The sequence below is a fragment of the Acipenser ruthenus genome, chromosome 3 (genome assembly GCF_902713425.1).
Source record: "Acipenser ruthenus chromosome 3, fAciRut3.2 maternal haplotype, whole genome shotgun sequence".
NCBI lineage: Eukaryota > Metazoa > Chordata > Actinopteri > Acipenseriformes > Acipenseridae > Acipenser > Acipenser ruthenus.
In genome coordinates, this window is record NC_081191.1 from 53,853,572 (window position 1) to 54,329,337 (window position 475,766).

The 475,766-nt window shown below is 39.6% G+C and overlaps 4 protein-coding genes across 9 annotated transcripts; 1 reads left to right on the forward strand and 3 right to left on the reverse strand.

Annotated features, from left to right (window-relative positions):
- Positions 1-67,827: 67,827 nt before the first annotated feature.
- Positions 67,828-91,442, reverse strand: tmem71 (transmembrane protein 71). 4 transcript variants are annotated; one of them, XM_059013817.1, is made up of 11 exons: positions 91,246-91,403; positions 78,477-78,565; positions 73,247-73,292; positions 72,878-73,090; positions 72,309-72,484; positions 71,608-71,799; positions 70,325-70,391; positions 69,741-69,802; positions 69,588-69,646; positions 69,026-69,060; positions 67,828-68,439 (listed from the first exon to the last, which is right to left on the reverse strand). In XM_059013817.1, the coding sequence occupies exons 2-10, from the start codon at positions 78,505-78,507 to the stop codon at positions 69,037-69,039; spliced, it is 870 nt and encodes a 289-aa protein (XP_058869800.1). In that variant the 5' UTR covers positions 78,508-78,565; positions 91,246-91,403; the 3' UTR covers positions 67,828-68,439; positions 69,026-69,036. The 4 variants fall into 4 exon arrangements, 3 of the variants coding, with proteins under 3 accessions (XP_058869800.1, XP_058869794.1, XP_058869797.1); XM_059013811.1 differs by lacking the exon at positions 73,247-73,292 and having other exon boundaries at positions 91,246-91,442; XM_059013814.1 differs by lacking the exon at positions 73,247-73,292 and having other exon boundaries at positions 69,588-69,643; positions 91,246-91,441.
- Positions 91,443-103,381: 11,939 nt separating this feature from the next.
- On the reverse strand, positions 103,382-140,097 carry ift57 (intraflagellar transport 57 homolog (Chlamydomonas)). 2 transcript variants are annotated; one of them, XM_033993739.3, is made up of 11 exons: positions 139,623-140,097; positions 119,862-120,024; positions 116,869-116,987; positions 116,600-116,690; positions 112,505-112,573; positions 107,160-107,282; positions 106,929-107,000; positions 106,297-106,428; positions 105,847-105,909; positions 104,924-104,990; positions 103,382-103,918 (listed from the first exon to the last, which is right to left on the reverse strand). In XM_033993739.3, the coding sequence occupies exons 1-11, from the start codon at positions 139,775-139,777 to the stop codon at positions 103,737-103,739; spliced, it is 1,236 nt and encodes a 411-aa protein (XP_033849630.1). In that variant the 5' UTR covers positions 139,778-140,097; the 3' UTR covers positions 103,382-103,736. The 2 variants fall into 2 exon arrangements, with proteins under 2 accessions (XP_033849630.1, XP_033849631.1); XM_033993740.3 differs by lacking the exon at positions 139,623-140,097 and adding an exon at positions 122,834-122,857.
- A 14,098-nt stretch (positions 140,098-154,195) lies between these two features.
- On the forward strand, positions 154,196-432,797 carry dnah5l (dynein, axonemal, heavy chain 5 like). 2 transcript variants are annotated; one of them, XM_033992608.3, is made up of 77 exons: positions 154,196-154,306; positions 155,388-155,541; positions 156,153-156,250; positions 156,872-157,060; positions 159,442-159,516; positions 162,336-162,434; positions 162,826-162,897; positions 163,479-163,580; positions 165,797-165,983; positions 168,717-168,882; positions 168,967-169,060; positions 169,157-169,255; positions 169,469-169,650; positions 169,756-169,875; positions 170,336-170,537; positions 172,628-172,723; positions 173,063-173,236; positions 173,539-173,628; positions 176,383-176,538; positions 177,107-177,246; positions 179,912-180,063; positions 180,438-180,645; positions 183,596-183,683; positions 183,776-183,899; positions 193,276-193,445; positions 193,557-193,649; positions 194,005-194,208; positions 195,730-195,810; positions 195,907-196,311; positions 199,327-199,445; positions 199,687-199,823; positions 203,844-204,006; positions 205,637-205,748; positions 208,438-208,566; positions 209,124-209,323; positions 211,361-211,514; positions 212,371-212,637; positions 212,969-213,097; positions 213,723-213,938; positions 214,372-214,518; positions 217,731-217,903; positions 221,265-221,443; positions 244,984-245,171; positions 248,121-248,315; positions 249,630-249,764; positions 259,136-259,325; positions 265,518-265,735; positions 269,256-269,567; positions 286,565-286,654; positions 289,235-289,471; positions 290,390-290,557; positions 290,949-291,155; positions 306,101-306,430; positions 322,466-322,672; positions 324,337-324,579; positions 329,513-329,667; positions 331,022-331,686; positions 332,914-333,194; positions 337,683-337,898; positions 353,451-353,618; positions 369,373-369,591; positions 371,010-371,186; positions 371,654-371,848; positions 375,103-375,258; positions 376,599-376,781; positions 388,396-388,566; positions 388,931-389,309; positions 392,476-392,747; positions 405,575-405,739; positions 406,768-407,035; positions 413,102-413,223; positions 414,396-414,743; positions 418,470-418,658; positions 419,649-419,781; positions 429,160-429,368; positions 430,967-431,188; positions 431,573-432,797. In XM_033992608.3, exons 2-77 carry the CDS (start codon positions 155,388-155,390, stop codon positions 431,789-431,791), a joined length of 13,977 nt encoding a protein of 4,658 aa, XP_033848499.1. In that variant the 5' UTR covers positions 154,196-154,306; the 3' UTR covers positions 431,792-432,797. The 2 variants fall into 2 exon arrangements, with proteins under 2 accessions (XP_033848499.1, XP_033848498.1); XM_033992607.3 differs by having other exon boundaries at positions 154,199-154,291.
- A 57-nt stretch (positions 432,798-432,854) lies between these two features.
- cavin4a (caveolae associated protein 4a) lies at positions 432,855-452,415 on the reverse strand. The gene is made up of 2 exons (XM_034059054.3): positions 451,748-452,415; positions 432,855-434,922 (listed from the first exon to the last, which is right to left on the reverse strand). The coding sequence occupies exons 1-2, from the start codon at positions 452,153-452,155 to the stop codon at positions 434,218-434,220; spliced, it is 1,113 nt and encodes a 370-aa protein (XP_033914945.1). The 5' UTR covers positions 452,156-452,415; the 3' UTR covers positions 432,855-434,217.
- Between the last annotated feature and the right edge of the window lie 23,351 nt (positions 452,416-475,766).

Sequence of the window (475,766 nt, forward strand, 5' to 3'; positions counted from 1 at the left end):
TAAAGTCCTCCTCTGTTTTCAGTTGAATCACTGAATTGCCATGAAATTGTGTAGATTAGATAAGAAAAATTGCTAGCAATTATTGCCTGATGTAAACTCACCCTAAGAACTGTCTTTCAAGCTAAATTAAGCTTTCAATAAACATTTTTTTACTGCTTTATCTACAGAAACAGTGGGTTTGCATAATATTAATATGCAAACATTGCACTTTTCATACTACCTTTATGAAACAATAATACAGACCTTAAAGTAAATGCAACCTGAATCGATTAAGAAAGGGGTATACTTTTAATTGTGTATAAAGATATTTTAAAAAAAAACTTCCAAAATGAGATAGAAGTATAAAAATGTATCTTTAGGTGTTTTATTTATTTTTTTAATATAACATGCCTACTTTTCATTTTTAAGAGTGGCATAATTGACTTTCTGAACCTGGCCCGCTTATTATGACATGTTCAATTTCTGTGTAGGCTCCTGGAGCCGCGGTTGCCCAGTATATTACTTTAATGGACGATTCAATACCGTGCACTCCGGAAGTGGCAGTGGCGGTGGCAGTGGGAATGCTGCCCTCAGCGTGGGACACTCTGGCAGTGGCGGTGGCGCTGCGTACTCTAGTAATGATAGTGGCGGTGGCAGTGGGAATGCTGCCCTCAGCGTGGGACACTCTGGCAGTGGCGGTGGCGCTGCGTACTCTAGTAATGATAGTGGCGCTGGCAGTGGGAATGCTGCCCTCAGCGTGGGACACTCTGGCAGTGGCGGTGGCGCTGCGTACTCTAGTAATGATAGTGGCGCTGGCAGTGGGAATGCTGCCCTCAGCGTGGGACACTCTGGCAGTGGCGGTGGCGCTGCGTACTCTAGTAATGATAGTGGCGCTGGCAGCGGGAATGCTGCCCTTAGCGCAGGGCACTCCGCCAGTGAAACTACTGCGGGTGGAGGTGGTCTCCTCACCTCTCCCCCCTTCTCTGTAGCCGACGGTTCCCTTCTCTTGGGCTCCAGCCCCAGAATTTCCAGCAGCGCAAATGCTGCTGCTGGACACAACAAAGCCCTGGGTGATGACAAGCAGGCATCCCCTGGAGGGGTTGTGCAGACATCCCCTTGTGATGGTGAACTGGCATCCCCAGGTAACGGCAAACTCGCATCCCCAGGTGATGGCGAACAGGCATCCTCAGGCAATGGCGAACTGGCATCCCCAGGCGATGGCAAACTCGCATCCCCGGGCATTGCAGGCTCGGCAGCCATAGGAGTTGCAACCGTGGCAGCCCTAGATGTTGCAGGCTCTGCAGCCCTAGGTGTTGCAGGCACGGCAGCGCTATGCGTTGCAGGCATGGCAGCCCTATGCGTTGCAGGCACAGCAGCCCTACGCGTTGCAGGTGCGGCAGCCCTAGAAGTTGCAGGTGCGGCGGCCCTAGTTGATGCAGGCTCAGCAGTCCTAGGCATTGCAGGCTCGGTAGCCCTAGGTGTTGCAGGCATGGCAGGACAGGGCAGGAGTTGACCCTTGGGAGGTGACGGCAGGAGCTGACCCTCGGGAGGTAGCTTCAGCTCTTCTGTGGTGGTGGTGGGAGCAACAAGTGGTTTCCCCCTGGCAGTGGAGGTGGGAGCAGCAGGTAGTCTCCCTCTATCACTGGGGACTGGTGCGGCTCTCCCTCGTTCGCTGGGGACTGGTGTGGCTCTCCCTCTTTATTTGGAAGGGGGCAATCCACAGACAAAGCACCATTCCCAGCCATTGAGGTACCTAAGGAGGGCATTCATTCCATCCTCCCCTGCCTCGTAGAAGGCAGATGCCTGCCTCCAGCTTTATGTCTGGTGGCACTGAGCACTCCTGTTGTGGGGACTGTGGCTAGTCCCGCTGGGGTTCTGGAGCAGCTTCTTTGCCTTTTTCAGGGGACGACCACTCCTCCCCTTCTTCCTCTTTGGGCCAGGTGCCTCACTCAGCCCTGTTCGGGCAGCCAATTCCATCTCCTGGTGTGGGGGTTAGTAGTCAGGTGACATATGCCCGACCTCGCCAATGGCAAAGCACCACTCTTCCCCTTCCAGGCAGGTGTCCATCCCTTGGTCCCTCTTCTCTCAAAAAACAATTCACACACAAAAAAAACTAAATTGTACCTGCAGTACTATTCCTGGCCTGTCTATGGAGGCTGTTATCCCACGTTCTAACACCATCTGTGGTAAGGATGGCTGATGGGTGACGTCAGACCAGGAAATACAGAGACACATTACTGTGAGTGCAAATGGTGCTGTGTGGATTTATTGTAAATAATGATAAATAAACACAAAAGTAAACACTACAAAAACAAAAGGCACAATGGCCAAAAGAAACAAACAAAACAAACACTGACCCAAATCAAGTATCGTGCTGAGATATTTCAGCATGAGTAGCAATTGTTTTTCCTTTTTATTATTATTTGTTTATTTAGCAGACGCCTTTATCCAAGGCGACTTACAGAGACTAGGGTGTGTGAACTATGCATCACCTGCAGAGTCACTTTCAATTACGTCTCACCCGAAAGACGGAGCACAAGGAGGTTAAGTGACTTGCTCAGGGTCACACAATGAGTCAGTGACTGAAGTGGGATTTGAACCGAGAACCTCCTGGTTACAAGCCCATTTCTTTAACCACTGGACCACACAGCCTCCTTAAATTCCTCTCCTTCTCTCTCCCGTTCTCCACTCTGAACACCAACCTCGAGTGTGAGAACCGTGACTTTTAAGCAGCTGTGCCGGGACTTGATTGCTAATCATTCAGTCTGGCCCTGGCACAGTCGCATTTGTAGTACTTTGTGATATACCCGTGCCCAAATACAAATATACATTTTAACTCACCCTTGCTACATAACCCAGACCATAAAAAATAAGCAAAATACACACAGGGGCGGCGGGGTACCTCGTCACAGAGGGACATGGATTATTATCATTTGCTAGCCAGCTTGCTAAGTGGGTATCATGCACTGTTTTCATTTACCTTTCACAGACTCATTTTGTGAGTACATCTTTAGCAAAGCAGAAGAAAAAATAAGTTTCTGCACAGATTAATGTCTTAATTAGTCTTAGCACTGGTATCCCTAGTCTCATCAGTCCTACCAGTGGCAGCACCAATCTTAGCAGTCCTAGTAGCACCAGTCTTACCAATCCCAGCTGTAGCACCAGCAGTGTAAGCACATGTCTTACCAGTCCTAGCAGAGGCAGCACTGTCTTACCAGTCCTAGCAGAGGCAGCACCAGTCTTACCAGTCCAGCAGTGGCAGCACCAGTTTTAAGAGTTTAGCAGTGGGAGCACCAGTTTTACCAGTCCCTGCAGTGGCAGCACCAGTCCAGCAGTGGCAGCACCAGTTTTACCAGTCCCAGCAGTGGCAGCACCAGTCCCAGCAGTGGCAGCACCAGTTTTACCAGTCCCCGCAGTGGCAGCACCTGTTTTATCAGTCCCAGCAGTTGCAGCACCAGTCTTACCAGTCCCAGCAGTAGCAGCACCAGTCTTACCAGTCCCAGCAGTAGCAGCACCAGTTTTACCAGTCCCAGCAGTGGCAGCACCAGTCCAGCAGTGACAGCATCAGTTTTACCAGTGTAACTAGTCTCAGCAATAACTTCAGTACCTCTCAATGAAGGTATAAACCCATTTACTTATTATTAGTATTTATAAGTTATATTCTTCTTGTCCTTTTAATATTACATATTTCTGACAGTGTAAATCAGGTCATTTTAGGTTGCTATGGTTTTGCTGGGAGACAGTTTGTTTTAAAAAATATTGGTTATGACATTTCAAACATCATCCAAGGTGGGTCCACTGGATAAAAATAGTTAACTACTTATATTGCTTTGCAGTTTGCATTAATAGTCTCCAGGCTTTATAAGAGGATAATTCTCATCAATGTTACATGAACAGGATATGCAAGTTTATTTTAGACAAAAAATTGAATGATTGATTGATTTTTGCATCAGTAAAAATCTATTCCTAGCTACGCCCCTGATACTGAATTGAAAAATATTGTGTGTTTTACTTATAGTTTGTGTCATCAACCAAAGCATGAGTAGAACACACATATCCCAATATACCTCCGAGATATGTCCTATCCCTGAAACTGTCAATTACCCTGCACACTAAAAATAACAGAAACAACATGAAGAAAATGTGCCACTGAATAATTGTCTAATAAAAACAAATAGCTACATCCCTGTACTGTGCATCCTGTACCATTTTCAAATTAATATAGAAGGATTGACAGTTCTCAATTAAAAATCTCTCTCATTTCAAGCCTTTTATTAGTCTAAGATGTAATGGGATTCAGCAAGGATGCATAGCATTTCTAGTAAATGGACCAGTCCCATTGAGACTTGGCAGATTGCTTCCTTTTCTTTCTGAATATCATCTGAAAGGTCATGTGGGCTATATGGCAGAGTATAAATGTCTGTATAACTGTGGATTGTATGATCAAATGTGATTATAAGAGAGCATTTCCCTTTTATCTGATGCTGTAAAATGTTAATGTGGCATTGTTAGGATGTGAGTGGTGCAGTAATGATAGAATGTCCACAAAAAGGGTGTATTTACAATAACATTCCTGATTTATTAAAGAACTCCCCTCTACCAGAAATGGTATCAGGATCAAACGGTGGGCTTATAGTCCCAAACAGAAAGGTTCCCGAAATACTAAACAACAACCACAGTCTAAGGTGCATGCACAGGTTGAGGGGTGTGCAAGCGCAGATGCTCTGGGTGCTGGAACGGGTTGAGGGGTGTGCAAGTGCAGGTGCTCCGAGTGCTGGAACGGGTTGAGGGGTGTGCAAGTGCAGATGATCCGAGTGCTGGAACGGGTTGAGGGGTGTGCAAGTGCAGACGATCCGAGTGCTGGAACGGGTTGAGGGGTGTGCAAGTGCAGACGATCCGAGTGCTGGAACGGGTTGAGGGGTGTGCAAGTGCAGACGCTCTGGGTGCTGGAACGGGTTGAGGGGTGTGCAAGTGCAGACGCTCCGGGTGGTAGTGCTGGCTGCGTGGCTTCAGCTCCAGAATCAGTATCAGTCTGCCAACACAATAATAATAACACACAGCGCTCCAGATTGCTAGCATTTCAGCATAAGGGGCCATACTCACGTAGCTGCAGTAGAGCTGTTCAGTAGTCTTATAGCTATGCACTTTCACCAAGATGGATGACTTCTGGTTCCGTCCTACCATCAAGTCCCCGAATACCCATCCCTGTGAAGGCGTACCACCAACCTTACTTGGCGCCCTTCCAGGTTGGGAGGTAGATTTACTTCAGATTAATTCTCTCCCATTCACAGGCAGCTAAACCGTCCGATATCTACACAAATTTTGCTGTTTAATCCTTTCCTCAGATGCGCTACAGATTTTGGGAAAGTCTTCCTTCTCAATGTTTACAGAACAGGTGATCCCACGCTTTTGTATATATCAGTAACTAACTGACTCAAAAAGTAGGTCACTTGTAAATGGTGACACAACTGATTTTTTTCAAATACCAGAAGTCTACCCTTAACCTGTTGTTGCTCAGTATCATTTTTGTTTCCCATTTTGAACATTAGGAACAATTTTATGGAAATTGGGTGTAAAAGCATACATTTATATTTGCTTATGGGACTTTTTCTTCTCCAACCACCACCAAGCTGGGCTGTTAGATGGCCTAGTCACATCCTATCGGCTGGCTTTGTTCACTGGCTCAGCAGACCACTCTCCACTTTTGAGGGTGTTTACTTTACCATGAAAGTATGAAACTATAATTACTTGTAAATACAACTTAATGACTTGATGGTTTGTGTCCTGACTATTGGCTGAAATGTATGCTTAACCTGGGCCTTTATTACAGTGAGAATTTCAAGATTCTAAAACTAGGTCATCTGATGTAAGATAATGACCAGTATACTCAGAACCTGAGTATACTTGCTTTTTTTTTTTAACCAGCGAAAGACCCTTTAGCAGAACCTATGCAGGCAATGACAACACAGTGGATATAGAAAACATTATTGTTATGCTCTTGATACAATAGTATGCTCATATTGATATGGTACTTTTTATATTATATTCTGCTGAGGATTTTTAAGCTAATCAGAGTGCCTGCTGTATGCCTGTCACAAAGACGGCCAGAGTGGGTTGCGTCAGACCAGAAAGGAATTCAAACACAGACAGTGGTTGTGATGAGCTGAGTGCAATGGCTGCACTCAGCGTTTATTAACAAATAAAAGGTTTGAAAACAGCACAAAAACAGGACACGGCACTTGCGCCAAAATAAACAGACATACAAAACGGACTAACACTAAACAAACGGTGCACGGACAGACAAACAAACACGGTGAGAACAAACACTTATATTTACGATCTTTACTTCTAATTACTCCTTTCTCTCTCACCCGTTCTCCTCTTCCGAACACCCAACCCCGAGTGACTAAAAAAGTGCCTATTTATACTGTTGTGCTGGGATTCAATTACTAATTAATTATTCACTTGAATCCCAGCACGTGAATTAATTCTGTGCAACCCCGTGCTCACATATTACATTTAACCAGCACGTGAAGTGATTTGTGCCCTCCTCGTGCCTAAATACAAATCTACACTTTTTAAATACACGTGAAACACAGACCCGTTTATATCCCGTGTACCAATCTATACACCAACATTAACATACGCACGCAACATACATACACAGAACACACAAATGCACACAGGGGCGGGGCACTTTGCCACATATACCCCCCCTTGTGCGCAGCACACATGGCCTCAACGGCCACCTCCCCCCTTAAATACCCAGCAGTCCAGGCCAAAGTCTCGGGCTGGGAAGGGAGGCTTCAGTGGGCCCATGGCTGGAAATGCTGTCAGCTCCCCTGCCGGTAGTGGCACGGCTGACAGCATGCTGGTCCCGTCCTGCAGCGAAAAAGCTGCGGGGGCAGGTGGTCCCCCGACCTCCCCCTTCTTCGTAGCCGGCAGCTCCCTCCTGTGGGGCTCCGGCCACAAGAACTCCTGCAGCGAAACTGCTGCTGGGGAAAGTGGTCTCCAGACCTCCTCCCCCTTCTTCGTGGCCGGCAGCTCCCATTCTGGGGCTCCGGCCACCGTACTCCCTGCGGAGGTACGGGCAGCAGAGGCAGCTCCTGCTCCTCTGCTCCGGGCGGTGGCGGAGGCAGAGGCAGCTCCAGCTCCTCTGCTCCTGGTGGTGGTGGAGGCAGAGGCAGCTCCAGCTCCTCTGCTCCTGGCGGTGGTGGAGGCAGAGGCAGCTCCAGCTCCTCTGCTCCTGGCGGTGGTGGAGGCAGAGGCAGCTCCAGCTCCTCTGCTCCTGGCGGTGGTGGAACCAGCAGGTATTCACCCTCTGCTGGTGGAGGTGGGAGGGGCCAGCAGTCCTCCCACTGCGGTGGAGGTGGAACCAGCAGGTATTCACCCTCTGCTGGTGGAGGTGGGAGGGGCAAGCAGTCCTCCCACTGCGGTGGAGGTGGAACCAGCAGGCATTCACCCTCTGCTGGTGGAGGTGGGACCAGCAGGTATTCACCCTCTGCTGGTGGAGGTGGGAGGGGCAAGCAGTCCTCCCACTGCGGTGGAGGTGGAACCAGCAGGTATTCACCCTCTGCTGCTGGAGGTGGCGGAGGTAGAGGCGATGGGGCTGATGCTGGCCACTCAGAGGGAGGCTGTGGCGGTGCTGGCTCCCTCTGCTGTGGCGGCTGGGCATGTGCGCGCCGTGCTGCCTTCAGCAGCATAGCTAGAGGCTGCTGGGGGACACCAGCATCCTGCCCTTCTCCCCCCCAAAAATGTTCAGGGGGTTGAGCCTGTAACCCCTCCCCTTCTGGCTCTTGGGACGGCACCAGCAGGTATTCACCCTCTGCTGGTGGAGGTGGGACCAGCAGGCATTCTCCCTCTGCTGGCAGCTTGGGTCCTACGGCTGTGGAAGCCCCGACTTCCCTCTTTTTGGGCTGTGGACGCACCGACTCCTCCCTTTTGGGCTGTGGACGCACCGACTCCTCCCTTTTGGGCTGTGGACGCACCGACTCCTCCCATTTGGGCTGTGGACGCACCGACTCCTCCCTTTTGGGCAGTGGACGCACCGACTCCTCCCTTTTGGGCTGTGGACGTTCGGGCTCCCCCCACTCAGGCGTAGGACGTTCGGGCTCCCCCCACTCAGGCGTAGGACATTCGGGCTCCTCCCACTCAGGCGTAGGACGTTCGGGCTCCTCCCACTCAGGCGTAGGACGTTCGGGCTCCTCCCACTCAGGCGTAGGACGTTCGGGCTCCTCCCACTCAGGCGTAGGACGTTCGGGCTCCTCCCACTCAGGCGTAGGACGTTCGGGCTCCTCCCGCTTGGGCTGTGGACGCTCAGGCTCCTCCCGCTTGGGCTGTGGGCGCTCAGGCTCCTCCCATTTGGGCTGTGGAGGCAAAACCAGCAGGCATTCACCCTCTGCTGGTGGAGATGGGGACAGCAGGTACTCCTCTGCAGGTGGTCCTGCTACCTGGGCTGCTGTTCCGTTTATGGTTGCCTCCAGGTAGCTGAGGACAAACTCCACACCTTCCTCCAAGGTGTTTGGGGTGTGTTCCTCCTGATATGCCTCCCATCTCTCACTGTCCATCATCCACAGGGACGGACGACTATGGGCAGAGACTGGGCCTCCAGCCCAGCATTCTCCAGGAACCAGCCCCGCAGTTTGATGGCGTCTTCTGCCATTGACTTTTTTTTTTTAAAATCCAGACCCCTCCTGGTCTGACGCTTGGAGGCGCGGCTATCCCACGAAGACACCACGTGTCACAAAGACGGCCAGAGTGGGTTGCGTCAGACCAGAAAGGAATTCAAACACAGACAGTGGTTGTGATGAGCTGAGTGCAATGGCTGCACTCAGCGTTTATTAACAAATAAAAGGTTTGAAAACAGCACAAAAACAGGACACGGCACTTGCGCCAAAATAAACAGACATACAAAACGGACTAACACTAAACAAACGGTGCACGGACAGACAAACAAACACGGTGAGAACAAACACTTATATTTACGATCTTTACTTCTAATTACTCCTTTCTCTCTCACCCGTTCTCCTCTTCCGAACACCCAACCCCGAGTGACTAAAAATGTGCCTATTTATACTGTTGTGCTGGGATTCAATTACTAATTAATTATTCACTTGAATCCCAGCACGTGAATTAATTCTGTGCAACCCCGTGCTCACATATTACATTTAACCAGCACGTGAAGTGATTTGTGCCCTCCTCGTGCCTAAATACAAATCTACACTTTTTAAATACACGTGAAACACAGACCCGTTTATATCCCATGTACCAATCTATACACCAACATTAACATACGCACGCAACATACATACACAGAACACACAAATGCACACAGGGGCGGGGCACTTTGCCACAATGCCACACAAAAACTCACCCTCTCCACAGGGAACATTACTACAGGGTATAGGGCGAGTTTATAATGATATTATTATTATGTGAAAAAATGGGAATAAGGGAAAACAAACCACTGGGTTCGACGTATACACACAAATGCATGAACACATTTGTATAACACATAGGTATGTTTGGAGTTGCCTGCTTAAAAACAAAACAAAACAAAAATTGCCATCCTATAACCTTATAAAACGGTACAGGGAAGTCCAAATTATAAAATAGCTGCCCTTGTGTTGCTATTGCTCCAAAAGGCATAACATAGTAGCAACACTAAAATAAACTTGTTTTATTATTTGACAAGATTTCGATTAGAAGTATTGTTAACATCTTCAATTAACATTTTTACTGGTTTGCTTTCTACGATTGTGTATTGTGTTATGGATGAAGTAACACATTGAAAACTATTTGGTTTGATTACTTACTCTGACTCCAGATACCTGAATATAAACCCTGTAAAATAACTGAAAATGTAAAAATGTACAAGTACACAGTTTAACACATAGAAGTTGTATAACCTAGGAACTCAGCGAAGCAGCAACTTAGCAGATACTAAACTCACTTGGATGGATATTCTGGATGGATGTAGTGTTTAAAGACATGGAGTTAGTAACATATAAAATGTGTATAGAGAGGGACTCTGCCTCTTCAAGGCCCAACATATAGAAGGGGGGTTCCGTCGTGAGGAGACCCAACAAATAGGAGGGGGGTTACCGTCGCTGAGGTAACCCGATATACGAAGGTCCTTGCTTTGAAAAGAGGAAGAAGGAATTTGACTGAGTCCGGTTGAAAAAATGTTTTTTAGTCCATCGATTAAGTAGCTGGTAAAATTAGTGTCAGGGTGATTGTGGAGTTTTTTGGATATTGCCAGAATGTTTATGAGAGTGGAGACTGAGAGTGGAGACTGTGAGCATTGGAGAGAGTCACTTGCGAGCTAGAGGGCAGATTATACTAGAATGGGCATCCCCGCAAGTAGTGCACATATGAATGAATTTGCATTGCCTGCTTGAGCAGAAACCAGTATTAAAATTATTGCAGATTTGTCTCCCTCTGGAGAATCTAATTGAGCGCCCGTATTTATCTTGCCTTAACAACACATCTGAAGGAGCTGAAGCATGGGTAGGATTATGAAAGGAGACTCTGTTTGAGTAGTGAGGTACAGAGGTGCCAGATTTGGAGGTTGACGCTGTTGCTGCTTTAGGGCAGAGGGATGTTGAATGGGCTGTGGAAGCGCAAATCCCACATGCATTGGCTCTGAGACCGCCAAAAATTCTATGAAATAAATCGGAATCAGGTTGTGCCCAGATCGGATGCCAGAAAAGCTGCTGCTTTTGCTGAAAAAGCTCTGTGAGTATCAAAAAACATGGTCCCTCCATATCTGACAGATAATTCCACTATGTAATTGTAACAGGGCGAGCAGCCCTGTACATTGTTTTGTTTATTTATTTTTAGATCGGGGTCTCCCCCTCCGCCCCTGTGCAGTGTATTTATTTTGTATTATTTTTATTGTATTATATTTATGACGGCGAAGCGCCGCCGTGTTATTTTGTTTATTTTTAAAACGTGTCCTGGCAGAGGCGAGATCGGTGCTCGTCCTCTGCCAGGAGTAGGGGAAAAACTCGTGCAGAAGGTGGCCATCTCCCGAATTAATTAAATGATTAATTTTGTTGCTAATCGGGAGATGGTCACCTGTTATAAAAAGCCTGCAGCTCTCTAGCTCGTGGTGGGTGTTGTAGGTGCGGAGAGAGTGAGACGGAGATTAAAAACGAAACTAAAAGAAAATAACATAGGAACAGTGAAGGCAATCTGCCCAGCCTGACCTGTGTTTGATTTATTTTGTGTCCGTGATTTGTTTTTGTTTAAACCTTTTATTTTCGCTCTGTGAGCAAGTGTTTGTGTTTAAATATTTTATTTATTTTTTGAATTAAAACGGCGCAAGCCTTTTTGAACTGCAGTACTTCCCCGGTGTCAGTTTTTGTTCCTGCTTCTGCCTGACGTCAGACCACTCGTCATCCCTGTCACAGTAATATTCATAGGAGTCTAGTTAGGCTCTTCGATTAGGATATACAGAACATAGCATGTATCTGAATATAAGAACATAAGAACATAAGAAGGCAAGGATGAATTCCCCCACTGTTACATTTTTGAGTAATCTGGGGTCTCTGGATTTTAACACTAGCACCGCCATAGCTGCTTCTTGAACGGCTTTTGCAATTCAAATTTAAATATCTCTGCGTATGTGAATATCTTGTGCATGTCTGTTCTTAAGTGTTACTAAATATTTGAATTAAATACCCATGCAGTGTTTCAGCTGTAGAATTGTAAAAATGAAAAAGTTATAAGCACTTGCTTCTTCAACCGCCAGACCCGCAATTTAGTCTGGGCTTTGTAATAAAATCAACGTCATTGTGAAATGACGTATTATAATCCTGTTGAGTGTTTGAAACACTGATGAAGGTCATTCTACACGTCATATATTATTATTTACACTACATTTTTCAGGCAGAACGACTGTGCCACCCTGAGTGTGACGGTGCAGTTTTTTTTTTTAAATGTGCGTATTCTAAGCTCTGCACAGATCAGTGACCATCGGGACTGATGCTAAACGAAAGCCAGAGACTGTTGCATTTTACAACACAATGCAGTACGGTGTGGATATACTGGATCAAATGGCACGACTGTATTCTGTCAAAGGTGGTACTCGCAGGTGGCCTGTGGCTGTTTTTTTATAAAGTTTTGGACCTGGCAGCCATCAACGCTTTGGGTTTGTATAAGGAGTGCACCGGCAAAACAATCACTCAATGGGACATCATTTTGTAGCTAGCTCTGGATCTACGGCAGAAACATTTTGATAAGAGACAGGAAAGCCTGCTGGCAAATGCCCCTTAACCTCTTCAGCCAGCGCTGCGCCCATTGGCACATGGAATAAAAGACAATGCTAGGTTGCTAAATGCAATAAAAACAGAACTTTTGATGTCTGCGCCCATTGTGAAAAGGCAAGTCTGTGGCAAACGCACTGGTACAGTTGAAAAGCGTGTTTTCTGCGTAGATTGTACTTAGAAAGCTGTAATAGAACTCTGAACAGACATACAGCCTTTGAACTCTGTTTCACTCAAAGCGCTTTCACATTGCATAAGTTATATTTTTGTTTTATGCTATTTTTATAACTATTTATGTTTTATAATTTTATATGTGCATACAGCTTTCTACAGCTGTTTACACAGAAGTTTATTGCGTAAAGTTTATTTTATTACAGTTTTTCATGTTTATGTATATGTGAAAAAAATAAAAAAACGTTTAATTTTCAATGTAAATACAGTGTATGATGTTCATAAATAAAAATATTAAGTTGTATCCGATTGTTTGTTTTTCATTTTCATATCGAAGCTGTTTTAAAATGGAGCCGCACATTTTGCGGGTGCAGCGGTTGTATGTAGTCCGAAATCTCGGCGGTTCTAGTGTTAAAGTAACTGATAGGTCTCCACAATCCACAACTCTGTGATCCAGAAACTCTGTCGCCATCAATAATGAGACGAGATTGACATCCTTACCTTCGATTATGTTACGTCGGATTTGCAGAGATATTGTGTGACGGCGAGCTGAGAGGAGCCATGTGCAGATGCAGTAGCAAGGTTGTAGATTTTAGGATCTGATTCAATGACTGAAGTTAGAGCGGAACCGGAAGAAAGTGTAGCCGTCGCTATAGTGTTTGTAGCAGGAATTACTGAGAGAGCTGAACTTTGTTTCTCATGTTCCATATTAGACACCCTATAATCTAAATCTGACAGTTTTATGATTTTATAAATGATTTTATTTCATTAAATATCACAGACTGCTGTTGCTGAATTTCACTGGCTGGCACTCCTGGCTGCTGGTTAGAAGTGCGTGCTCCGAGACGGACTTCACTGCTGGGCGCTGCTGAGGAGCTTTTTTAGCAGGAAAAACTGGTTCTGCTGAAATGGAACTGCAATAGAGAATGAAGAGAGATTCTCGATCACTCCCTGCTGGAACACACTGCCATTTTTAAAGGGTTTTTGCTAGTTTATTCATAGTCCAGTCCTTCCAAAACAATTGTTCCGGAGCAGCATCTTGAGGCTGAATTCGCTTGGATCGGCAAAGATTAGGACCTTAGGTGGCAGGTAGACAAGGAGACATTTGAACTTGAACTGAAATGCCGGAGGAAGAGAAAAATCGGGGGCTGGAGGGACCCTGGATTGAAGCTGGAGGAGAATAATCTGGTATAGACAAGAAATCCTGAGACTCCTCTGAATCAGAAGACAGATGCTGTGAGTACTCCATTGTGCTTGATTGATTATAAGTCGATGAGTCTTGAAATCCGCTTAGGTTTACACCAAAACCGAAAAAACACAAAACAGTTAGCTAGGGGTGACTAAAGGTTAAATGAGGTAGATTTAATTGATAAAAGGAGATGATAGGATACGGGGGGGCCTAGCTCCACCCCCCGAACTACACTTAATAGGTTAACATTAGTTGGAAACTAGCTTCCCTGCCAATGTTTGCTGCCTACCGTATGGTATTATACTCAGTGGTACCAGACACTGACTGGCACTGGTCATTGGAGAGCATTATTTAAGCCCATCTCTTTCAGTGCATTACATTTGTAGCACCCCAGTAGACTGGAGGCTGGCAACTAGAAAAATGAATAGCTAACTATTTGTAGACTGATTATGTCACTCTTACAAACAGATCTAAATTGGTAATATTTTACACAGTTTATTTTAATCTTGGAGAGAGGTGTGGTGATGACAAAAGATTGAAACAGAAGTACGAAAATTAACCAAATCAATTTATTAAAAGAATCTAAAATTCCACAACATTGAAATTATTACAGGTTAGCTCACAGATCTACCACAGGGCATGGTTATCTCACTGTAATTAAAATAATTCAGTGCATAAGCTTGATACGGATTCTCCCCATATAAACCCAACATCAAAAATCATAAAGAAAACAGACTCTCTTATTAGTGTTCAAAAATAGACAAACTCAGTGCATAGCAAACCCAAACAAAAGAAAATAACTAAATTCCACCACTACATACACAAATGGGAGTAAAACATTAACAGCTAGATCAATCTTTATACTAGTGTCCAGAAGTCTGCCTGTGTCTACTCCGTGCCCGAGCACACAAGCAAGTCCGCTCCTCCCTCTCTTCCCTCTTCTTTTAAGGGTTTGTTGGCACATGCCATCTAAATGGAGATGATAAGCGCCCTCTACCTTTATATATACAGTGCCTTGCAAAAGTATTCAGACCCCTGACCAATTCTCTCATATTACTGAATTACAAATGGTACATTGAAATTTTGTTCTGTTTGATATTTTATTTTAAAACACTGAAACTCAAAATCAATTATTGTAAGGTGACATTGGTTTTATGTTGGGAAATATTTTTAAGAAAAATAAAAAAACTGAAATATCTTGCTTGCATAAGTATTCAACCCCCACACATTAATATTTGGTAGAGCCACCTTTCGCTGCAATAACAGCTTTAAGTCTTTTGGGGTAAGTATGTACCAGCTTTGCACACAGTGTCGGAGTGATTTTGGCCCATTCTTCTTGGCAGATTTGCTCCAGGTTGTTCAGGTTGGTTGGACGACGCTTGTGGACCACAATTTTCAAATAGTGCCACAGATTCTCAATGGGATTGAGATCAGGACTTTGACTGGGCCACTGTAGGACATTCACCTTTTTGTTCTTGAGCCACTCCAGTGTTGCTTTGGCCTTGTGCTTGGGATCATTGTCCTGCTGAAAGGTGAATTTCCTCCCAAGTTTCAGTTTTTTAGCAGACTGAAGCAGGTTATCTTGCAGTATTTCCCTGTATTTTGCTCCATCCATTCTTCCTTCAATTTTAACAAGATGCCCAGTCCCTGCTAATGAGAAGCATCCCCACAGCATGATGCTGCCACCACCATACTTCACTGTAGGGATGGTGTGTCTTGAGGCATGGGCAGTGTTAAGTTTGCGCCACACATAGCGCTTTGAGTTTTGGCCAAAAAGCTCTATCTTGGTCTCATCTGACCACAAAACCTTTTCCCACATCGCAGCTGGGTCACTCTCATGCTTTCTGGCAAACTCCAGACGTGCTTTCAGATGGTACTTTTTGAGTAACGGCTTCTTTCTTGCCACCCTCCCATACAGGCCAGTGTTATGCAGAGCTCTTGATATGGTTGACTGGTGCACCATTACTCCACTCCCAGCCACTGAACTCTGTAGCTCCTTCAAAGTGATTGTTGGCCTCTCTGTGGCTTCTCTCACAAGTCTCCTTCTTGTTTGAGCGCTGAGTTTTGAGGGATGGTCTTTTCTTAGCAGTGCCTGGGTGGTGTGATGCAGCTTCCACTTCCTGATTATTGATCCAACTGTGCTCACTGGGATATCCAAACACTTGGATATTATTTTGTACCCTTTCCCTAATCTATGCATTTGTATTACTTTATCTCTAACTTCTGTAGAATGCTCTTTGGTCTTCATTTTCCTTCAGATTCACAGCCTGACCAATGATCCTTCAACAGTGGGGTTTTTATCCAGAAAATGTGACAGCAACTTTAATGGTTCACAGGTGGAGGCCAATGGTAAGGTAATTGTGTCCTCGTTGGGGCAATTTCTTTCATTGGTGTAAACTAGGAGCTTCCACAGCACAGGGGTTGAATACTTATGCAAGCAAGATATTTCAGTTTTTTATTTTTCTTAAAAATATTTCCCAACATAAAACCAATGTCACCTTACAATAATTGATTTTGAGTTTCAGTGTTTTAAAATAAAATGTCAAACAGAACGAAATTTCAATGTACCATTTTTAATTCAGTAATATGAGAGAATTGGTCAGGGGTCTGAATACTTTTGCAAGGCACTGTATATATATATATATACAGTATATATGTGTGGCTGTGGCAAAGTGGTGAGTGATTACAGGTGCGTGCAGTGCAGAGTGGATACAGAAACAGACAGACAATGGTTTCCAGGTGCAAGGGTGTTTGTTGAAAATTAATAACAATGTCCAGAGCCTTAAGGCAAACACCTGTAAATAATAAATGATGGAAGTGATACAGCGGCGAGTATCACTCAGTATTTGTAATCCCCGGGTTTGACCCGCAACCAAAAGTCCAGTTTACTACACCCACACAAAACACAAAACACAAACACAGATAATAGTGAGTGATATTAGTGCTTGTGGTGCAAATACAGTTCTCCGTGAACAAAGGGAAGTGATGGTGTCTGGGTTTGATGCTGGCTGAATAGCGACACCTCCAGATTGTGTTTAGTAGTCTAAAATAACAAACAGACAGTTACAACAGACACTAACACAGACAAGACATAACTCACGGTTTTTCAGCACAATACAAATGTGCTCCTTGTAGGTTGTATCTAACCATTTACCAAGGAACAGATTACTTTGCTACGCCCCTATTTTATACCATCCCTCATGACCCCTTGGTTAACGAGCGCATCCTCTTCTCCAATCCGTGGGTGCCATGCCGTTTCCCGTCCGGGTCATTGAGTTCGGGTACCGTAGCTCCGTCCCTTTTCTAGCCGGCTGACTTCCACCAACCCACGGGAATAAATTGTCATGCCTTTTAGTCCAGGGTACTCTGTTCCCTTTATCTAGTGCCCTCAAAGGAAGGGGATCTAACACCAAGCGTCATTCGATCTCTGTGGTGACCGGGGCTACGTGGTGCCTGGACTGGATTAGGCTGAACCGACAGTTGAATTATGTACAGATAATTCACACGTGCAACAACAATCGTTTTGACTCAAGGAAGACATAAACTAGGGATGTCCCAGTGGAAAAGGACATGAAAACATCAAAGGACAGGGAATTTAAAAAGGCAAGATACACAAATGATCTCATGAAAGTGTCTTTTTAGCAGAGTGAAAAGACTATAAATATCCAAGCAAAACTAAACTTTTTGTGCTCCACATCGAATGCTAAACAAGGTGCTGTCACTCTGCTAAGCGAAGCTGCAACTCCGAGACTCAAAACAGACACAAGACAGGACTCTGCCTGAAAACGGACCCAAGAAGAGGAAGCAAGCTGCAAGCGAGTCAACGACTACAAGAAATGAGACTGAGGCCCGGCTGGACGACTGCCTTAAAACTTACAGAGACTGTTATCAGATAACAAGTCTGGGTCTGCTGAAACCACAGTATCCACAAGAAACTGTGCCCTGCTACCTGTGTAGCTAAAAGATTCAGCGAAGAGGACAGAGCGGACGGGTGCTGTTGTGGATCCTATACCAAGGACTGAAGACCGCTGTTGTTGATTCTATCGAGAATTGGAAGCTATTTTACCGAGTTTGATCCAATGTAGGATTGAAGACTTTATTTCTGAGAGTATTTGTACTGGACATTTCAACAGATTGAGTTTCCAAGCCAGCAGATCAAAAGTCTAAACTTCAAGGAACCATGAGTATAATTGCAGTTGCATTTTCCTTTCATGGAACTAAATTAATTAATTGTAACACATTCACATAAAACTGTTAATTATTTAGTTTGCACACTTTGCGTGTGAAATAACTTTTAGTGAAACCTGATGAAGTAACTAATCCTGTACTTTAATCCTGTACTTTAGATTACTGTATTCTGAAGTAACTAATCCTGTACTTTAATCCTGTACTTTAGATTACTGTAATCTGTCACAAGTGTTATTTAATCTGTAGTATTTTGTATTTAATTATATCCTGATGTAACTATCACTGACACTGTTATCTGCTCCATTATTGAATAGTTTTTTGTCATACTTGTACTTGCTAGAACCAAAGTCATTGTATTTATCTTGCTCTTAATTGTATTATTACTTGTACTGTGATTCTTGAAATGTATTTGTTTACGACTGTAAGTCGCCCTGGATAAGGGCGTCTGCTAAGAAATAAAATAAATAAAATAAATAAAAAAATAAATAAATAAATAAATAAATAAAAAAAAAAAAAAAGTAATCTACTTCATATTGTCATATGAGGAATGTCTTTAAAAGTAAACTTGCCATATCCTTACTCTATATACCATTAATAAGCTTAATGTGATATATTCTAAAATTGTCTGCATCGTTTCAGTTGAGGCTGTGCTTGAATGTGGGCGTGTGTGTGTGTGAGCAATTTACTAGCTACGTCACCGCTTGCTTGAGCTGCTGCAGTGGCTGCTTTGTGTGTGAGGAGACAAGCGGTGTCATATTTCAGTTGCCTGCTAGCCAGCATGAGTGCAGTGAGATCTTTTGGACTTGTGTTTGGTGCTTAGCAACTAAGAGATTTACATTCTGACTTTTATGATTTATGTTTATTATTTGTGTACTTAATAAAATACTACTGTTGATTAAACGTTCCTTGTGTCTGCACGTGTATGTGTGTTCATAGTAAATCCTCGATCTTTGTAACACATCAATTAAATATTATTCATAAGAGAACTAATAAATCCAGATAAACATTCAATTATCAATTATTGAATTGTTCCTACAAATATATCTATTGTAGTTCTTCCCTTAGATTTTCTCCCATTTCCCTATGCTTTTTATAAATTTGAATGTACATTTCTCTTTTTCCATTTGTTTTTCTCTCCCTTCTACCTTCAAAATATCATTTACTGTTGCTACTTCAATTTCTGTTTCCCTTAACTTTCTGTTTTTAATGTTTCTTTGCCAAAGCTATGTATTGCATTTCCTGAATATATATTCCACTGTTTGTTGTTCTCCACAATTACTACATACCAGCTTTAAAAGGCATGTCATATGCAGAAAGGCTAAAAGAATTGAATCTATTCAGTCTTGAACAAAGAAGAGTACGCGGTGATCTGATTCAAGCATTCAAAATCCTAAAAGGTATTGACAATGTCGATCCAGGGGACTTTTTCGACCTGAAAAAATAAACCAGGGGTCACAAATGGAGATTAGATAAAGGGGCATTCAGAACAGAAAATAGGAGGCACTTTTTCTACACAGAGAATTGTTTGGGTCTGGAACCAACTCCCCAGTAATGTTGTTGAAGCTGACACCCTGGGACCCTTCAAAAAGCTGCTTGATGAGATTCTGGGCTCAATAAGCTACTAACAACCAAACGAGCAAGATGGCCGGATGGCCTCCTCGCGTTTGTAAACTTTCTTATGTTCTTATGTATGAAGCTGTATGGAGTTATTGTTGTTGAACATATTGCTGTACAATGGAAGGATTTTCCACCCGTTTGACTGCCATGGATGTAAGTAAATAAAACTTATTGTTTCTGAAGTGTGAAAAGTCTATACACCTGGAATTATTCTATACGAAAAATAAGTTGAACAAATATGCGAAACACAATAACTGGATGATGCGTCGTAATGTATAAGCAACCTAGACAACAAACTCTGAAGTGGTACATTTGTTTATTGAGAAGCCACCGCACATTTCTTATTTTATTCCTTTGTCCTGGTGATGTATTTCAAGCTTGTAACACATCTTCATGTGTTACAAGTACTGCTTGTACCAAAATCTCCACTTCCATACTGGTAAATTTCAGTTTTCGCTTCCGAGTATTTATTGTGAGAGGTGTGTAATTCTCCACCGCTAATTGCGGTGAAGGGTATTTAAATTGTTTGATTGCGGAATCGCCTGCTTCACCTAATTAGTCTTATAAAATAGGTCGTTATTTTGACGCTGAGTGCGGCCGTACTGAATACGCACATTACGTGGCTTTTTGTGGTCAATGTTTCAGCCTGGAGATGCAAGTTGTTTTTTTTCAAGTGGCAAGGACTCTATGAGGTAATAGAGGCTGTTGGAACAGTAAATTATAGGATCCGTCAGCCAGATCATAGAAAACAGGAGCAACCCTAAAGCTATGGTGTGATAGGGAAACATTGTTGGTTATTGAAGGGGAAGACAGCAAGGGGGCACTAGAGGACCAAGTGCACATTGGGCACGGTTTGGGCAGTACACCACATACCGAGGTGTAGGAGATGGTAAAAAGAAATAAAGACCTCTTCACCTCCTTACCGGGGAAAACCCATTTAATACACCATGATATAGTCATGGCCCTAAGTGTAAAAGTTAGAGTAAAACCATACCGGGTACTGGAAGCCAAGAGAACTGAGGTAACTGGGGGAACTGGGGGTGATCAAAGAGTCATCCAGTGAGTGGACCAGCCCCATTATTTTAGTGCCCAAGCCCAACGGAGCCTGGAGGTTCTGTAATGATTTTAGAAAACTTAATGAGGTTTCCAAGTTCGATACTGTGACAGGGTAGCGTTGCGGGCCCAGATGGTATCGGCAGGGACAGAGACTCAGAGGCAAGGAAGGCTGCAGTTTAAAGCGCTAATGCACATTTTAATAAACAAAAACAATAATCAAAAATGGAAATCAAAAGGCACAAGGGTCAAAATGAAGGTTTAAACAAAATACAAAAAACCATAGGCTGGGCATTCGCCTTCACTACTAACAAAATACAGAAACACAGTAACACTACAAAACAAACTCACCAACTCCCTATCAAAACACCACCACCAAACAAATGGTTTTCCCCCTTTTATCCCATAGGGCTTCTCATGTTTTTGGCAGGGATAGGAAATTAACCCCATCCCTGCCAACCACCACCAAAAACACCACATGGCCCCAACGACCACCTCCCCCCTCCCCTAAAACACATCCACCCTCCCTCAAGTCCCCTACTGTCCTTCTCCCATCCTTGAGGGAGGGTTGGTCCACAGTCCGGCGTCTTCAAGGTGGGACCAAGACCCAGTGACAGGGAACCCAGGTGCAGTGGATGGGGCATTGGGAAAGCACTCCGATGACCAGTCGGCTGCAGCTCCAGGCAGAGGTGCGAGCCCAGGCAACCGTGCAGCGACATCTGGGCTACTAGGGGGAGCAGAGCAGAAGCCCAGGCGACCAACTGTGCCTTCTGGTGCAGCGACCTGGGAGTCAAGCCCAGCGACCATAGGCCCAGACATGCAGCTTGGCTTGGCGGTGACGTGCAGGCATCCCGGGCAAGACAGCAACCCAAGGCAAAGAAGAGCAGCAGGCAACTCCAGCCGGTGCAGACCCTCTGGAGGCGAAGGCAATAGTGGTCCCTCAGGAGGAGATGGCAGCAGCAGACCCTTGGGAGGCTCAGGCTCCCCCCTTCTGGGTGCTGGATGCTCGGGCATTACATTTTTTTCTTTTTTTGGACAAGTCAGGATGGTAAAATAGGGTCTGTGAAACTTGATGCAAGTATCCAGTCAAATAAAGTTGAGGTAAAATATATATTTAGTTTCAAGTGAAATCTATTTTTTCTTATCTGTGCACAAGGGCTGAAATAAATGTTGTATAGCATGTCTTTTCTTTTAATGTTCTTGTTCCTTTGGGACTCAAATGCAACTTGTTTACATCAGAAAGTCACTTCCTTTTAATTGTTAAAGGTCAAAAAAGAACTATGTACACTTTCAATTGTTATTGTTAATTTCTATTTTTGTGGCACCTTCCTTTCCCTCCTGTTTTTGAGCTTTATTATTATTATTAATAATAATAATAATAATAATAATAATAATAATAAACATTGAACCAACAAAAGAAGCCACACAAAATACTTTCAGTGTAGGCACACACAAGGCAAGAGGTCTTGAACTTGAGCTGATCATCCACTCATTTGGGCCTATTTGCAATACTAAGCATTTAATATTGTAAATGTTTATTTTAAGCACAATTTGACTTGTTCTGCTTCATTTTATGTTACAATGGGAAAAAAAATTAAGAAAATATAGTGCTAACAAAAAACAAACACTAATTGCTTATGTCATGTAAGTTTAATTTTAAAAAAAAACTTAAAAAGGGTCTGAGTACAATTTAAAAAAAAATAAAAATTATTCTGTTAATAAAAAAGTTTCAGATTACCTCCTGATTTTTCACTGTCTTCTATGGGAATCAAATGTCTGGCAACTTCTTGTTTTTCAAATGATGCTTGTTTAAACATGGGGTGTATTTTTTAATTCACTGGATTAGCATGTTTGTGTCCATCAACATCAGGTCACAAAGAAAATGCAGACGACAGGCTGTAGTTACTGCGACAAGTATTTATTATGTCTACATGTTTTCTGCAGAGAATAATGCTCTTAATCAGGGGTTCATATAACTGGTACGCAGGTACGCATGTAGGCCAATAAAAAAAATGTGGACTTAGTTATTGCTGTATAAGACGCAAGCATACCGTCAGTATATTTTTAACAGGAAAGCATTTATAATAAAGGCAGATACAGTGCTCACAGTTTGAAGGTAAGCCATATATGCCTAATTTATGGATTATTCCAGGTGAGTGGGGGTCTACAATGTCCGTGATCAACCCCAACGTCCCCTCCCCCCCCCCTCCCTCCCCGTCGCTCGCTGCACAAGTGAAACAGAAATATATATGTATCTTAATTTTTCACCAGCACCTTCCCTTCGTTCCATTATTTTCGCCATTTTCTGCACTGTGAACTGTAGAACGGCACCATAACTGTTTAATTCACAGTACTTGTTTGTGGATCAATGCTATAGCAACTTGCGTCTGCAGGGTACGTAATGTAGAAACAACTACCTTACTGAAATGGTGTCTTATTTTTTCAGGTTTTTTTTGTTTTATGTAAAAGAAATATATATAAAAGAACCTCACCAACTGTCGCAAATGTGTTAACAGCTTACAAAAATGACAGATTAAAAAAAAAAAAAAAAAAAACAACCATCGGGAACATTTTTTTCCCCACCCAGATCTGCATTGATCACATCAATAGCCCCGGGGGACTGGGTTAAAGAGAAAAACTGCCAATCAGTGGAGATTTTTCATCTCTGCACTGTTTCTTTCTCCTTCTCCTGGAGGAAGTGGCAGTTGGCCACAAAGTGTGGCTCTGGAGCTGGCACTGGCTTTCTGACTTGACTCCGGAAATAACTGCTCCTCCCCTTCGTCCTTCATTGGGCTAGGCCCTGGGCCTTCAGGAGGAGCCATTCCTCCGTTATCTCCACATCACCCTGATTGAAGGTCTTCATGAAGCGGGGCAGATGTCCAGGATGTGCCCATGTTCCAAGCATTCAAGGCACCACAGAGCCCCTTCGGTTTCCAGCTGTCGCTGAAGCTCATACCACCGTTACATGCACTCAACTTTCGTATAGTATTTGTATCTGCAACTCAGCCTTAAATAAACAACAAGTGCACAGAACAATAAACGCGTCCAGCGTCCTGTTTAGCAAGCTGAACCCGAAAAGACTGGTTTAAGGGCTTACAGTAGCCTAGATAATGTATGATCTGTCTTTATTACAATAGCTATCTTGGTTGGTATTGAACTACAGGTATTTACCACGGTTCAGCAAAGACGTTAACTCCTTAGTTAACTAATTTATGTATTGTTTCTTCCCAAACTTGTAACTGAAATGCATGCATGATGATAACCAGTCTTCTGTTCGTTTTCTGTCCTAATTATACAAAGTACTGTATGTAAAAATAAATGAAACAACAAAGTGCATAATACAAAATAATAATACTATACAAGCAACATTTTTCAAGTACATCATGTGATTGATGTGCACCTTAGCCTAGTTAGTAATCGCAGCATGGAGCTCAATTTTTTCCATGACTGAAACTCATGCTTTAACTTTTTTAACTTCACACAGCTTCTGTTTCTGTTAGCTGATATTGGCCACCATTAACGTCAGTACAATCACTGCATGTTGATTGACCGAGCTTTCATTCTGATCAGATTTGATTTTGGCATGCGTCACAAATCTCTGCCCATTTCGCTTTGTGTCAGTGCTCATTCATTGATCAACGAGAGAAGACCTTACCAGTGCAACGTGAAAACAACAGTGTGGAGTAATTATCATTATTATGAAGTAATAATTATTTTCTTTAGTGCGGCGGATAAACTATCTGAATATTTGACCGACCATTGCTGCACATGAATTAGAAGGCAAAAATCCACGTCAGTGTTCACCATAAATTATGTAGTTTATAAATATTAGAAATAATTATCACAACGCATTTTAGTTAAATGTGAGTTTACACTTGTGTGTACATCTAAAAAAAGGCAGAAGTAAACCACAATAATGATATTACTTTATAAGACCATTACAGCGACTGCCCATAACAGCACTATGACATCACCGCGATGGCCATTACAGCGCAGACCATTACAGCGACTGCCCATAACAGCGCTACGATTCAATTCCCAGAAGACTCTGTGAAGTTCACCAATGCGTCACTTGCCAGGAACTCCCCCCAGCCCCCTCAGTATGCAGGTTTTAATATGACTTAGCAGTGTCAGTGAGATTCGTATTGCACAATTGTAAAGCAGTTGCATATCAGGTTTGATGAAAATCGAAACGTTGATCTTGGGTATAATAAAAGATATAAACACTTTGGAGTGTGCGGGTACTGTGTTTGTTTAAATATTTAAAATCGTTCTACCCTGCAACTTGAAAGACTTTGGATGTGCGTATGTTTTCTCTTTGTTTACTAGCAGCCCCCCATCCCATTTCTCAGAGCGTCCATTTCTCAAGGAAGAAATAAACAGTGGTGGTTGTTCCGCTATTTTGGCCCCAAAACTGCCTTTGGTGTGTTTCTTTTGTCCGCCACCACCACAATATGTAGAAACGTTCGTTTGCTCATTTGGCAGGACACCTAAAAATGTAATCCTGTAAGCTGCTAGAGAATAGATTTATAAGGTGTGAGTGCGTATACAGGGTCGTCCAAAGTTTACTAACCCTAATTTATGGAAGTGTAACACCCTACAATTAATGTTGAATACATGTATATAGTACATTCCTATAAACACCCATATTTATTCATGGTAAATATATGTAGATGGTACATTCCTAAAATCCCCCAATTCTTCTGTTTTCTAATATAAAAAGTTCCAAAACAAAAAACTGTCAGTTCAGCTTGTTACAGTTACGTGCTGCTTTGTCTGTGTTGTGCTCTTATAGCCCTGAATAAATATATGCTCAAAGAAACAAGAAATCACCATTTAATGTGTGCAACAGAAGCATACATTGGGATGCCTTTGACAAACAACTGTGGATATTGGCCAATTGCAATATACGCTGAGAACGCGGAAGACTCACTCAAATAAAGATATAAATGCACAATTAAATAATAATAATAATAATAATAATAATAATAATAATAATAATAATAATAATAATAACTAGAATTAGAACAACTTGACGTCTTCCAAGGCATTCTTGTAATTGTACGGATACGACAGGGTAGAGAAGCAAGGACAACAATATAAAGTTAAACTCTTTATTTAAAAAAGCAAATCTGTACAAAAAAATGTTAGTAGCTTATAGATTCTGGGATCAATAAGCTACTAACAACCAAACGAGCAAGATGGGCCGAATGGCCTCCTCTCGTTTGTAAACTTTCTTATGTTCTTAGGTATTGCTGAGCTCTCTATAGCAGAGCTGCCGGTAGGCCCCCTTCTTGTGATGATGCACTCGGTCCCACCCACCAAGGGGATAAAACTCTCATCCAAAGGAAGCCATTTCTCTTTTTCCTTCTCAAGATGGTACGGTAAGACCTCTGTGTTGAGCTGAGCGTATTGATAGAAAAGAGCTTCTCGAGTCGATTGTATTTCCCTTGCATTCGTACTGAAAGCTGGCTTGCCGCTTTCCCGGAATCAACGACTGAGCCTTTTTTGCCTTTCTGTCTTTCAGCGACCTCCTCTCTTGCATGGTAGGCCACTCTTTGTATCTGTCTGTCGCGTGTAAGCGACTGCCTGTGCAGTCATCCGCGAGTGGTTGTCTATTCTTTCTGAGAGTACACAGTTCCTCCACGGGGCTAGGCCTTGCCATATTCCCACTGTTGAGTGACTCTTCCAGCCGCGCTCTCCTCCACGGGGCTAGGCCTTGCCGCATCCCCGCTGTCGAGTAGACCCTGCCGGCTGTGTAGGCCCGCCCACCTTGGTGAGTCGGGCCTTGTAAAGAAACAGTGTGCACTCCCCTATACTATCTTTCTACCGTGTTTTGCTGTCTGCTTCAACTCACCCACAGCGGCTTTGGCCTTGTGTCCCCCTGGTACACGCTACACGCTTACCAGGTGTGTGTGACCACGCAATTAGGGTAGGCACATTGGCGTAGTGGCCCCCCAGTGCTTCGGTACCGCGGTGCATGCATAGCCCTTGATACTTAGGTATCTTGGTGCACAAGTGCTCAGTGCATACGGCACACGGTGCCCAGCACCTCAGCATCAGTGCACAGTCACAGCGCTGCACGGTACACGGTGCACATAGTGCTCTCGGTACTCAGTGCACATGGTGCTTGGTACGCACGGTGCACGCGGTTAACAGTACCCACTGTTACAACGCTAGTGCGGGAACGCATGGTGCTGCACGGTACTCAGTGCGCATGGCGCTTGGGACGCACAGTGCACACGGTGCTTGGCCACTGCCTCAGACGTAGCGCAACAGCTCACGGTGCTGCACAGCTCTCGGTGTGCACACAGTGCTTGGTACTATACTACTGCACGGGCATACGATGCTGCACAGTACGCGGTGCACAAGGTGCCCACGGTACTCAGTGTTAGGTACCGTCTGCTACAGCGTTAGTGGGTAAGTGCACGGCGTTCGCACTTAACCAGTGCTTGAGCACAGTGCAAGTGGTGTTTAGTGCACGGCCCATGCAAAACACCAGGCCCATGTCGGCATGTCGGGGTTTCACCCCTGCACAGCCTGCAACACCAATATCCCGCAAGAGGACAAGCATACCCTCTGTGTGCGGTGCTTGGGCATTCAACACGCCACCTTGGCCCTCAAGAGGGACGTGGCCTGTAGCATCTGTGAGGCTTTCCAGCCCCGGGTGAAAGAAGCTTGTTTGGAGAGGGCCACAGGGGCAAGCTCCGCATCCTCTATGGCCGGGCCGTCGGCGGCTCTTGGAGCCCCAGAGCCCCTCCTCCATTACCTGTCCCAGGACCCCCTGCTAGGCATCCCCGATGCGCAGGCCGCCCGCAGTCACTCCCCATCGCCGCAAGCGAGAAGGGTGAAGCGTTCCCAGCAGGCAGGGGACATTATGGACCTCAAGGCCCAGGTGGCCCAGGTCCTAGAGCTCTTGGCTAAACAGACACCGGCGATCCAGGCCCCTGTCCAGGCCCCGTTGCAGCCCCAATTGCGATGGCTCCTCGCCCTCAGAAGTTCCAGGCCTTCCTAGACTTCAGGGCCTCGGGTCCTAGCATGCTAAAACATGCTGCACCGCTTGCCTCCTTGGCCTAGCGGGGTTCCTCCCGGTAGACTCCACCATCGCGGCCCTAGTTAAGGCCCCGCCGGTGGGTGGATTGGCTAGAGACCCGGCGTGCCCGAACCCTCAATTTAAGGTGACGGAAACACATCTCAAGTGGGCATATGCAGCAGAGATGCAGGCAACTCACCTGTCTAATACAGTGAGTGTGCTTAGTGCTTACTTGGATGGTGTACTGCGCAAGGCCCCACTCCCCGAGCCGGTGGCCACGGAGTTACGTCTCCTGTCCAGCACACTGCTGCAGATCTTGCCCGGAGCCTGGCTAGCTTGATCGTGGCTCGTAGACACAGATAAGGCCGCGCTGCTTGACGTTCCTATATCCCTAGGACATACCTTTGGGACAGTCGTGGAGGAGATCCTACAAAGATCCCACTGGGAATGCAAGGCGTCCCGGCAGGTGGCCGTGTTGCTCGCTCCCCGCGCTTCCGCCTGGGGCAGGTCGAGCCACTGGCGAGCTCCTCAGACGGGGACTATCACTAGAACAGTTCCAGTCCCCACAGCTCTGCTGGGAACGGTTCGGGAAGGCACAGATCGATCTCTTCACCTCGGCAGAGATGACACATTGCCCCCTATGGTACTCCCTCCACCGCTTAGGTGGTCCACTCGGTGTAGACGCCCTAGCGCATGAATGGCCCAAAGTGTTTTTGTACGCCTTCCCGCTGCTTCCGGCTTTTCTCGAGAAAGTCAGGTTAGAGAAAGCGTCAGTTCTCCTAGTGGCCCCCAAGTGGCCCAGGAGAGTCTGGTTTTCGACCCTATGCCAGCTGTTGCACGGCTAGCCCTGGGAGATTCCACTTCGCATGGATCTCCTCAGTCAGGTGAAAGGCTCTCTTTGACACCCGGAACCGAGCAGGTTCCGACTATGGGTCTGGCCCCTGAAAGGGACCGCTGGTTAGTCCTAGGGCTAACAGATGCGGTTGTGGGTACGTTGCAGAGCGCTAGGGCAGACTCCACTCAGTCTTTGTATACCTATAAGTGGAGGTATTTCCAGGCTTGGTGTCTGGCTTAGAAGCCATGACCCCATATCTTGCCCTATGCCAGTCATCTTACAGTTTCTGCAAGAACTGCTTGATGCTAGTAGGTCACCGTCCACCATGAAGGTGTATTTAGTGGCTATCTCTGCTTGCCATGCCCCCGTAGATTCGATGCCTCCGTGCTCGCATTTTTTTGCTACCCATTTTCTTAAAGGCACTCTGCGATTACGCCCTCCTAGAAGGACAGTTCTCCCCGAAAGGAGCCTTGATATTGTACTGGAGTTTCTCACGAAGGCCCCGTTTGAGCCCATACACTCCATAGAGCTGAAGTACCTGTCTTAGCTATCACCTCTGCTAAGCGGGTCAGTGAGCTGCAGGCGCTGTCTGTGCACATCTCCTGCATGCGTATTTGGGAGGATGGCAGCAGGGTGTCTCTGCGCACCAACCCTGTTTTCCTCAGCAAGGTGATCACAGCCTTCCACGTTAATCAGTCTGTGGAATTGGAGTCCTTCCATCCACCTCTGTTTGTTCAACGGAAGATGAGAGATTAAATTTCCTCTGCCCAGTGCAGGCATTGAGATGCTACGAGCATAGGACAAGAGCTCTGCGTCAGTCTGACGAGCTCTTCGTCTGTCATGGGAAACAGACCCTAGAACAGCCCTTCACTAAGCAGCGTCTGTCACATTGGATTGTGGATACAGTCTCGCCTACATATAATAGTGCTGGCTTGCCTCCACCTGGGATGGTAGCCACACACTCCACTAGAGGGTTGGCTACATATTGGGCCCTCTTCAGAGGGTCCTCGCTGTCCAATATTTGTACTGCAGCTAGCTGGGCTACGCCGCATACTTTCTCCAGGTTGATCAGGATGGACAACACGACAGTGGTGGCATATGTCAACCACCAGGGTGGTCTACAGGGTTGCATCACATGGCCTTCAGGTTACTGACATGGGCTCAGAGGAACTTGCTGTCTATACGGGCGATGCACATCCCCGGAGCGGTGAATTGGTCAGCTGACCTCCTCTCCAGCAGTGGTCTGCATCCGTCACAGTGGCGACTCCACCCTCAGATAGTGGAGAGCATTGACACATTGCCCCCTATGGTACTCCCTCCACCGCTTAGGTGGTCCACTCGGTGTAGACGCCCTAGCGCATGAATGGCCCAAAGTGTTTTTGTACGCTTTCCCGCTGCTTCCGGCTTTTCTCGAGAAAGTCAGGTTAGAGAAAGCGTCAGTTCTCCTAGTGGCCCCCAAGTGGCCCAGGAGAGTCTGGTTTTCGACCCTATGCCAGCTGTTGCACGGCTAGCCCTGGGAGATTCCACTTCGCATGGATCTCCTCAGTGTGGTAATGTGGTAGACCCTGCCTTGCCTTCTGTAGGCACAAGGGTCCTTGAGGGTGTAAGTTCACACCGCTAACCTCTGGGTTAGACAGTGCTTGTGCGTCCCTCATATGCTGCCGTTCCTTCTCCCTCGCGACAGCTCTGGTATACATTATCCCATACGTAATGTCATTGGTGGTCGTCTTTGAATTGAAAGGGAACGTTAGGTTACTTACCGTAACCCTGGTTCCCTGAAAGAGAAGACTACCATGAGGTCGCATCGGTCGCCCTCACAGGTTCGATGGAAAAAGAGAAATGGCTTCCTTTGGATGAGAGTTTTATCCCCTCGGTGGGCGGGACCGGGTGCATCATCCCAGGAAGGGGCCTACCAGCAGCTCTGGTATAGAGAGCTCAGCAATACCTACCCAATGGGCAGGCATAACACATACCTAATGTCATTGGTGGTCGTCTTCTCTTTCAGGGAACCAGGGTTTCGGTAAGTAACCTAACATTTTTCACTCTTGCTATCTGGTCACCCTAGGAGCATCACTGCAATGGAGTGTAGCTGAATGCAACAGCAGTCACACATATCAGGAGTTCACAGTTGGTAATGTATTCTAGAATCACAGCATAACATTCATACTTTACAAAGTTAGTCTTTCCAAACGCTGGTTGTACTCCATTTGTCGCTATTATAGTAGGGTGGTCAAATGTTTTGCATACCAGTCTGTCACAGGTATATGTACTGCGTGATCAAATGCATAAGAATATGTGGATGGATTTATTTTTTAAATCGTCAACAATTTGACTAATACTGACTGCAGCTAATTATTATTTTGACCTTTAACTCGCAAGTATTTTTGGTGGAAATCGGTAGTATTCTGCCAAATCATGTGATATCTCGCTAACTACTCAAGTTCTGGGAGAAATCAAGCAAACTGGAGACAGTGTTGCCAACTTATGGAATTTGTCGCTAACTAAATTAGCGACTTTAAGGTCTGACTTGGTGACAATTTTTGTCAAAAACGACAAGGTGTGGAAAAAGTATTCAAACGTGTTACTTGAGTGAAAGTACTGTTACTTGGAAAAAAATTTAATTAAGTAAAAGTCAAAGTATCCTTCTAGAACTACTTGAGTAAAAGCACAAAAGTAGCCGCCCTTAAACTCTACCCATGGAAATCTGCTGTTACATCAAGTATATTTATCAGGGGACTCTACTTCACACACACCTATACTAATATACATTGAAATCTCAAATCAGGAATTTAAATTTTAGTCACAACTTTTATCCATAAATAAAACACAATTCATGAAACAATTCTAGTATCAAATGTTAAAAATGTGAAATCCTGTTTTGAAACTGCTTGTAGATTCCTGTTACTCTTCTAAACTACTAAATGCATCCTCCGCAGCTAAACAAGAGGGACCATATTAAACACAGATGAGTCAAATTACTCAAAAGCAGTATCTTCTTCATTGGGGATTTCATTGTGCTTGTTGATTGGTCGAATTGTAATGCTAAACTACATTAAAAGAAACAATCACAATGCAATACATGTAAAAAGTTTGCTCCTTTGGCGCGCTGCATCGGTGACCCTGGCCATAGTGTTCATTTTATTGTTTGCAGTTGCACACAACCACTACCGGTGTACCTTTTTTTTTTTTTTACTGTGATATATTTACTTCCTTAAACATATCTACTGCTTTTACATTTTGTAAAATAACTAGTAGTAGATAGTATACTTTATGGCATTGTTGGGCTTTTTTTGGAAAAAGAAAGCTGTGGTTGTATTCATACAGTGGTAGAAAAGCAGGTTGTAAAGAATTCTCAAAAAAAAACCAAACGTCTCAAAATAAATTATCCCTTTGATATGAGTACAGTTGTGGATAGGCTATTCATTTTTTTCAACGTTGTTTGACACCTGCATTTCCCCCATAGTGTCAATATTACATTAAAAAAACAGCATCAAACATCATCTGAGATACAAGTACTGTATGTGACAGTGAATATATTTGTTATTGGAGACTGGTGATAAATGTAAAATGTAGCAAGCATGGATGGGGGTAAATTCCACATCCTAATAAAACCCGTGGGAATGTGGCTGGAGCCTTAATGAGGTAATTTACTAATGGGTAGTTAAGGCTCCAGCCACAGATATAAAAGACCCACTCCCGGCTCATGAGAAGAGAGTTTAGGAGAGAGTTAAAGAAAGTAAGAGCGAATGCTACCAACCAGCGAACAAGGTACTCATTTGTATAACATAATTATAGTGTGTGTTATTGTACTTTGGTCCTTGTGCCCTTTTGTTTATTATTTTGTTTTTGTTTAAACTGTTTGTTTATTTTTTTGTTTAATAAAAAGCTGAGCACTACTGCGTTCAGTTTAGCCCTGTACATTCTATTGATTTCATTTCCTGGTCTGACGGCACCACCCACACGCACCACTCAAGCCATCCTTTCACAAGAACATATACCTTTCCTTTAACAAACTCTGATGTAAGTTGTTTGCACGTCAACATCTAGTAGAGATGTGTCCAAATGCCTACAGAAAAACAAGATCAAATATAAATATAAATATAAACTTGCAAAGGCTAAAATTTAAAAACAGTTTTTGGTGGTAGTCTCTATAACCTAAACTATTTATATGTGCAAAGTGGGTAGTACCTAATACTGAACCTTGACACTTGATAACCTGGTTTATATAAGCATGTTAATAACTTCTTTTCACTTGGTATTACTGAAGATCTTGCTGCATGACTGACTGTTTAAATTTATGGATGGTTTGTACATAGAAAGAACAACAAAACTTTCAAAATGTTTTTGTAAATGTAAGTGCAGACAGTATCCCTAGATTCTGATACACTCAACAAGTAGCCCCTCGTCAGCGTCAAACATTTTGCTCACACAGAAGGCAGAATAGGGTGCAAACGTACCCTACACACATAAACACGGTTAACTTATGAATTAAAAGAACAAAATAGACACAAAACATTTTATAAAATACCTGATACAAATATTGACCAAACAAAGTTTTTTGTTTATTAACAAAACTTACATTTTAAATGATTTGTAATGCTTTTAAAATGTAAGTTTTGTTAATAAACAATTTCTATTCCACAAAGAACTTAACAAAAACGAAGAATTGTCAGTAATGTATCCCTCAATATGAAGATGCATTACCCGTATTCAGTATAAAACATACTGTATATCCTGTCTTATCAATAAAAGCTGGTTTACAGCAGACAAAAAAATCCCCTCCCCTCTTACTTCGTCCCCAGTAGACAAAGTTGCCACTCATTCCCCTATCTTATCCTTTGAAATAGAAAAATATATATTTGTCACTATCCCCCTTCTTAGTACGTGCAAAAAACTATTCCTCCTATCTTACCAAGTCCCCACCAGACTTTTCGTCACCCCACCCAGCCCTGCTCTGCCCCACCCAGCCCCGCCCAGCCCAGCCCAGCCCAGCCCTGCTCTGCCCCACCCAGCCCCGCCCAGCCCAGCCCAGCCCAGCCCAGCCCAGCCCCGCTCTGACCCACCCAGCCCCGCCCAGCCCAGCCCCGCCCCACCCAGACACATTGTTTAATGCGTTTTTCATTCTAAAATTAGAATGTAATTTGCAATTTGAAATAAATAAATCAATAAATACCTTAACATAAATTCATGTTTATCCCCTTTCCTACATCTCCTCGCTCCCCCTGCAGCATTGGTTTTGTCTGCCAGCACAAGCTTGCATTGATAGTGCGTTATTGCATATATGAAAGACATATTTTCACCACCCTCGGAAGAGTGAGACAAGTTAAACAAGAATGTTCTTGGTATCAAAATAAAGGTAAGCGATTAAAGTTTAATCGCATCTTCAAAGTGTCATGAGGCATTTCCACCCTTTGTCGCTGATGAAAGGCTAAAGCTAATGGATGCCCTAACTAAGTTTCATCACATTTGGATAAGCAGTACTCTAAAGTGTGACATGTGTATGTATAGGTGCCTCCACTATAATTACCAGCCTGCACATGTGTGGGGCAATTAGACAATATTTTAGCAGATTGGAGAATAATGAAAACAGTTATACCTGTAAATGGCTTGATCCAGCACAATCTGGTTGTTGTCTTCATCTTCAGACAAAGAGAAATCTGTTAAAGAAAATTGGAATGTTAATGTAACACCTGTGTTCCACCTTGGTTCAACGCCCTCACGAGCACCATCTTGGACTGGAAGGGTTTTCATGTAGTAGTTCACCCTATGAAGAGGACGCTCTCCTCCTTGATGTCAACACAGCAAGCTTTGGCTCAGCACCCGTCTGTATGACTGTGGCCGTGCAGTAGCCTTGCGCTGTGGCGCAGATGCCTTTTGAGCTGTGCGCAGTCTCTCCAGGCATGCCCCCCCCAGTCAATCCAGACCTCCCGATCAGCTCAGCGCCGGGGAAGCTTAACTGCTCAGTTGATTGTCTAGCAACGCGTATCCTGTTCCGCATCCCAGCTGCACACATCCGTGCAAGAACCAGCGACAGGGTCCTCCCTGTCACATGGCAAAGGGTTATTTTTTAAGTGCAATCGGAACTTAAACAATAACTCAGTGTACTGTCTCAGTTGAGAAGAAACTTGTTCACATGAACTCAACATGGATGCCATATAGTCTCTGTAAGTCGCCTTGGATAAAAGCATCTGCTAAATAAACAAATAATAATATGGGTTAGAAGTTACTACCATGGTCACCAACACATTTAGCATACATGGTATATATATATATATATATATATATATATATATATATATATATATATATATATCTGCCAATATGAAGTCACTAACTCTAATGACTTCTGAGATATGAGCCCTGCAGCACCTTTTAAAAATTATCGGGCATGAAAGGGTTAATTTTTCATGTACAACAACACAGTTGAACCTGGCCAAGAGAATCACAGAATATATAAATGTCTACCAAGTGTAAGAATCCAATATCTCATACGGTTAGGTTTTTATAATCCGGGAAAGCAAAAATCACATGACTTCAATATGTCAACCATTTTAGATTACAGGTCAAAGTGAAGGATGCCATCAGATTTTGCCATCAGAGTAGTTTCCACAACACTACCACCAGAAGCAGATTTGCAAATACATACAAGCTAACCTCACAGATGCTCAATAAGAACTGTAATACAGACACTGACAAACATATCTGAGGTCCATTGAACAAATACAATTCTCTTTCAAGCAAAAAAGAACGGCATAATCACCTGGTATTAATAAAACACCAAAAGATATTTACAAAAATATGCTTTGCCTTGATTTGTTGAACTATGTCAACCTATACTGTATTATCAAACTTCTCATCTACACTAAAGCTAAGCCAGGAAAGCTATTGTGTTCTACTTTTCTATCTACCACCACCACCTCCGCTATTCTGTGAAATGGTTTGACAATTGACTTGTCACTTAGTGGAAAGCTATCTTTATTGGCTTCACAAAACAAATACACATATATATATAACAAGCTTGAGAGAGGTCTGATTGTGGGACCATGTCTAGCCAAGGAAAAAAAAAAATTGCCTGGATGAATACACTAGCTGTGGCAGGGCACGTTTTCTTAAATGGAAGAGAGAGCGGCCTCTGGTATTGAAAAAGTTTAACTACAGTAACATCACACTTCAAATAATGATGTCCCAAACAGAGAGAACCTATTTAGCATTACAAATATTTTCTCTAGATTTTAATGTGGATTTAAAATTATAGAGCACCTCCACATATTTATAAACAACCATATTTATTCCCACCTGACCACAGTGTCACTTTTAAAGGAATTATTTAACCCTGTGTTCACTTTAATAAAGCAGGATGGTGCAGAATGCACTGGAGTTCAAACTGGAAAGGACTCTCACTGTCCAGCAAAAAAAGCATAGAGGACAAAACTGCTCTACCTTCAGGTAAAATGGTTAAAATGGCAGCATACATAGATCTTTAAACCTTCCTGAGAATGTAAGGCTGGGCTCTATCTTCTATCTGCTTCTAGTACTGGATCAGTCATTTGGCACGTAAAATAAACTCACCAGTTCCCTGAGTATGGTAGGAGGGCATTTACATTTTTTTTTGTTGTTGTTCATTACCCAGTACCTCGTGTGAATGACCCCTAACAGGATATTCTGTATGCATACAGTCTCAGATACTGTAGGATTTAGGTGAAATGAATGTGCTAAATTGTTTTGCTTTTCTTTTTTCCCCTGCAGCAATGTAATACACAGTATAAAAGGTCATTCGGTGCCTCACAGAAAACAAGAGAAAGATTAAAAAAGAAAGACTATACTATAGACATATAGCCAGACTGCATAATACAGTAGTATACCCAGTGCTTAATTTGAGCCGGATCCTGCCGGAACAGGATCCGGCACCTCTCAGATTTTACTTTTTTGTTCCGGCACCTAATTTGTCCGGATCCGGTACCTCTCGCGGCATGATTTATTATTTTTTCCACTGTTTGCACTGTAAACATTCTAATAAAAGCGATCAGAGTTAAAGTTGCTTCTGCCTCCTTGTTATTTCTCCCGCCACCCGTAAAAGCGCATCCTATCCTGCCTCAACGATTCCAGACCTGCTCTCTTATTTGTACATAGAGGTTATGGGGCGGGCCGGCGAGGTAAGTAACTGATCTTGAAACAGTGGTGGTCAGCTAGTGAGAGATCCCTACGTGATCACGTCACGTAGCCTAGGTTAGTCGTCGCTACTGAATTTGAAACGTGTCGTGGGAAAGGAAAGCCAAATCAAAAATGAGGGGGAAACTGCTCCTGATGGCGATGCCTTAGCGAGCAGAGCTGTCTGCGTTTAATCCCGCCAGTTCAGCATCACCACCGGCACGTCCTCCACTAGCTAGTAGACCTACTGACTCGGCGGGAGAGGGGGTCGGGGAGGACTAGTGATGGGCAGTTCGATTATTTTTAGTGACTCGATTCATTTGATTCAGTTCAGTTTGGTGAATCGATTCATTTCGTTCATTTGATTCACTGATTCAATGACACAAAACCAATCAATGTAGACCGCATTAAGATTGTTTACGTAGGTTTATTTGAACCGGAAAGAACGAGTCGTTCACAAACTGCACATCTCAAAAGCTAGGGAGAATCTATATTTGGTTGACAGGGTTCATAAACATTAAATTAAATATAGTTTGTCAAAAAAATAATAATAAATATTTAAAATACTGGAGATAACATAACAGTTTGAACCATTAGCATTGTTTAGCCATCAGTATCAATCTAATCTAATTTAATTTAATCTTTTAAAAAAAAAAATAGTTAATTGCATTTCTTATGTGTTTTTTTTTCTATACATTTGGAGTCACCCATTGTTTTTTACAACAAGAAAAAAGAGAGCCTCGAACGAGTGGTATTTGTGGAGCTAATCCGTGGTATTTATTCAGCACATAGCAAAACGCTGTTTGCCCAATTCCTCTTGTATCCAGTAAATCTTTGGGATTAGTCATGTAATCAATCACACGTTGAAGCACACCCATAACCGCAACATGTACATTTTATATAAACAAAGTTTAAACGTGTATATATTTAGTATTTTTCAGTGTTTAACACAGTAAAACAACATTTAGCAAATGTATATTTAATGTGCGTGTAAAATATAATAGACGTTTAAGAACGTCATCCATTAGAATGTGCAATATCCTCCTAAAAGCTTGTTGTATCGTAGATTATACTACGTTTCACCTTGTGGACTAAGGGGAATCGCCGTCATTATTAAATTATAAAATATTTAACCGTAGTTGTAAATTGCCATGTATAAAATACATTCATTCCTCAAGGTCAAATATGTAATCACAAGTTATATAATTAAGCCTTGGATACAATAACGTTACAATACCAGTAGATGTTTGTATTTATTTATTTTGGAAATGAGGTGTATATCTCAATTATTATTATTATTATTATTATTATTATTATTATTATTATTATTATTATTATTATTATTATTATTATTTAGTAATTTGGCTGACTTTACTCAAGATAACTTAGAAGTATTAATCATAGGGAGGGATGAAACTAGCAAAGAGTGTGTGAAATGTACAGTAACGTCCTCTGCCTCCGACGTAAAAAAAACAACAAAGAGCCCTCAGAAAAAAGGTTTTTGAACATGCCCTAACCAAGGCCCATTTAGCGGCAGCAAGCATTGTAGCCAAGGCTAAAGATGACACCTTAACACAGGTTAAAGTTACATTGTCTGGCTACATTGTGTTTGTCACTTTTTTCTCATGCGTTCCGGTACCTCAGAGTCCCCCGGAACACCCCCCCTCTCGCGGTCACTATGTGTTCCGGGACCTCCCGATTTACAAATTAAGAACTGAGTATACCTAAGCTGCGTAATAAGGTAGTATACCTAAGCTACACCCTTTTGAAGACTTAAACTACAAGACAGCAGTTCACTACTTTTAATCAATTGTTAGTGTTTATCCTGGCATTGTAGACACATGCCCTCTGTTTACCAATACATCAGGTTTAGATCAGGCAGCAGCTGTGCAAGTGCCACACACTGGTACTGATCCACAACTATACTGATCAGAATCACCAGCACTATTTACTTTATTCTCCCCCTTCCCCACAGGTACTTTGGATTCCGTGTTGCTCGCCCCGACCCCCAAGATGAACAACCAGAGACCACAACCCAGGTAAGTAAAATCTCAATTCACTTTATTACAGAGTTCACACGCATAAATGAAACAACCCTATAACTAACCATCAAAAGGACTAGACAATATGAATCATAAATATATACATATATATGTGTACCTCAGAACACCACTAGGGCCCTAATTAAATGCTCAATTAACACCAATATACAACCCCACACCACCTCAGTGGCCCCTCTATTGGTATAACGTAATACTTGCAATACAAGTGATCTGATAACTGATTGCTACAAGTTAATATTATTAGTCCAATATACATATGTCTAAATATAGGCAAAATAACTCTAGCAACAAGCTAGTAATTATTAATCAGCATAATATCTATACACAAAATGAATCATTAGCAGCAAGTTAATAAGTATGGTTAAGCCTAATATGTAAACCAAATGACTCTTTAACAGTGCATTAAATATTAATATGCATAACTTATGTAAACATGACTCTCTCTTTTAGCAGCAGGTTAGTAGGTATTAATAAGCACAACATTGGTATAAACCAAATGACTGTCTAGCAACACATTAGTAATTGTCCATATACATAATATACACTGACTGTACAAAACATTAGGAACACCTGCTCTTTCCATGAAATAGACTGACGAGGTGAATCCAGGTGAAAGCTATGATCCCTTATTGGTGTAACCTGTTAAATCCACTTCAATCAGTGTAGATGAAGGGGACAGGTTAAAGAAGGATTTTTAAGCCTTTACACAGTTGAGACATGGATTGTGTAAATGTGCCATTCAGAGGGTAAATGGGCAAGACAAAAGACTTAAGTGCCTTTGAACGGGGTATGGTAGTAGGTGCCAGGCGCGCCGGTTTGAGGGTGTCAAGAACTGCAACACTGCTGGGTTTTTCATGCTCAACAGTTTCCCGTGTGTATCAAGGATGGTCCACCAACCAAAGGACATCCAGCCAACGGCAGGCCAGTGGTCGAAAACAGCTCATTGATGAAAGAGGCCAAAGGAGGCTGACACAAATTGTGCAGAGCAACAGACAGGCTACATTTAGTCAACTGACAGTCCAGTACAACATTGGTGCCAAAAGACCCATAAAAGAATGCACAACTCGTCGTACCTTGACACGAATGGGGTATGGCAGCCGACGACCTAACAGAGTTCCACTTCTTTCAGCAAAACACAAGAAACTGCGGTTGCAGTGGGTTAAGGAACAGAAAACACTGGACACTGGAGGATTGGAAAAACATTGCCTGGTCTGATGAATCCCGGTTCCTGCTGTTTCACGCTGATGGGAGGACTAGGGTATGGAGAAAACCACATGAGTACATGCATCCATCATGCCGCATGTCAACATTGCAGGCTGGTAGTGGTGGTGTGATGGTGTGGGGTGTGTTTTCATGGCACACAATGGGCCCCTTGATAAAAGTGGAGCAAAGTTTGAATGCCACAGGATATCTGAACATCATTGCCAATCAGGTGCATCCCTTCATGGTAGCAGTGTATGCATCTGCTAATGGATTTTTTCAGCAGGATAATGCCCCATGCCACGAGGCTAGGATTGTCCAGGAATGGTTCCACGAACATGGCAGTGAATTCAGCTTACTGCAGTGGCCTGCCCAGTCACCAGATCTCAATCCAATTGAGCATCTGTGGGAAGAGATGGAATGAGCTATTTGGAGTAAAGATCCACTACCAGCCAACTTGACAACTGTGAGAAGCATTGGAGTCAACATGGGCCAGCATCCCTGTGGAACGCTTTCGACACCTTGTAGAGTCCATTCCCCGACGAATTGAGGCTGTTCTGAGGGCAAAAGGGGGTGCAACTCAATATTAGGAAGGTGTTCCTAATGTTTTGTACACTCAGTGTAGATTAAAACAGGGTCCTGTAAACCAGGGCAGTCATGATAGTCACTCACCCCCTTTATGACATCCAGCCAGACAGCCTCTTAGTCCCAGACAAGCCTGTGGACCTCCAGGACCACATGGCCCATTCCTCTTCGCTTACAAGCCTCCAAGATGCACAGGCACCCGTTAAAACCAAGGGGCGGGTTCTCTCTCCCCAGAGAATGTCTTGAAGTCGGTATTGCCCCACAAAACCCTTGGCCCAGGTACCAAACTCACAAGATCTGTTCCAGTCTCTCCTCTCGTAAACACGTCTTGTTGTATTTCACCATTCGCCTTTCCAGACTCTCGAAATCAAATTGATCACATCCGTAAGTTCCCCAGCCTGCCAATACTTCCTGGATCATCGCTCTCCCTCACCGGTCTCTCAGCATCTTTTCCATGATGACGTGCTTTACATCCTGAAGCTGCAGTTTTTATAGGGAAACCAGGGTAAATGACCTGATGGAATTCAGGTGAGTGAGATGCCAACAGTGTCCATGGTAATCCTTTATATCACAGTGAAGATGACCAACACGTAAAACACGGGAGGCAGCAACAACAAATCCCTGGGAATCAGCAGCAAAGGACCCCCAGGTGATGGCAACAGCAATGCTCCTGGCTGTGGCAGCAACAGCAGCTCTGGTGGCCGTTCCAGCGGCTGCAGCGTGAGACCATCCGGCAGTGGCCATGCTGGCAGCAGAAATGCTGACAATAGTGCGAGGCTCTCCTCCAGTGGCAACGCAGGCAGCGGCAACAACAATCCCCCAGGGGTCGGCAGCAAAGGACCCCCAGGTGATGACGACCCGGCATCCCCGGGCGGTGATGAACAGGCATCCCCGGGCGGTGACGAACAGGCATCCCCGGTTGGTGACGAACAGGCATCCCTGGTCGGTGACGAACAGGCATCTCCGGACGGTGACAAACAGACATTCCCAGGCGGTGACGAACAGGCATCCCTGGATGGTGACGAACAGGCATCCCTGGTCGGTGACGAACAGGCATCCCCGGTCAGTGACGAACAGGCATCCCCGGTCGGTGAATAACAGGCATCTCCGGACGGTGACGAACAGACATCCCCAGGTGGTGACAAACAGACATCCCTGGTCGGTGACGAACAGGCATCTCCGGACAGTGACGAACAGACATCCCACTATTAAATGTATTTGTCTTAATGCTAGAAGTCTCAGAAACAAAATGTTAGAACTTGAAGCTACTGCACTAACAAGTAACTACGATGTGATAGGTGTTCTCAGAAACTTGTCTGAGAGTGATGGAGATGAATATAATATTAGTGGGTACACACTATATAGGAAAGACAGGCAGGACAGAAGAGGCGGAGGGGTAGCGCTATACATAAGAAATAGTCTTCAAGCCCAGGTGTTAAATCAGGACAAAGAAAACAATGCAGAATCAATATGGGTCAGAATAATGGACACAAATTCAAAGGGCATAATAATAGGAGCATGCTATAGACTGCCAAATTCAGACGCTGAGCAAAATAATCTGTTATACAATGACATTCAAAATGCGTGTAGAAAAGGAGAAGCCATACTAATGGGGGATTTCAACTTCCCCCATATAAAATAGGAAAACCCGATGGGGGGCACGACGGACGAAATTGAAATGGTGGAAATGACAAATGACTGCTTCCTAACGCAATTTGTCAAGGCACCGACCAGAGGGGAGGCATGCCTTGATTTAGTCTTTTCAAATAATGAAGACAGAATAACTAAAACAGAGGTCAGAGAGCCATTGGCAGACTCAGACCACAACATGGTCTCATTTGAAATATTTTTTAAAACCCCCAAAGTAATGACTAAAGCTAAGGTTTACAATTTTAGAAAAGCAAACTATGAAGGTATGAAACGGAGACTAACAGAAGTAGATTGGAGTAAAATAGAGAAAACATCCACAGGAAAAGGATGGCTGTTTTTTAAAAATGTAGTACTAGAGGCACAAAACAATTACATCCCAAAAGTAGACAAATCTAAATCTAAAACAAAATGGCCAAAATGGTTTAATAGATCAATTAAAAAAAATATTCAGCGAAAAAAGGCACTTTACAGAGCGTTTAAAAGGGACCAAAAACAAAGTACACAGAAAGAGTACTTGGAAAAGCAAACCAAAGTCAAAAAGAAAGTTAGAAAGGCCAAGAGAGAGATAGAAATCAATATTGCTAAGGGGGCTAAAACCAATTCCAAGAGAACATTCAAAGAGGAGGTTAAATGTCTAAGAGACACAAATGGCAAAATCATAGATGAAGAAAAAAAATAGCAAATATATTAAATGATTACTTTTCACTAGTTTTTACAAAGGAGGACACGGACAACATGCCCCACATGTCGACCTGTTCCTATCCAATTTGAAATAACTTTAGCATAACAGAGGCAGAAGTGTTAAAGGGTCTAGGAGCTCTTAAAATAAACAAATCCCCTGGGCCAGATGTGATCCTCCCAATAGTACTCAATGAAATGAAAGAAGTTATTTACAAACCGCTAACCAAGATCATGCAACAGTCTCTTGACACAGGGGTTGTACCGACAGACTGGAAAATAGCAAACGTAATACCGATCCACAAAAAGGGAGACAAAACCGAACCAGGTAACTACAGACCAATAAGCTTGACTTCTATTATATGTAAACTTATGGAAACTATAATAGGATCCAAAATGGAAAATTACCTATATGGTAACAATATCCTGGGAGACAGTCAGCATGGTTTTAGGAAAGGGAGAGCGTGTCTAACTAACCTACTTGACTTTTTTGAGGATGCAACATTGAAAATGGATAACTGCAAAGCATACGACCTGGTTTATTTAGATTTCCAGAAAGCTTTTGACAAAGTCCCGCATAAAAGATTAATTCTCAAACTGAACGCAGAAGGGATTCAAGGAAATGCATGCACATGGATTAGGGAGTGGTTAACAGGTAGAAAACAGAAAGTACTGATTAGAGGAGAAACCTCAAAATGGAGTGAGGTAACCAGTGGTGTACCACAGGGATCAATATTAGGTCCTCTGCTATTCCTAATCTACATTAATGATTTAGATTCTGGTATAGTAAGCAAACTCGTTAAATTTGCAGACAACACAAAAATAGGAGGAGTGGCAAACACAGTTGAAGCAGCAAAGGTCATTCAAAATTATCTAGACAGCATTCAGAATTGAGCAGACACATGGCAAATGAAATTTAATAGAGAAAAGTCTAATGTATTGCATGCGGGCAATAAAAATGTGCATTATAAATATCATATGGGAGATGCTGAAATTGAAGAAGGGAACTATGAAAAAGACCTAGGAGTTTATGTTGACTCAGAAATGTCTTCATCTAGACAATGTGGGGAAGCTATAAAAAAGGATAACAAGATGCTCGGATATATTGTGAGAAGTGTTGAATTTAAATCAAGGGAAGTAATGTTAAAACTCTACAATGCATTAGTAAGACCTCACCTAGAATATTGTGTTCAGTTCTGGTCACCTCGTTACAAAAAGGATATTGCTGCTCTAGAAAGAGTGCAAAGAAGAGCAACCAGAATTATCCCGGGTTAAAAGGCATGTCGTATGCAGACAGGCTAAAAGAATTGAATTTATTCAGTCTTGAACAAAGAAGACTACGTGGCGATCTGATTCAAACATTCAAATTCCTAAAAGGTATAGACAATGTCAACCCAGGGGACTTCTTTGACCTGAAAAAAGAAACAAGGACCAGGGGTCACAAATGGAGATTAGATAAAGGGGCATTCAGAACAGAAAATAGGAGGCACTTTTTTACACAGAGAATTGTGAGGGTCTGGAACCAACTCCCCAGTAATGTTGTTGAAGCTGACACCCTGGGATCCTTCAAGAAGCTGCTTGATGAGATTCTGGGATCAATAAGCTACTAACAACCAAACGAGCAAGATGGGCTGAATGGCCTCCTCTCGTTTGTAAACTTTCATATGTTCTTATGTTCTTATGGTGGTGACGAACAGGCATCCCCGGGCGGTGACGAACAGGCATCCCTGGATGGTGACGAACAGGCATCCCCGGTCGGTGACGAACAGGCATCCCTGGTCGGTGACGAACAGGCATCTCCTGACGGTGACGAACAGGCATCTCCGGTCGGTGACGAACAGGCATCCCCGGTCGGTGACGAACAGGCATCCCCGGGCGGTGACGAACAGACATCCCCGGGCGGTGACGAACAGGCATCCCCGGTCGGTGACGAACAGGCATCCCCGGGCGGTGACGAACAGGCATCCCCGGTCGGTGACGAACAGGCATCCCCGGGCGGTGACGAACAGGCATCCCCGGTCGGTGACGAACAGACATCCCCGGGCGGTGACGAACAGGCATCCCCGGTCGGTGACGAACAGGCATCCCCTGTCGGTGACGGACAGGCATCCCCGGTCGGTGACGAACAGGCATCCCCGGTCGGTGACGAACAGGCATCCCCGGTCGGTGACGAACAGGCATCCCCGGTCGGTGACGAACAGGCATATCCGGGCGGTGACGAACAGGCATCCCCGGGCGGTGACGAACAGGCATCCCCGGTCGGTGACGAACAGGCATCCCCGGGCGGTGATGAACAGGGTTCTGCCCTGCCACACTGCCACAATACCCCAAGAAGAACATAGAATAACTTGTGCTAAAGAAGGTTCGAATCAAATCACTTACTTGGACTCAGTAGCGGACTGGCCATCTGGAGCACCGGGAGAATTCCCGTTGGGCCGGTCGACCTGTGGGCCGGTGGGCCGTGGGCCCGATACAAAAAAAAGATATATATATATATATATATATATATTATCTCCCGACCCAGGCTGTTCAACTGGGCCGGCCCAATGGTCCAATTAATGGGGGGGCTAGAAAGTTGAGCGACGTGGGCCAGCCCACTGGTCCATCTCTCCCCCCCGGCCCCGGCCCTTTGGTCCATTCCTCCCTGTGTGAAGCGGCTGCAGCCCTTAACCCCGCCCCCTTTACACACACACACACACTGACAGTGACATAGCCACGAGATGTTGATGTAGCTACCTATCAAGGGAAGTCCACTTCAATTTTGGAAAACATCCACAAAAAGGGAGACAAAACCGAACCAGGTAACTACAGACCAATAAGCTTGACTTCTATTATATGTAAACTTATGGAAACTATAATAGGATCCAAAATGGAAAATTACCTATATGGTAACAATATCCTGGGAGACAGTCAGCATGGTTTTAGGAAAGGGAGAGCGTGTCTAACTAACCTACTTGACTTTTTTGAGGATGCAACATTGAAAATGGATAACTGCAAAGCATACGACCTGGTTTATTTAGATTTCCAGAAAGCTTTTGACAAAGTCCCGCATAAAAGATTAATTCTCAAACTGAACGCAGAAGGGATTCAAGGAAATGCATGCACATGGATTAGGGAGTGGTTAACAGGTAGAAAACAGAAAGTACTGATTAGAGGAGAAACCTCAAAATGGAGTGAGGTAACCAGTGGTGTACCACAGGGATCAATATTAGGTCCTCTGCTATTCCTAATCTACATTAATGATTTAGATTCTGGTATAGTAAGCAAACTCGTTAAATTTGCAGACAACACAAAAATAGGAGGAGTGGCAAACACAGTTGAAGCAGCAAAGGTCATTCAAAATTATCTAGACAGCATTCAGAATTGAGCAGACACATGGCAAATGAAATTTAATAGAGAAAAGTCTAATGTATTGCATGCGGGCAATAAAAATGTGCATTATAAATATCATATGGGAGATGCTGAAATTGAAGAAGGGAACTATGAAAAAGACCTAGGAGTTTATGTTGACTCAGAAATGTCTTCATCTAGACAATGTGGGGAAGCTATAAAAAAGGATAACAAGATGCTCGGATATATTGTGAGAAGTGTTGAATTTAAATCAAGGGAAGTAATGTTAAAACTCTACAATGCATTAGTAAGACCTCACCTAGAATATTGTGTTCAGTTCTGGTCACCTCGTTACAAAAAGGATATTGCTGCTCTAGAAAGAGTGCAAAGAAGAGCAACCAGAATTACCCCGGGTTTAAAAGGCATGTCGTATGCAGACAGGCTAAAAGAATTGAATTTATTCAGTCTTGAACAAAGAAGACTACGTGGCGATCTGATTCAAACATTCAAATTCCTAAAAGGTATAGACAATGTCAACCCAGGGGACTTCTTTGACCTGAAAAAAGAAACAAGGACCAGGGGTCACAAATGGAGATTAGATAAAGGGGCATTCAGAACAGAAAATAGGAGGCACTTTTTTACACAGAGAATTGTGAGGGTCTGGAACCAACTCCCCAGTAATGTTGTTGAAGCTGACACCCTGGGATCCTTCAAGAAGCTGCTTGATGAGATTCTGGGATCAATAAGCTACTAACAACCAAACGAGCAAGATGGGCTGAATGGCCTCCTCTCGTTTGTAAACTTTCTTATGTTCTTATGTTCTTATGGTGGTGACGAACAGGCATCCCCGGGCGGTGACGAACAGGCATCCCTGGATGGTGACGAACAGGCATCCCCGGTCGGTGACGAACAGGCATCCCTGGTCGGTGACGAACAGGCATCTCCTGACGGTGACGAACAGGCATCTCCGGTCGGTGACGAACAGGCATCCCCGGTCGGTGACGAACAGGCATCCCCGGTCGGTGACGAACAGGCATCCCCGGGCGGTGACGAACAGACATCCCCGGGCGGTGACGAACAGACATCCCCGGGCGGTGACGAACAGGCATCCCCGGTCGGTGACGAACAGGCATCCCCGGGCGGTGACGAACAGGCATCCCCTGTCGGTGATGAACAGGGTTCTGCCCTGTTCATCACCGCCCGGGGATGCCTGTTCTATGTTCTATGTTGATGTAGCTACCTATCAAGGGAAGTCCACTTCAATTTTGGAAAACATCATGGAAAAGCAACACAGTAAAAAACGCAAAGGTGGGGCTGAAAAGTTACGGGAGAAAAAAGCAAAGTCCCTTGAGTCAGATGCAGCCAAATGTAGGAAGTTAACCAACTTATTCGGTAGTAGTGCTGCAAGTAGTGCCAATGTCAATGCCAACAACGTGCATGTAGCAGTCCACGCCGAGGAGGATGCAGCAGCCCCGGTTCAAACTAGAGTAGTAGAAGAAGGAGACAGCGACAGCATAGCCGACGACGATTGTGAGTCTAGCACAAGCAAAGTCAGTGCAGCGGCTGCATCCGAAGCGGTAGGCAATGGGGAGCCAGGGCAGGGAGGGAGACAGATAACACAACATCAATATTGTGCTAGTTAACTAGGCTAACTAACTGTACCAGTAACATGATTCCAGCCAGACAGTTTGTTGACTAATGTACATGCCAGCTATATCAGTCATTTCAAGCCCTATTCCTCAACTTTTGTTGAATAGAAACTACACCATATATGATATTTCATATTTTCATCATATTTTTACTATGTACTTGAGCTTGTGTCCTCAAAAGTGAGTACACCTCACTATTTTTACCAGAAAGGTGAGATTGTAATCTTTCTTGGAGTATGCAGCATTACTAGTTATTGTGTATGGCCCTCTCATGATAAATAATTACTTTTGGGTATGTCTATTTAGGCGGAAATCTGCATTTTTACATTACATTAAACAGGTTAATGTTCGTTTTAAGACCTACTATTTACATTAGTCAGTCCTTGACACAGCACAGCTGCCTTTTATTAATTAAATTCATGATGATTCAGCCTGACTATAAGCTATTGTTTCCACTATATTGCTATATTTATACAAATCATGGATATCATGGACTCTTGACCGGAGGGTTGTGGGTTCAATCCCCAGTGGGGGACACTGCTGTTGTACCCTTGAGCAAGGTACTTTACCTAGATTGCTCCAGTAATAACCCAACTGTATAAATGGGTAATTGTATGTAAAAATAATGTGATATCTGTAAAATGTGAAATAATGTATAATGTGATATGTTGTAACAATTGTAAGTCACCCTGGATAAGGGCGTCTGCTAAGAAATAAATAATAATAATAATAATAATAATGCCTGTCGGGGATCAAGACAAACCCTGGGCACCTCATTTCACCTGCGAGCACTGCAAAAAAAACTCTGGAAGGTAAGATGGACAATTGTTGCTCGGAATTTTATGTTATAAAATTTGTTAAAATTTTTAAAATTGTAAAAGTTTTTAATTTTAAAATGTTTTACAATTTTCAATGTTATTGAAAAAATATATCATATATGAAAAATGTTGCGAGAATCTCTTACACATTAGTCATGGGTGAAATAAATGTATTTTTGTAGGATGGTACAGAGGGGAAAAGGGAGCCATGAAGTTCGCTATCCCAAGAATTTGGCGGGAACCCACTGACCACTCAAGCAACTGCTACTTCTGCATGGTGGACCCTTCCAAGCGGACCGAGTTCTCTGTGGGGAGGAACAACGTCAAGTGGGAGCCACTGGTGGACCCCCGGAGGGTGCTGATGCCACCACTGCACATCAAATTGGGCCTTATGAAACAATTTGTCAGAGCTCTAGATAAGGAGTCGGCAGCCTTCAAGTACCTTCAAGACTTCTTCCCTAAGCTGTCTGAGGCAAAGGTCAAAGCCGGTGTCTTCGTCGGACCACAGATAAAGAAGATCCTGGAGTGCAATGAATTCCCCAAGAAGCTCACTAGTAAGGAGAAAGCGGCTTGGAACAGCTTTGTCGCAGTGGTTCGGGGCTTCCTGGGCAATCACAAGGCCGAAAACTATGTGGAGCTGGTTGAGACTCTGGTGAAGAACTACGGCACAATGGGCTGTAGGATGTCCCTCAAAGTCCATATCCTTGATGCTCATCTTGATAAATTCAAGGAGAACATGGGAGCGTACTCGGAGGAGCAAGGCGAGCGCTTTCACCAGGATATACTGGACTTTGAACGCCGCTACCAAGTACAGTATAACGAGAACATGATGGGAGACTACATTTGGGGGCTGATTCGTGAAAGTGATTTACAGTATAATCGTAAATCTCGAAAAACTACTCACTTCTAAATCTTTTGTAGTCATTTTTGTATTACTTTAGTATAAATACATGTTAATTTGGTTCATATGTTGTTTTTTTCTGACTTTATGTGAACGAAAAGACACAAATTCGCCCATTTTCTCATTGGAAATAGGTAAATTTCAAGATATCACTGTCCTGGTCACAAAAGCAAAGTTTGTGGGGAATAATAGCCATTTTCTATACTTTTGAGGCATAAGCAATTAGGAAATAACACTTACTACCCAGGAACAAAAATTGTGTTACATAGTGTAATTTCTACGTGGCCAGACAGAGTGGAGGAGGCAACGTCCCACAATATTTAAGTCATTTGTCTTTTCTGAGCCTGTCTGACACACAATGTATGGAGCAATTTCACCTCTACAGACAAACAGTCACTGACATCTGCCAACTGACCTGGAAGGAGACATGCGGAGAGCACACTGTTTGCCTGTAGCACTAAAGAACACGTAAATCGAAAGGGGACGTATTCTGTCAATGTGTGATCTGTGATGCAAAAAACTACGTCACAAATGTGTATGCAAACTATCGTTGCTCTGCTCATGACTTGTTTATCCTCGCTAATTCGCAGGTGGCAGCTACGTTTCAGCAGTATGACAGTCTGAGAGTCTGGTTGATAGGGGACAACAGGTATCCACTGAAGTGGTGGCTACTGAGACTGCTGCTCATCCCCACGACCCCTGCCGAAGTTATAATCGTAACTTTAAATGTGCTCGTACTGCAATTGAGCGAACATCTGGAATCCTCAAAATGAGATTCCGATGTTTGGATGTCAGTGGCAGAACACTACAGTACACTCCTCAGAAGGTTAGCAATATCATCCTGGCTTGTTATGTTTTACACAACATAACTCTCCGTAATGGATGTTGAACTTACAGAGAAAGATTACTGGGTTTCAGGGAAGCAGATGCTGAACTTGAAGCACCGATGTTAGAGGTTGCAGATGCTGCAAGTGCCAGGCAGGTCAGACAAAGCCTTTTGGGGTTCACAGGTACGCATGCGGACCAATAAAAAAATGTGGGCTTTGTTATTGTTGTGTAAGACGCCAAATGCTTACCATCAGTATATTTTTTAACAGGAAAGGATTTAGAATAAAGGCGCGAAGGTGCTTACGGTTCAAAGGTGAGCTATACATGCCTAACTTAAGGAAAACTCCTCATTCTACATTTTTCGCTCCCCCACCCCCACAAGTATTCACTGCCCCCCCAGATTGCTAAAAAAATGTAGCCTTGCTTGAGGCTTTTGTGTCTTCCTTTCTTTTTTTTTTTTTTTAGGTTTCAAAATACCCTCTGTTTGCTATGGCCGATGCACAGAGAAGGGTAAAGCTGGTGAATCCAGTCTGGTACATCCAATCTGGTACAGTTGCACATGCACTGTACCAGGTAGGCGTGACATTGAGAGAAGGAAATAAAATAAACAGCACAATGCTGAAGTTGGCTTCTTATTTGCATTCCAGCTTATTATTCACATACAGCAAACGTAACGCAAATTGAAAAAGTAACTGGGGTATTTCAGGGGTTAAATCGCTTTGGGCCACTTATTTCAAAGTTGATTCTCACAGAGGGGGAACCCCTCTATGTCGACTATGTATATTTATCCTGGCCCAAAACCAATTTTGATACAAAAACAGTGGGCAAACATGGCACAGATAACAAGTTGGCCAATAACGCAAATTGAGTAAGTAACTGGCTTAAGCCCCTGCCTTCCTGCTCTTCTGTAACACACACACAGTCAGAGGGGCTACAAAACACAGGGTTATATTTTTAATATGTTGTCTGGCTACGCCAGTTCAGTGCGATAAACACAGAATATTAGATAAATGAGGAGGTTCATTTTATTTTATACCAAATTAAAATACGGGAAACAATGTCACCAAGAAACAAAAAAAAACACAGAGTCGAAAGATACATATAAAAGCAATGAGAACGTTTTTATTGGACAGCACGGTTAAAAGTAGCAACAACACATTGTTAAAATATACAAGTGGTCAATTAGACTTTGCATCATAATTAAGATTTATCAAACCACCACACCGCAAACTGAAATATTGCACTTTAAAAAAGTGCTGAGTGCATTTAGGAAAGTTACTGTTTGTTAACCAAGCTTAAATTACAGGATAAAACAAACCACTGTAAAAAGAAGAAAAAAAAACATTTCACACGTTGACTGTGCAGGGAAGGGAACTTCAGAGCGAGAGAAAATATCTGTATGACAAAAAATCTCTTTACTTTCCATACCATAGGCTCCAGCTCTACTGACAAGCTAAAACTCTTAATTCACTCATGCTCATTGTTTAAACAAACAGTCATACAGTACACCAGCCGAATACTTATCATCAGGAAAGTCCATGTACAGGCTTGTTTCACTTATCTCTGTTGCTCTCCGTTCCAAACACTACATGTGTGCCCACTGCTGCACAAACAAAACCACAATGAAAGACTGACAGACAGACACAAACCCCCAGGATCGCCATCCAGTTTGCAAGAGACTTGTGCTATTTATATTTAGGTTGTAACGATCACTCTGTACAACTGAGAAGCAGTTGCACTGTCCTCCCTAAGGAGATACTACTGGCCCTATTCCTATAACTAAATAAGTCAGCAAGAGTGACAGACAGCAAAAGCAGGGACGTCAGAGGTGTCAATTTCACAAACAACCGGTTTATTGTTGTGAATAATAATGTCAGCAAATGAAATAAACAAAAAAACAAAAAGGTGGACAAAACAGGTAAGTATAAAGATGGTACAGGTAAGCTGGTAAATGGAAAACAGAAGGCCAAAAAGTAACATACAGTAGAAATGGGTGGAGCGTCCGCTGGGCCTCAAATAAACACACACACACAAACACGACACAAACACCAAACCAATGCACAGACAGACAGAGAAAGATAAAGGTGAATGAAATGGTCACAGATGGTAACAATAATAATAACAGATGGCAATGAAAGTTAGGCCTAACAAGTCCAGCAGAGCAATGTAATTGAAAACCAAACAAAGTAAAAAAAGAACAAAACGATCAGAAGGATCAGGAAAAACTGGAGACTGAACACACACAACAAACACTATACAGACCTTGAAAAACAGCTAAACTTAATAGTGAAAACAAAAAGAAGAGTTTAGACAAAGTGCAGGATACAATAAATAAGAATGACTGCACTGGAATTATCTAAAGATGCGAAAGGATTCACTGAGATTTAAGTTTGTAATGCTGTAGGTTATGATGGATTCCTCAGAGAATGGGAGTCCCCCTCCAGGCCTAATCAGCCAGCGTTAGTACAGGTGCTGGCTAAAGAGCTCTGAGTGGCTATTTGCATGAGCCAATGGGGAGAGAGGATTAACAGAGGGTGGTTGGGAAATGAAGTTTTAACCTGGCCAGGCTACTGACCCTAATTAAAGGGACAGGTGGGTGAGACTTACACCCACATTATGTAACATGGGAATTGCTACATATTCCTCCCCCCACCACACTGGAGGTGCAAGGGGCAAATGCCATAGTAGCATTTTAAATTAACAATATTGATGGTATCCTCTTTGAAAGAATCTGGCTCTACCGACTTGACTTTGTAGTTGTTGGGTCCAAGTCTCTTGGTTACAAGAGCTGGCCCAAACCATTTAGGGGCAAGTTTAGTGGAAAACTTTCCAGGAGCATCAGATAAGGGGCGAGACCTTATCCAGACTAACTCACCTTCTTCATACTGACAGTGTGCTCTCCGGGCATTGTAATTCCAAGCTTGCTGTTTCTGAGCTTTGGAAACATGATCCCTCGCCTCTTCGGCAATCTGCTGCTGACGATCTATAGGGATCGATGGATGGAGCAGGAGCAGCAGCGATTAATCGGTCCAATGGGCCTCTGATGGTCCTTCCGAGCGCTAGTACTGCAGGAGAGAAACCAGTGGTTTCATGTTTGCTGGTGTTGAGGGCGAAACAGAACTCAGGTAGCCACTGATCCCACAGCTGATGGTTTTTCCCCAACCGTGGTTTTTAAGGTGTGCTTCACAAGTTCCATCAGGTTGGTCTGTGGGTGGTAGCTGGTGGTGAGTTTTTGTACGACTCCCCAAGTTTTGCACACCTCTGCGAGTAGCTGGCTCATGAACTGAGGTCCACAGTCTGAAAGAATGTGTTGCAGTGTTCCCCATCGGGTGAAGATTTCCTGCGTCAAAATGTTCACAATCTTGGTGGTCTTACTGTCCCGCAACGGAAACAGCTCAACCCACTTTGTGAAGTAATCAACAATGACCAGGATGTAGGTGTTACCTTTTTTACTTCTTGGCAAAGGTCCCATTAGGTCCAGACCCAGCATCTCTCCAGGCTCCTTCACAGTAGTGGACTGGAGTTGACCTGCGGGTTTGGTGTTGGAAGGTTTGTACTTCTGGCAGGTTTGACTCTCCTTTATGTGGCGCCATGTATCTTTACGGATGGAGGGCCTCCATGCAAACTCCAGCATGTGCAACAGTGTCTTCATCCTGCCCAGGTGACCTCCCAAAGGGTTGTCATGGTAGTGGTGGAGGAAGGAATCCGCCAGCTGTTCCAGAATAACCAGTTGGTATCAGAATCCTTGTTTAGGAATGGGCAATGGGCAATACACAAGGCCCTGCTGTTGGATGAAGGAGATGCGGTTATCATTGGCAGTATTGAAAGCAATGTCGTTGATGATGTCAGAGATGGCTGTATTTGGACTGAGCGGCCGCTATCTGGTTCATGGTGGTGGGAAGATCCATGCTACTCGCAGAGGCATTGCTGGCACACACTGCTGCAGAGGGAGTTGAAGGTGGTACAAGAGGAGCTCTGCAGAGTGCATCAGGAACAAGGTTAAGACTGCCTTTCCTGTAAATAATGGTAAAAGTGAATTGTTGTAGACGAAGAGTCCAGCGGGTCAGTCTGGAAGAGGTTTTTGGGTTATTGAATGCCCAGGAGAGTGCAGCGACAACATCAAACTCCACCCTCTCCAGATAATGCCGCCATTTTTCTACTGCCCACACGACAGCAACACTCCTTTTCGGATGTGGAGTTGTTCTTTTCAGCAGAGTTCAGTAATTTTGAGGCATAGGCTATTACCTTCTCATCATCTCCTTCTAGCTGAGTCAGAACCGCTCCTAGTCCTACATCGCTGGAATCAGTAAAGACTCAGAATGTCTTGTTGATGTCCGGGTGAGCGAGGACTGGGGGACTGATCAAAGCTTCTTGCAGGAGTTTGAAACTCTTCTGGCACTCCTGTCCATTTCCAGGGGACATCCTTCTTTTTCAAGTTGTTAAGTGGTGCAGCAATATCTGCAAACATGGGTATGTACTTGTGGTACCACCCTGCCAAACCTAGGAACCGTTGAACCTCCTTCAAGTTGGTAGGTGTGGGATATTTCTGGATGGCTTGGAGCTTGTGGAGATCAGCAGCTACACCCTCACCTGAAACCACATGACCAAGGGAATGGAGAGTGTGTTTGAAGAAGCGGCATTTTTTTTTTTTTTAAGACCGAGAGTCAGACGGGCTAGATGAAGTTTGTGGAAGACAGCTTCAAGGTCTTGAAGATGCTGTGCTGAGTTTGGTGAATAGACAATGATGTCGTCTATGTAGACGAAACCGATCTTCCTCGAAGGTCTCCTAACACTCGCTCCATCAGCCTTTGAAATGTGGCTGCAGCATTTTTCAACCCAAATGGCATTATCTTAAACTGATAAGGGTGTGGTAAATGCCGTCTTCTCTCTACTTCCTGCGTCCATCGCCACTTGCCAATAACCCAAGCGTAGATCAAGGGAACTGAATACTGCAGCACCACTCAGGGACTCCATGATGTCATGAATGAGGTGCATGGGATATGCGTCAAAGACGGTCTTAGCGTTCAGCTTCCTGTAGTCCACACAGAATCAGTAACCATCATCTTTCTTCTCTGTGAGCACCACTGGAGAGAACCATGGGGAGTTTGATGGTTCTATAACTCCGTCCAGAAGCATGTCTTGGACGTGTTCCTTGATTAAAGCCTTTTTCAGTGGAGACACTCGATATGGTCGACCGCGGACAGGAACTTCGTCCTCTGTGGAGATGGAGTGACGGGTGACTGTTGTCATTACCAGCTGATCAGTGCAGACCGATGACCACTTCTGCTGGAGCTTCTGGAGTAGCTTGACAAGAGATTGTTCAGCTGTAGTGATTGTCATGGTCACCTTTGCCGGTTGGCAAGTCTTTGGATCAGAGGTGGTAGGTGGCTGGCAAGACGTATGGAAGTAGAGGCTGACGCTCTGTAAGGATGTCGCAAGTGACGCTGAATCAGCTAGGCTGGTCAGTAAAATATTGACTCCTTTTGCATGGAGGATCTCAGTAGCTACAGCTGTTGGTTCATCAATTGAATCAGATTCAGTTGTATTGTGTCTGCCAACTGATGATGTGAGGCAGAACAGTAACTGGATACCAGAAAATATGAATAACAGTGAGTTTTGGCCTACTTCAGTGTTCTGGATGGAAGGCGTACCTCGCAAAGTGATTCTGTGCGAACAGAAGGGAATGTATAGTAACAATGTATACAGATCCAGAACTATTGTACATGGTGCAGAATTAACCCTGACACACAAATTGAAACATAATCCTCTTGTTATGTGTGCATGTAATATGTGCCAAAGCAAGACATCAGTGACTGGGCCCAAACTTTGTCCAGCCTGTAGTCATTTAGCTAAACACTGTAGAATCTTGTTTGAATGTAATGATTCTGAAGGAATTTCTTTCTCTCATCTAAATGTAGATCCAAAGGATATTAAGAGGATTGAATGCATAAATTGTGAAGGAGGTCATTTAGTGAAATGGGCACATCTAGGTAAATTGGAATGTGTAGAAGGTGTCCCAGCTAAACGTGTCCAAGTATCTTGTAGGTACGAAGTGAGGAAGATGGCGTCTCACACCTGTGATGCTAAACTTTGGATAAAGGGGCCTGTTGTCGTTTTCGCAGAACCAACCAGAGCTGAACCCGGCACAGAAGTTGAATCCTGCTGGAAACGTGGGGATATGCTGAATATGTACTAGGCGATTTCAAATGGGAAATGTATTGTAATATAAAAAAATGAAGTGTTAGAGGAGGGATAGGGAAAGAGTATCCTTGTACCGCCAGTAGATGGCTCTCTTGCTCCATGAAATAGGTCAGTCTACATATGGTTCTAATTAAACATTTAGCAATCTGAGAATTTTTAAAATATATATATAACGAACGATTTACCACTAGTATATCTTATCTTCAGAAAGCATGACGCTTGATAAAAAGTACCATTCCGGCAAAAAGTGAACGTTAATAACACCGACAAATTTATGTTTTCCAAAAACAAGATAAGAAAATAATTCTATACAACAATAAATTAACATTAAAACTGAACAGCCAAGGTCTTAAGAAAAAAAATCCTGTCTCGGCTGGATTTTGTATGAACAAAGAGAAGGGTCAAGCCTAGTTGAATGCAGTTATACTGGCCTATATTTGGATTTAAATCTTAAGAGGGATTCACCAAAGTAATATTATAGCAACTGATAAACAGAGGTAAATTAATTGAAAGATTATCTTATAATGAAACAGGTTCAGTGCTAATTGACACTGTTTATAGTTCATAACAGTCATTTCATAAGATTAATAATATGTTTTAAGTATTTGCTATAATGAGAAAACATATTATTTAAAACTGACAAGTATTATTGCTTGTTCACGACTTTGCTGTAGTGATAAGAAGATTAAAAGCTGGAGCAGTATTCAATTTAATTAAATGGGAGAATGATACAGTTTATTTATCCTTCTATTGAACAACAAGACCTCTAGACATTATGATATCCATTGAATTATAGAAGTTAAAAGGTGTTGTGTTATGTTTTTGTGTTAAGTTTGTAATAATATACTATAATGTACCTTGTTATTAATCCACTATACTATTGTCTAATGATGGTAGATGGATTCCTTATAATGTGGTGATTTGAAACTGCTGCAGTGAAAACAGGGCCTCTCTTCTTATCTAGAAAGAAGGAATGTCCTTGGGTTCCACTTCAGCAGAGCTGCAAGCCTCATAGAGATGGAGTGTTAAGGTTTATGGAATTAGTGGTTTAGTACAGATAAGAATATATCTTGAAATAATATGCAAAAATTATGGCTTAACAGACCTTTATAGGTCATAAATCTAAAAAGTGTTTGCACAGACTCTGACCTTGGAAACAAACAAGAGACTGTGGAAACTGCTTGCAGTAACATATTCCCAGAGTCAGGTACAGGTCAGAGCCTGGTCAGTGCATCTCTTAAGGGATAAATAATTGTAATGAAAACTATTACCACTTAAACTTAGTGAAACTAAATGACTTGAATATTGTATGAGACAAACTTTTGTCAAATACTCTGTTAGACAGTGGTATATGGAATCAAAACTGACTCATTAACAAAATGATGAAACAACATGAGGTTAAAGGAAACACATACCTTTAATTTAGCATAATATAATCAATTAGAAGATGATGTCATATATTATTATTATTATTATTATTATTTATTTCTTAGCAGACGCCCTTATCCAGGGCGACTTACAATTGTTACAAGATATCACATTATACATTATTTCACATTATACAGATATCACATTATTTTTACATACAATCACCCATTTATACAGTTGGGTTTTTACTGGAGCAATTTAGGTAAAGTACCTTGCTCAAGGGTACAACAGCAGTGTCCCCCACAACCCTCCGGTCAAGAGTCCAGAGCCCTAACCACTACTCCACACTGCTGCCCTATTAAGGACATTAAGAACATCTCTCATATATAACACATATAAGAATAGTGTTTTGCATGCAGTAGTGTTTTTATATTATATTATAAACCAAGATCCTGGGAACCTTGGTTCACTTAACTTTTCAGATAAAGGAGGGGCTCGGAGGAAAGCAAAGAAATGAGATCATAAGAGTTGAAACAAATGTGAAATATTGAATTTATTGAGTACATGACACCTATTAATTCTGAAAAGTTAGTCTGGATCTTTTGAAAACTATTATTTGTAAAATGGATAAGAACTGTCCCACCTGATTAATGATTGGATTTAATTGAGGCGTCCCATGTATTCCAATGAGACGAAAAACCTATTTAACTCCAGAGTAATTTCAATGGAGTACCACACTCATCCCAGACAGGGCAAGGTGGTCCATCTTTTGCAAACCGACACAATTGAGCTGATTGAATTCAGTTTCATTTGCCTGGTGAAGACAGCCATATCCTTTTACGATTTATATTAAAGGGTAAGCATTAAGCAATTATTATTATTTTATCTCACATGTATTGCATGTATTGCTATAAGGGACTCACACTGTGTTTTAGAAATAAGAGAGAGTTTTGTTGAATGTGCTGAAATAGAGCATTGGGTACTTTAGGTGATGTGTTCTTGGCCTGCTTGTTGGCCTTGATTAACACATATATACATGTATTAAAGTGTTAATGTTGATATCTGTTAAGACACTGGACTGCCCAGTGTGTCTGTCAGCTGGGGATACGACGTAGCCTGTAGCTACTCTATCCAATATTTAACCGTTAATAAACCGAACGAGTACTAATCATACTCCGATTTCGTAAAAAACTTTAAATACATGAGTCTGTCAATTTCTTGAGTTCTATATTAGTCATCTGGATATACTGCGGGTCCAGAGCACGAACTATATCCCACTAGGAGTAATAACATCTCTGTCCTCCTAACGTCTCCCCTGAGATAAGAGTGTATGCTGAGCAATTCAAAAGAGTACGTAAAGGAATCTGAACACGCGGATTTCGTGACATTGACCTGTCCCAGGAAGCTTCCCCCTCATACCATGGCAAAAAAGGATGGTAGGAGAAGTCCTTCTGATGTTTGACACCATACTGCCTATTGACAATGTCAATCTGGGTATGAGTTTTCTCCACAAAATCCAGGCCTAGGACAAGGGGAAATGTCAGGTGACGATCGTCCAGGACATATGTGCCTAGAAACCAGACCTCTCCGTGGAGAAGGTAAGTGAGGCAAACTTGACCTTTGGCCTGGTGGGACTTGATATGAATTTAATGAGACACACAAAAGGGCCCAGCACGTTACTGCTGTGTTATAAAGTACTACGGGTTCTCATGCATAAAATTGAGGATTTGTCGGTCAGTCTCGGTAAGCTTTCACTACTTTAAACAGCTCTCTCTAAAAGCCACAATCAGTAGAGCTGAGCTGTGATTAAGAATTATTTTCTTGATCAAGACATTTTTTCAGTCCCAGTATTTTCTAAGTCTGGGTTTGCGAAATCCCATAATCAAGTTATTTTCTGGAAATCCATCATAACACTCTGAGCCATTTCTGTTTGTACCTGATTCCTACCTGCTGCCCTTTGTTATTGAGGATCAGCTCTCTTTTTAACAGTAGGTTGGATGATTGACTGATTGGAAATTGATTTGCAGCCACATTCCTCCCAATCAATCATCATCATAAGAAGACAGTAACTACTGTCATTCTGCAGATGAGCTGATGCAGACAAAAAAGCCACAGTCCCTCACTCAGCTTCAGTTTTACACTGAAATCTACAATCTTGGTAACTGTTTACTACATTTTTCCTTAGACTAGGTATTCTGCGCACTCTTCATGTTCAGATAGCAGATCTTGTTGGCTTTTCAGTTTGTTTATATTCCCTAAAGGTACTATCAGCTGTAGGTACACAAGCCTCCCCCATACCTCAATCCATATTGCCACTTTGTAGTTCATGAAAGCAAACACAAATAAAAAATAGAGTGATTTATCCATCTGCTGTTTTTTATATACGATTAGGTTTTAAACTACAAATTAGATATTCTGCCATGGTTCATTAACCTTTCGGAAATGTATAAAAACTATTTTAGAGGTATCTATGGGGACATATGACTCATGATCCAGAATTAAATTTAATTATAAAACAGTACTAATTTTCCTGAACTGAGAAGACATTTGTGTTGATTATTACGCTTCCAGGCCATAGGGCTGGGAAGTCTATTGTTATTGCTGGGATTCTTCTTCTTCTTCTTCTTCTTCTTCTTCTTCTTCTTCTTCTTCTTCTTCTTCTTCTTCTTCTTCTTCTTCTTCTTCTTATTATTATTATTATTAGGCTTCCTGGCCATAGGCAGGGAAGCCTATTGTTATTGTTGTATTTATTATTATTATTTTTCTTTCTGCCAAAACTTGCTCGAAAACTCACCAGATTCGGTAGGTTGGTAGATGCTTATGGGAAGATGGAAAATGCTAATGAACATATGTCGTAAGTCACATGATTTGGCCACAATATTGGATTGAAAATAAAACATTTTGCCTAAATGTAAAAATGTGTCTTTCGAAAACCACTTATTGCAGAGTGCTGAAAGTTGTTATAGTTGTTGAGGGATAGTCCAAGATTAACTGGTGTTTGTAAGGAATGGCGGCCATGCTGCATGACATCATAATCGCACGGTACAGACGTCATAATCACAAACTACAAAGATCTTCTTCTCCCAAACCGCTAGTCCGATTGAAACAAACCCAAAGGCAAATATGATCGTAGTGTGGCTGTCTTTAAAGGTTGTTCAAGGGAAGTTGCTACAATAAAAAAAAACATGGCAGTCACGTTGGATGACATCATCAACATACAAAACTGGCTAACAACTCCTTATAGAGTGCAGATAGGGCCATGGTTACTATGGAACACATATAGTGACCCATGTATGTTCTATAAAAAAATGTCATTGCCCACGACCTTTGACCTTTCCTAAAGGTCAAATGTAAAAATGGCTTATAACTCCTTATAGAGTGCACATAGGATCATGGTTACTATGGAATAATGGTATTCTGCACTATTTTCTAAAGTGGTTGGCACTGGTACTGGAAGCCGTAAAGTTGCTGGCAACTCTAGTTAATATTATTATTATTCTTTCCGCCAAAACTTGCTCGAAAACTGACGAAATTCAGTAAGATGGTAGATGCTTATGTTAAGTTGGTTAATGTCATTTGAACATATGTCGTAGGTCACATGGTTTGACAGCCATAGTGATTGAAAAAAAAACATTTTATCTAAATGTAAAAATTTGTCTTTCAAAAAACCACTTATTGCAGAGTGCTGAAAGTTTGTAAACTTGTTCAGGAATAGTCCAAGATGAAGTGGTGTTCGTGTGGTATGGCAGCCATGCTGCATGATGTCAAAATCACATGGTACAGACGTCATAATCACAAACTATAAAGATCTTCTCCCAAACCGCTAGTCCGATTGAACCAAAAATTGGCACACGTGATCCTAGTATGGTTGTCTTTAAGATTTGGTCATGGGAAGTTGCTACAATAAGAAACATGGCGATACGTTGGATGCCATCATAAACATACAAAACTGGCTTACAAAAACTTTCGTCTTTCGTAAAACTTTCGTAAAACTGGATTATAACTCCTTATAGCGTGCACATAGGGTCATGGTTACTATGTAATTGGCATTCTGCACTATTGACTAAAGTGGTTGGTACTGTTACTGGTACTGGTACTGGAAGCTGTAAAGTTGCTGGCAACGCTACTTTGAATTGAAACAACTCCATAAAACTGATCTGTTGTTACAGCTTGCCAAACTTTCCAACTGGTACTGAGCTTGGAAGCTGTAAAACTGCCTGGCAGTTCTAGTTATTAGGCTTCCAAGCTAGCTTGGGAAGCCTATTGTTATTGTAAGGATTTTATTTATTTTATTATTATTATTATTATTATTATTATTATTATTATTATTATTACATAGTGTAACAATTTTTTTTTATTTTTTTTGGTTCCTGGGTAGTAAGTGTTATTTCCTAATTGCTTATGCCTCAAAAGTATAGAAAATGGCTATTATTCCCCACAAACTTTGCTTTTGTGACCAGGACAGTGATATTTTGAAATTTACCTATTTTCCAGAACATTCCAGATAGATTCAGTGCTGAGTAAACTTGGAGTAACTTCTAGAACTTTCTAGAACTTTCCAGTAATATAAATAGTAGTATAAATACAGGGGCCTTAAGCCCACCAGTTCAGTTTAGTTCCAGCTGCCTAAGTGGATACATATCTGCATTTTTCTGAGATGGCATCAAGGTCATAGGAGACTTCAAAATGGTGGCATTCCTGATGGGTCTCCAAGGCGGTTTTACCAAGTTTCCCTGCTATCTTTGCCTTTGGGACAGCAGGGACACCAAGGCGCACTACCACAGACGGGACTGGCCACAGCGGACCGAGTTCTCGTGGGGAGGAACAACGTCAAGTGGGAGCCACTGGTGGACCCCCAGAAGGTGCTGATGCCACCACTGCACATCAAATTGGGCCTTATGAAACAATTTGTCAGAGCTCTAGATAAGGAGTTGGCAGCCTTCAAGTACCTTCAAGACTTCTTCCCTAAGCTGTCTGAGAAGCTCACTAGTAAGGAGAAAGCGGCTTGGAACAGCTTTGTCGCAGTGGTTCCTGGGCAATCACAAGGCCGGAAACGGCACAGTGGGCTTTAGGATGTCCCTCAAAGTCCATTTCCTTGATGCTCATCTTGATAAATTCAAGGAGAACATGGGAGCGTACTCGGAGGAGCAAGGCGAGCGCTTCCACCAGGATATACTGGACTTTGAACGCCGCTACCAAGGACAGTATAATGAGAACATGATGGGAGACTACATTTGGGGGCTGATTCGTGAAAGTGATTTACAGTATAATCATAAATCTCGAAAAACTACTCACTTCTAAATCTTTTGTAGTCATTTTTGTATTACTTTAGTACAAATACATGTTAATTTGGATTCATATGTTGTTTTTTTCTGACTTTATGCGAACGAAAAGACACAAATTCGCCCGTTTTCTCATTGGAAATAGGTAAATTTCAAAATATCACTGTCCTGGTCACAAAAGCAAAGTTTGTGGGGAATAATAGCCATTTTCTATACTTTTGAGGCATAAGCAATTAGTAATTAACACTTACTACCCAGGAACAAAAATTGTGTCACATAGTGTTATTATTATTAATAGGCTTCCTAACCAGAATGGCTGGGAAGCCTGTTGCTTGCGTTAGGATTTTTATAATTTTTTTTCTTCCGCTCTTTTTTTAAAAAATCTCTAAAATCAACACTATTGCACGGAAAATCACGAAACTTGGTAGGGTGGGTAGGGACCTAAGGGAAGTTGTGGCAGAGCGAAAATGAAGGTCATAGGTCACATGGTGTGGCGGCCATATTGGATTTTTCAAGAATTTTGGACAATTTTAAAAAATCTTCTCCGATGGTTTACAGCAGAGAGCTAAAACTTGGTGCACATACTCCCCTCCTGGCCTAGATTTAAAGTTTTCAAGAGAAGTCAATCAGTCACATCGTTTGGCGGTCATATTGGATTTGTCGAAAATATTCAAACGACTTCTTCTCTGGCCACCGTGAGCCAATCAAATTTCAGCTATGGTCAAATTTCACATATTACCTTGCTAAAGCTCAAATGCAAAACTTGTTTAGAACTGCTTTGAGAGTTTAGACAGTGTCATAGTTACAATACCATACACAAATCAACCCATATATGCTCTATTAAAAAATGAACTTGACCGTGACCTTTGACCTGTCCTTAAGGTCAAATGCAAAACTAGCTTATAACTCCTTACAGAGTACAGATAGGGTAATAGATACTATGGAACACATATAGGAACCCATAAAAGCTGTATTCAAAAATTGCCTTGACCGTGACCTTTGACCTCTCCTTAAGGTCAAATGCAAAACTAGCTTGTAACTCCTTAGAAAGTGCAGATAGGGTTATGGTTATTATGGAACACATATAAGAACCCATACATGGTCCATCAAAAAATGTCTTTGACTGTGACCTTTGACCTCTCCATACGGTCAAATGAAAAACTAGTTTATAACTCCTTAGAAAGTGCAGATAGGGTCATGGTTATTATGGAACACATATAAGAACCGATATGTGCTGTATCAAAAACCGTCTTTGTGACCTTTGACCTGTCCTTAAGGTAAACTGCAAAAGTGGCTTATAACTGCTTAGAGAGTGCAGGTAGGGTCATGGTTACTATGGAACACAGATAGGAACAAGAATGCCTTGGAAGCCGTCAAGTTGCTTGCAACTTCTAGTTATTATTACTATTATTATTATTACTATACAGAAGTATTTGTAATGTTAAAGTAAAATGGTAAGTTTGTTTATATTAGTGATTGATCAGTACTGGTGAGCTTGTAACTTCCTTCGAATTTAAAAGACTACCAATAAATACTTCCTGTGTTAACTGTTATTCAATAGTACTGTTTGTTTATCTTATAATGTGACAGTGGGTGCTCAATTTTAGCCTTTTATTTTAATTGCGGAATATAGCAGTGTAAGGGGGGGATCTGGACTGACTATCTGACACATGCATGGGACTACAGGTAGAGGGCAGCAGTCTCGTAGGATCTGCCTGTCGGTCATGGCGATGACACAGAGAGGTGGGGAAGAGGGTGTGTGTGCTTTCCCTCTCTCTGAGTGGCTGAGAGGCAGGCCTTGGGAGACTGCTTGGCCCATAAGAACTGCGCTTGGTTGTGCACTCGGGTGGCCGCGTTCGGGGATATACAGTGACACTGGCAGAAGAGACCAGAGTGAAACAAGGAGCAGGTGAGCCCGGCTGAGGGAGACAGCCTTCCTTAAAAACTAATTTACAAAGTAAAAGAAATAATTACGTACCCGAGGGGATGTGTGTAGGTATACAGGGAACCCTGGCCACCCCCAGTGTATAGGAACAGCTGAATGTAGGACGGAGACCCGTTCTGATCGGCTTCGCGGCAGTGGGGGCACTGCGTAAGCAGCACTTTTGTTTGTAGTTTTATTACTGTGTTTTATTTTCCCTTTTTCTTTTGACTTCTGTTTTCATTATTATTTTAGAGCACTTGTATGTGCAAGGAACGGTATACCTGTATTGGTAACCCCATGGCCCTGTTTTACTGTCGACAGTATACAGGCCACGGACAACAGTGCCCTCTGCGGGATAGAATAAAAAAAAAGAAAATAAATAAAACTGGGCACCTGTGCAGTGTTTGCAAATAAAATCTTCTGTCTCCCGTGTCAGTGAATACCCCCACCCTTTTATAGTTTGTTTATCTGAGATTTTTTTAATTTATTTTTTTGCTGAAAACTAGGATCCCCGGTGATAAAGCGCACGGTAATGATACTTTGAAGCGAAATGTTATAGTATTCACTATAGCTTCCATAACTCCTTTGGGTTGTTTGAAGAAATGTCTCTGTCTATCCTTTTCTTTTACAGTACTGCATGTGTCTGATTTTAGTACTAGCAGACCTCTCTTCTGTGGCAGTGTACTATCCTTTGACCACTACTATTTGGAAACTCATGCAGGTAAAACAATATCGTGCTATCTTTGACACCCGGCAGCCTTTGGCAGTAATTGAGCTTGTTAGAGTGTGAGTTAATTTTACTTTACTTATTTTCTTTAGTAGAACAAGTATATTATTAGTTATTTGTGTTTTATTTTCATATGTTATGCCTTGAACTCTTGGTCTGTGTGATAGAGAGAGAAAGGATCGATGTTGTAAATCTCCCTCCCGATTAGAAAGGGCGCTGTGTAAGGGGGAAGGTAAGCTGCCTCCTAGATCTGCCACCTCGGTGGTAGGTGGAAACCGGAAGGTGACCATATTAGGAGGGGCGCGTAGCTGCAAGTACTCAGGACGATTCCATTGCAGTCAGCTGTGGGGCAGCCCTCTATTGGAGAAACTATGGCGACGTGTTGACTGCAGGGAGGAGTTTGCTGGGTACAAAGGGGAAGCAGCTACGTCAATACCTCCTCTTGCGCTGAGAAACTGAGCCACCAGCCGGATCGTTGTGTTTTTTGGATTACGTGTTGTTTGTTGTATGTTTTCAGAGGCGGAGTAGGAGCGTGGGACTGCAGCCACGGAGCCAGTTCCAGATCACAGAGCACTACCTTCCCTTCACCAACATCAGCACACCCCGTGTGGATTACAGAGCACTTTCAGGACACTCGGGATTTCATTGTGGACACTTTCTGTTTGTTTTTGTATTTTTGTTTGTCAGCCAGCTGTGTTCCCCCCAATACCCTCGCTGGTAAAGGGGAGGTTTATTTTAATAAACACAGACGTTTTTGGGAGAAATACTGTTTCAGGACTGTTATTTATTCACACTCCACTCGCATCCGTCACAGTCTGTTTATTTGTCGTGTTTCACTGATATTTTGCATTGAATTTTGGTGTTTCTTTTTGGTTTTGTTTAATTTGTAATTTTATTTAGGATTCCCTGGCACTCTAGTGGTTACAGACTCGGGGACATTGTGGAACTGTAGTACTGTATTATCTCCTTGTGTGACCTTCCCCTCTAGTGGACGCGAGCGATATTGCAATTGCCTAGCTACAGAAATAATTGCACTTTGTCTTAATTCCGTTAAACTCTGTTTTAATAAAAATCGATTTTTATATTTAATAACATCACAGTGCTTCCAAGAACTAACAAGAGTTACCAGTTTTTTGAACCCAAGAATAACTCCAACTTATATCAAACTTGCAAGATCAACATGGAGCAAGGCAAGATTTACCAACCATATTAACTTCATTAAGAACTGTTTAAAAGTAAACCTCATTCCTAACGGCTTCAGAATGAATTTCCATCCAAGCGACACCCATAGAGGATATTACAGACATTTTAGCAGAAATGACCACACTATAGAAGACATCACAATTTGTGGGATGGTTCAATGCTATGGAACTAATGCTGTCAGGAAACAAAAGGAATGTGAACTTATTTTAAAACTAGGCACTTTGGAGCCATTTGGAATGAACATTCTATTCTGAGGTCATCATCATCATCATCATCATTATCATCATCATCATCATCAACATTCTGGAATTTTGTTTAAAAGACTACTTGTTTGTTTTTTATCAACTTCTTAAAGCACTGTTTTTTTGTATTGTATTGCCGATGAAGGACTTGTAGTCCGAAATGTCCTGATAATTGATTTGTAATCAATTATTCTACCTTTTTAAGTACCTGAAATATCCTTTTCTTTTTTTCTTTTTTCTTATATATATATATATATATATATATATATATATATATATATATATATATATATATATATATATATATATATATGTATCTCAACAGTCAGGATTGGGAACTGGTATTTTAGTCAAATTTGAATGTTGGAGGTGTCAAATTGTTTCCAATTATTCATAAAAACTGGAGATGAATTTCACCCATATAGTGGAGGCCCAATCACTACAATGACACCACATTTCTTTTGTATGTAATTCGATAAGTGGCTCAGCTAGTGGTTGCTGTGTAGCTTATTAAGACATTTTGAAGTCCAGAAATGTTTTAAACAGCATAAAATCAGATGTTAAACACTTAATATGTGCAAAATGTCTGACATCCTTAAGCCCCAATTCCCAAACCTATAGTCATATCAATAACAAGAAACTTTGAATAAACCTCAATTATTTTATACAGTATATAAACCAAACAAAACCAGTACATTCATAAAAGAGATTTTCTTTATTATTATTGTACGTCTATTTCATGGAATTATATTATACACTATACAAAAATAAACATGAATGCAAACCTTTGCACCGTAATTAAGGTAAGTGCTACTCAATAACTTGTTTTAGCTAAACTCAACTTATCTAAATTGCAGTTCCCACACTTGCATAGCAGTAACAGTGAAACAAAGCAAATAACAAACTCTACATATAGTACTGTACTTAGGCATCTACTGTACATGTGCTATATGTAATTTAAAGGTTCCATTTCAATTCTGGATTGTAAGTGCCAGCAGTTGTCTTTTTACTGTACCTAATGCAAAATACAAATGGACAAAATGTGCACATCATTTTAAAGTATTATTATTATTATTATTATTATTATTATTATTATTATTATTATTATATATTTTTTCTTTGTTTTTTACAAAAAAAAAAATTAAATACAAAAAATAGACCAGTTTTTTTCAGTATAAAAAACTTTTAACCAGTTATAAAATACTTTTTAGCACACTTTTTTGCAAATGTTGATTATATTCCTAAATCATCCTGTATCTACATCCAAGATATGCAAGCTTTCATTTCCTTCAACAACTCACAAAAATCCTGTAGAAGAAAGAAAAACAATACATTATTTGTGTCTGACTTGAAGATGCATAAGTCTTGAAATTGCTTATATTATATGAAACAAACATCTTTGTTAAAAAGAGACTGGTGTGACTATTAGAATAGGTAAGACAATGATAAAAGAGACAAGTTGAGTGAGTCTACTCATGGATCTGGAGATATTTATTAAGCAAGGAGTCTGACTAATTCCCCATCCACCCCAGTTCTGCATTTATTAATCTGTAGCAAACCCTGTTATAAAGTAGTGTACAGGGTCACATATCGATGGTGAATTTTGCAGACAGTGGCCAAAGACTTAATTGGAAGGTCCCATCACCAAATTTGGACATGCAAAGGACTGGAAATATGAAGAATTAACTCTGAATTCCATCCAGAAGCTAGACAAAGTCCACCTGCTCCATGCATATTTCATCTGGACCAGAAGGGTTTCAGATAAAACCTGAGCACAATCCTGAACTGTTCACCCCCTGCCCTTCAATCCTTGGCGTCTTTCAATAGAGACTGAGAAATGTACAGAATTTTGTTAAAGCCATTTGAACAAGAGATGATGGAAATAAGAACTTACTTTTGTCGTTGCTATTCATTCTTTGAAGTAATGTCCTGCAAAAATAATTTGATTTAAAGTGTTACAACTTACCAAAATATAATGCTTTTTTCTTATTGTGTTGAAACACAGTGGTATTAATACCAACTTAATAGAACCAACATGATCCAGTATGCTGACAGTTTTTTGTTTTTTTCTGGGTCAATTAATCTTAATAATGCAGGATCTAAACACTATTGTTTAAATAATTAAAATGGGAGCCTCACTGACATTTTATATTTAAAAAAATCTCTAATGAGGTGGTGATGTGAGATATAAGTTTTCTCCTAATCGTAACCTGTTTATTGATTTTTAAACAGTGTTATTATTTAGAAGATACAAGTAAGGTCTACAGAAAATTACAAACAGATATTTAAATATATTTAACCAAAATTCACACATTACAAAGTCCATTAAAGTTTGAGTGCTTCATAGCAGACACTTTCTTATTGAGAGCCCTTTTAATTCTAATTCAGTGTCCCACAAATATTACATTTCACTGTACAAAAGCTCTCCAAGGAAAAGCAACTAGCACAAGCCTCACCTCTGCTCTTGTTTTCTGGGACCGCACATAGCCCTCAAAGGCAGACTTTGTAAGGACTGCTTAAAGAAAAGGGGAATGTGGATTACATTTACAGTTCATTCTTTTTCAGCACCACTTTATTATAAACTGCTGAAAGCAATACTCAGTACTTACTGAATGATGTGAAAAGTAGCACGAAGATCAACAATGCAATCATGAGTCCCCCCAGAAGCCACCTGTTGCACAAGTTGTATTAGTAACTAATATATCCCACACCACAGATAATACATTATAGGTGCCCATACTAAATATAAGGCCACCATGACTTACAACCAGCATGCAGAGTACAATCTCATAGCAAATGCCTAGTATGAGCATTTCCCATGTTATAGCCTACTACAGCTCACTCAATCAAACTGCAGTTCCTTCAACTGGGCCACCATGACTGACATTCACAGTATGTTGAATATGTTCTTGTACACAAATGAAGCATTTAAACATAGAATCATAGATGTGCAATCCACGCATCTGAGATTCATTTAATTACAAAGTAAGTGTTTGAATCAATTTCTCAAGTTCTGTGATATGAATTATATGTAATTTCAGCAGGTGTTTTAGTGGCAGGTTTCCACCAAAAAGTATATAGGCAAAAAGGAGCTGCTAAAATTGCACAAGTATGAATTTTTGTTTTGTTTTAATGACAAAGGCTGGAATTCATGAAAAAGCATTTACATCTGAACTAAAACAAAAAAAAATACCTTGAAAATGCAGCGAAGCATAAACAAATGGACAAGATAATGAAGAGGATTTTTATAATGGCCAAATCTGAAAAAGAAAAAGATACAAAAAGTTTTTAGTTCCAGGCTTGCTTTATATTTTGTAGGTTTTATTTATTGTTGACCTTAATTTAAAATTAGACAAAATATGTATATAGGTATTTTTCTTATTTATCAGAAAAAAATCGAAAGTTTCTTCCTGTTCTTCTGCTGGAGCTATAGAATGATGTAGAATGTGTCACATATAAACACCTGCTTCTTCAAACATTAGTAGAAGCATGCATATGTGTGACAGGTGGCATGCAGTGTGCAGGAATAACACATACAAGACAGTGAAAGTTCAATAAAACAGCTCCTTTATTTGGCTGGGTTGCATGTCAACAACACTTAAATAATAAGCACGGGCATATACACAGCAATGTGTATTGTTCCGTGCTAAACCAGGGTTTCAGTCCTGAAACAATAAGACACTGATAACTAACACACAACACAGACACAGTCACTTCTCCAGATAGTGAGTGCTCTTGTGCAGGTGTAGTGAAAGACAACAGTTTGTGAAACAGTAGTGCAGTGTAGTCCGGGTTTGGTGCTGACTTGTAGCGACAGCTCCTGGTTAGTGTTTAGCTGTCTAACAATGAAATGACAAAACAGTTAGAACAACAAAACAAACAAAACACGAAACACTCACGATAATAAATGACTTTCATCTCCTATACGGGTCCTTTCAGTAACCACATCAAAGGAACAGATTACATCGTCACATCTCCTCTTATACCTTCAGTCACGCCCCCTGCGATAGCTAGTTCAATCACATCTCCAATCCATGACTGACACTTCACATACCGCATTAGGGTGATGACTTCTGGCATTGTGACTCCGCCCCCTTCCTGGGTGGCTGGCTTCCGACTGACCCTGAAATGAACTGCAAAACCATCCAGTCCAGAGCACACTATTCCCGCTACACAGCGCCACCACAGGTCGGGAGAGAGATTGTTGACTAGGATTCATTCGCTCTCTGTCACAATATGGCTTGGATTGACTTGGTAAGCTTGTGTTACTACCACGTCATTGGCTCTCAACAAAAAAAAAACTTTTGAATTTAAAGAAACTTGAAGGTATGCTTCTGATTCTGATTTCATTTTAATGTAAAGCATACTGGGAAGCAGTAGTTCTGACATGCACCCATTCCATTATTATTTGGATTCTAATCCAGTCAGATTTCAGAAAGTAACACAAACTGCAAATACTGTAGTAGCCCTACTTACCCGAATGCCTGGCAGATGTGTCATAGGAACAGCATTTCTGTGACAGGAACGGTGACTGCGGGGGGATATCCAGAAGCCCCTCTGATGACTGACTGAACTGTTCCTTTGAGTAACAGCACTCCGTAGCAAAGGTTGAGAGGTGTTCTTTGGATAACCACGGTTTGTGACTTGGAGAAGGAACTGCACTGTTATCTACAAGCACAGAAATAACTGGTCAAGGATAGATACAGCAAGAACTGTAGAAATTGGGATGACCCTTATTGGTTTTGTAAAAACCTGCGGTTGCCGGGTAGTCTCTCAAAGTACTGCTTGTAGTGGTATACCAAAGGGCAGACAATGACCTTACTCTAACTTGCTAGGCTTTTTTTTTATCAATAACTTTAAACACTCAATCATAAGACATGTAGAATAACTAATAAACACAAACTTAGAAGTACTAGAAGCTAGTTTTCACTAATCTTTTATCAATGTCGACATGCTGCACATATTCACATATTTTATTAGAAACAAAAGTGATGAAAACAATGTAAATGTTATCTGTTTTATCACTCTACATACAGTACATAAAATAAGATCACTGAGAATGCAACTTTTTTTTAAATAAACAAATAAAAGAAATCAGCCATGGAAACAAAAACAGTAAACATATTCATATGTCCCAATACTACACTGAGCACATTTGCAGTATAATTGTTCCTCACCATCATTGAAGCTGCAGTTGCTATTAAACTCAGAGTTTCCATCAATCCAAGAGGACTCAGCTATGGGGGAGTCAAGATTGCTGAACATGCTGCTGTTCAGCCAGGAATTGGAGGGTTCCGTCATGTCAAACAAGCTGACCAAGGATCTGCGCCCCCTCCTCCTGCGCCGGAAAATTCTAAAAGGAGAAAAGCAATACATAAACTTAAGTGACTAAATCTACTGACAAAAGTTCCTTTACTCGTCCCAGGTGTATTGATAGTAAAATCTTTTTGGTCTTCCCTATAATGTTTTAAAATTGTATACTTTATTTTTGTACTCCGCTTCTACTGCTACTAAAGTGTACTGGGTTCTTGGTCTTGGTCTCTGAAGCACATCTTGGTTCTAGCTTAGTTGGTGGAAGTTTGAAGGTAAATGATAGAATTACAGCTCAAATATTAGAGAAAAAATCATATCACTGTATACAGTCAGAGCATATTAAATGCAGCAGTGTGGATAACTCAGTGTTTATTGTATAGCAGATAGCATTCAGATTAGCTCAGGAAAATGCCCATGTTCAAAGGAAACTTACCTGACAAGATTCTCTTTATAAGTGACGGTGGTTTTGGATGGTGTCAGGGTAATGTTGCCCTCATCGTCGAACACTAAGCTGTCTTCAGTAAGAATATAGTATCCATTAGACAGGAGCCGAGGACTCCGACGACACATGCAAGGAGATCCTGTCAGGGGGTTCACAGAGTAACACTCATAAGAGCAGTCACCAGATAAGAGGGACATGTTTATGCTGTTGAGGAAGAAAACAAGCTCATATTAATGTTTTGAGTAAGGGTGACCTCACAATTAAAGAATGTATCCTTGTCTCAGGTGTGGTGTGGTTCTGGTAAAGTGGCACTACTCTACCAAATTCAATACAATTCAGAAATGTATGCACATTTTTTACCTGTGGCATGTTCGGTCTGCTACTTTTTTCTTGTTGACTGGTGAACCTGGAGACAGAAATGTGTATTTTTAATAATTGAACCCTTCATCCAAAAATCCTTTTGAAGTTTCTTGGTAATAGTTTCTGTTCTATTTAGGTACCATGTCACAATACAGCCTATAAAATGTACACTGCTTTGTTGTGCCGTACAAGCGATTGAGATAGGAAGAACAATCTAAATTTAAAGTGGATTGCATGTGTACATTACTTAAAGTGTAATGTTGTATTCTACTTACTTGAGTGTATATATACTTACTTGAGTGTATATGACAGAAATATCAATGACAATTTGTTAATACAACTACACCACTGTCAGGGTTTTAATGCTGTGGTAGCCTTTAAAAAGGCTGATGTGTTTTAAGCATTATAACTCCAATGCCTGTTTATACTGTGGTGGTCTTCACTTTGGTATAAACTACCAATATCTGCAATAAACTTGGACCGATGAGAGGTCTGCTGTAACGAATGCGTACAACAGAGCAGTTTCCTACTTAAAATAAGAAACATGTTAATTATGAAATATGTTTAAGTGTTTTCGCTAGGTAAAATTATGATACTATTTAATTATTTCCACATTTAGAAAAGTATATGCTCGTTTACATTCCCCTACGCGAAGTGCAACCCTCCCTGAGGGCTTCAACTTCCAAGTAACCGTGTTCCTTCCAACGTAGGACTGGTAAAATCACTACATTAAACACAGTAGCATTTATCTACAGTTTTCTTTCTACACGGCTGAAGAAGGGCTTTTGTCTGAAATGTCCTGAAATAAAATATTTTGTAATTATTTAAACCGTTTGTGTAAATACCCGGGCAGTTGGCGAAGTGCCCAGCAGCAGCGGGCAGATGCCGAATTAGCTTTGAATTTTATGTCTTTTCGGCAACTACCCACAGCGACCCGGGCTGATGGCAAAGAAACTTCCTAATTGCTTATGCCTCAAAAGTATAGAAAATGGCTATTATTCCCCACAAACTTTGCTTTTGTGACCAGGACAGTGATATTTAGAAATGTACCTATTTCCAATGAGAAAACGGGTGAATTTGTGTCTTTTCGTTCACATAAAGTCAGAAAAAAACAACATATGAATCCAAATTAACATGTATTTATACTAAAGTAATACAAAAATGACTACAAAAGATTTAGAAGTGAGTAGTTTTTCGAGATTTACGATTATACTGTAAATCGCTTTCACGAATCAGCCCCCAAATGTAGTCTCCCATCATGTTCTCGTTATACTGTCCTTGGTAGCGGCGTTCAAAGTCCAGTATATCCTGGTGGAAGCGCTCACCTTGCTCCTCCGAGTACGCTCCCATGTTCTCCTTGAATTTATCAAGATGAGCATCAAGGATATGGACTTTGAGGGACATCCTACAGCCCATTGTGCCGTAGTTCTTCACCAGAGTCTCAACCAGCTCCACATAGTTTTCGGCCTTGTGATTGCCCAGGAAGCCCCGAACCACTGCGACAAAGCTGTTCCAAGCCGCTTTCTCCTTACTAGTGAGCTTCTTGGGGAATTCATTGCACTCCAGGATCTTCTTTATCTGTGGTCCGACGAAGACACCGGCTTTGACCTTTGCCTCAGACAGCTTAGGGAAGAAGTCTTGAAGGTACTTGAAGGCTGCCGACTCCTTATCTAGAGCTCTGACAAATTGTTTCATAAGGCCCAATTTGATGTGCAGTGGTGGCATCAGCACCTTCCGGGGGTCCACCAGTGGCTCCCACTTGACGTTGTTCCTCCCCACAGAGAACTCGGTCCGCTGTGGCCAGTCCCGCCTGTGGTAGTGCGCCTTGGTGTCCCTGCTGTCCCAAAGGCAAAGATAGCAGGGAAACTTGGTAAAACCGCCTTGGAGACCCATCAGGAATGCCACCATTTTTAAGTCTCCTATGACCTCCCAGCCGTACTCATCATACTTCAAGGCGTCCAGCAAGGTCTTGATGCTGTTGTAATCCTCTTTGAGGTGCACCGAGTGAGCCAGGGGAAGAAACGGGTACTTGTTACCATTATGGAGCAGCACGGCTTTGAGGCTCCTGGATGAGCTGTCAATGAAGAGGCGCCACTCATTCTGGTTACAGGCGATTCCGATTGCCTCGAACAGACTGGTCACATTGTGGCAGAAGCAGAGCCCATCTTGACGGGTGAAGAAGCTGGAAAAAGGTTGGTGACGCTTCCTCTGATCTGCGACTTGCACACTTCCATCCAACAAGTTCCACTGCTTGAGCCTAGACGTCAAAAGCTCGGCATTGGACTTGGTGAGACCAAGATCTCTAATCAAGTCGTTGAGGTCTTTTTGGTTGGGGTAGTATGGGTTTCTCTCCCCAGCTCCACCTCTGAAATTGTCATCTGGATCTACAACGTCTTCCTCGCTCTCTGACTTGCTGCTCTCTTCTAAAGACGGCTGCTCTCTCTCCGGAGGAGTGGGTATGGGGAGCTCATGGCAGTGTGGCACTGGGGCGATGGATGAAGGAAGGTCCGGATACGTGATAGCAGGTGCATTCTTGCCAGTCCGACGTTTGGAAGGGTCCACCATGCAGAAGTAGCAGTTGCTTGAGTGGTCAGTGGGTTCCCGCCAAATTCTTGGGATAGCGAACTTCATGGCTCTCTTTTCTCCTCTGTACCATCCTACAAAAATACATTTATTTCACCCAGCACTGAATCTATCTGGAATGTTCTGGAAAATAGGTAAATTTCAAAATATCACTGTCCTGGTCACAAAAGCAAAGTTTGTGGGGAATAATAGCCATTTTCTATACTTTTGAGGCATAAGCAATTAGGAAATAACACTTACTACCCAGGAACCAAAAAATAAATAAAAAATGTTACACGGTGTTATCAGTCGATATTAATCGATATGCAATTTTAATATAAACTGTGAACTCTTACTTTTCACTATTTTCTAAATTTCTAAGTTTGGGAACATGTCTGCAACACATTTGTCGAACTTTTCACAAAATGCAAAAGGGACGTTCTGCTTGACAATCAACATAGAAAACTTGGCCTTTCTCTGCATGTAACCTTCTCCATCTGTGTTTCCTTTAGCAAAGAATGATGTCATTGAAGTGCTAGTTTTCTGAGCGTCACTGGCTTGTCACTGGCTTGTCAATCATTCCTGCTCCTGTGCTTCATGTTAAAATCAAGTCTGCATAGCTTACAGAAAGCATGGCCTTTTTCCAATATTGCTTGGAGCTATGAAAGGGACAGTTGTGTTCCAACAGGCTTGAAATGTACATGAATACTTCTGTTTTTTAGCTGGACGAGTAGGACATCACATGCAAAGCCATTGTATGTGGGTAACGTCTACCAGCTCCCGACCTGCACCCACCTCGCACACTGAATTGATGCCTGCCACAGGTTTCCTCTGGGTCCTAAAGCTTGACGAATACAGACGGGAATTGCGCTGCGGTAACCGTGATTTTAGAACCTGAAATGTTAGTGAGGCAAATTACTTTTGCAAAAGTTTAAGTTTAGCATATGGGAGAAAATATGTCCCAGGAGCTGTCAGGGAGAAGGGTCCAAAATAAGGGCGACTCTCAGTAATGTTTCAGCTGGTGAAGGCACAAAAAGCTGCGCTCAGCACTAGCATTGACATTGACATCGGGATAGTAAGGTAGGTTCTTATATGATATGTTCAGCGCCTCGTTTTTATGTAGGATGCAGAGTAGGCTAGAACCACAACTAAACATTGTGTGCTATAAAAGCACCTTTTTTCTGCTGAGTAAATATTTCTTTTAAAAGTGTTGAGGGGCAGCTCCGGCACCCGTGGATAAGTCAGACTCAGGCAGACAGGTAACTGGCATTTCTTTACTGAACTCGTTCTCAAGGAGTCCAAATCAAAACAACAATAGAAATTTGTTTGAAGTTGTTATAAAACACACACTGGTTACCTGAATTTCAGCAGCACACCACTGGATTGGAATGTAAGCAAATACACATTCTAAACTAGTCCCAGTAAGCATGTGTGGAAGGGTGGTGGGCAATTCACTGACACAAGGAGACGGTACTTTATTTGTAACGTCGCTCAGGCGCACTGATTTATTTTGTACAGTAGATGGCGCTGTTGTCCGTGGACTGGATACTGACAACAGTAACCAGAACCACGGCGTTTACCAATACAGGTACAGGCACAACAAGTGCTCGTAAATAATAATGAAAACCAAAGGCGAAAGAAAAAGGGAAAATAATACACATTAATTTCACTACAAACAAAAGTGCTGCTTACGCAGTGCCCCCACTGCCGCTAAGCCGGTCAGAACGAGCCTCCGTCCTACGCTCAGTTACCCTATACACTGGGATGGCCGGAGTTCCCCGTACAACTAAGCACGGCAATTGTATATGGAGGAGCAGGGGAGCGGAGCCGGGTAATTGCTGGATTGGAGCGTGCTCTTTCACAGCACTGAAATGAACTGAGCACGGTTTTATTTTTCTTAAATAATGTTCAGCCATGGAGTTTTTGCAAAGAAGTTTAACAAAAAAAACTTTTATATTCAATGTGATTGGCATTGCACTTTATAATTCATTATGGAGGGGAAAATATACATTCTCCCGATTGTGGAGCTGCATTTGTGCCATATAAAAATGTAAGAAACATCATCAGTGTGTCCATCTGTCAGCAGTTATTATATAGCCTATATTGTTCTTATACAGTTCTACGGTCATGCCCCAATACAGCGTTGTGAACACGTTTATATTCTCTGTACTCCTAAGGATAGTTCATACACTACAGGGTGGTCCGTTAGCCAAGCTGAGACTCACTTATATGTGTTTGTGGGTTGCTTTGAGCCCCTTATGAGATATTCAGATACAAACAAGCCCAGTATAAAGGTAATTTGATACGAATCATATGCAGTTTGAAATAGGTGAGCACACCACACAACATCGTAGGGTCCTGTTAAAAACCTGTTCACTGCAAGATGAGATTTCCTAACTTTTAACTTTATTTTCAATTTACACATTTTGTCAGTGCCAATCAATAATAATGAGAAAGTGTCTTTGAATTGAATGAGATAACTTCTTTGAGCACTTTATGTAGGCTTTTTCCTATGCTGATCATAGCTGGGGATTTTTACTTGGGTCAAGCTATGAGATTATAATAAGAAAGGTCAAATAGTATTCCTTTCTGAATGTACACTGCTCAGTCAATAGGTTTCCCTTTAAACAGTAGTGTACTATATTAGTGACACAGATGCAAAACATACTTGTGGCTGCTCTTGAAAATAGTGGCAACATCCCTGAAGATCACAATTTCTTGGAAAATCTCACAGCCTTTGACAGTTTCAGTCTCTGTCTGTAAAAAGAAAAAGAAAGGTCAGGGATGAATCAGTTGAAGTCAAAGAATTACAACATAAAGACAGAACTGCAGTACAAAACAAATACAATAGAAGAATAATGAGAAAATACCATATTCAGTGTAACAAACTTAATATGATACAGTAGTGACCCCAAGTAATATAATTCAAGGTCTCGTACTGCACGGTATCTGTAAGGTATACAGCATATGCCATTTTAAATTCAACCCTGTTGAAAAAAAATAGGAGGAGTGGCAAACACCATTGCAGCAGCAACGGTCATTCAAAATGATCTAGACAGTATTCAGAACTGGGCAGACACATGGCAAATGACATTTAAGAGAAAAGTGTAAGGTTCTGCACTCAGGCAATACAAATGTGCATTAGAAATACCATATGGGAGATAGTGAAATTGAAGAAGGAATCTATGAAAAAGACCTAGGCGGTTATGTTGACTCAGAAACGTCTTCATCTAGACAATGTGGGGAAGCTATACAAAAGGCCAACAAGATGCTCGGACATATAGTAAAAAGTGTTGAATTTAAATCAAGGGAAGTAATGTTTAAACTTTACAATGCATTAGTAAGACCTCATCTAGAATATTGTGTTCAGTTCTGGTCACCTCGTTACAAAAAGGATATTGCTGCTCTAGAAAGAGTGCAAAGAAGAGCAACCAGAATTATCCCGGGTTTAAAAGGCATGTCGTATGCAGACAGGCTAAAAGAATTGAATCTATTCAGTCTGGAACAAAGAAGACTACGCGGTGATCTGATTCAAACATTCAAAATCCTAAAAGGTATAGACAGTGTCGACCCAGGGGACTTTTTCGACCTGAAAAAAGAAACAACAAATGGAGATTAGATAAAGGGGCATTCAGAACAGAAAATAGGAGGCACTTTTTTACATATAGAATTGTGAGAGTTTGGAACCAACTCCCCAGTAATGTTGTTGAAGCTGACACCCTGGGATCCTTCAAGAAGCTGCTTGATGAGATTCTGGGTCATTTTAAACCAAACGAGCAAGATGGGCCGAATGGCCTCCTCTCGTTTGTAAACTTTCTTATGTTCTTATGTTATATGCTTCCAGTATTTTTTCATGTTTTGTCCAGTACCAATCAGTTTGACAATGGCAGAATACCAGATATACAAGTAAAATTCTATACAAATTCGAATGTAATCTTGACTAAGGGATTCCCGGTTACTAAACAGCACATCATTTATGCAAGATTGAATGTCTCTACATTTCCGTTTTCTTTCTCTAAAAGAATGTTCTGTTAAACATACAAAATAGCATGATTCTAAATTGTAATTTGTTGTTATTTTACTGTTCATCGGATCCTCTTTGTTTATTTTTACCACCTGGCTTTAATAAGCGCAGTGATTTAAGATTTGTCCATGTTAACATTTGAAGTTTATTACCCAAATTTGATCTGTGATCACGATATGCTATTGCGACTGAAAACTTGGTTGAAGAAATCTATCCCTGATTGTGAATTGCAAGTACAAAATTACAAGCTTTTTTCGAGCGGATAGGGCATCCAAAGGAGGGGGAGTAGCAAAATATGTTGAGCTTAAATTAGTAGACTTTTGCTAAGGGTTATGGAATCAGTGGATTGCACTTGCCACATGACACTTGTTGATAGTAGGTTGTACAGGAAAATTCACGATATCACAAATTTCATGGAAATCGTGTATTTGACTGCCTACAGTGAAAAATATGGATTTTATGTTCCTTACAGTATTTTACATTACTCTTCACTTCCCTGTTCATGTCATACTTTTATCAAGTAGAAGCAGCGCTACAGTAGCTGTACACGGTCCTGCTCAGTGCCATGCATTTGGTTACTACGGCAACGGAGTCAAAGAAATACCGGCTTCATGATTGATGAATTCCTCATACTGTACAATGACATTTCTACATACTACTAAAAATATACAGTGTGTATAAAGAAAAACACAAAAGCTTTAATTTTGTCATTTCAGGTTTGCAGTTAACGTTTCTCCTGTGTTTAATATTTTGGGATTAGAGGCAGCAAAATAGTCTATGGGAATTACATGGTCATTTTAATTAATGTGTCAACATACAGTGCCTATAGAAGTCTACACCCCCTTTCAAAATGTTCACCTTTTGTTGCCTTATAGCCTTGAATTAAAATGCATTGAAGTAGTTTTTTTTTTCATTTATCTACACATCCGACCCCACAATTTCCAAGTGAAAAAAATATTCTAGAAATTTGTAGAAAATTAATTAAAAATAAAAACTGAAATAGCTTGGTTGGATAAGTGTTCACCCCCCTTGTAACAGCAATCCTAAATTAGCTCAGGTGTAACCAATCGCCTTCACACACCAAATTAAGTGGCCTCCACCTGTGTTCAATTATAGTGATTGACATGATTTCAGGATAAATTCAGCAGTTCCTGTAGGTTTCCTCTGCTGGGTAGAGCATTTCAAAGCAAAGACTCAACCATGAGCACCAAGGCGCTTTCAAAAGAACTCCGGGACAACATTGTTGAAAGACACAGATCATGGGATGGGTATAAAAAAATATCAAAGGCCTTGAAAATCCCTTGGAGCACGGTCAAGACGATTATTAAGAAGTGGAAGGTGTATGGTACCACCAAGACCCTGCCTAGATCAGACCGTCCCTCCAAACTGGATGACCAAGCAAGAAGGAGACTGATCAGAGAGGCTACCAAGAGGCCAATGGCAACTTTGCAAGAGCTACAGGCTTTTATGGCCAAGACTGGTCAAAGTGTGCATGTGACAACAATATCCCAAGCACTCCACAAATCTGGCCTGTATGGTAGGGTGGCAAGAAGGAAGCCATTACTCAAGAAAGCCCACCTTGAATCCCGTTTGAAGTATGCAAAAAAACACTCAGGAGATTCTGTAGCCATGTGGCAAAATATTTGTGGTCTGACGAAACTAAAATTGAACTTTTTGGCCTAAATGCAAAGCGTTATGTTTGGCGCAAACCCAACACAAGGCATCACCCAAAGAACACCATCCCTACTGTGAAGCATGGTGGTGGCAGCATCATGTTATGGGGATGTTTCTCATCGGCAGGAACTGGGGCACTTGTCAGGATAGAAGGGAAAATGAATGGAGCAAAGTACAGAGAAATCCTTGAGGAAAACCTACTGCCCTCTGCAAGGAAGCTGACCTTTCAGCATGACAATGACCCAAAGCACACAGCCAAAGCTACACTGGAGTGGCTAAGGAACAAAAAGGTGAATGTCCTTGAGTGGCCCAGTCAGAGCTCCGACCTAAATCCAATCGAAAATGTGTGGCATGACTTGAAGATTGCTGTCCATCAACGCTCCCCAAGGAACTTAACAGAGCTTGAACTTTTTGTAAAGAAGAATGGTCAAATATTGCCAAATCTAGGTGTGCAAAGTTGGTAGAGACCTATCTCAACAGACTCACAGCTGTAATTGCTGCCAAAGGTGCTTCCACCAAGTATTAACTCAGGGGGGTGGAGACTTATCCAATTATGATCTTTCAGTTTTGTATTTTTAATATATAACTTTTTTCCCCTTAACAGTGTGGAGTATGGTGTGTAGATAAGTGGGAAAAAATCCTAATTTAAATGCATGAAACTCTGAGGCACTGACACAACAAAATGTGAAAAAAGTTCAAGGGGGTGTAGACTTTCTATAGGCTGTATATTAAGGGATTCCTTGTAATTAGAGTATTTGAAGCTGTCCGAAATGCCAGAGTTCTCTTTTTATATGTAAGAAATAAAGAAAATGGTGTATTTTACACTAAGTGTTGTGCTTTCTTACCAGTTTTATATTAATTTTATAGTCGGTGGCAACGACCTTTGAATAGACTGGAACTGAAAATATTTTAACAGCAAGCATTCCACCATGCTATAGCATTATTAATTGTGTATTAGCCTCTTATGCACTTTGCACTTGCAAAAAAAGAAATTTGGCAGCCATTTAACATGTAATGGACATAAGATCCAAAGTATCGCGATAGTATCGAATATATGAATATCTTCATAAATCTGAAGAGGAGGCCAGACACCACCTAAATGATGATGTCCATTGAGCTCTCAATATCAGACCACTGGGCCAACTTTTTATCTCCTTCAGCTCACAAACCCAAGGCAAATCTATTTCCACAGATAATTTCAAACTGGACCACACCCTGCAGCGAGTTTTGTTGTTGTCAAAAAGAAACCAGCTCCAGGATCTATCAAAGCTAATATCTGTCCCAATACAGGACACCTGCGACGCTGCTACCTGGGCCTCCTTCGTGACCTTTATTAAGCATTATAACTTGGATGTGTCTTACTCTCAGCCTACTTTTGCTCACTCTGTGTTATCTGTGGCTTCCTCTACTAACATGTAATCTACCACCCTCTGTCTTACATCCTTTCACATGGTTCACTTTGTGTGTGGAATTGATCATCTGATAAAAAAACTATATTACAGGTACTCTTCAAATTCTTATGTACTGTATGCAGAAAAAATTTGGAGATAAATTTGTACAGTAATACTGTTTTTAGCAGTTTTATATTGTAGGTTGGAGTCCTATTACTCATTTATGTGGGCCAAGGTTACATTATAGTCTAATACTGGGGTACTGTAGCTTGCTATGGATTGAATCATTGACATAGAATGACATAAAAAAAATGTTCACAAAATATTTTCATATTATTGCAGCATCGCAATATAGGCCTACTGTGCACAACACTTAAATGACAGTATTACAGTATTTTAACAATGCCTTTATAGTCAAAAGTGAGTCAAATAACTTTCACTACTGTCCAACTGAATTACAGCATGAGACTTCTATGTTTCCATGCTTGAGTTCATATTTGGAGCAGCTGTGCATTGCTGGGGCCGGCACAGCTTAGGCCGTTAAAGCTCTCCCCTGATTGTTTCCTTTCAAAAACAGTCAGCCAAGCCAGTCATACCCAGACAGAATGAGGTCATACTTCCTGTTAACACACTACTGTCCCATAGCTCCACCAAACCCATTATAGACTATGTAACTACCAATAATAAAATAATCTATGTATTACTACAGGTTAATAGCAAATCACCAATGACTGATATACACACAGAACATTTGAAAGGGCTACTGGCACTTAAGCTACCTTTGCTTTAAGTTACTTCCCAGAGAAAGCATATTATGTTCATGAAGGAAGTTAAAAACAAAAGAAAATCAGAGATAAAATCTATAATCTATATTGTGAGCAAATATCTTTTTGTAAAAATCTTACCATAAGCACCTCCTAGTATCAGGGTTGTGCAGGGACAAAATGATAGAAAAATCTACTTCTCCTCCTTAAAAATCTACATGCCCCCTAACCGTCACATAAAACACACACAAAAAAGTAGAATATGGATTTTGGTTTTATTTAACAGTGAACACAATCAATCAATTAGTGATTAACAGGGGCGGATCTAGCCTTGTAGCTTGACGGGGTCACTAAATTCTTCAAGGTACACAAAAGGTTCCCTGTGAGCTGACCTCACCTTAACAAATGTATAACATACTTTAAGGAAATGTTCCTTTCACTGCAGTTTGGAACACATTTGCTAGTAAATTTAAGTAACATACTAAGAGTACAACTATAATACGCCATACTTGGGAGTTATTTAAATATAAAAATAGCTTTTGTCTGTTTTTTTTTTACTCTTTCTCTATAAGCTGAATCCAACTCCTGATGTACAGGTGTTTTAGTTTGTTGCATTACAGATACAAAATTATTGCCAACTATTACTGCTGCTTTGTGGAATTCTGATTTTTCTTGACGTTCTTTCAGTTTTGTAACTGCTGAACCCCAGATTTTTAAAGGACTTGTGTATAACCTGTTTCTCTGCATTTTGTACTGTTTTCTACCAAAATGCACACAATATTTAAATTCTGCAAAGACAAAATATGTTTTTTCTTTTGTTTACTTCTATGAAATACTTCTGTACACATGTTTGGGATGCTCTGGATCGACGTGTACGACAGCGTGTTCCAGTTCCCGCCAAAATCCAGCAACTTCGCACAGCCATTGAAGAGGAGTGGGACAGCATTCCACAGACCACAATCAACAGACTGATCAACTCTATGCGAAGGAGATGTGTCACGCTGCGTGAGGCAAATAGTGGTCACACCAGATACTGACTGGTTTTCTGATCCACGCCCCTACCTTTTTTTTAAGGTATCTGTGACCAACAGATGCATATCTGTATTCCCAGTCATGTGAAATCCATAGATTAGGGCCTAATGAATTTATTTCAATTGACTGATTTCCTTATATGAACTGTAACTCAGTAAAATCTTTGAAATTGTTGCATGTTGCGTTTATATTTTTGTTCAGTGTATATAACATTTTCAGAGCAGAAACACTGTATTTACAGTGAAAATTAAACTTTTTTCTTATTTTTTTTCAAAAAGAGCACATATACATAAACATGAAAAACTGTAATAAAATAAACTTTACGCAATAAACTTCTGTGTAAACAGTGTGTGCCAGTGGTCGCAGCGCTGGCTGAAGGCTGAGGGGCATTTGCTAGCCGGCTTTCGTGTCTCTTATAAAAATGTTTATTCCGTAGCTCCAGGGCTAGCTGCAAAATGAAGTCCCTCCGAGTGATTGTGTTGCCGGTGCACTCCTTGTACAAAACCAAAGCGTTGATGGCTGCCAGGTCCAAAACATTATAAAAAACACACACAGGCCACCTGCGAGTACCACCTTTGACAGAATACAGCCGAGCCATTTAATCCAGTATATCCACACCGTACTTCGTTGAATTGTAAAATGCAACAGTCTCTGGCTTTCATTTAGCATCAGTCCCGATGGTCACTGATTTGTGCAGAGCTTAGAATAAGCACATTTATTATTTTTTTACACCTGTAAGTAGCATAGCTATATCACACTGTATTGTGTATATTTTGTGACAACTGCTAATAAAATATTAATAATAATAATAATAATAATAATAATAATAATAATAATAATAATAATAATAATAATAATAATAATAATAATAACTTTGTAGAATGACTTTCATTAGTGTTTCAGCACTCGACAGGAGTATATAACACGTTCTTTCGCAATGACTTTGATTTTATTACGAAGCCCAGACTAATTGTCGGCTATATTGTATTGATTTCAATATGCCGCATAAACTGCGGGTCTGGCGGTTGAATTTTTACTATTCTACAGCTGAAACACCGTATGGGTATTTAATTCAAATATTTAGTAACACTTAAGAACGGACGTGCACGAGATATTCACATTACGCGGAGATATTTAAATTTGAATTGAAAAATCCGTTCAAAAAGCGACTATAGCGGTGCTAGTGTTAATCACTTCAATGTGTAATTACTCATTAGCCATTAGTTCATGTTTTATTATTCTTTAGGCCACTTTAAGTAGAGCCCTTATTTGGTTATATGTACACCATGCTTTAGGACAGGCGGCAAGTCAGTTTTTGTTTAATTCACAGTGTATTATTCCAGGCCGAGTCATAAGAACATTGGATAATTGTATTGCAGTAATTGTATTGAGTGGCAGTTGAAATACTGTAGGTTGCTATGACCTTGCCTGTTTCAAATTTAGCAGCTGATACAAGTGCTCTTTTATGCAGCAGTCTAATTAATACAGCTGCCACTTGGCTTGCTTCAGCTAACTTCAGTTCACATCACATGACCAAAAACATGTTTGTTTTCAAAAAGTACAAGAGGATGTTGTAGCCAAATGATGTGTCAAAAGCAAGACCTAAATGTGGTTTCCTCAGGAAGCAGGCTACTGTTTCTATCACTTAAATACTTATACATCATAATCGTTTGGGATTAAATAACCACAAATTCAAAAATCTTGGTACTGCAAATATAAAAGGACTGACATAACGGAAAAATAATTAATGACATATAAATTAAAGATGTGTAGTTCTACCCCAAAATCCTGTACTGAAATAATGGCTCTAGAGAGGTGTTAGGTATCACAGTATTTCAATACAGGACTGGTTTAGCCACACATCTCAGAATATTGTTTAGAGCAGTACAGTTTTCATATACAGTAATTTGAAGAATGATATACGTAGTACAGTGGTGGGACCAGAGTAAAGGCAGATATGTAAAAAGGCAGATAAATGAATCCTGTTTTAAATATCATTATACACAGCTATAACAATTACTATATTCACAGTTATTGTTTTGAGATTCAGCTTTTATTAGGGAGCTCCCCTAAATCATTGGTTTAGAAAGATACAGGGTATTAATGCTTGTGACAGAGTAGCCGTCTGCCATGTGGGTGTGTGCATTCACTGCTGAGTGACAGAACGAGACAGAGGTTGAAGTTGATACGCCCCGCAGGCGAACAGGATTTATTTACATATCAACACACTGAACAGCTCACGTGACACTACCAGCAATGGCAGCGCACAGAGTACATACAACACAGTGTATGAAAACTTTGGTAGGATCTACAATCTCTGAACTAATCTTATCTGTTCAATAATAAACTAACGTTGCTGATGAGATTGATCATAGCAGATAAATAAATTATATTTAAAATGTATTTTTATATTAATACTTATACTGTAATGTAATTAACCTCTCTGTTTTATTTATGTTTTTTATGTTTGCGTAAGTATTCCATGTTACTGGATATCATTATAATTTATGATTAAATACAGTGAAACCTAAATAAACTGGTCACCAAATGAATTGAACTAGCCTACAGAACACTAATATAAAGACCCTAAACTAAATCAGAAAAAAAGCACTGCACAAAGTCAAATGACAGCTTATTAATAATACAATAAAAGTAACCCTTCCTACAATACATTCTACAATATTTGACTGTGTTCTGTCATGATTGGTTATAAATACAACATTTAAGCTTTACAGTGCTTTGCATAAGTATTCAACCCCTTTGGACTTTTCCACATTTTGCAGTGTTACAACCTGGAATTAAAATGGATTTAATTGGGATTTTTACCATTTGATTTACACAACATACTTAACACTTTGAAGGTGCAAAATATTTTTTATTGTGACACAAAAGTTAATTAAACAAAAAAAAGACATTTGTTGGTTGCATAAGTATTCACCCCCCTGAGTCAATACTTGGTAGAAGCGCCTTTGGCAGCAATTACAGCTGTGAGTCTTTTTGGGTAAGTCTCTACCAGCTTTGCACATCTGGATCCTGCAATTTTTGCCCATTCTTCTTGGCAAAATTGCTCCAGCTCTGTCAAGTTGGATGGGGAGCGCTGGTGAACAGCAATTTTCAAGTCTTGCCACAGATTCTCAATCGGATTGAGGTCTGGGCTTTGACTGGGTCATTCTGAGACATTCAGGTTCTTGTTTTTAAACCACTCCAGTGTAGCTTTGGCTGTGTGTTTAGGGTCATTGTCCTGCTGGAAGGTGAACCTCCGCCCCAGTCCCAGGTCTCTTCCAGACTGAAACAGGTTTTCCTCTAGAATTTCCCTGCATTTGGCTCCATCTATCTTGCCCTCAGTCCTGACCAGTTTCCCAGTCCCTGCCGATGAAAAGCATCCCCATAACATGATGCTGCCACCACCATGCTTCACCGTGGGGATGGTATTCTCAGGGTGATGAGCAGTGTTGGCTTTGCGCCACACATAGCGTTTTGCGCGAAGGCCAAAAAGTTCAGTTTTGGTCTCATCAGACCAGAGAACCTTTTTCCACATGTTTGCTGTGTCTCCCACATGCCTTTTGGCAAAATTCAAACAGGATTTGATATGGGTTTTTTTCAGCAATGGCTTTCTTCTCGCCACTCTTCCATAAAGCCCAGCTTTGTGGAGCGTCTGGGTTATAGTTGTCCCATGGACGATTTCTCCCATCTCAGCTGTGGATCTCTCCAGCTCCTTCAGAGTTACCATTGGCCCCTTGGTTGCTGCTCTGACTAATGCCCTCCTTACCTGGTCACTGAGTTTTGGTGGACGGCCTTCTCTAGGCAGAGTCGTGGTTGTGCCATATTCTTTACATTTTTTAATAATGGATTTAACGGTGCTCTGGGGGATGTTCAAAGTTTGGGATATTTTTTTATAACTCAACCCTGATTGGTGCTTCTCCAGAACTTTATCCCGGACTTGTTTTGATAGCTCCTTGGTCTTCATGATACTGTTTGTGTAGATATTCTCTCTAACAAACTCTGGGGCCTTCCAGAAACAGGTGTATTTAATCTGAGATCATGTGACACTAATTGAACACAGGTGGACTCCATTCAACTAATTATGTGACTTCTGAAGGAAATTGGTTGCACCAGAGCTTATTTAGGGGTGTCACAGCAAAGGGGGTGAATGCTTATGCAATCAAGACTTTTCAGTTTTTTATTTGTAAATAATTTTGAAAAATATATGTAGATTTTTTCCCCACTTCGACATTATGGACTATTTTGTGTAGATCAGTGATAAAAAATCCTAATTCAATCAATTTTAATTCCAGGTTGTAACACTACAAAATGTGGAAAAGTCCAAGGGGGGTGAATACTTATGCAAGGCACTGTAGCTGTATTTGTAATGAAACAACCGAAAATAATCAGGCTACATTTCCAAACTTCACCCTTTGCATTGGAATTAGAAAATTCTATTGAGCCCTCTAATCGGGTGCACTAAAAAAAAAATGTAAACACCTGTATGAAGAAACACCAGCCTTCAGTATGTGTACAGTATGTTGTTATAGTGTCCATCAAATTAAACAGCAAGGCAAACCCACTTGTATTGTAGGTGTCAGATATTGGGCCAAAATAGAGGTTTGACTTAAAAATCCTGGGAGAGAGCAAAAGAAAACAAAGTCCACAGAACATTTATTTTTTTATTTTTTCTGATGCGCTTCATATCGGTGCAAAACTAGGTACAGTCAAAGGCATTGCGAGGTGGCTTTGGTGTTGAAAGACCACCCCAATATTATGAATGTCCAAGTTTTCAAAAAGTTGTTGTTGTTGTTGTTATTATTAGGGGATATTTGTCTGACAAAGAACCAATTTATAATAAATGTGTCATTTTGTACATTTCAATCCTCTTATGGATTCTGTAGCAACAGACGGAAACCATTAAATCGAGGCTCTGTTATCGCTTTTATTTTGTCTTCATTTATCTTTTGTAGGAAAAGGTAAAATAAAATGTGAAGACATTGAGAAAGAAGTTGGAATGTTTGACATAGAATTCTAAACTAAAAGTTTATTTTAATATCACTTAATATTTTTTTCTCTTTCTGAAGAACAAAGTTAAATCTATTTTTTGCACCAACAAACGTATATGGTAGAACACCATTAGAACCAATATTGGGCTACATTCTTTTACTTTTATTATTATTATTATTATTGTTATTGTTATTGTTATTGTTATTGTTATTGTTATTGTTGTTTTGTTCTGTTTGAAATGTCTGTCCTTGACTCCAGTGTTCTGTACAATACTTTTCACTGATGGGCACTGACTCCACCACACCACAGGAACTGGCCAACTTCCCCCCCCCCCCCCCCCCCCAAGTGGAATATTGTACATAGCTAGAATTACTACTACTCTAGTTTAGCACCCGTGTGTATAGGTGCTGTTCTTAAAATATATTGAGACTGAAATGATATTCTACCAGTCTAAAAGAACATAATTTAGATCTTGTATTTAACATCATGTAATCAAATAAACTATAAAATGATATCACACATCTACTGAAAGCCATAACAGTAGTACAGTATTTTATGTTAAGATTACAAACCCTCTTCACTAAAGCCAGTTTCGCTACAGTTTCGCTGAAGGGGAATCCCCATGTAGCGTCCATCTGGTAGTTCACTACAATATGGAAAACTACAAAGTGTTTTGCAATTCAATATGTTAATGTAACGTTATTCAACAGGTTTCATTTGACGTTTTGAAGCAAAATTAGTTTATTCTACAGGGTGATGCAAAACTTGGCAGTAGTAGTCTACTCAAAGCGAAAAAAAGCATCAACAAAAACAAAAACTTTTACGTTCAAACACACCATATATTTTAAACCGATCTAATGTTTAGTGTTCATTATATTACACTTAATTGATAATTAATTTGAGTAGTCTATTAACAAAATATGTTATCAATTGATCTAACTCGAGCAATATCAATTAGTCTTTAATTGATTAAGAAGCCAAGAGTAGTGCATTCAGACCGTACATTACAGGAACAGTTGGGTATGATGCAAGATGCTGATAGGAAAAGCAACAGAAACTGAATGACTTCTGCAGCACAGGCAGGAACAACTGTACTACCAGCTGATTTTCGTTTAAGTGCAAAGAATAAAAAAGTCTCTCTCACTCTCTCCAGAATAACGGAATGTATATTATTTGCATTATCTGAATATATTATCTGAACATCGCTTAGTGGTTTAACACAATATTAATTATAAAAATGCTAAAATTTCATTGTGTGAATAAGTGCGTTATATTTTTAGATTAAAATGCATGGTATGCAGTGAACCTTGCAAAATACAGGAACTCGTGAACAGAACAATAATAGATTGTTTCTTATTCCTGATTGTTTACCATCTAACATACTTTAAACCATGTGGGTGCTGCTTGTATTTTTATAAAGTTATTAATAATGAAATACGGTCTACTTGCACCTCGTCATAGCAATACAATTGGTTATTATTCATATATTGCGAAGTTTCTGAAAGTATAGTGCACGCAATCAGTTCTTCTACAGCACACATTTAAGAAAGGTGTACTTACTTCTTGAGACGTTCCTTTCAAGTCAACTCTTTGCGTTCTCTTATAGTTACTGTTATTATGCACGATAACCACCATAAACAACCTCTTCTGTTTGCGATGGTATTTGTGCATTAGGTAACTTGCTCAATCGTCGGACCGTTGATGTCATGTTTTACAATCTGTTGTTTACTGTCCCTGGCTGGGAGCCGCACGCCCTACCAATTGCAAATCTGCGGGGTCCTAATGCCGAAGATTTACATTTTAGGACAGATTTGCTTGAACTTGGCTTTGGGCCATATTGAAAAAACTTTATTCAAGATTTTAAAATTACAAAAAAAAAAAAAAAAAAAAAAAAAGCATACATTACCGTTAGCTCATCCAGTTCAGGTCTTCATGTGTTCCAATTCCAACTACGTCCTTAATTATTACATTAAACATTGAAATATACAAATTAAACTTGTAATGGAATTCCATTTCAGCGATACACTCTTAATGTTTGCTGATTTCAACTAAAGAAAACAGCATGCAGGTTATTTTCTTATTATTTTGCAATATTCAATCAATTTGTACACACTTATCAATGTCAGCTGTGGTATCCCATAGTAAAAGTCTATCATTGCAAAGTGTATTAAAGCATGGTGAAAACGTGTGGTAATGAATGTTAAACTGATGTCTGTATATGGCATTTCAATATTCTGTTCATGCATCAGAGGTTTGCACAAAACAGGCTCCATTGGGATACAATATATAATACAATCATACAATCATTTAAGACCCAGCTGCTCGATAACTATCATTCCGGACACTGCATCCTCCGCAAATTGATGCTGGTTTTAGTTGCATAGAATGTTCTCAGGTTCTTTGTCTGTGACAGAGGGATCCTGTATTTTTACTATATTCAGCTTTTATATGGGGAAGGGACTATGTTTTCAATTCAGGGTTCATCAAACATCAATAAATAGAGAATAATGCATGGTGTAGTGTGTGATATTAGATTGTAATGCCTACCTGAGGGGTGGGATGCTATATAAACCTATAGGGTGAATCCCGAGGAGTTTATCCAAGAATCCCACCCCAAGAGTGAGCATTACATTCTAATTTATCACACACTACCCCATGCAGTGTTTTTTATAATCTCTAGTGGGTATTTTTTTTCTGTGTTACATGCTGTGGGGAGCTATGTGAGGTATGGTTGGAATTCCTTTCAGTTTGACAGCTCTCACTGGGGTCGCGCTCTGTTGCTGGTGTTAATGGCGAAGCCCATTGAAAAAATTCCTCACCAGTTATTATTAGAGGTTTATCATTCAAACCATGTTTGGAAGTTAAATTGAACAGTGCCATAGAGCAGGGTAATTATGTTCACTGCTGTACTTTATCTTTCATTGAATTCATCACTGAAGGATCTATATTGTAACAATCTTTTAAAAGACACCGCCTGCTGGGTCAACAATGAAGCAAGGACTAAATTAAATTGCTATTTTAATCCTTGATTGAGCCTCAAGGGGGCAGAAGCTCTAACACAATCACAAGCAACACACAATGACATCCAAGGGGAGGAGAAGCACACAAAGAGGGCTGGAGAGAGCATAGCCCACGACAGAAGCATGAACGACTACCTAGACACAGAAGACACACAACAGCAAGGAACAAAGGAACATTAACGGCAATTACAAACCATTAAAAAAACCCCAATACACGCACACAAACAATAATACCGCCCTGTGTCAGGCCAGGAAGCAAGCAGACAGCAGATTGGTGAGTACATGAAGAAATGTGCTGATGCGCCGGTTTATTGAAAAATAAAAAGGGTGAACAAAACAAAAACACTTGACAAACAAAAAGATGCTATGGCCAAAATAAACAGAAGGACATAGAACAAACAAATATCATGCTGGTGTTTAACCAGCACGCGTAACAATTGTTTTCTTTTGATTTATTTTACCTCCTCTCTCTACTCCCGTTCTCCTCTCTGAACACCCAACCCCCAGTGAGTGAAACACTGCATCTTTTATACAGCTGTACTGAGATTCGATTGCTAATCAATTGGAATCTCGGTACATCTGCACGTGAACTGTGCTCTCCGTACTAATTCCCACTTTAATCTGCACGTGGAGTGATATTGCCATCCCTGTGCCTACATACAACTATATATTTTAAATCACTTGTGATAGCCCGCACTCTGTGCACCAATACATACACACATATAACAGACAACATAAAACACAAAATATGCACAGAGGCGGGGCACCCCGCCACACTCCTGCTTCCCAGAATCTCTTGCAATAGCTAGACAGCACTGCAGCATTATAACCTACTATTGTCATAACATAACCTACTAGGCTATCCAGCTCAGTTTGGACAAAAAAAAAATAAGATTCTAAAACTAGTGTAAGAGATGCAGACCGGGGCAAAACATTTTAGGAACCCAGCCCTTCAGGTGATTTTTATCAATTTTTTGCCTGACCTGGCTTGATTTGGCTTGAATGGTACTGCACATTATTGTGTGTTAAGTTAATTATAGCTTTTACCAAGACATGCAGTAAATCATTCTTAGTTTACTAAATCAATGCATCATTTATCACATTTTTCATTTAGGAAAAGTGAATGCAGGTCAATGTACGATATTATACAGGATATCAATTACGATTTGGGGAAAGAAATTATACTTTGGAGTTTTTAGAGGTCCTTCAGGCACATTCAAATTTACAGTGTGGAATGGGAAGTTGAGTAATTGACAACCCACAAATTTGCTTAAACCTCCTGGACTACTGATTACAAAAACAAAAACATGAAGCTTAACTAGACTAAACATTACAATGTGTTTTGTTGTAAAATATGTCACGAGACTCCATTTAGTTAACTTCAACTCAGTTTGGAGGGAAAATGTGTTTTGCTGGTTTCTGCTGGTGTGGCCACTGGAGGATGACCTCGCACCACTGTCAGCATTTCCACTGCCAGCATTGCACTGCAGGAGGGCCTCACACTGTGGCCGCCAGAACTGCCACCAGAGCTGCTGTTGTCACCTCCGCAGCTAGGAGGCATGCTGTTGCCATCTCTGCAGTCAGGAGGCCAGTTCCCATTAACTGGTGGTCCTTTGCTGCTGACCCCAGGGGATTTGTTGTCACTCTGAATGCCCTTTGAATGGTTACGTGCCATGGCTTCTGCAGAATCCAACCTTGATGAAACTATGGCACCGGCCAAAAAGAAAATGTGTTAGTTAGTGAAATAGAAAAAAATCAGGAAATATTATTTAACACTTTACAGGGCCAAAAAACATTAAGAAATGAAACATGAAAGAAATACCTAACAAAATAAATTATCTGGGACACTAAGTGACAGACACTTGATATTATAAAAAATGGCATGACCATAGGAGGATTACAAGAAAGCAGCAGAAAATTAAAAAAAAAACAGGACAAACTGAATGTGATGTTAAATGTAGCGGGGACCCTGGGCACAGCGAAAATAAACCAAAACATAGATCTAAAAGAAAGGGTCCCCAAAAACGGGACAGACTGAAACGAATGACAAAATGGACTATAATGGGGAATGGAATGCCCAATGACTACAATGGGGAAAGAAGGAATGCCCATTGACAACAGGAATGACAGCTTATATCTCGAAATCCCTAACAGGAATCTTAAAATCCTGAATACCGTTTCTTGAAAATACACTAATGTACAAAATAAAAGTGGAATGACAGCTGGAGTCTATGGAATGGCAGGCCTGGAATACCGAAAAAACATTAAAAGCAATAGCAAAAAATGAATTCCCTAACAGGAATCTTAAAATCCTGAATATAGTTTCTTAAAAATAAACATAAAATACACAGAATGCATGGGGTGACACCTATATTTTAAATAGGTAATCTAACTACATGTATTACTATAATTTAAATAGTTTCAGTCCCAACATTACAACAACCTTAAAAAGTCATTGTGTGTATGGAATTCAAGCTAGAAAGGATTTTTTTTTTTTTTTTTTAAATAACTGCTTTTGAACGCATTGCAATGGACATAGTGGGCCCTTTCCTACCTTCTGACTCTGGGTATACGCATTTTGCGGTCCGTGTCTATTTGTTTTTCTAGGATGGAAAAACGGAAAATAGGAGAAAACATTCCAGCTTGAAAAGGAAGCACATAGGGAGTCCTCATAGTCCTAGGCCAGTTTTACAGCAGCTTCCAGGGTGTCAGGGTTGCGACGCCGTATCCAGGCCTGGGTATTGGCGCCGACCACATGGCAGAACTGCTCCACCTCCACTGCTTTCCCCATTTCCAGGTTGGTTTTCTTCTCGGGGGTCAGCCAGTGGACCATGTGGTCACACACCGCTCCGTAACCAACGGACAGCTTGACCAGGTCATAACTGGCAGCGCTGAGGTCGCTCATGGCCCGATCAGGCAGGGTCCCAGCTGGCTTGCCCAGAGCTCCCGCAGCCATCCTCTCAAATGCCACCAAGTATGCCTCTGGGTCATTCTCCGCCGTCATCTTCATCGCCCGAGACTTCGGTGCCGACATTGCTGGTGTTGCGGTAGGGGCTGGTGCTGTGGAAAGTGCCAGCCGTACCCTTTCAATGAGCACAGTAGAGCGCTCCTCGCTCCTTCTCTCCTCTGTGTGCAGTCTGCTGTCCAGCGCCTCCAGCAGCTCCGCTAGTGTGTTGCGATCCATCCCGTGTTCTGACACCACGTGTGGCAAACAGGTGCAGAGGTGATGCAGTGCAGAAATAATCACAAGTGAAAACTGTAATCCAATTTGGAAATGTTATTTTTTTATTGTCAACACAAATCCTGGTCTGGCGACCAAACAATAATCCTCCGGCAATACATTCCTGGTGTAAAGCTCGGCAAGAAAATTATAATAATGATTTGTAAACAAAACAAATAACACGTTATCCGCTCCCACAATAATAGTAACACATATCACCAGTCTGGGTGCGTGCAGTAGTGCTCAAGATGGGTGATAACAAATAACAGTGACTGTGGTGTTGTTGTTCTGGTTAGTGCTGGTCCAAGGCATCAGCTCCGGAGACGTGTTAGCCGTCTAGTGAATTTACAAACAAAAGACAATTACTAACAGTGCTACAAACAAACAAAACACTCATGAATACTTTTTAAAATTCTTTTGGGAACTCTCCCGGTCCTTCCAGTCCGTGCTTTTCTGACCCAAGCAAAGGAAAAGATCTACGATTCTCCGGCCCCTTTATGCCATTCCGCATAACCCCTTGGTAAACGATTGCAGCTTCCTTTACTGTCTGCAGCTGCTACCTCGTTTACCTTTCAGGTCAATACGTTCCTGCAATGGAGTCTCGCCTTCTTCCAGGCAGACCGACTTCCCAACCCAGGAAATTAACTGTCAGGCCAGCCCACCCAAAGCCTTTCCCTTTCGCTGCTTAGTGCCCTCACAGGTCGGGAGGGAGATTTACAACCAAAACTCATATTTCTGTCACATGCACACAGGAAGGTTTGATCTTTCTTGAACATTGGCGCACATTCTACAACGACTATCTATATAGGCAAGACAGACTGCACCTAAACAAAAAGGGAACCAATCTACTCAGAGAAAGGATTCTTGAGGCGGTCCAGAAGCATTTAAACTAGAAAGGAAGGGGGGAGAAAACAAAAAAACAGAAGGGAGACCACATCAAAACAAGGGCAACAACTCAGGTAAGACAACTATTAAATGTATTTATCTTAATGCTAGAAGTCTCAGAAACAAAATGTTAGAACTTGAAGCTACTGCACTAACAAGTAACTACGATGTGATAGGTGTTACAGAAACTTGGTTGTCTGAGAGTGATGGAGGCAAATATAATATTAGTGGGTATACACTGTATAGGAAAGACAGAAGAGGCAGAGGGGTAGCGCTTTACATAAGAAATAATCTTGAAGCCCAGGTGTTAGATCTGGACGAAGAAAACAACGCAGAATCAATATGGGTCAGAATAATGGGCAAAAATTCAAAGGGCATAATAATAGGAGCATGCTATAGACCGACAGATTCAGACGCCGAGCAAAATAATCTGTTACACAATGACATTAGCAAAGGAGAAGCCATACTAATGTGGGATTTCAAATTCCCTTATATAAAATAGGAAAACCCGGTGGGGAGCACGACGGACGAAATTCAAATGGTGGAAATGACAAATGACTGCTTCCTAATACAATTTGTCAAGGCAGAGGGGAGGCATGCCTTGATTTAATCTTTTCAAATAACAGACAGAATAACTAAAACAGAGGTCAGAGAACCATGGGCAGCAGTGTGGAGTAGTGGTTTGAGCTCTGGACTCTTTACCGGAGGGTTGTGGGTTCAATCCCAGGTGGGGGACACTGCTGCTGTACCCTTGAGCAAGGTACTTTACCTAGATTGCTCCAGTAAAAACCCAACTGTATAAATGGGTAATTGTATGTAAAAATAATGTGTAAAAAAAATGTCATTGTATGTAAAAATAATGTGATATCTTGTAACAACTGTAAGTCACCCTGGATAAGGGCGTCTGCTAAGAAATAAATAATAATAATAATAACATGGTCTCATTTGAAGTGATTTTTAAAACCCAAAAAGTAACTAGATGGTAACTTTACAAGTTGTGGGGCTTGCTTTATTGGGAAAGTGGTCAAAGTAGCTGATTTGTGTCAAAAGTCACATTGTTTACTAAATTGTCTCATGCTTAGAATGTTTTATAATTTGAAATTTCTCAAAGTTCTATGACAGTTAATTCAACAGTGGGAAGTAGCCTACTGAAAGAAGTTGATGCGGTTACTAAAACAGCTGTACCTCTTGATCGGTAGACACCATTCCTGTTTTGATTTCATATTTGAATAGCTGAGAAGTAGAGGAAGATGTCATACCCTCTAACTTTTTGTCTAACTTGTTGGGAAAGTGGTCAAAATTTCAGTTATTTCTAAAAGTTCACAGAAAACGTAGTTGGTGCGGTTACTAAAACAGGTGTACCTCTTGATTGGTAAAAGTTATTTTTGTTTTGATTTCATGATTTCTAACTTTTTGTCTAGCTTGTTGGGAAAGTGGTCAAAGTAGCTGATTTTTGTCAAAAGTTACATCGTTTACAATAAATAGAATGTTGGAAGTCTGGGAGTTTTTAAACAATGGGGAGCTTTAGAATGTTGAAAAAAGTCCCATTAAAGTGAATGAAGGTGGACAAAAAAAGGACAAAAAGCTTAATAGTTTAAAAAGTATAAAATATATCAAAAAGTCCGGTCTACACGTTTTAAAGTTTGAACAGCGTTTCTAGCTTAAACGGTGTAAGAGGAGTAGCGTGCCAAAGAATAAGAAGAAGAAGAAGAAGAAGTAGTAGTATGTCGAAGATTTAAAGTGGGGACTCTTGCTTCGCAAGCCCCACTAATAACTAAAGCTAAGGTTTACAATTTTAGAAAAGCAAACTATGAAGGTATGAAACAGAGACTAACAGAAGTAGATTGGAGTAAAATAGAGAAGTTTTTTAAAAATGTACTACTAGAAGTGCAAAACAATTACATCCCAAAAGTCGACAAATCTAAATCTAAAACAAAATGGCCAAAATGGTTTAATAGATCAATTAAAAAAAATATTCAGCGAAAAAAGGCACAAAGTACACAGAAAGAGTACTTGGAACTGCAAACGCAAGTCAAAAAGGAAGTTAGAAAGGCCAAGAGAGAGATAGAAATCAATATTGCTAAGGGGGCTAAAACTGATTCCAAAATGTCTTTCCAATATTATAACAGCAAGAGAACATTCAAAGAGGAGGTTAAATGCCTAAGAGATACAAATGGCAAAATCATAGATGAAGAAAAAAAATAGCAAATACATTAAATGATTACTTTTCACAAGTTTTTACAAAGGAGTATACGGACAACATGCCCCACATGTCGACCTGTTCCTATCCAATTTTAAATAACTTTAGCATAACAGAGGCAGAAGTGTTAAAGGGACTAGGAGCTCTTAAAATAAACAAATCCCCTGGGCCGGATGAGATCCTCCCAATAGTACACAAAGAAATGAAAGAAGTTATTTACAAACCGCTAACCAAGATCATGCAACAGTCTCTTGACAGGGGTTGTACCGACAGACTGGAAAATTGCAAACGTAATACCGATCCACAAAAAGGGAGACAAAACCAAACCAGGTAACTACAGACCAATAAGCCTGACTTCTATTGTATGTAAACTTATGGAAACTATAATAAGATCTAAAATGGAAAATTACCTAGATGGTAACAATACCCTGGGAGACAGTCAGCATGGTTTTAGGAAAGGGAGATCGTGTCTAACTAACCTGCTTAATTTTTTCAGGATGCAACATCGACAATGGATAATTGCAAAGCATACGACATGGTTTATTTAGATTTCCAGAAAGCTTTTGACAAAGTCCCGCATAAAAGATTAATTCTCAAACTGAATGCAGTTGGTATTCAAGGAAATGCATGCACATGGATTAGGGAGTGGTTAACATGTAGAAAACAGAAAGTACGGATTAGAGGAGAAACCTCAAAATGGAGCGAGGTAACCAGTGGTGTACCACAGGGATCAGTATTAGGTTCTCTGCTATTCCTAATCTACATTAATGATTTAGATTCTGGTATAGTAAGCAAACTTGTTAAATTTTGCACACGACACAAAAATAGGAGGAGTGGCAAACACTGTTGCAGCAGCAAAGGTCACTCAAAATGATCTAGACAGCATTCAGAACTGGGCAGACACATGGCAAATGACATTTAATAAAGAAAAGTGTAAGGAACTGCATGCAGGCAATAAAAATGTGCATTATAAATATCATATGAGAGATACTGAAATTGAAGAAGGAATCTATGAAAAAACATAAGAAAGTTTACAAACGAGGAGGAGTCTATTCAGCCCATCTTGCTTTTTTACACAGAGAATTGTGAGGGTCTGGAACCAACTCCCCAGTAATGTTGTTGAAGCTGATACCCTGGGATCCTTCAAGAAGTTGCTTGATGAGATTCTGGAATCAATAAGCTACTAACAACCAAACGAGCAAGATGGGCCGAATGGCCTCCTCTCGTTTGTAAACTTTCTTATGTTCCTATTGTCAGTTGTCTAATTTGGTATCCCCTTCGTTTCTCACTGTAAATGCACCTGATATCACTCAAACCCTTTGTGTGTGATAATGGGGCACAGATAGACACAATGTGCATGTTTGACATTTCTGTGAGCCCCACTGTGAAATGCACAGGGGACAGCAAATAATACAGCCATAGACTATGCTACTGTATGCTGTTTAATTTGGTAGTGTTTCTTATTGTATATTGTCTCCGTGGCTAGGTGTCCCAGTATAAGAATGCACATATCGTACTACTGGAGAGTCAGCGCATCCAAGCCAAGTCTCGCCATAGAATCAGGAACCTCTGTCTCCAGTAAACTAGTTCCTTTTATATTCTTTAGGGTGGGGTGCGGTGCAGTTGCAGTCACAGAAGATCACCACAAAGCAGCAGGCAGTCAAGCAGGTAATCCAAGGCAAAATATAAAAACAATCCAAGTCCCACTGTGCAAAAACAAATCCTCCAAACAAATATCCAAGTGAAATGTCGCTGAGACGCAGAGAACAGCAGAGGGCGCCCCAGGCAACAAAATCAATCAATCAATCAATCAATCAATCAAACAAACAAACAAACAAACAAACAAACAATCTCCAGTGCTTCCCTGACGGTAATGCGTCCCAGCAATTAAAACAAAACACAAAACAAACAAAACAAAAAAAGATTAATCCAAAATAATATAAACAGAGTATAATTTCGATACTCAAGAAAAACCAGTTCAGCTGCAATAAAAACAGCGCCCCAGCCTAGCTGCCTTAGTGAACTCTTCCTAGCTCAATTCTACCTGCAGCGCAATCAGGCTGTATTGCGTTTATGTCCCCAAACCTGCTTCTTTATATGATGTTCATCTTTTAGCAATACCCAGCTTGGTCCCTGTAGCCAGGTGTCTTTTACCCCCGGCCCGCTGCTCAATTTGTCCCGTCCTATTCCTTCTCTATCCACACACACTGCCAAAACTGTCGGCGTTGCTTACAAACAAAAGACAATCACAAAATATAAACAATAGCACTCCTCCCTCATGCATTAGCTCTCAGCCACTACACCTGCCCGCTCTGTTTTACTTGTCAGCAGTTCGTTGTTCTTTTGCTGTTTCAATCTCTATTTTCTGTTCCGTCTGATCCCTTCTTCACCAACCCACCATCTTCATTTCCATTCTACCGCTCAACAAATCAATTGGAGGGAGTCTCTCTCCCGCGGACACATCAATAAAACAATTACCCACCCCATTCAATTCCATAGTTATTAAGTTATTTTAAAAGTCACACGGGTGACAGGACGAATCAATAATTAGTAAGCATTTATTGTGCGATTTATTTTTACGTGCAATTACCAGGGGCACGATTCTATCGTGAGCTCGAAAAATCACGACAAAACGCGAAATGTACTTTTTTGCGAAAAACATATATAATGTAATAGTTAAACATTAAGTCCTATAAAAGAATATTCACTTGTTATTAAAGTTTATTTCTGGGTGCATTTCATTTTTACAATGCTTCCTACCGCTATGCTCTGGTTAAACACACACCCACACGCACAAAGGCTTTTAAATTGTAGCTCTGGCTCCCTGGCCGTGCATCAACACTCGCATTACAGCAAAGCAACACAAAAAAGATTTTCTTTCTCATGAATTTCATTCATCGGATGATATAGTGTAGTTAACCATCCTGCCTTATTTATGTTTTGCTCTGGCCTGCTGTAATACGTTCTGTTCTATAAACGTTGCTTGTATTTGTACTGTTTATAAACTGAGGAACAACCAGATTATTTGATTGGGACTATATACTGTAAAGTTACCAAATGTTAGCATAAAATACACAACATTTTACACACATTTTACACATCTGCTATACTAAACGTACACTATGTTGGTTTCATGCAGGTACACTTTTCCTAACAAGTGTCCTGTATTTAGTTTTAGTCTGTAATTGTTGCAATCAACCTACTGTAAATAACATCAAATAGCTTGTTGATTCTTCACAGCCACCTCTGTCTGAACCTGATATCCTGGTGATCCATGCTGCAGGCAATGATTAAGGGAGGGGGGGGAGGGGGGGGGGGGGTCCATATGAGTGACACAGGTAATGACATATTCCTAAACAACCTCCACCATGGAATTAAACCACACCTCCTGTAAAGATGTTATCCTTTCCTTCCCATAACCACCCTTACACCTTTGTTTTTCTTTTAGTGCATTATTTTATATGTTTAAATAAGTTTTTTTTTAATTATGTCATTAATTGAGAAATGTAAATGGGCTTAAGTATTAATTTATGATATTTTGTGATATGATATATACTGCATGATATCTTTGTATATGATACATGTGATATCTTTTAAATTATAAAGCAAGGTCATGAATTAAGTGATGGTACAATACGTATTCATAAACTGAGCTACAGCTGGTGTACAACATAAAAATAATAAAAACAATGTAATAACTTTAGGTGAAGAGTGAGTTCTCACGAAGCGTTACATAGTAATCTTCACATTTTTCCTGAAATATCACTAATGGAGACTTTTATTGTAGAAGTGAGGATCACTGCAATTTACAGTGATATTAATATTAGTTTAAAAGGAACCTACAAAAGTCTAAATACTTCCTTAGGGTATGGCAAGAATGGCATTTTTGAAAGAAGTAAACATTTGACAAGAAGTGATTTAAACTACACACAAATATAAATTATACTAACAAAAAGACCTGTATTTTTGTGTCTGCGAGTATGTGTCTATGTAACAGTTAAACAGGGTGGTCTGATCAGGATATGGGGGTGTTTTAGCAGTGCAGGGACTAGAGATTTGATTGAAAAATGAATGAATGCAGCCATGTATCAAAACATTCTACATTCTATTTTTTTTTTTTTTTTTATAATTCTCTGCACATTTTGTATAACTATCAACACTTATCTGCTCTTGAATTGCCCCGATATATCAAATCGTACTGTGTTTTGTATTTGCTCTTATTAGGACTGAAGTCATTGTATTTTATATGTTGCTCTTAATTGTACTGTAATTCTTGATATGTATTTTATTTTGTATACAATTGTAAGTTGCCCTGGGTAAGGGTGTCTGCTAAGAACATATACATCTTGAAAAGGAAAAGTAAATCTAACATTCTAATCTCATTATTCTTTATTATAGGGTAAACTTTTAAATAAAACACTCTGTATATACATTCAGTTCAATTGTATTTAGGGATGGCAGCTCAAGTTACAATTTGGTGTATTGCTAGGGAAAACAATACAAGTATACAAAAAACAATATAAATGCTTTGAACTTTTTCAAATTGCAAGCAGAAAAAAAAAGAGTAGGCCTACATTTAAAAAAAAAGAATGCATACTATTACTAGATGCAGAAATGTAACTCACAATTGTAACTGAAAGTAAATAAATACAAAATTATTTTCATAATGATTTAGAATTTCTAAATGTACAAGTCCGTGCATGGCACAGCAAAAACATCCCTATATTTAAAATATACCACCAATGGTAGCCTCTGGAATCATGGTAGCATGCATATCTCTTGTCATATTGGATTTCTCCTTGAGTTTTGCTTGAAGCAGAGTATGCTCAACTACGCCGATACGGATATCCATTTGAATGATTTCCTGTTTCAGCTTTGTCAGACTTTGTTTAATCTTTACCACAGGAGCTGTAAAAAATATAAAATAATAAATTAGCAATTATATTACATACTACACTTACTGCTCTAAAAGGAATTACATGTATTTCCTGAAAAACTAAATCTAGGGCTAATTAAAGCTTTTTGGGCTTGTACAGGAATAAACCATATTTGGCATCATTTTTCTAAAAATACAAAATACAAAACACAGTAATTCCTGCCTTTTGGGAATAACTTCTTGAGATCTACACTAATTAAAATTAATAAATCATTATATTAAGCTATTCATAAATAATATTAAAGAAATTAGTTCTTAAATATTGGAAATGGGAAATATCTTATGCTTCACATTTTACACTTGTGTACTGAATTTTGTCAAATCATATTTTTACAAAATATCAATAAAAAGAATTAGAACAAACAAACAAAGTAGTTTATAAATTTTTCTTTATAAATAATTTGTTTAACAACCCCCCCACTCCCCTTATACAATGAATTCAACCACAAATACTATGCATCATGATATTAGGAAGCCTATCAGAAACATCATCAAAAAGCAAAGACTAACTGAAGGCATGTCAGTTGATAGAGGTTTGCAGCTGAACGAACTGCTTTGCTCTCCAGATTGATTCTGAACTACGGTATGCATTTTTATAGGTACTGTAAATATACTGTGTTAATACTATGTTGTATTCGTGTGCTTGAACTTTGTCTTAAAATTTAAGGCAGTTGTATAATGTTAGGTCTGCATCAGTTTCCCCAGCAGCAGTAACAGTTTGTCTAACCATAGAGACCTCATGAGTTTGACTCCCAAAGTGGTATGATTGTTTAAAAACACAAAAGTAGCTACCTAAGGAATGAAGGCTAGTAGGCCTATCAGTGTTGAGCAATCCATACAGTACTTGGTGGCAGTGGGTGCAGAGGAAATGATTTGTACGAAAAGGTTTTCAAATTGGAAAAATGGAGCAATCACCAAAAAATCAGTTCATGTTTCAGAAGCTGACACAAATATGCTCTCTAGCAATGTTATCTTACCTCCATCAGTCATACTGCTTCCTTTTTCTTCCATCTCCTGCTTCACTTTCTCTAGTTCTTCTGTAATCTAAGAATTTCACACAAATATTATGAAGAATGAAATATGAATACATGTGTATCTACCATTGAATTGCCTCAAATAACCAGTATAAAAGGCTGTAAGCTCACTTTTTAAAAAATATTTAAGCGCAATTACCCCATTTCAAATGGAACAGGATAGATAGTAAAGTGAATCTCTGCAGACGTCACATTATAGTTACAACTTATAGTCACATTATAGTTACAACCACATTTCTGTAGTCATACTTTCTATATAGCAAAATTGAGAGTGAAATTAGGTGATTATAAAATGCAACATCATTGGCTGAACACCATGAAAATAGAGCAGTATTCTTTTATAAAAACTTGATTGTGAAATCTAAAGTCGTTGTTGTCAATTAAGCCCAGTACACACTGCCTGATGCGATCAATTGCGACACGATTTTTCAGTTGCATCAGGCTATGTATTATAGTTTGCGATGTGATTTTTACAGGATCGGCTGATCGATTTCAGTCAGCTCGTAAAGTTTAAATAAGTAGGTTATGCGACGATCGCATTGGGCAGTGTGTACCAGGCTTTAGTGACACACGATCAATTTTTATTGAGTTGCCAAGAAAAAAATGCCTGTGCATCTCTGGCCTAAGAGTTACTTTTGTTTTTCATGGCTTTTCTTCCACCATGACCAGGGTTGTATGAATTATAGTATGTTAACTTTATTATCCAGGTAAATGGAAAATAATTATTTAGAACAACCTTCCACTTAGTCACTTATGATAAATGCTCTTGCAAACCCTCTCATAAATGAACTAAAGTGGAATCCTCCTGCTAATTTAAACAAACAAGCTATAAAACAATAAGCACAGATTACAGAATCTGTTCCCACCTCAGCCAGCATTCTTGTTCTTTGAGTTACTCCACCACTCCCATGTTGGTACCGCTCCTTGGCCTATGAGAGAACAGACCAGAACACTTAAATGCATAGTTCTGAAAATCAGTAACCCACTTTCTACTAATCTTCATTAGGACCATCATTGGTTGTTTGTGTCTGGTATTCCTTTTAGAAAAGTGGTGCAAGCTTTGCAATGAAGCAAAATATTAATAAGTATGTCCCCTTGTTTCAACTTTCCTTTCTGGTCCTTGAGTATGTCCATACTTAATTTAAATTTGTTACCAACACTTGTCTAATCTGAAGGGTGTGCAAGAGTTTCTGGAATCTATTCAACTGGTCTAAAGAGTGGTGGAAATACATGCCAATGTTTAAATCATTAAAACAGTACTCCATATGGTTCCAGTGAACAGAGCAGTTTGTTTTAATTGTAATGGACATTTTTACCTCACTAAGCTGTGACTGAGCTGTGCGATACTCATGGATTAAATGCTCCAACTGGTTGTTAATGTATTTCTCCCGGCTTGCAACCTTTTCAAGAGTCTTACTGATTTCCTCCTGCAGTCTGTTGAGGTACCCCTGTTAAATACAAAAATGTAAAAGAATATTAAAAGATTTGTTTCTCCAACCAGAGATTTAAGATAAGCATTTAAAAAATACTTTTTGCCAGAGGGAAGTCATTATGCCATGTAACAGCTTTAGGTAACCAAAAGTGTAAAATGTCATGCACAAATACAACAAAAAACTGATGAATCACTAGCATTTTCTACCCTAAACTTATATATTTTGAATAGAAATTAGATATGGACATTCCAAACCTATTTTACATCAGTCAGGGGTTGTGAAAATTGCATAAATAGTTTTGATAACCCTGAGTGTGTTACCACATAAAGAGAACGTTGAAAAATCGTATCTTTTCCCCCCAACTTGAACCACCACTCATTTAATATAAAAAGGTAACTGATTTGACAAACTTTTTCTTTTCTTTGGATGGCCGACACGTACATTTATTCTAAGCAATATCCACAAGGCACTGTTTTTTTTTTTATTTATTTATTTTTTTTAAATGAAGCCCATACCTTTGTCTCTTTTAGAGATGATTCAATTCCCTCTTTGTGCTGGTGCATTTGGTCCAAATGTATTCTCCAGTCCTGCAAAATGTAAAAAGAAATATTGTTCTTCAAATTGTACGTGAAAGATTACATTTAAATACGTTAATAATATTGTATTCCACATACATTTTCAGTTTAACACGATAACCATGTCTCGTGTTAAACTGAAAATGTAACATAGGCCCCAAAGTAACCTACCTTGTTATCTGTTCTGATTGTAACCTTGAGCAGTGGGAGAACTCTTTCTACTTCCAAGTTCCACTCTGCTGCATCTGTAGTAGACTCCAATATCTCATCTGGTTTTGACGATTCACTTGTTTCCTTGAAAAACATGGCAATTGGGGTTTATTTAAAACAAAAAATGAACAAATACCAGAAATTATCCACCTGGGAATTTTGTTTTTAACTTCTGAATAGCATTAACCCTTACTTAGCAAAGAAGTTTGTCATTTTTCAGTTTCTGATTTTCTTTTCTTTTTTGTTGTTTAGTGTGTCCTCAAATATAAGAACAATCATAACTGTGTTTAAAAATACATTTGTAACAATACATAGTGCAGATAAGTAATTTGCTTGAAAAGGGTATAGGCTATACGACTATTGGGGTTGGAACCCACAATGACTAAGGCAGGTTAATTGCACTGTTTACTCAGGATTACAATACTCTGCATTACCCTTTTTGTTCTGTTGATATAACTCATAACTGTTTTAATAATTACATATTCTACCATACAGTGTTTAGAGTTCAGGATATTATTACATTAAATGTTATTAATTTGAATAAAAGCTAATCCAGCATTTAGTTACACAGTTTTGCTTTGCAAGGTTATAGTGTTTCTCCACCCAGGAACTACAGTTCATTTTCAATTACTGATCAAGGTATATGCAAATACAATGTAGTATTGAACTTCCGGTTGGTGCTAATCGAAGATGGTCGCATAGACACTGAGCTCTCGCACTCATGCCTATTTTTTCAACTTTTTCTCGATCTATATTCTTTTCAAAACGCATTATAAACATTTTTCTTTCTTTCGATAATCCAAGCCTTTTGTCAAGCTAACTCCTGGATTACAACGGATAAACTGCTGTTGTTTCCAGACTACTCGAAAACCACTGCACTGCGCAGGAAAGCGTTTTCACAAATCCAAATGTCTTTACGTCAAGAAGGAGTACAGAATTTTTTACTATATCCAGCTCAATTTAGAATTATACACAGGGAGTGCAAACTCTGTGCAACACACCAGAGGAAGCCCATGCTTTTCATGCAAATCTCTAGAAGCAAAGTTTCTCCTCCATTACCTGACTATGTATATACAGTATGGTGTTTTCTGCAGCTATTCTTTTCCTTTTGCCGCGGTTCTCTGGCTTTTGACTACACAGTGAATTCCTCTCTCCACCCTGTGGGTTTCGTCAGCCCTCTAGTGCTTGATCCCGAGTATATAAAGTTGAATCTATGAGTACTGTTTTGCAATACAGAATCTATTATTGCTGTTTTTTGACCAGGCAAACTTGAACTTCCTATTTACCTGATGTAAGCTGACTGACTGCTCCTTTAAACTGTGGATCCTTAGGTTCTTTCTGGACATACAACGCTTGGATTATTATTTTTTTTTTGTTCCCTCTATTTTTATATATGTGTATGTATATGTGTGTGCATGTGTACACGTATATATAGGTATGTATTTTTCTTCACCTATTAATCATTTTTGTTCTTACCTAATGGCCTCAACTCACCTGATTACTTCAGCAACCATTAGTGAGTAATAGCGCAGTTATACAGATATTTGCTTAAATGTGGCTTATTTAAGAAGTTAATCTGGTATGTGGGTAGATGGGCATCTTGTATGTTTTATTTGTAGGTATATAGGAGTAAGGATATAACAAACTGAAAAATGTTGTTATGTGCACATTACTATTATTATGTGTGTGTCTGTGTGCGTATGTTTATGTATGTATGTATGTATGTATGTATGTATGTATGTATATATATATAATGTGTGTGATCCCTGGAGACAGCATCGCAGCCGTTGTGTGTGCTGATGCACTGGGGAGGCAAAATATGCTGATCCTTGGAGCCGGCATTGCACTTCAGCCATTAACACCAGGCAGAAGGATATCTACATTATCCGTTGGAAAGAAACACAAATGGATGGAGATGAAGATGGATCACATTAGTTTACTGTAAAGCTACGTTTTAGTTGGCGCTTATCTTGGTGAGAGCCGAGTTCAAATCAGTGCAGCAGTGCAATACACAGCACCTCGCTTCTGCTATACGCTTAATTTCCGATTTAGCTCTAGTTGATGTCTGGCGTGTGTTTAACCCTTCAATGAGAGAATTCACTTTCTTTTCGGCCAGACATAAATCCTTCTCTAGGATCAAGTTCATTTTTGCATCAAAATCCTTTTTCTCTGAAGTACATAGTGCAGAAATAATCCCTATGTCACTTTCAGATCATCACGCAAATTATTGCAGGTTTATCCCTATTGAAATTCCTACTTGAGCCACATGGTGGCGTTTCAACACCACATTATTACAGAACGAATCATTCCAAACAACACTACGTTCCAAACTAGATAAGTTTCTCAGCTTCAACCTCAGTTCAGTAGATGATCCCCATATCTTGTGGGAGGCAGTTAAGGGTTTTATTAAAGACACTGCCACTTTATTCGTCTCTCATCTCAACTAATCAAGGCTCAGCAAAATCAAAGAACTAGAAACCAAACTAGCCATTTTGGAACACACATTACAAAACTCATTCTGAGGCCTCTCAGCTGGAAGTAGATCTTATCAAAAAAAAAAAACTTAATCTCCTACTTAGACAACGCACAGAGTTTCTTATCCATAGGTCTAGACAACATTACTACTTTAACGGTAGCAGAGCTAGTCACCTCCTTACTATGAAACTCCGTCGTAACGAACGTTTCGCAGACATTTCATCTATTAAGACCACGCAGGGAGATATATTGTCTGACCCTGTTCAAATAAACTCTGAATTTCACTCCTTTTATTCTAAGCTCTACAGCTCTGAGGTTCTTTTTGATGAAAATAATTGTAAACAATTCCTTCAAAAACTTAATCTGCCACGCCTTTCAGCCGATGAATCAGCTGCACTCGGTGCTCCAATCTCCTTGGATGAATTAAAGGAGGCTTTACAGGATATGAGCAGAGGCAAATCCCCAGGATTTGATGGTATCCCACCTGAGTTTTTTCGTACTTTTTGGAATCAATTGGGACCATTATTATTGAAAATGATACATACTGCTATAGACAAGGGCTCTTTCCACAGAGATGTTAATTCGGCTATCATTTCTTTGTTACTTAAGAAAGATAAAGATCCCGCCATATGTGCAAATATCTTGGCGTAGACATTCTCCCCTCCTTGCAGTCCACCGCACTAACTAATTTTAGTAAGATATTTAAACAGATGGTTGCATCTCCCTATCTCACCTCAAGCCTACATCTCCACAATAAAAATGAATGTACTACCACTCATTAATTTCTTTAGCTCTATGCTACCTCTCGCTCCCCCTACTGGATACTGGAATAATGATTTCTAAATTTATATGGAGGGGGAAGCATACGTGTCTCAAGTGGTCTACTTTGCAGCGTGAGAAATCCTCTGGGGGTTTGTCTTTGCTCCGCCCAATTACTGTTTGGCTTGATCCTAATGCTCCTGCTTCATGGTGACTGGTAGAGGAAATCCTAGTATATCCACATAGACTCCAAGGCTTACTTTACTCTGCTGTTCCTCTCAAGCGATGTAAACTTCATTTTGGCCTCATAATCTTTCACTTAATTACAATTTGGTGCTTAGTGGAAACGCATACTAAACACCAATCCAAATGGTTCTCTCATACTACTATTTTTCATAATTTCGCTCTCGTCAGGCAGTTCCCCCTTTTTTTTCCATAATGGGGAGACAAAGAGATACATACTTTTGCAGATATTTGCAAAGATAACCAGCTTCACACATTCCAAGATTTACAATTGCAATACAACTTGCCAGGTACCTCTTTCTTCTTTTACCTTCGACTTCGTTCTGCAATGCGTGCCTATGGCGTTCCCTGGGGGACAGACTTGCCTTCACATGTACTACATGACTTGTTAGACACGGGGAAAAACTATAGGGCTGGTTTCCTCACTTTATGTTCATTTCCTGAAGTCATCATATAAACCTTTGGTGGTTAACACCATCTGGAATAGGGATTTATCTATTGAAAATGAGGAAATCTGCTGGGAAACGATTTGGGATAATCTAAGCTCTACTTCCGAAAATCCAAACCATCAGCTGATTAATTTTAATTATCTTCATAGAACTTATTTAACTCCTCGCAGATGCTATCAAATGAAATTTATCCCTACCCCTGCATGTGCATACTGTCCCCTAGATATCGTTGGCTCCTTTTTACATATGGTTTGGGAGTGTCCTGTTGTGGCTGTGTTTTGGGATCGGGTCTCTTCAGCTTTCTTCAGCTCCGCATTCCCTCCCCTATCGTCAATGGACCCTTGCCTTTCTGGATATAATTTATATGGAACTTTCTGCTGCTTGGGTCCATGGCGCTGGGGAGAGGACTGTGCAGGCCTGGAGATCAGCTGCAGACTCCATTAGATCTTTGATTAATCTTTCTTCAGTTTTATCTGACTAATATTAGTTAGGGAGGTCCTTTGTGGGGGGTTGTTTTTGTGGAGGGTGGTTTGATCACAAAAAAGGCAAATACAATGTATTATTGATTAGTTCAGAAACAAATTGGAGAGATACTTAATCTTGTATTATTATCCACTGTGAACGGGAGAGAATTAATCAGAGCTATAACTCTACCTCTTGACCAGGAAGGGCGCTAGGTAAGGCTGGTGGCACGCCCTCACAGGGATGGGCCGACTCGATGGTAGGACGGAACTGGAAGTCAGCCATCTTGGTGAAAGGGCATAACTGTAAGACGGCTAAACAACTCCATTGTGATCGGCTGGGGGGTATGCGGCGACTGGATAGACCACTGCGCCAGGCTGATCATGGGGTGGAGTTTGGCAGTACAAGGGGATGCAGCTACAAGGAGTACGGCCCCCCTTACACTTGAATAGTAACGCGCCGGAGCGCTCTGTTTGTGTTTTGTGACTGCAGAATAGTGGAGACTTGGGAGCTGCCACCACAGAGCCAGCACGCACACCTAGAGCATAATTACCCTCTGCACAACACTCACCACCCGGACCACTTTTCCGTGCACTATTGGATTTATAACATGTGATTATTACTTGTTGATATTTCTGCTTGGGACTGTAACCTGCCGTATAACCCCCATACCATTCCTGGTATAGGGGGTGAAGTGTTTATTAAAATAGACGTTTTTGTTGAGCAACTGAACTGCTGTTTGGACATTCAATCCTTTCCCACACCACTTACATCTTGACATACACCTATTACATGTGGCATAATGCAACACAAACTGATTTCCAACATGTGGTCTATGGGGATTTATTTTTCTATGGATTCATTATTCTATTTTCATAACCTACATAGTTTTTTTTTTTTTTTTTTATAATAACTTACAGTTGTATTTCTTTGTGCCTTTAAAGCTTCCAGATCCATGAGATGTTCTTCATAATCATCAGGTTCCTCCTGCAAAAAAAAAAAAAATATATATATTGTAAACTTCTTGTTATACTGGACTGTGACAGGATGGCTTGGTGGGTGACGTGAGACCAGGAATACACAGGCAAAGTACTGCGAGGTGAGTCGCCAATGCGCTCGTTTATTGAATAACAATTACAAACACAAAATACACAAAACAAAATGGCACGATGGCCAAAATAAATACAAAGTAGCAATTGTTTAGTTCTTACTTCTTTCTCTCCGTCTCTCCTTCTCCGAACAACCCCTTCTCAACAAAAGCTGTTTTTGTTAACTGGTTATCGATTACAACGGGGCTTCTCCCAATGGCACTGGAGACAGCGGGGCTTCTCACCTCTCGGGCGCTGGACGCTGGGGCTCCCCCCTCTCGGGCGCTGGACGCTCGGGTTCCCCTCTTTTGGTCTCTCAGGCCGGCAGCACCTCCCTCACTTACCTCCGGGACCAGCCACTACCCTTCTTCCTTCTTTGGGCAGGTGGCGACTCCTTCTCTGGCAGTGGAGACAGCGGGGCTTCTCCCAGCGGCGCTGGAGACAGCGGGGCTTCTCCCAGTGGCGCTGGAGGCAGTTTCCTGTTTTTTCTTCGGCCCCTCTTGCTGGCTCAGATTCTCCTCTGGCATAGGGTTATGCCGCTTCTCCCAAAAGGTCCAATGGTCCCCATCCCTCTGCCACAGAATCTTAATGGCCATTGGGACCGTCCGCTCGGGTTCCCCTTTGTTCTCAAGGAACCACTCCATATTCTCCAGAAAAAAATAATAAAAGAAATTGTACCCGCAGTACCTCTCCTGGCCTGGGTATGTGGAGGCGCTGTTTCTGTATCCCATGCACGACACCACATGTGACCAGATGGCTTGGTGGGTGACGTCAGACCAGGAAATACACAGGCAAAGTACTGCGGGGTGAGTCGCCGATGCGCTCGTTTATTGAATAACAATAACAAACACAAAACAAAAACGACACGCTGGCCAAAATAAATATACAAAAACAAAGCAAGTATCGTGCCGGTCTATACTCAGCACAAGTAGCAATTGTTTAGTTCTTACTTCTTTCTCTCTTGTCTCTCCTTCTTTGAACAAGCCCTCATCAACAAAAGCTGCTGGTATATATAGAGGCCGAGGGATTAACTGGTTATCAATTACCTCGTTTATCCCTCGACCACATTCCGCACAGGTTTTCTAATGAGTGTGGTCGACAGCCAATTTGTCAATAAATTATTAGCTACACACCACGCATTTTCTTACGGGATGCATTTTGGCAGGGACGGTGTTAAATTCTCATCCCTGCCAACCACATTTAACAATAATAATACACAACTACTTTAAATAACCTAAATGATAACACAAATACATTAAAATAATAACAACAACATGAAAACAACACAAATCAACACAGGGGCAGGGCGTACCCCATCACATGGACTTACACAGCTTTGATGTAATCAGGATAGACACAATTTTAACATGTTAGTTAACTTTCTGCAGATGTTAAATAAAAAATAAAAAACTCAAGTTATTATAAACATCTGAATTTGTATCTCGTTATTAGAACAACTCTAGACCAGGGGTGCACAAAGGGTTTTACAGGTATCACAGGGGTGTGGAATTCATATCGCCTGATGCTCGGGACAACAAGATTTGGTTGAGGGACAAACATTTAAAAATGCGTATCTCTTGGAAATCGCCAGTTCAAATCCAGGGGGCAGCACACAATTGGCCAAGTGCTGCCCAGACAGGGAGGGTTTAGGTCAGCTGGGGAATCCTTGGCTCATCGTGCATCAGCGACTGTGACTGGCCGGGCGCCTGCAGGCTTGCCCGTATGCAATTCAGAACTATATGGTCCCCCGATGCTGTAGTTCTGTAATGGCTTCACGGTAGGCTTGCAGAAAAAAAGCGGATGGCTGATGGCACACGTTTCGGAGGATGCAAGTGCTCGTCTTCGTCTCTCCCGAGTTAGTGCGGGGATTGCAGTGGTGAGCCGGGTTGATAATTGTTCATTCCAAATTGGGAGAAAATCAGTGGTAAAATAATTGCCGATTCAAAATTAAACCTCAAACCAAAACTATATACTTGCATATACACTACAAAGTAGAATATAACTTGTACAGGGGTGCAAATTTGGCGCTATGGCCAGGGTACCTCCATATAGCTCCAGCAACCACCTTCTACTTCTTCCTTCTTTCTTCTTCCTTCTTCCTTCTTCAGCAACCATACATGATAATAGTTTATCACTGGGTCTTGAACTGTTCACATGACCCACCCACACTTATCCACAAATGCCTCTTTTCCACTGTACAATCGCGTCGCACCGGGTCCGTACCGAGCCCTCATGGTGCGGTTAAGGGAAGCCTGGGTTGTTTTTCCACTGCACAGCCGAGCCATGCTTGACTTGATATTACTTTATTTAATAAATAAAATCTTTGAATATTTGTTTTTTGACCGGTTCACGTGAAGTGGTCTGAATCCGGGCTTGAGATATATATAAACAGTTTAAAGTTGTTGTTTTTTTTTTTAAATGTATTATTATGTTACATGTTCTTCCTAAAGCTGGCAGTCAAGCTCTTACTGTAGACAAAAGCAATGTAAATTAATAATACTTCAATTAATGCAATTATATTATCTTTGTTACTGTGTGTGTGACTGTGTATGTGAATTAAGGGGACATATACAGTAACAAAGATAATATAATTGCATTAATTGAAGTATTATTAATTTACATTGCTTTTGTCTACAGTAAGAGCTTGACTGCCAGCTTTAGGAAGAACATGTAACATAATAATACATTTAAAAAAAAAACAACAACTTTAAACTGTTTATATATATCTCAAGCCCGGATTCAGACCACTTCACGTGAACCGGTCAAAAAACAAATATTCAAAGATTTTATTTATTAAATAAAAGTAATATCAAGTCAAGCATGGCTCGGCTGTGCAGTGGAAAAACAACCCAGGCTCCCCTTAACCGCACCATGAGGGCTCGGTACGGACCCGGTGCGACGCGATTGTACAGTGGAAAAGAGGCATTTGTGACCCTGAGCAAGTCACTTAACATCTGCTCCGTCTTTCAGTTGAGACATTGTTGTAAGTGACTCTGCAGCTGATGCATAGTTCACACACCCTAGTCTCTGTAAGTTGCCTTGGATAAAGGTGTCTGCTAAATAAACAAATAATAATAATAAAATATGTCAATCCCTGCTGTCATCAAGTCCCCATCACAACTTCCCACACACACAAACCTTCTCTTATGTGTATGTGGATAAGTGTGGGTGGGTCATGTGAATAGTTCAAGACCCAGTGATAAACTATTATCATGTATGGTTGCTGAAGAAGGAAGAAGGAAGAAGAAAGAAGGAAGAAGTAGAAGGTGGTTGCTGGAGCTATATGGAGGTACCCTGGCCATAGCGCCAAATTTGCACCCCTGTACAAGTTATATTCTACTTTGTGTGTTTTGTGTGATAGGGGGGCAAGTAGATTTTTCTTGCATTTTGTCCCGTGGAAAATTCCACACCCCTGTATCATGTAGTAATTAACTGATAAAGATCCATAAGGAAACAGTTTTTTTTTTTTCCACACGGCATATTACACGGCAATGGGTACGTTTCACAGAAATCGTGAAATATGTGATAACCGTGAAGAAATTACAGCCTTACCCATAGTTACAAGTACTTGTCAACCTTGGCTGCTCTCTCGTGACTTTTACACACCAGTCAAAGTGGTTTCAGTGTTGTATACCCCCAACTTTATAACATATATACAATTTTCTTCCTTAATAGCATTTTTGACAAAGAGAGCCATTAAAAATCAATGAATTTCTTCTACGGAAGACTGACTCAAAACTTCATTTCAATGCTTACCATTTACTTGCAAGACTAATTCCAGGTGACATAAATGTGCACTAAGCCCTTAAATTGCTCTGTAAACGGCTTACTAGTAGCTTGGCAATATACATAAAAACCCAAACATTCCAACTCCTTTGGTTGCAGCGCTGATATTATTTTTGTGCCGATTTTAAATAAAACTTACAATCATTTCTTCTTGCATTTTGTTTAGTGTCAGCTCAGAATCATCTTCCATCACAGACGACTCTTCAAGTTCTTCTGTTGGGTAATTAGGCCTGAAATTTCACACAAGTAAAAAATCCTGTCAGCGGAAACAATCTAATAAATCACATTGTCCATTTACTACCACAAGCAAGCTAAATAGCACACGACTGAATTAAACTACTGTATTTATTTTTTATTTTTTATTAAGCTATCAAATCATACTGTAAAAGTGGAAATGATCATACTTACTTATTCCAGTTGAACTGTGTTTGTTTCAAAACCTCCTCCGCTAAGCGATCCAAAACATAGCACACGTGTTCTCCATACCCTGCCTTCAGTTTAGATGGAGGAAAATCTACTTGTCCACCCTAAAAAAAAATTTTAAAACAGGTCACAGCATCCATTTACAATTTGGTTCAGGAAATATAAAAACAATTTGTTGTTGGATTAAAAGGGCAAACTTCTTGCTTCATCATTTTTATAAGTTATGGTAAAAGTTTGATTTGCCTGATTTGCCAGAAAAATGTAGATGTAGGAAATACAGTGAGTCAATTGTTGTGTACCAAATTTAGTCCGCTTGATGCTCTCAACAGAGGGATTAAGTGAGTCTGAACCACTTGCGTGGACTAACGTTAGTATCACTGCTAATCCCAATTGCAGAATACAAAAAGTTGATTAGATAATTAGGATCATCAATTTTATTTATACTTTAATAGCTTTTTTAAAATGTATTATGCATATATTGTGTACTACAGCCTGTTTGTTACGTCCCGCAGTGGCCTTGTGCCCTGCATGAAGACAGCGTCTTGAGTCGCTCCTTTCCAAGGATCAAGCAACATGTCGGCTGACTTGTGCTCTGCTCACAGGCTGCTTAGCTCCGGCTGGAGTTAAATTAAAATTATCGTTTTAAGTTACGAGACGTTTATTTTCTGAACTGTAATTCTGTTATTACTGTTTTCTGTGGAGAAATATTTATCTTGTATTTTCTGGGCTCAGCAGCGCTGCACTGGACTGCAATACATGCTTCGGATTGAGATTGCTTGCAGTCTCACTCCACAGTATCTGTTACTGTGTATTGTTACTGTACACTGTATTGTTACTTGCATCATGTCTGGGTTTTATCCCTGCGACACATGCAAGGCCAGTCTGCCTGCTCTTCCTGCCTGGGGCCAGGGCACGTTATGGAAGCACTGACTAACCGCAGTTTCTGTGAATTTTGTACATCTTTCTCCAAGCGCACACTGGAGAAGTCTCTCCTGCAGCTCTACAAAGCACTCTACATCCCTTACACCCTGCACAGCGCTCTTCACGGGGGACCTTATGGAATCCCGACCCATCGAACCTGTAGTTCTGGGTCTGGCTCCATGAATGGCTGCATTTGAGCTGTCTGGGTCTGTCCAACAGGGTTATTGACACCCTACAAAATGCCTGAGCAGCGGCCACACGTTCACAGTATGGGTAGAAGTGGAGCATCTTCTGTTAGATGAGGGGGAATCCCCATCTACATTACAGATCTATCTGGAAGCCATTTCGGCTTGCCATATCAAAATTGACTCGGTCTCCCTAGGAGCTTAAGCTTACTGGCGGGGCAATTTTTGAAAGGGGCTCAGTGGCTTTGGCTGCCTATGAAGGACATTGTTCCTCGCTGGAGGTTAAACGTGGTACTCAATGCACTCATTAAGCCTCCATTTGAGCGGATGCATTCAGCTGAGCTGTAATATTTATCGCTCAAAGCATCTGTTTGCTTGCTATCGCCTCTGCAAAGCAGGCATTCTCAATAGCAAAAGCCTGCTTAACTTTTACAGAGACCAGGACAAAGGTTACGCTCCGTACCAATCCTGTCCTTTTACCAAAGACAATCTAAGCATTCCATGTCAATCTGTGGAATTGAAGGCTTTCCTTCCACCTACTTTCCAGTCTGACAGGGAGCGGCAGCTCCATATGCTCTACCCAGTGCGAGCCCTGGCGCACTACATTGACAGGACGAAAACTTGGGAGGCAGTCTGAACAATTTTTTCTCTGCTATGGGGTGGAGTCTCATGATCAAGCCCTGTCTCTATCCAAATGAACAGCAGACACAGTCAGGACTGCCTATGAGCTGGCCAAATTGCCCCCCCCAGAAAGCTCACTGCCCATTCCTCCAGGGGCATGGCAACATTGTGGTCTTTATTCCAGGGTGCATCTGTCAAAGACATATGCAATGCAGCAGTGTGGGCTACTCCCCATACCTTCACTAGGCTCTACAGACTAAATATCGTGGATCCTCAAAACTCAATTTTTTAGCCCTAGCTACTTGTTACTGGGGTTCCTAATGGTAACGCACAAGGCAGTCTCTTGGCTTAGCCTTGTAGCATTCCAGTCGTTCTGTAATATAGCCCTTGCGACGGCTTGGGTATACTCACCCATTCGGTAATGGTTGCATTTCATAATTGAAACAGAACGTTAGGTTATTATCATAAGCCTGGTTCCCTGAAATTGAAATGTAACCATTAACCTTCAATGTCGCTGCACCCATAAAGTGTTTTAAACTTCTAATACAACCTTGCAGCCCTTATTTTACACAGTAATATTACACTTTCAAATGCTTTTCCAATATTAATACTGTGCATTTACAGTGTTTTATTATTATTGTTGCTATAGTTGTGTTTTACAATACTTTCACATATTACACTGTGCTGTTTTATTATATATATATATATATATATATATATATATATATATATATATATATATATATATATATATATATATATATATATATCTATCTGTGTTTCTCTTGGTTGACTGGGAGTTTATTTTTATTGTTTAAGCTTTGTAACGTTAATCTATAACAATAAACTGTGTTAAGTCTTTAGATTGGCATATGGGTTAGTTCCCATGATCAGTCTAATCGGTCCACTTGATGAGATCAGCTAAACTAATTAACTGGGACTAATTTGGTACAGTTCCTGGGGATTTTCTAGTCCTGAAGTTAGTCCACTTGAAGTGGACTAAACCACTGGTGGGCTGCAATTGACCAACTGGGTTTCAAGATGAATTATTTTTTAAGTGATTTACAAAACATTTTGGGGCATTTTGGTTCTCTTATGGCACTTAAAGTTTTGGGCATAGTGCTACAGGTGTACCACAATTCTCTTATTTCAGCTTAATTTGATTTACTATATTAAATTCTTATAACCTATGTGTATAAACTATTTAGTTTTACCTTCAATATCTGCCAACAGTGTATGACATATACTTACAAGTGTTCTGAGCTCTGTTAATATATTAGATACTGTAGCATTTGGGTCATCATACTCTTGAGGTTGTTCAAACGGGCGACATGCTTTGTTTATAAGCCAAGATGCAATGGTGGTAAACATGAAGAACTGCTCCCCTGGATTTGTTGGGAGAGCAAAATAGTGCCTGAAAATCAAATCGAAGAAAAAAAAACAACTTTCAACTACAACTGGCCCACAGCAAGTCGGTCATTCGTGTTTTAACCTGTTTGTGAAAAAAGAGAAAAGTGCACAACAGCACCACACAGAGGACATTAAAAACTTTAACTACAACTGATTTAGTGAATTGGTTACTGTTGAACTTCAAAAAGTAGTGCATGCAATAACATTACATTTATTTTACTGTTCCATTCAATTATGAATTGTTAAATAACTGACAAGACTAATTAAACTATTTAAATATAGGCTATTTAATGGTCATTTAAATAGCCGTGCTCTCACTTGTAGTATTATATTTTACTAGCAGCTAGCTAATTTCAGTGCTCTCCCAGAGAGGCAAGCAAAGTGTTCTTTAAAGACGGTTCTACACTGGAGGCGAGCAACTGGTGCGAATTTTTTATCTACATCAAAGTCAAACATTTTAAAACTTTCATGTGACCCTATCCGTATATATTTCACATATTTTGTATTGGCAGATGGTACAAACATGGACATTGACAGGGGCAGTGCAGCTGCAATACTTCTCCTGCGTTGTAGATGCCAAAGAAGACAAAGAAGGCTTTGAGACGTGAAAATCAACAGCAAGCCTGTCATTTGTGTTTTAACCAGTTTGTGAAAAAAGAGAAAAGTGCACAACAGCACCACACAGAGGACATTAAAAAAAAAATAATAATAATTATAAGCAGCTTTATTGTTCCCCAAAGTAAAAGTCCCCCCTCCTCCAGTATACTAAAATTCACTCACCAGACATACTAGTAATAATGCCCGAAATGTTCTGCCGGGCCTTGTCCTTTTTACTGTTCTTTGTATGAATTTAATGAACAATAGTAAAGCACAGGATACCGCTGCACTTCCTGAATCAATTTCTCTTCCATGTTTATCGCGTATTTGTGTTGTGATCTGTGTCAAGTTTACTGATATTACTGACATTGCTTCTGACTGGTCCATTTCACTCTAGTCACCCACGATGCGTGGGAAAAATAGAACACAGTTCTATTCCTGTGGAGTCACTTGCTTCACCCAGACTGGCCGCTCGCATCGCTCGCGGGTGGTGTAGACGCACCCATACATTCCAGTCACTTCTAAATTATTTGCTCGCATTGCTCACGCTGACAAGTCAGTTTTGAAAAGATTGAATAAACAAGTAAACCATTTGAATTGGAGTTTGATGAGGAGTTATTAGGTTACAAAACAGTTTTGAATTGGTTAGCAACAAATCGCAATTGGTGCGGAAAAACGTTTTCTTTTAAAGTGAAGTTCATACATACACACACACACACACACACACACACACACACACACACACACACACACCTGAAAACAAGTTCCAGTGTATTCAAAGGTTATTGTCACCGACTATAAAATTAAAATACAACTGGTAAGAAACAGCAATACTTTGTGTAAGCGACACCATTTTTTTTATTTCTTACATATAAAATGAGAACTCTGGTCTTTCAGCCAGCTTCAAATACTCCAATTACAAGGAATCTCTTAATTCTTCTATATAACAAAATAACACAGAAATACTTTTTATAACTAGGCCAGATGTTTTACATACAGGGGTATCTTAGAAGTGCCCTAAAAATGTGAGCAAGGAATGAAAAAATGAAGCACGGCTACTTCAAGAAATGGCTTAATGAGGTTCTTGCTTCGATCAATAAACAACCAAATGAGCAAGATGGGCCAAATGGACCTCCTCTTGTTTGTAACATTTCTTATGTTCTTAAAATGTCACTGCAACATAACACCTCCATGAATCTATACTGTTCAAATATTTTAGAAAGTAAAACAATTAAAAACAGAGTATAATGCTAAACTAGACTAGCCTGATTGATTCATGTAAACTATCATTTTTTTTGTTTGTTTTTTAATTAAATCGCTAATTATTTTATTATTTTCTCCCAGTTTGGCATATCCAATTATTTTTAGGCTCAGCTCACCGCTACCGTTCACGCTGTCCTCCGAAGCGTGTGCTGTCAGCCGACTGTTTTTTTTTTTTTTCACACTGCAGACTCACCGTGCAGCCACCTCTGAGCTACAGCGTCGGAAGACAATGCAGCTCTGGGCAGCTTACAGGCAAGCCCGCAGGCGCCTGGCCAGACTACAGGGGTCGCTGGTGCGCGATGAGCCAAGGACACCCTGGCCGACCTAAGCCCCCCCCCACCCCTCGGGCGGCGCTCGGCTAATTGTGCGCCGCCCCCCTGGAAGCTCCCGTCTACGGTCAGCAATAGGATAGCCTGAACTCGAACCGGCGACCTCCAGGCTATAGGGTGCATAAAAACATTTATTTTTAAACAAACACAGTTGCATTAGGGAATACACACAGACATTGTATTCCTTCATTTTAAACACAGCGTTCGTTTTGCAATTGTATAGTGTTAGATATTTTGAAATCACCACTTACAAATAATTTAATAAAATTAGTTCAGCAGGATTAAAAAAACAACAAAAAAAACACTATTTCTGGCAAACTGCATTACTAAAAACGCTGCTAACATACGCAATTCAATAGTGAAAAATTAAAAGTTAAAGCATTATATTTAAATGCTACATTTCCAAAACAAAACAAATGGACCACTAATGTAGATGCCTTCCTCTTACGTGCTATTAGAACATAGTTCTGTTTCAAGCCATGTCTCTGTCAAAACAAAGCACATTAAATAAGAACATAAGACATTTTACTAGCGAGAGGAGGCCATTCGGCCCATCATGCTTGTTTGGTTGTTAAAAATCTTGCAAAGCAAGTAAATTTGACACAAGACTACCACTATACTTACTATAATAAACTGCAAGTACTTTTCATTGCTTTCATGCTGAACCTGTAGCCATCTGCATGGGCGGACTTGTGTTGTGCGACTCGGAACCTCTGCAGGTGAGGCGTCACATTGATCCTGTTAGGGAAACCGATATGCTGGCAGTGAAGTCTGTATTCACCCTGGTCTTTCCACCGCTCATGCATGCAATTCAAAACACAGGGTTTTCACAGCTGTCACTTACATGCACATAAAATACAGATTAACAGAAAATCCAAAGAATATAAAAATATTGCTAACATTTGACATACGGCAGAGTTTTAATGACACGTCGTCAAATTTTATTTTTGCACTTTACAGCAAATGCACTGTAATGACGAAGCAAACAAGCATCAATGAACTCCCTTTTGATCAGCTTCTACCGCATTCCTGTTTTATGTGTTATCTTTGCTGTGACTTTTTTTATAAGTAATGTGCACTGGAATTCACTTAAACTAAAAGAACGGAAGAAACTACAGTCAAAGTGAACTTCGGCAAAGAGATTGGGGTGACTATCTCAAAGATATTTCAATATAATTAAATATTTTGACTGCGTTCAACCAGATTGCCGTTGTCATCTAGCTGAAATCCAAAATAGTTCCACACCAAGCTTCTCTCCGGCATTTGCCATTAAGGCTGCTGCAGTAATTTAATTTTCCCAGAACATGCAGGGTAGTTGGTCACTTCCGTTAAACTGAAATGAGTAAGCTTAGTTCATATTGTTTTTAAAGAACACAATTAGAGATTTGTTTTAAAAGCTCAAAAAAATAAAATAAATAAATAAATAAATAAATAAATACAATAAAACAAAACATGGTATCGAAAAACTGTGATACTTCGATATTTTTTATTTTACCCTGATATTAGGTATCGTAGGTCGTTACGAGCTTATGAGGCAGCTGGTGCAGAGCTTTTGAAAGTCCCAGACATTTCCATATTCTAACTTTATTTTAAATGTGAAGTTATTTAAGCAAACTTGCAGACTAATTAGTAGTAGTGCGGCGGTCAACATGGCAAAACAAATTAGTCTATTTAATTTTTTTAAAAGACAACAGACATATATCTGCAAATTACTAATTCAGAGAATTCTACAGGAGAATGTCAGGCCATCCGTCCGTGATCTGAAGCTGAAGCGCAGCTGGGTCATGCAGCAAGACAATGATCCAAAACACACAAGCAAGTCTACATCAGAATGGTTGAAGAACAAGAAATTTAAAGTTTTGGAATGGCCTAGTCAAAGTCCAGACCTAAACCCCATTGAGATGCTGTGGCAGGACCTGAAATGAGCAGTTCATGCTCGAAAACCCACAAATGTCACTGAGTTGAAGCAGTTCTGCATGGAGGAGTGGGCCAAAATTTCTCCACGGCGCTGTGAGAGACTAATCAATAACTACAGGAAGCGTTTGGTTGCAGTGATTGCTATTAAAGGTGGAGTAACCAGTTATTGAGTCTAAGGGGGCGATTACTTTTTCACACAGGGGCATTGGGTGTTGCATAACTTTCTTTAATAAATAAATATGTATCAAATTTTTGTGTTATTTGTTCACTCAGGGTCCCTTTTATCTAATATTAGGTTTTGCTTGAAGATCTGATAACATTCAGTGTCAAAAATATGCAAAAGGCAGAAAATCAGACAGGGGGGAAATACTTTTTCACGGCACTATACACAGTGAACAGGATTAATACAGCAGTTGCAAGCCTCAATGCTGACAAGTCGCTGAAGAACATACTGTCTCTCGTATGGTTTGAAAGAGACCTGGGCAATTCTCTGGAGTACGACTACAATTGCAATATTCAACAGCAAGCCCAATGTCTTATCCTGTAAGGTGGAGCGGAGACGAGAGGATACTAACTAGGCAATGGTAAGTCATTTACTAACTTTCACTTTATTTAATAATTGCTTAAAATTAAGGCTGAGGCGAAGCAATGATTTATCAATTCATCGTATCGTTTGACAACTATCGATAGTCAAGCCTGTGCATCATTTTTGTGTAAAGGGTTTAAGCAAAGAATAGCTTTTATTTTTTATTCAATTTGGAATCTGACATTATTTTTTGCATTAAGCACAGAGCTTCTCTGCTCCCCTCAGGTCTGACTCACTGAATCTGCATGCAAGTGACCTCACCTTCTCCCCCCTGCCCCATGTGAGTGTTTACTAATGGGACTGAATCTGTGCTGCAGTCTTCAAAGTAACAGAGCAAGTTAAAAGCGTTGTGCTACAATTACAAATACTGTATCGACCGAGATACAATGCCTTCCGATGTTTGACAATTATTTTCTCAAGTAAGACAGCAAGAAAGAAAAGTAAAGGAAGTAATGTCTGGGATACTCCGGTAACACAACTAATTTACGTGACCATTTAGAGATGCATGGGTTGCGCTAGCCTTTAAAAATGTACACATGTAAAAAGCATACCATCTCAAAATCTGCGTTTTTACATATTGTATCAACATAGTTACATTATTAGGCTTCCAGACCATTGGCTGGTAGGTTGGTAGATGCTTATGGGAAGATGGAAAATGCCAGTGAACATATGTCATAAGTCACATGGTTTGGCCGCCATATTGGATTGAAAAAATCAAAAAATGTGTTTTTCGAAAAACCACTTCTTGCAGAGTGCTGAAAGCTGGTATAGTTGTTGAGGGGTAGTTTGTAAGAAGTTGATAGGTTCTGTGGTATGGCGGCCATGCTGCACAACGTCAAAATCGCACGGTACAGACGTCATAATCACAAACTACAAATATCTTCTTCTCCCAAACCGCTAGTCCGATTGAAACAAACCCAAAGGCACATATGATCGTATTGTGGTTATCTTTAAAGGGTGTTAAAGGGAAGTTGCTACAATAAAAAACTTGGCGGCCACGTTGGATGACATCATCAACATACAAAACTAACTTAAAAAACCTGTGTCTCTGAAACCACTAGTCCGATTGAACCAACAATTGGAGCACATGATCCTAGTGTGGTTGTCTTTAAACATTGTTCAAGGGAAGTTGCTACAACAAAAAACGTGACGGCCACGTTGGATGACATCATCAATTTACAAAACTGGCTAATAATTCCTTGTAGAGTGCAGATAGGGCCATGGTTACTATGGAACACATATAGTAACCCATGTATGCTCTGACAAAAAATGGCATTGCCCATGACCTCTGACCTTTCCTAAAGGTCAGATGTAAAACTGGCTTATAACTCCTGAGAGTGCACATAGGGTCATGGTTACTGTGTAAAAATGAGAGTCTGCACTATTTGCTAAAGTGTTTGGTGCTGGTACTGGTACTGGCATTCTGCACTATTTGCTAAAGTGTTTGGTACTGGCATGTTGCACTATTTGCTAAAGTGTTTGGTACTGGTACTGTTACTGGTACTAGTCCTGGAAGCCATAAAGTTGCTGGCAACTCTAGTTCTTATTTTTCTTTCTGACAGAGTTGCTTGAAAACTCACGAAAATCGGAACATTGGTAGATGCCTACGGGAAAGTGTCAGGGAAGAAAAAACATATGTCATGGGTCACATGGTTTGGCCGCCATACTGGATTAATTGAAAAACATGTTGCCTAAATTTTAAAAAAATCGCCTTTCAAAAACCACTTATTGCAGTGTGCTGAAACTGGGTATACTTGTTGAGGGATATAGGCATCCTTATTTTCCATTCTTGGGAATGGCAAATTCTATTTTTCAAAATGACCAATTCTGTTTTTTCAGTTTTTACCAATTTATTAAGAATTAACAACGTAATTTGAACATAAATAACATTTTTACATTAAAAATCTATTGAATTTTTTTTATTTTTTATTCATGTCCCTGAGATACTGTAGTTTTCAGGAAAAAGATTTCTTAAAGCAGTCTATTAGTAACAATGTACTGTTGGTCAGTCAACAAATAAAAGGTGTTTTGAAAAAACAGCTTATTGCTGGAATTACAATATACAGACTAGTCGAAAAACGAGGGGCATTATTAAGAAAATATACAATTTTCATAAAATTACAAATTAAATACAATGTTCAGGACACTTACTCTCCCATCTGTAGTTTCATCTGCAACAATGCAGACTGGTTTATGCTGTACTTGCTGTAACTGCTTGCATGTGTTTCTCATATTATTATTATTATTTGTTTATTTAGCTGACGCCTTTATCCAAGGCGACTTACAGAGACTAGGGTGTGTGAACTATGCATCAGCTGCAGAGTCACTTACAATTACGTCTCACCCGAAAGACGGAGCACAAGGAGGTTAAGTGACTTGCTCAGGGTCACACAATGAGTCAGTGGCTGAGGTGGGATTTGAACCGGGGACCTCCAGGTTACAAGCCCTTTTCTTTAACCCTTTGCGGTCCATTGTCGAATTGGGTCCGACATTGCGATTATTCCTCACAGGTCAGTAGCCCTAGGGTTAGTCCAAAATTAACTGGTGTTCATAAGAAGCTGATGGGTTGTGTGGTATGGCAGCTATGTTGGATGACATCATAATCACACTTGGATGACGTCATAATCACAAACTACGAAGATCTTCTTCTCCAAAACCGCTGGTCCAATTGAACCAAAAATTGGTAAAAACTTGGCTAGTGTGGTTGTCTTTAACCCTTTCCAGCCAACGCGCTCTAATTTCATTGAAAAATTCATGATGACAAAAAGGTAATTTCTCATTATATCATTGATTTAAGGCTAGGATGGGTGTGGCATATATTATTTCGAGTTTGAAGACGAGTCTGACTGCCAGCGCCATTACGACTGAGTGGACAGCGGACTCGAAGTTCTTTATCTACAGTTCTACAATTCCAGGACTGATAATCAGCACATAATCGAAAAGGTAAATACTTAAAAGGTAAATACGTTTACTAATTAGTTGTATTTTTTTCCTTATTTTGTTTTAACTTTATATTTGTTGGGTTTAAAAAATAAATAAAATAAAAATAATTGGCTGCGTCATGTCCGTCTGTCTGTGTGTGTGTGCGTGCGTGCTTACTTGCTTGCTAGGCAGAGCTAACTTTGTAAGATCCATACAAGAGTAACTACTGTACTAGCATGTAACAAAAATAAAATAAATATTTAAGTTAGTTTCACTTAAATATTTTTATTTTATTTTTGTTTATTTTCCCCCTTTTTTTAAGTTGTTTCTCCTCAGGAGAAAATAGACATACTGCGTGCGATGCAAAACTATATCAGCAGTACATGTTGAATATTCTTTCGATATGTTTTGTTTGTTGTTTGTTTGTTTTTTGTTTTAGGATGTATCATTCTTAGCTGTAACGTTAGTCAATATTATTATTATTTAGCTGTTTTAATTTATTTAAACCTTCGGTAATTATTTCGTATTTTATTAGGGTGTTTTTTTTACTTTGTGTATATGTGTGTAAAGAAGAGAGAGAGGCATGATTTAGCTGTAAGTTAGTTATTATTATTTAGCCATGTATTTTGCCATGATTTATTTTATTTGTGTATTATTTAGCCATGAATATTTTATTTTGTTTGTGCAAAGAACAGTGAGTCATTATTTAGTTGTAGTTATTATTAATCAGCCATGTATTTTATTATTAGTTTACTTTTTTTGTTTTATTTTGTTGTCAGTTTAATTTTTCTATGTGAAAAAAAGATGGAGAATTGTTTATTATTATTAATTGTTATTTTAATGTTTTGTGTAGGTGTGTGTAAGCCAGGAGATGGATGGAGGAGGACCCTGACTGAGTCTTGATTTATTATTTATTGTAGTTTTGAAAATAAACATCTTAAAACTTAATTTTGTCTAAGTTTATTTTACCTTTGCATCTATTTAAATAAATAACCTTGTGAGTTGTTTCTTCATTTTTATACTTACATATAGTTGTATCTCAAACTGGGTAATAATGTTTCCAATAAGTTTTTGGCAAGTCTTAGACTTGGCTGGCATTTGCCATTTCACAGGTTGATTTTTTTTTTTTTTTTCTAAAATTCCATACATTATAAAACCATTATCTAGCTCTGCAACTGTTCAAGATATTTCAATTCTGACTTCATATTTGAAATCCTTGAGAAATTGTGACGCTACAATATCCTCTAAGTTTTTTATATGGACCTTGGAAAGAGGTTGAAATTGGAAGTTTTTAAAATGGTTTTATTAATATTTCATATTTGCCATTTCCAGGGTTGATTTTTGTAAAATATGTGGTATAAAACCTTATCTAGCTCAGCAACTGTACAAGATAATTAAATTACGATTTCAGATTTGAAATCCTTGAGAAATTGTGCAGCGACCATATACTATAAGTTTTTTTTATGGCATACTTGGAAAAATGTTGAAATTTGCAATTTTTTAAAAATATTTGTACTTTTTTTTTTTTCAAAGAAAAATTATGATGAGTAGCTCATCCCACAACAAAATCACCCCACAACAAAATAAACCACATTACTGAAAAGATCTACTTAATGCCTTTCTGTAGGTGTATTGGGTTTTAATTTCTGATTTACAGTTTAAAAGCTACAAGCAATTAAACAAAGTGTTCATATTCATAACCAAATATGGACATTTTCCATAGGCAGCATAGGGTTAAAGGGTGTTCAAGGGAAGTTGCTACAATAAAAAACATGGCGGCTACATTGGATGACATCATCAACATACAAAACTGTCTAATAACTCCTTATAGAATGAAGCTAGGGTCATGGTTACTCTGGAACACATAGGAACCCATATATGCTCTATAAAAAAAAGTTATTGCCCGTGACCTTTGACCTCTCCTATAGGTCAAATGTAAAACTGGCTTATAACTCATTATAGAGTGCAGATAGGGTCATGGTTACTATGTAAAAATGGCATTCTGCACTATTTGCTAAAGTGTTTGGTACTGGCATTCTGCACTATTTGCTATAGTGTTTGGTACTGGTACTGTTACTGGCATTCTGCATTATTTGCTAAAGTGTTTGGTACTGGTACTGGAATTTGTAAAGTTGCTGCCAACTCTAGTTTTCCAGTGTAACTATTTCAAATTAAAGTTAACATGCAAAACAGTACAAAGTATAAATAATGGTAGTAGAAATAGACATAAAGACAAGCTTACCATGAAACCTTGTCTTTTGAAAATTATTATTATTATTATTATTATTATTATTATTATTATTATTATTATTATTTATTTCTTAGCAGACGCCCTTATCCAGGGCGACTTACAATCGTAAGCAAATGCATTTCAAGTGTTACAATACAATACAATAAGAGCAAGAAATACAATAACTTTTGTTCACAACGTAAAAATCAGAACATGTACCAATGTCTCTGTGGGTAGCTGTCAACATCATATCTATTTACAGTTTTGCTGTTTAAAAGTTATTTAAATCTTCCTTTTAGCACCCAAGTCAAAAAATGACTCGTGCTCTTTCCAAATCAAAGTCTTAATAATTCTCAGGAGCTTCCATTGAAATAGTCATGTTTTAGATGATCCTCACGTAACAAGAGTGTTCACGGGTCTGCCCTCTGTTCTGCTGGTACACAAGATACAGGTATCGTAATTGCAATTGTTGCAAGTTTTGCGAAAGCTGGAAAGATGTCAGAAAAGTTCTCAATAAAAACCCTGCAGGCCTCATCCATGGTCTTAAAACTATGATTTTTGAGCATGTGTTTTACTTGTCCAAATTCTTGGCTGAGAGTCAACAGGCAAGATACTCTGATACAGATTAGTGAGTCGCTACCAGGGACGTGCACAGTGCTATATGGGATACTGAGACCTCCGCAGGTTGTTTTTTTTTTTTGGGGGGGGGGGGGGTCAAATTGACCCGCGTGGCAGTTCTAGTGTTACAATGTAATATTAGTGTATTCTCGCTCGTTTGGCTTTTCAAAGTGCATTCACTGTGGACATATGTACATTTCTTTAGTGCCTACTTTAAACATATTAAATGAATTTACAGGAGACATATTTGATGTATTCAGGGTTTTAATTTATTTAAAATCATTTTTAAATGTAAACTATTTCATGTGACGTCAGACCTTTGGTCATTGCCTGTCCAACCTAAATTGGGGCCCACCCACATTTCCAAGCCTAGTTACGCCACTGGAGTAGGCTGTGTTGCTATGGAAGGCCATCTGGGTCAAATAAATTACTACGTGTAGTACTGCAATACACTACGCGTTATATTTTGTTAACTACACATACTATTTTTACTACACGTACAAATTTGGGCCAATCTATGGAAGGCCATCTGGGTCAAAAACACATTGTGTAGTACACATTTCGAATATTCGCTACACATACATATTTGGACCAATCAGAACACAGAAATGACTATGACTAATTTCAATTGGTACATGTTCTAAAAAAATGACACGAGCTACGTATTTCCTAAGTTGGTGGATAGTCATTTTACATTAGTGGCTTATCATGACAACATATTCGCTTATAATCACTTCTGTTAATAATAATAAAAACAAAAAAATATTCCAATAAATCGCTAGGTCTTTTTTAAATGGTGAGTTATGAATAATAATACAATGCGCGTTATACTGGATGTGGTCTTTTTAGTGGATTTTATTATTATTAATAGTGGTAGATGCATTTAACTTTTTCAATGTAGATTCGTTCTTCTGCTTGTTCATTTTCTAACGTTTTGCATATCCTTGTTTACTTTTGCTTTATACTTTGGGGGTGTGCAATACAGTGGCATTTTGTTGTAAAATAAAACTGTTACTTAATACCCACCGACATAACCTTTTAACAACGTTGCTGGAATGTTGCAGTTTAGTAATGCTATAAAGGTTGTATGTTAGTGGCTTCTCCATGATTGCATCTGAAGTATTTGAAGATGTTAGTGATGTTACATAATAAACGCAGGGTCTCAATAGTCGGCGGGGTTTCTGGCAAATATTAATAATAGATTGTGATGACTCATACTATTTTTGACGGTAAAGAAGGAGACTGGGAGATAAAAATTAACAAATATATTATACTTGATAATTAAACAAGGTCCCTGTCCGGGCCAGGACCATGCCACGCAAAACAAATGCCAAACCTCAAGCAAAGGCACATCAAAACAAGGGCAACAACTCAGGTAAGACAACTATTAAATGTATTTATTTTAATGCTAGAAGTCTCAGAAACAAAATGTTAGAACTTGAAGCTACTGCACTAACAAGTAACTACGATGTGATAGGTGTTACAGAAACTTGGTTGTCTGAGAGTGATGGAGACGAATATAATATTAGTGGGTACACACTGTATAGGAAAGACAGGCAGGACAGAAGAGGCGGAGGGGTAGCGCTATACATAAGAAATAGTCTTCAAGCCCAGGTGTTAAATCAGGACAAAGAAAACAATGCAGAATCAATATGGGTCAGAATAATGGACAAAAATTCAAAGGGCATAATAATAGGAGCATGCTATAGACCGCCAAATTCAGATGCTGAGCAAAATAATCTGTTATACAATGACATTCGAAATGCGTGTAGAAAAGGAGAAGCCATACTAATGGGGGATTTCAACTTCCCCCGTATAAAATGGGAGAACCCGGTGGGGAGCACGACGGACAAAATTGAAATGGTGGAAATGACAAATGACTCCTTCCTAACGTAATTTGTCAAAGGTACCGACTAGAGGGGAGGCATGCCTTGATTTAGTCTTTTCAAATAACGAAGACAGAATAACTAAAACAGAGGTCAGAGAGTCATTGGCAAACTCAGACCACAACATGGTCTCATTTGAAGTGTTTTAAAACCCCAAAAGTAATGACTAAAGCTAAGGTTTACAATTTTAGAAAAGCAAACTATGAAGGTATGAAACAGAGACTAACAGAAGTAGATTGGAGTAAAATAGAGAAAACATCCACAGAAAAAGGATGGCTGTTTTTTAAAAATGTACTACTAGAGGCGCAAAACAATTACATCCCAAAAGCAGACAAATCTAAATCTAAAACAAAATGACCAAAATGGTTTAATAGATCAATTAAAAAAATATTCAGCGAAAAAAGGCACTTTACAGAGCGTTTAAAAGGGACCAAAAACAAAGTACACAGAAAGAGTACTTGGAACTGCAAACACAAGTCAAAAAGAGAGAGATAGAAATCAATATTGCTAAGGGGGCTAAAACCAATTACAAAATGTTTTTCCAATATTATAACAGCAAGAGAACATTCAAAGAGGAGGTTAAATGTCTAAGAGACACAAAAGGCAAAATCATAGATGAAGAAAAAAAAATAGCAAATATATTAAATGATTACTTTTCACAGGTTTTTACAAAGGAGGACACGGACAACATGCCCCACATGTCGACCTGTTCCTATCCAATTTTAAATAACTTTAGCATAACAGAGGCAGACGTGTTAAAGGGACTAGGAGCTCTTAAAATAAACAAATCCCCTGGGCCAGATGAGATCCTCCCAATAGTACTCAAAGAAATGAAAGAAGTTATTTACAAACCGCTAACCAAGATCATGCAACAGTCTCTTGACACAGGGCTTGTACCGACAGACTGGAAAATAGCAAACGTAATACCGATCCACAAAAAGGGAGACAAAACCAAACCAGGTAACTACAGACCAATAAGCCTGACTTCTATAATATGTAAACTTATGGAAACTATAATAAGATCCAAAATGGAAAATCACCTATGTGGTAACAGTATCCTGGGAGACAGTCAGCATGGTTTTAGGAAAGGGAGATCGTGTCTAACTAACCTGCTTGACTTTTTTGAGGATGCAACATTGACAATGGATAATCAGAAAGCTTTTGACAAAGTTCCGCATAAAAGATTAATTCTCAAACTGAACGCAGTAGGGATTCAAGGAAATGCATGCACATGGATTAGGGAGTGGTTAACATGTAGAAAACAGAAAGTACGGATTAGAGGAGAAACCTCAAAATGGAGAGAGGTAACCAGTGGTGTACCACAGGGATCAGTATTAGGTACTCTGCTATTCCTAATCTATATTAATGATTTAGATTCTGGTATAGTAAGCAAACTTGTTAAATTTTGCAGATGACACAAAAATAGGAGGAGTGGCAAACACTGTTGCAGCAATAAAGGTCACTCAAAATGATCTAGACAGCATTCAGAACTGGGCAGACACATGGCAAATGAAATTTAATAGAGAAAAGTGCAAAGTATTGCATGTAGGCAATAAAAATGTGCATTATAAATATCATATAGCAGATACTGAAATTGAAGAAGGGAACTATGAAAAAGACCTAGGAGTTTATGTTGACTCAGAAATGTCTTCATCTAGACAATGTGGGGAAGCTATAAAAAAGGCCAACAAGATGCTTGGATATATTGTGAGAAGTGTTGAATTTAAATCAAGGGAAGTAATGTTAAAACTTTACAATGCATTAGTAAGACCTCATCTAGAATATTGTGTTCAGTTCTGGTCACCTCGTTACAAAAAGGATATTGCTGCTCTAGAAAGAGTGCAAAGAAGAGCAACCAGAATTATCCCGGGTTTAAAAGGCATGTCGTATGCAGACAGGCTAAAAGAATTGAATCTATTCAGTATCGAACAAAGACGACTACGCGGCGATCTGATTCAAACATTCAAAATCCTAAAAGGTATAGACAATGTCGACCCAGGGGACTTTTTTAACCTGAAAAAAGAAACAAGGACCAGGGGTCACAAATGGAGATTAGATATAGGGGCATTCAGAACAGAAAATAGGAGGCACTTTTTTACACAGAGAATTGTGAGGGTCTGGAACCAACTCCCCAGTAATGTTGTTGAAGCTGACACCCTGGGATCCTTCAAGAAGCTGCTTGATGAGATTCTGGGATCAATAAGCTACTAACAGCCAAACGAGCAAGATGGGCTGAATGGCCTCCTCTCGTTTGTACACTTTCTTATGTTCTTATGTTCTTATGTATGCTTGCAGTGCAGAAAAAAATCTCTCACCGCCATATTTGCAATATTCCTTATTTTAAATTGATGGCTTGTCTAAATCATACACCAAAGGTTATTGGCTACTGTACCAATTACATTGTGAATAAGAAGTGATTACAAGCAAATATGTTGTCATGACAAGCCACTAATGTAAAAAGACTAGACACCAACGTAGGAAATACGTAGCTTGTGTCATTCTTTTAGAACACGTACCAGTTAAAATTGGTACACGTAGTAATTTCTCTGTTCCGATTGGTCCAAATTACCCTGCATATAAACATGCTGGAACTGCAGGCCGTCTCCCTTGCTTTCAGCCATTTCCATCCAGTGTTAAAGGGTACGCACGTGTTGCTCCGGACGGACAACACAACAGTGGTAGCGTATGTCAACCACCAGGGTGGCCTCCGGTCCCCGGGGTTGCATCGCATTGCCTTCAGGCTTTTGATGTGGGCTCAGAGGAACTTGCTGTCCCCGTGGGCTATGGTACTTTCAAGCTTAGTGTCTGGCTAGAAGCCATGACCCAATCTCTTGCCCTATGCCAGTCATCTTACAGTTTCTGCGAGAACTGCTTGATGCTGGTAGGTCACCTGTGGAGTCCTTTCATCCACCCCCATTTGCTTCAACGGAGGATGAGAGATTGCATTTCCTCTGCCCAGTGAAGGCATTGAGATGCTACGTGGATAGGACAAGAGCTCTGCGTAAGTCTGACCAGCTCTTTGTCTGTCACGGGACATGGACCCTAAGACAGTCCCTCTAAAAGCAGTGTCTGTCACATTGGATTGTGGACACAGTCTCGACTGCGTACGATGGTGCTGGCTTGCCCCCACCTGTGAGGGTAGCCGCACACTCCACTAGAGGGTTGGCTACATATTGGGTCCTCTTCAGAGGGTCTTCGCTGTCCGATATTTGTACTGCGGCTAGCTGGGCTACGCCGCATACTTTCTCCAGGTTCTACTGCCTTAATGTGGTAGACCCTGCCCTGCCTTCATTAGGCACAAGGGTCCTTGAGGGTGTAAGCTCACACCGCCAACCATTGGGTTATGCGGTTCTGATGTGTCCCTCATATGCTGCTGTTCCTTCTCCCTCGTGACGGCTCTGGTACACATTATCCTATACATAATGTCGTTGGTGGTCGTCTTCGAATTGAAAGGGAATGTTATGTTACTTACCGTAACCCTGGTTCCCTGAAAGATAAGACCACCACCAACCGCGAGGTCGCATTGGTCGCCCTCACGGGTTCAATGGAAAAAGAGAAATGCCTCCCTCAGGATGACGGTTTTATTCCTCGGTGGGCAGGACCGAGTGCGTCATCCCAAGAAGGGACCTAATGGCAGCTCAGGTATAGAGCGCTCAGCAATTACCTACCCAATGGGCATATACCATACATAATGTCATTGGTGGTCGTCTTCTCTTTCAGGGAATCAGGGTTACGGGAAGTAACCTAACGTTCTGCTGTACACTAGATACAGGTATCGTAATTGCTGCAAGTTTTGCAAAAGCAGGACATATGTGGAATAGTTCAATAAAAACCCTGCTGGCCTCATCCATAGTCTTAAAACCATAATTTGTGAGCATGTGTTTTACTTGTCCAAATTCTTGGCTGAGATTTCAACAGGTAAAATGCTCTGTACAGATTAGTGAGTCGATTCGTTACCAGGGACGTGTGCAGTGCTATATGGGATACTGAGACCTCCGCTGCTTTTTTATTATTTTTTTATTTTAATAGAATGTAGGGAGCAGTGGAAGCATTTTTACACGTTACACGTCCAAATGTGCATGTTTAGAATGTTTTTAAAATGTGATCCAGTGCCAAAAGATCACCTCATTCGACAGCATTATAAACATGGACCCATTCAGACAGCTGACCAGAAAAGCAATACTGGTGAGCGTGGCTTCCACAGTTCCTATAACTTATTTTAAGATAACTCTTAAGATAAATATTGTACATTGCAAGGAAAGATGAACTGGTCCCGTTATCAGTGTTGCTTTGCCAGCAGTGCTGTTTACTGGATGCTTGATACCGTGGTCTTGTTTTTCATGTCTTGTCTTTAGGGCTACATATTTTTAGACCATTATTGACAAAAAAGATGCAGTTATTTAAAAATATATTTAATTCCTTTGGAAATCTTATGCATTATCAATGTTTTTAACATGGGCGTTTTGCACAATCCAACTTGTGAAACTTTGTTCTTATAACTTGTATCGTATTATGAATAGTTGACAAACAGTGTTATTTGACATTGCCAAGCTCTAATAAATAAAACTGTTAAGCTTTATTTAAACCAATGAATACAGTTCTGGATGTTTTCAGGAAAAAAAATACACCTTGGTTAATGAACATGAATCTATATTCATGTAAAATATGAGAACTTATTAGCTATTTAATAAGCTAATATGGGGACATGCATTTTGGTTACGTTTTATGCACGTTTAAACCTTAGGCATTGACATACAGCTATGGCCAAAAGTTTTGCATCACCATAGAATTAACACATTTTGCTTCATAAAATCGAATGAAACCTGCTGAATAATGTTAACACATTGAATTACATACCAGACAAAAATTAAAAAATGTGACATTTCAAAATCTGAACATGAAATACTGTACTACTATTACGGCTTCCGGAAGACTTTTGTAATACCATTTTGTAGTTTTTTTGATTACATGTGAATAAGATATATAAATTATATTTATATATCTTTTTATTATTATTATTTAATTATGTCTCAATTCTAAAATGCTAGGTGCTGCAAAACTTTTGGCCATAGCTGTACATAAAACTGAATCAAGAACAGCAACGTTTGGCAAAAATGGAAAGTTTCTATCTAGAGACATTTGTATTTTTGCCCCAGTGGCAAAAATGTTCTGGCTACGCCAGTGCTTCTCATACACAATCCTCTTGCCGAGGGTACAGGGATCTGCTATAATTTTCGGTTGGTATATGCTACTGTAGTCCATATGCTGTGTGTGTATGTCATATTCACATATATATATATATAAGAAAGAAAAGGTTTTTTAAAAAATGTACACAAAGTTTAAAAGATTAAAAAAATGTTTTAATCTTTCTGTGTACATTTTTAAAAAACCTTTTCTTTCATATGCCTTCAATTTTGTACACTGCAGTTTTATATATACGTATTTTTTTTGCAGCGACGATCAAGATTTCTTCGCCAAAAGCGAGGAGATCTGTGTGTTTTTTGGAAAATGTGGCTTTCCAGACAAGATCATCACTAAAGCTAAATCCCGCATTTCAAATATAAATAGAAAAAATGCTTTATATAATAACAATATACAACACACAGATGATAGAATCCCTCTGGTCCTCATTTACCTCCCTACCAACAGAAAGATACAGACAATTGTGCAAAGAAACTTTACAATTTTACAACAAGACCCATCTACAGCACCTATTTTCAAGACTCCCCCCTTGATGTCATATAGAAGAGACAAGAATATAAGAGAATATGTGGTACACAGTGCTAGTCGTCCTTCTGGGGAACCTTTGAAAGGCACATATCCATGTAATAGACCATGATATAACACCTGTAAATACATTCAGTCTGAAACAGAGCTTAGAGGCATTAAATCTTCATTCAACATTCACAAACATTTTACATGTACCTCTAAAGGAACAGTCTACTGCATTATCTGCAAGAAATGCAACAAGTTGTATATTGGGGAAACTAAAAGGCGTTTAGCAGAGCGATTTGTAGAACACTTAAGAAGCATTCGCATTAACACCACTGCATTTCCATTAGCCCGTCACTTCAACAGTGATGATCACAGTCTGTGTGATCAATCAGTGCTATAGAACAAATGTTGCTCGGAAACAAAAGGAACGGGAGTTTATCTTCAAACTGGGAACTTTGGAACCTCTGGGAATAAACATTACATTCTAATAATCTTGACATCATCCACAGAATTTTTGTATATTTACAATTCTTGAATAACAACAAGTTTACTGCACTGTATTTACTTTTCTTTTTAAACAGCTGAAGAAGGGCTTTTGCCCAAAACATCCTGAAAAAAAACCAAAAACTTATTTTATTGATAAGAAAAAAATATTTAAAACATAAAATAAAAATAATGTACACAAAAAGTTTAAATGATTTAAAAATAATTTATTTCAGGACGTTTCGGGCAAAAGCCCTTCTTCAAATGTTTAAAGAAAACTAACACAGTGCAGTAAACTTGTTGGTTTTCAATAATTCTGAGGAAGCCGAGCGAGGAATGTTTTAACTGTTAACATGCATATGTCAATAAATCTATCAATAAACAAGTCATGTTGTACATGTTATTGTTTGTGTTTGTTTAGCATTTCCCTCTAATAAGCTGCATGTTGAAATTATAGGTACTGTACAGCACTGTGCAGATATGCCACTGGAATTGGTTCTGCTATTTGGTGCTACTTGTGCTTGTACTTAATAAATGCTCAGTTAGTAAATATTCTATATTTTATGTTGAAACACTTGTCCAATTTCGTGGGTGTCGTGGGACTTACGCCGGGACTGTCCGCGCTAAACCGTGCTGGTCAATTAATTCCATAGCCTGGCCTTCTGTGTAGGAAGTCAGGAAATATAATTTACTGACAGTCCTGTTTGATTACATAGCAAATGGTTATAAACTATAAATTATGTCTTCAAGATATTTTATAAGGACGGAGGAAGAGCATTGTTTTAAGAAGGTTGTCTCTTTTTAAGACACGCTGAAAATATCAGCTCTAACTGATTCCTGAACAAATATTCTTTAAATTGTATCCCGGATCTTTTTGTAAGCTACATACGAGCATGTCAGTTTTTTAAGCACAAAGCATAAAGCCAGAGCGGACTGGCCAAAACAAGGCACATAACTAAGACTAGCCTAACTGCCAATAGACAACAAGAAAAATTGGACATTGCTGGGAAGTTAAAAGACTATGACTTTAAAATAATTTCAGTTGCCAGTACATACCTCGACAACGTTTTCATGTTATTTTTCCTAAGCACCTCTTCTTCATAATTCAGAAGCTTTAATTTATCTAGCAGGTCCTCCATCACCACAAACATTTGGTAGACGGCCCCAGGTCCGCGCTCATCTTCGTCCCCTCGTCTGTTATCTTCTGCCATTAGAAAAAAATACTGTATGTTTATTTTGAGAATTTAATTCGCAGCCAAATACCACTTTGGAGAAAAAATCCTCTCTCCACTGCTCTGTTTGTTTTGAGTGCAGCGTCGCCAAGGTGCTGTGTATGCTGCACGAACTGAAATTAAGATAGCGAAATAAACAATTTAACCAATACTATATATATGTCAACCTTTTGACTGGCAAAGATTAATACATAAAATATGTAAATAATAATAATAAAAAAACTTTATATAAAATTAAATGCTAATGCCAAGTTCCACAACAGGAAGGTACAAACGACACCCGGAAGTAAATCCCAAGCTTTAGCACTCCAGCTCCATGGTAACAGCAGTGTTTCCAGGAAGGTTCGCTTACCATGGAAACATCTAAACAGTTTGTTTACCTACACTAAAAGCACAGCGCATGTGCACCAAAATAATCTTTTTTTCAGAGGATAACCCACTGACCTCCATAGAAAGATTAGTGGGACAACATCTGACAGACAATTATAGTTTGGTTCTAGAGAAAAACAAAACGAACACACACAACAAAATGCGGATAAAACATGTAAACAATATTGCCAATATAAATTAATCTCTAAGTGTATATATTTCATATCCTTAGTGGTTTACCATAAAGAAAAGTTTGATAATTTTCCTAAATGTAAACGCCTCCACCGAAAAGTATTTTACGACATTTATTTCACCAGTAGGCTATACTAGACGCCGACACTTTTCCTTCACCACAGGGTATACTGCGTGGTTTGATTTAAAGCATACAGCTTGTGTTTAGCTTGTAAATTGACTTTGCAGTATGTCTACATTAAACGGTGCAATTTATTTAATGGCAATTGAAACATATACTTTACAAATGAAATCACAAAAAAGCACAAACAACTAAGGGGGAAGGAAAGAACCCACATGTTGCTAAAATCAAACGCATTGCATACTACTAAATGCATTAGGTAGGGAAACAGACTATGTTTGCATAATTATTAGATGGTTGTTATTTTACGTGCTGAAATTTTGCATTTTGACAGTACATTTTAAAAACGTAGTTTAAACAATTGTACGAGTGGGACACTATAGAGCTTTTTATCATTTTCCTGAAGATATTTTGGTATATTTCTTTTCTCATGATATTATGTAGATTTCTCAAGTGCACCTACAGATTCGAATTTTTAAACGGCCTCCTGTAGCCTGCCTATGTTTTATGTTGCCGTAATGCACTTGATTGCAGAAAGACCATTGTAATTTGGCCTACAGCACATGGGAGTGGTTACTGCTAGAAACCAACCGCAACTTGTTGTATTATAGTTCAAATACAGTGAATTTTGTTTTGGTAAATTATTATTATTATTATTATTATTATTATTATTATTATTATTATTATTATTATTATTATGTTTGCAATTGTTGTATTTAATGGCTTGAGCTTATTTGGAGGCCGTGGGAGTGCTTTCCAGGTGTACTGTCTACAGTACAATTGCTTCTACTTTAAAGTTAGTTGTTACTAGGTCAATATCACATACCTTGAACTTGGAAAACTGGACACAAAAATGTTATGGATGTCAGACTGCAGGTGCGCCACCTTGTGGCTCATTGTTATACCACACTGTCGCTTCCTGTACCTTTGACCCCTGTTGTGTATTATTATTATTATTATTATTATTATTATTATTATTATTATTTATTTCTTAGCAGGCCCTTATCCAGGGGGACTTACAGTTGTAAACAAAAATACATTTCAAGAATCACAGTACAAGTATTAATACAATTAAGAGCAAGGTAAGCTACAATGACTTTGGTTCTACTAGCAAGTACAAGTATATGACAAAATATGGTTCAATAACGGAGCAGATAACAGTGTCAGTGATAGTTACATCAGGATATAATTAAATACAAAATACTACAGATTAAATGACAGATTACAGTACTCTAAAGTACAGGATTAAATGCAGTAAAATAGGGAGCAGATAAGAGCAAGTAAAGCGCATTTAAGGAAGAGTGATAAGTGTCCCGACGTGAGTCTTGAGGAGGCGCCGGAAGGTGGTCAGGGACTGTGCAGTCCTGACATCTGTAGGAAGGTCATTCCACCCCTGCAGGGCAAGGGTGGAGAAGGAGCGGGCTGTGGAAGCAGGGGAGCATAAAGGAGGTAGCAGTGACGTGCGGTCAGGGTAGGCAAGGTAGGCACTGCCTTCCGAGTGAGAATCCAGCAAAAAGAAAATATTATTAAATTGTGTATGAGTGTTCATTACCTTTCATTGTCACAACGCATTTCTGCATAGTGGATTTTTTTGTTTGTTGGTAATATACAAAATTCGATGAAACGACGAGAGGCAGTGATGCGCTCTGCCTTTCCCTACCACTGAACTTGAACGTAAGCCTCTCTACTCAGTCGCGCAAGCGCGTTCCAACCTTATAGTCTCAGCAATGAGTGAGAAAAAAGCACAGCGCGTCGCTGCCGTAACTGTGTCACCTGACTACACTAATTCCATTCCACAGTTAATATTGACGCATGCGGAAAAATGCTGTGGGAACAACCATTGGAAAGGCACAGACTTTCTCTGCCTTTGGGGGCGTGTCCTTGAGTTACCGCTCTTTAGTAAACCAACCACGCTATTCTAGCACGTCTAACATCAGCCGATCCGAAAATGAAAAACGTTATATGTCTTAAACGGATCAAAACCCACACTCGGAATCGGACCGATCAAGGGCGGCTCTCACCCTGGCGCTTATTTCCATTGAAAAGGAGAGACTTTTAAAACTTCAGGCCAACAGAGAGCAATTCTACAATGATGTCACGGAGAGAAGGATGGACTTCATATACAAGTAAATATGTAAGTGCAAGTATTTATTTTCATTTTAATTGTCAGGTATTGGTGAGCAAATGTTTAAAGAACGGTAACACGTTAACTGTAGATTTGGGCATTTATATAAAAACACTAATAGTACTAATTAAATCAGTGTATATGCTATACAGTACATTCTTTTGTGGACAATAATAATCACCAATTTGACATTGAGGTCAGATAATAATAAAGTAGGTATTGAAATTCAGTGCCATCTGTCGGTTGAATTGTGTAATTACATCGGGGTTTTCGTTGAGCTGCGTCAATACAAGAACATAAAAATATAAGAAAGTTTACAAATGAGAGGAGGCCATTCAGCCCATCTTGCTCGTTTGGTTGTTAGTAGCTTATTGATCCCAGAATATCATCAAGCAGCTTCTTGAAGGATCCCAGGGTGTCAGCTTCAACAACATTACTGGGGAGTTGGTTCCAGACCGTGACAATTCTCTGTGTAAAAAAGTGCCTCCTATTTTCTGTTCTGAATGCCCCTTTATCTAATCTCCATTTATGACCCCTGGTCCTTTTTTCTTTTTTCAAGTCAAAGAAGTCCCCCGGGTTGACATTGTCTATACCTTTTAGGATTTTGAATGTTTGAATCAGATCGCCGCGTAGTCTTCTTTGTTCAAGACTGAATAGATTCAATTCTTTTAGCCTGTCTGCATACGACATGCCTTTTAAACCCGGGATAATTCTGGTTGCTCTTCTTTACACTCTTTCTAGAGCAGCAATATCCTTTTTGTAACGAGGTGACCAGAACTGAACACAATATTCTAGGTGAGGTCTTACTAATGCATTGTAGAGTTTTAACATTACTTCCCTTGATTTAAATTCAACACTTCTCACAATATATCCAAGCATCTTGTTAGCCTTTTTTATAGCTTCCCCACATTGTCTAGATGAAGACATTTCTGAGTCAACATAAACTCCTAGGTCTTTTTCATAGTTCCCTTCTTCAATTTCACTATCTCCCATATGATATTTATAATGCACATTTTTATTGCCTGCGTGTAGTACTTTACACTTTTCTCTATTAAATTTCATTTGCCATGTGCCTGCTCAGTTCTGAATGCTGTCTAGATCATTTTGAATGACCTTTGCTGCTGCAACAGTGTTTGCCACTCCTCTTATTTTTGTGTCGTCTGTAAATTTAACGAGTTTGCTTACTATACCAGAATCTGAATCATTTATGTAGATTAGGAATAGCAGAGGACCTAATACTGATCCCTGTGGTACACCACTGGTTACCTCTCTCCATTTTGAGGTTTCTCCTCTAATCAGTGTGCATGCATTTAACACTCCCTAATCCATGTGCATGCATAACAGTCTCGTTCCCAACCGTGCATAATTATAATTCTGCTCTCTATAATCGAATCTTTGTAAACTGGAGTGTGAGACTGGCCAGTGCCTACCCAACCACTGACCTCGCCGCACGTTACAGGGAGGTAGAGCCAGTCTTCTAGTGCAGGCGGAGCGGAGAGGTCGAGGGGGGTGTAGGGAGAGATGAGGGTCTGGAGGTATCTGGGTGCAGTCTGGTCAAGGCATCTGTAGGCTAGTACAAGAGTCTTGAACTGGATGCGAGTGGTGATCGGGAGCCAGTGGAGTGAGCGGAGCAGTGGAGTTGCATGGGAGAAGCGAGGCAGAGAGAACACCAGGTGAGCAGCGGAGTTCTGGATGAGCTGGAGCAGACGGGTGGCGTCGCAGGGAGGCCAGCCAGGAGGGAGTTGCAGTAGTCTAGGCGGGAGAGTACCAGGGCCTGGACCAGGAGCTGGGTGGCGTAGCTGGTGAGGAAGGGTCGGATTCTTTGTATGTTGCTCAGGAAGAATCGGCAAGTGTGTGCCAGAGTGGAGATGTGCTGGGAATAAAAGAGGCAGGGGTCCAGGGTGACTCCGAGGTGCTTAGCTGAGGAGGAGGGAAAGAGTGTGGTAGATTCCAGAGGAATGGAGATAGAGAGATCAGAGCAGGGGGAGGAGGAGGAGGAGGAGGGAAAGAAAAGGAGGTCAGATTTAGAGAGGTTGAGTTTGAGGTGATGCGAGTGCATCCAGGAGGAGATAGCAGACAGACAGGCAGAGGTACGGGAGGGGATGGTGGAGTCAGAGTGGGGAAGGGAAGGAAAATCTGAGCATCATCAGCATAGAAATGGTATGAGAAACCATAGGATGCGATGAGGCGGCCCAGGAAGCGGGTGTAGAGAGAGAACAGGAGAGGACCCAAGACTGACCCTTGGGGGACTCCTGTTGAGAGAGGGCGAGGTGAGGAGGGTGATGGGCAGCGAATGCCGCCATGTATATAAGCACAACCTGAACCTCGCAGAGGAGCAACAAAAGGATGCAACAGCCAGCCTGAATGCATTAGAAGCTTACTTCAGACCAGCAAAAAATGTAATTTATGAAAGCTACGTGTTCGGCTGCTGCAAACAAGAAGGTGAATCAATTGACAACTGTGTTACACGACTGAGAGAAAAAGCAACAACATGTGAAAGACGGCCCACTGAAAGATGAGCTCATTCGGGACAAAATAGTTATTGGGGTAGCAAGCGGGAGCACACGTCGTCGTCTCCTAAGAGAATGAGATTTAACCTTGAATACAGCTATTGAGACGTGCCGCACAGCGGAAATTACTGACAAGCGAATGAGAGCCATGGGGCAGGACAGGCAGCAGATCGACATTGTCAATACCGTAGAAAAGCAACAGCGAAGCATGGCTGGCTATCCGGGCAAACAACACCTGCAGCGAAGCCTACAGCGTGTAAATACTGCAGCAATGTACACAAGTGAGGGAAAGAGCACTGTCCAGCATATGGGAAAACATGCAGGTCGTGTGGCAGCCCAAATCATTTTGCTAGAGTATGCCTGTCAAGTAAGAGATGAAATTCAGCAGGGAAGCTGCACAACTTAAGGGAAACAGCTTTAGATGATGATGACCTCCACATTGCCGAGGCAGTTTATTCCAAAGAATGCAATGCCACTATTAAGATCAAAAGGCCAAAAATGGTTTGTGAATCTCAGACTGAATAATAAGTTACAGCCCTGCCAGCTTGACTCTGGGGCAACATGTGATGTAATGAGTCTAAAAGGCAAGATGAAGCTAGCACCTAGAACCCGACTACGACCAAGCAACACCAAACTGAAGCTGTACGCAGGAGAGCTAATGAAGTCCTTGGGACTTTTCACAACAGAGTGTATTGTACACGGACATATGCACAAGCTTGAATTTGAAATTGTTGAAGCCAATCAGAAACCTCTGTTGTCTGGTTCGACATGCAAGCGCCGGGGACTGGTGCAGTTCACCAACCCTGCTGAGCTAAACAAGGCAGAACATCAGCCGAATGGACCTTTGTCGAGGTTCATTTGGAACTCGACCCAAGCATTCCACCAGTACAATCCGCCCCATGCAATGTGCCAGTAGCCATCAAGCCAGGGGTAAAGGCACAGCTAGATAAGCATGAAGCAGACGGCCACATTGCACCTGTGACAGAGCCAACACGGTAATTGTGAAGAAGTCTGAGAAGCTGAGAATTTGCATAGATCCAGTTTCTGAACCAGGCACTGAGAATATCTCACTACATCATGCCAACATTTGAGGACGTCTTGTACAAGTTACCTAAAGCACAGGTGTTTACGCTTATTGATGCAAGTGATGCATTTTTGCAATGCAAGTTAGGTGAAGAGAGCAGCTACATGACAACCTTCTGGACCCCCTGGGGCAGGAAGAGGTGGCTCAAACTACCGTTCGGAGTCTCCGTAGCACTAGAGGTGTATCAGCGTAAGCAGCATGAGCTGTTAGCTGGGCTCAGTGGCACTGAGCCAGTAGCATATGACATCCTCATTGTTGGCTGTGGTAATACAGATGAGGAGCAGAGCGTGATCTTGACAACAAGCTGCTATCACTAATGGATCGATGCAGGCAAGTGAAGCTAAGGCTTAGTATGAAGAAACTGCAATTCATGGTGAAAGAGGTCCGCTTCCATGGACACATCTTGTCCTCAAAAGGCTTAAAAGTTAACACGGATAAGATCAGAGCCATACTGGAGATGCCACAGCCAACCGATGTGAAATCAGTGCAGTGCTTCATTGGGTTTGTGACCTACCTGGCCAAATGCATGCCACGCCTATCAGAGGTGTGTGAGCCCTTGAGAAGGCTTCTAGACAAGGATGCAGTTTGGCACTGGCTTCCTAAGCATGACAGTGCAGTGCGGGAAATAAAGCGCTTGGTCACAGCTACACCTATGTTGAAGTATTATGATGTTACGAAGCCTGTCACTGTACATAGTGATTCAAGCAAAAATGGGCTTGGATGCTGCCTAATTCAAGAATGTCTGCCAGTTGCATCTAGAGCACTGACCCCAAATGAGCAGAACTATGCACAGATTGAAAAGGAATGCTTGAGCATAGTGTTCACATGCAGGCATTTCCATCACTATCTCTACGGCCGAGAAATGATCACAGCAGAAACTGACCATAAGCCACTGATAGCCATCTTCAAGAAGCCCCTCCTGTGTGCACCCAAGCGACTCCAAAGCATGCTACTTACATTACAGCATTACAGTCTCAATGTTGTCTGCAAGCCAGGCCCTGAGATGTATATCAGTGACACACACATGACATAGTACAGATTAATCAAGCAGATTATTTGAATGTCACAAATCAGAAATTGTATCAGATTGTACAGCACACTGAGAGAGATGAATGTTTGCAAGCACTGAAGTCAGTAGTTCTGACTGGTTGGCCAGAATTGAAGGAGGAAATGTCAATCATTGTGAGAGAATACTGGTCATTTAGAGATGAAATTATCATACAGAATGGCATTCTGTACAAAGGGCTGAGGGTCATCATACCCAAATCATTGCGACCAGAGATGCTAGCATGCATACATTCAAGCCACATTGATGGAGAAGCATGCTACAGGCTGGCATGCGACACCCTGTACTGGCCTAACATGTAAGGTGAGATCAAAGACTGTCAGCAATTCAATTGTTCTATCTGCAATGAATATGCACATGAGCAGCAGAAGGAAACCATGGTGTCGCATGAGATACCATCACAGCCTTTGCAGATTATCAGCATGGACTTTTCCTGCGGATAGTCGACCACTACTCAGACTTCTGTGAAATCGAGCTGCTCCCAGACTTGTCTGCTGAGACTACAATCAAGTATTGCAAGGCACAGTTTGCGCATCATGATCAACCGGATCGAGTGATCTCAGATAATGGACCTCAATTTGCATGGAAGCAATTCAGATGATTTGCCACTGAATAGGAGTTTTAGCATGTTACCTCATCACCGCATCACCCGCAAACTAATGGCAAAGCTGAATCTGCTGTCAAGATAGTGAAGAACTTGTGCAAGAAAGCTAAAAGTGATGGTAAAGACCCATGAAAAGCCATCCTGCATTGGAGAAACACAACAACAGAGTGCATGGATAGTAGCCCAGCACAGCGCCTGCTGTCAAGGAGGCTAAAGACATCATTGCCAGTAGCCAACAAGTTACCTGGGCCCCGTGTGGTACAAGGCGTACCAGAGAAGCTGCGACAGAAGAAGCAGATTTCTAAATTAGGCTATGACACATCTGCCAAAGACTTGCCTGAGCTGAACGTTGGTGAGCCAATTTGCATGAAGCCACTGCTTGGAGATCGAACAGGCCGCTGGAGACTGGGTACCTGTGTGCAAAAGGTCACACCACATTGATGTCTTGTGGATGTTGAAGGAACTCTACTGCTGCGAGTGGCAAAGCAACCTGCTATGTAGGACAGTGGACAGCCTGCACACACCCTGACAGAGGTGCCAAGCAGCCCAATTAGTGCAAGGACAAGCAGGCAGAGTAGGGGGTATACAGCTGACATACCAGAGTGCAGTAACAATGAGAACTGTGAGCAAGCAATCACACCCGTCAGCACTTCAGTGCAAGTACAACAGCTTGGAGAGCTCATAGCATCTCATCAACACCAGTGAGAGCTATGAGCTCCCTGCAGTAGAGCCCTGTTTACTCTCACAGTGGAAGACAATCAAAGCCACCAGAAAGACTTAAACTGTAGGAAATGATCATACAGCATGAAATAAAGAAATACATTTGATTGAACTGCTTCAAAATGTACAACTTAACGTAATTCAAGTTGCAGGTTTTTGTTTATTAAAAAAGGAGATGTTATGGATGTTAGACTGCAGGTCTGCGCCACCTTGTGGCTTGGTATACCACACTGTTACTTCATGTACCTTTGACCTCAGTTGTGCATTATGTGTTCAACATGGCTCTGATTCACTAACAACTTGTAGTTGTCTTTATTTCTACATCAGAAACAAACAAGTCAAATCCCTAGATTTAACCATGGCAAGATTTACGTAAATGTTAACAAAAACTTTATTAAAAGTTTAGAAATGTGTACTTTCAGATATCATTTATAAATTTGAAAATTCTTATTACAAATTCAACATTTAAAATCAATGACAATTAAATCTGGAAAAAAAAAATTGTCTTTAAATCTTTTTTTTTTTTACACTGGCCAGTCAACATTTAGCTGACATGTTAAATCTGGTAATCTAAAAAAAAAAAATTGTGAAAAAATACATGGAACTAACAGATATTTTAAATATTGTTTACTTTCAGCACCTAAGTACTTGGATACATTAAATCTTTGTCGTTAGCAATTCAATCTGAGGGAAAATCTTTTCTTTTTTTTTAAAAAATAAATATTGTTTCCATGCTAAATATGGAGCTAACTAACATGCAAATGAGTCCCAGCATATTTAAGCATTTGACGTTGGCATTCTAAGCTCTATGATTTAATTGAACACATTTCTTGATGGAACATTTTCCTAAGCCTTCTGGAGTTGAAACTATAAAAATATATGTAAGGATTGCAGTACTGGCCCTTGGAGATCAGTGTTGTGCATGTATCCATCCATCTCTGTGGCTCTATATATATATATATACATATATATATATATATATATATATATATATATATATATATATATATATATATATATATATATATATATATATATTGTGAACGATCACGCCACTCACGGGTTTGTGCCCCTTTAAAATTACGACCCAGAAACACAGAAATTGATTTTTACAGCGCGGTTGCGCTATTTTTAATAAACACAAAACAAAACCTAACTCCGTTTTGGAGTACTTACTACACAGGTTATTCCCTGACTAACTTGCAGGACGGCTAAGCCGTTTACCTGACACCACGGAACACAAACCAAAACCACACAGGTTTAACACAGCACGTACTTCTTTTATGACTGCTCGGAAGCAGAGCACCTCTCTTCTGCTTCCTTCTACTCAGCAGCCTTGAGCAGACTGACTACTCCTCTTGAATACCCTGCACCTGGTCCCAATTCTCAATTACTGCCCAGGTGCAGGGGATAATTAAATAATAAAACAGTTAAATTAAACAACACAACAGGTGCCTTTTTTTTCTTTTCAGGGAGGCTTTAACCTCCTCCCTGCTGTCTCACATTCCCGCTGCCTTACACTATATATATATATATATATATATATATATATATATATATATATATATATATATATATATATATATGCATATTGTAGCGATCCTGGTTCCCGCAGGCAGGCGCATCACACAGGGCGAGGCAATCCACACACAGGCGGAGGGCGGGCGTGAACCCGGGATCTCTCGCACTTAAGCATAGCGCTGATACTGCTGTACAAAAGAGCCGGCTCCTTTGCAAGGAGCCTACATCGGGCTTATGTCTTTGTGTGTGATTACGTCACCTACCAGCCCTGCTTTTGCCTTCCCCCGTGCACGCTACAATATGAACACACAGGCTGATGACCTGCTACTCAATGCTTAGAGCCTTTTGGTTGCCATTTGAATAATACAGTTATTATGTTACTACCGATCAGCAGTGTCTCCAGTTAAGTAAAGTAATACTGAGTTGTGGTACTGTGACAGGGTGACGTTGTGGTGACGTCAGGCCAGAAGCAGGAACAGAAAAACTATACTGCAGTACTGCAGAGAAAAGACGCTGCGCGCTGTTTATTTCAATAATACAAAAATAAAATAAATATTTTAACAAAAATAAACTATGCTCACAGGTTAAACAGGTTAAACAAAACAGTCACGAACACAAAAATAACCCAGTCCGGCTGGGCAATTGCCTTCACGGACCCAATGAGGTAAGTTTAGTTTTGTTTTGTTTTGTTTTGTTTTGTTTTGGTTGCTCTCGTTCTCCTACGTTCCTCCTCCGAACTCTCCCCTTCTGAGCCGAGAGTGGGTCTTTTATATTCGTGGCTTAATTACCTTATTAAGGCTCCAACCACATTCCCACGAGCAGGCCCACCGAGAGGGCGGTGAGGATGGGGAAATTTTTTTTTTTTATATATATAAAATATTTTAAAACAACTAGCCCTGCTCAAGACCCTTTGCGTTCCCACCACCACATTAAAAAGAAAAACTCCAGTACTGCACACCGAGCCGATGTGCTTCTGTTGTGTAATGATTGTGTTTCCAGGCGCTGTCAAACAACTCTCGGCGGCCCTTCCCACGAGAGTTCTAGGGAAGGGGTTTTAACCCCATCCCCACGACTACATATTACAAGACCGGCTCTTTCGCTGGTCTCAAACAGTAAATAATAATAGGACGGTGCTAGACCGCCCGCACATAAACACAATAATAAGGATTAGGACGGACGGCTTTGTCCGCCCGCATACAAATATTATTATAAAAATAATAATAATAATAATAATAATAATAATAATAATAATAATAATAATAATAATAATAATACAAAACATACAAATAATAATACAGGGGCGGGGTGTACCCCGTCACAGGTACATACTTCACATAACGAGCCTTATCAAAGTTTACTGCTGTGCACTGTGATAAAATAATGGAATTATTCCATCATTCTTCCATTCACTATGTAGATTTTGCATGCAGTTTTTGAAAGAAACATGTATTTTCATTTAAAAAATGATATTGGTGTTAAATCAATATACTGATTTTAAAATCATTAGCCAGGTTTTTAAATCTGAAATAAAAAAAAAAAAGCGGTAAAGATGTTAGATGAATAGAGTAAACTGATTCTTAATAAAAGCAAATGCTGTTTACTATCAATAATAATAATTGTTATTGCTTATGCAGCTTATTCTCGTAGTTTCCCTCCAACCAAGGGTCTTGTATCTTATTGGTATCTTTATGATACTAATATGTTTTTATTTCTAGAAAACATGCATACTGTATATTTCATTTTTATATCCACACGCACTACATCACAGAACAAAACTGATATATCTAGCTTTTAAAATCTACCACCTCCGAATAAAATATTACTATGCTACACACAGAACACTGTAATTAATGGAGTTAAGCCCAGGTGAGCTACAGTATAGGGGTAGCTTACTCCAAGTAGTTTCATCTGAACAATGGGAATGTGCCACTCAAGCTTTGTTGGTTGAAAATACTAGGTAACAAAGCAACCCCCTGCAGGCTTCCTTAGGGCTGTGAAACACAAACTTTGTTCCAAAGACAATTGGCCTAGTATAGTTAAACAGCAATCACTGTGGGTTACAGCTTAATGTTGCCTCCTGGGTGTCAGTGTGATTTTCCATTCAGCTTGTGGTCCCCTAGCAACAGAGAAACCTTTACAATTGTTTCATGAAGTCTTTCTATTAAAAGGAACAGTATACTCATGCTAGCTCAAATACAAAGTTAAATGTAACCTAATGGCATTATCAAAACTGTTCCTTAACTTGTTTAATTGGCTGGTTACTGAAAAGTTACTGGTAGTAACCGGGTACCGAATATCTATCTATCTATCTATCTATCTATCTATCTATCTATCTATCTATCTATCTATCTATCTGTCTATATAAACAAACTTTCAAACTTGACTTTATATAATTGTTTCCTTTTTTTACTAACACTTTATTTTAATGCTTATGATTTCAGTAAATCCAGTTTGGTATGATCTACAATTGGTATGAACTATAATGTCCTGAGTCATTCATATTGAATTAACAAAGTACATATTAATAAAGACATGTTACAAACTTACCTTAACCCAAAACAATATTCTCAAAGGAGTAGTGGGTTTAGTTGGATATTTACATTTTTGTTTGTGCTGGATAACATTATTCAATATGATGCAATCTCAGCCTCACAAGGAAAGGAGATTAATTTGTTTGTTTGTTTTTTTGTTTGTTTGTTTTTATGCTTGAAACACTTGGGTTTGTGTTACAAAAGTACTTTGTGTTGAATTTTCACAAGTTGCTTTAAGTAGGATGGGGAATGAATAGAAATGAAAAAAAGTCCAGTGTTATTGTCCATTTAACGGCTGAGCAAATCCTTGTGTCCTAGCAACAACTGTTTCTGTGTATGCTTTTATAGATGGGTCACAAAAAGAGGAACACGGAAAAGAACTGGCACTGTAAGTGTCCAGCTGTAGACCATAGTTCAATAGTTTGCTTGTATAACTGGTTATGAAGCTTTTGGAACAAACTTCATATGTGTATGGTATGTTTGAGTGGCTTTTTGCTGCACAGTTTCAATTTCTGCTCCCTAAAAAACAACCAAGGTTAAATAAACTGTATATGAGCAGCCAGAACTCGACTGATTCAACAAGACAAGTTTGCAATGTGTTTAAACGGTTGTGGAGTTAAAAGTGCCTGTTACTCAGTGACTGCCTCCAGTTCCTTCAGGGAAGTTGGGAGTGGAAGTCTGCTGTGATTTTTGTTCTCCAGAGTCTTGTTTTGTTTAGACTATTCCTTGTTAATAATCAGCCACTTGCTCAGCAGTTGATATGGATATGGTTGCACCTGCCCTTCCAGCATCTGCTATCAAATACAGAATACAGTACATGTCAGGGAAGTAATCTGCATAATACATTAATCAGTTGTCCGGTGGACAGCCCATTCACACATAATGTATTCTACAGATAGTACTGTAGGGTTTTTTCCAATTGCTTGCCAACTTGTTTGTGTATTTATATTTCATTTTCAGCTTTTCTCCAGTGCTACAATTTATCAATTAATTAAAAAAAAAAAATACATACAGTAATAAATACATTTACCCGAAAAGGATAAATTATAAGAATTCCAGTTAGTTTAAAATAATGTACTGTATGTCTTTCATTTTAGAAAGCAATTATGCACATTTTTACAATGTATCTAGTGATAGGTTCTTGCTGGGACAATGCTATCATATTGTGTTGCTATAGAACTGTAGCCTACATTTTATTTTCATTAAAGTCTGGTGATTTGAATAACATGTCATACTTTATTTAAGTAACAATGACAACAGGCCTTTTTAGCTATTGTTGACAAAGGTGTGTGGATTATATTGATAAACTACTTGTGTGTGGTTCATGCATATGTGAATTTTTTATTTGCTGAAATTGCGGTCCTAACCCAATTTAATAATACCTGTATTGATTTTAATCATATATACAGCTATATAAGTTAGATAATAGCTGTAGCAGGTTTAACTGAAATGTTTAGCTGGACAGAGATCAAGTTGCACTGGGGTTTCCATGGCAGCAAGTGTTGACAGAGGGGAGTGAGAAAAAACAGTCCTCTGTTCAATCATTGTGTGAACTGAGGCTAAAGAGAGAGCACTGAGCATTTACGAACTGTGGTGAACTGTTGAAGGATAATAACAAGAAAACTGGATAAGTGACACATCTCTTTAAATGTAAGACATGATAAGGTAGGTTTAGAAAATGTGAAAGAAAGGCAAATTGACTTTTCAAATTGAGATAGTTGCTCAAACTTGGACAGTGAAATGTCACCTAATGTTAGTTCTCTAACAATACATATCCTGGAATAACAAATTTGCTTTTTTCTTTTACTGAACACATAATGTTTTATTGTGACATATACAAATTGCTGTCCCTTTTTATTTGTTTTACCATAATAATGTGATTAAAAATGTGTGTTTTCTGTGCTGGTTTGTGATTGTTTTTTGTTTTATATGAAGTATGGGTTTGTCTATGAAATAAATTATGTTAACATTAAATAATCCCTTACAAAAGTTGGCATCAGCAAAAGCACAGCAAAGTGTAATAAAGCACAATGAAAGCTTGGTAAAGCATCAGTGAGCATTGTAAAGCTCAGAGAGGTATGGGAAAGCATATTTAAAAACTTGGCAAACCATGGTAAACTATAACTGCATAGTATGCAAATTTACCACAGTAAACATTTATAAGGGATAGCAAATACAAATAGTATTTGTTTGTTTATTCAATTGACTTATCATTCATATACAAGAGCAACTGTAATATGTTATCCAGACAAACCTATTAAGGGCTATAGCATTATTGCTGGCATAGAAACACATTATTTGAATAAACATAACCATGCCAATCTGTAAGGCTTTGTATCTGTATTTAAGCGACTGGTGACTTGGCACAAAGGGGTAAGCAAGAAGCATAAAATGTCAAGTTTGTATATTTATTTTATGTTACTTTTAAATCATTGCATGCTATGAGAAATAGATACAATTGAAAACATTTAATAATGTAAAGAAAATAGACATTGTTGCTGTGGGTTACAATCTGGAATGTACTGAAAGACTGGGTGCATGCTTTCCAATGAGGAATTTATACAAAATGTTAAACACTAAATCATGAAATATGAGAAACTAAAGAAACGTTGTCTAGTAGGAGATAAATATGTTTCTTTAGCTTTGTTCAAAATGTCATGGCTGCCAGCAGACCAAATGTTGCCTTCATCTAAATTATAATTTTGATAATGGAGTAATTTGAGCTTTTGCTTCTGTGCTGTTCCAGATGTCTGAGAGTGAGAAGGTAGAGACTGGGAAAGATGAGTTGTCCTCTCCCCCTGAAGAAAGCATTGAGGCTGGGGAGAAAGAGCTGAGCAAAAGCCCCTCACCAAATCCTGACAGTGATGCCCTCTCTCCACCACTTATTACAATGCACAATGGTAAGTAACAGAGACAATTGGCAAGTGACTTGCATAAAGATTAATAAGAACAGTATTTCTGAGTCACACAAGAGCTATATCTACAGGGGATGATGGTTTCCGGTATTCAGAGCCTGGTGACATGAAAATGGCAGTAAAAGTTTAATGCTTATTTAATTTTTTTTAAAGCTTTTTGATGCTTCCCCTTTAAACAAAACCCAGCTGAGCATGTAATAGCAGATCCTTGTCAGATAAACACATGTTCACTTGTTCGCACATCTTGAACAAAATTAGTTGGTCTAGAAATGTTTTGAAATATTTACCCAGGTGATGTCAAAAGGTAATTATAATACCCAAATCACTAGTATTCTGTCGTGAAGACAACTCAAGTATATTGGCATGCAGTCTTTTGTTAACAGTCCTGAGAAAAGTCAGGAAAAATGGATTACAATAAATCACACAACAGTATTGGTGTTTGGAGGCTAATTGTAAAAATACAAATACAAAATGTTTTTATTTAATTTTTATTTTAACTATATTTTTTTATTGTCCACCATGTAAACCATTTTTTTTGCAATAGTAGTACAAACAGTGTTTAGTTAATAGTAACAAAATAACACATGCCATTACAGACCCAGTGAAAGGGCGCAGGCGTGTTGGTGATTTCAAACCCAAGAACACAGGACAAGCTGCTGCTTCAGCAGTGTTGTCTCCAACAGCAACTACACCGGTAATTAAACTTTTTCTTTATATAATTTACATCACAGAAGATATATAGCACATATTATATTCAGTATTGCAGCAGTTCTATTTTAACATGTTTTAAATATATATTTATAACATATTTGGACAATATTTTTATACATATATTTTTTTTACATTACCTTGTGCAAAACTTTTAGGTTTACATTTATTTAGTTTGTTGCAGATATACTGTAGAACATAAATGTTTGCTGTGGTGATATTATCATGGAATTTTGTAAGTGCTCTTGCACATGACGCTGATACTCCCCTAGGGTTTCCCGTTGCTCGTTATTATAGAGCAATAACCATGCAGAAGCTTGTACCCAATCTATATTGCCTTCAGATTATATCCAAATTTAGCAGGACAGGGTGGTGATTGCAGCGTTTTTTGTTTGAAAATCGAACCTGCTTTTATTTTTTTTTTTGCAGTGGATTTAGCTTTTTTTCTCAGCGATCAAGTATGAAAGTTAGTATTCAAATCCATAGGTAAATTTTTTTACCATATGAAATGCAGCAAATAAATACTATAGTGTGAGTAGCCCTTTACTCAATTTTTCAGTTCAGTTGTTTTGTGATAATGTTTTTATACATGTATATTGAATTTCAGACACCTGGTAAAAAGACTACGCTGCTGTCCAATGAGGTCAGGAAAGAGATGGCTAAACAAGCCAAGGCTACCAAGGATGAGCGCCGAGCCCAACTGGACTCCCGACACAAGTACCTCATATCCAAACTGGCAGACGGGATTGGTCTTGGGGAAACCGAGGTGGAGGACAGTATCGTTTCGGATGACAAGGTACAAAACATTCAAAATATAAGATCTACAAATATTGGATCTACAAATATATATTTTTTACAGCCTCTATACTATACAAATTTGCGAATTGTGCCAGATAATGTTAATAATTATGTCCATGAAAAAGTATTTTAAACATTATCTGTATAGATGAGAACCGATATCACAAGCATGGCATTCTGAGTAGCTGATTTTGCTAGTTCTAAGATCGTAATATTGACCAAGAAAGGTTGAAACTACATTTTCTAAAAGTAAGTGCAAACACTCAAGAGTTTCTTCCTTGTTAACCTCTTGGATGAGGAAACTTGAGAAGTAAAAAAAAGAATAAAGCAAGTGGATGCATTTTGTCTGCTACACCTGAGACTATTGGTGAGTGCTTTATTGATCAGTTAGTAATTAAAAATAAATAAATACATTTGTTTGGTTGTGCTGTGTTTGTAACTGTTCATGATGGATATGTGTGTGTGTGTGTGTGTGGGGGGGGGTGTGGGGGGGTCGTGCGGTGTCGATTGTTGGTGTTGCCGTAGGTGAGTGGGTGTGCTGGTTTTACGGCAGTGAGATACGATGCTGGAGTTAGAAAACACACAATAAAGTGTCCTGTTAGTTTACTGTAACAAGTTGTTGGAGTCGTTTGTTTTTACAATACAACAACATAATTAATATATACAGACGTGCTCAAATTTGTTGGTACCCTTACAGCTCATTGAAATAATGCTTCATCCCTCCTGAAAAGTGATGAAATTAAAAGCTATTTTATCATGTATACTTGCATGCCTTTGGTATGTCATAGAATAAAGCAAAGAAGCTGTGAAAAGAGATGAACTATTGCTTATTCTACAAAGATATTCTAAAATGGCCTGGACACATTTGTTGGTACCCCTTAGAAAAGATAATAAATAATTGGATTATAGTGATATTTCAAACTAATTAGTTTCTTTAATTAGTATCTCACATGTCTCCAATCTTGTAATCAGTCATTCAGCCTATTTAAATGGAGAAAAGTAGTCACTGTGCTGTTTGGTATCATTGTGTGCACCACACTGAACATGGACCAGAGAAAGCAAAGGAGAGAGTTGTCTGAGGAGATCAGAAAGACAATAATAGACAAGCATGGTAAAGGTTAAAGGCTACAAGACCATCTCCAAGCAGCTTGATGTTCCTGTGACAACAGTTGCAAATATTATTAAGAAGTTTAAGGTCCATGGAACTGTAGCCAACCTCCCTGGGCGTGGCCGCAAGAGGAAAATCGATCCCAGATTGAACAGAAGGATAGTGCGAATGGTAGAAAAAGAACCAAGGATAACTGCCAAAGAGATACAAGCTGATCTCCAAGGTGAAGGTACGTCAGTTTCTGATCGCACCATCCGTCGCTTTTTGAGCGAAAGTGGGCTCCATGGAAGAAGACCCAGGAGGACTCCACTTTTGACAGAAAAACATAAAAAAGCCAGACTGGAATTTGCTAAAATGCATATTGACAAGCCACAATCCTTCTGGGAGAATGTCCTTTGGACAGATGAGTCAAAACTGGAGCTTTTTGGCAAGTCACATCAGCTCTATGTTCACAGACGAAAAAATGAAGCTTTCAAAGAAAAGAACACCATACCTATAGTGAAACATGGAGGAGGCTCGGTTATGTTTTGGGGCTGCTTTGCTGCACCTGGCACAGGGTGCCTTGAATCTGTGCAGGGCACAATGAAATCTCAAGACTATCAAGGCATTCTGGAGCGAAACGTACTGCCCAGTGTCAGAAAGCTCTGTCTCAGTCGCAGGTCATGGGTCCTCCAACAGGACAATGACCCAAAACATACAGCTAAAAGCACCCCAAGAATGGATAAGAACAAAACATTGGACTATTCTGAAGTGGCCTTCTATGAGTCCTGATCTGAATCCTATCGAACATCTATGGAAAGAGCTGAAACTTGCAGTCTGGAGAAGGCACCCATCAAACCTGAGACAGCTGGAGCAGTTTGCTCAGGAAGAGTGGGCCAAACTACCTGTTAACAGGTGCAGAAGTCTCATTGAGAGCTACAGAAAACGTTTGATTGCAGTGATTGCCTCTAAAGGTTGTGCAACAAAATATTAGGTTAGCGGTCCCATCATTTTTGTCCATGCCATTTTCATTTGTTTTATTATTTACAATATTATGTTGAATAAAAAATCAAAAGCAAAGTCTGATTTCTATTAAATATGGAATAAACAATGGTGGATGCCAATTACTTTTGTCAGTTTCAAGTTATTTTAGAGAAAATTGTGCATTCTTTGTTTTTTGTGGAGGGGTACCAACAAATTTGAGCATGTCTGTATATATATATTGGACCCTTGATATAAACTAGGTTTGATAGAAATAAAGTCCTGGATTACTTACTTTCCTTTTTTTCTAGTTTAATATGATTGAAGAATTCTTTGCACCAAATGGAACAAAAAAGCTGCTCTTTTTCTATCAAGAAGTCACCCAGGTAATTTTTTTATTATCTTTTAGTCTTGACAGTGATGTTGTTGTTCAGCAATTTATGATTGTGAAAGGAAGTTATGGGTATCCACTGACAGAAGGGAGAGATGCAGGAAAGCTAACATTTTAGTGCCACACTGGCACCCAAGATTTATTTACAAGGATGCAATTGCAGCAATGGTGATGGTAAATGGTAGCAGCAATGTAACTTCTGAGACGAGGTCAAGCAGAGAAAAACATGGGACTGTACCAGTGACGGAGTGCATGGGAGCATCTATACAAAATGGAGTGTAAACAAAGTAAATACAAAATGGCAAAATAAAACGCAGTGGGAAAACACAGCTACAAAATACAAGTTGCCTATAGTCGGTGTAGCACTGCACTGCAGGTCCCGCTGTAGGAATGTACATCAACACCCCCTCTGTATACTTTCCGTGGAATTCGAAATCCTCTAACTAGACAGTATGCTAAGTCACACTGCCCCCAGTTGAACACACAATGCCGGCGTAGTTAGCAATACTTATGATGCTTGTTTCACAGCAGTTTCCGTCACATAGACCATTATGCTGTGGCTCAGGGAGGTGCGGGCAGGGGTATCGGCGACTCTCTTTTATATTGAGATGTCGCTGTGATACACCCACTGGCTGGTCAGGGATCCGCAACTGGCCAATCCACGGCTCTCATTCTCTGTCAACAAATATAGCCAGAAGCATGTCCCTGCACAGTATCTGGCTCTTTCCTGCAAATGTACACAGGCGCCCGCGAAGCCAGTGATTTAACATTGTCCCTGTTACAATGATGATTAGAATTTTCAATGGTATAGCATGAGACCCAATAAAGTTGAAAGGTCAGAGTCTCAGTTCCTGTCAAATGGCATGTAACAGGCCTGTCATGTTCAAGTAAAACAATAGTGGCTCCCTTTTTTCCATCTGTTGTAGACTGTAGGATTCTTATTAATTGTGTCCTGCCATGAACTTGTTCATAACCTAACCCTATATGCACACACCATATTCTCTATTAGTCACAATGTTTTAATAACAAGTAAGCATCTCAATTCTACAACTTACAGTGCCCATTTCTACTGTCTGTAATAGATCCTTCTATCCTTCTATACCACCTTTAGTTCTTCTTGTGTAGATGTTTATAAAAATAATTTTTCTAACCAAGTTGCTAGTACGCACATCACAAAGTCTGAACAACAAAGCGTGGTAAAACAAAGGATCAGAGATGCATGTCTTAAATCAACACAAAACCTGTAAAGCACCAGTATCACATAATGAGAACAAAAGGGTGACAGAAACCTTACCTCTCCACAGTATCAGTCATCACCTACATAGATTTACAGTAAACCCACAATATAAAAGCATTTACATACTACAGACATATATTATACATACAGTGCTCTCTCGCTATAACACAGGTCTCGGGGAACACACAATATGAGCGTTGTAACCGAAGAGCGTTATAAACGGGGGAGGGGGGCTGGGGCCGCGGGACACATAACAACACACATCTGACTAAAATACAAAATAAAATCACTCCCTCTATAATGCACATATAGTGAAGCAAAAATGTAACTGAATTAACCATGCATAAAGCACCATGTAATCAACACTACAGGTAAAAAAAAAAAAAAAGGTAACACTCCAGTTTTTAAACTATAAATAGACTGGCTAAACGGCGGTCAGGAGTTCAGTTTGAAGCGACAGACAAGCAAAGCAAGTGCGAGAAGGAGAGCGGGTCTGGCGAGGGGAAGAGGGAATGGGCTCTCCCCAGGTTCGGCTGCCGGAGCGGAGCTGAAGCGTCTCGTCTGCCAGAGAAAGCTGCAGCTCCTTTCGCAGCAAAAAAGTGTATACATTAGGGCAGATATTCACGTAATAGGCCTAATATTTATTAAGTTATAAAACAAATGCTGAATAAGATGTCTGTGTTATAAAGTGCCAGCACAGCTTTTCTTCCGTTCAGATACTGTATCAAAAGGGAGAGACAGAAACAGAAGTTAGACTGAGAAGCTGTTTGAACAACATTCAATAAAATTATTTACTGTAGAAATACTGCATGAATCACTAGTGTAGAGAATTGGGGGACATGCTGTAGGAGCGTTGTATGTGAGGCGCGTTACAGCCTAGAGCCTTATAGCGAGGGAGCACTGTACTTCCAAGCTACAACAACAACAACACCATTGTACATGTATAGCACATTTCAAGACCAAGTCCTTTGAAAGCACTGAACCCATTTTAGCAGAGCAAATATGATTAAAAACAATTACTACGTAGTCACACAATAAAAGGATATTTATGGCAGGGTCTAACCATCTCTTTCCTTGCTTTGTTTGACAGTGTTTAATATCTCTCCCAAGTTGTTATATAAAACTTGCAAACTGATAACTAAACACAAGATGCTTTGTAATATTAATGTAACATAATTCTTTGGGTTTTAAAATAGTCTTTAGTTTCTGGTTGCTAGGGATTAGTGGAGAATCACTCTCTATACCCTTTATCAAAATATTGTATTTTAATATTCAATTAATTGATTCCTTTATTAGCTAAGTCAGTTAAATATTTTAATTACACATTTTGTGTCTACGTAGTCCATTTAGATACTACATACTTATCTTTGGATTTACACTCTAAGAGCTGTGGTAAATGCATAATAGTCATGCATTCCTGGCATATATCATTCATTAAGGCACACCCCTGAACCTCAGAGAATTTATTTTGTTGAGTAAAAGGGATGAGACAAGATGTTTTTTTGCACATTAATACCAAACTGTCATTTTTCAGTGTCAATAATACTGTTTTTTCAACATTTCCTTTAACTTCTCAGCGGAAACAAAGCAGTCCTTCATGCCTTGATAACTCTAGTACATATGCCACTGCATCCCAACCTCAAAAGAAACTTTTCATTACCAGCGGATCTGCTGAGGTATGCTCACAACAGGTCTACCCTGCTCTCCTTAGATTGAAACAGTTAATTATTAGGATTGTCAAAGTTTTGATTCCTAGCAAGTGGTTGCTAAGGAAAGAATGCTTATAATACCAAGCTCAAAATCCTGTAAGTAATGTAAATTGGAGTAATAGAGTGTTTTTTTCTGAATAGTTAGGAACATTTTATTAATCAATTTCTTGGTTACCAGAATGCTTTTTAGATTTAAAAACATGACAAAGGTAAATAACAACTATTGTTTATTCATTCACTTTGTACATTGTTCAGTTTCCAAAAATGTCTAAAACATGGTAGTTATTCTAAATTCATGACTAATGTTACAGATTATATACTATATATACCTTTCAATGTTGTATTCTTTGTTTTACAGGGTTTGTTTGGAATGTGTTTATTTTTTCTCAGAACCATAGACAAAAACATAACTACAGCAAATGTCTCCCAGGTTAGTTGTTTGATCTTGAAAAGCCTTTGGAAAAAATCAAATGGAAAACCTTGTTTGAACCTAAAGCAGTGAGATTAAGAAAGTAAGTGCTGCAGAGGATTTGGTCTGGACCAGAAGATTTTCTCCTAGCTGTCATTTTTTAGGAGCCGACAGGAAAATTCTCATGCCAGCATCAGCATCAGCAGCTGCTGGTAACCCCCTTCTGAACAATTTTTTGCACAGCTTATCGAATCTCTTATTATATTCAAAGTGAAATAGAAAATTGAAGCCTAGCCTATAACTTTAGTCTTTTGTTAATTATAAATGTGTCATTATTTGATTCTGGAGGTTTGGAATGGATGGTTTGGAGTCTGTGCCCTGAAGATTTTGGACATTTTGCAACCGTGGCCCAAAGTGTGGATTGGTGTTCCAGAATTCTGTGCAAATGTACAGTAGTAATGTTGCAATATTGGCACAAGTGGTACTCTAGCATCTTTATTGTAGTACATGTGTAAAGATTAAGGCAACTTCCTCTTAGATTATTTAGATTTCAGATAATTTCTACAAATATATAAATTGTTACGTTGACTGTTTTCTTGCAGGAGGTGAATTTTGGTATGCTTGAATGTTCTGGTGGGAACCTTCTTCACAGTCTGGAGAATTTGCTCTCTCAAATCATGGTGCCTGCACTCAAGTCACAAGAGGTACTCAATCATAAACGATAAAACATCCAAAAAGCCCATTATATGCAGTTGTAGTCAAAAGTTTACATACCCCAATGGACATTTATAATTTCTAGAAATTTCTAAAAAACAAAGAATTTTAGGAAAAATCTTTTGAAGCAAAAATTTTGCTTTTGTGGATGACGAAAAAAAAAAGAAATAGATGCCTACAATTATTTATTTCAGCAATTTTTTTGCAAAACTCAAAAAATGCTAATTCAGAAGTATTCATACCCTTTGATGCTATGATAGTATTGTCTACAAGGTGATAGACATTTCAATATGATAATGCAGAACCTAATTCTAGAAAAGTCTAGAAAATGCTGGATTGTAGGTGAACATTCAGAGAGAATATAAAAGGGTTAGGCATAGGATGATTGCTGTCATTACCAATAAGTCAATATGGGAAAAAGTAAAGAGCTGTATTGTCATAAAGCTGGAGAAGGATACAAGAAGATTTCCAAGCATTTGAGTATCCCAGTTTCATGGTACTGTCACAACGCTCCCTCGGTCTGGAAGAAAGAAGGTTCTTTCACCAAGAACAAGTAGAAGAATTGTGAGGAAGGCTAATAACAATATGAGATTGACTGACAAAGATATTCAAAGTGAATTGGCTGCAAGTAGGACTGGGGTTTCCTTTTCAACCATAAGTCGAGTATTGCATGGTGAAGGTCTCAATGGTCACAGGCCAAGGAAAAAGCCACTCTTAGTAAAACGTCACAAGGACAATCGCTTAAAGTTTGCAAAACAGCATTTGAATGATGGATATAAGTTCTGGTTAAAGGTTTTGTGGAGTGATGAAACAAAAATCGAGCTATTTGGTCACGCTGGTAGTCGTTATGTTTGATGAAAGTATGGTGAGGCATACAAAGAAAAGAACACCATATCTACGGTCAAGCATGGAGGTGGTAATATCCTTTTATGGGGCTGTTTTTCCTCTAATGGCACAGGAAATTTAGTTCCAATACATGGTAAAATGGATTCCATAGCATACCAAAAGATATTGGCCAATCATCTGAATTCCTCCGCTACAAAACTTGGTTCAAAACGTAACTGGATGTTCCAACACAACAACGATCCAAAGCACACATCAAAATCTACTTCAGAATGGTTAAAGAAGAATAAAACCAATAAAATCAATAAAATCATGAATACTTTTAAATTAGCATTTTTGGAGTTGCAAAAACATTGCTGAAATAAATAATTGTAGGCATCTATTTCTTGTAACTTTTTTCCTCATACACAAAAGCAAAACTTTTGCTACAAAAGATTTTTCCTATAATTATTTGTTTCTGAGAAATTTCTAGAAATTATAAATTTCCATTGGGGTATGTAAACTTTTGACTATAACTGTGTGTGTGTGTGTGTGTGTGTATATATATATATAGATAGAATAGATTCACTATATAGCATTTTCTAACGTAAACATTATATTTCCCAATTTCACATACAGTAATTTCCATACAATGTGTTTACTTTGGCCTTTCTATAATAAGAAAGTGGGGATTGAAACATTGGGGATACATTCTGTCTACAGTTCCTACCTTCCTTTAGTACTTTTTTGCTACTGCTTTGATCACTGTAGAGTTCAATTTGATTTGTTGAAAGTCTTATTAAGGACAATTTATTTATCTTTCTGATTTGTCTCCTGTAAGGTGCTAGTCAATGAAAGATGTAATAAGTCATGTTCATTGTCTTACCTTCACCCCATATAGAGGAGCCCTCTCGTCCATGTTGCTCTGCAAGTATTATTAAGGGTAAAAGTAATAATAAATAATAATAATTAAAAAGGATGGAGGACCTCTGTTTTTTCTAAGTTTAAAATGTCAAATTCAAATGTTACCTGACCTCTGCAACCCACTCAAGATTAGCAGGCAACCTACAATCAAAATGTCATGACAATTGCTTTATTTCACCAACTACATCTAAGCGCCAGATGTTACCATGCTACCTTGGAGGGAAAGGGCCTAGCCTAGGAAGTCTCTGCCTGGTTTGTCAGGCACCTGACCAGTAGGTGTCAATCGTGATTAAGCAAACTAACCTCAGCTGAGTCAAGAGAAAATTGATTTCCTTAAGCTTATGGACTTAATCTTTAACAGTTTAAAAATGTAATCTATTGACCCCTTTTCTTTCTAGTTGAAATACTTTTTTCAGATGTTTGTTTTAATCATCCTCTTCCATGTTATCTCAACTCACAGAACTGGGGAGCTGTGAAGGATGGTCTTAAGAATGTTCAGATACAGGAGTTCCTCAGTTCCGTGGATAAGTTTGTCAGCAGTCTGTCCTCAGCAAGGCAGAACATGGAGGGCAGATTCGAGCTTCAGACAGTGGATATGGGGTATAATCTTGACAACCTGCTAAATCCTTCCGATTACATGATAGCAGGTATTACAACAATGTTTCTACCACTAAACTAAAGATCAGGGGCACTTCTCAAGATCAGAGGCACCATTTCAGATTTCAATGGGAGGGGCAACCTTAATAATATAAAGGTTAAATGTTCAGCTTTTTAATAATAATAATAATAATAATAATAATAATAATAATAATAATAATAATAATAATAGTAATAATAGTAATAATAATACTAAAGAAAAATGCTTTGCAAGAAGATGCATTTATACCATAAGGACAGATGGAACTGTACATATTAATGGAACAAATAATGTGTGTGAAAACATGGATTGCAATTTTTGACAAAATGCGGCTGGTGACTATGATATTATGTTAATCTTTCAAACTATGCGTGATACAATCAGGAACTGGAGATCTTACTTTGTTCCATACATGGCCGTGGAATTTAATGGAACAAAGTAAGATCTCCAGTTTCTGAAAGTAGATTTTTATTCAGGAGCAGCACTCTTACAATTGCTTGCTTATTTTAATGAAGCCAATAACACATTTAAATGTAATCAATTCCCAAAATGAAACTAACAGAATATTCTTTATTAATTATTGCCACATGGAGTTTACACCTGCTACGAAACTTTCACCAACTACAGAACCTCACCATTAAAACTGTACCATTCAGCTAACACAATATACAGTAATTATCATACCTACAGACATTCTGGTTAATTATGAATGCAAAAGATAATTATTACAAAAAGTAAATCTGAGGTGAAACTTTATAATAATGATTTGCAGAAATGTTTTCCTTATATTCTCGAGTGGAAAGTTTTCTCACCAGACTTACAGTAGATCGATGGAATAAAATGGTGTAACAAAGAAAACGCTTTATTAATGGGTTACTGTCTCTATTTGACGCAAACTTGACGATGACATTGTCCAAAGGGCAACTCCTTTGGTTTAAAAATAAAATCGCACACAATATCATTCTCAACCGACTAACACCATTCTCCATTCCACATCCCACCTTCAATCAACCTCACGATCCACAAATCCTTGTCTCACCAGAGCCCGAACTAGGCAATCTGCAGCTTGCTGAAGCCTTACCAAGCTATGGTAACGCAACTTTCTGGGATACGTGGTGCTTATTTGTACCCGTTAAATGTTTCTGTATGCAGAAAGAGGCGATTTAAACTTTAGAAGCAATCAATTAATCCTTTATTACACTCTTGCAGTACATCACAAATAAAATATAATGAAAAATACAGCTAGTTACATATTAAGGAAGAGCCTCACTTGCTTCACCTGCTGAGGTGCCACTAATATTATTGCAGTGTTTTCAGGGTTCAAATGATTGAGGCTGAAGCAGGTGTAATTTGTTAAGACTCAAGCCAATTTTATTTTACAAATAAATTAATTAATAAAAGCAAGGGAAAGGAAACTGGGAACAAAATAGGCTGAACAATCCTTTTATTGCCCTGGAACATGTCAAGTTTTATTAGTAACTGTACTTTTACAATCTCTCTCAGACTCCTGGACTGCAACCCTGTTCAGACCTTTATAGCCTCCGGACCCACGCCCCCCACCTAACGCAGGACCACAGCCCCACTTTCACACCAAAACATTCACCCACTCAGGCTCCCCCTACACTCACACTCACTCACATACCCCACGACTCAGTCACTCACCTTGCACGCCCTCCCCTAACCCCCCCCTCCATGAACATGGCAACACAACAGACTCCCCCACCCCCCCGTTTCACATAGGGTCGTCACATTATAATCAATAAAAAATATATATATATTTTTTTTTACCGAGCAGCTAAGTTAGCTTGATTTCGGTCTGCGACTAATCAAAAATCAAAGATTCACTTTTTTTATTCAATGTGGCAGTGGTGCATTAGGAATCTAAACTGGAGAGAAACACTGATAATAAACTGAGATAGTGTCTGTGACTGAACAGGAGGAGGGCGACAGAAAATCCAGTGCCAAACTGTCAGTTGTTCATCATTGGTACTCTCCAGAGGGATGCTTTGTAAACTCTAATAGGTGGAAGTTTGAACTGGTGGATTGTGGGATTAGTAGTCACAGCATGGGAAAATTGTGAAATAGAAGCAGGAACACAACCTATACATTATAGATATATGTATCGTACCCCTGCTCAAGATGCTTTGAATAGCACCTATGTAACTGTTACTGATACTGTACTGGTTCCTAAGAGATTTACACTGTGGTGTATTAGAGGTGTGGGTTCTTTGCTCATTATGTTAAAACAAGTTATTGTAATTGATATCATGTTTCCATCTATGTGTGAACCAAAGGTAATACATATTATAAATACAGAAAATCCTGATACACATACCACAGGTCCTGGGGTCCAAAGGATTGATAATAAAACCCCCTTTCAACATTTTTTTACAGAAGTCACTTGACTTAAACCCCTCCTTTAGCAGTCATTTAAACCAATTTACACACTAGACCAGCAAGTGTACAGTTTACCAGAAAATAATGGGGGGTACTTTAGGCTTCCAGGGTTTGTATCATGAAAACAACTACTGTACACTACAGTACAGTGCTACAGTTTATGAACAAAACCACCACTAGAGAAGTGGTTAGAGGGAGACATTGTAGATATAGAGACATGGACAAAAATGAAATGCAATTGCCAAAATGTACTGTAAAGCATTTGACAACATTTCTTTTTTCAATAAGCTTGGCAGAAGTTTCGTCATAAAGCTGTTTTCTCTTCTTCACGCTTTCTGATTTCTAGCTGGTAACAGTGAAATGGTGGAGAAGCTAGAGGGAGTGCTGTTGCTGTGGGCAAAGCAGATTGAGCAGGTTTTGACGGAGAGCGAGCAGATAAGGAAGGAAGCAGATGATATTGGTCCTTCAGCAGAGCTGGAGCACTGGAAGAAGAGAATGACAATTTTCAACAGGTTTATAATCTTCTGAGACAGATCTATATAATAAAACGGAGTTGAAACAAAGAGAGCGCTTTATTAAGACTTTTTTTCTTTCAGTCTTCTGGATGAAATCAAGAGTTCTCATGTAAAAAGAGTTGTGGGTACACTGCAGGTTGCGAAATCTAGAGTTCTGAAGCACTGGAAAAAACTGGTAAGTATAGTTTACAATCTACTTTTGTAAATGACATTAAAATGTGTTTGTACAGTTTAATCTGTATAACCCTATTGAATATTGGTTTTCTTCTAGAATGGCAACATCACAGATGCAGCGAATGAAGCTAAAGACAATGTCAAATATCTGTATACGCTGGAAAAATTCTTTGGCCCCCTTGGGAAGTGTTCACCTGTGAGTTTACATATCAAACTGTTTTTGTTTCCTGTTTGTTTTTTCAAGAATATAATATTGGTAGACCATTATGGTAGTTGATTTATATGTATTATACGATACAATTAGATTTAACAAGCACATACATAAAACTTTAATACAGCAAATAGAAAGAAAGAAAATGGATTAAAGCTCAAAGAAAAGGGCAACATTATGATTTCTTCTTTTTTTCAGGCCAACATGGTGGAGCACATTCCTAGTCTAATAAATGGCATTCGGATGATTCACAGCATATCCCAGTACTACAATACTTCGGAACGCATGACGTCTCTCTTTGTAAAAATCACCAATCAGATGATCAGCACTTGCAGAGCATATCTTTGTCAAGGAGTTTCCAAAATCTGGGATCATGACAGGTAAATGCTCCTATACACCTCAGTAATCAGTGTAAAATGTGCAGCACATTTAATGAATAACTTGTTTTATATTCATAAATAGCAATAAAGTAATTTCTTTTTCAGGAATGAGTTACTCAAGAAGATCCAAGAGTGCATCAACCTGAACAAGGAATATCAGCAGTGCTTCCATCATGTGAGAGAAAAACTGAGAGAAAATCCCAGTGACAAACAGTTTGAGTTCAGGTAACATGTGACATTTATAGAAACAGTGATATGTGATAGTACGGCTCATAATAATATGAAAGGTGTTTGTTGGTGTAAATGGCTGTACCTTTATTATACTTGAACATTCATTGACAAACTGTGTGCTATGTGGTATATCCAGCTTAGTTGATACTGATGAACATACTGTAGTTTTAATTTGAAGAGCCAAGGATAAAATGGTATATCCATTATAGATGTGTTTTTCAGTAAATAAGACTTTTTATTTTGGTCTACTTGATATTTTGGTCTACTTGACATTGTTCAGTGGCTTCATTAAAAAAAAAAAAAAAAAACTGTCAAAACCTAGGGCTAGGTTACATTAATACTCTGCAATTCATTTGTATTTAAGTCTATTTTACAGTAGTTGGGTACTAATTACAGAAGTTGGATACCATGATTGCTGATGTAATACTAACATATTTATTTTACACTGTCCTAGTGAGAACTACATCTTTGGGAAGTTTGACACTTTCTGCAAACGCCTGGAGAAGCTGGCAGACGTGATTAACACCATTGAGAACCTTTCTGATCTCCAGAATGTGAAAATTGAAGGGGTTGAAAAGATTTACCTCCGTTTTCAAACCATAGTGACAAACACCAAATCCAAGACCTACGATGTACTGGACCACAGAAAACAAGAGGTATGGCATTGCCGCAGCTTATTACATTGTGTAAACTGTGCTGTAATGCAGTGGGATGGGCAAACAATTATACTCTCAATATATTTTCCAGGTACTTTTGGACAATTTTTTTTTTTCTTCATTCAACACAAAATATCAATTTTATGTTGAATTAAATAGCTAACCTATTGTATTGCTCGTAAAGTCTTGAAGATTCAGAAATATTAGCTGAAAAATATCCGATTAGGATTAAACAGTAGTTCTCTCCTATAACATGTTATTGTGCTCAAATGTGAACCAGAGCATTGTGAATAGTAGGAGTGACATGCAGGGAGGGTCTCTTCACCCATGGATTAAATGTAAGCAGTTGCCTCAGACAGTGGGCACTTTGATTCCAGAACTACTCCTGTCTTGTTACACTTTAATCAACATGCTCAAGGCTTCAAACACTACCAAAAGCTGAGAAGAAGGAAGACAATTAATATCAGATATCCTGTTTGGAATAAACTAAATAACACCATCATAACAGAAAATATTTCTGCTTAAAGTGATCAACAATATATGCCTTTTCCTTCTACTTCTTTCTACTGTTATCTTTTTCTTATCTTTCAACCACTGAATTCTACCTTTATCCTACTATCTGTTTATCTGTGATAAATTAAAGAAAAAAAAGGGTCCTCACACCGATGTAGATGAGGTGCAAGTTCACAAGGCAGATAAAACAGCAGCTTTATTTGTTGTGAATTCCAGTCTCATCGACACCCAGATACGCGATCGAATGGTCTAACTTTTTGATTTGGGATCTGATGTGTTCAGGTCAAAAATGCCATTCACAATCTTTCCAGGACTCGTTGGTATCACTCAGTAAGATTGGCGCTGACTTGGGAGAGGCTACACAAGCGACAACGCTCTGAGAAGGATAGTTATTATTTTGTATTATGAATATTGTTTTAATAGTGTTTATTATTAGGATTAGGGGTGGAAATTTCGAATAGTTTCTAATTTGAATAAACAGGGTGCGACATTTTTTTTTCGTGTAATCGTGTATTCGACTACACTGACCCATCCCTAATTAGGATTATTATAATTAAGTTTTAGTGTTGCTATGAAAAAATGAGTATCATTTGTACATATACATTTTCAAATCTTAATAGTATTTTCATTTTCTGACAAGCACACAAATGTGTGCATGTTAAATGGCTGAAGTAACATATATACGTTAAAAAAAAACTGTTAACTTACAGTAACTTTTCTGGCAGTAACTTTTCTGTAATTTTACGGAAATTAAAATCCAGTTTTTTACAGAAATATTACGTAAATTTACAGCACATTACGGTATTTTAACAGAATAAAATCAATTTATATTTATAGCACTTTTTCTGTAAAAAATACAGTTTTATTCATTAAAAAAAACAAAAAAAACAATCGTGCACAGAAAATACAATTTTTGGCCATATTGCTTGTCTTACCCAATACCGCTTCTGACACCAATGCAATGGTTTGACTAAAAAAAACACATGGACTGTTAGCAAGCTATATTAAGCCAGCGTTTCATGCACAACAGGCACAGTTATATCATTTTTCAAAATACATACAAAAGGGCTCACCCTACCAATTCTAACCGCTCTCCCACTGACGGTGACTCACAGGGGTAAACAGAACAACATATTCAACACATCCACAACACCAAGGGGAGATCAGTAAATACAAGAAACACAACAACAAAACATCATCAATTCCAACTATAAATAACGTCGATACACAGTTAGAAACATACTGAAAATAAAAACCACCATGAAAACTATACTGGGTCAGATAACATTGTAAAAACAGTAGCGTAGTGGCCCAAGGGGCCAGTAGTTAAAAATCTAAACGTAGAGCCCTGATACAGTGTAAATACCTGCTACATTGATAACAAGCACACACTCTTTTATCTTAATGGCACCTTTAATAGATTTTCACACCATGCTCTGTGGTATATACTCATGTCACCATTGATGACGTTGAAGACAAGTTTCTTTTAGTGTCACTGCCTCAAACAGTCCCTTGCAGAAAGGGATTTGAATGGATATTTTATTTTAATGTATTTAATACACCTTTCCTTTGCCTAGTTTGACAATGACTACACAGAGTTCAGATACCAGATCAATGGACTGTATCAAGCCCTCCAGACATTTGTGGATTCCTGGTTTGAGCAGCCTTTGAGTGTGAGTCTTTTATTTAACTTCTGGATCATTATTGTATTGTTATATGCACCATTTAAAAAAAAAAAAAAAAAAAAAAAAAACTGGTGGTGCTCTAGTTATATGGAAGGAGAATGAAGCCTAAAAGTTAAAGGGGTAGATGTGTCTGCTTTAAGGTTTGCAAAAGACATCGCTGGAAAATGATCTATCTGTATGTATGGTCGCAAATTTCTGACTTGATTTGAAATAATGCACTTAATTTGATTTAATTCAGATTAAGCTCTCCTATGAAATATCCTTTGCAGAGGTACTGTGTGCTTATTTTTGTTTTTTTAAATAGGTTATTTATGATTCTATTTTCAGACGGAGAGAATGTTGGATCTCCTGGCCAAGTTTGAACAGATTGCTGGGGAGCAGCTTGACATGACAGATAAATACTTGGTCGTCTTGCAGCGCTATGGCAAAGACTTGGACCTTGTTCGCAAACTCTATCAGAAACAAAAGGATAACCCTCCAACTCCTCGCAATATACCTCCTGTGAGTTTATTGTTCCACTCAAAATCAGAACATCATTCATTATCTGAGGTGTACAGTGATGAAGACACCAGCAGCAATGTTTATCTCATTGATCCAGTTGTCTTATAATCTGTAATTGAGTGTTATGGATGTATTTTGTTTATGAATAAATAACCATTATCATGTGATTTTGTTTATCTTTGTGTAAATATGTCAATTTCAGTGACCTGACTGCTTTTTAACAACTATTGTAGATGCAGTTGTTGCTGAAAAAATATTTACAGTATGCTTTTACTAATATTTGGTATATTATTTATCTTTAGGTTGCTGGAAAGATCATGTGGGCCAGGCAACTGTTTAGAAAGATTGATGGTCCAATGAAAGTTTTGAAAAAGAAAACTGAAATTATGAAGGTATGATTTTACTGTTAGGTTAGTGAGGGTCTGGAACCAACTCCCCAGTAATGTTGTTGAAGCTGACACCCTGGGATCCTTCAAGAAGCTGCTTGATGAGATTCTGGGATCAATAAGCTACTAACAACCAAACGAGAAAGATGGGCTGAATGGCCTCCTCTTGTTTGTAAACTTTCTTATGTTCTTATGTTCTTATGTAGTCCAAACTGAAAACCAGAAAGAGAAATAGACATTTGACATTTAAAATTAGGGATTGCTTCAATATGTATTGGGATAATTTTTGTGTTTAGGGAAACAACAGGCGTAATAGCCAAAATCTGCTTTTGTTGTCTTTTTTTTTTTTTTTAAATCAATACAGAAGTTAGGCATGTCAGTCATTTCTGCCCCTCAATTATATGCATTATATCTGTTATACCCCTGAACTCTGCTGGTGAAACATGGTGATGGGATATAAGATCTATTAACTACTCATAGGCTACTTACAGCTAATGACGTCACGTTTCAGCTATACTGGTATCTCAGCTTCTGGTGATTGAGTGGCATATTCAAAATCCTGTTGTTTACATTTTGTCTGTTGTATTGAACAATTTACAGAGATTTATCACTTCATTTTCACTTGCTGAGAGAAAGAGGATGAGAGGATGCAAACCCCTCTGCTCTGCTTCAGCACGGTTCAGTTCATCAGAAAGTTTTCATGCATTTCCTGTGCATGAAGAGATGAGAAACATTTGGCTTACAAATATTCAAAGAGAGAAATTCAATCACTAAACACACCAAAGTTTGCAGTCAGCATTTTGTTAAAGACCTAATTGAACCAACACCAGCAGGGCGTTGGAGGCTGCATCAAGGCGCTGTTCCAGTTCTGCTTGACTGGAATCAGTACTCCTTGCCAGCCCAAGGCTCGGTGTGTGGGACCAAAGAGAAAAGCCAGTACAGAGTCCAGAAGAAGAAATGGACTGTACTTCTGCAGTGCAGTGTCACGATTATTGATCGAAGCCCGAGCCATCAGCCTTGATTTATCCATTTCTAAAAACGAGGAGTTGTCAAAGCAGATCAAGGTTTTAAACCGTAATCTAGAGGAGATAGCCCTGAGTCAAAGTTTTGGTCTCCAAAGATTTGCAGGCTGCAACAAGTCCATCCAATCGTACACACAGTTATTATTATTCACTTAATGTAAGCAAAAACTATTTTGTATTAATTTAAAGTTTATACGTTTATATAATGTAGTGCACGTTCTTGATCAAGCATATATATATGCACACATTTGTGTACCGGGCGTTAGCTATTTAAATTCGTAGCATGCAAATATTTACAAATGCTCACAGCAGATTTTTTTTTTAATGATAATACTGTGAAACTACAATTTTGTATTCATATTTATTCTCATATAAAAACAGACAGCAAGCTACAAGAACTGGAACTCTGAACTTTACACCCTACTATTAAACTGTGCAGCTTCTCATTCTTCTTCAAGGATTTAAAACCGTGAACCCTTATCCTGATTTCTGCTGTCACCTCGACACTAACAGACAAAGGAATTCGATGAGTTTGGAGAGTACTTGATTAATAATAATAATAATAATAATAATAATAATAATAATAATAATAATAATGTATGTAGCACATCTTAAAGCACTTTACAATATAAAACACAACACACCCATACATAATCACAGCAGACTTTGCATATTAAAACACAGCACACATACAAGTTCAACAAATGCATAATTAAGTAAGCTGGAATGCCAATTTAAAGAAAATGTTTTTAAGCGTTTTTTAAAAATGTCAACATTTTCAGAGTCTTTGATCGTCTGTGGGAGAGTGTTCAATGGCCTGCACTTTGCAAACTTAGTTTTACACATTGTGCACCACATAAAAATAACGACAGACAAGAAGTAACACATGCTAACTGAAACAGTTTAAAATGTAGTCTAGCAATGTTGAATTAAAAAAAAATGAATTAAAAAGAAAAAAAATGAATTAAAATAAATACATCAACAAAAATGTAATAACTCCCCTTCATAGTCATAGAGGTAGCTGGAGATACAACTTGAACCCCTTTTCTAACTTGCTTGATGGAGCTTTGCATGAGGCTTTTGCAATCCTCTGCACGTCATTTATTGTTAACATCGGAAGATCTTGAAGAAATCTCGTATAAAAGAGGTCCATTATAATATTTGATGATCTCGATTGAGTGGTAGCAGCAGCAAAGTGGTCCAGTGGTTAAAGAAACAGGCTTGTAACCAGGAGGTCCCCGGTTCAAATCCCACCTCAGCCACTGACTCATTGTGTGACCCTGAGCAAGTCACTTAACCTCCTTGTGCTCCGTCTTTCGGGTGAGATGTAATTGTAAGTGACTCTGCAGCTGATGCATGGTTCACACACCCTAGTCTCTGTAAGTTGTCTTGGATAAAGGTGTCTGCGAAATAAACAAATAATAATAATTTGCAGTGACCAGAAGCTGCTTTACCGGTATAGCTAAATGGGGAAGTACGACGTTCAAGTAGCCGATACCAACGGGGCTGAACCACCACTTAACTGAGCAAACCGGAACATACATGGAAGTTAAAGTACCAAAATAAAGCATTATAAAAGTGACTACATTTACTCAAAATCAACTGTTTTGAATGCAACCCCCTTGGTGACCATTAGGAAGTCAGTTACAAGTTAAAAGCTATGTGATACCATGGTGGTCTTTAGCTTTTTAACCCACAGCTGCTAATTAACCACACACATTTATGTTGATGTCGCCAGGTTCCTGAAATGAAGAAGATCATTCGGAACTACAACAAAATGGCTGCCGTCCTGCTGGAGTTTGAGTTGCTGTATCACCGGGGCTGGTGCCGGGCAGCAGAACTAGGCAGACAAGGGCTCAGCGCCTCCCTCCTTGTCAGGCATCCTGAGAGCAAGGTAGAGGTCCTGCCTAAGAACTTGAGAAACACTATTTTATATCCATCATTAAATATAGTAGACATGAACTTCAAACTATAAAGGACTGTATAAACAAAACTTAAAAAAAAAAAAAAAACTTAGTAGTGGAAACCAAGCTTTTTAACTTCTGTTGCATACTGCTACATGACCTACTGTGTGTTACTGTGCATAATGTATTGTTCGATCAAATGGTCTGCAATTAGACTGTGTGACCTATACTGCATTGTACTTGTGAAAACAATACTTTATATCCTGAATTAAAGTAAAAATAAATAAATAAATAACAAGCAAAGGACTACATTATTTTCATCAGTTAGTCCACTGTGGTTTTAAAAGAAAAATTTTAGAGTTGCTAAAATGTAACCCATTTCCAAATAATTATACTTTAAAAGATGAATGTATCAGTGTTTTTTCATTCAGTCTCACTTCCTTGTTGTGTCTGTGTGTGTGTGTGTGTGTGTGTGTGTGTGTGTGTGTGCATGTTTGGTCAAAAAATAATTACTGCTGTCATCAATTCAAAACATCCTATGTGACTTTTCTTTTTTAGGATCTCTATGTAAATTTTGATCCTGTGGTACTGGAAGTTCTTTATGAAGCCAAGTACCTGTACAAAATGGGCTATGAAGTGCCAGAAGTTGTTCTCAACATGTGTTCAAATGAAGATAAAATTAAGGAACAACAAATCAAGTATGGGGATCTACATATCATTTAATACTATACTTGAAGAATTTTCTTGTTATTTTTACATTTTGTGAACGGTGCCTTCTGTAACCTTAGTTAGACCATATAATATTAAATTACAGTAGATGCCACTTATTAGCAACCTCTTGGTTCCCAGCAAAAAGTTGTTATTAACCGAACGTTGTTATTAAGTGAAAAGCCACATTTTCAAGTGCATGTATATGGAAAAACAATGTGTGCTATAGTTGTAGAAACTGCGCACTGAAATACACGTCTTGGTTCATTACAGTGTTAAAAAATAAACACAGAAAAAATATATCAGAACAAACAGCTGTTTACTAATACGACACGGATTTGTAAAACAAAAAGTATTGTACACATAGTACGACAACAACGTGTATCAATATCCTTAAAAACAGTAAACAAACTTGGTATACAGTACTTACAACATTTAATACAGAAGCATCGTTTTAAAATAATTAGTTGTTCAATGTTGTTTTTTTATGATTTGCCACCTCCAGCTGTAAATCACTCTCAATTTTTTGTGCAGCTTCGTAGCCAATTTAAAAATTGCGGGATACAACAGATTTTGAGATGTCAAACTTTTCTGCTACCCGTACTTGTTTAGCACCGGGTTCACGTAGTGCCTCCAGAATCCGAACTTTATCGCCTATAGAAAGGTCTACACGTTTTGAAGCCATGATGACAGACAACAGTTAGACTCAATAAATGTACAGCTCCGTTATGAAAACTGATACATAAATAGACGCTGCGATGCATGCGCGCGATGCATGCGCGCGATGTATTCATGTGTGTGCCGTAGCCATAGAAATTGTAAAAAAGTTGTCATTAAGCGGCAGATAGTTGCTAATATCTGAAATCCATTAACATTAAAGTCTATGGGATGGGATTGGTTCTCGTGAAAATCTTGTTAGTAACCGAAAGTTGTCTTTATCAGGGTTGCTAATAACAGGCATCTACTGTATTTAAAAACATAATGACATATCACTTTCCAAAATCGTAAGTTTTTTTTAAAGATACATAATTTGGTTTGCATTTTTAAAGTCACTGTGCCGCAAAAGCAATGTTGTAGTGCATTGTGGAAGGGTGGGGGTATTCACTGACACGGGAGACAGAAGATTGTATTTTGCAAACACCACACAGGTGCCCAGTTTTATTTATTTTCTTTTTTATTTATTTTAGCCCACAGAGGGCGCTGTTGTCTGTGGCCTGTATACCGACAACGGTAATCAGGACCACAGGTTACCAACACAGGTATATGCGGACGTACTCACAGGTGCTCAAAAATAATAATAATGAAAATGAAAAGGGAAAATAAAACACAGTAATAAAACTACGAAACAAAAAGTGCTGCTTACTCAGTGCCGCTACCGGTCAGCTCGGGTCTCTGTCCGATGCTTCGCTGTGCACTATACACTGGGGTGGCCAAGGTTCCCCTATCACTACACTACGTCCCCTCAGGTACATAACCATATATTTTAATAAATGGTTTGTTTAAGGCTGGCTGTCTACCTCAGCCATGCTTGCCTGATTTTATTCTTCTTGCTTCTACCACTTGCGTTCCTGCCTGGTGTTTGTGTACGCTGTCCTCCTCAGCTAGCATCACTGGGTTTCCCCGGTCATGGCCACCCGAATGCACAACCAAGCGCAGTTCTTATGAGCCAAGCAACCCCCCAAGGCCCGCCTCTCAACCACTCAGATAGAAAGAAAGCTAACACACCTTCCTCCCAACCTCTCTGTGTCTTTGCTATGATTGACAGGCGGATCTTACAAGGCTGCTGCCCCCTTCCTGCAGAACCACGCATGCGCCAGATAGTCAGCACAGATCTCCTCTGTTACATGCATGTATAGTAAAATAGAAAGTTTTTCTCAATGTCTAGGAAAACTAGAAAATGTATTTTAGTATTATATAGACTACCATTTAGTTTTTTTATAGTTATGCATAAATGTTCTAGTACATCCATTTACCCTGCACTACTACATCAGAAACATGACCCTGGTGGCTTTTTAGTTTGCTTAAATTCCCTAAATATATACTGAGCATCAAAAGAAACTTATCACTTATATTTGAGCATCAAAAGAAACATATCACTTATATTTGAGCATCAAAAGAAACATATCACTTATATTTGAGCATCAAAAGAAACTTATCACTTTTATATTTGGATAAAATTCACTAGATGTGATAGAAAAATGACAAACTCTGTTTTAGAGCAAGTGCAGACGTGGCATATTGGTTTTTTAATCAGTATTACTTTTAATCAAGCTTGCAATTCAACAGCTGAAATCACTCCATATCCAGTGTCCAATCAACTGTCTCACTAATTAGGTGATTAAGTGCGTATGCTTCAGTCACAGTCAGTCAAGCGTGTCATGGTTAAGGATGAATGATCGAGTGATTAAAAAGAAACCAAAAACATTTTGTCATATATACCTTATTTTTTTTCTAAAATAAATGTGTTATAATAGTGATAAGTTTCTTTTGATGTTTGGTATAGTTGCATTTGCGAGCAAATGGGCTACCTTCCCACTTGAAGCCTTCTACATGCAGCAGCAGGGGGTTATTAAAATATTCAACATGCTCTGCTGTAGTTCAAAGTTCAATAGCTACCAGAGTTCATTATTTGATTACAATGTTCTTGTCTTTCAGACTGCAGGAAATGTTACAAGACTATGAAAGCGCAGTGAACAAGATCCCTGCCATGATAAAGCCACTTATGCAGCAGTTTGTGGGAAGGGTAGAAGAAGCCCTTTCACCTGGACTCACCATGTTGTCATGGACCTCCCTAAACATTGAAAGATGTACGCTTTCATTTTCTCAGTACAGTACTTGACGGCTTTAGATAGTGTATTTCAGTTTCTTCCAGGGACTCTTTAAACATTTTTGTTTTTAATTCAGTGCTTGTACACTAGAGACTGAAATCCTCTGCTTATCCAATGTCTCTCTTAATGTACTTCCCATTTTATACAATACTTCTGTTATCCAAAAAATGTTTTTTTTTTTACATGGGTTATCCAAGGCTACAACTAAAATAATTACAATAATGCAATTTAAATGCATCAATTCTACAAGTTTGTGCTGTAAAATGTGATCAAAGTGAAACCAAAGCATTTTATCAATATGTTTATTAATTAATAAATATATAACAATGTCATTACATTTCCTGTCTTGGCAGTCATTGGCAATGTGTACAGTACGCTGACAGAGCTGGAACAGACTGTGAAAGAAGCTTCGGACACGCTGGACTGTCGGATTGAGCATATTCTGCTGGCCATGTCCTCCACTCCTCTGGTGGACCTGCCTGAGGAGGAACCTACTGATGTGTACGCCTTCCATGAAATGACACAGAGTGTTGTGACCTTGGCGGCAGACACTTTGATCATGTATGTTCAAAACAGAATATCACAGATCCATTTTTATCTACCTGTTTTTTTTGACATTTAAGCCTTCTCCTTGAAAGCAGACTAGTCTTTGCTTTAAGTTTTCCTATTGCTTTTATGTTATTTTAACTTTTCATTTCCACAGTAAATGCATTATTTGTCCCCATAGTGTGTCACGATAGAAATTTAATATTGTTCTATTACAATCTTCCAGCATTTTACAACAAAATAACATTGAAATACTGTATGGATATAATCGGCAAGAAAACAGTTTACTAAAAAACTAAGAAAACCTGCAGGTTTTTAATAATAACTGTTAGTGCCACTTTATTGGTATGTCTACAGTTGCTGGATCAGTTGTCCAGTGCCCTCATATTTTATAGAAATACAATCATCCATATGGTTTTTATGTTTTCTTGTGTTGGGGGCATACACCAAACTACTACATAACATGGGTCTGTCAAGATAATCGTTACATTGAGAAAGCAACAGTGCCATCTGGTGGTCACTGTATAAGTTGGAATTACCATACTGTCTGGTCACTGGTTATCTCCACTGTAACTCTAATATATATATATATATATATATATATATATATATATAGACACTCAGGAGACAGACAGGTTGTCCAAAAAAATGAGGTGTAAATTTATACAGTAGGCCTATACAGTATACAGTACAATAGTAAAATATCTAGCACACTTTCTTTTTACTTTAGCCTGTAGGCTACCAGTAACACAAAATACATCATGCTGCTGTATTTTAAACATTACTGTACAATGGAAAATAATAAGATTTTTTTAAATTGAAACAATATAATTTTAGCGCATTTTATTTTTTAGCCTATTTAACACAAACTAGATCATGGTGCCGCACTGACACGTTATGATACTATATACTGTACACACTTTATCTAAATAAATGTTTTTTAAATTTACAGAATATTTTACTGTGTACGCGTGGCTACAAGTAAAACACAAAGCCTGTCTGCTACTTTTGTTTTCTGTTGGTATGAGAGACTTTCCTTTTTTTGACTTTCCTTGCAAAAATAATTAAACACTTACACATCAGAATTGTAATAATTGTAGTCCACATCTCGCGTTTCGAACCACTGGAGTATTTCTGAAAGCTTCTCCCCTTTTCCAACCGATCAGTCGTAGTTAGTTTATAGAGTATGAGTTTATGTGCCTTCTTTTAATCATGTTCTTAATTTTAGCGATTCAGTAGGCTACTTCTGTCTGTCTTTGGTGTCAGTATAACCAACATTTTATTTTTTCAGTGCGTTTCTTTTGTATCATGCCATTCACAGTGACCCAGCATCAAAATTAATTAGATATTATTGGGGGACATACGTTGTGTCTGGCATATCTGAATATAGTACTGTACCAACAAAACCAACTACATTACATCTAAATGGAAGCCTACTTATTTTAAAAAAGTCCTTTCAGCTATGTATTTTTGACATTGTATCTTTTTTGTGTTCCATGAAAAAACTGATAAGTTTTTGTCTTTTACTCATGCACTAACAAATTTCAATGAAAGAATTAATGTCTCCATGTACAGTTCCTCAACGAAAGTCATATTTTTTCTTTGTACAAAATGTGTGTGTGTGTGTGTGTGTATGTGTGCAGGGCAGGGGGGTGTTTGGATGGTAGGGGGCAGGTTACAACGTGCTCACCTACATACACGTCAGATCAGGTGAAATAATCAGATATGCGTCACACTCGTTTAACCGTCACTGAAGTCAAGATTTTTTCATGTCGGACATGTGAGTGCTGACTGTAGTTTAAAAATAAGAGCTTTGTTCCCTGCAGCGTAATCGGTTGACCACTAGATGTCATGAGTTCCTGCAAATATGCACGCCTCCGGAAAATCCATAGTTGTTTCCTTAACAAATTAAGGATAATGGTCAATTGGCTAACTGCTTGTTAAAGTTGATGACACCTCGATAAAAAGGGCTTAGCCGATAGCTTTTTGATGAGGGGTATAGAGGAGTAAGGAAGCAGAAGTACGAGAAAGAAATGAAAACCAAAGAGCGTGTAAGATAGATGTTTGTTCTGTCTATACTGTGCAAATAAGTAAAGTAGTCACAGTATATGTGTAGTTCCGGGGAGAACATATGAACTCTTCTAATTTGTATTTAGTTGGGTAAACGACTTATCCGTCCTGACATCAGACAGGTTAGTGATTAGTGCTCCAACTGAAAGCAAGGTTTATTTTGTTTGTTTTGTTTTATTAGCGGTTGTTTCCCCACCGCACTGTAAGAAAAATAAAACCAACACCGGTTTTAAACTGTAAAGCAAGACTCCAGCCTGATCATTTACACTGCCCTCGGCCATGCACAGCAGCAGTTTAAATACAGTATACAACAGTCAGTGGTGCTCAATCACTGAGGACAATACATCAAAACAATCTAAACAAGTCCTCGTGGGTAAGCAACTTGTTATATGATCATGATTATGTTTACTCAAGGCTGCAGAATCCTATTTTACTACAGTATACTTGAGAAGCGATCTCGTGGGGGTGCCTAGTTTAACTGCTGTGCAGTGTTATGTGCAATGGCCTTACAGTACAGTATTTTACTACCACTGCATTTAAGCATCTGTAGCTTACTTATTTTCTGTTGTGATGCAGATCTCAGTTTTTCATTAAGCAGAGATGCAGATTTGATGTCTAGAATCTGTTTCTCATGCAGTACATAAATTCAGCTAGATTGAAAAATCATGCCTGTCATGCAGTACTACATGGTTTCATTGCTAAATCAAATTAGAAAAATATATTTATTGCAGTTTATTTCTAGGTGCTAAAATACATGCTCTTGAACTAACTAGGCCGACAAGGAAACAATCAAGTTTGATACAAATATGGAAAACAGCACGCTGTGTGTGCTTGCTGTAATTGATGATCCATTTGGATGCATGACTCCTTACACTTTACAGTTGTTTCCCTACAGACAAAGCCAACAAGTTGAGAGATCCATGCATGAACTGATTGAGGATCTTAAGAACAAGATGAAAGCAGCAGAAAAGGTCAACCTTCAGGTAAACAAGTCAGATTTAATAAAAGAAAACTGTAAGCTTTAGTGGTGTTTTTACCCAGGCTCTCTAACAACATTGCTTTTCTACCACCTCAGGACTCCTATCAGTGCCTGCACCCTGACACCAAACAGAAGACTCGCTGCCAGGAGTGCTTGCCCTGCTGCTTCTATAACATGATGGGGCAGGTCTGTCAGAAGAACACAGATGCTCTGGTCAAATGTAAGTGTATTCACTGCCACAAGTTTCAAATAATTTAATACCGGCACCAAAATGGCAAATTTCTAACTTCTAAGGTACAGGAGAAAATAGTTTTTAAAATGAAACCTTTTGTGATACATGTGCCAATAGGGAATACAGTGTCCACAATAAAAGTTAACTTGAAAGCATCTTTGTAGCAAAATGTGAGTTTTTAACTCGCAATTAGGCAAAAAAACTAAATAAAACAAAAACTAAAAAACTTCAAACAAAACCACACTTCAAAAAATGATATCTAGCCACAACTGTGGGTGTTCACAAAATGCAGTATTACCGACGTAAAAAAAAGGGTTTGAAAGAAACACGTCACAGTAAACATGTAAATAATAATTAAGAATATATATCTTGTACCATACTACAGGGATGGAATTAAGACTCCTATTGCAGCACAGTTTCACCCATTCCAGGTTTTAATACCTGGAATGGGTGAAACTGTGCTGCAATAGGAGTATACGTAACAAGCTCAGGTGTGTCATATTAAACTCATAGAAAAAACAGGAATGGATGAAGCTGCTATGCAGTTGGTCTTATTTCCACCCCTGTAGGTTAAAGAAAGCACTTAGTTTGTATGTCTTACTTTCAGGTAGTCTCTTTCACTTAAGGCATTTCAGTTCAGGAATGTCTTTGTGGACAACGAGCCTCATGCACTAAACAGGGGTAGCCCATTTACCAAGCAGTAAGCCCGTTACTGCGTGCTTTGTACACCTGCTATATTCACTAACCAGCAGCAAATGACTTTGCATGCGAAATGAATCGTGTGGAAAAAGATACTGTGTGTGAGTCCTTTACATACAATTAATAATGGTAATCCATGGAAATGTTTTCAAATTCTCTCCCCTAATACCACGAGGGAGGGACTTGATATAAAAACCATTTTTACTTGAAGGTACTAACTTTCCTAAGTGTCACAGTGCGTGTTAAGTTTGCCGCTTATTGAAACTAGGCGGTGTTTATCTAAATCACAATATAAATAGAGCAGACCACAAGTAGTGCTGTGTGGGAAACATGGTGGGGATACTGTGTCACAGAACAGGAGACGAGTGCAAATGAGAGCAAGGAGAGTCAGAGAAAGAGTATTTCAGACCAGGCAGACCGGCCTAGGGCTGTGCGAGGAGGAGGTAATAACAAGGTACAGGTTGAGCTCAGAGGTCATACTATCCTTATATGAGGAGATCAGAGCTGATATAGAGCCGCTGACAGACAGGAGTCATGCCGTGCCAGGTCTGGTGAAATTATTGTGTACACTATATTATCTAGCATCAGGTTTGTTTCAGATAAGTGTCTCAGCAATTGGTGGGATATCGCCACCTACGTTTTCCCGGTGTTTACAGCAGGTACTGAATGCCCTGTTGAAATGCATTGGGAAATATATCTATTATCCTAGACAGCCGCATGCCCTCAATGAAATAAAAAAAAAGATTTTTACAACATTTCTCAATTTCCAAATGTATTGGGTGCTATCGATTGTACACACGTAACACTGTCACCACCACAGGATTTAGAACATATATTCTGTAATCGGAAGTATTACCACTCCATTAATGTCCAAATGGTGTGTGGCGCAAAACTGAAGATTCTTGATGTGGTCGCCAGCTATCCCGGTTCGGCACATGACTTGAACATCCTCAGACAGTCCGGGCTATATGAATATTTCGAGGAGGGTGTATATGGACCTGGTTGGCTTCTTGGTAAGTAATTTATATTACGAATTCGGTAGGGCACTGATATAGTAAGCACTGGCAGTTTGTTAACATTTTTAATTATTGCCATAGGTGTTGCTGGTTATGGGATCAGACCATGGCTGCTTACATTGTTGTCGGATCCTACAATGCTGCCAGAGATTCTGTACAGTACAGCACATGTGGCTACACGCTCTGTTATTAGGCGTACATTTGTAGTGTTAAAAAGTCACTTTAGATGTTTAGATAGTTCTGGTGGTGTGCTACAGTATAGCCCTGGAAAAGTGTGTAAAATTATTGTTGCATGCTGCATTCTGCATAACATAGCTGTCAACAATGCACTACCAGGGGAAAGTGATGCCAATATTGATGCTGACCCCACTGCAGAGGACATCGATGAGGCACACAACATTGCCAATGGGAGAGTAGAGAGAAAACGTGTTATCCACAATTATTTTCAATCTATGTACATATTTACATTTAATGTACAAAACACGAAACACGATACAAATAGTACCCACACTCATTACATTTACATTTATTCTTTCTGATTTATAATGCCATAGTGTTTCATATTGAGAAATGCAATTTTTCCAAAGTAATGTGTAATGGCACGATTCTGCATATTTTATTATATTTTAGGAATGTTTGCTTAAGTATGCTTACAATTGCAGGTATACAAAGTTTAGAACCTGTAATAATGGAGCTAGTGATGTAACTGATATTACAAAATAAACCAGAGGGAGATACAGTGCCTTGCGAAAGTATTCGGCCCCCTTGAACTTTGCGACCTTTTGCCACATTTCAGGCTTCAAACATAAAGATATGAAACTGTAATTTTTTGTGAAGAATCAACAACAAGTGGGACACAATCATGAAGTGGAACGAAATTTATTGGATATTTCAAACTTTTTTAACAAATAAAAAACTGAAAAATTGGGCGTGCAAAATTATTCAGCCCCTTTACTTTCAGTGCAGCAAACTCTCTCCAGAAATTCAGTGAGGATCTCTGAATGATCCAATGACTAATGATGATAAATAGAATCCTCCTGTGTGTAATCAAGTGTCCGTATAAATGCACCTGCACTGTGATAGTCTCAGAGGTCCATTTAAAGCGCAGAGAGCATCATGAAGAACAAGGAACACACCAGGCAGGTCCGAGATACTGTTGTGGAGAAGTTTAAAGCAGGATTCGGCTACAAAAAGATTTCCCAAGCTTTAAACATCCCAAGGAGCACTGTGCAAGCGATAATATTGAAATGGAAGGAGTATCAGACCACTGCAAATCTACCAAGACCTGGCCGTCCCTCTAAACTTTCAGCTCATACAAGGAGAAGACTGATCAGAGATGCAGCCAAGAGGCCCATGATCACTCTGGATGAACTGCAGAGATCTACAGCTGAGGTGGGGGACTCTGTCCATAGGACAACAATCAGTCGTATACTGCACAAATCTGGCCTTTATGGAAGAGTGGCAAGAAGAAAGCCATTTCTTAAAGATATCCATAAAAAGTGTTGTTTACAGTTTGCCACAAGCCACCTGGGAGACACACCAAGCATGTGGAAGAAGGTGCTCTGGTCAGATGAAACCAAAATCGAACTTTTTGGCAACAATGCAAAACGTTATGTTTGGCGTAAAAGCAACACAGCTCATCACCCTGAACACACCATCCCCACTGTCAAACATGGTGGTGGCAGCATCATGGTTTGGGCCTGCTTTTCTTCAGCAGGGACAGGGAAGATGGTTAAAATTGATGGGAAGATGGATGGAGCCAAATACAGGACCATTCTGGAAGAAAACCTGATGGAGTCTGCAAAAGACCTGAGACTAGGACGGAGATTTGTCTTCCAACAAGACAATGATCCAAAACATAAAGCAAAATCTACAATGGAATGGTTCACAAATAAACATATCCAGGTGTTAGAATGGCCAAGTCAAAGTCCAGACCTGAATCCAATCGAGAATCTGTGGAAAGAACTGAAAACTGCTGTTCACAAATGCTCTCCATCCAACCTCACTGAGCTCGAGCTGTTTTGCAAGGAGGAATGGGCAAAAATTTCAGTCTCTCGATGTGCAAAACTGATAGAGACATACCCCAAGCGACTTACAGCTGTAATCGCAGCAAAAGGTGGCGCTACAAAGTATTAACTTAAGGGGGCTGAATAATTTTGCACGCCCAATTTTTCAGTTTTTTATTTGTTAAAAAAGTTTGACATATCCAATAAATTTTGTTCCACTTCATGATTGTGTCCCACTTGTTGTTGATTCTTCACAAAAAATTACAGTTTCATATCTTTATGTTTGAAGCCTGAAATGTGGCAAAAGGTCGCAAAGTTCAAGGGGGCCGAATACTTTCGCAAGGCACTGTAAATGTGAACAAACAAATATTTATTTGCAGTTAAACTTTTTTTTTTTTTTGCGCTTTGACCGTCTCACAGGACGGTGTGAGACTCCGGAGCAAGACATTCCCCATCTGCCTCCTCTCATTCTACGGAGACCCACTGAAGATGTTGCTGGTGCCGATGGTGCAGAGGTACCTGGATCACCTGCCATTATATTGTGGTCATCAACGCCGTGGGACTGCCGCTGGCTACTATGGAAGAAGATATCAACACTTCGCACTCACCATGAGCTGCCGATTGGTGTTCGCCAGCTCTTCCAGTGCTGTAGCCATGTGATGCATTGCCGTGGTGTGTTGGGATAAGTGGAGGTTCAGGTCAGGAAGTGTGGACTGAAGCAGCTCATACTGCCTTCTCTGAAGACCATATATCGCCTCATCGTATTCCGTTGCACTCTGTGGCGTGGGCAGCGACTGCGCAACTGAATTCAGCTCCTGGACCGCGATAGTGTCATTACCACCGCTAGCACACATCTCCTCTTCTTCGATAGGCCTTAGCACCAAGGTAACCATCTCGTCAGATGTCCCTGGAGATTGGGAGTCGAGAGGGGCAGAGTGCGCGTCATTAGAAGCGGAGACAGCGGTAGTGGCACCTGCAATGCAAAAAAATATGTTCATCACTATTAGCCTACGGTTGTAACTGCATTTTTCTTTGGTTCGTCTTTTGGCATCTGTCCAGCGCTTCTTGATCATGTCTATGCTGTGCTCACAAACTCCAAGTGCATTTTTTTGTATTGCGATGTTTCGCCAGATAGCCCTCTTCGCTGAAGTGGCTGTTCTATTTGATTCAGGACCAAAGAGCCTTTCATAATTACACACCACTTCTTGTGCCAACACGTCTAGCTCCTGGTCTATAAATTTTTGGTTTCTCAGTCTGTCCTCCTTGGTCACTGTCATTCTGACAAAGTGAGAACCGGACCTGGCTTTTGGAGTGCCCTTATATATACAGTGCCGTGAAAAAGTATTTGCCCCCTGTCTGATTTTCTGCATTTTTGCATATTTTTGACACTGAATGTTATCAGATCTTCAACCAAAACCTAATATTAGATAAAAGGGACCCTGAGTGAACAAATAACACAAAACATTTGATACATATTTCATTTATTTATTAAAGAAAGTTATGCAACACCCAATGCCCCTGTGTGAAAAAGTAATCGCCCCCTTAGACTCAATAACTGGTTACTCCACCTTTAGCAGCAATAACTGAAACCAAACGCTTCCTGTAGTTATTGATTAGTCTCTCACAGAGCCGTGGAGGAATTTTGGCCCACTCCTCCATGCAGAACTGCTTCAACTCAGTGACATTTGTGGGTTTTCGAGCATGAACTGCTCATTTCAGGTCCTGCCACAACATCTCAATGCTGTTTAGGTCTGGACTTTGAGTAGGCCATTCCAAAACTTAACATTTCTTGTTCTTCAACCATTCTGATGTAGACTTGCTTGTATGTTTCGGATCATTGTCTTGCAGCATGAACCAGCTGTGCTTCAGCTTCAGCTCACGGACGGCTGACCTGACATTCTCCTGTAGAATTCTCTGATACAGAGCAGAATTCATGGTTCCTTCAATGATGGCAAGGCGTCCAGGTCCTGATGCAGCAAAGCATCCCCAAGCCATGACACTACCACCACCATGCTTGACCGTTGGTATGAGGTTCTTATTGTGGAATGCAGTGTTTGGTTTTCACCAGACATAACGAGGCCCATGTCAGCCAAAAAGTTCCACTTTTGACTCATCTGTCCATAGAACATTGTTCCAGAACTCTTGAGGATTATCCAGGTGCTTTTTGGCAAACTTGAGACGAGCATTTATGTTCTTCTTAGTGAGCAATGATTTCCGCCTTGCTACTCTGCCATGAATCCCATTTTTGCCCAGTGTCTTTCTGATGGTGGAGTCATGAACACTGACCTTAGCCGAGGTGAGAGAGGCCTGCAGATCCCTGGATGTTGTTCTAGGGTTCTTTGTGACTTCCTGGACGATTTTACGCCTTGCTCTTGGAGAGGTTTTGGCAGGATGGCCACTCCTGGGAAGATTCACTACTGTCCCAAACTTTCTCCATTTGGACAATATGGGTCTGACTGTGGTTCGGTGGAGCCCCAGAGCCTTAGAAATGGCTTTGTAACCCTTTCCAGACTTATAGGCATCAACAACTTTTTTCTGGAGGTCTTCAGGAATTTCTCTTGTTCGTGGCATGATGTGCCTCTATAACCTGTGTACTGACAACTTCACTCTAATGGTAAGGGCCAAAGTTAGTCAGATTTATATTGGGCAGGGCTGGCCCAAATCAGGCCTGGTTGTTAACCAGAGTACTCAAACAGCCGACCTTAATTATCCCCTTAATTGGGTTGAGTTAACTGGGGGGGTGGGCAATAACTTTTTCACACCTGAAGATTGCATGTTTGATTACCTTGCACACCAAACAAATGAAAGAAGCACCAAACTTTGGTGTCATTTTTTCTCTCAGACTCCCTCTATAAACTACTTCAACCCACAAAAAAATCTGACCAAGTACAATATGAAAAATGTGCAAAAATGCAGAAATTCAGACAGGGGGCAAATACTTTTTCACGGCACTGTAAAGTAATGTGTGATTACCATGTGCAGCATTCTGCGCACTATGATAACTTGCAAATTAATTAATTAACCTTATTAGTGCGTATTATTATATTAGTGAATAGAGCGGCCACGTCTTCCTTTTTGCAAGCAGTATGCGGTTCCTTTACCACGTAGTATTTCAAGTAATTTACTGCTGTTTAGTGCATGAGGCCCAATGTATTTCACTGGTTGCAAAGCATTTCAGTCATTAGGGGAAGCAATTGGTTGATTAATGACTCTCTTAGAAAGTGCTAAATGACTTGAAAATACATCTTTCTTTAACCCAGTATGGTATAATTTTAAACAAAAAACAACTAATCCAAGCCTGTAATCCAAGCGTCCAAAACAACCCACGTAAACTATTCTCTACCTTCTCCTCCCTCCTAAACCCTCCCCCCTCCTCCTCCCTCCTCTATCTCCTCTGATGACTTTGCCTCCTTCTTCTCTTCTAAAATCTCAGATATCCGCAAACTCTTTAACACCTCTCCCTCCCCCGCACCCCCTCCTGCTCCAACCCCTACACCCACTGCATCCCCTACTAACTCACCTTCCTTCTCCACCTTCTCGCCCCTCTCAGACTCTGACCTCTCCTCCCTGCTCCAGGGTCACAAACCCACCACGTGTGCCCTGGACCCCCTCCCCACTCACCTCTTTCAAGCTGCTGCTCCTGCTCTACTTCCCTTCATCTCCTCCCTTCTCAACACCTCTCTCCTTTCTGGTCTCTTTCCCTCTGCCTTCAAAAAAGCCTCTATCACTCCCCTCCTTAAAAAACCTACCCTCGACCCCACCTCCCTCCACAGCTACCGTCCTGTCTCCCTCCTACCCTTCCTCTCCAAAACCCTCGAGCGGACTGTACTCCGCCAGCTCTCTGCTTTCCTGTCCAACCACTCTCTGCTCGACCCTCTCCAATCTGGCTTCCGGTCTGCTCACTCCACTGAAACCGCCCTCCTGTCTGTCACCAACTCACTAAACTCTGCCTGAGCTGCCTCTCTCTGCTCTGTCCTAATTCTCCTCGACCTCTCTGCTGCCTTTGACACTGTCGATCACTCTATTCTACTATCCTCTCTCATTGACCTGGGAATCTCTGGCACTGCTCTGGCCTGGTTCTCCTTCTACCTCTCCAACCGCACTTACCAGGTAACCTGGTGTGGACCAACCTCCACACCTCGCCCTCTCTCAACAGGCGTCCCCCAAGGGTCAGTCTTGGGTCCTCTCCTGTTCTCTCTCTACACCTGCTCCCTGGGCCCTCTCATCGCATTCTATGGTTTCTCATACCATTTCTATGCTGATGATGCTCAGATTTTCCTCTTCTTCCCCACCTCTGACCACCATCCCCTCCCGTATCTCTACCTGTCTGTCTGCTATCTCCTCCTGGATGCACTCGCATCACCTCAAACTCAACCTCTCTAAATCTGACCTCCTTTTCTTTCCCTCCTCCTCCTCCTCCTCCCCCTGCTATGATCTCTCTATCTCTGTTCCTCTGGAATCTACCACACTCTCTCCCTCTTCCTCCACTAAGATCCTCGGAGTCACCCTGGACCCCTGCCTCTCTTATTCCCAGCACATCTCCACTCTGGCACGCACTTGCCGATTCTTCCTGAGCAACATCCGAAGAATCCGAGCCTTCCTCACCAACTACGCCACCCAGCTCCTGGTCCAGGCCTTGGTACTCTCCTGCCTAGACTACTGCAACTCCCTCCTGGCTGGCCTCCCTGCGTCTGCCACCTGTCCGCTCCACCTCATCCAGAACTCCGCTGCTTGCCTGGTGTTCTCTCTGCCTCGCTTCTCCCACGCAATTCCACTACTCCGCTCACTCCACTGGCTCCCGATCACCACTCGCATCCAGTTCAAGACTCTTGTACTAGCCTACAGATGCCTTGACCAGACTGCACCCAGCTACCTCCAGACCCTCATCTCTCCCTACACCCCCACTCGACCTCTCCGCTCCGCCTGCACTAGAAGACTGGCTCTACCTCCTTTACGCTCCCCTGTCTCCAGAGCCCGCTCCTTCTCCACCCTCGCCCCGCAGTGGTGGAATGACCTTCCTACAGATGTCAGGACTGCCCAGTCCCTGACCACATTCTGGCGCCTCCTCAAGACTCACCTCTTCAGAAAGCACCTGTAGAACTCCTCTGTTTTTCCCCTGAGACACTTATCACCCTTCCTTAAATGCGCTTTACTTGCTCTTATCTGCCCCCTATTTTACTGCATTTAATCCTGTACTTTAGAGTACTGTAATCTGCCAAGTGTTGTTTAATCTGTAGTATTTTGTATTTAATTATATCCTGATGTAACTATCACTGACACTGTTATCTGCTGTATTATTGAATCGTATTTTGTCACACTTGTACTTGCTTGAATCAAAGTCATTGTATTTAGCTTGCTCTTAATTGTATTATTACTTGTACTGTGATTCTTGAAATGTATTTGTTTACGACTGTAAGTCGCCCTGGATAAGGGCGTCTGCTAAGAAATAAATAATAATAATAATACCAAAACAAGGGTGGGGGTTAGGGTGGAACATTGACTACCTACCTAATTAATTACCTGAGTACTACTGTACCAACCCAATCTGAGGTACCTGAGTTGAATTACAGAAACCAATAAAGGTGGCCTAACTGATGGATGTTGTGGTTTTAATTAGATTTTTAATACCTCTTTTTTTGACAGGCACAAAGCTCTCTGTGGATGCTCTCAAGCGACGTCTACATGTTGTCAGCTCTAAATACCAGGCAGCTGTACAGCCAATAAAAACTTCAAACCAGGCCCCACTCTTCAAAGCTGCAATTCAGCTTGCCATTCCCAATGTAGTCATGAGACCAAGTCTGGACGAAATTCAGGTAGTCATGTTCATTTGATCTACTAATTTAGCTTTTTCTCTTTAGTTCTAAATATTCTTGTTGAATATTAAATATTTTAGTAAAGTACATTGTGTATTCTGTCTTTTGTAGGCCGTCCTCAACAAAACTGTGAACACAATACTGTCCATGGCAAAGGATATTCCGCTGTGGAATTTTTCACATCTGCATCATAAACAACTTCAGGTTTGATTGTCTTTCATGTTTTTACTGCCCTGTAAGAAATGTAATTACAAGCATAGTTGAAAAAACAAACAAAAAGTATATTAACAACAGGACAGAGTTAGGCTTACAGAGAATGACCAAAGCTCTGTCATTTTGGCTCCTTGTGCTTAGTGGTAGTTTAACTGTGTTATGTGCAGTTAAACTACCACAAAGCTTTGTATATCAAAACCAGTGTTATAGCATTTGTCATATTATTTTTCAAATAAAGAAAGACTAGTCTTTCATGGCTCCAAAGTAAGTTTACTTAAGTATGTTAACAGTGTGTGTGTTTTTTATTTTCTTTTAATGAAATGTCATTTTTGATTTCCTATTGCAGACTGAACAGAATTCTGCGAGGGATGCAGGCGATGATGGCAAAATGACAAAGCAAGTTGTACTGAAGCCACTGGATAAACAGCTGAGTGAACACAAGGACATCATCAAAGTGGTTGTCCAGCTCAGCTCCATCATCTCGTCCCTAAAAGCCGATGCCATTGACGTCCTTGAGAACTTCTCCAGCTTTTCCAACTTGTGGACCCAGGTCGGTCTTGATCTGATTACATTTTGTATAGTTTTTGTAACTAACACTGGCTTGATCCCTACAAGGAAAATCAACAGTGGGGCAAAAGGTAGCATTTATCCAGAGGCTTTTTGAAACAAATTCATTAAGTTTTGTTTTTTAAAGGAGTTGTGTGCCTTTCCCAGTTGTATGTAGAGTTTTTTTGGGTCGTGTAATGGTATGTGAAATAAATCTTTGAAAAAAACAACAAAAGACAATGCAAGTTTCTGAAAATGTATAATATATTAAACAATCTGTATCACCTATTTAACTAAGTACAATACTGTAGGATACATAAGCCATGGATTCTCTGTTTCAGTGATGGCAACAATTTGTCCGGTAAGTTTAACACCTGAACAGTATCATAAAGTTTATAATCCAGGTCTGGCAATGGAATGTGAAACAAGCAATGTGATTGGTCGAGTAAGGTTCTAGCTGTCCGTGTATTGTATGGATACGGACATTTGGAGCCTTATTACATATTAGAAATCACTGCACTGCCTCGCAGAATTTACAGTACCGGTAGCCATCTTGTTTACAGTTACATATAGTAATTATAAAATTGAGTGATCAACTACCAGCACAAAAAATCCCAAAAGTAATAAGTAGACATGCCACTTTGGATGAAGAACAATTAATTGAACTGGAAGATAGCAAAATTGAAGAAAAATACCCAAGAAAATAAATAAAAAACATTGTTTTTCAGGACTAGGTGAAACAGAAAATGCACGTCTTAAAAAAAAAAAATTGTAATAAAATACAAAGGGATTTCTATGGAAATCTAAGAAATGCCCAAGGAGAAGAATATAAAATGTCAAGCTACATTAGTCTCTGAGCTGGAATAAACTGCTGTCTAAATGAAAACAAAACTGGGGAACTGTCAATATTATACACTCACCCAGTCTTTTTAGCGGTTTGTAAACTCTACAGAAAAACACAAAAAGACATTTCTGGGCATTATCCACCCTGCTCCGACACAGACCTTGAAAAAGCAATGAAATGTGAGACGGCATTGAATTTCTTTTTTTACCTCCCGTCCCTCCAGGTTGCTGAAACAGCATCTTGCACTGAGAGAAAAAGAAAATATTTTAGTGCTGTCTCAGCACTGCCTGATGGTGGATCTTTTCAAAGCCAATGTACAGCAATCATGATATAAAGCGGGTTAATCTGTATATAGGCTGATGGAGTTAAAAAAAATAAATAAATAAAAATAACTAACAGGAGAATGTGTAGCAGTGGAACATTCCGTTGCTGGAAAGGATACATCAAAATCCACTGTTTGGAAAAATTAGGACATTGTTGTATTCAGCGATAATAAAAGTCCATGTGGCTTTATACAATGCAAATCTTTCAACATATTACTGAAATATGACCGCAAAAAGACAGGAAATTCATCTCTACAGCGGCACACTGAAAAGAGATGTTAGAAAACATGAAGTAAAATCCTTTACAAAATATTAATCTTACTTTAACAACTTCTTTCTTTTCTTTTATATTTTTAAGGACCCAGATGACCAGGTTAAAGAATTTTTGGAGACAAACCCATTATTGTCTGAATTCAATGCTCAGATTACATCTTACACAGTAAGTATACCCTCCTTTACTGTACAAACTATTGAATAAATTGGTATGTAAAGGTATAGTAAAGCTTTGGAGACTGACACTGAGTTGTTTATTTAGAAACTGGAAGACCAGATCAGTGAGCTACCATCTGTCTGCACTGTGGGGTCGGTGCAGTGTGACATAGAGCCTTTGAAGCTGGCTTTGACACAGGAGTGCCGCAACTGGAAAAGAGCATTCGGGACAGCTTTGAACAAGAAGTCCTCTACAGACATGGATGAGATCATCTCTTTCATTGACGGCCTGAGCAAGAGACTCAACAGACCCATTGTTGACCTGGACGACGTTCGCGGGGCCATGGCAGCACTGAAGGAGTATCGAGATGCTGAGATCCGGATTGACATGACCATTGGCCCAATTGAGGAGTCGTATGCACTTCTCAACAAGCATGAACTGCTGTTCCACGATGGGAACAGTGAGAAGGTGGATGGTTTAGCATACGCCTGGAAGAACCTAAACACACAGGTGGGTTAACGTCTGCTTTCCAATACCTAGTCATTGCATGGGCCGTTGAAAAAGGTGAAATGTTTAACACTAGAAGGACTGGAGATATACTCATACCTAGAAGCCCTGCAGCAGTCTTTCTGATATATATATATATATATATATATCTTGTGGGCGTGTTTGTTTATTAAACTTCACAAAAGTAAAAAAAAATAAACTTGCTCGCTTACTTCACAAAAGAAAATACCATCCTGGTTGCGAGATGAGATGTAAAGAAAATAAACACTTCAAACAGGATTTGTATAACAAAAAAAACAACAACAATGTAAACTAACTGGACAGTTAATCACATCCAGTTGAATTAATTGGTTCCTGGGTTTTACCAGGTTGTTTGTTGGCTTCAGCTTGTCTCCAGCATGTGAAAACCAGCAGCGTCTCTTTCCCCGTTGCTGTATTCCCTTCCAACAGCGCCGACCCAGCAAAGAAGATTTCAGTCGCAAAGGCAGTTTTTTTAGCTTCTGTTTTATATTCCCGTTCAGTCTGGGTTGTAGATAAGCTCACGCTGCTCACTGGTTGGAAGCCAACTTTGACTGGCTGTGAAGGCTTTCTTTTAAAGGGTGCTGGATCATCTAGTAATTGGACGGTTACAGGCTACAGGTGCGGGCCAATTAAGGCTAATGAGAATTAACCATGGTACAAGCTTGATCTCCTACCTAACCACACCTGCAGCCTGTTTACCCGTTAACTCCTTGACATCATGGCAGGCAAGTATGCTGACCACAGGTCTATCATTGTGTTATCTGCAACACCTGTGGGCTTGTTCCTAGCCTGCCATGAACGCCTCCTGCTGGTGAACCTGTGAGCTGGCTCACAATATATATATATATATATATATATATATATATATATATATATATATATATATATATATATATATATACACTACCGGTCAAAAGTTTTAGAACACCTCAATTTTTCCAGTTTTTATTGAAATTTACGCAGTTTAATGTCTCAATGTACTCTGAAATTAAAGCATAGAACAAATAAACAATTGGAGATAAAAAATAAATCATGGAATCTTTTTGTTTAACAAAATTTAATCTAAATTTTTGACTCATCAAAGTAGCCACCTTTTGCAGATATAACAGCCGAACACACTTGTGGCATTCTTTCTACAATGGAAATCAAATATTGTTTGGAAAGTTCTTCCCAACACTGTTGCAGAAGTTCCCACAAATGTGTTGCACTTGTAGGTTGCTTTGCTTTCACCCTTCTGTCCAGTTCATCCCAGACCAGCTCGATGGGGTTTAAGTCTGGAGACTGTGCCATTCCATGATTTGAAGCCTACCGTCTTGTTCTTTTCTTCTAAGGTAGTTCTGAAATAGCCTGGAGGTATGTTTTGGGTCATTATCTTGCTGTAGAATGAACCCCTGACCAACTAGGCGTATACCAGAAGGTATTGCATGGCGCTGCAAAATGCTGTGGTAGCAGTTTTGGTTCAGGGTGCCACTCACTCTGTACAAGTCGCCGACTGTGGATCCAGCAAAAGAGCCCCAGACCATCATGCTTCCTCCTCCATGTTTGACAGTTGGTGTCACACACCGAGGAACCATCCTTTCGCCTAGTCGACGGCGTACAAAAACCCTGTGTGATGAACCGAAGATTTCAAATTTGGATTCATCGGTTCATAAGACCTTCTTCCAGTCTTCAGTAGTCCACTGGCGGTGCTTCATGGCCCAGGCAAGCCTCTTTTTCTTATTTTGCCATCTTAGCAATGGCTTTCTTACTGCCACTTGACCTGTCAAACCTGCAGCTCCCTTCCCTTCACAGTTGAAACTGAGACTTGCTTACTTCGACCAGTGTTAAGCTGTGCTTGAAGCTGTTGTCCTGTGAGCCGCCTATCAGACAAGCTGTTGACTCTCAGAAACTTGTCTTCTGATTCTGTTGTGGCTTTGGGTCTGCCAGACCTCTTTCTGTCAGAGTTTCCTCCAGTTTCCAAGTGCCTTTTGATGGTGTAGGAAACTGTACTCACTGACACCTTGGCTTTCTTTGCAATTTCTCTAAAGGAAAGACTTACTCTTTTAAGGGTTATAATGGTCTGTCTGTCTTCCTTTGTTAATTGCCTTTTTCTCGCCATTATGAGAGCAATATACTACTTCCTGCAGTACAATACTGTCCAAATAATGCTTAAGAGGGTGTAGTAACACAGTCTGTTCCAACACTGCTTTTATACAGACAGAGGGTTTGTAAGTAATCAACAAAAGTTGGGACACCTGTAGGAATTGTTAGCATCAACTTTCAAGGCTTAATTTACTTCTATTGCTGCAGAACAGCTATAAGTTGTTAACCCATTACTTGTTCCCTGAAAAAGGCCTTTTTGTATAACTCTGAAATGTACATTATTTTTCAGTTTTTGGTAACCTTAACCTCTGGCAGTTTACCGCTTACCTTTGTACCATTTCAGGTTATTCACTGGACTTGAACTGCTTAAATTTCAATAAAAACTGGAAAAATGGGGGTGTTCTAAAACTTTTGACCGGTAGTGTATATATATATATATATATATATATATATATATATATATATATATATATATATATATATATATATATATATATATGAAGCTCACAGCACAAGAAGTTATAAAAAAGTCTAATTTATTTTTCTTTTTTTCTTGTTTTGAGACAAAATGGTATTCCTTTACCTTGAGTAAGATAACTCGCTTCTCCACGCCACCTTTCTGCAAAGGGCACAGCTGTCCGAAGTTTTATTTTTATTGCATTTTTATTGCATATTGCTCTTGCGGCTCTCAGCGGGGTTGCCAGCTTCAGCTGTGGGTACACGCTTGGCAGGGATTGCAGGGATATGTAGTTTGTTCAAAACCCAACAGAGTCAAACTTCTATTATCTGTATTTCACAGTATTTTTTCTAAATGTAGTAACTCTGTCTAAATTCCACTCATGTGAAGGATTTTCCCTGCCTGGCAGTCAACTTTGGCAAGTGAGAAATTAATGATGTTCATTTGTCTTTTGGTAGGTTCTGCAAACCCAGAACTTTCTAGTGAAGGTGCAGCCTGAAATGAAGTCAGACCTTCTGGCTGGGGTACAGACATTTCAAACTAATGTCCAGGTTTTGTACAGCGACTATGATGAAAGGTAAGAGAAACTTTGTGCTTGTGGCCGAGTGTGGATGGACTTGTTTACAACTATGGGAAAGAAAGAAAAATAACTACAAAGTGAGAGCATGGGTTAATTTTAATGATCTAAAATAGATGTGCGTTGCTTTTCAATCTTGCTTTACTTTTTAAAACAACATACATTTTAAGATTTATTTATGCAGCTGACTTTGTCTGTCTTGTTCAGTCAGTATAAATCTGTCTTGATTTTTTTATTCCAGGGGCCCAGGTGTGGAAGGTATCTCTCCCCAGGAAGCCAGTGACCGTCTGCAGACCTTTCAGGCTCATTTTGATGAGCTGTGGAGTAAATACATCACTTATTCTGGAGGAGAAGAGCTGTTTGGTCTTTCAGTTAAAGGTAATTAATCTATAAGTGAATCTCCCAGCGTGGTGGAGCAGTGTGCTGCCACAGGTGTTAAACCAAGGTCCCGTATACTTTGTGGAGATGAACGGTTCAGGGGCACTCTGGAAGAAGAGCCGTTTGTTTGAAGAGCTACATTGTCCCAGACCCTGTACATTGGGATAGGACTTAAATCACTATAATTATTTTTGTTATTATTATGAAAACGATCAGTGCAAAAACCATCTCTCATCCAAGTCTCATTTATTTAAATGAAATGTACTAGCACTGAGAGTGTTTATTTATTTTATATTTAAAAAGGCTTATAAAGTCCTAAACCTATAGATTAGATTGTAATTAATTAATTTTGAAGGGCTATTATTATTATTATTATTATTATTAGTAGTAGTAGTAGTAATAGTAGTAGTAGTAGTAGTAGTAGTCCCAGTTTGGGCCCCTTTTTGCAGGACCGAGGAACGCTCTCAGGCCTGTCCTGTGGAGCCTGGGACTGTCTGAGGCGATGTTGCCGTTTCCCCCTCAGCGACAGGACCAGGGCCAGGACCCTCGTCGCCGCCAGAGGGGGAAGCCTGAGGCAGTTGCTGTTTCGGGGGCTCCTCCTGCTCCCCCTCAGTGACCCTGGCTGGAACCGGCCCCTCAGTGTTGGGCTGGGGACTCGTTTCCTTATCCTTTTGTTCCAGGGGGAGGGGTCTCCCCCGACAGTACTACCGTGTGCGCTCTCGGGTTCTTCCCCTCCTTCCGACCCCTCAGTGGTGGGCTGAGGACTGGTTTCCTGGTCCATTTGTTCTACGGGGAGAGGTTCTACCTCGAAGGCACTATCTTCTCGTGCCCTCTCGGGTTCTTCCCCTCCCTCCTGTCCCTCAGTGGGGGTCGCTTGCATGGGCTCGACTTTATCAGCGGAGCCCACGCCTGCCCCAGGAGGTGTTTCTTCCATCCACTCCTTGGCAACACAGAGTTCAAGACCCGTGTCACCGCTGGAAGGGTGCGGAACCTGGGGCAGTTGTTCTTTTGGGGGCCCCTCTTGTGCCCCCTCAGTGACCTCCACTGCGGCCGGCCCCTCTCTGGTTTATTCGGGGCCGGTTTTTGGAACTTCTTGTGTATCGAGGAGGGGATCTACCTGAAGGGCACTACCTGCCCCCCCAAGTTCTTCTCCTCCTTCCGGCCCCTCGGTGGGGATCACTTGCGTGGGCTCCGCTATATTAGCAAAGCCCTGAGCCGCCTCGGGGGATAGATCCTTTTCCCCCTCCATGGCAGCACAAGGGCCAGGACCCTTGTTGCCGGTAGTGGGAGGAAGCCGAGGTGACGCATTTGTTTTTGCGGCACATTGTGCCTGTCCCTTGGGGGTGAGTTTGGTCTTGCAGGCGGCTTTGTGGCCATGCCTCATAGCGGGTTCCGGCGAAGGAGTCTCCCTTTCAGGGACTCCGCCTGACCCACCACCCGATGGTGTGGTGATGGGCTTTGTCGCCCCCTGCTTGGCCCCCCCAGTGGACTTGACCGCCTTCCTTTTCCTCCTAAGGGAAGTGGTCCACTCGGCAGCTTTCTCCCCCTGCACACTGTCGGGTGGAGCAGAGGGTCCGGCTGCCTCGTGGGCCTTCCCCCCCTTTGATGTTGTTGGGAGGGGGGCAGGTATAATTTTCCTCCTCTAAGGGGACCACAAAGCTGCCCTCCACCACCTCCTGACGCGCCAGGTGGATGGTCACCTGCCGGCGGAAAGATAGCACGTGGAGGAGGGGTTGATCCTTGCAGCCTAGGGGCACACACAACACAGGACAAGCAACCACCTACACTGCAATCAGTGCAGGCAGGGGCACACACAACACAGGACAAGCAACCACCTACACTGCAATCAGTGCAGGCAGGGGCACACACAACACAGGACAAACAACCACCTGCACTGCAATCAGTGCAGCGGCACACACAACACAAGACAAACAACCACCTACACTGCAATCAGTGCAGCGGCACACACAACACAGGACAAACGACCACCTACACTGCAATCAGTGCAGTGTAGGCACACACAAACGTTTTTTTTTTTTGCTTAAAAGGAAAAAAAAAACAATAACATATAGAACAAAAACTAAGCAAACAAAGTTAAAGGTAATTAAATTAAATTGAAAACCTTCAACTAAAAGAAAAATGAAAAAACAGGGCAGAGCAATGTGTCTGCCCTTCCTCCACTCTGCACAAGGCAGATGCAGGGATTAAAACAAAACAATTTTTAAAACAAAAACAAAAACAGTTTTGTGATTTAAAAGTAAAATTAAAAGAAACAAGAATAAGTGCTTTTTAATTAAAAATTAAAAGTCAAAGAAATTAAGAGTTTAAATGAATAAAATAAAATTAAGAACAACACAACAAACAAAGGCAAAATGTCTGCCCTCCTGCACTTGCAAACAATGCAAGTGCATGGAGAACAAAAGAAAGAAAAGAAACAAACAAACAGTGTTTTTAAAAGAAGAAACAGTAAAATCAACTATTTTTTAACAAAAAAGGTACACCACTACTTTAGAAAAAATGAATTATACAAAGATTTGAAAAATAAAGAGTTTTTCAAGTTACGAGTAGTGGTTAGGGCTCTGGACTCTTGACCGGAGGGTCGTGGGTTCTGCTGTACCCTTGAGCAAGGTACTTTACCTAGATTGCTCCAGTAAAAACCCAACTGTATAAATGGGTAATTGTATGTAAAAATAATGTGATATCTTGTAACAATTGTAAGTCGCCCTGGATAAGGGCGTCTGCTAAGAAATAAATAATAATAAAGTTTAAATAAGTATTTTTTGTAATGTTTTTATTGCACTACTGGAGGAGCTCCACAAAACTGTGACCTCTCAGTTGTCGTAGTAGGAGAAGTCCTATTTCGGCTAGAGAAAGAATTCAGTTTAGCATCCTTAACAAGAGGATGCTACCAATGTCAGCCAATTAACTAATTTTAACTAAAAAAAAAACAGTAAAAGGGCTGCAAATTAAATATTTAAATAAAAAAAAAACCCAAAAGTAACACCACTTAGAGCCCACTGGTCGACAAAAGCTGTCATGTCGCCAGCGGACTCCGCGTGGGCGTGCTCTAAATTAATCCGGGACCGGACCAGGGCCCTGAACATGGCCCCACAGTCAAAGAGACCCTCCCCGGTGATCTTGCGCTTCCTGGTCTTGTAGATGGCCAGTTTATCAAGAGCCAGGAGCAGACTCACCAGGAGGTCCCTCTTCCAGCTGGAGCCACAAACAGGATGCCCGAAAATGAGGAGGGTGGGAGTAAAATGCAGCCAGAACTGCAGCAGAAGATTCCCAACAAAAGGAAAAAAAGGCTGCAGCCTGGCGCAAAGAAAATAAATATGAACCACCGACTTGGACTGACCGTAGAAAGGGCATGTAGTAGTAGTCCTATTTAAATGGTCGTAGGGGGACTACTCCAGACGCCTTGTGCCATTTAACTAATTTTAAAGAAAAAAACAGTTAAAAGGGCTGCAAATTAAATGGTCAAAACAAAGGGGGGGATGGTACAGAGCACACCCTCTAGAGCCCACTGGTTAACAAAAGCTGTCATGTCGCCAGCGGACTCCGCGTTGGCGTGCTCTAAAGAAGGCATGTAAATGGTTGTAGTGGACTACTCCAGCCGTCTGGTCATGGCCAGAGAAAAAATACAAATTAGCATCCTCAAAAAGAGGATGCTAAAAATGACGACCATTTAACTAATTTAAAGAAAAAAACAGAAAAAGGTCTGAAAATTAAATATTAAAAACAAAGGGGGGGGGGGGGGTACAGAGCACGCCCCCTAGAGCCCACTGGTCGACAAAAGCTGTCATGTCGCCAGTAGACTCTGTGTTGTAGTGGTATACAGGTTTTATCCAAGGTTTCCCATTAAACTGAGTTTTGACTAAGTAAATGCAATAACAATGTTGGTTATTTAATCCATGGAAAATAGTAATATGTAAGTACTGTATTGCCAGATGGAGGGAAGCTTTAAATCATGTGATCAAGAATGTATTTAAATAAAGATAACTTTTTGTCCTATTACAGAATACCCTGACCTCCAACGAATAAAACGTGAGCTGTCCCTACTCCAGAAGCTTTATGGACTTTACAACTCAGTAATTGACAGTGTGAACGGATACTATGACATCCTGTGGTGTGACCTGGACATTGAGAAAATCAACAATGAACTCATGGATTTTCAGAATAGGTTTGTATTTATTACTAATATTTATTACTAATATATATATATATATATATATATATATATATATATATATATATATATATATATATATATATATATATATATATACACACACACAGGCTAACTTCACTATAAGGAACCCCCATGGGACCTGGAGAAATGTTCGTTATATCAGGGTGTTCACTATAATAGGGTTTGGCATTTTTCTGTATCAGAATAATTGCTGACATTGTCTTACAGTGGTTCCGATCATACTTGTCAGATTGTAGGCAGTGTGTTTCTATGGGCGGCTATACATCTGACCCTAGCCCGGTATCTACAGGTGTGCCACAGGGCTCTATTTTAGGACCCTTACTTTTTAATATCTATATGCTGCCACTTGGACAGATCATACGTCGTCATGGTGTGAGTTTTCGCTCATATGCAGATGACACACAATTATATTTTAAGACTACACCTGATACAAATGTGGCCGTTTCAGCTCTTGATGATTGTCTGACTGAGATTAAATCTTGGATGCGGCAAAACTTCCTACAATTAAATAGCGATAAAACCGAAGTAATGCTACTTGGCTCTCCTCGACAACTTAGAAATTTGGACTCTCTACCATAGTGATCGATGGGCTTGAAGTTAAATCTAGCTCTGTAGTTAGGAATCTTGGTGTGGTCTTTGACCCTAGCCTTACTTTGAGTCACATATCCCCAATGCCACCAAGGTATCCTTTTTCCACCTTCGTAACATTGCTTGTCTGCACCCTATGCTGTTTTTGCCTGATGCAGAAAGGCTAGTTCATGCCTTTGTTTCTTCCCGGCTCGATTATTGCAGCGTGTTGTTTGCAGGTGTCTCCAAGGCTGCTATTAGCAGGCTACAATATATTCAGAACTCCGCTGCTCGCATTTTAACTGGCACTAAACTGAGTGCCCATATTACACCGGTTCTTGCTTCTTTGCACTGGTTCCTGGTTGAGAGCAGGATTGATTTTAAAATACTGTTGTTAACCTATAAGGCTCTGAATGGCTTAGCTCCATGTTACATTGCTGAATTGCTTACACGTTACACACCCGTACATAATCTACGTTCTTCATCCTCGGGTTTATTGGCAATACCCAAAACTAAGCTACGCTCCATGGACAATAGGCTATGCGCCCAAACTTTGGAATGACCATCCTCAGTCTATCAGGTTTGCTACGACCGCTGATGCTTTTAAAAAACAGTTAGACACAGTTTTACGTTCAGGCATTTTTATCATGATTTGGTTTTTGATTTGTGTAATTTTTTTTTACATTACGTATACTCTTAATATGCTGTATGTATATATGGTTCTCTGTTTTTTTTTGTGTGTGTGTTTGTACAGCGCTTTGAGATGCATGCATTTAGGTTATTATTATTATTATTATTATTATTATTATTATTATTATTATTATTATAGTGAAGTTAGCCTGTATAAGTATAAATATATAGTAATTCATATATATATATATATATATATATATATATATATATATATATATATATATATATATATATATATATATATATATATATATGAATTACCAAAAAAGATTAAAGCAACATTTTGTGTATATCTAATACATTAAATGTTTATGTATACGTATTTCTTTTATTTTATAAGAATCCGTAAACTTCCCAAAGCCTTGAAGGAATGGCAAGCATTCAATGACCTGAAAAAGAAGATAGATGACTTCAGTGAGACTTGTCCTCTGCTAGAAATGATGGCAAACAAGGTAAATAATACCAGTCCCATACACCAGTGGTTCCCCACCATCATTGGTGTTTAGGGATATCAGAAAAGGACTCTAAAAACTAAATGACCACAGTAATGGGTGTGCGGAAACCTACATAGCAGGAACATTCATATAAACAGAGAACTCAATCAGACATTGCAACCCTGTGAAGGATGGCTTGCAGTGGTGAGGTGTGGTGACGTCACGGACCAGGGAGTACCAGAAACAAAACAATGGATGGGCGGGTGAAGCTGAACGCTATGGCGCTCAGCGTATTTATTAAATAATAAACAAAAGATTTAAACAAACAACACAAAACACAACAAACAAAAAGGCGCGTTGGCCAAACAAAATAAATATCGTGCTGGTGTAAACCAGCACACTTAGCAGTTATTTGTAAGGTAAGTTTTGTTTCGTTTTCTCTCTCTCCTCGCTGTCTCGCCTAATACACTCTCCCCAGCACGGACAGCTTCAGGTTCTTATACTCTGGCCGAGGGGTTAACTAGCTGTTAATTATCTTATTACCCCTCGGCCACAGTCTGCACAAGTTTAGTAAGGAATGTGTGACTGTCAGCTATTTAAATAATCAGTAGCTGGTCAGCCACGCATCCTCACAAAGTTTTTAAATTATAAAAACAATAACAAATACGCGGCGCTTTGACCTGCACTGCAAACAAAAATACAAATAATAATACAAATACATATAGGGGCGGGACACTCCGCCACACATGCCCCCCCTTGTGCGCAGCACACATGGCCTTTTTCGTTTTCTCTCTCTCCTCGCTCTCACGCCTAATACACTTTCCCCAGCACGGACAGCTGCAGGTTCTTATACTCTGGCCGAGGGGTTAACTAGCTGTTAATTATCTTATTACCCCTCGGCCACAGTCTGCACGAGTTTAGTAAGGATGCGTGACTGTCAGCTAGTTAAATAATCAGTAGCTGATCAGCCACGCGTCCTCACGAAGTTTTTAAATTATAAAAACAATAACAAATATGTAAATGCTGTATTCTGATTGCAAGTGCTTGTTTTACTGACAAATCGTATGTCTTTTGTTGACTGGTTCACTGGTGTGTCTTATTTTGTGGATTAACTCAATGGTTTGCTCAATACAACTATTAGTCAGTTTAATACTAATACTTTATTCGACTTACAGAACAGCCAATTTCGGAGTGTTGAAGTCTTCTCTTCCGCTGGTCTAACAAAAGAGCTTTAAATAAGTCTTTTTATACCTAACCTGTGCTAACATTTGTAACTGTTCTGCAGTACAGCTTGGTATCCCTCCTGTATCTTTTCTCTCTTGGTCCTTCTAATTTTCTAAGAGAAACATACTCACAATCCATGCATTTGACACACAGACCATGCTAATAGGATATATTACTACAAGAAATTACAGGACACAGACATTGGTACAGAAGAGTACAGACACCAACAACCTCCATATGTCATACACAGAGAATGTGGGCGGAGCAGAGCGGTGACAGAATTCCGCTCACCACTCATACTATCCTCCCCCCCGCTCCGCTCTTTTTTCCATTCCGCTCCACTGCTTGCGATTCCGCTCCAGACAAAATAGGCACCCTCCGCTCCGCTCACATGGTATTCAATTTAAAAAAAAATAAACTAGCTGTTTGCTGATTGCAGATGAAAAAATATAATGTACATTCAGAAAGGAATACTATTTAATCTTCCTTATTATAATCTCATAGCTTGACCCAAGTAAAAAAAAAAAAAAAAATCAGCAAAGAAAAAAGCTAACATAAAGTGCTCAGAGGCGTTATCTAATTCAATTCAAAGACACTTTCTTGTTATTATTGATTGGAACTAAAAAAAAGTGTAAATTGAAAATAAAGTAAAAGTTAGTAAATATCATCTTGCAATGAACAGGTTTTTAATAGGGTCCTATGATGTTGTGTATGGTGTCACCTATTTCAAACTTTGTATATGATTCGTATCAAATTAGCTTTATACTGGGCATGTTTGTATCCGAATATCTCATAGGGAGCTCAAAGCAACCCACGAACACATATGAGTGAGTTGAAAAACAGTACAAAACACACCTCAGCAACAATAAAATAGAACAACAATACAAAAACAACACCTCATCTTGCAACATTTGAAACCATATCAAAGTACTTACTCAGTGTTAACTTTTAAACTGCTGCAAACTGCCACGTTACCTTTGTTTTTGCAGTCAGTAATATGTGGTTGTATTTTAACAGTGATTGTTTCATTGTAGCATAATGAAAATATCATAATACCGCATTTGCAACAGATGAAAATGTTGGGATTATTGTAGGTAAAAGGCAGCTTTATATATTAAATACAAGTTTGTTTTAGTGCAGTCAATAATTTGTAATACTAGGTCAATTTATAGATTTAATGTAATTTAACTGTGGTTTCTTTAAAATCATTCACCTGGTCAGTGGATCATGTCACCGTTGCTGATACTGAGCAATTATTCAATGTTGTGCCAAGCTACAATGCTTTTTCTGTAAATGATGTTTTCTTCACACAATAAATAACAATATATGTGCTTACAAAGCTGTTGAGAAGCTGATTTCAAGTGCCACTTAAGCATGCTCACCATGACACATCACTTTATGAACAGATGTTCCAGCATCTTTCTGAGAAACATGTAAAGAATCACAAATGAAGCCAACACACATTGCATGTGCTTTTTTGCAGGCCATGATGGCGAGGCACTGGGAGCGGCTTTCACAAACAACTGGCCACAGTTTTGATGTGGAATCTGAAAACTTCACCCTCAAGAACATAATGGAAACATCTTTGTTAACATATAAAGAGGACATTGAGGTATAACTGCTTTATAGGTTTGCTGCCCCTTACTAAATTATATTTAATGATAAAACAGGGTGTTATCCATGCTTAAAACTATTCAGCAATGTACACTGGAAGCTCCAATTTTAAGGGCCATTGGGAATGGTAGTTTTTTTATATATATATTTTTACATTGCAATGGTATCAGAATGGTACCAGTATGATCCAGTACAAACTGGAAATTAATTGCTGTACCACACTAAATCAGTGTGCTACTGGACAAGGACTACAGTAGCTTTTTCTTTAATTTTAAGTCCCGTGTTTAAAAACCATCTTTGTGTCCCTGTATTGGCTTTGTGATAACACTACAACGTTAGGGTCCTAAGGATACAGTTGTCTGTGAGATTTGTGTTCAGCCTCTGATCTGTTACACTTCTCAATAGGAAATGCAATAAGCACATGACATTCATTTCTCTGTCTTATATGGGTAAGAGTACTGTATGTGCAGTAGTCTGTATCAATGTCCCCTTTTCCATTTGGAGAATGAACCATAGTGCATTAGTGTGCCATTTGTTGTTTGTTTTCTTTTGTAGGATATCTGTATAAGTGCAGTCAAAGAAAAAGACATTGAAGCTAAGCTGAAGAGCGTTATCAATGAATGGAGCAGCCACATGTTCACATTTGCCCCGTTTAAAACAAGAGGAGAGCTGCTTCTGAAAGGATCTGATACAACTGAGAAGGTGGCACTGATGGAAGACAGTCTGATGGTTCTGGCATCTCTAATGAGTAATAGGTACTAGAGGCACATTTGGTTGCCATTATGCTTTTTGTCTTTGAAGTACACGTTTCATAAAGGCATGTTAAATTGCAAGTTTTCTCTTCTGTTGGCGCCATCCTGAGTATAGTTCAGTAGGCTTTAAATTTAGTCAGAAACTAGTAACAGAAATTAATCCAACTCAACATTATAAGTTAATACATTGTGTGTAGGGTGTCTCTTGTTCTGTTTCAACAAATAGTGTGAAATGATGTATAAAGTTATTATAAACAAAACAAAACATTTATTGCACTCATAAACTACTATTAAACATAAAAAAGTTTTATTTTGTAACTTTAGAATAGCACTGTATGTGCTCTACACAAGATGACATATTTACACTGGATAAGATGTACTGGTATGTTGATAAATTGATTGATATCTCATATGTAATTTAAAAAGAATAACTTGACACAAAACAGGTGTGGGAGCATTACATTGATCCTGGGTTGGGGAGGTAAAATCTGCAGGCACTGTTGCCTTGCCACAAAAATACAGTGATCCTTACAGGCCAAGCACCCAGTGAGCTAGAATGGACACCAGGCTGTTAGCCCACTGGCTTCCACTGTCAAACTAAAAAAAAACAACAACAACAACAACAACAACAACAACAATAATAAAATTGAAATTTGCAGCTATATACTCTCTTCTAGCCGTATAGAATAATCACAGACAATATAGTGTTTGTTTTCCACTAATATGTATGTGTGGTTGGATATGCAGCAGAGGGCAGTAGAGAATTATGTGTATCAGTTTGGTGCTTCTGAACTGTAAGAGTATCTAGCACACACTAAGGTATAGTTCAGGACAGAAATGTTGTTACATAAAATAAGTTCAAATAAATTGGTACTCAGAGAAGCGTGAAAATGGTGAATTACTGGGATTGTGTGAACTGTCCAAACATACTGTAAAGCTGCAGTTCTATTAGATTTTAGCAGGGTTCATCTAAAAAAAGTAGTAATTTACTTAAATTGCCTTCACAATTTTCTAACACAGCTGTAGAGCTCTGATACTGTTATTAGTTCTAGTACCTACAGAGAAACATGCTTGGTAAAATTCAGTGGAAAATCTGTAGGAGTAATGTTGTCCTACTAAACTTGCTTGCTGTAAATATAAAACTGAGAAAAAACTATAAGAAAACAATGAAGGCATTAGCTAAAATAAGTTGTAGGTTTGACTTACTGATTACTTTTTGAAGACTGAACCTCAGAATTTAATGACTGAGTGTTTAAAGATATGGATAAATATAAAACTGAAAGACACCTATTTTGCTAAATGATCTTTAGTGGCAATGCAATGCAATTTATGCCCATTTAATTAATTGTTTCAGTATAAGACACTGGGTATAATTTCTATGAAATCACACGACTGCTGCAATGGCATGAGTTATTGGTTGAATGATAACATTCACATATTTTGATATGCCGATGGTATCACAGTGGTGTGCACCAATACATTATGATACCATAACAGTACCTGTTTTACCATATCAAGACCAAATTACAGTATTTGTTGCAAATTCATTTAGTTGCCAAATGCATTGGTAAAGCAGATATACTGTGAATGTATCCCAGTTGTATTTTTTTTTAACTTTTCTGTAACGGTTGTGTCTGATATTCAAAAGGTTTATTTCAGATGTCTTCATTTGTCCTTGTTTCCTTAATGAATTAACTATATTTAACTATAATTAAATAGTTTCACTGTGTTATGCTGAAAAACATGATATAAATTGGACATACATACTTATGAGCATACACAAGATTAAAGTAGTTTACTGGTCTGCTGTTTTGAGTGGAGTTATCATTACTAAACCTGAATACAGTTCTGCAGTGTTTATAGACTTCAACACTTTAGAGAGTAAACTGACCAAAATAAAATCGCTTTTAAGCTGACTTTTGTATCTGATTTTTGTTTCAAGAATTGCCCCGCTATGATATCATATCACCTATTTCATTTGTCAAAATATAAATTGAACATTTTTCAGGTGCTGGATTTTAAACTTGTATTTTCTTTCAGGTACAATGCACCATTCAAGCCAACAATTCAACAATGGGTGCAAAAGCTCTCCAACACCACAGAAATCATTGAAAACTGGCTCACTGTGCAGAACCTCTGGATCTATCTGGAAGCTGTGTTTGTTGGTGGTGACATTGCAAAGCAGCTGCCCCAGGTCAGTTTAACTGAGTTCTCCTGTGAACAGGAGAGTTGCAGCATACACTGACATTTTGATAAATTAGTAATATCAGGTGAACTTTGTTTTTTTCAAATTCTTTCTTTTGTAAAACAAGAAACAATAATATCTTAAGGCCACATTAATAAACCTTAGATCAAAGCCTTGTTAGATCAAGCTAATTTGTTTGCGGGGGAGATTAGGAGATCATTTTCTACAGAGCTGTTACTACAGAGTAAATTATATACAGTACTGTAGACACTAGGGATAATTAGAAATCAAAAGGTTGCGTGTAACAACCTTTTGATACAAAGAGAAAGACAATGCCTGAGGCAAGCAGATAGATTGCAGGGGAAAAGCCATGTAAAGTTTTGTATGCTCAAATGGACAAGAGAACTGTGAAAGTAACTTAAATAGGCCTAGTAAAGCCTGCTGGTGGGAGTTAGAAGTTAAGGCAAGATAAACCAACATAAGCAGTAGTTAAAAAAAGGGTGACCTGTGTCTGTCTTAACAGTCCTTATTGCTTCATCAGTAAAGGTTACAACACTTGTATTTGGCCCTTCAATTAAAAATCCCTGAGTAGGCTCACATGTAAGCAACTGCACCTTAAAGAGAGGAGAACATTTTAACAATTTTGACAATCGCTACTCTAATCTGGTTGTGAAATTCCTAAACTAAATGCGGTCAAATGCGAACTAATTTGCAATTGTGTTAGTTAAACAAAGAATGTTATGCAATGTCAGGCAGATTAGGGAACCCCCAAATATCTGAAAGCAGAAAAGATTCAGTAGCATAGGATAAAACCAATGAGACAGCAATATTTGGAACTGTGACACTATTGCTGCTGTATGTGCAGGAAGCTAAAAGGTTTCAGAACATCGACAAGTCCTGGCAGAAAATAATCCAGCGCGCTCATGAGACTCCCAACATTGTGCACTGCTGCGTCGGAGACGAGACTCTGGCCCAGCTTCTTCCACACTTGCTGGAACAGTTGGAGATGTGTCAGAAGTCCCTGACAGGGTACCTGGAGAAGAAAAGGCTGATGTTTCCCCGATTCTTCTTCGTGTCTGATCCTGCCCTTTTAGAAATCCTAGGCCAGGCCTCTGACTCCCACACCATTCAGGTAAGGAGCCATCCTAAAAGAAACCACTCAACTTTAGGATTTCATTTTAGGATGAAGGGGCCTCATTAGTGAACATGTCATTTTACTGGCAGCTGTCAGTTAGTTATTGATATACTCAAAAAATATCCTGACAAAGTTCTGGGATCTCACTTTATCGTCTCTCATTTGTACATTTTCTTGTGTTCTCATGTTCATATCAGTGTATTTTATTATTTAAAGTTCAATAGTGTTTTCTAATTGTTTGAATGATTTTGGTTTCACTGTCAAAAGTGCAATAAAATACAGGTATTTATTTGATCCGTGTTTTAAGATGTGCAATATTATGTTTCAGGCGCACCTGCTGAGTCTTTTTGACAATGTCCACCGGGTGGGATTTCATGAAAAGAACTATGACCAGATTCTCAACTTTCAGTCTCAAGAAGGAGAGACCGTTGATCTTATGGAACCTGTATTAGCACAGGTACACAAACTCTCACTGTTGGATTTTCCATTCCAGTGTTATCATTTTAATAATCTTGAGAACAGCTCTACATTTATGTTGTAACTGGGTATTCCTAAGAACAATTCTTGAGGGTACATATTTATTAAATACATATACGGTTATTCCATACACTGTGCATGTAAGTACTGTACTGATAATTGGTTGGCTAAACTAGTGAAGGCTGTATCTTGTGATGAAATTATGCCTGGGCATTTTCTTTAATTTAAAAGTTTTTCTACATGAATTAGTACTGACTTCTACAGTGTGATATTTATATTTTTTGGCTGGAGAGTATGTATATTACTGAGAACTTATTTTAATCTTACAGTTTCAAAGAAACATGCACCATTGTGGCTTTGGCTATAATAATAGTTTGTACAAATAAGAGTATATATATATATATATATATATATATATATATATATATATATATATATATATACACATTTTGGTTGTAAAATCTATTTGGGCTGTTTGTTTTAAAAGGGATAACAACGTTACTGTACAAGATCAGCTTGCATCAGTAGTCTTGCTTAAATGCCATATAGTTGCCAATGTGTATTATGATAAAAAAAATCAAATAAAAAAAATCTACACCTTACAGGGCAACGTGGAAGCATGGCTGGGACAATTGCTTGGAGGAGTTAAAAAGACCATTCACAATATCATCAAACAGGCATGGCTGGCAATCAGTGACCCAGGCTTCAAGCTGTATGAATTCCAGTCAATGTTTCCTGCACAGATAGGGCTTCTGGGTATACAGATGGTTTGGACCAGAGACTCTGAAGAAGCCCTCGGCATTGCGAAAAATGATAAAAAGGTAGGAAATCATTTTTGTGTGATATAAATAAAGTACACCCTCGCTATAATGGCCTCCATTATAACAAACCTTCGGCTATAACGAACCTGGCCCCTGGACCCCAAATAAAAAAACAATAAATAAATAAATAAATAAATAAATAAATAAATAATAATAAAAAAAGAGAATTTAAACACACTCTGTCAACATCCCGGTCTGTATGCACTGAATGCCACCGCAGTGAAGTCAATTCTTTTGTTTTAATAAAAAGTATGCGCTGTATAACTGCCTCCGAAACGAAAATCATTTTATGTTTGCAACAAAGCTGGAAATTATATTGATCGTTTGAAAAAAGCAGTAGCGCAGGCATGTCTCTGTCGTGAATATAGGTTCTCTAAAAGCACACTGCATTTTCTTTTTAATTGACTTCTCTTCCAATAACATTAAAAAACAGGTCATGCAGACAACCAATCAGAAGTTTTTGGATATCCTGAATGATTTGATAGATATGACAACACGAGACCTGACAAAGATTGAACGAACAAAATATGAGACCCTGATCACCATTCACGTGCACCAGAAAGACATCTTTGACGATTTGGTATGTTACCTTCCAACCAGTTTTATTCAGCAAATACACTGTGCTTTTGTGGCTATGTTTTGTGTTTCATGTTGCAGTTTTTTCTTTTTTATAATGTGGTCCCTCCACTTTACATGATTCATTTCTGTGCAGTGAATGTTTTTTTTTCCCACAGAATCATACAACCTGGTGTACTGACTTTGTGATATGGTGGTAAAAAAGCTGAGTGTAAAATACATGTTATAGTTCCAGTTACTGTATCATGGGTGAAAGTGCTCCGTCTGTAGTTGTTGTACCTGGTACGTCCTGATTAAAAACATGTTTAAAAAAAATAAAAAAAATAAAGGTAGATTGCCATCTTTTCACTCGGGTCGCTCATTCTAAGACATTCAGGTTCTTGTTTTTAAACCACTCCAGTGTAGCTTTGGCTGCGTGTTTAGGGTCATTGTCCTGCTGGAAGGTGAACCTCCGCCCCAGTCCCAGGTCTCTTGCAGACTGAAACAGGTTTTCCTCTAGAATTTCCCTGTATTTGGCTCCATCCATCTTGCCCTCAATCCTGACCAGTTTCCCAGTCCCTGCCGATGAAAAGCATCCCCATAACATGATGCTGCCACCACCATGCTTCACTTTTGGTCTCATAAGACCAGAGAACCTTTTTCCACATGTTTGCAGTGTCTCCCACATGCCTTTTGGCAAAATCCAAACGGGATTTGATATGGGTTTTTTTCAGCAATGGCTTTCTTCTCGCCATTCTTCCATAAAACCCAGCTTTGTGGAGCGTCCAGGTTATCTTTGTCCCATGGACGGTTTCACCCATTTTCAAGGGGAGGTTAATTTTTAAACAGTACATTCCAATGAAACATGCCTGTTATGGGATTAAACTGTACAAACTGTGTGAGAGCTTGTCGTCAGGTGCAGTGGTACAGTGAATAAATCAGGACCAAACAGTGTTTCTCCCAAAACAGTCCATGTGTTTAATAATAAAAATAATAACAATGACACAAATAAGTCCACCCCTTTACCAACGATGGTACTGGGGGGTACACGGCAGTTCTCTCAGTCCACAAAACAAAAGTAAACAAAACGGGACTTTGTCCGTCCCCACGTTCTCCGTGCACGGCAGTGCGCTCGGGTCCTGGGAAGCGTGGTGCCTGTGAGTGGTGAGGTGCGGTGCTGTGCTGTGCTGTGCTGTGCAGGGAAGTGCTTTGTATTTGCCGGTCCACGGCTCACTCCTCCTCTGCAATAAAACACAACAAAGTGAAAAAGTACAGGCTTCGGCCATCTGTACACGTCAGCGCAAAGTGGTGTATTGACGTAGCTGCTTCCCCTTTGTACCCACAAAGCCCTCCCCGCAATCAATCCGTTGCCATGGTTTCTCCAATAGAGGGCCGTCCCGCAGCTGATTGCAATGGGTACATGCAACTACGCGCTCCCCCTAATATGGTCACCTTCCGGTTTCCGACTACCGTCCAGGCAGTCCATCTAGGAGGCAGCATACCACCGTCCTTACACAGCGTCCTTTCCGATCGGGAGGGAGATTTACAACATCGACTCTTTCTCTCTTTATCACAGAGCTCCACTGGGTACACTCATCGGTTCAGAGTGTACACAGGGAAGGACTCTCAGATTGAGCCACCTGGCTGCCCCCCATGGTTGCAGACCACTGAGAAAATTCTGTGGAATCTGGTTTTTCCCTTCCTAAATCTGGGCTACCATTTGTATATAGACAACTTCTACACAGGAATCCTTCTGTTAAGGGCCTTCTACACATCCCAAACATTGGCTTGTGGCACCATAAGACCAAACAGGAAGGGATTTCCTCGACAATTGGCAGCCAAGAAACAGAAGCGCGGTGAAACCAGCGCTGTGCGCTGCGATGAACTTCTGGCAATGAAATATACTGATAAAAAAAGACATGTACCTCCTCACCACCATCCATGATGAGGCAAATATACCAGTTCCTGTGCGAGGTCGGGACACGCGCACAATCAAGCCCAAGTGTGTCATAAAAATATGGGAGGTGTGGTATAATTTTATAAGGACGCTGCCACCGTCTGAGAAAAAAGCCAAACCACAAAAAGTGCCGTGTGTGTTTCCACAAGGGCATGCAGAGGGATACATGGTACTACTGTCCAACCTGTTCCTCTCAACCAGGCCTCACGGTACATGAGTATTGGAAATAAACTAAATTAACCACCATAAATGCTAACAAATGTAACCAAAGGTTGTAAAAGTGACTTTTGTGTTTTTATAAATCAATATTTGATGTCAATGCCTTACAGACTATGTAAAGGTGCACATATTTGGTATTTCTGAATTCGGGACACTCGGGGCAATTCAGAAACACTGTCTTTTTAACAGTGGAAAAAAATACGTCAAATTTACAGGTCCAAATATAAGGAAAAACAAGTTACTTTTACTATATAAAATTGGTTTACCTCAAATTGCAGAAGGATTGTGGGTAACACGCCATTGACATACAAGGTCATGTTACCCATTTCTAAAATCCTTATTTTGTGCAGTTTCAGAAAAGGTAAACTTTTGCATACTTACCTCATTCTTTGGTGGTGTAGTGGCCATTTGAAATTAGGGTGGGTACAATGGACTGCGGGATGCATTTTTCAAAGGTGAAAGGTCAAAGTGGCCTGGTGTCTGTCTAGAGCATGTAAACCCCCCAAAACCAATATTTCCACATAGGCACAGACACATCCAGCAGCTTAAAAGTTTCTACATTTTCCACCAAACATTTGCATTATAGTGACTAAATGTGATGCAGGTATAATACATTTTATGAAAAAGCTTTTTTTTTTTTTTTTTTTACAATAATAGATGTATTTTGTGGTCACTTGACCAAATAAATCACAAACATCTGGTACCAATAGATTGGGGGATTGGTTTTGCCCCAGGAGTTTCAGTCAAAATGATCATTGGCCACTTTCACCCTTGCTATATCATTGTATACAATTGGAGAGCTGGAGGCAAGCTTAAAGCCATTCTTTGTAAAGGCTTTTTTAAGTTGTGTCTTAAATGGTAGTATATTTCAAAGCAAAGCTTTTGCTATTTTATTTGGTAAGTGTATGATACAATGGGACATGATTTAACCTTGTGGGGATAAAGCTAGATACAACTAGTCTCAGAGAATGTAATATTTAATGGGCTGACTTAATGTGTGCTCAACACTGGGTTTTATGTATATCCTCCTGGCATTGTGCTAATCTGTCTTTTTTTTTCAGGTCCGCATGAACATCAAGTCCACCTTGGATTTTGAGTGGCAAAAGCAGTCTCGTTTCTACTTCATTGAAGATACAGACAAATGTGTCATCCAGATCACTGATGTTGAGTTTAATTACTGCAATGAGTACCTGGGCTGCACAGACAGACTGGTGATTACTCCTCTAACAGACAGGTAACAACATGACCAGTGCACTTAACACTGTTGTTCCTCTAATACACCTTTTCACTCCAGGTTATATAAGTATATGTACATATACTGTGGATGTAAGTACTGCCACTTGATTGGCTGAGCTATTAAACATAAACATTTTCTAAAGTACTGTCAGTTCTGACAGCTATGTGTTATACATGACAAATGCACCACCTGCTAGAACACTGTTATTCATCTTATACACTTATAATTGGTTGTAAAGTTGGTGTCTTTTTAATTCTTTTTTTTACTGTGGTAGGTTAGAAGCCCTGCTAGTGTAAATAGTGTGTTGGGGAATGTAAGGTTGGCAGGGATGGGGTTAAATCTGTCCCTGCCAACAATCACAGGTGTGGCCGTTCTCCAATTGGCAGGGACAGATTTAACCCCTTCCCTGCCAATGTTACATTCAAAATGTACCAGTGATGGCAGACACCATTGCAGAAATTAATTTTATTCTGTTTTAAGATGGGACAATTACACTTCTAAATTAATATGAAGGTAGTAGCCAAACAGTTTGTTTATTTAAGTTTCTTGTAGTTTGTAGTTTATCTCTGAAGTTACAGACCACAGGACATCCCCAGAAAAATAGCACCACTGGGAGCATTTTTCACATTTAGTAATTTTCTAATGGCTGCATACCTTTTTTTATAAGGAACATCCATCACAGAAAATATAGACAGAAAAATTCACAGGAGGGTCAGACCAAAAACAAGCAATCATGGTAATCTCAATGTTGCCATCAATTAAAGAAAAGTGGAATTAAAAAAGAACGAGTCTGCACTTCATGTATATTTATTATGCTGGTTCAATGAACATAATCTTTTAAAACTTGGGGAATTTAAGTGAGGACCAGAGATATCTGCTGCCACTGCACATACAGAATGTTGTTTTACTTAAAAAAAATATATATAAAAAAATATATATATTAAAAAAAAAATATATATATATACACATATACGATATTGATTGATTGCCAGAAAAGCTTTCTGCACAATAAACTTTAGGTTATTAATTAACAAATTGAAAACTTGGTTTGAGTTCTTCTTTTATTACTTGGAAGCATTCCTGCCAGATAAGTGCCAGGGGTGCATGCGCATGCACCACTGCCAGTTAATTTTGTCTACATCAGGGATCTGTCCAAAACACTGAAAAAGCTCAGCTGTAGTGATTGATCATTAAAGGTAAAGGATTGAAATGAAAAGTAATTGTAATTTACAGAACTGCCCTGAATCGGAGTGAGTTACAGTGAATGTCCTTTTGTGATTTTATACTAGCGAGGGAGATGGTTTGACTACAAGTATCATTATCTACCATGTGTACTAAATGCAATCCTTTGTTATAGCTATTACATGGCAAATGCTTTACTAATACATACAATTTGTTATGCACTGCTTCTGCTCTGTCTGACTTCAATTGAATCAGGCTATGCTAGTGTATAAATAGGAGCCTTTGTGACGTTCGTTTATTGAGACCATTGCAGTGTTTTCTCAGTTATCCTGGACTTGGAATCCCAGTGAAAGTGAATGGCATTTAACAAACAAACAATATGGTACAGTTTTGATAAACAAACATCATAAAAAGTCCATTGATAGTATAACAGCAGGCTGTCGCCGAGCCAAATGACTGATTTAGTTAGTTAGTAAAAATAGTAAAATGCAGAGTAGAAGCAGAACTTAACTGACTTTTCTAATGAAAAAACAGAACCCTAAAATAAGGCAATATGACTTGTCATATAATAGCTATCCCTAGAGGATGCATCAAGTCATACTCCAAGGATAAATTGCTGTCTACACCTCGCATGCTATCCATTGTTATCTCCTAAAACACTTGAGGCGACTTAAAAAAGCAGTTTTAAAATGTTAGTAAAGTTCCAAAAAGTTATGCACCTCCACTGCTCAGTGTAATATAAAGGGTAACACGGTGCAAAGTGATATATCCCCTCAGCTTGCATATAGAGGTGATGACAGGTTTCTGAATGCAGTTACCAGGAGACTTGTACATACCTATATCCAGTTACAGTTACACATTCAAAAATAGAACAGAACAACTGGGAGAGGTTTTATCCAGTCAGATACACAAGTAAAACATTAGCCTTTCTTTTCTTGAATGTGATCTATACTATACTTCCGCCACAGTCTCTTTTAATCTTACACTTTTAGGGCATTCTTAAATTGAGTCACTGTAATGTAAGTACAGTTGCCAAGTGAGCTCTGTATACACTACGAGGACACAGATTTAATCAACTATGACTAACACTCAATATTCATGTAATGTCATCTCCATCAATTCAAGTATTGGAGCAGAAGATTAAATACAGGCCCCTTGCTTACTAAAATTATTGATGCTTGAATGGATCACTGTCTCGTTAAGAGATTTTCAAGAGCTATACATCCCACAAGGGCAGTGGCTTCTCAAGTACTATTCATTTGCAACCTTGCAGTCTGGGTGGGTGGGACATTTGTTCTTCATTTTACGGCAACAAAAATTATTTTCAGCAGTGGTTGGTTACACAGTAGCGATGCAGAGACATTTATTAAGCAACAGGATTTCTGTAGTTTTATACAAAATATTGCTGTTTTTTATTTAAAAAAGGGGATCCATTGAGTCATAGATGGTCTAGGATTAAAACTCTTAAGATATTGCTTTGAGCATCAGATCACCATACCTACCAGCCATTACCAAATGATCTTCCAGGATAATAAAGTGGCAATACAGTGGTTTTGTATTAACGGCAATATTATTATTATTTAATTCTTAGCAGACGCCCTTATCCAGGGCGACTTACAATTGTTACAAGATGTCACATTATTTTACATACAATTACATTATTTTTTTACACATTATTCTTACATACAATTACCCATTTATACAGTTGGGTTTTTACTGGAGCAATCTAGGTAAAGTACCTTGCTCAAGGGTACAACAGCAGTGTCCCCCACCTGGGATTGAACCCACAACCCTCCGGTCAGGAGTCCAGAGCCCAAACCACTACTCCACATTGCTGCCCTACTCCACTACTCCACACTGCTGCAATAGTCACACAAAGGCAGCTACAATGGCAGATAAATGTTAGTGTGGTAACATATTCATACTTTGTCTTTACAGTGGTGTCATAAAACCAATACACGCTGGTAAGTTCCATGCTAGTACCAGTATACTACCATATTAGGAGTACTATACAGTATTTGCTCCAAATTTAAGGTGTTGCCATTGCCGATAGTGCTGTGGTCACCTGACGATTATGCTAAGGTAGACAAATGGAATGCTTGTAGCATGGGTGTGGTTTCATAGCGTTTGTCAAATTCCCTGTTAAATGACCAATATACATTCATTTATTGTCCAGGTGTTACATCACATTATCTCAGGCTCTGTGGATGAGTATGGGTGGAGCCCCTGCAGGCCCGGCCGGGACAGGCAAAACCGAGACAACCAAGGACATGGGCAGATGTTTGGGAAAATATGTGGTGGTGTTTAACTGCTCTGATCAGATGGACTACAGAGGACTGGGCCGTATTTACAAAGGTGAGTAGAATGGCAACCAGGTGGATACTACTGAAGTACCTCTAGTGATTTTAAAATCACTTCTACATTTTATACAGTAGTACATCAAAATGTGCAGTATTCATTTTTTTCTGTGGGCGAAACTTAAAACAGTGTCTTCCACTTTGTATCTGCCAGTAGTAACAACCAAAAAGACACACATAGTGTATTAACAGTGGTTATATACACTACATCAGCTTTTCACAAATATAGGAATACTGTCCACAGGTTTACGACTGTAACAGCCAGTGTTGTGTGATGCACTGCCGTTACGGATTATGTTGAGATGAGGTTAAAAGCTCTATAACCACGAATGCAGAGGAGCCCGTCTTGTCTGCATTGTGGTTAAGACGCCCACTAATAAAAAATTGATTTGATTTTCTAATCATTACTACAGTGACAATTTGAAAATCGACTGGGAACTGATACCGTAAAAATAGTTGTACATCCCACATAACATCTGTATTTGCCTATTTTATTTTAGCTTATCAAGTACCCAAACAAGTTCAAGAACATATTTTCTTTGCTTTACTGAACATTTCTTTCCAAAACCATACTTGGACAATAGTTCCAGCTGTTTTGGCTTTTACAAATTCATTATATTAATTCAAATTTAAAAGAGAAGTATTAAACAGTGCTGCTTACAGTAATTAAAAAAGCAAAAAAAAATGTGAAGTGTTAGCTTAGTAAACAAAACATCTCAGTGTTGCATACGGTGCAGTACAATTGCATTTCATTTCCAGCTGTACAAATAAATTCATTTTGTTTTGTTAATCAGAACCATAACCATACACATACTTTACAAGTTACAGTATGTATTAAAGTCATTCAAAGTACTCCATTCAAAGAAAATGTTTTCTATGTTGGGCCATAAACACTTTCTTCCTCCATCAGCTCATTTTTCTTTCACCATTTTAAGTTTGTCTTTTTTTCCGCACTAGTCACGTACTGTTTTTTCAGCATTGTGATTGCATAGCATTTGATGCATTTCAGCAAATTCAACAATGCGCAGTTTCAAACCTGTTGTATAGCATTTCCGTTTTTTGTCTGACTGTCCTACTTTATCCAGTCTCAAAGTCACCTGCATTATGAATGTTGACAAATCAGTGGCTCGGGAGGGTGGGAATAAGGAAATTCATAGAGACCAACAGCTATTGTGTTGACATTGAAGCAGTATAGCTGTGACGTTTTTATATTTCAAAGATTAATAACTTTAACCACAATTTTTTTCCTCTCCACATAAGCACGCGTCTGGGTCGAGAGGAGGTCAGTCAAGAGTCTGAAGCTTGCGTTTAACATTAAAAATGACTTAGGATATTGAGAGTAACAAATTAAAACTTTTCATTAAAACAGTGGTTTTGTGTTTATACCTATCAACATGACCTGAATGCCTGAACAAATAAATCGGGTTGTTGACAGTTAACCGTGGCTGTAGTAATCCCATTGTGACAGGTGGGTGCAGTGCAGAGCGGATACAAAAACAGACAGACAATGATTTCCAGGTGAAAGGGTGTTTATTGATTTATTATACAATGTCCAGAGCCTTATGGTGAACACCTGTAAATAATGAATGATGGAAGTGATACAACGGCGTGTATCACTTTTGTTTGTAATCTTCGGGTTTGACCTGGAACCAAAAACAAAAGTACAGGTTCTTTCCTCACCCACATGTAACACAGAACACAAGCACAGTGTTTATTTAGTGCGTGAAACTAGTACTCGTGGTGAAAAGACTACTTTGTGAAACAGGGAAGTGCTGGCCTGCAGTTGCAGCTCCGGATAGTGTTAGTAGTCTTTTAGAAAACAAAACAAACAGTTTTTACTTAGACAAACAAACAAACACAACACTCACTGTTCTTTATCACAGCGGTCTCCTTCCAGGTTTGATCTAACCATTTACAAAGGAACAGATCACTTACACTATGACTAGGGAGCTACCTAAATCGCGATTTCGCGGAAATCGTGAAATTGAGGGGTCACCGCGAAATTCACCTCTTTAGGGGCCAATGCATTCAAACAAGTACGGCAAGGAAAAAAAAAAAACCTTGTTTAAATGAACTACTGCATAACGCAAGCGACGCAAACTACGTATCTTCGTTCTGTAGATAGCCCTTTTTGATTCCTTCGCCGTCCTGTGTGCATTGCACTTAAGCAAAAAACAAACAAAAAATGTCCACAAGTAACATTTACAAAAGAAATTCTCCAAAACAGTTAATGCTCTTGTTTACTATTCAAATTACAAAGTTTTAATCAGCCTATCAGTGCGTCTTTACTGCTTTTATGTGACCTGTACTGTGCAGTAGGGGGTGGGACACAGTTGGTGCTGCATTGTTTTGATTTAGGTTGCTAAAATCTAGTTTTAAGCACTGGAGGTAAAATAGTAGAAATGGACGACAAAAAAAGCAAAGTATATTTCGGCTGATGATCGTTTCAAGATATTTCCCAAAGAAACTGTACATGCAGACTGAGGTAATTGTTTTGCATATCTTAATGTGTCTTTGGAGAAAATACGATCGATCGCTGTTTAGCTTCAGAATCACACATTAAACAAAAGGCTGCAACAGAGGCTGCTGAATAGAACGTAAAATAAACAGCTTTCAGAAACCAAACTGGAAAGTCAGCCCACACAAAAAGTATTCCTGTCTGCACGTTAAATCAGTACTAAAACGATCCAGCACAGCCACCTCGCTTCAACCTGCTACTTACTTTTTTGCAGTTGGAATTTTAGACCCGAATAGCCACGTTTTCTTTGTTTTCACTCAGTACTAATAAAATAAATTATTGGATGGGACAAATAATATGACAACGAATGTGCTGCATACATTGCCTTTATTAAAGTATGCCAGATGCCCTTGTATAACCAAGTTTTTGGGCTGTTTCTAATCGATTTCTACATCTGTATAACTTGGCAAAGCTTTGCCTTAATTTCCAACCAATTCAGTGGATGCAGAACGTGCAGTCTCAATGTATGGACAAGTCAACTGCTGGGAGATGCTGCATGCTTGCCTTTATTAACAAATGACAGCACTCTGTTTTAGTAAGGAAGCAAGTACCACTTTTTTAGGCTTTATAGTGTTCTGAAATACTGTCTACTTAGGTTTATTTAATGTTTAAACAGGTCCACGAAATGTCCGAAAAATCCTAATTTTATTCCGCAACATACCCGTGAAAAATATGTAAATTTACAGCAATTTAAGTAGACCCCTAACTATGACCCCTATTTATACCCTCGCTAATGACCCCTAGGTTAACGAGCGCATCTGCTCCTCCAATCCTCGGATGCCACGCTGTTTACCATCCGGGTCATTGAGTTTGGGTGCCGTAGCTCCGCCCTCTTCCTAAATGACCGACTTCCACCTACCCTAAGGAATAAATTGTCATGCCATTTAGTTAAGGGTACTCTGTTCCTTTTACACAGCGCCCTCACAGGTCGGGAAGGAGATCTAACACCAAGAGTCATTCAATCTCTGTCACACACTGGTACAGTAGTTTAATGTTACACACCGGCGCATACGTCGCACCGGTGTATTAGTCGCTTCCCCCTTTTAAGGGCCCCGCAAAAATGCCTAGAAAATCGACTTATACAACAGTTTTTACAGTAATCGATAGGGCTCTGATGTTTACCGTTTTAGCTGGCCTTTTATATATTAACTAACAATTAACAGAAAAAGAAGTAACATATATTAACATGTTTATTAGCTGGTTGTTAATAGTTAATAGGCGGCCCTTAAAATAAAGCATGACCAAACAAAATATTTATGTATTCTCACCATCATATCAGAGGTACATGGAATGCATCCTTCGCAAATAAAAATAATAATACCAAAAAACATTATCATCCAAAACCATTCATTCAATTTCATTACTCATCTCTGCAAATTGCTTCTGGCTTCTGTTCAATAAAACCTCATGTAATATCTGCCACTTTCACATATATATATTGATATTGTGGAAGGCATAGCTCGGTGCTTAGGTAATATCATTTTATATTGTATACTGGTGTTTAGTTAAAACAGCATTACCTTTACCAGCAGTTTCAGGGGCTTCTTTTACAGATCAGTTTGCCTTGTATTATACCGGTAATTGAATTACAAAATGCGACAGGAAAATGACAACAACATTTGAATTTTTCTATCACCTAAACCATGCGGCATATGAACTTTATTTTCCCCATTAAACAGCTTCTGTTTATGGATAATCCATTTATTCATTTGGTTAGTTGTTTGAAGACAACAAAGATAAAGATATCGTAGGGCAACTAGGTGCTACATTTCACTGAAATGTTTCAAAAGATGAACATTTGACCTCTGGTGACCACACATATCAACAAATCAGGTTTTGACACCATCTAAAAGGTCGACATCCCCAAAATTGATTTTCATGTTTCTCAGAGATTCCTCTAATAGAAAATGTATGTTGTATAAATGAATACCATATGGAGAACTAGACTGAAGACTAAGGCCCTTTTGGGAAATGGCTCTCAGACTAGAAGACATTTAGACATGATAAATGCAGAACAGGGCCCCTCATTAAATGACAAGCACCATTTCCTACAGCAGCTGGAATTCTTTGTAGGTTTACCATCTAAGTGTAGACCATGTACAGTCTGCCCCAGAGTTCTCATTTTAGGTGGTTTTATAGGAGAGTGAAGACAGGCTAGGAATTAATCTAGGGCTTTCTAATCTAATTTAAAACAGTATGGTTGTACAGTACACTATATGAGAAAACACTAAGAAGTAACAGCTAGAACTCTAGCAGGCCCCCCTTCTAAAACATTATTGGGGGTATATACTGTATCCCTGTCCCAGATAATGGACCCTATTTTTAAGCAAAAGCTAATTTTCCTAAAGGAATTTAAAAAAAGGACCTGTATAACACTAGCCAGAAACAACTTGCAAAAATTATGTTTATAGTGTTGTTGTTGTTCTTGCATCCCGTAGGTGGCAACACATAATAAGAGACTGAATTTAAATGCAGAAAAGCTTGCTACGAAGGGCTCTGTAATATAAACATCATCATATTAATTATTACTCTTTGGTTTGATATGTCCTCTACTGCTCGTCCAGTCTTATTTTTGATAAATCTATAACATATATATCTATGTGTAGACAATTTCATCAAGCTGTAGTTCCCTGTCCAATGTGATAATAAATATCATCAGTTTATGCTTCATTTCTTGTGTCTCGGGAGCAAAGAAACTGAAGTTCTCTTTTATTGCTATATCCATACTTAGATTTCTCAAGTGGATATGTATTCACAGGAATAGTGGATTGGACCAACAAGCCAAATAACTTCAATTATACTTCTGTAGCCCATTGAATAAAATATTTAGGTTTCACTGCCTTTTAAAATAGTACTACAGGTGGAGTCCAGCAAGTGCATTGTTTTGTGACAGCATCATCCAACAGCCATGTCCAACAATCATGTTATTAGGCTTCCAAGCCATAGGCTAGGAAGCCTATTGTTTCTGTAAGGATTATTATTATTAGGCTTCCAAGCCATAGGCTAGGAAGCCTATTGTTTCTGTAAGGATTATTAGGCTTCCAAGCCATAGGCTAGGAAGCCTATTGTTTCTGTAAGGATTATTATTAGGCTTCCAAGCCATAGGCTAGGAAGCCTATTGTTTCTGTAAGGATTATTATTAGGCTTCCAAGCCATAGGCTAGGAAGCCTATTGTTTCTGTAAGGATTATTATTATTATTATTATTTTTCTTTCTGCCGAAACCTCATCGTAGAAACAAAAAATCGGGTGTGTAGGTAGGTGGCTATGTGCTGATAACAGGTTAGGCGTCCAATCTTGCGCAAGTCACATGGTTTGGCAGCCATATTGGATTTTGCAAACATTTTTTAAACGCCTATGCTTCGGAAACCGCTTACTCTAGAGTTCTGAAAATTGCTATACATGTTGAGGGATAGTCCTTGATTAACTGTTGTTAATATGAAGGTGATTGGTTATGTGGTTTGGCAACCACATCGATTAATGTCATAAAAATGTCGAATTCTCAAAATTCACACATCTTCTTCTCTGAAACCGCTTATCCGATTGAAACAAAAATTGGAATAAAACATCTCAGTATGGTCCTCTATTCCGCTTGTTCAGAGGAAGTTGCTACTGTGAAAATCGTGGCGTCCACGCTGCATGACATCATCAACACACGCAACTGGCTATAAAACCGCCTATGCTGCACCAAAATGCACGAAATTTCACACAGATGTAGAGGACTATGGGATGTTGTGCCATGGTCAATATGGCGGCCTTAGGTCACATGGTGTGGCAGCCATCTTAGATGTAATGATATTTTTTGTGCAATTTTCAAATGTCTTGTTCTCATCAAAGGTAAACATTACAGCAGTGAAAAAATTTGTACATAGTGCGCTCATGTCCACGATTGATTCTACTAAAGGAAAAATTGATCGGTCACATGGTGTAGCAGCTATGTTGGATTTTGCGTAAAACACTTAAACAACAATTCCTAATGAGCCTTTTGGCTTATTGACTTGAATCATGAGTATACGTTATCTTTGTACTGTCCTCTAAAAAAGTTACTTACCAAAAGTTCCTACATCAACAAACATGACCGCCATGAGCAAATCAATATGGGCACTGATGCCAATTTGCCCACTTTTTACCCTGAAATGACACATTCCCACCACTGGGGACAGCTTACCATGGAAATTGAGCCAAAAACGAAACTTAAAAACCTTAAAAGCCGCCATATTGGATCAATACGGTACTTGAAAATAAAACATCTTAAAGCAAAACACAACTGAAACAATTACATGTTTAATACATTAGCTTTACAATTCACACGAATGCAGTTTGCTCAAAAATCGTCATATAATAATTTTTACAACTGAACTGTGGTCAAATGCAGTCACAAAACCTGAATCTGTTGAAACGAAACTGTGTCTGTAATCCATTTAAAAGAGGCTTGTGAGAAAGGGGGGCGCGACTTTGGAGCCCTCGTTTACATTTAAATATGTATTTTTGCTAAACAAACACTTAGACAAAACGCTTCACAATCGCTTGCTCTATAAAATACCGTTATGATGTAGAGGACTATGGGATGTTGTGCCATGGTCAATATGGCAGCCATTGGTCACATGGTGTGGCAGCCATCTTAGATTTAATGAAAATTTTGCCCAATTTGCAAAAATGCTGTTATTATGAACGGTAAATAGCACAGCCATGAAAAAAATGTCTCCAATGCACATAACATTTACGATGACTGCTTGGAAGCCGTAAAGTTGCTCGCAACTGTAGTTATTATTATTATTATTATTTGTTTATTTAGCAGACGACTTTAGCCAAGGCGACTTACAGAGACTAGGGTGTGTGAACTATGCATCAGAGTCACTTACAATTAAGTCTCACCCAAAAGACAGAGCACAAGGAGGTTAAGTGACTTGCTCAGGGTCACACAATGAGTGAGTGGCTGAGGTGGGATTTGAACCGGGGACCTCCTGGTTACAAGCCCCTTTTCTTTTAACCACTGGACCACACAGCCTCCATTATGTTTATAGTGTTGTTGTTGTTGTTGTTTTATGTACTACGGATCATTCTTCTTGCATCCCGTAGGTGGCAACACATAATAAGCGACTGAATTTAAATGCAGAAAAGCTTGCTACGAAGGGCTCTGTAATATAAACGTCATCATATTAATTATTACTCTTTGGTTTGATATGTCCTCAGCTGCTCCTCTGCTGTTCAGTTTGATACCCGGGTCACTGTTTAGTGCAATTTACCATAGTTTAACCATCTGGGGCCAGTTCCACAAAACCACTTCTGGATGTCAGTAGAAGAATAGTAACTGACAGAAATGAAAATGTTGTTATTTCAATCCTTTGGACAAGCTGAGCTGATTTTTGTCTTTTTGAATGACATTTTGTTTTATCAGCATTTTACAAGAAATACCTGTAGAGTTAATAAAACCTTACTAAATATGTGCAAACTATTCTTAAACATGGAATTGTGACATTAGTATTTACAGTACTGAAACTGTATAGGTTTAATCCCAAAACTATAGCAAAATGTAGTATAGCATTGTAAAGGAGTAATGAAAGCAATGTAGAGCTTTGGCAAGCATGGTAAATTGTTGTAAAGAACACTTATTTAACCATGGTAAAGTATAGTAGATGAACAGTATAAACAAGGGAAAAACATGGTAAACTACAAAAGTACAAAGGGTACCACAAAACTGTTTATAAGGGTACAAAGAGACAGGTTCTCCTTTAAATAAATGTATTGTAGGCTGTTTTCCATGCTGTCCAATAATAATGTTATGTGGAATATTATTATATACATCCCATAAAATCTCTCATTACTTTACAAGACTTATAGGTGCTTTTGCTTATCCAGATTTCCTGAGCAACTGTCAGTTTCTAAGCAGAGCCTTGCAATGATCCACATGCTTGGTTTTGTTTCAGATATTCTTAAGGTTAGCAGCTTTCTTGGGGTTATCAAGTTGCTATCTATCTTGACACTCTTCTGTATCACAAGTTATTGAAAAGAATATGAATATGCAAGGCCGTAGCCAGCTATGAGTCACCCGAGGCACGTGCCTCAGTTAAAATCATACTAATAATTATGTAGGCCATTTTACATGTTACTTTGCCGCAAAGAAAAATACATTTCATCCCTTTTGCATTATAAGTAACTGGGATACTTGAGGGTTTATTTGAGACAGAGCGTGATTGACACTGGTAGTTGAGTTGAGGGTTGTGTCGAGTTCATAGGGCTGTGGTTTGCAAGGAGCCTCGCAGCCGGCCAGTCACATTAGTAGAAGTCAAATGCGTATTCATGAGTATAAATCAGAACACAGCCAAACAGCCTATCAAATCGACTGGTCAGCCAAAAAGCTCGAGCTGCAACCCTCATTGGTTATGATGTGCTTACCCAGCTAAACTCTCTCTGTCTTGTCAACCCGCTTAAGCTAATTTAATTGCTGAATGTTATTTTATAATTAACATCACCCACAACTTTATGTATGCAAGCTCTTGTCTTCTCGGTATTTGGGTAATGACATCACTGTTAAAATGATTTGTTTGATAGATTAGGATTTAAACTAAGTAATATTTCTAATTTTCTTTTATATTGAATTTGAATGTTGCAAAGAAAAAGCTACTTATTTGCACTGTACAAAACCACACAGGTCCTGCAAATTTAGAACCTCACTTACTCAAATTCTATAATAGTATCTTATTCAGAAAAAAATCTGTTAACTAAACTTTTGTATTTAAATAAACAACATATAATAATATCCTCATATCATTTTTCTTCAGTTAGAAAATCTTTGGTGGGGTGCACAGGCAAGTGCCTCAGTCATTTTTCATGGCTGGCTACGGGCCTGATATGGGCATATGTAGAGGATCCTATCTGTTTGTCTATCCACCAATAACATTTCACCCTTCATGTTGAACAATTGTTGACTGTAAGAACTAAGTCAAGTAGAGAAACACTTTGGCTAATGACTTCTTCAGTGTACTAATGAAGTCAGAAGAAGGCACCAGCTGAAACTTTTGTCTACTTGACTTAGTTTCTTCTTGTTTTACGTCAGAATTCTAATAGTGTTTTGAAGTTATGTAAGAACAAAACCAGCATCAGCAACATTATTTATTATTATTTATTTCTTAGCAGACGCCCTTATCCAGGGCGACTTACAATTGTTAGAAGATATCACATTATTTTTACATACAATTACATTATTTTTACATACAATTACCCATTTATACAGTTGGGTTTTTACTTGCTCAAGGGTACAGCAGCAGTGACCCCCACCTGAGACTGAACCCACGACCCTCTGGTCAAGAGTCCAGAGCCCTAACCACTACTCCACACTGCTGCCCCATGGTTCAATGTGAAGTGTCAGCTTAGTGTTTTCCACTTTCTGACAACTTTCAACAAACTCCTGCAGTACAGTGGACACTGTTTATTTTGATTTTCAATTACAGTATTTGGCAACAGACAGCAATTGTGTATAAGGAACATACTTTAACCTTGTTGCATTAAATCTGTTTTCTGACAGCAGCTCTTCTGGTCTGTAAAATACTAGTATGGGGTTATCAGTACTATGTAACAGATTATTTGCCAGATCCTTGCTGGAATTCCCTTTGTCACTCAAAAAGAGTGTCTCTTCTATGTGTCGTGTTCTATTATTATTATTATTATTATTATTATTATTATTATTATTATTATTATTATTATTATTATTATTATTATTTTAACTAAAAGTTTCTTTAAGCCATTTTTGCAGTTATCTACATGGCACAGGCTACCTCTCACAGAGGTTTAATTCCTACACTTGTGTGTTATAAGGTGCCTTGGAGCAATTTTGCAACAACAGACAATTCACCAGAATCAATGTGGTCCATTAGTAGAGTTTAAAACTGTATACTTTTGAAAAGGATGCCTGTGACTAAATCTTAGTTAATGACATGCAGCCATATCTTGGATATGCTGAAATGGCATCCAATAACCAGCAAGCAGACCATGACAATTGACTTTGACAGTTTAGCATGCATGCTCCTGATAATACCTGTTGTAGGCTGCCATCTGAAAGCACCTCTGTAGCTTAGGAATCAAAACAAAATTGTAACATTTTAAAGCAAGTGCTGAAGAGCTTACAGTATATTTTCAACAAGAGGTAACAACCTACATTAGAAAACGATTCATACCATTAGCCAATCAGCTTCCCTCTCTAGCAGGCTCCTAGCAGACGCTGCTAAGTCACAGCATCAACTGTGAATCACATTTTAAATTCCATCTGCGTAAGTACTGACTTTTTCAGTTTGCCTTAATGAAAGCTCAATTCACATCTATTGGATAGAAAACACTAAACCCAGTGGATCTCAAACACATTTTTTGGTGGCCTCAGTGCGGACACCAACACTTACTAAGTATATCATATGAAAAATAAAGAAAATATAGACACATGCCCTGCTAAATTTTTTCATGTATTTCTATAATAAAGCCAAGGTGTTTCTCATTTAAAAAATAAAACAGCAAACCCTCTCAACTCTACTGGATCTTAATTCCCAGGACCTTCTAATAATAAACTGGAGACAAAAATCAGGTGCGTTGTCAGATTTTCTTTTTTTTTTATTGTTGCTCTGACAACAGATCAAACGTAATAGGTTAATCAATCGTATATGTATATAAATTAATACAATACCTAAGCTAAAGTACATTACGAACGTATTGAAGTTACATAAATCCAAAAACTACTTTCAATTTCCTGTTCCAATCACATGTTGCGCAGTTGTCTGCTAATAAATCTAACTCTTAAGGTTACCACACACCAGAGGCGATGCGTTTTTTTAAATTGGCGACGAGACACTTTCACAGTGACATGACCATACACACCTGAAGCGACACAGAGGCAATGCGACAGGTTTGAAAGCTGCCAGATCTTTACAACTATTCAAAATTGCTATTGACAAAACTATGATCAAGACTGGTACATATTCGTCAACATGATGTGGAAATTATGAGTGTCTTCTCTGACGGTATTTCAACATATATTGCAATAAGTCATACACACCAGGCCTATCCAATTCCTTCGAAATGGACTCCGATATTATCTTTCAAATCTGTATCTTTATAATTGTGATGCCCTTTGTCATAAAGCTCTGGGTATTTTATCAACGACAAGTATTATTGTTTCCTCCGTCATTATGGATACTGCTTCACCCTGCTCAGGGCCGGATTAACCTTTTGTGGGCCTGGCGCCAAACAGATTTGTGGGCCCCTGTAACAGGGGAGATCTGGACTGACTATTTGGCACATCCGTATTACTGCAGGTGGAGGGCAGCAGTCTCGTGGGATCCGCCTGTCGGTCATGGCGATGACACGGAGAGGTGGGGAAGAGGGTGTGTGTGCTTTCCTTCTCTCTGAGAGGCTGAGGGGCGGGCCTTGGGAGACTGCTCGGCCCATAAGATCTGGCTTGGTTGTGCACTCAGGTGGCCGTGTTTGGGAACACACAGTGACACTGACAAAAGTCAGTCAGTTTTAAAACAAAACGAGGCAAACCTGGCTGGGGAAAACAGCCGGCCTTAAAATAATTTAAAGAGGAAATAAATAACAGAAATCATCATGTACCCGAGGGGGCGTGCTTAGTTGTACGGGGTACTCCGGCCATCCCAGTGTATAGGGTAACTGAGCGTAGGACGGAGGCTCATTCTGACCGGCTTAGCGGCAGTGGGGGCACTGCGTAAGCAGCACTTTTGTTTGTAGTGAAATTAATGTGTATTATTTTCCCTTTTTCTTTCGCCTTTGGTTTTCATTATTATTTACGAGCACTTGTTGTGCCTGTACCTGTATTGGTAAACACCGTGGTTCTGGTTACTGTTGTCAGTATCCAGTCCACGGACAACAGCGCCATCTACTGTACCAAATAAATCAGTGCGCCTGAGCGGCGTTACAAATAAAGTACTGTCTCCTTGTGTCAGTGAATTGCCCACCACCCTTCCACAGCCCCCATTTGTGGAACCATTGTAAAAGACAGGAGATCAACACATATTTTTGACATATCACGTTTTTTCATCATTTTCTTAGTCACTAGTTCACCTGCAACAGTGTGTGCACAGGCAATATACCCTACACCGGTATAGTACGCTCAAAACACTCACTTTCAAAACACTCAGGTCATGTTCATAAGACTCTCCTTCTACTTTCAAAACAACACGCTACATACTTTCAAAACACTCTACAGTACATTAAGTTCAAAGCATTTACGTTGCTTTTTACAGTTGTGTTATTACATTTGTATTTTTCCCAAACGTTTTTCAGCTAAAGCGAACTGAATTAATCAACATAACAGTGTAATAATAGAAACTGTAACTGTACAAGCGTACTGTATATCAAAATACAGAGTTGAAATACAAAGCAAACAAAAAATAAAAATTACCAAAATTAACTATATAAGAAAAAAACTACTATATCCAGAAACACTCACACACACACACCAATACAGTAAATAGGAATCTATGGCTAACAGATGACCTTGTTTCAAGCATATTGGTTTGAGTTCTTTTGTTCCAAAAACAACAATCATTCTCGAAGGATTACAAATGTTTTCTCTATACAACATAAATTTAATATTTTAATAAAACTTAAAAAAAAAAAAAAAGTTTAATATTATAACAAATAGTAACATACTGATGTACATACTGATAGAATGTGCATTTTGTGGCTCACCTTTGTTGTTTTTTTGTATACCTTGTGTTTATACATTAGTTGGCCATCTGTAATGAAAAAATGCTGGCATTGTCTCCGAAAAATGTGCCTTTCTTCCAATGTCCCCTTTAAGTGCATCTGGGTATTTCCCGTTTGATAAATTTAGGCATGTTTAGAAGAAAATATATAGACTGCTAACAACAAACTACATTGATGAATTAAAACAAATAGGCTAAATGTATTATATGTAGCTGTTTTTATTTATTTAAGCAGTTATTAGAAAATATGGTATATGTACGTATTAGTATTAAACTGTTTGTTTATTGATATGATTGTGTTCGAGGGGAGTGTTTTCGGTGTACGTAGCTATAGTGTTCTGGTCTTGAAAGGGAGTGTTTTGAACATTATTATTTTTATCATTATTTGTTTATTTAGCAGACGCCTTTATCCAAGGCGACTTACAGACTAGGGTGTGTGAACTATGCATCAGCTGCAGAGTCACTTACAACTACGTCTTACCCGAAAGACGGAGCACAAGGAGGTTAAGTGACTTGCTCAGGGTCACACAATGAGTCAGTGGCTGAGGTGGGATTTGAACCGGGGACCTCCTGGTTACAAGCCCTTTTCTTTAGCCACTGGACCACAACATGAATTCAAAGCGCAGCAGAGTGTTTTGAACGTACGCTTATTACACTCTAGAGCAGGGGTCTCCAACCCTGGTCCTGGAGAGCCCCTATCCTGCAGGTTTTATAGGTGTCTTTACGTCATCAGTGGCTAAAGATCTGGAACACCTGTTAATCTTGACTAATAATTGGTTCAATTAAGTATCTGAGAGATTGGTTGAAACGAAAACCAGCAGCCACAGTAGCTCACCAGGACCAGGGTTGGAGACCCTTGGTCTAGAGTGTTATCAATTTCAGTCGCTTCCTTTATCCAGACTGGTTTTCCGTCCTCTCTCTCTCACTTCCCTCTGAAGGCTCCAGGGGGATCACAACAGTGGATAAAACGCTTGTTTAGTGGTTATAATGGCGGTCGTCTCTTTCTCCCCCTCATAGCAAGCCTGTAGCCCTTATATACTGCCCCGCCCACTCTCGCTTCTGAGAATCCGGTTGGCAGAGACCTCTCAGTAGCCTTTGCCTCTCGCCCAATCAGCGCAACTGCCACCTGTCCATCACAGAGGTCCTCTGAGGATCTTAAAGGGGCCACCGATGTGTACACTTAAACATATTTAGCTTGTTATGGGCCCCTTCCGAATGTGGGCCCAGCGCCATTGTAAACCCGGCCCTGACTTTGTTTGACCACATGCATTGCAGCTGTTCTCTGATTGCTCAATGCCCTAGCTGATGCGCATCAAACTGCAAAAAATAGGATTCAATCCTGTTTATTTCGTGCCGCTCCAGTGCCGCCCTAGTGCCGCTCCTGCATCGCCTGTCTCGTCGCCTGTCTCGTGGTGTGAAAGATACTTCTCAAAAGTATAGGTTCTGTTAATTTTGACGCATCGCATCTGGTGGGTAGCAGCCTTTACTGTAATATTCCAGAATAACAGGTTGTGAAGGCCTTGTGAAGGCCTTACTTTGTCTGTAACTACAATTATAAATTTTTATTGTGTGTATTTCAGGCACAAACAGTATAATAGTAGACATCACATCTGGCATTGTTGTTACTTCACAATAAACAAAATAGCAAAAGACACATTTTCATAAAATAATAGTATTACTGAGGTTTACTTATGCCTTTTTCTTTTAGCTGTACACACAATTGAAAACAAATCAGAATTAACTTAAATAAAAATAAAGGTGGAAAAGGGGGCGTGGTACTCTCCTCATAACAGAAAATAGGATCTCACCAAAATAAAACGTTGATCTCACTGTATGTGAACTCCTCTGAATGAAAGCTAGATAGCAGCACCGATTTAAGGTAAAGGTTGATTAAGAGAGTTGCTGGTTGCTGGGGGGCTACTGGGAGCTGCTGTGGCTGCACAAAATCCAGCTGGTGGCCGCATTTGAGAAACGTTGTACTAAACAAAGACACAATTATTTTGTTATCCATCAAAACCAGCCAATCAATACTTTGCAAAAGCAACCAGTCCTATACCTGCCACTGCCACGTCAGCCAGTCCACAGCCTTTCAGCTCCATTAGAGCTCAGCATCTTCCAACAACTACAAAGTGAGACACAGACAGTTAAGTAATATTGCGCCATTCAGATATCTGACACTGTCCAGATAAACTGCAAGCAACTATCACAAGTAAAAAGTTATTTGTTTAATGAAGTTATTTGTTTTTTTGTCTCTCAATATATATGATCCTTTATGAACACTTTCCACAACTACAAATCATTATAAGTTCCAAGTAAATGTAGGGTTTAAAGTATAGTTTTAAAGAAAATAATGAGAAAAATTATGAGATGCCATTCAGGAAATAATTAATGGTTAATTGATATTAAATTGGTTCATTTATATCTAAGATGGTTATTTTATATTTAAGATGGTTAATTAAGAAACAAGATGGTTAATTTATATTGGTTCATTTATATTTTAAGATGGTTAATTAATAAACAAGATTTTTGTGATGGCTGAGACTTTAAATGGCACTGTGAAGGACAGCCTTGAGGTCATTTTACTGCACCACAGATTAGAAATGTTCAATGAAGTTCTGTTTTTGATTGTAAACAGTTTCTGAACTTTTGTTTTTCTTTTTGTAAAAATGTTCATAGCAGTTATTCTTTTAAGTACCTGTACTCAGTTTCCAATGTTCACTGGTGTAGTTGAAGATAGCAATGAATACTAAGGGCCCTTCTGCAGTATGCTGGCTAGTAGCTGTATGTAACAATAAATGCTTATATTATTTGCACATGAATGTGAATACATCGGGTAACCTGTCTGTAAAGCAAAATGTAGGTCAGCGCAACTAACCATGCTATATTTCATGCTCATACTTAGAGCCCCGTGAAATAATTTGTTTTATAATTTTCGTTTTATTTGGTTTCATTTTTCACAAATTTTTGCACATAAAAATAATTCAGTTACCATAATTTCTCATTAGTGGCAGTAATGGTAACGTACAGTCCTCCACTCTTTTTAATTAACTGCCTGTTTACAGTAAATAAGAACATAAGAACATAAGAAAGTTTACAAACGAGAGGAGGCCATTCAGCCCATTTTGCTCATTTGGTTGTTAGTAGCTTATTGATCCCAGAATCTCATCAAGCAGCTTCTTGAAGGATCCCAGGGTGTCAGCTTCAACAACATTACTGGGGAGTTGGTTCCATACCCTCACAATTCTCTGTGTAAAAAAGTGCCTCCTATTTTCTGTTTTGAATGCCCCTTTATCTAATCTCCATTTGTGACCCCTGGTCCTTGTTTCTTTTTTCAGGTCAAAAAAGTCCCCTGGGTCGACATTGTCTATACCTTTTAGGATTTTGAGTGCTTGAATCATCACCACGTAGTCTTCTTTGTTCAAGACTGAATAGATTCAATTCTTTTAGCCTGTCTGCATAATGCACATTTTTATTGCCTGCGTGCAATCCTTTACACTTTTCTCTATTAAATGTCATTTGCCATGTGTCTGCCCAGTTCTGAATGCTGTCTAGATCATTTTGAATGACCTTTGCTGCTGCAACAGTGTTTGCCACTCCTCCTATTTTTGCGTCGTCTGCAAATTTAACAAGTTTGCTTACTATACCAGAATCTAAATCATTAATATAGATAGGAATAGCAGAGGACCTAATACTGATCCCTGTGGTACACCACTGGTCACCTCGCTCCATTTCGAGATTTCTCCTCTAATCAGTACTTTCTGTTTTCTAAATGTTAACCAATCCCTAATCCATGTGCATGCATTTCCTTGAATCCCTACTTCATTCGGTTTGAGAATTAATCTTTTATGCAGGACTTTGTCAAAAGCTTTCTGGAAATCTAAATAAACCATGTCGCATGCTTTGTACCTCCCATGCCCTCTATAAAAATACAATAAGATAAAATACAAATATTTACACTGCCCTACTATTGTGGGGCTGTCATAATAATTGCACATACAGCAATCTACCCATTGAAAAAAAAATAGGAATTGTATTTCAATCCTATTATTATTATTATTATTATTATTATTATTAATAATAATAATAATAATAATAAACTTTATTTGTTGAGCGCTTTTCATACCAAGAGGTTCAAGGCGCTTCACACAGACTTACAAAAAGCAGTAATTACAAAAAATATTGTAAAAAGAATAAGAAAATAAGTGAAAAATAAGTAAGCAAAGCAGATTCATTCATTCAAATTCATTCAAAACAAAAACAGCATTTGCTCCAGTGCAAAGTTTGCACCAGTTGAAATAAAGCAAATAATTATCATACTAATACAAAATATAAGCAAACAAGCCATATTTTCCCCAAAAGGAATAAACAGCTAATGATACTTAACAACTGTATCTTTCCACTCTAGTCGACAGTTGCAAAATCATTATTTTGTCACCGTCAGCTCCACACATTCCCTCATGCTCAAAATTCTTTAATTTTAGAAACAAACATCTCTTCCATTACAATTATAATTCCCATGTGCTAGTCAGAGCTTCCGTTTCCCTTTAGACCGTGTCTATGGTAATGGCTAAGCCTTGACAACTATGATTGCAAGTATTTATTTATTTTTTGTATAAACCTAATTTAAATATGTCATTCTATGTTTGCTTTATTATGATTTTTTATTTTATTTTGTTTTATATTTGCATTTCTTTTTATTTCGTTTTATGTGTTGCATTTCGTTTTATTTCGTATTTGCGAAAAACACGGGGCTCTACTCAAACTTCACATACTGACTGTATGGCATTCTGATAGAAAATGGAGATGGCTGGAGACCTTTATAGGCTTTACAAACGTAAGCAATATATACCGTATCTCAGTATACACACTTTACACGTGGAATATGATGCGTAGCAGTTATGGTTTCTCAAGTTAGCTGCTACTTGGCGAACGTTTGGGCAATCACTGTGCTGACGGAAAAAGTATTTACAAAAGCTATGAACATGACATCAGCACAAAACATGCCAGGTTTATTCACCTTGAAATCATAAAAAGAAAAGATAATTGACAGAACTGGGTGGTGCAAGCCATCAGGAGACTCGTCAAAAAATCACTCTGGACATTTCCATCAATGCATTCCATATATGTTTACCAACTAAAACAGCACCATTTTCTGTCAGATATTTACGATTAAGATTGTCGGCGTTAGGCAGTGTTTTAGCTGATAGACGAAGTCACCAATACATACCTCTCTGCAATAAACATTGGCTGTCCAGCAAAGCACAGCGCTCTGACAAACTCATTAACACAGTCATTCTGTGCATTCTTTTTATTAAAGCGTGTGTGAAAGCCGCATAAATGGATTGTTTGTCTCTCAGTTCACTTTATTGTTTTAATTTAATGTGTTGCTTATTTTTCAGTATGCTCTTTTATTGTCAGCGAACATGTACCTCAATGCAGCAGTATTTGCAGCGCTGTGCATCCTCTGCCTCATCTGACCCACTTCTGCTATTTTTGCTTTTTATATACTTTAAAACATCAATTTTCTTTTGAATATTAATAAACTGATTTATGTTTTTTCCCCATTCCTCATCCACTAAACATTATATTTTCGTGTAAGTATTTCAATTTAGTTTTTGATCAAGCTAGTAGTTACTAGGTCCAGCAATTGCCGCAATAATCAGACTTTGATTGGCCAACATAATCAGGTGATAAATGTGTTTGTGAAGTGACAGAGAACCACGTTTTGAACGTTGTTTGATCCTCTGACATCTAAACGTCTGCTGTATCCTAGGATTCAGTGTAGGGCTGCTTATTACAATGTCAGTTAAAATAAAACAGCATTTTAATCAAAATATTGTGTATTTCCTAGAAAATAGTACAGGGAAAATATGAATAACAGACAAACATCAGGTATAAATCAGTAAAAAACAGACTTTCAGTTAAAAAAAAAAAAAATCCTGACTTTTTGGTAAAATTCAGAATAAACCGCAAACGTAGAACACTATATATACTGTAGTACACTACAGGAAAGTATAGTGTTTTTTGATGGTACTATAGTTATTTTGTATATGAGATGACATCAGCCTATGTCTAAAAAATATTTACACAGAGCTTTCCTTACTGTGTTTCAAAGGCATTGGTTGTGGTATCTCTATGCTTATATATGAAGCAAGCCAATTCATAATGTCAAAATATTTCCTCCATTGTTCTTTACATTCCTTCTACTATTTCTAATGCAAGCTGCTATACAGGTGACTGTATATCTTTATGAATTTTGTTTGGCTGCTCTTCCCAGTCACATTCCATTTTACCGTACAGCTACCCCCTTCAAATATTTTAACATCACATGGCAGTGCATACAGTATGTCGGAGATGACTCATTAGCATGTTTAGGACATGCTGCAAAAGTATATACGGCAATACAGCAGCCATATCTCATAACTGTAATCTGACATCGAGGTTACAGCTGTAAAGCCGCGGTAGAAGTAGGAACCAGCATTTATTCAGAACAGTAGTTTCAGTCTGGAATCTGAAGTCTCCGTTTGTTTTTTTCAGCCTAGTTTGAACACAGCTTTGAAAGACCATTTTCACTTTTTTTTTTTGTCTGAGGTGCTCAAAAGGACCTCAGGGCTGTTCTTCACAGTGCCATTTAAAGTCTCAACCATCACAAAAATAAATTAACCATTTTAAACATAAATTAACCATTAATTATTTCCTGAATTGCATCATGAAAAATACATTTTAATTGTGATAGTTCCCTCTTGATGAAGGTGCTACTATGTGGTAGTTGACCTTGACTTTCGTTAGCGCTCTTGTCTTTGTCTCGGACACATAACTCTTGTCAAGGTCAACTACCACACATTAGAAAATGGATCATCGATTTAGTTTAACCTGATTCGTCAATATAAGGTCCCTAATCTCTGGTAAAGGACATTGAATTTTATCGTTCAAACTATGTTTAATTACTGTTCCAAGTCAATCCTCTACAAAATACGTAAATACATTATTCATTTATGTTAAATTTGACGTGACGAGGCAGGCCATACTTCAGGTTCTTGCTTAAGTAGAACCGTCATCAACGGGCACTATCACTTAAGAACATAAGAAAGTTTACAAACGAGAGGAGGCTATTCGGCCCATCTTGCTCGTTTGGTTGTTAGTAGCTTATTGATCCCAGAATCTCATCAAGCAGCTTCTTGAAGGATCCCAGGGTGTCAGCTTCAACAATGTTACTGGGGAGTTGGTTCCAGATTCCCATGATTCTCTGTGTAAAAAAGTGCCTCCTATTTTCTGTTCTGAATGCCCCTTTATCTAATCTCCATTTGTGACCCCTGGTTTTAGGTTGAAAAAGTCCCTTGGGTCGACATTATAGATTCAATTCTTTAAGCCTGTTTACATATGACATGCCTTTTAAGCCCGGGATAATTCTGGTCGCTCTTCTTTGCACTCTTTCTAGAGCAGCAATATCGTTTTTGTACAGAGGTGACCAGAACTGAAAACAATATTTTAGATGAGGTCTTACTAATACATTGTAAAGTTTTAATATTACTTCCCTTGATTTAAATTCAACACTTTTCACTATATTTCTGAGCATCTTGTTGGCTGCCTTTTTATAGCTTCCCCACATTGTCTAGATGAAGACATTTCTGAGTCAACATAAACTCCTAGGTCTTTTTCATAGATTCCTTCAATTTCAGTATCTCTGCTAGTTCTGAATGCTGTCTAGATCATTTTGAATGACCTTTGCTGCTGCAACAGTGTTTGCCACTCCCCCTATTTTTGTGTCGTCTGGAAATTTAACAAGTTTGCTTACTATACCAGAATCTAAGTCATTAATGTAGATTAGGAATAGCAGAGGACCTAATACTGATCCCTGTGGTACACCACTGGTTACCTCGCTCCATTTTGAGGTTTCTCCTCTAATCAGTATTTTCTGTTTTCTACATGTTAACCACTCCCTAATCCATGTGCATGCATTTCCTTGAATCCCTACTTTTGGGATGTAATTGTTTAGCGCCTCTAGTACTACATTTAAAAAAAAAAAAACAGCCACCCTTTTTCTGTGGATGTTTTCTCTATTTTACTGCAATCTACTTCTGTTAATCTCTGTTTCATACCTTCATAGTTTGCCTTGCTAAAATGTAAACCTTAGCTTTAGTCATTACTTTTGGGGTTTTAAAAAGCACTTCAAATGAGACCATGTTGTGGTCTGAGTTTGCCAATGGTTCTCTGACCTCTGTTTTAGTTATTCTGTCTTTGTTGTTTGAAAAGACTAAATCAAGGCATGCCTTACCTCTAGTCGGTGCCTTGACAAATTGCGTTAGGAAGCAGTCATTTGTCATTTCCACCATTTCAATTTCGTCTGTCGTGCTCCCCACCAGCTTTTCCCATTTTATATGGGGGAAGTTTAAATCCTTCATTAATATGGCTTCTCCTTTGCTGCACACATTTCTAATGTCATTATATAACAGATTATTTTGCTTGGTGCATGAATTTGGCAGTATATAGCATGCCCATTATTATTATGCCCTTTGAATTGTTGTCCATTATTCTGACCCATATTGATTCTGCGTTGTTTTTTCAGATTCTTCCAGATTTAACACCTGGGCTTCAAGACTATTTTTGATGTATAGCGCTACCCCTCCGTCTCTTTTGTCTTGCCTGTCTTTCCTATACAGTGTATACCCACTAATATTATATTTGTCTCCATCACTCTCGAATAACCAAGTTTGTGTAACACCTGTGTATCACATCATAGTTACTTGTTAGTGCAGTAGCTTCAAGTACTAACATTTTGTTTCTGAGACTTCCAGCATTTAGATAAATACATTTAATGGCTGTCTTACCTGAGTTGCTGCCCTTGTTTTGATGTAGTCTCCCTTCTGTTTTTTTTGTTGTTGATTTCTCCCCACTTAAGGACTATTTTATTTATTTATTTTTACCTATAAAACTATATGGAGCACAACAAGGGTATTTAAGCCTTAATGATAACCACATAAAACATTACTGTTGTCCAGGAATGGCTCTGGGCCAAATAATAAGACTTTTATAGAATGTCTATATGACTGTGACAGAATTATTAATTAGCACAACAGTCCGTTTCTCAGAATTGGCACACTGATTGCACATATCTGGAGTATGCTTTGATTGAGAGCCTCATAAGGACTGTAAATGTGAAGTATTTATACATGTTGGACAGAATTATGTAGTCAGTAATGCACTGCCGACCCATTCATTGCACACTAGGCTTATGTTACATGGACAGATTTGTGATTAAATATTATCAGTGCTCTCCAAAGTACAACATTTTCTTCTCAATGTAGTGTGTAAATTAATATGCAAAAGGTACATTTGAATATAAATAGGAATATATATGATTGGCAATCATAAAATTGCTTGATTTCTCCCTGTAACAGATACACATTTTGACATAGAAGTATAGTCCATTGCAGTAAAGCTGCAGTGCTGCACTAATGCTTCATTCACACAGAAAACTGACGCATCATCTTTATTTGTGCAAATTCCCTATACCTAGTCTGTAGGCATATTTAGACGAGAAATAGTGGACATTGAGAAACATTAACTGTAGTGAGAAAAGGTTAACCCTGTACTGAACAGCTATTAGTACAATTTGGAGTACCATGAGTATCCCCAATTACTGTTACTGTTCCAAAATTGTAATAAACAGCTTATCTTATGATGTGTATGATGTGTAAAAAAAAAAAAAAATGTAATTGTATGTAAAAAAAATAATGTGATATCTTGTAACAATTGTAAGTCGCCCTGGATAAGGGCGTCTGCTAAGAAATAAATAATAATAATAATAAATGAGAGGCTGTGATACCCATTAAAAACATGAATTATTTATATTAGGCTTTGTTTCCAACCTAATATGTGACTGAGCTAAAGTTTTTACTATCAATGCACATTATGTCTATAAGGTAAACATACAAAGTGCTCTCACAATTCTAAAAAATGTAGTGGATGGGAGATGTTGCATGTGTTTTTTTTTCTTTAGTTTTATCATTGAGTAGTAGTGGTTCCGTTGCCATGAGAACAACCACGTTGATGGCTATGATTGAAGGTTTATGGTGGTATTAAACTGGCGCAGATTTTTACATCAATTTAGTAGACCCCTAAATCTTTTAAGGTTGTAGTTTTAAAAAAAATAAAACAGGTGATAATTTCACCACATAATTTGTCACATTTTTAAGTCTCTGTATTGCCAATGTCCCTTTTTTGTAATGTTTTTTCCAATCCAGTGAACAGCCTTGTTCCTTGCAATCCATCTCCAGAAATTAAATCACATATCAATTTGTTTTGTACAGGGCTGGCTCAAGCTGGTGCATGGGGATGCTTTGATGAGTTTAACCGCATTGAACTGCCTGTGTTGTCAGTAGCCGCTCAGCAGATCTACATCGTGCTGCAGTGCAAGAAGAATAAAAAAACCCAGTTCATCTTCACAGACGGAGATGTGGTCGACATGGACAGAGATTTTGGAATTTTCCTGACAATGGTGAGGGAGAGTTTCAATTCTTTATCCATAGTTCTGGATGAAAATAATAGCCATCCATTTAAATACTGACAAATACAGTGAATTCGGAGTAGCACACTAAACATAATACTTTTAAAGAGAAATAAACATGGCTTTAAAAGCATTTCCTTACTTTATTAAAATGTGAACAATTATCACTGCCTCCCCCCCCCCCTTTTTAAAGTCTCATTTAACAATGGTCTTTTTTTGTTTTCCAGACATGCGGTTCACTTTAGCAATACAGACTTTACATGTGCTTTCGTGGGAAGGCTGCCCAGCACAATTTAATGGAGTCTATTCCAACATATTTTGCACTGTGGAAAGTAGTGTGAAAGTCATCACATTATTTTAAATTCATCCACTCATGAGCACATTGACATTCAACAAAACATTTGTTAAATGAATTAATAGACAAATGAAAAGGCTGTTTACATTACTAATGATTGAGCCAAAGCCATAACTTTGTGTATAATGTTTTTGTTCTTCCCTTTTGAAACATTTTCTGTAATAAAAACTCTTAATAGGTGTAACAGGGGGTTTGTTACCTGTGTGGGTCATCACTGCATAATAATGAGGCAGACACAGAGCATTGGGTATTGACAGGCCGCACAGGCGCACAGATTTAATAAACACAGGTGCTGACACTAGGGTACCAGCAAAGGTAACCCTAGTGTCACATTTAATAAAGAACACAAAACAAAACAAAGCTAAAAATAAAAGTTTGCCGCACAAGGGGAGCAGTTAGTCCTGCAGAGCGGACGCTCTCCTGGGTTGTGGTTGTGTGCAGGGAGGGGTAGATGCTCCCAGGGTTAGTGTTGGCTCCATAGCTTCAGCTCACGGGTTGATGTGAGTCTGCAACACAACATGAAACTAAACACAGCACTGTTTCTCCGTCTGTATGACTGTGCAGTAGCCTCAAGCTGTAACGCAGACTCTTTTTGAGCTCCGTGCAGCCTCCCCGGGCACACACACCCCCAGCCAATCAGGACCTCCCGATCAGCTCGGCGTCGGCTGAGCTTGTTCTTACAGAGATAGTAGGGTGACCAATGAATTCCAATTGTGTGGGAAATAGTGAATTCAAATATAAGCATGGTAAAATGTCTGTATGTATGGATAGACTTCTTGGAGAAAGACAAATGGAATTTAAAGCTATTTTGATTTGTTACACAGAAACAAAATATATTTATTTTGTTTGATATGCATGCAATAAAAGTATTGTTTTTACTCAGAAAACACTTACCCCACTCCATTGCTCACAACAATCCACCCCCAAAACACACAAAATGCAAATATGTGAGAGACATTTTATTACCGTTGTTTTATAGTGTATAGTGTGCATGACTGAGCTGCCTTGAGTCACATTTCTTGTTCAACATGCACCTCTTGTATAACGCACTCAAAAAATACCATGGTAAGTCATACTGCCATGTATACTGCTTACATTTTTTAATAATGTTAGATAAATATAGATCAAAATGCCTTTGTCTGTGAACCATGGCTTGGTGCCTTGCCTACTACAGCATCAGTGCCTTCAGTGCATAAACTGTCTGCAGTCTAATTTCAAAAGAAAGGATTGGCAGGGGACTTGCATTTGTAATGCAAATGCAGAAAATGTACAGAAACTCATCCTGCTAATTTGAAGGATATCTTGCTCCGTAATAGTGAGGCTGGTTGAACCCTCCGGGGATAGGAAAATCATACATTACCATAAAGGTCTCCACACACCGGACACGATGCGATTTGCCCTGCGATTAAATGGTACTTTCGCTGTGACACTACCTTTCACATCAGTGGCGACAGGCGCACAATGTGATAGGCGACTAACCTCTGATTGTATCATCATCAGCTGGAAAACATCACACGTATGCTAGTCATGTTATACAGCTAATACAAATGCAGAATACATAATAGCTTTTCAGAATACTTATTTCAGTAAAGGTAAATTAATTGTGGACTGCCAGATGTTCTCCCTCATTGCTGTGTCTATAATTTTTGTGTCCATTATTGTACAGCTCTGGGTATTTTGATACTGCAAGAATGATCTTTTCTTCCGTCATTATTTATTGAAGGCTGTTCCTCATTGGTCAGTTCCCTAGCTGCCACGCGACAAAATTGCAAAAATAGACATCGCATCGCTTAGTGTCGCCTGTCACATCACAGGCAGTGTGAACGGCTCGTATCAAAAATACATGTTTTATTTTTTTTGTCATGGTGCGGTCTGTCATACGACACATTTGCTTGTCTCATCGCCTCCAGTGTGTAAAGGCTTTTACCCCTGCCACTACTTTCACAAAAGAAGAGCACACAATTGGAGCATTGACAGTTCCTTTACCCTCTCTGAGAAGTCATTATGAGGATTTGAGTTTCTATTTGGACATGTCCATATTTTCACTTTGCTGGATTGATGTTTTTAAAATTCCAGTCATTTCCGCCTCTTAATAAAATGTTCTCATGATTTTTTTTTTGTGATGAATTGCATATAAAAGAATGTTCCATTTTCCTTCATAAAGTTTAGATAAATTACTTCGCAAATATGAAAATAATATGAGTTATATATTTGTTATTAATACAGACAATTTGTATCTTTAGCTAAAAAAATGTATAGTTAAATATAAATTATAAATAGGAGTATATTACATAAAAATAATAATAATAATGTAAGGTGGTTTATTTTATTGTTGTTTCAAATAGTGGCACAGAGAAATAATAAATAATTTAGCCAGTTAAATCCATATTTTGTAATAACGTACATTAAATTGTGTAAAAAATATATTTTAATTAAAATTTACACCATATTGAAGATATCACAATTTGTGGTATTTGACCATGCTATAAAGGAAGCTAATGTTTTCTACAATGCCTAATATTTTGCCACCAACCCCATAGAGTTTTTTTTCTTTTTTATTACCATGCTTTGTTTTTTGTCTGTAGAATCCAGGATATGCAGGGCGTCAGGAGCTCCCAGAGAATCTCAAAATCCAGTTCCGCACAGTGGCCATGATGGTACCCGACAGAGCGATCATCATGAGAGTCAAGCTGGCCAGTGCTGGGTTCCGCGACAACCAGCTCCTCAGCCGCAAGTTCTACACTCTGTACAAGCTCTGTGAGGAACAGCTTTCAAAACAGGTAACCCTCCAAGCATTAAACACGCTTTATTCATGGACAACCTATAGCTGACATCCATGGTTACCGCTGATCTGTGTTGTATTTATTATTTAAAAAAAATGGAGACATGTATTGTGTTTATACTACAAACTAAACATGCATATATATATATATATATATAAAAAAACACAGAATCAACACAACAGCTCTTGAGCCTCTATTTAAAAGTTTTAGACAGCAAAAAGTAAACAAACCAGATTATGCGTACTCACACATAGTGATCTCTATGGAAAGCCATCTGGGACAAAAATGTGTTGTGCTGCTTTAGAGTGAGACATAATCTCATGGGACAGAAAAAAGGCAAACATGTCATTCTGAAATGCCTCGCTTAAACAGTACCCAACTTCCTGAAAATGTTGTGTAGTGATAAAGTTAAATTTCAGTTTTCATTTGCTTGTTCAGCTACAAAAAGGCACAAGTCAACCTCATGTTATTACTTTATGAAAACGTATCGATGGCCACTGTTTACTGTGAAGAAACGTCAAGGCAAGAATGAAAAAAAAAGAAATAAAATGCATTGTCAACTTTATGTACTATTTATTTCGGGAATATACAAAACAGATGTTCCGTCGCAGTTCTCCCAGTACTCTTTCCATAATTCTCTGGAAGGTTGCAGGAGCATTTTTTAATCCAAATCGCATCACACAGAATTCATATAAGCCAAAAGGTGAAACAAAGGCAGGACTGCTATTTGGCATCCTTTGTTTTGTAGTTAATTCACTGGGGTAAAGTAAGTCCTACACAACTTAGTCTTTACTCCTGGGATATTTTTTCTATTTTAACGTGTTACATATTGTAAGATCTTTCTGTAACATAAAGGCGCGCACACATACACACACACACACACACACACACACACACACACAGGTCCACGGCCACGCCCCCTGCCTCTGCTGCTATGCTGTCTTTGCCTGCATTCAGAGCAATAAAATGGCTTTTATTACTTTTTGAAAAACAAACAAATATCCGAACAAAAATTTTAATTATCCGAACATGAAAACGTGTTTGTCCCAGCACTAATTGTTTGTTCAAAAATGTTGAGCAAAATTTGTGTCAAATGTCATAAAAGAGATTGTAGTATATACCAAATACAAAAGGAACATGATTTGGTGCCTGATACATTTTCTGTTATTAACTTTCCAGACCGAACAAGCTTGCATTTCCTTCAGGTGCATCTGAGAATAGGATTGCTTTGTTCTTGTTACATGTTGAATTACTGAATACATATATTCCTGTACAGGACTAATGGCATCACCTTTTTTTTTTTTTTTGTAGGTCCACTATGACTTTGGTTTGCGTAACATTCTGTCCGTGCTGAGAACTCTTGGTGCTGTGAAGAGATCAAACCCCAATGAACCAGAGAAGACAGTGGTGATGAGAGTATTGCGGGACATGAACCTTTCCAAACTGGTATTGTACCGTTTATATTATGCTACAACAATTAGTTTCATCATTCATACCAAATACATATTTTCCAAAATGGCATAAACTGGGATCTGTTTAGGATGAGAATAAGTGATACGCTACTCCATGCTGTGATGAGCTTCTTACCTCATAAGATGAACTCCGCACACAGGTTGAACTCCAAGTCTCCATGTCGCTTGGGTCAGGAGAAAAGCCGATCTCTTTCCCAGAGAGCCTTTATATAATCCTTTTTTGGTGCCAAGTAATGTCCCTCCTCTATAAAGCTTCCCCTTCCTGGAGTATCTATGTCCAAATTTCTCCTGTGTATGCTTGGGTTAGGACTCCGTATAGTTTTTGGCGTTATGTACTTACATTTTTTTTGTTTGACGTTAAGTAAATTACTATATACAGTGGCTCTCAAAAGTATTCACCCCCCTTGGACTTTTCTACATTTTCTTGTGTTACAACATGGAATCAAAATTGATTTAATTAGGAGTTTTTGCCACTGATCAACACAAAAAAGTCCATAATGTCAAAGTTAAAAATAAAATATACAAATTGTTTAAAATTAATTACAAATATAAAAGAGAAAATAATTGATTGCATAAGTTTTCACCCCCTTTGGTATGACACACCTAAATAAGCTCTGGTTCAACCAATTGTCTTTAGAAGTCATATAATCAGTTGAATTGAGTCCACCTGTGTGCAATTAAGGTGTTTAACATGATTTCAGGTTAAATACACCTGTCTCTGGAAGGTCCCACAGTTGGTTAGTACATTTCCTAACAAAAACTACATCATGAAGACGAAGGAACATTCAAAGCAAATCCGGAATAAGGTTCTTCAAAAGCACCAATCAGGGGTAGGATATAAGAACATTTCCAAGGCACTGAATATCCCCCGGAGCACAGTAAAGTCCAACTGTGAATCTGTCTAGAACAGGCCGTCCTCAAAAACGGAGTATCCGGGCGAGAAGGGCACTAGTCAGGGAGGCCACCAAGAGGCCTATGGCAACTCTAAAGGAGTTAGAGTCTTCCACGGCTGGTGCTGGAATTGTTTTTTAGTTAAACTCTGTTCATAAGAACATAAGAAAGTTTACAACGAGAGGAGGCCATTTGGCCCATCTTTCTTGTTTGGTTGTTAGTAGCTTATTGATCCCAGAATCTCATCAAGCAGCTTCTTGAAGGATCCCATGGTGTCAGCTTCAACAATATTACTGGGGAGTTGGTTCCAGACCCTCACAATACTCTGTAAAAAAAAATGCCTCCTATTTTCTGTTCTGAATGCCTCTTTATCTAATCTCCATTTGTGACCCCTGGTCCTTTTTTCTTTTTTCAGGTCAAAAAAGTCCCCTTTGCACTCTTTTTAGAGCAGCAATATCCTTTTTGTAATGAGGTGACCAGAACTGAACACAATATTCTAGATGAGGTCTTACTAATGCATTGTAAAGTTTTAACATAAATTCCCTTGATTTAAATTCAACACTTTTCACAATATATCCAATCATCTTGTTGGCCTTTTTTATAGCTTCCCCACAGTGTCTAGATGAAGACATTTCTGAGTCAACATAAACTCCTAGGTCTTTTTCATAAATTCCTTCTTCAATTTCAGTATCTCCCATATGATATTTATAATGCACATTTTTATTGCCTGCGTGCAGTACCTTACACTTTTCTCTATTAAATGTCATTTGCCATGTGTCTGCCCTGTTCTGAATGCTGTCTAGATCATTTTGAATGACCTTTACTGCTGCAACAGTGTTTGCCACTCCTCCTATTTTTGTGTCGTCTGCAAATTTAACAAGTTTGCTTACTATACCAAAATCTAAATCATGAATGTAGATTAGGAATAGCAGAGGACCTAATACTGATCCCTGTGGTACACCACTGGTTACTTCGCTCCATTGTGAGGTTTCTACTCGAATCAGTACTTTCTGTTTTCTACATGTTAACCACTCCCTAATTCATGTGCATGAATTTCATTGAATCCCTACTGCATTCAGTTTGAGGATTAATCTTTTATGCAGGACTTTGTCAAAAGCTTTATGGAAATCAAAATAAACTATGTCATATGTTTTTCAATTATCCATTGCCGATGTTGCATCCTCAAAAAAATCAAGCAGGTTAGTTAGACACAGTGTCCCTTTCCTAAAACCATGTTGACTGTCTCCCAGGATACTGTTACCATATAGGTAATTTTTCATTTTGGATCTTATTATAGTTTCCATAAGTTTACATATAATAGAAGTCAGGTCTGTAGTTACCTGGTTCGGTTTTGTCTCCCTTTTTGTGGATCGGTATTACGTTTGCAATTCTCCAGTCTGTCGGTACAATCCCTGTGTCAAGAGACTGTTGCATGATCTTGGTTAGCGGTTTGTAAATAACTTCTTTTATTTCTTTGAGTACTATGTTCCTGTTAATTCCTAGTAAAGGCAGTAGCGGCTGGTGGTCAAAAAAATGGGGAGGCAGAAAAAAAGCAGAGGTCTTGGGGTCCCCTTTAATGCCTGGTCACATGGGCGACTTTTTGTCGATGGCAACAAGGGGACGACAGATGTTGCCGGCTTGTCGCCTCATGTGACTACTCCGGGCAATACCACAGCGACACACCAGCTACATGTCTCCCCCTTAGGACGATGTTCTGTTTTTCAGGCGACACAAGGGCAACATTTTCAATACTAGCCAATCATATTTGATAGTAGTGTCACATGATAATAAAGATATAGACCATAAAGTCAGACAGACAGCGTATATGGTACATTCCGATTCCTGCATTTCATCCAACTAATTATATGTAGGCTATAGACATGGGGCTCTATGTACTAATATTACTTATGTGTTCGTAAATACTGCAAATTCGTAGCCTCTGTCCTTTGTAGAATTTTTGTGTGTGATGTACTAAACAGCTCTTTTTCATGAACAACTACCGTAATATCACTGCAAGTTTACGAACAACATAAATTACTGCTCATTATATAGGAGAGATCTGAATTTGCATCTCATTATAAATAGATTTGCAATGCCAAAAGTCAGGATTTAGAACGTCCTTCTGGCAAAGATAAATGAGTGGTATAGTGAACAGGAAGAAGTAATAGGCAAATATAATAGGATGGAGCTGTGGGTTCTGCAGACTCCGACCTTGATGAAACTATGGCACCGGCCAAAAAGAAAAGGAAAACAAATTTCCACGAAGACGAAATTGACCTGTTAGTCAATGTTAGTTAGTGAAATGGAAAGAAAATCAAGAAACAGTATTTAGAACTTTGCAGGGCCAACAAACATTTAGAAAAGAAACATGGAAAGAAATAACTAACAAAATAAATTCACTGGGACACTTAGGAGGATTACAAAAAAAAAAGCAACATAAAATAAAAAACAAACAGGACAAACTGAATGTGATGTGTTAAATGTAGCGCAGACCCTGGGCACAGCGCAAAACAAACCAAAACATAGATCTAAAAAGAAAGGGTCCCCAAAAACAGAAAGCAATTAAACCTAAGCTTGTTTCTATATATGGAAGTTTAAACAGGACGTTTCAGATACGAAGCTAGTTGAATCTACGCCAGGTATGCGTAAAATAACAGGCACAAACCAAAGTCGTAAATCAGGAAAAAATGATAATACATCAAGGGTAAGTGCGAAACTTCAATACTATAATGAGATTTGAACATTTGCATACGAAAGTAACTTGAAACAAGAGTGAGTTACAGGAGTGAAAATGACTTTAATTCATCACGGGCAGGTCTACAAAATCACAAAAACCTACGAGAAATCAAGATACCAAAGAAAAATCAATGATACATAGAGCCCATGCAATACAGTGTGTATGTGGATAAGCGAATGTTAATGTCCACGATTGCAATAACATATTTAAGCTATGAATAAAATTCCCTTTCAATAATAAAATACATATGTAGCATATTTTTCTTTTAAATTAATTTGCACTGTATTCAGTATGCCTGTTATTCCCACATAAATCTCAGGTCTGTCTTTTTGCTTTCAAAATCCTAGAATTAGGATCTTGCTCTTATTGTATTACTTGTATTGTAACACTTGAAATGTATTTGCTTACGATTGTAAGTCGCCCTGGATAAGGGCGTCTGCTAAGAAATAAATAATAATAATAATAATAATAATAATAATAATAATAATAATAATAATAATAATAATAATTAAAAGTATTGAAAACATTGTTTAGGATAATGAATACCGATACAATTAGTATGGCATATTAAATATGTAGACCTACTAACTAAATAACTATACCAATGTACACCAGTTTATTTAATTAAGAAAGAACTACAGGTTTGTTAATGTAATAAGTACATTTTTATATCGTAGTCTTTCTTTGCAGCATGTTTACGTCTTGTGACAAAAACGTGCATTATGATTGGGTTGCATTACGTTGTTGCCTGGGTGTTTCCAACTTGTCGACTACATGCTTGTCACTCGTGTAACCACCGCAAACTGCAAGGCAACACGCAGGCAACAAATGTGTTCCTCTTATTAGCGTCAACAAAAGTCAACCGTGTGACCAGGCCTTAAGGCACCAGCAGCAGAAGAATCTTATTATTCCATTCTGACTGACAACACTTTTCATATCTTCTTAATGTTTTACCCCAATTCAAAGCTGTTAAACGCATTTACTCCACCAACTAGCAGACAAAAGGCAAACAGTAGCCCATCGTAATTTATTCTGTAGTGAAAAAAATAAGCTGACAAATGTTTTTTGATTCAAAAACACTTTATATACAAGAAAGGTATACCTCCAATACAATCGTATAAGCATGAGTTACAAACTGACTTTGGACAAGGCCTCAGTACAGCTCAGTGCATACGTTTGTATTAGAAAGCACAGATATCTATGGAGTCAATTCGAAAGAGATGAAAAGACTTTGATCTACAAGATTTGATATTTATACCTTCGTAAACAACTGGTGATTCCACACCCATTTGTCTTACTTCTGTCCAATGATAAGAGTTTCCACTCTATCATTGCACACTGCCTCTGCGGGGGAAAGGGGGTGGGGGTTGTGCTCTGTCCATGACGCGTTGCATACCACATTGTACATAGCAGGGCACATCCATCTTGTTTTTTAGTTCCCCTCCCCCATCGCACACTAGCTCTGCTAGTCAAACTTTAGTTGTGGAGCAAGGTACATTACTCAGCTGTATCTCTTGAAGCAAAGGTGGCTGATGGAAAACCTCCCAAGAAGTAATAAAAAAACCAAACAGAAACATAATTAAAAACATAATTGAAAACGTGTAGATGGAAAACAAATAGTTACTCCCGAGAAGATACGTCCACCATGTCGCCCTGCAATCATGAAGAGGCCAACACAAGAATGTCTGTGGATGTTGCAGATGCAGTGTGTGAAGGACACAGAAAGATAATGATACACACTGTCGACACAGATGTTTTGATAATAGCAGTGTTGGTGGTTCAGCAGTTAGACCTTGAAGAACTTTGGGTAGAGATTGGCATATCAAGCAACCTGAGATACATCCCGGCTCATGAGATGGCCAAGTCCCTCAGGCCAGAAAAAGTGTGAGCTCTTCCAACCTTCCATGCCTTCAGTGGGCGTGATATGGTTTCGTGTTTCAATGGAAAAAGCAAGAAATCGGCATGAAGTACCTGGAAGAGCTTTCCTACTGGGACTACAGTTTTCCTTCATTTGGGTGAACCAAAGCAGTCGAGTGACGAATGCCTTTATCCAGTGCTCGAAAAGTACACAGTGCTCATGTTTGACCGTGGTAGCAAAGCACAGAGTGTTAATATTGCCAGAAAGGAGCTGTTTATGAACAAGGGATAATATATTGATGACTGTAGCAGGGCGGTAGAGAGCCCTGTACATTGATTTGTTTATTTATTTTCAGAACAGGGTCTCCCCCTCCGCCCCTGTGTTATTTTGTATTTGTTTATGATTTATTTATTATTGTATACATGACGTCGTAGCCGAATGTTTGTTTGTTTTGTATTAAAACCCCATCCACACAGTAATTAGAAAACCTGTGCAGAATGTGACCGGGGGATTATTCAATAATTAGGTAGTTAATCCCTCGGTCACTAATATAAAAGCCTGCAGCTCTCGGCACTCGGTGTGGTGGGTGTTTAAGAGGAGAAATGAGAGCGGAGAGAGAACGAGAGAGGAAAACAAAACTTTACTTAAAAAAAGACATAGAAACAGTGAAGGCAATCTGCCCTGCCTGACCTCTGTTGTTTTATTTATTTTGTGTTTGCGATTATTTTTGTTTACTGTTTTATTTTCGCTGTGTGAGCAAGTCTTTTTGTTAAAACCTTTTATTTATTTTTGTTATTTTTGAAAACTGCAGTGCCTGGTGTCAGTTTCCTTCCTGATTCTGTCTGACGTCACTGCCCAGTCACCCTGTCACAATGACCTACCTCCAACAGAAGCAGCACTGCTTCAACACTGCAAAAGAGCGGCCTATCAAGCCGGCATGATTTGGCGTCAAACTTTTTATCCATCTCTGCAAATACCTTGTCCCGCTGAATGGGGATCATGCAACAGCAGTGTCTAGCAGCCGCTGTGAACTACTCTTCTGGAGGCAATGGTCAGGCGTTGAGCTGCTACGGTGCAATTGCAGCAAGTCCAGTCACTGCGACAAGAAAGATGACAATGGGATGAAAAAATGTGACTGTCACAAAGACGGCCGGAGTGGGTGGCGTCAGACCAGATGCAGGAAATAAACAGACCAGAAGATATGTGCTTATAACTTAGAGTAAGGAGATTCCCCTTGGCTCGTGGAGAGCTGCCCTCACAGAGGTGAGACCGAACTGTTCGGTCTTGAAGGCTGGGAAGCAACCAATTCTTCCCCCAAAGGGGATCTAGAGGAGAGGAGAGAATGGGAGAGTTAAATGTGGCCCGCGGTCCCCCTTGACTCATGGAGAATCTTCCTTGCAGAGGATGAAGCCAGCGGCGGCTGGGCTTCTAAGGTTGGGAAGTGAGCTTCACTTACCCACAAGAGGGAGACCGTTGCAGAGGAGGGCGCAGTTGCAGAGGTGGAGTAGCTGAATAGAAGAGGAAAGCGTAGTGGGGGGGAGGAGGAGAGGATGGTGGAAAACCAAAAATGCAAGACAGAGAGCAAACTCAAGGCTTGGGGTTTAAATAGGGGATTAGCAGATGTAGGGGGAAGTAGGGGGAGGAGTCCTCGTTCATGCCCCCCGAATAACACACAAGTTTACAATACTGCAGTATTCTTCTGTTCTGATCACTATTCCTTATTAAATACATGTAAACTGGAAGTGGTTTGGTGACCATCTTGAAAATTGGTCCAAACCTGTAGACTTCCGTGGTGCCTTTGGTATTGAGATTGTTTGTAACATTAAGAAGTGCATTTACACCAAGTTTCATACTTGTACCATAAAAAGCCCAATTCTTACACATATCAATCCCACTAGGAGTTTATGTTGACTCAGAAATGTCTTCATCTAGACAATGTGGGGAAGCTATAAAAAAGGCCAACAAGATGCTCGGGTATATTGTGAAAAGTGTTGAATTTAAATCAAGGGAAGTAATGTTAAAACTTTACAATGCATTAGTAAGACCTCACCTAGAATATTGTGTTCAGTTCTGGTCACCTCGTTACAAAAAGGATATTGCTGCTCTAGAAAGAGTGCAAAGATGAGCAACCAGAATTATCCTGGGTTTAAAAGGCATGTTGTATGCAGACAGGCTCAAAGAATTGAATCTGTTCAGTCTTGAACAAAGAAGAATACGAGGCGATCTGATTCAAGCATTCAAAATTCTAAAAGGTATTGACAATGTCGACCCAGGGAACTTTTTTGACCTGAAAAAAGAAACAAGGACTAGGGGTCACAAATGGAGATTAGATAAAGGGGCATTCAAAACAGAAAATAGGAGGCACTTTTTTTTACACAGAGAATTGTAAGGGTCTGGAACCAACTCCCCAGTAATGCTGTTGAAGTTGACACCCTGGGATCCTTCAAGAAGCTGCTTGATGAGATTCTGGGATCAATAAGCTACTAACAACCAAACAAGCAAGATGGGCCGAATGGCCTCCTCTCGTTTGTAAACTTTCTTATGTTCTTATGTTCTTATTTAGAGCAGGGCTTCTCAAACTCGGTCCTGGGTACCCCATGTGTCTGCTGGTTTTCATTCCAACTGAGCTCTCAGTTACTTAACTATACCCTTAATTGACCTAATCATCAAGTTACTTATCAAATGTTATAGCTAACTTGAAATATGCAACTGTTCAAGAGCTGAAAACAATTAAAACGGTCTAATTAAGCAAATTATCAGTTCAGTTAAGGGTCTAGTTAAGTAATTGAGAGCTCAGTTGGAATGAAAACCAGCAGACACAGGGGGTCCCCAGGACCGAGTTTGAGAAGACTTGATTTAGAGGGATTTACTCACGTGTTCCAGGTGAGCCATCTGAAGAAATGGAAGAATATGATTGGCTAATAGACGTGCTAATCATAACTTATAGAGTAGGCAAGAGCATGTCTGTGTCTTCTTCCTCCAAAAGTACAGCGCTGACTGAGTGGAGAATTTGGACCGGGTGGCTGTCTCCGCGTAAAATAAATATGTTGCATATAAATAAATAAATAAATTAAATAAATACGAACTTATTTATTTTTTAAATTATTGAGTAGGCAGTGCCTCCTCTGCACAGCATTGAGTACAATATATTAATGTTAATTTCAAACAAAGATATTTTTTAAAGTATCTAAAACCTTTGTTTGCACTCCTTTAATTTTCCTGACTTTAAGCTGGGAAGAATATTTGGCAGGTAATTATTCCTTAATTACATTTACTAGGAACACATGCTTTAAAACAAACACTATCTGTGTCACACTTAACATTTTACAGGATATACCGACAGACATATTTTCAAAATATTCTCTACATGAAACCTTCTTGAATATGTAAAAATATGAGCACAAGATTCTGATGGTGAACTGTTAGTTTAATCATGAAAGAATCACTGTGCTTGTTTGATTTTGAGCATCTCTGAATACATCCAATGCCAAAGAAATAACCTTGCTTTTTTCTGTCGGCATCCGTACATAAGGAAAATACTAGAAACACGGGCTGAGAATGGGCTCACAAATACAAGGTGCTGTACTGCTCTGATTCACTCTTTGGTCACTGAATTCTACAGTCAAGCATATGATGTAAAACATACTGAAGCCTGGACGTACCCATAATAAATCTTCCCTGGTAAGGATCAGATAATTGCTGATGATTATAGCATCTCTCTGGTTGCTAGAGTGAGAGGTTGTGTGCACGGTGTGTTCTCTACAGTAAGACACAAAGGGAAATTGATACAATGTGTAATCATAATAAATTAAACTTGACAACTAATTATATAAAAATATTACTTTTTTTTTTTTTGTAGGTGGACGAGGATGAACCTCTGTTTATGAGTCTGATTAATGACCTGTTTCCTGGAATAACCCTGGATAAAGCTGGTTACCCTGAACTGGAGGCAGCCATTCAGAAGCAAACTGAAGAAGCAGGTCTCATCCACCACCCTCCATGGATCCTGAAGCTCATTCAGCTCTATGAGACTCAGAGAGTACGACATGGTTAGTAACTGCAGGAAAGCAGGGCACATAGGCACTGGACAGGGGTTAACTAGAGTACTCTGAACGTTCATGATGTATCCTCTATTTCGACATTTCCCAAAGTGGGGGTCAAAGAAACAAAACAAAACAAAAAATTGCTGTTACCATCTTATATTAACTTCAGTTTTCTTACATTGGTGACGAGGATGATTCTCATCCTCATGTGTCACTTGTTGTGAAGTATTGACTCACGAAAGCCTTAAGCCGTCGGCCTCTTGAGACACAGCATCCAGATTGCGTAGGGAAACGAGACAAGTTTTTCCAGAAGAAAGCTGATCAATTAGCTAAACAGCAAGACGTTCTTAAAAAATGAGTCACTGTCTTAGAGAAGGAGATGAATGTATCCGTGCTGGTTACAATGCATATTGCAAAAAACTGCACAACTGACTGTTGTTGGTATGTTTGCAATGCTTGATGTTGAATTGAAAATTAAAACTGCTATTCATTATGTTGCAACACAATTTTAAATTGATATTGTAACATGGAGGTAAAGGAAGCAATCCAGGCAAGTATTCTGGTCTCAAATACACAGTTTATTTTACAAGAACGAGCAGTTCAATAAAAAATAAGTGCAATAAACAATAATGAACACAGGATAAATAAAAGGGTTTAATAAACAGGCTGGTACAACACACAAAGCTAACAGTCTCTGCGTGTCTGACTTGGTAATTTAAAAAACAGCAGGTTCTCCCACAGCTCCAAAACTCACACTCTTCACCGAGCCCCTCCCTCTGCCAGGCTTACATTTCATGTTGTGTGCACTCCCCCAATCACAGGCACGCATTTCCGTCCCACCACCCATTATCACAATGCATCCACATAGTCCATCAATCCCTATGGGGGCTCTCTTCCAATTCATGTCTGTGATCGGCTGCAGTCCTGTTGTCCTCGCAAAGGGAACCCTCAACTCAAAAACCTGGGCTGGCTATCATGTGAAAGAGTGTGCACAGAAGTGGCACCCCCCACCCCCCCACCAGGTTCGCCTGCCTCATCGTTACAATATGTTAGTTTAATGCAATTAATTAGTAATAATTAATTTGATAAAATCAAAAATTTTAGCAAGCTGTAAAACTATCAAAGCCTGAATGCTTATATAGTGTAGTGTAGTTACAAATAAATCAAACGCGGCTTTTCGATTGTTTAAGAAGTATTTCAGTTAAAATACCGAATGGTGAATAATTTTGGGTCATGGGTTCATTATTCTTGTGTTTATTTGGGTCACCAATAAAAAAGGTTTGGGAAACACTGCTCTATTTAATAAGGCAGTTCAACTTGAATATATACAGTATACAATAGTAATAAAAAAGAACTGAATAGAGATAATGAGTTAAAAGTAATACCATTTATGAAGAGGTATCTCAGGGGAAATAAATGTTTCTGTTCCACAGCAGGTATTACAGCAGGTATTACAAGCTGTGTCATTTGGGTTCGATAACACTGTTGGATTTATTTCTTTGGTGAAAATTTTAAGGCATGTTGAAAGTAAATATAATACTTTTCTATTCCCTTGATACTAAATGGGCATACTACCTGATGTTGGACTCATGAAGCTTTGCGAGGAAAATGTTTGTGTAGTATTCTGTTATTTTAATTGTATTTATTAAGACTATTTTGATCATTAGATAATATGCCAATGTACAATTACATAGATAGGGTGTCTCAAACGCTATTTCCCTGTATTTGGCTCAGAAAGGAAGATGGAAACAATTAGTACAACTGTAACAGGGGGCAAAATGACATCAGTTATTAAGATTCCCACTGGTACCTTCACTGTATAAGAAATACTATGAAAATTATAGTGCTAATGAGCCGTAATGTGTTAACCCATTCCTTCATGAACAGTGTTAAAATATAAAGATGATCATTATTTATTTTAGTTTGTAAATTATTTTAAGGCAGGCTGTCTCCCTCAGCCGGGCTTGCCTGGTCCTTGTTTTACACTGGCGTCTTCTGCCAGCGTCACTGTATATTTCCGAACACGGCCACCCGAATGCACAACCAAGCACAGTACTTATGGGCCGAGCAATCTCCAAAGGCCCGCCTCTCAGCCACTCAGAGAGAGGGAAAGCCAACACACCCTCTTCCCCACCTCTCCGTGTCATCGCCATGACTGACAGGCGGATCTTACGAGAATGCTGCCCTCTACCTGCAGTACCAAGCATGTGCCAGATAGTCAGCACAGATCTCCCTCCGTTACAGGACCCTAATTAATTATGCAATGCTTGTAATAGCAACATTCTACAGTAATCGTGTTCTGTTTGAAATTGTTGCCAATTGTATTTTTTTTTTTAGCTAACAGATCCCTGCTTGAGTTCCTCTGTAATGACTGTACACAGCAGCTTCTGCAGCTGTTGCTAGCTAGTCGTAAAACAGCTTCCGGGACACCGGCGAACTTTGACTGTATGAACTGAAATAAAATAATGTATATAGCAAATGCTAAAATAACTAATCCAAACATGGGTAGCATCGAAATTAGAAAGGTAATTTAACATTATGATGAATATAAAGACATACTAAATGTTAAGCAGAGCAAAGCAGTGACTAATAAGAAAAGGCAAGATACTTGGAGTTGGAAAGGAGTTATTTTTTAACTCTGGACTGCAGTTCAATGTAAAACATCTACTGTTGACTTTCTGTGAACGGATGGAGTAACGTCAACATTTGCACTGACCATTAAAAGTACAACCAAGTATCCTTGTTTTGAATTATTTACAGGTTATTGAATAAACAAAGTAACTTGACTTAGATTCATCTGATGTCAGTACTTGATGGCTAGTTGTCATTAATAATGTTAAACTATTGTAATGTTGGAATGTATTTTCTATTGTTTGGGCCAGGTTATAATATTTACACTATTAAGATTATTTTATAAATATTATTTGTTAGAATTAAACAGAAGTAGAATATTTAGGTTGCTATATGATAGGTGTTATTTTATTCTGAATACACTACAGCAAAAATTATTATTTGGTGGTTTGCGCAATATTACTACTGTTGCTTTAATTGGAAGAGATACGCGCTGTGACGTTGCTGCTCATTGAGTTCTGTATTTTAATTCAGTAAACAAAAGGAAAAACTTGTGCCTAAGGAAATAGGGTATTGAACGAAGAAATCTCGTCTTGGACATTGTTTGTACACTTTGTGAACCTGGCTAAACTTTACCAGCTTACACTGTTATGCTGTCTGCTTGTACACACGCATTTGCCTTTTATTCTTGGTAGCGTAAGAGTTTGGGTAATTGAATACACAAAAATGTTGCACCCTGTGTATTCAAATAGGAAACTATTTGAAATTCCCATCTGTAATCCTAATAAACACTATTAAAACAATATTTATAATACAAAATAATAACAATCCTTCTCAGAGCGGTGTCGCTTGTGTAGCCTCTCCCAAGTCAGCACCGATCTTGCTAAGTGATATACCAACGAGTCCTGGAAAGATTGTGAAAGCTGCTGTTTTATCTAGAAGTCTGAGAAACTGACGCCAAACAAGGCAGAACGTTACTTTTTTTCACTGTCATAATGAAGCCAGATGAAGCGTCCACTCTAAATGTTCATCTTCATTTTTTTTCCATAATTACTTTCTTTATAATTTATTGATTTCAGTGCTTTCCTTTTGGCTTATTGGTTGCTTAGTTGTAGAAACCCTGATTTGTAAAAGATTTGCCATGTCGCGGGAACGAGTACCAACACAGCACTTCGTTACCTAGTCTCAGATTCTGACTGTACAACAAATATGACGTGCGGCGGGAAAGTTAGGATTAGTTCATAGTTATGTTTTGGTTTTTATGTTTTAGTTCACACACCCTAGTCTCTGTAAGTCACCTTGGATAAAGGCGTCTGCTAAACAAACAAATGATAATAATAATAATAATAATAATAATAATAATAATAATAATAATAATAATAATAATATTACTTGTACTGTGATTCTTTAAATGTGTTTTTGTTTACGACTGTAAGTCGCCCTGAACAAGGGCATCTGCTAAGAAATAAATAATAATAATAAATGTTTGTAAATTAAATTTTCAGCTTTTTGGCACACTGGCCCATTTTTCTGGATTCATGAAACGGAAGCCATGTGCACTATATGTATTGTATGCACTAAATGTAACCGGCCCTGAATGCGAAGGGTATGAAAGCAAGACGAGCATTAATTACTTTCAGACCGTCGGGCCTAATTCCGATTAAATGACAGTTTGTAATAATTTCGATAAAATTGAATCATTTATCTCAGTGTATGTGATGTAGCTTCAACATTTCCGCAAATATTAGTAACTTAGCTAACTAGCTACCTATTGGTGATGATAGTAATAACATGATCCAACCAACATTTTATACTAATTCGCTCACGATATTTGTCATCATTAAAGTTACACTGTAGATGATGCAAACGTTAAAATATTAATAAGCAACAAATTATATTTTGTAATGTAATTGCTTGATCTGGAATCAAACTAATTTAGGCTACTTGCGCTAGCTATGTATGTATTGTTTTAGAATGTAACTATGTTGGTGAGAAAAAAAAATCGTTTTGAAACTTACCCGAGTGCCTGTAAATGATAATCCGCTTCTTGCCTTGTGTATAATTTCTCACCCAATCATATTTCGATGCGATAATTGGCCACTTCTTGCATTGGCCGTAATTTCACAGCCAATCATGTTTCAGTACAACCACAGGGTTATTCACATGACGTAAACACCAAATGCATCACATTACGTAGGAGGTGGGGAGGTGAGGCGAGGCGAGGTGGCGCAGGAGCCTTGCAGAGCCTGTTCCGCTGAAACAAACCTGAAAACTAACTTCACACTCGCAATTATGATTTTATTTTTTCCAATTTTGTAGGCCCGGCGTCTGCCTCTTTTTGACCCAGCGAGTCGCCGGGCCTGTAGAATGGTAGGGGAACCACTGCCAAGGATGCACTTCATGCAGCTTAAATTTGCTCATATCTCACAGTGAGTTTCTTTTCACTCACTTCAGCAGCTCTCTGCTCTCTACAGCAGGCCACTGCCCACTACTGACGACAGTCCACCGCACACTGTTACAGATCACTGCTTCAGCAGATCTCTGCTCTTTATAGCAGGCCACTGCCCACTACTGACGTTAGTCCACCGCATACTGTTACGATCTCCACTTTAGTAGATCTGCTCTCTACAGCAGGCCACTGCACACTACTGGCGGTAGTCTACCACACTGTTACAGATCACTGATACTCCGTCGCATATCTAAGCACTCCCCTGGCCAAGAAGGCGCCCGCCGGTCGGGAACCTCTTTCCTTTCCTATTCTATCCCCTGAGGCCACTCCTCAAACTACCTCTCCAAGTAACAACCTTTCACTCCAGCCACGGCTCTCGTCCCGTGAAATGTTCAAAGATTCAAGTTTAAATGTTGAAACAATTTCTTTTGGTTGCCATTTATAATTCTTCCTAAATGTTTAACCATTGTCAAAGATATGAAATATGTTTTGTACTTTATACAGTAGGATGTGTACAGTGTAAGAATATGTGTACATAAATGTTTTGCACGTGTAGTCTCCTCAACATTAATGTTACAGTATATTTAAAAAAAAAAAAAAAAAAAAAAACCCCATCACTTTAACAAAGCCCTTCCCATGACGGCTTTTTTGATTGGTTACATAAAATCCCAATATGTTTAAACTTTTTAAATGTGTTTAATCCTAAAGTGTAAATGTTTAGGTAATTAAATGGAATCTAAAATACCTAAACGATACGCCTTTGTAACATTGTGTGAACTCAACAGGCATATCTGTGCTACTACCTGAAGCACCAGGAGGCTGTGTATGTCATCTGCAAGCTCCACTATGTCTCAGGGAATCATAGCAGAAATTGAAACAAATTAATAAAGGGAATCTCTTTTTTTCCAAATAATCTTTGTTCCACTGATAACATTTTACTGGAAATACCTGAAAGTTGCCTTATAATGTTTTTTGTTTGTTAAAAGATGTTTAACTGTGTGGGGCAATATACCTTTTAATATCCTATACTATACATGTGCACTTCAGATAAAAATGTTTGATTTCAAGTTGCCTTGTCAACTTTATGATCAAAGGAAGTAAATTAAGGCTGATTACATGCTAACCCGTCTGCTGTCTTGACTTCTTGGTTGACAAAGCTCCTGCTGTGTTTGTAACAGGTATGATGACCCTGGGCCCCAGTGGTGCTGGCAAGACAAAGTGCATTCATACACTAATGAAGGCAATGTCGGACTGTGGCGCACCTCATAAAGAAATGAGAATGAACCCCAAGGCTATTACTGCCTCCCAGATGTTTGGGACCCTGGATGTGGCAACAAATGACTGGACAGATGGTATTTTCTCCACTTTGTGGAGAAAAACTTTGAAGGCCAAGAAGGTGATAGATTTTATTGTTAACCAAACATTTCTATTTTGTAGACGTCTCAACTAAACTCCACCTAAAACCTACAGGCTTGCAAACACTGTTTCACAGGAAATGGAGCTTGGTCCTCAGTCCTTCCTCCTTAGATTTTACAATTGTACACTATTTTGGTAAATGTTATACAATACAATTTAGCCTAAGTTTAGTGTTTCCACATATTATTTATCTACTGCTGCACAGCTTATATTTTGATTTGTGAAAGTAATTTATGAGGCCAAGTGAAACCATTATTCCCTTCTGTATGGTATAATATATTGTATATTATTACTTACAACCAATTAACCAATCGTAATTATCTCAGACATACTTGCTTCACCATCCTATCATTAAACATTATGATATCCGGTAGCATAACAGTCCTGTACATCCTAAGAAGAAAATTAAAAAACATTAGCCAACAAAAATTACAACTCATGCCATTTGTAAATACAACTCATGCCAAATGCCAAGAAACATTGTAAAGGCAAAGCTAAAACAAAATGAATGCATTTTATTTGTGTTATTGTTGCTTTTTATATATTTGAGTCAATAATAATAATAATAATCTTTATTTTTATATAGCGCCTTTCATAGTAGACCACCATCACAAAACGCTTTACAGAGGTAGGCTGTGAATTGTGCATTATATGCAGAGTCACTTACAATAGGACCTCGGTTTTACGTCTCATCCGAAAGAGTTGACGTTGCTATTTATTTTCTGTATTCAATTACTTTCCCCATCAAATCAGTAACGTTGCTCAGCTGTTCAATACGTCTGATCGGAGGCAGTATGGAGAACAGCTGGTCAGCTTTACTTGTTTGCAGTTCATAAAAATATATATAAGCCAATTTACACATTCACTTCATTCATGAGACGGGCAATTTTAAAATCCAGTCTCAAAGTGTTGCGGGATTGTGGAGCCCGTTATCAACCCTAGTCACAAGTCGACACCGGCAGTAACGCAGACTGGCTGAAAGTATGACCGACAGCTACGACCACTTTGCTGCGTCAAAAAGTCAGCGAATTCGGGGGTGCTTCAATCCTTCTGGCACACCTGTAGAAGTGTCTGCAGCTGACCTACGAGAAGTGTAAACCCAACCTTAATACCACTGTCAGTAACATTTCATTGTCAACTATCTTTAATTTTAAATGAACACACTATTGATGTATGTAAAACACATGTTAATCAATCTGAATTTCTAAAGCAATGTTGATGCTGAAATTGTAATAGTAACACCTCTGGGAACATATCTACTACAAATTTGTTGAAGTAGTCACTACATCTTTGTGGTGTTTTTGTGATCTCTCATGCTTACCACAAACATCATTCTTGCCCCCATGTCCCACTGTTAGTCAGTCCTGCATAGTTTACAGAAAGTATGCCTTTTTCCAATGTTGCTTAGGATTATATGAGAATTTGTTGTTGTCCAAGAAGCTTGAAATTTGCATCAATATTTTTGTTTTTTTACCGGAAGGGCTGATCGCACGCAAAGCCAACGTAGATGGTCAGGTATGTGAGCTTGCCTCACGCACTGAATGCATACCTGCCACAGGGCTTCCTGCGAGGTACAGACGGGATTGCAGTAGAGACCATGCATGACTTTTGCAGAAATAAAGGTTTGCTGACAAAGGGGTTTAACAGTAGAGTTTTGAGCAAAATATGGGAGAATATCTGTCCCGGGAGTTGTCCGGGAGTGTGACAGTGAGGGCTGCAGTGGTAACATCAAACCAGGAAATGAAAACCAAAAACACAGGACGTACGGGTGAAACTGAAGTGCTGCGACGCTCAGTATTTTATTAATAAACAAAAATAAACAAACAGTTTATACAAAACACAAAAATAAAGGGCACACGGCCAAAGTGAAAATAAACACAAACAAATAATTCTTCTTATAAAAACGAGTACCTAGTTCACTGGCTGGTAACATTCGCTCTTACTTCCTTAACTCTCTCTAATACTCTCCGTTTGTCTGAGCCTGGAGTGGGTCTTTTATACTGTGACTGGAGCCTTAATGACCTATTTAAACAATTACCTTATTAAGGCTCCAGCCACATTCCCACAGGCTTTATTGGGATGGGGATTTAACCCCATTCCCTCCAGCTACACTTTATGAGACTGGCTTTTCACCGGTCTCAAGCAATAAACAATAATGTTGGATGGTTTTTGTCCGTCCGCACACACATATACAATAATAATAATCATAATAATAATACTACTAATAACAAATAATACATAAATAAATAAATAAATAAATAAATAAATAAATGAGTAAATAAATAAATAGGCACATTAACCCATGGCATTATCATGTATTCCTGTTGCCAGTAACAGTCAGTCAATCAATTAATCAATCTTTGTTTTATATAGCACCTTCCATAGTGGACCACCATCACAAAGCACTTTACAAGATACAGTAACAACAAGAAAATCCATAATACTTTAAATACAGAGAAATGCATAATACATGGTGTACAGTAAAAAACAATGCATAATACATTAAATACAGGGGAAAGTACATAATACATGAAATAGTAGCAGCAACACAGCAGCTAATTTCAGATATCAGGCTTAAAGAGCATGGAAAGCAAGAGAGAACAGTTGGGTCTTGAGAGTTGATTTAAAGTGAGCGACGGTGGGAGCATCACTCACCAAAGCTGGGAGAGAGTTCTAAAGAGTCAGAGCCATGAAGCTAAGTGAGCATTCTCCAAGTGTGGTGCACTTTTGCTAGGCCTTTTTTTCAAGAAATAAAGAAAGAAACACGCAACTCTGCCTATGTACATGACACCCCGACAGTGACATACCAGAAACTTCTGGGTCGGATGGCAGCAGCTTCCCAGACCAATCTAATGGGTCTCCTGCATATGCGCCCTCTGTAGGCCTGTTTCAATCACAGGGTCTTCCAGCCCACATTGAACAGCGATCACCTGTTGAGTCCCACCTCTGTCTAAAGGCACTTTTTTGGCGGAAACAGCTGGCACATCTACACCTAGGCGTAGCACTAGACAGTGGCACCAGAAGGGAAGTCATCATCACGGACATGTCCAGCCTGGGCTGGGACGCTGTGTGAAATGGCCAAGGCTTGCAAGATATGTAGAACCCCCCATGGTAGGGTCTCCACATTCATGTTTTTAGAGCTGCAGGCAGTTTACCTGGCCTTGCAAACATTTTTATAATGTTTTCTATACTTTTTCTCTTTTACTTGTCTTATTTATTTTGCCACTTTATAGGTTGGGTTCACAGACTCTAGATCGCATTAATCTTTGACTACATTATGTTACCTTAGGTGCTAATTTGGGTCTGTGAAACCAGTTTGCTTTTTGTGCAGCAGGTATTAAGACACACCTGAGCCTCTCAATTACTTTCTACCCCAAACCAAAGTCACATCCCTAATGACCTGTTTGTAGCTTCTCTCTAAACTGAGTGCATATATTGTTTATGTCTTACAGATCCTATCAGGTTTTCTAAACATGTTTTGATTTGCCTTTTTGTTTTAGGGTGAGCACATTTGGATAGTACTGGATGGCCCAGTAGATGCCATTTGGATTGAAAATCTGAATTCAGTCCTGGATGACAACAAGACTCTTACTTTGGCAAATGGTGACCGCATCCCCATGGGACCCAACTGCAAGATCGTGTTTGAGCCTCACAATATTGATAACGCCTCTCCTGCCACAGTGTCTCGCAATGGAATGGTCTTCATGAGTTCCTCAGTGCTGAACTGGAGGCCTATTTTAAAGGCTTGGCTGCAAAACCTCCCAGCCTCCCTGTCTGAAATTCTGTGGAACTGCTTCGACAGTGTTTTCCAAGTAAGCCATTATCCCATGAAACAGAAAAATCACATATAAGGGTTGAAAACTCTTACCGTAACACTATAAAAGGGGTGTAAGGCTACTATGGGTAAGTCAAGACAAGTCAACGAATTGTTCTAGAGGAATATGTAACCAATGCCTAATGATTTGTTTCTCAGGGAAGATGGGGTTGGAAATCTGCATACAGTGTGTTTGCTTGATTGGATCAATGGAAACAGTGCAGTCTTGGATATAGAAGCACCTGCTAACTCAGTGCCTCAAGTATTTATTTTTTTCAGTGTTCCACATCATAAGAACATAACAACATAAGAAAGTTTATAAATGAGAGGAGGCCATTCGGCCCATCTTGCTCGTTTGGTTGTTAGTAGCTTATTGATCCCAGAATCTCATCAAGCAGCTTCTTGAAGGATCCCAGGGTGTCAGCTTCAACAACGTTACTGGGGAGTTGGTTCCAGACCCTCACAATTCTCTGTGCCTTGCCCGTCGTAACTCAAGTTGTCTTATAAGAGGGTGATGAAGCATTGATATTTTATAGAATACATGTCATAACAAATGAATAAGTGAGGTACCTCCCATTTATACAAGTGTGTGTGCTACAGGTGGCAGGTATAGCATACAGTATAATGTACCTGTCATCTCTAGCTCACACATTTAATTGAACAAATCTAAAATTTAAAAACTAAAATCCACTATATATATATATGACATTTTATTGCCCCTTTTATCTCACTTGGACCCCATACTATCCTGGTATCACTGAATAGATAATCTTCTCTATAAAAAAATATTGAGAAGTCCATGTCACCAGTGCAGTCCTCACTACAAAGGCCCAGTCAAAATGTTTAAATGTATGTCATTGTATAATCCATAGTGCTGGGACAAATATCCAAATATTCAAATGAATATTTTTTGACATGTATTTGGATACAAAAATCAGATGTGCATATTCGCTAGAAATGACAAAAATACCTTGCACTTATTTACCGCCTCACCAGAAGTTGCGTGACAGTTTAAAAAATGGCAAATGAAAAAGAGCTCAGTGTGATATGTGAGATTAATATATGCAAAAAAAACAGGGGCAACACAGCAGCTCTTGATCCTCTATTTAAAAGTTTTAGACATCAAAAAGTAAACAAACCAGATAATGTGCGTGCACACATAGTGGTCTCTATGGAAGGCCATCTGGGTCAAAAATGCGTTGTGCTGCTTTAGAGCGAGTCAGAATCTCATGAGACAGAAAAAAGGCCATTCTGAAATGCCTCGCTTAAACAGTGCCCAACTTGCTGGAAATGTTTTGTAGTGATTTTTATATAGATTTTATTTTTTGTTGTGACTTTCTGTTATGTGGAATGTAAAAAACGAGAACCAAAACGGTGAGTTTTTTCCCCTTCATTTTACAACACCATTTCCATGTTTGTTTTATTTGAAGTATTTAAAGTTAAATTTCAGTTTTCGTTTGCTTGTTCAGCTACAAAAAGACACAAGTAAACCTTACGTTATTACTTTATAAAAACGTGTCTATGGCTACTGTTTACTGTGAAGAAACGGCAATGGCAGGGAATGAAAAAAAGTAAAAATAAATAAAATGCAGTGTCAAATTTATGTACTATTTATTTCGGGAAAAAACAAAACAACGTTTAACTTGAACTGCTATTTGGCATCCTTTGTTTTGCAGTTAATTCACTGGGGTAAAATAAGGCCTACACAACGTATTGTTTACATCTGGGATATATTTCTATTTTAACATGTTACATATTGTAAGGTCTTGCTGTAAAATAAAGGTACACACACAGGGGCCACACCTCCCAGCCCCTAATATAATGGCTTTTGCTACTTTTTGAAAACAAACGAATATCCAAAGAAATATTTAAATTATGAGCGAATATCTGAACAGGAAAATCCTGTGTTTGTCCCAGCACTAAGAATTCATAGACCTCAGCTTCACTTAAAATAAATGCTATTGTTGTATAGCTCTAAGTGGCAGGAATAGGATGGCAACTCCAGGTTTCAGAATAGTTAGTTCATCTTCAGTATATTCTAGACACAATTTTTACTAACTGGGGAGACTTTGGAAATTCCAAGTTGATGATAAGCAAGCTTAGATTATGCTATTAAACACTTAGTTGAGCTGGCACAGTTAATTATTTATTCCAAGGCTCTAAATGGTAACCAGAGTTCACTCAGGCTTGACCCACTACAGTTAGCCTTCACACAGGAGGCAACAAATCAAGGATCGAATTCACCATACTGCAAAATCATTTAGCCCCACAAAACTAATTACTTACCAAAAAAAAAAAAAAACAGTATGTGTGTAAGGGCACGTACAGCTCAGTAAAAGTACTTTGAACAAGTAGCTGCATTGTACTTCTTCCTTACTTCCTTTATAAATAAATACTAGTTTACTGTGCTGTAAATTCTGGAATCGGTCCCTATATTAAATACCGAATTACAACTTCAGAAGTAAAAGAGTATTGTGTGTAAAATATATATATATATATTATTATTATTATTTATTTCTTAGCAGACGCCCTTATCCAGGGCGACTTACAATCGTAAGCAAAAACATTTCAAGCGTTACAATACAAGTAATACAATAAGAGCAAGAAATACAAGAACTTTTGTTCAAGTAAAGTACAAGTTTGACAAACCACAATTTAATAATACAGCAGATAATAGTGATAGTTACATCAGGATATGATTAAATAGTGATAGTTACATCAGGATGTGATTAAATACAAGTACTACAGGTTAAAAACTTGGCAGATTACAGTATTCTGAAGTACAGGATTAAATGCAGTAAAATAGGGGCTGATAAGAGCAAAATAAAGCACATTTACATGAAGGGTGATAGTGTCCCAGGATACAAACAGAGGAGTTCTACAGGTGCTCTTTGAAGAGGTGAGTCTTAAGGAGGCGCCGGAATGTGGTCAGGGACTGGGCAGTCCTGACATCTGTAGGAAGGTCATTCCACCACTGCGGAGCAAGGGTGGAGAAGGAGCGGGCTTTGGAGGCAGGGGAGCGTAGCGGTGGTAGAGCTAGTCTTCTAGTGCAGGCGGAGCGGAGAGGTCGAGTGGGGGTGTAGGGAGAGATGAGGGTCTGAAGGTAGCTGGGTGCAGACTGGTCAAGGCATCTGTAGGCTAGTACAAGAGTCTTGAACTGGATGCGAGCGGTGATCGGGAGCCAGTGGAGCGAGCGGAGTAGTGGAGTAGCGTGGGCGAAGCGAGGCAGAGAGAACACCAGGCGAGCAGCGGAGTTCTGGATGAGCTGGAGCGGATGGGTGGCGGACGCAGGGAGGCCAGCCAGGAGGGAGTTGCACTAGTCTAGGCGGGAGAGTACCAAGGACTGGACCAGGAGCTGGGTGGCGTAGTTGGTGAGGAAGTGTCGGATTCTTCGGATGTTGCTCAGGAAGAATCGGCAAGTGCGTGCCAGAGTGGAGATGTGCTGGGAATAAGAAAGGCAGGGGTCCAGGGTGACTCCGAGGTTCTTAGCTGAGGAAGAGGGAGTGTGGTAGATTCCAGAGGAACAGAGATAGAGAGATCAGAGGAGGGGGAGGAGGAGGAGGGAAAGAAAAGGAGGTCAGATTTAGAGAGGTTGAGTTTGAGGTGATACGAGTGCATCCAGGAGGAAATAGCAGACAGACAGGTAGAGATACGGGAGGGGATGGTGGAGTCAGAGGTGGGGAAGGAGAGGAAAATCTGAGCATCATTAGCATAGAAATGGTATGAGAAACCATAGGATGCGATGAGGGGGCCCAGGGAGCGGGTGTAGAGAGAGAACAGGAGAGGACCCATGACTGACCCTTGGGGGACTCCTGTTAAGAGAGGGCGGTGTGGAGGTTGCTCCACGCCAGGTTACCTGGTAAGTGCGGTTGGAGAGGTAGGAGGAGAACCAGGCCAGAGCAGTGCCAGAGATCCCCAGGTCAGCAAGAGATGATAGTAGAATAGAGTGATCAACAGTGTCAAAGGCAGCAGAGAGGTCGAGGAGAATTAGGACAGAGGAGAGAGAGGCAGCTCGGGCACATTTAAGTGAGTTGGTGACAGACAGGAGGGCGGTTTCAGTGGAGTGAGCAGAGCGGAAGCCAGATTGGAGAGGGTCAAGCAGAGAGTGGTTGGACAGGAAAGCAGAGAGCTGGCGGTGTACAGTCCACTCAAGGGTTTTGGAGAGGAAGGGTAGGAGGGAGACAGGACGGTAGCTCTGGAGGGAGGTGGGGTCGAGGGTAGGTTTTTTGAGGAGGGGAGTGATCGAGGCTTTTTTGAAGGCAGAGGGGAAGATACCAGAAAGTAGAGAGGTGTTGAGGAGGGAGGGGATGAAGGGGAGTAGAGCAGGAGCAGCAGCTTGAAAGAGGTGAGTGGGGAGGGGGTCCAAGGCACACGTGGTGGGTTTGTGACCCTGGAGCAGGGAGGAGAGGTCAGAGTCTGAGAGGGGCAAGAAGGTGGAGAAGGAGGGTGAGTTAGTAGGGGTTGCAGTGGGTGTAGGAGTTGGAGCGGGAGGGGGTGCGGGGGAGGGAGAGGTGTTAAAGAGTTTGCGGATATCTGAAATTTTAGAAGAGAAGAAGGAGGCAAAGTCATCAGGGGAGATAGAGGAGGGAGGAGGAGGGGGGGAGGGTTTAGGAGGGAGGAGAAGGTACAAAGGTTGCGCTAGCTTTTCTGTTCATGCGTTCCTGAAACGCACATGCCCAAAATTTTATAATAATAATAAACTCCACGGGATGTGCATTTTGGTACATTTTTATGAACGTTTAAACTCTATGCTATATCGTAGATTAAACAATCTCTATCTGTGTATAGATATACATATGAACACAGAAACACTTTTTTTCTTTATGATATATACTAACAGTAGACCGTTCGCTGCATTCCAATAACAGCACCAGCATCACCATGTCTGTGTCTTTTAAGTAAAGATTCTTGAAAATCTGTATATTTGCATTTTTTTGCCCAGCAGCTTTTTCACACACACTACAGTACATCTTGCCGTCTGAACAAACAAGCAAGGGGTACTTCATCTCCTATTCAGAATTATAAAAACGTATTTTTCGTTTGCGTTTTTATGCATTACTATTGCTTGCAACTGCTTCGGTCACTGTAGTACTCGTACAGTCAGAGGTAGATGGCTGAGGTGCAGATGGGTGATCATCTTCATGAGAATCTCCAGAAGATGTTGACTGCTTAGCAAAAAAACTTCTGATTGACAACTGCTTCGCCATATTGTCACAGACACGGGTCTGGCACCAGAAATGTCTCAAAGTAAATATCCTTCTTAATATTGCTGCGTAAGCCAAATATGAGGCTGTGGCAAAGTGGTTTGCAGTGTGCAGGTGTAGAGGTGATGTGATACGTAACAGAAGACAGACAACAAAGTTCATGGTCCAAACAGATCTTTGTTTGTAATCTGTGGCAATGCGGTTCGCCCACAACCATAACAAAGGAACAGATCGCTTAGCCATATCCCCTTTTGTACTGTCAGTCACACCCCCTTGGTTAGCGAGTGCAACCGTTTCTCCTCCACTTTGTTTTTTAGACTTACAGGGCCACCGTACTTTGCAGTACAGGCTTGAAACCCACATCAGTGGATAAGGGAGGGACTGACGTTCACTTCCTGATCTTTTTTTCGTGTGACGTCACTGAGAGGGGCATTTGCTGTCTAAAGGGCAGAGACAGTTAACAACAGCCGTCAGAGACAAAAGCAGAAACAAAACACCACAGGAACTTGATTAGAGCGAATAAAAAATAACACTGCAAATCAGATGTATTTGACTTATAATTATATTAGTACATTTATTCTGCTTCAATATATACAGTATACGTTTTTATAACTTTTATAAATATCAAGAAACAAATGCATACTTTTTTCCTTATTAGTGATAATAATGGAATTAGTAACTATCATTTTATTTATAAATATTTATTTTCGAAAATAAAATTGAGAGTAGTGTACATTATTGCTTATAAAGACGCTGAGAATAAACGTGTATTATGTCATTGCAATCACACAGGTGAAACAATGTCTTGTAATCTGCCCAAACATCAATATTTTTCAGCAAAACTTTCAGGAAGTATTGTAAGGTCCCTCGGGTCACAGAATAACACATTTTTATACATGTATCTCTAAGCAGAATACATAATAAAAATTACTTAAAAAAAAAAAAAAAAAATGTTGTGTTGAAAAAAAAAAAGCAAAACGTTTGTATGTTTTCTGAAGTACTTTATAATGCTTCCTAGAGTGTTCTGAAACAGGACACCATTTGCAAGATGTGACTGTAAAAAATATATTTTTAGTGAATTTTTATAGGAAGAGAGTCAACTACAGCCAAAAAGCGCCTGGTCCTGGGGGAGCATCCCACTGAAAAATGCTTGGTCTTGAAAGGGTTAAACAAGCATTTTACTGCAGTGTAACCGATTACCACGAATCTGCATGTCTGTGTCCCTTTGCCTTTGTGTGTGTCCCGTGAACGCAAGACAAAATATTTTTCTGTCCAGTGGATTTATTTTGTGTTACCGAAACCGCTGTGTGTGTGTGTGTCTATATATATATATATATATATATATATATATATATATATATATATATATATATATATATATATATATGATATAATACACATATTGGACTGTAGAGGAGGGCTGTAATGGAAAATGATTGCCCCTAGGGAAGATTATTGTTACCGACCAGGGGTTATAATGGCCAAAGCCACAGGAGGTAACAATAGTCTTCCTGAGGGGCATTTCATTTTCCACTATGAGCTGAGTCTGCAGTACATATTTAATATATGAATCAGTCAAGAAAATAGGTGAGGCAAGGTTGGATAGTAAATATAACTATATATTTTGTTTAAACCCTTTGCGGTCCTATGTCGGACCTGGTCCAACATTGCAATTTTCCCTTTCGCAAAGGAAAATATTGTGTAACCAGCTGTAAACTGGTTATATGTAGGCCTACATACACAATTGTAAAATCAAAATAATTTTTATAAAAAAAGAAAAGGACTCAGTTCTCATTGTGAAACGGGAATGCGCATTCAGGGAAACATACTTCAAAGTAGCCCCCATATTAAATGTTGTGTGCATTTACCACATACTGCTCTTTCACACTGGGCACAGATATCAGAAGTTTTATTTTTATTGCATTTAGTTACCTGGCATTGTTTTCTGTTGTGTGCGTCACTTGATGCGCACTGTATCCAGGTTTAGCTGTGTTTCCCTGACGCTTTGCAGTTTTCTGATTGAAATGTTCTGCCAAAGCTCTGTGGCTAGCATCATAAGATGATATTTTCCCCGGTGCATTCATTGTACAAAACGAAAGAATTGATGGCTGCCATGTCCAGTACATTGTAAAATACAGCAACTGGACACCTGTGATTTTGCTTTCACTGAGTACTAAGTTTTGCGCAGATGGCGGAAACACTCTTCTCGTTTTGTTTACTGTTCCAACCAGGCTGTTTTTTTTGCTTATTACAGTGAAATAAAAAATTGTCATTGGTAACATTCATCCCTTTTCTTAAGCACGGTTACATCAGCCTAAGTACCACATTGTCACCCAGTCTCTGACCAACTGGGCGAGTTTCATCTTTGCACAGGAAGGGGTAGGGTCCGCTGCCAGCAAAAACTGGATCTCAAATTTGACAGGTTTGTTTGACGTGTATTGTGTCCAGCGACATCATGCTTTTGTCGGAAACAGCTGCTTGTCCATGTAATGTTTTATGTTTTGCTTGAAACAGGCAATGCTTCACAGGCAATGATTTCTCGAAAAGTTCTTGTAATAGTAATATTATAAGACAGCAGACTTATAATATTACTATTCAAATACATACTGCTGTAAACTCAGCGGAGCAGAGATAACAAACTGGCTTGTACATATAAAAAATAGCGTATTGTAGGTTATATTAACAATAAAAGCATGTATTGTTACCGACCAGGGGTTATAATGGCCAAAGCCACAGGAGGTAACAATAGTCTTCCTGAGGGGCATTTCATTTTCCACTATGAGCTGAGTCTGCAGTACATATTTAATATATGAATCAGTCAAGAAAATAGGTGAGGCAAGGTTGGATAGTAAATATAACTATATATTTTGTTTAAACCCTTTGCGGTCCTATGTCGGACCTGGTCCAACATTGCAATTTTCCCTTTCGCAAAGGAAAATATTGTGTAACCAGCTGTAAACTGGTTATATGTAGGCCTACATACACAATTGTAAAATCAAAATAATTTTTATAAAAAAAGAAAAGGACTCAGTTCTCATTGTGAAACGGGAATGCGCATTCAGGGAAACATACTTCAAAGTAGCCCCCATATTAAATGTTGTGTGCATTTACCACATACTGCTCTTTCACACTGGGCACAGATATCAGAAGTTTTATTTTTATTGCATTTAGTTACCTGGCATTGTTTTCTGTTGTGTGCGTCACTTGATGCGCACTGTATCCAGGTTTAGCTGTGTTTCCCTGACGCTTTGCAGTTTTCTGATTGAAATGTTCTGCCAAAGCTCTGTGGCTAGCATCATAAGATGATATTTTCCCCGGTGCATTCATTGTACAAAACGAAAGAATTGATGGCTGCCATGTCCAGTACATTGTAAAATACAGCAACTGGACACCTGTGATTTTGCTTTCACTGAGTACTAAGTTTTGCGCAGATGGCGGAAACACTCTTCTCGTTTTGTTTACTGTTCCAACCAGGCTGTTTTTTTTGCTTATTACAGTGAAATAAAAAATTGTCATTGGTAACATTCATCCCTTTTCTTAAGCACGGTTACATCAGCCTAAGTACCACATTGTCACCCAGTCTCTGACCAACTGGGCGAGTTTCATCTTTGCACAGGAAGGGGTAGGGTCCGCTGCCAGCAAAAACTGGATCTCAAATTTGACAGGTTTGTTTGACGTGTATTGTGTCCAGCGACATCATGCTTTTGTCGGAAACAGCTGCTTGTCCATGTAATGTTTTATGTTTTGCTTGAAACAGGCAATGCTTCACAGGCAATGATTTCTCGAAAAGTTCTTGTAATAGTAATATTATAAGACAGCAGACTTATAATATTACTATTCAAATACATACTGCTGTAAACTCAGCGGAGCAGAGATAACAAACTGGCTTGTACATATAAAAAATAGCGTATTGTAGGTTATATTAACAATAAAAGCATGTATTGTAACAAGCCGTCAATAACTTATAACTTATTTTATTTTTGCGATTCTGACTTTCAAATGCCGTCAGGGTATTTAATACATGTATTTAGGAAAAGTCAAGAACAGACAACCACGGATCTTTAACACACGCAGAGTAATTTAAATTTTAAAAGTGAAAACCATCAAAATAACTACCGTGGCGGTTCTAGTGATAATCCAGTTTATATCCCGGCTGTCATATTTGTTTACATCGTCAAGTTGAATTTGTTTGAATTTTTGTCAGAAAACAGTGACAGTGACATTTTAATCACCATTTTAGTTTTGTAGTATGTTTTGTAATTAATTTTCTGTTAAGTCACAGAATCGCTGTTCAGCATTTTCTTCACATTCAGCCATTTTCTCTTGTTGTGAGGAGTGCAGGGGAGAAGGGCATTCCATTGAAAAGGGGTGGGACTGACAGTGATGTGAACCAATCACATGACAGAGGGAGACTATTGCCCGGAGGTGTAAGGATGTTAGGGCAATAGTTAAATCTATTTTGCTCCTATGATGAGGCCAGAAGTGTGTGTGTGTGTGTGTGTGTGTGTGTGTGTGTGTGTGTGTGTGTGTATATATATACAGTATATATATATATAGTGGCATGAAAATCTATTTGCCCCCTGTCTGATTTTCTGCATTTTTGCATATTTTTGACACTGAATGTTATCAGATCTTTAACCAAAACCTAATATTAAATAACAGGGACCCTGAGTGAACAAATAACACAAAAATTTGATAGATATTTCATTTATTTATTAAAGAAAGTTATGCAACACCCAATGCCCCCGTGTGAAAAAGTAATCATCCCCTTAGACTTAATAACTGGTTACGCCACCTTCAGCAGCAATAACTGCAACCAGACGCTTCCTGTAGTTATTGATTAGTCTCTCACAGCGCCGTGGAGGAATTCTGGCCTACTCCTCCATGCAGAACTGCTTCAACTCAGTGACATTTGTGGGTTTTCGAGCATGAACTGCTCGTTTCAGGTTTCATCTCAATGGGGTTTAGGTCTGGACTTTGACTAGGCCATTCCAAAACTTTAAATTTCTTGTTCTTCAACCATTCTGATGTAGACTTGCTTGTGTGTTTCGGATCATTGTCTTGCTGCATGAACCAGCTGCGCTTCAGCTCACGGACGGATGGCCTGACATTCTCCTGTAGAATTCTCTGATACAGAGCAGAATTCATGGTTCCTTCAATGATGGCAAGGCGTCCAGGTCCTGATGCAGCAAAGCATCCCCAAGCCATGACACTACCACCACCATGCTTGACCGTTGGTATGAGGTTCTTATTGTGGAATGCAGTGTTTGGTTTTCACCAGACATAACGAGGCCCATGTCAGCCAAAAAGTTCCACTTTTGACTCATCTGTCCATAGAACATTGTTCCAGAACTCTTGAGGATTATCCAGGTGCTTTTTGGCAAACTTGAGACGAGCATTTATGTTCTTCTTAGTGAGCAATGATTTCCGCCTTGCTACTCTGCCATGAATCCCATTTTTGCCCAGTGTCTTTCTGATGGTGGAGTCATGAACACTGACCTTAGCCGAGGTGAGAGAGGCCTGCAGATCCCTGGATGTTGTTCTAGGGTTCTTTGTGACTTCCTGGACGATTTTATGCCTTGCTCTTGGAGAGATTTTGGCAGGACGGCCACTCCTGGGAAGATTCACTACTGTCCCAAACTTTCTCCATTTGGACAATATGGTTCTGACTGTGGTTCGGTGGAGCCCCAGAGCCTTAGAAATGGCTTTGTAACCCTTTCCAGACTGATAGGCATCAACAACTTTTTTTCCGGAGGTCTTCAGGAATTTCTTTTGTTCGTGGCATGATGTGCCTCTAGAACCTGTGTGCTGACAACTTCACTCTGATGGTAAGGGCCAAAGTTAGTCAGATTTATATTGGGCAGGGCTGGCCCAAATCAGGCCTGGTTGTTAACCAAAGTACTCAAACAGCTGACCCTAATCATCCCTTTAATTGGGTTGAGTTAACTAGGGGGGGCAATAACTTTTTCACACCTGAAGATTGCATGTTTGATTACCTTGCACACCAAACAAATGAATGAAGCACCAAACTTTGATGTCATTTTTTTCTCTCAGACTCCCTCTATATACTACTACAACCCACAAAAAAATCTGACCAAATACAATGTGAAAAATGTGCACAAATGCAGAAAATCAGACAGGGGGCAAATACTTTTTCACGACACTGTATATGTGTCAAACCTGTATTAAGAGACCATTCAAGGGACAGTCTAATAATAGTCTCTTAAAAGAGGGCCCATAACTTATGAATTTTCTATTTGTCTCTGACATGCTTTCCTATAATTATGTATGTCTCACATACACTGTAAAACCAGCAGATGTAATATGAACAAAAGGAAGTAGCCTATATAATTTAATAACATTCATTTAGATGCATTTACAAATTAATTTGTTAAAATAATGGATGCTTGCCTGTCTCAGGTCCCACAAAATGTTTTAAATCCTTTGCAAATTTCAATGCCTGTGTCTGCCTTTCAGGTACGTGTTGATTCATTGCATCCTGAAACCGATGCCAGCATAAGCATAAGATATTTTTCGATTACCGCGCACATTGTTTACATAGTCTTATAAGTATGGCTTTAATTTTTCGGTGTTATTTTCCTTTTAACGGTTTGCCTTTAAGTCTTAAGCCGCCACATCCTAATTATGAGAACATTCTGTTAAATTAGCGGGAAAGAACAACACAACACGAAACAGACACATTGGAAGTGCGAGAACGAAATGCAAGTTAAAGTAGCATCTGGGGGAAGTGATTTAATGTCATTGCTTGCTCTTGTGTTCGAATAATGAAGAAGGTGAAACAGAATCAGCAAGTCAATCAGGACATCAAGGTAAAAAGAAGCGACTTTGTTTAGTAATTAATAGTTTAATTAAGATATTGAATCAGCTCAAAACACGGTCACGTGAACAAAAATAAAAACGTAAAACTTCAAGCCCTAGTTCTTTCCGTTTCAAAATGCTGTTTCTAGTGCGGAATTGTTCAGCAGTTTTTCTGGCACTTACTGTCTTCACAAGTTTAATAACTTTAATTCTGTCATCTAGGGAGGACCTTTTGTTTCTCCACGTTTTCTCTCTTCCTTTACAAGAGAGCGCTGTGGTTTTATTGATTACGGATAAAAGACAACTAAAATGGTTACCGCATTCCTTTGAATTTAGGACATACCTTTTAAAACCATATTTTTCTTATAACAACAGCCCTGTGTAAGGGTGCTTAATACAGGTTTGAGTCTGTTGCTGGGTAAGAGAATTGTGTTTGTTGGTCGCGTTAGAAAGGTGGTCGCTTTATACAGTTAAATAAAAGTACAAATATCATTGGGAGGAATTTAAAGTGGTCACTTAGACCAGGTGGTCACTAAATAAAGGTGGTCGCATGAGCAGGTTTAGAAAAATAATCTCTGATTGGTTAAACATCATCACATGACTATCCGTATATATAGCGTTTAGCACGACTTGCATACTAATGAGCCGCTTCACACTGAATAAATCACTACGCACCACTACATTCTAAATTCCATGACAAACTACCATTTTATTTGTTATTAATTACAGAACCACAGCCAAAAATGAGTGGCATTTTACATATTTCCTTTAATATATTTGGGGATGAAACTCCACATATCTGGTACAACACCAACTTCCTGAGTGAAGACAGCAGTCCATCTGAAAAAATAAATAAATAAAATAAGTGCACCAGCAAGAGTAGACACATAACAGTAGATGAGGAACAGCTAAATGAAATAGAAGAAAACAAAGATTGAAAACAACTACAGCATGGGCTGGTTAATGTACTTAAAGGAAAAAATATGGACATTAATTTTATGGCAATAAGACCAAAAAATCTCAACAACATTAAGGGAATTTTATGCCAGTGCAAGTTCAACTGGGACCAGTATTCAGTCTCCAGTTTTATAACGCTGAGCTGGACTAAATACATATTTTAACAGTAGAAGTTTTAACATCACTACTGACAGCGAGTTTAAAACCAGCAATAATGTATTCCTTTGTCAGTCAGGAAAAGCAGGTAAAGCTAAGGCCAGACCCCCCCCCCCCCCCCCCCAAAATTACCGGCCTGGATTTTAAGCGTCAGCGAGAAACTGAGGTACTGTCCCCTGACACCGCGGTCGGATTGGTGCGTAAAGTCTGGTTCGAACGTCAACTTAATCTGGCACGACTTGGTCGCCAGGGTGTCCAACAACAAACAAAAACATATTTTGAGATCCAATGTGATCTAAAAAAAATATATGTGCCTCGCATATAACGAGTTAACAAACTCACTTCAAGATCCGGCTTCAGTCTCCATCGCAGCTGCTCTCCTTACTTCCTTAGTGTCATTTGAAACTCCGCCCATCAGCATGCAATTTATTTTTAATAAGCGATCAATTAATTCAATTCAATTAAATTTGTAACTATATTACACTGCAGATGTATACACAATAAAAGTTTCTGGTTTTGTCTTAATTTAATTGTGTTTTAATTATTTTAATTATTTTTCTTCCCGCAAATGACAAGTAGTCGTGTTTATAAGCGGTATAAACCACTTCGATAAACTTGATAAATACCACTTCTGGGGTGGTTAGTGGTTATCACTACCCCAGGCGTGGTGTATATCATGGGAACCGCACAGCCCATCGTGGTTTATACCTTGCATATATATATATATATATATATATATATATATATATACTTGCCTTAAATGTTCATAGTGTATGACCCGTAATGTAAACTTGTATGTGGAGTATTCCCACCATAATCTGTGTTGGCTTATTCCGAGATACTGAAAAGACATATAACTATAAAGAGACTGCTAAAACCAAAAAAATAGATACCTAATGTAATTCTTTATATCCTCTTAAGTTTGCATAATATGTATTTGTTATGTTTATTATCTCATGATATGGGTTCTCTGTAATACAAAGTTTACAATAGTAAAAGCATAGCAAAGTGTAATAAAGCATAGTGAATGCATGGTCAGTTATAAATTCAAGAGAGGTATGGTAAAGCATATTAAAAAAAAAAACAAAAAAAAAACATTGCACACTGTTTGTGGTTACCTGGAAAACGTGGGTGTATTTCTGGAAGGAGAATCCGCCCATTGATAAACACGTCATATCCAAGTACCATAAAAACTCTGTGTGGCTTTCATTCATGTTGCTTCTTTTGTTTGGTCTCTCAGTCACACGCGACGAGGCCAAACGGAGGTGATTCCCTAAGGTTTCCTCCTACCAGCGAGTAGGGTGTTTTTCCTTACCCGAGTGCCGAGCGGTTCATATTTAGTTTCTGCAGGGTGCGTGGCAGGCTGGAGAGGCCGGGTTCTCCCTCAGTGCATTACATGCTCAGGGGGCGGGCCCGTGTCTCAGCTGCTTACTTTTCATTCATCCTTTTCTTATCTTTTGGCAGTCATGGTTTGGTGGCTTTGTCTTTTGGGGGGAGGTGGACCTACGAGCCACTTTCTACATGATGACTAGACTACATGATGTCATCGTGGATTCACTAGTCGGCCAACATTGTGGATAGCTGGCAGCACCCATGGACAAGGTCTCCGGCCAAATTCATCATCCGTCATTAATTCGTCTGTTCAATTGCAATTTGAGAAAAGCGTGATAACACTGTAAAATTACATTGAAAATTTACCAGGGGAAACTTTTATTATGGCTTAATCATATATTTTTTTACTGTTTCTGGACTCGTGGATATTTTGTATCTGGACAACCTTGAGCAAGGTGGAATTTCAGAAGCTAGGCCAATAAAAAAAAAAAAAAAACATTAGGGGTGTACAGTACTAGAAGTGTTCACCTGTATTTACTACATTCTCTAAAAACGAGTTTGTTAAAGATTTGCAATTACAATTTGCGGTCTCAAGTTCTTAAGTTCCTGTTCAGACCTATATGGCTGTTGGATTAATTTACACTTCCCTGGAGACTGGTCAAGGGTTAAATTAGTTTAGAAAACTGCAGTTAGTTCTGTGTAATATCCAGTAGTTGCCTCTGAGATTCAGTATTAGTCACACTAATGAGTTTTAAGAAATTATTCAATTGAGGGTTTACTCTGGCCTCCCACTGCCATTCATTAGATGTTCTTGTAATCTTTCTCTTTATACACATTAAGAAAAATCATAGAAAAGTATTTACCAATGACATAAATGACTTTCTAATGACATAGTGTGTGGAATACACTTGTAGCCAGCAATTTGTTTTCGTTGCCGGCAGCAGAAACCCATGAGTTCTGCGAACCTGTCAGATAAATCTGGTATGCCTATAGGGCTGCTTTGAAATCTGTACTGTAGGCACGTTATCACGGTTGCTGCTGAGCTACGAACTGAGAAACAAACTAGCATCCTTAGGGTTTGTTTCAATCTACCTGGCTTTACTATAACTTTGTTTCAAGTTCCAAAATCTTCCATAGAATTTATGGCCATGATAGAAAATGGACCACTTTTTAGTATGGCGGCTTTGTTCTCCTCATACTTTTGATCTATTTCAGTACTGAATAACTATCCTAGGAGAAATAATTAAGTATTTCAGTGTCTTGTAATAAAAAATAACTAAACATACACACTAGTGTATTAATGATTAATTACTGGTCTTCTGTTGAGTATGATTTTGTTTTCCTGTACTCAAGCAGTCTACTGTGTTGATATCCGCTCGGTTAACAGTATTAACAAAAACACTAAAAAAAAAAAAAAAAAAAAAAAAAGACCTACAAGAAATCCATATTAGTGCTTGAATATGCCATGTATAACCTAGCACTCCAAGTACTACCAGGAGCATTTTCCTAACACTAGTGGCATAATGGCAAGCAGGTTTTAAAGGGAGAGGAAACATGACATATTGTAAAGTATATTAAATAAAACATGGCAAACTATGGTAAAATATGGTCAATGTATGGTATAATCATGGCAAAATTGCAAAATCACTATGCAACTTTACATTGGTATACTTTTATAAAGGCTGTGCCTACACAGCTTCAACCTTTTTGAGGAATTATGGAAAAATCTAGTAAACAGAAACTAAGGAATTATACTATAGTAAATGTGAGTCTTAAGTAATTTGTTCAACAATCTCTAGTATGGTACACAATACCCTTAAAATGATATCAAATAGATTTTAACACCAAGAATAATATTTACTATGTACATAGCAAAAAATGTGTAAACTGCATGATATCGTAGTCATAGTTGGTACTTAATTGTATTTAAAGTGACAGTGTATAGCTCAAGATTTAAAAGAGACATAGTTTAGCTTTCAATCATTTTCTAATAACTTTCTAATCCATTATTATTATTATTTATTTCTTAGCAGATGCCCTTATCCAGGGCGACTTACAATCGTAAGCAAAAACATTTCAAGCGTTACAATACAAGTAATACAATAAGAGCAAGAAATACAATATCCATAAACTAGACTTCAGCATTAAGGCAAACCCTCTTGGTATGCATTAATGCATTCACAGTACCACCTTGTGTGAAAGAACTGCTCAAAAGCTGTACAATCTAAATCTATTATGCAGTAAGAGATATCTTGCACACAAGATATAACTTAGTATAAATCACTAACATGAATTATTGTTACTGAACATAAAGAGGGGTTTTATTACATGGCAAATTACTGTCATGATGTGTACAGTTGGGCACCTCTTTCTATTCATAAACATATGTTGTCCCCAGCAAATAAACGATTTATAATTAACTGCAATGCAGGGCAGTGATATAATTATGGATAGCCTATAATGCAATTGTGTGGAATTAGAAGGTTAATGTAATAAACCATATCTTTTTTTTCTCTTTTCTCTGCAGGATTTAATAAATTTTGTGTTCACTGCTGTAGCTCCAAAAATGCAGATGCTAGAATGTATGTACATCAGACAAGCCATTGACCTACTACAAGTAAGTAATTGCATCAAATAATGCTCTGGACTTGGTAAGAAGGCATTATTGTTAAACAAGGCTGAGTGTTTTTGAAAGAGATGTCATCCTTGCACTTCTTGTTTGCTGGTTCAATTCCACTCCTGTTACTTCATTCCAATACCAAAGACAAGTTTTTGTAAGTGGGCATTATGCAATGTACTGTACATTCTGAAGTTCAAAAAGTGTGAACCTATTGGTGAAACCTTTGAATATCAATTCTCATGCCCAAACTGCACAGCATGTCATTTCTTATGCAATAAGAGAGACAGTTCACAATATGTCATCTTACAGATTTCTATAGCTTGAGTTCTGCCATGCATGGATCACGGTGTTGTGGATAAGATGATGTTAACAGCACTGTGGCACCTCCAGTCCTATCAGACTGACAGTACAGTGTTCTGTACTGATTGTAAATTTGTGATTTGGCCGTCTGTCAATGGTCCACTGAGCCCGGACCATCAAGTCATTTGTATTAAGAAATAATAATAATTGTTTATTTAGCAGACGCCTTTATCCAAGGCGACTTACAGAGACTAGGGTGTGTGAACTATGCATCAGAGTCACTTACAATTACGTCTCACCCGAAAGACAGAGCACAAGGAGGTTAAGTGACTTGCTCAGGGTCACACAATGAGTCAGTGGCTGAGGTGGGATTTGAACCGGGGACTTCCTAGTTACAAGCCCTTTTCTTTAACCACTGGACCACACAGCCTCCTTATTGCCCCTCTGAGAATAGCAATCAGATTGAAATGAATTGTGGTCATTAAAAGTGGAACGGAACTAGTTGCAGTAGGCAAAGTCTTCACATTTGATTTCAATTTACTGATTTTGTCAGCTCCTTAAGGAATGATTGCTTAATAAATGCTTATGAAAACATTCAGGTTTTTAGAATTACATTATTTCTGTTTGAAGCACTTTATGGACTGTCATTTCAATAAGATTCAGCTCATATGAAGGGAGGTTGATATGCTTAGCAGGACATAACCTGCTGTCCTTTTTTGAGACATACACAACAGTAAGTAATAAAGTTTAAGAATATAATATAATGGGGAAAAATAGTCTGGAGAGACAGGATGAATGCCTTGTATCATATTCCTTTGAATTTAAGATGCCCCCAAATTTCCCACCCTAAATTTGAAGAAAAAAGAAAACATCAAATAAAGATGCATTACAAAGGTGCAACCTCAATTATGCATATATAGGGCTTTAAGTTTTTGGGTTTAACCAATAATAACCGAAGAAAACACCCCTGAAGACCTATTTAGAAGATTTGTTGTTATATTTTGAATAATGTCAATCATTCACTACTTTTTCTACATACATAGAAAGAAAATGGCTTTCAGAAGGCAGGCAGTGTGCAAAGACATTGCAACTGACCAATCATCAATTGTGTGCACTACGTAATATGAGTCATTTGCGTTTATGCGCCATTTGCTTAGCAACTGGGTTAACGACCACAAACCCAAACAAACCAGCAACATGCGTTACAGTTTTATTTAGTGATGAACCAAAAAAATAATTGTAAATATAAAACTGCTGTACAGTTATGCTTCTTCTAATGCATATTAAAGTTTTTCTTGTATAGAAAGACTGAATAATTATTATTATTAATAATAATAATAATAATTATTATTATTATTATTATTATTATTATTATTATTATTATTATTATTATTATTATTATTAATGAAACGTACATTCAATGTATTATAGAAACTGAAAATGGATGTGTTTGAGTGGTGTTTATTTTAAATAATCGATTTTGCCGAAATAATAATAAAAAACGATAAACCCCCCCAACTGAACAAAAAAAAATTAAAGCCCTACGCATATAAGAAAATGACGCATGGAGACAGTTTGCGGCCTCCATAGAGCATTACAGTTATGCGCTGCTTCTCATTTCCAGTCGTGATTACCTGTTTGTCTTGCTTTTTGTGAACTGTGGTATTGCTTTGCATGTCAGAAAGTACGGGGCTCTGATCAGAATTTCCGATCTGTCCAAGCTGGTACTATTTGTTAGAACTGAGCCTAATATCAAAACACTGAAATTGTTAAAGCTTCTCTTCGAATTCCTCAGGAAGCTAGTCATGCTTCTCTGAAAATGACTGCCTGTATGTCATGGATGATTCAAGATCAGGCAGTAAGGTGTTTGTTTTTTTTTTTGTCTTTTCTCGGGAGCCAGTCACGTTCCTGTTTGTGCACTTGGGCAGTCACGTCTTTTGTTGCTGATTTTAATGCACACATCACTATACTCAAATTTAAATTCAAAAGAATACAGTATGTATTTCACAACCACTAAAGAATATCAGCTATATCCTACCAGTGATTGTAACATCCTGTGTCTTCCAACATATATATCCAGGTGCATGATTACAGAACAATGGCTTTTAGTTGGATTACTTGAGCAGAACTGAAAGTAGTTGACTTGTTCATATAGTTAACTGTTACAGTAACTACACATCAAATGATGTGTAATGAGTTTTAAATAGGGTTTAATTAAATTTTTCTAGACTACTGTTGTAACCCTTCAGGAGACTGAATTTTGTGTACATGTTGCAGGGTCTTTTGCCAGCCACAGAAGAGAAGACACCCAGCCAGGAGCATGTCTCAAGGCTCTTTATTTTTGCTGTAATGTGGTCCATTGGAGCCCTTTTGGAGTTGGAGGACAGGGTTAAGATGGAGAGCTGTCTTCGCAGTCACACAGCTACACTGGAGCTGCCTGAAACCAAGGGAGAAGAAACTATCTTTGAATTTGTTGTGAATGAGAATGGTCAGTGGGATCATTGGTTAAAGAAGGTAAGTAAAAATCAGAGAATAAATAACAAAATAGGAATGACGAGAAGCACCAGGACAGAGGAATTGCAGGACCTTCAGTATTAGTAGGGGTGGTACCTATGCTTAAAGTTTTTAAAGGAAAGATACATTATTTTCAGCAGCATCATTTTAATATTCATAATCAAGTAGTTTTCTTTGTGTTTGTATGCCTGATTTGCACTCGTTATTTTTTAAATACAAAGGCCATAAGCAAAAACATTTGTATGGACTGCTCTGACAAGAAATCATTCCGTCAGGTTTGTATAATAGTAACATCATCAAATGCCCATTATGACTGATAACTCTTGTCATATGTTAAGATAAGCAATTAAGAAAATCTGAAAGGGGCAACATTTGCCCTTTCATGCCCTCTCTTTTCTAATCTAATAGCTTAGACATGTTCGGAAAGATGACACAATAAAATTCACCACAGAATTAAATACTTCATTATTTTGGCATCCAAACCATATTTTATGACATCTGTCACATGGTGAGAATGCCCTGAAACGATATCTGTATAAGATGTTGACAATTTCCAACATCAGTAATGCCTGCTTGAATCTCTTATAGCTGGCTTTTGCGTGCTTGTAAATTTGCATTCCAGAGAGTTTCAAGTTTTGCTCATTATTTCTAGAGCGGTTTCCTGGAATACCAGATGTTGTAGGTTTGAATCTTTGTATCCCCAGAGTTTGGGTATTTTAATGTTTTATCTATACATTGCACTAAATAGCCTATTTTTGGCACAACAATAAACAACAATGGCCTCTTGATATTTTCAAAATATTGAACATTTTAAGTATGGGTAATACTGTGTAATCCTGAGCATATGACTTCTATGGGTCCAGGATAGCTAGATTTCATTTTATTAATTTATTTACCATTATGTAATGTCATGTGCAGGTGCCTGAATACAGTTACCCTAAGGATTCCATACCAGAGTATGCCTCTATCCTGGTCCCCAACGTAGACAATGTCCGGACAGACTTTCTTATGCAAACAATAATGAAACAAGGCAAAGCTGTGCTTCTCATTGGTGAACAAGGAACAGCAAAGACTGTTATGGTGAAGGTATGTATCAATCATTCTCTAAAAGTTGGGGTAAAACAACTGGACAATACATCATGGACTATACACTTTTCATATTATAATATATATATATATATAATATAGGTTTAAAACCATACTTAATATAAAGGAAACGAAAAATGTGTTAGTCAGCTGTGACACCAGCCAGTCCAACAGTGCAGAAGCATCATGTTGGTAAATATTTCAAACCAAGTATTATATAATATATCAGTATGGTTACTTTGTGTAACTGTCTGAATAATTCTAAATGTGGCACCCAGTTTCATATTAATAAATACTTTTTATTTTGTTTTCCAAGTTTTGCTCTTTCCAACTTTCTTATATGTGTACAGAAGAAGTTGCTGACTTTTAATCCTATTTCACTTTCTACTAGGGTTTTACCAGTAAATACGACCCTGAAGCCCATATGACCAAAAGCCTGAACTTCTCTTCCGCCACTCAACCCAACATGTTTCAAAGGAGTGTTGAGAGTTACATAGACAAGAGGATGGGAACCACATACGGGCCCCCGGCAGGGAAGAAAATGACATTGTTCATTGATGACATCAACATGCCAGTGATCAACGAATGGGGAGATCAGGTCAGTTGGTGGTGCACTGTTGTTCGTATTATACATGTCCCATCCATAACTTTAAACCCTATATTAACAATCGTATCTTAATAATATATTTAGACAAAGTTTGAAGTTGTACTAAACAAATGTATTGGTTTCTGTTAAGTACATATCTCAGATTGCGTCTTTACTATGTTACTTGGTATTCCTGAATCCATCCCCTTTGCTTAAGAAGTGCAAAGGCACTCCAATTATAATCCATTTTCTACTAATGAGAGTGATTGCGTGGAATATTTAACCCCAAAAATGGGTGTCTGCAATGGTGACTGCTAAACATTTAATATTGTACTAGTTTATATGGTTTGAGGGTTCATGTGTCACTGACATACCTTATTTATTTACCTAAAAAGCAATTGCATTAAATGTAGAAATTAATAAAGAATTAAAACAACAACACATACTTTAATGTTCTTTTTTCCTCTGTGCATCCGTGAGTAGAAATAATTGTGATTCCAAAGTCCGTTGTAGATTTCAACAAATATATTTTATTCAATACAGTACAGCAGTTGGATACTCTATTTTCCTTAAGCACAAGTCATGATAGAATCAACAAGACAATACTGGGATTAATATAGCTTCTCTTATGACATCACCCCTTATTCCTTAACCTATCAGAAGAAACAGTTACATACTGATGCAAGTTTTACAATCCTCCTATCAACCAATTATATCATTGACCACATGGGTCCCACTTTTCTAAGTTAACCCACCTAAGGTGTTTCACTCACAAGGCAATAAAACTAAAGTTGAAAAGGGAGGAAGAAAGAAGAATAAAGAAAGTAAGCCTTTTATCTATTTCCTTTGAAGTTTAAACTGGGAAAGGATGTTTAACCAACGGTGTCATTTCCCAAAAAAACACAGGATAGAATGGAGTCACCTTTCAAGTTGTCATAAAAATTAGGGTACACTAAAACCTCCCCTGCCATCTGGCTGCCTCACTTAATATTAAACCCAAATTGTCTTATAATTAGCTTAGCCTATGAAATCTAGCTAATTTTTAAACTATCCATTTTCTCTATATGTTTATCCAACAGTAAAACCTAGCTACGCAGTCACCTGAACTTAGAAGTCACCTTCAATAAGAAACCTCCTGCCTCAAACAGCCACAAACTTTCAGTTCCTTGATAACTGGTTAATTCTGTTTCCAGTATATGTTGACATATGCTGTCATCTTTTGCTTTGCGTTCAACACTTTGAGGCTGGAGGGTCCTTTGCAGGATGGAAAAGTGTTCCTGCTGGGGAGTAACATTAGCCGATCAAAGAAAGCATCAGAGATAAGTTAATGAGTTGCACAACCATTAATGCAAGCTGGTCTCAAGATATGGAACATGCATGCACATACCATGATGTCATGACTATCTCATAATTTAGAATTAGAAAACCAATAAGCCAAGCAACGAGCATGGGCACTGAAGCATTTCTGTGGCACCAGTTTGAAACCAGGGGTATAGTCGCAAAAATAAATAATAGTACATTAAAACAGTTAATCTTTACTAAAATTTTAGGTTCAACAAAAATGAAATAACAACTGAGTTAAAATACACATGCTAACAATTGTTTACTACCACTTGAGGTGTGTGTGTGTGTGTATATATATATATATATATATATATCAGTGGCTCTCAAAAGTATTCACCCCCCTTGGACTTTTCCACATTTTATTGTGTTACAACATGGAATCAAAATGGATTTAATTAGGAGTTTTTGCCACTGATCAACACAAAAAAGTCCATAATGTCAAACTGAAAAATAAAATCTACAAATTGTTCTAAATTAATTACAAATATAAAACAGAAAATAATTGATTGCATAAGTATTCACTCCCTTTGCTATGACGCACCTAAATAAGCTCTGGTGCAACCAATTGTGTTTAGATGTCACAAAATTAGTTGAATGGAGTTCACCTGTGTGCAATTAAGGTGTTTCACATGATTTCAGGTTAAATACACCTGTCTCTGGGAGGTCCCACAGTTGGTTAGTACATTTCCTAACAAAACTACATCATGAAGACGAAGGAACGTTCAAAGCAAATCCAGAATAAGGTTCTTCAAAAGCACCAATCAGGGGTAGGATATAAGAACATTTCCAAGACATTGAATATCCCCCGGAGCACAGTAAAGTCCATTATTAAGAAATGGAGAGAATATGGCACAACTGTGAATCTGTCTAGAACAGGCCGTCCTCAAAAACTGAGTATCGGGGTGAGAAGGGCACTAGTCAGGGAGGCCACCAAGAGGCCTATGGCAACTCTAAAGGAGTTACAGTCTTCCACGGCTGAGCTGGGAGACACTGTGCTTACGGCAACAATAGCCCGGGTGCATCACAAAACTGGCTTTTATGGGAGAGTGGCAAAAAGAAAGCCATTGTTGAAAAAAAACTGACATCAAATCTCGGCTAGAGTTTGCCAGAAGGCATGTGGGAGACTCTGAGACCAAGTGGAAGAAGATTCTATGGTCTGGAGACCAAAATAGAGCTTTTTGGCCTCAACGCTAAGCGTTATGTTTGGCACAAGCCTAACACCGCACATCATCCTGAGAACACCATCCCTACCGTGAAGCATGGTGGTGGTGGCAGCATCATGCTATGGGGATGCTTCTCTGCGTCAGGGCCTGGAAAGCTTGTGAAGATAGAGGACAAAATGGATGCAGCAAAGTACAGAGACATCCTGGTGGAAAACCTGCTGAAGTCTGCAAGAGACCTGGGACTTTGGAGAAGATTTATCTTCCAGTAGGACAATGACCCCAAACATACAGCCAAAGCCACACTGGAGTGGCTTAAAAACAAAAAGGTCAATGTCCTGGAGTTGCCCAGTCAAAGCCCAGACCTCAATCCAATTGAGAATATGTGGAAAGAGTTGAAAATTGCTGTTCACCAAAGGTCCCCCATCCAACTTGACGGAGCTTGAGTAATTTTGCAAAGAAGAATGGGCAAAAATTGCAGTGTCCAGATGTGCAAAGCTGGTAGAGACTTATCCAAATAGACTCATGGCTGTAATTGCTGCCAAAGGTGCCTCTACCAAATATTGACTCAAATAAGCAAATGGTAGCCTTTTTAAGACTACTTTCCGGTCAGATTGTAAAGTACAAATGCCCTAATTCGAGCCAGAAAAGAACAGTGTTTTTTTTCAGTGTATTAAATAATTTACTAAAAGGCACTAAATTTAGAGTTAGTGGCCTTTTCATTTGAACATGTATTCCTTGTCTGATGTAAAGAAAAAAAAAGCTGTTTTCCTTTGTGCATATACAATAAAAGTCATATTGTGTAATGGCATATTTTTCTTTTTCTACTTACTCGAGAATAGCCTTAATTCTCTTCCTTGTCGACATTGTCACCCTGCAGAGTAGGCTCCATGGATCGAGGTGACAGTGCTATATGAGTACTATCAATAGCACCCATCACATTGGGGAAGCCAGCAACCTGGTAGAAGCCCACTTTCACGTCCTGTAAACCTGTCCTCTATGTGGGAAATGTAATATAATTCCCTGTGAGCTTTAGCATACACTATAGCTGTTACTTTTTTGTTGTTGTTGTAAGTTGCAGGTTATTCAATAAGTTGCAGTTAAAGCTGAATGACATAGTTTAAAATAAATAGTTACAGTGCCTTGCATAAGTATTCACCCCCCTTGGACTTTTCCACATTTTGTAGTGTTACAACCTGGAATTAAAATGGATTTAATTAGGATTTTTTGTCACTGATCTACACAAAATAGTCCATAATGTCGAAGTGGGGAAAAAAAAATCTACATATTTTTCAAAATTATTTACAAATAAAAAACTGGAAAGTCTTGATTGCATAAGTATTCACCCCCTTTGCTGTGACACCCCTAAATAAGCGCTGGTGCAACCAGTTGCCTTCAGAAGTCACATAATTAGTTGAATGGAGTCCACCTGTGTGCAATTAAAGTGTCACATGATCTCAGATTAAATACACCTGTTTCTGGAAGGCCCCAGAGTTTGTTAGAGAGCATATCTAAACAAACAGCATCATGAAGACCAAGGAGCTATCAAAACAAGTCCGGGATAAAGTTCTGGAGAAGCACCAATCAAGGTTGGGTTATAAAAAAATATCCCAAACTTTGAACATCCCCCGGAGCACCGCTAAATCCATTATTAAAAAATGGAAAGAATATGGCACAACCGCGACTCTGCCTAGAGAAGGCCGTCCACCAAAACTCAGTGACCAGGTAAGGAGGGCATTAGTCAGAGAAGCAACCAAGAGGCCAATGGTAACTCTGGAGGAGCTGGAGAGATCCACAGCTGAGATGGGAGAAACCGTCCATGGGACAACTATAACTCGGACGCTCCACAAAGCTTGGCATTATGGAAGAGTGGCGAGAAGAAAGCCATTGCTGAAAAAAACCCATAGCAAATCCTGTTTGGATTTTGCCAAAAGGCATGTGGGAGACACAGCAAACGTGGAAAAAGGATGTTGGTCAACGGCTTATTTTTCCACCTGAGATTGCCACCACTAACCTTCGACCAGATATTGTCTTGTGGTCTGGATCAGCACGCCTTGTTCACCTGGTAAAGTTAACAGTGCCATGGGAGGATGCTGTAGATGAGGCGTACGAGAGGAAGAAACTGCGGTATGCTCAACTAGCCACTGAAGCGGAACAGCGAGGATGGAGAGTCCGGGTTTACCCAGTGGAAGTGGGTTGTCGAGGATTTGTGGCACACTCTACAACCCGGTTTCTCAGAGACGTCGGATTCAGTGGCCAAGAGTTGCGTCGCACAGTGAAGAACTTATCTGAAGTAGCAGAGAGGAGCAGCAACTGGCTGTGGTGAAAGATTCTGGCTGGGGAGCTCAAGCATAATAGAAAGAAAGAAATGCTGATGTATGGGTAAGTAAGCTGGGCTGAGTTGAGTGGGGGACGGAGGGGGCTGATGCTGGGACGCCAGAATCACTGTCGAGCCCTCTTGAGGTGTCGTGGGCTAGTTGACGAAACACTGAGGATGGAAGGTGCCCACTTGAAGACCCCAGAGATGTACCCTACTTAGCTCAATCCAGACGGTTGTCATGCTGATGCGCTGGGGAGACCGCACTGTGGTTGATCCCGGAGCCAGTATCGCAGCCGTTGTCTCAATAACCCTGTTGGAAAGCCCCAGACGGCACAAATGCAGCCGTTCAGGGGCCATAATCAGAGCTGCAGGCTCGATGGGTCAGGATGCCATAAGGTCCCCCGTGCCTTACTGAAGGAAAAATGGTGCTGGGATCTGTGAGCACAGTCCTTTTGGTCCCTCGGGGGCAGGGTCACGGCTGCGTCACGGGCTCAAAGAGCAGCTTTTGTATAAAATATTCAGGATTCGGGGCTTTAGGAGGTAAATACCCATTCAGTAATGGTCACATTTCTATTTTAGGGAACCAGGGTTATGATCATTTTTAACACTGTTGCAAATAATAACTCAATTACAAAACACAATGGGGTAGATGTACTAAAGTGTTGTGTCTGTTGCAATCATTGCAAACCACATGCAAACCAGTCGGAAGTGTAGCGTGAAATGTACTAAACAAACGCAACGCTGTTAGCATCATTTTAACAAATGCTTTGCAGCCGCAGTTCTTATTTGCACTTTAGCCTTAACTGAATATGTAATTCTGGGCGTTCCTGCAGAAATTCACAAAAACAGGGTGGAGAAGCAAATGAGGGATCAAAAATATTGTAATGAGATGTACTAAAGCTGTGGGCAATTGCGACACTTACAAAGGACATGCTTTGGTGCATACATAGGAGAGATTTTCCAGTAGCTTCCTATGACTATCTTAGGTTCACCAGGTGCATACCCAGTTCTTACCCATCCATCATACAACATACATTCTACCGGGCAACTTCATTGATTGTGTTGCCATCTCCCATCTCTGTGTGCCAACAGAACTTCTTTGGCATCTGTTTCTTTCCATCATCTGCCTTTCACTATCTTTCCTTAGTGTCTACCGTCAGCTTGCTACAGAAGTGCCTGATCCAATTGCTGCCTCATTAAATGAGCGAGCTGTTGTCTGTGACTGGCCACCAGACAACGAAACTGAAACATTAACCATAAAACAATTATTACAATGAACAATTGAATTACAACCGTGATTTGAATTGATGCTTCCCATTTTGTCCCTGTAACCTGCATGCACATAGATTATGTCTGATTATCTCCATTTTAATTATATTACTAGTATTTACACTCAGTTCATACACAGGTATACCCATAGCAAATGCTAAATTTCTTACTGGTACGATTATATTTCAATGGAATGTCTTAATTATGTACTAAAATTTAACAGGTAATTCACACTTTCTCTTATACATTTCACATGTACAGATCCCTTCTTTGATATTATTTTGTGTACAGTTTCCACAAACAATTGTATTACCAATAGACATCTCAACATGACTATTATTATTATTATTATTATTATTATTATTTATTTCTTAGCAGACGCCCTTATCCAGGGCGACTTACAATTGTTACAAGATTTCACATTATACAGATATCACATTATTTTTACATACAATTACCCATTTATACAGTTGGGTTTTTACTGGAGCAATCTAGGTAAAGTACCTTGCTCAAGGGTACAACAGCAGTGTCCCCCACTGGGGATTGAACCCACAACTCTCCGGTCAAGAGTCCAGAGCCCTAACCACTACTCCACACTGCTACCATCAGTACATGTTATGTTGGCACTCCAATGTGTATTGTTTCTGGCAGATGGTGTTCACATGGCAGGTCATGTTGTGTATTTTGCAGGTACTGTTGTCGTTGCACTTCACCATTGCCAAGTAGTAGATGATCAGGAGGGTGAGGAGACATCCCACTTGATACCCCGTTGTTGGCCTGAAAAGAGAGTGTAGTATTTACTCGTTCCACCTGCTCCTTACACTTATACTGATCCATCTATACTGAGTACATTTCTTATTTTTGCATATGCAACCTTGATATTGCACTCCCCACAAGTGTCAATTACTTCATGTGGTCCCATCCAATTTGTATCCAGAATCCTACGATTTCTTCAGTAGCCACCACTGCCAAATGCCTTGTCTGTGGCAGTTACTTGTAACGCAAAGTGATATCTTTCAGTACATCTATCAGTCCAAACTTTAATTTCTTTCGCATAGGCACTTAACAACTTACCTTTTTATCACATGAATTTTCTTTTTCTGTAATGAAAAAAAAAATCAGACAGCTGCTCAGATCAGTCGCCTGTTTGACCTTTTAAAGGTTAAGAAATTCACAAAACCTCTACTGTGAGAATGCTGTTTCCCTTTTTATCGATCATTTTTTTTCTGTTGGCAAAACTATTTCTTTCATTGCTCACAATAACTACACTAAATTAGCCAGCTTGCTTATCAGTGTAACCATGGTTTCCAAGCCAGCCTCACTCCTTCATGTCCTTGTTACAAACATGAAGATTCATATAAATTTGAAACATGAAAACTAAACTCCCTATTCTTCCTTTTTTGGCAAGATGCCCAGAGCACATATAAATCAAAGCCAAGAAAGGTTAAAAAAACAAAAACAAAAACAAATGCAGGAACTGTCTATCTATCCTATAGCTGCTATCATTGCTTGGTGTGTGCAGCTCATTTTCAAATTCCTTAATCTTAGCTCTGACATGGTCAAGCTTTTCTCCTTTATTGGAACACTTTGCATAAAAACACGAATATACTTTCAGTGCATCATTAATTTACTCTTTCAAATACTCTTGACTATCAAATGTCTCAGCCATAACAACAATCTTTTCCTTCCATATTACGGTATGGTACTTGATAGTATTGCAAAGTAAATGGCAAGTGTTTGTTCATGCCAGCTTGTTTTGCTAATAAATGTATTTGTCATGTAGAAATGTAACCATTAAAATAACCACATTTGCAATATAAAAGTACATTATTGTTCCAATTAGTATTATCAATTTGTAATTTAAAGCTTACTATCCAATTCATACAACAAAAATACAATAAAACCACGTATGGCTTCACTTATAATCATTACAGAATTACCAGTACATGTCAATAACATATTTAGGTTTTCCTTAAATTGTTTTTAACAGAATTACATTTATGTATAATTATCTTTTACAGTTAGAGTGTAATGTGCACACTCTCTCTTTTTCATTGAGAGAAAGCCTCTACTTCTGTGCAGAACGGGTAAAGATTAATAGCGAAAACATTGTGGCAGTCAGAATGCAACATCCCTTTTCCACAATGTCCTTTTAACTAAAATAATATACCCTCTATTTTCCATGTAATCTGTAATCCAAATATGTATTCATGATTTATAGGTGAATCTTAAGTTCACACGTGTCATAAAATGATGATTATTATTATTATTATTAGTGTATTTAGCAGACGCCTTTATCCAAGGCGACTTACAGAGGCTAGGGTGTGTGAACTACGCATCAGGTGCAGAGTCACTTACAATTACGTCTCACCCGAAAGACGGAGCACAAGGAGGTTAAGTAACTTGCTCAGGGTCACACAATGAGTCAGTGGCTGAGGTGGGATTTGAACCAGAGACCTTCTGGTTACAAGCCCTTTTCTTTATCCACTAGACCACACAGCCTCCTAAAAGGCCTAAAACTCACACACAAACAAACAAATACTTAACATTGATTCATGAAAATATTTTTAATAAAATATCCCCGGGCATACATATCTTAGTTTGTTACAGATAACACAATCACTCCAGCAAACAGCGGTCTCTCTGTTTGCAGCTCTGTGCTGGCTCCACCCATATCTGTCTGTAACAGTGTATTCAGCTAAGCATCGGGAAAATAGCTATTTTTTCTGTATTTTGCCGTAACCTGTAACATATTTTAAACCTCCTATCAAAAAGACACAATTTCCCCCATGTTCATCAATATAATCCTGAACAAACTTTCCATTGTTGCTTTGTATATTTGTGATATTGTTCTAGTCCAAAGGTTGGCCACCCTTTGTATTTAAACACTAACACAATACAAACAATGTGTTTATTACTTTTTATTTGACTCCATATTTCTTTTTCTAGATGGTTCTAAGAAAACAAAAATATATATACTTTTATGTGACTCAGTTAGTAAAAGATCTGTATCTTTTTGTTTTGGACATATGCATGTTAAGTGGACATACCTGGGCTTATATTCAGTTGCTGTTTTTCTTAATTGATCAATTTATTCTCCTGATATACTGGAGCTTATATTCAATCACTCCTTATAGTCATGATAGCTAGTCTAAGGTATTGTCTCAATGCCCCGATCAGCAGGATATTACACTGTACCAAGCCTTTCTTAACTATCAGTCCTTCACATGCAATGTCAGGTATGGGTCCACGTGGGGGCTCATGTAGGCTTGGTGATCAGTCTAGAGTCACGCCTCCCTCTTCCTGGTTACTTGTCACTAATGCCATGAACAAACAACCCCTACTGTGACATTTGCACTGTTTATCTAGTGTTTCCTCTGTGTTACCTAACACAACACAGATTTGTTTAGTCACTGCTGTCTCTAAACATGCTATTATCCTCAGAACAGTACTTAACCAGCACAGAGAGAAAAAACGTTCTCTTCTACTTCCCCTGTTTTTCTTTTCGACTGTCTTTTTCACTAGTCTGCCTTTTTTGCTGACTTGTTTTTACATGAGTTCTTTCCCTGCCAAAAAATTATATAATGTAAGACAGCAGGGAGGGGGTTAAATCCTCCCTGCAGAAAAACATGTGCGTAGGCACATTTTTGGTTTAATTGTTTTGTTAATTGTTTTATTGTTAATTATCACCTGCACCTGGCTATGATTGTAAATTAGAGCCAGGTGCAGGGTATATAAGGAGAGCAGTTAGTCTGTCCATGGCTGGCTGTGTGTGTGTGTGTGTGTGTGTGTGTGTGTGTGTGTGTGTGTGTGTGTGTGTGTGTGTGTGTGTGTGTGTGTGTGTGTGTGTGTGTGTGTGTGTGTGTGTGTGTGTGTGTGTGTGTGTGTGTGTGTGTGTGTGTGTGTGTGTGTGTGTGTGTGTGTGTGAGTGAGAGAGAGTGAGAGAGAGAGTGTGAGTGAGTGTGAGTGAGTGAGAGAGAGAGTGTACGAGTGAGTGAGTGTACACAGCCGTAATCAAAAAGGAAAAGGTAGTGTAAAACCTTTTGGTGTGATCTGCGTGAAAACAGTGTGTGTTGTTTTGTTTATTTGGCTGCAGGTAAACAGCTTAGCTGTCCTGTTTTTTAGTTTAGGTTCCTGTTCTGTTTAGTTAGTGCTCATAAAAAAGCTAGGTGTTTGTTTTGTTTATTTTGTTTTTGTGTTGTTTATTAAAAATAGCGTAACCGTGCTTTAAAGATCCATTTCTGGTGTCCTGGGTCAGTGTTTTTAAAGGGGCAACGAATGTGAGTGGTGCAGTTTTTATCACAATAACTACTGTATGTTTCTGTGATGGCAGACCCAAGCATTGTGTTTCACTATTGCAAAAACAAAGCATATTGTAGCAAACAAATGTGAGTAACTTACCCTCAAATTTTAACACTGAGTAATATTTTCAGGGGTAAAATGCAACATTACCTTGAAGTCATGAGTAATCTCGATAAATACTGTACAATCTTTAATGGTAATGGGGTAGGCATTAAAAAAGAGCCTTCCATTTTAACAGCAATGTTACTTTGAACTACTGTACAACCACGCGTGTCTTCTACAAGGTTCTTTATCAGCTCTGCAAATTAATTATGTTACTTGAATTAACATTAAATTCTTAAACCCAGTGAACATGTTAACACTTCAGTATAAAGCCATACAGATAAAATAAGAAATGCATTAATAAGTTATAAAACAGTTTGTTTAATTTTACTGACACCTTTTTTTAGTGGTTGCATCTGACGATGGTTCCAGTTGGATTTGTAGTTGGACTGGGGTGTTTACGTTTCAACCTATGTATCTTCTAATTTTTCTTATTCTTACTGTGATTGGCTGCAAAGACAACAGGGCTTGCCAGAGATTGGATAATGTTTGTCGGGTTGATTTTTCTTGTGTAGTTTCCTAGGAACTGAACACATTGTATTTTGGGAGATGTAGTTGTTAGTGGAAGTTTTAGGGGAGGCAGACAAGCTGTGCCGCAAAATTGCTATGCGTATTTTTACGCATTAAATAAAAACTGAATTAATATTCAAATTAAAAAAATGGACCGCTGCTTAGAAATAATAAAACATACTAATTTTACATTCAGTAAATTTCTAATCGGCTAATACTCACAGTAACTTAAGTGGTAGGTCCTCAAGGGGCTTGAGAGACAGATATGCATCAGTCAAAACAGAATGCTAATATTAATATGAGTAATGTTCATCTTGGAGAACAAATACCAACACAAATAGTGCTTAAATACTGTGTGCTTTCCCTGAGTCAGGAGTACGCTACAGAATAACACAAATACACATTAACTTGTACGTGTTTTTAAAAAGCATTATAGTATGTTTTACCGGTAATGTTTTTAATTGGCTTAGAAAACCTACTTAACAAAAATTGGCTTTGTAGTACTGGTACTCATTGATTTTTTTTCTTTGTGTTTGTGAAGTGCGATTTTTCTAAACTTGAACCATAAGGAATTAAAATTGCATCTAAATTGTGTATTTAAAAAACATATTAATGACGATTATTGGCCATAGAGATGGGAAAGATTGACGCTTGCAAAACAGGTGACAGCAGCGAACGCATGCAGTTTCGCTTCATTTTACACTTCTAATACTGTTTAATTCATGTCGTTTGCTATATCTGCTACTTACTATCACAGCAACACCTACTGTACCCTCGCTCACCACACTCCCAGAAGAACTATGTTGTCTCAAAAATTGACAGCATTTCCAATGTGAATGCAAGTAAAAACACAGATTGGCATATGACTTGGCGGGCCAGTCACAATGTTCTAGCGGTCCAGATTTGGATCGCGGTCCGCCTATTGGCTACCCCTGATGTACAGTATTCTAAACAATGAATGCTATGCTGGACACTGACGCTTTGACACTATACGCTTGATGTGAAAGTACCTTTATTCTAATCTACCTACTCGATGAATGTGCTGCTTACACAACCGGACGGACATCCACTGCGCATATGAAGGATGTAACTCACACATTTACTACAAATTTTAGCCTGTCTTCAGTGGGGTCTTGCAAGCAACATTAAACTGCTTCACAAGCAACATGTGGCTTGCGAGCTCTGGGTAGGACACTCCTGAAATAAGCGATCAACTTGGCAAAGCAACGTACAATATGTTACTGACAGCAAGTAGCCTACTGAAGTAATGAAAAAAATATACTTTTACCATCTCAGCCAGTTATTTAGTAAAAATAGTAGTGAACTACAGACTATATAATGATAACAGCATCATTTGCTACTGTGAGGGGAATAGCGATTTTATGTTTACAGTTTACTAAATAGGATACAGGAAGTCTGCTTCTCAGGAGCGACGTATAAAATACTGACCGTCCTGTCCAATTTTTGGTTAATTCAACAACGGTACTGCACGGCAGATAGAAATAAAAACGCTCTAGATTTGATTTGAGCGGCTGTGGTCTGTGCAGTACCATTCAGTAACATTGCCAGCGATATTGGTGATAAAATGCTGTCTGATAGCTGACGTGTATGTGTGTCCTGGCCTTTACTCTATTTTATGCATAAGCTGATTCCATTTTGTTAAACATACTGCTTACCTTTATTTAAACCTAGTGATTGTCTTCATAAAGTATCGGTAGTTAGTTAATAAGTTATTGAGCAGCACATACTGTTCATTTCATATAGATTGTTGTTATTACAGTGCACTCAGTTTATAAGAGTCACTGATATAAGAATCAACCGCATATAGTGATCAAAACCACTGGACCAAAATCATTCCTATACTATCCATACTAAAATAATCAGCTTGTAAGAACCAAGCAATCCGCTTATAAGAATAATTTCAGGGCAAACTGACTACATGTAATACGGTACTTGATCAAGTGCAATGACGTGTACAGCCAATAAAGCTGTTTTTGAATTTGATCACATCTCGTGTGATAAGGCACATATGCAGCGTGGATCGTGCAATGATGCAGGAAACACTGCATTGTTTGTTATCAAACGTGACTGTGCCTCTGCATTGTGCAGGTATGATTTTTATTGTTCTGTTTGTTTTAATAAAGTGAATACACATTCATTGAATACCTACTGAGTACAGCAGTGTTATTGTATGATATGCATGTAGAGGGAGTGGGATTGCAGTGCGGCGCTGTAAGGAGGAGGAGGAGGGGAGCGGATTGCAGTGCTTTGCATCTCCGCTTAATGAAAAACTGAGATTTGCATCACAACAGAAAATAAGTAAGCCACAGATGCTTAAATGCAGTGGTAGTCCTGACAGTGAAATACTGTACTGCAATGTCATTTTAATTCAAAGGCCATTACACGTATTATTATTATTCATTTCTTAGCAGATGCCCTTATCCAGGACGATTTACAATTGTTACAAGATATCATATTACTTTTACATACAATTACATTATTTTTACATACAGTTGGGTTTTTACTGGAGCAATCTAGGTAAAGTACCTTGCTCAAGGGTACAGCAGCAGTGTCCCCCCTACCTGGGATTGAACACAAGACCCTCCGGTCAAGAGTCCAGAGCCCTAACCACTACTCCACACTGCTGCCCCATGTAACACGCACAACAGTTAAACTAGGCACCCTCACGAGACGATCGCTTCTCAAGTATACTGTAGTAAGGTTTCTGCAGCCTTGAGTGAACAGAATCGTGATCATATAACAAGCTGCTCACCCACGAGGACCTGTTTTGATGTATTTTCCTCAGTGATTGAGCACCATTTACATCTGTATACTGTATTTAAACTGCTGATGGCACGCTCTGATAGGATGGACGTAGTGGTGACGTCAGGCCAGAGTGCAGGAAGAAAAATACTGACAGATAGGTACTGCAGGCAAAAGGATGCTGCGGCGCTGTTTATTTGACAACAAAAATAAATATTTAAACAAAAAAGACTTTGCTCACAGAGTGAAATAAAAAAGATAAACAGATAAAACAAATCACGAACACAAAACTAAACAATACCGGTCAGGCTGGGCAGTAGCCTTCACTGATCCTGTATTTTACTTTTCTTCTCTCTTCTCCACTCTCGTTCTCCACTTCCATCATTTTCCACCGTACACTACACTAAGATGTGACAGTGAACATGGAACATTAATACATATGTTTTGGGAATGCAGCAAATTACAGGGGTTCTAGTCAAATACAATATGTCCTTGTGTTCATTTGTGAAATGTTAAACTGATTGTATGCCTAAATCCATTCATAATAAATACTCTCTTGCAGTTGTAATTTTTGTCCTCATCATTGAAAGTCGCTGTGGGCTAAATCATTGCGCCTGTTAACCAGATAATTAAAAAAAGCTTGGTTACATGTGTTGACCGTGTTTACTGGAGTGAACATAAATAACTTTGCTTACTGGTTAGTATAATACAGTATCAAGCCTACCATACAGAAATTGAGTTATCACATATGACAAGCTACACAGTGTTGTCCAGTGTTTGGTTCTGCATGACCATTTACATCGAAGTTGCAATTTTGTGCATCATGATGTAACAGTTCTCTAACCCATACAACTATTCCATAAAGGAGCCAGCCAGTGGCAATTTTTGTATGTGTGATGAACTGTCACTCTTGTACGAGTCCAAATCATGTCTTTCAAGGTTTATGATAAAGTTAAATACAGCCGAACTAAAAGTAAATATTTATATACTCCATCATCTTTGTTTTTTTTATTGTATCTGATCATTTTGGCATCACAGTAAAATAGTTACTATTTTTTTTTTATTTGATTATTTTGGATTGAGCTACACAAAAAAAAGTGTGGTGAACATAGTATGTATATTGCACAAAAATCCATATTGTAGAGCATTTGTATGAATTTATAAATTCCCTGTTCTCTAATTTGCAGATCACCAATGAGATTGTCCGGCAGATGATGGAGCAAAGGGGTTTCTATAACCTTGACAAGCCGGGTGAGTTCACCAGCATCGTAGATATCCAGTTTGCAGCGGCGATGATTCATCCAGGCGGCGGCAGGAATGACATCCCTCAGCGCCTGAAGCGCCAGTTCACTGTCTATAACTGCACCCTGCCTTCCAACTCCTCCATCGACAAGATATTCTGCACAGTGGCCACGGGCTATTTCTGTGAGCAACGAGGCTTTCCACAAGAGGTCTGCAAACTGGCTGCCGCACTCGTGCCTACGACTCGCAAATTGTGGCAGGCAACGAAGATTAAGGTAAAGTTCAAAGGCAGACCTTCTTCTAAGTTCAGGCTTCAGACCTTATACAAGTTTAAAACACAGGAAAGTGGATTACGGCACAACAGAAGTATGGTAAAGCATAGGTGAGCTACTGTAAAGAAAAAAAAAGTGGGATCAACTATGATAACCTGTGGAAAATGTGTAGTAAAACCCTGGGAAAAGCATAGAAAACTGCTAAATTGCTGTGGAAGTGTACCATTGGAAACTTTTATTAAAGTGCAGAGATAGTGGTGTTTGGATGAGAATGCAGCTCTTTCATAGATGTGTATCATACTAATGTGCCTTGATTTATGGCAAGCCAAATTATCATTTAGAGATCTCAAAATAATGTGTAGATCTCTCTAAATATTTAAAGATATCTCTAAATCATTTTAAAATATCTAAAATACATTTAGAGATCTCTGAAAAAGATTTCCAGATATCTTTAAGTGGAGCTTTGAGATATCTAAAATGCATTTTCAGATATCATTAAATCATTTTAAGATATCTCAAAATGTTTTTGAGATATCTTTAAATAATTTTCAGATATCTGAAACTCAATTTAATATATCACAAAATGGCTTCCTGTTCATTTAGAGCAGGGGTTCCCAAACTTTATTTGCTGCGCCCCCCTTGAGAGATTTTGTTTGTCCTGTGCCCCCCTTCAGAGATGTTGTTTGTCCTGTGCCCCCCCTTCTAGTAAACAGTACAATATTTAGAAAAATATGATTTTAACATTGTATCGTTGCATGTAAAATGAAAGCAGGCTCTACACAGGCAGTAGTTCTGTGCTCGAATTCAGCAGTTTATTAGCACAGGACAAATAAACAATTAAGGACCACGCCAAAGCAAAACAAAATAAATAAAACCTAATTCTCTGTGCTGAATTCCAGTCTACCTCTCACTCTGACTCAGGCAGCCTACAGCTCTGTCACTCACTGTTAGGTTTCGTCTTGTCCACTCACAACTCGCTCTCCAACTTGTGCTTGCTCAGGCATGCACTCCTATTTATCTCTTGGCATTAAACCGCAGCCTCCATCCACCTTCACCAATCCTGGGCATGCCATTCAGACCCCAATCTCCGCCTGCATTCTAGTGGTACAAATGCATGTCCAGGATTGGTGAACACGGAACACCCCACCCCCCGCTATCTGGTGGCATGACAAAGTTTAACATTATGCAGTACAGAAACATAAAAGACAAACAAACGGGACAGTCAATAAGTCCAGTCAATAAGGGTTGTTACACTATTGTAGCATTGAGCGTGCTGTAGGTTCTACCAGGATACAGTGCAGCTGGGACAGCGGCAAAGGTGCAACATTTAAATAAGTGACTATTTTTAAGATGGATTGTATTGACATCAATACAGTCACTTAATCCAAGTTCTACACAATGTATTCTTTACTCTTGGGATATTTTTCTATTTTAACGTGTTATGTGTTGTAAGGTCTTGCTGTAAAATAAAGGCACACACAGCGGCCACGCCCTCCTGCTGCTATGCTCTCTCTACCTGCGTTCTGAGCAATATAATGGCTTTTATTACTTTTTTTAAAAACTAACAAATATCTGAATGAATATTTAAATTATGAGCAAATATCCGAACATGAAAATCCTGTGTTCATCCCAGCACTAATTAAAACCCGCCGTGAACCCACTGCACTTTCAAATGAAGGAGGGCTGAGCGATACAGTCGCTGAGCTACGATAGGTCTGAAATGACACAAGCTCTGTAGGCAGGGATTGGTCAGATTTAACAGGCAGTTGGTCAGATTAAACATGATCCCTGCCTGGGTAGTTTATTGAGTCAATCATCCTGGAGGCCCACTGAGTCTGCCGTTTACCGCAGAGCTTTTACAATCGCCAGGAAGTCAGAAAATGTTTTTTTCCAGTCAGGTATTGGAGCTCTCCTAATAACCTTGTCAGGCCCCCCACAGTTTGAAAACCTCTGATTTAGAAATCTCTCGAAATAACTTCCTTTTCATTTAGAGATCTCTAAATGTAAGCCTTTAGGCAAGGTTCGGAGGACAGGAGCAGGGGTTCCAGCTATACCCTATTAAACAACTAGAACATTCAATTGATACATTAACACCCTATACGTTAATCACTTAACTCAGCTATTTAAAGCCTAAACACAAGCACTTCCTTGTCTAAAGCGTTTCAGTTCTTGAACAGGACACAGCAAGACCTCTTTTTTTATTATGGAATAGCAAAAACGGACAAGCCTGCTACCATGGCTACCAGCCGGATCCTTACCTTCTCAACCCCCTCAACTGCAGCCATCCAGCCAGCAATCCACCACCCAGCACAGCAACTTCGCAGATCCAAGTGCCACATCTCAGCCCCGCAACTGCTTCATTACAAGGACTGGCGATAACAGAAATCCTGAAATATCTATTTAAAAAAGGTATAACCATTCCAGCAGGAAGCGATCGACTGGCATTATTTCATATACTCTGCATTCCAGCATACAGTGAAACGCTTCAACTATCAAGCCCAACGCAACCCAATCCCATTTACAGTCTGCACCAGGAGACATTCGAAGACAAACTGGATAATCAGGTAGCAACTCTAGCTACAGCCGCCATTATCCCTGCCTCTGCAACTCCCACCCCAGCCATTCCCACTTCAGGTTTCTCAGCCCCGGTCCTCACAGCTGACAATTTATTATTATTATTATTATTATTATTATTTGTTTATTTAGCAGACACCTTTATCCAAGGCGACTTACAGGAGACTAGGGTGTGTGAACTATGCATCAGCTGCAGAGTCACTTACAACTACGTCTCACCCGAAAGACAGAGCACAAGGAGGTTAAGTGACTTGCTCAGGGTCACACAATGAGTCAGTGGCTGAGGTGGGATTTGAACAAGGGACCTCCTAGTTACAAGCCCTTTTCTTTAACCACTGGACCACACAACCTCATATATCCCACATACAATCCCACATACAACCTGGCTGCAGCAACAGCATCAGGATCACAAACAGCTAACACCACTCGATGCCACTGCTTGTCTCCAGCACTTTGCCGCAGCATTATAAAAGGTAAAGACATAAATCTAATTTCCATTATGATAACCACATCAGAATTCTTAGATCGCAGGGTTGTTGACTGTAGAGATTTATCAGTAATATTAAAATCCAGGAATCTACGCCTCTTAAAAAATCTTACTTTCGGGGAATATGCGATGGCTTTTTCAGTTTACCAGGATGCCCTGTGCTCTGTTTACCCTCATCACCAGAACGAATTGGACCAATATATGTTTCACATTATGAAACTGTCAGCAAGATATGGAGGCACCATGTTTTACGATAGAAGCAAAAGCTGCTTCTATCCTTACAACAGATAACAACATTGATTGGTCCTGTCCAGATCCAGACCTGTTTAACAGGATTTTCAGCGGTATGCGAGCCAACGCCTGCAGAGTTTGCGCCTCCACTGCCTATTCCACATCACTGTGTCCAAAAGCAGCCTCAGCATCAACCTCATACCATCAAGACCGCCGCACCATCCCTCCTCGTTTCAACACCAGAATCTCAGCTCCTAACCCAATGCACAGCTCTACTCCACCAGACTACGCAACAGCCACGGACAAATACGGACGCAACATTAATTTTTCAGGCAACAGGCATATCTGCAATCATTTTAATAATACAACCTGTCTATCTAGAGCAGGGGTCTCCAACCCTGGTTCTGGGGAGCCCCTATCCAGCAGGTTTTATAGGTGCCTTTACGTCATCAGTGGCTAAAGATCTGGAACACCTGTTAATCGTGACTAATTAAGCCAATAATTGATTCAATTAAGTAACTGAGAGATTGGTTGAAATGAAAACCAGCAGCCACAGTAGCTCACCAGAACCAGGGTTGGAGACCCCTGATCTAGAGCATGTAGGTACCTCCATATCTACAGCTTCTGCGGCGACGCACATTAAAAAAATCATTTGTCCCATAAACCGGAAATGACAATCGCTTTCTTTTCTCTCCAGCATCTCTCCTGCAAGTATCCACCCCAATTAATGTGGCAGCTTTACCCAAAGCCCTCCATCACCATCCAGATAAGCAATTTGTTTCCTACCTCATCGACAGCCTCCAAAATGGATTTTCCACTGTCTTATCTACCATTCCCTCTTCATCTTTCATCTGTGACAACCTTTGCTCCGCAACCAGCAAATTTGAAATAACCAGCTTCCTAATTCAAGCAGAAATTGACAAAGGATTCATGGTCGGTCCATTCTCTCCACCTCCTTTTCCCAGCTACAAAATCGACCCAGTAGGCATAGCTCCTCGCAAGGTCTCAGGAAAAAAGAGGCTGATTATTGACCTTTCAGCCCCCTGAGGGAAGTTCACAAGCAGCATTAATTCATTGATCTCTCACAAACAATGTTCTCTTTAATACATCACAATCGCTGATGCCATCAAAAGTATCAAGATGGCAGGCCACGGATCTTGGCTAGCAAAAGCTGACATTACAGATGTATACTAAACTGGAACGCATCCACCTACTCATCAATAGCTTCCAAATCTCTACAACAATTAGGAAATGAGATCTGCTGTCTCTTCACGGCCATTTCAACTATGCCATCCGAATCATTCCGCAGGGCAGAACCTTCATTTCTTGCCTTCTAGCTCTCTCAACTACAGTAAAAAAACCTACATTCCTATATCAACATGTGACAGGTGCAAGTGGTGTGGTGAACAAAGTGAAGGTCCAAACAGTGTTAAACTCCCAAAAATGTCTGTGTTTATTTAAACAACAAAAAGGACCGCCCTTCTACCAGCAATGGTATCGGGGGGAAACATGGCTGGCTTGCAGGCCAAAACCAAAACAATAATAACAATCAGTAATTCCCCAATCCACAGTCCTGTGCATGAAAGCGTGCTCTTCAATCCGCAGGGTGGTGGTGGGTGGTGGTGTCAGTGCTCCGTTATTTGGGTGAGGGCAGTGCTCCGTTATTTGGGCTGGCTCCGTGGCTACAGCCCCTGGCTCCTTACTCCTCCTCCACAAAACAAAAAGGCACGTAACAAAACAAACAAAACACTCCGTTGGTTATGTTCTCAGCGCAAGGCGGTGTACTGACGTAGCTGCTTCCCTGTTGTACCCACAAACTCCTCCCTCCAATCAACCAGTCGCCATGGTTTCTCCAATAGAGGGCAGTCCTGCAGCTGATTGCAATGGAGTCTTTCTACGAGCAACTACGTGCACCCCCTCATATGGTCACCTTCCGGTTTCCACCTACCGTCAAGGCGGCCCATCTAGGAGGCAGCATACCACCATCCTTACACAGCGCCCTTTCTGGTCGGGAGGGAGATTTATAAAATTGATCATTTCTCTCTTTATCACACAACATTTCCAATGAATCAAGAAAGGACATAAAAATGTGGTCAACACTGATCCATTTTCAGCTCCACACGATATATCTTTGTTCACTGATGCTTCAGTCATAGAATTTTGAAGGCTATCTAGGATCTGAATGGTTTTCAAGCAGAAGGCCCTCCGAGATACACGATTTATCTCCCCACCTTAAAGCCTCAGCTCTACTAGAGATATACCCAATCGTAGCAACCGCACATATCTGTGGTCACCAGTGGTCAAGGAAGTCAATTTTATTCTAGAGCAACAATTAAGACTTGCATCTCCTGCATCCAATACCATTATCGCCTCATGTCCGTACCATCTCTGACCCTATTATCGATCCCAGCAATCCAGCTGACCCTTAGAGGTATAGCAAAAGCTTCAGCCCGTTTCCACATCTCGGCTACCTATATCATCAGACCGTCTCCTCTCGCTGATTCTGATCCTCCAGAAAGGTTGTTTTTTCCCTTTCGAAGATATACTGATGGAAACCCTATGCCTTACCGCCTTCTTCGGATTCTTGAGACGTGCCGAATTTTTAGTTCCATCAGTCTCCAGCTTCCTTCCCTTGGCATCCGTTCCAGTGATAGTAGCCTAGTACCTGACTCCCACTTCATCATCTTCCTTCGCACCTCCAAAATGGATCAGTTGCGCCAAGGACAATTCATCCAACTTTCCAAACTTAAATCCACGATATGCCTGTATACATCCATGTCAAGATACATCTCCCGGAAGAAACCTTTCCTCCCATCGGATCCTCTATTCATCGACAATTCACGCTCAGTGGTAACCAGGCACTGGTTCTGAACCCACCTAGTCCCGCTCATCTCTTGAGCAAGGCTACTGCCTCAATTCTATACCCCCCACTCTTTCAGGATCGGATCAGCCACTTCAGCAGCTAAAGTTAACGTCAACCAACATCTTATAAAGAACATGGGGCGCTGGACATCATCAGCAGTAGAGGGCTACAATTGTTCATCAGTCTCCGACACAACCGCAGCCCAACAAAGAATAGTTAGCATGCCCGGAGTGGGGGCTATCTGACCACCTGGACCAGAGGTTTCATCCTAACAAAGAGTTTTTCCTCTCCACTGAACGGCAGGTATAAAATCACTAGTCAAATTTAACTAACTACTCTGTTTGTCTTGTATGTTTTTCATTCTCGTATACGTGATGCGTGTCACGTCTTTGTTCATCCCACGGGTGTGGGGTTCTGCAGGGAGCCGAGGGTCCATCTTTTTGGTGCCTCTTCCCAGCAAGGCTCCAGCACGACGAGACCGTTCTTCCCTATTCTATGATATCCCACGGGGCTGCTCAGCAGAAGCATTCCAAGCCTTGAATATTCTGCTGTTAAGTGTAAACGGACGAAACTCTCTACATAGCCCCTGCTGTCGCCCCATGAAATAATTTAGAGATATCTCGAAATAACTTCCTGTTCATTACAAAATTTATAAGTAAAACTCACTGAAAAGTATTATTCTTCAGCATTACCTTCTACCCCTTTCTTTAGTTCTCTCATATTCTTCCTTGATATCTTTAAGTAACCCAAGAAAAAAGTTCCCCATTGTGCATGACATGCAGTCACAGCCTTTGAGATCTCCCAGGAAGCTCTTGTAAACAAGATCATTCATAATCAAAAGTAATCAAAAGGATTGTCATCCTCTAGTATTGATAAGGTATGTTTCCCACATGGGAAGCAACTATGATTTTGATATATATGTCATTCGCAGTGACCTACCATTGCCCTGCCCATGCTGGAATACCTTTTAGGTCAGAAACACTTTTGCTAGCTACAACACAGTACCTTGTGTAACATGTAAGCAGTAACCCAGGCCTGGGTGCATTGTAAAGTACAAGGCCATAGACTGAGTTCCTTCAATCACCCAGAAGTGTAGTAAGATATGTCTTAACGCACACCTTGGAGTGGGTTTTTGCACTTATAAAATGGCTCTATGTCTATTTTATAAAAAGAAAATTAAAAAAAAAAACACATTTAAAGCCTTAAATGACGTTTTATGTAATGTATCCTTCTGCCAGTTACTGTAGTTACTATACTATTTAGTTCCTATACTATAAGTATAGTTGCTATACTGTAAGCTACATAGTTCTAATACATTTTTAAAATAGATTTTCAAGGTTATTTTAAAGGTTTGATTTTACATGTTTTATACACTTTGGTAAGTAAAGTTTGAAATCACTGTTTTCCTAGGAAAATAATTGTGCTCTGCACCTTTATTTCTTAATTCTCCAAATGTGCTCCCTGCATCTCTTCTCAACACTTGTTTAACTTCTCCAGATATGTCACTCATATCGTTCAACCTGAATAAAACTGCTCACTGCATTATAATTGGGACTACAGGTTTTATTTTTTATCACATGATGTCCCTTTAAACTCATTTTGAGGCAATTCTGTTTCCTAATTAAACTAATTAATTAAAATCCTAATTAAAGAAAAAGTTGTTAATTACAAAACAATGTCACTTGTTTTTACCTTCATATCTTGACTGAGCCTGATTCTGCTTCGCTTAATTTTTCCTTTCAAACAGACGTGACAAATGACATTAATTGCTCATTGCTGATACTAATTGCATTCCATTCTGCAGTCGCCTAGTTTATAGTTGTGCTTTTGTTATTTTTACTTGTTTAACAGAGTTGTCCTGACAGATTTTCTTTTCGGCATAAAATACCCAGTACAGAGTGTACACTGATAGCAAGTCCATCATTTAAAATCTCCTTGATTTGTAACAAAGAAAACAATAATCTTAAATCCAGTCTTTAATTAGTATTTTTCTCTTTATTAGTATTCAGGGACAGTTTAACAACTATGAATTAAAATTTAAAGGTAGGTAAAGATTTGGAAAATAAAAACTGAAAAGTTAAAGCCCTAATTATAATACACACTGATAACTACAATTACCATAATATATTTAACTTTTTATACCATATTCTTGAAAATATACAGTCCCTTCGTTGTTACTATCCGACGCAACGGACCTCCGTCCCGATTTCAGATCCTGCAGACCAGCAGAATTTGGTGTGTTAGCCTGAGCTTTACAGGAACTAGGAGATTGAGATAAATCCATGGAAATTGATTATCATTGACATTTACATATAGTAACTATGTGGCCTGAAGTCCTTAAGTGCCAGTATGGCGTTTTCTTTTTTTTTTTTTTAAGCTGTTGACCCAGACGTGCTTTGATCTTCAGAAGTAATTCACCCCTAGCCGTGCATAAGACCATTATTACTGCATGGTCATGGGATCTTGTTCAACCAATCATGCTGTTTAATTTACCCATGCCATTTTATAATACCAATGAAATGCTACTTACAAAATTAATATGAACTACTTTCACAAAGAACCTCCGTTTACAGCCAATAACCATTAACTAGGTCTTTCACTGATAAGCCAACAAACCATACTGTGCCATTATAGCTGTATTATTTTAAAGGGTTTTTGTTTTATTTTTACTAAAATATATTGTATGTACCCATTCAATCAATCCTGCTTTAGCAGCACAAACAAGGAAGAGGTCCAGTACAGTGACACACTGTTTTCAGGCAGTATCAATTACTCTGTGACCCTGTGCAGAAGCTGGTTCACCTTTCTGTGCTTTAGCCCTGCCCAGCTGTTAATGTGTAGCTCTTGATGGAAACAAAATGTGACTTCTCAGCAGGGTTATTCTTGGCAAACAAAAAAAGGATTCATGTCTGGACAAATGGATCTGGAAAAGTTCCTGGACTACCCCTAGACCCATGGAATCTCACTTTAGATTACCAGCTTGGCATGTGGTTCTTTTCTAAACTATTTCATAGAAAAGAACCACATTAGTAGATAAGATTAAATATCAATCTGCCCATTGAAGCTTAAATAGAACTCCTTAACCCTTGGATTCACTGAGACAGCTTATGTCGCTGAGTAGTTTTATATTCTCTGAGCTTCAGGTCACAGTGCACTGCATTTTTCTTGACTTTCATGATCCAGTTATCTGAAAAACCTTTCAGTCGAGAACTTTATTTTTTTCACTTTACTTATCATGCCAAGTACTTCCACCAAGTTCTGTTACTATAGTTAAATAAAGCATATTGATTTATTTAAATACATGTATACAGGACAGGTCTTGTGGCGGAGTGTCCCGCCTCTTTGTTTGTTATTTATTTATATTATGATTTATGTTTTATATTACGGCGAAGCACTGCGTATTTGTTATTGTTTTATATTTTAAAAACCTTGTGAGGATGCGTGACTGATCAGCTACTGATTATTTAACTAGCTGACAGTCACGCATCCTTATTAAACTCGTGCAGACTATGGCCGGGGGTAATAAGATAATTAACAGGTAGTTAACCCCTCGGCCAGAATATAAAAGCCGGCGGAGAGTGTCAGAGGCAAGACTGGTTTTGGAGAGAGAGAAACAATTGCTATATATAAGTATACTTGTTTCCGTTATTGTTTGTTTATTTGTTTGGCCAATGTGCCCTTTTGTTTAGTGTTTGGTGTTTTGTTTAAATCTTTTGTTTTATTATTTAATAAAATAGCTGAGCGCCGTAGCACTCAGTTTCACCACCATTACCTGTTTTGGTTTCTGTTTCTGGTCCGTGACGTCACCACCCACACGCCACTCAACAACAGCTCGGTCAGTCTACTGAGAACTCATAGTATGTTCAGCAGCCGCTTCAGGCTGAATTAAAACTACTCTAGTTTTGACACTTCCAGCAGGTATCCCATACCATCAAACAGAGACTGACAAAATGGGGGAAACAAGCCAAAAATTGGAAAACTTCAAACTTGAAAAACACATTTGCCTTTGCACATGTTCTTTTTTTTACGAATAAATTAAATCGTATCAAATTAATTTTACAAAATAAATTATTCCACTGTAATACAGTGCGGGTAGCACACGGAGGACACAGACAATAAATATTCATATATCGATTTCAGATTTATATATATATATATATATATATATATATATATATATATATATATATATATATATATATATTGTGACAAAGTTAGTCCTTCTTTGCGTACTTTGTTCACAAGTATGAGCGGGGACAACACAATAGACACAACAAGTGTAAGTTTATTTTAAACAGGATGTTACCTGCGTGTTTATTTTCAAGGGAAGTCCAATAATCAGAGTTGTAATGTTAATCCAGAGTGTGCCAACAATCAGGTAGTCATCCAAAATAGGGTCAAGAAAGCCAACAGGGTTATCCAAACAGTCCAGGGTCATACACAATATAGCAATCCAGAAATCAATAGAACACACAGAAATCTTCTCAACACACAGCACCAAACTCCTTCTACTCCCCTCTCGCTATGGTGCTGTCAGTTTGCTCCTTTTATAGGGCTGGTCATTACCCTTGATCACCTGCAGGTGTGCTGACATACCTTAATTACCTGGTAAGGATCCTGGGTAGTGTAGTTTGTGGTGGGCGACCATTTTGGAAACTGTAGTCCTATTGGGACCTCCATTTTGTGAACGGACAAAGTCCTAACAAAATCTCTGCCCTCACATATCTCCCATTCAGGACCATGCCCTGAGGTTTATCACATATCCTCCCCCCCAGCATCGACCCCACGGGTCGAGCGACAGCAGCAAAAAAAGAATGGACACGGGATAATCCATCTGCATTTCCCATGTCTTTCCCTGCCCTATGTTTGAGTGTAAAAGTGTAAGGCTGCAAACTCAAAAACCACCTCATCACCCTGGCATTTTTGTCCTTGGACCTGTGCATCCAGGTAAGGGGGGCATGGTCACTGATTAGGGTAAATTGACGGCCTAGCAAGTAATACCGTAAGCTCTCCAAAGCCCATTTGACCGCTAGGCATTCTTTTTCAACAATTGCGTAGTTCTTTTCGCGGGGTTCCAGCTTCCGGCTTAAGAAGAGAACGGGATGTTCAACCCCCTCTATCTCCTGAGACAGTACGGCCCCTAGCCCCACCTCAGAGGCGTCTGTCTGTAATATAAACTCTTTTCCAAAATCAGGGACAACCAAGACTGGATCACTACACAGGGCTTCCTTGAGGCTACTGAAGGCCTGTTCTGCCTTGTCATCCCACTTAACCATATTGGGTCCCTTGGCCCTAGTCATTTCAGTAAGTGGAGTTGCTATTGTGGCAAAATTTGGTATGAACCTGCGGTAATACCCTGTAATACCCAGGAATGCCCTCACCTGCTTCTTGTTGACAGGTTTGGGCCAACCCTTTATAGCTTCCACCTTTGTTATCAGGGGTCTGACTATTCCCCTCCCTACCTTATACCCCAGGTATTTGGCCTCTTCTAGACCTATACTGCTTTTGGTTGGGTTAACTGTCAGCCCGGCCTTTTTAATGGCGTCAAGTACGGCCTGGACTCGAGGCAAGTGTGACTCCCAGTCCGGACTGTGAATTACCACGTCGTCCAGGTAGGCTGCCGCATATGCCCGATGGGACCGCAATATCCGGTCCATAAGTCGTTGAAAGGTGGCCGGGGCGCCATGTAGGCCAAATGGTAATACAGTATATTGGAACAGCCCGTCAGGGGTCGCAAAAGCTGTTCTTTCTTTAGCTCTAGTAGTTAGGGGGACTTGCCAATATCCTTTTGTAAGGTCAAGGGTGGTGATGTAACGGGCTTTCCCTATCTGATCTAATAGTTCATCTACTCTTGGCATAGGGTAAGCATCAAACTTTGAGATCTCATTTAATTTCCTGAAATCGTTACAGAACCGCCACGAGCCATCCGGTTTGGGAACCAAAACTATAGGGCTTGACCACTCACTGGTGGACTCCTCAATAACCCCTAATTCCAACATTTTCTTTACTTCTGCCCTTATGGCTTCCCTACGAGCTTCGGGGACCCGATACGGTCTCATATTCACTTTCTTCCCTGGTGTCGTGATAATGTCATGCGCTACCACCTGTGTCCTACCTGGTATCCCTGAAAACACCCTCTTATTTTTTCCCACAAAACCTTTCACCTCGTGTGCCTGTTCTGGGGAAAGTGTAGGTGCTATGTTGATTTCAGGTGTTCCTACCGGTGGGATGGGATACGTTTCGATCGCCATCAAAACATCTCTGTCTCTCCAAGCTTTTAATAAGTTGACATGATATATCTGTTCAAGCCGCCTTCGGCCTGGCTGTCGGACTTTATAGTTCACTTCCCCTACCCTTTCTATCACCTCATATGGTCCCTTCCATGTGGCTAGCAATTTACACTCAACAGTCGGGACTAAAACCAACACCCGATCCCCGGGTTGAAACACCCGTAGTGTGGCCTGTCGGTTATAGGTAAAACGCTGGTGCTCCTGTGCCTGTCTCAAGTGTTCTCTCACGATTGGGGTGACGGCTGCTATCCTATCATGCATGTTAGTGATGTGCTCGATCACACTATGATAGGGTGTGGACTCATGTTCCCAGGTTTCCCGTGCTATGTCTAATATCCCCCGTGGGTGCCTCCCGTACACTAGCTCAAAGGGTGAAAATCCCAGTGATGACTGTGGAACCTCACGTATGGCAAACATCAAATATGGTAACATGAAGTCCCAATTCTTCCCATCCTTATCAATCACCTTACGTAGCATAGATTTCAAGGTTCTGTTAAATCTCTCCACTAGGCCATCTGTCTGTGGATGATGCACTGAAGTACGTAGCTGTTTTATGTTAAGGAGCTTACAAAGGTCCGCCATAACCCGTGACATAAATGGGGTGCCCTGGTCTGTAAGGATTTCTTTTGGGATGCCCACCCGACTAAACATGAGCATAAGCTCCTTTGCTATGCCTTTAGAGGCCATGGTACGCAACGGGATGGCTTCAGGGTATCGAGTGGCATAATCCAAAATAACCAGAATGTACTGGTGCCCTCTGGAGGATTTCGGTAATGGTCCCACTAAATCCATTGCTATCCGGTCAAATGGTGTTTCTATTATGGGAAGAGGAACTAGGGGACTACGAAATGCCGGTTTAGGGGCAGTCTGTTGGCATTCTGGGCATGAATTACAGTGCTGGGACACATCTCCATAAACACCTGGCCACAAAAACCTTCTTAATACTCTCTCCCGAGTTTTTTCCATCCCCAGGTGACCCCCTAATATATGTCCATGGGCCAAATCAAGTACTGTCTTTTTGAAACCAGCAGGTACCAGCAATTGTTCAATTATTTCTAATCCTATTTTATCCACTCTATACAACAAATTATTCTTCATCATAAAGTAGGGATAACTGGTAGGCATGTTTTCTGTATGTATGGGGGTCCCATTAATTACCTTCACATTTTCTTTTGCATGATATAGGTTAAGATCCTGTGCTTGCGCCGTCCCAAAGTTAATGGACGATACTTCCAAGTCAGGAAAATCAATGTCCTCAACTACTGGGTGGACTGACAAGGGGTTAATGCCTTCCCTACTAGTGCTGGTACTGGGTTCTTCCTGATTGACACCCGTACCTGGGTCACTACTGGTACTAGGCCCAGGGGCGTTAAGCTCCTCCTTATCATTATTGTCTCCTACTAAAACCTTTACACGTGGCTCATCAAAGTCCACACCATTTTTTCCCTTAGGTTGTGGGATTGAGGCTGCCTGCTTTTGGCTCTGAGGGTTAAAACCTCCCTCTAGAATTGTGGTGGGCGGTTCCAATGTGCCCTTGTTTGGCCCCAATTTTGTGAAATTAGGAAAATATCGCCCCAGTATTACATCATATGGCATGGAGGGTACAACGCCAACCTGATAATCAAGAGACCCTGCATCTGTCTGAATATGTACTAATGCGGTGGGGTATTGGCGTGTGTCACCATGTATACATGTAATACTGACACCCTGATCTTTATCCAATTTTTGGGTCTGCACCACATTTTCGGCAACCAGTGTAATCATGCTTCCGGAATCGAGCAAAGCTGTCACCTCTCTCCCATCAACCTTCACAGTACACATATGTTCATGATTGGGATTTTTTCTCTCAGAAACAGCAGTTACAACAGGACAGGAATACAAGACAGTGTCTGCTTCATTCTCATTACCCATATTGCATTGCATGGGCTCTTCTTTAAGAGGACAGTGTGCAGCAATATGTCCAACTTTGTTACAATTATAACAAATAGTAGGTCGGGGCCATGACCCTCTATACACCGGCCCTTTACTGTCAACTTTTGCCAGTGTCCTTGTTTCTACCCCCAAGTCTTGTACTGTCTTTACAGCGCTCCGCTGTTCATCTTCCCCCAAGTTCCTAGGAACAGACTTACCCTGTCCGCTGGTTCGCCAGGGCCTGGGCAGACATCGCTGGTAGTGGTCTAGGACGACGGCCTCAACGATCTCAGCTGATGAGTGGGCCTCAGGCTGTAGCCATTTTCGAGCCAAATGGATGAGGTCAAACATCTGGGTTCTGGGGGGTTGTCCGGGTTGATAGGACCATTTATGGAACCGGTGAGCCCTCACTGCATTGGTCACTCCAAGCCGCAACATTATTTCTGTTTTCAGTTTGTCATAATTTTTTGAGTCTTCGACCTCCAGATCGAAGTAGGCTTTCTGTGCATCTCCGGCAAGATAAGGTGCGATGAACCCTGCCCATTGGTCTTTTGGCCACCCTTCTCTCTCAGCCGTTCTCTCAAACGTGGTGAGATACGCCTCTACGTCATCCTGCGGAGTCATCTTTTGCAGATAGTGGTTTGTGCGTATCTGTTGTGCTACAGGCTGGGGTTTTGGTCCAATCCTGGAGGCGAGCTCCTGGATGCTTGTTTTCAACTCTTTAGCTACTTTTTCTTGCTCCTCCCGCAGCAACTGGTTTGTGGTGTGCTGGATCTGTAGCGCCTCCTGATGCATCCGCATGGCATCTTGATGCGCCGTCTGCTGGACCCTGGTTGCCTCCTGCTGGGCTGTAACAGCTTGCATCAGTGCCTGTACAACTGCCTCCATTTTGCTTTCACAGTCTCAGTTGCTCTTTTCAATTTTGTATTTGTGTTGTCAAATGTAGTAGAGTGCCCGCATTCTCCACCAAATGTGACAAAGTTAGTCCTTCTTTGCGTACTTTGTTCACAAGTATGAGCGGGGACAACACAATAGACACAACAAGTGTAAGTTTATTTTAAACAGGATGTTACCTGCGTGTTTATTTTCAAGGGAAGTCCAATAATCAGAGTTGTAATGTTAATCCAGAGTGTGCCAACAATCAGGTAGTCATCCAAAATAGGGTCAAGAAAGCCAACAGGGTTATCCAAACAGTCCAGGGTCATACACAATATAGCAATCCAGAAATCAATAGAACACACAGAAATCTTCTCAACACACAGCACCAAACTCCTTCTACTCCCCTCTCGCTATGGTGCTGTCAGTTTGCTCCTTTTATAGGGCTGGTCATTACCCTTGATCACCTGCAGGTGTGCTGACATACCTTAATTACCTGGTAAGGATCCTGGGTAGTGTAGTTTGTGGTGGGCGACCATTTTGGAAACTGTAGTCCTATTGGGACCTCCATTTTGTGAACGGACAAAGTCCTAACAAAATCTCTGCCCTCACATATCTCCCATTCAGGACCATGCCCTGAGGTTTATCACAATATATACATTTTTTTAATTTTTTTTTTAATCTAATTTAAACTGAAAGTATATTCAAACATGAAAAAGCAATGCTCAACAATTATACTTTAGCCTCTCAGTTAAGCTGCCCTCTAGTATGCTGTTTTGATGATAACTCATGGTCTTTTTTGGTAGATGCTGCCGACACCTGCTAAGTTCCACTACATCTTCAACCTTCGTGACCTGAGCCGTATCTGGCAGGGAATCCTGTCTGTCACTGCAGAAGTCTGCCAGAACGCAGAGGTTCTGGTTGCTCTATTTAAACATGAGTGTTCCCGTGTCATTGCTGACAGGTTCACCAACCACAAGGACAAAGAGTGGTTTGAGCAAACCATGTTTAAGGTGAGTGAAATGTCTGTACAACCCATTCAACTCCTACCCCATGCAAAAAGTCATGAATAACTAGAGTAACTGTGCTTTGTAAAATCTGCCATTTTGAAACCTCTTGTTGAAATTTAATATTGTGGTTTACAACATAAATTACAATTCTTATTTATTTCAGGAAATGAGAATTGTCATGTATCCCAATAATCACAGGACAAAAGTGGGTTAAATGGTGTAAAAATTACATTGAAAGGTATACGTACAGCACAGAATAAGATATTAAATCATTGTATTTATTCTAAACACTGCATGCTTTTCAGTAAGGCCTGAAGTTAAGTGATGAAAAAAGTAACTTCTTTTAATACACCACGACTGAAATAATGAACATGGCCAGAGGTGTGATCTTCAGATTAGAAAGACAGACACCCACAGTTGACTGCATATGACGTTTTTGCCTTATGAATAAAGGCAGCCTGAAGGATGTAAGAAGCACAAACGCACGCAATTTTTTTTGTTAGTGCTTGGAATCATGATTGTGGGGTCATTTCCATTTCAAGTCATTTAAATATTAAGTGACCTTTGGGGTCCCAGAGACCCTTTTGAATTTGCTTCAGACCTGTTGGTAAATATAATTCGTTTTGAAATATGACCATTACATTTTTCTACCCAAGAGACAGCTGCTGTCTTTTTTCAAAATAATGCATTTTTCTAATACAGTGTATATGCAAGGGTAGCCTGTTCAGTGTTTAGAGCACTTTGCATGTTGCTAAAGTTGCCATTTGTCATGAATCATTGTGACAAGCAGGCTGTAGTGGTGACATCAGACCCAGAAGAAACACACAGTACTGCGAGGTGAAATGTGAATTGCGCTGTTGCGCAGTTTAATAAATGAACAAAATAAAGGTTTAAACAAAAACAGCACACGGCACTTGAGGCCAAAATAAAATAGACAAACAAAACGAACAGACACTAACAAACAGGGACGAACACTAAACACAAAACAAGTACGGTGCTGCTGCTTCCAGCACTCGTAGCAGTTGTTATTACTTATTATTATTATTGTTGTTTTTACCTCCTCATTCTCTCCCGTTCTTTCGCCCTGAACACACAACCCTGAGTGAGTGAAACATGCATCTATATATACTGTTGTGCTGGGATTCAATTACTAATTAATTATTCACTTGAATCCCAGCACGTGAACTAATTTGTGCAGTCCCAGTGCTCACATACTATTACATACTTTAAATGCACGTGAAGTGTTTGTGCAATCCCTGTGCCTAAATACAACTACATATTTTTAAATCACTCGTGCTACATAGACCCATTTATATCCCATGAAGCAATATCTATACACCAACATTAACACTCCACACGCAACACAGAACACACCAATACGCACAGGGGCGGGCAGTTGGCCACAATCATGTAAAGAATTTTACAGGTATTTGACTGTCCTGGTTCTACATTGCAGGTATACATCTATCTGTTTTAGTCTCTACATTCTTGTATCTTTTTTCTTGGTATAAAGTGAATTCATTAAGTATGCAAATTACCCATTTCCCCAGAGATACCTGTTGAGCATAATGTGATAAATACGGTGAAACAATGGGTCAAGTGACATTACTGGTGCCATATTTCACTATTTTTGTTAATAATTATGTTGGATTCCCTTCTCCATCCAGATTGCCAGTGAGGATCATGGGTCATCAATCATAGAGAGTGCACATAAAGAAGCCTATTTTGTTGACTTTTTAAGAGATGCCCCTGAAGCCACAGGTGAAGAGCCTGATGATGCTGAGCTGGATGCCCCTAAAATCTATGAGCCTATCCCCTCCTTTGAGAGCCTGTCAGAGCGTCTGGTGGTGTTCATGCAACAGTACAGTGAGGCTGTCAGAGGTACACCGATGGATCTGGTGTTTTTCAAGGTAACCGATATACTGTTTCTTTGGGAGTTTGTAGTGAGCCCATCTTAACCCCATGTGGCATTGAAGGTCCTATCCTAACCTCTAGACTGAACATTGTACCTAATGCCACCTGTTAGGAAGAGGTTATGAGCAATGTTCTTTTAAGTTGGAACGAGTACAGCCCTAATTTATCATCATATCATACACTGAAATACATGGCCTCCATCTGTAACTGTGACTAGATTATGAGACCTACCATGTAATGGCTGTAGCTGCCCTTTAGTATTTTTCTTCAGTATGGGGAATTGATCATGAGAATGTTAAACATTTTTTGTGGAGCAACTTCATTCACATTTCACCTAATTATATACCTGTAAGATCTTTCTCTGTCATTCACTACCTTACACCAATTAATAATATTAATACGTCATGTGAAGGGTGTCTCTTATTGTATAAGAGATGTCATCTTGCACAGTTTGAGGACCACAAAGCGAAGCTGGGAGGTTCTGGCTGCACAAACTGCGCGAGATGAGATGATGTCTCCTTATACAATAAGAGACACCCTTCACACAACGTATTAACTTATTATAAATCACACACATAAGGATTAGACACACAAATATCTTTACAGTGAAAATAACTTATTTTCGTTAAATATAACATTCTCTCCCCCGTCTAAAAATGGTTTGGTCCAGGATCGACCGTAACGTGACAAAACTATTTATTAAAAACAAATGTACATCCTGTAAAGCTTGCACCACTAGCTTTTAAGTGTCCCAGAGCGTCGTTAGTAACTGAAGACGTGAAACAGTTGCTCTGGTTTGGTGTCGGAAAGGTATTACTAGGCATCGCTGTCACAGCAGGGGGGACTTGTTCCTGAAGACTTGCGTGAAGAAATGTATTTATTTCCCTTTTTTGCATTCATCTGTGTTGTCAAGTAATGCTTGAGAAACTGAAATAATGTGTGAAATAGCAATGTTTTTGTTTCCTTTTCTACAAAAGAAAAACTGTTTCTCAAACTATACTTTATAGAGCAAATTAGTAGCTGTTTCACTCAAAGTTCTAGACGTATACAGTTTCTTCAGATCTGTTCTTGAAGTCGGCTTTTTATGATTACATAATTTAAACCACGACAAGCTGCATGTTTAGCTTGTAGATTTAGGTGTTTTTTTTTGGTTGTCACTCCCTCTAGTAAGCTAATGTCCTCAGGTTTTAGTGTTGGAAAACGACTATTACTATGCTAGATGGTTCGGATTTGATTAGTTGCTTTTCTATTTCTGCAATTTCTGTCATATTTTCTTCGGAAAAGCTACTGTCCAGTTTATCCAAATTAAAACAAAGGTCGAAGTCGAAGCTTTTTATTTTTAAAATACAAAGAATTATATGTATGGGATGACATTTATACACAAGTTAAGAGGTATAGGAATGTTTGGAAATGCTGCTCTGTGATTGACTGCTTTCTCACATGTGATTTATAATACTAATAATAATAACACTATGTAACACAATTTTTGTTCCTGGGTAGTAAGTGTTATTTCCTAATTGCTTATGCCTCAAAAGTATAGAAAATGGCTATTATTCCCCACAAACTTTGCTTTTGTGACCAGGACAGTGATATTTTGAAATTTACCTATTTCCAATGAGAAAACGGGCAAATTTGTTTCTTTTCGTTCACATAGTCAGAAAAAAACAACATATGAATCCAAATTAACATATATTTATACTAAAGTAATACAAAAATGACTACAAAAGATTTAGAAGAGAGTAGTTTTTCGAGATTTAAGATTATACTGTAAATCACTTTCACGAATCAGCCCCCAAATGTAGTCTCCCATCATGTTCTTGTTATACTGTCCTTGGTAGCGGCGTTCAAAGTCCAGTATATCCTGGTGGAAGCGCTCGCCTTGCTCCTCCGAGTACGCTCCCATGTTCTCCTTGAATTTATCAAGATGAGCATCAAGGATATGGACTTTGAGGGACATCCTACAGCCCATTGTGCCGTAGTTCTTCACCAGAGTCTCAACCAGCTCCACATAGTTTTCGGCCTTGTGATTGCCCAGGAAGCCCCGAACCACTGCGACAAAGTTGTTCCAAGCCGCTTTCTCCTTATTAGTGAGCTTCTTGGGGAATTCATTGCACTCCAGGATCTTCTTTATCTGTGGTCCGACGAAGACACCGGCTTTGACCTTTGCCTCAGACAGCTTAGGGAAGAAGTCTTGAAGGTACTTGAAGGCTGCCGACTCCTTATCTAGAGCTCTGACAAATTGTTTCATAAGGCCCAATTTGATGTGCAGTGGTGGCATCAGCACCTCCGGGGGTCCACCAGTGGCTCCCACTTGACGTTGTTCCTCCCCACAGAGAACTCGGTCCGCTTGGAAGGGTCCACTATGCAGAAGTAGCAGTTGCTTGAGTGGTCAGTGGGTTCCCGCCAAATTCTTGGGATAGCGAACTTCATGGCTCTCTTTTCCCCTCTGTACCATCCTACAAAAATACATTTATTTCACCCATGACTAATGTGTAAGAGATTCTCGCAACATTTTTCATATATGATATATTTTTTCAATAACACTGAAAATTGTAAAACATTTTAATTAAAAACTTTTACAATTTTAAAAATTAACAAATTTTATAATATAAAATTCCGAGCAACAATTGTCCATCTTACCTTCCAGAGTTTTTTTGCAGTGCTCGCAGGTGAAATGAGGTGCCCAGGGTTTGTCTTGATCCCCGACAGGCATGCCGAAATATGCCTTGTAGGCCTCACACATCTTAGCAGATGCTTCCACTGAGTACTTTTTCGCTCTTGTCTTGATAAATTGGCCGCAGACATAGCAAAATGCGTCTGCCGGATGCTTGCAGCCTCTTGATGCCATCTCAGAAAAATGCAGATATGTATCCACTTAGGCAGCTGGAACTAAACTGAACTGGTGGGCTTAAGGCCCCTGTATTCTACTACTATTTATATTACTGGAAAGTTCTAGAAAGTTCTAGAAGTTACTCCAAGTTTACTCAGCACTGAATCTATCTGGAATGTTCTGGAAAATAGGTAAATTTCAAAATATCACTGTCCTTGTCACAAAAGCAAAGTTTGTGGGGAATAATAGCCATTTCTATACTTTTGAGGCATAAGCAATTAGGAAATAACACTTACTAGCCAGGAACCAAAAAAAAAAAAGTTACACGGTGTAATACTAATAATATGAATACTACTACTAATAATAATACATCATGTTTGAATTGTGGCAGCATTAAACATATACAGTACTACACATCCCATACAAGGTGGTAATCTTGCAGACCACATTATCACAACCTTATGTCTGCATTAGGCTTATACCAGTGACAAATATCTACATGCTAGATAAACCTTAACTGTGCAACAGCCAATAGACAGTAATCCATATCATTACCATACAGTAACATCTATTTAAAAATCATAGAGTGGTTCTTGAGGAGTGGGGGTTGGGGGTGATTATATACCAATGTACTCACTCCGGTATTGTAACAGCCACCAATCATACTACTTATTATGTGGAGCAATATTAATTGGGATGGAATGAACACATCTTCAATATGTCAACTACATCCAAGAAAATAATGTTCTGTTTGCTTAATTGGTGACATTAACATTACATTTCTCTCAGGGCCCACTGTTGTGAATAATGTAATATCAAATAGCAACATAAATTCCTACAAAAACTGCTGTGTTTTGTCTTCAGAAGCAAGTAAAAGATGAATTTTGGTTTCTTGTGACCTTCTTAGATGTAGCCTCTGTTTAGAACAAATACTGTATGAGCGTACAGTAGTAACATCCTTTTAAACTGCATGTATATTCCCAGAAGAAGAAACAACCTGCCAGCCTGTAATATCTGGATTTTACAGTTTAATTCTGCCATTATACTCACTTTAACGTCTTCCCATAAATGTACTGTCTCCAGAAAGGTGGGAGTGCCTTTTATTCCTCAGCCTTCAACCGCACTTCTGTCTGCCCTGTATTCCACAGATAATACCCTTTCTAGCTTTGTTTTCTTTGTACTTATTTAATGTGGCTAGCTTGCCCTGTGATGTCTTTGGAGACCCCAGCAATGCTGTTAAATGTGAGGGACGGGGGTGGGGTAGACGAACAGAAGTGAACTGCCAGAAAGCCCTTGATGTTTTTACTTTTCACTCTCCATGTTTTCCAGAACTTGTGTTTTTGAGTCTGGTTTCTGTGATTTTTCATGGAATATCATTCGTTATCATTCGTTGTCATTCTCTAACCACACACCTCTACGTGGCATCTCTACCTACTGACTAATCACTCAAAATGCTCAACATCTCAGGGTATTCTGTTACCAAAGGCAATCTGAGCTCTTTTAGTCTTCTCTGCTCACATTGAGAACATAAACAAGTTAATTTACAGTACATTTATATAAAGCAACTTCCCCAGTCACTTAATCACGTGATATTTTTCATTAAGGCATATACCATGGTAGGCCTATATGTCAGTAAGGAATATGGCCTTCACTCTTCATGCCAGTATGATTTGCATATTGAAAATAGTTACAACCTTTTGAGGCATGAGTTCAAATCTGTTTCAGATTACAAATATCTAATCCCGAGCCCCCAGTGTGCATGGCTCCACAATAGAAACCAAACACACAATTCTCAGTTTAACAGTGGCAGGGGATTTTCAGGTCAGGAATGAGCTTTTTCCTTTCATGTACCTGCCACCACTGTGCAAGACTATAGTCAATTGTATTGTCCTTCACCTTTAATGAGCACCAGCATTTTAAATTCTTAAATAAATAAAAAAATATAAAATACCCAAAAAGAATAATTCTTTGTGCTCTGAACTATGCTGACATTCCCAATTCACAAACCAATTAAGAAAAAGATCATGGCAGCAGCAGTCAAGGTTGCAAGTTGGCTCAACCTTCACTAAATTATTCTACATTCTGCTTTGTTTGTGTAGGATGCAATGATTCATTTGGTGAAGATCTCCCGTGTCATTCGCACTCCACAAGGGAATGCTTTGCTTGTTGGAGTGGGCGGCTCTGGAAAGCAGAGTTTGACCAGACTAGCTTCCTTCATCGCTGGATATGAGAGTTTTCAAATAACACTAACACGGTAAAATCCTAAAATCTTTTCCTGCAGGGAAGATCATCATGCCTTCTCTGACACCATTGTGCAGGTGACTGTAGCTGAGATACAGAATAGCAGGAGATTTTGAAAGCAGATTTACTCCTTTACTCCTACAGTATTGTGTATCCATACCAGAACACCTGCAAGATGTGCAAAAGCTGAATCTTTGTGAAGTTCCCAGATTAGGATGCATCTTGCCATCCTCTGTAAAATACTAGATCTCTTGGTACCAGCAGCTTCAGCAGTTCAAATGCTTTCTAATGATGCTCCAGGTGGATTTGCATAACTTGTATCCATGGTAGCCATAAATATTTAAGTAGTAGTTGTTCTCTACTTTATGAACATAATACTTACTGAAAATATATTTTGACATATGCAAACTATATAAAAAGTAGATTGATGTTTGTAATTTGCCAATATATGTTTTTTTGTTTGTTTTTTTACTTGAGGTGCAGTCATGTACTGTACTATAAAATGCATTAAAGTTAATAGATGCCTGACATGGATACAAAACTAAACCTGCTTTAGAACAAACTAAAAAAACCTACAGGAATGTGATGCAATCGTTGCCTTAATGTATGTGTGGGGATTAAAATTATGACTATTGCAAGCATTAGATATTGCATCCCAGAATACTAGGTTTCACAAAATGGTCTGAGGTCCGTTTAGGTGCAACGAGTGTCAATATAACCCATACACAGACGCTCACTGTCCTATAACTCTATTATATACTTTATTATTAATACACAAGTTAAAAATCCAGCTATATATATATATATATATATATATATATATATATATATATATATTTTTTTTTTTTTAATCATTACCAACATTTATTATTAGTCCATTGCCATTTTCATTGAAAAGAGTTAAAAGTTGATGAAGGGAATACCGATAAGTGGCTGAGAGAGGTGGCTGATTATGATGTCATCGTTTTGAATTGACATTGCAGTTAAATGGCATTCCGAGAGGTGCCTCAGGTGTAATTTTTTAAATTGTGCTGATATGGAGAAAACAGCATGGTAAAAACTGAAAGTGGCCTGGTTGATGTCATGAATTGGGTTTCTCCATAATGTCTCGTGGAATACAGAAGGCGAAACATACGCCCTGATTAGCTGAAAGATCGTTTAATTAGAGATATGGTACAGGAGGGTTTATAGAATCATTGAAATCATTGGATAACTGCTAAAGACCAAGACATTACCTTTGGGATGTTAATTATATGAGCATGTCATCATCACTATAATACGGAGATCAAAATATTTTACTTGTAGAATGTACTGTTTTATTAATTCCACTCACAGGCACTGCAATAATTTCCATTTTCTATTTTTAGGACGTACAATACGAGCAATCTCATGGATGACCTGAAGCAGTTGTACCGCACAGCTGGCCAGAGGGGGAAAGGTATCACCTTCATCTTCACAGACAACGAGATCAAAGACGAGTCCTTCCTTGAGTACATGAACAATGTGCTGGCCTCTGGTGAGGTCTCTAACCTGTTTGCCAGAGACGAGGTTGATGAGATCACCCAGGACCTCATCTCTGTTATGAAGAAAGAATACCCGAGGCGACCGCCCACTGCTGAGAACCTCTATGACTACTTCCTGTCCCGCGTGCGCAGCAATCTCCATGTGGTTCTCTGCTTCTCCCCTGTGGGTGAGAAGTTCCGCAACCGTGCCCTCAAGTTTCCTGGCCTAATTTCTGGCTGTACAATGGACTGGTTCCAGCGCTGGCCAAGAGACGCCCTGGTGGCTGTGGCGCAGCACTTCCTGACCTCCTACAAGATTGAGTGCTCTGAGGAGGTAAAGCAGAATGTAGTGAGCACCATGGGCACGTTCCAGGATCTGGTGGCAGAAAAGTGTGTTGAATACTTCGAGCGTTTCCGTCGGCAGACATACGTCACCCCCAAATCTTACCTGTCCTTCATAGCTGGCTACAAAATCATCTATTCAGAGAAGATTGCCCACGTAGGAATGCTCTCTGAACGCATGAAGACAGGTATGAGTAATTCTGAAGTAACTTTAATTATGTTCTACCCTTATTCTGTGGAAACCTAGTAGTGATTTTTGTTAATGTTATATTTATATTTGTTATATTTTTTGTTGAAGGAATTAAGGGGAGGGTTTAAACTGAGGTAATAGTTTCTATAAACATTCTACATTGGACTGGAGTAGCACTATGTTTACTATTTTTCAGTAAATAAGCTTCTACTGTCTGAAGAATTGAGCATTATTTGGTAGACAACCATAGTGATTGTATATGTCAATGATGAACATTTTAGCCACATTTCCACTAGTCATTCTCTGGTATAGCTGAGTTGTAAGGTGGTAGTTAAGTATTTGTCAGTATTACAACAGTTAAACCTGAATTAGGTGGTAGTTGGATTTAAAACATTTTCTTTTTACTTTTTGTTTGTTTGTTATAATTTTGAATTATACTGTTGAAGACATAATTGCACTAAAAAAATTCACAATAACCAGAAACTTGTTTCGCAGTGTACTGTCTGCCCATATAGTCACTGTATATCAATGTTTACATGGTCAGTTTTGCAACAATCACAATAATTAATTACATACTGCATCAAAACATTAAAAGTCTGAATAATACTTTATTCCCAAATATAGTCATATTTTTTGAGACTAAATATAATCAGCCTCTATCAAAGCCTTGTATCATGTATACTACAACATGGTATTGTTGGAGTACATCCCCAAGTCATTGTGTGTGCCTATATCTGCTGAATCTTTTTGTTTCAGCAGCGCCCACTGATGTAAAACATCTGGTCTTTGTTAGCAAATAGGAACCAAATTATTTTCATGATTTTCATGACATTTCCCACTGATGGTAGCCTATATATATATATATATATATATATATATATATATATATATATATATATATATATATATATAATATAATTTGCTAACAAAGACCAAATGTTGGCTCTATGTACCACCCCTAATATATATTACCCAAATCAAACGATTTTACAAGTTGATATTTATCTGATTTGCTATATTATTTATAAATTCCAATAGATCAATGTGGGTGAAGTGTTTCAGGTTAAACCATCACACAGCATTGCACACTTTATTAATGATAGGTCCCAAACTCAAGCCCATGGGCTGTGGAGCTTGTACAGGTGTTTAAAAAATGTGAAAGGGTCACTATCACAGTAACCTCTCAGTTATAAGCCTAAGCTACACTGCTGCTTATTCACCTTAGGCCTTGCCAAGCTGATGGAAGCAGAGGTGTCTGTGAGCCAACTTTCTAAGGAGCTGGCTGTTAAGGAAAAGGACCTGGCAGTTGCTTCCAGGAAGGCTGACGAGGTCTTACAGGAAGTGACAGTGAAGGCCCAGGCTGCCGAGAAGGTGAAAATGCAGGTTCAGAAAGTAAAGGACAAGGCCCAGGCTATTGTCGATGAGATTGAGGCAGACAAAGCTGTGGCCGAGGAGAAGCTGGAAGCAGCAAGACCTGCTTTGGAAGAGGCAGAAGCAGCATTGCAGGTCAGTATGGTAGCAGGCGAACATGTAGTGTAAGTTATAACAATAATCATTAGGTTGTAAGTGACTGTTCGGACTGACCTAGGAAGTGTAAGGCTACCAAAAAGTAAGGCATGCAAACTGAGAGCTTTCTTTAACTTAGCACGACATATGTAAAGGCCGAGATACCCTACTATGAGATTGAGGACGTGTTGTGGACTCTAGCCTAGTAATTGCAAAAGTGTCTGAAGTGAAATTCTGTGCAGTACAATACTGGCAGCAGATAAAGCAGAGAGCCAGGAAACACAAAACAAATGAGCTTAAAATATACAGAGAAATGGAGAGAACCTACAAAACAGATAAATGGCCTATGGTATATGTAGAGAGAAAAGGTGGTGTAGCTTGCATTACATGATGTATTTTTTATGTGTTTAATGCAAAACCTTTTGAGTAACAAAACATTTTCTTTATTGCTTCCAGCTTGAAGATGTGATTTTAACATGCACCTGCAGAAAGTAGTACCGGTAGCGTTCCAGTAGCTTTCGTTACATAGGACTCAAACATCTAACTCTCAAAGCTGATAGTTTAATTTCCATTAGAAAAAATATGTACTGTTATACTAATCTGTACGTAGAGGTGTAGACCCTACTGCATTATTTGTTCTCTTTACAGCAGTTTTAGCTAGCAACACAATCTTGATATTTTTTTTAATCAATATGTACCGGTAGGCTAATCCTTATAATGACAAACACATGGCATGGTGGCAATGTTACAGGGGTGTCTATACATATTATTAATTATAAATCTTAAGCTTTGCAAATGTAATGGTGTCTTTTCATGTTTTCATTATTGTTTCATGATGCATCAGCCCTTAAACAACTATTTGAGTGAGCCAGGATCCTGCAAGTAATAACGTCATCTTAGCTTTGTCTTTGTGTTTATTTTTTAGCGACCAGGAGTTTATTAAGCAGTATAACTGGAACTGTAACTAACAGGATTCTAGTCATGTGATCTCACCAATTGAATGACTGTTAATTGCAATCCAGCCTGACTGCAAAAATGAGAGTTCTACTCAATAACCCATCAAGCACAGAGGGTATTATCATTTAGTCCATTTTTTGTCGTATTATCGTACTGTAAGGCGATATAATACATAATAGCTATACATATGCACAAAAAACAACATATTCCCTTTGTTGTGATATCATAAAGATGTGTACACAGGTGCGTGTCCGAGATCTTGGGGGTTATAGAGGCTGTACGTCTTTATGAAGAAGGAGTAATGGGATATCAGCTGAGCCCTAGTCAGCTGATATACAAATGCTTAAGTGCAGCGAGGTGCTGTATTAACACCAGCAGAATAAAAAGATGCCAAAGGTTGACTATCCCAAAGAGTGAGACTTCCAGCCCCAAAGAGTGAGATTTCCAGACCAAAGAGTGAGACTTTCCAGCTGGTGTGCTATGTCATTGAATAAGGCAGGGCCTCTCATTTCTGGTCCTTGGGGGCACTCAACAGCACTTAATAGTTTATTTTAAAATGAACACTGCTTAATATTGCATATGAAACACTTAAATGTTCTAATTCATACTAAAATCTAGGACATGTGAGAGTTCTATATGCAATGCAAACCAGTGTAGATTTTAATATAAACAATTAGTTGCTAGTTGGATCAAAAACCTGGATGTTTGGAGATCCCTGAGGACCAGAGTTGATAACCCCTGGTTTAAGGAACACAGTCAGTAGACAGAACAATAGCCCAGAAATACTGAAGAATAAACTGTTTTGATATAAACCAAACAAAACAGAAAACTGTTTTAGCTATACAACAATATGTTTATTTTATATGATATATGTATATTTTGATATGATATCGATAATAATTTCCATATCGCGATATCGTGTGATTAAAAAAAAAACCAAAAAAAACACATTCACGAAAGCTCGCAGAGACATACTTTTTATTGCTAATACTGCTAAAAATACAAACACAGTATAATCAAGTTTATTCGCAGTATAATCAAGTTTATTTTATATTAATATGCAACAAATCCTATACATACCAATCATGGTCAGTCTCGTAGGCAAACACCACACACTAAAGTATTATTTAACCATTTTATTCCATTGATTGGTATTTAGGTACCAAACACTATTTGCATGCTACATTAAGCACCATTGGCCATCCATTTTGCATTATTTTGAGATATGCACATGTGTCAGCGGTTCATTACGCTATTATTAATGTATTTTTTAAATATGAACTTTTGGTATTATAAATGAGATTTACTTTTAAAACATCAAAACACATCTCAAACTAATGCAAAACACCATACTTAATACTTATAGAGGTGTCGTGAGTCAGCATTTACATGCAGAGCAGATTCAATTACTTCCGGATTGGCTAGAAAGCCTGTGCGCAGTGAAGTATGGAAATATTTCAGTTTTGAGGTGGCTGATGATGGAATAGTAAAGCAATATAACTTAGACCTTGTCTCCATGGATATTGTGAAGCAAAGCACACTAAGTTAAAGTAAGTTATTGCTTTTCATATGTAAATATCTGTTAGCGTCTATGGGGCCTATGTACTGAGAGCCGACAAGCGCAAGTAGATCTCAGAATTTGCGGGCTATATATTAACTGCAGAGTGTTGAAAACTGCACCTGTGCATCTGAATGTGGGCCGGAGCAATTCAATGAAGTGAATGCACCGCGCATCAGAACAGTGTAGGCTCTGGATTTGGCTGAAGAGGGAATTGTGTGTCTGTTGCTTGAAATCCTGGCACCGTGTCCAATACCCCTTTCATACACAAATACCGCTACTGAGCTGTCTCAGACGTTTAAAAATTATTTAAAATACCCTTTCACACAGCACAAAATTGCGCAATCTATGCTGGTATAATGCCGTCATAACTCTTTCACACAGGCAAAGGGATCATGTCAACAGATCATTCTCATGGCTACAGAAACTCTCCACTGAAACTATCAGCGCTCTCCACTTCGTTAATGGAGGTTCCTTACTTTTATAGCCCAGGGGTGGAGTCTCAGAGGTAACTTTATGGTCCAATAAAGTTACAGGTTTCCATATGATGATTTACACAGTGACTGCAACACTTCATATTTATGATACTGAACTTTATAGTGGAAAAGAATGTCCAAGAATGTTTGTCAAAACATGGTTCCATGCTTTAGATATAGTGGCTGCAGTTTTACATCACCTCTTAAGACAGCCAATCTGCAAGAAATAATTTGTCCTCAGACCTTAAATTTTAGATTTGTTTACAAAACATGTGTGATACAATGTTCTAGAAACTTTCTCAAACTTACCATAGATTTACAGAAACATTACCAACATATTGAAACAAAAGCAATTACATCCTGACATGTGTCCCCATCAAAATATGTTTATTGCTTCATTAATGTTCCAGTCAGTGGGATATCGTAGATGCAACATCTTTTACGAGATAAACGTCAAGATAAACAGCAACAGTGTGAAATTGTGTCTCCCTCTTTGGAATGTGTTAAAAGTGTCTGTTTGAAGCATTGATGTTTCTGACTGGAATGTTATCCTTTTGTCCGTTTCAAAGTGTAAACACAGACCCGGGTAATAAACACTTCTGAGGTGTCTATCAAAGAATATTTTTCTTTTAAAACAAAAAGAGGATTGTTTGTTAAGGAAGGATTTTCAACTACAAATGCGTTATGTTTTTTTTTTCATCACAATACTCTTGAAACAGGCCTACATTTCACATAATTTGCATGGTTAACTCTTTTGCATAATTAGTTTCCCTTAACATTACTGTCAAAACTAAATGTATTTTAGGCTTCACAATCATATTTTTAGAATTTAAAATGGGGCTGTAGTTCACACTCATTGAACTGCAAATTAACTTTTTTGTAATAGAATAATAGAATCTCTTTTCGCACTGTAGGTTAAGTTTCAATTTCACATCAGCAAGTCCTTAAGAATGTTTGTACCTAATGTTTTAAGTTTCTGACAAGACCCTCCAACAAGTACTGGGACAGATTAAATAATGCCAATGGGAGTAGGGCATTGTTGCCCATTTACTGCGTCTTGGTATCCCTGAAAGATAATGGCCCTGCTGCTTGAAATGATTAAGGGATATTCAGAGATGTGTATATGAAAAACATTTAAGTTAGCAAAATAAATAAATAAAACATACCCTTAATACTTGGTGGTAAATCATGTGAGAAGCCTATATTTAGATCCTGAAAGATAAATGTTACAATAGGGCATGCATCCTAGATCTGGTTAACTGTTTCAGTTCTGTTAAACTGTTGGTGTCTCGCACCATATTGACGTATGGACGGTGGGCAATTGGATCCCCCTTTCCCAGTTTAGTCTGTAATGTATGATACCCGATTCATAAGTAAGATTAAATGTGTGTGTGTGTGAGTTGTGTGCTTCAGGTGGTCTTTAATTGACCATGGCTGTCCATGTACTGTTCAACATTTTGTGGTACTGTCTAGTTAACCAGTTCATATCTCTTTCAGACGATAAAACCAGCCGACATTGCCACTGTGAGGAAGCTGGGTAAGCCGCCCCATCTGATCATGCGCATCATGGACTGTGTGCTGCTGCTGTTCCAGAGGAAGGTGGATACGATTACTATGGACCCTGAACGACCTTGTTTAAGACCATCCTGGAGCGAAGCCCTTAAGCTAATGAATAACTCTGGGTTCCTCAGCAGTTTGTTAGCATTCCAAAAGGTAACAAAATATATCACTTTAGTTTTAGTAGTAACATTGAACTTCAGCTTCAGGTTATTCTTGATTTTCTAATATAGTACGTACAAATTGTACTATGTGATCAACTCTTTTTTATATTGTTTAAGAAACACAAAAAAATATAACAAAAATTAAATACAAAAGAACTAGTTCGTATAAAAGAAAAACACAAATAAACAGTAAAGAGGAAAACATAAACAGTCATGCCACAATAATGTCAGCCAGGGCAGCAGAGACTGAAATCCAGGCCCTCGTCATTGCCGGCCTCACCCCATTCAGCCTCACCCCATTCAGCCTGGCTGTGGTCCACTCCAAATATCCCTGAACATGCAGAGCCAAGAGCAGGCCCGAGTTGTATCTGGTGATATCCACAGCAAGAGCAGGACCGAGTTGTATCTGGTGATATCCACAGCTGCAAAATTGACTTTTCAGCATCTGTTATGCTAGCAAGTAGAGTTCTACGCTGAGTCAAAGAAAGATTAACCAATGAGTCTTCATTAAGTAAAAATAAGCTAATAGCTAAAAAAAGGTTCAACTAATAACTGCGAACCAGTCAATTTAAGTAACACCTAAGTTACATAGCTCCAAAAAGTGGCAATGACAGGACAGGTGTGCCAACTTTACAGATGTTACATGCAGGGTCAGAGGTAATTTCATTTGAAAACATCTGTACGGGGTTGCATAAACTATGAATGAGTTTTAAATGTATTGGTTGATGGGCAGGGTTTTTAGAAGCCACAAATGTGTTAAGCCATACAGTCTACCAATTAAGAATATTACCTAGGACTCCCCAACCCCTGCTCTCAAATTTTAGTGACAGCTAGGGGTTATGAGATTTCACGAGCAAATGGCCAGAAATACAGTAGTCTCCGTGAAGTGTACTAAGAGAACACTTCAGTTTAGGGAACAACCTTGTGGTGAAACAGAGTTTTCCCATTGTAAATGCTCTAAAGGATGACTTGTCATCACGAGAGTAATCTAGAACTGCTGCTGCATTTAGAACGTGTGTAGGGTGGTGCTGTGCTGTTGACCATTGTGTAAAAATTAATTCAACTATTCATAATTACTGTTAGAGCTGCTGTGGCATTTATACCATATGTAGGAGTGTTTTGTTAATTTAGTTGGTCAGTTTATGTTAATTTGTCCAGTTAGTTTATCCAGATTATTATTATTATTATTATTATTATTATTATTATTATTATTATTATTATTATTATTATTATTATTATTTTTATTTATTTATTTATTTATTTCTTAGCAGACACCCATATCCAGGGTGACTTACAATTGTTACAAAATATCACAGTACAAAGTATCGCATTATAACATACCACATTACAAGTTATCACATTATAAAATATCACATTACAGAATATCATAATAGATAAGAGCAGTTATCAAAGTAAAATAAGATCAAATTTAAGTAAGAGCAAAATAAAGAATACAGCAAGGTATAAGTAAGAGCAAGTTTGACTAAGAGCAGTTATAACTCATAGTAAATATTTGCCTATATGAGTAAAGTCCAGTAAGAACTCGTAGTAAGTATGATAAATGGATGAGAATGATTTGCCAATAAGAGAAAATACAAAAATGAGTACAGTTACCTAGAAGAGTAAAATCAAATAGAAGATGCAGTTCTAGTTAGGAGCAGTAGTTGAATACAGCAAGGTATGGAGCAGTTCAGTGCAATTACAAGCTGATGCAAGAACTGGTACAATTAGGTGCCATATAGTCCAGTATAGTCGAGAGTTGAGGTTTACAGATGATGTCTGAACAGGTGTGTCTTGAGGAGGCACCGGAAGGTGGTCAGGGACTGAGCAGTCCTGATATCCGAGGGGGGGGGGAGGTGGGGTACAGCTAGTCTGCCGGTGGTGGAGGAGCAGAGGGGGCGAGAGGGGGTGTAGGGAGCAATGATAGTCTGGAGATAGGAGGGAGCAGAAAGGTCAATACAGCGATAGGCGAGAACTAGCAGTGATAGGAAGCCAGTGCAGAGAGCGGAGCAGTCCAATCCTGGCTGAATCTCAATATGCGCAATCCACCCTGCATTTTGCAGCAGAGAAGTATTGAAATGCCACACAGCGGCATGCAAAGCTTTGTTAATGGCAATAAAATTACAGAGCACTGGGGACTGGTCCGATAGAACAATTGGAAGGATGTCGGTTTTCATCACAGAATTAATGAGCCCTGGTGTGACAGGGTAGCCGATGTGGTGACGTCAGGCCAGAATGCAGGAAGAAAACACACAGGCAGGGACTGCAGGTGCAAAGGAGTTTGCGCCGTTTATTTAAACAACAAAAATAAATTAAAAAGGTTTAAGTGAAACGTAGCAATCAAAACGATTTACTAATTTAAAAAATCTGCAATGTATTTACTGAGGTGAGCGTAGGCAAAGCAGAGAAATGCTGTCTTTTTTAATAAATATAAATAGTTGTGATTTTGGGGTGAAAAAAATAGCACTGTGAGCCATGCTAAAGAAATATAGAGTGACTGAAAGATGTAAACACAGGCAGTCACAGAGCAGCCATAACTGTATTAAACACCAAAAAATAAATGTTTTTTAAAATCAAATAAACTTTTCTAAAATCCCAGACCTCGGTGAGACAGTGTTTTTCTGCTTTCACACAGCCTGCATTGCACATCCTAACTGGTGCCTAGTGCTGCAACCGTGTACGATACACAGAGACAATGGCGTCTTGCTAAACTGTTTACAAAAATATTAAATTTATATTTTCACAACGTTTAAAAAAATTCCAACATTCCTACCCCCTCCAAAAAAAATATTGTATTTATATTATGACAACACAAACTTCTTGACACGGTGAAAGAAATTTAAGCACAATTCCAACTTTACTTTTCCCTATCTAGTCCTCTGGAATCGAATGAACTGAAGCATTGACTCTGTACAGTGACACAGACCAGCTCCACCTTCTTCCCCACACCGATTAGCTGCCAGTGTCACAGATTGCAAAGGGAGGCATTGTTGAACTGAATACTGCTTGACACTATTTGGCCATTACTAATATTAGGAAGAAGACCATTATTAGTGCATATCCTAATACGAATTTGTATTCAGAACACTCGTGAAAGTATTTTCCCCTGTCTGATTTTCTGCATTTCTGCATATTTTTGACACTAAATGTTATCAGATCTTTAACCAAAACCTAATATTAGATAAAAGGGACCCTGAGTGAACAAATAACACAAAAAATTGATACATATTTCATTTATTTATTAAAGAAAGTTATGCAACACCCAGTGCCCCCGTGTGAAAAAGTAATCTCCCCCTTAGACTCAATGACTGGTTACGCCACCTTTAGCAGCAATAACTGCAACCAAACGCTTCCTGTAGTTATTGATTAGTCTCTCACAGCGCCGTGGAGGAATTTTGGCCCACTCCTCCATGCAGAACTGCTTCAACTCAGTGACTTTTGTGGGTTTTCGAGCATGAACTGCTCGTTTCAGGTCCTGCCACAACATCTCAATGGGGTTTAGGTCTGGACTTTGACTAGGCCATTCCAAAACTTAAAATTTCTTGTTCTTCAACCATTCTGATGTAGACTTGCTTGTGTGTTTCGGATCATTGTCTTGCTGCATGACCCAGCTGCGCTTCAGCTTCAGCTCACGGACGGATGGCCTGACATTCTCCTGTAGAATTCTGATAGAGCAGAATTCATGGTTCCTTCAATGATGGCAAGGCATCCAGGTCCTGATGTAGCAAAGCATCCCCAAACCATGACACTACCACCACCATGCTTGACCGTTGGTATGAGGTTGTGTCACAAAGACGGCCGGAGTGGGTGGCGTCAGACCAGAAACAGGAAGTAACACACAACAGACAGAGACAGTGAGGTTGGTGAAGCTGAGCGCTTGGTTGTGCTCGGCATTTAATAAACAAAATAAGAGAACACAAAAACACAGGACACGGCACTTGAGGCCAAAATAAATAGACGAACAAAAACGTACTAAACAGCAAACGAACAAACACGGTGAGTGAAAACAACTATCAATTTAATTTACTTTATTTTACTTTCTCCTTCTCTCTCTCCTGTTCTCCACTCACCGAACACCCAACCCCGAGTGAAAGAAATGTACATCTATATATACTGTTGTGCTGGGATTCAGTTACTAATTAATTATTCACTTGAATCCCAGCACGTGAATTAATTCTGTGCAACCCCGTGCTCACATACTATACTTTAAATGCACGTGCAGTGATGTGCAATCCCGTGCCTAAATACAAATATACAATTTAAATACACGTGAAACACAGACCCGTTTATATCCCGTGTACCAATGACTATACACCAACATTTACACACGCGACAAACAACACATAACACACAAATGCACACAGGGGCGGGGCACATTGCCACAGGTTGTTACTGTGGAATGCAGTGTTTGGTTTTCGCCAGACATAATGGGTCCCATGTTGGCCAAAAAGTTCCACTTTTGACTCATCTGTCCATAGAACATTGTTCCAGAACTCTTGATCATTGTGAACGTGTGGGTTGCAGTGCGTAGTGAAAGGGTGATGCAGGTGCTCCAGACAAGGACAAACACAAAGTTCACAGTTCAAGTTCCTTTTATTTCTTGACCAATGATTAAATAATAAAGCTGGCTCTACCCAGCAATGGGTATTGCCAGCGTCAAAACAAGGGGTTGCAGTCCCGAAATAATAAATCACAAAAACCACAAACACAACACAAACACAAACACAGACATGTCTCCGGACAGTGTGTGCTCTTAGTGCAGGTGCGGTGCTGGAAACAGTGATGCTGGTTAAGTGCAGGTGCGGTGAAGTCCGGGTGAATCGCTGGTCCCGGGCTGCAGCTCCGAGATCCGTGCTTAATTATGCTGGCAATGACAAAAGACACACAGTTGCAAAACAACCAAAAACACTTAACTCTTGTTTCAAAAAGTCCTTGTTTCCTCCCATCAACCACAACAAAGGAACAGATTATGGCGTCACGTCCCCCTAAAGTACTCAGCCCCGCCCCCTCCGATAGCTAGTTCAATCACGTCTCCTCAAATTCATGAATGAAACTTTGCTTACCGTACTAGGGCGGGGACTCCTGGTACCGTGACGTCATACCTTTTCTGAATGGCCGGCTTCCGACTGCCCCCGGAATAAACTGCCAAAACATTCAGTACGGGGCACGCAATTCCTGCTGTACAGTGCTCTCACAGAGATTGTGGATTCAGATTCATTCGCTCTTTGTCACAATCATCCAGGTGCTTTTTGGCTTGAGACGAGCATTCATGTTCTTTTTAGTGAGCAATGGTGAAAAATGTGTAAATGCAGAAAATCAGACAGGGGGCAAATACTTTTTCATGGCACTGTATATGTGTATACAGACGTGCTCAAATTCGTTGGTACCCTTACAGCTCATTGAAATAATGCTTCATTCCTCCTGAAAAGTGATGAAATTAAAAGCTATTTTATCATGTATACTTGCATGCCTTTGGTATGTCATAGAATAAAGCAAAGAAGCTGTGAAAAGAGATTAATTATTGCTTATTCTACAAAGATATTCTAAAATGGCCTGGACACATTTGTTGGTACCCCTTAGAAAAGATAATAAATAATTGGATTATAGTGATATTTCAAACTAATTAGTTTCTTTAATTAGTATCACACATGTCTCCAATCTTGTAATCAGTCATTCAGCCTATTTAAATGGAGAAAAGTAGTCACTGTGCTGTTTGGTATCATTGTGTGCACCACACTGAACATGGACCAGAGAAAGCAAAGGAGGGAGTTGTCTGAGGAGATCAGAAAGAAAATAATAGACAAGCATGGTAAAATTAAAGGCTACAAGACCATCTCCAAGCAGCTTGATGTTCCTGTGACAACAGTTGCAAATATTAAGAAGTTTAAGGTACATGGAACTGTAGCCAACCTCCCTGGGCGCGGCCGCAAGAGGAAAATCGACCCCAGAGTGAACAGAAGGATAGTGCGAATGGTAGAAAAAGAACCAAGGATAACTGCCAAAGAGATACAAGCTGAACTCCAAGGTGAATGTCCGTCAGTTTCTGATCGCACCATCCGTCACTTTTTGAGCGAAAGTGGGCTCCATGGAAGAAGACCCAGGAGGACTCCACTTTTGAAAGAAAAACATAAAAAAGCCAGACTGGAATTTGCTAAAATGCATATTGACAAGCCACAATCCTTCTGGGAGAATGTCCTTTGGACAGATGAGTCAAAACTGGAGCTTTTTGGCAAGTCACATCAGCTCTATGTTCACAGACGAAAAAATGAAGCTTTCAAAGAAAAGAACACCATACCTACAGTGAAACATGGAGTAGGCTCGGTTATGTTTTGGGGCTGCTTTGCTGCGCCTGGCACAGGGTGCCTTGAATCTGTGCAGGGCACAATGAAATCTCAAGACTATCAAGGCATTCTGGAGCGAAACGTACTGCCCAGTGTCAGAAAGCTCTGTCTCAGTCGCATGTCATGGGTCCTCCAACAGGCTAATGACCCAAAACACACAGCTAAAAGCACCCAAGAATGGATAAGAACAAAACATTGGACTATTCTGAAGTGGCCTTCTATGAGTCCTGATCTGAATCCTATCGAACATCTATAGAAAGAGCTGAAACTTGCAGTCTGGAGAAGGCACCCATCAAACCTGAGACAGCTGGAGCAGTTTGCTCAGGAAGAGTGAGCCAAACTACCTGTTAACAGATGCAGAAGTCTCATTGAGAGCTACAGAAAACGTTTGATTGCAGTGATTGCCTCTAAAGGTTGTGAAACAAAATATTAGGTTAGCGGCCCCATCATTTTTGTCCATGCCATTTTCATTTGTTTTCTTATTTACAATATTATGTTGAATAAAAAATCAAAAGCAAAGTCTGATTTCTATTAAATATGGAATAAACAATGGTGGATGTCAATTACTTTTGTCAGTTTCAAGTTATTTCAGAGAAAATTGTGCATTCTTCGTTTTTTGTGGAGGGGTACCAACAAAGTCCAAGGGGGGCGAATACTTTTGAGAGCCACTGTGTGTGTGTGTATATATATGTATATATATATAATATGTATATATATATAATATATATATATATATTGTTTTTTATCAACTTCTTAAAGCACTGTTTTCTTGTATTCAGCCGATGAAGGACTTGTAGTCCGAAACGTCCTGATAATTGATTTGTAATCAATTATTTTACCTTTTTAAAGTACCTGAAATATCCTTTTCTTTTCTTTTTTCTTTTTTCTTATTGATCATTTTGGTATACAGCAGTTTTTCTTTTTCTCAAACTATATAGAAGATGCATGTTTTAAAAGTACATAATCTCATTTATAAAACCGAAAGTTCACATTTTAAAAATACATTAATAGAATAAGTAATCACATAGACAAAATGCAATGACCGCTGACACATGTGCATATCTCAAAATAATGCCAATAGTGCTTAATTCAGCATGCAAATAGCATGTGGTACCTAAACACTAATCAATGGAATACAATAGTTAAATAATACTTTAGTGTGTAGTGTTTTCCTGCGAGACTGACGATGATTAGTATATATAGGGTTTGTTGTATCTTAATATAAAATAAACATAAGTTCCAGACCCTCACAATTCTCTGTGTAAAAAAGTGCTTCCTATTTTCTGTTCTGAATGCCCCTTTATCTAATCTCCATTTGTGACCCCTGGTCCTTGTTTCTTTTTTCAGGTCAAAGAAGTCCCCTGGGTCGACATTGTCTATACCTTTTAGGATTTTGAATGTTTGAATCAGATCGCCGCGTAGTCTTCTTTGTTCAAGACTGAATAGATTCAGTTCTTTTAGCCTGTCTGCATACGACATGCCTTTTAAACCCGGGATAATTCTGGTTGCTCTTCTTTGCACTCTTTCTAGAGCAGCAATATCCTTTTTGTAACGAGGTGACCAGAACTGAACACAATATTCTAGGTGAGGTCTTACTAATGCATTGTAAAGTTTTAACATTACTTCCCTTGATTTAAATTCAACACTTCTCACAATATACCCAAGCATCTTGTTGGCCTTTTTTATAGCTTCCCCACATTGTCTAGATGAAGACATTTCTGAGTCAACATAAACTCCTAAGTCTTTTTCATAGTTCCCTTCTTCAATTTCAGTATATGATATTAATAATGCACATTTTTATTGCCTGCATGCAATACTTTACACTTTTCTCTATTAAATTTAATTTGCCATGTGTCTGCCCAATTCTGAATGCTGTCTAGATCATTTTGAATGACCTTTGCTGCTGCAACAGTGTTTGCCACTCCTCCTATTTTTGTGTCGTCTGCAAATTTAACAAGTTTGCTTACTATACCAGAATCTAAATCATTAATGTAGAGTAGGAATAGCAGAGGACCTAATACTGATCCCTGTGGTACACCACTGGTTACCTCGCTCCATTTTGAGGTTTCTCCTCTAATCAGTACTTTCTGTTTTCTACATGTTAACGACTCCCTAATCCATGTGCATGCATTTCCTTGAATCCCTACTGCGTTCAGTTTGAGAATTAATCTTTTATGCGGGACTTTGTCAGAAGCTTTCTGGAAATCTAAATAAACCATGTCGTATGCTTTGCAATTATCCATTATCAATGTTGCATCCTCAAAAAAGTCAAGTAGGTTAGTTAGACACAATCTCCCTTTCCTAAAACCATGCTGACTGTCTCCCAGGATATTGTTACCATATAGGTCCTCCTTTGTAAAAACCTGTGAAAAGTAATCATTTAATATATTTGCTATTTTTTTTTCTTCATCTATGATTTTGCCATTTGTGTCTCTTAGACATTTAACCTCCTCTTTGAATGTTCTCTTGCTGTTATAATATTGGAAAAACATTTTGGAATTGGTTTTAGCCCCCTTAGCAATATTGATTTCTATCTCTCTCTTTTTGACTTGTGTTTGCAGTTCCAAGTACTCTTTCTGTGTACTTTTGTTTTTGGTCCCCTTTAAACGCTCTGTAAAGTGCCTTTTTTCGCTGAATATTTTTTTTTAATTGATCTATTAAACCATTTTGGCCATTTTGTTTTAGATTTAGATTTGTCTGCTTTTGGGATGTAATTGCTTCCTTTTTCTGTGGATGTTTTCTCTATTTTACTCCAATCTACTTCTGTTAGTCTCTGTTTCATACCTTCATAGTTTGCTTTTCTAAAACTGTAAAGCTTAGCTTTAGTCATTACTTTTGGGGTTTTAAAAAATATTTCAAATGATTCAAACTTGATTATACTGCCTTTGTATTTTTAGCAGTATTAGCAATAAAAAGTATATGGAACGATATCGATATCATATCAAAATATTGACAATGGTGCCACCCCTAACTTATATTAAGCTTGGTTCAAGGCCACCAGAAAATGTATAAATACCACCCTTTTCACTTTTTTTGGTTTGTATTTTCAGATTTACTCCAAAAATCATATTTGGAGGTGACGGTTTTACATTTTTTAAATGAAACCTGTCTTTTAAACATGTTTGCTGTACTGTGCTTTGAATTTTAGTTAAGCGTTAATATGTGGAGGTCATTAACTTAACTGGCAGATAGGGTGATTGGGTGATAATAGCAAATGGTCTTTTATTGTTTCAATTTTAAAATTATAAGAATATTGTTTAAGTAAATGATAGTTAAATATCAAATTGCAGTCATTATTCCATATTCTGTAAACTGTGAATGTACAAACATTATTTTAATATACAACCTGCTTTAATTTACTTTGTGACTGTATATGTGTCGCACTAGTACAGAGGTGGCCAAACCGCAGCTCACAAGCGGCTCTTGGGCAGTTAAAGTGCGGCTCTCGGTGAAATGCTGGGTGATGCACTCTTTGTGTCTTGGGTGAACTGAAGAAAGAATAATAAACAAAAAATGGAGAGAAAGTAAAAATAAAACACAATAACTATTATTTTTGTTCTCTGTATTCTTTTGTGTTAATTATTCTTTCTTCTCTCCCGTTCTCTCTAGTTCTCTCTCTCCTGTTTCTTTGAGCCTGCATGTTCATTGCAAGGATATTTCGTCACTTGTTGGCTTTCAACACACCGCTCGCTGGGGCATTTCGATCAGTTTCATAATTGAGTTAAATAAGCGCTTGTTCATTTCATGGAGACAATGGCATTGACTGAGCAAACTATCCAGGACCACGAGTAATAAACCAACGTATGAGGCTTTAAACCAGGCTGGGAGTAAGAGTTTACTTTCAAAGGCGAACAACTTCAAACGTCATTATGCAACAAAGCAAATTTTCACCTGAATATCCTCCTGGATCAGACTTAAGGCAGATGCTCCTTTCGGCGTTCTGTAAAGAAGCTGATTTAACGACTCAAGCAAGTTTTTTGTATGGCAAGCATGGAATCGAGGGGCGTAGCTATCATTAGTGCAGGTGGTGCAGCTGCTCCAGGGCCCACGAGCCTTTGGGGCCCACTCGCACTTCAAAAGGGACAAATAAAATGTGAACTTTTTTAAAATTTCTGTTCAAAATACTCAGAAAATAAAATTAAACAGTAGGCCTAACGAATGATGACAAATGAGTTAAAGGACTAGCCGGCACCTTTCCACTACCCAGAACACACCCGCCGGGTACCCTACCGCTAGTAACTTTTGGTTTTAACCCTATAGTGCCGTATTAAAATGACCATATATGAGCATGGATATGACCACTTTGTGTTACTGCTAGTATTTAAAAAGTCTTGCTCTCGCAAACATTTCATGTGTAACAGTACGTGTCTTGCGGCTCTCGACCATATGGAAATTTTGGTATGCGGCTCATAGGGTCAGGAAGTTTGGCCACCCTACACTAGTATGTAACCCCCCCAACCCTTATACAAACTGCATCAATAATCTAAACTGTGAAGAATGTGGTCTTATACACTGAATCTTATGGTAAACAATGATCTAAACTGTGAAGAAAGAGGCCTTATACACTGAATCTTATGGTAAACTGTTCTGACGGGCTTGAAGCCAAGCCATATTTTAGTTTCTGACAAATCTCACTGCTGTTGATGCTGTCAGATAGGCAAAATGGGCTCTGTTGCAACTTTCTCTCCAAATGGTACATTGTTTGTTGAGTACATTTTGCAGTTTTTACTCTATTTATTGTGCTCGGCTAATTGCATGCTATCTGTGGTTCCATTTCATTCCCCTTAAGAATGTGAATTAATTATTTGAGTATACAATTCTCACACTGATTGAATGTTTTGAGAGATAAGTGCCCTATTGTGGAGGACACTATTATTCCATGCCATCATGTACTGCAGCTTATGTGTTTCAAGGCTTTGTAATGGTAGAAAGATGCAGTTACTAAAGAAAGATACAGTTACCAAAGATACTGTTTGTTGTAATATCTGTTTTTAAAATATTTTGAATATAAATGACAACTAAAAATCCGTATATTGATATATTGTGCATATTAGAAAAGTGAATACCATTTTATTACGCAACAATCATTTCAACAATTCATTAGTGTTACACATGTCAAACGTAACACTTACAAAAGGGCTTGTGAGTTCAGTTTAGCATTTCATATTGTTTGCTAAAAGTACATTAACAATGCAAAGAAAAAAATGTGACAAAGCTTCTTTATTTGCAGTATAACTTTGAACACAGTTCTGGGTTCCTAACACTGTCTTTGGTGGATAAAACACTCTCGACAACAAAGGATGGGTTTAAATAGGACGGTACCTGTATGTTTGTTTGATCCACAGTGTCCCTTTTCCAGTGGGAACACGGCTTCTTTTAACAAACAATACAAAACAATAATAAAGCATAGCTCAGGTTTTGGAGCGCTAACTAAACTTAACAGCATCTCTAACTTTAGTCAGACGCGAATCCGGTTTACTTACTTTAAATATATTATTCACAAATCACAAACTTATATACTTTGTTTTAACATACACCACAATCAGGTCTATACACAGTTCCTTACCTTCCCACAGACAGCTATTGTCTTTGAAACCTGTCCTTTTATACCTGCATGGCTTGATAAATTACAAACAGGTGTATTAGTTTAACTGATTGTCTGTCAATCAGTTTTCTTGGATAGCTATGACATTCTGGGAGAAAGTTTTTCATTCCTTGTTTAAACAGCAAGAAATGCATTTTTTTTCAGGGGTAAAAGCAATTTCATCATCACTTTGTAAACCTCCATCAATTACTGGCGATAACCACTGTTCAAAAAAGCTTTTACAGCTGACTTGCATGCTTCTTATAAAGTGATTGCTGACAATAATATTTAGGTTTGGCAAAACTATCAATACACTCTGTTCCCACTTCACGTTCCTTTGTTTTTTGCATTTTTATTTTTTCTAATGCCACTTTTTTTTTAATTTAGTCATTGCCAATTATTATTTTTTTATTATTTTCTCCCAATTTAGAATGGCCAATTATTTTTAGGCTCAGCGCACCGCTACCACCCCTGCGCTGACTCGGGAGGGTGAAGACGAACACGCTGTCCTCCGAAGCGTGTGCCGTCAGCCGACCGCTTTTTTTCACACTGCGGACTCACAATGCAGCCACCCAAGAGCTACAGCGTCGGAGGACAACGCAGCTCTCGGGCAGCTTACAGGCAAGCCCGCAGGCGCCCGGCCAGACTACAGGGGTCGCTGGTGCACAGTGAGCCGCGAAGACACCCTGGCCAACCTAACCCTCCCTCCCCCCGGGCGACGCTCGGCCAATTGTGCGCCGCCCCCTGGGAGCTCCCGTCCATGGTCGGCTGTGGAATAGCCTGGACTCGAACCGGCGATGTCCAGGCTATAGAGCGCATCCTGCACTCCACGTGGAGCGCCTTTACCGGATGCGCAACTCGGGAGCCCCCTCCACTTTCATATTCTGCATCTAAAATATAGTCCTCACAACTTTCTTCACTTACAAACAGACACTTGTCTGTGTAAGTGGGATTTCAAACTCAAACTCCGTGAAACTCATATTAACAACATTCCAGCAATGTGAGAGACAAACATTTTAACTGCTAGAACTAAGCATAACAAACGAACGAAAACCAAGTCCAATTATCAAATTAAGAATCATTGACTTTCGTTATTGAACTAGTATCAGTTAGGAAGAAATGTTTCAAAGTGTTGAATCGGTAAGAAAATAATTCATTAACAGCACTCGAAACAGTGAATTATTTTTACTGATTCAACACTTCTTGTTGTTTATCCCGTGTATTTTCTTTAGAAAAAGTTATCTGTAATTCCATGCAATCCAAGTTACTAAACAGGAATCAGACAGGTCTCATAATATATTCTATGCTCCTTTTTGTATTTGTTAACAGGCAGTGCAATGGTAAAGAAGCTTGCTTGATGAATGCTAGGCAAGGTTGTTCCCAGCCTCCACTCTTAAATATATGTAACCCCACCGTGGCCACTATGCCTGCAGAGTACAGTTAAACAGCTAGCATGTATGCCTAACTGGGCCTGATGTAAGAAATGTGTAATTAACACTCCTGATAGAACAAACTGGCTCGCTAGGGTGCGTAGAGATTCTGGGTGTAGCACTGAGATGGTGAAGTCCGCTAAACCTCCTAATGGCAATCCCATAAACAACATAAATTTAGTAAATAAAACAAGTATCGAGCCCCCACTCTAAGTAATGCAAAACACCTAATTAAGATGTCTATTACTACAATTACCTAGAGAAACCTGGTCGACCTCAAATTCAGCAGCTTAAACCCCAAATAATGAAATATCTTGGTTGTGAATTACCTTCAATAACACAATAGTAAACAAACTGTAGTAATTAAATTAAATAATCAGTTCACTTATGTTTTCTTTTCACCAAGCAGTAATATGGTACAATAAGAATAACAGTTAATATCAGTTAATGCAGTTAAGCAGCTACTCAATGTAAAAGAGTAACCTTTCTCTCTAAAATACTATACTAAAGATATGAATGGCAATTCTATAGGCAATTTAGAAAGCAATGTTATTCAAACTATACCTTTAAAGTTTATATCTTAAGAGTTAAGCATGCAAACACAAAATACAGTTCACAACATTTTAAATGCAAAAATAGATAAACTATTTATTTAGTTAGATTTTCTTTCTCTTTTCTTGCATTATTTCTACTAACGTTAATTAAATATCTGGCAAAGCAATTCAAGACACGTTGAACAAAATCACACAAATGATAATCAGCAATAATAATAATAATAATAAAGAAATGTCCTGCATCAGACGGCGCGCGTTGGAGCTCTGTTGGTGCACTTAAATGATTATACCAGGAAAAAAAAATCAGAAACCTTTGTTTTTTTTGTTGTTTTTTTTTAAACGAGAAGGGGTTGTAGCATTCTGTGGCCCGTGGTCCACTCAGTCACAGTGGTCCGGACCACTCCAGCTGTCCCTGTAATGTTATGATTTCACAGTTTCCTTTTCATTTTCTTTATTGGCAGTTATATTATTTTACAAATAGGTATGTTATAGTAATACATGCCAGTGTTAAGGTTTATAATAATCAGTACAGGGGACTACATTGCTCTTCATTGCCCTGAGTGGTCCGGACCACTGCTGCTGTACTGATTTCATGGTCAGGACCACTCGGACCACTCAGTCACAGTGGTCCAGACCACTCCAGCTGTCGCTGTTATGTTATGATTTCACAGTTTCCTTTTCGTTTTCTTTATTGGCAGTTATTTTCCAAATACGTATCTTTAACAGTAATTCATACCAGTGTTTAAGTTTATAATAATGTGCTTGGGACCTGTTACCATTATCAAGTGTATTTAGAAAATTGATTGTACACTTCCAGAAACGTTTTCTTTTATATAAGGTAAATATTTTCTTGTTTTAAAACTTGCTGGTATAATACTTGAAATGTATTTGCTTACGATTGTAAGTCGCCCTGGATAAGGGCGTCTGCTAAGAAATAAATAATAATAATAGATAATAAAGCTATATTGCAGTATTTACACACTGTTCGAATTTAAAACAGAATTGTAAGTTGTGGCGAAATTAAAAAAAAATCTCTAAACACACAAAAACCCGAGAATATGCCTGTCACCGTAAGGATTTTGTTGTGGAAGACAGCAAATGAAAGAAGGTACAATTTAAGTGTGCAGGCACTGTCGAGTTACTATACATATTGTTACAGACAAAAAACGGAAGTAACCGAAAACAATAATTTCAATAAGTAACTGTATATAAAAAGCGAAAGCCCTGAAAAAAAACAAAAAAACAAAAAAAACCATTTACATATAACTCAAAAACAGAAAAAAAAATAGGCACCGAAAAATGAAATTAATAAAAACTGATGTCTGTTCTTAAAGCATTTTGAGTATAAATGACAACAAAAAATCTGTACATTGAAATGTTGTACATATTAGAGTACAGACAGTTGATATGTTGTAACTGACCAGAAACATGTTATCGTTATTCTATTTGGAATTTGCCTATTGGAAATAAACAGATGTGGTAGAACCAGAAACTGTGCAGATATGATACTTTGAACGTTATTTCCACTTTACTTGCTGGTTAAGAAATGTCATCCTGAATAAAATGTGTTTCTACCTCTGCTATCCTGTAGATTGAGTCTGATATCTTTGGTTCTGTATTTACAACCCATTTCAGGACACTATCACAGAAGAGGTGGTTGAATTGCTGACCCCTTACTTGGATATGGAAGACTACAACCTGGAAACAGCCAAGAAAGTGTGTGGAAATGTGGCAGGGCTGTGCTCCTGGACTCAAGCAATGGCATGTTTCTTCGACATTAATAAAGAAGTTCTTCCACTCAAGGTAAGACAGGGGGTCTGATTAACATGAAATAATCACACCCCTAAAGGTGTTATGAGGCTCAATGCGAAGAGGAGTGCCTTTAACCGTTTAGGGGCGTGATTATCTCATGTTAAAACATCTCTAACTCTCTAACTACTATCTTCACTTAGAACAGACACTTCTGTCTGTGTAAGTGGAACCCATGACAACATTCCCACAACGTGGGAGACAAACAGTTTAACTGTTTGAATGAAGCGTAACAAAAGAGCAAAAAACAAATCCAATTACCAAATGAACAAGCAATTGAATCTCATTATCAACAAGTATCAATTAGGAAGAAATGCTTTAGGTGGCATAAACAACTAATTGAATCAAGTATCGGAAAAGAAAATAATCCAGTTTCTCGTGCCTAATAGCACTCGAAACAGTGAATTATTTTTACAGATTCAACACTTAGTGTTGCTTATCCATTACTTAATCACACACCCTGGAGTTGTCTTAATGTTTTGTGCAATGTTTTAAATAAAATAAAAAAAAATACAGATAGTTTTTATACTATTTTATTATTTGCTTCATTTTTTCAGTGTGTGAAAACAGTATTAAATAGTTGAGACATTGTTATACTTAAACAATCAATACAAATGTGAGCAGAGAGATTTCTAAATCTCTGAAACATTTACTTTTCTTTGTAAATCTAAATAAATGCTAGTTACTGTCCCACTGTAGCAGTTGTAGATTGACCGATTTTAGTACTCCTAGCATTGCAAAGCCATCCAGTCTACCAGAATCAAAAGAGATTGATCATTTGCATATCTTGGCTACTGAATACAACATTTAATTCAAAATAATGTGTGTACTAGAGAGGAGTCCTCCGTGATATAGAAATGTTTCTATTATAAGTATAACTCTGAATGGTGCTATGACTCGCAGTCACGCAACATGTCCTTCCATGTGACAGGCACACCTGCACTGCTGTGTTTTCATTTGGCCTGACTGTTGAATGTTAATTTCAATATAATTTTATAAAGAGTTCATAAAACCAGGAAACGATGGTATACAGCACCAAAGTGTTAAACGTATAAATACATAGGATACACACATCAAAAGAGATAAAGTGAAAGCAACATTTTAAATAAATATATATATTTTTATTTGTTCATGGAATTGTAGTGCAGAATGATATGTTATGTGAGTGATGATGCTGCACAGTGGTCCACCAGACATTAATCCACCCCTTTCTAGAATGTTGCTAGCCAATCAGAGTGCTCCCTCAAACCACGCAGTTGCATAAAATAAATTAGCCAATTAAAACGCCAGATTTCACAACATTCCACTTGTAATAAATCGGCATGTCAGCCCATTGAATTGAATGGAAAGGCAAGAGCCGGACCCAGACTGCAAACCATACAGCTGAATGACAATTCTTACCATTCAACTGAAGAGCAAGCTCTGTAGATGAGAGGGAAGTATGGCTTATGCTGATATCGGTATAATGGGCAGCAGTGTGGAGTAGTGGTTAGGGCTCTGGACTCTTGACCAGAGGGTTGTGGGTTCAATCCCCAGTGGGGGACACTGCTGTTGTACCCTTGAGCAAGGTACTTTACCTAGATTGCTCCAGTAAAAACCCAACTGTATAAATGGGTAATTGTATGTAAAAATAATGTGATATCTGTATAATGTGAAATAATGTATAATGTGATATCTTGTAACAATTGTGAGTCGCCCTGGATAAGGGCGTCTGCTAACAACTAAATAATAATAAAATAATAATAATTACTCATCGGCCGCTAGGAGGAAATCTATTACACATTTTTTGCTGTACGCGTTGTCTCATGTAAGGAAGACTACCAACTGACAAAAATTCTCAAGACATGGATGATGGCAATAACTATTTTACAATGTTATTTTTTAATTAAAACACGATTTATGATATGTACAGTTGACATATTTTTTTATGAACACACAGTGTGACAGAACCTTTTCCCCACCGAAGTGCTCACGAAAGCACACTCATGCAATAAGAGACAGGGTCAACTGTACTTATTATCTTATACATGTAAGCAATTCAAGTCCTTGAAGAGTGTGTGCAGATGAGTTGGGGTCCCCTTGATAACGCAAACCCAGTTAACCCCTGTTTCAAGTTCTACATTTTAGAATGCCACATCTATTACCTTTCTATTGCTTTGCCTTCCATTTCTTTTTATTTATTGCTTCCTACAAAAGATTCATCATTTTTATTGATTCTTAAATTTCCCCAGGGAGGTTATTTACTAGTGTTTTATGTTGTAGTGTATAAAACCTTATTAGTTCAAATCATGGCCAGGCCTGAAGAGTATAACAACATATCTGATATGACAGATGGATTTATCATGACCAGAAAGTCACATTTGAAATATTAAGGAGGATAAATTTAGTGTTTCCAAAGTAATAACCCATCTATTGGCTTAAATTCTATTTTAAGGACTACATTTGTTGCCTAAAATGAATGATGGGAAATTTGTTTCCTGTTGAACCATGTGAAAGCTGTGTCTTGTACTGAAAGGTAATTGTTATATTTAAAAAAAAAAAGACAGGGATTGGTCTTTATTCTAGTGCATCTATGCGTGCACTTCAGTGTATCTTTCAGCACCAGGACACGTATGCTGTACCGTGTTCACTGCGCACAGTGGGGCAAATGCTGTATATACTGTATTCCTTCCAATTAAAGACGCACTTTTTTAACCACTTTGTGCTTCTCAAAAATAGCCTAAATTCGAGTATAGTATAGTGATGCATGTATTAAAATTGCCAACAAAAGATGTGACTATCCGAGTACACAAACTGCAACGTGACTGACTGCCGAGAAAAGACAACAAAGGCGTCTGCCCGAATACACAAGCAGCAACGTGATACTGCTGAGAAAAGACAAACCAAGCTTCCTGAGGAATTCCAAGAGAAACATGTACAATTTCAGCATTTCAGTCCACCGTATTTTTTGACATGCCAAGCAATGTTCAATGCTGTTGTGGTTGCTGGGTTACATGTTGCCTGATGCCGTGGAGTGTTGTGTCGTGCTTGCTGTTGCCAGGATGTGTGATGCCATAAGTGAGTGGTGGTGTGTGTACGACAGAGACGCCACCTTAAGTATTATACAGTGCGCAGCACAATAAACAAGCTCTGTGGTTAATCTACAACAACACTGTTTCGTATCAATTTTGTACTATACAACAGCATAATTGAGGTTGTATCTTTGTAAATGCATATTTATTTGATGGTAAATTTGGGCTGTGTCTTAAATTCGAGGGCGTCTTAAATTCAAAGGAATACGGTACCTAAATATATGCGCACTTCAAATTTGAATTACCGTATATACTTAAATATATGTGCATTTTACCACATTTACTGAACTGCTGTTCTGTATATGGGTCTCTGCGCCATGCTTGGGTTTCAACCATGTGTTTTATGCAAGAGCAACATTCCAGTGGAGGATAAGCATGATAAGTACAGAACATGTAAAAGAAGCTTTGAGGGCGTGGCTATGGCTTGCTGCTGAAAGGACGCAAAAATCTGCTCTGCTGGTTTAACACTTCTTATCCTTTACAATCCTTCAAGAAAACACGCTATATTCAACTCATTCTGGTCTCTGTCGATATACAACTTGATTATCTAACTAAAAATGCCTAAAAATAGTCAAAAAGAGCTGATTTAATAAATGAGAGCGCGATCGAGACGGAGGCCTGTGATCCACCCTCGCCATTGACTAGCGATCCCGATGGCGATGCCGATGCTATTCAAGGCCGGGACCACCTATCTGGTAAAATACTGAACGAAATTTGTTTAATGAAAGAGGACTTCTCCTTGAAATTGAACGGCTTGTTAGCGGCGGTGGACTCTATTAAAGGGGACATAAGAGACATTTCCGGGAGGCTGACACAGGCCGAAACTCGAATTAGCGATGCTGAAGACAACATAACTACTCTACAATCGAAAACAGGCCGCGTGGATAAAGACCTGACAGCTCTCCTCCTAAAAGTGGACGAATTGGAAAATCGTAATCGACGATCTAACTTAAGACTAATTGGTCTCCCCGAGGGTACGGAGGGCAGGGATGCAGCACTCTTTTTGGAGACATGGCTGCTGGAGGTTCTGGGCTCGGCAAACTTTCCGTCACCTCTGATTATCGAAATAGCGCATAGACTGACAGGACCAAAACCCGCTCCAGATGCTCGCCCAAGAGCTCTCATTATGAAGTTTCTCAACTTCAGAGATAAAGAACGAGTGCTGTACATTGCCAGGAACAAGGGCAGGGTGATGTACGAAAATCATCATGTAATGTTTTTCCCGGACCTGTCGGCAGATCTACATAAACAGCGAAGACAATTCGACGGAATTAAACAAGCTGAGGGCCATGGATATCCGGTACGGATTTATATTCCCTGCGAAGCTACGTGTTACCTTCAATGGCCAGACTCACATTTTTTAATCTCCTTCGGTAGCTGAGGTGTTCCTTAAGAAGATAAAGCGAATAGACGTTTGAAAAATCCTATCGAACTCAATAACGAGGACTCAATATTAAACAAGATACGTTTCTTTCTAGATAAGTACAGTAGTGAGTTATGTCTTTCCCTTTCTCCCCCTTTATTATTTATTATTATTATTCGTAACATGCTGAGAATGTGTTATCTTTTTTTAATATATATTTTCTAAAATCTAGAGGAAGCTACTAGCGGGGCTGGAGGGGGTTATTAGGCTTTTGCTGCATACTGTATAGGGGACGTGTTTGAATTATTTGCATTTTGTTTTGTTTCTTTACAGTAACTGCCAGCAGAGCGGGTATTGCGATACCGAACTGGCGCTTAGGGTTAGACTGCTCCTCAGCAAAGTGGATCAGTTTGCATAGCAGCTTTCCCATGTTTAGTGGGATGGGGGCGGGTCAGATCTATCTGGAGAACAGAAAAAGATCTGTGTGGGTAAAAAGGTCTCGTTTGGGGAGACTGACCGGGAAATGTAATAATAGACGGGGGTTTCAACACTTGGGTGTTTCGTGCATAGTGACCATTCTTTTATTTACTAGTGGACTCGTTTTCAGAACCGTGCGCTTCTTATTGTGCTTAGTAAACAAACTACAACAGAAACTGAGAACTGTGACTCGATCCCAGTTTGGCAAAATCTTGTGCTCCCCATGCATCCACTTCAACGATAAGGTTAATGACTGCTGCATGCAATTTAAAATGCAGTCAGATAGTGTCGGCAAGGTGTGTGCGATCATGGACATACGAAAGGAAGTATACAACCAATACGGTTTTTATCTGCTTATGTCTATGACTTTTAACCTTCAAGATGTAAAATAAGATGATGTCTCTAAATGCAGGGTTTAAAATAACCTCTTGGAACGTGAGGGGCTTAAATAAACTCTCTAAAATAAAACAGGTACTTACCAGGCTTAAACAATTAAACTCTAAGATAGTGTTTTTGCAAGAAACCCATCTAATGCAAGATGAAATAATAAAAATTCGAAAAAGATGGCCAGGACAAGTAATATCGGCATCATATTCTACCCATGCAAGAGGAGTAGTGATTCTTATACATAAATCCGTTCCATTTAAAATACACCACTCATCACCCGATCCGGCTGGTAGATATAGTATTGTTCAAGGGTCATTGCTTTCCCAAAATATTAATTTAGTAAATATATATGGGCCTAATACAGACAACCCCAAATTTTTCAGTAGTTTATTTTTATCTCTCCCATCGCTCCCAGGTCATATTATTATGGGGGGGGGGACTTTAATTGTACTCTGAATCCACTTCTTGATCTTTCTGTAAATTCAAAGGCATCTTACACGCAAAGTAGGAAAATATTACTGGAATCAATTTCGGATCTTAATTTGTGCGAGGTCTGGAGAAAGATTAATCCAACCAAAAAAAAGAGTACTCCTGCTATTCAAGCACGCATCAATCTTATTCTCGAATAGATTATTTTTTAATCTCTAGCGCACTTATTCCCAAAATCTTGGATTGTAAATATGACTGTATTGTTATATCTGATCATGCACCAATTTCACTATCTTATATTGATTCTAAACTGATCGCTGACCCCCCAAAATGGCGTGTGCATTCAGAGTGGTTTAAGGATTCAGACTTTCTAGGATTTGTAGGCGAACAAATTGATATATATTTTGAAATTAACACAACCTAGACCACAGCCTCAGTTAGATGGGAAGCCTTTAAAGCATTTATCAGAGGACAGATCATTAGTTATACTAGTTCTAAAACTAAAGCTTTTAAACTCAAAATGAGTGAATTAGAAAATAAAATTAAAGCTTTGGAAAGGGAGGTTCTTCTGAATAATACTTCAAAAGCTCAAAAAGTTTCCTTGAGAGCACAGTACAACAAACTTTCTATTAACAAAGTAATATCTAGTATGACAAGGCTAAAACAAACGTATTATGATCAGGGAGAAAAGACTGGAAAGCTTCTGGCCTGGCGCATTAAAGCTCTACAGTCTGAAAGAGCAATTAATGCAATAGAATTAGAGAATGACTCTGTGTCAACAGACCCTAAGGAAATTAATAGTACCTTTAAATCCTATTATGAAAGTCTATACAAATCAGAGACTAACAGAGACTCGGTAAACCTGCAAAATTTTCTGGGTAATCTTCAGATTCCATCTATTTCTGAAGATCAGACCTCTAATTTAGATATAGAATTGGAGAAATCTGAAGTAATAAATGCCAAATCTAATATGAAAGGTGGTAAAGCTGCTGGTCCTGATGGTCCCCCAATTGACCTATATAAAATATTTAAGGACAAACTAGTGGATCCTCTCTTAGCCATGTATGAGGAATCATTTGAAAATAAACTGCTCCCTGCTTCTTTGAGATGTACTATGATCACATTAATTCCTAAATCTGGAAAAAATCCATTAATGTGCGGCTTGTATAGACCAGTATCGCTCTTGAACTCGGACACTAAGGTCCTTGCAAAGGTGTTGAGTAGCAGAATGGAATCTTTACTCCCACAATTAATAGACAATGATCAGAATGGGTTTATTCAGGGCCGACAGGGATTTCACAATATTAGAAGAGTAATTAATGTTGTTTATGAAAACGCAGGGGCGCCAGACAAAGCTGTTTTGTCGCTGGACGCAGAAAAAGCCTTCGACAGGGTTGAATGGAGTTACTTATTCCATGCACTTTCACGATTTGGATTTGGCAATAATTTTCTTCAGTTGATACGGGTTCTCTACTCTGACCCTTTGGCAGAAGTTGTAACAAATAATATAATATCCAGCCCATTTCAACTGTCAAGAGGCACCCGCCAGGGGTGTCCACTCTCACCTTTACTTTTTGTCCTAGCGATTGAACTCTTAGCTATTGCCATACGTAATCATCCGAACATAACAGGTATAAAAATAGGTCACTTAGAACACAGTATAGCACTTTATGCTGATGATGTTATTTTTTTCCTGTCAATTTTATCTGATTCTATTGCTGCCCTGTCAGAACTTGTATCTAATTTTGGAAAATTTTCGGGGTATAAAATAAACAAAACTAAATCCTCAATACTATTTTTAAATGAGCAGGAGAGACTCCAACCAAAAATAAAAACTCAATATTTAAACTCCCCAGAGGGCTTTACCTATTTGGGTATAAGAATCACTCCTGAAATAAATAAAATTATTCTAGCCAACTATAATCCCCTCATTTCATCAATAACTAAATCACTAGACAAATGGTCTGACATGCCTATCTCCCTGATTGGTTGCATAAATATAATTAAGATGAGCATCCTTCCCAAATTTCTATACCTTTTCCAATCTATTCCCCTCTCTCCCCCTCCACTCTTTTTCTCCAAAATGAAAAGCCTATTAGTAAATTTTATTTGGAATAAAAAGCGTTCTAGGCTCCGCTTAACTATTATATTTGCCATATGACGGGGGGGGCTACAACTCCCTAATTTACAGTGGTATTACTGGGCAGCACAGTTGAGAGCTGCTATGTGCTGGTTTTCACGTAATGAACCTCTGCCCTGGGTATCAATTGAAATGCACTCTGTTTCAAACATGCCTCTATATATGTACCTCTACTCAGCCAATGTTAAGAAACTGAAAAAACAAACCTCGAACCCTTTTGTCAGGACCACAATCAGTGTTTGGCATGAGGTACAGAAATATATGGGTGAAGAGTCACAGCTGTCACGTTTCACTCCAATCTGGAGGAATGATGATTTTACACCCGGAAAATCTGATTCAGGATTTAAACTTTGGGCCAATAAGGGGATTGAAAAAATTGCTGACTTGTTTAAGAATGATTTTCTAATGTCCTTTGAAGAGCTAATAGACAAATTTGAAATCCCACGCAAACATTTCTTTAAATATCTACAACTCCGTAGTTTTGTTTACTCTAGACAGAGCCACTCCCTTCTCCAGCCTGCATTGTCAACTTTGGAGACCGCCGCCTCTGGTCAGGGACATGGGAGGGGGCAGGTTTCTAAGCTATATAACATACTGGTCGCTAAATCGGACGAGTCCTCAGAGTCCAGACGAATTGCTTGGAGTGAGGACTTATCTGTAGACATTTCCATAATGGAGTGGAGTGAGATCTGTTCTAAAGCCCAATCCCAAACGATTAATACTCAATATAAACTGCTGCAATACAATTGGATTATGAGGACATATATTACCCCTTCCAAACTCCATCAATTTAATTCAGATATTCCTGATAGCTGTGTGAAATGCGGGCTGGAGAGGGGCACTTTAGTCCATTGTTTGTGGGCTTCTTGTCCTGATATTCAGAGGTTCTGGTGTGAGGTTATTGATTATTTATCTCAAATGATTTCTAAGAGGCTGCCTTTTACCTCTAAACTCTGTATACTGGGTGCTTACCCTGAGGGCTGTAATCTGACTCCCAATGAGAGGAAAATGATTGACCTATGTTTACTCCACGCCAGGCGAATGATTGCCTTGCATTGGAGGGATACGAATAGACCAAGAGTGGGCCGATGGTTAAAGGAACTGTCCTTATGTCTTGCAATGGAAAAATTAACATACATAATAAAGGGGAAATGAGGATGCTTTCAGGATATCTGGGAACCTTTTATACAATTTTTGAGTTGCGGAAATTATGCTGATCCTTTGAGTGAGTAGAGACACATATTACTAGCTATTTATAGAGATCCTGATGTCTGTGTGTTATATTATTCATGTATTGCATTACTTGTTTACTAACTAGAAGCCTGCTAATGTCATGACAGTAGGGCCTGTATGATCGCACATAACAGTTGATTTGGAAAAGAAAGGATACTAAGTAGGGTACTTTGGATTGCCCTTCGGTCTAAACGGTCTGAACAGTCTGAATAATGCATGAGTCACTATATAAGAAGTTTTATTTTCCTTGTAACCCTTTTTTTTTTTTTTTTTTTTTTTCTTTTGGGAGGGTTATATGTTTGTGTGTGTGGGTATGTATGTGTGTATGTATGCATGTGTATATATATATATATATATATATATATGTGTATATGTACGTGTGTATGTATGTGTATATATGTATGTATATATATATATATATATATATATATATATACTTTTTTTTATATGTATAATTTTACTATTTTATTTCACTTTGACTGTTATTACAGTATTGCTATTCTGATATTTAAGTACTATCATTTATAACCTTATGTATCTCAATGTTAATGTTATGTGTGTGTGTGTGTGTGTGTGTATGTATATATATATATATATATATATATATATATATATATATATATATAAATATATTTCGTTCTGTTTGAGTTGTTTAAAAGCAAAAATTTAACAAACACAAGTTTAAAAAAAAAAAAAAAAAGAAGCTTTGAGATACCGCGATTTTCCTGTCTCGTGTGCCCCGTTTTTCATGCAGATGATGGAAAGCAGACATGCCCGGTAGTCGAAGAAGCATGCTGTGTACCTTACACCGGCACTGTAGCCTGTCGCTCCACGTCCTCTATGGGCATAGACCAGGTTCTTAGCCAAATGAATAAACTCTATACATTCACTAGTAATACCCTCTAGTCAAAAGAGGGAATGTCTAGATTCCATTTCTGGTGGCTAGGGCACCTGCAGGGCTGCAGTTGCCCTGTGACATGGAGGGGGCATCGCAAGAGACAACGACATCAGATTCCGCATCCTCAGATGGGGAGGGGGCAAACACTGCTGCACTGTACTGGCTGAATTTTTGCAGGAGGTGCAGTCCTCCTGGGGCCACCCGGCAACCGCCCTTGCTGTCTCCCGAGCGATTGGCAGCCTTTATGGGGTGCACGATGTGGAGAAGCTGGACCTTGCCCACTTCCCGCCTGTTGAGTCTTCCATTGCTTCGCTGGTCCAGATGCCCAATCTGGCATTGCTTTCTCATGCTAACAAGCAATGTCACGTCACCAAAGTGCTGCTTAAGAAAGGCTATGAGGCTTCTAGTAGCATACTAGTCTACATTACTGCAGTCATTGTCAGCGGACCATTGGCCATCATCCAAGCGGTTGGACGAGCTGCGCCTGGCAATGACCATCTGCTCCAGCTGTTTTAGTACAGCAGGCAAGCTTTGGGCAGGAACATCACAGTGCTGGTGGCTGCCCAGAGGCAACTCTGGTTCTCTCATGCCTGTGTCCTTAATTGGACAAAGCATCTTTGCTTGTTGCACCACTTACACCAGGGCACACGTTTGGAACCGCTGTGGATGAGATGCTGCAGTATTCTCACCTGACACAGGAGTCCTCTAAGGATCTGGCTTGCCTTCTTCCTAAACAGAGGACCCTAGCTCATAAGCTTCTAGCGACGCACTGGTGGCCTAGGCACCCACAGACCCTGAAGCCGGCACATTCTGCCACTGCTTCCACGAAGAAAACTGCGTCAAACCCTTTTCCGGCCCCTCAACATGTGGGGCAAGGCAACAAGCACCATCCGACGCCCAAACAAGGAAAAGGGGCCCTGCTCTTGGCGACCCAACAACCCTAGGACTTTGCTGCTACAGATCCATTTAGATTGCTAGCGATCATGCACCACAGATGCCTGGGTGCTCACCACCATTCAGACCATTCACTCTATACAGTTCCAGCACAGTCTCCCCCATTTCGGGGCGTGACCACAACAATGGTCATGAATCCACAAGATGCTATCTTAGTGTCTCAGGAGGTGTCAGCCCTCTCACAAAAAAGCAGGCCATCGCCATTGTACACCCTCTCACAAGAGGGAGGGTTTTTACTCCATATGCTGACAACGCAAAAGCTGTTGCAGGCAGTGAGGCCAAATGACTGGTTCACCATGGTGGACCTCAAGGATGCCTATTTCCACATCCCCATAAAACCCGGCCACAGCAATTACTTGCGGTTTTCTTTCCAGTCACCCACACAGGCAGTGTTATACACGGAGCTGGTCACTGGTCACCTGCAATAACTGGGACTCTCAGTGAACCACCACAAAAGCTGTCTGACACCTTCCAAGACAGCCATTTATCTTGGTGTGTATTTGGACTCCAGGCTAAGATCGCTGCTCTGTCGGACGACAGAGTCCAGAGGCTAACTGCCTGCTTGGTCCAAGGCTCTGCTTTATGCCTTCCCACCGCTGGCATTGCTACCGCTGTGCCTGGAGAAAATCAGAGAAGAACAGACTCGGGTGCTCCTGGTAGCCCCGAATTGGCCCAGGAGAGCCTGGTTCTCAGCACTGCCAGCCTTGGGAACTGCCTGATTGTCACAACCTGCTCAGCCAGGCACAGGGGACCCTGTGGCTTCCCGACTCAGCAAGTCTGTAGTTTGGCCCCTGAGCGGCTGCAACTAAGCCAACTCGGTTTCTCGGATGAGGTTATTGCAACCCTCCAGAATGCCACTTCTACGCATTTCCTGTACGGGTTTAAATGAGGAGTTTTCCAGACTTGGTGTCTGTCTCGTGGTCTGGACCTCACTTGCCCCATTGCAGCCGTACTGCAATTTTTGCAAGACATTTTAACAAGGGGAAATCTCCCTTTACTCTCAAGGTCTACCTGGCAGCTATTTCAGCTTGCCATATTAAAATAGAATGTTTCCCCAGGAGCTCACTTCCTGGCAGGATCGTTTTTGAAGGGAGCTCAGAGGTTGTGTCCTCCTAGGAAGGACCTTGTCCCTCGCTGGCGAATGAATGTGGTTCTTAATGCGCTTACAAAACCACCATTCGTGCCCCTGCATTTAGCAGAGCTGAAATATTTATTTTAAGGTCATTTATTTTGCAGGCGGTTTTCTCACTAGCAAGCACCTCCATGAAGTGAGTAGGTGAAATGCAAGCATTTCCCATTGCCAAAGCCTGCCTATTTTTCACGGAGGCCAAGAGTAAGGTCACGCTCCGAACTAACCTTGCTTTCCTCCCTAAAATTTTTTCTGCTTTTCATGTCAACCAGTCAGTGGAGTTGGAGGCTTTTCATCCACCACCTTTCCAATCTGACGGGGAGAGGAAGCTCCAAATGCTCTGCCCAGTTATGGCATTAGCGTACTATGTTGACCTGACTTTGGTGTCAAACAGAGAAGATTGTTATCTGCTATGGGTCTAAGTTCCACTGACAAGCCCTGTGTAAAGCGGCTGTCGAAGTGGATTGTGGACACTGTCTGGATTGCCTATGATCTAGCCAACCTGCCCCCACCAGAGAAGGTCATTGGCCATTCCACAAGAGGCCTTGCAACCTCTTGGGTATTATGTCGCTGACATATGCAGTGCTGCAGTATGGGCAACCCCCCATACTTTCACAAGGTTCTATAGACTGAATGCCATAGATCACCACAACCCTTGTTTTGGGACCACAGTGCTAAGGGCAGCCACTCCGTCTACCCTTTGACATACATATACCATAATGTGGGTTTACCCTATACTTTTTCTCTAGTTACTATACACTAAACCGTGGATTTTTATATGAGAGTGCTAAGGGCAGCTATTCATTCTTTACAGAATGGCACACTGAGATTCGGGTTCTCCTATATAACAAGGGCTTCTGATTTTTGGTTTTAACTGATAAAAAACAAATAAAACACCCCTGATACAAAACAAAAAATAAAATGAAATCGGTGTATAGCCAATAAACACTGGAAAACAGCAGGAAAACACTGGAAAAAATTACTCAATTCATGTTGACTTTACCCCTTTCCCAGTAAAAAAAAAACAAAAACCTATTACAAAAATAGCTAAAATTAAGCACCAAAAAATGAAATTAATAAAAACTGTAAAAAAAGAAGCCCTGTATATAATCTAATGGTTTTAGGAATGTGTGGCGGAGTGTCCTGCCCTTTTGTTTATTTTTTTATTATGATTTGTTTATTACGGCGAAAGCCGATTTTTGTTATTTGTTATTTTGTGTTTAAAAACCTCGTGAGGATGCGTGACTGATCAGCTAGTGATTTATTTAACTAGCTGACAGTCACGCAGCCTTACTAAACTCATGCAGACTGTGGCTGAGGGGTAATACGACAATTAACAGCTAGTTAGCCCCTCGGCCAGAATATAAGAACCTGCAGCTGTCCGCACTGGGGGGAGAGAGTGTCAGAGGAGAGATGTAAGTCTGTAGGAGTACAAAGAGAATTAACAATTGCTATATACGTGCTGGCTAAAAACCAGCACGATACTTGTTAGTTTCGGTTTGTTTGGCCAACGCGCCGTTTTGTTTTGTGGTGTTTGTTTGTTTGTTTCTTTAAATCTTTTTGTTTGTTTTGGTTTATTTATTTAATAAAAACGCTGAGCGCCATTGTGTTCAGCTTCACCCGCCCATTCATTGTTTCTGTTACTTCCTGGTCTGTGACGTCACCTCACATGCCACTCAACAGCAGCGCTTGGTCACAGAATGTAATGAACTGCATACCGTTGTTTGTTAAGATGATTTCTGCTTTAGATCTGTTCAATACCCCCCTCTCTCTCTGCAGGGGTAAAAACAAACATACTGCATTTTAAAAATGTATTTGTTGATAAAAATAAAATAGCATAAAATACTATATTTAAAAAAGTTCTGCCCATACAAATGCTATTTAAATTTAAATTATACTTAAATGATGATTTTTACAGTAGTTTAATCCCTCCATTACGGCGTCATTTATATATGAATGATGATGTGTTGGTTTAACGGTTTTTAAACAACCATTGGTTGCTTACTAAATGACTGACATCTCCAAAGGCTTCAACAACCAATCAGGAATTGTTTTATTTAGTTGTCGCCAATACAAGTTTTAAAACAAAAGTAACGTTAGATAGACGGAAAGCTAGACGAGTGATTTTCAGTTTTACGGGAGATTTGGCGATCACAAGTACAAAGCTTAACAGAAATCATACTAAATTGTCCAAACTGTTCATAAACCTAAACAGAAAATAACAAAATATTAACTGTAGTGAAATATTTATAGGAGAAACTTCAGGGATGACTCCCCAGTCAAAATGCATTTCATTAAGCCCAAAGGTAATAAAAATACTTTTCAGTATCTAAAGTTTCAATTCCTGTATACCATTCAAAGCGCAGGCTTTGCCGGAGAGCACACTGAATTGCTTTACATAACTAAGAAAGCTTATCGACCCGAAAGAAAAGTATTTTTTCACACTGATTCTAGTAAGGAATCTGAAGTAGACAAGCCTGTGCACCCATCAAACCATTCATTTGGTGTAACATCAAAACCATACACTATATTTATAAAATTATTTCTCATCCTTGTTCCTGAGGGTTGTGACTACCACTGATAATTTTACATTTTTTAGGAAGGAGATCACTAAATTATACTTATGAGTAATTTGAAAACGTATTTTTACATTTCACAAGATCCAGTTTTTTACATAACCTCACGCAATTTTGTACTATAACTAAACCGTGCCAAGCAAGTCTTTATGAACAACAGAGATCTCCTGAATGTAACCCTGGCAAGATTCTGGCAAGTTATTGTTATTGTATTTCTTGCTCTTATTTTATTACTTGTATTGTAACACTTGAAATGTATTTGCTTACGATTGTAAGTCGCCCTGGATAAGGGCGTCTGCTAAGAAATAAATAATAATAATATAAATTCTTTGACCAAACAGAAAAAAATAAGCAATACAAAGGATTTTTTTTTTATATAACACTGTTTATTCAACATTTTAAATTATTGCCATTTGCAGGTGACTCATAAAATGATAGTGCTTTATAGTTTAGTAGTTTTACAAGCAAGGTTATAAAAAAATACTGACGCTACTACAAAGTAAAAAATGCAGCCCTTTGCAATAAATAACGAAGACCTTTGCAAAGCAAAGAAAGATATTTTTTTCATCCTTTTACACTTTTGTTTTTCATGTTTGGTTATCGGATAGCTGATTGCTTTAAGCTTTGACTTCTCTGTTCCTTAGCAATAAGATGCAATTCACTGTGCACTATCATGGTGTGGCAAAGTGGTTGCTGATTATGTATAGGTGCAGAGGTGATGCAGTGCAGGAATAAACAGACAGACAGTATCCCTAAAAGAAAACTACATGTAAACCAGAGTTACCCAAAAGATGCAACCAAAATAGTGTGAAAAAAGGTTAGACTTTATTTTTGCATGTAAACCACAGCATAGCGTGTTCTGATTCAGTGTGTACAGTAACTTAACCAAGATAACATCAATAGTTCCTATTGATGCCACTGTAGCAGACACTTTTAAATGTATTTTTGTATCTCTGAACTATGTCCTCTTTAGACCCTCCCCCCATACAAAATACTGTAAAGTGCAAAATACATATCACTGAACCCTGTGGTCGAAACATGATATCAAATATTTAAAATGATTTACAATATTTCTTTGATTACACTTTTAGGCAAATCTAGCCCTGCAAGAAGCCCGTCTCATAGTTGCTCAGACAGAGCTGAACAACGCGCAGCAGCAGCTTGACGAGAAGCAGCGGGAGCTTGACGAGGTGCAGGCCATGTACGACACGGCCATGAGAGAGAAGCAGACCTTGCTGGATGACGCCGATGCCTGCCGCAGAAAGATGAACAATGCCACTGCCCTCATCGAGGGTCTAGGTGGAGAGAAGGTAAGCAGGAAGATGAACAATGCCACTGCCCTCATCGAGGGTCTAGGTGGAGAGAAGGTAAGCAGGAAGATGAACAATGCCACTGCCCTCATCGAGGGCTCGGGGGAGAGAAAGTAAGCAGGAAGATGAACAATGCCACTGCCCTCATCGAGGGCTCGGGGGAGAGAAAGTAAGCAGGAAGATGAACAATGCCACTGCCCTCATCGAGGGCTCGGGGGAGAGAAAGTAAGCAGGGAGTTGAACAATGCCACTGCCCTCATCGAGGGCTCAGGGGAGAGAAAGTAAGCAGGAAGATGAACAATGCCACTGCCCTCATCGAGGGTCTAGGGGGAGAGAATGTAAGCAGGAAGATGAACAATGCCACTGCCCTCATCGAGTTTAAAATTGCAACTTTATAATTATTTAAAGAGTACATTATTAAAAAAGCTATAGAATGCCCTCAAATCTTATAAATCCACCTGACAATTCCACTATGCCATTTAAAAATATAATTAAAATAAGCAGCAGTTTCACAATGAAGCACAACACATTTTTTGACAAGCGACATCAATATTAGGAGGCAGTGTGGTCCAGTGGTTAAAGTCCAGGGCTTGTAACCAGAAGATCACAGATTCAAATCCCACCTCTTCCACTGACTGACTCACTGTGTGACCCTGAGCAAGTCACTTAACTTCCTTGTGCTCAGTCCTGTGGATGAGATGTTAAATCAATTTCCTGTTGTACGTGACTGCATATAATGCACAGTTCACAGCTTACATCTGTAAAGCACTTTGTGACGGTGGTCCAGTATGAAAGGCGCTGTATAATGATAAAGATATTATTATTAGTATTATTAGTATTATTATTATTATTATTATTATTATTATTATTATTATTATTATTATTATTATTATTATTATTATTATTGTAACGACCCTGGCGATGGCGGCATCCGGGACATTGTGTTTGTCTTGTTTGTTATGTTTCGTTTAATGTTCTGTGTATTGTACGGGGCATGTCTTTAGTGTGTGTATGGGTGTGCATGCGTTAGTGTGGGTGTGTGCGTGTACTGGGTGGGTCCCCCGGAGGCTATAAGTAGGAGGGGGGATAGCCATGAGCGGGAGAGCGTGTGTGGACTTGGATGGAGAAGGAACTGTGAGGGACAGAGGGAAAGGTGAAAAGAGCACCTAACTGCAAAACAGTGAGATAATGGAGGAGTGTATGAGAAGAAAGTGAGTGAAAGTGTAGTGAGGGAGAGAATTAGTTTTTAGATTTATTTTGGCGTGAACCCCGGCCCAAACAGGGATTCGCTGTTCATTGGTTTCATTTTAGTTAACAATTTAAAAAGCCTATTTCGAATCCCATCTGGTCTCCCCGAGTCAGTTTCACTTCCATAGCACAGAACGCTACAATATATATTTATGCATTCTTTCTTATAGATCCGATGGACAGAAAGCAGCAAACACTTCCAGAATCAGATCAATCGGCTGGTGGGGGATGTGCTGCTGGCCACTGGATTCCTTTCCTACTCAGGGCCCTTCAACCAGGAGTACAGGAACCTCTTACTGCAGCTGTGGAAGAAAGAGATGAGCACCTACAAGATCCCCTACAGCGATGTAAGGAACTGCATATCCATTGTCATTATTGTAGATGTTCTGGCTGTGAAAACATGGTCACCATGGAGACTTTTGTTCTAGTTGTCATTTCAGAGTTGTACCTAGGCACCCTAAGTGAGCCAGAGATTGAATGCTGCCATCTACAACATTTCCCTGTTTTATGGAGGGGATTTTATATGGTATTAGTATAGTTCTTAAAAGAACTGACTGTGTCAGGGTCCTGATTTAGCACATTCTTCTGGACCACAGGCTAAAAGTATGCCTTAGGATAACTTAGACCTAATGTTGTGAGTTGTGCCCTCCATAGCACTAATCAAAATGCTTCTGAAAAGCTTAATTTCCTACAAAGACCTTGCCAAATGAGCATTCATGTTGAGGTATAGCCTGATATGCATCTATGTTTATGCCAAGATCTTTAAAAGGCTTAAGTTATAGCTTGAAACAAATTCGAATTATCTGTCCTGAAGGAGCTGAATCTCATCAGCATGCTGGTCGACAATGCTACCATCGGTGAGTGGAACCTCCAGGGGCTCCCAAACGATGACCTCTCCATTCAGAATGGCATCATTGTGACCAAAGCCTCCCGATACCCCCTCCTCATCGATCCTCAGGGCCAAGGCAAGATTTGGATTAAAAATAGAGAAAAGAACAATGAACTCCAGGTAAAGACAGGGAGTGTGACTCTCTTGCTTTCAATTAAGCCTGTTTCTCTCTTTCTTATTCATGTCACACTCTGCAACTGTATAGTGGTTGCAGACATTTCCTGTGACAATCAAAACATCTTTTGTATCTAGTAAATAGTGAATGTCTAGCTGACATTTTAGGGCTTATTTAACTCTATGGTAAACTTGCCTGGTGTTCTATGCAGTAGTAATGTATGTTTATAACGTTAGGTGATTGTAATGTGTTTGTTCAACAAATCAATTTTCAAATGTTGATTGTATACATTTATGTTCACATACCTTCAGCTACCTTAAAGTAATTGTTTGACACACAAACGTATCCCTTATGAATATTTGTTTCTTTGTGGAAACTGCCAAAATGGACCTGCACTGTAACTACATTATTTTTTTACATTATGGATAACAAAAAAATTCTATGGACATTTCCAATGTAACAGAAAGAACAGAATGTACTGTATACATTATGTAGCTTAGATTGATCTGATGCTGTACGGATTCATTATTTAAATTACCTTCAAATTAGTCAACGAATTTTAGAATATTCTTGTAAATAATTTTGTGTTGTGAGCTGTTTGTGAAATCATGTGTAATTAGGCCAGAATGCAATGCGCACACAGCCCAAGACTAATAGTGTAATTTTACCATGATGTACTGTAGGCTTTATCTATTTTGAAGTATACAATCTCGAACATATCTACTGCAGACTTTAATTGTATTTTACAATATAGAAAACCCTAGTTTGACTTGGATTTTAGATAGGTTGCATCTATTGAGTTTTGAAAAGTTACATGATCAGGTTACGTCAACGTAATGAAAAACTGTTCAGCCATGTGAAAAAAATAACCCCCTAAATCTTTTTTTGTTTGACAAGATGAATACATAAGAAATAACCCACAACAGGATGTGCTGTAAGACAATTCTTACTGCACGCCCTGGTGCTTTGTGATGCACAAGGCTGCAGGCCGTCCCTTCAACCACCCAGGAAGTGCGATAACAATGGTCTTACCACACACCCTGGAGTGGGTTATTTCACTTATAAAATGGGTACATTTAAAAAAAAAAAAAAATTACACAAACTAGCTTTTTTTAAAAAAAAAAAATAGTCCCTGAATACTTATATTTTGTACTTTTTTATTTGCCATAAACATTACATTGAACATTCCCATTTTTATAGTAACATTTTCGAGATAAAATGGCATTTGGGAATTGAAAGCAGACTGATTTCCCACATCTTTGAGAGGATTCACGGAACAGCTAAACACTGCACTGGCACTTGACATCAAGGGAGGAGCTTCCAAGTGTTTTTGTGTGTGTGTAGGAAATGATCCTACTCAGGTTTTGCGGTGTTCAGGGAAAGCTGACCAATAATTTCAGAGGCTGTTTTCACATCGATGGCCGGTAATCGACATAATTTCCCTAGATTGTAAACCAGCATTAGATGATATGTGGAGTAAACGATTTCCGTGTCAGTTTGCGGAGTGCCGCAGCCCTTCCCGTCCGCGGCAACCACAATAGAATTCTATGCCGAACCCGACTGTTTAAAAGCCCAACACTTGTGTCAGAAGAGAGCAGGAGAGATTTTAATTTTATTTTAAATGTTTCTGAAATCGGAGGGTAGTGGTGAGATGTATCTGTTGTGTCTATAATTTAAACATTGCATACTCACTATTCAGTTTTATAAGGCGATATTTAGTTTAATAAGTAGGTGCTGCTGCTGCATATATATTACATGCTAAGTGAGGCTTGCATGGTGATTTCTCGGATGGCTTTTGAATAAAGTGTTACTGCTACTGCTTACCTCGGCGTTTTCTTTGTTCTGTTCCCTGACTAAATACCACAGTATATTTGCCATTTTTACTGCAATTCTTAGTGACAGAGATGAAAAAAACATTGTTTGTTGGGTGATTTACATGCTGTTTCAGTTGTATGCTGACATTTTTACCTACAGAAACACTGTTTAGATAATTGTTACTATTAAGGTGTAGTAATATTAATAGATCAGGTAAGTAAGTTGGTCTATGACAGGGCTTCTCAAACTCGGTCCTGGGGACCCCCTGTGGCTGCTGGTTTTCATTCCAACCGAGCTCTTGAACAGTTGCATATTTCAAGTTAGCTATACCATTTGATAAGTAACTTGAACTGCAACGGTTTAAGAGCTGAAAACAAGTAAAAATGTCTTATTAAACAAATTATTAATTCAATTAAGGGTATAGTTAAGTAATTGTGAGCTCAGTTGGAATGAAAACCAGCAGCCACAGGGGGTCCCCAGGACCGAGTTTCAGAACCCCTGGTCTATGATGTTCTTACCTCAACGTCATGTGATCGTGTTAAGCCAATCACAGCACTTCATTTATCCAAGCCATTTTATAACATACAATACATGCTGCTAATTTTAAAAACAAACATACAGTAAGGTACGTCACAGTTAAAACACACCTATCATAGCTGGTTATTTCTTCTTAACCATCTACAGTAGAAAAGAAGGTTACTTAAGAGCAAATAAATACATAAATCAAGTTAAAACTGAATTTGACTTAATTGTAACATATATCTACCAATTAAATCTAAACAAGCAAGAAAATCAATAGATTAGAGCAAAGCCACCTGCTTTATTATGATAGTCAGTGAATCCATTGTTCAACTTGAAGCTTTCAATACATTAAGATAGATGGCACAGAGCCTTGCTGCCTGATTCATTATGAAGTCAGGCAGGGAATCCTTTGATAAAAGATTATCACTTCCAGGTTCACCTTGCCTTGAGTTTTGTTATACAGTAGGCTGTTCCCATACATCTGGTGAACCGGCTGTTATTGATTTTTGTGTCTGAAAAGGCATCCGGGGAGCGCTGTCCAGCGAAGTGTGCAGCAAGTTTAATTCAAAACTTAACAAGAAGTCTTTTCCAAGAGTGAGCAGAGTTAAGCACATCTCTTGGAATGACCCTTCTGTCCATATTTTAAAACATGTCTCTATGTGCCTGTTGCTATCTCTAGTCTAAGTTTAAGCATATAACTGCCTTACCCTAGTGCAGAGTCCTTTACTCCAGAATTGTCTGGTGTTCCAAATTCCATTATTTAAAAGTACCATCCAGACCAAAATACAGCGACCTGCTCCCTTCCTGAAAAATATAACCATGACATCTCACTTTGTTTGAAATCTCTTCATTAGTTTCTTAAACATTTCAGAATATCTCACCCTGACATAAATCACCATCTGTTTGCTCTTGTGTGTTGCAGGTAACCTCATTAAACCACAAGTATTTTAGGAGCCACCTGGAAGACTGCTTGTCCTTGGGAAGACCTTTACTGATAGAGGATGTTGGGGAGGAATTGGACCCAGCTCTGGATAATATTTTGGAGAAAAACTTTATTAAATCTGGTTCAACTTACAAAGTAAGAATTGGATGAATTACAGTATCATGCCATGTTTCTTGTAATATAATGGCAGTACCAGACACATAGATTTCTGTTGGTAATACTATGTAACATTAATATGTGTGTGTTAATGGCATTTAACTACACATTTTATTTAAAAATATCATTATTTAATTGCAGTATGTATTATTAAAGCCTTACATGGCAACCCTATTGGCTAATACATTGTCACACGACAAAGTTACACAAGTTTATTTTTTTTTCTAAGAAAAAAACAAGCACTGATGTTCTAAAGTTTAAATTTTGTAAGACCAGACATTTTTTTAGAGCTTCTTCACACACCTTTGTTGTTTCTTGTTAGTTATGTAACAGTGCTAGCTTGATTTTACAAAATGATGCTACTGTACACAAGGGTAAATGCTTGGTCAAAATAGCCCACAGCCTTACCTATTTTACTTATTCAGACTTTATGACCTATCTACTGCGATGTGACATCATGTTTTAAGGGGTAAGATTTTTGGTTGCAAGTGTAACAGGCATTGACCCTGCATCCTGGAAGACAGTGTCTTAACCCACTGTGCAATCCGTAATGACAATGCATCCCACAACACTGAACCCTGTCTTAACCCACTGTGCAATCCGTAATGACAATGCATCACACAACACTGAACCCTGTCTTAACCCACTGTGCAATCCGTAATGACAGTATATCACACAACACTGAACCCTGTCTTAACCAACTGTGCAATCCATAATGACAATGCATCACACAACACTGAACCCTGTATTAACCCACTGTGCAATCCGTAATGACAGTATATCACACAACACTGAACCCTGTCTTAACCCACTGTGCAATCCATAATGACAGTATATCACACAACACTGAACCCTGTCTTAACCAACTGTGCAATCCATAATGACAATGCATCGCACAACACTGAACCCTGTCTTAACCCACTGTGCAATCCATAATGACAATGCATCACACAACACTGCCCATTACACTCACAAGAAAAGCAACAGTTTATTAAAAACCTGAAGTACAGCCAATATAGTTGTGATTTTAAAGACAAGAGACATGGAGATTATTAATTCAAGAAGATAAACAGATGTCATGCATAATTACATGGAAAATAGTGAAGCTGCAGTATATTAGAAAGACTACATGAAAGGAATTAACAGACTGTGTGCTGTGTGAGATTTTTGCCATCTTAATTCTTAACAGGCCAGTTGGATTATCATTATCACTACATGTGGAACTGATTTTGCTCTTCATTTTATACTTCAGGTTTTTTTAAAATTGTATTCTTTCAGCCATCCACCCTCCTTGATTACAATCTTGTTGTTGTCAATAGGTAAAAGTGGGTGACAAAGAGGTTGATGTCATGAAGGGGTTCACACTCTATATAACCACCAAACTAGCTAACCCAGCTTATACTCCAGAGATTAGTGCCAGAACAGCCGTCATCGACTTCACCGTGACAATGAAGGGGCTTGAAGACCAGCTACTGGGACGTGTCATCCTCACTGAGAAACAAGTGAGTCTCTCAGTATTGTATTTTTGTATTGCTTTGTAACACACTGCAAAAAAATAGCTCTGCAGCAATGCAACACATGGTCACCCACATCTTGGTACAATATATTTGAAAAATACAACACAGTGCAACATCAGCCACAGTATGGCATAATACATTTGTAAATGACAATAAACTGATACAAATAAAAATGTGCTTAAGAAACAGAACATGCTCTACATTTTCTATGACATAGTAAATGCCTAGACTGTCAAATGTAGATAGGGTTGTAGCTTAAGTTTAAGATCAGTTTTCCAATATCAAGGGTCATTTACCCTTCATACATACAGTATTATGCTCTACTGCTAATCCAGTTGCACTGCAAAAAATGGTTTTCTTAAAAGTAGAAAAAAATCTTGAAATAAGAATTAATTTTATAAGAACATAAAAGTTGGAGCCACATAAGAAAATGTCTAAGAAAAAAATAAGAAAACATATCTTACTAGTTAAGAAAACTATTCTCATTATCTTTCTTAAAACTATATATTCACCTTTGAGAGGCCAAAATTGCTACTGGGACACAAAATGATCAAATCCCTCAATGAAAGTCTTAGAATGCTTTGTCGTGTCCTTTATATCTATTTTATCTCCAAATACATGCATCTGTATGAAGGAGAAGCAGGAGGGTAAGTTAGTAAGAAAACGTAGTGAACGGCAACAACGCCAAGGGAGGCACGGGTCCAGTCTGGCCTCTCTAAGCTTGCAAGTAGCTTCCCACCAACAGCCATAAGAATTGAAGTGGAATTAAAAATTAACACTGGGTGGGTGCTTGAATTTAGCATTGAGATTGTCATCATCCTGAAACAGTAAAAAAATAAAAATATAATTATAATAATAATGTGCTTAGCTGAAACATTATTGGAATTTAGTGTTTTTTTTCACCAGTTATCCAAATAAAGATAAAGCACAGAATGCTAGAAAGTTCATTATTGCATAATAAATGCTGAGGTGCAGTAGTGATTTTGCTGCAGATTTTTGCAATGAAAAAACAATAAAACATGTCTAATTAATAATCAAATAACTGAATAAATGTAGGTTTTATGTATATTTATAGAAATAATACCTGTGCAGAAGGTGGAAGATGGTTTTAAAATGTGCTTATAAATCTCCTTAACTCATAATTAAGACAGATTTCCAGTCTCGTACCACGTCTCTCACCATGTATTAATGCTTGTAGTATTTGACAGAATGAACGGACATATTAGAATTAGCATTAGCCTTGACTGCGGAATTGGCTGTCATGATCCGAGTATTGGAGGAAAGCTGGAGCGCTGGAAGCTTTGGAGGAAGTTTCTTGCTTCTGAAAGATATTTTTACGTGAGAATCCAGGCGAGAGCGAGAAGGCGCGATGTGAATGTTCTGCCTTGGGAATAATGCCAATTGCGAAATTGAAGTGAGGAGATAACGGGTTGCGTTTAGAGATTTTGATACTTTGCAGTTGTTAATGAACTGACAAATGCGTTCCATGATTGTTGAGTGGGAGGCTGGTTTCGGATTTGAAAGTGTCCTGGGTGGTTCTGAGGAATTCTAGTCGGGTGGTTTATCTTGAGGGTGGGACGCCTACTGAAGAAAAGAGGGATCACAGATTGAAGATTGCTTGAGTGAGGGGCTCCAAAGGTGGGGATATAAGGAGAAAGTTGTCTTCTGCTGCTTTGATGGATTTAATAGCGTCAGAAGCTGTAATGTAACGAAGGGAGAATTGATCGTGGGGAATTAGGGTGTTGAGCCTGTAACTGCCTCTCGGGGCGGAAAGATCAATGATTAGGTACATTCCCCGATATTTTGCGGGTCGCTATTGCGATGGGGCTAATTCTGAAGACGGGGAACAGAGCTGGGAAGGAGCCGGCCATGAATTCGTGTCCATCTCAACTTGGATTAGAGACTCTGTGATTCTGGGTTCGGAGGAAGCAGAACGAAGGTTTTTGCCTATGAATGGGACAGAGGGAGATTATGAAGGGGGCCAACCAATGCTTTAAAAGTAGGGCAAGTCTGTGACTGCGAGGCAGTGAAGCGCTTGTGTGGGTCTATGACCGCGGGGCGGTGCAGAGCATATGTGTGTATCTGTGACTGCGGGGCGGTGCAGAATGTATGTGTGTCTGTGACCGCGGGGCGTTGTGGAGCGTATGTGTGTCTGTGACCGCAGGGCGTTGTGGAGCGTATGTGTGTCTGTGACCGCGGGGCGTTGTGGAGCGTATGTGTGTCTGTGACCGCAGGGCGTTGTGGAGCGTATGTGTGTCTGTGACCGCGGGGCGTTGTGGAGCGTATGTGTGTCTGTGACCGCGGGGCGTTGTGGAGCGTATGTGTGTCTGTGACCGCGGGGCGGTGCGGAGTGTATGTGTGTCTGCGACCTCGGGGCGGTGCTGAGCGTATGTGTGTCTCGTGTATGGAACTTGGTTTTTTCTATTACTTGCCTTTGGATCAATGGGGAGAGGGCATGATGTCGGATGGTGGCTGCTGATTGAGAGCCTGAAGCAGATGCTGTAACCAGGTTGTACTCTGGAATGCTGATAGATGGGGGCAGGGCCGGAGCTGCCTGGGATGGGGTGAGCAATGGAGCCGCTGAAACAGAAGATGTAATGAAAGAGGGGCGGAGATTGGCACATGAGAGGCTGAAGGAGGAACTGCAATGGTGCTGGAGTGATTGTCTAAGCCATCTAAATGAGTGTTTATTGCTGACAAAGCGTTGCTGGTGCTGCTGAGTGAGCAGGGGCAGGGCGCGAGTGAAAAATTGGACTTTGCCGGGGGAAAATCGAAATTATGAAAATATCTTTAGTTCAGTAGCAGTGAAAATTATTATTATTATTATTATTATTATTATTATTATTATTATTATTATTATTATTATTATTTATTTCTTAGCAGACGCCCTTGTCCAGGGCGACTTACAATCATAAGCAAATACATTTCAAGTGTTACAATACAAGTAATACAATAAGAGCAAGAAATACAATAACTTTTGTTCAAGTGTGACAAACCGCAATTCAATAATACAGCAGATAATAGTGATAGTTACATCAGGATATGATTAAATAGTGATAGTTACATCAGGATATGATTAAATACAAAATACTACAGGTTAAACACTTGGCAGATTACAGTATTCTGAAGTACAGGATTAAATGCAGTAAAATAGGGGACAGATAAGAGCAAAATAAAGCACATTTAAATGAAGGGTGATAGTGTCCCAGGATACAAACAGAGGAGTTCTACAGGTGCTGTTTGAAGAGGTGAGTCTTAAGGAGGCGCCGGAATGTGGTCAGGGACTGGGCAGTCCTGACATCTGTAGGAAGGTCATTCCACCACTGCGGAGCAAGGGTGGAGAAGGAGCGGGCTCTGGAGGCAGGGGAGCGTAGCGGAGGTAGAGCCAGTCTTCTAGTGCAGGCGGAGCGGAGAGGTCGAGTTGGGGTGTAGGGAGAGATGAGGGTCTGGAGGTAGCTGGGTGCAGTCTGGTCAAGGCATCTGTAGGCTAGTACAAGAGTCTTGAACTGGATGCGAGCGGTGATCGGGAGCCAGTGGAGCGAGCGGAGTAGTGGAGTAGCGTGGGCGAAGCGAGGCAGAGAGAACACCAGGCGGGCAGCAGAGTTCTGGATGAGCTGGAGCGGACGGGTGGTGGATGCAGGGAGGCCAGCCAGGAGGGAGTTGCAGTAGTCTAGGCGGGAGAGTACCAGGGCCTGGACCAGGAGCTGGGTAGCATAGTTGGTGAGGAAGGGTCGGATTCTTCGGATGTTGCTCAGGAAGAATCGGCAAGTGCGTGCCAGAGTGGAGATGTGCTGGGAATAAGAGAGGCAGGGGTCCAGGGTGACTCCAAGGTTCTTAGCGGAGGAAGAGGGAGAGAGTGTGGTAGATTCCAGAGGAACAGAGATAGAGAGATCAGAGGAGGGGGAGGAGGAGGGAAAGAAAACTGGAAGTATACCGGATGGGAAAGTCCAGTACAATAGCAGTGTGAAGCCTGTTTCCAAAAATTAAACTTGACAGAAACAACAACTCAGCCATTTCTTAGTACTTGCAAGCAGTCTAAATTAGAACTGTACTTGAAAATGTTCCCTTTTCAGAAAACTAAAATGAAATGAGCTTGGAAAATAGCTTTGAGAATCTATGTGGTGGCTGGACTTGATTTCTGACTACAGGCGCTTGCTGTGGACCATTGAGGGCGGCTGATGCCCAGTTGTAGGTGGGAGCGTCAGCTGTGGGGACCAGAAGTCCTGAACCTGAAGAGACGGCGGCCATGATTGGAGTGGCGAATACTGGCTTGAAGTAATGGAGAAGCAATCTGTTTGTCCATATCATTGAGCCGTGTATTAATTGAGGCAATTGAGACAATGATGGGGTAAATGAGGAACTTCATGTCCTCGAAAATGTTGTTATGAAGCTGGAGGATGAGTTTGGGTGCATCTCCTGGTTGCTGCACTGCTGTGCTGAGAGGAGGCGACGACCATGACTGGAGAAGGAGGGGCTGCTGCAGCCTGTCCTGGGACTCTGTGTGAGCGAGTTTGCGGAAGCGCGTTTGTGAGAAGGAGGCAATGTGGATGTAGCAGTTTTAAAGGTACAATTTATTATTGAGCAACGCCATAGGCTCGCTTCCAGCCGGGATGTTGATATTGTTGTCGTGCAGGATTTTTAAGATTTTGGCAAGTGGCTGATCCTTATAAAATAGCTGCTCTGGAGGCTGAGCCTGCTGGCGGGGGCCTTTTGATCTCCATGGTGCCGGGGCAGCAGATCAGGTTGCTGGGTAGAGCTCTGCATTAGAAGTAGACGGTCCATCAGAGAAATGAATGAGATAGAGGAATGAATGAGATATTTTGAGGAGAATCCGGCAGGGTTTCCTGCAACATATGCAAAAAAGCAAACGCAAGAGAGAGAACAAACATTGTGATGTGGCTTAAATAGGTAGATAGCTTTGATAGGCAGGAGAAAAATAGGAGGAGAGGAGCCCTAGCTCCCGCCCCCAAACCCCACTTTAAAGTGACATCACAAAAATAACCAGGACATCAGCTATTATGGTTAGGGCCCGGTGAAAATCACGATTTCACGGGCTGCGCAGAAATTGTGAAATTAGCCCAATACCGCAATTTTTACAATATCCTTAAGAAATAAAAAAAAAAAATTCAAAATTATTTGTATTTCATTTGTTTAAATCACATTAACGAAACTGTACAGCTCTGATATGTGCGTGTAATATTCGCCATGCACACAGTGCTGTGCAGTGATTATGTCATGTCACTATATGCAATTTAAGCGGGAAATTAAAATACTACACACTGTAAACAAGAAACTGGATGTCTCCTAAAAAGGCTAATCCAGAGCAGTACTGCAATTGCTTTACTTGCAAAGAAACAAAAAAAGGTTACTTCCATATTCCAAAAGTCTACTTATTAAATTTTGACCTGACAGAGGCGTTTGCGCAAATATCCCTTTTGAAAAACTAGACAACCGAAAGTTACGGAAATTCTTCAGACAGAGTGTAGCAAATGGTGGGTGATTCCTTCATCAGCCCAGCTGAGATGTGAACACTTACCTAAAGCTGCCGAGTATCACAAGCAGGAGATTATGGAATTGGTAAAACAGTATGGTTGCTTGTCAGTGGTCACACTGACGAGTCGACTGATGCACATGATCGGTATGGGTTACTGTGGCAATGTGCCCCGTCCCTGTGTGCATTTGTGTGTTGCGTGTGTAAATGTTGGTGTATAGTCATTGGTACACAGGATATAAACGGGTCTGTGTTTCACGTGTATTTAAAAAGTGTAGATTTATATTTAGGCACGAGGAGGGCACAAATCACTTCACGTGCTGGTTAAATGTAATATGTGAGCACGGGGTTGCACGTAATTAATTCACGTGCTGGGATTCAAGTGAATAATTAATTAGTAATTGAATCCCAGCACAACAGTATATATAGATGCACATTTCATTCAGTCGGGGTTGGGTGTTCAGTGAGTGGAGAACGGGATTGGAGACGGAGGTAATTGTGAAAAGAAAGCGTAAATAGTTAAATCTGCTCACCGTGTTTTATTCGTCTGTCTGTGCACTGTTTAGTTCGTTTTGTTTGTCTTTTTATTTTGGCGTATAGTGCCGTGTCCTGTTTTGTGTTCCAACCTTTTATTTTCTGTTCTGTTTATTAAATGCTGAACGAAAGCATTCGCTCAGCTTCACCAAACCACACATCTCTGTCTGTTTATTTCCTGCTTCTGGTCTGACGCCACCCACTCCGGCCATCTTTGTGACACGTGGTGTCCTGCGTGGGATCTACAGCGCCTCCAGGACTCAGGCCAGAGCAGGAACCGCATATTTGGATTTAAAAAAACAGGACACGGCACTATACGCCAAAATAAAAAGACAAACAAAACGAACTAAACAGTGCACAGACAGACGAATAAAACACGGTGAGCAAATTTAACTATTTACGCTTTCTTTTCACAATTACCTCCGTCTCCAATCCCGTTCTCCACTCACTGAACACCCAACCCCGACTGAATGAAATATGCATCTATATATACTGTTGTGCTGGGATTCAATTACTAATTAATTATTCACTTGAATCCCAGGACGCGAACGTGCAACCCCGTGCTCACATATTACATTTAACCAGCACGTGAAGTGATTTGTGCCCTCCTCGTGCCTAAATATAAATCTACACTTTTTAAATACACGTGAAACACAGACCCGTTTATATCCCGTGTACCAATGACTATACACCAACATTTACACACGCAACACACAAATGCACACAGGGACGGGGCACATTGCCACAGTTACACATTGTATTTGTTTTGCAAGACCTAAATGGTGAACATGCATCTGATGTACTAGAACTGAAAGCTGTCCTGCAGATACACTTTACCTACAGGCTGTTAATTATAACACCGTTTCACAAGCTATTGTAAAGTGCTTGAATAACTTTGATGTTAATTTTGATGTCAGTGCATTTATCTGTATATTTGCTGTTTTTAATCTTACCTCTTCTTGTGTGGTTCTTAGTTGCAATTTCATTTGATATTTGTTGTCCTGCTTCCTTTAAATCATCACTTTCCAATCCTGAATTAATTGTTGTAGACTTCTCTGATCTTTTAGAGACAGGGCCTTGTCTATTGATCATTGTTTCACATTTGATAAATGTCTTTTTAATTGTTTAAGCAAACCTTCCTGAATAAAAATACATAATAATACTACCTCTGACTACTAGTTCTATGAATACTACCACTACTACGACTACAACTACTACTAATAATAATACTAAAAAACAGTATTATCTACCAGCTTCCAAAAAATAGCAATTTAAGAGGTACTTCATGGTATTGAATTGTACATATTATGTTGACTTTTAATAATTGACCTATGAAGGATCAACTTTATAAATTGTTACATCTACATTTATATTTATTAACAATTACCCATGGTTGTTTTATTATTATTATTATTATTATTATTATTATTATTATTATTATTATTTCTTAGCAGACACCCTTATCCAGGGTGACTTACAATTGTTACAGAATATCACAGTACAAAGTATTGCATTATAACATATAACATTACAAGTTATCACATTTATAAAATATCACATTACAGAATATCATAATACAGATAAGAGCAGTTATGTAAGTACAATAAGATCACATTTATGTAAGAGCAACATAAAGAATACAGTAAGGTATAAGTAAGAGCAAGTTTGACTAAGAGCAGTTATAACTCATAGTAAATATTTGCCTATATGAGTAAAGTCCAGTAAGAACATGTAGTAAGTATGATAAATGGATGAGAATGATTTCCAAATAAGAGAAAATACAAAAAACATGAGTACGGTTACCTATAAGAGTAAAATCAGATATAAGATGCAGTTATAGTTAGGAGCAGTAGTTGAATACGGCAAGGTATGGAGCAGTTCAGTGCAAGTACAAGCTGATGCAAGAACTGGTACAATTAGGTGCCATATAGTCCAGTATAGTCAAGAGTTGAGGTTTACAGATGCTGTCTGAACAGGTGTGTCTTGAGGAGGCGCCAGAAGGTGGTCAGGGACTGAGCAGTCCTGATATCCGAGGAGGGGGAGGGGGGGTACAGCTAGTCTGCCGGTGGTGGAGGAGCAGAGGGGGTGAGAGGGGGTGTAGGGAGCAATGATAGTCTGGAGACAGGAGATGGCCGAGAGATAGGTAGAGATACAGGAGGAAATGTCGGAGTCAGAGGTGGGAAAGGAGACCTGGGCATCATCAGCATACGAAGCGATACGAGAAGCCATTGGAGGAGATGAGGGGACCCAGGGAGCGGGTGTAGAGAGAAAAGACTGAGCCTTGGGGGACAACTGTTGAAAGAGAGCAAGAGGCGGAGGGTGAGCCAGTAGAGAGTTCATGACGGAGAGAAGAGCAGTTTCAGTGGAGTGTGAAGGGCGAAAACCAGATTGGAGGGGGTCAAGCAGGGAATGTGTTGACAGGATATCAGAGAGCTGGCGGTGTACTGCTTGCTTGAAGGTTTTAGAGAGGAACGGGAGGAGGTAGACAGGACGGTAGTTCTGGAGGGATGAGGGATCCAGGGAGAGGTTTTTTAAGATGGGGTGATGCAGGCTTGTTTGAAGGCAGAGGAGAAGCAGCCAGAGAGCAGAGAGGCATTGAAGAGAGAGGAAATAAAAGGGAGTAGAGCAGGGGCAGCAGCCTGGAAGATGTGAGTGGGGAGAGGGTCCAGAGCACATGTGGTCGGTTTATGACTCTGGAGCAGGGACAGAGATTAGAGTCTGTGGATTTAATGTGCTATCATCCTTAAGTGCTGGATACTTACACGTGAGGCTTTTTGCCATGAGTTGTTGTTCTTCATTGGATGGTTCTCTTGCATCCTCAAGGTTATGTGTCACTGATCTCATTGTGGAAATTGTGGCTCTTATTACTCTGTTTCTTTCCTCAGTGGTTATTTTTTCAGATGATACACTATTTTTCAGCTCAGTCGAGGTGTAGATGGGGAACTGACAGGTTTTTATTCTAATATTTGGGTTGCATGGCATTTTTTTTTTCTGTCCGAGGATGTGTTGACTGGTCACTGCCTGCACGTAATCCTCACATTTTCGACTACTAAGTTGGTATATTTTTTCACTTTCTTTGGAAGTAGCAGCGTGGTTTGTTTTTGAAGTGCATGGTGGCTGTTCAGAATTATTCCCTGTAGCATCTTCTAATTATCTTGAGTCCTAGGAAAGAATAGTTGCACTGTTAAATACGAACAGCATCTTTAACTTTGTCCAAAATAGTTTCAAGATTTAAATCATGCAAGAACTTCCTCTTAAGAAATTTTCATTTCCTTCAAACAAATCACAAATGTCACTCCTCGTTTTCTTCAGAAATATTTCTTCTGTCACACCCGGATCTACAGTACACACAGATTGAATAAAAATGCAATGTTAAACGAAAAAGCTTACTTAAGCACCTGGGGCCGGTTGCATAAAACATCTTAAGTATTTCACTTAAGCGTGACAATTAAGTATATTAAAAAGTAAGGGTGTTACACCAAACATCTTAACCATTCTCCTTAGCTAAGGGAAAACACTTAAGTATGCTTTTCACAAGATCAGTGGAATTTTTCTGACACAACATGTTGCTACATTGAACCACCACAGATTGTCTTAGCAATAATAGCTGTGATAGCATGCCTGCTTTACTGAGATGCAGACCCATATGGGGAATCCATTTCTTAAAGAGTAACTAGCGGGGTTCTAAAGAAATATAGCACTACACATCCCCACGTGTTGTTACAACTGTTTAAATAATTAATTTGTATTTTCATTGTTAACACCCTGACAACGTTTTACACTTATAACTTTAAAGTCTGTTTCAAAGCTCTTTTCAAAATGGCTGCTCTGGTGCACTGATAGTGTAATGATTATTGCCCACATTGTCAAACAGATAACAGCAATAACGATCCATGATGTGGTACGGAACAGAAAAGCCAGAGCACTTGTTGTTATGTTCTTATTTTTTTTAATTGCTCTTCCTGCAGTGATTTAACATCTCTATGATTTTCTAAGGATCTGAGTGGTTATTTTTATGGGCATATAAGCTTAAGATTTTCACCAGGACAGACTTGTCTTGTAAGTTGTAAGGAGCTGCAGGGAAGGTACATCTTCATTCATACCACAATACAGAATAGTAACTCAGGCACAGACAGGGACATAGTTATCTCATTCAACTAAGTCAACATTAAGTACTTAAAGATAGCTTGTGCTTAGTGCAATTATGCACCTGTTGTTGCCATACAGAATATGGTTCTGGATTGTCAACAAATGAAACTAACTTATTTTAAATAATCGACCCAGTTAGTAACCAACTGGAAATTGTTCCCTGCAAACTGCAATGTATGTTGTTTTACAAAGCCCATGGAGCTTATCTGTTCTTGTCTTTTTTGTTTTAGATTAGAAGAATGCTGTGCTCAGCTACACTTCATGAAATTACTGTGGTGATCTTTGTGACTAATGTAAACCCTTTCTAATGAAAATAGAGTAAATTACACTGTTGTTGTAACTGTCCATGTCTAAATAACCTTGTTCATACAATTTCAGCACTGACCTGCCTCTGATAAGATACATTATTGGATACAATTACTGTGATTAACTTACAAATCAAGACCACTATTTAACCTACCAGTCATGAGAATGTCTCTGTCTGAGATGGGTATCTTGAAGCACACTGAATTAGGCATGTCCTGAACATAAGATACCAACTAATATGCTTCATGGTTATTGCAAGCATACCATGGAGTATGATAGATTGTACATTAAATAAGATATTTAACCGTCTTATTGTGACATCTGTTTTTTCTGTGTAATTAAACTTTTCTGCTCTCACCCCAGGATAAAAAAGAAATTATACTAAAAAAAACCTGTTCTGGTATTCAGCATCTGTCAGTAGCATTAATCCTCTGTAGAATATCCTGGAAAAATTATAAATTTAAATACAGCAAAGAAACTTCAATCCAGTACTATATTACACTATATGTATGATGTATAATGTATTAGTGGCAGTGGAAAGAAGCACTTGTTAGGCAACGTCTTTTTTTAAAACTCAGCACAGTTTTACTATCCTCTTCACTACCAAGTCCTTCTGAGTACTGACACAAAAATACAGTATCTACTGCACTGGGTACTATATACTTTCTGTTTTGCTTTTCTCTGCAGTCAGAATGTGGAAGAAGGATGTTAGGAAGACCACTTGCATAACAGCCAGACTGCAATGAATCAGTGTGTTCCATTTATAGTGGTGTATTACTGTTCCAGCCATAGTGCATTGCCATCAACCTTTTCATACAGTACATTGGATATTCCACTGTTAATCCAACCTAAAAAAAAATCTGTATCTGCCCTGGCCAACCATCCTATATTGTATTGTGTGTCTGTTGAAAATGTGAATTAAGTGCTCATGAAAAGTCAGGGGAAATGGCACAACCTACAATCAAGCTTAGTGCTGTCGGGCACCATGAGAACATCCCCTCATAGCTTGCAAGCTCACCTAAATCCTTACCTGAACACCACTATTCAATCTGATGCCTGCCTTAAGCAGAGACTTATTTGTTCTCTTTTACAATCAGACTGTTATTCTGGTTTCTACAGGAACTGGAAGCCGAAAGAGTGAAGCTCTTGGAAGAGGTGACGTCTAACAAAAGGAAAATGCAGGAGCTAGAAGATAACCTCTTGTTCCGTCTGACCAGCACTCAAGGCTCCCTGGTGGATGATGAATCGCTGATTGAAGTTCTGCGCATCACTAAAACCACAGCCGAGGAGGTGAGAGAATTGCACAGCTGAGCAGACACTGGAAAAATCTATTTAATTCTCAGTGTCAAAGACATGATATTCGCCTATGTGCAACTCATTAGCCCATGTGCACCATATAAAATGTGTAGGTTTTTAAAGAAAGAATGATACTTTACAGAAAGCATCTCTTTAGAGTAAAAGCAACGAAGAAATGGTAAAATATGTAGAATAACTCACTTTGAGTGTTGTTCGGTTGAAGGATAACATCCTAGAAATGTTTTTTAAAAGGATATAATGGACCACTCCCCACCACAATAACGATGCACCAGATATAGTATACACATCCTATCTCTGGCAATGTGAATATTTTGTAACACATAAAACATGTTTTCAGGTCAGTGAGAAACTTAATATAGCAGCTGAAACGGAGGTGAAAATCAATGCAGCGCGGGAGGAGTACCGCCCAGTGGCCACCCGTGGCAGTATCCTATACTTCCTGATTGTGGAGATGAGCCTGGTGAACGTCATGTATCAGACATCCCTCAGACAGTTCCTGGGCCTGTTTGATATGTCTATGGAGAAGTCTGTCAAGTCCCAGATCACCTCCAAACGTATCGCCAACATCATTGAGTACCTGACCTACGAGGTGTTCAGGTACACGGCTCGAGGCCTCTATGAGGATCACAAGTTCCTCTTCACACTGCTCATGGCACTCAAGATCGACTTGCAAGCCAAGAAGATTTCCCATGAGGAGTTTCAGACACTTATTAAAGGTATGTTCCCAGGTTCTAGTAATTGTTTAATTTTTTTTTGAGTTTGTGAACAGCATTGAAAACTAATTTATTTTATTAATCTGCAGAACAGGTTTATTATTATTATTATTATTTATTTATTAGCAGATGCCTTTATCCAGGGCGACTTACAATTGTTACAAGTTATCACATTATTTTTACATACAATTACCCATTTATACAGTTGGGTTTTTACTGGAGCAATCTAGGTAAAGTACCTTGCTCAAGGGTACAGCAGCAGTGTCCCCCACCTGGGATTGAACCCACAACCCTCCGGTCAAGTCCAGAGCCCTAACCACTACTCCACACTGCTGTTTATCTCTGGCACAGATCAGTATTTATTAATATATCAGATGAGTCTGGGATTGTGGACCATATGAAGTCTATGTCAATGCAGGGGATGTTTTAAACCCGATCATACCAATGATTGAATAGAGTTATTTGAACAGATTCAGCTTTAGGGAAGTGTGACTTCTTAAATCAAGTAGACAAATCGGCTATGTGTCATCTTGAGTTCTTTACAGTTTATCTTCAGGATTTATGATTGACTGTTAATTTCTCAATAAGATGAATCAATGTCTGTAAATGATCACTGGGATACCTGACAGATTTGAACTGGATATTGATCATTTGATATGATTAGATCATTTTAAATGTATACTCAGTACAACAATTTCTATAAGAAAATCTTTTACATGAATGTACCCAAATAATTAAAATTGCAGTTTTGGACAGGCTACTGAATCAAAATATTCCAACTAGCAAATAGATAGTTAGCTTAAATTCTGTTTCTCAACTCTTTTATGTGAGCAGCACAAGTCATAATCAGTGTTTAAGATACAGTTGTAAATAGTTGTAAAGGACATTGTTATGCAAAAACATATATGAACAAAATACTTTCCAATTCAATCAATCCAATTTCACAATCTCAAAAAAAAATTCAGTTGACAAAGCTTAAATGTCATTGAATTTCTTTATGGTTTCAGAGAAGCATTAGTATGCTTCACATCACTGATATTGAATTTAAATGGAATAGAACACATCTGGTTTTAAGTATACTGCTTTAGTAAAAAAAATTAAAAGCATGCTGTGCTCCCAAAGTGCTTAGCATGTAAGGCAAAAAGCATGATAACTATTGTGTTTTTACAACTGTCAGAATTCCAATATGCTAACTTGTATCTGCCTGCTGCTCTTTCACTTCTGGACAGGCTTTTATTTCCTTGCTGTATGCACTTAATAATCAGGGCAGACTGTATTATAATATATAGAGATATAATATTGGATCTAGCTGCATGTAGCATCAGGAACAAAGTGTTTTTTTCTGCATTTAAGAAACTTTGCAGACCGATAATATTTTAAAATGTTACATAAAAAGGTATGTATTCATTTATTGTGCGGTCACCATTATCCTTGAAGATTTATTTCAACCTTTTCAAATACCAAGCGGATTAAAATAAGTAGATTGAATAAAATGTGATTTTTAAATTTTTTTTTATCATGGTAACAAATTTATTCAGCATCAGTTGCCAAGGGTTTTAAATAAACCCTAGACAAAGAGAAAGAGAGGTCATACCTTTTATTGGACTAACTAAAAAAAAATATTATTCACAAGCTTTCAAGACCTCTTCTTCAGGTGAAAGTAGAAAAGAGAGATTGATGTTTACATTCAAAGGTTGCATCAGAAAAATGCTGTGTTATGGCTACACAATAAACAATGACAATAGCAAAGACATGCTATTGTATTAAAAAAATATTTGCAAAATACATGCGTATGTTTTAGATATTTCCTGAAACAAATTCAGATGAGGAAACCAGACGTTTTTGTGCCATTTGATTCGGTATTCTCCAAAAATAATTCTAGGAACAATACATTTCTTGGGGGGCAGGTCAATGCTATTTCTGTGCAACCAGCAAAACAAATTTCATACAAGAGTTAAAATAGTCGTCCTAAATTTGAATTCTTACTTTACATTGTCGACTTTTGCCACCCTTAGGAAATGCGTTGTTGACAAGAATGCAATAACGCAACAATACATTCAGTAAATTTAATTTAAAAAATGGCATTAGGCAACAATTTATCCTCAATAAAATGTTAGTTAATCCAACCGTAGTATATACTGACGTTACAACAAGGCAGGCACAAATCACACCGAACCCACAATGATCTAACTATACCATAATACCAAGGCAGTACTGGGGTAATGAATGCGCTGCTTGCGCTTTTATTAACAAGTAAAAGATTTAAACAAAACACTTTTACAAAATAAAAGGGCAAAAAGAAACAGAGAAACAAATGATAACAAGTATCGTGCTGATTCAAAACCAGCACGTGTAGCAATTGTTTCTTTTAAGAATTATGTTACCTCTTCTTCCTCTGACTCTCGTTCTCCACTCACGAACACTCTTCAAGTTGCAGCCAAAGCTGCAGGTCTTTATATTAGTGACCGAGGGATTAACTAGCTATTAATTGTCTTATCCCTCGGTCACATTTTCCACGAGTTTCATAATCTGCGTGACTGGCGGCCAGTTAAACAATCAGTAGATGACAGTCATGCATTCTCACAAGGTATTTTAAAAACAAAAACAATAACAAATAATGGCGGACAGCACCTCGCTTGTCCTGCCAAATAATAAATCAAAGCACTGGCTTTTTTGCTCTTGTGTGTTCTTGGTTGGGGTTCTAAATAGTCTTAACAAGGGGATCTTCTGACTGTGATATTCCTGGTTTGTCAGGGATATGATAGTAAAATTCTAATATTTCAAGCTCGTAATAATTTAAAACCAAGATGATGTGAAAATATTCCTTTATTGTATTCCTAGAAGTATTAATTGTAACTTGTCATTTATGCTAACTCCACAAAGAATAATCTTCTGTCTGCGATGTCTGATTAGTAATTTCGAGCCTAAAGGGGAATCATTGTTTTCTTTGATGTCAATCTGCCTTTGATCGTTCGGCATGGAAATACTGGCTGTTTGAGTATGCGTCTGTTCCAGTGGAAGTGTTACTGTGAGATATGTTTCTCCAGACTAAGCGTCTCTGTGTCAGCATCAGGCCTTTATCACGTTTTAGTTAAAGCAATGTAGAGATCTGAAATACATTTCTGCTGACTAAGGCTGTGTGATTTACATATGTATGTTTGTTTCACAGGAGGTGCAGCGCTGGATCTCAATTCCGTCGAGCCCAAACCGAAGAAATGGATCCTTGACATTACTTGGCTGAACCTGGTGCAGCTGTCTCATTTGTATCCCTTCAATGAGCTCCTAGGACACGTGGCCAGGAACGATAAAGCCTGGAAAACCTGGTTTGATGAAGAAGCCCCAGAAGAGGCTCCAGTTCCTGATGGCTATGACAGAATGCTGGATACATTTCGCAAGCTGCTGCTGATCCGCAGTTGGTGCCCAGATCGCACTGTTGCGCAGGTAAAGATGATCATTCCAGGCAGAAATGGTTTGGACATCCTATTTCACATACCTAAAAAGCATTGGAATTGGTGTTTCAGAAATAAACATCACTTAATCAACCAATTACAATTCTTTTCTCCAAGTAATACAAACATGGTGATTCCAGTATGTTATTTTCTGAAACACTGGGCAACAAGGTTTGTAAAAAACAAAACCCATAGGCTAGTTGGTGCATATTTGTATTCACCATTTCAGCAACTAATTTATAGCCTCAACAGGAAGCCATTACAAATTGTCTAGTTCTATTTAGTTAGCTTTTGTTATTTCACATACTGCCTTTCTGCTTTTTCTCACAATCTATGGTTTTGCTTAAGCTTTCTAGGGGCCATCACACAAATCATCAATGATATAATAATATCTTAGAGGTGCTAACAAATGCTTTAAAATCAGTTTTCTTACTTTTTGGCTTTAATAACAAGATTACTAGTCCCTTTTATATTGTGCTGAAAATCTTTCCTTTATGTTACTTCAGGTTATGCACATTTGTCAATACAATGCTATAAATATAATTAAAGATCCTGGTGCTCATACTTAAGGTCACTGGTCAGCAACTTTTCATCTCAGTGTATTCCAAATTTAAGTATAAAATACAGGCAAAAAAACCAAAAGATCTTCAACTTAATAAGATAAAAAGAGGTCAATTATACTGTTGCAACCACTAGTATTAAAACAGATAAGAAAATAGGTTTTAAACTATTTATCACTCCTTTCAACTATTAAAACCATAATACGTGAAGACATTTATAAAGACTTTTTATCAAAACGTACTATTAGTACTAATCTTATGATTGAGTGTTTAAAGATATGGATAAACTATAAAACACCATCTGTGGCTTCTCAAAGCTATACTGGGGCAAGTGAAACTCAAGTCACATTGCAGTCTTGTGAGGCAGAACTGCTAGTTTGCTGGTAACTATGAGTAGATGGGGAATTGTATCACGTTGCTAAAATCTCTTGCTGGTTACCCAGGTGTGGTAATAAAAACCAAGCATAGTCTGTTAACCACTATTCCTTTTGAGGAGTGGTCTCACGTACTGCACTGGTTTTTCTTTGGCTGATGATGTGTCATGTTTCTTTTCCGCACCTGTCTAGTGTTCCTAAAGCATTTTACACATATTTATGTAGTGATTTTCTTTGCTTGTTACAGCCCCGTGGGGGTGGAAATTGGATGGCTGCTGTGTCTGCTGTACATGAACTTCTTCACACGTTGTATATCACAGTTGTTTATAGAGGCAGTCAAAACTCTGTACACAGGAACCATCGGATGCACTGCATATTCTTTCCAACATCATTTCACCAGTGCAGTCCAAGCCAATAATAAATATACTATTAAAGCAGATGTGTTTTTCACAATAATTATCTGAGCTCGGCTAAAGATCTGCCATCTGCTTTAAGTTCACTATCACAACACTAAACTAAAAATGTACGTTTTATATTTTCAGGTTTTTCATTGGATAAAAAAATCTGCAAAAACATAGCCTAGCAGACACACTACTGTATACTAGAAATGACAAAAAAACGCATATGTTATGTTTAGAACGACTTTTGGCTAGGGATGTAATGGTTTAAATGAATAAACGATAACTTTTTAAAAGGTTTAGTATATATCTATTTAGTTTAAACTACAGAAAAGGTGCAACTGCTATAAATATCATTGTGCGTGCCACATTGTGACAAACGGAAAAAACGTCCTTATTAAATGCATGATGTGGGTGAGAGGAGCAGTTTTTGATGGGGTCATATGATTTAGTTATGCATCGACGTGATGAAAAAAAATCAGGCAGAAGAACTAGTAGGCATACACAATGGATCGTTCAAAAAGGAGCCACGTTTGGAATTATTTCAAAAAAGTAACGGAAACATCAGTTAAATGTAAACTAAACTATGTGACACAAAACGTACATATTCAAACAGCACAGGCACAATGCTAAATCATTATGAGACTCAAACACCCTTGTGTTTCTGCAGAGAGTAAAAATGGTAAAAAGCAAACAACACTGACACTGCTTCTTTTTGAAAGTGCAAGAAAATGCGGGCCCATGTGCTGAGAAATAATCTGAATTGTTGTGCACCATGGTAACAGAAGACATGCTGCCAATAAGTTTCGTGGAGGGATCGGGCTTTGTCAAATTAATGGCTTTCGTAGAACTGGAGACAAACAGTAACTGCTCGTCTGGAGAAACGGTACAAGGAATGTGTGAGTACGTTAGTAACAAACTACAGGCTGCTGCAAGAGTAGCACTTACCACCGACTGCTGGACAGCGCTTAACACTGAAAGCTACATAACAATAACATGCCATTATATTGATGGCAATTGGGAGCTTCAGGCTGTTGTTCTTTAGTCAGAAAACATGCCTGAAAGACACACCTCGGAAAATCTTTCTCAAAGGCTTAATACTGCAGTAGAAAAATGAGGTCTTGAAGACGGTGTGGTCGCCTGCATTCATGATAATGCAAGCAACATTGTTCTTGCCAACACACCATGGTATGTGTCATGGAAGTCTGTTAATTGTTTTGTGCATACGCTACAGTTAGCAATAAATGCTGGCTTTTCTGTCAGCAGTGTTGATCGAGTGATTGCTACAGCAAGCAGGCTTGTCTCACACTTTCACCACAGCACTGTTGCTGCTAAAGCACTCGAGGAAAAACAAATGCAGCTTAAGCTAAAGCAACACTGCATGATCCAGTCTTGCAAAACTCTGGAATTCAGTTCACAATATGTTTGAAAGACTCACCGAACAACAATGGGCAATAACAGCAGTGCTGTCAGATCGCACGTTCACAAAACTGTCAGATGCTCGAACCCTTGAGCTACGTGATGACCAGTGGCAACTGATAGAAGACATCTTCTCTCCACTTTAAAATGTGCTACAACAGTTTCATCTTCAGAACAGTCTGTTTCAGTTTCAAGTGTGTATCCCATATCCACAGTCTCATTAAGACTCACTTCAAAAGTGACACCACAGTTGGTGAAAGTAAAAGCATTGTGGATTTCAAGTCTGCAGTTAGGTATTCTCTTGAAAAACGAATGACAACAAACGACACTGCTGTCATCAAAAAAACCTGCACTTGTAGCATCGATGTTGGATCCATAGCGCAAACACGTGCGTTTTCTTTCTCACAATGTACAAACGGTTGCAAAAGCAAAACTTTTGCAATTAGTTAACGAGGGCGAGGCAGAGGCACCATCGAGTACAAGGACTGAAACGGCTGAGCCAGCAGCAAAGTTACAGTGCAGAGAGACGGAGAGTGTACAGAGTACTATGACAATACTCCTAGGAGATGACTACTTCCAAGATGCATCAGAGACTGTTGTAGAAAGTGAAGTACAAAATTATTTTAAGGAGCCTTGCATTTCATTACAGTGCATTCCGTTAGAATGGTGGAAGTAGAATATAGAGCGCTTTTCCCGGCTGGCAAAACTAGCAAAGGCGTATTTGTGCATTCCAGCATCATCTGTGCCCTCAGAGTGAGTGTTTTCTGCTGCTGGCCTTGCAGTCGATCATTTGCGCACAAGACTCCCCGGAGCACGTAAACATGATCATTTTCATAAACAAAAACAACTGAAGTTGGATACCGAAACAATACAAGATTTTTTATTATTATTTTTTTTGACTGCTTGAAACTATAACTGAATTTGGACATGATACAAGATTTTTTTTTTTTTTTGACAAACTATAACAACGGAATTTTAAACAAATATCAAAAGTAAATAATTTTTCAGTTTTGAAATACGCATTGGCAACGATTTAAAAACTGTTTTAAATAATCTTCATATTGATTTTTGTTCTGGCTTTTTTTTTTTTTTACTGCATTACTGCAATGCAAGGAAGATGCAATTAAACCACCATTTTCAAATTGGCATTTCTGAATGAAAGTTAACTTTTTTTGGTATCTGTGACAGTGTTGACAGAGTGGTGACGTCAGGCCAGATGCAGGAAGAAAACACACAGGCAGTACTACAGGGCAAAAGACGCTGCAGCGCCACAATCTGAACAAGTTATGCTCATGTGACTGCCGACTAGTTTAACAACGCAGTAGCTGACAGCCACACATTACCAAGAGGTTCTTTTTTAAATACTACTGGCAGAGGACGAGCTGCCGACCTCGCCTCTGCCAGAACACATTTAAACAACAACAAAATCTACAGCTTCGTCATCATATTTATAAATACATATAAATTATAACAATAATAATAATAAACAAATATAAAATAATACACCTGCACAGGGGCGGAGGGGTACCCCGTTTTAAAAAATAAATAAATAACACATTTAAATAAATACAAAACAAATACATTTTACAGCAGGGCTTTGCCCAGCCCCCTTTTCATGTACAGGGCTCCTAGCCCTGTCACATATCCCCGCCCCTTGTGCGAAGCACACCTGGCCCAACGGCCACCTCCCCCCTTAGTCCCAAAGTCCCGCTTCACAGTCCCGGAACAGGGGCAGCAATGGGCCAAGGGTGGCAGACACGGTGGGAGGTCCTTCTCTCACCCCAACAGCTGTAGCGGCCAGGCTGACCGCACACAGGCCTGCTCCTCTGGCCAAGGTAATCCAAGCAGCCGCCCGGCTGCCTGTGGGGGTGGTCTCCAGACCTCCCCACCCTTCTTTGTAGCCGACAGCTCCTTCCTCTTGGGCTCCAGCCACATTATCTCTGGCAGCGAAAGTGCTGCCGGGGGAGCTGGTTTCCTGACCACCTTCATGGCCATCTGCTCTTTCTGGGGCTCCTGCCACACAATTTCCTGCTGCCATGTAGTACCGGCAGCGACCCCAGGTGAAGCGGAGCCGGCAGCGACCCAAGGCTAAACGGAGCCGCAGGCAACCCCAGGCGATGAGGAGCAGCAGGCAACTCCAGGCGATGCAATGCAGCAGGCAACCCCAGGCGATGAAAACCTGTTTTGAATGGTCCTGGGTTTGTGTTCTTCAAGTGGATCTGAAGTTTTTGTTCCACTGAAGTGTATTCTTCGTATCTTCAGTTTTGGATTGGTTTCTTAGTGAGTACAACTTAAGCGACGTATTATTGAATTGTGTATGGAATGGGTATGCTGGCACATACAGCATACCCGTTTAAACTATTAAAAGCAAAAGAGTATAAACATGTACCTACTTAAACAATATTTACATCCCTACTTTTGGCACCCAGAAATGAACTGTTTATAGATTTGTGATGTCATCATACCGTCATTGTATTCTAGTTTTAAGGTATTTTTTGTTGTAAACAAAGCTATGGTTAGGTTAACTGATATCACAGAGTTAAACTATTGTTATTAAGAACCATATTCCATTGTTTGACATCATTTGACACCAAAAACATTAACTGCTGAACCGCAGTTTGTCACAATACCACATTTAATTAGCTTTCAAGTAGGTCATGATTTATGTCACACAGTTTAAACCATATTAATGCAAAAACCAAGGTCACAACAATTAGTTTTCTCCCCCTCATTCAAAGTTCCATTAGAATCAGCAAAAGTGGGAGCTTGGGGGTCCCCCAGTAATTGTGATGGATGAAGCTTCAAGTTGTTTGTCCTGTAGCTCAAGGCCCTGATCAATCAATCAATCAATCACATTTATTTTGTATAGCGCCTTTCATGCCAAGGCATCCCAAAGCGCTTCACATGACAAATAAATATACTATACAATAATATAATATAATATAATATACGATAAAATAACATGCATAAAAATGTGTTTTAAGCTTTGATTTAAATGCATTTATTGAGTCAGCTTTACAGATTTCAATTGGAAGATTGTTCCATAATACAGGTGCATAATGACTAAAGCCACTTCCACCACAAGAGCTACGTTTTATCATTGTAGTCACCAGAAGCCCAGCATCAGCAGATCTCAGCTGGCGTCCAGGGACATAAGGTAAAAGCATATCATTAATGTAAGCAGGGCCATTTCCAGAGACAGCCTTAAATGTCATTAACAAAATTTTAAAAATAACTCTACTTCACCGGAAGCCAATGCCAAAGGTCATTGGTTGTGGGATTTTATTTAATGCTGTTTTAGAGCCAATTCAAAGAAATGCAGTTTTATTTAACTGCAAAAAATGTTTTGACATCCAAGCACCTATTTTGTCAAGGCACATTGATAGTCTGGAGTTTACATTGACATCATCTGAACTAATTTTAATATAAATCTGGGCGTCGTCTCATAAGAGTGGAAATTAAAACCATATTGTCTGATCACATTACCCAGCAGTAGCATATACAAATTAAGAAGTAAATGACCAAGAACAGAGCCCTGTGGAACCCCAGAAACAACAAGATAATTAGCCGATTTTGATCCTCCAAAGAACACAACTTGATGTTGGGAGGTTAAGTAGGACTGCAGCCAGGAGAGTACTGTGCCAGTAATGTCCATAGTTTTCTCAAAGCAATCAAGAAGAATTGTGTGATCAGTGGTGTCAAATGCAGCAGATATATCCAAAAAGACAATCCCTGATAACAGCCCCTCATCTGCATTCAGCAGGATGTCATTAACAACGTTTATGAGTGCAGACTCTGTGCTTATGTTGTTTCCGAAATCCAGATTGAAATTTTTTATTAGCAGAGAGATATGCAGACAACTGAGCAACAACAACCTTTTCCAAGACTTTTGCAAGGAAAGGTAAATTAGAAATTGGACGATAATTAGACAAGACATCAGGATCCAATGTAGATTTTTTAAGTACTGGCTTTACAATTGCCATCTTAAGCTAGATGGAACAGTTCCAGTTTTTAGGGAGCGATATAGAAGCCAGGCTAGGAGCAGCCAGAGGGAATACTGCCACTTAAGTTTAATTTGGCCAAGTTGGGCTGTTTTGACAGGACATGCCTTAAATCAACAATGTTGTTGTTTGATTGGCTTTTTCTCCACAGACTTGATCTCTTGCTGATACTGTGTCCCAAATCATAGTGTAATTTATTTTTCTATGCCATCTGCTCGGTTTGCCGGAAAGAAAATGATGGCACTCCTTGTTTTGTTTTGTTTTTCACAACATGGGAGACACTTATATTGGGTAAATTATTTATGAAATTGATTTGTATAACAGTTTTAGCTGTAGTTTGAACATATTTTGTTTGCTCAAAGAAAGCTCAATTATAAATATTTTTCTCATTTGTATAGTGTAGTAATTTCTCTTTCTACCTTTTTAGGATGAATTGAAGTCAAGGAAATGGAGGATTGAAAGTTTAATTTTTTTGTTTATTTGAGAATTAAATTTTAATTTCTGGTTCAGTTGTGTCTAGTCCATGCAGGTCGTGCACAGTCCAGGTTTGTGTTCCAACTGTCCATTTCAAATGCAGCCCTTTGCAATGAATACATAAATAACGAAGCCCTTTGCAAAGAACAGAAAGATATTTTTTTCAACCTTTACACTTATGTTATCTTCATGATTGATCATCGGATAGCTTTAAGCCTAGACTTTTCTGTCCCTTACCAATTAAGATGCAATTCATTGTACACTAGCCTTACGCAGCATATATCCCAAAAATGTATTAAATCAGCATAGCTGGGAATTTGTGCCAGTGGTCTCCTTATTATTGCTGCGGGATTACAACACCAGGCAGCAACCACCTGTAGAGTTCAAGTAAAATCTCTTAAACCTAATTCATTGAGCAAGTTTTGTTTTAGAAGAATGAAAACAGCTGGTTCCACAAATCTTTTCAAAAAGACAAATATACAGTTAACATCAGCTTGCTGCAAGACTGCAAGTTACAAAAATGCCTGGGTGGATTACAGTATCTAATGAGAAATGTTTTGAACTCGTATGGACTACCGATAAAAAGTATTAGTAGTAGTAGTCTTAGTAGTATTATATAGAATATTATGTAGTGGAAAATGTGGATGAGTAGGTTAGCCTATTGTAGATGTACTACCAGTATTTTAAAATAAAATACTGTACTGTACTAAACATTTAGACTGGATCATTTTTATATCATTAACCTAAAGTGCTGGATTTAACTCAGTTCGTAGACTACCATGATGATGAATTGCTGAAGCTACGGTTCTGTAGGAAAACGTTCAATATTAGCTCAAAGAGCATATGCAGTAAAAACATTTTTGGCAAATAATACATAGATAGTACACAGCACTTTCTTATTGAATGTTGGCATTATTTATTTATTTATATATATTATTTATATATATATATATATATATATATATATATATATATATATATTTATTGTCCCTGTGCTTTTTTTATTGTATTATTTTGGTGGTCAAATGAGACAGGCTGCACTTGCGGTTCTTTAACACAAGCTTAAAACTTTATGGAATCCCAGTTTAAGAAAGCTGCACGAAAACCTAAATTACCCCGAAAGGTAATACTAAAATAACGTGAGAATAAGGTGAGACTTATTTTTATTTTCCTATTGAAACCCTGCCACTGTTGGTGTTTGAGTGACCTCCCATGTACAGTAGCAACACAAAATGTAATAACTGACACATATTGGAATATTTACCTTAGAAATTGTGATTGATTGTTTAAAGGAGATTCCCTTTCAATTAGAAGATGACCACCAACTAATACTTTTTGCAGAGGGAATAAATAGTCGCTACGCGGAGCCCACTTCCTCTTTTGCCTCTCACCTACGGCAAAGTACGCTTCTGTGTAACACTAACCTGAGTATGTTTTTGAAAGAGCTCCTCTGAGTCAACTGTAATTCCCTTGCATTCGTGCTGAGAACTGGGTTGCCGCTGTCGTGGAATCAGCGGCTCCATTTTGAGTCTTTTTTCCTTCTTCTTCACGGTCTGCTTCGCTTGTGTTGTATGCTGTCTTTTCTCGGCTGTCTGTCATATGAGTGTGACTGTCTGTGCAGTATCGGTGTGTGCGTGTGTTGTCTTTCAGCCTACACCTTCAGGGAGAACACCGTTCCTCCGCTGGGGCTCAGCTTGCCGCCCCCGCCGTTTTTTGACTCTGCCGGCTGTTGTTCATGCAGCTTGGGCAAAATAATCAACAGTCAGTCAGCCGTGTGCTCCTCCATCTGGGCTGTGTTCTAGCCTGCCCCGCTGTCGTAGACCTCGCGAAGCCCTGCTAGCATCCTTAGAAGGCGCAGACAAGCTGGGCCTGGCGGATTTTCCCCCAGTGGCCTCCACTATTGTGGCCTTGGTCAAGGCTCCGCCGGTGGGGGTCGAGCCGCTGGCAATCTCCCCAGACAAGCACGATAACCTGGACGGTCCTGATTCCCACAATTCCGCTGGGTGACCTGAGGCACCATCTGCAGGCCACCGTGGCAGCAGGCAACCGGACCCTCCCGCAAGGAAATGGGAACACAGCATGGTGCACTCATCCAGCAGCGCTCCAGAAAGCAGTCCCAGGGCCGTAACCCTAGGCAGCTGCCTCTTGCGCCTTTAGGCCCACCCATTCACACTACATCAGCTGCAATACTGGAGCAATTGCACCTCGGAACCTGGGTGCTTGCCACCGTACACACACTGGTTACGCGCGGGACCTCCTCCCTTTTGAGGGATCACAAGCCATCCGTCTCGTAGAGTATACCTCTCAAAGAGAGGGGTTCTACTCGAGATACTTCTTGGTGCCAAAAAAGGATGGTGACCTTTGCCCCATCCTAGACCTGAGACACCTCAATGGGTTCTTGAGAGAGAGGAGGTTCCAGACGGTCACACATCGCCACATCCTCCAATCTGTCCGGCCAGACTAATGGTTGACAAGAGTGGACTTGAAAGATGCGTATTTTCACATTCCTATCTGTCCAGCACACATGAAATATCTCTGCTTTGCCTTTCTGGGGAGCGTATTCGAGTTTTCCGTGCTGCCATTTGGCCTCTCCTTAGCTCCCCGCACCTTTTCGAAGTGTGTGGATGCAATCCTAGTTCCCTTGCGGCTGCAAGGGATCAGGATGCTGAACTACCTGGACGACTGGTTGTTCTGTTCCCAGTCGCAGGAAGGCGCAGTGGCCCATATGGCGACAGTGATAAACTAGCCTTGACTAGACTAGGTCTCACTCTCAACGAGGCCAAGAGTCAAATAATACCGGTGCAGAGTACAGTCTTCTTGGGTCTCCGGCTGGATTCCCTCACCATGCGAGCCTACCTGTCGGACGACAGAGTAGCGGCTATTCAAAACTGTCTGGCCCTGTTTCAACAGGGGTCCATAGTGCAACTGGTGTTGTGCCAAAAACTATTGGGTCTGATGGCCGCAACCTCATCAGCTATCTAACTGAGGTTACTGCATATGCACCCCATTCAAGCGTGGCGCAATGCCTTTTGGCTACACCCCATGCGAGACAGACACTGTCGGCTGACAGTGTCTCGTTCATGCTGGGAAGCCCTACGCTGCGCGAAGGTGTAGCGATGGGAGTGATACATAGCCGTCAAGTGGTGACGACAGACGCATCCAACCTTTGTTGGGGTGCTGTCTGAGCAGGCAGAGGAGTCAGAGGTCATGACCCCATCTACTGCTCCATAGCATAGCATAGCAAGATCTGCTAGAGGTGGGCAAGTCCCCCTCTACGCTGAAAGTGTACCTGGCAGCTATATCTGCATGCCACGTCCCTATAGACTCCGCATCCCTGGGCACCCATATTATGGTGACCTGTTTTCTAAAAGGCGCTTGGCGGCTGCATCCCCCTAGAAAAGACGTCCTCCCCAAGTGGAGTCTAGACGTAGTATTGGAGGCTCTCACGAAGGCCCCGTCTGAGCCTATACATTCCATAGAGCTGAAATATCTCTCTATAAAGACAGTCTTTTTATTGGCCATCACCTCCACTAAGCGGGACAGTTAGTTGCAGGCTCTGGCTGTGCACAGTTCCAGCATGAGTGTCTAGGATAATGGAAACATGCGTGCCTACCTAAGGTGATTACAGCTTTCCACTTGAACCAATCAGTGGAACTAGAGGCCTTCCACCCCCCTCCCTTTGATTCGGAGGAGGATAGGAAACTGAATTCACTCTGCCCAGTGAGTGAATTGAGAGGTTATGTGGATAGGACAAAAGCGCTGTGTAAGTCTGACCAGCTTTTCGTTTGCTTTGGTGAAAGGACCCTGGGTCAAGCCCTCTCGAAGCAGCAACTGGCCCGCTGGATTGTGGACACAGTATCGACTGCGTATAATGATGCCGGCCTGGGTGGCCGCGCACTCTACCAGAGGTGTGGCCACATCATGGGCACTCTTTCTTGGTGCATCATTGACTGACATCTGTACTGCGGCTAGCTGGGCTACTCCGCATACATTCACCAGCTTCTACCGAATCAATATGGTAGATCCCTCCACGTCTTCATTAGACACAAGGGTCCTTCAGTACGCACACACGTACCACCAACACTATTTGGCGGTAGCGAGGCGTCCCTTATGTGCTGTCCGCTCACGGTCCCTCGTGATGGCTTTGGTATACTTTTCCCTAACGTATTGGTTGGTGGTCATCTTTGAATTGAACGGGAATGTTAGGTTACTTATCCTGGTTCCCTGAAAGAGAAGAGACCACTAAACCTTGCGAGGTTGCATCACTCGCATTTGCAGGTTCGATGCAAAAGAGGAAGTGTGTCCCGCGGAGCGACTATTTATTCCCTCGGCAGGCGGGACCAAGGACGTCACTCCATGGTAAAATGCTCAGTGAATACCTACCTAAGGCAGGCATATCCCAAAAGAATTGGTTGGTGGTCGTCTTCTCTTTCAGGAAACCAGGGTTACGGTAAGTAACCTAACTAGGGTGACCAGACGTCCCGATAAAATCGGGATCGTCCCGATATTGCTTGACCATTGGTATGAGGTTCTTACTGTAGAGTCCAGTGTTTGGTTTTCGCCAGAAATAATGGGGCCCATGTCGGCCAAAAAGTTCCACTTTTGACTCATCTGTCCATAGAACATTGTTCCAGAACTCTTGAGGATCATCCAGGTGCTTTTTGGCAAACTTGAGACGAGCATTCATGTTGTTCTTAGTGAGCAATGGTTTCCGCCTTGCTACTCTGCCATGAATCCCATTTTTGCCCAGTGTCTTTCTGATGGTGGAGTCATGAACACTGCCCTTAGCTGAGGCGAGAGAGGCCTGCAGATCCCTGGATGTTGTTCTAGGGTTCTTTGTGACTTCCTGGACGATTTTACGCCTTGCTCTTGGAGAGATTTTGGCAGGACGGCCACTCCTGGGAAGATTCACTACTGTCCCAAACTTTCTCCATTTGGACAATGTGGCTCTGACTGTGGTTCGGTGGAGCCCCAGAGCCTTAGAAATGGCTTTGTAACCCTTTCCAGACTGATAGGCATCAACAACCTTTTTCCGGAGGTCTTCAGGAATTTCTTTTGTTCGTGGCAAGATGTGCCTCTAGAACCTGTGTGCTGACAACTTCACTCTGATGGTAAGGGCCAAAGTCAGTCAGATTTATATTGGGCAGGGCTGGCCCAAATCAGGCCTGGTTGTTAACCAAAGTACTCAAACAACTGACCCTAATTATCCCTTTAATTGGGTTGAGTTAACTGGGGGGGGGGGGCAATAACTTTTTCACACCTGAAGATTGCATATTTAATTACCTTGCACACCAAACAAATGAAAGAAGCACCAAACTTTGTTGTCATTTTTTTCTCTCAGACTCCCTCTATATACTATTACAACCCACAAAAAAATCTGACCAAATACAATGTGAAAAATGTGCAAAAATGCAGAAAATCAGACAGGGGGCAAATACTTTTTCACGGCACTGTATAGAAGTAAATTGCAGCATACAATGTGAGAATGTATTTTGTATTGCTTTGAAATGGCATTTGACATAGAAAAAGATAACTACATAGTTTCCACTGTTTACATTTTATTTAAAATGTTGGGTTCCAATGTCATTTTCAGGCTCGTCATTACATCGCAGAATCCCTGGGGGTGAAATACGCAGAGGGGGTGATCCTGGAAATGGAGGGCATGTGGATAGAGAGTGACAATCGAACCCCCATGGTCTGCTTCTTATCTATGGGTTCAGATCCAACAGAAAACATTGAAAGACTGTCAAAAACTAAGGTATGCTTATACTAACTGTACCTTTATTTGACTTCTTGACCAACTTAGCTAGAAAACAGTACCTGACGTCTTTCATTTTTCCACTATTTCTTCTTAGCTTAACTGTAGTGGTTGTTTGGTCTGCATTCATGTTTCTTAAGCTTTGTATGAGACTGTGATAGGGGGTGTGGGTGTCCACCGACTAACGGGGAGAAACACAGAAGGTGCAACCTCCACTTCACACACTGTGGTCGCATAGTTGTTTTGTTCTCACACCAAGGTTTTTTCCAAAAATTCCTTCTCAGACTGTCATCCTTTGGTTTATCCGCCCTGATTGTGTGTCAGCATCTCCCTGTTGTTGTTGTTGTTATTATTATTATTATTATTATTATTATTATTATTATTATTATTATTATTATTATTTATTTCTTAGCAAACACCCTCACCTAAGGCGACTCAGTCGTAAACAAAAAATACATTTCAAGAATCACAGTACAAGTATTCATACAATTAAGAGCAAGATTATTATTATTATTATTTTTTTCTTAGCAGACGCCCTTATCCAGGGCGACTTACAATCGTAAGCAAAAACATTTCAAGCGTTACAATACAAGTAATACAATAAGAGCAAGAAATACAATAACTTTAGTTCAAGTAAAGTACAAGTTTGACAAACCACAATTCAATAATACAGCAGGTACTAGTGATAGTTACATCATGATATGTTTAAATAGTGATAGTTACATCAGGATGTGATTAAATACAAAGTACTACAGGTTAAACACTTGGCATACAGTGACTTCAGTTCTAGTAAGTACAAGTATATGACAAAATACGATTCAATATCGGAGCAAATAACAGTGTCAGTGATAGTTACATCAGGATACGATTAAATGCAAAATACTACAGATTGAATAACACTAGTGGCAGATTACAGTACAGTACTCTGTAAAGTACAGCATTGGGTGTGAGATACTAACTGTATGTGTCATAAATAAAATGTGCTGAATGTTTCCCTACTGATACTTTGTGTATATTGCTTCTCCAAGAATACTCCATGCCGTGCAATTTCCATGGGTCAGGGGCAGGAGGTCCATGCAAGGCGTTTGCTGAACCAGAGCATGCAAGATGGAGGCTGGCTGCTTCTGCAGAACTGCCATCTCGGTCTGGATTTTCTGGATGAGCTCCTGGATACCATCACCACCATTGAGTCCATGCATGATGGCTTCCGGACCTGGGTTACCACCGAGGCCCATCCTAAATTCCCAATCAACCTCTTACAGTCGTCCATCAAATTTACCAATGAGCCACCTCAAGGTTCGAGTTCTTACCCTGTTTTCTTTACAATATTTTTAAATTTATATCCATCAGGCATTTTCATTATCAGCTGATTTATTGACTGGTGGGAATACAAAATGAGCTATTTACAATACTTTAATACATTTGAAGTGTCTCTCTTAAATATAGTCAGTACTCTGATATCCTTTACCCAGATACACGTCAGTTGCGTTTTACCGCATTTGTACTAAGAATAAAATCAATCCCCATTATATATATATATATATATATATATATATATATATATATATATATATATATAAATAATGTGTATTAATGCACTTACCCGTCACACGCGATTTCCGACTCTGTCACAATTTTTCTGATACAAAGTCCATCTGTTTTTTTTTAAATCACATGCCAAATCGGTCTGTCTTTATTGTGCATTACATAGAGCTTCCTCCAATTTCCCATGATGAAAATGCAGCAAAAACAAAGCGAACGAGACAAGCTACGGTAATGTAAAAAACTGAATCATTAAACAGTTAGATACTGTGGTGCATTTTTTTTTAATTTGTGATCTTTAGTTGCTTTTGTGCATTTTCATTTGCAAGTGAACTGTGACATTAAGGCATTATAGAGCACTATATTCTGCAATTCTGAATACTGACTTTGGAAACTGTTTTAATTCTGGAAACTGTTTTTTTAAATCTTTTGCTGAATTGCATTGCCTTTTACGTTTTATGCAGTTCTGTGCATGGGTAACATTTTGATTTAATTTTGCTGTTAGGTCGTTAATGGAGAATTTTACATACTGCTACAATACGTACCGTATTTAAAAGTATTGTAGCGCTAAGCTGCGGGGCTTCCAGGATATAATTAGACAGACAACAGTTGCGGTTCAAAGCAGTAGGAAACCGCTGTATTTATTATTTGTTTTTAGCTTTTAGTGAACAATGGCTCTCATTCCTGTCCTCTCCTCTCACTCACACACACAACCTCTTCTCTCAACTCTCTCAATTCTCCCGCCATTAGGTCCCGCTTCTCTTTCAGACTGTCATCACCACACACCCCCCCCAAGTCCCTCCACGTTCCTCTCTCATTGGTCCAACACTCCCTATCCCTGACTGGTCATGCGAGACCGGCTCCCACCCCCCTCAGTGACACACTCACATATAGTCTTTCAGCTCTATGTTACACAAGCACCAAAACACACAAAGAACGCTAAAAGATCTGAACAAGAATAACACAGTTTACAAACACACATTATTTACAGAGTACTCCCATCCCCTTCCCCAGTCCATAATCAGGTCCATTCCCACATTGCTTGCAAATCAGCTGCCCCCCACTACAGTATGTACTGTACAGTCCACGTGTCGTCTCTTTTGGCAAGTGATATTTTCAGAAACATATCATTCTGAATTAAAATACTTCTGATTAAAATTTAGTACTGTACCAACAAAACTAACTACAGTGCATCTAAATAGAAGCCTACTTATTATAAAACACAGTTCTTTCAGCTATGTATTTTTGACATTGTATCTTTTTTGTTTTCTCTGAAAAAACGGACAAGGGCTGGAATGGGCCAAAATTAAATATTCAAATATGCCTCACACTCTTTTAACTGTCACTCAAGTTAAATTTGTATAGATTCGGATATGTGAGTGCTGACTTTAGTGAAGCTTCAATTAATAGTAGGACAAACTAGTATGTAAACAAAATTTCAAAACTTGTGTTAACTAGTGTTCCCAGTGGTATACCTAGTAAAGACACTACACAGTGGGTTGATCATGCAATCGGGATCCCTGCAAGCTATTGAGGATGATCAGATGGGGATGGTTTACTTCACCATGCCACAGCAACCCCTACTGGTTTAGGCCTGTTGTATGAAAACCAAGTAAACGATTCACTGGACAGTGTTACCGAAGGTCACATACATACAATTGCATACAAGATTTTAGCATGCTGTCTTTTATGTTAGATACGTATTTCATCATCTTGTTTATACTTAACCAGTTTGGCAAGACTTGGCAAGACATGTAAAATGCATATTTTACCAGATAATCCCTTTGAAATTATTCTAAAAGATTATTTAACATATCCCTTCTAATGGCTAAACTACCAATTTCCCAAAATACCAATACAGTATAACTTCAAAAGCTCATCATACAGTTACTCATAGTTGAAGAGTTATATTATAACGTTTCTTTTAGTATTACTACATCAATTAATCAATCAATCAATATATATATATATATATATATTTATTTTATATAGCGCCGTTCATAGTGGACCACATCACAAAGTGCTTTACAAGATAGTGAGGAACAATGCATAATACATTACATACAGGGCATAGTACATTAAATACATCAGTAAAAAACAATGCAGATACATTAAATATAGGCATAGTACATTAAATAAAAGGCTAGGATGTGAATTCTAAACATTGTGGATGCATGTATCAAGCAGAATTAAATGAATAAGATGGAGTGAAAACCTGAAATAGCAATTTAGACAACAGCTAATAACAGATATCAGGCTTAAAGAGCATGGAAAGCAAGAGAGAACAGGTGGGTCTTGAAAGTTGATTTGAATCGAGCGACTGTGGGAACTACACGCACTGAAGCTGAAAGAGAGTTCCGTAGAGTTGGGGCCATGATGCTAAAAGAGCGCACTCCGAGTGTGGTGCGTTTTTGCTTGGGTATAACAAGCAGGCCTGAGTCGGAGGACCTCAGCTTGCGGGCAGGGACATAGTGGGTCAGCAGGTTGGAGAGATACTCTGGACCTATATGATGAAGGGCCTTGTAGGCAAGCAGGAGAATTTTGAAAGTAATCCTGAACTTTACAGGTAGCCAGTGCAGCTGGGGGTAATGTGATCATGTTTTTTACATCTGGTAAGGGCATGTGATGGAAGACCACCGTAGAGAGAGTTGCAGTAGTCAATTCGAGAGGAGATGAATGCATGACAGAGTACCTCTGCATCTGACAGGGAAAGGTAGGGACGGCCCTTTTGAGATGTTTCTGAGGTGGTAGAAGGAGGATTTGACTACAGAGGAGATTTGGGCATCAAAGGAGAGGTTACTATCCAGAAGTACACCAAGGCTTCTTACAGTGGGGGAAGGCAGCAGCAGTTTCAGAGGTTCAAGGCAGCAATATAGAGATTGATTTGAGTTTTCGATCCTACTAGAAGTTCAGATTTTTTGGTGTTGAGCTGAAGAAAATTGGGAGACATCCAGGCCTCTGTCTTGGATGCAAGCTGAGAGCCCAGACCATGGCAGAGGGACATCCAGGATCTAGTTTTAGGTAGAGCTGGGTGTCATCTGCATAGGAGTGAAACATGAGGCTATGTTGGCGGATAGGGTGACCCAAGGGAAGCATGTAGATGTTGAAGAGAAGAGGCCCGAGAACAGATCCTTGAAGGACACCGCACGTGACCGGGTTTGCATCAGCACTGCTTCCATCATAGAAAACAGACTGCATGCGTCCAGATAGGTAAGAGGACAGCCAGGAGAGACAGGTTCCAGAGATCCCAACATACTTCTGAAGGTGGTCAAGAAGAATGCCATGATCTATGGTATCAAAAGCAGCAGTTAGGTCAAGGACAAGGACAGAGAGAGCAGCAGCATCAGCATTGAGCAGGAGATCATTTACAATCCAGAGCAGAGGAGTTTCGGTACTGTGATGTGGCCGGAAGCCAGACTGCAGAGATTCAAATAGATTGTTATCTGTGAAATGTTTTGTCAGCTGGCTGGCTACAGTCCTTTCAAGAGTTTTGGAGTTGGGACGGAAGTTGGATAAGACAGCCAGGTCAAGGGAGGATTTTTTGAGCACTGGCGTTACTCTGGCAGTCTTAAGGGCAGCAGGAACCAGGCCTGAAACCAGGGACAGGTTGAGAGTGTGCATAATGGAAGGAGCAAGGTCAGAAGCACAGAGACAGATGAGATTTGAGGTCCAAGGGGCACGTGGCAGTAGTTGATTTCAGCAGTAGGCTGGAGACATCAGTAATGGATAGAGGAGAATAGGAAGAGAGAGCAGGAGGGGCAATCAGAGGAGAGTCAAGGTGGTCAACTACTATATGTCAACTACTATAATGGGTTTGTGGCAGGAGAGCATAGAATAAATGGTGTTTTGTTCCGAAAGAAAGAGGAGAAATCATGGCAGGTAAGAGAGGAGGTTGAATGGGAGGTGGATTTGTCGATGTCTGGATGGAGGATTTGGTCAATGGTTTTGAAGAGAATATTTGGTTTACCGTGTCATAGATGATTTCTGTGAATTACTTCACCCTGGCAGCAGCGAGTGCACGCCAGGAGCTACTGAGGTGATCGGTCCAAATCTCTCTGTGAACTGTTAGGCCAGACAACCTCCATTTGCACTCAGACTTGTGGCAGGCAGACTTAAGCAGTCGAAGTTCGAGGGTATACCATGGACAGTTGCAATGTTTCTTCACTATTTTGGTTGTAAGCAGGGCAACTGTGTCGATGTTCTTAGTAAGGGTGGCACTGTAGAGGGACACCGCATCATCGACCGAAGATGGAAGAGTACCAGTCAGTGGGGAAGAAGAGACACATTCCGATAGTATTGTAGGATTTAGTAGATTTTTGGGACGGAAGGAAATGACAGTAGTAGCTGAAAGTGCAGGAAGATTAACATTGGCAGTGATTAAGAAAAGGTCAGAGAGAGAGATATCTGTGACTGAGAGATTGGAGATATCAAGACTCCTGGTGATGAGCAGATCCAGGGTGTGTCCACGGGTGTGAGTGGGAATGTTGACAGATTGAGAGAGTCCAAGACAGTCCAGGAGCATGACAAAGTCGGTCACTTGAGGGAAAGAAGGCAAATCGACATGGATGTTGAAATTACCTAGGAGTAGAATTTTGTCACTTGAAGTGCAGATTAGGGAGAGGAATTGCGAGAACTCTGCAATAAAAGCAGAGTTATTCTTTGGTGGACAATAGATAACAGCAAGGGTGAGGGACATGGGAGAGGGGAGCTTGATAGCGAGATGCTCAAATGAAGAGAAGGCTGAGAAAATGAGAGTTGAGACGGCAAGCACAGTGTTAGCAATAACAGCAGTGCCCCCACCTCTACCAATGAGGCGTGGCTTGTCAAAGAGCAAGCAGCCATTTGGGGTGGATAGATGTAGTGAGTGGTTATCATTTACAAAGTGCCAGACAGAGAAGATCAAGATTAGTATCAGTTATAAGTTCGTTGAGAAGCAGAGATTTGTTAGTCAGAGAACGGCAATTTAGGAAGGAGAATTTACAGTTTGCAGCAGGCAATACAGGGGGAGAGGGAGTTAGTAACGGTACCTGAAGCAAGTACTTACCAGTGTTCATTCTAGGAGAGAAGAAACAGTGAGCACGCTATGTCCAGGGGATCCAGACATTAGGTGTCAAGGTGGGAATGAGATCTCTGGTAGCCATTAGGACCTCGCTCGGACTGACTCAGCTCAGACTGCCCTTGGTCGTGTGGCCCTTAGACGGCTGGCTCTTAGAACGGCTGGTGTTCTAAGACACTGTTTGCCAATTTATACTATCCTGTAGGCCTGGAGCCGTATACTTAACACACGTTTCTAATCAGCCTCCAAATTCAACACAGCCCAGCACACAAAGGAAATCTAAATTACAATTTTTAAGTGCAGTCTGGTTACCTTAGCAATCAACAATTTAAACTGTAATTCACTTACCTTTTTCAATGTTTCAGCCAGAACATGTGTCTCTTCATTTACATTCACAAACTCAATACACGCAGTTTAGGTACCAATTTATACTAACCCAAACAAACACACACACCCACTGTTAACAGAACGATAGCCACGCTAAATCGACCTATACTTTACACACGTTTCTAATCAGCCTCCCAATTCAACCAGCACACGAAGGAAATCTAAATTACTATTTTTAAGTGGAGTCTTAAAGTTTTAAATACATAAATACTACTGCAATGAAAAATTATTCTGTCCAACATAGCCTACTTTATTTATGCACATATGCTCTAATTTATGGAAGTATCAATATACATCATTTTTGTAGGAATCACTGTAAATTAAATATAGCATCAAAGTTGGTTATGAGAAATAAAAACGATATTTGTTTTATGCAGGTGTTAAAGCTGGTTTGAAGCGCACTTACTCCAGTATTACCCAGGAGCAGCTGGAGATCAGCAACATGCCTCAGTGGAAGCCCCTGTTGTATGCTGTGGGGTTCCTTCACACAACTGTGCAGGTGAGCTATTGACTCAATTTATATATGTATCTTTCATTCGGGCTGTATCAAGCAACTGATATCTGCTGGAAGTAGCCCAGGCAAGCTTCTTTGGAGAAATAAGCATACAGTACAAGGGGTTTAGAGACCTCTTCAGTCAGTTTTTTTTATGTGACACCATTTATTCAACATTTCAAGTTATTGCCATTTGACTCATAAAATGATAGTGTTTTATAGTTGAGTTGTTTTATAAGCAAGGTTATAAAAAATACTGAAGCTACTACAAATTTAAAAAGTGCAGCCCTTTACTTTAAGCCTAGACTTTTCTGTCCCATAGGATTAAGATGCAATTCATTGTACACTAGCCTTAATCCTTTAAGCACCAAGCGTTCTTCAGTGGGACGCTCCCCCAGGACTAGGGTTTTGTTTTTGTTTTTTTTGGCTGTATTTTACTCTTTTCCTATAACAAATTCACTAAAAATCTATTTTTTACAGCAGCATTTTGGAATTGGTGTCCTTTTTTTCAGAACGCTGAGGGACATCATACAATACTTCAGAATATAAAAAACATATTTTTTTTTTCAACACTATATTTAATTATTTTTTTTAAGTGTTAAGTATTTTTTAATTATGTATTTTGCTTAGTGTTTTCAAAGAGATGCATGTATATAAATGTTATTCTAGCCTGACAGACACTTTGTAGAAACCCAGTTTAAGAAAGCAGGCCATCATTATATTCTGATTTGGTAAGCAGAGCTTACTTTGATGATCCTTAGAGAATTGCTTTACATTTTTTCCCTTTTATTCCACAAATCATAATTTAGTGAAATGATTTTAAAGCACTCAGTGACATATTTTGAAGTGTGGAAATGCAAATTTGGAATACCATTATTTTAGTAGTATGAAACTACCCAAAACAATAAATTAACTAATCTTTCCTGTAAAGCCTTGCTATTTTTTTAATGTTACAATTGTATTTTTCCTCTTAGAATCTTTTCCTTTGCACTTGTTTCAAAATTGGCCCTTTGACGTAATAATAGCATTCCATGAAACCGCAGTTTCACTCGGTTTAAGTGTCAAAAAAGACACACTAAACCTGTGGGAGTCAGTACGCTTACACTTGTAAAATACTGCAGTATGGTGTATCTAGTATTCTTATATGTTCTTCAGAAATTTTAATCTTTCTTTTGCAGGAGAGACGCAAGTTTGGCCCCCTGGGTTGGAATATCCCCTATGAGTTCAACCAGGCAGATTTCACTGCCAGTGTGCAGTTTGTCCAGAACCACTTGGATGAAATGGACATCAAGCGTGGCGTGAACTGGAGCTGCATGCGCTACATGCTGGGGGAGGTGCAATACGGGGGCCGTGTCACAGACGACCTTGACAAGCACTTGCTCAACACCTTTACACAGGTCTGGTTTGGGGAGAACATGTTTTCAGACAAGTTCTATTTCTACAAGGGCTACGTCATTCCCAAGGGCAAGACAGTCCAGGACTACATGGAGCACATTGAGTTGCTGCCTCTCGTTGATTCTCCAGAGGTAATAAAATACTAGGCACAGATATTGGTATTTGACTTCTTTATCTTGTGTTCCACATTTTACCTAAAAAACCATACCTGAAAAATCTGTATTTAACAGAGCTGTTTTTATGGATTATATAATTTTGTTGGAAGTACTTAAATAATGTAACAAAAATGTAAGTACAGTGTAGCTGTATTCTTATTCTGTTGCAGCTGACATTTTTTTTTCACTTTGACTTGTAAGTAAGCTACAAATTCCTTTCCTGTGTTATACATATAATAGGACCCCATCTAAATGTACTTTCAGTACAAGCCTATTATTTTTAATACAGGAAATGAACCAAGAGTGAAAAACAACTACTTCCATTAAACTTCACTACATTTTGGTTATAATGATACATTAAAGAGCACATAAGGACCTTCTTATTTTATTGTGTTACATGTTCCCATGTGTTGCTACAACTGTTTACGTAAGGTGTGTGTATTGTTTTAATATTTTTTTTTTACATTTTGACCACTTTTTTAAAACTTTTAAATTGCATTCCCTGCCTCAAGATGGTGTCCCATGTACCAGCATGGACCTCTCAGAACTACATTTCCCATCATCCTCCTGCTCACATATGTAACTGAGATGAATTTACCAGTTACATATGGTACATGTGTAGTACAGTACCATTTTTACTGCTCCTTTCTGTAGTTCCACTTTATTTGTAATTCGTTTTCTTAAAGAGTAAAGTTATTTTACATTTGAAGCTGTTTACCTAATATTTTGTAGTGCTTGTAGTCATTCAGAGTGGTTCTGGGTTGTTTGGCTTCCATACGGAGTTACTGTCATTTTTCTCTATCTCTAGCTTTATTGGGCTTTCAACTGCTATCATGTATTATTTTTAATGGTGCTCAATATCCAGTGCATTGAGTGATTTAATGCAGTAAACAAACTGATGGGACTGAACAGCCTTCCTCATTCCATTTAAATCATGTGAGAGTATGATCTTTCAACTCTGCCAGCGCCACTGAATCCCTCTGTCTGTATATACCCTCATATAGAGCAAGCGTAGCTAACAGAGTAGAATAGTCAAATTTGAATGGAACGAGGAATGCTGTTCAGTCCCGACACTTGTGGTACTCCAGTTAAACTAAAGCAGCTCAAAGCCAGGTAAAGGGCAGAGGAAAACAATATACCACTGTGACAGTAATGGCTGGGCGGTGACGTCAGAGAAAAGCAGGGACGGGAAAAATATACTGACACCAGCACTGCAGTTCAAAAGAAAGACTCGGCGGCGCCGTTTATTTAAATACAAAAATAAATCAAAGGTTTTAACAAACAGACTGTGCTCACAGAGCAAAATAAATATTGAAACAAAACAAATCTCGCACACAAAATAAACAATAAATGATCCCGGTCAGGCTGGGCAGTAGCCTTCACTGATCCTGGAGTTTTAAGTTTAGTTTCGTTTTCCTCTCTCGCTCGCTACGCTCCTCTCATACACCCACCTCTGCAGCTAAAACAGCAGGTCTTTTATATCCTGGCCGAGGGGTTAACTGGCTATCAATTCTCTCATTACCCCTCGGCCACAGTCTGCACAGGTAGCATTACTATGCGTGACTGCCAGCTAATTCAATAATCGCCAGCTGACGGTCACGCATTCCCACAAGGTTTTTTAAAACAAAAACACGGCTACGCCATAAATACATTTATAAATAAATACGACAACAAAACACCCGGCGCTTTGCCGTCATATAAATACAACTAAATCATAACGACGATAATAATAATGATAATAATAATAATACAAAACAAATACAAAATAACACAGGGGCAGAGGGGGAAACCCCGTTCTAAAAATAAATAAATACATTTACCCTGCAGGGCTCTCTACCGCCCTGTTACAACCACCCAGAACCTTTCAAAATGATTGCAAACACCACAAATAACACAGGGAAATGACATTTGAAGTTGCTTACTGTTATACTTTTTATTTTAAGATTGAAGAAAATGTATTATACGTGATAGCAGTGAAAATGTTAGATTGCATCTCAAGTATTTTTCATTCCACTCAAAGTTGTGAATATTGACTAATAATGTGTTTAAACTCTGACCTGAGCTGACTAAGTGTCGATTAGATAAAATGATTCTTATCATTTAGGCCACCTGTTTAAAACAGCACTCTAAGCCAGCTCTGAGCCTACATGTGCGTGCATAGCCCCTGAACTAAAGTGTGTTACCTCAGACGCCATAGCTCTATGGTGACCTCACCTCACTATACACAGGCTGAAAAGTTTATACATTGCATTGCGATTTCCTGAGTTTACAAGTAATTGAACTCTAACAAACTAATATATTGTATTACACAAGTGTTTTCTTTCTGATTAGCTACAACCTGAGGGCCTAGAAAAAGCACAGACCATGCAGGAATAGAATTTCTATTTATATAAATCTGTATAAAGTTACCAGTATATGTTACTGAAGTGCAGATATTGATCCAAAAATAAAAGGTTATTTCTCCACTTGTGAACTCCCATTTATATTACATGCATATATAAAACATGGCGATTTCTAGTTACTAGCATTTGTAATACTCACCTTAACCCTAAAAGAAACAACATACCTATCATATGGTTATTTATTTCTTGTAGCTAGTTAAAATGCACTTTATTAAAATGCACTTTGTTTTTCCCCCATAGAAATGTGTTTTTAATAACGGACTGCCAAAGTTATCTTACCTTTACAGTATTCTGTTTAAATGCTGCTACTGCAAAAAAAAAAAAAAAAAAAAAAAACATTTTGTATAACATAAAGCTTATATTTTGCTTAATAATATTGTAAACCCACGTGGGATGTCTATGCATTAAAGCAGGCTATACATTAGTTTAACCTTCTCAGATGACAACATTAATGTATATCAAAAAAATGATTTTTTTTTACTCCAGGACAACATTATTTTACAAAGGAAATGAAGAGAATGTACATTTACGTGTAAACAGCTGGCAATTTTATTATTTTTTTACCATTTACCTAAATGGTAACTGTGTATTTGTTAAAATAAATGAAGCACTATTCAGGAAATGGTAGAAGGGTGCATTTGTTTAATTTTGTAAGTATGCAGGACACAGTATAAAACTAATACATATCACAGCATATACAAACTAAACTGTGTTATTTTGTTGGTTCTCAGTTTTCGTGTAATATTATCAGACAAGTGTATTTTTGATGCTAGTACTAGTAGCCTCTTATTAGTGGTTACCAAAATAAATGTCCAGGATCCTGTGCATGACAGTTAAAAAAATATTCTGACCACCGGCTCTGATAACTCCAGCCTGTCATGTCCGTGGCTTCAGCTGAATGTGTTTATGCATCCTGTTCCCAAGGAGACAGCTGAGTGACACTGACACGGGCGTTGCTCACAACATGCCTTTGCATGAGCTGACTCAGGGGCAGATGCATTCACAGTAGAGCAAAAAACAGGCCAAAGCCACTCCCTGGACCAGGCCACTTTTAAAATGGCTGGAATTAGGACAGCTGCATTTACACTACAAAAAAAAAGCTGTCCTAAGAGCTAAGCTGCCTCAAAGCTGATTTAAAAGGGGCTAGTGTAAACAGGGTATAAAATAACCCACAACAGAATCTCTAAAATACCTAGGAGTTTGACTTCCTCATGACATTAACCCATTAATTGACATTAATGGTAACAATGAACAATATTGATTGGGTTGTTAAGATTAATTCCCACTTTTCTTGATACAGGTGTTTGGTCTTCACCCAAATGCAGACATAACATATCAAACCAACATGGCAAATGAGACCCTAAGCACAGTGGTGAACATCCAGCCCAAGGACAGCGGTAGTGGAGGAGGGGAGACCAGAGAGGCAACAGTGCAGAGGCTGGCAGACGAGATGCTGGAGAAGCTTCCCCCTGACTACATCCCTCATGAGGTAAGAACTTATTGGATAAGTGATGTGACAATGCATCGGGTGGAGTGTTGGTTCAGTTTGCCTCAGACTGAGTGCTGAACTGCAACTGTCCCGGGAAAAAAAACACACTATAAAAAAAGATGAAAAAAAAACAGCTACATGGACTAAATCTCTGGATGTGCACAGTATGTGTTAGATTTTTAACGTTGGTAGTTTCCTCTCAGTTAAATCCCCGGGGTCAGTATGTTTTTTAATTGCTTCTTTGTTAACCATTTGAACCGTTGTGACAGAACTGTTTAGGAAGTGAAAATTAAACACAGGCCACAGCTTGTATTATTTAGATATGGTACAATGCAATTCTCTGCATCCATTTTTGTCAACAGCTCAGGAGCCATACATTGGATTTTGTCAGAATTGGGTAGAGGACTAATAAGGGTTAATACCATTGTCACAAATAAGTCTGAAAATGACTGTGGGCCAAAACTGGTGGTGTAGCAGACAAGAACTGTGAATGAGACAGGAGTGTATCCAGTATTATTTATAAAGCAACTAGTATGAAATCACTGGCACACTATCAGAATCACTGTGCAACATTTCTTCCATATCTATTGTGTGCCACTGCTGGCAATAGTATGGTCTGCTTATGGTTCTGCTAAGGTTTCCTCAAGGAAATTACCATGGCATCCCATAGGTATTTTTCAGTCCTTTCTGTAAAGGTTATGATAAATAAGTATGAACTAAAACTCAAGTTTATTATCCACAAACAATCTTTTACATAGTTTGGAATTTGTATTATAGTCTCTTCTACTTTTAGTACTGTTCAGGGAAGGCCCAATTTAATTCTGACATAAAGGGACCAATTCATAAACTTTAACATGAGTTATTTCAGAGAAGTTTGAATTTATGAATACAATTTTCATAAAGTTGGTTTGGTTCTTTATTATGTCCTTGACCTGAGAACCTATTTGTAATAAAACATTGAATCAGTTTGGTATTTTTTGGGGTTTCTAGGTCAAAGCACGTCTCCAGAAGATGGGTACCTTCCAGCCAATGAATATTTTCTTACGACAAGAGATTGACCGTATGCAGCGCATCATCAGCAGGGTTCGGAATACCCTCATCGACCTCAAGCTCGCAATAGACGGTGAGTTTTGACAGGTCTTTGTGAAAAGAGCAACCTAATTCCATAGACACTTTTACTAAATATAGGTTATAGGTTATAGATTATAGGTTGTATCAAACCACACCATAAAGTGAACCCATTGAATACTAATCCAGATGCACTAATGCTAACCAGTAGGCCATGTAATAATAGTAAGCCATGTAATAATTAATACCTGTTGTTTACAGCTAAATGAATTGCTACGTAATGTTCACCAAGTTAATTTCCATTCACAGTCTAGTTAAACAATGACTGATTTGGGGTAAAAAAAGATGGCTTAATGATAAAATTAAGTTGACTGTAATCAAAGAAGCCAACAAAGATAATTGCGCTGGAAAGCTCATTAAAGCCGCAGTAATCATTCCTTATTGCAGAAAGACCACAGCATCTCTGTTAGTCATTGTCCTCAACCTCGCCCTTCAGCTAATAAATGTGGACATTCAGTACGACTCAAAGTACAATCCAAGTCAAGTTGAAACTCAAACTCTGCCTCCCGAGTCCCTAATGCTTCTTGCTTAATGAATTGCAGTTTCTGCTCACATGGCCAACTAAGTAAATTGGTTTATAATGCTGCTGCAACTACTTAGTTACAGCTCATACAATGATTATATATTTATAAGCTTATAAAGCCTTTTAGCATGTGTGATGTTGGCTGTGGGAAGAAATTTGATTTAGTCAATATGTTCTTTTTACTTGACAAGCACTGTGCACTAGGTTTAGTTTATTTCTCACTCAGGTTTCAGACCATATATACTGGAAGCTTAATGCATTGGCAAAGAATTTCACTTATAGGTTACCTGTGTAAATTTCAGATTTATTTGGACACAATAGGAACCTTAGTTTAACTCATAGTTTTAGCATATACTTTGCAATCAGAAATCAGAGAGTCCTGTTGCTCATATATATATAAATATATATATATATATATATATATATATATATATATATATATATATATATAGTTTACAGATAATTTTATACTGTACTGATGGCTGTGTATGAAGTGACCATGGTTTTATTTACTTGTGCTGTGTGATTCCCTGACCCTTGTGGTAATAATTCTGTATGTCTAGAGTTTTAGGTCGACCACATTCATATTTCATATTTCTATAAAAAATGTATACAATACATTAGTGGACTTCAAAGTTTCTTAACATGAATACCAAAAAAAAGATTATATTTTTATTTATGCTTTTCGGTTTTATTCAAAGTTAAACCTATTTTTGTTTATTAAGAAAAATGAGGTTATCAAAATGTTTACAAAAATTAAGAATTTAAAATCTTCTATTCATAGTATGAAAGTTTTCATTTAAATCCACATGTTTGCTAAGCACAGTTAGACCACAATATAATAACATTTAGCATATAGAAAGTTATAGTACTTTAAACTAATCACATAGCATCACTGGTTTTCAAATAAATCCACAACAATTTCTACTCTTAGCCCATTCTGGCCCAGGAGAGTCTGTTTCTGTGGGAGCTGCCGATGCGCCACAACCTGCTCAGTCAGGCACAGGGTACCCTGTGGGACCCCAACCCATCCAGCCTGCAGTTTTGGGTCTGGCCCCTGAACGGCTGATTTGAGCCGTCTGGGGTTATCAAACAGGGTGATTGACACTTCTACTTGTTCCCAGTATGGTTTCAAGCGGGGTGTGTTTCAGACGTGGTGTTTGGCTCGTGGTTTCGAACCCACGATATGCCCTGTAGCAGTTATACTGCAATTTTTACAGGACCTTTTTGATGAGGGGAAATCTCCTTCTACTTTGAAGGTCTATTTGTCAACCATTTCGGTGTGCCATGTAAAAAGCTCATTTCCTGGTGGGGCAATTTTTGAAAAGCACCTGCCGGCTTAGGCCATCGGTGAAGGATTTAGTTCTTCGCTGGAGGTTAAATGTAGTGCTTAATGCACCGACAAAACCTCCATTTGAGCCCATGCATTCAGCTAGGCTCAAATTTTTGTCTTTCAAGACAGCTTTCTTGCTTGCAATCACCTCCGCTAAGCGGGTGAGTGAAATGCAAGCATTTTCAATTTCGAAAGCTTGTCTAATTTTTTCAGAGGCCAGAACGAAGGTCACCCTTCGTACTAACCCAGCTTTCCTGCCGAAGACCATCTCGGCTTTCCACATTAATCAGTAGGTGGAATTGGAGGCTTTCCACCCCCCTCCTTTACAATCTGACAAGGAGCTCCAGCTCCATATGTTTTGTTCAATGCAGACGTTAGCATATTATGTGGAACAACTGAGCAAGTATGTTTAAATCCACCACCATTCCGGCTCTGCCCAGTTAGGCCATTAGTGTATTATGTTGACTGTACTTGGGGTTGGCGTCAAACAGAGCAGCTCTTTATCTCTTTATCTGCTATGGGTCTATGCTAACTTCCATGGACAAGCCCTGTTCAAACAGCAGCTGTCAAAGTGGATTAAAGACACTGTCCTGATTGCCTATGATCTATCCAACCTGACCCACCAGAGAAGTTCATTGGTTATTCCGCAAGAGACCTTGCAGCCTCTTGGGCATTATTCCAGGGTGCATCTGTCTCTGACATATGCAGTTCTGCAGTATGGGTGACCCCCATACTTTCACTGTTCTGTAGACTGTTCTGAATGTCTTAGATCCCCAACCACTTAGTTTAGTCTTAGATACACATAAACCATAGTGTGGGTTTACCTAGTGTGGGTTTTCTCTAGTTTCTATACACTAGATGTCATATATTGTCCACACCCTGGGTTTTATACCAGAGTGCTAAGGGTAGCTATTCAGTCTACCCTTTACAGCATGCACACTGAGGTGTGGGTTCTCCCCACACTTTTTAAGGTTCTGTGTATTATAGGTCATGGGTCCTTAAAACCTGGCTTTTGGCGACCAGAGTGCTAAGGGCAGCCTCCTGGTCTACCCCTTTTTGCCCATCTGTCAGTCCTGCAGGTCCTGCACTTACGACAGCTTGGGTCAGTGCCGACACTAGGATTTACTGGGCCCTGGTCAAGACTGTGAAGTCGACCAATGCGTGTGTTGATGTCTAGAGGATACGGGCATCGCAGCCCCAGGAAGTCCCCACGTTTCTGGATTATATTGACCCTAGTGGTGTAGAGATTGAAGAGTGCCCACGTGAGAATGGATCCTTGTGGGAGTCCATTGTTCAAAGTTTGTGTATGGCTGGTTCGGTCACCAAGGTTCACACAGATCGGCCTTAATCTTTTCAAGAGAGTGTTGGTTCATTTAAACACTGACCAGAAATGAATATAGGATCTGGTTCAGTATCTCTTCCAGTTGGAACTAGAACACCAAGTATTTCTTTATTAGAAATACATATACCTTTCAATTACTTGTGTCAATGGGGTTTTGTGCATCAGACATTTTGCTGGCAATGCAGGGTTTCTGAATACATAAAGCATGTATAACTGCATTTGTCAAAACTGAACATACTGCATCACCTTCTAAGAGCATGAAATGAGACTCATCCTGCTAACACTGCCTTTCATTTTGATGATTTGTTAATTCCTGTCAGAAGGCGCACAGTCGTTTCTCTCAACTTTCTTAAAAAAAAAAAAAAATTATGGGCTGTTACTATACGACCAAAAAGAGTTTGACACCAAATCCTGGTAATGGTTTTCTGGTGAGGTAGAGGCAGCCCAAGGCTGGACATGAACCTGGGGCATTCCACTTTCTAACCCAGCACTCCAACCACTGCACAGAAGTGGCCCAGACAATATAAGATGATCTGTGAAACACCTATCTGCGAACAGCAGGTGTTTTTAATAAACACTTGACCTGAGTGACCGGGTTTTTAGCGTACCTGCACTGTTGCCCCACACAAAAATGGCGTCCTGGAAAGACTTCCATCATGGTCATGTGATCTTTGCATGGGGATCCTTGGCTTGGCTGAATAACAACACAAGACCCTTTTCTCCCATCACACTTGCAATCTTATTTTAGAAACTCCAGTTGGCCTTTTATTATTTATTACCTAATGCAGTATTATGGGACTAAATAATCCAGAGTTAAGTATGTGACTACTTTTTGGTTTGCTTTTTCATTGGCTTTTTCTTTCTTATTGTCACAAAATAGTGTCCACTTTTATTGTGAACTATGACCAGCAGACAAAGATATGGATATTTTATGCTAGCACTTGAAAAACAGCCATAGAATTGTTCAAGGTTAAAACATAATGGAGTTGAACCTCCCACTTTAGTAAAGCCCACAAACATGCGACTATTTTTTGCAGCAGTTTCATTTTTATGTTTACATTGTGATTTAAAAAAATATACATAATAATAATAATAATTTGGGGAAATTAGTTCAAGGTTATTTTCGTACCAAAGCCTACAGAAAGACACATTCAGGTTTTCATTATGTTTACAAAATAATTCATAACAAAACACCAGTGGCCTACTCAAAAATGTTGAAATAAATATGTATATATACATATGTAATATAACAATAAATACATACCTTTAACGAGGAGGGAGCAGTCCGATCCAAATTCTCCACTCAGTCACTGCAGTATGTTCAGAGGAGGCAGATGCGCTCTTGTCCCCTTTGTAGTTACGATTAACACGTCGATTAGCCAATCATATGCCTCCATTTCTTCAGCTGGCTTGCATGGAATGCTGAGTAATGGCGTCTGAAAAATAGCCAAAGTGGGCATGGGCCTCTCCCCTTTTAGGGAATCATCGGACGTGTGTCCTCCCACATTGAAGACCTCAGATGCTAATACTGACGAGAGTGAAAACAATTAAGTTTAGAAGGATGTAGCAGATCTATAGATTGATTTATTTACATTTTAATACATTTTTTAAAATGTTAATTAAAAGTACAGTTTCTGTTTGTTTCTTCAAATTGTTATGTACCTTGCTCCAGAATTAGTTTTGCTGAATTGCTTTCTTTTTATTACATAGATGTTTCATATAATAATAATAATAATAATAATAATAATAATAATAATAATAATAATAATAATAATAATAATAACTTTAATTTGATATAGCACGCTTCACACTAAGGTGTCTCAGGGTGCTGCACAATATGAAAAACAAAATCAGAAACATATTAATAACAATAATAATAAAACAAAGCAAACAATAAACAGTCAATTCAAAAATGCATTAAAAACAGGTCAAATACAAATAAAAACCAATTCATTCATTCAACCAAATAATAAAAACAATAATTACAAAAAACATTACAAGTTTTAAGAACAAGTCCGCAGGATCACTGTAAAAAGGTTGCCGAGAACAAATTTGTCAAGAGTGGATTTAAAATTCAACACTGTGGAGTCTCGAATGCAGCCGGGCACAGAGTTCCAGAGAGAAGGGGCAACACAGCTAAAACTACGCCCACCAAGAGAAACACACCTTGGAACTGAAGGCTTTAGAAGTCTAGACTATCTCAGCTGTCTTCCAGGGATTTAAGGGCAGAGAAGGTCCATAATGTAAATAGGACCCTGACCATGCAAAGCCTTGTATGTCAGCAACAGAATCTTGAAGGCAACATGAGAATGAACAGGAAGCCAATGCAAACGCATAAGGACCAGGGTGATATGTTCTGTCCGCCTAGCGCCAGTCAAGACCCTTGCCACTGGATTTTGCACCATCTAAGACGATTCAGAGAACGAGTAGGAAGACCAACAAAAAGAGCATTGCAGTAATCCAATCGAGAGGTTACATCCCTGGGAGACAGAAAACGACAAAATCTGGAAATTTTCTTTTGGTGATAAAACCCTGCCTTTACCACAGTAGAAATATGGTTTTCAAATGATAGCTTACGGTCTACCTGGACTGCAGACAGTCGACAAGATGCCAACAGTGGTATCATCAAATAGAGCTGGGTTTTAGAGCCCATTACCAACAGCTCAGTTTTTCTTGCATTTAATTTCAGAAAATTATTTGACATCCAAGCTTGTACTTCTGCCAAACATGCAGATAAAACTGCTTCAGTATTGGAATTCATTTTGAAATAAATCTATCTGCATACGAATGGAAGTGGACTCTGTGTTGTCGTATAACATCACCCAATGGCAGCATATAAATTTTAAAAAGGAGAGGTCCAACGACAGAACCCTGCGGAACTCCATGAACAAGGCGAGCATTAGAGGAATTATAGCCAGTGTAAGACACATATTGATGTTGGTCCAATAAATATGAGCGGAACCATTAGAGAGCAGTCCCCCTCACATTTACAGTGCCTTGCATAAGTATTCACCCCCCTTGGACTTTTCCACATTTTGTAATGTTACAACCTGGAATTAAAATGGATTTAATTAGGATTTTTTGTCACTGATCTACACAAAATAGTCCATAATGTCGAAGTGGGGAAAAAAATCTACATATTTTTCAAAATTATTTACAAATAAAAAACTGAAAAGTCTTGATTGCATAAGTATTCACCCCCTTTGCTGTGACACCCCTAAATAAGCTCTGGTGCAACCAATTGCCTTCAGAAGTCACATAATTAGTTGAATGGAGTCCACCTGTGTGCAATTAAAGTGTCACATGATCTCAGATTAAATACACCTGTTTCTGGAAGGCCCCAGAGTTTGTTAGAGAGCATATCTAAACAAACAGCATCATGAAGACCAAGGAGCTATCAAAACAAGTCCGGGATAAAGTTCTGGAGAAGCACCAATCAGGGTTGGGTTATAAAAAAATATCCCAAACTTTGAACATCCCCCGGAGCACCGTTAAATCCATTATTAAGAAATGGAAAGAATATGGCACAACCGCGACTCTGCCTAGAAAAGGCCGTCCACCAAAACTCAGTGACCAGGTAAGGAGGGCATTAGTCAGAGAAGCAACCGAGAGGCCAATGGTAACTCTGAAGGAGCTGGAGAGATCCACAGCTGAGATGGGAGAAACCGTCCATGGGACAACTATAACCCGGACGCTCCACAAAGCTGGGCTTTATGGAAGAGTGGCGAGAAGAAAGCCATTGCTGAAAAAAACACATATCAAATCCAGTTTGGATTTTGCCAAAAGGCATGTGGGAGACAAAGCAAACATGTGGAAAATGGTTCTCTGGTCTGATGAGACCAAAATTGAACTTTTTGGCCTTAGCGCAAAACACTATGTGTGGCGCAAAGCCAACACTGCTCATCAGCCTGAGAACACCATCCCCACGGTGAAGCATGGTGGTGGCAGCATCATGTTATGGGGATGCTTTTCATCGGCAGGGACTGGGAAACTGGTCAGGATTGAGGGCAAGATGGATGGAGCCAAATACAGGGAAATTCTAGAGGAAAACCTGTTTCAGTCTGCAAGAGACCTGGGACTGGGGCGGAGGTTCACCTTCCAGCAGGACAATGACCCTAAACACGCAGCCAAATCTACACTGGAGTGGTTTAAAAACAAGAACCTGAATGTCTTAGAATGGCCCAGTCAAAGCCCAGACCTCAATCCGATTGAGAATCTGTGGCAAGACTTGAAAATTGCTGTTCACCAACGGTCCAAATCCATCTTGACAGAGCTTGAGCAATTTTGCTAAGAGGAATGGGCAAAAATTGCAGAATCCAGATGTGCAATCTCTCTTAGCCAGGAAAGAGAGATTAGATATAGGAAAGTTTCCAACCACTGTTTGATCCAGCAAAGCTTTTTTTTAGAATCGGGTTAACAATGGCTTGTTTTATTGCAGTAGGGACAAAGCCTTTGAGAAGTGACATATTAATTATATTAGTAATGGAAGGGGACAGAGCAAAGTTTAACAGTACTAGTGGGCCACTTGTCAATAACACAGACAGAATCTCTGGCCTTACTAATCAACCCGCGTGTATCTGTGGAAGGAAGGTGAGAAATCTGAAAGAACAGAGATAGCGGGATAAGACAATATACATGCATCAGAGGTGTTCATTCTTGTTGGAAATTATGCCCTTATAATTTCAGTTGTTTTTCTGAAGTACAAGGCAAACTAATGCAAGATGAGATCACAAAGATTACCCTGACCCTTTACAATGATGTCAGAGTAAATAATGTACAGAATTACATATAATTATTTTGTTGGTCGTTTATTTAAGTTCAACAAAGTAAGTCGATAGGATGTGCTTGATTTTTGTCTGCCTTTCTCTTGCTTTAACAACTTTGTTTTCGAAAATATTTTATGCAAAGTATGTTAGTGATGTGATCTTGAAATCGAAATGCTATATTATTGTTGTATACAGTGCATTTTTATGCTGGCAGGTTGTAACAGTTACGTTTATTAGAATAAACTATGGTGGGAAACTGTTTTCTTTTCTATGCTGGCTAGTGGAGAAAATGTGTTTAACAGCCTTGAATTGGAGTAAAACGTTAAGATTTGAAAAATGACGTCAGTCAGAATACAATAATAAGATTCTTCTGCTGCTGAGGGATTAAGTGGCCCCCTAGCCCCAGCCGCCACTGCAAAACACCATGAATGACACTCTGATGTGGAATGTAGAATTCTAACAATAAAAGATACAATGGAACAGTTCTAAAACCTTTTCCTTTGTTTTCTTTTCTAAATGGAAATGCAATAAAATAAATACTGAAATAAATACATAAACTGTCAACGTTTCTTTTGCTAATAGTAATTTAATGGTTCCTATGTGCAACTAAAGCCCGGTACACACTGCCTGATGCGATCAATTGCGACATGATTTTTCAGTTGTATCGGGCGGTGATGCAATTGATTTTACAGGATTGGATGATCGATTTCAGTCGGCTCGCAAAGTTTAAACATGGTAAATATTTTGCAATGCGATTCCCTTGCATCGGCTAGTGTGTTATGCAACGATCGCATCGAGCAGTGTGTACCAGGCTTAAGTCATTTCTAGTTTTGTAACATTACATATTATATATTTAGAAACACAAACTTCAAACTGGGTTTTAAAGATTACATTTACTGTATAAAGAGGTTGAAGCAATCTGAGTAGGGCATTTATAGTTGTGCATTGCCTTAGGATACAGCATAGGTATTAATGATGAAATTGTACATTTCCATATACATAGTGGAAACTCCACTTGTCTTACACTGGCTGAGATATTATTCCAGTAGTAGTAAGTGTTGCCTGACTATGTCTGATAAGCTACTGGAAGAGATCCAGGTATCCATTGAGGGAAAACAATGTATCTTAACCATTTAACCTGATTTAGCACATACCTGGTTATTGTTAACTCGCCATACAAGGAAGTTATGAAAAACTGGACTGGGGTGCGGTTTCTTTTTTAAACTCTCCAGTACATAACACTTGACATGCACCATCTTGTTTACAAAGGTCCTGGGAACAGTGTGGCTGCTATCCCCCAGCATGCTATTCCCCAGGATGTTTTCACCATCACTGAGGAATATGTAATATATATGAAAATAATATATATAAAATCCCTTTGAAGTGGTTTGCTCTTTGTTCTCCACCAGGTACAATCATCATGTCTGAAGACTTACGGGATGCTCTTGACAACATGTATGATGCCCGTATACCCAAACTGTGGTACAAGATTTCCTGGGAGTCAGCCACCCTGGGCTTCTGGTTCACAGAGCTTCTGGAGAGAAACCAACAATTCCACACCTGGCTGTTTGATGGGCGACCCAATCAGTTCTGGATGACAGGATTCTTCAACCCACAGGTAGGGGGAGATGTAGGTGGATTGCCAGAAAATATACATTGCACAACCTATTATTGGTTCCCCTTAATTATTATTTTGGTTCTATTCCCTTCATGTTCCATGCATCGGAAGCTCTCCTGGAGTATATTTACTATATAACATTTATGGTAGCCACGGCATGTGTGCACCCATAGTAATAGGCAGTCTCTTGTCTGAATGGGGTGCTGGAAGGCATTCTATGTGTGGTGATCATCATAGACAATCAGAGAAACACTTTTCTTTACTGGCCTCAATTCACAGGTATTTAATAAGAATGCATTTTGGACACAATGCTATTTATTTTATTATATAAAACAGCAAGATTCTCCTTGGAATGAGTTTTTTCTAAACCTCAGCTATACTAATTGCTTTAATGGGTTTTGATAAAATAAAAAAAAAAAAAAAAAAAACATTCAACAGCTACAGTAATTGTGTGGTAACCACAGATGCCTGTTATTTACAAAAAATGGAAATTCTAAAATGATGTTTCTAATCCACTGCAGCCCCTCATTGATCATTTATAAAATGTGTTTGAATAGGTAACCAGGGAAGGCTAATATAACTATGTTTACATTACTGATTTTCATATGATGGGATAAAAAAAAAAAAAAACAGAATGTAATCCAGCAATTTAATAAATATTTAGTCCCAAATAGTTTTATGGCATCTTAAATGTGTTTATTAAAATTGTGTGTAATAAAGAAATACTCAAAAGAAGTGAACATGTTGTTATAATTCCACACCACCAATTAAGCCACTCTGGCAATGAGGCAACATGTGCTCATGATGCCTGAGTCTGAATACAAAGGTTGTCCACTTTACTAAAATAGTAGTACATTGTTTTAAGATAGATTTATGTCTAAATGCTCTTCCTAAAGAAGTCATCATGACACTGGCATTTTTTGCATATGGAAGCTACAGGAAAATAATTGCCCTACGATTACGCAGTGGCTTACATAAGTGCATTACACTATAGAAATAGAACTGGTAGCAATCACATTGGCAGGCATGGAAACAGAATGAAAGCTGTCTGCTTTGTCTGACTGATAAATGACAGCAGAATGATGGGCTCTCAAAATGCATATTGGTGTATTTCTATTTTTTTATTGCTAAAGGCAATCTTACATGTGTTCAGTAGAATACATTTCTATTACTCCTATCAATCTCTCTGTTAAAAGAAATGTAATGGTAGTTACAGTGTTTGGGAAGTCTTCCTGCCTCTAGATTTTATATGTAATGTTTTAACTAAAGGCTGAAGTGAATAGAAATGCACAAGAGCAGTGTTTCACTTCTTGTAAGGTAATTTGGTATTGTACCGATTTAGCATTTATTTACAATGCTGTTCTACATTTTTTTCAGCTAATTTTCAAAAATAAAAAATCCCTCTTCATCCTAGCATAACTGTCTACAGCACCATGTTGTGTCATTGTAGCAGTACAAAATGTCACAATATTTAAATTTAGTACTATAGTACAGTATGAAGAGTTATTCTCCACCCTTAAACTTTATGGCAGTATGGAATCAGTAATATATAGATTAAAAACAATATTAAACAATAATCAGTATATTTGTTTTCAAAGGGCTTCCTGACAGCTGTGCGACAAGAAACCACTCGAATGAATTTGTCTAAAGGCTGGGCTCTAGATGGTGTTATCTTGCACAATGATGTGACCAGAATGATGAAGGAAGATGTCACTGGGCCTCCCCCTGTAGATATTGGTGGGGTTTACATCTATGGTCTCTTCCTGGATGGAGCTGGATGGGACAGAAGGAATACTAAACTAATGGAATCTTCTCCAAAGGTTTGTTTGTTGTTGTATTAACTCCCTTAATCTACTCTGTCAAGTGACATACAGGTTTAGGAAATTGTCTTTAATTATTAAATTGAACCAATTAAACTTGTGACCAGGCCATATTTACAGACGTGGAACAGCCCTCCATGACCAGGTGCCCCTGCTCAAACTAGCTTTAAACTAAATTCACATATGCTGTTAAGTGTCAAGGTATGAACTTTGATTTCCTTACACAAGCCATGTGAGCAGTATAGTTGAAAGACAGAGGTAGGTATGCCAGCTAATGTACACAATGGTAAACCTCATGAAACTGTTAGGGAGTTGTTTGTTTATAAGATTGTTTATTGCAGTGCACAATGCACCTGGTTTACTCTTGATTCTCTCTTTTTTTAGGTTCTGTTCACTTCTCTGCCAGTGGTTCATGTTTATGCAATCAGCACCACAGCTCCCCCAGACCCAAAGAAGCAGCAAGGGAGTCTGTATTCATGTCCTGTGTACAAGAAGCCAAGGCGCACAGATCTAACGTACATTTTCTCTTTGTATTTGAAAACAACAAAAGTCCCTGATCACTGGACCCTGAGAGGGGTAGCTTTGCTTTGTGACTCAAAATAAGACAAAAGGGCACGTGTTTTTAAGCAAGCTTATCATTGAAGTAGAGTACAAACATGGGTTGTTTATTTTATCCCTACTTAATATATATATTAACTGGATGCTTTAAAATCGTTGTTCTAAGCTTAGTCCTTGATACCAAATGTTTTATTTCTACTGTAGTACTAGAATTATCCATGGGTGCATACAGTTGGTATTTATTGTACTAGTAATACCGGCGTGTATACTTTACTTCCTTTATATGTACTACTAAAGGAATTATAATGTCATTATATTGTTTAAAACAGTAGTCAATACAGGCCCTGTACAAAGCCTTTCATGAATAAGATCATCCTTTAATGTCACAAAACAAGAAATGAACAATTAAAGAATGCATGAGGGCCCGTGAATGTTGTTTTGTTACTCCAAAGGACCTCTCTTCAGAAACAAAATCATGCTAATAACACTTTGAAGTAAATGTTCTTGAATTTGTTGTTATTGTACAAAGTGTTTTTTTTTTTTTGCTAAATGGATATTTTCACTAACTAGAAAAAAATGTGGTTAATTGGACAAACATTTTGAAAAAGTGTCTCGTCAATCTCTCTTGTGTTAAATAGCTTTAACACGTAATACATTGTCAAAGACTCATCAAAGACAATTTTATAACTATTTGTACTACTGAATATTGATATACACTGTTTAAAATGATATGTTTAACTAAAATTATCTTTAATGCACTTTTTAGTAGAGATTTATTAAGCATCTCCATAGAGGATATACAAATTGAATTATTGATCACAAAAAGTAATGTAGTTCTTGATATAGCTATTATGTGTTAAATGTTAAAACTGCATTCCAAATATACCTACTGTACTTGACCTGAACCACATTTTCTGGTTCTGTTGTACGGAAGGACTTGAAATGTTTTAATGGTCTGTAGTCAATTCTTGGATAACAAGTTACTGTATTTGTAGATATTATAATTGCATTTTTTTGTCTTTTTTTTCACAAATAAAGACACAAAACACAATGACATGGTTTATCAGAAACTACTTTGTTGGAATGAATCTTTCAACCACTTCACCACTAAAGTTTCTTAATTTATTTTTTATTATATCATAAGCAGATTTAAATACAAATACCAGTATTACAGAAAATGTCACATTAACATGAGCTGATGAAGTGGACACGAACCCCACACTAGTATAAATTAAGCTATTTAACAAACATGTTTACAGGGTTAAAGCACTGTGTTTTAAAGCATGCTATTCCTTCAAATTAAGAAATGTATAGCTTTTCAAAATAAACTTTAGCTGCAAAGGAGTTCATTCATTCACCAAGGACTTTTGACATAATTTACACTTGGGTGGAAAGATACAGTATTATAGATAAATGTTTTTCAATTCATGCAAAACGTCACTCTTTATTACAGTAAGTGGGTCCTATATTAACAGGTTGAACAAAAAAAAGAAAAACTAGCAAATAAACTCTACTGCTATTTACCAGTACTTTTATACTTTGACATAAACTGCCCAGAAACAGCCGAGTGACAGATGTGTGTGATAATACTAAAACCTGACAGCTGTATTTGGCTACACACACAGAACAAGAAGAAATGTTTAAGGATTACATTTCACTTGAAAATATACAAATTATCAAACATTTTATTTTTTTATTGTGTATCAAACCTGTTCTACTTGTTTTTCATGTAATCCACCTAATCTAAGGTTTGTTTCTTTCCCATGAAAATACATTTAAGATACTCTAAAGAGACCAGCTGACCGAGTTCTTTTGAATCCATTTAATGTGTGGTTTTTATTGTACCATGAAATACTGAGGCTAGAAAAAAAAGTTAAAAACCTGCATCTGCCTAAATCCTTTATAACAGTCACATCTTTACACTTCACTTCCTGCTTTTCATCATAACAATTGACACCATGCTGTAAACCTCTTCAAAACCTCATTCGGCCACTGTAAGATGGCACTGCTGCTCAGGGACAACATTTCCCACTAGCCTAAGGTTATTGCAAAATCAACTGGAGCAACTTGGATGTCTTTGGTAAACCAACCAAGCTTCTGGCAGTCTAATGCTTTGACTTCATGAAACACCAAAAAAACTACCTGCACAGACCACATTTTATCATTTATAAAACATTTCAGAATAATCTACAGGGCGTCTGTATTTCAGATTTCTGGGATACCACATATTTAGGTGGGTTGCTAAATGTGGTTGGCCTGCAACTATAGGATTACTTCTACCCATGACCCTTCAAGCTTACAAAATAGCTAATAACCCCCCACCCTCTCAAGAAAAAGAAATGAGACATAATGCCCCTGAATGTTCAATATGCAACAACAAAAAAAACATTATGTACTACATCGCAAATTTGAACTTTTCTGAAATTGTACAATTCATGCGAGGTGCCTATTTCATTCCAAAGGTTGGATGCTTAGGATGGTTGCTTCATATCCATTACATCTGCCTCTGCCTGCTCCCCTTTGCTATCTTCAACTGCAGCCACGATTGTTTCAGTGTAGACAAGTTTGCCATCTTCACGGTGTGGTACTGCCAGCTCTGTAGTGCTGCTTTCCTGCTTCACCTCTGTGACCACCTCAGTGTAGGTGACATCTAGGCTTGTCTTCCTGCTCGCTTTAGGGGGCTGTGTGGATGCCCCTGCCTCAGCGGCAGCTTGTTCTGCCAGAGCCCCTTGGGTTCCCTCCTGCCCTTCTGCTATAGTCCTCTCTTTATCTTTCTTGATGGTGAACTTAAAGGACTCCTTGGTGGGGGCTGCTTTGGAGATGGATTCCTTCAGCCTCTCACTAGATTGCTTTATCCTCTCCTTGGACTGCTGGATCTTCTCTCTGCGCTCTGGCGTCACTATCCGGGTGCTGATGTGGTTCACTTTGGTGCCCAGGTTTTGCTTGGTCTTCACCATGTTCTCCTTCGAGAAGGCCTTCTTGATACTGTCAATGCGCCTCATGCCCATTTTCTTAAGCCGAGCTCCAGTAGAGGAGTCGGCCTCCTCAACCACCATGTATTCCTCATCGGAAGACAGATCTGGAGGAGGGTCATTGGTTTCAGGCTCAATGGCATTCCTCACTGAGCCTCCCTTGGGAGTTTTCGTAATAGCAACGGAAGGTATCTCTGTCTCCCCCTGTGGATATACAAGACAGTACACAATGAGATCTCTTGTTTTCCATCTTAAAGCCACACAGAACAGTGTATTTTCATTTAGTATTATATTTTTATAGTATAGTTTTGTGGATATTTTATCTCTTGCTATAGCCACCGCAGATGCTGAATCCCACTTTACAAACATCAGCTTCAGCAGTTTTACCTTATCCAGAACTATTCTTTTCAAACAGCCATTTTCCTTGGCTTTGGCAGGAGAACTGTAATATATACTGTAAATATCTGCCAAACACCTTTTTATTTTAAAACTACTACAATGATGCAATAGAATACCCAAAGCAATTGCAGTAAGTGCAAATTCAATATATGTATGTAACAAGGCGAGGAGCCCTATACAGTGTTGATTTGTTTATTTTATTTTAGATCGGGGTCTCCCCTCCGCCCCTGTGCAGTGTGCTTTTGTATTTGTTTTGTTTTATGATTTATTTATATGACGGCGAGCGCTGTATGTTTTGGTATTGTTTTGTATTTTGACGGCGTAGCCGATTGTTTTGTTTAGTGTGGATGGGTAGCCCCATCCACAACATAATTAATAAACTTGTGCAGATTGTGGCCGAGAGGTAATAGGATGATTTACTAATTAGTTAAACCCCTCGGCCATGATATAAAAAGCCTGCAGCTCTCGGCACTCGAGGTGGGTGTTGTAGGAGCGGAGAGAGCGAGAGCGGAGCGATCGTGTGAAAACGAAACTAAATTAAATTACAACATACAGGAACAGTGACAGCGACAGCGACTGCCCAGCCTGACCTGTATGGTTTATTTATTATTTATTGTTGATTTTGTGTTCGAGATTTGTTTTTGTTTACTCTTTTATTTTGCTCTGTGAGCGCCAGCGTTTTTGTTTAAATATTTTATTTATTTTTGCTGACTAAAAACAGCACAGCCGATTCTTTTGAACTGCAGTATTGGTGTCAGTTTGTTTTCGTGCCTGCTTCTGCCGTGACGTCACCACTCAGTCACCCTGTCACACGTGGTGTCCAGAGTGGGATCACCAGCGCCTCCTGGACTCAGGCCAGAAAGGGTACTTCAGTTTGTTTTTTGTTTTTTTGTTTTTTCGTGTGTGAGGAAGAGGAGGATGTGAGGAAGAAGAGGAAAGGGGAAGGAGAAGCAGCAATGGCCGCAGCAAGTCTGCCTCACCTGCCTGTGGGGGAAGGAATGGTTCTTTAATTGTGGGGAGCCCTGGCACGTGTCCCCTGGCACCTTCCCCATATGGCAGGAGGAAGACCCAGACCTGGAGTGGGAGGAGCCTGAACGTCCTGCGCGTGAGTGGGAGGAGCCCAAATGTCCTGCGCCTGAGTGGGAGGAGCCCGAACGTCCTGTGCCTGAGTGGGAGGAGCCCGAACGTCCACAGCCCAAGAAGGGGGAGTCGGTGCGTCCACAGCCCAAGAGGGGGAAGGCCGGACGTCCACAGCCACAGGAGGAGGTTAGCTGGGAAGCCCTCCTCCACAGCAGGGTCGTACCATACTGTTGCTGTATCTGTGGGGAGTGGGGGCATTTCCCAGTGAACTGCCCCCTCACAGGAGAAGAGGAGCAGGAGCTGCCTCTGCCTCCTCCCCCACCTCCACCAGCAGAGGGAGAGTACCTGCTGGTTCCACCTCCACCGCCATGGGAGGACTGCGTGTCGCTCCCACCTCCACCAGCAGAGGGAGAATACCCGCTGGTTCCACCTCCACCGCCCTGGGAGGACTGTGTGCCTGCTGGTCCCACCTCCGCCAGCAGAGGGAGAGTTCCTGCTGGTTCCACCACCACCTCCAACGGCCAGAGCAGAGCAGCAGGAGCTGTCTCTGTCTCTACTGCAGCCACCAGCAGAGAGAGAGTGCCTGCTGGTCCCACCACCACCAGCAGAGGGAGCATGCCTGCTGGTTCCGCCTCCATCACCAGCAGAGGGAGCATGCCTGCTGGTTCCGCCTCCATCGCCGCCACCAGCAGAGGGAGAGTGCCTGCTGGTTCCGCCTCCATCGCCGCCACCAGCAGAGGGAGCATGCCTGCTGGTTCCGCCTCCATCGCCGCCACCAGCAGAGGGAGCATGCCTGCTGGTTTCACGGCTGCAGCCAGAAGGGGAGGAGCCCCTGCCACCTTCGCAGCCGGAAGGGGAGGAGGCCCTGCCGCCTTCGCAGCCAGAAGTGGAGGAGGCCCTGCCGCCTTCGCAGCCGGAAGGGGAGGAGCCCGAGCTGCCTCTGCCTCCACCACCTGAGGGAGAGGAGCAGGAGCTGCCTCTGCCTCCACCACCTGAGGGAGAGGAGCAGGAGCTGCCTCTTTCTCCACCACCCGAGGGAGAGGAGCAGGAGCTGCCTCTCCCTTCACGACAGGACGGACCGGGACAGAAGGCTGGCGGTCCGCAGCTGCCCTTGCACGGGCTGCTGAAAAGGGCAAGGCGGAAAACGGCCGGGTTACCGTGGCTGAGAAGAGGGCCAGACGGCTCCCATCCTGCAATCGCCTCCCAAGGGTCTGCTGCCGCCGTCGCCTCCCGAGGGTCCGCTGCCGCCCTGTCGTGCATCGCTCGGGGATGCCAGTTCGCCATCGCTCGGGGATGCCAGCCTCGCACCGCCCAGGGATGCCACGCCCGCTCCGCTCAGGGATGCCACGACTGGATCGCCTGGGGCTGCCTGTTGCTCTGCATCGCCTGGGGCTGCCTGTTGCTCCGCATCGCCTGGGGCTGCCTTTTGCTCCATACAGGGTACAGGGTACGAGGGAGAAGTGGAGCTCCCGCTGCCACCTCCATGGCCAGGGGCTCCCCTCCCGAGTTCGCCTCCCGAGGGTCCGCTGCTGCTGCCGTCGCCTCCCAAGGGTCCGCTGCTGCTGCCGTCGCCTCCCAAGGGTCCGCTGCTGCTGCCGTCGCCTCCCGAGGGTCCGCTACTGCTGCCGTCGCCTGGGGTCGTCGAGGGTCCTGCTTCTCCTGGGGTCGTCGAGGGTCCTGCTTCGCCTGGGGTCGCCGGGTGCTCTGCTTTGCCTGGGGTCGCCGGGGATCCTGCTTCGCCTGGGGTCGCTACACTGTGGCCGGAGCCCCATGAAGGGGAGCTGCCGGCTATGAAGAAAGGGGGGGAGGTCAGGAGACCAGCTCCCCCAGCCGCATTTCCGTGGCAGGAAACACTGTGGCCAGAGCCCCACGGAGGGAAGCTGGCGGCCACGAAGAAGGGGGGGGAGGTCAGGAGACCAGCTCCCCTGGCAGCAGTTTCGCTGCCAGAAATTGGGTAGTCGGAGCCCCGCGGAGGGGAAATGCCGGCCGTGAAGAAGGGGGGGAGGTCAGGAGACCAGCTCCCCCAGCCGCACTTTCGCGGCAAGTATAGTGTGTGGCAGGAGCCCCGGAAGACGGAGCTGCCGGCCACGAAGAATTGAGGGGTGCCGGACCTCCCACCATGGCCACCCCCATGGACACTGGTAGGAGCGGAGAGAGCGAGAGCGGAGCGGAGAGAGCGAGAGCGGAGCGGAGCGATCGTGTGAAAACGAAACTAAATTAAATTATAACATACAGGAACAGTGACAGCGACAGCGACAGCGACTGCCCAGCCTGACCTGTATGGTTTATTTATTATTTATTGTTGATTTTGTGTTCGAGATTTGTTTTTGTTTACTCTTTTATTTTGCTCTGTGAGCACCAGTGTTTTTGTTTAAATATTTTATTTATTTTTGCTGAATAAAAACGGCACAGCCGATTCTTTCTTTTGAACTGCAGTATTGGTGTCAGTTTGTTTTCATGCCTGCTTCTGCCGTGACGTCACCACTCAGTCACCCTGTCACAATGTATTTTACTGGTTTCAGACTCTGATTAGCACTATTTTTGTACTACCTAATGTTAGCTTGGGTTCATCGGGATCCGTAAAACCATCAAGTCCACACACAGTTAGGTTCACCTTTAAAAGTGAAATCCCACCATATTATTAATTTTATTGTAAGATTATCAGGCTATTCGTATGAGCTGTAAACCAGCAAGTGTGAATTTTTATAAAGCTACCAAAGTATTTACTCTAAGCCTGTGAACCACATGACTGTCCCCCAAGAAGTGCACAGTAATCAGAAAACCAACATGAGATCTTGAAACAGGTGGCTGTTTCTCTTATATTCCAAGATTTAATTTTGAGTGGTGACACAGTACTCATTAAGACACATAAGAGAACTGCATATTTTTGTGTGATTACTGTTGTGGCAGGGTAACCCCGCCCCTGTGCGTATTCTGTGTTTTATGTGGTATGTTATTGTGTATATGTATGTATGTAGTGGTGAACGGGGTGTGGGATTATTAGTATTTAAAATGTATGTATTTGGGCATGGGGGCGTAAAGTAGTTTTTGCAGACTGTGCCCAGACTTGATTGAATAATTAACAAAACGAGTCCCAGTAAAGCTGCATAAAAGCAGTGACTGATCCCGGTTTTACACCAGCACGATACTTGGTTGTTCCGTGTCTGTTTTGGCCACTGTGCCATTTGTTTTGTACCAGTGTTTTGTGTTTTGTTCAAACCTTTTATGTGTTTATTTATTATTAAACTTGCACATCAGCGCTTCCATACCCCAGTCCTGTGTGTCTACTTCCTGATCTGATGTCCCCTTTAAGCCATCCTGCTCACAGTTGTGTACCGGTGTCACAGGAAACTGGTAGACCGTGAAAAAAGTAGATTTCTGAATTTAAAGGGAGGGTTTACTAGAAATCCAATGAAGATTTACAGGACCAAAACGCCAATGGTTATTTTTTCAAATAAAAAAAACAAAGGATTTTTTTTTTAAAATGTGTCATCTTATCTATCTAATTCATGTAGTAAATTCATGTTTAATTTATTTTTATCTTCAGGAGATCGATCACACCATTCAAATATGTTTTGGGGTTTTTTTTACAATGTTTTTTTTAATATTTAATTAAATGTGTTTTTAAGAAAAAATGTGTATATGTGTATGTATATACAGTGCCTTGCATAAGTATTCACCCCCCTTGGACTTTTCCACATTTTGTAGTGTTACAACCTGGATTTAAAATGGATTTAAATTGGGATTTTTACCATTTGATTTACACAACATACTTAACACTTTGAAGGTGCAAAATGTTTTTTTTTATTGTGACCCAAAAGTTAATTAAACAAAAAAAAAGACATTTGTTGGTTGCATAAGTATTCACCCCCCTGAGTCAATACTTGGTAGAAGCACCTTTGGCAGCAATTACAGCTGTGAGTCTTTTTGGGTAAGTCTCTACCAGCTTTGCACATCTGGATCCTGCAATTTTTGCCCATTCTTCTTGGCAAAATTGCTCAAGCTCTGTCAAGTTGGATGGGGACCGTTGGTGAACAGCAATTTTCAAGTCTTGCCACAGATTCTCAGTCGGATTGAGGTCTGGGCTTTGACTGGGTCATTCTAAGACATTCAGGTTCTTGTTTTTAAACCACTCCAGTGTAGCTTTGGCTGCGTGTTTAGGGTCATTGTCCTGCTGGAAGGTGAACCTCCGCCCCAGTCCCAGGTCTCCTGCAGACTGAAACAGGTTTTCCTCTAGAATTTCCCTGTATTTGGCTCCATCCATCTTGCCCTCAATCCTGACCAGTTTCCCAGACTCCATTCAACTAATTATGTGACTTCTGAAGGCAATTGGTTGCACCAGAGCTTATTTAGGGGTGTCACAGCAAAGGGGGTGAATACTTATGCAATCAAGACTTTTCAGTTTTTTATTTGTAAATAATTTTGAAAAATATGTAGATTTTTTTCCCCACTTCGACATTATGGACTATTTTGTGTAGATCAGTGACAAAAAATCCTAATTAAATCCATTTTAATTCGAGGTTGTAACACTACAAAATGTGGAAAAGTCCAAGGTGACTTGGATCACATTATTGAGGTGTTTGGTGATAAAACGAGTGATCAGGAGATGATTGATCGGTATGTACGACTATTATTATTATTATTATTTATTTCTAAGCAAATGTGAAAGCGATAGTGAACGAAAGGGTGGGCCGGGGACGGAGATGCCTAGTGAGTGCTTTGTTGATATGCAGGGCCTTTTAAACTCATTTGACTGTGGAAAAAAAATACTTTTAAACAGTGCGTCTAAAATTAACTGTGTGTGTGAAAATAAATTGGACCTGACGCGCCTGACACGCACTTAATAAATGGACTGCAAAGAGTTAATGGCATGTCATATTAAAAGTGTTATTATTAAAACAACATGTTATACAAGTACATTAGCAAAATATTATTATTAATTTAGTTTTTAATGAAGATTCGGACAACATTTTAAAAGTTTGAAACAGTTTGCTATATTTTCCAAGTTTACAGTAACCAATTTTAAACAAAAACGGTGGTATACAGGGTGTTAAACCCTCCCTTTAATTTCAAATATTCACGCGTGCACAGTAAAGGCGACATCTACTTTTTTCAAGGCATACCAATTTCCCCATGATACCAGTACCCAGTTTGTTATTCACAGTAATAACTGACATGTCAGAGTGTTGTAAAGAAAAAAAATCACCATACCAAAAATAATTTATTTATTTTTCCAATTATTCTTTTTTTTAGTTTTGTTGGCATAGGTGTAGTTTAGCGGGCCAGGAAAATCAGGCTCACCCGTTCTGATCCGAGAATGTTGATGCGCAGTTCCTAAGTGAGAATTGTGACCACTCTGCCCCTTTCTGCAGGATAAAATCATATGTCAAACTTGATTTTCATCCGGCTGTTGCCAAAGAAGCAGATACAAGTTTAGCTTTTTCTGCCTGCCCGAGGACAGTAGCTACCGTTCTGATAGAATGTTTCATTGTACTTGCGACCCTGTTAATCTCCACCACTTTAATTGCTTGGCCCGCTAAACTACACCTATGCCATTTTTGGGGTTTTTTTTGTGTTTTTTGTGTTTGTGTGTTCAGGAGTATGGAGTGAAATAACTGTCAAAAAAATGTGTACCTATAAAATAAATTTGTACACTCGTAAAAAGATGTGTACCTGTAAAAAGCTTTCCGCGTAGTCATAAAATAAATGTATAAGTTTGTAAAAAATTAATTTGTATCCAAATATACGAATACACCTCAAAAATACAAGTACAACTCACAAATACGAGTTCAACTCATTTTTGACAGTTATTTCATGCTCACAAAAAAACTTATGTGAATGTCAGGCACCCACAGACGAATGTCAATGCGATCGATGAGTATTGAAACGCATACGCAGGCTGCCGCTTGCAGTCTACTGGAAGTGTAGGGTTTCAGTTGCAATCTGCATACTCTCAGCTGGACACCATTTTATTATTATAATGTATATTAATAGTTAATTTTCTATCCATTGTTTTTAATTGCCTCTGTGCATACAACATGTTTTACTGGAATTTGTGTTTTGCGAAGGAAAACAAATAAAAGAACGCTAGCTAAACAAACATCACTATCGTGGATATTGCATTTGAATTGGCGCATTGAGCAGGCTGACATGTTTTTTTGTAAAACTTTTTTATTACGCACACAGTACGCACAGTATATTTTTGACAGTTATTTCACTCCATACAGGAGCTGCTCTTCAGTGTAAACTTAGTAAACCAATGTGTTTGGATTGAAATCTGGTTTGAATCATACAGTACCTCAGTATAACTACAAGGGTGGAGATGGGCAAGACTTTATTTGAAATAAACGTCATTATAATTCTGAATATTGGATTTCATTCAGAAGTAATAGTAGTTCATTTCAACTATAGCAAGCTGTATTGGCACTGTTTTGTTGGTTTACATGTTTACCAAATATGCTTGTGTTTGTGTTTGTTGGAATTATATCACAAGCATGTGCATTGATTATACTTTAACAAATTAAAGAACATCAGTACAAACAGGATACATGTTTTTTATTCACAAATGGCCAAATGAAGAGGCACTTGTCTAATAACATCTCGTAATCTTGAGCATTTATCAATAAAAAAAAAAAACAGTTCCAGCACTTCTGCCTATACTTTTGGTACGTCCTCCTCAGTGCCCCCCATTACTCTTCCGGAGTTTAACCTCGCCTCAGCCACTACATCAGGTTCCTCTTCTCCCCATGCTATTTCCAGCCATTCTGTTTCTCCAAAAATTAGGAAGCAAATAACTGAAGGCAAGGATGTCAATCTCGTTTCCATTCCCATCGCCACCTCCGAGTTCTTGGTCCACAGAGTGATTGACTGTGGAGACGTTTCAGTCACTCTGAAATCCCAAAAAAGCCTTTCTGTGGGAGAATTTGTTCTCGCCTTCTCCATTTATCGTGATTATTCTCTGTTCTGCTTATCCTCACAGATTACAGGAGCTCAATCAGTATCTCTTCCTGGTTGTTGAATTGTCTGTGCGCTACGGGGGCACCTTGTTTTATCAATACCACTGTGCATTCTCAGCCAAAGCTGCTGCCACCCTTTCTGCTGACAACCGTATCATGAACTGGTCCCACTCCGACCCAGATCTCTTCACCCATATTTTCAGTGGTATTCGTGCCAACATCTGCAGCGTGTGCGCCTCTACCGCGCACCTTATGCCTTAAGGCAGCAGCTGGTTCCTTTCAACCTAGTCCTCATCCCTTGCCTTCTCTTCTCAGTTCAAGACAACTTGCCCCTGCTTCCATCCATGCTTCAGCTCCGCCCACCAGATCTCAAGCCCAAGACATCTATGGTCACCCCATTAGGTTTTCAGGCCACAGGCAAATATGCATTCATTTTAATTCTTTTGTCTGCTTCAACCGGTCCTGCAAGAACCTCCACCTGTCAGAGGTTTCCATTCCAATCAATGTTCTGGCTCTCGCTATCTAATCAATGGTCTTTCAAAGGGCTTCTCCACTGGCATTTCTCAAGTTCCTTCTGAGTCTCATGTCTGTCAAAACCTCCACTCTGCTATTTCACAGCCACAAGTCATCAATTCTCTTATCCAGGCCGAAGTCGACAAAGGCTTCATGGTCGGTCCCTTTGCATCACCTCCCTTCACTACTTACCGCATAAATCCCATGCATCGCTACCCACTAATATTCTGGCAAGAAACGTCTTATCATCGACCTATCTGCTCCTCAGGGCAGTTACACTTGCAGCATTAACTCCCTCATTTCAAGCTGTCTGACGCCATTAATTCCATCAAAATGGTAGGTCATAGAGCCTGGCTTGCCAAAGCCGATATCTCAGATGCATTCAAGGTTATGCCTATTCACCCTTCCCTCCGTCACCTTTTTGGAGTCTGCTAGGCAGACAAATTCTATTTTCCCACCCCACACAGTAGCCCAAATATATTTGATTCCTTGTCAGAAGCCCTCTGCTGGATTCTGCTAAACACCTATCGTGTTACCTTCCTCCTACATCTGATGGACGACTTTCTGCTCATTTCCCCCCCTTCAGATCCACCAGCCCAGGCGAAGAGAAGAGAAAATCATTGGCCTCGTCAACTCTCTGGAATTCCTTGGCATTACCCTCGATAATGTGAAATTCGAAGCCAGCCTACCTCCTGTCAAACTCCAACATATGCTCTCACTCATCAACCGTTTCCAGATCTCTTCTTCCACTAAGAAGTGCAACCTCCTGTCATTTCAATTTCGCCATTCACATCATTCCTGAATTCCCAAGTCAAAATCTCACCCGAGGCCAGATTAGATATAAAGATGTGGATCAATCTCCTTACCAACTGGAATGGTCTTTCTCTATTTTATGACCACTTCATTTCAGTTACTCACGATCTTGCCCTCTGCACTGACACCTCATCCATTGGATTCGGCGGGTTCCTGGCATCAGAATGGTTCTCCAGCACCTGGCCCCCCGAAATTCAGCTCCTTCCCCCTCAAGAAAAATCCACTGTTCTCCTGGAAATCTATCCAATCGTAGTTGCCGCTCTCCTCTTGGTTCACCAGTGGTCAAGAAAATCAATCCTTTTCTTCAGTGATAACATACCCACAGTGCATATCATTAACAAAGGACGTTCTTCATTCCCTCTTCATCGTGCGTTTGCTTCATCATCTGATATTATTATTATTATTATTTATTTTTTAGCAGACGCCCTTATCCAGGGCGACTTACAATTGTTACAAGATATCACATTATACATTATACATTATTTCACATTATACAGATATCACATTATTTTTACATACAATTACCCATTTATACAGTTGGGTTTTTACTGGAGCAATCTAGGTAAAGTACCTTGCTCAAGGGTACAACAGCAGTGTCCCCCACTGGGGATTGAACCCACAACCCTCCGGTCAAGAGTCCAGAGCCCTAACCACTACTCCACATGGTCTTCCGTATCTCTTTACTTGTTAATGCAAGCCCACCATCTTCCTGGTACTCACAATTACGCTGCTGATGCTCTCTCTCGTCTGCAGGTATCCAAGTTCTGTCAGCTGGCCCTGTCTGCTTCCCCAACCCCCTTCCAGACTCCTCAGTTTCAACAGCTACTATTCGACTGAACCCTACCCTCAGCAACCTCCTTCAATCTGCTCAACATTACATGTCTGCAGCCCTTGCCCCTTCTTCAAGAGCTTCTTATTCTACAGCCTGGTCAGTGTTCTCAACTTCCTGCACTCAAAATCATATCATCCTATTCCCTTCAATCAAGACTGGATCCTGGCTTTCATTGTCCACGTTAAGAAATCTCTTCGTCTCGCCCCAGCATCAATTAAATCTTACATTTCAGGGATCCAATATCACTACCGCGTTATGTCCATGCCTTCTCCCTCCACCCTCTCTATACCAGCAGTTCGCCTGACCCTCAGTGGAATCCTTAAAAGCTCCCCCCTGCCTCACCTTCCATTAACTCCACTGGCTGCTTCTCCCCCTACAAGGACCTACTCATGTAGACCATCTGCCTCACAGCCTTCTTCGGTTTCCTCAGAAGCTCCGAATTCAGTTTATTCGGCTTCTAGTTTTCCTGCGGTGGGTATTCGTTTATGTGACCTTCTATTTCCAACTCCTACTTCATAATTCGGCTGCATATCTCAAAGACAGATCAATTCCGACGTGGTCAGTTCATTCAGCTGTGAAGGATTGAGTCTTCTATCTGCCCTTTTTCAGCAATGTTAAGATAACTTTCCAGCAGGTGGTCCTGTGTTCATGTTATGCATTGGCATGTGCTGTCTGTTTGTTTCATGGTGTGGGTGATCTCGCGAGGAGCTGGGGGTCCATCCTTTGGGGGGCTAGTGAGTCTCACTTCCTCGACCTCAGGGCTAGGCATCTGCCTCCCTTACCTTCAGGGGGTTCTCACCATGTGAGTCAGAGCGGACCCCCGGCCACACTCTGTCCTGTCGCAGCTCCTGTGCTTATCCTACCTCACTCGAGGCTCTGTTCTATTCTGCCTTTCTTTCAGGACGTGGCCACTCTGTGCTCGAGTCCCATACTAACCTCCATGCTTTGTCGTTATTTCAGGTCCCAGGCAGCGTGAAGTCTCAGCCAATCAGGGGTTTAACAAGCACCCCCTTACAGAAGTCTCAGATGCTGGGTACCTTCTCTCTACCTCCTTTCATGTCCCGGTCTACTGGGACTGACTGCCTCCCGAGGGGCGGCTCCTCGAGTCATAACCCTCGTATGTGATTTTGGTCGCTGGGTCCTTTGCCCCTGGGATGTGTTGACATTGTCGCCCTCAGTCAGCGACCACTTTGCTATCCTGTTTACAGTTGCTGGGTCCTTTTCCCCTGAGATGTGTCGGCATTGTCGCCCTCAGTCAGCGACCACTTTGCTATCCTGTTTACAGTTGCTGGGTCCTTTGCCCCTGAGATGTGTCGGCATTGTCGCCCTCGAGTCAGCGACCACCTTGCTATCCTGTTTTCGGTCGCTGGGTCCTTTGCCCTTGAGATGTGTTGGCATTATACCCTTAGTCAGCGACCACTTTCTATCCCAGTCTGGTCTGCAACTAGTCAGGGCTTCAGCCCATTCCTCTATCCTAAATCTGGTCCTTTCTAGCTGGCACCCTGTCCTACTAACTGCTCCTTTCTGCTTCTTCTGCCCTATCCTTACAACCCCCAGCTCAAGCCCAGTGCTATGGTGTTTGTATTAATGCTTATGAATGTATGCATGGAAAAAGGGGCTGATAATAAAAACGCTGATGGCACAGGAAGAGTTTGGTGTGTAATTGAGTAGAATTTAGAACTCGTAGGTTCCGTTCACATTTGTGTACAACAGTACACCACATATTCTATTCAAATGATATGCTTTCATTAAGCCAGTATAAAAGTACTTATTTATGAATTTGTCTAGTTTCCTTTCCAATGCAGAGACCAAACTTTCTGCTTTAGGAAACATACCACAGCATGTTACTGTGTGACGGTTTATGAAGAGCACATTTTCTGTATTGCTTGGAAGTAAGTAAACGCGTTAAAAAAATGTTGAGTATTATGAAAAAAAAATATGATTTATGAATGCAATTTGAAAAATAATAAAAAAAAACAGATCAATGTGATGCCTTGGAAAACAGCATTGCTGGAATGTGCCCGCAGTTTGAAAACTATTTGTGCGATGTCTGAGACCCGTATTCGTGGTATTTAATTTAGAAATTGATATTGCATTAAGTTTCATATGGAATAGCTAATGTCAGTCAATGTGATTAACAAATAAGTAATACTGTAGTTTTTAACAATCCTTCCCCTTTACTTCTTTTTTTCAGGCACTGTAGAAACAGATTTGTAGAAGTGTGCTTCAAAATATGTGATCTGGTTTTGCTGAGCCCCCTGAAATATATTTGCATGTAGACTTTAGAATAAACATCAATGGCAGGCTAAGTTTTGAAAGGAGGGTATGTGTAATAAAAATAAATAAATAAATAAATAAAAAGGACAACCCTTAAAGACTAATAAATATTGGCTAATTCACTTCATAATATTTAAAACAATTGTTCATAGAAATAAATTTAGCTTAAAAAACAGCTATGGTTTGTCAATTCTTGAAAATGTGGAATGCCCCTTGATGGATAATGTTCTACTTCAGACTGCAGTACATTTAGAGAAGTTCTGGTTATCTGTTATCTGTAAGGTGAAACTATTTTAAAAGTTTACATTGATATTAGATTGCATTGATATTAGATTGTATTGTACACATTACATTAAGTAATAAAGCTACGTAGCATACAAAAATATGTTTTTGTCAAGTAAACATCCAGTCTACTGTTTTTTCCCCAATCATTTAATCCTGTTTCTTTCATGATATTGTGTGTGCGTGTGACATTCTCCCTGTGTGTGTGCTGGGTTAGGATTAGGGTAACAAAAACTTCTACCCCCCAAGCCCATCTGTCTATCACCCCTTCACCTCCCCTCTTCCAGAATCCTGGAGTCACCACTGGGAAGACAGCAAAGGAAATAAGGTTAAATTAAAAATGTATGCAAGTACTGTCTAGTTACTATACATACTGTGACAGAAAAAAGCGAAAGTAACCAAAAAGCAATATTTTTATACAGTATCCAAAAAATGAAAGCCCTGAAAAAAAAAAAAATTACGTACAAGTTGAAAATAGCTAAAAATAAGCACCAAAAAATGTAATAAATAATTATAATATATCAAGACACTATTGTTATGTACTGTACACTATACCATAGCAGATTATCTGAATTTATTGGGCAATTACATTTGTTTAAATTATAAAATCATTTTTTATTATTAATTTCTTAGCTGACACCCTTATCCAGGACGACTTACTATTTTACAAGATACTACATTATTTTTACATACAATTACCCATTTATACGGTTTTTACTGGAGCAATCTAGGTAAAGTACCTTGCTCAAGGGTACAGCAGCATTGTCCCCCACCGGGGATTGAACCTGTGACCCTCCGGTCAAGAGCCCTAACCACTACTCCACACTGCTGCCCTTAAATATTACTATTTAAAACGTATTTTCATTTGGATATGTAATGGAATTATTAAAGTTATTGTAAAAATATATTTTTAATTAATTAAAAAGGTCAAATTAATCAATTAGTTATAATACATTTTAAAAATAATGTTAATTGACTAATTTAAGCAGCTCAATTTAAAATTTAATAAAATTATCTATGGTTAATCCATAAACTCACAATTTAACTAAAACCTAATTTTGTATCTACTGTCAAAATGAGTTCCAGAATCACATAAGTGCATCTAGTCTGCTGTACAACCTACGTGTTAAACCTGTTTTTACTTTTCAAAATACACTTTCTAGTAGTCAGTTTCGACACTCTTAGAAATTAAGGATCGCTGCAAACCCATGAATCAAGCTAAGTACGATACTACAACCAGTGCTGTTGGATAGCTACTGACTGCAGACCGTTAAGGTAACATTGTAGCATTGTTTTATTTTCAATAACCACATTTATTTTTAAACAATATTATTTGCAATTATGGAGGACATAACCGTTACTCAGTGAATGTTTTGTTTTATTTAGGCAATTTTAAGTTAGAAAAGAGAATACATTATTATTATTATTATTATTATTATTATTATTATTATTATTATTATTATTATTATAATATAAATGGCACTGGAAAACATCAGTTCCCTTTCAAGTACGAATTGTAAACCAAAAATTGTTGAAATAATTGAATATTGTTTTTTACCGTGAGTCTGTATTCGCGGCCTTCTGGCCAGTGGCAGCAGTGGGCTTGCCTGCTCCTACACTCTGCAGATCGGTAACACAGTATTATTAATATTATTTATTCTCTCTTTTCTACCTTAACTCCAGCCGGAGTTTTATTAGTCTTGTTTTTTACAAGCATATTGTGAATTTAAACTAAATATTGTATGTGGTTGAAACTGCTGTATTTGTGTTTTTCCCTGTTTTATTGCTTAAGCAGTCGCAGAAGTCTGGGCTTAGACTTGCTTGCAAGCCAGCACCACAGGCACTGTGTTTAGCCCTTGGGCTGCACAGACTAACTTGTGGGCTGTAGCCCAACAGTTTGCTCTTCTGCCCATGCCACAATAGCGGGTAGCTTCGGCACCGCTCTGTGAAGGCTTGTCAGCGGGAGAGAGCTGTAAGCAGGTGCTCTCAGGTTCTTGCATTACATCCCTGTGTTTCTGCCTTGGTCACATACAGTTTGCTTACGGTGTGGTACGGTGCACCGTACCGTGCACCGTATCATACCATGCACCATAGTGTACCATACCGTGCCTCTGTGCACCGTACCGCACCGTGCACCATACTGTGCATCGTAGTGTACTGTGCTGCACCATGCACTATATATTGTACACCGTGCACCATACTGTGCGGTGCTCCCGCACTGTGTTGCACCCAGGGTCAGCCTTAAGGCAAGGCGAGCGAGGCAGCCGCCTAGGGCCCCCACCCTTTAGGGGGCCCCGCGCTCAACCGGAATGCCATGAGATTTAATGTGTTCATGACGTGCGTGCAAAACGCTCAGGGGTGCAAATTGGTGGAAATTCTGGTGCCAATAGACATGTTTACTACAACTACATCTTTAACAAACTGTGCCCACAACTACTGAACTAAAACATCTTAGTTTAAAACAAAAAGAAAAAATAATCCAAAACGTCCCCTCAGAAAAAAATATGGTCCAATTGTGATTAAACAAGTGCTTTTTCAAAGTCCCGCTGAGGTGAAATCGCTATACAAAAAAAAACTGCAACTAGTGGTTTTTATTCATAAAAATTAACATGTTGACATGTTCCGGTGCCAGTCTTGTATGCAACTGACTTAGTTAGTGGAAAAGACGTTCTGCAGACACAGAGGATCCTGGAATGCACAGGTAACTTTTTGCCATTTTTTCCAGTGTAGGAAAGCGGTGCGCATTGGCCTTCCAACACTCCAATGGATTGCAATACAATGCATGGCAAGGCTCCCTAAAGTAACTTTCCACTTCATTTTCAACTTCTTTGGCATGAACACACCTCTCGATTAAACTATCAGCCCCTTTTGGCTTCCAGAAGGGTGGGGACTTTCACCTGAAATCAAACCCTTGTGGCTACCAGCTAAAGGTTCTTAAAAAGGACACTGGTGATTGGCAGGGTCAATGTGACAGATTGATGGCTGTCTGCCACATATTACTTTTCATAAGGGCAGCACATAACCTTTGGTGGACAGCAGTTAATCTTATACTCCCCTGGCTGCAAAGCATGCCACGTGCTAATAATAGCCAGAGCCATCATGAGTTTCACAGCTGTTTCTCTTTGAAGGCTTGAATCTACAGGGTCAGCTTTTTATCTTTTAAAAGGGAAAGGTGCCTGATATGAAGCTTTCAGTGAAACAGCCTTTTCTCTCTCCATCAAAGATCCCCCACCACCACCGCCTTTAGATACTAAACTCAAATTTAGTCAGTTACCTGCCACTTTCAGCTTCAGATCTCCTGTCTTTTTATAGTTTACCTAGTGGGTATTAATAGTACTTGGCCAAGAACCTTAGTTTTCTTTTGTATTATACCAGTCACTCATTCATGTAGGTCCACAATCTTCCTATTCCAGTCCAGCACCTCAACCACAATCCAGACACCTCTAAGTGGTTTGTGGAGGAGCTCCAACCAGCTAGCTCCATCTTCTGTCCCCCATCTGCCGTATAAATTAACAAACTCTCACGTTTTTAGGTGGGGCTTTTAGATAGTTGTCAAGGGCTGTAAAGCTGGTGATATCAAAATATGGCTTTTTTAAGGAGAAGGTAAAAGACCAAGAGAAAGGTATATACAAGACCAGAAGTTTGGTATCTCCTTGTAAAATTGACACGTTTTGCTTCATAAAGTCGAATGAAACCTTCTGAATAATGTTATGTTAACATATTGAATTACTACATAACAAATCTGGCCAAAATTGAAAAATGTGAAAAAATGTACATGAAATACTGTACTGCTATCCAGTAGACTTTTGCAATATCATTTTGTAGGTTAATTGATAACCTGTATAGCTGTATATAGAGAGAGAGATAAAGAGCTCACCTGGTAGATGACTACCCGGAACTTGTTCCTCGTCAGTAGCTCCTCCTGTGTGGCTTCCACCTTCTTGACGCGGGCATTCTGCTTCTCCACACGCTGCCGAACATCCTTAACATTAGAGCTCACCTTGCGGGTCTTCTCCAGCAGCTTGTCCACTGTGGTTCCAGTGGTGGAGTGATCCTTTGCCAGCTTGAGGATGTCGATCTGAATGGTCTTCATAGAGTTCTCCAGATCTAACTGCCGCTCCTCCATACGCTGCTGACACGCCTGCACATTGTCGATGATCCCAGCCACCCTCTCCAGAAGAGCCAGGATGGTCAAGGCGCTGACCGCGGAACCTGCCTCATCCTCCCCAGCTCCGGTCACCTGCACCTTGTCTGCCATCACAGTCTGAAATTCGTGCTGATCCATTATTGTTCTGCTGAAAACTCCTTCCCGTGGAAAATATTGAAGATGGTGTTGGTTTTAGTTTAACTGCTTGTAGGATAAGGAGGGCTGTATCTCCCAAGATGTCTTGCTCATATCTCAAGGGGTACAATCCTGGAACATGAGCCTTGCAGTGCAGCAGCAGAGGCGATAGCAGAAAGGCTCTCCTACAGCTGTAGTCTGTCCTTGTCCAGAGCTCAAAAACAGCGAGACTCCACCTACTCTCCTGCGGGTTGCTGTGAGTAGCCACACAGAGCAGGAGAGACCCACACATGCACTCCATAGTTATAAATACTTTCTGTAATGTGACACATTTACATTTTTGGAAGATGCATGACTGTGATAATGGAAATCCCCCTTTGCTACACCCAATCCCTTCATTCATAATATATATATATATATATATATATATATATATATATATATATATAATGAATGAAGGGATTGGGTGTAGCAAAGGGGGGGGTTCCATTATATGGCTAAGCGACATTTTTAAACCTGATTATGATACCAACTATAGCTTACTATTTATCTTACATGAAAGACAACTTTGTCTTAAGACCACCCATACTGAAGGACCATCTGTCCAAAGTGATCACTTTAATGAACTTCGGCATATTTATACTTCTCATTTTAAATTCCCAGTGTACTGTATAAAGACCACACCTGTCATAAAGAGAGTTTCATGATGGTCCTATGTATGGCACACTATTTTTAATTGGCAACTGTTTTGGTACAAGATCCACTGAAAAACAATATTTTGGTTGTCACAACAGGGCAATTTGTACTTGTGAGTCCCAAGTGTGTTTAGTTCAGGATTGAGGTACATTGATGGAGCCTAGGAAATCTCAATTAAACCATCTGACAATGAGTATCACCTTAAATTAGTAGCACATAAACAGCACTGTTCAAGCAATAAACATGTGTATGATTTTTTTTTTTTTATATTGTTATAACTTGTCTTTAATATGGGTGTTTAGAGTAACTGACCAGATTGGCTAGATTGTTTTAGCATAAGAGTTGTTAAAAAGGATGTATCTTACAATTCTATTGTGATATTAGGCAGAAGTGGTAGGTGTGCTCATCACTCCCCTCCTTAAATACAATATTTCACACATTCCCTTTATTCATACACGCCATGCATTGTGTCCATTCCTCCACGATTGCTATGTGAATATTACAGAGATGTTGGGAACAGAACTGAAATATACACAATATTTTAATTCAGCTTTAATTCTTGTAAACCCCTTTATATGAACAACATTTTTTTGGTGCGTAAAAAAACCCTCAAAATTCGACATTTTGGCGATAATGGTGAAACACTACAACTTTAATAGTGAACATTTAAAAAAAGGTGTATTGTCTACCATTTGTATACCATGAAACAAGCACAACCAAGGTATACAGATGGAATGTACACATGGGCGTAGGAAGCAAATAAATATTAGTACGGCTAAAAATTAGTTGGTGGGGTTGGGGGGACAAAAGTAGAATCATCCTAGCTGAAGTTGTCAAGATATCACTGGCTTTCACATTATATACTGTACCATTTGACTGATTTTAAAGAAAAAAAAAAAAACCCACCTCAGTCCATTCTTAAGTGCATTGAAAAGGCTTTTAAAGACTTTTTAAGACCAATCTTTAGAAAATGTAAGACCCATTTTCACAGCAAATATACAAAATGTAAATTGTGACGTTAAAATACCATCTAAAAATTATTTATTCAAGCTGTACAAATTGTAAAAGAATCAAACCTTTGATGCTTGTACAATATGTACAGTACCAATGCAGTTATAATAATAGTTGATGACAAGGGAGTCATTGTTCAATCTCTCTTTAAATCAATAGAGCAGCACTTTATTCCAAATGATCAACAAACAGAACTAGGGCTCAAAGTTGGCCAAAATCCTTAGGGGCATCTGGCTCCTAGATTTTAAAATTTGGTCGCCAAATATAAATTTAGGGGCCATCTAAATAGTCTTAGTTAAAATATTTCAGTGAATTCAGTTTTCCCCCCATTGATTAAATCTACACTCTTATTAAGCAACATGTATTTAAAAATTACTTAATAGGTATTGACAATGTCGACCCAGGGGACTTTTTTGACCTGAAAAAAAACCAAGGGCCAGGGGTCACAAATGGAGATTAGATAAAGGGGCATTCAGAACAGAAAGGAGGCACTTTTTTACACAGAGAATTGTGAGGGTCTGGAACCAACTCCCCAGTAATGTTGTTGAAGCTGACACCCTGGGATCCTTCAAGAAGCTGCTTGATGAGATTCTGGGATCAATAAGCTACTAACAACCAAACGAGCAAGATGGGCCGAATGGCCTCCTCTCGTTTGTAAACTTTCTTATGTTCTTATGTTCTTTCTTCAAATGGCACCCAAAACACTTTGGATTTCAGTTTAGCATTTTATGGTTGCAGAACATGATATTATAATTTACTGTATAAAATATGGTTGAGATTTCCTGTAACCTGAATGTTCAACAAGCGCTCCTTAATCCACTGTAATCCGGCACGAATATACAGTATTCAAACTGTTTAATCACTGCTCCAAATCAATCTACCTGAATAAAACATAAATACAGTACAGTAATGACAAGTTGTAAAAAATAAAACAACTTTCAGTAGCTCATCACAGCAGACTTTGAATAAACTTTATGAACACACTGAAGTAACTGAACAAAGCAGGATTAGCAACAACACATTGGCTGTACCAGATATTACAATTATATTACTTTTGCTAATACATTTTATGACGTACTGTAATAGTAGTAAACACAGTTTCTGATACTTGTATCCTATAACATGTAGTTAAATAATATTTTTCTTAGTACCTATGTATTGAGTTGTTTACGGTGCCGCTGGGATACTGAACAACTGGCTACCAAACCACGCATGGAATATTGAGGTAAACGTTTGTATTCATTAACAACAAAAACTAGTGCTTCATAAAACCAGGGAGGAAAAAACTATCAGTGAAACCAGGTTTTATTTCGTACCTGACAAGCCCACTCCCAGTTGCTGATGGTGAATGCATATTAAAAAATGATCGCAGAGACTAATTTTGGTCACCCATGGCGACCCACAGCTCGCAAATATGAGCCTTGAGAACGCAATTATATATTTATGAAATTTTGAATGACATTAAGCCTGGGACCAAATCAAAACTTTGACAACACACTAATCGCACTTAACAAAACTGAATTTAATAGCGTTTTCTTTTTTTTGGAAGTATCTTATTTCTCCTACTCATAAAAAGAAAACGCTATTAAATACAGTTTTGTTAAGTGCGATTAGCGGGTTGTCAAAGTTTTGATTTGGTCCCAGCCTAAGAGCAGTCAAAGCTGAAAAAGACAGGAAATTAAAATAAATAAATAAATAAATAAACACCACCACTGCACTCTCACTTGAAGGCTTTCCAGCACACCCTGCTTAGCTAACCTTGTTTTCCAGTAGAATGCTGTCTTTCACCAACATATATCCCTGAATATCTAAAAAACTATAAATGACACAACAAAAGTACAAAGGGAAATATGTTCCTTTTTTTGCAAGCGATGAAATGGTAGTTGTAAACAGACGTGTTTTATTATCCAATTTAAAAAATGGGTAAACAATCGGACAATATAGGTAAACGTGAAATAAAATAAATAAGTAACAATTTCCTAATGACGAAATACTATCAATACATGTTTATGTTTGAAACAATCTCAAAAACAAAAATCTTAAGTACTCAACCCTACAATCCGACAAATACATTTTCAAGGATGGGAGGACGTAATTGAGTGACATTGTGCGATAAATAAATATACGGGGAAAATTATAACAGCTAGGGCGATCTTATTTTCTTAAACGAAAACAATTTTCACCAAACATTTTCTTAACTATTGTGTTGTTCAATGGCAATTATAAAAAGTGATCACTGAAAAAGGCAGTACAGCCCATGTCTCTGGGTCTGAGGAGTGAGTTTACGTACCTGTAAAGTTTCCCGCGGCACTCTTCTGACAAGCTACTTGTTTCACACACAGTCATTGAAAACTTACTACGTTATTTTCTTGATTGGTTAACCAGCAATACTATCTTATTGACAGAAGTTGTTTATAAAAACAAACATTTTATATTTAATTAAATATCACAAACTAACCTCAATTCTTAACAAGAGATACCAACAGACTTCACCGATTACTTCACGGCGCAAGCATCGCTTCCTCTGTTTTGTTTGGCTGTTAGCAACTTCACTTTCAAATGTGATTTGCTAAAAAAAACTTAAATGACAGCATATATTTAATAGACGAGTCGAAAGCAGCAGTTGTGGTGCTTATTGTGGTAACATTTTTTCAAGTTTCTTGTTGTTTTAGTCAACAAGGTACAGCTGCCTGTTGCCGATTCGCACCAGTAGAACCGCTGGGCGCCGAACTGCAACGTTGGCATCCAAAGTGTTAAACAGAATAATAATAAATTGAAGACGTTTTTAAGACCTTCAGCTGCAAATCTGTCATATTTTACACCTTTCAAGGCCTTTAAAATGGAAAAACAAATTTTAGACTTTTTAAGGCTCCGCGTGAACCCTGAAAGATAACACTTTGTGTCTCTACACACGCTGACACTGCCTGTGTGTTGTGGGGGAGGGGCATTTCTTTCATACAAGAGAGTTTTGAAATGCACGGTTTTCTAAAAGACGGGAAACAGCATACAAAAGCGTGAAAATGAATAAAAAGTAAAAAAAAAAAAAAAAAAAAAAGCCAATAGGTTCTTACGCCTATGAATGTACACTTTTAAAAGAGAATTACAGCGACAATCTTGATAAAACCTGCAATATCCCAGCATTGCACATCCATTTTATCATTGCATGTACTTGAATAAAACTTAATTTAGTAGCAGACACAATACTGTGCCGGTATCTTTTTACCAAATTTATTTTGTAGGTTCCAGTTCAATTCTGTATTTGTTGGCATAAATCCTTTATTTATAAAATAGTAGATTTGCATATATTAATTAAACTCTATTAGACTCTACAGATTTAAATAGCAAGTGTCCAGCAATGGCCTTGATTACTTTTAAGGGGTATCTAAGAAATTCAAACAATTATGTGAAAGGTAAAAATGTGGTTCACATGTGGGAGAGTTACACCAAGAATGTTGTGGGTGTGCTTTAATATGCTTTTCAACTGGCCAGTTACACACTGGTCCTAGTTTTTATAGACCCTCAAAAGGTCAGGAGCTAAAGTCACCTAGTGACATAAGCTAAATGATATTGCATGGCAACAAGTGTCTAAGTGTCAGGCACATCAGAGCTGGGGGTTGGAAGAGCACTCCCTGACTGAAGCCAGCAGCTGAAGTGAATGCTCCCTGTTTGTTCCAAATCTCTCCACCAGAAGGCAAACTTATACCAGACTGGAATAAATTACATTTGACTATATAGACAGAGAGAGTTTGATGTTTTATTATTAAACTCTTAAACTTTTATTTAGAATAAAATTGCTTAATAACAGCTCTGCATAATGTTATGTTTTGACCTTGATATATCTGTTACATATTTACCAATATAACCCTTGAGAAATGTGCAGTGAAACTTGACTAGTAATCGTTCATCAAAGGGTTGGTTGTGGCTGATTATTCAAGGTGTCTGTCATTCAATGTGTTTACCTGCTGAAGGCCCTAAAACTGAGTGCACAGAAAACTGTAGATTCTGAATGCTCTTTTCTGTAAATATGGGAGGGTTGTTGTAACGGTTTTTAATACTTATTTTCAATGTGGTTGGATTTTTTTAAATAGATCTATTCATAGTTGATAGTGTTTTGAGCAACACTTTGTTGTAATAATCTGCAAATGTGCACGTTTTGTTCCTTCATCATTAGGAATTGGAACAGTTTCATTGTAACAGTTTATTAAATGCCAATGTGGCTTTTCCGTAATCTGCCGGAATTATTGGCAATCGCACTGATTGTCAGACTTTCCTATTAACATGTTTTATTGAACAGCTAATTCGCGGGTCAGGAGCAAGGGCTGCATAGAGGAAGAACCTTGGGAATTGAGAATAGAAGTGCTTTGTGAGTTTTTCCCTTGGCTCGCGGAGACCCGCCCTCACGGAGGTGATACCGAACCGAATGGCCTCCAAGGCTGGGAAGCAACCGATACCCAGAGGTGAGAGAATGGGAAAATGAAAGGTTGGGTCGGGGGTCCCCTCGGGCTTGCAGAGAACCTTCCTGGCAGAGGACAAGGCCAGCGCGGCTAGGTCTAAGAATTTTAGGAAAAAAGAACCTCTCCGCTCCGCCTGCACTAGAAGACTAGCTCTACCTCCGCTACGCTCCCCTGCCTCTAGAGCCCGCTCCTTCTCCACCCTTGCTCCGCAGTGGTGGAATGACTTTCCTACAGATGTCAGGACTGCCCAGTCCCTGACCACATTCCGGCGCCTCCTTAAGACTCACCTCTTCAAACAGCACCTGTAGAACTCCTCTGTTTGTATCCTGGGACACTATCACCCTTCATTTAAATGTGCTTTATTTTGCTCTTATCTGCCCCCTATTTTACTGCATTTAATCCTGTACTTCAGAATACTGTAATCTGCCAAGTGTTTAACCTGTAGTACTTTGTATTTAATCATATCCTGATGTAACTATCACTATTTAATCATATCCTGATGTAACTATCAATATTATCTGCTGTATTATTGAATTGTGGTTTGTCACACTTGTACTTTGCTTGAACAAAAGTTATTGTATTTCTTGCTCTTATTGTATTACTTGTATTGTAACACTTGAAATGTATTTGCTTACGATTGTAAGTCGCCCTGGATAAGGGCGTCTGCTAAGAAATAAATAAATAAATAATAGCAAAAGTTTTGCTTTTGTGGCTGAGTAAAAAAAGTTACATGAAATAGATGTCTACAATTATTTATGTCAACAATTATTTTGCAAAACTCCAAAAATGCTCATTCCAAACTATTCATACCCATGCTATGATAGTATTATCTACAAAGTGCTAGAAATTTCAATATGATAATGCAGAACCTAATTTTAGAGAAGTCTAGAAAATGCTGGATTGTATGTGAACAATCCAGCAATAAAATGGTTAGACATAGAATGATTGCTGTCATTACCAATAAGTCAGTATGGGAAAAAGTAAAGAGCTGTCTGAAGACCTTAGGCAGAAGATTATTTATTGTCATGAAGCTGGAGAAGGATATTTCCAAGCATTCGCGTATCCCAATTTCAACTATTGTTTCTATTATCAAGAAGTACAAGACTAATGGTACTGTGTGACAAAGATGGCTTTGGTGGTGACGTCAGACCAGGAAATGAATCCACAACACAGTAGAAGACTGGAGTACATCTGTGCTTCTTGCACGTTTATTCAAAATAAAAGATTTATACAAAACAAAACACTTCACCAAACAAAATGGGACAAGGGCCAACAAACAAACCAACAGATGGAACAAAACAAGTATTGTGCTGGTGTAGAACCTGCATGCGTAGCAATTGTTTAAGCTTTTTAGTTTTACTTAACTTTACCACCGACTCATTCTTCCTCTTGAAGGGCTAGCTCTAGCCCCTCATTTTAACAAGGTGAAAATGGAAAATAGTGGCTCTTGAGTTTACTAATTACTAGCTGACAGTCACACATTTTCACAAGGTATTTTAAAACACAAAACAATAACAAATAATGGCGGATGACACCTCGCTCGTCCTGCCAAATATAATACATAAATCATAATAATAATACAAAATAATACAACAAAGAAAATATGCCCAGGGGCGGGAGTACCCGGTCACACATGCTCCCCATGTGCACAGCACACATGGCCTCAAAGTCTGGTGAGGAAAAGAACACCACACCTACTGTCAAGCATGGAGGTGGTAATATCCTTCTATGGGGCTGTTTTTCCTTTAATGGCACAGGAAATTGATTTTCAATACATGGTAAAATGGATTACATAGCATACCAAAAGATATTGGCCAATCATCTGAAACCCTCCGCTACAAAACTTGGTTTAAAGCGCAACTGGACGCATGATTTTGTGGCAGCATAGTTGTTGCAGGGGTATCAGAGGGTAGGTTTCCCTATATGGCTTGGGTACAGGTGAACGGAGTCAAGGCAGCGGCACTCATTGATTTGGGAAGCTCTATTATGTTGATTACCTCTGTATACGGTGAGCGGGTAAAATTAGATTATAATCTCCGGACCGGGATTACCTGTATACACGGGGACATCATGTATTACCCCAACAACATATGTGACCTTAAATTACAAGGGGTTGAGTCACGAGATACGGGTAGGTGTGGTTCCCCAGTTGCCCCACCAGGTAATCCTGGGATGAGATTTTCCCGGATTTAAGCATCTGGTGCATATTAGAGGGGAAGTGGACAAACCCCCATCAAAATTAGAGGCCCAGTTGGGGTCACCAGAGGGTCTAGTTGCGTTACTGCCATTTGCCAAAAACGAATTGCCTAATCTAACAAAACTACCTAAGCCCAAGAAAACACGACAGGAAAGACGCTTAGCATGAAAGCGGGGACCACCTGTAGAAAATGTCTTAGTGGGAAATCAAGGGAATCGCCCCATCTTGCTCGTTTGGTTGTTAGTATCTTATTGATCCCAGAATCTCATCAGGCAGCTTCTTGAAGGATCCCAGGGTGTCTGCTTCAACAACATTACTGGGGAGTTGGTTCCAGACCCTCACAATTCTCTGTGTAAAAAAGTGCCTCCTATTTTCTGTTCTGAATGCCCCTTTATCTAATCTCCATTTGTGACCTCTGGTCCTTGTTTCTTTTTTCAGGTTGAAAAAGTTCCCTGGGTCGACACTGTCAATACCTTTTAGAATTTTGAATGCTTGAATCAGATCACTGCGTAGTCTTTTTTGTTCAAGACTGAATAGATTCAATTATTTTAGCCTGTCTGCATTCGACATGCCTTTTAAACCCGGAATAATTCTGGTCGCTCTTCTTTGCACTCTTTTTAGAGCAGCAATATACTTTTTGTAACAAGGTGACCAGAACTGAACACAATATTCTAGATGAGGTCTTACTAATGCATTGTAAAGTTTTAACATTACTTCCCTTGATTTAAATTCTACACTTTTCACAATATATCCGAGCATCTTGTTGGCCTTTTTTATAGCTTCCCCACATTGTCTAGATGAAGACATTTCTGAGTCAACATAAACTCCGAGGTCTTTTTCATAGATTCCTTCTTCAAGTTCAGTATCTTCCATATGATATTTATAATGCACATTTTTATTGCCTGCGTGCAGTACACTTTTCTTTATTAAATGTCATTTGCCATGTGTCTGCCCAGTTCTGAATGTTGTCTAGATCATTTTGAATGACCTTTGCTGCTTCAACAGTGTTTGCCACTCCTCCTATTTTTGTCGTCTGCAAATTTAACAAGTTTGCTTACTATACCAGAATCTAAATTATTAATGTATATTAGGAGTAGCAGAGGACCTAATACTGATCCCTGTGGTACTCCACTGGTTACCTCGCTCCATTTCTCAGAGACGTCAGATTCAGTGGCCAAGAGTTGCGTCACACAGTGAAGAACTTATCTGAAGCAGCAGAGAGGAGCAGCAACTGGCTGTGGTTGAGACGGAAAGATTCTGGCTGGGGATCTCAAGCACAATAGAAAGAAAGAAACACAGATGTATGGGTAAGTAAGCTGGGCTGAGTTGAGTGGGGGACAGAGGGGGGTGATGCTGGGAAGGCCAGAATCACCGTCGAGTCTTCTTGAGGTGTCGTGGGCTAGTCGACGAAACACAGAGGATGGAAGGTGCCCCCTATAAGACCCCAGATATGTACCCTACCTAGCTCAATCCTGACGGTTGTCATGCTGATGCGCTGGGGAGACCGCACTGTGGTTGATCTCCGGAGCCAGCATCGCAGCCGTTGTGTGTGCTGATGCGCCAGGGAGGCAATAAGCTGATCCCTGGAGCCAGCATTACACTTCAGCCATTAACACCAGACAGAAGGATATCTACATCATCATATGGAAGGAAACGCAAATGGATGGAGACACATATGGATAACATTAGTTTACTGTAAAGCTACGTCTTAGTTGGTGCTTATCTTGGTGAGAGCCGAGTTCAAATCAGCATGAAGTTTTAACATCTACTTTCATTAATGGAAATCAGGTTTCTCCTCTAATCAGTACTTTCTGTTTTCTACATGTTAACCACTCCCTAATCCATGTGTATGCATTTCCTTGAATCCTGACTGCGTTCAGTTTGAGAATTAATCTTTGATACGGGACTTTGTCAAAAGCTTTCTGGAAATCTAAACCATGTCATATGCTTTGCAATTATCCATTTTCGATGTTGCATCCTCAAAGAAATCAAGCAGGTTAGTTTGACACAATCTCCCTTTCCTAAAACCAGGCTGACTGTCTCCCAGGATACTTTTACCATATAGGTAATTTTCCATTTTGGATCTTATTATTTGGATCCTGATGTAACTATCACTATTATCTGCTGTATTATTGAATTGTGGTTTGTCACACTTGAACAAAAATTATTGTATTTCTTGCTCTTATTGTATTACTTGTATTGTAATACTTGAATGTATTTGTATTTGCTTGCGATTGTAAGTCGCCCTGGATAAGGGCGTCTGCTAATAAATAAATAATAATAATAATAATAATTATAGTTTCCATAAGTTTACATATAATAGAAGTCAGGCTTATTGGTCTGTAGATACCTGGTTCAGTTTTGTCTCCGTTTTTGTGGATCAGTATTACGTTTGCAATTTTCCAGTCTGTTGGTACAACCCCTGTGTCAAGAGACTGTTGCATGATCTTAGTTAGCGGTTTGTAAATAACTTCTTTCATTTCTTTGAGTACTATTGAGAGGATCTTATCTGGCCCGGGGGATTTGTTTATTTTAAGAGCTCCTAGTCCCTTTAACACTTCTGCCTCTGTTATGCTAAAGTTATTTAAAACTGGATAGGAACAGGTCGACATGTGGGGCATGTTATCCGTATCCTCCTTTGTAAAAACTTGTGAAAAGTAATCATTTAATATATTTGCTATTTTATTTCTTCATCTATAATTTTGCCATTTGTGTCTCTTAGACATTTAACCTCCTCTTTGAATGTTCTCTTGCTGTTGTAGTATTGGAAAAACATTTTAGAATTGGTTTTAGTCCCCTTGGCAATGTTCCTTTCTATCTCTCTCTTGGCTTTTCTAACTTCCTTTTTGACGTGTGTTTGCAGTTCCAAGCACTCTTTTAACGCTCTTTTAAGTGCCTTTTTGCTGATTTTTTTTTTTTAATTGATCTATTAAACCATTTTGGCCATTTTGTTTTAGATTTAGATTTGTCTGCTTTTGGGATGTAATTGTTTTGCACCTCTAGTACTACATTTAAAAAAAAAAAAACAGCCATCCTTTGTCTGTGGATGTTTTCTCTATTTTACTCCAATCTACTTCTGTTAGTCTCTGTTTCATACCTTCATAGTTTGCTTTTCTATAATTGTAAACCTTAGCTTTAGTCATTACTTTTTGGGTTTTAAAAATCATTTCAAATGAGACCATGTTGTGGTCTGAGTTTGCCAATGGCTCTCTGACCTCTGTTTTATTTATTCTGTCTTTGTTATTTGAAAAGACTAAATCAAGGCATGCCTCCCCTCTAGTCAGTGCCTTGACAAATTGCGTTAGGAAGCAGTCATTTGTCATTTCCACCATTTCAATTTCGTCCATCGTGCTCCCCACTGGGTTTTCCCATTTTATATGGGGGAAGTTGAAATCCCCAATTAGTATGGCTTCTCCTTTGCTACACACATTTCTAGTGACATTTTATAACAGATTATTTTGCTCAGCGTCTGAATTTGGTGGTCTATAGCATGCTCCTATTATTATGCCCTTTGAATTTTTGTCCATTATTCTGACCCATATTGATATGGCTTTGTTTTCTTTGTCCAGATTTAACACCTGGGCTTCAAGACTATTTCTTATCTATAGCGCTACCCTCCACCTCTTCTGTCCTGCCTGTCTTTCCTATAAAGTGTGTACCCACTAATATTATATTAGTCTCCATCACTCTCAGACAACCAAGTTTCTGTAACACCTATCACATCGTAGTTACTTGTTAGTGCAGTAGCTTCAAGTTCTAACATTTTGTTTTCTGAGACTTCTAGCATTTAGATAAATACATTTAATGGCTGTCTTACCTGCGTTGTTGCCCTTGTTTTGATGTGGTCTCCCTTCTGTTTTTTTGTTTTCTCCCCCCTTCCTTTCTAGTTTAAATGCTTCTGAATCTCCTCAAATATCCTTTCTCCAGGTAGATTGGTTCCCTTTTTGTTTAGGTGCAGTCTGTCTTGCCTATATAGATAGTCCTTGTTGTAGAATGTGTGCCAGTGTTCAAGAAAGATAAAGCCTTCCTGTGTGCACCACGATTTCAGCGATGCATTTTGATTTTGTATTTCCAGCTGTCCGTATGGTTCTTTGTAAGGTGCTGGCAGTATCCCAGAAAATACCACAGTTTTGGTCTTGTCTTTTAATTTCCTTCCTAGCTTTGTTTTGCAGGGATCTTGGCCTGTCTCTTCCAATGTTGTTTGTACCGATGTGGACGACTACTACTGGGTTGTCTCCTGTTCGTTCTAGGAGATCCGGTAGTAGTCGTCCACATCAAGTGATGAAACTAGTACATAGTCACTTGTTTGGTACCCACTTAGCCACTGACAAAACTCTCAATAGAATTTTGCAAAGGTTTTTATTGGATAGGGATAAGGAAAAATGTGGATCATTTTTGTAAATCACGCCCTACTTGTCAGCGAGCTAGTCCACTGCCTCATTTAAGAGCACCCCTACAGACCATGCCAATTATAGACATACCCTTTGAGCGGATCGCCATGGATCTGGTAGGACCTCTCCCTAAGTCAGCCCGAGGACACAAATATATATTGGTCATTTTAGACTATGCAACGCGCTATCCCAAAGCTATTCCACTTCGTAATATGGCTTCAAAAACAATAGTGAAGGAATTGGTCCAGGTTTTTTCAAGAGTGGGTATTCCGAAAGAAATACTTACGGACCCGGTTATCCCTTTTATAAATAAAGTGATGCAAGATTATTGTAGTACGTTACAAAGCAGTTCCATTAGAACCTCAGTTTACCATCCACAAACCTATGGTCTAGTAGAACTAATTAAACGTTGAAAGTGATGCTTAGGAAAGTGATAGAGAAAGATGGGAAGGATTGGGCCCTCCTTCTTTCCAATTTAATGCTTGCAGTACAGGAAGTTCCCCAGGCTCCCACAGGGTTTTCACCCTTTGAGTTGCTATATGGACAACAACCTCGTGGAATATTAGATATCACCAAAGAGACCTGGGAGACACAGAATTCCTGAGGTAGGAACATGGTGGATTATATCCTACAAATGCAGGACAGAATTGATAGAGTGACCCCAATAGTATGAGAACATTTAGTGAAAGCGCAGTCTAAACAAGCATATCACTACAATAAAACTGCTAGAGCCCGTACATTTAACCCTTTGCGGTCCTATGTCGGACCTGGTCCGACATTGCAATTATTCCTATATGGTCCAATGTCGGACCCTGTCAGACGTCATCAAAAAGACGCAAGAAACGGTTTCTAGTCGTTTTTTCTCCAGAAAAAGCCGAGAAAACCATTCAATGGCCGAGTGGGAGCGACATGAGCCGAGACAAGCCGGAAAAAAGGGCGTATCGCATGAATAGTCATACTTGCCCCTGGCATCAGATAACAGCGATCATAGGAAACAAGCTGGCTGGTGCTGCATCAGCGCTCAGAGAATATCACGGACATTTGCAGAGCTTTTTTCAGATGTTATAGTAATAAAATAATGCCTTGGATCGCATTATTGAGGAGTTTGGTGATAAAACGAGTGATCAGGAGATGATTGATCGGTGTGTACGACTATTATTATTATAATGATATATTTCTTCGCATATGTGAAAGCTATAGCGAACGAAAGGGTGGGGCATAGCTGGAGATGCCTAGTGAGTGCTTTGTTGATATGCAGGGCCTTTTAGAGGCAGTGTAGGAACTAGACTGTGCATAGGAAGAACTCAGTGATAAGCTTGTCTGTTTTGAAGGAAACCCTGAGTAAAACAACGGCCCAATGTTTGTTAATTTAAAAACGGCTGCATGCAGCAACAAGTAGTTTTTGTTGTGACCAATTAATGGACTACAGATATTACTGCAATCTTTGTTTTAAAAAAGGATAGTTGTACTATGTCTGGGGGGGAGGGGACGACAAGGTATGAGTTGGATAAAGACTGTGCAATTAGAGTATGCTCAAAGTGATCAGTACAAATCCCTGCCCAACACTGTGTTAAAGCATATTAAAAAGGGGACACTGCAGCACATAATACAAGACGAAACAAACCCAGTGTTTGGTGCTGGGTATAAGTAGAAGGTTTATTTGTTACACTGGTTAGTGAGCAATGGAGACAGGGCTGCTGTCTGTGGGGCCTTGGGCTGCGTCGAGGGAGTCTTCCAGCAGAGGGCACTTCTACTGAATAGAGAGAGAGAGAGAGCGAGTGAGAGAGAGAGAGAGAGAGAGAGAGAGAGAGTGTCAGTGAAATGAACCCTGCTTTCTGGGTGATATAGTGGGATTAGACTTGGAACTTACATGGTGGCTTCAGACAGAACCAGCTGGATAATCAGAAAGGACAGATCACAGGGGAAACTTACTTGGGAATGCATACTGGAAATCAACATCTGTGAAAAGAAAAAGGATAACAAGGATTGATTGCTACTTAACCCTGGCTTGAAGGACTGTATCAAGAAATGGCAGGGTTACTTACCAGAGCCTTGAGACCCTGCTGGCCAGTGGACACAACCGTGGTAAAGTTACCACAGTATACTGCACCTTCGGGGTTGACCTTGAAACCCAATTTTTAACCTGTCGGAAGACAAGTTTCTACAGAGCCAGATAGGGAAACAAAAGAACAGTAAGTTAGAGCACAGAGAGGCCAGGCTTTCTTTTGGTTATGCTGGGTTATAAATAAATAAATAAAATAAAGAAAACTTACTGTATTTCTAATCCTGTTGTCCAGTCTCCGCTGTCTGAAGGCAAACATTGGCTACCACTTAGTCAACAAAATGCTAATCGTCCACAATATATACATATATATTGTGAAGGATATGTTCACTTTTGTGACCGATGTGCAAGTGGTGCATTGAATGAGCAGGCTTGAGACCAGACGTCAATGAATGGGGTTTTAATGAAAAGCAAATTCTAAAATAAACAATACAAGTCAGCCCTGCCCAAACGTTGGGCTCCTCGGCTGTGGCACAGGCACAGTCACTCAAACACAACTAAAATAATATAAATATAAATAATAATATAAATAATATAACTGAAATCCTTTAAGCACAACAGGTCCCGTTGGGTTCCAAGCTTGAAGCTGTAACCAGTTCCGTTAGTGTAAAACTTAACTTTATTTGACACTGGTTGTCAAATAACGTTCTTTTAATCCTTTCCTTTTCCCTTTTCCAGGTTTCTGTGTTTTCTCTGGGCGCTGGTGTTACAGGCAAGTATGCTGCCCCATGAGGACAGCTGGTGAACTGCGGCTGGTGCACTGCGACTCTGTAGAAATGGGTCCAACTGTGGGTAGTTGAACTCAATTCTGCCCTCTTGTGACAGTTCCTTCCAGGACACCAAGGTTAGTGCGAGTAAGCATACAATGGGCTTTTAGTGCACTTTTTAAAGTTAGGCATGAAGGCAGAGGGTGCTAAGAATCACTGGGTTACGATTTTAAGCTGCCACAGAACACTGACCCTGGCCACGTACAACTGCAGATCTCTTTCAGGTAAAGCAAGACTTCAAGAGTTGGAAGAAGAACTTGGAAGAATCAAGTGGGACATCGTAGGACTAAGCGAAGTACGGTGAAAAGATGAAGGACTACTAGAACACAAGAGTGGACATCTTCTCTTCTAACAAGGCACTACAGATGGACGAAAAGGGGGCGTTGGATTCATTATCCACAAGAGAATCAAGAACAACGTAGTAGAGATTGACAGCATGTCAGAGAGGTCCGCAAGACTGATAGTGAAAGTTTCAAGGAAGTATGAACTTCAGGTCATCCAAGTATATGCACCAACAACAAGCTATTCGGATGAAGAAGTCAAAGATTTTTATGAAGACGTACAAGAACTACATGAAAATGGGAAGAGCCGCTATAAGTTTATTATCAGTGACTTCAACACCAAAATAGGAGCCCAGCAAGAGGCTGAGAATTCAGTCAGCAAATTTGGACATGGCGGCAGGAACGAGAGGGGCGACAGACTAGTTGAATTTGCAGAGAACAAGAACTTATTCATCATGAACACTTCCTTTCCGAAGAAACCCATCAGGAAATGGACATGGAGAGGACCCAACGAAGTGAAGAATGAAACTGACTACATACTCACCAACAAGAAACACACCATACAAGATGTCTCAGTACTAAACAATTTTAACACAGGAAGTGACCACACACTACACCTAAACACAGAAGTGGAGCGAGCAAAACTTGTTATAACGAAATCCAACACAATCAACATAGAAATGTCCAGAAGCAAAGCCTGGTGTTTCAACTGGAACTGAAGAATAGATTCAGTGCTCTTCAAGATCTGCAAAAAGATTAAGCAATCGAGGTAAGTGATGCAAGTAATTGCAGAAAGAGCAAAAAACATCACTGGAACAGAGTAGAAAATGCGACCAGAAGATCACACAAGAGACAAAAGACCTCATAAGGAAAAGAAGGGAAATGAAACAAACAGCAGCTCTGAAGTCAAAGATTGAATGCAAGACAGTAAGAGAGCACATTACTAAGGATAAATGGTTGTTCAACTGTAGGTTGGTAGAGAATACTATTGAAAACAACCGAAGCATGAAGAAAGCAAAACAAAGACTAATCGTCGGGAAAAAACAGATTTTATCCATCAAACAAGAGGACGGGACTCTCATCAAGAACCGCAAATTGATTCTGAAGAGAGTCTAAGACTTTTACAGAAAATTATATTAAGATGAAAAGAGCAATGTAGCAGATGATGAAGACGAGACAGATAAAACGTAGCCCTAGGAAGAAGTAAAAGACGTTCTATGACAATTAAATTGACAATTAAATCCTACTTGAAGGGTGCAGGGCAGATACAACCTTGCTTGCACAAGGTTGTGAAGACACACCAGCCGAATGCATTCTGGTGACATTGATTTTGTAGTACGGAACATATTAGGGCTAAACTGCAATTTGTAGCACCCAATATAGACTGGGCTTGCATTACACATGAAATGTTACATGTACATACTATAACTAGGGATCTACCGAAATCGCGATTTCGTGGATTCACATCTTAGGGGCCAATGCATACAAACAAGTACGGAGAGGAAAAAAAAGAAACCTTGTTTAAATGAACTACTGCACAACGCAAGCAACGCAAACTACATATCTTACTTCTGTAGATAGCCCTTTTTATTCCTTCGCCGTCCTGTGTGCATTGCACTTAAGCAAAAAACAAACAAAAAACGTCCACAAATAACATTTACACAAAAAAATTATCCTAAGCAGTTAACGTTCTTGTTTACTATTCAAATGACAAAGTTTTAATCAGCCTATCAGTGCGTCTTTACTGCTTTTATGTGATCTATACTGTGCAGTAGGGGGTGGGACAAAGTTGGTGCTGCATTGTTTTGATTTAGGTTGCTAAAATCTAGTTTTCAGCATTGGAGGTAAAATAGTAGAAATGGACGACAAAAAAAGCAAAGATATTTCAGCTGATGATCGTTTCAAGATATTTCCCCCAAAAAACTGTACATGCAGACTGAGGTAATTGTTTTGCATATCTTAATGTGTCTGTAGAAAATACGATCGATTTAGCTTCAGAATCACACATTAAACAAAAGGCTACTACAGAGGCTACAGAACAGAACGTAAAATAAACAGCTTTCAGAAACCAAACTGGAAAGTCAGTCCAGACAAAAAGTATTCCTGTCTGCAAGTTAAATCAGTTATAAAACGATCCAGCACAGCCACCTCGCTTCAACCTGCTGCTTACTTTTTCGCAGTTGGAATTTTAGACCCGAATAGCCACGTTTTCTTTTTTGACTCAGTACTAATAAAATAAATTATTGGATGGGACAAATAATGACAACGAACGTGCTGCATACATTGCCTTTATTAAAGTATGCCAGATGTCCTTGAGGGTAACCAAGTTTTGGGGCTGTTTTTAATCGATTTTCACATCTGTATAACTAGGCAAAGCTTTGCCTTAACTTCCAACCAATTCAGTGGATGCAGAATGTGCAGTCTCAATGTGTGGGCAAGTCAACTGCAGGGGGATGCTGCATGCTTGCCTTTAACAAATGAAAGCACTCTGTTTTAGCAAGGAAGCAAGTACCACTATTTTTAGGCTTTATAGTGTTCTGAAATACTGTCTACTTAGGTTTATTTAATGTTTAAACAGGTCCGCGAAATGTCAGCAAAATCCTAATTTTATTCCGCAACATACCCGTGAAAAATACATAAATTTACGTAAGTAGACCCCTAACTATAACATAGCCTACTGATTATAACATCATTTGAGTGCAGTGTGATATTGCCAGACATTAGATTTTGTTTAAAAATACTTTTCTTTTATACTGTACAATAAAACGTAACTGTTTACATTAGGATCCCAAGCCAAAAGACAACCTTTTGCTGTTCTAGTATTGTTGCTGAATAGTTGTCTGTAAAGGCTTAATAGCATAGATGCTAGATTTGTGAAAATGTCAGTGTTGCCCAGGGGTCAAGGGCAGATTCCCCTATACTTTAGGAGAAAAAGTTGAAAATAATCTCTTTAAAACCTTGTTTTTAAACAACTTTTCTTTATGCCCTGGGCAGCTACAAGAGTGCTAGGCAGCTTGCACAAATGAAAGCTGGATGCAGCATGCTTGTACTGTGAGGGCGGGACTTCTGGTTCTGGTGGCTGGTTTCTACGTATGCTAGATGGAGACAATGGCACAGTGGCTTGATGAGTTGTCGCAATGCCTTAATAACACATATACAGTATCTTTGACTGCATGTATCCATGACCTGAAACAATGGAAATGGTTTATCACAAATATTATTTCTGTTTACGCTCAGCAAGCATTTTTTGTTGCTTACTAATTCGGGCTGCTGGGTCGAGTCAACAGCAGGGGAGCTGAGGAAAGAAAACCGAAGTGAGTGTGAAGATTGGAAGTTGGACTGCAGGCAGGCGCCGTGCAGCGCGAGTGACAGACGCGGCTGTCATGGTGGCTGCACGTAAGGGGATAGCTGCTGGTTTTAAGAGAAATCCTGGTTTCGAAACGCATTCAGGCAGTCGGGCAGGCAGAAGCGTAAGATCAGCGGATTGTCCAGGAAGAAAAATGCGGATGAGGAGCCACTTCAAATCTAAATTGAGAATGAGATTTAAATGATTAAGTCAGAGTCTGCAGGGCTATGTAGCGATATACGAACGCAATTTGGGAATTCTGATTCAGCATTCAAGAATTCAGAATGAGAAAGCTTTGTCCAGCAGTGTCAAGGATAGAATGGTCAGTAGCGTTTGCCAGCTGTGTAAGCAAACAAAAAACGCAAGACAGAGAACAAGGACATGACTTGGGGTTTAAATAATGAGATTGGTAGAGATTATTGGACCATATGGGTAAATATCAGGACTTCTTTCCTATGCATTGGGACACAGGACATTTGCTAGGAAATCGGGACTGTCCCGACCATATAGGGACTGTTGGCATTTACGTACAGTATCAAAAGGCAATAACAAAAACTACCTACATTACAGCAACTAAAATAATGTTAAAACACACTCATGACAAGAACTTGCATTGTTGCGCATAACCTCATTGATAACTGCACAGAGTGTAACAACAGTAAATGGAACATAATACAACATACGTTACTTTTTTCCACTCTGCTAAAAGTTCCAGTCTTTGGCTCTGGGGCTACTATGGATTTTAATGTCCTGTCTTTAATTATTTTTTCTTTAGTATAATATGCACTTCTGATGATAATAAGAAAATAACAAATACAGCAACTCAATGACGTTGAGTAGTTGATTTTCATTGGTCAATTTGCATACACCACTACTGTTGGATGACAGACAGGTGAGTAGAATCCGAGCCTGATCTTATACAGCCGAACTTTATGATCTGGCTCCAGTGAAACTAAACTCCATTATTTTTTTGTTTTCTTTAAATCATGTGCTACTGATCTTAAGGTCTGAAGTGCTAAGACCGAGATTTTTTTGAAGTCAGATTGCATAAAAATGATGCAGCATACACCTGAAGAAATCATTGTTAATTCAAAATCTTTTATCGGTGGGGATAAATTTATCCCCCCCTGGGATGACAACTGAAAGTGCAGAGCCAGGAATAAAAAAGCAGAGCCAGGGAAATCCCTCCCACCCACCAACACCCCCAATCAAATCGCACTCTGGGTGAGAGAGTTCTTTGTTTGCTTATTTCTGGTCTGTCTGGACGATATAGGATTTTGTTTTGTGTCAAGAAGGAATTTAAGTGGATGTGTGTCCCTCTTACCAGTTTGTTTCTAAGTAAATAAAATATATACATGCACATTCCACGGAAACCGCCCTCCTCTCTGCTCAGACTGCCTCCCTCTCCCATCCTAATTCTCCTTGACCTCTCCTCTGCCTTTGACACTGTTGATTATGCTATTCTCTCTCTGACCTGGGTATCTCAGACACCGCTCTTGCCTGTTTTTTTCTCCTATCTCTAACCGTTCCTTCCAAGTTTCCTGGTGTGACTCTCTCTCTTCTCCTCGACCCCTCTCTACAGGTGTACCTCAAGGATCTATCCTGGGACCCCTCTTCTCACTCTACAAACACTTGCTAGGCACTCTCCTCCTCTTTTGGCTTCTCCTACCACCTTTATGCTGATGATGCCATGATCTTTCTCTCCATCTAAGAATGCCTCTCGGCTTGGACGCATTCTCTCCTCAAACTCAACTTTAATCTGACCTCTACTTTCTTTCTGCCTCCTCTCCATCTCAGTAATCCCTTGACTCTATCACCCTCTCTCCATATCCTTCTGCTAAAAACCTAGGTGTTACACTTGACCCCTCCCTTTCCTTTTCAACACATCTCTTCCCTGACACACACTTGCTGCTTCTTAGAAACATCTAACTAATCTGTCCTTTTCTCACTACTTATTCCACCCAACTCCTAGTCCAAGCTCTTGTATTGGACTGGACCACTGTAACTCTCCTTGCTGGTCTCTCTGCTTCAGCTATCCACCCACTTCAGCTCAGTAAAAATTCTGCTGCTCGTCTTGTATTCTCCCAAACTCGTTACTCTCACGCTACCCCTCTGCTTTGCACCCTCCACTGGCTATCTATCTCTGCTCACATTCAATTCAAGACCCTTGTTCTTGCCTACTGCTCTCTTCACCACACTCCCTCCTCCTACCCACTCTTGCCCTCTCCGCTCCTCCTTTACTGGCGGACTGGTCATGACGTCTCTCCACTCTCCATCCTCCTGTGCCTGCTCCTTCTCTTCCCTAGCGCCTGTGGTGGAACCGGCTGACAGAGAACTTCAGGACTGCTCCATCTCTCACTGCCTTCCACCACCTCAAGACCCACCTGTTTAGACTGAACTTGTAGATCTACCCCTTCTACTAGGCACTACGTTACTGGATCCTCAGCAGTATTGCATTACTGATATGTCATTGTAGATATAACTTGTAACCCTAACTTGTTGCATCAAAGTTAACATTGTATTTTAGTAGTATTATTTGCACTTACTGTAAACTATACTGTATTTAAATATTAATCTTCATTGTAACCCTGTGTCACCTGTAAGTTGCCTTGGATAAAGGTATCTGCCAAATAAAATAAATAAAAATAATACACCAATTATAAAAAGGGGATATTGGTGTATTATTTTTATTTATTTTATTTGGCAGATACCTTTATGTGTGATATTGGCGAGCACAAGTCTTTGAATGCACTGGGTGGTTGAAAAACTAAAAAAAAAATAAAAATAGTTGGGTTTCAATGTGCCCTGCGACTGCTGCTTGTCACTGGTTTTTTTAACATACTGCAGCTTACAGCTATGGCCAAAAGTTTTGCATCACCCTAAAAACATTTTGCTTCATAAAATCGAATGAGATGTAAAACCAAGGTCTATTGTAGTGACTCTGCAGCAGCAGCTGTTGATGCATTGTTCACCCCCTAGTCTCTGTAAATCGCTTTGGATAAAAGGGTCTGCTAAATGACAAAAAAATAAAAAATAATGTTACGCTATGTTGTTGTTTGTATAAAGTGATCCCGGTACGATCACCAGATCCATGCAAAAGCACGTTCAAGGTACCACTGAATGAGTGACATCACACGTGTTCAGTAATATAAGAGAAATGAGAAAAGATTTGAAAGTAAAATGATGGTAGAAGGGACTTTTGGACAGTATTGAAAGTGTAAACATTTTATTCTTATAGTTTCATCAGTGGTGAAAACAATATGTCTATTTTGGTAAGTATTGATATATTGATATTTACGTAGGTACAACACTAAAATGTTATGAATGGTTCAAAAGGCACATATGCATGTCCGTGTAAAGGTTAGTATACTAACACATTTTAATGCTGGAAAAAAGCATTATTCTCCTTGATATAGTGGTGTTATGAACTTAGGCTAAGGCATTTGTAAAGCATTAGATGTCTTCATAAAAGGCCATATACATGTTGTTTGCATTTCTTGGCCATGGTTTGACTTCAATAAGTAGTAGCACCCACAGCAAGAACACCCTGTCCTTGGTGTATGATAATGGAATCTAATTGGTAATTCCTGTTGTCCACAGTAATTGTGCTCTTCTGCACAGCAGTAAACTTAGCATTGTGTCGCTTTGTAACGGTCCCGTCTGGTTTGGTTTCCCAAAGCATAAGTTGGACTGCAATCATTCTTCCTACTGATTGAATAAGTTCACGTTTCATGATTGGAGAAGTTTTGCATTGCTTACATTTACTACCAGGAATCATTGCCCATTTGTAATTTCTATAAATGAGTTCTTCCAAACACATGGAATCTGTACCAGTAGGTACATGTAGATGATAAACATGCAACACCTCTTGGTTTGATGAGCAGTAGTTACATCTAGTACATAGAATGTCATGACTTATTGTGACTGAAACCATGCAAGATACTTCAGGGCAAATTTCAGACAATTTGGTGAGAAACTCTGCAACATGTTGCTGCTATTGAAAGGTTCTCCTAAGAAGTGACAAATATCCACAGTAGTTAGAGACGCAGTGGATTGCAAGTGATCCTATTTGTGAACAAAGCTCCTGATAGCCTCTTGTTGACTGTGTTTTAATGAATCCTTCAGAGGTTGCAAGTGAAGAAGGCACTGCAATGTTGCATTTGCATAGCATGAGGTGAAATTGGGGTTGCTCAAGCCTCTGAATGGATGTGTAAGTGCAAGTGTTCTCTTAGAAGATTGAGGCTTTTGCTGTTCCTGAACATTAATGATGACTCGTGAATGAAATTAAATGGTATTTACACATTCACATTTGATGTAAGAAAGTTTCAGATTTTTGGTACTAGTACAGATGGTAATTCTAAGCGATTTAGTTTTGCCGCTGCAACATGGTGAAAACAGCAAAACTATTG

Bases quoted from the DNA above. Each gene is read 5' to 3' on its own strand.
- cavin4a (XM_034059054.3), bottom strand. From the start codon at position 452,155: ATGGATCAGCACGAATTTCAGACTGTGATGGCAGACAAGGTGCAGGTG. The intron at 434,923-451,747 runs GTGAGCTCTTTA...GTATATCCACAG, and splicing joins TCCGGGTAGTCATCTACCAG to GGGGAGACAGAGATACCTTC.
- dnah5l (XM_033992608.3), top strand. From the start codon at position 155,388: ATGTCTGAGAGTGAGAAGGTAGAGACTGGGAAAGATGAGTTGTCCTCT. The intron at 169,876-170,335 runs GTAACATGTGAC...ACACTGTCCTAG, and splicing joins GACAAACAGTTTGAGTTCAG to TGAGAACTACATCTTTGGGA. The intron at 208,567-209,123 runs GTATAACTGCTT...TTTCTTTTGTAG, and splicing joins CATATAAAGAGGACATTGAG to GATATCTGTATAAGTGCAGT.
- ift57 (XM_033993739.3), bottom strand. From the start codon at position 139,777: ATGGCAGAAGATAACAGACGAGGGGACGAAGATGAGCGCGGACCTGGG. The intron at 120,025-139,622 runs GTATGTACTGGC...TTTGATTTTCAG, and splicing joins AACATGAAAACGTTGTCGAG to GCACTATTTTGCTCTCCCAA. The intron at 106,429-106,928 runs GTATGGGCTTCA...TGTATTTAACAG, and splicing joins CATCTCTAAAAGAGACAAAG to GGGTACCTCAACAGACTGCA.
- tmem71 (XM_059013811.1), bottom strand. From the start codon at position 91,356: ATGCACAAATACCATCGCAAACAGAAGAGGTTGTTTATGGTGGTTATC. The intron at 73,091-78,476 runs GTATGTTTTGCA...CTTCCTCAACAG, and splicing joins ATTTTCAAGAGCAGCCACAA to CATAAACATGTCCCTCTTAT. The intron at 71,800-72,308 runs GTGAGGAACAAT...CTGTGCTTGTAG, and splicing joins CAACTGCAGCTTCAATGATG to ATAACAGTGCAGTTCCTTCT.